The 576716-nt window shown below is 47.5% G+C and overlaps 2 protein-coding genes across 3 annotated transcripts; both read left to right on the top strand.

Moving 5' to 3' along the window:
* Positions 1-194756: 194756 nt before the first annotated feature.
* LOC146870653 (protein phosphatase 1 regulatory subunit 12B-like) lies at positions 194757-548114 on the top strand. 2 transcript variants are annotated; one of them, XM_085644766.1, is made up of 8 exons: positions 194757-195542; positions 362604-362620; positions 363821-363968; positions 423946-424050; positions 424165-424215; positions 429040-429090; positions 511866-511886; positions 512067-512207. In XM_085644766.1, the coding sequence occupies exons 1-8, from the start codon at positions 195441-195443 to the stop codon at positions 512190-512192; spliced, it is 621 nt and encodes a 206-aa protein (XP_085500892.1). In that variant the 5' UTR covers positions 194757-195440; the 3' UTR covers positions 512193-512207. The 2 variants fall into 2 exon arrangements, with proteins under 2 accessions (XP_085500892.1, XP_085500894.1); XM_085644768.1 differs by lacking the exons at positions 511866-511886; positions 512067-512207 and adding an exon at positions 538855-548114 and having other exon boundaries at positions 194771-195542.
* LOC146870654 (uncharacterized) lies at positions 383485-389825 on the top strand. Its single transcript, XM_085599699.1, has 2 exons — positions 383485-387383; positions 389284-389825. The coding sequence occupies exons 1-2, from the start codon at positions 385521-385523 to the stop codon at positions 389341-389343; spliced, it is 1923 nt and encodes a 640-aa protein (XP_085455825.1). The 5' UTR covers positions 383485-385520; the 3' UTR covers positions 389344-389825.
* Positions 548115-576716: the final 28602 nt, after the last annotated feature.

The raw sequence follows: 576716 nt of genomic DNA, 5'->3' as shown, positions 1-576716 counted from the left end.
CGCCTTGCCTGGAGGACTCACTTAGAGGTAACACCCCCCCCCACACCCCCCCCATCACCCGGGGGATGGCGGATTGACAGCGGGAGTCGCGGGGGCTGCCCAGGAGTTCCCGACATCTGAAGAGGCAGCCCCGCGCCCGTCCCTCCGGGGACTGTACTGGGCCGTCAGGCCCCTTTGAACTCCCCAGGTTAAGACGGCTGGGCTGGGCCGGCACCTGTACCCCGTGTGGGGGGGGGGGGGGAATCCAGCCAAGTGAGTGGACCCTGACTTGCCAACGGTATGCCCACAACGCTACCCCCTTCAGGGAATCTTGCTGCCTGGGGCTTGAAGTCCCAATAAAGGGGGAATTCACTGTTAGACTGAGCCCTGATTGTCTAGTGGTAGGAATAAAGTGATTGTTACCGGGAAATGCACTGTTTGCCTCACAGGAATGAATTAATGGTTGTATGGAAATGCACGGTTTGCCTTACAGGAAGGAATTAATTGTGGTATTGACATGCACTACTTTGTTCTCAGGTATGAATTCACTGTTGCGCTGAATTGCATTGCTCTATTTGCAGGAAGGAATTAATTGTGGCCCTGCGAACATTGGTTTAGTCCCTTAAATGGATTGACTGCTACTTTGAATTGCCTGCATCATCCCTGAATACATTAATTGTTTCTTCGAGAAGTATTGATCCATTGACTTGAATGAATTCATGGGTGCCTTGCATCTGCCCGCCTATCCCCTGAAATGAATTGATTTTCCCCACTTTGAAGTAGAGAAAGAATTTTGTTTTCATCAAACCACTTGGTGTCGTGTCCTTCATTGTGTGCGCAAGGCTGAATCTGTGAGAGTGAGTGCTGCACAACTGCTTTACACATTGCCTCCGGGTGCCTTCCTACCTCGCGCCAAGCTACCACGTTGGAATTGATGACCCCAGTTCTAACAATGAGGGTGGTGTCGGGGCACACTGTCGGTGCTCGCCACCCCCCTGTGCGTATTTGAGGGCACCAGAGTGGTTGTGCTGGCCTTCCCAGCTGCCCCACCTGACAGTGGGTAGCTTCAACGAATTGGGGGAATTACTCAGAGCTCAGAGTCCCAGAGAGGGGCTCCATCTGGGCTCCCAATTGCACAGTAGTGCCAGTGTTCCTTTGGGGCTACGCAGCGGCGCCGCCTTTGCGGGCCGCTGCAACGGTTGTGCATTTGTGGTGACAAGAGTCACAAAGGAGACTCCAACGTGCCCAGAACTGACTTAATTTTACACCACTGTCCCGACGGACAGTGGGCAGTCGCAACATGGGGCACATTTGTTTGCATAGCAAGGAGGGCACTACAAGGGGAATGGCCTGCTGAGGGCCCTCCTGATAATGTCTTTCTGCCCATAATGTTATCTAATGTTTTTCCCTCAGGGTCGCCATGCTGATGTCATGCCTAATATTTTCTGCCAAGCTGGTTTATGCCGGATGTTAGGCCTAATGTAATGTTTATGCCTGACTACTATTTTCATGCCTGCTGTTATGCTGATGAGGCCCTATGTTCATATGTTTTAGGCCCCAGTCTAAGGTAGGGGTGCGTATAATGTGTTTATATGCATAAAGGTACTGTTGATGCCCTAATGTGCTTTTATGCCTAATGCCATGGGAGGATGCTTTATGGTCCTACCTAATGCTAATGACAATGTTTCCCCCGCAGTCTTACCTCGTTGGAGTTCTGCCTAATGTTGCAGTTATGCTGATGATTATGCCAATGCTAATGGGCATGTTTAATGTGATGTTCACAGGTCTATGTCTACTGTAGCTGTGCCGGCCTAATGCTCTGTTACTGATAATGTGTTTCCCCTAAGGCTGACTGCTGATGGTTTTGCATTCAATGTCAATGTTTTTTCCTCAATGCCTGACAACGTCTTTATGCCTAAGGTGAGGCCTCATGGCCTGCAAGCATGTTTTCCTTTCAGGTCTGATGCCAATGTGTCCTGATGCTGATGGACTTTACATTTATTCTTTCTGTGTATTTGTGATGGTTCGGGCAGCGGCCCGATTGGCCCTGCCGTGTATATAATCCCCCTGTAAATGTCTACCTGGTGCCAGTTGGCACAGTGTTACAATGGTGATTGCTTTACGACGTGGTCTGCATAATACATATGCTGTTTTTCCACCTAACCTGGTGTGGTCTCTTTTTGTAGTGTGCCTAGTGTGTCGCCTGTGAGTGTGCTGCGCAGATGCTTTACACAATGCCCTGGAGTTTAGCCTACCCGCTCCGCACCACGCTACCCCGTTTCTAACAGGCAGTGTGCCAGACACTTGTCTACTATGCCATAAACAAGGTACCCCAAACAACAGCAGCCATCATAGGCCTCGCCTCTAACTTCAGGGATATAATCGATTCCAGGTTTATGTTTACAGCAGCCAAGACCAGGCTTCACTCTACATAGTGTTCACAAAGGCAGTCTGGTGTTCATTGCCACATAACTGTCTCATGAGTCTCTCTATTCTCTCCAAGATGAGGTTGCTGATACAATTTATTTCTCTTGCTTTGGGACACTTGGGACCCCTTCAACCTTCTGTGCAGATACTGTTGATTCTATAAGTTGCCTTGTGGGCCTAAAGTGACCCTGCAGCCTATCCCATTGGAAACTGGGAGTGTTTCTCTCGTGTATCTTAGAGCTCAGCAGTGTGTGAACAAAGCAAGGATACTATCTAAACATTTTTTAGGGACTAACCCTCCATTAGAGGTCCACCAAAATAGTGTTGCATGCCTGCTCACCTCTGGGGGGAAAGTATTGCTTGAAACCTGGCTTGCAAGGTTGTAGTTGGAACCACTGGCTTGTACTTGAAAGTGGGGTTCTGCCTGTGTGCTAAGTCACTCATTGTGCTTGTGGCCATAAAGTGGGCTCACACCTCTAGGCCTGCCTTCTGCTACATATATTCTGCTGGAGCAGGATGGACCTGGTGAAACTTCCTTCTAGTGTGTCACACCAACCCAGTGCTGTGTCGTTCAGTCTCTTGGTCAGCGAAGATCTGGTCTCCATCTCCTGGGCTGGGGCAAGGGTGAATTTACCTTCTGGTCATGGAGCAACACAAAAGGAATCTATTGACACCAGACTCTCTCCAACTTCTGTCTTAAGACCAACTGGTGAATTTCTTCAGATCACTATCATCAGATGATTTACTCTGTAACTTCTCTGTTACCCAGTGACAGGGTCTGCCTCACGCTAAAAAGAGTCACTTTTACTCCTTGTTAGGCAGGTTAAGCATAGTGGGAGTTCGTCTATCTCTCCCACTGACTTCTTAGGCATGTTTGTTTGTCTGTGGATGTCTTCATAGTTCAATATCACTTCTAACACAAGCTCCTCACACTTTACTGGCATATTAAGAAAATTACACCATGAAATGGCTCATCATTATTCACAATAAACAAGCATAGTTGCAGTGTGTCACTTTAGGTTATCACTTGGGGGGAAAACGTCCGCTTCCAGGCATAAAATAGCGTGTTTTCCCAGGAAATGCAGTTTCTTGGATCCTTTTCACTTCCATAGTTAGGTCATGCAGATGGTAAGGTAAAGAAAGACGTTACGTCTCATTAGACACCTTCTAAAGTGTCCATACGGTGAATATTCAGGGTTAACTTTTCTTTGCCAAAATTCTCCTGAGGCAGATGGAGAACTGCGAGGTGATCATTAACACTAACTGAAGCACCAGACAATCAAGCACAGACCTGCCTTTGTGGTGGTGCATTGCACAGTCTTACGCAGGTTCTGCTCTTTATAACTGTGGTGTCTGGTTAGATTTGGCCAGAACCCAGTCGGATTGCTGTGCATGTGGCTGAAGACTGCAGTCAAAGTGATGCTCAGCCGTTGTGTGTTGAGCAGTTGCACGCCCCTCTTTGTTTAGGCCCACTGGCAAGAAACTCGGGGTAAGCCGTGGCTTAGTGAAAGGTTGGTTGTCTTAGTGCTTGAAGTACGGCCTCGTGGTCAGTTCTTAAATGTGAAAACTGGGGACTGGGCTATAAATCACATTCGATCGCATTAATTATTGTTGTGCAGATCTTGACATTTTCCTTGTCTTTCGCTTTTTTATCTGGAAAAATGCAATCGAATTAGAGACACTGAAAGGCGCGTCTAAGGGTATGCGGGCGAAATTATAATTTGTATATTCCAAATAGTTCTGAATGGATATAGTTATACTTTAGCCTCGTTTTTGCATAAGTTTTTTCTGCCAAGCTCCTCCGCAGGCTGTTGCAGGGCCCTACTGAGTTCTGTTTACCTTAGAAACTAGAAAAGCTTGCTGTAGTTCCCGGAGAATGCTCTTTCTGTAAACTCATGTTAGATATTATATCGTTAGGAAGTGATGTAGTGTAGAACATGGAATGTAGAATGGTTTTTTTAGAAGGTGCCAGTATCTGTGGCTCTGTGCAACAAATCTGTGGATGAGGGGCTTGGAAAAATAAACTCCAGAGAGCTCTGACCTGATTGCGGAAGGCATGTCTAGTAACACAAACAAAAACACATTTACTGTTCGATGTTTATCTGTGGCCCTTGCTTTTGTGCAGCGCGAGTCACCACCCTGGTCTGGTTGCTACCTTAGGTATGTTATGTTATGTAAGGGAAGAGGTGTGGCGCCGCGGCCAGGGCGACTAACGCCGGAATCTGGGGATCACAGTTCGATCCCCGCCGGTGGCAGATTAGCCTAGCTCCATGTGACTCTGGGCAATAGCTTGCTAAATCTTCCCGACGGCCTCCAGCGCCTTGAGACCCTTACGGGTGAATGTTCGCGCTTTACAAATGTGGATTATTATGTTCTTTGTGCTTCGCTGGACAGTTTGTGCTCTGTGAAACTCGCTGTTCCAAGCCCCCGTTTATAATTGCCTGTTGTTTGATAATCGGATTCTTTGGGTGCGTACCGGATTCTGCCAGCTGGGTGCAGGTAGCGCAGGACCTGGATTTGTGCTCTCCGCGCGCCCTTCCGCCCACACGCAGCGTGTCCTGTGGTGGTGGTTTGCAACCTGCCCTTTTAAGTAAAGGTCTGAGCGCTGAGCCTGCTTGCCTAATATGGTAAGGTATGTCCCCAGCACGGCCTGTTATGAGATGGGGGAATCACATGCTGGTAGGAAAAGAGATTAGTGAAGTCGAAACTGTGGAGGTGAAGCTCGGGCAATAAACTGCGCTGAACACCCCTTAACCCTCCACCCACCCTTCGTTTGGCCGTCTGTATTTACTCCCTCCCCTTGCACTTCAAATCCACTTAATAAAATGGTGCTGCCTTCCACAAACTAGTTCTAACTCGTAGAAAGAAAGCACATTGAGAGCAGTCCTCCAGAGTTAGTGACGGCGTTGCGACCACATAAGTACCGTGTTTGGCGCACCAGCTCAGACACATAGCTCCTCCTGTTTAAGATGTCTGTGCTGTGTTTTGATATTTCGCTGACACAGGGCACGCATATTTTTTTTAGATATATTTATATTAAACATTGTGCCCCTTTTCTTTGAAAAATTACTATTGGGCTAAGTGAGGTGATTTTTCTGTCACTTGTAGAAAATAGAACTCTTGAGGGGCATGCGCTGGATGAGTAGCCATTCTTGCCTTCCAGAAAGAATGGTGTTTAGAGCAGGCGTGCTGACTATGGGCGAAGCCATCTGCCTTCCCTTGTCCAAGTTGTCCATCCATGCAGCGGTTGAGGATCGAGCCACCGCGAGATGCTTGTGTTCGGATAAGTCTGAAGAAAGTCTTATTGAGGGCTCGTAACAGATAGTGTCACCTCTTGGCGCTTTATCAAGTAGCTCAGTAAAGTGACACATTTAAAGAGGAGGAGCTTTCAAAGCCTTTTTGATATGTGAGGTCGGTAAGGTTTAACATCTGTCTTTTACGTTGCTTTTTGATGCTGTTGGCTTTGGCCTTTTTGAACATATAGGGATTTTCTTAGAGGGATTCACTCTAGCGACCTTGCACAACACCGTTGTATAGTCAGTGGATTTTGTGAAACACATCATATGTGTTTGACATAGAGTTGTGACTGTCGAGTCAAGTAGATAACATCTTGACATATTATGCCTTACTGAGAGGTGCTTTACAAATGGTTGCAGATCCATGTTTGCCAGTTCTGTTTTGAGACTTGATTGATGCTATGTTCCAGTGGAATTCAGTGTCTTGGCGGCTGTATTGCAAAAATAATTAATAATACTCTGATAGCCACCATAACACTCAACATGCATTTTTGCTAACACTTTGTTAAAATAGTTCTTCCAACTACATGCATATGGAATCCTCTATTGTTTTTATCTCCTTTTTAAACCACTACCTTAGCTAGGGGTATTTTAACACATTATTCAATCAGTCAGAGTTTTGTTTAGTGTGCTAATCGCCCCAAAGGGTATCCAGGTGCTAGCATGATGTGAGTCTATTCGAACAGCCAGGCCTTGAGTCCGCTCCTGAACTCTGCGAGGGATTTTGATGTTCGGAAGTGGATAGGGAGGTAGTTCCAAGCTTTGGCTGTAAGGTAGAAGTAGCGACCTCCGTTTCAGGTGCAATGGATGCGTAGGACGGTGACGAGTGCCAGGGCGGCAGACCGCAGGTGTCTGGTGGACCGGTGGGTGGACAGGCGGTTGTTCAGGTATTTTGGTCCGATATTGTGGAGAGCTCTGTAGGCATACTTGAGCAGCTTGAAGCTTCATCTCTACTTGACGGGGAGCAAGTGCAGGCTACAGAGGTGGGGGGTAATGTGGGCCCATTTGGGCAGGTCCAGGATGTTTCTTGCAACTGCGTTCTGGATGGTTTGGAGATGATTTAGGAGGTGGGGGGTGGTTCTGGCATAGAGGATGTTCCCGTAGTCGAGTCGACTGGTGATGAGGGTGTGGGGATGGTTCTCCTGGTGTCGGTAGGGATCCATCTGAAGACTTTCTGGAGCATTCTGAGGGTGGTGAAACAGGTGGAGGCAGTTGTGTTGGCCTGGCATCTCATGGAGAGTTCCAAGGGTGTGGGTGAGGGTCTGAGGGCGGAGGGCCACCAAGAGTCATCCAAAGGTGAGGGCGGCTCTTCCGAAGAGAACTACTTCAATTTTGTCGGTGTTGAGTTGGAGGCAGTTGGCTCTCATCCAGTCGGCAACTTCGGTCATGAGGTTCTGGAATCTCGATCATCTGGTGGAGTCAGTGTCTTCGATGAGGGTGGGTATGAGTTGGGTGTCATCTGCGTAGGAGACTATGCTGAGACCGTGGCTACGGGTGATTGGAGCCAGTGGGTCATGTAGATGTTGAGCAGTGTAGGGCTGAGTAAGAAGCTCTGGGGTACGCCACAGATGATGCTTTCGGGGTCGGAGGTGTATGGCTGGAGGCAAATTCTTTGGGTGCGCCCGGTGAGAAAAGAGGATAGCAGTTTGAGGGCGTTTCCTTGGATGCCAATGCGCTTGACTCTTTGGATTTGAATATGGTGGGAGATGGTGTCGAAGGCCGCTGACAGGTCGAGGGGGATCAGGGCTGCTGCTTCGCAATGGTTGAGAATGGCTCTGATGTAGTCTGTGGCAGCTATGATGGCAGCTTCTGTTCTGTGGTTTGGGCGGAAGACAGGTTGGGAGGGGTCGAGCAGGTGGTTGGACTCCAGGTAGTCTGTGATTTAGCGGTTGACAGCTTTCTCCAGTACCTTGGTCAGAAAGTTTGAGGAACAAGATGGTGTAGTAGTTCTTGAGGTCTGATGGGTCAGCTGTAGGCTTCTTTAGGAGGGATTTTACTTCGGCGTGCTTCCAGGATTCTGGGTATGTGGCGGTGCTGAGCGCTGCGTTGATTATGCCGGTGAGCGGGGGTCCGATTGCTTTGTGTCCGAGGTTGAAGACTCAGTGGGAGCAGGGGTCGGAAGGGGCTCTGGAGTGGATGGAGGACATGATGGAAGTTGTAGTTTCGGAACTGTGTCCAGTCAGGAAGTGAGGTGGGAGGGGGACTGGTCTCGGCAGTTGGGGTTCGTAGTTTTTGTAGATGGTGGTGATCTTGGAGAGGAAGAATTTGGTGAGCGAGTTGCAGAGGGACTGGGATGGTGTTTTTGACGGCGTCTGGGGAGCAGAATTCTCTGACAATAGTAGAAAGTTCCTTGGTGCGATTGGTTGCCTGGAGGCGGCTGGCAAGGGCTGCTTTCTTTGCTTCTCTGATGGCATGGTGGTAGGATTTGAGGGCCGTTTTGAAGGCTGTGTGGTTGTTTGAGACCACTGTTACGCCATAGTCTCTCAGGGGGTTCGCATTTGCGTTTCTCAGGCTTGAGTTCAGGGATGAACCAGCTGGCGTGCTTGTTGGCTCTTCTACTGTTAAAGACTTTGATGGGTGCAATGGCTTCGGCGCTAGTGGTGTTACAATCGGATAGATGGACGGCTGCTTGATTGACGTCTGATGTGTGGAGTGTGGTGGTGTTGAGGGCGGTTGTTCATTGGGATTCAGTGATGGTGTTCCAGCTGCGGCGGGAGAGGGTTGAAGTGATGGTGGCCTGTCGGGTGCCAGCTCTGGTGAAATGGACGATGTCGTGGTCCGTCCAGGGAAGCTTTATAGTATGGTTAAACTGGATCATGTCGCTGGACTTGATGATGGGGTTGAGGGTGTGTCCGTCGATGTGCGTGAAGTTGGGGAAGGCCTACGTTGTCCATGGATTCTATTAAGGTGGCTGAGTTGGTGTCCTCAGGGGTCTTCGAGGTGAAAGTTGAGGTCACCAAGGAAGAGGTAATGTCTGGATTCCAAGGCGAGGTGGGCGGTGAATTTGGAGACTGTGTTGCAGAAAGGGGGGCGGGGTCCTAGTGACTTGTAGGTGAGGATCCCTCTGATGCTGACCTTGGCGTCTGCTTGGAGGTGGAAGTTGAGGTGTTTGATGTCGGGTGAAGCGGTGGGTCGATGACAGTGGTGAGTCGGATGGTGTCCTTGTGGATGATGGCGATTCCTCTGCTGGGTCTGCCGGGGCAGTCTCTGTGTGTCATTTTGTAGCCAGTTGGAGTGGTAGTGGCAATGTCGGGGGCAGGTGGTTGTGATTGTATCCCAGTGTTCGATGGCGTGCTCGGCCAGCTAGTGGACGTTAGGGAGTATGCATTGAAGTCTGGGATGGCAGTGGGGTTTGGTAGGGGTGTGTGGTTCCAGGGGTTACAGGTGAAGTGGGAGTGGAGGTAGCTGAAAGCTACTTCGGTGAGCGGGTGCAGCAGAGGGCGCTGCAGTGTCCTGGGCCCATTCCTCTGAGAGCGATGTACGGTCGGAGGGCCAGTGGTCCTGGCGCTGGGCGCAGACGGGGTTGGCTTGGATGCAGCTGCGCTGCGAGCAGCATTAAGTAGCCTGGGGGGAGGGTTGGCGGGGTGGCTCTGGGCCAAGGCCTGCGACACAATTGCGCCATAAGCAGGAAAAACGGTGTCTGGCCGTTTGCCTAGCAACTGGTCGTGCTATGCGGAATCAGGAGCAGCGAGGTCAGATAGGTGAGGTCAGGTGGGCAACAAAGAGTCTCTGCAGTCTGTCACGCGGCAGAGCAGGGAACAGGCTCACTGATGCCGCGCTGCGGCTGGCATTAAGTAGCCTGGGGGGGTTGGCGGGGCAGAAGGCAGCTCAGGGGCGAGGCCTGAGACGCGTTAGTGTTGTAGCAGGAAAAATGGCGTCCAGCCGTTTGTCTAGCAACTGGTCTCGCTATGCGAGGTCAGGCAGGCGATGTCAGGTCTGCAACAAAGTCTCGGGAGAAGCTAGTGTTCAAATCTGTCACGCAGGAGAGCGGGGAAGAGGTCATTTATCAAGATAAGTTTTAGGTGGCCTCCACACAGGTTTCAGGGGTGACCTTATTTATTTTATTTTGAGAAGGTATTCCGAGACTTCTTACTGCAGATTCCTCACCTTTTGAATATTCCCCAGGCATCAGACTGGGTATTGGAACTTTTTCAGCAGTACTTCTGCTTGCCGAAAGGTGCTGTGTGCCTCCGCATTAACGCCGCTCTGCTCTGGAAATGACATGATGGGCTTATGGGCTCTGACGTTGGTTCCTTTCTGTACGCGTCATCAGATGCGAAAGCGGAGCTACCTCTCGTCTCTTGGAGATAGCTTTTAAACCAAAACATTTTTAATGTACAAGGGAAATGTCTCCTCCCATGATAAAACTCTGTAAGGATTGTAGTAAACAAATGTCTGCGACAGATCCTCATCAGATTTGCCTGTGGTGCTTGGGTTCGTGGCGCTTGGGGCCGAGCCATGACTATAAGGCGCAGTAAATATGCATCGATGAACACAAAAACCACGTGAGATCACAAAGAGAGACTCTATGCTGGCAAGCACCATAAGAGTCTGTGATAAGAGCAGTCCATGTCAAAGGGTCTGTCCCTTTCCCAGTACAGAAGTCATAGGAATCATTCCTGAGGTCTGTGATCATTGTGCTTCAAATCTTTGGTTAAGTTGAAGAAAAAAACACAAGAAATCCAAGCGGCTTAGATATTCCTCCGAAGGCTTGAGGGTTTCACCATGCCTCTTGATCTTGTTCTCAAAGACAGCCAACGCCGAAGCCTATCCTGCAACTTGTCCCATACAACCTACGTTTCCAGTGCCAACAGCAACACCGAAGGAGATGGAAGAGTTCCATGGGGCCATGATCTGATTTTTTTTTTTGGGATCCTTACGGGCTCTCTCTGGTGTGCCTTCATACCCTAAGGGCCTCCATTTGGTGTACTGCCGGTGTGTTCACCCTCTGCGTCAGTTGGACCCTCTGAAACCACCACTGGGCCTTCTCTGGCTCCTGTTCTTTCTCCAGCACCATGCTAGGTTCAGGAACTTCTATGCCGACTCCAACGCCGGAGAACGAGTTGCCCATTGCACTTTCTGAATCAACGCTGCTATGACCTCAACCAATGCTTTGATTGTCTTCTATTGAAACTCTATCCTGCTTGACTTACCACACCCACAAGGAGGGACACATACTTTGTATTCCTTATTTGGCATGGATTCGGGCAATGATTACAATGCGGATGATGATATAGGGCAACCATACCGCTTGGACAATTGGTATGAAGACCTTGAAGAAGGTAGCGGCACTGACACATTCCATAAGTAGGGACTCCTCTCACCCAGGGTTCTACCATTTATGAGGGCACTTCTTATGCAATAGTTAGGCGTAGGGAAACCGAAAATCTTGACCTCCACCATAGCATCTAAGAGGTCAAAACCAATGTCTTGACAGAAGTGGTCCAGCCGGGACAAACCTCTACTGAGGCCCTCTTACACTTTAATGAGATTCTTTTTTGAGGTCTTGTGCAAAACCTACCTCTGGTCCAACGTTCAAGAGCCAGATTGCGAGACTCCACCTCTCTGTCCAGAGTAACCATGCATTTTTGTCTCAGCATCCCTCCCCTGAAAGCTTGGTGGTGCAGGTGTCTACAAGACCGACAAACCTGATTACCTTTTCCGACTATTCCCCCTGATAGGGCGTCTAATTGAGTGGAGACCTTTGGGAAGAGAGTATTTTCTTCCAGGTCAGGTTTCTGGTCTGCGAATGTAGCTGCATCCTGGCCCTACTGCTACATTTGGGATTTGTTGGCTTAAGTCCACCCAAATTATCCAGAAGACCTCCGACTTATCATAAACCAAGCCATACAGGACAGTTGTGATGCGACCAATTTCACAATTCTTTTTGGGCTAGACTACACTGATTCCATTGTACGCACCATTGATACCAGCGTCACCCTTTGCCCCCATGCCTTATGGTGGTCCACAGTTTTTTCAGGCATTGTCCAACCGTCCCTTATGGACAGACCCTTTGACAGGAATCGCCAGTGTGTAGACAAGGCAGATTCTGCTCTGGAGCTGTGCAAGAAGAGTAAGGACAGAGCACACTCCCTCGGCTTACCTGCCCGACCTTGCTAGCTGCATCAGCCCAGAGGTACCTCATACCTTCAACCAGTTAAGCCCCAGCAAGGTGCCCATCATTTTCGGGGCTGTTTGCACTGTGTCCACCACCCCTGAGGTCAGGGTTAGAGTGCCTCCGACCATTGCCCCCCAGTGCTCCCGCAGCCCCCAAATGGAGAGACTCCATAGCCTGGACCCCTAAAGAGCACTGAGCTATAACCTCGATCATACCAGAGAACACCAGGTGGATGATCAGCTGGGCGGGGTTCACTGGAGTGAAAAAAGACAAGGCTATGCAGAAGCTGACCATCTCTCACTGGATTGTAGTCTGCAATTAAATCTGCTTGGCGTCGGCCAAGCAGCAGCCTTTGAAAGGACTGGAAAGCTCATTCCACCAGTGCTCAAGCTGCTACCACTGCATTGGCACACAGTTTCTGTCCTGGACATCTGCCAGTCGGCTGCATGTGCGTTGTTCCATACGTTCACGAACCACTACAGTCTGGACAGTCCAGTGCATCAAGAGGGGCATTTCGGCCCATCGTTCCTGCAGGAGTTTTGCTTTTAGTCTATTTGCAGACTTTCCTCCAAATAGGTACTGCTTTGGTATCTATCAAAAGGTGAGCAATCTGCTGTTAGAAGCCTCTATCAGAATAACAAGTTGGTTACCTTCGGTAGTGCTTTTTTTTTGTAGAGACTCCATTTAACTGCAGATTCCTCAGTCCTTCCCATCCTCTCCATTCTGTGCATTGGCATCTATTAATAAGATTTCCAAGTCTTGTAATCTACACACTGGTCATAACCAATTTGCTTTTGGGGCTGTGCATTTGAGTCCTGGACATCTTAGAAAGAACATGTGAGTGTGTGGGAGTGGCGCCTATATAAGCTCCGCACGTCATTTCCGGAACTGTCAGTGCAGATCTAGAACACAAAGGTACTGCTGTGAAAGTTTCCGGATCTATTCTGACACCTGGGGACTATTAACAAGGCGAGGCATCTGCAGTTAGATAGCCTGAAAGAGCGTTACCGAAGGTAACTAACTTGATCTTCATGCACATGAGCTATCAAGGCGTTCCTAGTGGAACTCTTTCTGTTTAATTTCTTGTTTGTGAAACTCCTAGGTTTTGTCTTTGTGATGTACATTTTTGTGAATGGTTTCCATACATTAAATCCACAGCTGAACTAAAAGCCTTTGTAGACCTTTTAGAATCTGCATCTGCAAGATGAGTCACAGTTAGACTCCTGCCAAAGTCAGTGGGAGTTTAAAAGGAGTGGGCAGTCAGCCATATACAAATTAAAAAAGGAGAGGTGCAAATGTTCATCCCTGTTTTAAACCATTCTCAGGAAAGCTACTCAGAGAATCTCGGGTGTTAGAAAGTTCATCGCGTTCCCAAGTGTTTAAATGCATTTTTGTAAATCAATGTGATTAAGTAGGTTCAATTCTACACCCATACAGCTTTGGCCTTTTATACCCAGTGGACTGTATCACATGCTGCAATTAAATCTACATAAAATAAATGGATACTTCGAATCTGTTATGTGGTGTCAGTTCTTCCTAGGATTAATAGGATTTCTACGTTGTCTTTGATGCAGCATTAGATTTGAAAACATTTCTGAGGATACTGCAGTAATTGTTTTTTTCCTGTAGCCTAGTCTAGAAGAGTTATTAATACAAACCTTAGCAAACAGTTAATCCTCTGATTCAGCCACTGCAATAATTCAGTAGCTGCTAACAATTAGGCTGGCCTCGCTTGTATATGGGGTGAAGAACTGAACCCAATCTGGGAAGGGTGAACAAAACGTTTGTTGCATTTTGTTAGTAACATAGACATTTAAGACCTTACTATCACATTATCTTTATATACATATTTTGGAATATGGTTTGTGCTAGGTATGAAATTGTAGCATTAAACTAGTAACTAGCCCAAATGTTTTAGTCTGGATATGATCCTAAAATGCAATGAATGATGGTTTATTAGGTCTCGGGACCATCCGGTCTGCCGAAGGCAGAACCGGAAGTCCGGAGATTTAATGTTTTGGAGAAGAGGGGCTTGAACCCGCCCCTCTTCTCTCCTCTCCTCCATTGGCTGGCCTCTTGAATGCTGGCCAGCCATTGGAGAAGAGGATCGTCTCTCCGAACAGGCCCCGTCCTTTTCGGATTCGGGGGCGTGTTTTTTGCTACTTTTCTCATTTTCTCCTCCAGCCAATGGCAAGAGGACAGAAAAGAAAAACACGCCCCTGAATCCGAAACCGCCGCTGCCTTTCTCCGAGGCATTTCTGCTTCGCCTCGGAGAAAGGCGGCGGCGGAATGCTATGACACTGCAACGGGGATGGTGTTCCGTTATTTGCGCTACGGGGATGGTGTTCCGTTATAGTACTTATTTTTGTTAAACCCTGCAGTGATTCAAAGCTGTCAGGGTCATACAAAAATCTGTGCAGCTGCTGCTGAACCGATCTAGCTACCACAATGGCTTCATTTGTCGGGACTTCCTAATGCCTTCCTTTTCTGGCGCCGGTGCCGGTGCGCTGACATACAAGTATTTCCCTTTCGACGTCTCCTCGTCAGGTTGAAAGCACCAGAAGGTGGGGCGCAAAGACTGATATGGCGTTTCCTGAAATGATGCATGCGCGCGCTCCTTCCAGGTCCCCTCTCCCGCAGTGATTGCTTCTTCCTAATACATCAACCCGTGTAATGGCGAAGCCAAGAAAAGGCACTCCCTCTCTGTTTCCCTGCCCACTTTTCACTCTTTCTTTACCCTGCCTCTGTCCCTTTTATTCCTTCGCCGCCCTTGCTCCCGCCTATGAAAAATCAGCAAATAAAAAATTACATTAACCCCACCCTGACCTCGACTACATGATACACCGAGGGCTGATCGGCCGCCTTTGGAGTAGTGTTCGGGAGCTGTCAGTCTCCGCCGCCCCAAGTACAGCCTGGGGAGCATTTACCGGATAATTAATATATTAAATGCATGAAAAATAGTTACACAGGTGCCCCCCCCCTCCTTCCTCCCGAGTGCCGTGATATTTTCAGAGGAGGCGGGGGCGGATGAATGCCAGAGACGGATACAGCCAGCCTGCCATCAATACCGCAGCATCCCTTGAATGGCCGTCATAAAAACTGTTCATAATTTTATGGCTTCATTCGCGGTGGAGCACCATAAATGCAGACCATATTTTTTACACTCAGGATGCCTCATAAAAAAAAAAAAAAGTTGGCAGGAGGATAAAACGCCAGCAGCACACCTGAGGGTGAAGGATGGAGAAGGGCCACACGTTTGTCCTCTGCGACCTGAAAAGCTTCCAATCCTGATGAGCCCCACAGAATAATTATTAATTGGCAGTCTTTATCGCAGCTTTTATTTTTTTATGCTGACTGCATAGCGGTTGCCTTTTACAAGGATGATGGAGGTCCGGCGGGGCGGCCCTGTCCTATAACAGTGTCCTTCACCTTTAAGAAGTGGGGAGGGGGCCTGCGTCCCCTTCCCAAGGCAAAATTCATAAGCTGAAGCACAGATTTGACAAATAAATTATAATGCGAGCAGGGTAGCAATAAAAAAACAAGCATTTATAATGCAATGGTCTCAGCATTGGTAAAGTTAGAGCTATTGGCATTGCTCATGACATTATTTTTGTTTGTTTTTGTTTTTAAAACATTTAAAGAAATGGCATTGTTATTTACAATGTCAATAGCTTAATCACTCTCAAATGCGAGACCTATTGCATTTGCACCCACACACAGAGCCACCTACACACACACTGATTAAGCTATTGACATTGTAAATAACAATGCCGTTTCTCTACATGTTTTAAAAACAAAAACAAACAAAAATAATGTCATGAGCAATGCAAATAGCTCTAACTTTAACAATGCCGAGCCCGTTGCATTGTAAATGCTGGTTTCATTTTCAGGCATGGCACATGCTGCAAACCTAGACATTTTTGGGCCTTTGGGCTCTCCTAGTTTATCATATAAGGAAACCGCATGAGGAACCCAAATAAACTGCCGTGGTTCATTCAAAATAGGGGTGAAGCCAGGATTCAGACTGAGACCTCCTGGTTATAACGTCTGCAGCTTAGCAGCTAGACATTATTAAACACAAATGTGCATACTGCCATGCTTTAAAAATTACCATTTAGCGTCCGACCAAATTTCAGAGGGGGTTTCTGTTGGATAAATTAGGGGGTTAAGGTTATCCCTACAATGTAAGTGATATTTAGTTGGTTTGAACAGACTAAATGTCACAGTGAAGATACTAGAATTTAAGTTTAGGAATGAACACACCATCTCCCTTCCTGTGTAACAGTTCTTCCAGGAACTCCAGTAGCGTACAGAAGCTACTATTTTGAATGGTGTACTCCTACACTGATATTTTCAGACAATATTGTTGGGTAGAACCGTCTTGGTAATGAAGTGGTAGCAGGGTCTGTTTTCTATGCTTTATCAACATTAACTAATCTGAGAAATTTTCACAAACTAAAAACAGCAACATTTGGAAGAAGAAAGCTATGTTTCACCCACCCTCTGCCACCCTGTCCTAGACAATATGCCCATTCTGAGCCAGACAACATTATAATTTAGGTGATCACAACTCGTATGTTGAGGGCCATATTTTTGATGCCCTCAAGGATGCCGGTGGTGTGGACTCCTTCTCAGACATTGGTCTCTCTAACCAGGCTTTAACCAATGTACTGGTGGGCACTGGGTGATTCTTCCCCTCCTGTCACTAGGTGGCAAGGTGGCATAGACCACCTCCTGTGGATCTGGACATCCGATTGCAGCATCCCACCCTGTAGAGTCTCCTCGTCTAAGCGTCAAGTCGCTTGAGCCCCAACTCATTCCCTACCACGCCATCTGATAGGGACTCAAAACTGATGGAGTAATTTGCTAAATTAATGTACTCCTCAGCCAGCCTCATCTTCAGGTCAATCAATACCACATGCTACCAGTGCAGATATTTGCACGCTTTATGGGAACAAAGTGGCTGATATCTTGCCAATGGTCTCCAATGACGCCCATCAAATCTTGCAAAAGCTGACCTTGGACAGACTGGATGCTACAACATATTCTATAAAGTCTTGTTTGAACACTACCGACTGAGTAGGGCAGTCGACATCAGCGGGGTGCTAAGGCCATGCTTCTGGATCCACTCCACGGTCTTCTCAACTGATGTCTCGCAGACTCTTATAGACATGCCCTTCGATGGCCATAGGCTGTTCGGAGTAAAGACTGACTCTGCCCGTGAGAGGTTTAAAGTGAGTAAACCAATGCTTTCTGTCTGGGCTTAGCTCTGCCAGCTCGGAAGTTCCCCCCAACAGCAGCCCCTTTCAAGGCGTCAGGGGCTTCCAGCAGAGGGAGAGACCATACCCACCTCAACAGCAACAGATCAGGCTGTTTAGCTCTTCCTGGCAGGATCACCTGCTTCACCTAGGGAAAGTTTTATGGGCCCTGCAAGCTGCAGGTCTAAGTATCAAGGCATCCAAATGCCAGATAGGGCAGGAGACTGTTGTTTACTTGGGCCACCTAGTAGGTGGATGCCAAGTTCAACCGCTACAGCCCAAAATCCAGACAATTCTGGACTGGGAAGCTCCAACCACCCAGACCTCAGTCAGGGCATTCCTTGGCTTGACTGGGTGCTACACGAGGTTTGTGAAGGGGTATGGATCCATTGCGACACCCCTCACAGAATTCACCTCCAACAAGATGCCCAAGAAAGTGAACTGGACAGTTAGCTCTCAAAAGGCTTTTGACACCCTAAAAGAGGCAATGTGCTCCGCACCTATTCTCGAGGCTCCAGATTACTACAAGCAGTTCATTGTGCAGACTGATGCCTCTGAGCTAGGGATAGGAGCGGTCCAATGATGATGACCAAGACCAACCTGTTGCTTGCAGGAGACTAGTCCCCAGGGAACAACGTTGGAGTGCCATTGAGGCAGAGGCCTTTGCTGTGGTCTGGTCCCTGAAGAAGCTGAGACCATACCTGTTTGGTCCTCACTTCTTAGTCCAAACTGACCACTGACTGCAGACCTCATGGCTAAGGCAAATAAAAGGTGAAAACCGAAAACATTTGAGGTGGTCCATCTCCCTACAGGGAATGAACTTTACAGCAGAACATAGACCTGGTACTGCTAATGCAGATGGCCTTTCCAGATGTTTCCACTTAGACAATGAAGACTCTTATGGGAAAGGTCAGTCTCATCCTCTTTCATTGGAGGAGGGGAGGTTGTGTAGGAAAGTGCCCCGTTTTGATTGGTTACCCCCCACTTTTTGCCTGACATTTGATGCACTTTAACTTGATGTGCCCTGGGTCCCTGCCAGTCACGTTTCCTGGGCCTGTGTTCGTTCTCAAAACTGTACCTCTGAACCCACAATTGGCACATCTCTGGCCACAGCTAAGCCCCTTGTAAAGGGTACCAAGGGCACTGTGACCAGAGAAGGCATCTAGGGGCTGCAGCACCAATTGTGCACCCTTGGAGACCCTGCACTTTAACACCCACTCACTGCCATTGCAAGCTGCGTGTTCTGGTGCAGACAAATGTGAAGAGTCGACATGGCACACATCCCTTTGTGTCATACCTGCAACCCACAGCCTATGGCTTAGGTAAGTCACACCTCTATCAGGGTGCACTAGACCACAGGCGAGGGTACAGTTGCATGAGCACTGTACCCCTCCAGTGTCAACGTCAATTTTTACACATTGAAAGTGCAGTAAGGCCATAAAGAGAATATGGTCTAGGAGTTGGTCATTACAAACTCCTCAGCTCCATAATGGCTGTACTGAAAACTGGGAAGTTTGGTAGCAACCTTCATAGCACATTAAACCCACACTGATACTAGTGTGGGATTGAATGTACTCAGGGAGCATCTTAGAGATGCCCCCTGAAAAACAACCAGCCCTAGTGTGGTTCCTGAATGGCTACCCGCCATTTGCCACCACCAGACAGGTTTTTGGACTCCTGGATAAAGGGCGTCCACTCTCAGGGTCCAGAAACAAAGCCCATCCTGGGCAGAGGTGTGGTGCCTCCTCCCCCAGGATAGGCTGGGTCCACGAAGGGGCAGCTTTAAAGGCTTGCTGCCTTTGTTAGCTGGCCCTACCTTGTGCTGCCCCCAGCAACTGGCTCCCACCGGTTCTGACCCCCACTTTGGACAGCAGAATCGTCGGGAAAACCAAGTCAGGACGAGAGGTGTGCCCACCTTTGCCAACCGAACCCCTCAGGTGGGGAGCTGAAGCACACATATCAGTCCCCTCCATCTTGAAGATGAGGGGACACAGCCAATCAGAGAGTAGCTCATGCCCCCTTCCCACTAGAGGGTGGCATAATAGGGGATGTAACAACTACTATGAAGGGGGACCCCTGACAAATGATGGAGGCAGGTATGGCAGGGGAGATGAGGACAACCAAAAACAAGAAATACCTGACAGAATAGTTCAGAAAAGGCCCTTGAAAGGGTCCTAATATTAGTAACCACACACCAGTGCAGACCGGGACAAAAGTCAAAATAATCCAACAATATTGTTATTTAATCACAATGGTTGATCATTTTTATTTTCTATATAGTCAAAACCATTTTATCGGTTATATACAAATACATATATTGCAAAGCAACATTCCAAAAATAACATTAATACAATAACTATGTCCCACACGCCTCATTCAGAAACCGCAATCATGCTATCACACATTCCACAATGACATAATCATATATACAACACCAAACAGTTTTTATTCACAAAAATAAAAAAAATCAAGATAATAAAACTGCCACGTGATGATTGGATGACAGGTTGACAATTATCATCCACAGAATGTGGGTAGTAATATTGCAACTACCCAGCAACCTTAAAAATGCCAACGCGCGTTTAGGTGTCTATCCCCAGCCGGGGAGGATGGACAGGTGGTGTGGGACAGACACACCTGATGGTCAAACTCTTTTGAAGAATCGAAAAAATGATTTTCCCCAAACAATTTAGTGGGCTCCAGGTACAGTTGGTAACCTTTGATATATATCTATCAATGTCCAATATGGTCTTGACCCATGGTTAAAGACCAAGAGGGTCCACAAAGCGGAAGAAATAGTTAGGACTGTCGCGCCAGGGAATATGGTCGACGATCAGGGCTTAATACCAGTTTCCAAAAACAAGCAAAATTGATACCTTGATTTCAAGAGAGCTTCCGTAAGGCATTAAGTTTTCTACGGCTCAATGCGGGACCGCCATCCTCAGGTCCCAACCTGCACACCCCTATAATGCCCCTGAATATAGTGTTTAGGGGCGACCCTGAACCGTGCCTCCTCAGATACGAGAAGAAGAAAGGACAGAAGAGCTGTGCTGACCCAGGAAGACGAGTACACCAACTGCTTTGGACCCAGCCCTACTGGCCTATCCGGACTATGAACTGCTGCCAGCGAAACCCCGGTGTTTCCAGCTGCCATCCAGAACCCGGAGGACCTGCCCTGCCTTCACCAAAATAACTCTCTCTCCCTAGAGCACCGGATTTGCTCAAATTGATGACTCCAACCCAGAACCTGGTTCCAGACAGCTCTGCATTCGACGCCCATGACTAGAGTTTGAGGAGGTCTCCCCAGCGATCCTGACCTGGGATTGGGTGATCCCTGACCTGCCTCGACCTTCTACCCGATGCCTGTCGCCTCAACCTGAGGGGTTTCGCGACCGGAGCAGGTAAGAAGATCAGACGTCTAAAGACACCCCTGAACCTGACGCCCCATGGCCTTGGGTGGTCCAACCTATGGTGTTCAGGCATCTCCCAAGAAACTTAACTCTCTAGATCAGGGGTACTCACAAACTTTCTCTTGGGGGCCAAATTTACAGTGTGGTTTGTGGCCGAGGGCCGCAACTTGGGGGCGGGGTCATTGGGGGAGGGGACGGGGCTAGAGCAACAAAAAAAAAACTGTGACCATGAGGTGGAACACAGGTCCCTGCAGCGGACGCCTTCGTCCACTGAGCCACCGGACCCGGCATACACATATCTCTCTCTCTCTCTCTATCTCCCTCCCTCCCTCCCCCGTCTCCCTCCCTCCTCCGTCTCCCTCCGTCCTCCCTCTCCCTCTCTCTCCCTCTGTCTCCCTCCTCCGTCTCCCTCCCTCTCTCCGTCTCTCTCCCTCTCCGTCTCTCTCCGTCTCCCCCTCTCTGTCTCCCTCTCTCTCTATCTCCCTCCCTCTCCTTCCCTCTCCGTCCTCCGTCTCCCTCCCTCTCCCTCCGTCCTCCGTCTCCCTCCCTCTCCCTCCCTCTCCCTCCGTCCCCCTCTCTCTCCCTCCGTCCCCCTCCCTCTCCCTCCCTCTCCCTCCGTCCTCTGTCTCCCTCCGTCTCCCTCCCTCCTCCGTCTCCCTCCCTCCTCCGTCTCTCTCCCTCCCTCGTCTCTCTCCCTCCCTCTCCGTCTCCCTCCCTCTCCGTCTCCCTCTCTCTCTCTCCCCCTCTGTCTCCCTCCCCCTCTCTGTCTCCCTCCCCCTCTCTGTCTCCCTCCCCCCTCTGTCTCCCTCCCCCTCTGTCTCCCTCCCCCCTCTGGCTCCCTCCCCCTCTCCCCTCTGTCTCCCCCCTCTCTGTCTCCCCCTCTCTGTCTCCCCCTCTCTGTCTCCCCCTCTCTGTCTCCCCCTCTGTCCCCCTCCCTCTCTCTCTCTCCGTCTCCCTCCCTCTCCGTCTCCCTCCCTCCCCCTCTCCCCTTCTTTCCCTCCCTCTCCGTCTCCCTCCCTCTCCGTCTCCCTCCCTCTCCGTCTCCCTCCCTCTCTCTCCCTCCCTCTCTCTCTCCCTCCCTCTACCCGTCTCCCTCTCTCCGTCTCCCTCTCTCCGTCTCCCTCTCTCTCTGTCGCCCTCCCTGTCCGTCTGTCTCTTTGCCTCTGTCTGTCTCTGCCTCTATCTGTCTCTGTGTGTCCATGTCTCTGTTAGTCTCTATCTCTATCTGTCTGTCTGTCTGTTTCTGTCTCTCCCTACTGCCCTCTGTCACCCTCTGTCCTCTTACCCGACTCTCACACCCTGCTGTTCTCTTGTCATTCTTTGTCACCTCTACCCCCCTCCCACCCTGCCCCCTCCCTTCGCTCTTGAGGCAGCTTCCCTTCCAGGGCACACACACAGCCCCCCCCCCAGTACTTCACAGGTCTTTAAGAGACCATTTGCATGATAACGAAGCTTTGTTGTATTTCACCTCTTAGCGCCCCAGCAGCTCCACTCGGACTATCGCTTGAATCCCCGGGCCCCCACAGAGCAGAGTCTGTGTTTGCTGACACTGTTAAAAAAACAGAAAAAAACACCGGTATGATGTCTGCAAGGTCCGCGGGCCGCCAAGAAAGGCTTGCCGGGCCGCTGGCGGGCCGCGGGCTGTACTATGCGTACCCCTGCTCTAGATGGTGGTTGCCCTCAGGAAACCTCCTTGCCCGACCCTGCAGCGTTTCTTCCAAACCAGAGTTCTCCTTTGAAAACAACAGGGCCCCGACATCTTCTTGGCACTCTGCATCCGGCTGCTTACGTGCTGCTGGTGGTGCTACCTCTGTGCTGATTGCTGGCCCCTGCAGTGCTGATCCTAACCCCAGGAGCTTTGCTCCCACAGCCCAATGGCCTGCTCCTGAGCAGCCCCTGACTGATTGCCCCATTGGTTAACATAGGGCTTCTGAACTCTGCTTGCTGGTAGTGCAATTTGAGTGCCTCCTGGAACCTTTGGGTACATTGGTTCTAACCCCAAACAGCTAGCCTTGCATGCCATTTACTTACCTGTAAATCAATAACATTATTTCCTCCCATAGCAACCCATGTTATGATTTTCCTCATAAAACTGTTCTGCGTTGAACTGACTTTCCTATGGAAACCAAAGTAACTTTACTTTGAACCCAAAACTGTCTGTCTGTCTTTAGTATTGTAGGACCCACGGTGTGATATCTAGGCATATCACCCATAGTAGTCGATGTAACTAAAATGTAACGCAAACGTTATCTAAAGTAATTTCAATGTATTTTGAACTGTTTTGAAAGCCAATACAAACCTGTAACTATTCTAATTCCATCCACAATTGCATCTCTGTGTACAGCCTTGCTTTTGAAGGTGTATTTTTCCTGCCTGTGCTAAGTTCTGCTTGTTTCTAGAAATAAAACCGAAGTATACATTTCTATACTTAAATAATTGTTCTGGATTCTGTCTGAGTGTGCGCCATCAGTTATTGAATGAGTGAATACAATAAACTCTCAACACACTTTCCTGATAAGCCTAACTTCTCGACCGCACTCCCACTAATAGAGCTGTTAGAGATTATCTAATTTAGCGTCAGTTTACCCCTGGGAATCCACTGGACTCTGTGCACACTACACCTTACTTTGGTATAGTATATACCAGAGCCAGCTTCCTGCACTGTTTACTAGTGACTAAATGAATTGCTTCATCAGGGGCACCGGATTTTACTTTAATGGTTCAGAAACTGTTGCAGCCAGTGGGGCCTGCTTAGCTCATTGAAAATATGTTTGAGAGGAGACATTCTTGGTTACCCTAGAGCAGGGGTACTCATAGTACGGCCCGCGGGCCGCCAGCGGCCCGGCAAGCCTTTCTTGGCGGCCCGCGGACCTTGCAGACATCGTACCGGTGTTTTTTGTTTTTTTTAACAGTGTCAGCAAACGCAGACTCTGCTCTGTGGGGGCCTGGGGATTCAAGCGATAGTCCGAGTGGAGCTGCTGGGGCGCTAAGAGGTGAAATACAACAAAACTTTGTTATCATGCAAATGGTCTCTTAAAGACCTGTGAAGTACTCGGGTGGGGCTGTGTGTGCCCTGGAAGGGAAGCTGCCTCAGCTGCCACACAAGCGGAGGGGTGGGGGGGGGGGGGGAGAGAGGTGACAAAGAATGATAACAGAACAGCAGGGTGTGAGAGTTGGGTAAGGGGACAGAGGGTGACAGAGGGCGGTAGGGAGAGACAGAAACAGATAGAGAGAGAGACTAACAGAGACAGGGACAGACAGAGACAGATAGGCAGAGACAGGGACAGACAGATAGAGGCAGAGACAGACAGAGAGGCAAAGAGGGAGACTGAGAGGGAGGGCGACAGAGAGAGAGGGAGACGGAGAGAGAGAGAGGGAGGGAGACGGAGGGAGACGGAGAGGGAGGGAGACGGGGAGGGAGACGGAGGGAGACGGAGAGGGAGGGAGACGGAGAGTGAGGGAGACGGAGAGGGAGGGAGACGGAGAGGGAGGGAGACGGAGAGGGAGGGAGACGGAGAGGGAGGGAGACGGAGAGGGAGGGAGATGGAGAGGGAGGGAGACGGAGAGGGAGGGAGCCGGAGGGAGGGAGACGGAGGGAGACGGACGGAGGGAGTGGGAGGGAGACGGAGGAGGGAGGGAGACGGAGGAGGGAGGGAGACAGAGGAGGGAGGGAGATAGAGAGAGGGAGAGAGAGAGAGATATGTGTATGCCGGGTCCGGTGGCTCAGTGGACGAAGGCATCCGCTGCAGGGACCTGTGTTCCACCTCATGGTCAGAGGTTTTTTTTGTTGCTCTAGCCCTGCCCCCTCCCCCAATGACCCCGCCCCCAAGGTGCGGCCCTCGGCCACAAACCACACTGTAAATTTGGCCCCCAAGAGAAAGTTTGTGAGTACCCCTGCCCTAGAGGCTTGGGTCACACAGTTTATTAATGATAGTGTGAGCACCATGATGCGAGTATTGAAATGTCCCTTTTGCCAATTCAGGTCTTGGTTGAGGAAGCAGTTACTGTGCTTGTGGTATTTTCTTTTTTGCATATCTTTGTTCTGTGACGAAATTGTTTCTAGATTAGCTGTGTTTGTATTGCTGGTTGGTGCCCAGTCATGGACTCTTTCGATACTGGCAACCTGATTAATTATCGTGATGCTTGTCTTGATAATTTGCATGGCTACCCACCACTAATGAGACTTAAAAGTATCTTTTATCAGCCACACAAATGGCGATACGTTTACGATTCCTTGTTGCCTTTACTTTCTCAGTTGGTGAGGCAACCTGAATAGCAGTGATTCTCCGGCCTTGCGCCTCCAGTAGCCTTCAGTTTATCAGATTTGGCAAACAGGCCAGTAAGGACTCTGGCATTGTAAGAGCCTCAAACAATATTTAGTTTCTACCCGTTCGAGCCGAACAGCACCATTGCTTTTGATAGTAAGTTCTTCATGATTGCTCTCAACCCCTGACGAATTTTTCATTATTTACTTAAGCTTTGTTTTTACTTGATCATAAAGTGGCAGACATTTGTGTGTGTCCACATTTCTAGTTGTCTTCCCGTATACATCTTCTCATATCTTCAGTGTGCGCTTTCTGCTTGTTTATCTGTAGTGTTTGCTTCAGTTTTGATTACCAGAGGCCGTGGTTCTAGCTACTTAAACAAAGGCTTCCATTAGTCATGCTGCATATGCTGGCACTTGGGGTGGAATTCATAGCTGTGCATTGTAACTTTAGGGATGGGAAAGCACCTGTTGCGGTTGCTCGAAGCTTACATCCCCGTCTTTTCCCCTGCAAGGACATTCCCTTATAAGAGCATCTGTCAAAGTTCCATTGAGTTCCATCCTTTATCAACATTTACTCTAAGTGCTTTTTATTATTTAAAGCAGAACAGCTTGTGATGCCTAGGAGCAAACAAATGAATCTTAAAATTTTCCGATCATAGAGATGTGCTTACAGCTTGATGAAGTGAAAGTGGCTATTTTTAGCTTATTTCAGGTGCAGCAGGGTTGTAACGCCACAGAACGAGTGTTTAACTTTAAATCTACTGTACTATCAATCAATCATGGTTTTGTTGAGCGCGACTACTCACCCGTAAGGGTCTCAAGGCGCTGTGGGAGGGAGGGATCAGCAGGTTCCAGTCCATCAAGGAGGGGGTCTGTCGAAGAGCCAGGTCTTGAGGTTTCTTATGAAGATGGGGAGGAATGTCTGTCTGAGATGGAGCGGAAGGTCGTTCCAGGCTCTGGCTGCGAGGAAGGAGAAGGAGTGACCTCCCGATCTGGTCTTTCTGGTGCGGGGTACTACTGCGTAGGCAAGCTCGGCTGATCGTAGGGTTCTTTGGGGTGCGTGGAATTTGAGTCGGCTGTTCAGGTATGCTGGTCTAGTTTTGTGGAGGGCCTTATGTGCGTGGGTGAGCATCTTGAAGGTGACTCTTGCCTCGATGGGGAGCCAGTGCAGTGTGCGCAGGTGCTGGGAGATGTGGCAGCATCTTGGCAGGTTGAGGACCAGTCTTGCGGCAGTGTTTTGGATGTTCTGTAGCTTGCGGGTGAGTTTCTTGTTTATACCCGCGTAGAGTGCATTGCCGTAGTAGAGTCTGCTGGTGACCAGGGCGTGAGTGACGGTTTTCCTGTGTTTGAGGTCTACTGTACTATCTGCATCACCATCTAAAACAACACTAACCGTACGTTTTGGGGACCCATACCGATACCTTAATATATCATAATTACAAAACCACATTCCTTTGTCTCAGAACTAAGACTTTTCCTGCCGCTCGTGAGCAGCATTGGGATCTGTATGCTAGAGTTAAAACAACGATCAGATGTGTTGCACCACTCTTTGCCATCCTTCTTGCCTGTTGTTCGAACCAGTTAGCTAATTTTGCTTTCACTGAGAATTAATGTGCAAGCTGCATCAGCTACAGCACCAAAAACCCTTTTTTTCATATGTTTGTGACATCCAGCCTGCCTTGGCAGGTGGTCTGTTATCACTTGGCAAGAGGCGAGGTCGAATTTCTCATTCGCATGCAGAGAATAAATATGTTGAAAGGGAGCATAAAAAGAATAGCGAGCTTTCGGGGAAATTGCATTTTAAGTTAAGAAAGAACCCTGCTGACCCTATATCGCCCACAATTTGTCAGTTGATTCACTTTGATGTCCAATACTGGTTGCAGCTGAATTGTCCAAAAATTTGAATATTTCCCTATCAGACTTTGTAAAATCGTACATTTCTCTAGTTCAGACCGTAAACACAAGGAGATGATGGACGGAGCACTGAATCTTTCCAGACGCTCACCCCCAGTCACAGATCTGGGTTGAATCCATCATCATTCTTTAGCTCCCTTCGCCACATCAGTTCAGACCCAGCTATATGCAAATCAGTCTTGACCCTGTGCCTCATGAGAACAGTCCAACCCGAACTGCCACGGCAGGTCTTTCCTGAACCGGAAACATGCATACTGGGACCGGTTTCTGGGTAACACCCTTCATCAGCCAGGCTAGCTTGAATCCAGTGGCAAAGTGAGCAAGGGACCCACGTCGGGGCATACCCTGCCAACTTACGGCGAACAAAGCAAACACAAGGAGATGATGGACGGAGCACTGAAACTTTTCAGACACTCATCCCCAGTCACAGATCTGGGTTGAATCTAGTGCAGACTGTAACAGGAGTCTGTCTTCATTACTAAATGTGTGTTTCGGTATAGGAAACCTAAAATAGTCTTTCTCCAACGGCTCATGCTTCATTATGAAGGTAAACAGTCTTAAAACATGCTTTGTGCTCCCCATCGTTAGTTGAAAAACACCTGGCAGCCATCAGTTATTCCATTCTCTCCGCAGTAATCCTTTAACCAGGAGTACAGGATTTTCCCACCAGATTAAAATGAGATTGGGTGGGTCAATCTTTTTTTAAATAAAACAATTTATATTGTTTTTTTTTTTTTTAACAGCCAAATTACTTAGCATGCTCACGGAGTCTTGTTGCCTTTTTTTTAAATATTGAAACAATTGATTCCATGCGAGGGCAATAATGAACCCAGTTCTAGGATACTGTTATAAAGTGTTATCAATAATATGGACCAGATCTCAGAACTGTGTGTGCAAAAGCCTGTTTGTGTGAGGTCTTGTCCCGGCATCTTAACATTCTTAGCAATCCTAGTTCCTCAGCTTCAGTTGGGGCAATATCAATACTGTTTCATTGTTTTATCTAGACTTCTTTTTGGTGGAAGCGGTCCTGACATTTATTATAGCTACATCATTGCCCTATCAATTTACAAAGTTTATATACCAGGGACTTACCTTTGCCTTTCAACTTTCTCCCTATTCAATTTCCAGAACTCTGTCAATTTCCTCCTCAATAAGAACTTTTGCAATTCAGACCAAATATTTCTCAGAAACCACCGATGTTTTTTGACGGTAAAGGATTTTTTTGTATGATTGGCTCTGCAGTCACAGATGTAGCTGGGCACCATTTATTTTCTACTTCCAGCAGTTAGCAAATACCTTTCTGCCTTTCTCACCATACCATCTTGGTATACCATCTCCAGGCCAAGGCCAGCACTCCCCAGCAGCTCCGCCTGGTTGTCGACAGCGCTTACATCCAAGCCCTCCACCGGTGCAGGGTTCGAGCCAGCAGCCCGTCCCTGCGCCACAGGCTTACTGTGGGTTCTTCTGGCACTCTTTTCCCCCCCTGATTCCGCTTGCTCACTGTATTTTCGTTGCGTTTTTATTCACTGTCTTATTGTGCCCTTATTCTGCTTTTGTGCCCTTAGTTAGTGTTCTGCTCCCCCCTGTTCCCGCCACTGATGCCCCTGCGACCCCTCCCCGACCCAGCCGCTCCCGCCTCCCTGCCTCTGCTCCTGCCCCCCTCCCCTACATATGGCGACCGCTGCGCGGTTGCGCTAAAGGTGCACCTAAGGCAAGCTAGTCTGCGTTCGTCCATGCCTGGACTGCGCCCAGCGCCACATCCTCTGCCCCCCACGACCGCCACACTGCCCGACTCCGCTACGACGCCAACACCCTCCACGAACTCAACACCAGCCGATCCTCAAACTGCTTCCAAGCCAGCCCGAGACTTACCCACGAACCCTTCACCTGCCGTAGCTGCAAATTCACCAGCCGCCGAACACCTGCACGTCCGACCCCACCCGTTGGAACAGAACGCATCCACCTCAGATGCTTACTGCTCAACACCCGCTCCGTCCACAAGCACGCCATCGAACTCTGGGACCTATTGACTCAGCCTCCCCGGACATCGCCTTCCTAACAGAGACGTGGATGAACTCCTCCTCGGCACCCGACATCGCCATAGCCATCCCAGATGGCTACAAGACCACCAGAAGGGAACGCACCAACAGACCAGGAGGAGGAATCGCCATCGTCTACAGGAACACCCCCCTCAGAGTCTCAACCTGCACAGCAGACACCTCCAGCACCGCTGAACACCTGCACTTCCAGATCCACACAGACCCCAAAACCACCCTCAGAGGAACTCTCGTTTACAGACCCCCCCCCGGACCCTGGCCACAGTTCATCAACGCCATCTCCGACATAGTAAGCACGCACGCTTTTGCATCCACAGACTACATCCTCCTCGGTGACCTGAATTTCCACCTCGAGAACGCCTACGACAGCAACTCCGACGCTCTGCTCGATAACCTCGCCAACCTTGGACTCAAACAGCTTGCCACGACCCATGCCGCCGGACACACGCTCGACCTCATCCTCTCTGCCAGCAACCACGTCTCCTTCAGCCACACCACCAAACTCCACTGGACCGACCATCGCTGCGTCCACTTCACCTTCAAGAAAACCACCTCACACCACCATCCGCAACGGATCCCCTACCGCAGCTGAAGCCAGATCACCGAAGACCACATCATCACCACCCTCGCCCGAGTCCCACCAACAGACACCACCAACACAGCCGCCCGCAGCCTCAGGCAATGGATTGACGACTGCGCCAACAAACTCGCCTGATCAAAAAACCCTCTAACAGACGCACCGACAAAGGCCAGTTTGTTCACCAAAGACCTCCAGGAATCCAAGCGGACATGCCGAAGACTCGAGAAAAAGTGGCGCCACGAACAGACTCCAGACAACCACGCAGCCCTAAAGAACGCCAGCCGCAAGCACCACCAACTCATCCGAGCCACAAAAAGGACCTACTTCAAGGAACGCATCAACAACAACGCACACAACAGCATAGAGCTATTCAACATCGTGAAGGAACCCTCCAACCGCAGCTCCAGCTCCGACGACATCCCGCCGTCGCAAGTCCTATGCGACTCCTTAGCCACCTTCTTCTACCGCAAGATCGCAGACATCCACGACAGCTTCAACGCCCAGACCCTCCCTACAGCTGCAGACACTGCAGACTCACCACCCCCTAGCCTCACCAACCACCTGCTCTCCTGGACCCACGTCAACTACGACGACACCATCAAGACCATGAACACCATTCACTCCGGCTCACCATCCGACCCTTTCCCTTACCACATCTTCAACAAAGCAAACCGCATCATCGAACCCCAACTCAGGAAGATCATCAACAGCTCCTTCGAGACTGCCACCTTCCCGGAAAGCTGGAAGCATGCCGAGATCAACGCCCTACTCAAAAAACCCACAGCGGACCCAAAGGACCTCAAGAACTTCCCGCCCATCTCCCTGCTTCCATTCCCGGCTAAAGTCATCGAAAGGATTGTCAACAAGCAACTGACCCACTTCCTCGAGGAGAACAACATCCTGGACCCGTCCCAATTTGGATTCCGCAGCAATAACAGCACCGAAACAGCCCTCATCGCTGCCACAGACGACATCAGGACCCTACTGGACAGCGGCGAAACCGGCCCTCATCCTCCTGGACCTCTTGCCCGCCTTCGACACCGTCTGCCACCACACCCTACGCACATGCCTACACGACGCAGGAATAAGCGACAAAGCCCTGGACTGGACCACCTTCTTCCTCACCGACAGATCCCAGACGGTGCGCCTCCCCCCTATTCCGTTCTGAAGCCACCAAGATCATCTGCGGCGTGCCCCAAGGATCCTCCCTCAGCCTCACTCTTTTCAACGTTTTGTTGGCACCGCTCGCCAACAACGTCCGCTTGCGCAACCTCAACATCGTCTCCTACGCCGACGACACTCAGCTGATCCTCTCACTCACCAAGAACCCCGCAACCGCCAAAACCAACCTCCAGGAAGGAATGAAGGCCGTCGTCTACTGGATGCAGAACAGCCGCCTGAAATTTAACTCGGACAGGACAGAGGTCCTCCACCTTTGGCTCTACCCTCTTCGCCTGGGACGACCTCCTGGTGGCCTAGCGCCCTGGGAGCTGCACCCACACCCACCAACCACGCACGCAACCTGGAGGTCATCCTGGACTCATCACTCTCAGTGACCCAGCAAGTCAACGCTGTCTCCTCCTCCTGCTTCAACACCCTTCGAATGCTCCGCAAGATCTACAGATGGATCCCCACTGGAACTAGAAGGACGGTCACCCAGGCCCTCGTCAGCAGCAGACTGGACTACAGCAACGCCCTCTACGCAGGAACCACGGCCAAACTCCAGAAAAGACTCCAACGCATACAGAACGCCTCCGCACGCCTCATCCTCGACATACCCCGCCACACCTCCATCACCGCCCACCTGAAAGGCCTCCACTGGCTCCCAGTCAACAAGAGGATCACCTTCAAGCTCCTCACCCACGCTCACAAAGCACTCCACAAAGCCGGACCAGCGTACCTCAACAAACGTCTCACCTTCTACACCCCGAACCGCCAGCTTCGCTCCGCTGCCCTCGCCACCGTCCCACGCATCCACAGGACCACCTCCGGCGGCATATCCTTCTCCTACCTCGCCGCCAAGACATGGAAAACGCTACCCACACAGCTGCGTCAGACCCAGGACCTGCTGACCTGCAGACTTCTCAAAACCTGGCTGTTCGAGCAGTAGCTGCATCCCCCCCGCCCCCCCCCAGCTCCTTGAGACCCTCACGGGTGATTAGTGCGCTATACAAATGATTGATTGGTACAACGTGCTTTGCATTATACCTATTTGAGATAGACCATTTAGTTGGTTATACAATCCAGTGCACTTTCAAAGGTTTTGCAAATACATTTGAGAATCCCTTTTATCCTTTACCATTTCTTCCAGAAAATTTAAATTCTGGACTATCTTTGCAAGAATAACTAGATATATTATTCAAACTGTTGTCCCAGCTTGTTCTACATTTCTCTGTTTGCTCAACCACAGTAGGTTCCAGTTTACCTTGAGCGCAAAGCAAGGTGATGTTGGTTCCTCAATTGCGTATCCCCAGAGTAAATAGTAGTATTAATCTGTTGTGGTCGCTATTGGGAATATGTCCAACCTAAAGTCTAAAATTGCTTCACCGGGCCAAAATTCAGCAAACCTATAATCGGCTTTGTTTTCACAACTCACTCTTTTAAAGGTGAATCTTGTTGGCGATATAAGATGGAAAGAGATTACAGTTTTTCCTTAGTTTACACATGCTCTACAAACATAAAATGCACCACCTGTAAAGAAGCAAAGCTTTCCTCTGGTCATTGCCTTTGCAAGGAAGGCTTGGTAAGATATATGGTTTCTGAACTGAGTTCTGTATGAGATTCTGCCAGGCAAAGAAGTCATGGAGATGTATCCAAGGTTTATGCCTGAATAATGTCCAATTTTTTTAATCAATTGTGGAGTTTGCTTTTGTTTTTTTGTTTTTATAACACCTTGAATTTTATGTGGAGAAAGTGTTACACTGGGCGAGAGTGCTCCGAATGTGCTTCTAGACCCATTCAGGTTAATGAGGGTAAGGGTACTTTATCATATTAAAAAAAAAAAAGGAGTGACCCTCATTATAGATTATCATAAATTCTTTAGTATTTGTGACAGGTGGACCTTTTTCACCATGTCATTGTCAATGAATTCAAGATTAATTTGGAAATTCCATGGAGCAAGTTAAATATCCTCATTGAAAAAGTGTTGAAAAGATTTTTTTTCTTTATAGTGAATTCATTGTGTTCAGCACATTAGATTAGTTTAACTTTGAAAAAAATTACAATGCAACAAAACGTACATTATACATAACTTTATTGTGTGAGCACAAGTGAGACTATTTTTTAACACATTCTTTAAAAAGTTTTTTTATTACATTCTCACTTGTGTGCACACAGTACTATTATGAAGAATGTATATTTTGTCAGAACCGCTTCTCCCTTTCATTGGGGCACTTACTGTGGTCCTGCTTGTGTCTTGTCCCAAGCCCAACACATGGGCTCCTGTGAACAGTCCATAACATCGGACAGGTGGGTTTTGCAGATTGTCTGAAGGGGCTATTCCCTCCCCTTCCAGACTGCTCCTCCCGCTAAGCCACCTATTTACTAAAGGCTGATGGAGGAAAACCTGTCTCTTCTCCGCCAGGAAGTGACAGCTCTTTTGGCCAAAGGAGCTGTAGAGAGAGTGCCAGTGACAGACGTAGGTCACGGTTGCTATTCCCTTTACTTTCTGGTGCCCAAGAAGGATGGAGGCCTTTGTCCTACCCTTGACCAGCTCTCTCTCAATTTCTTCATCAAGAAGGAGAAATTCAAGATGCTCACTCTTGCTCATGTCCTATCTGCCCTGGAGACTGGATGGTGGCGTTGGACTTGCAGGACACATACTTCCACACTCCCGTCCTGCCTGCCCACAGGCTTTACCTGCGGTTTACGGTGGGTCACATGCATTTTCAGTTTGCTGTGCTCCCTTTTGGCCTTGCCAGCGCTCCTCAGGTGTTAACCAAAGTGATGTCAGTGGTTGCGGCTCATCTACGGAGATCAGGGGTGTCCGTCTTCCCCCTATCGCAATGACTGGCTGTTGAAAGCGGACTCGCCCCAGACTGTTGTTTCTCACCTCCAGAATATGGTGGACCTCCAGCATTCACTTGAGTTCTCTATCAATGTGCCGAAGTCAAACCTAACTCCTCAGGCAATCCCTTCCATCGGAGCTGTTCTGGACATGGTGCAGTTTCCGGCTTATCCTCCCGAATGGTGAGTCCAGGATATTCAGGCTATGATAACAATACTTCAGCCTTTAGCCTGGATTTCAGTGAGACTGACTCTGGTGGGCCTCATGGCATCCTGCTTGTGACACATGCCTGTTAGCATATGCGGGCTCTGCAGTGGGCTGAAGTTCCAGTGGGCACAGCATCAGTGGACTCTCTTCGACATGGTCTAGATCTCAGAGGTAACTGCACTGGACCTGCAGTAGTGGCTTAAGGACCACGATTGGGTCAGTGACAGACCTCTCCCTTCCCCAACCAGATCTGACAGTGGTCACAGATGCATCACTCCTGAGTTGGAGCAGCCATCTGGGAGAGGTGGAGATCAGAGGACTCTGGTCTCCGGCAGAATCCTGACTCCACATCAGCGTGTTGGAGCTCCAAGTGATCCACTTGGCACTGAAAGTCTTTCTGCCCCGCATCCAGGGAAGGCTGGTGCATGTGTTCACAAACAACGCTACCGCCATGTGGTGGTACTGCAAACAGGCAGGGCGGGTTGGGGTCATGGATCCTCTGTCAAGAGGTTCTGCGTCTCTGGACATGGCTGGAACAACAGGACAGATCTCTAGTGGTTCAACATGTAGAGGGTACTCTGAATGCCAGAGTGGACAAGCTCAGACGCATATGACTAGCAGATCATGAATGGTGTCTCCATCCGGAAGTGCTGCAAGGTCTCTTTCAACAGTGGAGAGACTTGGTTAGTTCTCTCCGCCCCCGACGAGAACGCGCCATGTAAGGAGTTCTGCGCACTGGAGTTTCCAAAGTGGCTCTTGCTCTGAGACTCTTCGTCTCAAGTGAAGCTCAGGCCTCCTGTACACATATCTGCTTATACCACTTCTGCCCAGAGTTCTCAAGAAGATCAGGAAGGCTGGGCCTAAGTCATTCTTGTGGCTCTGAACTGGTCACGGAGAGTCTGGTATCCTGAGCTGTTGAGCATGGCTGTCTGTCCACCGATCAGGCTGCCCCTTGGGGAGGACCTTCGGTTTTAGCAGCAGGGGAGGGTTCCCCACCTGAACCTGTCAATACTCCACCTTCTTGCGTGGAGATTGAGCGGCGACAGTTGACATCTTTCGACCTTCCGCCCGAAGTCTGTAATGTTATCTTGGCAGCCAGACGTCCCTCTACCAAGACAGTTTATGCCTTCCATTGGGCAAAATTTGTGGTTTGGTGTACAGAAAGAAACCATGATCCTCTTTCTGTCCCCCTTTCTCAGGTTCTCCTGTTCGTTCTTTCCCTTGCCCAGCAGGGCTCTGCTCTGGGCATTGTTAAGGGATACCTTTCTGCAATCTCTGCTTTTCTTCGGTTTCCTGACCAACCTTCCCTTTGCCAGTCCCCTACTGTACATAGGTTCTTAAAATGTTTGCAACATATGTTTCCTCACCCTCCTTTCGTAATGCCCCAGTGGGACCTCCATCTCGTCCTCACTTTCCTTATGTGCGCTCCTTTTGGGTCTCTCCCCAATTGTTCACTCAGGCTCCTTATCAAAACCGCATTTCTTTTGGCAATAACATCTGCCCGGAGGGTCACTGAGCTTCAGGCCTTGTCATCCTATCCTCCTTATCTTAACATCTACCCAGACAAACTGGTGCTTCCTATGAGACCTTTGTTTCTTCCGAAAGTGATCACCTGATTTCATGTAGGCCAAACCATCACGCTGCCTACTTTTTACGCTCCTCCTCATCCCTCCAAGGAAGAGGAGTAACTCCACAGTCTGGACCCACAAGAGTATTGTCGTTGTAACTTGACCACACATGAGAATTCCGGGTGGACAACCAATTCCTCTTGGGATATGTCAGAGCGAAGATGGGCAAGGCTGTGCAGAAACAGACCATCTCCAGATGGATCATGCTCTACATTAAAATATGCTATGTGTTGGCTAAAAAGCAACCCCCTGAGGGTTTGCGTGCTTGTTCAACCAGAGCTAAAGCTGCAAGCACTGCGTTAGCTCGCATAGTTCCTTCTCGGACGTCTGCCAGGCAGCAAAGTGGGCTTCCCTCAACACGTTTACCAACCACTACTGTTTGGATAGTCCGGTCTGTAGGGATGAGCACATTTCCCATTCGGTCCTGCTGGATTTTCTTGTGTGAAACTGGTCCACAGACCCAACTCCGGAGAGGTATTGCTCGGGCATCTATTCTAAGGTAACAAATATGTGGCTAGAAGTCTCTATCAGTTGAACAAGTTACTTACCTTCGGTAACACCTTATATGGTAGAGGCTCTATCTAGCGGAAGATTCCTTACTGATGCTCTGTGAACGGATTTGTAGGGACAGGGCTTTCCCCTGTCAGGGCCCTAGTTTCCCACACCAGCGGGCAATGTACTTCGTGGCTCTGCGCTTTTGGCGTGGAAATTTGCTAAGACGTCAGCGGCTTGGGTGGCGCTTAAATAGGCACCGCAAACGGCACAGACAATGCCAACTGTTGAGCGGCACCACCTACCACCGAGCAGGGATACTGTTCACAAAAGAATTCAGGTTCCAGTCTGATGCCTGAGGATTATTCTAAGGTATGGAATCTGCAGCTAGTTGTCTCTACCAGATAAGGCGTTACCAAAGGTAAGTAACTTGTTCGTCAGAAATTCACTAGGTCCTTAGAGGCCTAATGCAAGCTGCATTGGCTACCGATCTCGAGGCTAATTCAATATAAGGTGCTCGGATTCTGCAGCAGAGTTTTCTGTTGAACTGGCCCCACATTTCCTCAGATCATGTTGCCTAGATACTCTCTAAAGCGATTGCTATGGTTTGGTTTCATATACCAGGATTCTTTAAATGTAGGTCTGGGAATGTGCCTTCTCTAATGATGCATATACACTTTGAATTGCTCTCCCTCTTTGCTTTAGTCAGATAGAGAACTATTTGTTACAAAAGGCACTTAAAATCCATCTGTTTTGCTGGGCCCTTCTTTGCAGTTAGTCATCAGTTCTAGTGCCATGAATTTGAGGGATAGCTGCACCTGAAAATCCAGTGTGTGAGAAACTTTGGTTAGGGCTGGAAGAACAAGTTATTTACCTTTGGTAATGCTCTGTCTGGTAGAGACTATATAACCGCAGAAAGATAGGTACTGTTCTGGTATCTGTTCAAAATGAATTCTGCAGGTAGAAGTCTCGATCAGAAGACAAGTTACTTTCTTCCAGTAACGCTCTTCTCTGTCTGGTCGAGACTCTATCTAACTGCAGATTCGACACCGACCCTCTGTTCCTCCCCGTTTTGTGAATTTAGCTCAAGCCCTTGATAAGATCCCAAGTCTAGGAATCTGCACATTGGTCAAAGCCAGTTTGCTGTTAGTGCTCTGCCTCTGGAGGCATAGACTGCTTCAAAAGCAGCTGACCTCGGTGCACAGGGGTGGCGCCTATATGGGGGTCTTCATCAGAACAACGGGAGATGGTACACCCTTAATCATTAAATGAAGTGCATGAGTACTTGTGGTACTTTCGTATGGATAGGCTCCAAAAAATGTTCACATATGGGTTGAAAAGTTGACATTTAATTTTCTATGAGCTTGATGTATATTAACTGCTTGAGGGTTAAATTAGTGTACTCTTTGTCCTATTGGCTGTACAGAATATTCCATGATCTTTCTTTGAGTTAATACATGTTGTTTGAGTTTTGTGACGTCACCTTCACTTTTCACGTGCATTTTCACATTGTGGTTCACCTTTATGTGACGCAATGTTGTAGGTGGTCAATGCATAACTCATAGGGTATTCCTTGTACTGCCCTTTTTTACCAAGTTCAGAAACCACCTTTTTTCAAACAAATAAGTTCCCAAACAGAATCACTTCGTAAATGTATATGTAGTAGACCCTTATTCTGAGGGTTACCAGGCTTACCCCGTGTAATTTAATTGTTTTTCTCTGGAAATGTAGTCGCTGATAGTTGTTACTTGGTCCTTAAGCTCAGCTTCGGAAATCCAGTTGCTTCTTGCGCAGTGTTTGCATATACTACTTGCTTGTAATAAGTTCATATTTGGAACAAAGGAGACCGTGTTTTGTGCCTTCTTGTCCCCAATCGAGGGTCACTGTCCATAACAGTTTAGCACGTTTATTAATTATTTCCAGCCATAAGCAAAACCCTTTGTTTGAATACCAAAAAAGGTTTTGCTTACGGCTGGAAATAATTAATAAACATGCTAAAATATTATGAGTGGTGCTTCTTAAAGTAAAGATATGAGGATGTGGTCCGTGTTTGTGGGTTGGACTTGTTAGCACGTGTGTATTTGTGGCTTGCATGGATGTTTTGGAAAGGAAGTTGGGTTTATCCGGCTGCACTTTCAGTTGAAGTAGGCAGTTTAATGTCCTACTTAATCTTTTCTATGTATACAGTAATTGTGTGGTGTTGTGTTCTCAAAATGGGTCGAGTGTGGTGATCCTAATTAAGTTCCACGGCTGCACCAGACTTAAATACCTGTGTGCTGTGCCAGAGTTATCAAAGAAGGGTAGGGTTTATACCTCATTGCAGATATTCTCCTAAATGAAGAGACCGTATCTCCTTGTTTCTCTTGCCACACCACCACTGACATGCACCCATAGACACAGATTGCTGTTAAGTTTGACTTTACACATCTGGTTTACCCTTTGTATACTATACATCCTAAAATAGTATTTGTCCTTATATTGTGAAAATTAGGCTCACTGGGAACATCATGCTTCTTTTAAAATTATGTGACACCAATTTATTTTTTGCCGTCACCCTGAAAAGCGTATTTTTGCTGTAACCCACAAATCTTTCTGGCAGAGGCCTTGGCCTGTAGTTTTCAACCTTTTTAGGTCTCGCCTGCGCAGCGCGCATGCGCTGTATAGGAAAGACCTTTAGCCATCGGCACAGCTTTGCTGGCAAAAACGTGCACTCGTTGCATTGCTTCCAATGGCAACGCATGCACGTCTGGAGATTCCCTTGCGGGAGCAAGCAGCGACGACATATGGTAGCAATTATCGCGCCTTGCTGATCGCTTCCGCAAGGGAATTGTGAGGCCCCCTCCTCTCTCCCCTACCCCTGCTCGGTATCCTTTTGGCAACTATCAGTGAGGTGAGCTTTGTTCAATCTTGCATATTGTCGTTTTTTTGCGCGTTTCACCACGGAGCGCAATTAGCGTAACATAGCAGGTCATGCTCACTATCAGAAGTTTGAATGCACGCCCCCAGCACGTATGACTCAAGTAATACAGCATGTTTACGTTCACTGCTAAAATCTTCGCCTGCCGCCAGCACGGTTTTATAGTCACTGCCCAGTATTTCTTCACTAGTTCAATGATTAGTGTTTGGAAATGCAGCACAGTCATATTTAGCATATAGCGGTATTAACCGCTTGGCGTAATAGTACGGTGATTCACAATCAGTGGACCTGCCCGTCATCATCATGGTGACTTAGCTTTTGATGGGCATGCCACATGTGTCTCTAACACATTCTGTATTAGTATCATCCTTCTAGAGACATCACTCGCCGTCTTCTCTACGGCATCACTTCATACTTCAACCTCCCTTTGCATGCATGGGAGGCGTTTTCCGTTCTTACTTCACTTTCTTGGTTGAGTTACTTGCTTATAATTTCATCGTGCATATGTTAGCATGAATGTCAATTCACGCTTGTTTTAAAGAGCTTTGTCAGTCACCTGTAAACCTTGTTAACTACATTAAAACATGTTTGTTCTAATTGTATCGGATTAAGCAAGTATGTTTAAAATGCACAATTTCTCACTTTACTTTTCTGTGTTGGCTTTAAGGATAGCTTTGCCCCATTGATTGAAGTATTAGCCCTGCCACCAATGGTTGACATATTACACTAACTCAACCCTTGAGGAGAGGATGTGGTCCGTCGGCTAGACTGCCGACTTTGGTGCTGGAAACCAGGGTTCGAGTCTCAGGGTCGCGTCCACATCTTGTGATTCTGGGCAAATCACTTAATCTTCCCGTGCCTGAATGTGTAATGTAAATACCGGTGCTCATGTAAAGCGCTCCAATACCTTCGGGTCGAGTTCGCGCTATATAAATATCCAACAAAAAAAAAACGCTGAAGTTCAGGCCTAGTTGCGCCCCCGGCCCGATTATAATTGGGCTACAAATCCCATGTTAGATGCATACTCCTTTTTGTGCACGAAACTGAAATATGGTCTGCGTGCATAACAGTAGTGTTTGCAGCTCTGGAAACTTGTATGCATGTATAGGAATGGGGGATTATTGTGTGTGTTCCCCATTCAGGAGTAAGTGAGGTGAGCACAAGTTACTCAACTGTTAATTTACAAAACCCACACTATCCCAAATGCGCCATTTGAACCCTGTATTAGCGGCTCTGTCGTGATATGGCCTCAGTATGCATAAAGCCTACAGAGCGAGAGAAGTGAGTGTACATTTAAGTTTAACGTGGAATAATTTTACTAGTTCATCATTATTTCACCGAGCAAGCACATATATTTATCAATAAATAGCAATCACACTAGAGATATTTATTTATATTGGGGCAAAAAAGTTAAAAATAAATCTCATTTAACAATGAGATTCAAGGAAGAGGGGTTTGGTAGAGAAACAAGTTACCCATGAACTTTCGGATACCGCTGCTACGACCACCCCATCCCCCGGTCCCATTTATATAGGCTTCCAATGCATCTAAGATATGGGGGTAAGAATCCCCACAGCGGGTAGCTAATAATAGCCTACATCACTGCCTCAAACCCGGGAATGCCGACGCAGAGAGCGCAGGGGGCCGCTTTGACGTCACCGAGAGCTGGATATAGAAACGCACGCTGCTGAGTGCACAAGGCCTGCTGACGCCTCAGGCTTTCCCAGCCCTGCTATCGGAAAGCCGCGATGCTCCCAGCGGACCACATCCAGCCTGGCAATGGGCAGCGATTGAACACAGTGCCGCGCCTTCACGGGTAATGGCTGAACCGGCCTTCGACTATTTTTTCTCAAACCTCTGCTCAAATGCGGACACATGCTTAACCCCCCACCAATGTATGTGAACGTGACAGGTTGGTTGTGATGGAAGGGTTGGTTGGGGGACAGCGATTTAGGCTGAGTTAAACTCTCACATAGTCCTTATGTAAGAAGATCACTCGGGCCTCGATTTTTCTTTGTATTCTGAGACTCGTTTTCCACATTTAATAATTGGGTAAAAGGGGACTACAAATTCCAGAATGTATCCAGACTCGATGACCAGGACAACTTGAGATCTGTATTTTTTTTCAAATCACTGTACAAATAAATTGAGTACCATTACATTGAACATTTGTAACACGTTATTTCTAGCTCTTGGAAATGTTAAAACTGAGACACTAGGCAAGAAACGCAATTAAAAAAACATGGTATTAGTGGTATTCGTATTGATAACAACGATGTCTCCACTGATCTCCACATTCTTGTGTTGCACGGTCCTTAAACACATTTCTGCAGTGTTGCACAATGTCCTCTTTTTAACAACGAACAACCACAAACGTTTTTTACAAAAACGGAACATGGTAAATTTAAAAGATATAGTTTATTAGGACATGGTGTACTTGTAAATACGGTGCTTTTTAAAGTCGCGGCAGCTATTTTCACGATCTCAAATGGGTAATTTTGTGGTACTCAAAAAGGCCAGTTTCAGATCGCATAGCTCTCTTGTGTTACCATACCAATCGGCATCACAGTTAAGCATCAAAACAGGGAGGGCAGGTGAAATCATTGCACACCTGAGCAGTGGCTGATAGGGATGGGAGTGAGATGGAGCGATTCAGACCCTCAGCCAAGGAGTCTTTAAAAAAAGAGGATTTTGATTCCCTTTTTAAAGGTGGTGACACTGGAGGGCATGCAACATGCTAGTGTAGTGAGAAAGTTACAGATCCTTGCAGCACTTCTTGTGATGGCCTGTTTCATTCAATGTTCTTTCTTGGAAGTGGAAGGCTCCAAGAGAAGGGACTGTGCCTTCCTCGATCCCCTTTAAGCATCAGAGACTTTCAATTTTGCAGCCAGGTAATAGGGAGAGGAAACATGAAGGGGATTTGTGACTGATGTACGCTGTCTTACGCTATACCATAGCTTTAGTAGGGAGCTATTGAAGTGTTAGTAGGACAGGGGTGACATGGTACATTTTTTTGTGGCCTGTAGCAAAGTGTACTGCCATGTGGAGCACTGCTCTGAGGGGTGCCAGATACATTTTGTTTGTAGTCTGAAGAGGAGCGAGTCTCGTAGTATAACCTAGAAAGAACAAGCATTGGCATATCCAATAGGTCTCGCTTTTGGGACCTTATAAGTATTTAGTTATGCAGCACAATATCCTTGGTGCAACAACATTAACTGTTGCATGGTTAAACACTTATAAGGTCCCAAAGGCGAGACCTATTGGCTATGCCAATGCTTGTTAGACTTTACAAGCGCCTCCCTCAGACAGTGCACTTACTTCTAGTGGTACAGGAACTAGTCATCAGAGCTCAGCTTCTGGTCACTCTCTCCCGTGAGGCAGTTACAGTGGTAAGTAGTGCAAGTTAGACACATTTTAAAAGTCCTGCTTTAAACTGCACTGCTGAGCCTGACTTAAGCAAGGATCCCACAAGTAGCAGCTTTGGCCTGCAGATGTGTCTCTCCCGTATAGCAAAACGTCTAGTTTTTGCCGATTTCACCGCAGCATAATTTTATCAAGGCATAAGGGATACAAAGTGATATCACTTTGTCTTTCTCCCCATGATGATAATATAATAAATGACACAAAACAGTTGTAGAACTTGATACAAAATTCCACAATTTCTATGTAAACTCTGCTCCAACGTTGTAATTCTAAATGGTCAAAATAAACAGCGATTGAAAGTAGCCACATCTATATTTTCTGCACTATTTATATATCGATTACGACCAGTGGCGTAGCAGGGTGCCAAGGGCCGTACTGCAATCAAGGAATAAAGCGTCCTGATGTCTGGTTGGAGTAAAATACAGCAAGAATCCGTCTTCAGTAGACCACTCCCGCTTCTAGGCCCCTCATTACGTTGGTTTATGTTACCGCATATTTTTTATTTCATCTCATTCTTCCACCGTGCCTCATTCTTCTGGTCTCTCTACTCCGAGTTCTCAGCTATGCAAGTTATTCAAATAATATTGCACCATTTAATTTATTTCTGTACATCACATTTGCGAATTCGCTTTAGAAATCATGTAAACAAAACTAAATATCAAACGCCCAACTAATTAACTCATAAGGGGTCACAAAAACAGTTTAGAATGGCTGCAGTGCTTTGCTTAGTCAGCAGTAGTTAGCCATAAGTGATGCCGTGCGAAGGTGGGACCCTAGAGTGACCCCTCTTGTGTAGTGCCTGCATTTGTTTGGTTGGTGCTGCCCTCTGTATCCGTGCACCTTTACTATAATCCTCCCCTTGCTGTGCCAGTAGCTTTTCTTGATAGAGTAGCCTAGATTTCCGCGGGAGTCTCGACAATAATCAGAAGGGAACTGTTGGGTAAGGATATGTAAAGAGGCTGTCCCAATGCCTTTGGTGAGGTTACTCGAACACTTAAGGGAGGGCGGAATAGATATCCGTATGTCGGCACGCCTAACATGAAGCATGGTGGCCTGTACAACAGGTAGCGTTCCCCTCTAGGACTATTTGCTGGACTGAAGCAGTGTTTTCAATGAGTCGTTGGGCAACGAACCTAGGGAAAAAAAGGCTTTTTATTTAGGTTTTAATCCTGTCATCTAGCATGCCTTGGCACTCTGGAGCGGTTTCCATTCTTTTGAATTGGCCTGATTAATTGTTTCATAATAAAGGTGGTGACTCAGCGCGGTTTGTTTGTAGCAGGAGCACTGTTCCCGGTAATTGGTGCCCGACTAGTCGTGGCAAGACTCGTGCGTCTCCACCCGGTAGTGAGCATGTGATCACCGCTCTACCTCCTTGTAGCTTCAGCCAGGTCGGTACAACTGTTGTAAATACGACTCAGGAAACAGATGGTGAAGGAGTTCCAGTTTATTAAAGTGGATCCTACGGCCTCTCACTCGAGAATGCCAACATTCTAAGAGGAGCGCCAGCTCCAACATTCTAAGGATGGGCAAGCCCATAAGGCGAGGGAGAGGAGGGGGGGGGAAAGGAGGAGGGAAACAGGACCAAATTACAACACATCTCCCTGCAAGGCAGAGAAAATAAACATGACTTAATATTTACAGATGAAAGTATCCCTTAGCCGAAGAGGCAGAAGGGGGAAATTATATCACAGTACATTTTTCCGCAGACTGGAGCACCTGGAATACCGTTAGATAAAGTTGGCATCAGAAGTACACAATGCAGTCCTACAACAGTTCCCCTCACCTGAAGGCTATATAACCCATGCGGAAAGGGAGATTGGGCCGTGGGAACTTTAATGACCCATTTTGTAGTCCGATTGCCAACTTGGAGGTTTCCGTACCCTTGCCACTTTGAGTTCACCCTTATTGGACGTTTCAGTACTATGCTCTTTCTCACCAGTGTGTTTGGAACCAGTAGTGCTTGGACAACTAGCTATGTTGTCCATACTCCACGTGCCTCCGTCTTCCAGCACAACTGAATTGTTGTTGACCCTTGTTATCCTCAGTGGTTTGGAAAATGAAGAGATCTTGGATTTAGACAGAGACGGCCTCTTAACGACCACCCACTGGCCTTCACTCCACTTCTTTTGTGAGACTCCCCAGTGACTGTCGTACCTGAGCTTGTACTCTCGTTGATGTTTGTGAGTTTTCTCCAACACAGTGTCTCTATCCACCCACACCGGAGTTCCTCCATTTAGCCAGTTAGGAGTGAGTTTGGAACCCGGGTTCCTGCCTTTGAGAGAAACAAACGGTGACACTCCGGAGACCGCATTGGGCGATGTGTGATATGACCACAACATTTTCCTAATGGCTTCCTCCACCGGAACCTGGGAGCTCAGTGCTAGTTGGATGGTGTCCTTTAACATCCTGTTCGCCCTTTCCACCAGTCTGTTGGCTTTGGGACAGTAGAGTGGGGACTGGATGTGTGAAATGGACAGCGTGGACATGAACTGCTTCATTTCCTCCGAAGTGAATTGAACTCCGTTGTCTGTTATTATGACACCAGGTATGCCTTCCTTGGAAAAGGTGTCCCTCAAAAAATTCAATAGAGACGCTGTGGTGATGGAAGATACCATTCTCGTTACAATCCAATGAGAGTGGTAGTCTATAAGAACAAACATGAACCTTTGAAATTGGTTCAGTAGGTTTAAGGGACCAATTATGTCCAATCCCAACTTTTCCCATGGTACGGAGGGCACCTCCACAGGGATTAACGGTGCTTTGCGGACAACTTTGGTTTTGTCACAATAACCTCAGGTTGCACAATTCTTTACTTGATCTTCTACTAGCGAATCCATCCCGGGGAACCAATAGTGTTGCCTGATTTTGCTTTTCGTCATGCTCCTCCCTGGGTGGCCCTCATGGGCAATCTGTATTATTCTTTCATACATGTTCTTCGGAGGAATGATCTTACTTCCTCTGCAAATATGGTTCTCAACAATAGATAATTCATCTTGCACCGGCCAAAAATGGCGCATAGACTCCTGCACCTCCTGCTTGTCGACAGGCCAACCCTTTCTAATCAAGTTCCTCAGTGTGGCAAAATCACTGTCATCTCTTATGGATTTCTCCCACTCCTCCCGATTGATGGCTGGAATTTCGACCAACAGAATTGTCTCCTCCGGTGGGTTTTGCATCGGGTTCCCGCTGGTCATTGGTAGTCTGAAGAGACAGTCCGCTACCCTATTTTCACTTCCAGGGACGTATATCATGGTGTAGTTGAACCCTTGTAGACTCAGCACCCACTTCGATATGCGTGGAGTGGTATTTTCCAAGCGTTTAGTGGAGAATAACGGTATTAAGGGTTTGTGGTCCGTCCTCAACACGAACGGGATGCCCCATAAGAAATACTTGAAATGGTTTATGCCAATGCTTCTTTTTCTATAGTTGAGTAGTTCAGCTCAGCATCTCTCAAAGTTCTAGAAGCAAAGGCAATCACTGTCTCTTGACCGTTAATCCTCTGCGTAAGTGAAGCTCCCAAACCTTTCGCGCTGGCGTCTGTGGTGAGAGTTGTTCTAGCATTGGGATTGAAAGCACTCAGAATAGGTGCATCAACAATGGCCTCCTTGATGAGTTGGAAAGCTGATTGGTGCTCTTGCTTCCAATCAAATTCGGACCCTTTCTTCAGCAACTCTCTGAGGGGACGCACCTGATCCGCGAAGTTTTTAACGAACTTTGACATGTATTCCGCCAACCCAAGGAATTATTTGAGTTCCTCCTTGTTGATGGGTGCAGGGGCTAGTTTAACGGAGTCCACCAGACTGGATTTGGGTTTGATTCCTTCACTTGAGATGGTGTGACCTAGATAAACTACAGATTCCACCCCAATTTTACATTTGTCCTTCTGCGTGGTGAAACCCGCCTTACTAAGTCTGGTCAACACTGCTTCCAGGGTTTTATTGTGTTCTTCTGCTGACGAACCATGAATCAGGATGTCGTCCTGGAAACAGAGCACTTTTCCCAGACCTTGCAGAATGTGCTGCATGACACGTTGAAACACTGCTGCCGCAGATGCCAGGCCGAAAGGCAGTCTGGAAAATTGATAAGCTCCATGCGGGGTTATGAAAGAGGTGAGGGGCTTAGAATCCGGGTGGAGAGCGACTTGGTGGTACGCCGATGATAGGTCTAGCACTGTAAAAACTTTGGCTCCATGGATGGCAGACAGCATTTCATTGATGTTGGGGAGGGGATGTCGGTCAACCCAAATGTTGGAGTTCAAGTCCCTAAGGTCCACACACAGACGAATCCCTTTGTTACCCCCTTTGGCTGCTACCACGATGGGCGCCAACCATTCAGAGCTCTCAATCCTCTCTATGATCTTGCACTCTTCCAACCTGTCCAGTTCCTTCTTAAGCGGTTCCCTCGTCAGCAGCGGGATAGACCTAGGTTTGTGGATGATAGGTCTGGCATTGGCTTTAAGCTTGATTTTGTGGAGGAAACCTTTTAGGAGTCCGAGTTTGTCTGTGAACACCTCTGGGAAACGATTGCAGATTTCCATTCCAACACAGGCCCTGTCGATCAGGTACACAGGTTCCGGCGCGTTGGGGTCTAATTTGATTCCTAAATCCTTTTGGTGTTTCCACCCTAGTAGGTTGGAACCATGCCTTGTGATGTAGACTTTTCCCACGGTTGATCTGTCCTTAAAGTTGATGTTCATGAGTCGCATTCCAACCAGTGGTATGGGATCTTGATTATAACCTCCTGGTTTGATGTCTGGAGGTGAGAGACTATACACACTTGTTCCAGAATTAGCCAGAAATGTGGCTTCATTTACAAGTGTATATGGGGAACAGGAGTCCGCGTAGACCTCATACTTACATTGTCCAAAAATATTTCGCACTTTGGGTAGGAAGTGCTGTTGCATTCTGAAAAATTGGAAACCTGGAAAACTATATCCTCGCTAGGTAGTTGTGGATCGTGCTCACTGCCTATCATGTGGGTGACACTGTTTTTTGCATTGTGGCATACTTTTGAGAAATGGCCTCTCTTCTTACATTTGCTGCATACAACCCCCTTTGCAGGACAATTTACACTGTTGGCTAGATGATTGGGATTTCCGCACCTGTAACATTACTGCTTGTTCCCTGATGCAGTATGTACTTCAGGACTGGAAGGGGAAGGTTTGTGTTTGTAGTCTTTATTGGTGATTTTGTGTACACTGCTCTCCGCCACTTGTTTTACCTCCACGGCTTCCTTCATTTCGTTCATACAATATGCTGTATGCTCTATGCTCTTGGCAATATCAATAGCACGTTTTAAGTCCGGGGCTTCTGCAAGAAGTCTTTCTTGGATCTTCTTGTTACAGGTACACCTTACAAGCTGATCTCTAATTAGTGACTCAGTTAACGTGCCAAACTCACATGTAGAGGCTAAACCCCTCAGAACAGCAATGTAATTTATCACCTTTTCATTTTTCCCCTGAATTCGCAAAAAAAATTTGTGGCGTTCCAACACAATATTAATCTTGTCTCCGAATTGAGCTTCCAGTTTCAACAGTGTTAACTGATATACATCATTATGGACATCCCCCTCGCCTCCCACACCCTCATTGGCATTTTCAACAATGGCATCAGGCAAGTCATCAAAAATATCCCTCCCATGCTTTCCCAGATTGTGCAGCAGGACGTGTTGTTTACGCACAGCGGAAAACCTATCCCCCCGATGGCAATAAGGTAGGATTCGAACAGGTTTACCCATTTTTTCCAAGGGATAACAGGATCCTCACACTCATCCAGGAATGGACGGGGTTGAGACATTGCAAATGCGGACATTATGAAGAGCGGGAAAGAAGAAAAATGTTATTGAAGAAAAAACGAAGGAAAAAGAATGAGAAAAGATGGGGTGAGAATGGAAGGAAAAGGATAGCAAAATAGGCAAGGGGACGATAGAAGAATAAGTAACACTAGTCACAAAATACCAGTGATCCCACCCTCTATGCAATGAAAAAGAGGAATCAAATACAAAAAATCCATAACTTGCGTGAGCTGAGCCTGTCAGCGATAACCTTGAGACAGGCTGGATGATGAGGGAAAAGGTTGGAGAGATCAGTTAAAGTTTCCTCCAGCAGAGGGAGCAGTAACAGAGAAAACAGAGAGCAGTGTCTTGACACGGAGCGGCCTCCCAAGCAAGCGTTCAGTCAGAGGAGGGGCGGAAACGCAGGCTAAGGAAGAATCTCCTGAGAGGAAACGAGGAACGACGTCGACGCTGCCAAGATAGGGACCCTGAAGGCAGAGACACCACCGCTGAGGAAGGGCAGCTCACAGGTTCCGCCGCACAGCTTCGGGGACACTCCGCGCTGATCCCAAAAGGACAACAACCAGCAGACAGCACGCTTCGGCCCCGAGAGCAACAGACGTGCCTCCGGGCTCCGCTTCAGCTGGCACAGCGTCGAACACCTCATGCACTCGGGGACTCACCACTCAGGAGCCGTTCGTCCAGAAGGAGTACAGGTCGCGTCAACAGCATTCAGCGACAGCGGACAGCAACCCTGGATCGCCGATCACCACAGCTGCCAGCGAGGAGTCGCCACGGAAACAACACCAGGCAATGTTTCAGCACAGCGACAGCAACCACCAAGTAGGGGAGCAGCGCCAAGAGGCTTGACAGGCAACTCTCCATTACAGGGTCATCAGCGTATGCAGGAACCAATCCCCCTATGAAGGAGGAAGGGGGAGAGACCACCGCCAGGACGGATTAATGAGAGGCAGAAGGCACTGGGGGAAGGATCCAGACCGTCCCCAGCACGGTAAGGTAACTCGTCGCCAAAATAAGATGTTGTAAATACGACTCAGGAAACAGATGGTGAAGGAGTTCCAGTTTATTAAAGTGGATCCTACGGCCTCTCACTCGAGAATGCCAACATTCTAAGAGGAGCGCCAGCTCCAACATTCTAAGGATGGGCAAGCCCATAAGGCGAGGGAGAGGAGGGGGGGGAGAAGGAGGAGGGAGACAGGACCAAATTACAACAACAACATTACCTGCTAGTGGTACAATGTAATCCTGTGCACACATACAGTTCAAATTGCATAGATGCAAGTTCGACACACTAGTAATGTATACAGAGTTCTTGAGTAATACTGTGGTTTCTTTTATTCTTAACAAACAATACAGCCAGCCGACTCGTGTTTCATCGGGGAAAAGTGATCCCACGACTCTTCAGGGCTGGGAATGATACAAACATAGGATATGAATACAAAACATGGGGTGGCTGATACCTAAAGTCATGCACCCTCTCCACTGACCACGAGAGGGTCACACCTAAACCGTGGAAACCCAAAAGGAACAGACCCTATTAAGAGTATGCAAATATGACAAACCATGTTTCATGTGAGGGAATCAACGTGTTCCATCAAAAAACTACAAGAGTGAGCAAGGCGAAAACCAATACAGGAAACCAGAATTATATCCGGATGTAACAGTAAGTGAGCTTGTAGTGGCATTGCACACCTGAGAAAATACAAGTACTTAAAAGAACAAATGACAGGTTCAATGTCATGATTATGAAGGGGTTACAAAAAAAATTTTGAAAAGGAGAAGAAAGAGGGGCAAAATAAGAATAAAAGGTACATGCAAAGAGTGAAAAAAGAGAATAAATAAAAAAAAATCTAATGGTACCTGAGAGCAGTAGAATGGAACAATGTAATCTACAGAAATCAAAATTAAAACGGTAAAGCAACCTCAGAATAAGATCTAACCATAGGCTTGAGAACAAAAAAACAACATACACCGTATGACCCAATAATAAAGAATGACTCAAAACAATCCTTCCCCCAAAACTGGTGATAATTCCAACCCGGCTGGGTATGCAATCACCACGAACAAGAATGAAGCAGATGAAGTGAGTCTATGATGAAATAGATGAAGAGAACTAAGAAGTGTATAAAATGCCACTAAAACTAACGTATCACCAAAGAAAATATAAAATAAGAGGGGGGAAAGGGAAAGTACCTGTATGTAAACTAATAAATGGGCTAGAGTGGCGTACCGGTGAAAATTCCAAACCGGCAGTCCGTGTAAATCAAGACTCGGTGGCTCGGGTAGGTCAAGAAGGACAGCGTGAGCAGGGCAGATACCTACTTTTAGAGGTTCCCCAGCTAATGCAGAGCTCACCAAGTACTGTTGTGGTCCGCAGTCCTACTGAATAGGGTAGAACCAGACTAAGACAGGTATTTTAGTTAACAGACTTTCTCACATTACTTGTTGTGATTGCGAGACTACTATTCCATATAGTCCCCATTCCCTTTTTTGTAGATAGTTTTGTTTATAGGTCCTGACGAATCGCGAGTGCACGAACTCTTAGCGAGAAACATGTTGACCATTTACACCAATTTTAAAACACTTTAATTAGAGACATTAAACTCTACCGAGTGTTTAACACACCTTTTTAATCAGGGAAGGAGACCTTTAGAATAAAATCGAATTCCTATACTGGTACTCTCGACCCTGTTTTAAATCACATTTTTTCATATCTACATCAATCAGGCCCCCATACCCGCACTTCACCAAACGGCTGTTGGATTAAAAGAACTCCGATAAAGTGCCCCTTTAAGGGAGCCCGTTAGGCATTGCACCGCCGGCCCGACGAGGAGCAGCCCAGATGATGAAGCATGACACCTGAAAGGGTGTGTGAGGGCATTAATATCCAACAAAAGGATTACCCAATCCGCACACAACGCACTTGTAGTCTAACCCAGCTCTCTTGTTGATTCACTCTTAAACCTTCTCTCTTCATCGAGGAACAACAGGTAACACTTCTTTTGATACCCTTCATAAGCATGACATTGAACCTGTCATTTGTTCTTTTAAGTACTCGTATTTTCTCAGGTGTGCAATGCCACTACTAGCTCACTTACTGTTACATCCGGATATAATTCTGGTTTCCTGTATTGGTTTTCACCTTGCTCACTCTTGTAGTTTTTTGATGTAACACGTTGATTCCCTCACATGAAACATGGTTTGTCATATTTGCATACTCTTCATAGGGTCTGTTCCCTTTGGGTTTCCACGGTTTAGGTGTGACCCTCTCGTGGTCAGTGGAGAGGGTGCATGACTTTAGGTATCAGCCACCCCATGTTTTGTATTTATATCCTAGGTTTGTATCATTCCCAGCCCTGAAGAGTCGTGGGATCACTTTTCCCTGATGAAACACGTGTCGGCAGGCTGTATTGTTTGTTAACAATAAAAGAAACCACAGTATTACTCAAGAACTCTGTATACATTACTAGTGTGTCGAACTTGCATCTATGCAATTTGAACTGTGTGTGCACAGGATTACATTGTATCATTTTGCTCTAGGGTTTTCTTTTTCCCTATACACATTGAGGGGTTACAGGGGTTTTCCCCTTTTCCTGTATGGTACCATACCGACTTGTCCATCCATATACACTTTACGTATATCTGCCGAGCGCCATCACTTCCTATACATTAAAACCCTTATTTCAGTTATTTACATATTGATTTAGGAAGGGCTGCCGCAGCGTTAGATCCATCAACTTATTTTTCCACAGTTTTCAATATGGACAGAGACAGAGAAGCCAATGAACTGTTTGGCAACTTGGCGAAAGGGACTAACACCAGTACTCCATCAACCAGTGGAAACCCTATACGTAATGAGGGTCTCAGAGACAAATTTCTCAGACTAGAAAGGCTAAAAAAACTAGAAAATGCTAGATGGAAGGATGCAGCCACCCTTAAACAATATTTAAGGCTCAATAGAGTCCCAGAGGCCTACATCCTAAGATCTTTCTTACGTACGACGATCTTGATGAAGATCTTCTTGGTAAATGGGAAGAGGCATTTAATATCAACTCGAACACACTCATACAGATCTTGATTGAAAGTGCAGAAAGGAAGATAGGTAAAGTACAAACGGAAATTGACACACTTGAACAGGAAATTAGGGACCTCAACCTCAGAGGCTACGGAGAAGAATTACTCCATTCTTAAGGACATATTATTGAGCCATCAAAATGAGATTAAGAACAGTAAAGCCAGGCAACTGAAGCGTGACGAGATTGATTACAAGGTAGGCAGGGTCTTTACTTATGCCCAGAAATATGACTCCCTGGTTCAACCGGGTACACTACAGGATAGATCTGCCAAAGTTGATACAGTATCCGTTTCTTCTAGCTCCACTTAACTCAATGCCCCAATTTTTTGTGATAGTGAGGTAGAAACAAACTCAGGCATTAGACGTATTGAATCATCTTTTTTACGGGTGGTCAGGACCGTTCGAAGAGGGAACAGAACACAAGACATAAAACCCGTAGAGGAAACAGGTAGACAGAGGATTACAAAAAGAAACTACGGTCGGGCAACGAGCGGAAGAAGTAGATGAGACAGGAATGAATGTACAAGTGGTCAACCTCTCCTCTAAAGATCTCACCCATGATATGATTTCTTTGTTGAGTAAAGGTTTGTTTCAATCCACGTGAGCCAGGTGATATGTGCAAACTAAAGATAGATCTATTCAAATTCATCAGGAGTTTAAAATTAAAGACATTTTTTGTGTGTAACCCTGTTGAAAATAAAAAAGCTACAAACATTCCCTGTGGTGATGTGTTTGGTATTCCGACCATTCAAGATATACAGGCCACCAAACTTTTACTTTCCATAACTGATATAGAGGAACCACCCTATACCATTTCACAACTTTTGGAAGAACTGGATATAGATACTGATATCACCATATCTAGTGGTCTTAGAAACAAATCCAAATGGATTCCGACCCTCCCAGGTGGCAATGTGATTGAAACTTTTATAAACGTATTTTGGAAGATCTTAACACCTTTGAATCTAAAAGAACCATGACCAAGAATAAATATCAGGACAATCTCAGACATGGTGAACGATTGGCACTCAAAACTCTGGCCAGTGAAGATGACATTCTTATTAGAGAGGCAGATAAGGGTGGCAACGTCGTGGTCATGAATCGTGCTGACTATAACAACGAGATTATGTCGCAACTCAATGACAATACTTGTTACGAACTTATGACATACAATCCTATTGGACCCCTGACCCCTCTGATTAACAAACATCTCTCTGAGTGGCGTACTCAGGGTCTACTTGATGATGATGAAGTCAACTACATGAAGGTATTTAGACCCACTTTTCCCTGTCTATACACGTTACCTAAAATCCACAAGCATTTCCCTTTTCCGCCTCGTGTCAGGGATTTGCCGGCCCTACAGAAAGGTTAGCAGAATATGTAGATCTCTTTTTGGGCCCTTTGGTTCGAAATCTAGCTTCATACATACAGGACACCAAACATATCCTCAGTATTCTTTCAGATGTCCAGTGGCAACCAGACATGATCCTGGCCACCTTAGATGTGGTCTCACTATACACCAGTATTCAGCCCGATTTGGGACTACAAGCAGTAACTAAACTTCTCAATAAAAGACCTGCAACACAATGATTACACAATGACATGTTAATTACCATGATGCACATTATTCTACACAATAATTTCTTTATGTTTGAAAACAAATGGAACAAACAGAATAGGGGTGTGGCGATGGGCTCTAAATTCTCGCCTTCGTTTGCCAATCTGTTTATGGGTTGTCTTGAGAATGATTGGATCTGGGGTAACACTGGGGCTCCATGGATCAACTCCATCATATCTTGGGGTCGTTATATTGACGACTGTCTTCTGTTGTGGTCAGGTTCCATTACAGAATTGGAACTGTTCAGTGCCTACCTTAATACAAATAACTTTGGTATGCAATTCACCATGGAACACAGTTCTACTAACATCACTTTCTTAGATATAGAACTGTATATCAAAGATGACAAACTTAACAGTCGACTTTTTCGTAAGAGCACTGCCTGCAATTCCTTATTACATGCAAGCAGTCACCATCCTGTACACCAAATCAATGCAATTCCCTATTGTGAGTTCATAAGGGCTAGACGTAACTGCAGTGAGGAATCTGAATTTAACAACTGCATTAAGGACATGAAACAGAGATTCACGAGAAGGGGCTACTCATCTCGGACTCTCGGACTAGCTGAAAATAGAATCTCCCACGTTAAACGCGAGGATACATTATTACCCAAAAATACAACAGTTATGGGTGATCAGAAGGTTCGCATGATTGCGGGTTTTAATAATGTAAGCCACATTCTCAGGAGAAGTCTTAACAAACATTGGAGTTTATTACAAGGAGACAGCTCCCTACTCGGCTTTATAACAAATCGCCCACAAATTACATTTAGACGGGGCCAGACACTGCGTGCCAGACTAAGTCCCACTGTACCTAAAAGGAATAATACACAGTCTTGGCTCACTCCACACACCATTGGTTTCCATAAATGTGGCAGCTGTGGTGTTTGCAAGTGGGCAAAACATAAAACCAAAACTTTTCAAGGCCATGACAAAAGAACCTATGAGATTAGATCCAACATGAATTGCTGCACTAAATTTTTCGTCTACATTATTGAGTGCACATGTGGCAGACAATACATAGGCAGCACCATTAGGGCTCTTAAGGACAGAATTGGTGAGCACGTTAGGGCACTACTACAACAGGATGCGAGGTATCCTGTAGCAATCTATGTAGCTATGTGCCCTACGCAAAGCACACGCAAGGGCTTTCAATTTTTTGGTATTGAGATCATCGACCCTAGCCCACGAGGTGGCAATAGGGAACTACGACTTAGAAGAACTGAGGCCACTTGAATCATGCGCCTTCAGACAGTAGAAAATGGTCTCAATTTTGACTCAGAGATGCAATACTTTTTCGGATAATGATCTTTCAGTCTTCTGTGTGATAACATTTTACGTGATGATTTGTCCTTTTGTTGTCTGGCTTTTGCTTTACTTAACTGCCTTCTACGTAATGTAATATATGATATCCAGAATTGATATTGCTTTGACTTTATACTCATGCCCACAATTCTTTTTGAATCGCATAAAAAATGTATTTTCTTTAATCTTGAATGTACTGTTTTTACGATATTTCCAATGGATAACAGTACTTGGGATTTTTTTAATTGTCGATACATGTTTGTTACAACATTTAACTCTTGTAAAAATTTGGTTTATTATTCTTAAGGCATGATAATTTGCTGAGTTTTCTCAAATAAGCCCTATTTTGAGCGCATATTTCGGATTTTGAATTTACTATGCTTTTATTCTTGTTGCATCTACAAACCGATAAGAAATATGTATGTAATTCACTTTAGATGTTTCATGTCCCTTTACTGCTTATGCACCGTGTGTTTCATTTTAGGTTCCCAATCAATATCCAGTAGGATTTTATGATGGTTGTCACATGTATATATTGACATTGTACTCTCTGAATGTGCCAACGTTATGTTTATATATTCATTTTCTTTTATATCAGTATTATATTTTTCTTTCTGCACTTCACTTTTCGATTTCTTAAGTCACTTTTTAGGTTTCTGTGTTTTGTTTGTCGCTCTTCATTCTACGGAACTTTTCTGTATGTCTTGTTCTCATACTTCTTGTATTATAGGTCTTCTAGATTTCTTTCTATATTTTAGTGCTTTGCCCATTATTCCCTTGTATTTTCTTTTCTTCATATTTTCCTTTCCTTATATACATTTGCTTTTTTGATTGTATGTTTCCATTTGCATTTATTCATTTTTATAGCTACTCTTTTTTCCATTTGTTTTTGTCATCGATCTGTTCACTTTGGTAGACTCCTCTTATGATCCTTTGTGTTACTTCCGGTTTTCGTATTGCTTTTCACTGATTTGCTCTAGTTGTTAACTGTCCAATAGCTTGATAAACACTACCGGGTTGTTGTTCCTTCACCGCATACGTGATAGATTAGTGCCGCCAGGAGACGCGATCTTATTTCACTCCAGTAAGTATGTGTAGTGCTTCAGAACTTTTTATCCTAATTTCAGAATTGATTCAGCAGCGGTTAAGGGGCCTTAGTTTTTGACTTCTACCCTCACAGGTCCCGTCTTGTTTTTAATCTCCCCATTTAGCTCGAACCACTGGGAACACACACCCGTGTTCTGCCCTTTTTGACTACACCATCAAGTAACTCAGTCTGCACCGCATTTCGGTTGAATTACGTCTAACTTATTTTTCAGTAAGTGTTTCAATTATTATGTTGGTGCATCATGAATTTATATTACATTGTTAGCTTTCCCCAATTCCTTGGTCCTAATTTAGCGTTTACTTTTTTTTTCAGAATTTACGACTTTTGGGAGTGTTTGTCATTTACTTGCGGCACGCTTATACTTTACTCATTTTGATACCATACCAAGGTGAGACTATGGTTTGGAGCATTTTTTTCTTTTGTATGCTACTTTTATTCACCTATTGTGTTTTGTACACCCCAGTGACAGTCACCCCCCGCCCCCTTTTTTGTCATCCTCAGTTCCTTGATTAGACCCTTTCCCCCTATTCTTGATTTACACGGACTGCCGGTTTGGAATTCTTACCGGTACGCCACTCTAGCCCGTTTATGAGTTTACATACAGGTATTTTCCCTTCCCCCCAACCCCCCCCCCCTTATTTTATATTTTCTTTGTTGATACGTTAGTTTTAGTGGCATATTATACACTTCTTAGTTCTCTTAATCTATTTTCATCATAGACTCACTTCATCTGCTTCATTCTTGTTCGTTGTGATTACATACCTAGCCGGGTTGGAATTATCACCGGTTTTGGGGTAAGGATTGTTTTGAGTCATTCTTTATTATTGGGTCATACGGTGTATGTTGTTTTTTTGTTCTCAAGCCTATGGTTAGATCTTATTCTGAGGTTGCTTTACCTTTTTAATTTTGATTTCTGTAGATTACATTGTTCCATTCTACTGCTCTCAGGTACCATTAGATTTTTTTTTATTTATTCTCTTTTTTCACTCTTTGCATGTACCTTTTATTCTTATTTTGCTCCTCTTTCTTCTCCTTTTCAACTCTTTTTTTTGTAACCCCTTCATAAGCATGACATTGAACCTGTCATTTGTTCTTTTAAGTACTCGTATTTTCTCAGGTGTGCAATGCCACTACTAGCTCACTTACTGTTACATCCAGATATAATTCTTGTTTCCTGTATTGGTTTTCACCTTGCTCACTCTTGTAGGTTTTTTGATGGAACACGTTGATTCCCTCACATGAAACATGGTTTGTCATATTTGCATACTCTTAATAGGGTCTGTTCCGTTTGGGTTTCCACGGTTAAGGTGTGACCCTCTCGTGGTTAGTGGAGAGGGTGCATGACTTTAGGTATCAGCCACCCCATGTTTTGTATTTATATCCTATGTTTGTATCATTCCCAGCCCTGAAGAGTCGTGGGATCACTTTTCCCCGATGAAACACGTGTCGGCTGGCTGTATTGTTTGTTAAGAATAAAAGAAACCACAGTATTACTCAAGAACTCTATATACATTACTAGTGTGTCGAACTTGCATCTATGCAATTTGAACTTTGTGTGCACAGGATTACATTGTATCGTTTTGCTCTAGGGTTGTCTTTTTCCCTATACACATTGAGGGGTTACAGCTTTTCCTGTATGGCACTATACTGACTTGTCCATCCATATACACTTTACGTATATCTGCTGAGCGCCATCACTTCCTATACATTAAAACCCTTATTTCAGTTTATTACCTGCTAGTGGCTCGTGGTTCAGCCCGTCCACCGAGCCTCTGAGTGGGCACAAAGACTGAGGACTCGTTTCATGGTTTTGCAGTCTAAGCTCTTTGGATTTGGGGAATTCGTGTATTGAGGGATCCGGCTGCGTGCGCAGGCTCCCTGATTTCTCGCACGCCTCTCTACCACAGGAGTCCTGACGGGAGAATCACCTGGGTGTGTATAGCCGCTCCCGCACGGCAGACCAACTGTGTTTATTTTGTGAAGTTCTCATAAATTTTTTTTACTTGTCGGTCTGCTGCTTTGCAAAACTTTACTGTGTAGTGATTACGCTAGTAACTGGCAGAGAAACAGTCTGCTTCCAAATAATTGTGTGATGTGATAAGTTATAAATACATAAACCTCAGCATCTTAATATTCGCGATGCGAAAGCCACTGGTATGGAGAAGGGACGGTGTGCCGCATTGCGGGAAAAACTGTCAGCAAGTTGAGGGAACATTTGAGGTGAAGTATTTACAAACACTTAGACCCATATGTGAAACACTTTAAAAGATGTTTTTGCATTTTGGAGCTTCTGTGACCTGGCGTGTGAATGGTTAAGCTTGGCAATGAGAGTTGCTCGCAAATTCCTTGCCGGGCATTGTGAAATCTGCCACCCTGCAGGGACTTGTATGATTGAATAGCTGTGTCTGTGCACAACATGCAATTAGAGTGTTAACCTGGGTAATGTAAAAAAGATAAGAGTAAATTGGAGTTTTAGTACTCTAAAACAAATAAGACATTTGTACCTGGCTAGCTGCATCAAATTTAAAACGATGTAATTGACATGGACAGAATAAAATACGTGTATTTCCCGAGCACATGTGCAGTGGCTTCTTAAGGAATGTTATTGTTTTTCTAGATTTTCTTTAGGCCACAGGTAGTAATCAAGTGCTAGGTTAAGTCTGAACAAACTGTGAAACTTGCTGATACCCAGTGTGAGGTTTCCCATGATTTCCTCTGTTTCTGTTATTTGCTCCAGGTGGTGACAGTAAAAAATGAAGGCTTTGACAAATTACCATCTGATGTTATTCCTATTTCTAGTTGGGTCATCAGCTATTGGATTGATGGCCTTAACATAAGCAGTCGTCTGAGGAAATTTAAGCACATGAGGGGGTGCTCTTCTTGTTGCAGGCTTCTGGTGCTGGTGATACGCTGTTGGTGGGGGACTCATACTTCCAGGTTTGCTCAGCCTCAAGGTGAATGGTCCGCAACTCACCTCTCCCGCTCCACCACGCTTTAAAGCATCTCACCATCTCCAGCGGCACGCAGCACATTGGGGCTACGCCTGAGAAAAACCCTTGCCAAGGGCAAGCCTATCCTGTGCCAAGAAGAGGGAGGACAGGGCCACCCCTCTTGACTCTGCGGCTGGTTGCTGTTGAGCTTCCCCCAGTAAGACTATTTGCAACATCTTTACATCCAGGTCTGGTTGGACTCTCACTAGGTTATGATTCTGCCACTTATACTGTTGTTGATTTGGAGCCAGGACTGAGAGTGTCTCTCTCTCTGCTGGGGAGACTCCCAACTTTCCGCATAAGAGAGGGGCCTCAAACCCCCATATGCCTCCGTGCTTAACCATAGTGTAGGGGTTTTATCGTCGCGCTTCTAAGCGTTTGCTTTCGCAGCCTCATTCCTCAAGTGGGGTCAAGGCACTGCCATCGTGCTGCATGCTGTACACTTGTAGGTCACCCTCGTCCAATTTGTTGTGTCTTGTTATTGCTGCTCAGCCTCAGTGGAGCATGGGTAATAAGAAAGGCAGCTCCTCTAAGCCATCCTCCCCACAGGTGGCCCCACGTATTGCTACCATTGATGCCTTCCTGGCTCGTGCAGTGGGGGTAGTCTCGAAGGAGATTGAGTTGTCTGAGAGATGGCTATCTTTGACTTGGGGTGGTCCCCCTTCTGTTCCCTCAAATCTCCCCTGCCCTTCTGGTGATTCCACTGTGCGCCCTGAGTTTTACAGTTCAAATGTGGGTTGTCAGTCAGAGGGTAACCAGGACGTTGCCTCAGTGTATGTAGCCTCGCCCTTGAATGTGAGCTTGTCAGCTGATTTCACCAGTGAGCCTACTCAGTTCAGCTCAAGCCCCAAGAACAATCGCGGGAAATGGGCGGCAGCCCCAAATGTGGTTGCAGCCACATCAATGCTGGTGTGCAGACAGAGCGAACGTCATGCTCCTCCAACCACGTTTGCTTGATGCTTACCTGATGGAGCTTATTGGTGTTTTCAATGCCATTATGGAACCAATCATCTAAAGGTTAACGCTTATTGAATCCAGACTGTTGCAGATCATGGACTGCTTGAACAATCTCATAAAATTGTCGCCCGGGCCAGTTCCTCAGTGTGCGGTGCGATTCAGAAGACCTCTCCCTTCAAGTCACAGGGCCTGAAATACCTCAGCCTCTTAGTGCACTAAATAATGTTCCCTTTCAGAGTGGGTGTGTGGGTCTCCGACAGTAGTCTAGATCCAGAAGTAGGAAACAGAGGTCGTAATCAGTCTAGTACCTGAAGCTACCCCATATGTAATGGTCCTGGGGGAATGTCCCTCCCTTGTCTATGCCCATGTTGGAATCCTATGAGGAGCTGAAAAACAGTGGTTCATGGGTTAGATTTGCACTTCATTCTGGGCATGCAAATGTATGGATCTATCAACATGGTGCAAAGGCTGAACTGGTTGAGGACTGATGTCAAGAGGTGGGCCAGGGATTGTGTTGTGATACATTTCAATAGGCCTACCGTTGCTGCACGTGTCCTGACAACCCTAGGCTCATTTAGATCTTTTAGACCGTCTAACCTTCAGGCGCTTCCCCTTGGGTTCTTTAACAAGCCTAAAACTGTTTAACCGACCTTGTGGAAACAGGTTCCACAGTGGCAGGTCCTGCAGGGCAGACCCTCGTTTGCTCCCCTCGTTTCACCTGCCTTTCGTATCCCGAACATGTTGGCTCCCCTTGTGTAACCTTGATACTTGTGATTGGCTTTTCCCTCCTTTTCCACTCATGTCTCCTCCTGGTTCCTGGTCTATAAGTCCCCCCTCATCCCCCCAACCCCTCCAATATCCAGACTAGTAATTCTCATGATTTCCTGTTGTCTTGGAATCATTCGGGCCTGGCAGTCAAGTTTAATGATTGCAAGTAACTGGGCGTGTTTATTAGGAAATATCAGGTGATTTGTCTACAAGAAACATTGGAAGAGCAAAACCTCCTGTTTTTTCTAGAAGTATACCAGAGGGGTTACCATTGCTTCTTTGAAACTGTGTGGCAAAACCAAGAATTTTGCTTGGGATTCACACTTGATTCAACTGCTGAAGCAAACTCTCCCAGGCTCCACTCCGCTAGCATTAATCAACTTTTACAACCTAAAGCCTGGTCTGATGAGCCATCTAACCTCTCTGCCTTAATTTCCGTGATTGCCACCTTGACCGGGAATAGATATGGAATGGAGCAGGTTATTCTAGCTGGTGATCTTAATTGGCACTTATGTGATTGCCCTCTACATTCTTCTAACAGCAAGCCCAAATGTTTGTTGACAGAGGGGCTTCATATGGTTCATACGAGGGAGGGCTCTGAGCTAAACACAATCCTAAGCAGCTACAATCTTGTCTTTTATTCAGAGAAACAAGTCGACTCCACTAACCCTTGTATCTTACCGACTTTTAGGGGATTGGGTTGTTCCTCCATAATAGATTTTAGTTTTGTTTCAGCTCCACTGTTTTTGTTCATTTCCAACTTTAGGACGGTACCCTGACCATTTAGTGGTCACAACCCTGTCCTTAGTTATTGGTGCGTTAAATGGTGGGGCTAGGGCCTCGATAGAGACAAGGGGTTTGCTCTCTCCCATAGATCAGGGCAGGCAGCTTAGATGGTTTCTGGTGGACCCCATGCAGTTTAAAGTGGGGCAATGTTATCAGCATAGGTTGGTTTCTCGCACAAGGTGTTAGCACAGCCTTTTTAATTAACATTTTAAAGGTTACACATGGATATCTGAGTACCTCGTAGCCCCCGTTTCACAACATAGTCTTGTATAATGCAGAAAGTAGTGCAAAGCATTCAGTGGTACGTGGCGCCCTTCAGTATACATTCTATTGCTGACAATCACTCCATATGCTGATCCTCTCACAAATCTGCCTCCTATGACCCATTGTCAGTGCATTATTCAACAGCATACATTAATTTGCCTCATGCAGGGGTCTGGTGTTCTATCTTTGGTGTTACCATGGCCCCATTCCGTAGCCCACCACGCTGCGGGATGCCACCATCTCTTAGTATCATGTGCCAGGCATCACCACTCTACCTGCCCTTCCTCCTCGTAATTTTCACCTTTGTCCTCTAAGTATGCCTTATAAAGGGCCCAGTAGTCCCTAGAGCGGTTTCACAGCGGCTGAAGCTCATTGTGTCCGACTGTTCATTACAGTATGCCATGTCCGAGTGCCATTCCTCTCATTTTGGGGTAGGGCCCCTAGCCCAGATCATCGCTACTCTGCGTTTAGGTAAGTAGTCCAATAGCTACTAGCTTCCTGACCGATTTTTCAAAGTCTTTATCATATCATAGTAAAGCTAACATTGGTTCCATCTCTATAGTGAGGCCCGTTATAGCATTCAGTTCCTGAAATACTCCCTCCCAGTATTGAAGTATCGCTGGATAGTACCAAGCAGCATGTATAAACCCCGCTGCCCGCTCGTTGCATCACGGGTAGTTTGTAGATTCCCGTAGGCTATACCTTAACAATCTTTCCGGGTATAATACACACAGTTTATGTACTTAAAGTGTATTAACCAGTGTCTCCCCTTTAAAGATACCTCCTTAGTTTTAGCGCAGCAGTAATGCCATACCTGATCTTCTAAGGGCCTACCCAAGCCTCTCTGCCAGTCCAATCTTGCTTTAATCACGCTGGACCTGCGCACTTCCTGTGCGTAAGCGTAGAGCAATGTTACTAACTTATCAGGGGCTTCTTTCTGTATCATGGCAGAAAGTGCCGTCTTGTCCGGGGGCTCTCGCAGGTCTTAAACTAATAGCTCCCTCAATTCATGCCGGATTCAATGGCAGTGATATCGAGTTAGGGCTGATGGCTGGGTTCCTTTCTCAGGGATATTCCCTCAGTTTCCAACCACTCCATTGTTGAAAAGATCCCCCATCTTTATTACCCCTTGCGTTTGCAGAGCAGTTCTCACATTCTTTTCCAGTCCTAGCGAAAGCCAGGTGTACCACTTCAGTCTGACATGAGGTAGATACAAGAGTGTGCTCGCTTGTTTATCTAACAAGCTCCACCATGCATGTGTCGTAGTATTTAGTAGGCCAAAAACTCAATTTTAGTGGGTTTGAGCCTTGAAAAGTTTGAGGGAGTGTGTGGAGATGTGCAGCGTCTCCCTCGAAGTACTGATTAGGCAGATTGTGTGGGCCATGAATCCAATAGTAGGCGAAGGAGCTTTATAGTACTGTTCTAGGTCTGGCACACTAAGATCCCCCCCATATCATAAGTTAGAGTGAGGATTTCCCACGAACCCTTAGCTGCTATCACACCCATGCCTATTTTGTCAGTAAACTGCTCAATGTCTTGGAAACTTTTTTTTAGGCAGGAGAATAGGTATGTTCAAAAACAGGAACAGAAACCTAGGGAGTACTATCATCTTCATAAGAGCTTTGCGCCCAATGTGGGAGAGCGGTAGTTTTATCCAGTGGTTCACATCTTCTTCCAACTTCTGTATCGCCTTACCGTACTTCTCAAGTATAGGTGTTAGCACTACTTAAGGCTCTCGCATTGAACGCCAGCCCAAAGGTTTCAAAATGGTTTGACCGCTACTGTTCCAGGGCCCTTCGACAACTGAAGGAAGCCCTGAAGCAGGTACCCTCAGACAAATATTGTGTTGCTGCCTGTTGTAGGGAATATAAAAAGCACTTGCTAGCCATAATCCATTTAAAAAAAGAGCTTGGGACGAGTTAGCCCAGGCTTTCCCTCCAAAGATAATTCCTTGTTTTGGCAGGTAATACATCTGCCTTGTTTCGGCAGTGTAAACGACCCAGCTCTATGCCGCCATATAACAGAACATCAGTGGATAGCGCATTTTGAGGGGATTTGTATTCACGGGTTGCAGAGAGGGAATGAGGCTCTGGTTGCATTAGCGGGGAGTAGAGTCAACCCTGGTAATTACGCTAAATGTAGCCAGCCAGGGCATTTTGGCATTATCTCATAATAAGGCTCCTGGGCTAGATGGGATACGCCATGATTTGCTTCTGGATGAAATTGACATTCGAGGTACAGCTGTGACGATGGTTCTAAATGCTGCTGTGTGGCAGGGCACTCCACCCTGCTGGTCCACTGTGGTACTCGTCCCCGTATTCAAGAAGAGGGATTAAGACAACCCCCAATGTTACCGGACGATATCTCTGATTGACACTGCCATAAAGGTCCCGTGGAGGTAACTGTGTGTTAAAAAGGCTGATGTTGTGGGCAGATGAAAATTACATAATGTCTGAGGTATAATATGGCTTTAGGCTAGATAGAGCAACCATGCACTCATCACCATCAGACTCTACTATGGCAACGCACTCTATGCTGGGGTCACCCAAGAAACTACAGAACATCCAAAACGCCGCAGCCCGACTGGTCCTCGACATCTCCCGCCACAACACTCAACACCTCCAACAACTCCACTGGCTCCCAGTCAAGAAGAGAATCACCTTCCAGCTCCTCACACATGCCTACAGAGCTCTCCACGTCAAAGAACCAGCATACCTGAACCACCACCTCGCATTCCACGTACTCGCCAGACAACTCCATTCTGCCCAACTCACCTTAGTGTCCGTCCCCAGGATCAACAAGACCAGAACCAGTGGAAGTTAATTCTCCTACCTCACCACCAAGACATGGAACACCCTTCCCCTCCACCTAGGGCAATCCACTTTGCTGACCCAATTAAAGAAGGAACTCAAGACCTGGCTCTTCGAATGATCCCACACCCAGAGGGACCAGCACCCTCCCATGCCTTGAGACCCTCACTGGTGAGTAGCCGTGCTTTAGAAGCCCCTGATTGATTGAAACACTGACCAATGTTTTAACTTATATTTAATCATAAGTAAGCATACTGGCCGTAGGTTTGCTTGTACCGTATTGCCCCTGTTCATTGTATAATTGTTAGTTTCTCTCCTCCTTCTGTTTTACTGTTTTTTGGTTCTTTTTCCCTCTGTACTCTGTGCCCTCTTTTGCCTTCTGTTCCCTTGCCGGCCTGCCCCCGTTTTTCCCGCCGCTGCGTTCCCGCCCCCCTGCTTTGTACTGTATTTTTCTTGTTTTTCACTGTTTTAATTGCCTCGGTTTTTCCTCCTTGTATTCTGTGCCCTGTGCCCTATTTTTGCCTTCTGTTCCCTCGCCCCCGTTTTTCCCGCCGCTGCGTCCTATGCGGGCCAGCCCCCGTGTGTCCACTTCCTCCTCCCAGCTGCTCCTCCCTCCCACCTCCCCTTCTTATGGCGTGAAGGAACTCTCCAACCCCAGCTCCAACACCAACAACATCTCACCTTCGGAAGACCTGTGCGACTCGCTTGCCACCTTCTTCCATCGCAAGATCGCAGACATCCATGACAGATTAAACGCCACGACCGCCCCGACAACCACTGAGACCTCCGCCCCCACGACCACCATCCGCACCGACCGCCTGCTCTCCTGGACCAACATAAGCGACGACGACACCACCAAAATCATGAACACCATCTACTCCGGATCTCCGCCAGACCCTTGCCCACACCACATCTTCAACAAAGCCAGCACCGCCATCGCACCCCATCTTCGGAAAGCCATCAACATTTCCTTCGAGACAGCAACCTTCCCGGAGAGCTGGAAGCACGCTGAGATCAACGCCCTACTCAAGAAACCCAAGGCAGACCCCAAGGACCTCAAGAAATTCCGGCCCATCTCACTGCTCCCGCCGAAGGTCATCGAGAAGACTGTCAACAAACAACTGACCTGCTACCTCGAGGAGAACAGCATCCTGGACCCGTCCCAGTCCGGGTTCCGCAGCAACCACAGCACCGAAACTGCCCTCATCTCCGCCACCGATGACATCAGGGCCCTGCTTGACAACGGAGAAACCGCGGCCCTCATCCTCCTGGACCGGTCAGATGCCTTCGACACGGTCTGCCACCGCACACTACGTACTCGCCTCCATGACGCCTGGATCTAAGAGAAGGCCCTGGACTGGACCACGTCCTTCCTCTCCGGCAGAACACAGAGCGTCCGCCTCCCTCCCCCCCCCACTTCCCCTCCGAAGCCATTGAGATCATCTGCGGCGTACCCCAGGGCTCATCCCTCAGCCCAACTCTGTTTAACATCTACATGGCACCGCTCGCCCACGTCGCCCGACTGCACGACCTCAACATCATCTTACGCCGATGACACCCAGCTGATCCTCTCCCTCACCAAGGATCCCCACACCGCCAAAACTAACCTCCACGAAGGAATGAAAACCGTTGCCGAGTGGATGAAGAACAGCCGACTGAAGCTGAAATCGGACAAGACGGAAGTCCTCATCCTCGGATCCACCCCCTTGGCCTGGGACGACTCCTGGTGGCCGACTGCACTGGGACCAGCCCCAACACCCACCGACCACGCACGCAACCTAGGGGTCATCCTCGACTCCACCCTCTCCGTGACAAAGCAGGTCAACGCCAGCTCTTCCTCCTGCTTCAACACCCTCTGCATGCTCCACAAGATCTACAAGTGGATCCCCACCGAAACGAGAATAACGGTCACCCAGGCCCTCGTCAGCAGCAGGTTGGACTACGGAAACGCCCTCTACGCAGGAGCCTCGGCCAAACTCCTGAAACGACTTCAATGCATTCAGAATGCCTCTGCACGCCTGATCCTCGACATCCCCTGCCACAGCAACATCACACCCCACCTGAGAGACCTGCACTGGCTCCCCATCAACAAGAGGATAACCTTCAAGCTCCTCACCCACGCACACAAGGCACTCCACACACCGGACCAGCGTACCTCCACAGATGACTCAGCTTCTACACCCCCATCCGCCAGCTTCATTCTGCCGACCTCGCCCTCGCCACAGTCCCCCGCATCCGTAGAGCGACCTCCGGTGGCAGATCGTTCTCTCACCTCGCCGTCAAGACCTGGAACACCCTCCCCACCCACCTACGGCAGACCCAAGACCTGCTGACCTTCAGAAGACTCCTCAAGACCTGGCTTTCTGAGCAGTAGCAGCATTCCCCCCCTTCTCCTCCCTCCCCCCAGCGCCTTGAGACCCTCATGGGTAAGTAGTGCGCTTTACAAATGGTATGATTGATATACCGTTGCTCGGTCCGAAACAATTCACCTGGCATTCATGGACCGAACGTCCGCCTTTGATAGGGTCAATCACGAGAAGTTGAAGTGCATACTTCTCGTGATAGGGATGTACCCGGATATTATGCTTCTTTTAAGTAATCTACATGCCCATCCACAACCTCTGTGTGTTTCTCCCAAGGCTCAGCTTTTACCCAACCTTTTAGAATCAGTAGGGAGGTTCATCAGGGGTGCATTCTTGCCCCCTTCTTGTTTACCCTTTAAATTAATGGATTGGAGCAAGCTTTTCGCTTGGTTAAGGCTGACTGTCCAAAGGTGGGGTCGAGGTCTCTTCCAGTGCTGCTGTACGCTGACGATGCGGTTCTTATGATGAGAACCACCGTTGGTTTACAGTTGTTACTGGAAAAATGTGTAGCCTTCATGGCCAATATGGACCTCCTAGTTAACTTCACTAAGTCGTATGTGATGGTATTGTGCCCCCAGTCCACTAGAACAAAAACCTTTAAGGTGGATAACCATAGCCTAGCCAAAGTTCCGGTGTTCTCATATTTCAGGGTCTTGTTTGTCCAATATAAACTGGAAGCCCCTGATGGATATTAAAAAAAAAAAAAGTGGAGCTCATCAAGGCTAACGATGCTTTGGCTAGTTTTGTTCAGAAGATGGGGTCCAGGCCCCTTACCACTCTAAAAGGTTTACAAGGCTAAATATGTCTCCATATATTTGTATGGAAGTGAGGTATGGGGTACACAAAACTTGATGACACCCAGACTGTTGAAAAAAAAATTTTTAAGGCATGTGCTGCAGGAGCCCCAAAGTCCCCGGCTTTTTGTGTGCATGAAGAGCGAGGAATAAAATACATAGGAGATATGATTGCTCTCAGACCACTGCTATGCTGGATCCAGGTTTGGACCAGGAGGAAACCCAGTTGAACAGGTTGATCCTCACGGATTGTCTGTCCCTTGATCATACTGACAAAGTCCTGTGGCTCACATATGGTAATGCCGCTTTCAATAGGCTGGGTAGGGAGAACTCATCTCCCAGTCCCTCCGTACTTCGGAATTCAAGTGGGTGAAGGATCATTTCTTGTAACATAAAGCTTACAAAGAGAGCAGGTAGAACTTATGAAACATGACATGTGCTTTTAAAAACAGCCAAACCATTGAACCATATTTATCCATTGTACCTAGTGACAAGTATAGATTTTTATTGGCCAGTTTCAAATGTATTATGCCTCATTATCTCCTAGCTTCTCCTAGTGGTTGGATCCCATCCTGCTCTCTGGGTCCCTGCGGCTGCGACAATGTGTCTCTGCAGTGCACCCTACATTTTATGATGTTTTGCAGCTACCCAAGAAAATGTTTACTATGCCGTTATTGAAATCCTTGACATTTGTGCAAGTTCGACCTGCTCTTATGCTCCCTCATCTCCTACCCAATTAACACACCATATTCACAGTCTCCTGTTCTTTAAGAGCTGATTTGAGATTGAGGTACACTAGGCTTGAATAATTCTGTTGCTGCTATTGAATGATTTTAATCATGTGATATTGGGATTGGTATTTTCACGGGGTTTTACTCACTGATAATATCATTTTATTTATATTATGTATGCATATTGTGTTCTTGTTGTTTTTATGCTTGGTTTGTATGTACTAAGATATTGTGTCCTTTTATGTTTATGAATATAATCGAATATTTACTTACTCAAGCACATTGAGTCTGTCCTAAGCCATTTCATTATAGATCATGGCTGCCTATAACATAATTGAGGCAACTTTAGATTTATAAGCAATCCGCAACAATTTAGCCGGAAAACCTTAACATTTACTAATTATTTTTAAAACGCTGCCAGTTATTTTGAGTTTTTAAATTAACAGATGCAATTAGGACGGACACATTTAGAAGTGGGGCAAAGACCCCTAAAGTAATTAAAATACTTGACTGCTTGCAACCCAGTATTATTAAATCTTATACAAAATATGTACTTCTTATCAAATACCAATATTTTAGTTTTTTGGACAAAAACAGGATCAGTAAATTCTGCTGTTACATAACTCCGTTTGCTTCAGTAACCCGTGGAACTAATTGGCACCATGACATTTAAGGCACTTATGAATTGGGTGGCAGAAATGGTGTTTGAAATGTAACAGGGATTGGCACGGTTTCAATTTGTTCTTTGCCATCTGCTGGTTGGTAGTTTTAAGGAGAAACTTGAGATAGGGTATCTGTTTTGCCAGCTCATCGATGCGGTGAGCTGTATCTGAAAGAAAGTCTAATTTATCAGGGCAGGGGAAATGCTTACCTTGAATAAAAAACAAACAGTCAGTCTGTAACTAGTGCTTATCTTGGGGCTGTCATTAATCTTGATACTGGCCTTCTGGACGTTACAAGGTAATAATCTAGGAGCCCCGAGAGCAAAAGCTGCATGCTGTACTCCATGTCTTATAAAAGGGCGTGGAGGCAGCAGCCAAGTTCTCTGATGAAGAGGAGGAGTTGGTCTCTGAGTGGATGCTCTCTTAGAACCCTAAAACATCAAAGGGTTTTTCACTAGTGAAGACACCAAATATAGCTAGGTTTTTGATCAAATTGGAAATAGAAATGAGATTTGAGGGCCTTACAGAAACCTTCAAATTTTGTGTCCAGATAAGGGATTAAGGCAGTTCATTCCCGAGCTGAGGGTAAGAAGCCCTACCATGGAGCTGAGAATGATTAAGGCATGGCACAGTAAACAAAACAGCAGAGCCAGGCTGAAGTTACTGAAAACTAACTTGCCATTGTACTCCCACTCAAACTTATTTAAGTAAGACCCCTAAACAGCATAATGAGCTAAGCAGAGTGCTTTACTTCGAATCCACTCTGCCACAGCTGGAAGGAATTGCCTGCGTATTCTTTCACATCTAGTGCAAGTTTTTCTCTCTACTCTCCTTGCTCTTCTGTTTGGAACCTTTTTTTAAATTATCCAATTGTGAAGTTGAAGATATGGCAGTCTGCCCCAGGCTCTCAGCCCTACATTTCTGTGCAGCTCTCTTTTACTCCACTGTACATTGCAAGAACAGCTGAACAGCCCAAGGCACTCCTTGTCCCAGCCAGCTCCAGTGGGCTCAGTGCAACTGCCAGTCATGGTTGCAGCTGCCCTAGCTTGACTTCAGGAATGAACTATTCTCTCCAGTTTGTCTTAAAGTCCCTTCCTCAAGTATTCATTTGGGATAACTACACACCAACCCAGAGACTAGTACTGGTGACCACAAGCAGCTGCTTTCAACATACTGCTACCCTGCTGTAATGACCAAGGCTTTGAAGCACTACCTGGTGAGACCACACCGCCACCACTTAAGAATAATGACATTAATGTATTTGTGGCAGCAACATCTCCCTCCCCAAAGCCAGCCATAGCTGTTGAGCTAAAATTTGTCAAGCAATCTCTAGCGCCTTGGCTAATGCATATATCTAACTCTGCAATCCTAAAGATCAACAAAGCCCAAGCCCCCAAAGACAGCCTGTTTAGTTTTTGTCTACGGGATTCACCAGCTCAAGCTTTGGTGATTAAATGTGCTTTTACTTTCTTTGGAGTTAAATGTTCATAATTGGCTTGGGATAAGAAGTTTCATGGCAGAAGCTGCTTATGTCCCAGGACCTAATCTAGACTACTGCCATTACCTCTTGTCTGTCCATTTGCCCGCCATCTTGGTGCAAGTCCTTAGATCTGAAGCCATACACCCAGTAGAAAGTAAAGTGCCTTCAGTGGATATGAAGAACTTGTTCTATCCATCAAAGGCTCAGTTAATTTTGCACTACAAGACGGTCATAGCCAAATTATTAAGTCCAGTACAAGTTGAACCACAGAGATCTATCCCTGCCATACCACATGCGAGCTAGGCTACGGAGTCTTTTAGCTTCAAGATCCGGTTTGAGCTGCTTCATCATAACTAAAATGACAGTCGAAGAGTAGGCACTTCCCTGGGAATGAGCACCCATCTAGGGCACCAGCTCAGGAGGCTGCTTTCATTGCAAAGGGCGTTTTGCCTCCATTGGACCCAAGTAACTTATAATGCATGGGTTCGCTCAGTGGGGAACAAATGAGCTTCCAAGGTCACCTCACCCAGGACACCTTGGCACCAGTGGACATTGCATGAACATCTTTTGTATGAAGAGAGGAAATCAAGCATATCCAGCCCTGTGAGAAGGCAACCGGGATATTACCACCATGGTAACTGTGTGACGAAAAGGGGCAAAGTCTCGAAACCATCCTACAGCTCTTTGATCTAAACCAGTCTTTCTTCCATTGCAAAAGTTTGGCAGCAGAGGCCAGAATGTGTCTACAATGACTAGTTGTGGTTTGTTGACTTTCAGAATGCCTATTTCTATGGTCCCTATCCAAGAGGGACAAGGTACGTACCTCTGTTCTCATGACGATAAATCAACACTCTGCCCTATCCCTCGATAGTTAACAAGATTCTGACTCCCATGACTGCCTTGCTATGACATTAGAATTTCCATGTCTTTCAATGCCAAGATGATTCTTTCCTCCCCAGTTGCTGCTTGGATGAGACAAAGTCCTCAACATTTCTGACACTAAACACATTACAGTCTTGGGTTCACAATTTAGCTGAATATTGGACAGCTGCTAGAGGACCACACCACATTTAGTCTAGCCACTTGACCACGCGATGGTTGGGACAGCCTTCCAACGTATGGGAATTTATAGGTGAGTATGCCCTCTCCTCTGCCACTTTTGTTGCTGTCAGTCTCACCTACTCATGAGTATGGAACGGTGCATTGTGGGTCAAGTCAGATTCGTACATGTGCATACATTTGTTGGGTCTGAAGGTAGTCTTTCTTGTGCTGAAATTCTTCTTACCTGTGGTGAGATTCAGAGTGGCTATGATTTATACAGACAGCCCCATAGCCCTCTTTATATGAGGAGACACATGGACGGACCTCTCAGAACCGGCACTGCAGGGTAGGTCCTCCGCTGAGTAGGCGCGAGTCGACGGCATAAGTTACTTTAACGTGTGCACTCCATGCCGCTATCCGATGGGGCCAGTCTTTACTAGAATTTAGATTGGCTACTGCACCTACGGACACCACACGCCTCTGGTGCAACTATACTGGTAAAAACTAGGTTACTACACCCCATTACCAGTGTATTAAGTGGTCCTGAAGAATTGCCGCCAGATCTTTCCGACTATACAGGTAAGAAACATGTTGACCAAATAATTCTAATGCAATTGCCTACAACATTACTGTAGACAGTCGCCATACCGATTTTAATCAGGGTGGGAGACAGGATTATTAAAATGAGTTTCCCTGATCCTCCCATACCCCTGTTTTTACCCACATGGTCTTTTAGAACCCACATCACTGCACTTCTACACACTAGGGCCCCTTACACACACCGCACCTAATGGCAAGGAATAAAAGATCTCCGCCAAAGAGCCCCCACTGAGGGTGCCCGTTTGGTATTGCAGCACCGCCCCGACGATGCCCGTCGGGTATTGCAGCGCCGACCAGACGAGGAGCATGCCCGATGATGAAGCATGACACCCAGCGGGCTGGGTGTGTGAGGGCCCTAATTCAGAAAGGAAAGATTCCCCATCCTCCCTCTTGGTAGCCATCATTGGATCTCGCCCCTAGTTTTTTGTCAGCCCCCCCTTAGGAACTGCATACTCCTTTTTGTTTGTTACCTGTATCAGGGCCCATATGCTGGACCTTAAACACCCTTATCTTGTCCCTCCCTTCTGTTAGCAGCGAGACACATGGATACCCACTCCCTGCAGCTCTGCTGTGTGACAGGAACTCTGTGGAAGTAGACTTAGCAACATGGTTTGTTTCTGTTTGTCTCCCAGGTTGCGGGGGATCAGCACAATAGTTTAAACACAAGGCACTGCCTCCAACCTCCATAGTGGTGTAAAATCTTGGGTAATTTGTCTGCTCTGTCATAGATGCCTCAGGTCATCCGCCATAAACCCTTTTACCACTGTCCTGAACAAGTAGTGTGACCAGTTGAATCTTAGATGGAGAGAATGCACAGATCCCTATTTGGTTTGATGGGAGTGTCCCCCTTCATTTCCTCTGATTCTGGGCCCCCATCTAGAAGACTAAGGAGAGTCCATATTGCTGTAATCTGGATCGTTCCAGGTTCAGTTTGACAGACCTGATGCTTGGGACTGCTCCACTTATGAAGCTCCATATCTGCCTCTCCCAGAGGAAAAGCATCCTGTACATGGAAGGAGTGAGATTGTAGGACCTGTCTGCTCTGTCATAGATGCCTCCGGTCATCCGCCATAAACCTTTTTACCACTGTCCTGAACAAGTAGTGTGACCAGTTGAATCTTAGATGGACAGAATGCACAGATCCCTATTTGGTTTGATGGGAGTGTCCCCCTTCATTTCCTCTGATTCTGGGCCCCCATCTAGAAGACTAAGGAGAGCCCATAATGCTGTAATCTGGATCGTTCCAGGTTCAGTTTGACAGACCTGATGCTTGGGACTGCTCCACTTTTGAAGCTCCATATCTGCCTCTCCCAGAGGAAAAGCATCCTGTACATGGAAGGAGTGAGATTGTAGGACCTGTAGCTCTGTTTGAATTTATGATTCTTGAGAAGTAAATATTTTCATTTGTTTGTATGTACTCTAAGACGTTGTAGGGACAAGTAGCATCCAGTTAATTCTTCATAAGATCCCAAAACAAAGGATCTTGATGAGACTCTATCACTGGATGCCAGCGGGGGAAAAAATCTGCTCACATGCTTAATAAATGATGCTGTGTCTTTCTTACACTTTATTTGGATAGGACTGTCCTATACATTGTAAACGGACATGTATCTCTGCCCTTAGTGACCGACTATATGTGAAGCAGATGTCCTAGCTTAGTGTATCCCTAGTGTCACCCTTAGACGTTTTTATTTTTTGTAAGAGGTTTTTTTTGTTTTGTTTTCCTAATAGTTTTGGTGCTGTTTGCGGAATTTGCACAAAAACCTAAGGAAAAAAAGTACCTTGACTTTGGGTTCAGCATGGCAAGATTTGTGCATGTGACAATAAAAAAGGGAGATGTCAAAAAGGTGGCATTTCCTATTTTATTGGAGAGTGTTGTAGTTGACATTACAGGTCACAGAGACAGGCTTCACATCATGAAAATAAATTAAAAGAGCCATCCGGGGGAGCATCCTGTAGCTGAGGTAAGGGCGGCCCAGACGGTCCCCCTTCCCTATTAAAAAATACAAAATTCTGTAGCTTTCAGGTCCCCAGAGGTCTACTTACCCACAGCATATTTCATGGACCTATGTTGAGTTTTTCGCTGGTTTTATGGAAACATGTCTGCAAACCCACAAAAGACACTATCCAGTGCCTGGCTAGACTGTCTCTACCAGATAATACATTACCGAAGGTAAGTAACTTGTTCGTTAATTCACAGTCCATGGCAACAGACCTTGCCTTATGTTTAAAACTCTGGAAGAAAAGCAATATAAACAGGATATGCAGCTTTATAATTTGCACGCTAAATGCAGTGCCTATGATGTCACATTATTTATTCCAATAAATAACAACTTAAAGCACTGTACAATTGAATAACAACACATACTTAAACTACTAAAACATGCTACATTCATAGCCATCACTTTTATAGTGTTAAAGACTTCTAGCTGCTGATTCCTTACCTTAAAAGTAGCCCAGAGCATCAGACTGGATCTAGAAATTTGTTATGAGAAGTACCCCTGCACACCAGTAGGTGGCGTAGTTTGTCTCTGCTTTGGCATCATCCTCGACGGAGGTGACGTTTGTGGTACCTATATAGGTGCTATCGAGGCTGGCTAACATCAGGTCTTTTCTTCCCTCACCAGCCAGAGCAGATACGGGAAGAGCTAGCCTTTAGTCATTTTTTGACCAGGTTTTTTGGCCTTTTGTCAAAGTCTTTTTAGGTCGAGGGACCGTCCGGTCTGCCGAAGGCAGAACCGGAAGTCCGGAGATTTAATGTTTCTTAGTGGCTATTTAGCCCGCCTCTCTTTTTGCTTCTCCTCCATTGGCTGGCTTCCTAAACGGTGGCCAGCCATTGGAGGAGAGAGCCGTCCCTCCAAATAGGCTCCGTCTTTTTCAGATTCGGGGGCGTGTTCCGTGCTCTTCTTTCCACTTTTTAGCCACGCCCTTTTTAGGCGTGTTTTTCTCTCCAGCCAATGGCAAGAGGAGAGAAAAAGAAACACGCCCCCGAATCCGAAACCGCCGCTGCCTTTCTCCGAGGCATTTCTGCTTCGCCTCGGAGAAAGGCAGTGGTGTGCTTGTTTGTGCGTGGCCTTGGGTGTAGCATCGAGGTCATAAAGCTTCAGCTTTCACTCGAATTATAGTGATGTGATGTGACGTGCGTACAATTTGAGACAAAGTAAAAAAAACCTGCGATTTGTCTAGGATCATAGTGGTGAGATTGGAACCCTGATATTTAAAGTCCGAGATCACGGCTATACCCTCCCCTCGAACCTACGGAAAAGTCCACAGTGATGTCACAAATCAGTAGCGTTGGTTCTCCCATAAACTGGGTATCCCTTCACCTGTGTACCTGGTCTGCATCTTACATCTCCAGGCTTTTCTGCCCAGTGCTCCTGGAGACACCATATCACCCTGCTGCGCGCAGCTGTGTTTTTAAGGAAGCCGGGTTCCGGCATCTGGAGACCTGGGAGCGGGAGCAGCCCAGGCTTGCGCCGCTCCCAAAGGCTGTTCGTACGTAAAGTGGGAGGGTGTGTGTGAGGGGGCCACCTTCCTGTTCCTCCGTACACTTAGGAGGGAGCCGCTGAAAGGCAGCTGGAGCGCACAGCGTGCAGACCTGCCTAGCTGAGACATACTCAGAACATGGCTGGTGAGTCGGACCTCTGCACGTGCCTGGTCCACTGCGCGCGAGCTTCCGCTGAGCGGTGCGCGTTCTACTTATAACACGTTTCGTCGCTCCCGTTTCAGGGTATCCAGTACTTGTGGTCGCCGTACTTCTGTGTCTGTCACTGAGTAGCAGCGGGGAGAAAAGCGCCCCTGCAGGTACACTTCTAACATGCGCTGCTTGTTGTGGTATCGGTTGTGTATTATAGCGCTAAAACTAGCTTCGAGGAACTACAATTGCCCCGAAAGGCAGAGCAACACAATTAAATAAACTATTGCAGCAATTCACTCTCCGCTGTACAGAAAATATCATGGGCGGTTTGTTTTGCAGACATTTTGCACTGATGCACAAAAAAAGGTGGGCAAATCCATTTGTATTATGTGTGCTGTTTGTGTAATGGCGTGGAGGAACAAAGGGGTGGTGGAAACAATTCACACCAAAGGGTATAAATTAAGTTTTCGGGCTGTTTTTGTTCTGCTTAGGATATATATTTTTTCTCGACGGCCATATGCGAATTAACTGAAGCTAGGGTACTGGGGTCGGGAGGCGCGCTGTCCAGGTCAAAGACCCCCATCCTCACAGTGCCAGGGGGCAGTGTGTCCAGGTGGATGTTTTCCAGAATAAGAGTATCATTTTAAAATCCTACTCTGTTTTTTGTAGCGCCACTATTCCTGCCTCATGGTGATAAATGTACAGTTTACTTTGATAAATGCGCACGTCATAATCTGGTGGAAAGTGCGGGTCTCATAAACTGCAGGTGTGCGTTTTGTGGGACCAAGTTGGCGCCGTACAACGATAAACTTACCAGAGTGGGGAGGTGTTCAACTTAGGGCGCAAAGTGCTTACATCGCGGTGTTTAAGAGTGGGCATACTGGTGCCAGAGCTCGCCACCCGGTGAGAAGTGTTCATTAGGGCTCTCTATCTCACTACCTCACTCTCTAACTGCTAATGCAATAGGTATCACATATGCAAAAAAAAAGCTAATGCCAATAGAAATGACAATGTCATTTATTTAGGGATACAAAAATGATTAAAAAAAATAATGAGCAATACCAATAGCTCTACCTATAATATTGCCAAGACCATTGCATTGAAAATGCTTGTTTGAGGTTTACCTCTTGGTGTGGCAGGTATGTCACCCAAGAAGGCCAGCTTCGAAAACCCACGGCGCCTGTCATCAACAGATGCCAGTGACGGGCCCACACCTTGAATGCCTCTGGTGCATTGAGCAGGATCACGACTCAAAGGCCTGCCCTGACTGCCTCTCCATGCATCCAAAGGCCTTGAGGGAGCAAAACCATTCAGAGCATTTGCATAGTTTAATATCCTGTTTATTCCAAACCAAAATAAATACACAAATCTTCACACAAAAAAAACAAAGGTTAAAGTGAATTTATGGTAAGCTTTGACATTGATAAACATAGGTTTAAAAAAAAATCTGAAATTCACTGATGAATCCACACATAAAGTGCAGTTGTAGATACAAACTAAAACTGAAAAAAGTCTGAAATTTGATACATTTTGGCTAAGACCGCACCTCTTAACTTGGAAAACAGCCATGCAAACTATGTTTGCGAGTGCACACCAAATACCATGCTCATGACCTCAGCCTTGGTTTGACAGATGTAATAAAATAACAAGTTACTTGCCTTCGGTAATGCCTTATCTGGTAGAGACTATCTAGCCACAGAAGCATTACCTTGGTTTTTATCCCAAAGTGCCAAACTGGAGCTGGAAATTTTTCGTGAGCAGTTCCCCACGCTCGCCGGCAGGTGGCGTCGTTCAGAACAGTGTACTGTCATCCAACCCGAAAGTGAAGTTTGCGGCACCTAAATAGATGCCACCCAGGTGCACTGACGTCAGTTAATTTTCATAACTTTCCCCACCAGAAGCGCGAAGACCACTGGTGTGGAAAATTAGGACCCTGAAAGGTGAGAAACCCAGTCCCTAGAACTTTGTTCGCAGAGCGAGGAGGATGGGTGGGTCAGTAAGGAATCTGCAGCTAGATAGTCTCTACTAAATAAAGTGCTACCGAAGGTAAGTAACATGTTCATCTGATAGAGAGTTATAGCTGCAGACTCCTTACCTTAGAATGGATTTTTATTTATTTAATGAGTTTTATGTGGCATGAACTTCTCTTCATAAACACCAAGCCATTACGGTTTCAGAATGTACATGATTTCCTACAGGGATAAGGAAACACTGTATTCCCACCTATCTTCTAACTCCAAACCCCCCCAATGTCCAAGCAGTGTGAACTATACAAAGTTTTTGAACCTGAACTTCTCTGAAACTTCAGAACGGAATTTCACAAAATCACTCTTCATTTACCTTGCTTTTTGCCAAGTTGGGTCTAATTCTTTTTAGCTGTTTGGGCTCTAGAGCAGTGTTTAATTTTCTTAGGGAAAAATGAATGGGGGAAACGTGTTTTGGAACCCCTCCCGCCCCTTTTCCTCAGCCCCTGCTTGACTTATCGTTCCAAAACTTTCCAGGAAGTAGCTGAGGTGGATGAAACTTTTTGTAGACCGTTTTGTGATGAATCATCCAACAGTGCCAAAGTTTTTAGCAAACCAAAGAATTAATTTCCTTTGGATATCGGGCTCTACCTATAACTACACAGTGGCGGCTGCCGCTTTATTTTATATATTACCTGTATCTAGATTTGTTCCTTTGATGCCCATGGACTCCATTGATGTTTTCACAGAGGTGGTAACCAAAGAATTGGTTAAACTACGAGGAAGGAACAATCAAAAAAAGAAAAGTGGAAATATCACGGAAAAACAAAGGAAGGCGATTAAAGATTTGCAGGAAGACAAGACCATTGTTTGCAAGCCATCAGGCAAAGGTGGAAATATCGTGCTGATGACAATGGAATATTATCAAAATGAAGCCTTAAAACAACTCAATGATGAGTTATGTCAAGATTACACGCAAGGAGTTTGAAAATAGCATCACATCCTATCGGATGCTCCTCAATAAATGGTATCACAAGGGCATTTTGTCTAAAGAAGAGTATTGTTTTCTGGAATGCAAACATCCACGATTACCAACATTTTATCACCTTCTCAAATTGCATAAGGATGCTATGCGTCCTCCTGGTCGCCCTATAGTTTCATCCCTAGGAAGTTTGATAGAGCATATGTCCAGGTTTGTGGATTTTTTCTTGTCTGAATTTGTAACTAAATTGGTTTCCTACATTAAAGACACTAAAGATTTTTTAATTCGGGTGGAAAATATGACCTGGGAAGATGACTTTGTAATGATGACACTTGACATATCAAGTCTATACACTAGTATTGATCACATGCAAGGACTAGAAGCAATCAAGTACATTTTGAACAATCGTCCGATTAACCTGGCAGAACATAATAACATGCTGATTGAGTTTGTAAGATTCTGCCTATGTAACAACATTTTTTTGTTCCAAGGCCTATTATTCAGGCAAATACGGGGTACTGCGATGGGAACCTGCTTCGCCCCCAGTTACGCGAATTTATTCGTGGGCTGGTGGGAGAAGCAGGTGGCCTGGGCAGAGACCAATAGAAATTGGACAGAAAAGGTTATAAGTTGGACCAGATATATAGATGATCTGTTTATTGTTTTCAAAGGTACAGAACAACAAGCATGTGAATACCTGAAAGTGTTAAATAAGAATGATCTCAACCTCAAGTTCACAGGAGAAATAAGTAAGAAATCTGTGAACTTCTATGGATCTTACGGTGTTCCCCGCGGAGGGTAGACTTTGCACATCTCTGCATAGGAAACCCACCGCGGGCAACTCCGTGTTGCATGCCAAAAGTTGCCATCCGGAAAAAACTATAATCAGCATCCCGTATGGCGAACTTCTTAGAATAAAGAGAAATTGCACACGCAACTGCGACTATCAAGTTGCAGCCAAAGAAAGCACAAGGAGATTCGAGATGTGGGGGTATCAGAAAGAAATCCTAGATGAATCAAATAGAAAAGTGGAGGGCAAACCTAAACTTGATTTGTTTAATGATAAAATTTGTGACATCAGAAAAGAGAAGGAAACCAATAATAACTTCAGGATGATTACCGAATACTCAGATGATGCCCAGGTCATTAGAGAAATATTCAGGAAGAATTGGCACATTTTAAAATCAGACCCTACATTAGGAAAATACCTACCTAAAGCACCACTCATGACATTTAGAAGAGCAAGGACACTCCGTGGCGATTTAGCTCAGAGTCATTGCAGTAAAGAAAGTAGATCACCAGCTTTTGGGAAATTCACAGGCTTCTATCCATGTCTTAAATGTAGGGCGTGTAAAAACAGTAAGAAGGTTACCAATTACATCGTGCCTGGCCTAGACCATCCTAGGAAAATCAACAAGTTAATGAACTGCAATACATGCTTCACTGTGTATTGTTTGGTTTGTCCATGTGGCTTACGCTACATAGGGAGCACTATACACCCCACCAAAGTGCGTATTTTAGAACATTTGAGAGCCATCAACAATAAGGATGTAACATATCCGGTGGCACGGCACTTTGAGGCATTCCATCAGAGCAACAGGGATCTGTTGAGTTTTTTCTGTATGGATCACGTACCATCCAATGTCAGAGGGGGTGACAGACAGCTACAACTAAGAAGACTAGAGTCGAGATATATTATCGACAATCAGACTAAGATGACACTCGGTTTGAATAGCGGGAGGAAATGGCTGTTCATTTGTATTCTGATGGATACATCTGCCAGTGGATTCCTCACCTTGTGAATATCCCCTGCGCCAGCAACATTCGGAAACTTTTGTAGCAGTCCACGCCGATGTGGTCGAAGACGACGTCACAGAGCCACGGCTCCGCTCGCGACTCCGCTGACGTCACCGGCTCCATAAGAAGACCTCATCGGCGTGATGACGTCAGTTCCCTTTTTTCCGCGCCGACGACGCCAACGGATTTCGGGAATCGTTACTAGTAGCTGTTCTGGTTACTTTGTGTGTTTTTCTGCATTTCTCTGTCTTTTTTGAAAAATGTCGACAAGGAAGTCTTTTAAGCCTTGCCGTGAATGTGGCAAACACATGTCTATCACCGACCCACACGACGATTGTGTTTGGTGTTTGTCCTCGGACCACGATGTAGAAGGTTGTTCGAGTTGCAGAAAGATGAGCTCGAAGGCTCTTAAAGAAAGAGAAGCAAAGCTCTTTATCGCCCGGATGAAGAAAAAGGAGAAAAGAGGAAGAAGAAGGTCGAGGTCGGCTTCCAAATCGACTTCGGGTCATGCTTCAAAGAGCAAGAATCATAAGAAAAAGAGGAGGCACTCTTCACATCACCATTCCGATAAAGGTACGACTTCAAAGTCGAGATCGCCTTCTCGACGTCGTAGGGAGTCAGTGTCTCCTTCTCCAGTCCCGACTTCGCCTCCGGCGCCTTCTTCTCCGGTGACTTCGCCGGCTCCGGCTGAATCTCCGGTGCCGGTGTCATCTCCGACGCCGGTTCCATCTCCGGCATGTCCTCGGGCTCCGTCTCCGACCCCGGGCCAGGATGAGGATCGTCAGGCTCCGGGTGAGTCTGTGACGCCGCAAGTTCCACCGTCGGCGCCGGCAGGCCCGAGTCTGGTGTTACCTGACCAGTATCCGGCTTTCCCTACTCCAGGTCAGGACCCCTCGCATTATCTCAATGCAATGTATGGGGTGTTTTCACGGGCCATGTATACCTCTGGTGCACCTATGGGTCCGATGGGTCCGATGGCTTTCAATTTGGGAGTGCCGCAGGTTTACCCTCAAGCACCGTTTATGCCATTCTTCCCAGCGACGCCGTCTTGGCAGCTGCCGGCGCCGAGAACATCGACGCCGCTTCCCTCTTCACCGGCGCCGACTCGACTTCGTTCGACGCCGGCTGCTCCAGCTGATCCGCGTTCGACGCCGCTGCCGGTGCCGTCGGATTCGAACACGGCGCCGCCGACGCCGCAGGTACGGATCCGTTCGAGAAGGGAAGCGCAGAGAGTGCTAGAGGAGAGACGCTTTCTGATGGAAGAGGCTGAAGAGGGGGAATTATTCGAATCCGATGAGGTGTTCGACGAGTTGAAGGAGGCAAGTGGACTAGATTTGTCTCCAGAGTGGGAGATCACTCCACCATCAGACGAACCCTCTAAAGACGCAGCACCCTATCATGCGGTAATTAGAAAGGCTGCTGAGTTGTTGGACCTTCAATTGCCATCCACCGAATTCAAGTCCAATATTTTAACTGAAGTGTTGCATTCCCCGACTGCGGTCTCAGAGCCTCTGTTGCCTTTCAACGAAGCAATTTTGGAACCTGTGCTGGATGTATGGCGCAAGCCTTTCTCAGCTCCTGCAGTCTTCAAGGTAGTCGCAAGAAGGTATAGGGTGGCTCCAGGGGATCCTGAGTTTTTATCATCACACCCTTCACCTGAAAGCCTAGTAGTTCAGGCGGCTTGTTCGGGACGGTCAAAAGGGGCATTTCCTCAAGTCCCAGGAGACAGGGAGGCAAAAAAGGTGGACCAATCGGCCAAAAATGTCTTTTCATCAGCCAGTATGGCGTTAAAGTCTTCAAATGCGACTTGTCTGCTGGGGCGCTATATTCATGCGCTTATGGACTAGGCTAAAAAGTTGGCGCCAAAACTGTCAGAGGAGGATAGAGGGGGCTTCAATGAAGTTCTATCGGATGCCCAGGCGGCTGCTCACCAGGTTATTCAGAGTGGCCTGGATACAGCAGACTCAGTTGCCAGGGTCATGGGGTCTTTAGTTGCCACCAGGAGGGGTGCATGGCTTAAGTCCTCCGAATTCTCTTCTGATGTACAGTCAACTTTATTGGACTTACCTTTTGATGGGTCTGGGTTGTTTGGCAAGAAGGCTGATGCGGCTCTCGAACGCTTCAAAGAGAGTAAGGCTACGGCTAGGTCGTTGGGCCTTCAATCCAAGCCGTGAGGTGCTTTCAAAAGATACAGAGGCTTTGGAAGGGCGAGTTTTCGTTCCTACAGACCAACCCAGCAGCAGCAGCAGCAGCAAGGCTCTCTGTCCAAGGGATATAGAGGAAGACTTAGAGGTCGCTCACGTGGCCGTCAACTCTCCTCCTCCTCTTCCTCTTCCTCAGCCCCTCCCACCACCGCAAAACAGCCCTAGATTCGACATTCCGGATCATGCTGGTCCTGTGGGGGGCCGGCTTACCCATTTTCTACAAGATTGGGAATCTGTAACTACAGATCTCTGGGTTCTGGATCTTGTAGAAAATGGGTACGCCTGTCGTACTTTAATCTCTGGGACCGCGTAGGGAACAGGGCCCTACCCCTGTCTATCTTGGTATTAGCAAACCGCAAATGGTAAATGCGGTATGTACAAGTGCTTTATATATCGTTCTAGCTATGAATGCACTGTGTACACGTTATTCTGCTTCACTACGCGGGTTCCATTTTGGAAGCAGTGGCCATCTTGTCATTGCCCTCACATAGGCTGTAATGGAGTAAATACGGGCCTCACAGTACATGGGCTTCTCCTCTGACTTCTCTGTGACCTGGGCAGCTGGCTCTGCTGCCCCAGGTCAAACCGGTCTCACGAGCTCCCCTTCCTCCGTCCACCTGTGATTAGCATCAGGGCTTGACCCATCATAAAACCCTTTCATTCTACACAATCCTCCGGCTAATCTCTTTCACACCTGCTTGTTCCTGCTTTATGACTTGTTTCCCAAAACAGGAGATGCTCATGTTTATTGGGGGGTCTATTGACATCCGATGTGGGATCTGAACCTTACTGTGTAAATCATTGTGGGCTGGCCGAACTGGAATGTGGGATGGTCATCATGACTCTGCTTTTTCGTTTGTAATGTATACTTGTAATGGCCATATCATAAACCTAGGAATGTATGCTTGAGGCAAGAAAAAGGGTATTTAAGATGAAGTCCATTCCTATGATTTTCAGCAGTCTCTTGAGAACATACACGCTGTTGTACTTCTAGGATACCTGTAATTGGTCTGCAGCCAATAAACAAATCTTTGACTTCACCCAGAAGACTCTGTGTTTCTGTAGGTCTGGAACAGGGTGAACCCAGAAGTCATAGGGTGTGTGCCCCTGCACCGCTGGGTCTAAAATACCCAGTACTTCAGTTTGGCGCCCAACTCGGGACGATTTCAGCGGTACCAGTCCAAGCCAGAGGTTCGTGAGGAGCTTCGTGTGGAAATTCCGGAGGAAGGCCGCCACTTCATCGACCCCTGCATGTCGACGTGGTCCGAAAGTCTTTTCTGCGAGGTTCTCCGCGTCCCGACGGCTACGAAGGACTGCTGCCCTGATTAATCGACCTGTTTTGGACCCTTGACGAGTTTGAGAGAGCGAAACAATCGAGAGAGTCTTCTGGTGACGCCATCGATCAGCAATATTCAGTTAAGTATAAGTGGAGCGTCTCCCATTTGTTTGGTATCCTTCGGGATCGTTTGATTTGGTAATTTGGTAATTTGGAGTTTGCAAACGCCAAAGCCAGAGGATTCGTGTATTCACGAGACTATCGTAATCGATAATCCTTTGACGTTTGGATCTAGACTAGTGAGCAAAGATGCCTGGTTCTAGAATATTTGGTAGATTATTCTGTTTGGGTTGTGGAAAAGATTTCCAGCTAGAGGAATCATGTCCGGTTCCTCCGGTTGGAACTCCAACTTATGAGCTCTATGTAAAACATGGCGTAGGCCCCATTGCATATAACGAAGTATGGATCCACTACACTAGGAAAGACGGTGTTTTAAAATGGCCCCAAAATGGTAGTTTTGATACCGATATTTTAGATAATTTGGAAATTAAATTGTTTAAGAAGAAAGCCCGGCCGGCGATGTTTGACTCTTTCCGCTTATGGCGAAAGGAAGCCAAACAGAAGGAAATTAAGCTAGCGAAAAAGAATAAAAGAGAGAGAGGTATGACAGTAATGCAAGCAGCTGTACAATTTAAAGACAATGAGGAGGAGCAGATGAGTGAGCAATTGCACAGGCAGCGCAAGTTAGGGATTGACAAATGTTACCCAGCTTTACCACATTCTAAGCAGAATGAGTTAGAAGAAAAGGAGAAAGATCCCCTGATGTCACATTTGTTGAGTTCGCCACCCCCGTATGCTCAAAATGCCACGGCACCTCCCCAGCTTGTGAATATGCCACCTCCAGTGAATATACTGCAAGCCTTGCCGCAACCGCCAGCTGCTTTGCAGCCGGCTCTTATCCATGTAGCGCAGCCCTCTCAAGGGCCGCCAGTTGTGCTTCCAACTGCCCCCGCACTTCCTGCGACTTTGCCTAATACAGCAGCTGCCTCTTCTGACACTCTTCCTTGCACCACTCCAGTACCTGTTTCTACATCCTCTTTTCTCCCCTCTGTTTATCCCCCTGTTTTCGCCTCAGCTTCTCCTTCAGCGCGACAGCGCTTAGCTAATGTGGTTACTACATTAATGTCTCCTCTCTTTGAGTCATCTGGTGCGACTCCTGGTTTACAGCGTAAGCAACTGCGCAGTCAATTGCCTAACCCCGATGAGAAAAAGGTAATAGATAACATGGCGCGTAGATGGATTGTTTTCCCTTCACTGTATGATGTGGAATCAGTTGTCAACGTTTTCCATCAATGGGATGCCCCAAAACAGAGATATGTGTTTGAGAAAATGTGCGAAATTCTCTGTGAAGAATTGGAGGATAGTGGTAAAAATCCGAGCCCGCAGGAATTGTGTAGAGTGAGGTTTGATTTTGGAACTGGTATAATTGTGGACCGCGAAGTAGATAAAGCAGTTGCGGTTGTATTGTCCTTCAGGAATGATGATTGTCAACAGTCATTGTTTGAACAAGATGTCCTTGTGGGGAAAAAGGTAAAAGCGCGACAATACCCCATGAGAGAAGTTCCCCCGGTATGGAAGGAAGCAGTTGCAGCTGATGCTAACGCCGGTATCGCCGCTGTGCCAGCGCATTTCCAGCGTGTTTGGGTGCATGTTCCATGGAAGCGCTCTGAGGTGTTAGCACTTAAGCAGTCCTTACCTGATCCCCGTAAAAACCCAGCAGGTTATTATAAAGAGTTGTCACAGACGGCAGGGTCATGCGTTATGAATCTGGCCGACATAGACATGTTGTTTGGTAATGTTGTTCCACAGCCTCTATGGGGGTCAATTCGTAATGTAGATCACGATGCAGAACTAGGGGATACATGGGCTAACATTATTGCTGCTGATGCTAGACAAACTGGTGGCGCGAAACCAGAACCTTTAGTAGCTGAACTGCCTGGTAGAATCATCACGTATATGAAGACAATAATGCCTGTGATGCGCGTAAATTGGGACAAGCTATCTGCATGTAAGCAGAAGAAAGATGAGACAGTGTCAGACTTCTTTACTAGGTTTGAAGAAACGTTTATTGATCACAGTGGGCAAGATATGAGTACTGAGGGTGGCCAACGGTTGTTTGTGGATAAGTTTGTGCAGAATCTACTTCCTGACCTGTGTAAAAAGTTAAAAGATTCAGAAAGTTCTTGGGCTGTTTCTTCTTCAGCGCAAATACTGGCTACTGCACAGTATTATGAAAACAGAGATAAAGACGAGAAAGATAGAACAGAAAAGAAAACGAAGGAATTAAAGACAAAGGTCCTTTTACAGCAGGCCTATCCGCCACGTGGAGGTCAGAATAATTATAGACAACCCCAAGGTGTCTATCACCAACCCCAACAGTTTCAGAACAATCAGCAAATGAACGGGTATTATCAACCACGTGTCCCTGTAGGTCCCAACCAATGTTCATACTGCAAAGAGGAAGGTCATTATAAATATAGTTGCCCTAAATTAATGCAGCGGAACGGTAATGCGTATGGCGCAAGAGGTAGGGGTGGTCAGCAAGCTCCTAGAGGCAGAGGGCGTGGAAATGCTCCCCAGAACGCGCGTCCTCTGCCGCCTCAAAATACCATCAATAGCTTTGATCAGCAAGCTAACGCGACTAGTAATACGGCCCAGTATTATAATAATGATTATTATGCAGAGGATGGTGATGCAGAAAGTAATGATTACTAGGACAGCCATAGACAGAGAGAGGGAGTTGTTTCAGTGCCAGTGGATCAGAGTGGACCGTATGTTGAGGTAACTACAGCAAATGTAACGGAGCCTTTTCTGCTAGACACTGGTGCTGCAAAGAGTTCAATCATGCATTCAAAACTCCCTGGCGCACCTTTGTCTGGCGATATAAATGTTTCAGTAGGTTTTTCTGGCGCCCCGGTTAGGAACCCGATTTCTAGTCCCATGTCACTTTCTGTTGGACCTTGCGAGCTGAAAGCACCCCTGATCCTAACAACAGGTTGTGGTGAGAATTTACTGGGATTAGATTTGTTGAAAAGATTGCACGCTACATTGTATTGTTCTCCTTCAGGAGTACAACTTACATTAGGCAAGAAAGTGATTTCCCCAATGTATTTGTCTAAAAATACAATGCCACCTGAATTATCATCCCTTCCGGATGCCCTTTGGGCTACTGGTCCCAATGATGTGGGCCTCTTGGAGATACCGCCATATGTGGTGACTTTAAAGGCTAATGTCAGACTGCCACGTATTCCCCAGTACAAGATCTCTAATGAAGGCCAGAAAGCATTGTTAGACATTGTCAGCGACTTAATTAATAAGGGTGTGATTGAAGAGACAAGAGGCAACGTTTGCAATAGTCCGATTTTACCTGTCTTAAAACGAACGGACCCTTCACAGCCACCTGTTTACAGATTTGTGATTGATCTTAGAGAGGTTAATAAGATTGTTGTGCCACAGTTTCCGGTTGTCCCTGATATAACTGCCTTGTTAACGATGATTCCAGCCTCTGCTGCATGGTTTTCAGTGATCGATTTAAAGAATGCTTTCTTTAGCATCCCAATTGCAGAAGAGAGCAGAGACATTTTTGGCTTTAGTCTGGGAGGCCGAAGCTTCCGCTTCAAACGCGCTCCCCAGGGCTACTGTGAAAGTCCATCAATATACAGTCAAGCTTTGAAAGCGCAGCTTGATGCACTTGTTTTACCTAGTGGCGCTATCCTGATTCAGTACGTGGACGATTTACTAATTGCCGCGGATACTGAAAAGATCTGTAAAGAAGCCACATTGTCACTGTTGCGACATTTATCCGCTTTCCATCACAAGGTGTCTCTCTCTAAGCTGCAATATTGTCGACAAGAAGTGACCTACTTAGGTCATCTCTTATCGAAGGAGGGAAGGAAACTGACCCCAGAAAGAATTCAAGCCATTGCACAGTTGAGTGTGCCAAGAACACAGAGAGAAGTGCGTGCTTTCTTGGGCATCACTTCATACTGTAGGCATTGGATCCCTAGTTTTTCTTTGTTGGCAAAACCTTTAGTAGCCTTAACATGCAAAGACACACCAAATCCTATCCCATGGTCTGAAGAGTGCCAGAAAAGTTTTGTGGAATTGCGTAATGCATTATGTTCAGCACCTGTGTTGGGCACTCCTGACTACAGCAAACCTTTTACATTGTATGTTCACGAGAAAGATGGATGTGCGTTGTCAGTGTTAACACAGCCTTTTGGCGACAGACCGCGCCCATGCGCATATTTTTCATCAACCTTGGACCCTGTAGCGAGGGCATTGCCAAGCTGTCTGAGAGCGACAGCTGCTGCAGCAATGTCTATCCGACAATCTGCTGGTTTGGTAATGGACAATACATTGATTGTTATGGTTCCACACGCAGTAGACACATTATTAAATAGGACCAAGACACAACACTTGACTAGTGCGCGATTATCAGGTTATGAGCTTACACTGTTAGCAAATCACATACACATAAAGAGATGCAATACGCTGAATCCAGCTACATTGTTGCCAATTCCAGCAGACTCAGATGAGATTGAGCAACATGACTGTCTGTTCAGAACAGAAGAAGAGACGAAAGGGAGAGTAGATCTAAAAGATACTCCCCTGACTGAGTGTGATGGCACTTTATGGGTGGATGGTTCATGTTTCAAACTCCCTAATGGTGACACGACTGCTGCATATGCTATCACGACTTTACACACGGTCGTGGAAACTGCACGAGTGCCACATAATTCGGCCCAAGCAGCGGAATTAATCGCCCTCACGAGAGCGTGCGTGTTATCTGAAGGAATGAGAGTAAATATATACACAGACAGCCAGTACGCCTTTGGCGTGGCTCATAATTTTGGGCGACTGTGGAAGGAGCGCGGGTTCCTGACGTCGCATGGAGCTAAAATTCAGAATGGCAAGTTGGTGAATGATCTCCTTGAGTCACTGACCCTACCGTTGCAAGTTGCGATCATGAAATGCAGTGCGCACAGGAAAGTCACAGATGATGTTGGACGTGGGAATGCGTTTGCTGATGAGACCGCGAAAGAAACAGCACAGAATGTGAAGACTAGAATGTATGTTGCAGGCCCCGCAAGATGGGTTAATGATGTGGGAATGTGTGAGAACACAATAGAGAGTGTGAAGTCGCTTCAAGCCGAAGCCACAGAGGAAGAGTTAAGCAAGTGGAGAGAAAGTATGGGTAAGTTGGATGAGAATGGTTGTTGGATTGATCTGACAGAACATAAGCGATGGTTGTTGCCTGATGCATATGTGCTTCCAGTGGTTACTATGGCACATGGAATGGCACATATCAGTACGAAAGGTATATGCAAGTTGTTGGCTCCAGTATGGCAGAATGCTGGGATTCCCAAGTGTGCAGAGAATGTGGTCAAGAATTGCATGGTATGCTTGAAGTACAACCCTGGTAGGGGAACCCCAACTCCAGCTGGTCACTTTGCACCCCCATCATGTCCATTCGAAGTTTTGCAGCTGGACTTTATTCACATGGAAAGATGCAACAACCTGAAATATGTACTGGTGGTTGTTTGTGCTTTCTCAAAATGGATAGAGGCTTATCCTCTGAAAGATAACACTGCCCTATCCACAGCCAAAGCCCTTGTAAAGGAATTTTTCCCTAGGTTTGGAATGCCAAGAATGGTGTGGTGTGATAATGGAAGTGAGTTTGTGGGTAAAGTGATGAAGAATGTATGTGAAGGGCTAGGGATAAAGCAGAAGTTCCATGCTGCAAATCACCCCCAATCAGCTGGATTAGCAGAACGCTACAATGGAGCCTTAAAGCTCAAGCTGGCCAAAATTCAGGCGAGCACCGGTCTTAAATGGCCTGACGCTCTGCCTTTAGCACTCCTGTCCACCAGAATGACCATACACTCACGAGTGGGACTTAGCCCTTACGAGGTCGTCTTTGGCCGCCCGGCCAACGTATGGGGTGTACCGAGGCCTACGAAGTTTAGTGAGATTGAGCATCCAGTACTACTCGATTACCTGTATGATTTGACTGTTAAACTGCGTGTTTTGCACCAACAGGTACATGATACTCTTCCCCAAGCTTCTGAACCTCCTGGACACCCTATCAACCCTGGCTCGTGGGTCCTGGTCCGAAATTTCCAGCGTAAGAGCAACGACGAGCCTCGCTGGATCGGCCCTCACCTTGTGCTCCTGTCGACAAGATCAGCGATGCGAGTAAAAGGGAAGAAGCACTGGATCCATGGTACCCACTGCAAAGTAGTCCCTTTGCCTCTGCCATATGACCAGTGGGTCAAGGAGGGTATCGCCGACTCTGAGACAGACACTGTACCTCGTTTTGTACCATTCAGTGACGCACGCCTAAAAGACACAGTTTCAGACCAAGAGAGTGACAATATTCTGCAAGAAGCTGTGCCACCATCAAATCGACTGGACACCACTGAGCCTGAACTTTTGTTTCAAGACCAAACAGCACCTGGCCGTCTCCGCTATAATTTGAGACCAAGGCCCATGGACAAATAAAGATTTCCTTACTATTTCCTTTTTGACATTTTTGCTCTCCCATCTGAAGGACTTTCTTGATTTTTGTTTTTCGAACCACCATCCGGGTTCTGCCGCAGGGTCGCGGTGCCAAGACTTTGGGGTACAGGCCGAAGACGTTAGGTCAACGGTTCTGGTTGGTCTAGGGCGTTTCCCTGGACTGACAGGCGTGCCCTTTAGCAGAAGACACTCATCCGCCGCGAGCGGCCCGAGTAGAGGATGGAGTTTTTTAAGATGGAGAGACCGATTGAGGAAATGAACTTTAACGCAAGGATGTGTGGAATTGTAAAAAGTAAATGTTTTGTATTTTTGTGCCTTTTTACACTGTGTAGTATCACAATGTTTATCGTAGGATTTGTGTTTTTCTCCGCTCAAAAGCCCATTGCACCCACTGAACAGCCTATACCTCTTTCTACTGCCTCCTCTCACTCTTTTCACCCTTTGCCTGAGCACGAACAGACCAGACGATCAGAGTTTGTAAATAACTCGTTTATCCAGCTCTTGCACCAGCACCAATTGGTAATGAATACGACTAATTGCTGGGTGTGCGGGTTAATGCCACATACCATTAACAAGGGTATTCCCTACCTGGTGCTGCCGTATAGTTACAATGGATCGTCATGGGCATTCCAGACCATGTTTCTCTATGCTCTAGATACGTACTCCCCTCGCCAACCGCGTTCCATCAGACCTATCACCAATAATAAGGCTTTGATGAAAGGAGTTGCCGATATGAGTAGGGATATCGATGCATACTCATCCATTCCCAAAGAAGAGTTGAGACCTTATGTAGGATGGAACGCGACGGGGTATAGTATTAGTCTGGGTGAAAGACAGCGAAAAATCTCATCTCCAATCTGGGTCGTACCCCACATGGGTCGGTTCTGCTTACAGGGTAATGATCAGAATCCTAGAGCTCAACTGGGAAGAAGTGACTGTACTGAAACGTACACTTTCCCGTTACAGTTTTCCCCTGCGTTTTTGGCTGCCAAGGGCACATATTTCATCTGTAATGACCGAGCATATACATGGCTGCCCCCTGATTTCTCGGGCACATGTTATATTGCGAACATGCTACCGCCGACATTTACTGCTGCCTCTGACTATCACAAGACCAGAGTTGTGAGAGGCGTGATTAGTAAGGAAGACACTGCGGGTCAGGAAGCGGGAGACTTCTTCTTGGGTTTCCTGCCGTTTTGGGGACCTATGGTCAATAGTAGGAACCTAAGACAGCTGACTCGTGTGGTTGAATCCACTGTCAATGTAACGGCTGGTGCCCTTGGTAATCTGACGGCTGAGCTCCAAGCGGATCGCCTTATGACTTTGCAGAACCGCATGGTTCTAGACGTTATTCTTGCAGACCGCGGTGGGGTATGCAAGGTCATCCAATCCAGTTGCTGAATTTTCATACCAGATAATGCTCCAACAGTGTATCAAGCCATCTCCAAACTCCATAAAATATCTGAATCCATACACGTGGATAAAGGAGATTGGTCACTGGTGGGGTGGTTCTGGGAATTGATATCCGCCTGGGGTTGGAAAGTTCTGATGGTCATTGGAATGATCTTAGCCATTCTTTTCCTGTTCTGTCTGTGCATACAGTGTGCTCCTGCGATATGTGGCCTCTGTGCTACCTTATGTGTAAGGAAACCTGTATCGAGGGACGAACTAAGTAATAGGATGATGCTACAGCAACATCTCCATGACTTTGTGAACATTGACCTGGACTCGGATTAAGATGAGTATAGTGATTGCCTATGTAAGGGCAAAAGGAGGGTCTGTCGTACTTTAATCTCTGGGACCGCGTAGGGAACAGGGCCCTACCCCTGTCTATCTTGGTATTAGCAAACCGCAAATGGTAAATGCGGTATGTACAAGTGCTTTATATATCGTTCTAGCTATGAATGCACTGTGTACACGTTATTCTGCTTCACTACGCGGGTTCCATTTTGGAAGCAGTGGCCATCTTGTCATTGCCCTCACATAGGCTATAATGGAGTAAATACGGGCCTCACAGTACATGGGCTTCTCCTCTGACTTCTCTGTGACCTGGGCAGCTGGCTCTGCTGCCCCAGGTCAAACCGGTCTCACGAGCTCCCCTTCCTCCGTCCACCTGTGATTAGCATCAGGGCTTGACCCATCATAAAACCCTTTCATTCTACACAATCCTCCGGCTAATCTCTTTCACACCTGCTTGTTCCTGCTTTATGACTTGTTTCCCAAAACAGGAGATGCTCATGTTTATTGGGGGGTCTATTGACATCCGATGTGGGATCTGAACCTTACTGTGTAAATCATTGTGGGCTGGCCGAACTGGAATGTGGGATGGTCATCATGACTCTGCTTTTTCGTTTGTAATGTATACTTGTAATGGCCATATCATAAACCTAGGAATGTATGCTTGAGGCAAGAAAAAGGGTATTTAAGATGAAGTCCATTCCTATGATTTTCAGCAGTCTCCTGAGAACATACACGCTGTTGTACTTCTAGGATACCTGTAATTGGTCTGCAGCCAATAAACGAATCTTTGACTTCACCCAGAAGACTCTGTGTTTCTGTAGGTCTGGAACAGGGTGAACCCAGAAGTCATAGGGTGTGTGCCCCTGCACCGCTGGGTCTAAAATACCCAGTACTTCACGCCCTTCCCTTTCGGGAATTCCCTCCCAATTATCCTCCTTGCCAAGGGGCTTGCTCGGAGGACCACCGTCTTCCCTGCAGGAGGAAGTCCTGAAGTTGTTTCAGAAAGGTGCGATAGAGGTGGTTCCGGAGCAGGAGAGGGGTCAGGGATGCTACTCCCGGTATTTTCTGATTCCGAAAAAGGACGGCAGATTGCGTCCGATATTGGACCTCAGAATCCTGAACTTTTACCTGAAACAGGAAAAGTTCAAGATGCTCACCCTTGCGCAGGTTCTTCAGGCGCTGAATCAGGAGGACTGGATGGTGTCGCTCGACTTGCAGGATGCGTATTTTCACATCCCCATTCTGAAGTCGCACAGGAAGTATCTCCGGTTTACGGTAGGGTCGCAACATTATCAGTTTGCGGTCCTCCCGTTTGGTCTTACTTCGGCACCTCGAGTCTTCACAAAGGTGATGGCGGTGGTGGCAGCCCATCTCAGAAGGTCGGGGATTTCGGTTTTCCCTTATTTAGACGACTGGCTGCTCAAGGCGGAGTCGTCGGAGAAGGTGCTGTTCCATCTGCAGGATACAACTCGGCTGTTGTACAAATTGGGTTTTTCGATCAATGTGCCCAAATCTCACCTGGTGCCCTCTCAGCGCAACCTGTTCATAGGTGCAGTACTGGACACTACTGTGTGTCGGGCATTCCCTCCTCCTCAAAGGATTCTCGACATTCAGGAGATGATTCCTTTATTTTTCAACGGAGCGGTCGTTCCAGTTCTGAAGGTCCTTCGCCTGCTCGGTCTGTTCGCCTCCTGCATTCTGTTGGTCAACCATGCACGCTGGCACATGAGGGCGCTCCAGTGGTGCCTCCGCAAGCAGTGGTATCAGCACAAGGGAGATCTCAGGGAGTCTGTGAGGATCTCCAGAGAAGCTGCAGCGGATCTGTCTTGGTGGAGCGTGGAGGGCAATCTGTCTCAAGGAAAGCCCTTTCATCTACCTCCATCGGTGACCACAGTGATTACGGATGCATCCACTCTAGGGTGGGGTGCTCATCTGGGGGATCTGGAGATCAAGGGCCTTTGGTCTCCGGAAGAAAGGTTGCTGCACATCAACCTTCTGGAATTACGGGCGATACGTTTGGCGCTCAAGGCCTTCCTTCCTTCCCTTCGCGGTCAGTCTGTTCAAGTCCTGACGGACAACACTACCTCGATGTGGTATATAAACAAACAGGGAGGAGTGGGGTCTCTTCGTCTCTGCAGAGAGGCCCTGCGTCTATGGTCCTGGGCTCAGGACCATCAGATTTGTCTGATGGCAAATCATCTGGCCGGAGTTCTGAACGTGCGTGCGGACAGTCTCAGTCGGCAGTTCTCCGCCGACCACGAGTGGAGGCTTCATCCAGAGGTAGTTCGTCACGTCTTTCGGATGTGGGGAACTCCTCGGGTGGACCTGTTCGCCACTCACGAGAATGCTCACTGCCCGTCATTCTGCAGTCTCCAGTATCCGTTGCAGGGAGCGTTAGGGGACGCGTTTCAGTTGAGTTGGGGCTCACGACTCCTTTACGCGTTTCCTCCCATACCCTTGATTCCTCGGGTTCTGAGGAAGGTTCGCCAAGACCGGGCCCAAGTTATATTGATCGCCCCGGATTGGCCAAGAAGGGTGTGGTACACAGATCTTCTCCACCTCTCCTCGTGCCCTCCGCTCCGTCTCCCTCTGAGGGCAGACCTCCTCTCGCAGTCGGAGGGGCAGGTTCTACACCCCCACCTCCAGAGCTTACACCTTCAAGCCTGGAGATTGAACGGGGCAACCTGAATACTTTCTCTCTCCCGCCGGATGTGGTGGATGTTATTTTATCGGCCAGGCGACACTCCACCAAATCCATATACTCCTATAGATGGTCTAAATTCGTTCTCTGGTGTGGAGAGAGGTCAATTGATCCCTTGAAGGCTCGTTTGTCTAACATTTTGCAGTTTGCCCTTTCTCTTGCTCAGCAAGGCTTTGCTGTGGCTACAGTTAAAGGATATTTATCGGCTTTGTCGGCTTTCCTATGCCTGCCGGATCAGCCGTCCTTGTTTAAATCACCTATTGTACTTAGGTTTCTCAAGGGCCTCACAAATAAATTTCCTCCTACTCCTTTTATTGTACCTCAATGGGACTTAAACCTTGTACTGACTTATCTTATGGGTTCTCCCTTCGAGCCCTTACATAAGTGTCCCTTGAGACTGTTGTCTTTTAAAACGGTTTTCCTCATTGCAATCACCTCGGCAAGGAGGGTAAGTGAGCTTCAAGCTCTTAGTTCAAAACCCCCATTCTTGACTGTGCATGCTGAACGAATGGTGCTCCGGACCAGGGCTGCGTTTTTGCCTAAAGTGGTAACTCCCTTCCATCTGGGGCAATCCATTACCCTTCCTTCCTTTTATCCTCCCCCTCACCCTTCCAAGGAGGAGGAGAGACTTCACCGTTTGGACCCTAAGAGGGCGGTGAGCTTTTACCTGGACAGGACAAAAGACTACAGGATTGATGACCAGCTCTTTGTGGGCTTTGCTGGTTGCAGAAAGGGTCGTGCGGTGCACAAGCGCACCCTTTCCAGATGGATTGTACTATGCATCAAGATCTGCTACTCCCTAGATGGTAAGGAGCCTCCGGAGGGTTTGAGGGCTCATTCTACCAGGGCAAAGTCTTCTACGTCTGCTTTATCTAGGGGTGTTCCTGTGAAGGACATTTGTAGGGCGGCAACTTGGGCCTCCCTCCACACCTTCGCAAAACATTATTGCTTGGACACCGAGGTGAGGAGGGATGGACATTTTGCTCGTTCCGTCCTTCAGGATTTTCTGGTATAGGGGGATGGACACCCTCCTCCGGGAGTGGGGACTGCTGTGGAATCTATTCACAAGGTGAGGAATCCACTGGCCGATGTATCCATCAGAAGAACAAGTTACTTACCTTCGGTAACGCTTTTTCTGGTGGATACAGTATCTGCCTGTGGATTCCTCACTGACCCACCCGCCTCCCCGTTGTCCATCCTTCTATACCAGTGATTCTATGACTGTAATTCTATTGATGGTTTCAAATGTGTTTATGACTGTCATGGGCATTATGTTATTTCTAGTGCTTTGATGTTTCTTCTCCACACTGTGTGTGTTGATATGCATATTGTGTACTGTGTATACTGTTTATGTACATATTGCTGTCAGTCCGTCCGTGTGCCTCGAAGGCACGGAAAAAAGGGGCGGAACTGACGTCATCACGCCGATGAGGTCTTCTTATGGAGCCGGTGACGTCAGCGGAGTCGCGAGCGGAGCCGTGTCTCTGTGACGTCGTCTTCGACCACATCGGCGTGGACTGCTACAAAAGTTTCCGAATGTTGCTGGCGCAGGGGATATTCACAAGGTGAGGAATCCACAGGCAGATACTGTATCCACCAGAAAAAGCGTTACCGAAGGTAAGTAACTTGTTCATCAGGGATTCTGCTCATTATACATTAGGTACAACAACCGTTAGTTACAACAGACATAGAAGATAATCTATTTGATGCAGCATTGACCCATTGAGGGTCAACATTGCAATAAAATTTTCTTACAAATAAAGTTTGAATGACAATTTATATAATGTTTAGCCCATGCAGGGCGAGATTGCAACATTTGCAGTTAAAATGTCAATAATATAAACAAGAATGTAAGAAAAGCTTTGCATGTTTAGTAATGGCTGCCATTATAGGACTGAAGTAAGTCGTATGTTTATGTTTATGTCTTATGTAACGTATTTATGTTTACCAAAAGTCGACGCCGACCACAATTGAGAAAGGCGGCAGCCGAAACGCTTTTTGTCGTGAGTTTGTCCTAACAATAAACTAAGGACAACTGTTCCCGTGAGTGCTGGTATTTGTTGTATACCGTGAGCCTGTATATGTACGCGGTGTCCGTCACCGCGTTTAAAGCACCCGATCGAGAGTAAAGGGAAAAAGGCGGAAGTCGAGCGCGATATATATATATATATATATATATATCACCTACTGGCGGTCGCCAGTAGGTAGTTATAGTTAGGACCTATTATCCATAGGAAATCCGCAACATTCTATTTCCAATAAGTCTGGCGCCGGTTGACGAATCTTCGCAAAATGTTCCAAACTTTTGGCCAGCTCCGGTCCGCTCCTATCCTGAAAGTTTCGTGGTGATTTGTCAAGCGGGGGCTGAGAAAAAAGGGGGGTCCCAAAACGCTTTTTCCCCATGCAATTTCCCATAGGACCTGTTGACGCAGCTACAGCCTGAACTCCTGAACGGAATTACACCAAATTTGGCAGAAAGGTAGACCTTGGTTCAGAGTCGTGCCTTTTGCTTAAATGGTGTAAATCCGTTCAGTAGTTCCTGAGAAAATCAAAAGTAAAATCACATATATATCTGGGCGGAGCCTAACCACACATCTCATCGTGAGATCTGATTGGCTGTCAGCACTTCATCCAAGAAGTGTCGGCAGCCATCTTGGGACCAATATACATGATAGCACCTCATTAAAAAGCATTGCAGTTAATAGAAGGTTTTAAGACTTTAGTTACATTATAAATCATTTGTTGATGGTACCATACTCATTTTGGGAATTGTGGTATGTTCTAAGGTGATTTTACCATGTGAAAAAGCCTTCTGCTGGGATATCATGAATCATGCTTGAGAGAAAATTATTTTCACATGCTTTTCCCACAGAGGTTTGGAAGGTGATCTATAAGCTAAACTGAGAGCATATTTTCTGTAACTTCACATTATCTTTCTTAGTCATGTGAGAATGAAGTCTGACATTCTCAGTAAAACATGTACATCCAACAAGGGCAGAGACTGTCAGTTGATTCCTTTGTGTTCTACTGCAGCTTCCCAGAGTGTTCCAAAGAACAACTAGAGCGCTAACACTCCTACTTATGATAAACGTATGGCACACCTGAAGCCATCTTGATTGGAATAAAGTGGTAACTCTTGAAACAGTTAATTTAAAAAGGAACAAAATGAGGGGGTTCATTTTGCCATAGAATATATGATTAGTGCTGCAGAAAGAAAAATTAGGGCACATTTTGAGAGACTTCTCAAATCCTCTTCTATTTCATTAGATAATTCTGACATGCAGACTGAAACATGCACTTTCAATACCAGCAGCAGACTTCCCTGGTGAGCAGTAGCTTTACTACAGTGATCTAATGAGCAACTAGAGAGCTAACATTCTGAATTTATGGCAAATGTGTGACACATCTAAATGCCTTCTTCATTGAATCAAAGTAAAAAACTGACAGTATGCCTACTGAGGAGACTGTAGTAAATGAGGAAATTAGGAAACTTCATAACAAGTCTCCCAAGATGGCCACCAGAGACAAAAGAGCCCAAATGTAGCACAAATATCACCGAGATGTAGCCCAAGTATAGCCCAATGACAGAAATCCCAGAGTGTTTTAAAGAACAACTAGAGCGCTAACAGTCTTACTTATGACAAAAGTATGGCACACCTGAAGCCATCTTGATTGGAATAAAGTGGTAACACTTAAAACATTTAATTTGCAAATGAACAAAATGAGGGGGTTCATTTTGCCATAGAAATTATGATTAGTGCCGCAGAAAGAAAAATTAGGGCACATTTTGACTTCTCAAATCCCCTTATATTTCATTAAAGAGTTCTGACATGCAGACTGAAACATGCACTTTGAATACCAGCAGCAGACTTCCCTGGTGAGCAGTAGCTTTACTACAGTGATCTAATGAGGAACTAGAGTGCTACCATTCAGAATTAATGGCAAATGTGTCACATCTGAATGCCTTCTTGATGGAACCAAAGTAAACCAGCATTGAAAATGCAATAGGTCTCGCCCTCGTTTAAGTTAAAGCAATTCTGTTTGTAATTAGGTGGCTTTTTAGCTTTGCTTTTATTAGTGTTTTTCAAAATGTCATGTACATAACATGCATATATGTATGCATGCATTTATATTTGTATTTATATAGATATGTAGATTATATATATATGTTTATATATGTATGTATATATATATATATCTACACATACATATATATAAATGCATATGCATATATGTGTGCGGGTAGAGAGAGGTATAGAGAGGTAGAGGTGTAGTGGTAGAGAGGTAGAGGTAGAGAGGTAGAGAGTAGTGTAGAGAGAGAGGTAGAGAGTAGAGGATGAGTAATAGAGAGTAGTAGAGAGAGTAGCAGAGAGTGAGTAGGAGAGAGTAGTAGAGTGAGTAGGAGAGTAGTAGAGTGAGTAGTAGAGAGTGAGAAGTAGAGAGTAGTAGAGAGTGAGAAGTAGAGAGTAGTAGAGAGTGAGAAGTAGAGAGTAGTAGAGAGTGAGTAGTAGAGAGTAGAGAGTGAGTAGTGGAGACTGAGTAGCAGAGAGAGAGTAGTAGAGAATGAGTAGTAGTGAGTAGCAGAGAGTAGTACAGAGAGAGTAGTAGAGAGTGAGTAGTAGAGAGTAGTAGAGTGTGAGTAGAGAGTGAGTAGTAGAGAGTAGTGAAGTAGTAGAGTGATTAGTAGAGAGTGGTGGAGTAGTAGAGTGAGTAGTAGAGTCAGTAGTAGAGGGAGTAGTAGAGGGAGTAGTAGAGGGAGTAGAAGAGGGAGTAGTAGAGGTAGTAGTAGGGAGGTAGTAGTAGAGAGTGAGTAGTAGAGAGTGGTAGAGAGTGAGTAGCAGAGAGTAGTAGAGAGTGAGTAGTAGAGTGAGTAGTAGAGTAGTAGAGAGCGAGTAGTGGAGAGCGAGTAGTAGAGAGCGAGTAGTAAAGAGTGAGTAGCAGAGAGTAGTAGAGAGTGAGTAGTAGAGAGTGAGCAGTAGAGAGTGAGCAGTAGATAGAGAGTAGTAGAGAGTGAGTACAAGAGTGGTAGAGAGTGAGTGGTAGAGAGTGAGTGGTAGAGAGTGAGTAGTAGAGAGTGAGTAGTAGAGAGTGAGTAGTAGAGAGTGAGTAGTAGAGTGAGTAGTAGAGTGAGTAGTAGAGTGAGTAGTAGAGGGAGTAGTAGAGGGAGTAGTAGAGGGAGTAGTAGAGAGGGAGTAGTAGAGAGTGAGTAGTAGAGAGTGGTAGAGAGTGAGTAGCAGAGAGTAGTAGAGAGTGAGTAGTAGAGTGAGTAGTAGAGTAGTAGAGAGCGAGTAGTGGAGAGCGAGTAGTAGAGAGCGAGTAGTAGAGAGCGAGTAGTAGAGAGCGAGTAGTAAAGAGTGAGTAGCAGAGAGTAGTAGAGAGTGAGCAGTAGAGAGTGAGCAGTAGAGAGTGAGTACAAGAGTGGTAGAGAGTGAGTGGTAGAGAGTGAGTAGTAGAGAGTGAGTAGTAGAGAGTGAGTAGTAGAGAGAGAGAGTAGTAGAGAGCAGTACTGTGAGTAGTAGAGAGAGAGTAGTAGAGAGAGAGTAGTAGAGAGTGAGTAGTAGAGAGTGAGTAGTTTAATTTAAAAGGAACACAATGAGGAGGTTCATTTTGCCATAGAAATTATGATTAGTGCTGCAGAAAGAAAGATTAGGGCACATTTTGACTTCTCAAATCCTCTTCCATTTCATTAAAAAATTCTGACATGCAGACTGAAACATGCACTTTCAATACCAGCAGCAGACTTCCCTGGTGAGCAGTAGCTTTACTACAGTGATCTAAGGAGCAACTAGAGTGCTAACATTCTGAATTTATGGCAAATGTGTGACACATCTGAATGCCTTCATGATGGAATCAAAGTAAAAAACTGAAAGTATTTCCTACTGAGGAGACTGTAGTAAATGAGGAAATTAGGAAACTTCATAATAAATACGTCTCCCAAAATGGCCACCAGAGAAAAAAGAGCCCAAATGTAGCCCAAATATCACCCAGATGTAGCCCACATGTAGCCCAATGACAGAAGTATGCAAAACACTTATTTTTTGTGTATTTTCAGTTTTATATAGTGCAGACTTGTCAGGTATTGTAGTGCTTTACATGAGCATTGGTTACATCACACAATATCAAATTCATTTTGGTTGTAGACATGGGGAGATTAAGTGATTTGACCAGAATCACAGAATGTTGAGCTGAAGCAGAAACTCCAACCTGGTTCCCCAGTTGCAAAGTCTGCAGCTCTGGAAGTAACACCACATCTTCTCACCTAGGTGCAACATTTAATCAAGTGTTCAACTGGATAAACGAACACAAAGATTACAAATAATTTAAAAGTTCTTTGTCGCTATTTGAAAACTCTGAAAATATGTCCTCATTTTAGTTTTTTAGAGCACTAACCATAAGTTTGATGCAAATAAGACCCCCTCATATATGTAATTTCTAATGGAAATGCTCTAGGTATTACAGTTTTGATTACATCAAGATGACATCAGGCGTTCCACACTTTTGTAATAAATATAGAATGTTTGCAATCTAGTTGTTCATTGGGATACTGTTGAGAGGCAGAGGCCAGGGGCACGGACTCTGAAAATTGAAGGCAGGTAGGACGGTGCAGAGGCAACAATTTGACCACACTGGGCAGACAGGAAGGGCAGTGGCAGCACAACAGACTATGGAGGGCAGTGGAAAGGGGGGCAGGGGCAACAAACCAACAATACAGGACTGGCAAGAGAGGCTGTGGCAATATAATAGACCATTGTGGGCAGAAGGAAGAGGCAGTGGTAGTACAACCATACATGCCAACAGACCCGTTTCAGCCAGGAAACGTCCAATGTTTTTAAGCTCAAATGGGCTTTATTTGATCTGTCTCCTGTCTAGAATCTCCTCTTTTTCAATGCAACTCAAAGGGGAAAATCAATACCCCAGTTTTTTTTTCAAAATCTCCCTCTTACCAAGTTCAAAATGTTCGCAAGTATGGTACATTGGATCATGGTAGGCAGGAGGAATTGGGGACATGGACTCGGATAACAGAGGACAGGAGGGACATGGAGAGGTGCACCAAACTGACCCTACAGGGCAGGCATCAGGGTTTGCAGCAGCACAATACACCACACAGGGCATGCAGGACGGGAGTGCAGCACAACAATCCATAGAAAGCAATAGGGAGGGGACAGGACCATGCACATGGACAACAGAGAACAGAGGGGAAAGAGGCAATGGTAGCTAGCTGACCATAATGGACAGACAGGAGAGAAAGCTGCAGCATAACAGACCATTAAGGGCAGGAGGGACGGATCAGGGGCATTACAATGGACCAGACAAGCCAAGAGGGAGGGAATAGGGGTCTGCACATGGAAACAGAGGGCTGGGGGCAAGGACCAGGGCAGGAGCAGCAAGATGACCATGGAGGTCAGGCAGGATGGGCACTAGAAACAAGACACACCATGGAGAGCAACAGTGAGACTATGATGGCATACACACAGACCATGGAGGGAAGGTGGGAGGGGGTCAGGGGCAGCTAGCTGACCACACAGGGAAGGTGGGAGGGGCCATGGCAGCACAGAAGACCATGCATGGCAAGCGGAAGGGTTAGTGGCAGCACAATGGCTATGATGGGCAAGAAGGAGGGTGCAGGAGCATGCACAAAGGACCATGGAGGATAGAAGGGAGGGTCAGGACCTGGGCACAGACAGAGTTCAGGGGAAGGGGCCTCACAACAGACCGCGCGGGGCAGGCAGGAGGAGCAGTTGCAGCACAACAGACCAGGGAGGGCAGAAGGGTGTGGCAGTAAAATGGACCATGGAGGACAGGAGGAAGGGGATAGGGGCATGGCATATGGACAGGCAGGGTGGAGGTGGCAGCGACAGGTTACAGTCATCTGACAATGCTAGGCAGGTGGGAGGGGAGTGGCAGCTCAACAGAACACTCAGAGTAGATAGGAGTGGCAGGTCCATGGAACTTGGTGGGCAAAAAGGATGGAGCAGGGGCATGCACAAAGACATCGGAGGGCAGGGGGAAGGAGATTAGGGGGCAGCAAGCTAAGCACAGAGGCTAAGCAGGAGGTCAATGATGGGCCATAGAATTGGGCAATGGAGGGCAGGAGGAGTGGACTGGTATATCATGCTAAATGGAGGGCAGTGGCAGCACATCAGACCATGCATGGCAGGAGGGAGGAGGCTAGTCCATGGATTCAGACAACAGAGGATAGGGAGGAGGTGGATGGGGCAGCAAGCTAACTGTTCAGAGAAGGTGGGTATTAGTAACTTTATTGTTTTTAAAATGTGTGTCTGTGCGAACTACTTAAAATATGAACAAGTATGCAGCATAATCTCACTTTTATTCAGGAAGAAGAGGACGTTTGTGACTGACCCCGGGCTCACTTGGCAGAAATACCCCCTGACCCTCCACCCCCCATCGCAAAATGTAATGCCCGTGAAAAGGGTAGGTGGACGCAGTGTTATATAGAACATGGTCCTGAGAGCACGATTGAAAATGAAAACTAGATATAGTATATGGTATAAACTATGCACCAAAAAGTGTGATATAAGATGAACCGGGGCGTTAAATATAATATGCAATACATTGTGCGCAATGACCGATTCATTGGAGAGCGTGAGATAGCACAGGCACTAGCACGTGCTATGCGCCTTGGTGTGTAATATGCACAGGACAGTGTTGTGTAACCTTACTAGTCTCTAAAGTTGTAATATAAAATATGTGCTGGGGAGTGTAACGTTGCATATGCACTGTGACAAAGATATGGATCCCAGATTGTAATATGTATGGCATAGCGCTGTGCGTTATAACATAGGCATCGAGGAAGGCACGTTAGATGGGGCAATATAACCCGTGCAAAGGCAAGTGTGGCATGACATATTCACGGGGTGGTGTTACAGTGCACATGGGCTAGAGAGTGTCATAGCATACGCACTAGCTGATGGAATACAACACAGAGGTGTGTGGCACTCGGCGGGCACTGGTGGGTGTAACACAGCATTGGGCTCAGCCATGAGCACGCTGTGACTCTCAAGTGAGGTTTGTCTCCTTTCCAGAGAGTAAAATAAAAAGTATTACACATTCGGCGGTGGATGTGTGTTTTATTAACCGTGAGGGGGGTTTCGTGCATAGTTTGGTTGAATTTTTGTTGAATCCCCTTTGAATGGCTTGGTGTGCGTGTATTAAATGTGCCCGTCAATAGCTACCCATGTTTGTATAAATAAACGACAAGGGTGTCTACTTGGAGAGTACACACCGGTGGGGGCGTTTGGATTAGGCACGGTAGGGCGTTAGACACGTTAGAGCTTCACTAGAGGTGTAAATACATTCCACGTGGATTCATTGTATGCATAGTCACCTTTTAATGAATATCACGCAAATCGTCATGGTGATAGGTACATACGGTTTGTCCAGCATGTCCTAGGTGTTTCTATAAATATATATTTTTTTAAATATTAAAAAGCAAATGCCGACCCCGGGGGATGGGGTCCCCGGGGCCATAAGTGGCGTGAGGAGGGGGGCAATGCAGCCCCCCTCCTAAAGAATTAAAAAAAAAAAAAAGGCCATGACCCGGGGGTTGGAGTCCCTGGGGCCGATAAAGGCCTTGGGAGGGGGGCCACGCGGCCCCCTTCCAAATGTATTTTTTTCAGCAACAAAAAATTAGGGTGCAGGCCCTGGGGGATGGCGTTCGTATATATATATATCTCCCCAAAGCATTCGAAGGATCACTCGACGTCGCTCGCACCAGCCGGCCTGTTATTGCTGCTCTCCTCGTGTTCCAGCCATTAATCGTAGATTTCCCCGATGCGTTTTGAGGCTGTCACTCCTCTTCATCATAGGGCTTGCTTAACAAACTGCATCACAGACTCGCATGGCTTCAATTATCGGCATCTTTTATTTCCACCCCCCTCCCCCCAAAAGCTTGACTTAGTGCAGTTTCTTAGGATGCATTATGGGATATGTAGTTGCTGATGTGAGTAAGTAAATTATTCCCTTTAGTAGGTGCGATGTCCATTCATAAAATTGAAGCTTTTAAATAACCTTGGTAGGATGTACAACACTGCAGGAGAGCACTTTATTGCAAATGGAACGACGTGGAAGGGACACCATCTCGAATTTACCTGAGAGGATGTGGGGTGAAACTACTTCACTCCGATTCAGCACGTCGTTCCATTTGCAATAAAGTGCTCTCCTGCAGGGTTCTTCATCCTACCAAGGATATTTAAAAGCTTCAATTTTGTGAATGGACATTGCACCTACTAAAGGGAATAATTTACTTATTCACATCAGCAACTACATATCCCGTAATGCATCCTAAGAAACTGCACTAAGTCAAGCTTTTGGAGGGGATGTGTAAAAATAAAAGATGCCGATAATTAAAGACATGTGAGTCTGTGATGCCGTTTGTTAAGCAAGCCCCATGATGAAGAGGCGTGACAGCCTTGAAATGCGTTGGGGAAATCTACGATTAATAGCTGGAACACGAGGAGAGCAGAAATAACAGGCCGGTTGGTGTGAGCGATGTTGTGTGACCCTTCGAATGCTTTGGGCACTTTGGTGATTAATATATATATATATATATATATATATATATATATATATATATATATATATATATATATATATATATATATATATATATATATATATATATATATATATCCACCCCTTAAAGATGCATATCTGATAAGACATCTAGCCGCAGATTCCTTAACTTGTGAATTCTCCCCAGGCGTCAGACTAGATCTGGAAATTTTCCAGCAGTACCTCTGCGCGCCTGGGGACGACGCCGCAATGACATCGTCTCCGGATGGGACATCAGTCATGCCTTATAAGTCACTTCCGGCGAGCGTAAGTCAGTTTCTTCTTTTCCGCACTGCAACACGGATCCAGAGAAACGTGGAAAAGGCATGCGTATTAAAGACATCCATTGTATTGTCATACATTCGTTTGTGAGGAGAGCACAGGAATCAGTTGGTAGCATTTAGGTGGCCATGTCCCAATTTTCTTACTTGAGCTTAGGAGATTCTGGTATTGCCATTCAGATGGAGAGGGTTTGGAGAGTTGCTTAAAGGTGCAAATGATTAGTTGCAGAAATTGTTTTACCTTCAGACAAAATAAAATGTTAAGTTCTCTGTAAAGTTTAGGAGATTTTTTTTTTTTTATGAGGATCAAGGGTAGCGCAGTATATATGAAGTGAGCTGCTGACCAGTCTGGTACTTCAGCCAAGGTGGCATGTTTAATGTTGAGAAAAGGCAAGAATGCCTTAATTACATAACATGCAAAAAGAACAATTGATGGACAGAATGCAGAACATTGTCATACATTCACCCCGGTACAGAGATTTGGGCCTAAATCCGTCGTTTTTTTGCTCCCCATCCCATTCCATTTTGAACCCAGCCATATGCAAATCAGTCTTGACCCTGCGCCCAAAGGGAACAGTCCAGCCGAACTGTTTCTTTTGCATATGTCGCTCTAAGTGGGAAGGGTATGCCAAGACGTGGTTCTCGTGCTCACTACACCACTGGATTCAAGCTAGCCTGGCTGATTAAGGGTGATGCCCTGAAACCGGTCCCAGGATGCTTGTTTCCGGTCCAGGGAGGACCTGGCTTCTCAGTTCGGGCTAGACTGTTCCCATGAGGAACAGGGTCAAGACTGATTTGCATATGGCTGGGTCCACACTGGGGTGGTGTGGTGAGCAGAAAAATTATGGATTAAACCCAGATCCTAGTGACTGGGTGTGAATGTTTGCATTGTCCAGCATTCGGTCCATCATTTGTCTGTTTTGATTACATAACATGGCAGGAAATATCCTCTGAACTCGAAAGTGCACTGAGCTGCCTTGCTCCTCCCTATTCCACCCCCTAACCTAGCTTTGTGGCTATAAATGGGAATTTCCGATGAAAGGAAAAAATAGTTGTTTGATTTGTCACTCAATAGACTCTGTACATTTGTTATTACTCAGATTAAATAACGTTCTTCTTCTAAAAGAAAGACTTTCTCATACTTGCTCACTGCAGGTCCGTAATAGACACATAATGGCTGTATAATTTACTGGTAATCCTATTTATATGGTGAACCTTCGTCTCCCAGACCTTGCTTGTGTGAAAGACATTCTAACTTGGTATTCCCTTCTATTTCAGGTATGACCCACAGACATCTTTTAGCTGTTTGTATTCAATGGCATATTGTATACAATACTAATTCTCACAGTGGGCCTGTTGCTCATCATTTGTTGGCTTATTTACATACTTTGCACTTTCAGTTTATCCATTACTTCCCCCACCTCTCCTTATTCTGCTCAGCTGCTTTTACCCTTTTTAGGTCTCGCGAGCCAAAGGCTCGAAAGAGACATTTTATATGTGGGAATTTCAAAGTGCTACCCACACTTTTGGCTGGCCTAAACCTTGAATGCACGAGATCACATGCACGTGCACAGCTGCTCCTCTGCTCATTGCATTTCCCCCCTCCCTTCTCACCCAGCCCTTTGATGCTCCGCTGGAGTACTTTCACTTTCGCCGCGTTGACCCTTGCATTCCCCCCTCCCTTCTCACCCAGCCCTTTGATGCTCTGCTCGCATCTCCCTCCTCCCTGGGCGTGAAGGGAGACAGAGCCATCCTGCTTGATTAATGGCATTCTTATGTGTTCCCGTAAGCGCTCGCTTTAGGTCTTTCTCTATAACCTGTAACCCCACCCACTCTTTTCGCCCTCTCCATGTGTCCTGTTCTCCTCATGGGGTCGCGCTCTTTGCTCCCCATGTACCTCCCTTGCACCCTCCTTTTGCCCCCTCTTTGCCCCTTTCTCCCTCTCCTTGCTTCCTTTTCACCTTCCGTACTTTTTCTCCGTTCTCCCACTTCACAAGCTCCTCCCGCTCTCACTCGCACGTACTGCTCCATCAGTGCCAGAAGCTTCCCAAAGGAGTGAGTCACGGCTGCCAGGTGGCCCCGGGCCATGCGTGGCACTTTCAATCCGAGCAGAACTCCCACCCCGCGTGCACACGCCTCGAGGCGCACTACAAACACTGTTCAGTTTTGCGTGTAGTCACAGTTCTACCGCAGAAATGTACACATTCTATTGCTTACAGACTTCAAGCCCATTGCACTCCAGCCTGTGGGCCCCGTGAACTGTGGAGAATACAAAGTCGGACTCGCATGTTCAGCACAAACTCCCCCATCCTCCCCCATCCTCCCCCACCCTCCCAAAAAATGGAAAGGCACAAGTTTAAAACTTTAAAAGGCTCCGTTTATTATCGGAATGGCACCAACATCGTATTTCTGGCTATGGCTCCTCACACTGTCTCATTAAGCAAGCCCCCCCCTCAGCCGCTGCCAAACCGATACATTCATGTGAGTGTTTGAGTACAACGCGTACATAGCGCACTTTCAGTTCAGTGCCGGTGCTCATTACAGCGCGCCATGGGTATACACAGGCACTGCCCAAGGTGGCTATTGACAAACGCTGTATAGGTTTCACGCTGCCAAACCGATCCATTCATGTGAGTGTTTTAGTACAACGCGCACACAGCGCACTTTCAGTTCTGTGCCGGTGCTCATTACAGCGCGCCATGGGTATACACAGGCACTGCCCAAGGTGGCTATTAACAAACGCTGTATAGGTTTCACGCTGCCACACACATCCATTCATGTGAGTGTTTTAGTACAACGCGCACACAGCGCGCTTTCAGCTCTGTGCCGGTGCTCATTACAGCGCGCCATGGGTATACACAAGCACTGCCCAAGGTGGCTATTGACAAACGCTGTATAGGTTTCACGCTGCCAAACGGATCCATTCATGTGAGTGTTTTAGTACAACGCGCACACAGCGCACTTTCAGTTCTGTGCCGGTGCTCATTACAGCGCGCCATGGGTATACACAGGCACTGCCCAAGGTGGCTATTAACAAACGCTGTATAGGTTTCACGCTGCCAATCACATCCATTCATGTGAGTGTTTTAGTACAACGTGCACACAGCGCGCTTTCAGATCTGTGCCGGTGCTCATTACAGCGCGCCATGGGTATACACAGGCACTGCCCAAGGTGGCTATTAACAAATGCTGTATAGGTTTCACGCTGCCAAACACATCCATTCATGTGAGTGTTTTAGAACAACGCGCACACAGCGCGCTTTCAGATCTGTGCCGGTGCTCATTACAGCGCGCCATGGGTATACACAAGCACTGCCCAAGGTGGCTATTGACAAACGCTGTAAAGGTTTCACGCTGCCAAACCAATCCATTCATGTGAGTGTTTTAGTACAACGCGCACACAGCGCACTTTCAGTTCTGTGCCGGTGCTCATTACAGCGCGCCATGGGTATACACAGGCACTGCCCAAGGTGGCTAATAACAAACGCTGTATAGGTTTCACGCTGCCAAACACATCCATTCATGGGAGTGTTTTAGTACAACCCGCACACAGCGCACTTTCAGTTCTGTGCCGGTGCGAATTACAGCGTGCCATGGGTATACACAGGCGTTGCCCAAGGTGGCTATTGACAAACACTGAATGGGTTTCAAGCCGCTACCCAAATAACAATACATTGATATACAGAGCACGTGCACAGTTTTGCGTGTAGCCACAGTTCTAACACAGAAATGTACACATTCTATTGCTTACAGACTTACAGCCCATTGCACTCTAGCCTGTGGGCCCCGTGAACTGTGGAGAATACAAAGTCAGACTCGCATGTTCAGCACAAACTCCCCCATCCTCCCCCACCCTCCCAAAAAATGGAAAGGCACAAGTTTAAAACTTTAAAGGGCTCCGTTTATTATCGGAATGGCACCAACATCGTATTTCTGGCTATGGCTCCTCACACTGTCTCATTAAGCAAGCCCCCCCCTCAGCCGCTGCCAAACCGATACATTCATGTGAGTGTTTGAGTACAACGCATACACAGCGCACTTTCAGTTCTGTGCCGGTGCTGATTACAGCGCGCCATGGGTATACACCGGCACTGCCCAAGGTGGCTATTGACAAACGCTGTATAGGTTTCACGCTGCCAAATCGATCTATTCATGTGAGTGTTTTAGTACTACGCGCACACAGCGCACTATCAGTTCTGTGCCGGTGCTGATTACAGCGCGCCATGGGTATACACAGGCACTGCCCAAGGTGGCTATTAACAAACGCTGTATAGGTTTCACGCTGCCAAACACATCCATTCATGTGAGTGTTTCAGTACAACGCGCACACACCGCGCTTTCAGATCTGTGCCGGTGCTCATTACAGCGCGCCATGGGTATACACAAGCACTGCCCAAGGTGGCTATTGACAAACGCTGTATAGGTTTCACGCTGCCAAACCGATCCATTCATGTGAGTGTTTTAGTAAAACGCGCACACAGCGCACTTTCAGTTCTGTGCCGGTGCTCATTACAGCGCGCCATGGGTATACACAGGCACTGCCCAAGGTGGCTATTAACAAACGCTGTATAGGTTTCACGCTGCCAAACACATCCATTCATGGGAGTGTTTTAGTACAACGCGCACACAACGCGCTTTCAAATCTGTGCCGGTGCTCATTACAGCGCGCTATGGGTATACACAAGCACTGCCCAAGGTGGCTATTGACAAACGCTGTATAGGTTTCACGCTGCAAAACCGATCCATTCATGTGAGTGTTTCAGTACAACGCGCACACAGCGCACTTTCAGTTCTGTGCCGGTGCTCATTACAGCGCGCCATGGGTATACACAGGCACTGCCCAAGGTGGCTATTGACAAACGCTGTATAGGTTTCACGCTGCCAAACCGATCCATTCATGTGAGTGTTTTAGTACAACGCGCACACAGCGCTCTTTCAGTTCTGTGCCGGTGCTCATTACAGCGCGCCATGGGTATACACAGGCACTGCCCAAGGTGGCTATTAACAAACGCTGTATAGGTTTCACGCTGCCAAACACATCCATTCATGTGAGTGTTTTAGTACAACGCGCACACACCGCGCTTTCAGATCTGTGCCGGTGCTCATTACAGCGTGCCATGGGTATACACAAGCACTGCCCAAGGTGGCTATTGCCAAACGCTGTATAGGTTTCACGCTGCCAAACCGATCCATTCATGTGAGTGTTTTAGTACAACGTGCACACAGCGCACTTTCAGTTCTGTGCCGGTGCTCATTACAGCGTGCCATGGGTATACACAGGCACTGCCCAAGGTGGCTATTAACAAACGCTGTATAGGTTTCACGCTGCAAAACCGATCCATTCATGTGAGTGTTTCAGTACAACGCGCACACAGCGCACTTTCAGTTCTGTGCCGGTGCTCATTACAGCGCGCCATGGGTGTACACAGGCACTGCCCAAGGTGGCTATTGACAAACGCTGTTTAGGTTTCACGCTGCCAAACCGATCCATTCATGTGAGTGTTTTAGTACAACGCGCACACAGCGCACTTTCAGTTCTGTGCCGGTGCTCATTACAGCGCGCCATGGGTATACACAGGCACTGCCCAAGGTGGCTATTAACAAACGCTGTATAGGTTTCACGCTGCCAAACACATCCATTCATGTGAGTGTTTTAGTACAACGCGCACACAGCGCGCTTTCAGATCTGTGCCGGTGCTCATTACAGCGCGCCATGGGTATACACAAGCACTGCCCAAGGTGGCTATTGACAAACGCTGTATAGGTTTCACGCTGCCAAACCGATCCATTCATGTGAGTGTTTTAGTACAACGCGCACACAGCGCACTTTCAGTTCTGTGCCGGTGCTCATTACAGCGCGTTATGGGTATACACAGACACTGCCCAAGGTGGCTATTAACAAACGCTGTATAGGTTTCACGCTGCCAAACACATCCATTCATGGGAGTGTTTTAGTACAACGCGCACACAGCGCGCTTTCAGATCTGTGCCGGTGCTCATTACAGCGCGCCATGGGTATACACAAGCACTGCCCAAGGTGGCTATTGACAAACGCTGTATAGGTTTCACCCTGCAAAATCGATCCATTCATGTGAGTGTTTCAGTACAACGCGCACACAGCGCACTTTCAGTTCTGTGCCGGTGCTCATTACAGCGCGCCATGGGTATACACAGGCACTGCCCAAGGTGGCTATTAACAAACGCTGTATAGGTTTCACGCTGCCAAACACATCCATTCATGTGAGTGTTTTAGTACAACGCGCACACAGCGCGCTTTCAGATCTGTGCCGGTGCTCATTACAGCGCGCCATGGGTATACACAAGCACTGCCCAAGGTGGCTATTGACAAACGCTGTATAGGTTTCACGCTGCCAAACCGATCCATTCATGTGAGTGTTTTAGTACAACGTGCACACAGCGCACTTTCAGTTCTGTGCCGGTGCTCATTACAGCACGTCATGGGTATACACAGGCACTGCCCAAGGTGGCTATTAACAAACGCTGTGTAGGTTTCACGCTGCCAAACACATCCATTCATGGGAGTGTTTTAGTACAACGCGCACACAGCGCGCTTTCAGATCTGTGCCGGTGCTCATTACAGCGCGCCATGGGTATACACAAGCACTGCCGAACGTGGCTATTGACAAACGCTGTATAGGCTTCACGCAGCAAAACCGATCCATTCAAGTGAGTGTTTTACTACAACGCGCACACAGCGCACTTTCAGTTCTGTGCCGGTGCGAATTACAGCGCGCCATGGGTATACACAGACGTTGCCCAAGGTGGCTATTGACAAACACTGAATGGGTTTCAAGCCGCTACCCAAAAAACAATACATTGATATACAGAGCACGCGCACAGTTTTGCGTGTAGCCACAGTTCTAACACAGAAATGTACACATTCTATTGCTTACAGACTTACAGCCCATTGCACTCTAGCCTGTGGGCCCCGTGAACTGTGGAGAATACAAAGTCGGACTCGCATGTTCAGAACAAACTCCCCCATCCTCCCCCATCCTCCCAAAAAATGGAAAGGCACAAGTTTAAAACTTTAAAGGGCTCCGTTTATTATCGGAATGGCACCAACATCGTATTTCTGGCTATGGCTCCTCACACTGTCTCATTAAGCAAGCCCCCCCCTCAGCCGCTGCCAAACCGATACATTCATGTGAGTGTTTGAGTACAACGCGTACACAGCGCACTTTCAGTTCTGTGCCGGTGCTGATTACAGCGCGCCATGGGTATACACAGGCACTGCCCAAGGTGGCTATTGACAAACGCTGTATAGGTTTCACGTTGCCAAACCGATCCATTCATGTGAGTGTTTTAGTACAACGCGCACACAGCGCACTTTCAGTTCTGTGCCGGTGCTCATTACAGCGCGCCATGGGTATACACAGGCACTGGCCAAGGTGGCTATTAACAAACGCTGTATAGGTTTCACGCTGCCAAACACATCCATTCATGTGAGTGTTTTAGTACAACGCGCACACAGCGCGCATTCAGATCTGTGCCGGTGCTCATTAGAGCGCGCCATGGGTATACACAAGCACTGCCCAAGGTGGCTATTGACAAACGCTGTATAGGTTTCACGCTGCCAAACCGATCCATTTATGTGAGTGTTTTAGTACAACGCGCACACAGCGCACTTTCAGTTCTGTTCCGGTGCTCATTACAGCGCGCCATGGGTATACACAGGCACTGCCCAAGGTGGCTATTGACAAACGCTGTATAGGTTTCACGCTGCCAAACCGATCCATTCATGTGAGTGTTTTAGTACAACGACAACCACACACACTCAACCACACACACACTCAACCACACACACTAACAGAACAAAAAACCACACACAAACAGACACACACACAACTAAACACACACACAACCAAACACACACACAACCAAACACACACTCAACCACACACACTCAACCACACACACTCAACCACACACACTCAACCACACATACAACCACACACACAACCACACACATACAACCACACACCTACAAACACACACCTACAAACACACACAACCACACACACACTCAACCACACACACACTCAACCACACGCACACACACTCAACCACACACACACACACACACTCAACCACACACACACACTCACTCAACCACACACTCAACCACACACACACACAACAACACACACACAACTACACACACACACAACCACAAACAATTTTTGGGCTGACAGCATAAATACGCTGTCAACAAACCCGATGAACACTGGAAAATTTAGAAAGTCACCCCCAACTTTCAAACCATCTTGCTGTTGCAAAGTGTGTGCTGTACACATGGCAACACCGTGCCACAGCGCACTGTTGCAAAGAATGCTTTGATCCTCGGAGGCTAACAGACCTCACTCTCTGCATTAGTTAACCCCGTCTTGGCACTGCATGAAAACAGGGCACACACTGTCCACCATGAAGTGAGACATTGTCCTCGGGGCTGGAGATCCTATTTAGCAATCTGCTTTAAACATTGTGATTCATTTAGGCCATTAAACATAAAGGAGCACTGGGAACGCTGATAACATGGATTCCATTTTGAGTATTGACTACAACTTTTAAAAAGCACGCAGTACTGAAACAAGCATTTACACTGCAATAGGTCTTGCATTTAAAAACAGGCATTGACACGAGTTTGAGATATTGGCATTGCACATAACAATTGCATTTTTTTTGGGATTACTTTTTGAATACTTAAATAGAAAGGATTTGTTATTTACAATACCAATAGCTCCAACTCCAATAAATGCGAGACCTATTGCATTGCAAATGCTTGTTTTTATTTTGCAAAACCGCCCATTTCTTCCATTGTTCCCCAGCTCCCCTTCCCTGCTTGCTGGTGTGTTGTTTTTGCAGTGTGCAGTTGCTTACTATTCTTACTCCTGTTATTCCCCTGCCCTTCCAATCCCGTTTTTCAAGTTTCTACTTATTTTAGTTTTTTTTTAGTAGGGCTGACAGCTGCAATTTGCTACACCTTCCCTACAATGAGCTTGTATAGCTCCAATATGCTTGTCTTCCATCTTGGAATACTAGATTTAAAAGAACTAAAATAGCTACTGCAGCATCATGACCTGCACACGGATACACGTCATCTGACTGCAGCAGCTATTTTAGCTTTTATTTCGACAAGCATATATATATTTTTTTACTTTTAAACGATGTTGTTCAATATTGGCAACAGCAAAAAGAACTTTTTATGGAAAGAATGTTGAACAATGTCGAACATTCACCACAGTATTGATATCTGGGCCTAAACCTATTGGTTTTTTGCTCCCCTTGCCATCCGAGGTTAGACCCAGCCATATGCAAATCAGTCTAAACCCTGCTCCCCATGGGAAAAGCCCAGCCCGAACTGCCAGACCAGGTCCTCCCTGAACCGGAAACAAGCATCCTGAGACCGTTTCACCCTGCTTCAGCCAGGCTATCTTGACTCCAGTGGCATGGAGGGCACGGGACCCACGTCTGGGCATACCCGTCCCACTCGGGGTGACAAATGCAAACGAACAATTGATGGACAGAATGCAGAACAATGTCAAACATTCACCCCAGTAAAGAGATCTGGGCCTAAATCCATTGTTTAAATATTGGCAACAAGCTTTGACAAAGCCAAAAAGTCAGCACTTTTAAAATATGAGACCTGTTAGTTGGGCCATTGCTTGTTTTTATTTTGATAAACCCCGTTGATATGACACTACCCACAAGACCTGTTTACCCTAATTAATAACCAAAGACCAAAGCTTGAGCCGTTCTTGGGGGACATTGCGCTGGGATGGTTGGAGGATCATCATCGGGATTTCCTGTGTGCCCCGTTCGAGATAGATGAAATTCGGGAAGCCATCATGCAGCAGAAATCTGGTAAAACACCGGGCCTTGACGGACTCCCTCCTGAGTTCTATAAAGAATACATAGATATCATGGCCCCGGTGCTGCGAGAGGTATACGGGGAATCCCTGGAGGCAGGGATGCTCCCCCCCTCGATGAGAGAAGCCTTGATCATATCCATCCTGAAGCCGGGCAAAGAACCTACGCTTTGCGAATCTTATCGACCCTTGTCACTCCTGAACTGCGACACTAAAATACTGGCGAAACTAATTGCAAATCGAGTACTTCTTTTGATAGACAAACTGGTGCTGCCAGACCAGGCGGGATTCATCCCTGGGAGGGCGACGTCCCATAACCTCCGTACACTGCTATCAATAGTGCAGAATGTGTCCCCTGAGCTGCCGATAGCCGCGGTCTTTTTGGACGCCACGAAGGCCTTCGACTCGGTAGAATGGGACTACCTATTTAGCATCTTGGGTCGTATGGGTTTCCCCTTGGGGTTCATCTCCTGGATAAGGCTGCTCTATCAAACACCTATGGCTAGAGTGCTCATTAATGGCGGGGTCTCATCTGCAGTCTCCATTACTAGAGGGACCAGACAGGGATGCCCCTTGTCCCCCCTTCTTTTCGCGTTAGCGATAGAGCCCCTGGCGTGTCGGCTGCGACAACGACACAATGATAAGGCTCTTCGCTGCCCCCTGCGACAAATCCTAATCTCGCTTTATGCGGATGACCTGACGCTGTATGTACGTGACTCTCAGGATAACCTAAACCCGCTGCTGCGCGAATTCATAATATTTGGGAAATTATCTGGAATCTCCATAAACTGGGAGAAGTCGCAGCTGTGGCCCATGACGCCGGCGGTGCACAGATTCCCCCTTGATTACCCACTCGCATGGTGTGACACGGATTTGCGATATTTGGGGATCCGGATTTCTGGTGATAGAGAGGAAATGATCCGCCTAAACTACGGAACAGCAGTGTGCAGGCTCACGTCTAATATTACACGGTGGATCGCCCTGCCGTTGTCAATGGCGGGCAGGGCTTCATTGATTAAGATGGTGGTCCTGCCGCAATTTTTATATTTGTTTCTAAACATCCCCTACTATCCAGGCCGGGCCTTTTTTCGGACGTTGCAATCTGAGCTCACACGCTTGTTCTGGGGCGGCAAGCAGCCGAGGATACAGTGGAAGACACTAGTGAGGCCTGTGGCGCAGGGAGGTTTTGATATCCCGGACTTTGAATTGTACCACGCATGTGCTCAGGCCCATTATATATACTACTGGGTGAACCAGCCGGCTTGCATGCCGCAGGTTGCGGCGGAACACTGGCTGGCCGACCCGATACCCCTGAATGGGGTAATCTATGAGCAGCCCCGCCCACGCAGTGTAGAGCTCTCTACAATAGCAAGTACGATAAGGGCGTGGCACTACATTAGAAAGAGCGTTGGAGTACCGTGCATATACTCAGCGGACTTGCCCCTGACATACCATCCTGACCTATCGCTGTTGCAGGAGCCGGGATTTCAGCAGCTCTGTGCACGTGTCCACAAACAGACCTGGGGGGCACTGTTCTATAGGGGGACCTTTTGCACACCCGACCAGTTCTTTGGGGTCATAAAGCCCACACCGCTAGAGATGTTCTTGTATACGAGACTGAGGCAGGGTCTACGGCATATTTTTCCGAGCTTCCCGCGGGAGCCGGATCCCCTCAAGCCACTGCAGCAACTGCTGCAAAGTACAAGCCCTGGACACTTGGTGTCCAACCTGTATCGGGCGATTCGAACAGGTGGGGAGCAGCCCTCTAGCGCCGCAAGAGTTAAATGGGAAATTGACATAGGTAGAGAAATACCGGATGAGCAATGGCATTATTGCTGTCTACAAACTGCGGAAATATCGGGCAGCGCCCGGCTCCGTATTATTCACTATAAATACCTACAGCGCATGTATTATACACCGGCTAGGTTGTGTCGCCTTGGGTTACGGGATTCAGACAGATGCGATAGATGCGGCGAGTTGGGGGCTGGATTTCTACACTTGGCCTGGGAGTGCCCGGCAGTGACGGAGTACTGGGCGAAGGTCTTTGAGGCGCTAGCTGAGATGGTGGAGCAGCCAGTGGGGAGGGACCCTCTAATTGCACTGTTAGGCTACACTAAGCAAATTCCCAGAGGGCGACGCAGATATGTCACGATATCCTTGCTGTTGGCTAAGCGCAGAGTGGCGTGTAGATGGGGGCGAGGGCGAGCTCCCAAGTTTAAGGAATGGCTGAAAGACATGACATATTGTCAGGACCAAATTACAAGATATGCAGAGACGTTGCCCAGGGCCTCGAGACCTCTAGATATCTGGGTCCCCCTCAGGTGCTACCTGCTGGCCCATGCTGAGGAGCCTCGCATTGACGATGGGGATGCTGGCCCCCCGCTCTTCTCCCCTGGGCTGCCGCCGCCTTGACCCGTGGATGGGAGGCGGGGAGGACTAGATGCCATTTGAGTCGTCCCCGGTAGTGAGTCGCAGAGCCGAAACTTACACGAGACGCACTGAAGACATGCCTTCGTGCACAGAGGGGGGGGGGCACAACATACCCCGGGACGCGGCGAATGCTGTCTGGCCTGTTCCCTACTCCTGACAAGGACACAGAGGTTGATGGCTGTAACTGTGCTGTGCATATACTCAAAGAATTTAAGTACGTGCTGGAATGTACCTCATTTGACTGAAATGCAATGTTTTGCTGTTATGTGAAAAAAGCATAAATAAAGTTTAAAAAAAAAAAAAAAACAAAGACCAAAGCTTCAGGGCAGGAGAGAATAAGGAAGGGAGAATTTGATTGAGATTACTTGTGAGTAATATGGGCGCCCGTCCTCCTCCTTCACCTCAAATGTGAAGGCCTGTCCATACACTTTAGGATTCAAAACAGAAAACACAAGCAATCAAAAGTAACCATGATTATAATTTTGGTTGAGGAGACACAATTCATTGGCGTCACCCGATGACAAGAGAATGCATTGTAGGGAGCATACCCTTTGTGACATACCAAAAGAGAAACCATATTTTTTCGACTGCAATGTCTATGTGGTAAGTGCAACCTCATTACAGTGAAGGGTGATAAGATATATGTGGGGAAAATATTTAAATCTGCTTTATGTGCGGCAGGTTGTATTGTTATGGGGCGTCCAGCAGATTTGAATGTATTTAATTTTAAATTGAGTTGGTCGGTGAACACCTATTAGCGAACTTAGAAATGAAAGTATCAAAAATAGATCCAATTGAAGTTTCCTTGCAAACGCCATCCTTGTGACGTGCCTACGTCGCCAGGCCTAGTAGCAGCACACTGCACACAGTACCTCTCCTCTACCATTTAAGGCCCTCCTCTACTACTATAGCAGCGCGGCCGGGACTGTGTTTATATCCCTTATGACTGCCATTCCAGGAATTTCACCTTTTCCCTCCGTTCAGCCCACGGTGCTGCGAACTCATTATAAAAATAGACTGCGTAGAAATCACAGATCTGCCGATGCTCATATTCCAGCCTGTCGGACGTTGCTCACTGCTTACATGTGTACAAACTCCTAGTGCATTGCTCAGGATCTTGAACCATGATTGAGATGGTAATCGTAGGAGGTGGGAAAAGCTGCAAAGGGTCATAGTCACTTCTAAAACAGCTTTTTTAAGTAAAAAGGGAAAAATCACTCTTCCTATGTTTTTAAACACGGTGAAAATATTTCTGTCCATTCCCCTAAAGTTTGATATAGGTAGTTAAGGAATATCTCAAGCTTGTATTTGTTTTTTGGTAAGATTCTGCCCCCTGTATTCAGGATTGCACAGACAAGCTAGCTATCGGAGCTGTAAAGGTACATTCCAAGCGCATAGGACTAAAATGTGTGCATCCGACGTTATTGCAACGTGAGGGACCCCATGACTGCCTTTCAACTGTAGAAAGTGGTTTCAGGTGACAGAGCCATGCCCTGTGGATGAGCTTTGAGAGCAGAATGATAGGGCCTAACTATCTTTATCTTCAGTCGAGTTTTGGGAAGGGAATGGCTTTGCCTACTTGTACAAAATTAGCCCTACCTAAACTTTAGAAATGTTATCCGATCGTTTCAGTAGGTTATACCTGCTAGATGTCTCACTGAGTTTAGTGCTCCTCACCGACGAATGCAGTGAAATTAGCAGGCCCCGTTTTAGCAGGGGTGGCAGGTGGGCCAGGCCCTCCCAAGGTAGCCCCATGGCCCTTCCAATGCCCATTTAAAAGTAGAACAATATTTGTGTTTCATAATGATTTACGTGGCTTGCAGCCTTGCTTCCTGAGCCTAATTGTTTAACTTCTATGCGGAACGGGACAGGTGCTGAAGTCTGTGGGGAGGTGGTGGCTGTTACACGCAAACGTGAAAAGTAAGGGGTACCTGATACAGTTTGTGTCAAAGAGGCCCGCAAGCTCCCATTACACAGTACTCAAGAAATGATGCACGGCCAGAGTCGCTGGGATTTTGTGAGTCTGCGAATGGCGTAGTTGTCGCAAAATTACGGATTGGCCGCAGTTGCCACATAGTCCATCATCTGCTTAATTTGCATATTTTAACAATAAAACTTTTCTAGCCCACAGGGATCAAAGATCAAAAGTTACTAAAACGATACCGCGCGTTGACACACTGTGGCAGTCTTTTTGTCATAAAGAGGAAGGTCACCTCTCTATTGCTGATTGCTGCACTTAGGTGTTAAACTGATATTAATGAGGGAGTTAGGTGAGGGTAGAAACAGATTAGGGTGCGGTGGAGAGAAAGAAGAGACCACTACAGGGAGACAGGAGGATGAGGTAGGAAAGGGAAGGGTGAGGCAAAAAAAGAGGAGGGTGGGGTGGAGACAGACGGGAGAAGTGGAGAGAAAGTAGGATGAGGCATAGAGAAAGGAGGGTGTGGCATAGAGAAAGGAGGGTGTGGCGAAGAGCAAAGAGGGTGAGATTGAGAGAAAGAAGAATGATACAGAGAGAGCAAAAGAGATAAAGAACTTAGATACAACCCAACCCTTAGAAATATAGTTAAAACTAGTAAGCATGACCCCCCACAGTAGGCAGAGTATGTAGCTGGTCCCCTTACAAGACCATCCAGCATGCCCAAACCCAGGTCTCAGACACCTGGGGGATGCTACACAAATCATTCATCTTCATGGCCCTCCCAGATGCTGAATCCTAGAGCCCTGTCTGAATATGAATGTCCTAATTTGGAAATGCCCGGCAAGGACTGTTTACTTTCCATCCTTCCGAGATCAGTAATTGACTACCATACATTGAGTAATAGTGACATATTTTATTTGCATTGCTTAAATACAGCCGAAGTGTGTGAAGCACTACATAAATACAAGTTGTTCAACTTTTCCAGTTTTCAACCCCTTGTCGCTTGAGGAATCTGAGGACAAGCACTTTGTGTAATTTGTCCCCGGGCCACTTAGCACCATGTTTTTGAAGTCAAGAGAAACTGCCCCAGCCTGTTAAGAGCCAGTCTACTGCGGGTAATACTTTTCTTATGTCCAGTGTGTCCCTTTAGCGACCGCTATAAGTGGAGGATTGAATCAAGTGCCCTGCACTTGTTCATATCCTCGCCTTTCGGTCACTGTTAGCCCTTGTGTTTAGACACCCTCGGCCATGAATAGCCTAAACTGCTCCGCTTGGCATTGAGTGAGTACAACTAGAAACTGGAGTTTTTCTTTGTCGGGTTCATATAGAGGCAGCACCTGATTATAAAACCTAATGAAAGTATGCACCTCTCAAGCCTTCTAATTTAGTGATGAAAAATTGAAATCACAAATCATTAAATTAGAGCATACATAATACATTGTGCCGCTTGGTGAGAAGTTCCGATTGGAAGCTCCCTGGCTAGTGATTGCCATTTTGGCTTCAATCCCCTGGAAGCTACCCCCCTTCTTGGTCCCCCTCTCACACCTGGGCTTAAATTTGACTGTTGTTCTCATCTCACCAACTCCCGCATTTGATTTTGACTTTTTCACATTAATCCGTGTTCATCATTCTGACATCGGAGACCGAGCAATATGTTTGATGCCCGTTGGAGCTGCCTAGACAGCTATAGAGGAGATCAGCCCTGGTTCATCCCCTTGGCCGTCACCTACCCAGCCAGACATTGGGCACTGTTATCCCCGTCTCCACGCAGTGTCCCCTTCCCCCCTCCCTCCGACGAATTTCCGTAACTTTGCTTCTTTTTCTTATTGTTTTACTATGCTCTTGTAGCGTATGTAATTTGTAACTTGTAACGCACAGATCCTCATGTAAAGCGCTCTGATACCTCCGGGTCTAGACAGTCCTATATAAAACTCGTCAAATAAATAAACATTGTCATTCAGGAAGTTTTTTCATGTCTTTATCCAGTACTTAATTTGAGCCCGTGGTTTCTCGTGCTTGGCACCTGCACTTAATGGACAACTCTGGGACTTATGATAGGTCCCACATTGTGGCGCTGTTTGTGTAATATAGAGAGGACCACCACAACAGTTGTTCATTATGCAAATAGACATTAAAACAACTAGTACCTGCCTCCCAAACCATTCTTACAGCTTTGTGGGGGCCTCAAACACTCTGAATTGTCACACTTGTAGTAGTGTAATGGCTAGTAGTTTGGAAGTACTGTCATTGGCTGCGAAGTCAGTGGCAATGCGTGGTGCAAGCTGGGGTTGCCGCCTGATGAGGGCCCTGCCACTTATTTTTTAACAAATTAAGCACGGTCTTTATCATACTAGCAATTAATGAATTCTAGGCAGACAAAGTTGCTTTGCAGATATGCATCATACAAGTGATCATTATTTCATTCAAATCAACAATTTAAAAGTTTTTATGGAGGGTGGGGTTGAGATTGCAGCATGGTAGCCGCATGCAGATGGCAAACGTAACAGCATTGTGAATGGTGACCTTACGGCCCTGAGTGAGGCGAGATTCTCTGTGAGTGTATTGAGACCGGAGCCTGGATGCCGTACATAGACTGTTGGCCCCAGGGGATTAGCAAGTGAATCTGAAAAGCAGCTTAACACATCACCTCAAGAAGACACACACAGTGGCAGGAGTCATGGGATCCAGCTCTGAGGGCTATTAATGGACTGGGGGCTCCAAGAGCCCCTGGGGGGGGGGCGCCCCTTGAGGCATAAACAGTGCGTGAGCAACATCCAGCCTGGTAGCCGCGTGTGGACTACGGGGTCTCGTGGGACTAAAGGACAAGGGGTGCGCTCCAGCCTAGAAGAGCGTCACATACCAGCAGTGTCTGTAAGTGCAAGGAAAAGTCCTGGTCCTGGGTGATGTAGCCAATATTTAACACCAATAGGTGGAGGAGATTAGCTTGAGGCACTGAAACCTTCCCGTCTCGTTTATAGAACTGTTCAAGAAATTTGAGCGATATCTCCTCATATATTTAGTTCTCCCCCCAAAAGTTTTTGTTCGATTCTAGAACTGTTCAAGGAATTTGAGCTAAATCTCCTCATATTTAATTCTCCACCCAAATTTTTTTTGTTCGATTCTCTTGTTGTTTGGAAGTAAGACAATTTTCTGATGATCATCTTTTATTATTATAAAAAACTTTATTGATCATATCCTTATTTTTTTGTTATGTTTTGAGTGTGCAAACAGCCAACACGTGTTTCACCCCACTTGGTCTATTGGACCAGGGCTTTCTCAAGGCTTAGCGAGTATTCATAATAGTAATATCCAGTTTCCTTCAGATTTGGACATAAAGTATATTACATCAGTTTTCAAGCCAATGAGTCTTAAGTCGTGATCTCTTCCTGACTCTCACCGGCCGGCTCTGTTCATCATACCAGCAGTGTGGGAGGTCGACCCCAGAGGCCATCCATGGATGGTGGGCTGCCAGGGCCTTGGGTGTTCCACTTAGGTGTGAACAATGCGCAGTGTGTTAGTCTGAATTGGGGCAATATGGACCAAGAAATGGAGGCTGCGACGGGGTGCTCCATGGAGAGGAGCAGGCAGCGTCAAGGACACCACAGTGTGGGGACTGGCAGAGCCTGTCTGCAAGTAAAGTGAAGCAGCTAGGTGTGCCCCATGGGTAGCCCTCGGGAGACCAGGAAGTTAGTGTGGAGCTGCATGGAGGCTGGGCCACAAAGAAACCCCCCAACCAAGAGCAAGAGGGACAAACAATAGATGGGTCCTGGCTGGTGCACAAAGTGTATAAAGAAGGGTGGGTACAGCCAGCCATGCTCAGTGGGTTGCACATACTCATCTCAAGTCCCTGAGCACAATGTCAACCAGTAAAAGTAAGATGAACTCTACTCTCTAGGAGATGCTGCCTACATCTAGGGCACAGAAACATGACCTGATGGCCAAGATATCTAGCGGCTCGCCACCCAGAGACAATCTATCTCAACAAGAGAGTACATCAACATCAGCACCCTCTAATACGCTCATTCATGGGGGACCTCTTTCGGGGGCGGTGGGAGGACTTCTTGGATCTATAGGACAAAGGTATAAAGGATATTCAAGATCTTAAGCAAGACGCTAGGGGATATAGCCTTGTCTCTGGATAATGAGGGATGCACTCTAGAAAGAATTGTAGACCCTGCAAAAGTAGGTCCTCTCCCTGAAAAAACAAACCGCGGACCTACAAGCACATCTGGAAGACATTGAGAACCACTCCCAGAGACAGAACATGAGAATCAAGGGGGTGCTGCAAAACGTGGAGAGAGGACATTACAGGGTATGTCAAACTTTGCAAGCCTGTTCTTCTGAGTCTCAATGATGGAGACATCTTGCTGGATCGCACACATCGGGTCGGGCAGCATTCATCAAGGGATGGGACACCAGGCCCCTGTCATCTCAAAAACGCTCCACTGTCACTGGCAAAGAGAATAAATTGTGGTAGTCACGGAATTCCTGAACTGCAAGGAGATTAGATATAGATCGGTACATTCATTCTTCCTTATCTTCACATGGAAAGGAGTTCTGAACCAGATGAGATCGCTATTGAAGACTTGCTAGGTCCAGGATTTGAAAAACCGCAGGTCAACTTAAGCTTGTGCTGAATTTTCATGAGCTTCTAGGCACAGAACTTAGGACCGGCAGGTGGAGGAAAGCTCAGTTCCCCCGGAAAAAAATTTAGGTCACCAGTGGAAATTGTAAATATACAAAAAAGTGATGGATGGAATGCTTGAAAAAATCTCAGCCATTGTTCATTTCTCAGGGCAGCACCCCAATCCATCGTTATTTTGCACACCGTGCCACCTCAGCTTGGACCCAGCTATATGCAAGTCAGTCTTGACCCTGCTCCATTCAGAACAGTCCAGCCTGAACTGGCAACTGAGATCCTCCCTGAACTGAACACAGGCCACCAGGGACCGGTTTCACCCTAGTCATGGGCTCATCAGCCGGGTGCAGCTTGGTTCCAGTGACTGCGCGCACAGGACCCACGTCTGGACATACTCGTCCCACTTAGTTGCTTGAGTACCAGTTTAGGGAGGATGTGGCCTGGCAGTTCGGGCTGGACTGTTCCCATGAGGAACAGAGCCCAGACCGATTTGCATATGGTTGTATCCAAACTGAGGTGGCATGGTGAGTGAAAAACGATGGGTTTGGATGCAACCCTGAGCCATTGCCAATGGGTGAGATTAATTCAGGCATTCCATCCATCACCTTGTTGTTTTGCAACAGTGGAAATGATGGCAGCCGAGAAGCAGGCACTCCTCTCAGTGCTCAAGTTATTAATAGACAAGACTGACCACTAAACCAGTCACTTTAAAGGGGTCAGAAAGATGCAACAGCAAGGGGCGCTCACAAGGTTGATTTGCTGGCTCATAAGAGAAGTTAAGGCAGGCAGTGCCAAGATAGGGAGAGGGTAGCTGGAAAAGAAATGGCAGTGGAGTCTGGGAATAGTGGATCTTGGTGTTCATGCCCCAGGGTGTTCATCAAGGGGATTTGAGACGGTTATCAAGTTTGTTGCTCATGGTTCAGGTTCAGGTTTAGGTGTTTGGGGTGGGGGCGTTTGGAAGGTGGGAATCCACCTTACAATACTGACTGTACATGCAGGTTTGTGTATGAGGCTGTCTGGGTGTATAGGGATGATTAACAGCAAGATCAGGAGATATAGCTATCATTGCCACCCTGCAAAAGCCTTGATGGTGGACATCCAGAGACTGACCCAGAATGCCAAGGGGCTCAACGCACTAGTAAATTGAGGGATGCTTTTATCATTTTGTTCAGACTTTAATTGTGAGAACGTCTCCTACAAGAGACACACTTGGAAGAGCTACATCACATATCGCTATATGCGGATGACCTCTTGATGTTTCTGGCCGATGCGGGGGGCTCTCTGCAGGGCGCCAGAACCCTATTTCGGGAGTTTAGTCGATTGTCGGGGTTACAGGTGAATTGGGCTAAGACCTGCCTGTTTCCTCTGTCCCCTGGCGCCCAGCTGACTTTGGAGCCCACGGACTTGAGGTGGGAGCCTGCCTGCTTGCCGTACCTGGGCGTCCGTATATTCCATGCCCCAGCTGACCTTTTCGAGGGGAATATGGGCGCTGCGCTGAGGGGGCTCAAGGGTAGCATGGCGTTCTGGCGCACTCTTCCTCTATCGGTAGCTGGGCGGGTCGCACTGCTGAAGATGATAGCGCTGCCGAGATTACTGTACTTTTTCCGTACCCTGCTGGTATGGATCCCGATCACCTTTTTTAAGAAGCTTCGGACTTTGCTGACAGGATTTATATGGGGAACTGGGAGGCGGCGGGTGGCCCTGTCCACCCTGATGAGGCAGAGGGAAGAGGGGGGACTGGCGGCCCCGGACTTTGAATGGTACTATCTGGCGGCGCAGCTGCAGTGGCTGACACAGGCCATGGCGCGCGAGTTTCGGGGCCCCTTAGGGCCCGGGGGGTAGGCGCATTCCGCGGCATGTGCTGTCCTTTATTGTGCTTCGGCAGAGGCCTCCGGCTGGATCAGCTTACCCTCGAGGAGCGTACACTCCGCTTGTGCTGGATTCGGAGTCAGAAGCGAGCAGGCTTCGCAGCCCCGTATGCCCCGGAGATTCCACTGGGCATGTGTACGGCCCTCCCTCATGGCGGGGATTGGTCGGCGTTGGCTGGTTGGGAAGAGCGGGGGGTGCACATGATTGGGGATTTATATAGGGATGGCGTATTTTTGCCGTTCCAGGACTTGCAAGGGGCGTATGATTTACAGAGGGGGGATTATCTTCTGCACACCGCCTTGGTGGCGGCGATCCAGAAACAGTGGAGGATGGGACTTTCGGAGCCCCCGATTTCTTTGGGGTGTCAGTATGTTACTATGGCGGCGGGTACGTTCAAGGCTATCACTTGTCTATACAGGCGGCTGTCCACGGAGAAAGTGCCGCCTCTGGATGCCCTGAGGGGTAAATGGGAAGGGGATCTGGGTAGGCCCATTCCTGAAATGACGTGGGCGCAGCTGGTGCGGCGGGCCTGGAAGGGCACGCGCAATGCCAGATTCCAACTGGTCCAATTCTATACCTTACACAGGGCTTACTTAACTCCGGTTAAACTCCTACAGTACTTCGGAGGCTCCCAATCGCCGTGTCCTCGGTGCAGAGTGGAGGGTGCTGATTTTGGTCACATGTTTTGGTCCTGTGTGGGACTGGGCTCTTATTGGGTAGATGTGGTGGCGTGCCTGAATCAAGTGACGGAGCGAGAGCTGGAGGCGGAGATGGGGACTTGCCTGTTGTTGTGTTTTCCGCACACCCCCAAAACCAAAATTACAAGCAAGTTTTACGATCTAGGATTGATAATGGCGAAGAGGGAGCTCACTATGCACTGGAAGGCTAGATCTGGGCCGAGCTTTCGGAGATGGAAGGCGAGCTTCTAGTCCTGGGCGGGAAGCGAAGGGACGCTGCGCCTGCAGATGGCCAGACGCACGTCTAATGACAAAGCGCTGGAGGCGGCACGGGCGTGGGGAGCTCTGGTGGAAGGGCTTAGATCCTTGGAGGAGTTGAATGAGGAGGATAGGGATCCTGTGGACGGGGATAGGAGTGTGGAACCCGGGGTGGGGCCCCCTGGGGCGACTGGGGAGATTGCCATGAATAGGGCCATTTAGGTACACCTGTGGAGGACTCAGTGTTTGCACAATGTATTGGTAACTGTCGAATAGTTGTGGTGGGCGGCTGGGATCTGGATGGGGGGCGGGGGGAGGTCTCCGGTCTCTTGAGAACAGTGGACAGGCTCGTTTGATTGCCCAGGGCTCGGATTTCCTGGACCCCGGGTCCCTCCCAGCAGCAGTGAAGGAGGGGTTGACGCGGGCACACTGGCAGGGGGGGTGGGGGTAGAGAGGGCGGAGGGTTGGGGCATTAGGGAGGAAACGCGGGAAGTACGGATTTCTCCTGATATATATATACTGAGGATTGAGTCCTTTATTTTTTTTCTGTTGTTGGTTTCACTGCACTGATGGAAATTGAATAAAAAATGTTTAAACAAAAAAAAATACAAGACACACACTTGATCAATAAGGACTGGCTTAAATTGCTTTCGAAACAATAGTTCTCTAACTGTAAGAAAAAGAGGCGGGCGTATCACCCAGAAAATGTAGGGGGGCGAGATATGCATACTCCTTAAACTGGGGGGAGAAGCAGACAACCCAGCAGCACATATGCCCCTCACAATTATAAATTCTGACTTGTAGGTGCTCAGTACATCACTGGCCAACCGATTGCCACCTCATATGTCGCAACTGGTCCATGAGGACCAATGTGGCTTAATTCCAGGGTGAAGTAAGGGCATGAACCTTAGACGCCTGACACATGTCCTACATGAGGCCGAACACCAAAATGAGGAGCTAGCGTTCGTGGCAATCGACTTGAAAAAGGTGTTTGACACCGTAGACTGGAGCTGCTTGATCCATGTACTGCAGGTCGTGGGTTTTGGTCCTTGGTTCTGCGGATGGGTCCGGCTCCTGTTTTAGAACCGAGAGCAAGAGTGCGGGTGGGGCATTACCAATCAAAGGCGTGGACACTGGGCCGAGTACACGGCAGGGATGCCTATTGTCCCCCGCTCTTGTTTGCACTTGCAATAGAGGTGGTACACTACACCTTTCTCCATAGGACTTATCTTACTCCTAAAGACATGCAGGGACCTGACCCGCACGGTTGAGTCAGCAACTCTGACTTTCTACACTTAGCATGGCACTGCAGCTTGTTTCAAATCTTCTGGAGACAGTTGGTCATGACATAAGAACCATACGCTTGAATATAGCCATTTTCCCTCAGGGTTGCCTTCTAGGCAATGTTAATCGACTTAAAGGAAGGAATATATGATATACATTTTTACAACTTGTGCTGGTATTAGCCAGACACATGGTTGCCATCATCTAAATGGGACAGCGGGCACCGGAGATTGCGCTCTGGCATAAAGATATATTGGAGCGGTCCATTGCGGAGGAATCCCATATGAAACTCAACAGGTGGAACAACAAGGTGACTGATGACCTGTTGGACTGGCGAGTTTGTGTGACACGCTTCTAGACCCCGAATCGGGTATAGATTTAACGGATAGCAACAGCGGGAGAGGTGAAGAGGGGCAACACACTGGCAGAGTGTGTTCCAGTTGAACCTAGGTGGAGGGTTGAAGCATTCCTGTGGTATGAAAGTGGCTGTTTTCTGTGGGGTATTTTGTGCCCAGTGTTCTCGGAAATGTATAATTTAAAGATATATATCTACTATGTTTGCCTCATCTGCCACCGTATGAACAACTGCTTGGTGATTTTTTTCCTTGTAATGTTTTACAAAAGTGTAAATCAAGACTTAAATTTAAAAAAAAAAAACTTTAAGAAAAAGGCTGGGATGGCTACCCTACTTGCAAACACCTTCCGAGGTGAACACATGGCACATCAAATACCCCAACATGAACAACTACACACACTTCTCAGCTGCACATAAAACACATGCTAAATTGAAATATTTCCTAAGCTCCCTCTACATGATTTGTCAAATATCCACTTCCAAAATAGGAGAGAATTCCCAGTGAGACGATGTAGTAATGCTGGTCACCATACTAATATGTATGGTGCCGAAGTTATTGAATTGCTGGCATCTCGTGCTACTTGCTACTTAGTGAGCATAACATCGAGGTAATTAAGAACGCCGTAACTCTTTACCTCCAAGAAAACAGCAAGGAGTCGATAGGACCTCACACCTTTTGGAGTGTGCTGGATGCATCAATCCGAAGCACACTCATCTCGCTATCTTCAAAGACCACCAAGGGTAGAAAACAAAATACAGCAATTAGATTTTAAGGAGGGAGAGATAGAGGGGGGCACACAACAGACCTGGGGCTCAGATTATTTGGTGCAAACTCGCAGCAACCAGAGCGCTGCTCTGGGCACTAGACAAGATCAGGCAGAATATGATTTACTCATGCAGAAACAAAAATATTATAAGTGAAGGAATAAAGCAGGGATGGTCCTAGCCTGCAAGCTTGGGGCCAAAATGTCAAGGGATCATATTTTAGTCATTATGACAAACACAGGAAAATTGGCCAGCAAAGATGATGGATTTAAGCATGCTTTTCATGAATGTTATTAAATCCTGTACAAGGAGGGAGACATCCATGATGACAACATCATGGGCTCCAGAAACAATGTTTCATTCTTTGGGTTGGCAGACCTGCAATCGGATAATTTAGAAAAGACCTTTACAGTAGATGAGGTGGGCAGCAGAGAGCCAGTTTGCAAGATAGCCACGCATCTGTAGGGCTCCTGCCATCTGAAGAAGGCATCCCTGATAATCCACATACACACATGGAATAATTTGAAGCCAGTGCATGAGGAAAGAGCTGCCACGTCTCGCGCTGTCTGCAGGTACTGCTATTATCTCCCAGCAGTCGGCAAACATAGTTAATTTCTGGAGTGCTGAGGGCTGCGAGGGAGCACAGCAAGATGGTGGCTGCGGGGATCGACCCTGTGGAGTCAGAGTGAGCAAGTGGAACTGCTCTCTGGTGGCTGACTGAGGGGTGCGGTGTTGGGCTGACATTGGTCCCATTTGTAACTCTAGGCTAAACTCTGTGACTAAGCCTTTTGGCTGACAAGAACAGGGCCCTTGTGGCGCAGCTCTGGGTGACCAATATAGGCTGCTAGTGGAGGCCAGGTAAGCTTGGCCACAGGGCTACATTTTGGTGAGTAAGATCGACCCCAGTGCATCAAGCGGAGTGCACTCATGATGTACCTGCTGTAAGTAAGCGAAAAGTAACCTTTTAAACAATATACTACATTTTCTCTGACTGCTGGATGGAGACTTAGATGGACTTAGGCACCCATTGAGAGTATGCAAAACTGGGAAGCCAACTCGTAATGAATTCAACAAGCCGTTTTATCTGGCTATGATTTTTTAATTTTCCCTATAGAATTGCAGTCTTGGTAAAGGCACGAAAATGTTGTTTGTTACACTAAATATAGTATATCTTGCCTATTTTCATCTCTAGTTATTTGTCTTTGGGGGTACATACTTTCATTAGGTTTCGCTTGATTTAGGCGTAATTTTTGGTATTTGATATTACATCCTCGCCCCCTCATTTGCTAAAGAGGGTCAGATCATAAACGTATAAAAACTTAACACCAAGTGCACAGCTCTTGCAGATTGCATTGCCGCCAGCACTAACTGCAGCAAGGAAATCTTCGCCATCAAATATTTCACCACACCGCCTGCCGGCTCCAGCAACATCACCACCTTTCCAACAAGCTCTCAGAATTGTTCTGTACTAAAATGACCTCCATATACAGCAACTTCAACCCTCAACCGGACCCCATTACTGCCGCAACTCAACTTCCCATCATGGCTGATGAACAAACCCTGAACTCATCGCCTGCCATCACTGCCAGTGAAATCACTGCTATCATGAAGACCACCCACACCATATGATCTTTGACCACACCATGCCTTCACCAAAGGACGTCTACCAATAAGTGAAGCACTAAAGCTCATACTCAATGCCCTCATCAGCTCAGCAACTTTCCTGGACACCTGGAAACAAGTCACTGTCATCCCCCTTCTCAAGTAACTATCCACTGACCCAGCCATGCTTTCCACCTATAGACCCATCTCCCTCCTACCACACGTGGCAAAGATTTTAGAGAAACTAATCAACCAACACTGCACCAACCACCTCAGCACCCACCAGCTCCTTGATGCCACAGAGTCTGGATTCAGGCCCTAACACAGTATAGAAACAACACTAATCCCCTCCACAGACTGCATCTGCATGATCCTTGTCAGAAGAGACATGTCATCCCTCATTCTCCTGGACCTCTCTGCAGCATTTGACACGGTCTCGCACCCCATTCTCATCAGGGGCCTGGATGATATTGGCATCCAAGGATCTGCTCTTCGCTGAATCTGCTCCTTCTTAAATAATAGAACAAAAGCTGGCAGCCTGGCACCTTACTTCTTGGAAGTCTGAAAACTTATCTGCGGAGTACCTCAAGGTTCATCACATAGCCCAATCCTCGCCAAAGCGTGCATGATCCCTTTGGCCAGTGTCATCTGCGCACACATCAACATCCTCTCCTACACAACGACATGCAACTTGTACTGTCCCTCTTGGACAAGACCCACAACAAAAGAAACAAGTTCACCGTCTACATGATCGAAGTCACCAACTGAATCAAAGCCAATTGTCTCAAGCTCAACTCATGCAAGACAAAAGTAGTGATCTTTTGCAAGAACACCTCACCATGGGACTCCTACTTGTGGCTGGCCAAACTCTGATCTACACTCATATTCAGAACCCACCCCAGGAACCTCGAAATAAGCATGGACAGCTAATTGGAGATATCACAAGTCAATACAGTTACTGCATCTTGCTTCCACACCCTGAAGATGCTGAGGAAATTAATCAAATGGTTTCCAAGCAACACTAGAAAAGCTGTCACTCATGCCCTTGTCACCAGCAAGTTGGACTATGGGAACACCCTCTATACGGGGTCACTAACCAACTCACTTGAAGACCACAAACCATCCAGAACTCTGCAGCTAGATTCATCGTCTACCTCCCACACAGAACTTTCATCACAGCACCCCTCTGGGAGCTATTCTGGCTCCTGATATAAAGTTGCTCAGTTCAAACTCCTCAAATACACATTTAAAGAACTACACTACTCACTCCCTACATACCTGAACAGTCGCATCACCTTACACTAACCATCCAGACACCTCTGCTCTGCATAACTCCAACTTCCACACACCTGAGGCATACACAGATCCGGGAGGACGAGCACTCTATTTGATCGATCCTAAAGTGTGGAACAAACTCCCTCTCCACATCAGTCTTTTCCTCTGTTCTTGAATTCCGTTTGAAGCTGAAGACCTAGCTTTTCAAGTAACCAGTTTCGGTTTAAAAATTCTACTACTCTTGGAAGACTAGTATTACATTTCTCGACTCACTTACCCAGAAGCATCCAAAAATGCCACTCCACCAGTCTTGAAAGGGAAAACCAAAATAAATATATGTAATCCAAATTTAATCTTATTTTGTTAAAAATTGCTCATACATATGTATACAAAGTCACAGTAAAACAATTAAAAACAGTACAAATGGTTATTTCACACAATATTAAAAACATCACAGAGACACAATATGAGACATATATTTGTCATTGGTAACGGTTAATTTGAAGGAATCAATCAAAATATTGACATTATTTCAATGTTTACATGCAACACCTCGTTCCTCAAATTTAACCCTAAAAGAGACGAGCATTGACGCGTTTCGGTGGAAAAAAGCAAGACGAAGCCACCTTCTTCAGGACAGTAAAATATCTATCCCTCTTATCGAATGGCCTAGGAGATTCACCTGTATATAGACATAGAGCAAACGTCATCTTAAACCCCCTTGGTTACAATCACTACATCATTTAGGTTACAGAATAAGACCCCTATAGATGCAATTCTTATCCATTTTGTAACACAATTACACTAATAGATTACAGTTTTTAAATTTCTCGAATGAATTTCAAGTAACCAACCTTTCATCTGCAGGATTAGGCACCCACACCAGTTCTGGGATAGGATACCGTTGCAATTGATAGTGCACATAACAAATACACATAACAGAAAAAAGTGGGCGCTTCCACTTACTGTCTTGGGCCTCGTCCTATTGTCTCCTTCAGGCTCTTCCTCTAGGAAACGATCACCACATTTTAGAATGTCTTTTTAAGTTTACGGTTTCAGAAAACATTATCTCGAGCCTTCCCGTTCTCTGTTTTCTCAGGTACTGCTTTTAAACATGTTTGGCAGTGATGCATGTGTTGCTGCTCTCGCAAGCCTGGCAGTGCATTCGCAACCACGTCACTGAAATACACATCCGTGTAATGATTGATCAATCTTATTTATTTGACAAGACTCTTCCACTAGTGATGGTGGTCTGAGCCAGAATGAAGACCACTGCTGTTCACATGGGCTGGTTCTGTTCCAGACACCGCCTCCACTGCTTAATTTCTAAAGGTTGCGGCTGAAGTAGCTGACTTGCTTCTGACATTTCAGTATGTTCATTCTTGCTTCTGAGATCCTGCTTTTCATGCCTGTGGGTCGTGAACAGATGTGACCTCCCATGACTGTCTCCAGCAGACAGGGCTTTAAGTGAGCCAGGTCCTAGAGTGTTCAGCACCGGCAGTTCTAAAATGCAGGTGCTGAAACAGGTGCCTATCGGGCTCTCCATTTTTGCCCTCACCATCACGCTGAGAAAAAATCTTGACTCTCCAGCAATGCCACCCTTCACTGTCTGTGATGTAACTTCAAAGAGACTCATTATAGTTCTTGCACAGTCTGATCATTTCAGAACTGAAGCATTTTCAATATCATATACACCGAAGCCATAGTTGTTGCTTATTTATCTTATGCAACTCACAACCATTGACAAAGCCGATAGTCCTGGCTAGTTGTAGGTGTAATGTTACGTGTTATATTATATACCTGGATGCAATGACAGAAGCAGCAAAATACTAGTTTGTCGGCACACTATGCTTAGCACAGATCTTTAGCTTAAATGTTTTTAAGCCATGCCCTTAATTACATTGACCACACCCCTTTGAGACACCCCCCACCTAGTTTTTTCATCCCACTTAAACCCCTGCCCGCAGGTTAACCGGCCTCTTGTTTGCACACACTTTGTCACACTGACTGAACATTATCAATGACGTCACCTTTTATATTGGTGCTTGAGGCTAAATGGATGCTGTTAGCCTCTAGTGTCTCAGTACATGAATTTTTTTTTTGGGGTGGGGGGTTGCCTACATTGAGCCACTGATGAAACTGGTTGGGCGACCTACAAAGGGCAATCATATGTGTGTATAGCACTTCACAGTAACGTGCCCCTCAGGTAGCAGATGGATGCAAGGGCGACAGGGATCATGGAGGCGGGAGATGCTAGAAGAGATTTTTAAATTGTAATTGCATTTATATAGCGCTTACTACCCCTGATGAGCCGTTGATGCACTTTTCAGCGAGTAGCATGCTACTCCGGAACCCAAAAGGACTAGTGGTGGATTAGTATAGGGAAATGTTGGACTAGGCTCTTTTGGCAGGTACATCCCTAAACGTTTTGCCTGTCTCTTAGCCTTTTCCCTATGTAGTGTTAGTGGTTTTAGGCCTCTAGGCACTTTAGCACTGTGTCCCAGTGTAAAGTGCGTGCGCTCTGTTACATTTAGTGAGACTGACCCGCCCTCCCATAGGAATGGATGGGGATATGTGTGTCCGTGGTAATTCCTGGTGTGAGAGGAGTGCAGGGTCGAGTTTACTATGTGCGAACTCGTGAGAAAAAATGCTGCGCAATGGTGTGCGCAGATTTATTGTGACTGGTGATGTGCCACTTCTAGAAGTTGGCATTTGTGTGCTATTTTTCCTGCCTGATGTGGAGTGCATGCCTGGCTTTTGATTGACAGGCGCTGGATGGGGTGGGGAATTCCAGGAGCCAGGATGAGTCAGCCCAGTGGTGAATAGAGAGATCTGCATCTAGATGGGAGGGAGGAGTTGCACCTGGGACCTGAATAGGACTGTGCCTTCCCTCCACAATGCTGGCTCCACCTCCTGTGGTGCATCTGAGCACCGAGCACCTAGCCTCCACCTGACAAAGGGGAGAGAAGCTGAGCTCAACAAAGTGCTCCAAAGCTCCCCCAAACCAGTTGCATCTGGTTTTCTCCCAGCCCTGTGCTGTGTGACAAAGGAAAGTTGTGTATAAAAGAAGGGGCTGTGACCCCATGAAACTGTTCTCAGTTGCTCCTGACTTGAGGGGGGTCTGCTGCTGCCGGGCTCCAGGAGGAACCGCCACAAGGGACTGCCTCCCTGCTGGAGGGCCCTGTGTGCTGGCCTACCTGGGCCCAGCCTTTGCCCCCCCCCTGGACTTAAACTCCAGTGCCTTGGGAGCGATTTATTTTCCCTTTCTGGGGGGCGTTTTATTTTCATTGAGAAGAGCGCTCCTTTTGTGCTTTGCAGCGCTGGACTGCTGCCTGGGAATCCACACAGCGGGTGCCCACCCCGCTGTATGCTCATTTTGCGAGCAGGTGCCCACACCCGCATTTCTGTGCACCGAGCGGGTGCCCACCCCGCAGTTTGGGAGAAAGAGAGAGCGGGTGCCCACCCCGCTCTTTGAATACTTAAAAGAGCAGGTGCCCACCCTGCATTGCGTGCATCACGGGTGCCCACCCCGCATATCTGCCTTATTGTGAGTGTAAAACTTCACGCGGGTGCCCACCCCGCAATGGCAGTCGTCTGAAAGCGGGAGCCTACCCTGCATTGCCGTATTGAGGAAAAGCGTCGCCACAACCCGGAAAACCCAGGAAGTCAGGCAGCCTTGGAGGAGGTGTGGGCGGGGCCACAAGCCAAGTAGGAAGCGGACAGGGGCCTACCCCACACTCCTGGGACAAGAGGAGGCTGGGAGCACACTGGAGCCTACCCCGCGCTCCGGTGAAGAGAAGAGGCTGGGAAGCGTGGCTGCGGGTGTGGAGGAGGACTGGAGCCCACCCTGCCTCCACGAGACACTGCCTGGAGCTTCACCGGCTCCCCAGTGAAGTCCCGGTCCCAGAAGAGGGACCGGGCAAAGAGGAGTCCCCGCCAGGAAGAGCCGGTAAGTGAAGCCGGCTGGGGGGAAGCGAAGTCAAGGCCCCACGCCGGTGCCTCTCTCTCTCTCAAGTACAAAAGGGGGTGGTGATGGACAGAGCATGAGAACCAATCAAACACTCACACCCAGTCAACAGATCTGGGTTTGATCCATCACCGTTCTTTAGCCCACTCTGCCACCCCAGTTCAGACATGGCCATATGCAAATCAGTCTGACCCTGTGGCTCATGGGAACAGTCCAGCCCGAACTGCCAAGCCATGCCTTCCCTGGACCGGAAACAAGCTACCTAGGACCGGTTTCTTGCATTTCAGCCGTCTTCAGCCAGGCTTGCTTGAGTCCAGTGGCAAAGTGAGCAAGGGACTCACGTCTGAGCATACCCTGCCAACTTATGGCGAACAAAGCGGTACAAAAGGGGGTGGTGATGGACGGAGCATGAGAACCAATCAAACACTCACACCCAGTCAACAGATCTGGGTTTGATCCATCACCGTTCTTTAGCCCACTCTGCCACCCCAGATCAGACATGGCCATATGCAAATCAGTCTGACCCTGTGCCTCATGGGAACATTCCAGGCCGAACTGCCAAGCCATGCCTTCCCTGGACCGGAAAAAGGTACCTAGGACCGGTTTCTGGCATTTCAGCCGTCTTCAGCCAGGCTTGCTTGAGTCCAGTGGCAAAGTGAGCAAGGGACTCACGTCTGAGCATACCCTGCCAACTTATGGCAAACAAAGCGGTACAAAAGGGGGTGGTGATGGACGGAGTATCAGAACCAATCAAACACTCACACCCAGTCAACAGATCTGGGTTTGATCCATCACCGTTCTTTAGCCCACTCTGCCACCCCAGTTCAGACATGGCCATATGCAAATCAGTCTGACCCTGTGCCTCATGGGAACAGTCCAGCCCGAACTGCCAAGCCATGCCTTCCCTGGACCGGAAACAAGCTACCTAGGACCGGTTCCTGGCATTTCAGCCGTCTTCAGCCAGGCTTGCTTGAGTCCAGTGGCAAAGTGAGCAAGGGACTCACGTCTGAGCATACCCTGCCAACTTATGGCGAACAAAGCGGTACAAAAGGGGGTGGTGATGGACGGAGCATGAGAACCAATCAAACACTCACACCCAGTCAACAGATCTGGGTTTGATCCATCACCGTTCTTTAGCCCACTCTGCCACCCCAGTTCAGACATGGCCATATGCAAATCAGTCTGACCCTGTGCCTCATGGGAACAGTCCAGCCCGAACTTCCAAGCCATGCCTTCCCTGGACCGGAAACAAGCTACCTAGGACCGGTTCCTGGCATTTCAGCCGTCTTCAGCCAGGCTTGCTTGAGTCCAGTGGCAAAGTGAGCAAGGGACTCACGTCTGAGCATACCCTGCCAACTTATGGCGAACAAAGCGGTACAAAAGGGGGTGGTGATGGACGGAGCATCAGAACCAATCAAACACTCACACCCAGTCAACAGATCTGGGTTTGATCCAACACCGTTCTTTAGCCCACTCTGCCACCCCAGTTCAGACATGGCCATATGCAAATCCCTGAATGTATGACATTGTTCTGCATTCTGTCCATCAACTGTTGTTTTTGCAATTGTCACCCCGAGTGGGAAGGGTATGCCCAGACGTGGGTCCCGTGCTCTCCATGCCACTGGAATCAAGCTATCCTGGCTGAAGAGGGGTGAAACCCCGTAACCGGTCCTAGGATGCTTGTTTCCAGTCCAGGGAGGAACTGGCTTGGCAGTTCGGGCTGGACTGTACCCATGAGGCACAGGGTCAAGACTGATTTGCATATGGCTGGGTTCAACCTGGAACGGCATGGTGAGCAAAAAAACGATGGATTTAGGCCCAGATCGCTGTACTGGGGTGAATGTATGACATTGTTCTGCATTCTGTCCATCAACTGTTGTTTTTGCATTTGTCAACCCGAGTGGGAAGGGTATGCCCAGACGTGGGTCCCGTGCTCTCCATGCCACTGGAATCAAGCTATCCTGGCTGAAGAGGGGTGAAACCCCGAAACCGGTCCTAGGATGCTTGTTTCCAGTCCAGGGAGGACCTGGCTTGGCAGTTCGGGCTGGACTGTACCCATGAGGCACAGGGTCAAGACTGATTTGCATATGGCTGGGTTCAACCTGGAACGGCATGGTGAGCAAAAAAACGATGGATTTAGGCCCAGATCTCTGTACTGGGGTGAATGTATGACATTGTTCTGCATTCTGTCCATCAACTGTTGTGTTTGCATTTGTCACCCCGAGTGGGAAGGGTATGCCCAGACGTGGGTCCCGTGCTCTCCATGCCACTGGAATCAAGCTATCCTGGCTGAAGAGGGGTGAAACCCCGAAACCGGTCCTAGGATGCTTGTTTCCAGTCCAGGGAGGACCTGGCTTGGCAGTTCAGGCTGGACTGTACCCATAAGGCACAGGGTCAAGACTGATTTGCATATGGCTGGGTTCAACCTGGAACGGCATGGTGAGCAAAAAAAACGATGGATTTAGGCCCAGATCTCTGTACTGGGGTGAATGTACGACATTGTTCTGCATTCTGTCCATCAACTGTTGTTTTTGCATCTCTCTCCAGAGCAGCCCCGCTTGACAGGGGGCTGCTCCAACGGGAACGAGAGGTGCCTGATCGGCCCCGCCGTAGAGGGCCACTCCTACACGGGGCCCAGTTGTTTATTTTTAGAGCCTGTGCGTGGCTTTATCGGGGGCATTGCTACTTAAATTTCCAGTGCGCTCCTAACCTGGGGCAAGGTATCAGAAAGGTCCCGGTGGGGCCAGAGGGCACGTAGTGCCAGGCTTTATTTTTGGGATACCCAGCTGCACCACCAGACAACAGAGGGCAGCTGCAGCATTTTGTGCCCAATTGTTTTCAGAGGCACAGTTGGGGCCAGTGCTCCATCCTTGAGCGGCCCCGCCTGCCAGAGGGCCGCTCCAACGTTGGCGTTTGTTCTTAGGGCACATTGAGAGCCCAAGCCTCAGTTGATATTTACAGCTGCTCAGCAAGTAGTGGGCAGCTGCACCGTTTAGGCGCACAGTTCCTTGGGGGCATGGTTGAAGTTAGGAGTGAGACGCACTCCTTCGCCCCCACTCATTCCCAGCTGCCCAGCAAGTAGTGGGCAGCTGCCACGTTTAGGCCTGTGCAGATTGCGCGCCCTTAACTTTTGCTGCCTAGGCAGCGCGCCCTGACTTATGGGACATAGGGCATTTGAGCCCCTTTGTGGATGGCCAGGGGGACAGTTAGATTCATAGGGCGCCAGGCCCTAATGTGATTGTGGTGCTAGGAAATGTAGTGTATGTAGTATGTTTTATGCACCCTGTTTTATACCTCTAAATGTGTTTTATGATTGAGGTTGTTTTGCATAATGTGTTGATGCTGGTGAGGTTGGCGCAGAATGTAATTCGCACCTGATATGATACTGTGCATAATGTAGTTTGTTACAGGCTGATGCTAAGTACAGTGATTACCAGTGGTTACTGGTTGTACGTTTATGATCTGTTTTACTTTTACCAAGTTCGCTTTGTGGTGGTTCTGACAGTGGTCCATGTGGCCCTGTCAGGTGTATATAATCCCCCTGTAGATACTGCCCAGTGCCAGTTGGCACAGTGTACATTGTGTGACTATGAGCTAATGTGTTTATGGTAATACAAAGGCTATTTTTATATATAACCTTGTGTGGAGTTCCTTTTGTAGTGTGCCTGGGATGTTGTTGCTGTGTGCGTGCGCAAATGCTTTACACATTGCCTCCAGGATAAGCCCGACTGCTCGGGGTGAGTAGTGGTTATCTTTGGCGTGTAACTTCCTTGCCCTGACTAGAGTGGTGGTCTCTGCCTGGTTATGGCGCAAGCCCTAGCCAACCAGTGATCCCATTTGTAACAGGAAACATTAGTTAACCTCTTCAGTGCCCATGACGAGATAGTCTCGTCATGGAGCACAGTCGCGCTGTGCCCATGACGAGACTATCTCGTCATGAACCCCACCCACTAATGTAACGCCCGGCACAGGAGGGGGAAAGGGCGTGGCACACAAGGGGTTAATTTGAGCGGTGGACATGCAAGTTTGTTAGTTGGATTAAATAGGATAATGGAAGGATAGAAGATGAAAGAATCTAGAAAGTGCTATTTGGTCGATCATAGTAGTAAGACGAGGTCTGGGATGAGTGAAAGAAATGGGGGAGGGAAGAGTCTCTAGAAAGGGATTAAGGAGATCATAGTTGTAAAATTAGGTTTGGGATGAGTAATAGGAGGATATTTTCTGAAAAGGGAGGGGATTCTTACTTAAATGAAAGCTGTAGGTGGTCCCACCAGTTATGCATTGTGTGTGTGTGTGTACATGTTGCTAGAAATGTTTAAATGTGCCATGTATGTTTATGTATATTAATATAGATATATACACATACAAAGTCAGATTCAAACATTTTTAGCAAACATAGGCTCATGTATTGCCTCAAACAATTGGTGCTTTGCAGTGAAAGACAGTTGGACAATTTATTGCGTGGGGCACGGTGCAGTGTCTGTTTTGGTGCTGTTGCCTCCCATTTGCACATTCTACTGCTGTGTTCGTGGGGCCAAAGGGGTACAAGGCAAATGAGCAGGAGCACGGGCCATCTTCTCTCCCATCCCCTTTTAGAGACGCTGGTGTTAGTTTCCCCTCTTATCTGTGCTGTGTTGACTATTTTTGAGACACTAATACCAGGGGTCGAAGTGCATAAAAAAGGATGGGAATTGTGATCTGGAGCACAATGGTGGTGGGGTCAGTAAATGTGGGGATGGGATCAGACACATAACTAAAAAGAAATGAATGTTCTGTAACTTTTTTGTTGGACTTGCACCTAGAGGTATCGGCATCTAAAATAACAAGTATTGGCATAGCCAATAGGTCTCGCCTTTGGGACCATTTACGTTTTTAGTCATGCTTTATATTATCGTGGGTGGAAGCTTTAACACATTTATTAGCCTTAGCCATCTATCTGCTTCACTGCAGAAGCAGAGACGTGAAACCTGACTCCCAGGAGCAGTGCCTGCCCTCTGATGCTAATCCTCATACCAAACTGTCAAGGGATTAGAGAGAATACATTGAGATTTCTAAGAGTGAATGCTACCAGGCACCATGCACTGAACCATCTAGAGCAGTGCAGCTATAGCGTGTGCTTGCTGCAAACACTGGCAACACAAAAAAAAGCATTTAAAACATCAAAATGCCAGGGACGTTGTGGTGCAAAGGGCTGGTACCCAGGGCCACTAATGATACGATTCTGTGGCAGCGCAGTTTCCTGCACAATTATGGGTTGTCTCCTTTGCCACATAAACGCTTCATCTGCTGCAAATGTAGGTTCTAGCTGAAACAGGTCAAAAGTTACAAAAATAAGGCAGCAGCAACTGTTTCTGAGCATTGGAAGGCCCTTTTCAAAAGTTGACTGGTCTCTTTGTTGCTTATGGCTGCATTAACGTGTTAAATTGATACTAATGATGTAAAACCTTTGTCCAGGCAGTATTAACATGTAAAAATGACAAGCTAATGAAGGAATACCATCACAAAATACACCGCTTATGCTGCCTAATGTACCTTCTTGTGCTCCATAATTTAGTCAACCCTGCAACATCATGTGTTCCTTTCATATTGCATAATTCAAGTGGTCTTGCATGTACCATATTACACCAACATCACTACGGGATTAATGGGGAGCATTAACCGTCCCAAATGTAATGTAACTACGTGACGTGCACTGCCATACTTAAGTAAATACATTCTCGAATAAAGAAACTAAGGGGCATACAACACAACAGATCCCCATCACAGATGAAGTCCAGGCCCAAGTTTTAACATTCACTATGCTACGTGCACTATGTACAACAGTGCCACGTGCACTACTCGCAAAGAAAAGCACTCTCCTTTTGCACAACATACCCTCCATTGCCTATGCAGCACTCCTCTTGCCTCCAACAATGGAAATCCCCCTACACATGAATCTGATCCCACTTCTTGCACCCAGCGAGACTTCTCCTGCCTTACATCCAAGAAGCCCATAAAACACACAGACCGTAGCCTGTTCCAGAATGCTATAGCCCCTTACACATATACCAAGTCCCTTCCTTGCATCCAACGAACACACGTTCTCCTTTTATTTGCCTGGGCGCATATAATGCAAACTGGGTACGGGGACATAGTGTACAAAATTGTATTGGCAATAACATATAGAGATTATAAGTTTCTGAGTCTAGGAAGGGTTCTGCCCAAAAGTCGGTGAAATTAAAATAGTCGGAGATGGCCATTAAAGATTGGGCAGGGTAGGGGGAATTCTTGACACCAGCATGGGGTAGAGTACCCTGAAGAGAACATGGCAGTGCTGGAGTACAATATTAACATGGGTGGCGTTCACGTTTTTCACAGATAAACTTAAGTCGACGGAGAACCACAAAAGAAAGGATTTTGGGAAAACATATGGTAAAACAACCTATCTCAAGAGCAACACCTTCCTTCCACCCAGCAAACCAATCCCAACATGTACAAGGCTCCCAATCTACAAAGCACCCGCAAGACCAAAACTTACAACACCCGCAGCATTCTTATACAGTTCCTGCTCCTTTCACCAGGTCACACCTTAAGCACTCGCCTCCTTAACACCCGCAATGTTCCTGAAATCACGAAAACCCCAAACAGTCATACGCCAAGCTCCGTACTCGAGGCTACCAGTAAATATACCCAGCTTACACTGAGCAGTCTGCTAAACGCGGTGATCCTTCTTATCCTTAAAACAAAGAAACCTTCCCTCATCAAACACTGTGCCTCCATTCCGCACCGCTGCCCATCACACACAAGTTAAGTCCCGGCCCAATACCAGCACCAAGTCTTGAGCTGCTGCTTCTTCCGCCCCATGTCGTCCACGCGCCGATGGCCGAGTACTGCAGAGAAGGGGAAAACACACAGCAAGCAAGACGCAGACGCCAGCATGTGAGGAATGTGACAGCCGAGCGCAGGAGCTAATGGAAGGTGACCCGTGCCCTCGAGGTTATGTGCGCTTTGTATTGTTTATGAAAGCGTGCACCGTGTTGTTTATACGGGCGCTCGTGTGAAACGGGCATCAGTGGGTTTTTTTTAAAGCGGGCAGGAAGGAGGGGGGAGGGAGTAGTGCATGCCGCGGCCGCTATCAAATAAAGAAAAAGTGTGTGTTTGTGTGTGTGAGCGAGGGGGGAAACAAAAGAGGGCACACGCGCGACAGCGAGCGGCCCATCTGTTTTCAATTTTTGCGCCCGTGTCTGGGCACGATAATTCAAAACAAATGCTGCCCGTGCGGGTAACCGCAAGCATTAGGCCGTGGGCATCAACATTGGGACAAAAAGACGCCTATGGCCAATTGCGTTCTGTCTTTTTACAAATGCAAAAACAACAGTTGATGGACAGAATGCAGAACAATGTCATACATTCACCCCAGTACAGAGATCTGGGCCTAAATCCATCAATTTTTTTGCTCACCATGCCATTCCAGTTTGAACCCAGCCATATGCAAATCAGTCTTGACCCTGTGCCTCATGGGAACAGTCCAGCCCGAACTGCAAAGCCAGGTCCTCCCTGGACTGGAACCAAGCATCCTAGGACCGGTTTCGGGGTTTTACCCCTCTTCAGCCAGGATAGCTAGCTTCCAGTGGAATGGAGAGCATGGGACTCACGTCTGAGCATACCCGTCCCACTCGGGGTGACAAATGCAAAAACAACAGTTGATGGACAGAATGCAGAACAATGTCATACATTCACCCCAGTACAGAGATCTGGGCCTAAATCCATCATTTTTTTGCTCAACATGCCATTACAGTTTGAACCCAGCCATTTGCAAATCAGTCTTGACCCTGGCCTCATGGGAACAGTCCAGCCCAAACTGTCAAGCCAGGTTCTCCCTTGCTCACTGTGCCACTGGATTCAAGCTAGCCTGGCTGAAGAAGGGTGACATACCCTGAAACCGGTCCCAGGATGCTTGTTTCCGGTCCACGGAGGACCTGGCCTGGCAGTTCGGTCTGGACTGATCCCATGGGGCACAGGGTCAAGACTGATTTGCTTATGGCTGGGTCCAAACTGGGGTGGCGTAGTGGGCAAAAGAACGACGGATTTAACCCAGATCTTTTGACTGGAGGAGAATGTTTGCATTGTCAGCATTCCGTCCATCATTTGTTTGCTGTAACACTTTTTGCCCTCAGTGGGATGGGTATGCCCAGACGTGGGTCCCTTGCTCACTGTGCCACTGGATTCAACCTAGCCTGGCTGGAGAAGGGTGACATACCCTAAAACCAGTCCCAGGATGCTTGTTTCCGGTCCACGGAGGACCTGGCCTGGCAGTTCGGTCTGGACTGTTCCCATGGGGCACAGGGTCAAGACTGATTTGCTTATGGCTGGGTCCAAACTGGGGTGGCGTAGTGGGCAAAAGAACAATGGATTTAACCCAGATCTTTTGACTGGGGGAGAATGTTTGCATTGTCAGCATTCCGTCCATCATTTGTTTCTCTCTAGCAGATCCTATATAATATACATTTTTAATAAACTTATTGTAAAACATAACTCACTAATTGATAAATGTTCTGCCTCACAGAAGTGCTGTGGAGACACACTTTCTTTGTGGCAAGGGGAGAGGATGTGGCTTAATGGCCAGAGTGGCCAACTTTGAAGGTCGAGAGCCAGGTTTGAGTATGGCAGGAGGCTCAAACATCCTGTGATTCTGGGCAAATCACATAATCTCTCTATGCCTAAAAAATGAATGTGTCCGTCAGTAATGCAACTGGTGTCTATGTAAAGCGTTCTGATTCGTTCGGGCAGAGTTTGAATTCTATAAAACCACAAACGAAAAAAAGAACAGCCTGCGTCCCCAGCTCTATGCACTAGGCATGCCCACTGCTGTGCTGCCTCCCTCATGAAACTCTCTTTGGCCAATATAGAGGTTGCTTCCATGCTGTTTACATTAGAAAACAGCATGAAAGCAGCACCAGATTTGGCTGGCGCAGGTAACACCAGCGCTCCTTAGGAGACCAGTGAGGCTGTGGCTGAAATCCCCAGCTCGCTAGAATTGCGGAGATTGAAGTGGCTTCAAGTGCGCATGTTGGGTTGGCCGTAGAAAGACACCTGTCCAACCTGACATGTGCACTAACACTGCAGCTAAGTGCAGACCCAAGCAACTTGTAAATTAAGCCTCACTCCTGCCTGCATATCACACACTCATGATTAGGCATCCACCTGTGTGAACCCAACCCGGTCTAAGGCAGTGCTGCACAACTGTATTAAAAAGTGAGAAAATACTTTTAACATTTTTAATACTGAGGGGGGGGGGTCATATAAGGGGGCGATGCTCCTATGCCCTCATAGGGAACCGCCCCAGCTTAATTGTAAAACCAATGCAAGCTAAACTAACCTTCACAGACCCCTCCTGCATCTTCGAGGCAACTAGAAGGTGTCATCAACCATGCCGGAGTCATTATTCTTTGACAAGAAGTATGGGTTATCTTTTGATAGAATTTTAAAAAAGCTTAATTGTGTTTCCAACAGGTGCCGCCCACTTCGACCCTGGACTAAACTAGCATATCTTACAAAATGTCTGTTTGGGGTGGGGGGTCTTTTTATTATTGCCCACATGTAATAGCTGGTCTGTCCACACACTGGTCCTGTGAGTTCAATTTCAACCACTACTTTTCTGCGTTTTTTTCTCCGAATGATTTTACTTTTCTGCTGCTTATTTTGCAGTGCTAGTGTTTACTTTATATTCCTTTTCTTTATAGTACTCAATTACATAATGTCTAATAACACTTGCGAGATTAGTTTTTTAGGTCTCGCCTGACCCAGCGCATGCGCTGGACTGGCGAGACTTATTGAGAGGGCTCCAAAAAGTGCTACCAGGCCAGCATAGAGCTACAGTGCATGTGCACGGGCGCGCGCGCCGCACTTTACCGCGATTACTTTAACTTTTGCCGCTTTGATGTTTGATCGCGATCACTTTCGCTGCCGCACGGCTGCTTTGCATAGCCAATAGGTCTCGCTTTTGGGACCTTAAACGTATTTAGTTATGCAACTGTTGCATGACTAAACACTTATAAGGTCCCAAAGGCGAGACCTATTGGCTATGCCAATGCTTGTTACTACCTGTTGTCGACTCGTGCATTGCTGCTGTGACTCAGGCTGACTGGTCGACCACAAACAATCACGCGCGGCTAGGCGCCCTACTTGATAAGGCTTCAGGCCCGTGGATAGTTTTGTGAGAAGCTTGCACAGTCTGCAGTATTGTGGCTGGCAGCACCCTCGATCTCTCATGGGGCCTCAAGCCATTGTTCTGGGGCGATTCACCTTAATCTGCACATTTCAAAAGGAACGCCATATGTATTCTTTTTTGTCCTTTTGTGCTGTTTTGCACCACGACTCCACTAATTTTCCTGGCGCATCAAATAATAGAAATAGAATAAAATGTTTCTGCTACTTGCTCCAGCATCTGCACCTCCTACACTGTTTGGCTTTGAGCAGAAAGACTGGTTTGTCTGCTTTAAACCTCTAATTTATTCATTTGGGAATCTCTGCAACCAAAAGGAATGAACTAAAGAAACAAACAAAGGGGCGTGTGAGGCGAACAATGCTTTGTGCAGAGCTGCACTCTTGGTGTTTAGAAACAAAATTGTAAGCTATTTTATTACGAAGTGCATCGCCTCCCTTCACCTGCGTTTTTATGGAAACTCTTTGCTTGACCGGTCATGTTTCTGATTATCTTTTCTCTTGGTTGGCTATACAGACCCCCCAGGATATTGCGGCATAGATTTGCAAATTTAGCGGCACAAAAATGGAAATTTAGCGGCACAAAAATGGAAATTGTGCGGCATTATTGCAGCACTTTATTTTATTTGTAATCATTTCTTTACAGCTTTAAATCAATGGGAAAATGTTTTAGCAGAGTATTCCACTCTGAAATAGGCATGTTTAAAGTGTCTGAGCGTGTTTATTTTCTATCTTCCCCTTTGAGGTAACATTTTGGATCATAGGTTAAGCCAAGCACAATAGCACAGGTTTGCCAGTCATCCTGTTTTCTGCAAAAGCACTCTCTACCGTACATTATAAGGTTATAGCCAGGCACCAAGGAGTCCCATGACCACATAGAAACCGAGGTTCTTCATAAGGGTATGGAATTGCGAAGACACGTGCAGCTTCAAGTTATCAGTCTCTCATTCAGAGGGAGGAGCAGGGTGGCACCTCTCTCAAAAGATCCAAACCAAATCTATTTAGCATTCTCTCCCCAGTAAAACTCAATTTCCCACCTAGGGACCACTTTTTAGGTCTCGCCTGGCGAACGCAGCGCGAAAGCGCTGTTGCCAGCGAGATCTATTGTTGCTGACTTGCCTCAGAAGTGGGACAGGAGATGGGCACGCGCTTGGCGATTGAAGCCTGTGTACGCGCACGTACAGCCATGCGGTGTGCACATCTCCTGTCCCCCTTCCGTCCTCGCAAGCCTCATGCAATTTCATTTTTTTTTAATGCGGGGTGAGACAGTGGCACACAGGGAATAGAAACAGTGTTTAAACACACGGTAATGACACTGCACTGCCTCGCCCCCTCTCTGTTTATCGGACGGCTGTGACGTCATACCCTGCGCATGAAAGTTAAGCTCGCATTGCGCTAGAAAGTTGGGTACTTCACACGGTTCTGTGTTCAGCAATTTCACGTCTTTCAAACTCGCGGCCTGGTGAGGCGCTTTGCTTCAGTGCACTAATTTGGAGCAGCGTGGCGCTCGCAGGCACGGCAGTGCCGTCACTCACCTGCCTTGGTCACTTCCCGTTAGCTCTTCTCGAGCAGGCAGGCTCCTCAGCCGTGCAGCATGGCGTGCAGAGGCTTGTTTTTTTGTTGCTTTGGGCGCTTTGGCGGCCCCCTCCCTGGTTCGCACGGCCCGCGCAGCACATATTCAAGTACGGCGAAGTCCGCAGGCACCGCCACTGGGCACGAGCCGCAGGCCATGCCGATGTGCACGCTCACAGCATGCCTACAACGCGCGCATGGTGCTCTTTCACTTGTTATTGCCTGCCAAAGGACCTGGGCACCCTGGAATTGCTACCACTGGCCGGAGTTTGAGACTGTCCTTCCTGACATCAACAGACGGACACTTCAGGGCAGCCCGACGCTTGTTCCATACTGGTGTTGAAGGAACTTTGGTATATTGCTCTATTTAAATATATCCTTTTCCTTAACGTCTGATGACTTCCGATGATGTTACAGAGGTCAAAGGTTGTGCCCTATAACTCAGATAGCCCGCCCCCACCACCACCCTGTGAAATTCGGAAGTTGGTTCTCCTGCCTCCAGGGGCTGGCGGTGGACGCTTCCCCTGTTCTTTGCAGCGCTGTACCTCGGACCTACTAGCAGGGCAGTGACTGCGGACAATGTGCCACTAGCACCGCCTGCTCCGAGAGAGCTCAGGCTGCTGTGCCCAGTTCCCACTCCTACCTGTGGGTCAGCGCAGCCGCCTGTTTCGAGGGGTCTGGGAATTAATTATCTGCAGAGCCCAAGGCCACCGGAGGGTACCGGAGCTGGTTGTGTGTGGCTCTGTATGACGCAGCGGGGAGTCTGAGGCCGGGTGGCCACCCTTCCCTACCATCACTATTTCCTCTGCAGCATGCACACACTGGCTTCAGGTCCCCCCATGTGTTAGTCTGCCCCTGACTGGTTTCAAGCTGTCGGCACCGATTCCTAAAATCTGAGGCTAACTTTCTAAACTGTGACACCCAATCCTCCCCCTCTTAGCTCCTAATCTGCAGAACCAGCGCGCTTTGAAGCACTCTTGTAGGAGGACAACGTCAACAACACTCACTTCAGTGCCCTGAAATGCAGGTGTAAATAGAAAGTTGTGCTGCTGTCGTGTGCCTTCTGGTGGAAGAGCGAAGCTTCACTACTTGATGGATGTGGCTTGGGTTAACTAAGGGGGGAGAGGTAAGAGGAGGCATTTCAAGACTGTGTACAAATGTAAGTTGATGCACACTTCCAAAGCCAGTGGCTGGGGATATACAATTCCTCCCTGAAATTATCACTAAATACATACCAGCTGCGTTACAATCTATTGTATGTACTGTAAGGACATGTAGGTGGCCTTCAGAAAGCAGCCTCAGACCATGAGATTAGATCAAAATGCCTTTTTCATTTCAGGGTGTCAGTTGTTTCCACTACAGTAGGGTTAGGTTATAGGTTAGTGACCTTATATAAGCACCTCCGGGGTGTTGCGACTCTTTCAGGGCCACGTCTGTATAGTTTCTCACTACAAATATGGGTACTTGCTAATAGTTTTCTCATTACACCGACTTCATCCTTTGGCTTTATTGGAGAGAGTGTAAATTAAAGTGTCACCCCAGTCCTCTCATGTTTTCCCGGTTCATGCGTGAGAAGCTTATGGAGTCGTGATTTTTTTTTTTACTTCTAGCACTTGTAGTCCTGGTATTATAATGGGTTAAACATGACTACAAATCCCAGCTTGCACCAAAAGAAACCTGGCCTGTATAAGCTACTCCATGATGTGCCGAAGTGTGAAACAGGTGATCTCTATACAAAGAAGGCACAGGAAAATCACACACCGTGCTTAATTTGTAAAAGAGAAAGTTCGGGGATCCAAATTTCTCTTAAATCCTGCTGATGACGCTGTCCTATGTTGGGTTGCCGAATACAAAGGATGTTTAAACTTAAATTCACCTCATACCTCTTTAATCCCTGTCCCTTTTTCATCCCTGCTTTACCCCTTTCTCGCTATTTTTCCATATTTCTCTATCTCATTCTTTCCCCCTTTGCTTTCTTTTCCTTCCCTCTTCTGGGTCAGACTATGATGAATAACAAGCATTTGCAATGCAATAGGACTCGCATTTGCGAGAGTTTGAGCTATTTTTATTGTAAATGACATTGCCTTTTATTTATGTTTTGGTTTTTGAAACATAAATAAAAGTCATTGTCATTTACAATGCCAATAGGTCAAACTCGCGTAAATGTGAGACGTATTGCATTGCAAATGCTTGTATTTATTTGTTTTGAAAACCTGCAAGCGGTGCGTTAACACGCATTTTGTACTTGTAGTCGTTGCTTGCGAGAAGCAAGGCTGGCAGTAACTGCTCCTCTTTTACTGCCAGCCTTGTAAGCAAAGACTATAAGTGCAAAGTGTGTGTTTACGCACCGCTTACAGGTTTTCAAAACACATAAATGAAAGGCACTGTCATTTACAATGCCAATAGCTCAAACTCTCACAAAGGCGAGACCTATTGCATTGCAAATGCTTGTTTAGTTATGCGGTTGCATTTCTGGAAGGCTAGATTCCTCATCTTACGGCAACTTCAGGGCTCCCACTTGCACGTGAACGTTCAAAGATCAGTTTTTCTAACGGGAAAATACTTTGCTCCATAGCCTCAGTTTTACAACACGGACAGTCAGAACTGAGGAAAACAGATATGCCAGGGCATAAAACAGGCCCCTGCAGGGCCTCCACATCCATAAGGGGGATCTCCTTTCAGCCTGAGGCCTATAAATATCTGAAAAATATGGAAAGCTCAGGGCCCCTCACCACATTCAACAGTGGGGCCCCATCATTTTGTGTTAACACCTATGATATATGAAGCCCTTGAGCAATTTTGTTCTGCCCAAGGCGACTGACTGAGGTTATTCTTATCACACCATGATTAAATTAATATTTTCCTCTAAAGTCGAAAGGGTACCGTCACAACACCAGCACTTTATGCCTTTAAAGGTCACATACCATTTGTCTTATTGTCAGTGGTCATGCTCTAGTAATATCTCCTATTGAGCATCTGTTGACTTCTCTACGCAAATTATCCTGACAGCTCAGCAAGTTTACCATCTAGCTTTTTATACAAATGGCATACTTTATTATGGTGGCACTTTATTTGCCCTGGCGCCATTTCATCTGGTTCGGAGTGTGATATTTGTCTCCGTATGTCTGGCAGTGAAAGGTTAGTGAAGGGTTGATCAATATTTAGTTTGGAAGAGGTCTTTGACTGTTAAGCTCAATGGTTGTTATCCAACACAAATTAACCTACACCTAAATAATGTTAATTATACGCATACACACACAGGTGCACACAATATCTTTGAGTTTGCTTTTGAAAGGACGCTTATAAAAAAGGCAGGCACCATTCATCTAATTTAGAACCATTTCACCAGCAGGAATCCCGAGCGCGAGGCGAGGTTACCGCAAGGCCTCCCCAAGCACTGGGCCTTGGTCCAACAGAAACCATGACCAGAGCCATTGTGACCGGGTAATCCCTAATCTGGGTCTAAAAATAACCAGCAGCTGCAGCAGCTATGACTCCAGGCAAGGAGCCTGGCACCCCGGGTCTAGCGAGCACACCAGCCTAGAGAGCACAAGTAGTCCTACAGCAGTAACCGGCCCCGTCAGCGCATTGGATCACAAGGGCACAGTAAAGAGCGCAGGAAGGGCGGGTGTTGAGGAATGGCACGGCAGCTTAGAGTGCACGTTCAGTCATGCTCACAGAGGGACCCTACCTGTGAGAGTTGGCTTCTTCTCACACTCATAATGCATCCCCCCCCCCCTGCAATATCCTCTCAAAGTTGAGGCACCTCACGTTTGAAGTTCAATTTAATCTAACTAGCGCATGTCCCTTATCGGACTCTAGGTCGGTGCAACATTTTTACCCTCACATGCCCGGTTTCTGGGCATGTGAATCTCAGAATCCAGGTGGGTGCAGCTTTCTTACCCTTGCATGCCGGTTTTCCTGGCAGTCTCACAGTTTAATCCGCCATCTCACAATGATGACGGAGAGCTCCTCTCAGGCGCATAGTGCAGCTTCCTAACCCCGTCCAGGCGGCGAGCACTCCCTCCCCGCTCCCCCCTGCTTGTTGCCATCGCTGCGCGCTTTTCCCTTAATTAGCACTTGACCACTTCTTGGTGCCTGAAAAGGTCGCAGTTTTATTTTTACAGCAAACATTTTGTAACATGAAATCTTCATATTTCAAATTTCAACATTCATGGTCTTGCTATAGTCCTTCAATGACCATGTTTCACTTTTATCTATTGTTCATTATTTTCTCAATTCGCATTCTGGACCCAGCCGCCCCAATTGCCTGGGAGAGTAGGGAGGTGCCCCAATCCCTGTGTTTCGATTCCCGGGTCTAGGCTTCAACTTGCTACCGATTTGGAGGGTGTCCCTTTCTGGGCATGCCCGGGCTGCAAGTGCCATCCCGCTCGTCCTGTATCCTTTCTGGGCCCTCCCTTCTCCCAGGGGTCTCTGCCGTTTGGCATCCCAAGGACCTTACTTGAGCATCTACTCTATTTTCTTGCGGCTGGGTCCTTGTCATCTTCTCCGTCTGGTACCCCTGCCGTAAGGCATCCCTGGGGCCCTGCGGGAGTGTCATCTCTGTTCTTTCTCTGGCGGCACGCCGCCCAATGGCTCCCCCAGTGCCCCTGGCGTGAGGCATCCAAGGACACTGTGTGAGCCTTTCATCTATCTCCTAGTACTTTCGTTCTCTACTAGGTTCCTCGTGTCAGCTCCGCTACCCTTCCCCCCTACGGCTGCGACGCCCGTATCCATAGGTGAGGGTGGGTGGGCTTTTCTTCATCTTCTTAAGCGAGGGGGAGCCTTGGAATTGAATATCTTGGGCCATTGGCCCCTTTTAACCTCCCCCTCGCCTACCTTTCTCGCCCCCTGATTGGGGGGGGGCTTCCTTTGTTTGTGGGCCTATCATGCCCTCGCCGGCCTAGCCGGGTTTCCTAAGTGCGGGGGCGTGGCGTGGAGGGGTCCCGCCGCCGGCCGGCGTTCTACTCCAGGCCTCTATCGGGTCCGGCTTTGCCTTCCCCGGCCTGGGTCCTTACTTTCAAGCTGCAGGTCTCCTCGCAGGCTCACAGTGGATGTTCCTTACTCTCACAGTGTATGCCTCCTCTCAAACTCGCATTGGAGATTGTAGTTGTAGACTCAATTAAGCAGGCCGCTATTATGGCTGTTCGGCGCCACGTTGTTACGTGTGCGCTTACAGCCAATAAGATGTCACCATTATTTTTTGCTGTCTGCAGAAGTTTTTTGCGGCCAAAAAGTTAAATATCGCGGTCATCCTGGTCCTCAGCTGATTTCGCGATTATTTTGCGAATCGCGATATGCTGGAGGGTCTGGCTATACTCATTACCGACGTTCTTGTTTCAATATTGTTCCTCTGCCTTGACTTGCTTCTCATCTGTTCCTCTTCAGTGTTACCCTGTATATTTTTAGCATTTAGTCCTTGCTCCTTTACCTCTTGACTACTCTCCTTGTTACATGACAGCCACTCGCTCTTTATTTCATTGTTCTGCTATCAGTTAGACCAGCTGTTCTACGCCATTATGGAACTAACCTTGTGTGCTGCCTCCCAAAGTTTTCATCCCTTTCTTTGCTGCTCCGGTCTAGATGCCAACCCCCTAACCTTCACTGTGTACCTCCCCTCCTTACCCCCGACCTTTCCTACCCCACTCTCTACCAATCCAGATAGCTGACCCGCATGAGGCATGTGCTTCTTTTGGCCCCTGTCAAAAAGCACAACCCCCACTGTAAAGAAAACACACACACGTGCGCTCTCTCCCCCTCCTCCCCCAATTACACTACCCGTCGGGGTGAACCCCAAGAGTCACTAAAGTAGCATACAGGTGTAACTTGGGGCACTGTAAAGTATTTACGAAAACAGTAATAACCTCAAAACACCCATTGATAAAATATACCAAATTAGAAAAATATAGTACATTTGAATGAACAAATTGACTCTTAAGACAACAAAAAGCGCCAATAAGGGGAACCAGAGACAACATCTTTTTAAGTTTTAAGTAAAAATAGCACCAAAAGCACTACCCACCAATGATAGTCTAGGAGAGCGGTAGGCCAGGACCTAGATGCAAATTCAGGCTGACCATCATAGAGCACGGGTCAATCACCTCAAGCGGTTTCATTCTGGTCAAAGATTTTACCTCCTAACATAGTTGTTTCTAATAGAGCTCAAAATTCTGTAGCGCAGCAAGCCTGAAGCAGTATCAGAGGAAGGTGCATCAAAATTAGACACCTTTGCCAGGTAGTTCCCTTGATGACTCTGGAGGTCTTGGAAGTCCAAAAATGTCCTATGTTTCATTTTTTCAGGGTTTCTGGAACATTTACTCTGAGTGACTTCTAAAACTCCCAGTTTCTCAGGAACAACAATTTGAGGACAGAACTCAATTCAGCAAAGGCCACCAGCAAGCTTCAGCTGGAACTGTTCACTTCCAGAGAAAAAAGGCCTCTTGCTGCTGGTTCTGTCCCTATATCCCCACAGGAGGTCAGCCAGCTAACCGTTGGAGTCCACTGCTTTGTGTCCTGGGTACAAGAGGGAGCAGTCAGACATGAAGTCCAGTCCTTCTCTGATCTTCCACAGCTCCACAAAGTGTTTTAAGGAGGGTTCCTTGAGGGTGCCACATTAATGGGTACCACTAGCTAGTGGCTGGGTCCTCCCTAACCAATGGGGTAAAAGTTCACAGGGGCAGTCCTACCCATTTTCATTTAGCAGTTCCTTTTAGCCCTACTGCAAACAGTCACACATTGCCCCTCACTCCTAAAATGCAAGATGGGAAAACCCTTTCTTTCTTGTGCAGAGCTCTTGAGACCGGGTAAATGAGCACTCCCCTCCCTTCTCTCTACTGCAAGGGGGTGCCTTTACTCCCTGCAGGACAGAACAACCTTCTGCAATTAAGGCCACATCCTCAGGAGGAAAGCTTTATTTACGGAACGAAGGAGAGTACTACTGAAGAACTAGTCAACATCATTTTCATTCCTGAATATGAATCACGGGGAAGAGCTGATCTATTAAACAGAGGGAATGTTCTACGACTTTTAAATTCCATCCCGAGCCTTGGAAACATAAACTCATCGGACTTACTCTCCGTAGAATTCCTTCCAAACTATAATTGTCCGGGATCTGTGGTGACAAGGACAAGATGGAGTTCCAGTGGAATTGCAAACAAAATCAAGGAAGAAGAAAGCAAGCTCAAGCTTGGTGTATAAGACTGGTACCTGAACTGAAATCTCCTTATCCAACTCCGTTTTTAAAAGCTCGGATGGACGCCCCAGACAAAATCACCACCTCAGTATTAAGAGGGGCAAGAAGTAGAACTCCTGGCGAATCAACTGTCTGCATAAAGGGTTCCAATCCAAGCACAAGCTTAGGGTTACGAATTCCAATCTTGACATCGGGAACACCGGCTTGGTCGCAAATAACACGTACAATAACAACAGAGCGTTCAAACTGACAAGAGAGCGACACCTCACAGATGTCCCCACCAGAGCAAGGAAAAATTAAACTGTGTATCTGGAATATTAACGGCCTGGCAGACAAAATGGTCGATTACGACGTAGTTAATTATTTGAAGACATTTGACATGATACTTATTTGAAGACATTTGACATGATGCTCCTCCAGGAAACCTGGGAAGATAAGGCTCTAGAGCTCCAAGGGTACACCTCCTATTTCGTTCCAGCAACAAAGGACTCCAATTTCGGTCGCCGTTCGGGAGGATTAATGATGTTGGCTTCAATAACTACAATAGGCAAAATTCAGTCCATCGAGGCGAAAATCACACCACCAAATGCGGCTCAAGCAATAATAACACTTAAGCTCAACAATATGCCCCAAGAAGTTATAATAATTAACACCTATGTGCATCCCAAACAAAAACAAAAAGCTGTAAAGGAGCTGCCAAATGAAATAAAAAGGATTATGGATGAGCTAGATACCAATCACATAATCGTTGCTGGCGATTTCAATTTACACCTTTTTGGGTCATGCCAAGACGACGGCCCTGTACATGAACTCACAGCATTATGGGGGTTACCGAATCAGGGCCGGGCCAAAATTAATAAACCGTCGAGATGGGCCGAACACCTGCTACAGGAATTAGAACATTTAAATGTAAGCGCACTAAACGGCCGCTTCTTGGATGATAATCCACCAGCTGCTACATTTCACTCTGCAAAAACTTCCTCTCACCTAGACTTTACGTTTGCAACACTAGCCATGTTCAACAAAATAGCAACTTTTAGAATAGGCGACAAAGCAGAGAGTAACCATCTACCACAGGAAGTGCTGTTGAATGCAAAGCCGACTGACATACTAGACGTTTGGAATCCGACTGCAACTGAAGAAATCTCCAACCTAAAGCATATACAGCGCAATCCTAACAATATTGAAGCACTATCAGCCTCTGCTAAAATCCTATTCAAGAGGGTAAAAGAAATCTCCGTCCCAACGGCAACAGCATGGGAAAACTTTACCACGACCTTCAGTGGGAAATTTGTGACCAGGGCTGAGACCAAACCAAGGCAACCGGAAGACGAACTAACAAAAGCGAAATTCAGCCCGGAGCCTAAGAGTCTAAAACGCACTATAAACCAAACTCTACGACCACTTCGAAAAACACCAGAGAACTTGGAGCTGCAGTCGACCCTTCGGCAAATGAAGGCATCATTGAAAAGGAGGAAGTGGAGGAAAATAAGATTAAAGAATGATGAAATGTGGGCCAAGTTACTGCACGATGCCAAGCAACAGAACAGCGCTACGTTTTGGCAAACAATCCACAAGATAGAGTGACCAAACCACCCCGGAATAAGTTCCATTATAACAGAGGCCGATTGGGTAGATTACCTCTCCGCCCATTTCAACAATAGGCAAAAGGGAGGGGAATCAAACAAGGGAACAGGTATTGCTCTACTGGATAGTGAATTCCCTAACAAGGTAAAAATGACACAAAATTGCACTATCAAAGATCACTTGGCTGATAGCTCCGATACCCATAAACAACAGGGGATCCTCTTGGCCACGGATTTAGAATCAATAACCTCCACTAAAGAGGAATGGTATGCACCCACGGAAAAGCAGATAAAAGGTCTGATAGCCAGGGTTAGAGCTATGGGAGCCCCTGGCCCCAATGGCATCCCTCCGATGTTGTACAAATATGATGCTGACTTTTGGTGCAAGGCTCTATTGCCAGTCTTCAAGGGCTTAAACTCTACAGTCACCATCCCGAAATCTTGGAAAGGATCCATTATCAGTCCAATTTATAAACAAGGCAATAGAAACGATCCAAATAACTATCGACTAATCACCCTCATCAACGTAGATGCAAAATACTACGCAGGAACAATGTAGGAGAGTAGGATCTGCCTCTTATGTTGCCCCCACTTTTTTTCTGATGTTTACACTGGTTTCTGGCTATAGTCTGGCTGGGACCCTGCTAATCAGGGCCCCAGCCTCTCAGGGCCCCAGCCTCTCTATTCTCTCTAAACGACATGGAGTGCATATTAGGTGCACTAGTGATTGGATACTGTGGTGCCTTGAGTCCCTAGTATATGGTAGCTTAGGCACCAAGGGCATAGGTGCTTCACAGGCCTACCATGGGCTGAAGCATGTATTATGCCACCCCTGGGAAGCAGACTAAATCTGACACCACAGGCCTGCTACTGCAGCCTGGGTGAGGTGGTGCTAGCACTCCTCTCTGAGATATAGGTTCACTAGATCTCTCCTGCACACACATTTAACCCTATCAGTCACCCCTAAGGCCGGCCCTGTCAATTCTGAGGGCAGGGTGCTTGGTTTCCATGTGAGAGGGGGCCTCTGCCTGAGCAGGGCCCCTCTGCAGCTCTGAGTCCATTCTCTGGGGGTGTTTGTGAATGCGGTCAAATCATATACTCTTAAGTGCATGATAACCTTGCGGTAAATGCTAACTTTGGAATGGCTGCATCGAAACACGTCGTATTTGGTGTCAAACGCTTTGGAATCATACCCCCACACCAGTAACTGGTGTGGGAGTATGATCCCACTCTTCTAGAGGGATAGACATGTACCTACTGTGGAAACGCGGTAGAATCCTGAAGAGCCCTGGCATCACAAAATGGATGCCACCAGTCACAGACACTGGGCTGCCAACAATAGGCATCCTGTCACAGAGGTGTGACCACCTCCCAGACAGGGTTTAGTGTATTGGGGCTGGGTGGGTGCACTCCTAGAGTGCTTTGAAGTCCTGCACTGGGGGAGCAGTAGGCTCCTCTGTGCATACACCAGTTCAAACCGGCTCAGGGGCTACCTGCCCCTGCTCTGGCGTGAAACTGGACAAAGGGAAGTGGGTGTAGCCACCCACTCCCCTGACCCTCCCATAGGTGGGGTCATAGAGCTAGTCCCTCCCTTTCTTCCAGCATAAGTTAGGGAACCCTTGCCATTGCAGATTAGATATCCCTGGACGACGCTCTGAAGAAGAATCCCGGACCTTCGACGTTCCACTACCTCTGGAAGACTGAAGAACCTCCCTTGGAGTCAAGGAGTGACTCCCCTGCTTGGCAGGCACCAAAAACTTGCAACAACGGTCGCAAACTCCACCGCTCCCGCCGGAGCCCGAAGTCCCTGCCACCCAGGAAGAAGTTTTCCTGACTTCCCTAAGGCCATCGTGAGTCCCCAGCGATGCTGAGGTAAGTGGACCCCACAAGTGACGAGGAACCGCAATCCCTGGGTACCATGCACTATTTTCGAGTGCAACCCCTTCACGACGTTCTACGAACCTGTGCTTTGGGCCACGTGTGATCCAAGCCTCTAGCAGGAATCCCTCCAAAGATCAGAGGCCTACCTCGTCCCGAGTGACCGTGGGCCCCTGTTGAGTGGATCCTCCCGAGGCGTCTTTGCGATCCCTTGCCAGCTGGCTTGTGGGTCCCTTGAAGACTTTCCTACAATTCCAAAGGGCTCCCCTGGTTGCTCCAGGCCTGCCCTGACTTACCCTCGCTGGGTGAGTCCCCCAGACCTTGCTGGTCTGCACCGCTGACTTTTTGTCCTTTCCACGAGACCTGCTGTTACCAAGGCTTGTTGGCTCCAATCTGGTCACCGACACCGCAGTAAGCTGCAGACTTCGTGGGACCCGCCGAATCCAGCTCCTGGTCATCCTCAACACCTCCTGGACCTCGTGGCTGAAGAGTCAAGACCCCTGTGAACTACCTGAAAACACCCGACTGTGGACATCCCTCTTCCTTGCCCTGGGTCACTGCCAAGTGACTTTGAACATTGTCCCCTCTGCTTTCAGGTCTTCCTTCTTCTGAATCCAGGCTTGGATTCCACCGGACACCTCTTCTTTCTTCACAAGCAGCAACTCTTCATTGGCTCCCATTGAAAACGATGCCGCGACCCGACACCAAAAGACACCTATGCACCCGGCTTCCCTGGGTGAGGTAACTCCAGCACTACCGTGCTCCTGTGGGTGTTGGCCCTAGAACTACTTACCCTGTAAGTGACTTGCTTGTAGACTCTCCCGAAGGGCCCTTAAACTCTATTTCTAACCGCGACTTGCCCCATTGAATTCTACGGCGATTCGTGCCTGTGTTCACACACTGTATGCGTCCCCCGTGGGTCCTTTACTTAACTGCCTTGGGTGGTTTCGTGAGGCCCCAACACTTCTAAAGGCCCTAGGCCTTGTCCCTTTGCAAGTCGTTGTTCTTAAGTCTCTTTTTTAGTATATGGTCTGGTACTCCCCTAGGGCCCCAGCCATATTTGTGCCTAATTTATTGTGAAACGTTGATTTGTGCATATGTTCCTGACTTCTAATCTCATAAAGAGATTAGTAGAGAGTTGTTAGTAATAAATACATATATATTTGATATATATACCTGTGTGGTGTCCTTTTGTCAAGAATTCCTGTCATGCGAGGGGAGGAAAACGGTAACCAGCGAAAACGGACTACATCTCCCAGGATGCTTAGCGGTTGAGAGGTTATGTAAACAGGAGAGCTGTTACATAACTCAAGGAAAACACGCCCTTATGTAAACAGGAGAGCTGTTACATAACTCAAGGAAAACACGCCCTTATGTAAACAGGAGAGCTGTTACATAACTCAAGGAAAACACGCCCTATAAAGGGAGGAACCGGGAGGTACAACGCTGTCGGATATTGTGTTTACACCGACGTACCTGCTTAGTGAAGAGCAGTGTTCCGGAGTGGTGCTCCAGTAAGGCAAGAACGGAGGTAGGTCGAGTCGTTACTCCCTGGGCCGTGTCTTGCCCCATCGTCACCTGTGAAGGGCCCGGAAGCTCTACCGGATAACCATTGAGCTTCGCTTTTTGACTCGGCTGAGTCAAAGCGCAGTGGCGCTTTTGCTGGTTGGAGTCGTAACTCCCAGCCTGACCAGAGATACAGGGACTGCCAGCTGTAACGCACACCAGGAGGTGTTTGCCGCGTTACAGACTCGGAAGTCCACAGGATCCATCGAGCGGCTGCTCTCGGTTCAGTCTCCTTTGCTTGTGATTGGGGTATCGGTGACGCATCACCAGGAGGTGACTCCGCGTCCCGGTGCAGTCAGAGGAAGAGGTTGAGCGGCTGCTCCCTTCAGGTAGAGACCCCGGCTGGGTGTTTCCCTGACTCCTCGATTCTCCCCAACACTCTTCGTGCCCCTCACAGCCTACCGATTGGCATTGTCGGCCATTTCATTTCTGCCCTCTGTTGGCATACGCCGGGATCGGCGTATATGCAGAGGACGGTTAGGACCATCCGTGCTGTGGGCTGGTAACGTACTTAGCCTGGAGGATTCCAGTGACTATAACCTTTGTTTATTCCTTGTATTATTTTTGCCTTCATTAAAATAACTAAACCTTCACAAGTGGTTGCGTTCTCATTATCGTGTCTGTTAAACGATCCTGAGACGTTCAGGGCGTTACAAAATATCCGACCATAATAACACTAACTGTCTCCCGGTCGATAACAGACATGGCAACACTTGATGATGTGCTGGCTGCTTTAGCGACCGTGCAAATTGAATTGGCTGCCTCCAGGCAAGAAACAGCCGATGTAAAAGCCAGACTGGATGCTATCCAATTGGACCCGCTCACGCCCAGCACCTCCCTCACGAACCAGACCCCTGCGGTAGTAGTGGAAATGCCGGTAGCCGTCCCCTTGGCAACACCAGAGAGGTACAGTGGGGATCCTAACACATTGCAGGTATTCCTCACACAAGTGGCGCTATATTTATCGTGCAAACCAAGGGCGTTCCCCACGAGTCAGGCTCGTGTGGCTTTCCTTATATCCTATTTGGCTGGAAACGCGGCACAATGGACCGTACCTCTGGTGAGCAGGGACGACCCCATCTTATGTGATTGGGGTGCTTTTCGCGAGGAATTCCTGAAGGTCTTCGACAGAAGGGCTGACTCGTACACGGCGGACCGTGAAATGCTTGGGTTGAGACAGGGATCCAACGACCTGGTGCAGTATCTCAACGCGTTCCGAAGGCTGGTTGCGGAAACCAAGTGGCCTGTTGCTAAACAGACGGCGCTCTTCCATCACGGGCTGTGCGATGAGCTCAAGGACGCCGTGGCTCATATTGACCCACAACCCAAGACATGTGAGGGCCTTATCAACCTGGTATTACGGCTGGAACATAGGCTAAGTGAAAGAAAGGGGGATCATGGGAGAAAAGGAAAATCCCTTCCATCCTATGTGACAGTGGGAAGTCCTGAAACTTCCACCGCATCCAAGGGAGAACCCATGGACATCGGCGCAATACGAGCGAGCCTCACAGCCACGGAGAGAGAGTCACGCCGTAAACAAGGATTGTGCCTATCTTGTGGCAAAAAAGGCCACTACGTACGTGAATGCCCTGCCAAACCGAAGACGTCACGTTATCGGGCCAACCGGTCGGTAACAGCCGTGGTGGACGTACCGGCGGAAAACTAGAGGACTCCCAGACCAAGGAAGGGGCATCTCGGAGTCACTCATCCATCCCTTCACTTTCCAACTCGGTCACTAAGGGACAACGACACCTGTTTCTCACGGTGCACGTGGGAGTGCATGACCAGTGGATACCCGTTGTGGCCATGGTGGATTCAGGGGCCACTGGCATGTTTATGGACCACAACGAGGCATGCAGGCTAGGGCTAGTGCTTCTTCCCAAAGCTGTACCCGAAGACGTCTATGCTGTAGACGGAAGGCGATTGGTGACGAGGCCCATCGGGCAGCACACGGGGGTCCTTCCGATGAGATGTGGGAGGAACCATTTGGAACAAATCGATTTTAACATCATCCGAGCGCCCCAATATGGCGTCATATTGGGATTGCCGTGGCTACAGAAACACAACCCCTCTGTGGATTGGCCAACACATCGCATCGAACTGACGTCACCGTATTGCATCCTGCATTGTGGAATAAGAACGGAATCCCTTGACGCAGATGAGAGCGGGAGTCAGACGGTGGCTACAGCGGCAGAAAAAGATGTGGCTCTCCCCCAGGCTTATCACAGTTTTGAGGATGTATTTGATGAGGTAAAGGCGGAAGTGCTACCACCACATAGACAGTTTGACTGCCAGATCGACCTGGTGCCAGGGGCCAGCGTTCCCAGCGGCAGGCTGTATGCCCTGACGGAGCCTGAAAACGTGCATCTCCGGGGGTACCTGGATAAACTCCTCAAGCTAGGATTCATCCGCCCGTCCAAGTCTCCGGCCGCCTCGCCACTCTTCTTCATCCCGAAGGCTAATGGGGAGCTGAGAGCCTGTGTGGACTTTAGGGCATTGAATGCGATAACCGTAAAGAATCGGTACCCCTTGCCTCTCATCAGTGTACTTCTGGAACAGGTCAAGAAAGCTCGTATCTACACCAAGTTGGATTTGAAAGGGGCATACCATCTGGTGCGCATGAGGGACGGAGACGAGTGGAAGACCGCCTTTAAGACCAGGTTCGGCCTTTTTGAGTACCTCGTCATGCCGTTCGGTCTGTGCAACCCCCCGGCAGCCTTTCAGTACTTTTTGAATGAGGTATTCAGAGAGGAGTTGGATATCTACGTGGTCGTATATATCGACGACATCCTCATCTATTCGTCCAGTGTGGAGGAGCACGTACACCACGTCAAAGCTGTGCTCCAAAAGCTGAGGGAAAACATGCTGTTTTGTAAACTCAGCAAGTGTGACTTCCACGTCACATCCGTGGAATTCCTCGGAGTGATGCTGAGTCCAGAGGGACAGGAGATGGCAGAACGAAAGATCAAGGCGGTGAAAGAATGGCCGGTGCCCCAAAGCGTGAAGGACGTCCAAAGTTTCATTGGCTTCGCCAACTTTTACAGGCGGTTTATAGATGGATTTTCAGGATTGGTGGCCCCAATCACACAGCTACTGAGGAAGTCCAAGGAGTTTGTCTGGTCCCCTGAAGCGAACAAAGCCTTTGAGGCCCTGAAAAGCGCCTTTGGTAAGGCGCCGGTGTTGGCTCACCCCGATCCGGATCTCCCCTACGTGGTGGAAGCGGACGCATCGGATGTGGCGCTGGGGGCTATCTTGTCCCAACGCAACCACGACACAGGGGTGCTTCATCCCGTTGCGTACATGTCCCGCAAACTCAACGACGCCGAACGCAACTACCATATTGCGGAGAAGGAGCTTCTCGCAATCAAGGACGCCTTCACCGAATGGAGGCATTGGTTGATGGGGGCAAGACATGTGGTATCGGTGTACACGGACCATCGGAACCTACAGTTCATGACGGCCACAAGACACCTTTCTCCCAGACAGCTGCGGTGGATGATCTTCTTTGCGGGGTTCAACTTCCGCATCACATATCGGCCGGGGACGGAAAACCGGAAGGCGGACGCCCTGTCCCGTCAATCTGCAGTTAAGGAACCATTGCCTGCGACCGAGCATTCCATCATTTCCCCGAGGATGGTATTGGGGGTTATCCAACCGGATACTTTCCTGAGGGGAATAAAGAGAGGGATCAGGTCATTCGCATGGCGGAGGTGGCTCCTCAGTCACAGAGAATGGCAGCTGAAGGACGGGATACCCCTGAAGGGCAGGTGCCTATTGATACCCACGCCTAGGCTAAGGAAACAAGCATTCATCTGGTGCCATGACTCTCCATGCGCAGGTCATTTGGGCTTTGAAAAAACGGTGGCTAGCATGGGACGGCATTTCTGGTGGCCAACCATGAGAGTGGATGTCAGGAGGTGGGGACAGGAGTGTCCTACGTGTGCTACCATGAAGGCCGACCATGGCCGAACCCAAGGGCTCTTACATCCACTTCCGACCCCGGATAGACCATGGGATAGCATATCACTGGACTTCGTGGTGGGCCTACCGGTAGACCAGGGGATGACGGCAATACTGGTGGTGGTGGATTACTTGACGAAAATGGGGCACTTCATCCCCTGCAAGAGAGTCCCTACGGCCGGGGAATTGGCGTCACTACTCCTAAAGAATGTGGTACGACTGCATGGATTACCTGGGGTGATCGTGTCGGACCGGGGGTCGCAGTTTACTGCGCAATTCTGGAAGACTTGGTGCACTGCGCTGCATGTTAAGACCGCCCTGTCCACCAGCTACCACCCTCAAACGGACGGCCAAACCGAGCGCCTGAACCAAACGCTCAAACAGTATCTGCGATGTTTTGTGGACCAGGGCAGGGAAGAATGGGTCGACTTGCTATGGGTTGCAGAGATAGCCTATAACAACGCCACTCACAGCTCCACACAGTCATCTCCGTTCTATAGCAACTATGGCCAACATCCCAGGTTCTTGCCATTTCTACATCCGTTCAGAGAGGACAGGATTCCCGCCACAGCGGACAGGGTGGCACACATAAAAGACACGTTGATGCGCTCAAGGGCTGTCCTAATAGAGGCCAAGAGAAGATACAAGGCTGCGGCAGACAGGAAGAGAAGGCCCGGGCCACTGTACCGCACTGGAGACTACGTCTGGATATCCACAAGAAACATGAGGTTTCGAAAGAACAGTGTGTTCCATCCCAAGTACATGGGCCCCTATCGAATTACCAAGTGTATGGGTCCCGTGAACGTGAAGGTGTGCTTGCCCCAGTCATTGCGGATACACCCTGTCTTTCATGTATCATTGCTCAAACCAGCACCCTCCAAGCCGTCTGGGACACCTAGGCCGGTATGCGTGGAGTCGGAGGTGGAGTATGAAGTGTCGGGCATACGGGCGTCCAAATGGCGCAGGGGGAAGCTGTGGTACCTGGTTGCGTGGAAAGGCTATGGCCCGGATGAGCAGTCATGGGAACCGGCTGAAGGGGTTCATGCTCCGCGCTTGGTCTCCTTGTTCCATCGGCGTTTTCCTGCCAGCGCTGGACCCGTGGGGAGCCGCTGAGAGGGAGGATGTACTGTCAAGAATTCCTGTCATGCGAGGGGAGGAAAACGGTAACCAGCGAAAACGGACTACATCTCCCAGGATGCTTAGCGGTTGAGAGGTTATGTAAACAGGAGAGCTGTTACATAACTCAAGGAAAACACGCCCTTATGTAAACAGGAGAGCTGTTACATAACTCAAGGAAAACACGCCCTTATGTAAACAGGAGAGCTGTTACATAACTCAAGGAAAACACGCCCTATAAAGGGAGGAACCGGGAGGTACAACGCTGTCGGATATTGTGTTTACACCGACGTACCTGCTTAGTGAAGAGCAGTGTTCCGGAGTGGTGCTCCAGTAAGGCAAGAACGGAGGTAGGTCGAGTCGTTACTCCCTGGGCCGTGTCTTGCCCCATCGTCACCTGTGAAGGACCCGGAAGCTCTACCGGATAACCATTGAGCTTCGCTTTTTGACTCGGCTGAGTCAAAGCGCAGTGGCGCTTTTGCTGGTTGGAGTCGTAACTCCCAGCCCGACCAGAGATACAGGGACTGCCAGCTGTAACGCACACCAGGAGGTGTTTGCCGCGTTACAGACTCGGAAGTCCACAGGATCCATCGAGCGGCTGCTCTCGGTTCAGTCTTCTTTGCTTGTGATTGGGGTATCGGTGACGCATCACCAGGAGGTGACTCCGCGTCCCGGTGCAGTCAGAGGAAGAGGTTGAGCGGCTGCTCCCTTCAGGTAGAGACCCCGGCTGGGTGTTTCCCTGACTCCTCGATTCTCCCCAACACTCTTCGTGCCCCTCACAGCCTACCGATTGGCATTGTCGGCCATTTCATTTCTGCCCTCTGTTGGCATACGCCGGGATCGGCGTATATGCAGAGGACGGTTAGGACCATCCGTGCTGTGGGCTGGTAACGTACTTAGCCTGGAGGATTCCAGTGACTATAACCTTTGTTTATTCCTTGTATTATTTTTGCCTTCATTAAAATAACTAAACCTTCACAAGTGGTTGCGTTCTCATTATCGTGTCTGTTAAACGATCCTGAGACGTTCAGGGCGTTACACCTTTCATTTGGTGATGCAAGAGATTATGTGGTAAAACAAGCTGCTTTACATTCCTCTAAGACTTAGCCTGAAGGCTGCTCTCCACAGCTACCACTAGGATAGCTTTCTTTAAAAGGTTGTCTTAAACCTACTACCATAAGAGTCGAATTGTACTGGTGCAAGGTTTAACTAGTGAACAGCATATACCAGGCGAACTTCTCACAAACAATCTTGGATGAGTTAATCTTTTGGGCCTCAGAAAACTCCATCATTCCCATCAACCAAACCGGGTTTTGCAGTGGCCAAGGACCAACAACCAACATCTTGGCCCTTTACATTGTTAATGGATGCAGCCAAGGAATCAAAAACCCCTCTCTTCCTTTGTTTTATTGACTATACAGCCGCTTTCGACCATGCCAAACTTTGGGAAAAACTGAAAAGCTGGGGTATACCAAACACACTCTTAGATCGGCTAAAACAGCTGCATACAGATACCTGGATCAGGATCAAATAAGGCACAGGGACACATCTCAAAACGAATCATGGCCTCGAAAGGCCTCAAGCAGGGATGTGTCCTTGCCCCGCTTCTTTTTAACCACTTTTTAGCTGATCTGCCAGGGGAGCTGGACAGCTGCATATCCCACGCTCCAAAATTGGGAAACAAGTTATTGTCTAACCTGCTTTATGCTGATGACCTGGTCTTGGTTAGTCGGACTCCAATTGGCCTTCAGGACCTTTTGAATATGACAAGCAGCTTCTCTCACCGGAATGCCCTCAAAATAAACCTAAAGAAAACCAAAATGATGGCAGTTAACTATCACTGTAGGAGAGTAGGGTCTGCTATCCTATGGTCACCCCAAATGTTTGCTTTTTGCTTCACTGGTTTTTGACATATTGAGGCTGTGGGCCTGCCAATCAGACCCCCAGCCTGCTGTTCTCTCTACTAAATTAAAACTATGCACCCTAGGTGCATAACCAATTGGAAGTGGATCACCCTGTCAGCCCCTGTACCAGTGTACACTAGGTACCCAGGGCATTGGTGTACCCAAGGCCTGCCAGGGGCTGCAGCATGTATTATGCCACCCCAGGCTTGGCCTAACAATCTGACACAACTGGCTGATCACTCAGCTGGGGTAAGTTGGTGTAATCACCTCTTACTTAGGTGTAGTATACCTATACCTAACCTTAAATGGGACACCTGGTAACCTCTAAGTCACTCCTATGGCAGGCCTTAACAATCCTGAAGGCAGAGTGCTTGGTTCCATGTGAGATGGTGCTCTGGCATGAGCTGAGCCTGTCTGCAGTGGTCGGAACAACTTCCTTCTGCTGTTTCCAGATATCGTCATACCATATACTCTTAAGTGCATTATGAACCTCGCGGTTAAATGCTATCTTTGGTTTGGCTTTATCAAAACATGTCGAGTAAGGTGTCATACGAATTGGAATACTAACCCCTCGCCAATTCTGGCGACGGGGTTAGCATTCCACCCTTCTAGAGGGACACGACATGTACAGTACCTGAAACCCGGGTAAAATCAGACATAGCCTCAGCTCCACAAAATGGATGCTGCCACCACAGACACAAGTCTGCCCTCCTGCTGCTGGGAGGCCTTCCAGCTTGGGAGGTGTGGACAAAGGGTTTCCTGCCAGGGGAGGTGCGTGCATCACCCCAGACAGGATTTTGTGTATTGGTCAGGTAGGGCTTGAAAGAAACCAGACATGCCTGTGGCTCACAAGGAGCCTCGGGGCATATGCCAGTTCAAACCGGTCCTGGGGCACACCAGTCCCGGGCCTGGGGCGAGCTGGACAAAGGATTGGGGGTGTAACCACCCCCCTTCCTGGTCCCACCCATAGGGAGGGACCTAGCAGGTAGTCCGGCCCCTAGAATCCGAATAAAGGTAGGAGCTGTGTCCTAAGACTTCAGACATCCTGGAATCAACTTGAAACTAAGAAGAAGACGGGAACTTCGACATTCTGCTGCACAGAAGACTGAAGAAAATCTCCCCTGTGGTCAGGGAGTGACCACCTTGCTAACGCAAGCACCATCCAGCGAATCACCGTCTGCTTTGCCGCCGCCTCCCGCCGGAGCCCGAGCCCAGAGACTGACAAGACCTGGACCTCCAGACCTCTCACCGCCCGATCCACAGTCCCTGAAAGGAGGAGACCCGTGGAGGCACCGAGACACGTGGAGCCAGCCATCTTGGAACGACTACGACAAGCTGACAAGTGCAACAACCGAGGCTCCCTCCAAGTTGTGCTTTGGGTCCTGAGAAGCCCAACCCTCGAGCAGCATCTGCACCAAAGGTGAGCCCTCCAGCATCTCCACGATCTGCGTGGGGCCCTTCTGCATTTTGCCACTCGACGCGCCTAACCGGTTGCTGGCCCGCTGGCTAGTGGCCATCTTGGCGACGAAATCTACGACAAACACCGCTGGTCTGGTTGCTCCAGACTGGCCCTTGCTCCCCTCCAAAGGAGCAATCCCTCTGACCTTGCTGGTCAGAACCAACAGCTGATTTCCGAATCCTTCTACAATTGCTTTTGCCAAGGCTTGTTTGCTTCGATCAAGTCGCCGACACCGCCGACAGCGAGAGCCTGCGTGGGACAGCTCGTGAGCCGACTCCTGGACGTCGTCGACCTTCAGGGACCACGTGGCTGCGGAGACAAGCTACCCCTCATCACCTGTTTGCGCCCGACATCGCCTGGTACCCACCTGGTGCCACGCTGGTCACTGGCTAGTGACTGTGAACACTGACCCCTCTGCTTACAGGTCTTCAACATCTCCGATCCACTCTTGGATCCACTGCATCTCTTCCCGACCGACCGCCTGCAGCACTTTTGTCTACAGGCCCCACGGAACAGATAGAAGAAACCCGACGCACTTCGAGGCCTATGCACCCGCTTCCTGTGGGTGAGGTAAAGCTGGCACACCTGTGCCCAAGTGTAGTATTACATCTCTAGTGCCTGTGTTCCAAATCTTAAGTTCCTAGGTCATCCGGAAGATTCCTTTTGCAGTAACTTTGTACTTTTTACGCACCCATTGAAACCTATGGGAGCACGCGTGTGACTATTTGCTCTGCACACGCCACCCGTGGACCTCCTGGTCACTAACTGACGTTAGCTCCTTGTAGGCCCAGCGATTCTAGAGGCCCTAGGCCTTTTCCCTTTTCTGTTCGTGGTACTTATACCACTATTTTAGTATATGGTTCGAGTGGCCACCAGGGCCTATCCATATAAAGTGCAACTTCTGTGTATTATGTGATAATCTTGTTTGACGATTTGTGCTCCTGTGCTCATAAAGAGACTAGGGGTTACTTTGAGAAATAAATACATATATATTTTGAATATATATCTGTGTGGTGTCCTTTCATTGGTATAAAAGGGGGTTACTATTGGTAAAACAGCTTGCTTAACACGCTTCACGAGTTTAGCCTCAAAGACTGCTTAGCCTACGCTACCACTAGGGCAGCTAGTCCAAAAAGGTTGACTTACAACCACACCATAAGGGTTGCTTGGCATGGTACAAGGTGGTCACTAGAACTAGTGAACAGCATATACCAGGCCAACTTCTCACATTGGTGAGCAGCGGTTGGATTTGAGCTTGCTGTGTTTTACCATTGTAATCTCTTGGTTACCAATTGAAAGATCACATAGGTACCTGTAGGTACATATAAAACAAGATTAGATATACATAAGTTCTACTGAACTTAGTTGTTGTAGAGCAAAGGGAGTAGCACACCCTGACTACAACTACTAGATAGGTTTAGTAGGTAAACCCAAGTGTAGGTAGATTGCAACACATCCACCCACACTTAAGAGCAATGGCCGGGGCAGAGGGGTCCACTGTACCCATCTCTGTTGAGAGTGACCCCCAGAGGGCACCATCCAGCTTTGCTACCCTTAATCAGAATGAGCTCAGGCATTTGGCAACTCTTAGAGGCCTTAAACAGCCCAAGAACCCAAACTCTGCTGAGCTCAGAGAGCTCTTACAGAATGATGAGAATCAGAGAGCACTCAAGAAAGCTTCCCAGTTAGCCCCCTTAGGGACAGGAACAGGAGGCCCCCCTTCTAAAGATGCCACTGAAGTACCCCTTCCCAATAGTCACCCCTTAGATGGGATGCCTACCACAGAGGATGAGAGTGAAAAGGATACTGACAGTAGTGAGGATGAAGGGAGAACTAGCCCAGTGCCAAGTGTTATACTTGGCCCAGCTAAACCAAGGCTATTGGGGACTGACAGTGGGTTCAACCCACTGGATCTCCCCAGTGGACTTAACACAGGGCTGGGAAGGCAAAGGAATCGCTCAGGTGACTCCAATGCTTCCCATGGCTCTAGAGGCTCTCAAGGTCACTCCAGGAGAAGGATGACCACCCCTCAGAGGAGGGAACATGAGGCCAAGATGCAAGAGGCCCAGCTGAGGATCAGGAAGCAGGAGCTAGAAGTAGCCCTGATGGAAGAGAAACTTAGCAAGGCTAGACAGCATAAAGAGAGTGGGTCTATACCCACTGGTGGCAGCATTGTCCCTAAGGACAAAGATAGGGTTTTCGACAATAGAAACCTGTCTAAGGTTGTGCCCCCCTACAAAAGTGGGGATGACATCCACAAGTGGATAACTGCTCTTGAGAGAGCCTGCAAAGTACAGCAGGTTCCTGAAGACCAGTGGGCAGCAATCCTCTGGCTCTCCTTTGAAGGAAGAGGCAGAGACAGACTCCTCACTGTTAGAGAAGAGGATGTCAGAAACTACAGAGTCCTGAAGAGTGTTCTAGTTGATGGGTTAGGCTTAACCACTGAGCAGTACAGGTTAATGTTCAGAGACACCCAAAAGACACAGACTCAGGACTGGTCTGAATACATTGAATGTGCCACTAAGGCTTTGGAGGGTTGGTTGCTGGGAAGTAAGGTATCTGATTTTACAGGATTGTATAATTTGATGATGAGAGAACAGATTTTAAATAACTGTCAAAACCAGCGACTGCATCAACACTTGGTTGACTCTGATCTGACCTCTCCCCAAGAATTGGGAAAGAAGGCAGACAAATGGGTCAGAACCAGGGTTAAGCAAAAGAACCAGAACCAGGGCCAAGGGGGTGATCAGAAGAAAACAGACCAAAAGGGTGGAGATCAGAAACCTAAAGACCAGAAGTCTTCAACAGGGCCCCAAACTACTACTAAGGAGGGTGGGTCCCAACAGTCCAAAAAGAAGAAAGAAGGTCAAAAGAAACCCTGGTGCAATCATTGTAAAAATACAACTCACTGGACTAGTGATTGCAAAAAGGGTGGAGCCCCCAACACTGTTGCCCCTAAGGCACCTGCTCCCAGTACTACTGTTAGCAGTGTTGGTCCCCAGACAAAGGGTGTAGTGGGAATCACTATGGGAACTGAAGGAGATTCTGACTTAGACAGAACCCTTACACAGGCAGTCTTGATCTGTGATGGCGACATTGATTTGTCCCTGACTGTGAGCCCCAGTAACCTGGGCAAGTACAGACAGACTCCTTTAATTAATGACAAAGTGGCTCAAGCCTACAGGGACACACGTGCCAGTGTCACTATGGTGACACCAGGCTTTGTGGACCCTGGACAGTACATACCAGGTGAGAACTACCTGGTGACCAATGCCAGCAATGCCACTACTTCACACAGTGTGGCAGTTGTTAACTTCTCATGGGGAGGGGTAACTGGCCTCAAAAGGGTTGTGGTTAGTGCAGACCTCCCAGTAGAATGTTTGTTGGGCAATGACCTAGAGAGTTCTCTATGGTCAGAAGTGGAGTACAGGACTCATGCAGAGATGTTAGGTATATCATCACATGTCCTTGCTGTGACCAGGTCACAGGCCAAAAAGTGCCTCACTGAACCACAGGTCTTGGATCCTGGAACAATGGACCAAGCACCTACCAAGAAGAAGAACAGGAGGGTCAAGGCTGTGCCTTCCCCCCTGCCTCAGAGTGATGATCAGCCTTCCCAGGAAGCTGATCTAGAGGACCCTGAAGGAACTGTCCCTGAAGAGCTTGAACCTGATCAGGTTGAGTTTCTGGGGACAGGGGGACCTTCAAGGGCTGACTTGAGGCAGGCTCAGTTATCCTGTCCCTCTCTTGAACCCCTCAGACAGCTGGCTGCTGCTGAGGCTGCTGGGAATGCTCAAGGTACCCATAAAGTGTATTGGGATGAAGGGCTCCTTTATTCAGAGGCTAGAGACCCCAAGCCTGGTGCAACCAGGAGGTTGGTTATACCTCTGCAATTTAGGGGCTTCCTCCTTACCTTGGCCCATGATATTCCTTTAGCAGGACACCTAGGCCAGAACAAGACCTGGGACAGACTTGTCCCTCACTTTCACTGGCCTCATATGAATGAAGATACAAAGGAGTTTTGTCGCTCCTGTGTTACCTGCCAAGCCAGTGGCAAATCAGGTGGCACAACAAAGGCCCCCCTAATACCACTACCTGTGGTGGGGGTCCCCTTTGAAAGAGTGGGAATAGACATAGTGGGTCCCATGGATCCTCCCACTGCATCTGGGCACAGATTTATACTGGTGGTAGTGGATCATGCCACCAGGTATCCAGAGGCAATTCCCCTTAGGACCACTACAGCACCTGTTGTGGCCAGGGCCCTGCTGGGAGTATTCTCCAGAGTGGGGTTTCCTAAGGAGGTAGTATCTGACAGAGGTACCAACTTTATGTCAGGATACTTGACAGCTATGTGGAAGGAATGTGGTGTCAACTACAAGTTCACCACCCCTTATCACCCACAATGCAATGGGCTTGTTGAGAGATTCAACAAGACCCTAAAGGGTATGATCAAAGGATTACCTGAAAAGCTCAGGCGAAGATGGGATATCCTTCTACCCTGCCTTCTGTTTGCTTACAGAGAGGTCCCACAAAAAGGAGTTGGCTACAGCCCCTTTGAATTGTTGTTTGGGCACCCTGTGAGAGGCCCACTGTGTTTGGTGAAGGAAGGATGGGAGTTACCTCTCAAAAAGCCTAAGCTAGACATAGTGGACTATGTACTTGGTCTCCGCTCCAGGATGGCTGAGTATATGGAGAAGGCATCTAAAAACCTTGAGGCAAGCCAGGCCTTACAGAAAGCTTGGCATGACCAAAAGGCTGTCTTGGTTGAGTATCAGCCAGGACAGAAGGTATGGGTGTTGGAGCCAGTGGCCCCAGCAGCACTCCAAGACAAATGGTCTGGACCCCATACAATCCTGGAGAAGAAGGGAGAGGTCACCTACTTGGTGGACCTAGGAACTCCCAGGAGTCCCCACAGGGTACTCCATGTTAACAGGCTTAAAGCATATGTTGACAGGGCAGACATGGGCTTGCTCATGGCTACAGATGAGGGACAGGAGGAAGAGAGTGACCCTCTCCCAGACCTGTTGTCTCAGAACCCTGAAGATGGCTCAGTTGAAGGAGTGACCCTTGGAGGCAACCTCACTGCCCATCAGCAGACTGAATGTAGACAGGTTCTACAATCATTTTCACATATGTTTTCCTTGATACCTAGTCAAACTGACTGGTGTACCCATGTTGTGGACACTGGTGACAGTCTGCCTGTAAAGAACAAACTTTACAGACAACCTGACCACGTCAGGGACTGTATAAAGGCTGAGGTACATAAAATGCTGGAATTAGGTGTCATTGAACCCTCAGAGAGCCCCTGGGCTAGCCCAGTGGTTCTGGTCCCCAAACCTCACACCAAAGATGGCAAGAGAGAGATGAGGTTCTGTGTGGATTACAGAGGACTCAATGCTGTCACCAGGACAGATGCACACCCTATTCCAAGGGCAGATGAGCTCATAGACAAACTAGCTTCTGCAAAGTTTTTGAGCACATTTGACTTAACAGCTGGCTATTGGCAAATCAGATTAGCTGAGGAGTCTAAGGCCAAAACAGCATTCTCAACCCCAGGTGGGCATTATCAGTTTGTGGTGATGCCCTTTGGTCTGAAGAATGCACCTGCCACCTTCCAAAGGCTGGTGAACCAAGTCCTTACTGGGTTGGATGACTTTTGTGCAGCATATCTGGATGACATTGCTGTCTTTAGCTCCACCTGGGAGGATCACCTGATCCACCTGAAGAAGGCTCTTGAGGCCCTGCAGAGGGCAGGCCTCACTATCAAGGCTACTAAGTGCCAGATAGGGCAGAGTAAGGTTGTATATTTGGGCCACCTTGTAGGTGGAGGCCAAGTTCAACCACTGGAGAGTAAGATACAATCCATCAAGGACTGGTCCCCTCCAACCACCCAGACTCAAGTTCGAGCTTTCTTGGGCTTGACTGGGTACTACAGGAAGTTTGTTAAGAACTATGGGTCCATTGTGACTCCTCTTAATGATCTGACATCCAAGAAGATGCCCAAAAAGGTTCAGTGGACAGTAAGCTGTCAAAAGGCATTTGATGACCTGAAGGAGGCCATGTGCTCTGCACCTATCCTGAAAAGTCCTGACTACTCCAAAGAGTTTATTGTCCAAACAGATGCTTCTGAGTTGGGTGTGGGAGCTGTGCTGTCACAACTTAATGTAGATGGTCAAGACCAACCCATTGCTTTTATTAGCAGAAGGTTGACCCCCAGAGAGAAGAATTGGTCAGCTATTGAGAGGGAGGCCTTTGCTGTGGTGTGGGCCCTGAAGAAGCTGAGGCCATACTTGTTTGGCACTCACTTCAAGATTCAGACCGACCATAAGCCCCTCTTGTGGCTAAATCAGATGAAGGGTGAAAACCCCAAACTGCTTAGGTGGTCCATTTCCCTACAGGGGATGGACTTTACAGTGGAGCACCGGCCAGGTACTGACCATGGGAATGCAGATGGTCTCTCCAGGTACTTCCAATTAGGACATGAAGACGAGACTGGTCAAGGCTAGTTTAATGTCCCAGCGTTTGGGGGGGGGTTGTGTAGGAGAGTAGGGTCTGCTATCCTATGGTCACCCCAAATTTTTGCTTTTTGCTTCACTGGTTTTTGACATATTGAGGCTGTGGGCCTGCCAATCAGACCCCCAGCCTGCTGTTCTCTCTACTAAATTAAAACTATGCACCCTAGGTGCATAACCAATTGGAAGTGGATCACCCTGTCAGCCCCTGTACCAGTGTACACTAGGTACCCAGGGCATTGGTGTACCCAAGGCCTGCCAGGGGCTGCAGCATGTATTATGCCACCCCAGGCTTGGCCTAACAATCTGACACAACTGGCTGATCACTCAGCTGGGGTAAGTTGGTGTAATCACCTCTTACTTAGGTGTAGTATACCTATACCTAACCTTAAATGGGACACCTGGTAACCTCTAAGTCACTCCTATGGCAGGCCTTAACAATCCTGAAGGCAGAGTGCTTGGTTCCATGTGAGATGGTGCTCTGGCATGAGCTGAGCCTGTCTGCAGTGGTCGGAACAACTTCCTTCTGCTGTTTCCAGATATCGTCATACCATATACTCTTAAGTGCATTATGAACCTCGCGGTTAAATGCTATCTTTGGTTTGGCTTTATCAAAACATGTCGAGTAAGGTGTCATACGAATTGGAATACTAACCCCTCGCCAATTCTGGCGACGGGGTTAGCATTCCACCCTTCTAGAGGGACACGACATGTACAGTACCTGAAACCCGGGTAAAATCAGACATAGCCTCAGCTCCACAAAATGGATGCTGCCACCACAGACACAAGTCTGCCCTCCTGCTGCTGGGAGGCCTTCCAGCTTGGGAGGTGTGGACAAAGGGTTTCCTGCCAGGGGAGGTGCGTGCATCACCCCAGACAGGATTTTGTGTATTGGTCAGGTAGGGCTTGAAAGAAACCAGACATGCCTGTGGCTCACAAGGAGCCTCGGGGCATATGCCAGTTCAAACCGGTCCTGGGGCACACCAGTCCCGGGCCTGGGGCGAGCTGGACAAAGGATTGGGGGTGTAACCACCCCCCTTCCTGGTCCCACCCATAGGGAGGGACCTAGCAGGTAGTCCGGCCCCTAGAATCCGAATAAAGGTAGGAGCTGTGTCCTAAGACTTCAGACATCCTGGAATCAACTTGAAACTAAGAAGAAGACGGGAACTTCGACATTCTGCTGCACAGAAGACTGAAGAAAATCTCCCCTGTGGTCAGGGAGTGACCACCTTGCTAACGCAAGCACCATCCAGCGAATCACCGTCTGCTTTGCCGCCGCCTCCCGCCGGAGCCCGAGCCCAGAGACTGACAAGACCTGGACCTCCAGACCTCTCACCGCCCGATCCACAGTCCCTGAAAGGAGGAGACCCGTGGAGGCACCGAGACACGTGGAGCCAGCCATCTTGGAACGACTACGACAAGCTGACAAGTGCAACAACCGAGGCTCCCTCCAAGTTGTGCTTTGGGTCCTGAGAAGCCCAACCCTCGAGCAGCATCTGCACCAAAGGTGAGCCCTCCAGCATCTCCACGATCTGCGTGGGGCCCTTCTGCATTTTGCCACTCGACGCGCCTAACCGGTTGCTGGCCCGCTGGCTAGTGGCCATCTTGGCGACGAAATCTACGACAAACACCGCTGGTCTGGTTGCTCCAGACTGGCCCTTGCTCCCCTCCAAAGGAGCAATCCCTCTGACCTTGCTGGTCAGAACCAACAGCTGATTTCCGAATCCTTCTACAATTGCTTTTGCCAAGGCTTGTTTGCTTCGATCAAGTCGCCGACACCGCCGACAGCGAGAGCCTGCGTGGGACAGCTCGTGAGCCGACTCCTGGACGTCGTCGACCTTCAGGGACCACGTGGCTGCGGAGACAAGCTACCCCTCATCACCTGTTTGCGCCCGACATCGCCTGGTACCCACCTGGTGCCACGCTGGTCACTGGCTAGTGACTGTGAACACTGACCCCTCTGCTTACAGGTCTTCAACATCTCCGATCCACTCTTGGATCCACTGCATCTCTTCCCGACCGACCGCCTGCAGCACTTTTGTCTACAGGCCCCACGGAACAGATAGAAGAAACCCGACGCACTTCGAGGCCTATGCACCCGCTTCCTGTGGGTGAGGTAAAGCTGGCACACCTGTGCCCAAGTGTAGTATTACATCTCTAGTGCCTGTGTTCCAAATCTTAAGTTCCTAGGTCATCCGGAAGATTCCTTTTGCAGTAACTTTGTACTTTTTACGCACCCATTGAAACCTATGGGAGCACGCGTGTGACTATTTGCTCTGCACACGCCACCCGTGGACCTCCTGGTCACTAACTGACGTTAGCTCCTTGTAGGCCCAGCGATTCTAGAGGCCCTAGGCCTTTTCCCTTTTCTGTTCGTGGTACTTATACCACTATTTTAGTATATGGTTCGAGTGGCCACCAGGGCCTATCCATATAAAGTGCAACTTCTGTGTATTATGTGATAATCTTGTTTGACGATTTGTGCTCCTGTGCTCATAAAGAGACTAGGGGTTACTTTGAGAAATAAATACATATATATTTTGAATATATATCTGTGTGGTGTCCTTTCATTGGTATAAAAGGGGGTTACTATTGGTAAAACAGCTTGCTTAACACGCTTCACGAGTTTAGCCTCAAAGACTGCTTAGCCTACGCTACCACTAGGGCAGCTAGTCCAAAAAGGTTGACTTACAACCACACCATAAGGGTTGCTTGGCATGGTACAAGGTGGTCACTAGAACTAGTGAACAGCATATACCAGGCCAACTTCTCACAATCACAAAAAGAAGAATAATAGTTGGTTCCTAGATGGCCAACGTGTGGAACAAGTACCGAGTTATAAATATCTGGGAATACTAATGGATCATAAGAGCTCCTTCAAACTTCAGCTAGAGTCCATGCGGAGAAAGGGAACAACTTATTTAGCACTGAAGTCACTGAAGAGACGGCTTCCCGACCTCGCGCTTGATCCATTCCTACAGGTCCTGAGGGCCAAACTGCTACCGACACTGACATACGGAAGTGAGGCTCTAAAAGGCAAAGACGCAGCAGTCCTAGACGTCGTAATAGCCAACTCATATAGAGCAATTTTCCATCTTGCAAAATACGTCTCCCCGGCTAGAATTTGGGGTCCAAAGACAAACGGTGGAAAGAAGGAGTGCTTACGTAAAAAGGTGTCATAAAATCCTGAGGCAGGATCTCTAAACTCCCACCTCTGGAGCGCCTTACTTCATCAAGAAAAATGCTCAGCCAGGGATTACTTGTTTGACTTCATTGAGCTACTGGGCCTGTCTGAACTTTGGACCGTATCGACGGATCATCTTTCCTTCAAAAAAGCAGTGAAAAAAACATCATCTATGTTATCTGTTTTAGAAGACAAAGCAATCCTTACTAAAAAGGCACACAGCTGGATAGTGCTCAGTGACTATGGAAGGCTCAAACCCCAAGCCTACTTGAGTGCAGGAGTCAAAATAAGAACGAAATAAAACTTTTTAAAGCTGCGTATGGGGGTAATTGTGATTAAACCCCATCAGAATTGTGTGGTAACCATGAGGAAGAAAAAAGAGATACTCTGTTTTATATAGATTTCATGATAGGTTAGCTATATGATTCAGGATTTTATAGTGAACATGTAGACTTGTAGTGCTTCTCTATGAAGGGAAAAAGTTGAATGTTAAGTGTAGTGTGGAAATGCGAAAAGAATACATTTGTTACGGAGTTTTAAAAAAGTAAGGGGCTTAAGGTATCTTGAGGGACTTTATAAAAAGGATTTAAGTCAAAAGCTGTTGAGTGTAGAATATTAAATAAGTGCACTTAAAGAGAAAGATTTCAACCAAATAGTATATAGAAGTTTACCATGATAAGGATTTAACAGTGGCGAGTGTCAAAAGCCGCAGATGGGTTGAGAAAAATCAGAAGATATGTATATTCTGTAGCGATGTGTTTAACTCTGAGTTTGTGGTATTGTGTGTGGTGGTTGAAACCCAGGTGTAAGAAATTGGGTTACTGGTTGACTGGAGTGTGAGCTTGGGTCAGGCAGAAACCACAATCTTTGTCAGGATAAGGCACAAGCAAACCCGAAATTAACCTGTGCTAACTCTTTGCACAGAGCACTCAGGCTTAACTTAAAGGCAATGTGTAAAGTATTTGTGCAACACTTCAAACACTGGAAACACCACAGAGAAAGATCCCTCACCAGGGTAGACAAAAAGAGCAAAACGACAAAAACCCAGTCGGAAGAACTGGAGTTATGAATTTTTAAAGAATAAACTGTAAAACGGCACCTTAAAGCAGGAAGCGCCAACAATGGCCATCTGGTCATGCTAGATCAGGCCAAAGTCAAAAGTTCAGGCCTACCATGATGAAGCGCAGGTCGGATCTATTCCCAGATTAGTTCCGCTGAAGGTTTACCTTCTCAAGTTTGGTGCCAAACAGGGTCCTGTTCGCATTGGAGGGGCTCTTCGCAGGTAGTGTTTGGTTTGGCGTGAAGAGCGAGCCGGGCATCACGGAAGGGCATGCTGGAGCTCCGCAGTGGCTCTCCCCTGTGGGCTGTCAATGCTGCTGTGCGAACAGTCGTGCTGGCAGCAGCTTGCATAGATTTTCGCTGCAAGCAGTGTGGTCCCGATGAGAATGGACCCGTTCGCAGTCACAGGGAGCCCAAAAGGTTGATTTAAAGAGCCCGTGAACCACACCATAGGTCCAGGTCTTGATAGGTACGACTTGGAGGTCAGGAAGTGAAGAAGGGTCCAGCAGCTGTTAGGAAACCATTTATGTCCCTGATACTCAGATCAGGAGGCCAGCAGACTAGCCCTTTCACTAGCCCTGTCACTCTGGGATCCTGCGTTCAAGAAGAAGTTGCAAGTCCAGTTCTTCCCCATTAAAGAGGGCAGCAGTTCCTTTGGAACAGCAGTCCAGCAGAGTGTCCATTGTTGTAGCAGCACAGCAGTCCTTCTTCCTGGCAGAGTATCCACAGTTCCAGAAGGTACAGAAGACTTGGTGTCTGAGGTCCTTCTTTTATACACAGTTGTCTTTGAAGTGGGGAGAAGTTTCTAGAGGCATGCCTTTAAAGTACACAGATGCCCTGCCTTCCTGACCCTGGCAGGTGATATTCAGTCCTCTGAGGGAAGGCAGAACACAGCTTATTCAAGTATAAGTGAGGCTGTGTCCAGCTCCTCTCTTTCATTCTTCCAGTGATGGCCCGTCCAGAAACACCTACCCATGTGACCAGAGACAGGCTGCAGGCACCAAATGGCTATGGCAAGAAAATGCAACTTTCTAAATGTGGCATTTTCAGAATTGCAATTTAAAATCTGACTTCACCATAAGGTAGGATTTTAAATTGTGATGCCAGAGACACCAAACCTGAACTGGTTATCTCTTACCGTTTGGAAATCATTCTTACAATACGTAATAAGGTAACTCAAGTGTTGTTCTGTGGGAGAGATAAGCCTTGAAGTTGTGAAAACAAATGTATCTGTTTTTCACTACCAGGACATGTAAAACTTAAAAGTGCATGTCCAAATTCTTTAATACACTGCACCCTGTCCTTGAGCTGTCCAGGGCCTACCCTAGGGTTTACTTATATGTACTAAAAAGGAAGGTTTGGGCCTGGAACAAGGTTTGTTTTAACAGGTAGATATGGCAGTTTAAAACTGCACACACAGGCTCTGCATTGCAGGCCTGAGGCATGTTTAGAGGGCTGCTTAAGTTGGTGGCACAATCAGTGCTGCAGGCCCACTAGTAGCATTTAATTTACAGAACTTTGGCACATGTAGTGCAACTTTACTAGGGATTTGCAAGTAAATTATGTATGCCAGTTGGGAATAAGGCAGTCTAACATGTTTTAAGGAGAGCACAAGCACTTTAGCACTTGTTAGCAGTGGTAAAGTGCACAGTGTCCTAAGGCCAACAAAAATAAATTCAGCAAAAAAATGGAGGAGTGAAGACAAAGTCTTGGGATGGTCCTACAGAAAGGGGCAAGTCTAACACCAGGTCTGAGTGTGTCTGAAATGAGCATTGGCAAAGCAATGTGAGGGCTATTGGCTTTGTAAATGTGTTTTACCAATGTTGTATAGCAGTGTCAGAGGCATGCCTTCACAAACCGGAACTAAGGAAATGAAGAAAACCAGTGATAAAGCAATGGGCGGACTGTAAGCCCACTGTGTATAAACAAAATGTCTCGAAGAAACGGCGCATAGGCTGCCAAACCAAGACCTAGAAATGTATGCATCCTTGTATAAGGTAACTGGTGCTCATGTATGGTGCTCAGATATCTTCAGGTCATGTTCCCGCTATATAAAACTGCAAAAATCAAACAAGCCAGTGGTGCCAAAGCCCAGGAGTCGCAGGGACATATTACACCTTAGTTTCAGCGGTTTTTACTGCTAAAGCAGGGAATAGGTGCACATTTTGTTGCTACTTGCATTGGGGCCATGCCACTGCCCTTGTTAATGTAGAGCAGATCTAACATGATAAAGAGGACTCTGTGACGTCACGGAACTCATATAGAAAAGAAAACTGCTGGGAAGGTGACAATGTGCAGCTTTAATAATTGCAAAGCAAAAGGAATAGCCTATTGCACATGGGGAGAAGTAGCGAAAATGCTTCTCTTTACTTCACAATAAAAGGATCTTTCCTCCCCCAGTCGAGAAGAGACCAATCTGCGAGAGTGGATTGGAGCGCCCGTGATAAAGAAAAGACACTAACAAAATGACAGAGTGATAATTTTCCAATGAGTGGCGTGCTCCAGGTTGTGCGTCCCACCCATTGATGATCTGCTGCAGCTGGGAGTCTGGCCCAACGAGCTTCTGGGAGGTGTAGATTCAGTTGGATAATGTGCAAGGTGTGCAGATGCTCAGCTTCCAGGCTCTGCACGACTACATTTCTCAGAGTACAACAGATTGGCATGTCCATGAACAATGACTTCGGAGTTTGACAAAGAAGTGGTGTTTGAGGTGGGTGACCGCTTCAAATTTAATGCACTAACAAGCTGCAGTGAAAATGGGCAAACCGAGCAGGCGCCCGATTGGAGCAAACAGTCTTCATTGGAAAATAGGGGTCCAATTGTTGTAGGGCTAGGATACTTGGTAAGTTGAGTATATAGAATCAAGTTACATATGAGACTTGAGGGCCAACTTATCGTCTGCAAGTTTTCCCGTGGTTTGAGTCTGACGCCACTTGTACTGGAGAGTGGACAGTTTTCTCTTAATTTTGAGAAAGGGAGTGGTAGTCCAGTGCTATGTGTGTATCTTGAAGTGAATATGTTAGGGTCAATTGAGTTGACTGGACTAAAGGGTTAATAATATTCATGAAGGATTTCTGAGAGTAATTCCACTTCTCTGCTCTATTGTATGCAGATGTGGTTCTATAGCAGTGCCTTTTTGGAGCACTAGAGTGAGTAGAAGGGCAGCAAGGGGGTATTGTGGGTCACAAAATAGGCATCATTATATATGATGTAGGGTAGAGTGAGCGCAGATGTTTTGTTCGGAGAGTGCTTGGCAGAAATGTATTTTAACCTCCTCTTAGGCTCACATCTCCGGGGCTTGTCGTCACCAAATAGTAGAGGGTCACAGTTGACTGGGGCCATAGTTTGCCAGTTAGTGCACAGTAATAGAGCTCGTCAAATTCATATTTCGGTTGAGCCACAATTGGGAAGGCTATAGAAAATTGATTGAGCTGAGAAAACTTAATAAATTCGGTTTGTGTTGGGTTGCTATATTATATTGGACACAAGAAGGCTGAGTATGCAAACATTGAGCTAGAGGGGCCCTAGTAAATATGGCAGCCGCACAGGCATTTCTTTTAGCCATGCAGTGCTTTTCTTGTCTCAACTGGATTAGAAAGGAGTGGCAGAAAATAGACCTGTGAGAACAGGTAACGCTCACTCTTTTTCTTTCCAGGATCTGATTAAATCTGTGTAGTTATTCATTTTCTTTGTAAAATATAGTGAATTTCGGAGGTAAGCTGTGGATTTGCTCACTCTTGTTGTCTGTCTGTGATTTTGTTATTCTGAACTTCTATTTTCCCTTTTTTCCCAGTTTTGTTTTCCCATTTCTTTTCACCTCCTTATCAGAGAGAGACTTGTAGCTGCAGATTAATTTCCTTAGAATTATCCCCATGCATCAGACTGGTAGGTTGCATCATTCAGCTCTGCGTGGCATCGTCCACACCGGAAATGACGATTGTGGTGCCTATACAGGTGCTGTGCTGGCGTCAGTGCTTTTCATTATGTGCCAGTCAGCGCAGATCCAGAAGAGCTACCTCTTAGTTGTTTTTAGCCTTTTTAGGTCTCGCCTGAGCCAGTGCTTGTGTTGCTCTGTGAGACATTTAGTAGGTGGGTTTTCAAAGTGCTACCCCCACGCTTTTGCTGGCTTAGCGTTTGCGGTTACGCTTGCGTGCACCTGCCAGCTTTCAGCGCCCGATCAGGCGCCATCTGTCTTCTCCTCTCGCTTGCTCTCTAAACGCTCCTCCGCCCCTCCTCCCCGCTGCGTCTCGCGTTAATTTGAACGGCTTTCACTTTTCGCCGCACACCAAACAGAGCCTTGATGACTGCATTGACTCGGTCAGGCTTTCGACCGGCTTCAACTTTTCAGGTACTTTCTCGGCATATACTTGTGTATATATATATATATATATATATATATATATATATATTTTTTTTAGCGCGCACACAACTCCCATGCTTCTTCTCGCGCACGCATGCACCACTTGCGTGCTTGTTTCCCTGATTCTCTGCTCCGCTATGCCCTTTTCAAGAGGTAAATAAAAAGCATGATTTATGTGGCCCGAGATTTGTTAATTGTTTACAGAGTGCAAGCTCTTTCTCTCCTTACCTTGCTGGACCCGCTCTGTAGCGCCTCCCCTCGCGCCAGGTGCTATAATGAAGGCTTGTATGGAAGCGCTTAAGCGCGGACAAGGAGCTCAGCTCTGCAGACAAGTCCTTTCTCTTTATCTTGCATAGCTCTCTTTCTCGCCTTATCTTGTCTCTCCCTAGCTTCGCAACCCCGCCCCTTATTTGTCTCCCTTTTTCTCCTTCCCTCCCTATCTTTCCTCACTATCAATCTACCTCTTACTCCATACCTTATTATCTTACCCTCCTCCCGCCTTTCTTCTTTCTCCTGCTCCGTTTTCTCCCTCCTCTCTCCGTTTCCCTAGTTGACATGGCTCCAAACAGTGTTGTGATAGCTTTACAGATTCTCAGCTATGAAAACAGTTTAGTATCATGAGTTTTATCTCCTGTCTGTTTTCTGTTCCCTTTCCTCCTTTGTGTGCCTCACTTGTTCCAGTCTTTTCTCTCCCGCTCTCTTCACGCTCCCACACTCTTTTCCACCATCAGCCATCCCCCCTCACCCACTATCTCTCCCCTCACCCACTTTCTCTCCTCTCACCCACTTTCTCTCCTCTCACCCCACTCCCCCGAGACGCCACCTTATCCCTGCGGGTCACTGTGCGGTTTCCATTCATCCACCATGTTGGCATTAATTGCCAGCGTGTGTCAAATATCTTTGTAATTGGGATCCTGCGTGCGACACTGGCCTCGCTGCCGGCCCACATGCCCCCACCCCCGCAGGCCTCCTCCTCGGCCCTGCGTTGAATGAGCCGGCTCGCTGGACTCGCTCCAAAGCGCCTCCCCTGGCACCAGGCGCTCTAATAAAGGCTTGTATGGAAGCGCTTAAGCATGGACAAGGAGCCCAGCTCTGCAGAAAAGTCTGCCGTGTGGGACAGACAGCTGCCCAGCCCGGTGACCCGCCATCTTGATAGTCCTGTTCAGGAAATTACTGGTGGAGCCTAGTCAAGGGAGTAGCCAAAATATTAAAATCCCCCCCACTTCGAACCAAAATTCTTACGGCACCATGCAAACTAAACAAGTCATTACAACAATCCTCAGAAGAGCTCTCTTGTCTATTCCATCCATGCATCTACCCATTCATCCTTCCCTCCACCTGCTGATATCCACAATGTCACCTTTATATTCTGTTGTGCATTCAATCTTTCATCCATCATTCAGTCTTTCACCATTGTGTCCGTCCACCTATCTATAGCCAAACCTATGCATCCATCTCCAAGCTCATCAATCCATCACTCCTTTCACTCATCCATCCTTCATACGTATACCCTTTCACTACATTCATCCTTGCACTCTAGCCATCTTCCCTTTCACTCATCCACCTACCCTTTCCCTCAGCAATCCAATCATCCATCCTTTCTCTCATCCTTCCACCCAACCACTTATCCATCCATTTACCCATTCATTCACCCATCCACTCACTCATCCGTGCTGTCACTCTTCCAACCACCCTCCCTTTCACTCATCCATCCATTCTTTTAATCATCCATCCACCCTTTAATTCTTCCATTCACCCTCCCTTTCACTCATCCATTTACCCTTTAATTCATCCATCCTTTCACTCATTCAGCCATACTTTCATTCATCCATCCACCCTTTCACTCATCCCATCCATCAAACCATCGACCCTCTTTTACTGGGCCATCCATCCTTTAACTCAGCCACCCTCCCTTTCACTCATCCATTCCCACCCACCCTCCCTTTCACTCATCCATTCCCACCCACCCTCCCTTTCACTCATCCATTCCCACCCACCCTCCCTTTCACTCATCCACCCTTTCCATTTGTTTACTTACCCATCCACCCTTCATCCACACATTCACCCTTTCATCCACCTACCTTCCCTTCAGCCATTCTTTCATTTATCCGTCCATCCACAATTGTATCCATCATCCTTCTAATCCCCCTTTCACTCACACACCTACACATCAGTCATTTCACTCACTCAACCAACCACCCACCCTTTCACATTAAGTAGAGCCCAAATCACGAACTCCACCAACGCCCCTAGGCCTAGTGCTGAAATTGAAACAATGAGTTCCGGGGCCCAAAGTTTTTCGAATGCTGGAGTGAAGGATACCAAAGCTGCTTGGTCTTGATTTCACCTCCTACATACATGCCAATCGACCCGCTTCAGGCGGGAGACTCCTGATTCTTAAAGCAAAATATGATTTCGTTTTAGCGGTCTCCTGCCTGAAATTGCCTCTGCTTCAATAGAAGTCAATGGGGAAAATGTGTTCCCCCGATTTGTTTTTCTAAATCTCCACTTTCCTTTACTTCAATGGTGGCAAATACGCTCATACCTCTTTATACCGCCACCGTACACTTCTGTCTCTGTGTCTCACGCTTACAAATAATTTTTCATCCCTCCTTTGTCCCTTGTCATTGTATTCCAGCCGTTAGGGAGGGGCCATCCTGCTGAGTGTCACTGTCAGGGAGGACTGTTTATAAGTATTTAACCATGCAACAGTTTGTGTTGTTGCACCAAGGATATTCTGCTGCATAACTAATTACTTATAAGGTCCCAAAAGCGAGACCTATTGGCTATGCCAATGCTTGTTTTTTTTATTACATTTTTTCAGTCTTTTGAGGTCTTACCTCCTGGTTTGGCAGGGTTGTCCTCCAAGAAGATCTGCTTTAAGCCCTGTGGAGCCTGTCACCAACAGATGTTGGTGACGGACTCGCAGCTTGTTTTCCTGTGGTACCCTGAGTGGAACCATGACCCATAGGCCTGTTATGACTGCCATGCCATGCACATGAAGGCCTTGAGGGATAATTTTTGAAGATCCTGGCGGCTCGACATCCAACGCACAAGGATCGAGGACCCGGTCAAGAAGAAGGTCCCAGTAGAGTTCTCGAAACCCAAGGTTGTTGTCTCATTCGAAGTCGCCAAGTCATTCTGGTAAGTCGAACAAAAAGAAGAAGAAGTTGTTGAAGCGGTCTTTGACTTTGTTTCTCCATTGGCCGATGAGACCAGGGGTGTCACCATTCTAGGCTTGGCTCGGCGGTTAATCCAGAGCCTGGGCCGACTCCACGTCTCCCTGAGTTTCCGGGAGCCAGAGCGACCCCACCCTACTCTAAGAGTTTTATAAGGCCATGCACCTTATATTTGGGTGGCCCATTCCCGCCAGTGTGCCTTCGGGCCCTGCTGGCTCGAGAGGGGCCCCTGCTGGATTACCCGCTGACAGCTCTGGTCCCGGTGCCAGCCGGGCTCCAGGGATCCACAGATGGATCTGGACTGGTGCCAGTCGCACCATACCGATGATCTGGGTGAAGCCATTGGATGCTGGCATGCTTTTTCCCCCTACCATGTCTACGGAGCAGAGCGTGTCCTTTGCTGTAGTGGTGCATAGGGCAGCTGAGGTCCTTGACCTTAGTCTACCCTCCGTATCAGTCAAGACAAACATCTTGACAGAGGTGCTGCAACCGGCATTGTCCTCCTCAGAACTACTCCTCCTGCTCAACAAAGCCCTCACGGACATCCTATTTGGGACTTGGTGGATGTGTGAAATAAGCATGGGATGGTTCGCTAAAGCGTGCTGAGCTACCTTACCTATATGCCCCATCTGTTCCCCTTGGGTGTAATTCCGAACTGCCACCCTTGATGGACGCGGGTGCCAGAGTGCATGCCCGAGAGCGGGCCTTGTGACCTTCTATACAGAGGATCAATTTCTGCCCCTTTCTCAGCAGCTCCCCCTTCACACCCCTTGGCCTTGGAGGTGCTTTTGTATCGCCACATCTGAGCCGCCTGTTGTACTCTACATAACCCATTCCTTGCACCCTAACACTTCCAGCCCTGGAGCATACATTGACCAATTCTTCATCACGCAAGCTCATCACTAGGCTATACTTTATCAAGCAAACATTCGCACCATTCGACCCGCCTGTGGCCCGCATGGTTTGGATGTCTGATACAGACCTGTCTCTCACTGATGCCCAGTGGACCCTTCTGCTCTTGCTAGTCAGCATTGCTATCTTCCAACTACAGGCTGCTACTTATACATTTTAAGTTCCTACACCACCTCTATCGCACCCCAACACACCTTTTCATTATTGGGCTCATGCACGGTGCTTGTGGTGCGCCTCTCCACAAATCGCTTTCCTGCAGTTGGCATGGGGTTGCCCCAATGTGCCTGAGTTCTGGGAAAGGGGGTATTCTTCGCTATACGAGACATTACCGGTCATGCTCAACTTTTCAAACACTCCCCCCCCCCCCCCCACCACCCCCACCGGGTGGCCCTCCTGGGTTACGTTAATGATGCCCTTGCGAGCTACAGCCACCAAATTGCAATGTTTCTCTTCTTGGCTAAGCAAAGAGTGGCCATTTACTGGGGCCGACGACATCCCCCCACTGGGGAAGAGTGCTGCGAGACGCAGCATTTTGCCTGGAACAACTGTCCAATTTCTGGGACACCATGCCCACTTGATCCCACCCCAATGATATTTGGGAACCATTTTTTGAATGCATGCGCTGCATGGGTACATCTGTATCCTCGCCACTGGTACCTGTACTCGAGGTCAGCCTATATCAGCCTATACCATGGCACACTTCCTCATTCACACGAAATAAGGCCACAGCCATTACACCCCTATTCATGAGACCTGCTACCCTGCCCCCCAACAGCTGTTTTTGTATCTCTGGCTTTGAGAGCTTAGAGCACTGATGAGTCTCGACCCCATACTTGGAGCCACATGTGAAGGAGGAATTTTCTTAATGCTGTTACTACTGTGCATCATACTGAATTGTGCTTATACCCCCATCCCTTTCTTTCCTTCCTTCCCCTTCCACTTCCCCATCCTGTAGTTGTGACAATTGTCATATGTTATCTCTATAAATGCCAATAAAAATATATATATTTTTAAATGAGCCGCAGCCTCCAAACCCCCCAGGTCTGCCGTCTTAACATCATGGGCACCCAGTGGGTATCAGGATTTGCCATCACCTGTGCCACTGGCAGTCCATAACATCAGAAAGTTGGGTTTTGCAGATGGTTCAAAGGGGCTACTCCCTCCCCTTCGAGACTGCCCCACCCTCCATGCCACCTACCTACGACAGGCTGAAGAAGGACCACCTATTTCTTCTCCGCCAGTAAGTGTCTGCTCTTTTGGCCACAGGAGCTGTAGAGAGTGGCAGTGGGTAGTTGTGATTCGCGCCACTTTCTGGTGCCCAAGAAGGACGGAGGCCTTCGTCCTATCTTAGACTTGCATTTTCTCATCTTCTTTAAGAAGTACAAAATGCTCACACTAGCTCAAGTCCTATCTGGCGTGTACCCATGCTTTACCTGTGGTTCATGGGGGGCCATGAGCAGAGCTCCCTTTTGGCCTTACCAGCGTACCTTGGGTGTTCACCAAGGTGATGGCGATGGTTGCAGCTCATGTGCGGAGATCAGGGATGCCAGTCTCCCCGTGTCTTGATGACAGGCTGTTGAAGCCGGGCACCCCCAGGCTGCTGTCCCCCATCTCCAGACTACAGCGGACCTCCTGCATTCACTGGGGTTCACTATCAATGTGGCAAAGTCGCACCTGACTCCCTCTCAGACGCTTCCTTTCCTCTGAGCTGCTCTGGACACGGTGCAGTTTTGGGCCTATTCTACCAAACGGCGAGTTCAGAATATACAGGCTATGATACGGATGTTTCAACCTCCAGCCTAGATTTTGGTTAGACTGGCTCAGACTTCTGGGCCTCATGGCCGCCTGCATCCTGCTGGTGACACATGCCCATTGGCATATGCGGGTTCTGCAGTGGGACCTGAAGTTCCAGTTGGCACAGCATCAGCGTAATCTGTCCGACATGGTCCAGATCTCAAAGGGAATTAAGAAAGATCTGTAGTGGTGGTTAACAAACCGCAATTGGGTCAATAGCATACCCCTCTCCCTTCAATTAGATCTCAGTGTTGACAGATTCATCAATCTTGGGATGGGGTGGCCATCTGGGAGTGGTGGTGATTAGAGGACTCTGATCTCAGGCAGAATCCGGACTCCACATCAACCTGTTGGAGCTTGGAGCGATCCATTTGGCATTAAAAGCCTTTGTTTCCTCCAACCAGGGAAGGCTAGTGCAGGTGTTCATGGACAACACCGCCACCAATATGTGGAACTGCAAATAGCAGGGCGGTGTGGGGTCGTGGACCCTTTGTCAAGATGCCCTGCATCTCTGGACATGGCAGGAACAGCAGGGCATGTCTCTGGTGGTTCAACATCTGACGTGTTCTCTGAATCAATAAGTATAAGGTGTTGCACACACCGTTTTATGTGGTAATTATTCTGTTGTGTGATTAACACTGTACCTATCTAATCAGTTTTGTACAAACTATAGCGTGCAGGTCAGGGATGAGGCTGCCTCCCCCAAAGCTAAATGCTTCATATATGTGATTAATACTGTGCCACGCATATTTGTCCAAAGAATGAATACATCCGTTCATTATTTTTTACAGTGGCCCCTGAAGAAGGGAATCATTTCCCAAAATGCATTGGGCCCACACAATATTTCACCAAAGAAAGCAATGGTCTCCTTGTTGAAACACAAAAGAAAATTTCTTTATTGTGAATTTAAGGAATTGATCATTACATTGTTATGAATTATTTTGCATGTGTATTTTTTTTGTCCTGATGTAAAAAGAATTTTGTGATAGTGAGAAACTATGGAAAATTGTTCCCAGCGGTGCGGCCAGGTTTCAAGTGACAGGGTTCTCTGAATGTCAGAGCAGACAAACTGCCGAAGATGCCTCGCGGATCCTGAATGGCATCTCCATTTAGAGATGGTGCAAGGTCTGTTTCAGTAGTGGGGAGAGCCTTGGTTAGATCTGTTGGCCACTGATGAGAACGCGCAATGTCAGCAGTTCTGCGAGCTGGAGTTTTCAAGGCGGCTCTCACTCGGACGCTTTGATTATTGAACAGAGCTCAGGTCTCCTTTGCCCCTTTCTGCCCAAGAAGATCAGGAGTGACCGGGCCAAGTCAAGCTTGTGGCTCCAGATTGAGCACGGAGAGTCTAGTATCCCAACCTGTTGAACATGGCCACTGATCCTCTGATCAGGCGCCCTCTTCGGGAGGATCTTCGGTCACAGCAGCTGGGGAGGGCTCACCAACCGAACCTGTAACAGATCCACCTTCTTGCGTGGAGATTGAGTGGCAACAGTTGACCGCTTTCTACCCAAAGTCTGCAATATTATTTTGCAAGCCAGATGTCCCTTCACCAAGAAGGTGTACGCCTGCCATTGGGGCAAATTTGTGGAATGGTGTGCAGAGAAACTAGTTGACCCTGTTTCTGCTCCTCTATCTCGGGTTCTTCTGTTTGTTCTTTCCCTAGCCCAGCAGGGCTCTGCACTGGGCACTGTTAAGGGATATCTTACTGCAATATCTGCTTTTCTGGGGTTGCCTGACCAACCTTCCCTTTTCCAATTGGATATAGGGTTTTTGAAAGGTTTGCAGCATGTTTCCTCCTCCTTCCCTCCATTGTTCCTCAGTGAGTCCTTAAAATGTTCCTGAGATTACTGATGTGTGCTCAGTTTGAGCCCCTACATAACTGTCCTCTCAGTCTCCTTACCATTAAGAAGACCTTCTTGGTGGCCATAACATCTGCCAGGAGGATCAGTGAGCTTCAGGCCTTGTCAGCTAAGCCACCTTACCTGAACATCTACCCAGACAGACTGGACATCTGCAAGGCATCAGTGTAGGCTTCCTTGCACACGTTTACCAAGCACTACTGCCTGGACAGTCAGGTCGGTAGGGATGGGCATTTTGCACGTTTAGCCCTGCAGGACCCTTGTGAAATTGGTCCGCAGACGCACTTCTGGGGAGGTATTGCCTGGGTATCTATTCCAAGGTAAGGAATATGTGTCTAGAAGTCTCTATCAGATGTCCAAGTTACTTACCTTTGATAACGCCTTATCAGTTAGAGACTCTTTCTAGCCATAGATTTCTGACCGACCCACCCATCCTCCCCGCTCTGCAAATGGATTTCTAGGGACAGGGCTTTCCCCTTGCAGGGCCCTAGGTTTCCACACCAGTGGTCAGTGTACTCCGTGGCTCAGTGCTTCTGGGGCCTCATGTAGGTGGCATACACTTTACCGATTCTAAAATACTGAATCATACCGATTCGGTATTTAAGAATCGGTAAAGTGTATGTAGGTAATAATTCGGTAAATGTTACCGAATCGGAGTGAGTCGGTAATTACCGAATCGGTATTTACCGATTCGGTAATGAGGCATACCTTCCCATTGAGGGGAAGGTATGCCTCATTACCGAATCGGTAAATACCGATTCGGTAATGGGGGAGCACATGCAAGGGTGGCAGGGTGTCACATCGACACCCTGTTGCACCCCTGATTCGGCCATGTGTGCACATGTGGCACACATACATGCCCTAAGGGCATGTATGTCTGCCACATGTGCACACTTCTAAGCGCTTTTAAATGCGTTTACTCATCCATACTTTATTTACCACCAACTATTAGTTGGTGGTAAATACCGACTCTAAACAACACCCACACAGTCCCCCTACATCTGATTTCTGTATTCGGAATTTACCGAATCGGTAAAATTACCGAATCGGTAAAATTACCGAATCGGTAATTTTACCGATTCGGTAAATTCCGAATACAGAAATTCACCCCCTACATACCAAAAGCCAAAATACCGGTCGGTAACGGTATAATTACCGAAAATCGGCCGTTACCGAACGGTATTTGGCTACCTACATGAGGCCCCTGGTGTGGAAAGTCACAAAAAGTCATTGACGCCAGCTCGTCTGGTTGGTGCCTACATAGGCACCACAAACTTCATTTCCAGCACAGACGATGCCACGTGGCTTCGAATTACGCCACCTACTGACGCTTGAGAATACTGCTCACGAGAATTTATTTTCCAGATCCAGTCTGACGCCTGGGGTTAATTCTAAGGTAAGGAATCTGCGGCTAGATAGTCTCTACCAGATAAGGCGTTACCGAAGATAAGTAACTTGTTTTTCTGGATACTTCCCTGCTCTTTCCTTTACTTCTTGTCGCCCCTCTGCTTTTTTCTATCCTTGGCTATTCGTCCCTCCTCCTTCCCCTTTACTCAACTTACCCTTCTCAATTACTATTTTTCCTTCCTCAATCCACTTAGTGGGTCCCGTCCCTCTCCTTCCCTTAGTTTTGCTCCCTTCTTTATTTTCCCTTCTCTTTTTCTAACCCATTCCTTCTCACCCTTCCCTCCCTCACTACGTATTCACGTTCCTTCATAGAGCTTATTTCTCCTTCTTGTCACTATGTTAATTTGGTCCCTCCTGAACGATTTTATATTGTCTCCTACTTGTCTTTAATCCTTTCCCTCCTGCTTCCAACTCGCCTCACTGCCATCCCTCTTCTGTGTTCATCTTTCATTCGTCCATCCTTCCCCTTCGTCCATCCTTCCCTTTCTTCCATACTTATGTCTTCACCTTCTTGCCTTCTTTTACTGGTTCTCTGCCTTAGCTGTGTTTCTGCTCTTTTATTTTCTGTCCTTTTTCTATACTCTTCCACTTCTATGACTCGTACTCAGTCTAAATTATCTTCTCCTTTCCGTTCTGAATTATTCCTCTATTCTTCCTTCTGATCTTTCCCGTCCGGCCCCCTCCCTTTCCTTTGCTCTTCCTATTTTTCCGACTTTCCCCCTATTTACTCTTACCCTTCTTTACCTCCTCTTGTATTTATTTTTTCCATTTGTCAGTTTTCACATTTTTCTGCGCCTCCATCCCGAACGTCTGTCAACTTTTCCCATGTATTCGCACCTTTCCGTCCTCTTAACGCCATCTCCTTCTAACACTTTAAATCTGCATCTTTTCTTCCAGTGCTCCTTTTCCCCTTGTTTTTACTCCTCATTCCCCTGGTTTCTACTCCTCATTCTTCTGGCTTCTCTCCTCATTCCCCGCGCTCCCCTAGCCTCAATGTATGTTCATTTCTCCTTTTCCTTCATGTTTCTCATGAAGCTGCAAGACCGTGACAACGGGGTAGGAATCTCACTCCAGAACCAGGGAGACAAGGGTGAGTGGACAGCTATGATTATGTCGTTAGGGTAGCTGTGTAACCTGTAGTGGTTTCGACCTTGATGTCCTAAACGTGACCCTTTTGGGCTGCACCCCTTTACAGATGGCATCCCAAAGTCCCACGCGGCAAGTGAAACTTGGCGCCCACCCAGCATTCCTGACTGAACGAGTATGGAATTGCTGCGCCGAAGAGCCGGCACATCCAAATATGTAACATATTAAGGATGACTGACTGTGCACTCTGTTTTGAAACTGGAAGGAACGGATGCTAAGTGGGCACTCTCCGCGCTGGCCGACCCCCTTTAGCCCACAAAGCGCCTTACATATTTGTGCATTTTTTTTTCGCTTCCTTGTAGTGATCGTGCCTGCCCCGCTGCGAGGGGAGTCGCGCTGATCTGTCAGCATCTGCCTTTGGAGTGAAGCAACAGGAGGTTCGCTCAACTCTGGCAGCGTCTTCCTGTCTTGGACCGTCGTGGGGACAGCATGATGCGTCTGCTGCAGGGGCGGCCGGATTCCTGGGGACTCTGCCACAGCCTTCCCCCCCATTCCCTGTCTCTTGCCTTACTTACCTAGTGATTAATACGGCCGTCTTCATTTTGCACCTTTTTTGGGTGAAACCTGGAATGACCGGACCCATTGCAGCAACAGCCCAAGTGGGTGTTCTGTAAGCCCACGCTGCGGAGCGGCGCTTGTAAGTCTGGTCGCCGTGCTCTGTTTAGCGCTGTTTGAGTTCACTGTCCAGGCTGCGGTTGCAAAAGAAGCACTTTCAGCTGGAGGCCACACGAAGGGGACATACTATTTAGGGACACCGCGCGCAGTGACCTGCTGGCTGTCGTCGCCCCTGCTCTTGAAGTGACCATGTCGTCTTTGTACTCTCGCAGCAAAGAGTACACTCGCAACCGGAAGTCACAGGCCGACTCACACCCATCATCTCCCTCTCCCACCGCCAAGACTCTCAGAGTAAGAATTTGTTTTTCTTGTTACCTTTTGCTTATGTAAAAAAAAACGTGTTCTGATGTTGTTTACGAATTGCTAGCTGCCACGGACCTAGACTATCGACCGGTTTTAGAACCGGTCGAACCGGAGGGAGGGTGAAAAATAAAAGTAGCTCTACAGTGCTCGAAGCGTTTGGGATGTGACACCGAGTCTGCCGTCTTCACAAGAAAGCAGGTGCTGTTTACTTGCTGCCCAGTGTTCCCCAGTGAAATGAACTGCCTGCCAGTTTATTACCTTTAATGCCCTAGCTTGATTTATTCCCCCTGCACAATCTAGTGCTTTGAGGCGACATGTGGGAACGTAATCGAACATTCATACATTGCTCTAGCTTACTACTACTGACCAAGCCCACATGGTGGTTTAAATTGGCAGATCCGAGAATCCCCTCAAACAATAGTACCTGCGTCTTGTCCTTGGATGACTTGATGTGAGTAACTGTCACTGCCAGAGGTACATTTTTGCTGACCGTACACTAGTATGTCTGATATTGAATAGTGGTATAGGGTGAACTTATGACGCAAAATTATGTACCCAGTTTGTTTGCAATTTATCCTATAGTTATATTTGCTATTTTTTAAATGCTATAGTCTAAAGTTGACTTCGGGCAGCAATGCAAGGCCTAAGCTTAGTGGCATTTCTGTAGCGAAGTACACATGACAAAACCAGTAGTGTTTTATAAAATTACTATTCATTGCTTTTTTCAAGATTTCTTAAGTGGCATAACGGCAGGGTACTTTCCTTGACCACTTAGGGGCTTGAATGAATGCATTGCTTTGCTGCATCCATGTGGCCAGCTTCATTGTCCTGTGTCATATTTAAAACTGCTCTGAGTTCTGTTTCATCATGTTAATTTTTTTAAACCGTTAGTCTTTTGACCAGTTCTGATTTGCAGCCGAGAGACCAATTCAATAAACTGAACTACCTCAAGACATTATAACACCTGACAAACAATATTTCAGTGGGTTAATATACGTGCGTGTGCGCTAAGTGTCAAGTTTGCGTCGCATTTTTATTTCTTTATTTTGAGACCCATTTTATGAGTATTTGTATTTTTTAAAGGTGCAGTATATCCCTTTTCCCCAAGATAATAAATTGCTGGATTGTTATTTCCAGCACATAGGTATTAAAAAAACGAAGCAATAATAGACAACTCTTAGGTTTTTATTCCCTCTTAAATGCTAATATTACAGCTCAGTTGATTGAACGCCCAATGTAGAGGTGCCTATAATTTTCAAGTTAAATGTTAGGATCCCAACAGTGCACCTCAAAGTTCGATAATAACACCAATTAACCAGACGCCGAGACAGCTGTTTGTCTTGTGCTCTATGTGGTCCGTTTTGATTATATTTCTGATTCATATAAATGTTGGATTAATAAATACTTGTGTAGGATTGTTTTTTGTTGTTTTTCAAAAGTTTTTAATACTGGCACTTAATATTTCCTAGAGTATGGACTTTTACGAGACACTGATGTCGGACTCCTGCAGTGATGAAAGCTACTTGATTAATGGGCAGCTAGAAGGAAAGTTGATGCTCCTGAAAATGGAGAGAAGCAGAGTGCTATGGTTTCTTTGAAAGTTATTTGTGGCGGCAGTTCAAAGCAATAGCTTGCTGCTAAAAGCCTTCAGCTCTTTCTTTGTTGGTATTTGGAAAACATTAATTAGTAAAAAAAAAAAAAAATCCCATGCACTCATAAATTAGAATATAAGGAAACCGGCATATCAATAAATTAGACTTTATCCAGGATGGAAGATTGATTTTCGCTTCCAACAAGCAAATTAGTCCTGAAGTGAAAGATTTAGTATTAGATATAACCTGTGGAGTCCAAGAGACCTTGATTCGATTCTTACATTGCCAATGCTTAATTTGTGTAGGTGGTGGGTACCGGCATGAGGTGCTAACATTATCGTGCATCAACTATAATTATTTATACTCTAGAAAAGAAGCTTGTAAAAATGTGATTTACACTCAACTGGTTTTAAAGTATTTAGTGTGCAATTCACAGTCATCAAAGATGTTTAATGGCAATCAAGTGGGTGTAAAACTAGATAAACATTGGGTGTACTGCTTGTTTTCATGGTGCGTTTCAGTAAGCCTTCGATACAGCATCTTTGTATGTGTTTGACAATCTTACAGGGTGTGTAGTGGCAAGAAATAAAGACTCAACACTGTTGCCGCAATCGCCCGTAACACCTAGACTCGTTGCTTTTGAATAGATGTCTACCTAAGGTAACCCCATCTCCCGTTTGGAAACTTGGTATCAGGGCCGTTTCTACCATTAGGCAAGACTAGGCGGCTGCCTAGGGCGGCAAAAGGGGGAGGGCAGCAAAAAACATGAGTTAGGGAATCGGAACGGCCTTCGACCTCGAAAGCGCATTGGGTAGCGCCTTGCTCCTTCTACAATTCGACCTGACGTGAAGTTAAGGGCGGACACCACGGGCGGGGGCCGTACACGCGTGGCCGGTGGAGGCAGAGAGTTCCCGCCTGAGGCCCAGCAGGTACCGGGGTAGGCCGTGGTGGGATACGGGTCGGCCAAAAGCCAGGTAGTTCATAAGTGTATTTTTTTTTTTTATTTCAAAATATCTTTATTGAAAAGTTTTATGAAACAAAACAGAGAAACAGTACAGGAGTTGGATTCAGGGCGCGGGCCCCCAATACCCATGACTGTGTTTCAGCGGATAGTTGTCAACATTAGACGAACACCATACCAGTGATGCCCCCCGAAACTCCAACTCCCGAAGAGGGGGAGTGTAGGAAGGTGGATATCTGACTATGGTTACCCCCAAATTTTTGCCTAGTGTCTAGCTGGTTTTTCGACTTAGTTGGCCTGAGATCCTGCCATTCAGGCTCTCAGGCTATCTGCTCTCTCTGTAAAATGGACTCCATGTACCCTAGGTACATACCCAATTGGTTGGATCACCCTGTCAGCCCCTGTACCAGTGTACACTAGGTACCCAGGGCATTGGTGTATCCAAGGCCTGCCAGGGGCTGAAGCATGTATTATGCCACCCCAGGCTTGGCCTAACAATCTGACACAACTGGCTGATCACTCAGCTGGGGTAAGTTGGTGTAATCACCTCTTACTTAGGTGTAGTATACCTATACCTAAACTTAAATGGGACACCTGGTAACCTATAAGTCACTCCTATGGCAGGCCTTAACAATCCTGAAGGCAGAGTGCTTGGTTCCATGTGAGATGGTGCTCTGGCATGAGCTGAGCCTGTCTGCAGTGGTCGGAACAACTTCCTTCTACTGTTTCCAGATATCGTCATACCATATACTCTTAAGTGCATTATGAACCTCGCGGTTAAATGCTATCTTTGGTTTGGCTTTATCAAAACATGTCGAGTAAGGTGTCATACGAATTGGAATACTAACCCCTCGCCAATTCTGGCGACGGGGTTAGCATTCCACCCTTCTAGAGGGACACGACATGTACAGTGCCTGAAACCCGGGTAAAATCAGACATAGCCTCAGCTCCACAAAATGGATGCTGCCACCACAGACACAAGTCTGCCCTCCTGCTGCTGGGAGTCCTTCCAGCTTGGGAGGTGTGGACAAAGGGTTTCCTGCCAGGGGAGGTGCATGCACCACCCCAGACAGGATTTTGTGTATTGGTCAGGTAGGGCTTGAAAGAAACCAGACATGCCTGTGGCTCACAAGGAGCCTCGGGGCATATGCCAGTTCAAACCGGTCCTGGGGCACACCAGTCCCGGGCCTGGGGCGAGCTGGACAAAGGATTGGGGGTGTAACCACCCCCCTTCCTGGTCCCACCCATAGGGAGGGACCTAGCAGGTAGTCCGGCCCCTAGAATCCGAATAAAGGTAGGAGCTGTGTCCTAAGACTTCAGACATCCTGGAATCAACTTGAAACTAAGAAGAAGACGGGAACTTCGACATTCTGCTGCACAGAAGACTGAAGAAAATCTCCCCTGTGGTCAGGGAGTGACCACCTTGCTAACGCAAGCACCATCCAGCGAATCAACGTCTGCTTTGCCGCCGCCTCCCGCCGGAGCCCGAGCCCAGAGACTGACAAGACCTGGACCTCCAGACCTCTCACCGCCCGATCCACAGTCCCTGCAAAGAAGAGACCCGTGGAGGCACCGAGACACGTGGAGCCAGCCATCTTGAAACGACCACGACAAGCTGACCAGTGCAACAACCGAGGCTCCCTCCAAGTTGTGCTTTGGGTCCTGAGAAGCCCAACCCTCGAGCAGCATCTGCACCAAAGGTGAGCCCTCCAGCATCTCCACGATCTGCGTGGGGCCCTTCTGCATTTTGCCACTCGACGCGCCTAACCGGTTGCTGGGCCGCTGGCTAGTGGCCATCTTGGCAACGAAATCTACGACAAACACCGCTGGTCTGGTTGCTCCAGACTGGCCCTTGCTCCCCTCCAAAGGAGCAATCCCTCTGACCTTGCTGGTCAGAACCAACAGCTGATTTCCGAATCCTCCTGCAATTGCTTTTGCCAAGGCTTGTTTGCTTCGATCAAGTCGCCGACACCGCCGACAGCGAGAGCCTGCGTGGGACAGCTCGTGAGCCGACTCCTGGACGTCGTCGACCTTCAGGGACCACGTGGCTGCGGAGACAAGCTACCCCTCATCACCTGTTTGCACCCGACATCGCCTGGTACCCACCTGGTGCCACGCTGGTCACTGGCTAGTGACTGTGAACACTGTCCCCTCTGCTTACAGGTCTTCAACATCTCCGATCCACTCTTGGATCCACTGCATCTCTTCCCGACCGACCGCCTGCAGCATCTTTGTCCCAGGCTCAACGGAACAGATAGAAGAAACCCGACGCACTTTGAGGCCTATGCACCCGCTTCCTGTGGGTGAGGTAAAGCTGGCACTCCGGTGCCCATGTGTAGTAATACATCTCTAGTGCCTGTGTTCCAAATCTTAAGTTCCTAGGTCATCCGGAAGATTCCTTTTGCAGTAACTTTGTACTTTTTACGCACCCATTGAAACCTATGGGAGCCCGCGTGTGACTATTTGCTCTGCACACGCCGCCCGTGGACCTCCTGGTCACTAACTGACTGCTGGTTTGACCTTGGGGGCGTTCTTTTCCTTTCTTTTTCAAGTTGCTTAGCTTTGAGTAGTTTCTTGTAGAATAAAGTTCTGTAAATATGTTAGTTTCCTCACTTGCTGTAGTCTTGCTGTAGTCTTGTGGCCAAAGCACGCAGGGTTTCTTCCAGATCGTCGCCATTGTTGTAATGTAAATAAGTTGGATCCAATGATGATCAGAGGTAGCCAGTAAGTATAACAGAAGTAGAAGATTTATTGGTTGGTTTAGAAGAAGTATGTTACAGGACCCACCAGGAACAGCATCTCTGCCGCTCAGCCCACTCTCTCCAACTGCCAGTCTCACCACACAAGCAGGCACACCAACATTCCAGTCTCTCTGTCATCAAGCATTCCAACATTCCACGCAGACATCACATTTAACTTGGCTGAGCAGCTAAGGAGAAGATGCACCTGAGGAATTGAGATACAACACTGACGTTAGCTCCTTGTAGGCCCAGCGATTCTAGAGGCCCTAGGCCTTTTCCCTTTTCTGTTCGTGGTACTTATACCACTATTTTAGTATATGGTTCGAGTGGCCACCAGGGCCTATCCATATAAAGTGCAACTTCTGTGTATTCTGTGATAATCTTGTTTGACGATTTGTGCTCCTGTGCTCATAAAGAGACTAGGGGTTACTTTGAGAAATAAATACATGTATATTTTGAATATATATCTGTGTGGTGTCCTTTCATTGGTATAAAAGGGGGTTACTATTGGTAAAACAGCTTGCTTAACACGCATCACGAGTTTAGCCTCAAAGACTGCTTAGCCTACGCTACCACTAGGGCAGCTAGTCCAAAAAGGTTGACTTACAACCACACCATAAGGGTTGCTTGGCATGGTACAAGGTGGTCACTAGAACTAGTGAACAGCATATACCAGGCCAACTTCTCACATTGGTGAGCAGCGGTTGGATTTGAGCTTGCTGTGTTTTACCATTGTAATCTCTTGGTTACCAATTGAAAGATCACATAGGTACCTGTAGGTACATATAAAACAAGATTAGATATACTTAAGTTCTACTGAACTTAGTTGTTGTAGAGCAAAGGGAGTAGCACACCCTGACTACAACTACTAGATAGGTTTAGTAGGTAAACCCAAGTGTAGGTAGATTGCAACACATCCACCCACACTTAAGAGCAATGGCCGGGGCAGAGGGGTCCACTGTACCCATCTCTGTTGAGAGTGACCCCCAGAGGGCACCATCCAGCTTTGCTACCCTTAATCAGAATGAGCTCAGGCATTTGGCAACTCTTAGAGGCCTTAAACAGCCCAAGAACCCAAACTCTGCTGAGCTCAGAGAGCTCTTACAGAATGATGAGAATCAGAGAGCACTCAAGAAAGCTTCCCAGTTAGCCCCCTTAGGGTCAGGAACAGGAGGCCCCCCTTCTGAAGATGCCACTGAAGTACCCCTTCCCAATAGTCACCCCTTAGATGGGATGCCTACCACAGAGGATGAGAGTGAAAAGGATACTGACAGTAGTGAGGATGAAGGGAGAACTAGCCCAGTGCCAAGTGTTATACTTGGCCCAGCTAAACCAAGGCTATTGGGGACTGACAGTGGGGTCAACCCACTGGATCTCCCCAGTGGACTTAACCCAGGGCTTGGAAGGCAAAGGAATCGCTCAGGTGACTCCAATGCTTCCCATGGCTCTAGAGGCTCTCAAGGTCACTCCAGGAGAAGGATGACCACCCCTCAGAGGAGGGAACATGAGGCCAAGATGCAAGAGGCTCAGCTGAGGATCAGGAAGCAGGAGCTAGAAGTAGCCCTGATGGAAGAAAAACTGAGCAAGGCTAGGCAGCATAGAGAGAGTGGGTCTATACCCACTGGTGGCAGCAATGTCCCTAGGGACAAAGATAGGGTCTTTGACAATAGGAACCTGTCCAAGATTGTGCCCCCCTACAAAAGTGGGGATGACATCCACAAATGGATGACTGCTCTTGAGAGAGCCTGCAAAGTGCAGCAGGTTCCTGAAGACCAGTGGGCAGCAATCTTATGGCTCTCCTTTGAGGGGAGAGGCAGAGATAGACTCCTCACTGTTAGAGAAGAGGATGTCAGAAATTACAGAGTCCTGAAGAGTGTCCTAGTTGATGGGTTAGGCTTAACCACTGAACAGTACAGGTTAATGTTCAGAGACACCCAGAAGACACAGACTCAGGACTGGTCTGAATATGTGGAATGTGCCACTAAGGCTTTGGAGGGTTGGTTGCTGGGAAGTAAGGTGTCTGATTATACAGGATTGTACAATTTGATGATGAGAGAGCAGATTTTAAGTAATTGTCAAAACCAGCTTCTCCATCAACACCTGGTAGACTCAGATTTGACCTCTCCCCAAGAATTGGGAAAGAGGGCAGATAAATGGGTCAGGACCAGGATCAGGCCTAAAAACCAGGGTGGTGACCAAAAGAAAGATACCACCAAGCCTCAAGAGAAGGGTGGGGATAAAGAAAAAGAGAAACCTTCCTCAGGGCCCCAAAACTCCACACAGGGTGGTGGGTCCCAAGCTCCCTCCTCTACCACAGCTAAAAAGCCCTACTGCCATGAGTGTAAAACTCCTGGGCATTGGAAAACTGACAGCGGTTGCCCAAGGGCTAAAAACAAAACTGTTCCTCCAATTACTCCTGTCACACCACCTATTACTGTCAGCAGTAATCCCCCAGGTGGTGGGAGTGCCCCCAGAAATCTGGGTGGGTTTACTTGGGGAACACAGGGGGACCCTGGCTTAGCCAATTCCCCTACAGCAACCACTCTTGTCTGTGATGGTGGCATGGGGTTTGCCAACTTCACTGCCTGTCCCAACACTTTGGGTAGGTACAGACAGGAGCCCTACATCAATGGTACAAAAGCTGAGGCCTACAGAGACACTGGGGCTAGCATCACAATGGTGGCCCATTGGCTAGTTCCCTCTGAGCAGCTTTTGCCCGGTTTCTCCTACCAGGTGACTAACATTGATGGCAAACAGAACAGTCATCCCATGGCAGAGGTATGTCTCAGCTGGGGAGGGGTCACTGGCCCTAAAAGGGTAGCAGTGTCCCCAACCTTGCCTGTAGACTGCTTACTGGGGAATGACTTAGAACTCTCAGCTTGGGCTGGAGTTGAACAAGACACCCATTCTAAAATGGTAGGCCTTTCACAAAAGGGTAGGGGGGTTGTGCCATTCACAACCCCTGTCCAAATAGATTTCCTCCCTGAAAAGGTTGGAAGGGCAGTGGTAGCCACAGCCCAGGCACAGACAGACTTCCCTGTAGGGACTGGCAGAGCTGTGACAGTCACAGCTCAAACACAAACTGAGTGCCCCCCTGAAAAGGTTGGCAAGGCTGTAATGGTCTCAGCCTATACTCAGACTGACATAGGTGTAGTGAAGCCTGAAACAATGGATCACTCCACACAAACTGAGAGTAGTGGGGAGGAAGAAAAGTCTCCCTCTCCCCAGACATTAGGAAAAGGTCAGCCTCCTCAGGGATCTGACCTCACCCCTTGTGAAGGAACTGCCCCAGAGGTAGCCAGGCCTGGCCTGGCAGAGCCTCTGATGTCAGTGGCCCCTTCCAAGGTGGGATCCAGTCTGGTGCAGGTAGCCTGCCTCTCTCTACCCTGCCTCAGTCAGCCCAGGGCTGCAGAGGTCAGGGAGGCCAGTGGACCCCCAGAGGGCCCCTGTCCACAAGAACCCCCCCATCAAAAGAATGAGGATTGCCTGGCTAGTAGCCCTAGTCAGGTGATGGGTAAAAACATTCCTGAGGGATCTCCTTTACAGGTAGTTAGGGACCTCCCCCAGGGGGATTCTGTTGGGCACAGGCAAACATGGGACCTTAGGGCCCCAAACCTGACCTGTCCCTCCAGTAAGCCCACAAAAGGGACCCAGCCTCCAGCTTTAGGTAGCCAGAGGCTGACCCTGAGAGCACAGTGCAACTCAGTTAAAGAAAGAAAGGCATCCATGGTGGAGGATGATTGGAGGAAGCTGAGGCCTCACTTTGAGGACACTCACTTCAGTACTCCATCTCAACACCAGCCTTTTACTTTGCCAAGACACACCACAGGTAGAGATTCCCTATGGTGGAGACCCTCTGATACCCTTAGGGTGAGGGATTGCTTAGTGGACCATGAGACAGGGGGTAACCATGCCAGTGCTGGTTCCTCCTTATATGGCCACTTGGGCAATATAGGCTTACCTGGTCAAGGTCAGCCTTATCTCCCTTCGTTTGGGGGGGGGTTGTGTAGGAAGGTGGATATCTGACTATGGTTACCCCCAAATTTTTGCCTAGTGTCTAGCTGGTTTTTCGACTTAGTTGGCCTGAGATCCTGCCATTCAGGCTCTCAGGCTATCTGCTCTCTCTGTAAAATGGACTCCATGTACCCTAGGTACATACCCAATTGGTTGGATCACCCTGTCAGCCCCTGTACCAGTGTACACTAGGTACCCAGGGCATTGGTGTATCCAAGGCCTGCCAGGGGCTGAAGCATGTATTATGCCACCCCAGGCTTGGCCTAACAATCTGACACAACTGGCTGATCACTCAGCTGGGGTAAGTTGGTGTAATCACCTCTTACTTAGGTGTAGTATACCTATACCTAAACTTAAATGGGACACCTGGTAACCTATAAGTCACTCCTATGGCAGGCCTTAACAATCCTGAAGGCAGAGTGCTTGGTTCCATGTGAGATGGTGCTCTGGCATGAGCTGAGCCTGTCTGCAGTGGTCGGAACAACTTCCTTCTACTGTTTCCAGATATCGTCATACCATATACTCTTAAGTGCATTATGAACCTCGCGGTTAAATGCTATCTTTGGTTTGGCTTTATCAAAACATGTCGAGTAAGGTGTCATACGAATTGGAATACTAACCCCTCGCCAATTCTGGCGACGGGGTTAGCATTCCACCCTTCTAGAGGGACACGACATGTACAGTGCCTGAAACCCGGGTAAAATCAGACATAGCCTCAGCTCCACAAAATGGATGCTGCCACCACAGACACAAGTCTGCCCTCCTGCTGCTGGGAGTCCTTCCAGCTTGGGAGGTGTGGACAAAGGGTTTCCTGCCAGGGGAGGTGCATGCACCACCCCAGACAGGATTTTGTGTATTGGTCAGGTAGGGCTTGAAAGAAACCAGACATGCCTGTGGCTCACAAGGAGCCTCGGGGCATATGCCAGTTCAAACCGGTCCTGGGGCACACCAGTCCCGGGCCTGGGGCGAGCTGGACAAAGGATTGGGGGTGTAACCACCCCCCTTCCTGGTCCCACCCATAGGGAGGGACCTAGCAGGTAGTCCGGCCCCTAGAATCCGAATAAAGGTAGGAGCTGTGTCCTAAGACTTCAGACATCCTGGAATCAACTTGAAACTAAGAAGAAGACGGGAACTTCGACATTCTGCTGCACAGAAGACTGAAGAAAATCTCCCCTGTGGTCAGGGAGTGACCACCTTGCTAACGCAAGCACCATCCAGCGAATCAACGTCTGCTTTGCCGCCGCCTCCCGCCGGAGCCCGAGCCCAGAGACTGACAAGACCTGGACCTCCAGACCTCTCACCGCCCGATCCACAGTCCCTGCAAAGAAGAGACCCGTGGAGGCACCGAGACACGTGGAGCCAGCCATCTTGAAACGACCACGACAAGCTGACCAGTGCAACAACCGAGGCTCCCTCCAAGTTGTGCTTTGGGTCCTGAGAAGCCCAACCCTCGAGCAGCATCTGCACCAAAGGTGAGCCCTCCAGCATCTCCACGATCTGCGTGGGGCCCTTCTGCATTTTGCCACTCGACGCGCCTAACCGGTTGCTGGGCCGCTGGCTAGTGGCCATCTTGGCGACGAAATCTACGACAAACACCGCTGGTCTGGTTGCTCCAGACTGGCCCTTGCTCCCCTCCAAAGGAGCAATCCCTCTGACCTTGCTGGTCAGAACCAACAGCTGATTTCCGAATCCTCCTGCAATTGCTTTTGCCAAGGCTTGTTTGCTTCGATCAAGTCGCCGACACCGCCGACAGCGAGAGCCTGCGTGGGACAGCTCGTGAGCCGACTCCTGGACGTCGTCGACCTTCAGGGACCACGTGGCTGCGGAGACAAGCTACCCCTCATCACCTGTTTGCACCCGACATCGCCTGGTACCCACCTGGTGCCACGCTGGTCACTGGCTAGTGACTGTGAACACTGTCCCCTCTGCTTACAGGTCTTCAACATCTCCGATCCACTCTTGGATCCACTGCATCTCTTCCCGACCGACCGCCTGCAGCATCTTTGTCCCAGGCTCAACGGAACAGATAGAAGAAACCCGACGCACTTTGAGGCCTATGCACCCGCTTCCTGTGGGTGAGGTAAAGCTGGCACTCCGGTGCCCATGTGTAGTAATACATCTCTAGTGCCTGTGTTCCAAATCTTAAGTTCCTAGGTCATCCGGAAGATTCCTTTTGCAGTAACTTTGTACTTTTTACGCACCCATTGAAACCTATGGGAGCCCGCGTGTGACTATTTGCTCTGCACACGCCGCCCGTGGACCTCCTGGTCACTAACTGACGTTAGCTCCTTGTAGGCCCAGCGATTCTAGAGGCCCTAGGCCTTTTCCCTTTTCTGTTCGTGGTACTTATACCACTATTTTAGTATATGGTTCGAGTGGCCACCAGGGCCTATCCATATAAAGTGCAACTTCTGTGTATTCTGTGATAATCTTGTTTGACGATTTGTGCTCCTGTGCTCATAAAGAGACTAGGGGTTACTTTGAGAAATAAATACATGTATATTTTGAATATATATCTGTGTGGTGTCCTTTCATTGGTATAAAAGGGGGTTACTATTGGTAAAACAGCTTGCTTAACACGCATCACGAGTTTAGCCTCAAAGACTGCTTAGCCTACGCTACCACTAGGGCAGCTAGTCCAAAAAGGTTGACTTACAACCACACCATAAGGGTTGCTTGGCATGGTACAAGGTGGTCACTAGAACTAGTGAACAGCATATACCAGGCCAACTTCTCACAGGGAGGAAAAGAAAAGAAGGAGAGAGAAAGGAAAGAGGGTGAATGGAGAGACAGAAAAGAGGGGAAGAGAAGAATGGGAGAGTTATCCGGCGCCTCTAGCTACGCAATAAAATACCGTGATGCAACAACAAGTAACCATCTAACAGTAACCATGGTGTGATGACAATTTGCGACTTTTCTTCTAGAAAATAAAGTCATGGCGGCTTATGGGAAGCAAAGTAGTTATCCAGGGTAGACCAAATGTTCCTCGTGGGTGATTTCCAGGGTGACTGTTGTAGGACAATATTATCTGCTCCCCTGAGATGAATGACCCAGTTCATCCAGCACTTGTAAGAGACCTTGCTAGTGTCCTTCCAATTGGTGAGTATCATTTTAACTGCAGAAATCAACAGCAGATCAAGGAGATCACGATCCCCCTCCGAATGCAAATCCTCCTGTAAAAAAGCAGTTACCACGGATGACAAGGACCTAGGAAGAAGACAGTTAAATAATTTATACAAAAACAGATAGACCTTATCCCAGAAGGGTTTCACAATAGGACAGTGCAGAATAAGGTGAGCCAAATCCCCTTTGTCTTGCTTACAATTCCAGCACACATCGTCATCCCGGATCCCCACGGAAAATAGCCTGGCTGGTGTCCAAAAGGCTTTGTGTAATAGCCAAAATTTCGTTTGGGAGAGGACTGGGAAAATCTTATTACGTGTGACTGATCTCCATAACTGGGGCCAAGCAGCGTCAGATAGCTGAGTATTAGACAGATCGTTCCAGTAGCTTACCACCTTAGAATTGAGCTTGGAGGATTTGGGGCGCAGAAGTCGGTAGATTTGGGAGACATGGTGACCAAGTCTATTAATCTTTGCTACAAAGTTGGGAAGCGAAGGGGAGCTGGGAGACATTCTGGATTTCGTAATGGCAGCCCTTACTTTCAGGAAATTATAGAATTCGATATCAGCCAAGTGGAAGCGGGTTTGGAGCTCCCTGAATGTCAGAGGATATGTGCCCTCCATCAATTGGTGTGGAAAAAAGATACCTCTTCTGCACCAAGAGTCAAGGAGTAAAGGTTCGCCATTATAAAGGAACTTGGAATTAAGCCAGAGTGACTCCATATCGGATCCCCTCATACCAACCTCCAAGGACCTGTCCACCTTTAAGAGAGCCAGTTTAGTGTTCCTAAAGATGGATCTGGAGTGGGTGGCAGTAAGGCGGTTGGCCGTGAGAACTGACAGAGGACGTATGTTCTGTAAGAGAGCCCCTTCCACCTCTAGCCACACCGGTGTATAGTGAGCAGGAGGAGAGACCCAGAGCAAACCCTGTCTCGCTAGGAAAGCATATTGGTATAAACGAAAGTCTGCAAGGTTAACACCGCCCATAGACTTGTCAAGCCTCAGTTTACGGATGATGATTCTGGCTTTTTTACCACGCCATAAAAAGGACGTTAGAAGAGTATCTAGTTTATGGTGAAAGGAGTCGGTAAGTAGCAATGGCAACATACTGATGAGATAATTGACTAAAGGAGTAACCATCATCTTAATAGTTTCAATTCTCCCCCACCATGTGATGAATTTAGGGGACCAGGTTTCCAGGAGTGTTTTGATTTTCTGCAAGAGTACCTTCTCATTTTGATACAGGGTTTCCAAGACGTTATTACCAAATTCAATCCCCAGGTATTTGATGAAACTCGGTTGCCAAGCTAACCCAGAGTCCCCCAGTATGTTGCTAGTACAAAAAATGTTCAGTGGTTTAACCTCCGATTTATCTCTGTTAAGTTTGTATCCAGAGTGCAGAGAATACTCCGCAATCGTCTCCATTAGAGCAGTAATGGAGGAGTCTGGACGCTCTGTAACAATCAAAATGTCATCCGCGTACGCAGCCAGTTTGACCCGGATGCCATTGATATCCACACCCGCAATATCCCTGTTAAGTTTGATAGCCTGAAGAAGGGGTTCTAACGCCAGAAGGAAAAGTGATGGAGACAGAGGGCATCCCTGCCTGGTACCCTGATATAGGGGAAAGGGTTCCGAGAGAGCCCCATTGACAGCTATACGCCCAGTCGGTTTTAGGTAGAGTGACATAGTCATTTTAATAAAGTCTTTACCCAGCCTAAAAGAGTGCAGACAGCGCTCCAGGAATGGCCAGGAGACTCTGTCGAAGGCCTTCTCGGCATCTAATGTGATGGCAATCGAGGGCACAGTTTTGGTTGCAGCGTTTTCTAGTACGTGGCATAACAGTCGTGTGTTGTCATTAGATGAACGGTGTTAGACGGCGACCTCAGAGGGGCCCGGAAAGGGGTCCTGATTTCCCTGAGTCCCACCCGTATTGTATTGTAGCCGGGCACTGGCGAGAGATTCCCCAGGGGGAGGAATCTCGCAGCTAGGATCGTACTTCTGGCACCACACGACACAGAGAGACCACACTGGGTATTCTCAGAAACAAGCTTTTATCACAAGGGGTATCACTGCAAATATGTACAAGATGAGCACGGGCTCAAGAGTCTCGGAAAGGTAGGGGGTAGCGGGACTGTCTCTGGTAACGGTTCAAAGCAGGGACGTATCCGGCGCACAGCTCACAATCCTCGAGCTGGGAGATACGTGGTCGGAGTCGGGGTCCGGCGGGACCGTGAGAGTCTGGGGGAGCCGCGAGTCACTCAGCAGGGCTCAGGTACAAGTTCGGAGGTCTTACGATCTTCAGGGAGCCGCGAGTCACTCAGCAGGGCTCAGGTACAAGTTCGGAGGTCTTACGATCTTCAGGGAGCCGCGAGTCACTCAGCAGGGCTCAGGTACAAGTTCGGAGGTCTTACGATCTTCAGGGAGCCGCGAGTCACTCAGCAGGGCTCAGGTAGGTTCCAGTTCCAGGAGCCGCGACCACGTCAGCGGCTCTCGTTGTTCCAGCGTCGAATCTGCCGGACAGTCTCAGAGCACCCCTTGTTATAGGTCGACCCCGCTTTGATGTCCGGAGTCTGCGCAGGCAGGGGTCTTGTCACCTGGGGGCCGCTTGTCGGGGTTTCCTGCTATTGTCTTTTGATCCTTTCAGGGCCGGGTCGGGAGGAGTCCCAGACACCCAGCAGGCACGGAGCCAGCTCGCAGGGAGGCCGGAGGGCCGATCGAAACCCATCGTCCCAGGGGAGTTCAGAGGTGCGATAGAAACTGCTCCTCCCTCTCTCATCCCCTGGAAGCGGGATGTCCTCCAGCCGGAGTGGCGCCTCGAGGCCCGGGTCGCTCTGGAGCCGGGCGGCCATCTTGTTGCAGGGAGTGGGCACGCGGGCCCGGGGTGGCCGAAAGGAGAGAGGCCATGGACGGGGATGTCCGGGGTTGGTGCAGGGGTCCTAGTGGGAAAGGTCGGCTGGGCCGCGGCTGGGGCTGCAGGCACTAGGTTTCGGTGGTGCGGGGGCACGGAGGGCCATTCTACGAGGCCGGGTCCAACACGCGTCCCCCCCAGCTGAAAGCCGGAGAGAACTGCCCATCACCTTGGGGGGTTCTCTTCGCTGAGGCGGAAGAACCGGGAGAGGCCGTCAGCGTTGGCGTGGTCCGTACCAGGGCGGTGTTCTACGGTGAAGTCCATTCCCTGGAGGGAGATTGACCACCGCAGTAGCTTGGGGTTTTCTCCTCGCATCTGCATGAGCCATCGCAAGGGCCGATGGTCAGTTTGGACCCTGAAATGAGTGCCGAACAGGTAGGGTCGTAGTTTTTTGAGTGCCCAGACCACGACAAAGGCTTCGCGCTCTATGGTGCTCCACTTCTGTTCTCGGGGTAGCAGCCGCCGACTGAGGAAGGCGACGGGCTGGTCGAGGCCTTGATCATTCACTTGGGACAGGACGGCCCCAATGCCATGCTCGGAGGCATCGGTCTGGACTATGAACTCCTTGGTGTAGTCGGGAGCCTGGAGGACGGGGGCCGTGCACATGGCCTTTTTTAGAGCATCGAAAGCTTCCTGGCAGGCAGCCGTCCATTGCACCTTCTTTGGCTGTTTTTTAGACGTGAGTTCCGTGAGAGGGCCGACCAGGCTGCCATACCCCTGAATGAATCGGCGGTAGTAGCCCGTGAGTCCCAGAAAGGCTCGGACTTCCGTTTGGGTGATGGGTGGGTCCCAGGCCAGGATGGCGTCGATTTTTGGCTGTAGAGGGGCGACCTGGCCACTCCCGACTTGGTGCCCCAGGTAGGCTACGGATCCTTGCCCGATCTGGCACTTGCTGGCTTTTATGGTGAGGCCTGCCTGGCGCAGGGCGGTTAGCACTCTCCGGAGGTGCTGGAGGTGCTCACTCCACTCTGAACTGAAGACAGCGATGTCGTCCAGATAGGCCGCGCTGAACTGTTCTAGCCCGGTCAGGACCCTATTTACCAGTCTCTGGAAAGTGGCCGGGGCATTTTTCATCCCGAAGGGCATCACGCGGAAGCGGTAGTGCCCATCGGGGGTGGAGAAAGCAGACCTCTCCTTGGCCCCTTCGGTGAGCGCAATCTGCCAGTAGCCGCAGGTGAGGTCGAAAGTGCTGAGGAACCGGGCGGCCCCTAGTCGGTCAATGAGCTCGTCGGCTCGTGGAATAGGGTGGGCATCGGCTCGGGTAACTTCATTGAGCCCCCGGTAATCCACGCAGAACTGGAGCTCGGGGGCGACACCGGGGGCTGCTGCCTTCGGAACCAGGACCACGGGGCTGGCCCAGGGACTGTCAGAGGGCTCGATCACCCCCAGGGTCAACATTTTCGAGACTTCGGCTTGAATACAGGACCGGACCCGGTCAGGAACCCGGTAGGCTCGGTGTCTCACCGGCGGGCTGTCCCCGGTGTCCACATCGTGAACACACCAGTTGGTGACCCGGGGGGTCAGGGAGAAGAGCTCAGAAAATTGTCTGAGGAGCTGGCGGCAGTCCGCTTGTTGCTGGGCAGTGAGGGCTGGGGAGAGGTTCACTCCCTCCACGGAGCCATCCTGCTCCTTGACACACAGGAGGTCCGGGAGGGGATCCGACTCATCTTCGGCCCCGTCATCGGTGGCCAGCAGGAGGCTCAGTTCTGTCCGCACGAAGTGAGGCTTGAGGCGGTTCACGTGCAGGACCCGGAGGGGATCCCGAGGCGACTGGACGTCCACCAAGTAGGTGACTTGGCTCTTCCTCTCAACCACTTTGTAGGGCCCAGTCCATCGGTCCTGGAGAGCGCCAGGCTTCACAGGGGCCATGACCCACACCTGCTGGCCCGGCTGGAACTCGACCAGAGTAGCATTCTGGTCGTACCAGCGCTTCATTTCTTCTTGACTCGCCTCCAAGTTGGCCTCGGCCAGTTCTCGGAACCTCCTGGTCTGGTTCCGGAGGGCCAGGACATATTGGAACACATCTCGGGGGGTGGTCTGGGGTGCTGCCTCCCACCCTTCCTTAACCAAACTGAGGGGACCTCGGACGGGGTGCCCATAGAGTAATTCAAACGGGCTGAACCCTAAGGACTTCTGGGGGACCTCCCGGTAAGCGAACAAGAGGCAGGGGAGCAGGACGTCCCACTTACGCCGGAGGGGCTCTTCTAGGCCAGCGATCATCCCTTTCAAAGTCCTATTAAACCTCTCTACTAGGCCGTTCCCTTGGGGATGGTACGGGGTGGTGAACTTATAGGACACCCCACATTGTTGCCACAGGGACGTCATATACCTTGATATAAAATTAGTGCCGCGATCGCTCACGACCTCGCGGGGGAAACCCACCCTGGAAAAGATCCCCATCAGGGCCCGGCCCACCACGGGGGCTGTAATGGTGCGCAGGGGAATAGCCTCTGGATAGCGGGTGGCGTGGTCTACTAGGACCAAGATGAAACGGTGACCTTGGGAGGTGGGGGGGTCCAGTGGCCCCACGATGTCGATTCCGACTCGTTCGAAGGGGGTACTGACGACCGGGAAGGGTTGGAGGGGAGCCTTGCGCTTCCCCCCACTCTTCCCACTGGCTTGGCACATGGGGCAGGACTTGCAGTGGGCCTCTACCGCTGCTTTCATCTTAGGCCAATAAAAATGGGTCACGAGACGGCTGTAGGTCTTGTCCTGACCCAGGTGGCCGGCGAGGGGGACATCGTGGGCTAAGCCCAGGAGGAAATCCCGGAAGCGGAGGGGTACCACCAGTACCCGTCCGGATCCCAGCTCCACTGATTTCTGCTCACTATACAGGATGTTATTTTCCCAATAGATTCGGTGCGTTCCGGTCTGGTCACCTGCGGCTTGGCCCTCGGCCTGGCGCCGCAGCCCGACCAGGGAAGGACAGGTGGCTTGCTCCTGGCAAAATTCATCCCGGGTGGGCCCGCCCTCGTGGCGCCAATGGGCCAACTCGGGTAGATCCCCCAACTCGGGGACCGGGGCGGGGTCGGATGGTGCGGGTTCGTCGCTGGCGACGGACCCTTCCGATGGGGGAACGGGAGGACCTTCGGCGGGGACGGTACGGGCTTCTTCGACCGGGGTGCTCTCGACTTCTCTCCGGGGAGCGAGTCGGGCTGTCATAGATCGGGTGGTGGCACACACCCACTCGGGGAGTCCCATCATTCCTAGGTGGGCCTTGCGCTCTACGTGCTTCCAGGGAGAACTCTCCAGGTCGTTCCCTAAGAGGCAGTCGACCGGCTGGGATGTTCTTACGGCCACCTTGAGTTTACCTATCACCCCTCCCCACTCAAATGGCACCAGGGCTACCTGACACAAACTTTCCCTATTGTCTGCAGAGATTACGGGGCAAAAGACATTGGGGAGGATCTGCTCCTCGGGAACTAGGTGCCTGAGGACACCGGTGATACTAGCCCCGGTGTCCCGCAGGGCCTCTACCTGGTGGCCATTGATCTTGACGAGCTGCCCATATTTCTGTGTGTTGGACGGTAGGAGGCTACCAGGGATCATTTCCCTATCTCCCAGGGATACTAGGGCCATAGCGGCGGGTTCCCACTCCTCGGCTTCCTCAACCTCCTCCCCTAGGGCTACGTTGGCTATCTGTCTCGCAGGGGTGACTTGGGTGGCCATGGGGCACTCTGGGTCATTGGCGTAGTGCCCGGGTTTCTGGCAACGAAAACAGGTGACGGTCACCCGGTGTCCTCGCCTCCCAGGGGGCCCTGTTACTGGTGGGGGGGGCGCCGGGAAAGGTGGAGGTGGTGTCTTCGGGGGGCTAGGCTGGGACTCTCTCGGCCCTCCCTGGTTCCCTCCCCCTCTCTGGCGGGGTGGTCCCTGACTGGTTCGGGGGTACTCTCCTACCATCCCCCGGGAGACCCGGGTGTTGGTCCAGCGGTCGGCCTCCACAGCCAGCTTCCGGGGATCTGTGAGCTTGCTATCCAGCAGATGTTGACGTAGTTCTACGAAGCAGTTCGCAGCCAGATGTTCCCATAACATGAGGTCAGTGAGTTCGGCAAGGGTGGTGACCTTGCTGCCCTTGACCCACCCATCGAAGGCCCGACTAAAAAAGTTTACATACTCCACCCAGGTGGTGCCCGGGATCTTCCTGCAGTCCCGGAACCGTTGGCGGTACATTTCTGGGGTGAGGCCGTATCTTGTGAGGAGAGCCTCTTTCATGTGGCTGTAGGAGGTCTGCAGGGAGAGGGGTAGGTCGAGCAGGGTGTCCCTTCCTTCGCTCAGAAACCGCCCCCACAACCCCGCCCCCCAATCCTTCTGTGGGATCCGATGGGAGGTCATGGCGACCTCGTAGGCCCGAAACCATTGCTGAATGTCATCGTTTTTATAATATTCTTTGACCACATCCTTGGGGATATGGACCTTCTGTTCCGCTGGGGGGGCCGTCTCTCGGTTCCCCGAGGGCCTCCCGTCCTCATTTCGGGCCTTGAGCTCGAGTTCTTTTAAGCTGCGTTCGTGCTCTAGTTGGAGCTTCCTTCCTTCGTGCTCCCGTTGGAGCTTCTTTTCTTCCAGTTCGCCTTGTACGCGCATTTGCTCTACCGCTAGCTTTTTCTCCGCTAACTTCAATTCGCCCTCGATTTTGAGTTTGGCTAACTCGAGTTCATGACTGCGGCTTCTCTCTCTGTCCGCGAGTTCTCCCGGGGATAGGCCCCCGTCTGGTACAATGCCTTGCACCTGATTGTCGCTGCTTTCACTTGGAGGGGGTTCGGCTTCGTCGGGGCGCTCCCCCGTGCCTTCCGGGCGGGATGCCCCGGTCTCCACCCAAGTTTTCAGTGCTTTCTGCAAGTCTTCCTTAGTGTTGAGGCCAGTGGTAGCTATTTTAAGTTCTTTGCAAAATTGTTTTAGCTCTTTGTGTGTGTATTCTTCCAGATGCTCCACCTGGAACACTCTGTTAGCGTTGGTTTCTGCGGAGCTCATGGTGCTTCCTTCTGCCATCTTTGTTGGTCGTGCGTCCGTTGTTCACTGTACGATCTCTAGGTGATGGGCCCGAATCCCGTCGCTTGCCACCAATGTTAGACGGCGACCTCAGAGGGGCCCGGAAAGGGGTCCTGATTTCCCTGAGTCCCACCCGTATTGTATTGTAGCCGGGCACTGGCGAGAGATTCCCCAGGGGGAGGAATCTCGCAGCTAGGATCGTACTTCTGGCACCACACGACACAGAGAGACCACACTGGGTATTCTCAGAAACAAGCTTTTATCACAAGGGGTATCACTGCAAATATGTACAAGATGAGCACGGGCTCAAGAGTCTCGGAAAGGTAGGGGGTAGCGGGACTGTCTCTGGTAACGGTTCAAAGCAGGGACGTATCCGGCGCACAGCTCACAATCCTCGAGCTGGGAGATACGTGGTCGGAGTCGGGGTCCGGCGGGACCGTGAGAGTCTGGGGGAGCCGCGAGTCACTCAGCAGGGCTCAGGTACAAGTTCGGAGGTCTTACGATCTTCAGGGAGCCGCGAGTCACTCAGCAGGGCTCAGGTACAAGTTCGGAGGTCTTACGATCTTCAGGGAGCCGCGAGTCACTCAGCAGGGCTCAGGTACAAGTTCGGAGGTCTTACGATCTTCAGGGAGCCGCGAGTCACTCAGCAGGGCTCAGGTAGGTTCCAGTTCCAGGAGCCGCGACCACGTCAGCGGCTCTCGTTGTTCCAGCGTCGAATCTGCCGGACAGTCTCAGAGCACCCCTTGTTATAGGTCGACCCCGCTTTGATGTCCGGAGTCTGCGCAGGCAGGGGTCTTGTCACCTGGGGGCCGCTTGTCGGGGTTTCCTGCTATTGTCTTTTGATCCTTTCAGGGCCGGGTCGGGAGGAGTCCCAGACACCCAGCAGGCACGGAGCCAGCTCGCAGGGAGGCCGGAGGGCCGATCGAAACCCATCGTCCCAGGGGAGTTCAGAGGTGCGATAGAAACTGCTCCTCCCTCTCTCATCCCCTGGAAGCGGGATGTCCTCCAGCCGGAGTGGCGCCTCGAGGCCCGGGTCGCTCTGGAGCCGGGCGGCCATCTTGTTGCAGGGAGTGGGCACGCGGGCCCGGGGTGGCCGAAAGGAGAGAGGCCATGGACGGGGATGTCCGGGGTTGGTGCAGGGGTCCTAGTGGGAAAGGTCGGCTGGGCCGCGGCTGGGGCTGCAGGCACTAGGTTTCGGTGGTGCGGGGGCACGGAGGGCCATTCTACGAGGCCGGGTCCAACAAACGGTTACGGAGGAACCCCACCTGGGAGTTGCTTATCAATTTGTGGAGGACCGAATTGAGTCTGACTGCGAGAATTTTGGCATAGATTTTGCAGTCAACATTTATAAGCGAGATTGGCCTATAGTTTTTTGGAATAACAGGGTCCTTCCCCTCCTTGAGGATAACTACAATGTTTGCTTCAGTCATGGAATCGGGTGTATGTCCAGAGACGGCCATATGATTAAAAACCTGCAACATCACAGGACCTAGCTGGGATAAGAAAGACTTATAAAAGGATGCCGTGAAGCCATCCGGCCCTGGGGCTTTATTTTCCTTCAAAGACCTGACCGTCTTATCCAGTTCCGAGTTACTGATTTTCATTGCTAGCATGGCAGAGTCATCGTCTGAAAGGCATGGCAGATTAAGATCACGGAGAAAGGCAGAGCACTTCTCAGTGTCGAAAATCTGGTTATTTGAGTATAGGTCCTGATAGAATTGTTTGAAAGTGTCAAGAATGGCCTTGTGAGATGTGTGGGTTCGGTTATTAGCGTCCTTGATGGAAGAGATTACGTGTTGATTTTGTCTATGCTTAAGGTATGAAGCCAAGAGTTTCCCCGCCTTGTTGGCCTCGCAGAGATTCAGTGCTTTAAATTTATTAATCCACACCCCCGCCCGTTCACTCAGTATCTTATTGTACTCATACTTCTTCTGTGTCAGAGTCAAGAGTAGATTGGAGTCATTCAAGGAGGCAATATGTGCGGACTCCAAGTCCCTAATTTCCCGTTCCAAATGAAGGAGTCCCTGGTTCAATCGTTTACTTATTTTAGTTTTTATCGCTATGATTGTACCCCGTATAGTGGCCTTAAGAGCGTCCCAGTGTGTGTTTATATTAGTGTCAGACACCTTATTGTGTTCAAGATATTCTGAGATGGCCTCCGTAATCTTTTTTTTACCTTCAGGATCCGATAGGACATCATTGTTAAACCGCCACCGTTTGGGAGTTTGTTCTCTGTGGCTACCGGTCAGGGTGAGCGAGATGCATGAGTGGTCGGAAATCAATCGTGGAGCAATATTAGAGGACTCAATGAGGCTGGTGTATGCACCGGAGACAAGGATATAGTCGATCCTGGAGTAAGAGTTGTGGGGGGGCGAATAGAAAGTATAATCCCTTGAGTCTGGGTGTTGGAGTCTCCAGGGATCTTTAAGGTTAAATTTTGAGCAAATAGAGGTGAGCTCAGCATGCGCGCTTGTGGGGTGATATTGGCAAGTGGACTGTCTGTCAATTATCGGGTCCAGGGGAAGATTGAAGTCGCCTGCCATTATAATCAAATCTTCCCGAGGGATACCATCCAACTTGTCGGAGACGCCTGACCAAAAGGTGGGATCATCTGTGTTGGGCCCATAAATATTGATCACATGGAATACGTCTTCGCCCCTTCTCAAGTGAGTAAGCAAGAAACGGCCCTCATCATCGTGTTGGGAGGATTCTAGCGTGATGTTAGCAGATCTTGAGATCAAGGTTAAGACCCCTCGCTTCTTCTTAACTGCCGATGAGCATGCCAATTGCGAAATCCAGCTGCCCTTTACCAGATTATTGTCTACTTCGGAGAGCTTAGTCTCCTGTAGGAGAACTATATCACTTTTGGTTTTGGCTAAATACTCCAAGACCTTACGTCTCTTCACAGGGTGGTTAAGGCCCTTGACATTCAGGGAAGCTATCTTCAGATCACTCAGAAGGATCCCCTGCTTGTTAGTGGTCATGAGTAATGTGTCTATATGGTGAATTCAACAAGTATGGGTCGTAACATAAGAACAAATGTGAAAGTTCTAATGACACCGGCGCAGGCCCAATGTGGACGCCAATATAAACATACAACCATAACTGTATTCCACATCTGGAGAACGGACATCCCCAACCCGAGCAAAGCATACTGTACATAGGCCACTTGTCATAACTAGAGAGTAGGAGGCGCCAGGCAGAGATAGGAGACAGGCAGAAGGAGGAAAGGGAAGAGAAAAGAAGACAACAGGAAAGTAGAAGGAGAGCAATTGAGGAAGCAACTGTGAAAACCATCAAAATGGTCGTATAAACATGGGCGCTCTCAACCCCATTTCCCCCCACACCCACCCACCCCACCCTCAAAACCTAGCATGTGGGAGGTGCGACGACAGAAGCGTCCACCCGCCCCCCAGGGGAAACAACATGTCGAAATATATACATAAACGTAAACGTACCTTCCCAGTATCCCGCTGTCAACGAGCCGTTGGTAAGAATGCAGCTCAAGTACAAATAACTATTGACATATCAGCATGGCAAATCCCACAAAGAAAGATCAATACCACCCATAGGACACAAATACCAACAGAGCCAATATATCCCTTCGGAACACCTGGATCAGGCAATAGCAAGAGGAACAGAGGAGTCAGTACATGCGTCACGTCGGGCCCGGTGAGGATTTTCTCTTGCTGGCCAGAAGCTGCGACGAGTCCATGTCCTGAGTAGGAGGGCCTTCCAAGTAGGAGGCAAGAGCACCAGGGTCAGTGAAAAAGAGGTGTCTCCCCCCCTCGGTGATCTTGAACCTAGCCGGCCCTACAAAGGAGAACAGAATGCCTCTGGATTTTAGTTTGTCTCTCAAGCTTAGGAACCCCCTACGAGTGTCCACCGTAGGTTTCGAAAAGTCTTGGGTGAAGATGATTTTGTTACCCTTCCAGCTGAGGTTGTGATTTTTCCTGGCATGGGCAAGTAATGCTTCTACGTGGCGAAAACGGAGAGGCTTACAAATGATTGGGCGGATACCCTGCCGAGAGGAAGATTTGAATGCAGGGATTCTGTGTGCTCTGTCCAGTTCAAAGGGCTGGCCGAACGATATGCCAGTGAACTTAGGAATCCAATCCTCCAGAAAGGCTAAACAGGAGCCCAGAGGATCCTCTGAACCTTCTGGAATCCCAAGAATTCGGATATTGCCCCTACGGTTGCGGTCCTCCAACTCGGCCGTCTGTCTCAGGAGCATGGAGGATGTGTTCGAAAAGGCTTTCATCTCCTTACTTGATTTGGAAACAATGTCTTCAACATCACTGATCCTCTGTTCAGCAGCGGAGAGTCTGTTATTTACTGCGTTCATGTCTGCTCTGATGGCTGTTATCTCCAGTTGTATGGTGTCAGTAGTTTGTTTGGTCGACTTGGCTAAGTCATGGACGTCGGCCAGCTTTTTCAGAATTAGTTCCAAGGTGCTATTGATATCTGGTTTCATTTTGACAGGAGAGTCTGACTGAGCAGGTTCGCCTTTGTTTCTCTTATGCACCAGTTTAGATTCGCGGTCAGCCATTCTGGAGGCCGTGGCAACAAGTGGAGGAGAAACTGTCTTGTGTAGCTGGCTTGTGAACCCGGTCTGCAATATTGCAATATTGACAGTGTTGACTATTTTGACAAAATTGACTGTCGACTTCCAACCGCGCCGAGCATTGGAGAAGAGAAAGGCTGATTTTTAAGGGAGTCGCATGCTATCCGTGAAACCTGCAAACCAAATGACCACAACTCTGCAGTCGGTCGACCAGACACAGGGGCGTTGGAGGGTAAGCCACCAAAAGGCCGTATGACGAAGCCTCTGAGGCAGCAGGAGCCTTAATGAGGTGGTCAAATACCCTTAGCTACAGGGCCAAAGTCGCACCCAGTCCGGTGACCCAATTCTACCCTCCGATGTATCGTGGTTGAATCTCCCCCAGCGCACACTGGACACGGGACCCAGCGCGGCAAAGGCCGACTCACAGATCCTTCTCTCCCCCAGTTTCTAAGCCAAGAGCGCTTCACAGCTCATGAAACCAGGAGTGGGAGCAATGGGAGACTAATTCCGCTGTTGTGCACTGCTGTTTGAAAGCGAAACTGGGCAGACAGACATCGAACGTGGTCTGGGACAAACTGGCACCGGGGTCGCGCTGGCAATTCTGTGGGCAACCCTCTCTATGGCAGGTTTTGTCAGGATAACGTTGGCTGAGGTGGTGAAATCCATGCTAGGACTGCTTGTGATGATTAGGATCGCTCCGTCTCGTCGTCACCTCCGCCGCCATTTTAAGGTCAGGCATGTCGACTAGAGACGATCCGCTCGTAGAGACAAAGGCGCCTATGAAATCGTGCCAGCAAGGCACCAACAGAGAGAGCACACAGCCATACAGTCAGAGAAACAAGCAGGGTACTTGCGGGCAGACCACGAGTCCATACTTGAGGAGATTTCGCTCGGGTTAGCGGGGAGGCGCCATCTTGTTTCCTTCCCCTCGGATTTCACCGCGAGGCAGGATGATCCACAGCTCGCCAATGCAGGGACAGCGGCTGGCGTCAGAGGGCTCCTCTTGTGCCCGGCATCATGCGCGGCGGGATAAGCTCAACCTGAGCCACAAACAATCCCCACAGGACACGGGAAGGGCAGCATCTTCCCCCGGACCAACGGAGCGTCGGAATCAGGCGGCCATCTCGACTGCCGTCCAAGCCACGCCCCCCCATAAGTGTATTTTTTAACTAACTACCCTTGTTAAGGGAAGACCCGGCACGATCATGGCGCAGCCAGACAAGATGTTTTTTGAGAATCTTTCGGGCTCCTGTAAAGCCATCGCAGTGCTGACCAGCAGAGGGGATGCACAAGGTAAACGGCTCGCGTGGAGGTGGCGGGGTGTGAGGCGAGGGACGTGATCGAGTGCTGGGTGGAGGTTAGACTGGGGACTCTGCATTTGGAGATTGCTGCCGGTCTTGTTCTCCCCCCGGGAAAATAAGCTCACCAACTTCTGTGGCACCCAGCTCATGAACGGCATCCATGGGGACGCGAGGGATGTTACGTGCATAGCATGCTCTGCTGGAAGGCGATGACTAACGAATTACATAGAGGAAGTGCAGCTCATGAAAAAAACTAATTGCTGTGCGAAATGTTGGTGCATAAGCACTCAGCGGATGAGAAGAGATGTTAAGTTATCTCTGTACGGCAAAGTCGTGGCGTAATGTAACATTTGAATAGCATATAGAGGAGAGGAAATGCAGAATGATGGTGCTGCCCATCATTTATAAACAGTTCATGGGTGTGAATGATACAAATTCAGACTTAGGGGTGTGTGGCTAGAGTTTCCTGCGGAGAGTAATAAATACGTGTACTTCGCCTTTGGTGTGGGATAATTCATTGGCTTTCTCTGGTTGGGGGTGTCTACTCTACTTAGCTTGTTTTGGCACCTGCAAGCAGGTTCTAAGTCTGTTCCCATAGACCCGCGCTCAGGCTTTAGCCTGTGTTTGAGAATACTTAGCCCATCTGTGCCTGTGGTGTGGGGGGGGGGGGCACTGGTCAAAACTTTGCTTAATATAAATGATACCTGATCAGACTAAACCTTGGCTGGAGAATATATGCTTAGATTTTGCCCCGTGGCATAATGCAAAATGATGCCTCCCCCTAAAGAATGTGGTGAGGGGCCACTGCACTGAGATTCCCATATCTCACAGATATTCATTGGTATTGTCTCTAAAGGGGACCCAAGGAGGTCGAGCCCCCTCCCTCAGCCATGCCCCCTCCCGCGCTTGGAGGGGCCTGCATTATGCCCCTGGTGCCCATTTGGTTTGGATTGCAACTCACTATATAACCTGCGTTAGAGTGGCTCCCTGAGTCTATTCTTCAGGACATTGACATGGTTTAATTCTCTCACAGGTGGCCCATGTGTGTTAATGTGTGTATATGTGGCTGTATCTGTAGTTGGGAATGTACGCGCGTCTGACTGGTACAGAGGTGTGCGTGCGTACGTGTGCATCAAGTTGTCCCTAATGTAGCCAGTGTGTAGCCAGGTGATGCAGCAACAGTACTCCATTGCTGTGGGCCCAGAGCGATGATCCAGGTTTAAACCTTCTCTAATCTCAGTTCCTTTGTTAATCGGATCCACCGACCAGAGTCATAGCCTCCATTAGTGCAGCAGGAGCATTGGCGCCGGGGTTCAGAGGCCCTCTATAGACACCCAAACACACACACACGATCTACCTATCCAAACAGAGACACACCTAAACAAACCACAAACACACAACCTTTCTGTAGACACCTAAGCACACATTCACGCAGACACACCCACAAACGCGCGCACACCCCCACACATACACAAACTCTTTTCCAGACACCAAAGCCCACACGCGCGCACACAATATGACACCCTGACAGACACACCGGTCCAAATTGCAAATAAAGTAAAAGGGAGGGGGCGGCATTTTTCAATTCTCGCCTAGGGCAGCAAAACACCTAGAAACGGCCCTGCTTGGTATTCACAACCTAGAAAGAGATGTGGTACCCAACTCAGTGAAAAGCAGTTTTTAGTAATAAAGCTTGCCAAGGCAAAGACCTTCTAATAATGTATTACACACGGTGGGGTCAATAATATCTCAAGCTTATTAAAATATTAAATAATCGAGAGACTGGCTTGGATGTTGTTGAACATTAGTACCTAGCTGACTAGCTCCTGCTCTTTTGTCTTTTCTGACTGAAATGACAATGTGACGTACTGTCTGGCCCCAAAAACCTGGGATGGATAAGTCTGGTGCTGCTACAGCTGGAGCAGCATTTGTCATGTATTGACACAGTCAAGATATTCACATCTCTTGTGCATGGCTGCTGATAGGTATTTCTGAGCCTTTTCAGTAATTTCAAACTCCTGGACTTTGATGCATTGATTAGCTAGTTCGCAAATCTGGACATACAGGAAGGAAATTACAGCTGTCATGTTGAAGATTTATACGTGTTCTTTGATCAAATGGCTTATTACCAAAGTTTGTCTGTACCCACAGTCATATTTATTGTGCTTCATTCAACTGTGAATTTCCACCAAGGTGGACCACGGAGTCACAACTTGACTTGATTCCAATAATAAACACTCACATCATTTGCGATTAAGGGGTGGGGGGCATACGTTTTCAGATCTTTATTGTAGAAGTGGTTCACCTTTTGTCAGCCCCCTAGGTAGTACCACAACCATAGTCGTTTGCGTGTCTTTGGCCTCCATAGCTCAAAGATACTTTTGGTAACATCCAGTTAGCAGAATGTGGTAGCAGATGTTCATTATATGTACTAAGAGAGTTGCTGTTCCTCAGAAAACAGACAAGAGATCAAAGGTTGGTGTGAAAGATTATCATGAGGTTGGGTCAGCGTGAGTATGAGGGGAATTGCTCCTTTAGAATATAGTGCCCTCACACACCCTTGCGAGTGTCATGCTTCATCATCGGGCGTTGCTCCTCGTGGGGGTGGCGCTGCAGTCCCTCACGGGCCCCGCAAGAGGGCTCTTTAGCGGAGATCTTTTGAGGAGACATCGCAGTTGTGCATGAGGGTGTGTGGGCCTATAAAAAGGGAAGGTGAGTGAGTGTGTTAAAATTAATATATGGAACCCAGAACCAAAGTTTTATTCACAGGTCCATATGGCAAATTAAAAAAAAGTGGATCCTGGAGCTCCTCTTTGGAAAGAATATGGAGGGCAGATGTGTAACTAACTGCTGCTCTCAGGATGGGTGCTGTGGTGAAAAGTCCTACTAAAATGGGGTCAACATGTTTCGCGCTCGCTGTTGGTCCCTAAGGGATCCCATGGCGCTTCTTCAGGACCGGTGTAAAAGGTGAAAACAAAGTGAGACAGGTTCCAGGAAAGAAAAGGCCTGTGAACCTGTAATACCTTAATAATAAAGGAGTTAAGCGTCCAAGGAGGAGGGGGGGGGGGTAGGTTTCCACACCCGCGGCAGGCGAGCACATTTACTCAACCTGCAACCTCAGAGGCGCCGACGGAGCTCATTCCCTGGACTATAAGGATTGGGCATAGGTTTCTACAGAAAGAGTTCCTATCAATGCTTGGATGCTTAACTCCTTTAATATTAAGGTATTACAGGTTCACAGGCCTTTTCTTTCCTGGAACCTGTCTCACTTTGTTTTCACCTTTTACACCGGTCCTGACGAAGCGCCATGGGATCCCTTAGGGACCAACAGCGAGCGCGAAACATGTTGACCCCATTTTAGTAGGACTTTTCACCACAGCACCCATCCTGAGAGCAGCGGTTAGTTACACATCTGCCCTCCATATTCTTTCCAAAGAGGAGCTCCAGGATCCACTTCTTTTTAATTTGCCATATGGACCCGTGAATAAAACTTTGGTTCTGGGTTCCATATAGTAATTTTAACACACTCGCTCACCTTCCCTTTTTATAGGCCCACACACCCTCATGCACAACTGCGGCATCTCCTCAAAAGATATCCGCTAAAGAGCCCCCTTGCGGGGCCCGTGAGGGACTGCAGAGCCACCCCTACGAGGAGCAACGCCCGATAAGGAAGCATGACACTCACAAGGGTGTGTGAGGGCACTATATTCTAAAGGAGCAATTCCCCTCGTACTCACGCTGACCCAACCTCACGATAATCTTTCACACCAACCTTTGGTCTCTTGTCTGTTTTCTGAGGAACAGCTACCCTCTTAGTACACATACTGTATCCTGTGGTAGCACGGGTACTGGACCTCCCCCCTTTTTTTAGGTCTCACCTGACCCAGCGCATGCGCTGGTCTGGCGAGACATTTAGTAGGTGGGTTTTGAAAGTGCTACCCACATTTTTGTGCTGGCTACAAGCTTGAGTGCACGATGGCGTGCACGCGCACAGCTGCTCTGTGCATTCCCCCCTCCCTTCTCGCCCAGCCATCTGCCTTTCCTGCGCCAGCCTTCAGCACCATATCCACCCCTCCCCCGCTGCTGCGCGCGCATCCCTAGCATGCCTTAGCGCGTCATCGCGATGACTTCCGCTTTCAGAGTGATTGCGATGACTTTCGCTTTTACGGCCGCGCGGCGATACTTTTACTGCCGCGCGGACAATGCTTGTTGAATTTTGAAGCATCTTATATTCTGACATGATTGTGGCATGATTTACATGCCCAATATTTTTTGAAGGCTCGGCTTGAGCTCTTTGGCCCAGGGCCCACCCTTGGCTCGGCTCTAACTCCGCTCTCCCGCGGCTCACCACATCTATGCTGAATTCTTTGCGTCTTTTACCTCCCTTTGTGTCCTCTTGGCTGCCCGGCCCTCGGTTCACAAACAGGTTCTTGCTGATTCACGACCGAAGCGGATACCGACGCCCGTGTTTAGCGACGGCACGTGATGATGTAAGCCCGTCAATCTACGCACTCTCTCCCTCCCATGATAAATCGTGACAGTATGTTTGTTACATTTTGTCAGTATTTTAGGCTTATTGTGTTTTTGAAAGTAGGGGTATTACCTTGGAAGCTTTTGTATCTCATGTTGGTTTATATTAGAGCAAGAAATAGCTCTGTGTAAAGGGGGAATTAAGTGGTGCACATTTTCTGAGTGTTTGGTGTTGAAGACGTCGTCAGGTCGGATTTCTTAGTGAGTTCTAGCTCCTCCATATGACCTTTAGTTCAGGGAGTACCTTAGCCCAATATCAAAATAAAGGGCTTTCTTAATATGCCGACACGTTACCACTGCTTCCTTTGAATGTTCATTACTACACATAAATTACTATAAGTTGATTCTGAACCTTTCACACTTGTCTAATTTATAAGTTAGTAACAGGCTTTCTTTACACGGTTCTCAGTACCTCAATAGACACTGGTTTATTATTGCTCCGCTCCAAGATGGCGCCAAATGACTGTTAGAAATCATTTTATTTTTTATTATTTGCAGTTTTGTAGCGCGAACTCGACCCTCAGTGACATGAGCGCCAGTTGCATTTATAACGTCACAATCATTCTTTATAGACACGGGGAGATTAATTTGTCCAGCCAGAATGACGTGATGCTGAGCCGTCACCATTGTACTCTCGGCGGCTCTGACGCTACCACTGTCACATCCCCCTCCTGGCCTACATCACATCCCCCCTCCCGGCCTACGTCACATCCCCCCTCCCGGCCTACGTCACAACCCCCCTCCCGGCCTACGTCACATCCCCCCTCCCGGCCTACGTCACATCCCCCCTCCTGGCCTACGTCACATCCACCTCCCCACCTACGTCACATCCACCTCCCCGTCACGTCACATCCTCGCCCCGAGAGAGGAGCTCACTGCTGCTCTCTCCAGCTCATAATAACTTCAGTTAATCATCGGATTCCTCCATTCACGCGCGTAATTCTGAACGTGCATGGACCGGTTCAGGATAAAGCAGCATTTCCACGTGTTGGGCGGTATCATTTATGCGGGGCTTTGTAGCCCGTTCCAAAATGGGGCAGACCGACAATTTCAGCACTTGGAACTCTGTAGCGGCTGCGGTTGGTTGTAACTATACTTTACAAACATAAGCCATTACGCTTCTAGCCATTGTCATTGTATTCTTTAACAGTAGCACGAGCTGCTGTGCAGCATGGCCCACACTAAAAAAAATGTAAACAAGCATTGGCATAGCCAATAGGTCTCGCTTTTGGGACCTTAGAAGTATTTAGTTATGCAGCACAATATCCTTGGTGCAACAACGATGTTGTTGCACCAAGGATATTGTGCTGCATAACTAAATACTTCTAAGGTCCTAAAAGCGAGACCTATTGGCTATGCCAATGCTTGTTCTTACTTTGCTCCCGGTCGCTAATTCTATGTGTTACGAGCAGATGTTCATTAGCACATGTTATCTGCCCAGCCTAGCAAAAGGCTTTAGGATGATTTTTTCCTTCGTGACACTACAAAAATATACATTTGGAGGCTGTACCAATGTCATGTAAAACAACCTTTTGGCATACATTAAGGTTATGAAAGACCACTGTAGATAAGATGAAATGCACTATTCTTGCTTTTCAAACGGAAATTAAACTTTTCATGCGAGTCTCTGCTCTACAAATAAAATATGACAACAATTAAGCTATTGTTGGCCTTCTACCAACTGTGTATCTGATCACAGCACTTTATCTGTGAATCACTACGAAAACAACTAAAGGCAACATAACTCATTTTTTGGGGTTTGAAAGATGGAAGTGGATTGAGATCTGTTCTCATTCCTGCTTAAGTTTATTCAGAACTATTAGTTATGCCTTCGCAAGCAAGTTGCAGTTAGCAAGATGCCTCATCTTGTCAACCTGGAGCAACAGTCTTAAAGGTGACACATTTTCAAAGTCTTAAGGTATTAGCATGTTACCGAGATTAGGGCTGTGGCACCTGCAAACCAGTCACCTAATGAATTTGGAGCAACAATCTTCATACTGCAGAACATATCAACGAAGATGATTAAGATAAGAAAATAATTTCAATTTTTGAACCCATACCAGAGAGATATGCTTTGTGTGTTAAGCGTAACCTGCAATACTTATTTCTTATCATGGTTCTTCCTCATTCTTTATGAAGCCCTTCTAACCTATCCACTTACTTGGATAGAATCACCAATAGCCATGTACTTATCCGTTTGACACCTAGGAATATATTGATGCATAACCTATTGCTCTTGTTGGCTTAGCATGTATTAAGTTAGCTTGCCCGCTTAGAGGTTTTTCTTTAACGTGGCCGAGTTCTGGTATCTAGTATTGTAGATGAAGAGGATGGGATGAGACTCCGAATAGTTGTTGTTGCTCCTTTATGCTCGTGGTGTTTACATGGTTTTACACATGCTGAGCGTTATGGTGTTTTTGTGTCTTCTCTTCCCATATTGTTCATTCTCAGCCCCATTCTGCTTTGGTACTATAACCTGCACCAGGAAAATTATCTGGCAGATTCTGAAAGGTGTTCACTGTCGCATTGTCTTAGTCAGAACAAATGGCAATTACCATTTTCAATGACAAATTATGGTTAGCCTTTTTGAAGATTTCCTCCTTCGGTGTTCAACGTCACAGACACTCGTGTGACATGTCTTGACAGCAGGGACATGTATATAGATGACAGAAATTTGCTTTCCATGTCTAAATCCTGTTGCTGTAAAGTTATTTATTCGCAGGCTGATGGTAAGACAAATGTTTTCTCACTTCTTTGATGAAATGCAGTTGACTCCACCCATATTTAGTTGTAAGTTGGGTGGTGAGTGTCGCTGGAAATGCTAATTATACTGAATATCCATGGTCCTGATGGTTTCAAGTTTTAGAGGGCACGGTCTGTGTTTATCGAACTGTTTATCTCTGCTTTACTAGTTGCTGGGGAGTGCCTGACCTTAATTTGACGAGCAATCAAATTCCCCCTACTGTTTTAAAAAAAAAAGCAGAGGCCTCCTGAGAAGCATGCTGAAACGTATTTATCCAATGGAGCCCTTCAGCCAGGTGAAGTGTCCATCCTGTTGCTAGTGTATAACCCCCTGCTATGCAAGCAGCGGAGGTTGACCGTACGGTTTGGCTTTCGACCATGCCCTGCATCCAACCATCTGTTCATTGTCAGCAGGGCTTGGCCTTGTATTTTTATTGAAAGTTGGTGCCGCTGTGGTGACACATGGCCACTTATAAAATGTAAATATTTTTTTCATTGATGTATATATTTTTTTTGTAGTGTTTTTTCTTCTTCTCATTTGAAATTCATGTTTTTCATACCATGCATTATAAGAGTAAAGATTTTAACATGGATTGTTTTCCTGCTGCCTTGCTCCAGAACTTCAACATGAATATTTTGCAGTCTTTCCGTTGTCTTTGCTTCAGGTGAATGGGTTTTCAGTGTCTGATCCTGCTGGAACATCAAGTGCACCTTCTCATGCTTTGTCTTCAGGTGTTGTCATGTCCGATGTTCTAATGGATTACAGAGTTTTCTGCCCTTGCCTAATTTTTAGTCCGAGATCTTGCAGGTGACTCATTGCATTCCGTTTTTTCCTCACAAAATGCCTATTGTTTCTGCGGAGCAGACTTTCTGATGTGGTGGAATTGGATATATGACGATTTTAGCCAATGTAAATCTGAGAAGGCTTCTAAACTTGCTAAAACGTTAGCAGACTTTAGAGGACGTCCTGCCCTCATTGTTAAGGGCGTGGGGTCTATGGACTTATTTGAGTATGCGGATCCAGCACATTTTTATACATTTTCAGTTCACCTTAAAATGAAATCTGATCCGAGCCCACTTCTAAACCACAAATTTAATGAAGTTATCGTGTACTATATAATATTTTAAACCCCGACCGAATAGGTCCAAGGTTCCTAAGTTTAATATCAAGGCAGTTGACTCATGACACACCCAAATAGTGAGTATAGTCTTTGAATTCTGTGCAGGGTCCTCATAATATGGTGAGAACAAAACAGAGGTCCAGTTAGTGAACTCATCAGAATCTGCAAACTACGCAGTGGGGCCCAACGTGGGTCCACAAGTTTAATAATTCTCAAACTTTCCACAGAGATTCAACAAACTACAAAAGGAGACCAAACATGCATCCAGGGGCCTCATAGCCCATGAGCATGGGTCTGAGTCTGTCACCATAGTGGCAGATCCGCAGGAGTCTGTCCTTTTCAGGGTTTGCAAACTCTATGCCGAGTTCTCAGACCCCACGCTACAAATAGGTGTATTATATGTATATTTATTTTTATTATTTAAACTTTTGAACCCCACTCCCCAGGCGCAGGGGGTTAGGGTGTGCTATAAAACAATCCTTTTGTGTTTTTGCTGCATCAAAACATGAGGATCGTAATCTGGGTCCTATAATGGCAGTCACAGGAAAAAAAAAAATTCTTTGAGCGTGCCAATGAGTTTATTGGGTCCGAAAAAAAAGTTCTGAGAAAACGGACCCGAAAATGATCAGAGAAAAACCTCCTTCATATAGCAGAGAGTAATCTTTTCTTTCTTTTGGATTTAAAATGGGAAAATGCTATTATTTTGACCCTCCACGAAGGATCTGACCGAAGCTTGCCCGGAAGAATCTAAACTGGATTTTTAAAACATTTTATTGGTAATCTTCATACAGTGGTAGAGTTCCAAACAATAAAAACAACTTTTCAGTGGAAGCTGTCAACTATTAACTACAGAGATGCTGTAGCCAACTGTAATATGTATTATGTTGTATAGGTAGGTCATGGTCACAAGCCACAAAAGGCAAGGAAAGTACTCATCAGTTGTTTGCTCCAGGTCTGAAAAAACATTAAAACATTGGCGACTTTAAGGGGCTCTGGCATGGTCAGGGTACTCCATAAGTCACAGAATTAATGTATTATTCAAGTCCCTTGTGTGACATCATCTCTCACCATGGCTTTCAATTTCACACCTAAACTGATATTCTGCTTTAAAAAAAAAACAATTTGGATGGTAATGGGTATCAGACTATCCTCCATTCTGTGTTCTTGTAAGGACAGTCAAAGCTGGATGAGTCACAATTCCAAAACTGAGTTTTGTTTGTGCCTCCCATCAATCTCTGTTTACAGGAGAGTTAAGAATAATTTTTGTCAAGAGCATAAAGAGAAAGTAGTTGAGGTGTATCTGGACGATGTCCTGCCTTTTAGTTCCCTGTATAATACAGTTTTTGTCTCATCAACCCAATCCTCAAGCTTTTTTGCACATTCAAGACCACCTTTTTTTTAAGTTTAGAAAGCTTTATTGAATATAATAGACCAGGTAGAACATTAGTACAAAATAGGATCAATAGGCAATACAATAAATGATAAAAACAATTGAATTCTTACAAAGTTAAAGAATGCCAGACGTAACTAGAGAATATACTAAGGGAAAAAGCTTTTTTTTTTTTTTTTTTTTTTTTTTTTTGAGGATGTTATGATTGATATGCAAGGGAAGGGAAAAGGAAAACAAAGGAAAGGAAGGTAGGGAAAAAAAGGGTGGGGGGAAATATACAACATACCAAATGATGTATCTTATAAATAACATAAGCAAAAAGATATTTATATGAGAGAAACTAAATAGCAAGTATAAGTAGAATAAAAAGGGGGATACAAAAACAAGATCAAATAGGGGTATTTCGGGAAAGAAAATTAGTTAGAGGCAACCATAACAAATCTTTTTTGATCAAAAGAGGTACAGTAGTAGCAAAAGCACGATCAAGCCTATGATGATGACACAGTAAATTCCACCAAGCGTTATATGAAATTTTTGAAGTGTCTTTCCAATTTGTAGTGATTATCTGTAAAGAAATAGCTATATATAAATCTATAAATTTACGAGCATTACATTGAACGTTCCATATAGGTGAGGCACCACCCAGAAAAATGTGGGCAATCTCAAATGAGTGGTTAGTAGCTAATATTTCATTTAATTTTAACCAGATGCGAGACCAGAAAGATTTAACCAACGGGCAGTGAAAAAACATATGAAAAAAGTCGCTGTTGGTGTGTGAGCAAGACCAGCATTTTTTGGAATCAGACACTTTGAAATTATGCAAGTCTGATGGAGTGTAAAAAAGTCTATTATAAAAGTAGTACAAAGTCTGTGTGGTGCTAGCGGAACGGGAAACGGTATGTATCCTAGACCATAGAGAATTCCAAACCTGAGGGGAGAACTCTTGAGCTAGATCCTTTTCCCAGGAAAGTTCAAGTTTGGATTTAGTCCTTACAGCAGAGGGGCAGGAAAGTAATTTATAGATAGTCGCAGCCTTGAGAGGAAGAGAAAAATCCGGTAGAGATGAAGAAGGATTCGCGTCAGTAGGAGAAAGAGTAACGACTTGAGAAATAATAACGGATAAGGATTGTTTGAGTAAGGGGTATTGAGAAGAGTATGTGTTAGAAAGGTGAAAGGAAGAACGAATATCAGAGAAGTCACGTACGGAGTCATTGGCTAGTAGATGAATAAAGGTGATAATACCTTTATCAATCCATTCTTTCCAAAAAAGTGCTCGATTATTTATCTTTATGGATTTATGATACCAAATTGGAGTTGAGAAGAGAAACTCTGACTGTGAAAGAGATGAGCGAAACACTGAAAGAGCAAGTGTTCTGGAGTGTTTGAAGATAGGGGTGAGAAAGCGCTGCGGAGGCTGAGATAAACGAATGGCTGTGTTGAAGGAGAAGGGTGAAATTTGCGCAAGTTCTATGGAGCTCCAGGCTGTTGGAAGGGGGTCAGATGAATCAGATAAAAATGGCCAAATTTTTAGGGGAGGAGCCTAGCGCTTGACCAAGATGGCCGCGTGAGCTTAGAGCTCCCGAGACCCTCGCGCCCTCCGTCGACTATCCTGTCTCTAATCCTGATTGTATGCATGGCATCGTGTCGCTGAGTTGCCAGGGAGGCGATTGATGCTGCCTGCGGTCGGATCGTCCATCGGGAACCGGACTTATGACTGGCGAAAGATTGCGGCCTAACTCCCGGAGATGCCAGGGGCTAGAGTTGGCAGGATGCCCGACTCCTAGTTGATCAACAACGGCCTGGTGAGGTGTGAACTGTCGGACGGAGGCCCTCGCTCTTTCACTTTCGGTTTCGTTCCCTTTGTCTGCCCGGACACTGTAGTGCTCTGGGTGGCTTTATAACCCCGGGGACGCTCGGCGGGCTACTTTGGAAGAACAAGGCGGACCTGCTCACTCTTTATACCTCTCTCTGAGAGGGGACGGTCTTCACTGCATTGGACTGCCTGGAGTCCATTATGTCGGGCAAGGCAGAAGGAGATCGGCTGAAGACTAAGTCCACCAGGCGGGGAACGTATTCCCAAGTCAACAGTATGGACCGATACGCCCTCCTGAAGACATCGCCGAGTGGATCGAGCCAGGCGCCGGATGCCCAGAAGGAGGACTCGCCTGGGACACCGGAGCTCTCCCTGCAGGATGTCATGGGCGCGCTTGATGGGATGCAGACCTCGATGGGGCGGCAATTCGAGGCCCTGGCACATAAGGTGGATGCCATCCTGGTGGATGTCAACTTGATCCGCTCGGACCTGGGCAAGACAAACGAACGCGTTAAGGACCTGGACCACAAGACCACGGGCCTCACTGATGAGGTTGCGGATCTGCAGAACGAGGTCCGGAAGCTGAGGGCCGAGAGTGACCTCGCCGCCCGCCGGCTGGAGGACTTCGAGAGCCGGTCCAGGCGCAACAACGTGCGCGTCATCGGGGTCCCGGAGTCCTCAGATGAGGCTTCGGTGGACCTGCTTGTGGAAGATTTGGTCCTCAATCATCTGAAGCCTAAGGGCCTTGGAAAGTTTTTTGCGGTGGAAAGGGCCCATAGAGTGCCGGGCGGACGGCCCAAGGCGGGTGCCCCGCCGCGGCCGATTGTCGCCCGGCTCTTTCATTTCCGAGATCGGGACGCTATCCTGCAAGCTTCGAGGGTGACGGGCCCAGTCCCCTTCCAGAATGTGTCGGTGAATTTTTATCCGGACTTCACCCAGCAGGTGCAGAGACAGAGACAGAGCTTCCTGGGGGTGAAGCGAAGACTTCGGGAACGGGACCTAAAATATGCCATGCTTTTCCCCGTCAGACTACGGGTGGTGCATGAAGATCGGACATTCTTTTTTGACTCTCCTGTTATGGCCGACGAATGGCTGGACGCTTTGCCCCGGCGACGGACCGGGGACGACACAGCTGAGCATGGAGACAGTGGCCGGGATGGACAGGGCTGATATCTCAAAGCCGGCCTGACTTGATTTGACCATATTTGAAGATTTGAACAGAGTGCAGTAACTGTGGAGGGTTGCGGGAGGACGAGGGGTGCTCTTTTCCTCCCTTGGGGTACTTTTTGTAGATTTTTGTTTTTGTAGGGCGACAGGCACACTGCAAGTTGGGGGGGCTTTTTAAGCTGCAGCAGGGGTGCAGGGTGGGGGGAGTTATGGGGAGTTTGAATTTGTTGTTGGGGGGTTTATTTCTGCAAGGCATGATGATTATCCTCAGGGTTGTTCCATGGTGGCGCCTCGGGTGTGGGGTGGGCCTCTTTCCGTTTGAGGATGGGGGGTAGAGGCCTAAGTGTTATAAGCTGGAATGTTAATGGTTTGGGGGATCGCATTAAGAGGGGGATTGTTTTGCAATTTCTGAAACGCTCAATGCAAGACGTTGTACTGCTGCAGGAGACGCATCTCATAGGCAATACGTGCTATGCCCTGAATAGGAAGGGGTATAAATTCATTGCACACTCGGGATTTTCTTCTGGGTCCAGGGGTGTGGGCATCCTTGTTAGAGCATCGCTGCCCTTTGAGGTGGACTCCACTATTGTTGACGATAGGGGGAGGTTTGTGGCGGTGGCGGGGCGGTGGGAAGGAAGGACTTTGGTTTTGGTTTCGGTTTATGTCCCGCCGGCCCTGCAGGCCGCCACATTTGCTGAATTGGGCAGGGCTTTGCTGACTCTCCCGGGGGGCATGCTGGTAGTGGGAGGGGATTTCAACGCTGTGGGCTCCGGACTGCTGGATAGATACCCGCCCAGGGACACAGGGGGGGCTCAGAAATGGCTTCCAGACCTCCTGGACACATTTGGCCTGATAGACTGCTGGAGGCTCCGGCACCCCACACAGAGTCAATACACGTTTCACTCCGGGGCGCATGGTAGCCTCTCCAGGATTGACTACCTGCTCACTCTGGCCGCACATGCCTCGTTGATATCCGAGGCGAGGCACATGGCACGTGGTATCTCTGATCACTCGCCAGTGTGGATCCGGCTGGATCTCGGTCGGGAGGGAGGAGGGAGGGTGGCCCCCATTAACCCATGGTATTTCCGAGACCCCAAGATGCGCAGCGCCCTGGTAAAGAAGGTAGATAATTACTTTAAGGACAATCTGGGAACCGTGGACTCGGCGATCTCGCTGTGGGAAGCTTTTAAGACCGTGCTTCGGGGGGAGGCCCTCTCCCTGGTGGTGACTGCCAAGAATCGGAGGGATTGCGAAGTGCGGCAAGTGGAGGAGGAGATTGCGGCCCTTGAGGGGGATATGGAGGAGGAGGTCACAGAGGCCTCATTGCATGAGCTTTGCTTGAAGCAGGCGGAGTATAGGGACCTGGTGACAGAAGCCGCCAAGACCCTTAGCAGGGAACAACAGGGCCGTCTGTATGATGTTGGAGATAAGGCAGGGAAACTCCTGGCGTGGCTGGACAGGAAGGAACGGGTCAATAGAGTGGTGCCAGAGTTGATTGGAGAGGGGGGAGAGGCGATTGTGGAACCTGAGGGGATTGTGGAGTGTTTTGCGGAGTATTTTCATAGGGTTTATTCCTCTGTGTCGGACAGGCCGCCCGAGGACTCGACTGATCTCCTCCGTGATATCGAGTTGCCCTGCCTCTCTGACATAGATAGGGACGATTTGGATGGCGACATCACGGTTGATGAGGTGGCGGGGGCGATTCGCGTGTTGAATTCGGGTAAGGCCTCTGGACCGAACGGACTGCCGATCGATCTGTACAAACTGTTCCCGGATAGGGTCGCCCCTCACCTGCGCGCCATGTTTTTGGAGGCGCGGGGGGATGGGATCCTTCCGTTGGATCAGCGGTTGGCGTCGATCGTGGTCATACATAAAGAGGGTAAACCCCGAGATAGATGCGCTTCCTACCGGCCCATTTCACTCCTCAACGCTGAGCCGAAAATTCTGGCCAAACTCCTGGCCACCCGTCTGATTAGGGTACTTGGCGATCTGGTCCACCCGGATCAATCTGGCTTTATCCCGCACCGAAACACAGCATTGAACCTTAGGCGTCTTCATGGCGTCATCGCCAGGGCGGGCACGCTGCGTGAACCGGCTGTTGTGGCATCTCTTGATGCCACGATGGCCTTTGACACGGTGGAGTGGGCATACTTATGGGCCGTGCTGGCCAAGTTTGGTTTCGGTCGCGGGTTTGTGAGTTGGGTCCGGTTGCTGTACGAGGGGCCACTAGCGAATGTTGTGGTGAATGGTCGGGCGTCTACTCCGTTTCAGCTTGGTAGGGGTACTCGGCAGGGCTGCCCCCTGTCGCCTCTGTTGTTCGCCCTCGCCCTTGAACCGTTGGCTGCGTGGATACGTTGGCACCCGGATATACGGGGCCTTCGGTGGTCGCCTGATCACGAGCACCGTATTTCGCTCTATGCCGATGATATCCTGTTGTATCTTGCCTCACCGAAGAAGTCACTTATAGTGGTCTGTGACGTACTCGCATCGTTCGGTAGGAACTCGGGGCTTGTGATTAATTGGGGCAAATCGTATTTGTACGTTCTTAGTGGCGATGTCCCACCGATCCCTAGAACATGTTCGATACAGGTTGCCCAGCAAGGTTTTGTGTATTTGGGGATTTTTATATCCATGGATCCTGTTGTGCGCTATGAGAGGAACCTGCTCCCCCCCTTGGCACGCTTGAGGCGAGATGTTGAAGGTTGGCGGAGGCTGCCGCTCTCCCTTGTTGGGCGTGCGGCCCTGTTCAAAATGATGTCCCTTCCCCGCTTCCTCTACGCCCTCCAGAACACCTTGGACTGGGTACCGGCCAAATACTTTCGGGAGGTCGAAGGCCTCCAAAGGACGTTGCTGTGGGATGGGCGGCCGCGAATAGCTATTTCAAAGTTGACGCTCCCATGGTACGATGGGGGCATTGCGCTCCCAGACATCCGACGGTACTATTGGGCCACGCAGCTGAGCGCGATCAACCATGGGTTTTACGGCCCTGCCCTTAGCCCTGGGTATGCCATGGATAGGTGGCTGCTGCGCGGAGGCAACTACTACAGGGCGTTGTATTCGCGGTCCCTAGACTCGTCCCTCACGGGGCCCACAGGTGTGGCGGTGCGCGTATGGAAGATGGCGACCGACTCGCTGGGCTGGAAGGATAGGCTCACCCTCGCTACCCCATTGTTTGAATCGGAACGGTTGGGAAGACTCTGGCACACGAAGGGCTTTGATAAGTGGGACCTGATAGGTATATCCAAGGTGGGAGATGTGCTGCATAAGGGGAGGGTAAAGTCCTTCGAGGAGTTGCGGACTGAGTTTGAGCTAGGGCCTTCAGAGTATTTTAGGTATATCCAGCTGCGTCACGCCCTCCGATCAGTCCTTGTGGAGGGTGAGAAGGTGCCGGAGTCCTCTCCCCTTGAGGACCGAGTTCTTGATGGTCATATGCCCGAGAGCACGATTTCGCTCATATATAAGAAGTTGATAAACGTCCGGGCAGACTTGCTATTGGGACTGAGAGAACAGTGGACCAGGGATGGCCTCGAGTTGGATAATGAGGACTGGCAGTCAGCGGTCTCTTCGCCTAAGGAGGTTGCGATCCCGTCGCGTCTGAGGCTGGTGCAGCTTAAAATACTGCACCGGGTGTATGTGACGGGGCCAAGGCTGGTCCACATGGGATTCTCGGAGGACGGCCTGTGCAGAAGGGGATGTGGTATGGTGGGTACTTTCCTGCACATCATCTGGGAATGTGGTGTCATTGTGGAGTTCTGGAGGAGAGTCCATGCAGTTATGGGGGAGGTGACGGGCATTGTGGTACAGCCGGAGGCGCGGTGCTGCCTCCTGAACGTCTGGGGCCCCACTGATCTCGATGAGGCGCAGACCCAATGGGTGACTCTGGGTAACATGGTAGCTAAAAGGGATATCGCGCGATTATGGGGCTCCTCAGGAACCCCTACACTGACCGCGTGGAAGGAGAATATGGATTGGAGCATGTTTAGGGAGAAGACGGTCTACTGCTCTAGAGGTCGCCCCCGGAAGTGGCATGCCATCTGGGGGCGGTGGAACCAATACAGGGGGGGAATATGTCTTGCCCCGGACCTGGAACCTCCCGAGGAACAGCTTTCCCCCTGACCTACCTTCCAGCACAGTTTGGTTTTGGTAACCGTTCTGGGCCTCTGCTGTTCCCCTTCTTCCTCCGCACACAGTCTTATACTTAGTAGATGAGTGGGGTCCTGCCTCCCCTGGGGGCTTTCGCCATGGGATTTCAATGTTTCTGCCTTGCTGGGGTTTGTTGTGTGTTTTTTCTGTGTTTATTTAAAATTGGACCTTTGCATTACTCATCGTACTGTATCTGGGAGACATTACTGTATCTAACTTGCAATGCTGCCGAACCCTCGGGCTGTCGGCTGAATAGCTGTGTCCTGAATTTCGAAATAAAGGTTTTCAAAAAAAAAAAAAAAAAAAAAAAATGGCCAAATTTGTTTCAAAGTAAAGGCAGAGTGAAAACGAGCAAGGTTGGGAAACTTAACACCGCCGGAGTCTTTGGGATGCTGAAGATGGGAAATGGAGATCCTAGCTTTGCGATTGTTCCACAAAAACGAGGTAAAGATGCGATTTATGGTTTTAAAAAAGTAGAGTGGAAGGGAGACAGGAAGCATGGAGAGATAAAAATTTACAATGGGAAGAAGCATCATTTTGATAGTGGCAAGCCTTCCCCACCAGGATAGGAAGAGGGGAGACCAATTGTCTATGAGGGAAGAGATCTTCTTAAGAATATCTTTCTGGTTGAGCTTGATGGTTTCTCTAATGGTGTTGGCATATAGTATACCGAGGCATTTGACATTACCGGAATTCCATTCAAAGCCAGAATCCTGAAAAGACCACCTTTTTATGCCAAAATTCTGATAATGATGACATAGGCTATGACAGATGTCTAAGGGGATTATTGCAATGCCTTCTAGGCAGGCTTGTTTCAGAATATAAAGTATCATTGTCATCTGATTCAGAGCCAGACTGCCTATATTGTCAATAGAATTACTATCGAGAATGCCTATGACCCGTGCATTAACTCTGATTTTTTTTTTTTATAGAAACCTTTTTTTATTTATTCATGAAACATTTATAGCATGGATGAAGCCACATGAAAAACAGAGGACTTTGCATGTAGGTGGAAAAATGGTCATGAGGAAGATTATCCATAGTGATAACAAAACACAGAGGGCATATTAGCATTAGTTATAGTCCAGTATATAAATGTGATCTTTTATATAGGATCCAACAAGGTGTTTTTTCATATTTGTCCTGAATAATAGTATTGTAATTGCATTTATATAGTGTTTACTACCCCTGCCGATGCATTGAAGCACTTTATGGTGAATAATACACTATTGCGGAACCCAAGGGTAGGGATTTTAATGGTTTTTGGTAAGTGACTTTTGTCTTGTGTTCTGACTAAACACTTACATCTCAGTTTGTGGTAGAATCAGTGAGAGTTAGATGTCTTAGCTAGGCGGAGGATGTGTTCATGTGAATGAGGGGTGGGGTGAATAGAAACTCCCTCTAGGGCTTTAGATGTCATTGCTTGCAAGGAGCTTCAGGTGTATGTTTGTTTTCTTGCAAATTCTAGTACCTAGTCTTTAATTTTGACTTTTTGGTAGTAGCCTCTTCCCGTTTAAACGGTCACAATATGGTGAGGGAGCTGTCGTGGACCATCCCATCCTTTTGTCAAAAGTATTTGATATTTAAGCCGCACCACTCCCAACACTGTTTTAGAGTCTTCTGTGCAACTCCTTAATAGAAATATTGTATTTTTGATGCATCGTAAGGATAGTTTATCCAGTTTCTGTAAAGCATACCCTTTGTAAGTCCTGATAATTTGCACCGTTCGAAAAATAAATAAACTTTCACTTGAATACTTTTTTTTTTTTGCTAAGTTACATATTATTCTCATTTGTCTCCATACCCTTGGTCTTCTCGTCCAGCATTAAATCTATTATGCTAATGTCTATATTACGTTACTGTGCAGTGCAAAAATGTGTCAAACGTTTTGTAACATACCTGTAGTAGAACAGGCAAATCTTTCAGGTTTCTGATTACAAAGCCTTTGTGAATGGTCAGTGTAAGGCAAACTACGAGATTTAATAGCTTAAACACAAATAGATAGCTATAATACCTTTAAAAAAGAATTGTGAAAGGCAACTTCCCTCAAATCTGTGGGTCAGGAATCCAGCGGAGCAGAGGGGTTTGCTGCACTGTTGAAAGCAGTTTGCTAAAAGAAATATGGGAGCTTTAAAGAAGCCCTACTAATTGAAACAAGTAGTAATGGTAACCATAGAAGTCTCCTTTGATTCTGAAGAAATACCGAGCTGGACATGTCTTTAGGTGTGGCGTGGGCAGCGCGCTGCCCGCCTCGCGAGATTTATTGTTGACAAGGACTTTCAGAAGAGGGTTTTAAGCCCCGCCCCTAATTTCCATTGGCTGGCGTCACCGTTTATGCTAAACGGTGGCCAGCCATTGGAAATTAGGGATTTCTGTAGACGCCCTTTCGCCTCCGAGCCGTAGACAGTGGTCTGCTTTGCATCTGTCGCAAAGCACTTTCTCATCTTTATGGGGCCACGTGTTTCTAATTAGAAACACGTGGCCCCATAAAGACAAGAGATCTCCATTCTCCAGATGCTGCGCGGTCATCTTTCACTTTCGGGACCGCGCTTAATACTTATCTTTGCTGCACGCTGTAAATTCTTTATTCTGTAGTCGCAGAACATGGGAATTTTGACAAACTAAAGACTGCATCTTCTCACGGATTCCACCAGATGGTGCTGCAGGCAGTAAATAGCCGTCTGTAAACAAGAAGCTTCCACATCTGAAATGTGCTCTGTTATCAGCATTTGTATGTAGCTCATGTCTACTATTTGTTCGGGCATGTGCACCAGGTATGTATATTAACGCATATATTTCATAAGGGACTCTGCATATAGGATAAATAGATAATATAAACTGTACTGTATTGTGATTACAGCTCACACAAACCTTGTGGTATATATTCAAGGAACAATCAAAGGGTCTGCTGCAGAAATATTGTATGTGCCACGTTCTCTTTCTTTAAAGTAGGAATGCCACGCGGGTTTGTGTATACATGCATCTACGAAAGTGTGCATGCCAATCGGCTTTGTTATACTCAGTCCAAATTGTCTTCATCCCTCTCTTACGGATGAGGAAGAGGGACAAATTGGTACTGGTTGATCAGCAGCCGTACCGTAAAATAGTCTTTGATAATATTCAAGATTTGTAGCGTTTTTTAAATAACGACTGGTGAGCCACCCCATCTGCAAGGTGGAATGCTGTGCACTCCATTTGTCACCTAGTACAATCGCCCCACACGCTCAACGGATGATCACAGAACAGCACTGGAACACTTTTTTCATCCAAAACTTATTTCATCAGGTAAATTACAATATGGCCACAGGTGACCCTTTAGGCGCTTCTGGCGTTTGGACTAAGACAACATCGCGTTCACCATCGGCACACTGAGGGGGCCGCCATATTGCGATCTCGGGGCCTCTTTAGAGCGGGAGCCTGGTATGGCGCCAGGAGCCCAGAATCAGCGCACCAGGCACATCGGGACAGTGCCGCCGCTCCGGGGGTTCTTTGCAGGCAGGTAGGAAGTGTGGATGACTGCCGAGGACACCGGGATGCGAGGCGGATGACGGAGGGGTCCGGAGCACTCTTAGAGTGCGACCGCAATCTCGACGCCTCAGGCCACGCCCCCTGTTTAAAGAGGTTTTAATGAGTTGTCTCTTACCATTTTTGAACATTTACTAAACGTGTCAAGGTACTTTTATTAAAGTTTAATTACTTTTTAATCGTATTTAATTTTAGTTATGTTTCATTTTATCCTGATCGCCCCAATTTTCTACCCACACCTTTTGGCGATATTCAGACAATACATTTGAATATTTTTCTCTCTTTTTGAATGGGCCTCAGTTATTTTGCATTGTGCTTAAGTATTTATTACACCCCACCCAGCGCCTTCTGCAAATTTAAGCCTTTGAGACTGGCTAAGCTACCTACTTTAGTGAACCTTTGGTCAAACAGTCTTTGGAATTCAAATTTTTGAGTTACAGAGCGTTTCAGAGTGACTTAAGCCTCAAACTTTTCAGCCACTTTTATTCTACTGGAGATTTCACACACAACGATGAGCATACATGGCAAAGGGACATTAAAGGAAAGACTGGGAAGTAAAGGTCAACATTCTTTTTTCAATACTGAAATACCACAGGATATTATTTTAATGAATATGCTAACAATACTTTGACATTTTATTTTTTATCAAATATAAAGCCATTAGAAGTTTAATGTGTAAGGAGAATAAAATAAATCACATTTGTTCATGTAATGTTCTTTATATTAATGTTTGGGTGGCAATGTAATCAGATTTCTGTTTAAGTCTGTTTTGATTGGTGCAGTGCCGGAATACCTTTCTCCTCAAAATAAACAAGCATTTGCAATGCCATAGGCCTCGCATTTCGTCGAGTTTGAGCTATTGACATTGCAAATGACAATGCCTTTTATTTTTGTTTTCGTTATTAAAACATAAATAAAAGGCATTGTCATTTACAATGCCAATAGCTTAAACTTGCGTAAATGCGAGACCTGTAGCATTGCAAATGCTTGTTAATACTGTGACCACTGGGTGGCATAGATGTGAAATGTTCTAGTATGACCTATTTCTCTTTTCAGCCAAGAGTACTTGAGGAGCACGGGTGTTGTGTCAATTGCGCTGTTAAAAGCAAAGCAATCCTCATCATCACGTTTGTATAATGCGCACTAGCCCAGCAGTCATTTAGCCCTACTCACTGACCTTTTGGCGCCGACCGCAATTTCAGTCCTGATAATGACGTGTGTAGTGACCCTCACACCCGGATGTACTGTACTCAACCCTACGGGGCATAAATAAAAGTGAGAAAGACCGCTCGAGGTCTTCTTCACCCGCACAGCAGTTTGTGGTGCTTGGTGTCTGTTATTGTTGTAGGGTCTGGTGGTATTCACGGGGCAGACTGCACAACATTTGGTGATGGAGGGCCACCTCACGGTCATCAACTTTCCCCTACAGCCCAGATCCAGGGCTTTAAGTGGGCCGGGTCTGTCCGGGTCTGAGCACCGGCAGTTTTTTTGGGGGGCCCTCGAAACGGGTCTCTATCGGGCTCTATTTTCGTGGCTACTAAAGGTTGTCCGTTCTTTATTATTATTTTTTTCGGACCCGTTTTGAGGGCCCAAAAAAAAACTGCCGGTGCTCAGACTCTGCCCACTGTTGCTGCACTGTTAGGGATCACATAACAAACGTCCTCCTGCACAATCACCAGAATTAAATGTATCTGTCATTTTTAAGGGATTGGTTTTACAGCCACAGGGGCTGCTTGTAAGCACCAACCCATGCCGAGGATTACACCAGCTGTCAGCTGGGGGATGGGACTCGAGCAGATGAACACCGGCCCCACAATGAAGAAAACAGGACTGAAAATGCTGCTTGCATGGTGCACGGCTGACAAACTTTTGGAACTACGTGGTCATCGCTTTGTATGCAAGCATTACACACCAGGCGAGCAACACCCATTGGGCTCACCGGGCTTCAGCCCCCCCCCCCCCGTCAAGTGTGTCAGCCCGGCTGAGACAGCCTTGCGGGCTGGCGTCCTTTTAATTGCAGCCGCATCCGAGTACTTCACAGGTCTTTAAAATACCATTTATTCGTTACTGAGGCTTTTGTGGTATTTTCACCCCTTCTTACAGGCACTCTGCCTATGGCTAGAAGACTTAGCCCCCCGAAATCGTTTTCAGACCCCCCCGAAATTTGGCTCTAGTTGCCCGCCTGTTACACACCACCACAAAGAAGCAATGAATACAAAGGCAGGAAGCCGCGGCTCTTTCAGCATAACTGGGCCGTACGTATTCTTTTTTTAAAGTAGAACCACCCTTTACAAAAGGTGTTACAAAAACACCTGTTCTGGAGCATTTGTGCTTTTTACTACATTTATGACACGACTGTAGAAGACAGAATTGAGCGTCATTTGCCTAGGATCACACCATGCAGGCAGGTAAAGATTAAGACGTGCGATTACTGAAGCCATAATGAACAGCCTAATCACTCAGGTCCCTTCTCTACAAAAGAAATATGCTGTGTCACCTTCTGACCTAAAGCTCATAACGATTTGAGGAACATATACATTAAGCCAATGGCTCCTGACCAGGACTGTACCGCGCCAGGCAGTTGTGTAACTATATTGTTCATATGCTTACACTTGCAATGTTTATTTGCCAACAACATTGAACCGTTTTTTCCTGCAGTGGAAAAGGGGCGGCCCGAAATAGTAGGAGATTCCATGTCCGAGGCCACTGGAAACATTAGGCAGCGAAAATCTAAGTAGATACTTGGCAATGGTGTTTTTCCTGGCGTGGCTGCAGCATTCATTTTCAAAAAGTGCTTTTCCATTACTGCTTTAGTAATCATACTGTTGGTGTGATATTATGCACTCAGTCACGCTAAATGATCTGCGCTTTTTAAAAGGACATCTTTGGTGTCATTACACTGGGTAGAGAAAACCCCCATTATTTACGGTGTGTAATGACAGAGGTGTGGGAGAGTAAAGCACATCATTAAGTGGTCCTCCATTTGAAACATTTGACCCAAAGCTGTATGTAAAGAGTTGGCTTGCAAAAGGTAGAAGGTCTGCTGAAGAAAATTGTTGTGAGAAACCCCAGCAAAACAAACACACTGAATATCTTCGAGGGTTTTGGGGAATCCTGCAATAGATTTCTAAGTAATATAAATATTCTTTACATGTTTTTTAAAGTGTTTGGTATTTTTATGGGTTATACTTAATAAATATACCTTTTTGCCTATTTTATTATCCTTTGCTGGATGCGACTTCATGATTTTCTTAAGCACACAGTGCTAGTTATTTTGATTTAGACCACGCCCCTACTCGGATAGGCCACGCCCCTTCAAGACATTAACCACGCCCCTTTTAGAGCACCCCCAGTTTTTTTTCCCACTTAAAGCACTGCCCGGATCGGCAAGTCACCGTAACAGTCCAAGCGAACCCCCACTAACGCAATTGTCGCTAGCCGCATCTGCGCTTCTGCCTCCACGCATCAGCCAGCTTCAGCCAGCTTCAGCCTGCATGGTGCCGACCGCACCTTGCACTGAAAGACTGTGTGTGAGCTAAGGTACAGTGACCCAGAGTAAAGTGGGAAGGGGGATGTAGTGAGCCACCCGGCCACTACGTCATGACCCTGACACCCGGATGTACTGCACTCAACCCGCAGCCAAGGGTGTAAGTAACAGGGAGTAAACTCGCACGTTGTCTTCGCCCACACAACAGTCTGTGGTATTTGATGTCTATGATTGTTGTGGGGTCTGGTGGTATTCACGGGGCAGCCCGATGTGCCTGGTGCGCTGATTCTGGGCTCCTGGCGCCATACCAGGCTCCCGCTCTAAAGAGGCCCCGGGATCGCAATATGGCGGCCCCCTCAGTGTGCCGATGGTGAACGCGACGCCTTTAACCTGGAGGCCTCCGGTGCCTTCAGCATACAAAATGGCAGCCCGCTGCGCCCGTGGCCGGCGAGCCTGCTGGGGCTGACATCCGTCTGGGGGCTCTACCCCTCTAAATCCGACCAGTGGGGTTCGGCTGGTGGGCACAGGACGAGGCACTGAGTGCCCACACTCTGGGACAGTGAGCAGCGTCCCGTGAGAGCGTGTTGCCATACCACTCCTAACTGCTGTGGACAACCTGAGACGAGCAGAGGCGGTGTCACCCAGTGAGGGGCCCTTTCTGACTTTTGAGCTGAGTGAGCGGGGGGCCGGGCGGTCTATACCTAGCACAGGGCGGCGGTGGTCTGGCCCGCTGCAGCCTATTGGGCCGGAGATGAGCCTTGTCTTTCGTCCCTGCTCGTCGGAGGCGAGGCGCTCCTTCTTCCTCCTTAGGCCGCCAGTGTGTCGCGGTAGGCCGGTGCCTCCTGGGTGTGTATCCATTCCCTGGAGCTGCTTCTCACGAGCGCAATCTCCAAGTTGCCTGACCTGGCCCTCCAAAGACGTCTTCGCTAAGGTGGATCTCCCTGCCGTCATTGAAGCTAGCGGGTGGGGCGCAGGCGGAAAGTTGTCAAGACTCCTAGCAGCAACACCGGCGGTGTGACATTGGTTGTGTGTGCTGAAGGTAGAGCCAGCTGCGTTGCGCAATCTGCCCGGTACCCCGCGGCCGGGCCCCTCCCTTCATCATGAGCCTGTGAGGTGTCGGCCCCCGCAATATGGCTCTCAACTTCTTCCTTAGAAAGGCTCCACCGCGCTTCTGCCCGGAATGAAACCTCACTGTGGTAGTCACCTCTACCCCCTCCCCACAGCCCTGGTTCTCGCTCTTCGCATTGTGGGGCATCCCCCCGGAGCCGACGGGTTGGACCTGCCTTCATCTGCCCATCACATAGGGACTGCACCCCTGCCTTGCGGCCCTCTCTGGGTGGGGCCACACAACCTCGACTGGGCTGTCTAACAGTCCCTGGTCTCCTCCATCTGACCCTTGGAGCTCCTGCAGAGGTGCACCCTGCCATCAAGTATGGGGAGAGACAAGGCTTCTAAGTCCACACCGGCGCCTACACAAACAAAGATGGACCTGTTCACCATCTCCGATCCTGATCCCCCTGTGCAGGCTGTGGGGGCGCCCCGCTCTTCAGGGTAAGGATTTAACTGCCATTCTACAGGCAATTAGCGCATCGCAGGCGTCAGTTGAAGGGAAGATCAGGGAGGTCAAGGTGGATGTATCCCTCCTTCGACAGGACCTCCGCAACGCTATGGCATGAATTACAGAGGCTGAATCCCACATTTCTACGGCGCAGGATGATATCCTACAACTGAAAGAGCAGGTGGTTCATCTCAGCTCACACACCAAGGAGCTGCATCGGTGCGTGGAAGATGCGGCGTGCACGATTTTCCGCAACAACCTCTGCCTGGTGGGGTTCCCGGAAGGGGTCGAGACGAACTAAGTATCCACTTTTGTCGTGTCCTGGTTTGCGTCATGGATTCCCAAGGACGCCCTCTCTGCATGGTTTGTGGTGGAGAGAGCGTGCACCGATCTCTCGCGCCCAGACCACCACCTGGAGCCCCTCCTCGCCCTATCATACTAAAAAACCTTAATTTTAAGGACCAGGACGCCATCCTGCGTGAGGCACGGGCCCAAGGACCTCCCAAATTCCAAAATCACACTATCATGGAATTCCCGGACTATACCAGGGAAGTGCAAGACCTCCGCCGCTCCTATATGGACGTTAAAAAGAAGCTGCGAGCCCTGGGCCTACAATATCATCTTCAGATCCCCGCACGCCTTCGCTTCATTTTCCAGAACAAAACTCAATTCTTTGACTCGCCCCAGGCGGCATGGACAATGCTTACGGAGGAACGTACCCTCTGCCTGTGGCGTGACCTGTCCCCAAGACCATCGGGCTCCCAGCTCATGAGACCCCGGTCGCCGAGTCACCAGCACCGGATGCACACGCAGTCTCAGAGGATGCGTCAGTCCCAAGCAGCAACGTCTAGATCTTCGAGCACGGCAGCCCACAGACTCCTCGAGCCCATTGGACTCTCCTCCCCACCTCAGGCACCACTCAGCTGATGAATTACCTGAGGCTTTCTCGTCATTGGCCCGGGGGCGCTCACTGAGAATAGACTCAGACCTTTCCCGCACTCCAACTCTGAGGAACTAGTGGGCGAAGCCAGATGCATACTCACTGTGGGAACGGGATTCTGCCTCATTGGGGTTTCTGAACCATGGCAGACTTTCTTGCTCTACTTCATTGTTTTCTGCCGACACACTGCACATCCGCACATATGGAGGGGCCCTCCATGCAACCTAACCTGAGTGTTTTCGTTTGGTTCTAGTTACAATGAGGGGTCAACAGATGCTTCAGTTTTTGAAGTATAGGGAGGGGGATGGGGGGGTTTGGGACTGTTTTTTCCTCAGTTGTTGTTTTATGTTTTGTTGTTTCAGCAACCACGGAACACCCTGCGGCCACTCCTAAGGAGACAGACACGGCTTCACTATTTGCGCCCTCCTGCACAGACTTGGGTCCCTGCGCGCACCCAACCTTCTTCAGGGCCTTGCACTTACACTCCACACACCAACCGTCATGACCGACACACCTCTTCCTAGGGCATCCCTTCATGTTCTGTCATGGAACATTAATGGCCTCCTAGACCGGCTTAAACGCATGGCCGTTCTGCGCTATGCACAACGCCTCGGAATAGAAGTACTTCTACTCCAAGAAACACACCTGCTGGGCAACCACTTCCCCTTCCTGGCACGTTCCCGTGGGGTGGCCATCCTTCTGAAACACACCTTGCCTTTTGTGCTTACACAAGTTATTCACGACCCCCCGGGACTGTTTGTGCCCGTCTGCGGCTCGAAGGGTGATACTCCCCTTAATCTTGTATCTGTCTACTACCCTCCTACGATGCTCGTGACCACCCTGAAACACACTACTGCCCTGCTGACTACCTGGCCCCTTGGCCCCACCCTTATCGGAGGTGACTTCAACGCGGTTTCCCCTCCAAACCTTGATACGACAGGCCCCCCCCCCTAGCACTAGATCTGCGCAGGCGAAACAATTAATGAACTGGTCCGAGTCTCTGGGCCTCTGTGATGTTTGGTGCACCTGGCACCCCCGCACCGCTCAATTCACCCACACCTCTGCAGCACACCACACACAGGCGCGCATAGATGCAATGTTTGTCCCCTCAACTGACCGCTCCATGATTCAGGATGTCCGTATCCTCCCCAGGGGTATCTCCAACCACTCTCCAGTGCTTCTTAGCACAGGGGCGCCCCCCGTCAGCACTCCAGACGTGGAGACTGAACGCATGGCTCCTCCAAGATAAAAAAAGTTAAAAAGTGGTAGGGACAGAGCTTAAACAGTACTTTCTAACTAATGATGGGTCGGTTTCTTCTCCGGGTATCCTTTGGGAAGCGGGGAAGGCCGCCATCCGGGGTGTCACCAAGGGCCAACTCAAAAGACAGCGACCGGCGCAGCTGCAGCAGATCACCTCATGGGAGGCGCAGGCATTGCGCCTCGAGCAATCCCCCCTTTGGCCGATGACACTGTTCGCACTCGGCAACTCACCCATTTTTGGGCAGAGATCCGGCAGCTATGCCTGGATGCTGCCAAGCTCCTCTGGAGATCTTCAATAGCGAGAGTGTATGGCTGGGGCGACAAGAATGGCCCGATTCTTCATAGATTAGCCACATACCCTAGGGCGAACCGCATCATCCCTGAAATAGCGGATCAGGATGGAGCGGTGCTCCGATGGCGATGGCTCGCACCTTTGCCTCATACTACCAACAACTCTGTGCGGTAAGGACCCCAGACCTGTCGCTCTCTACCTTACTCGAACAGGGAGGCGTTCGTCTCTCTCGGCTGAGCTCAGCCGCCCAGGAGGATCTGGACCGCCCCATCTCTCGTGAGGAAATTAACAAGGCAATAACCCTCACTTCGTCGGGTAAGACCCCAGGCCCTGACTGCCTCCCCCAAGAATACTATGCGCTATACCGCGAGACTATCGTGCCGCGTCTCGCCAACTTGTTCGATGAGGCGCTAGAAAAGGGTTCCTTCCCATCTGAGACAGACATAGCTACCATTGTGGTCCTACTGAAATCTCGGCCGCCTTCCTGTCAATGTGCAGACTTCTGTCCCATCTATATTATCAACACAGAGATCAAATTATACGCCACCATTCTCGCCCAGCGGCTAAAATCCTACGTGTCTCTGCTGGTTCACCCAGACCAATGCGGATTCAGGCCCACGCGGGGTACTCTGCACTGTCTACTGAGGCTGCATCTGGCCCTGGTCCTCCAGCACTTGCTCCCCCCCTATCTGGCGATCCTTCTTGTAGATTTTGAGAAGGCCTTCGACTCGGTGGATTGGACGTATCTGGCCGACGAGTTGGCAGAGATGGGATTCGTCCCCCATTTTCGGACTCTGGACCACGTCCTCTATGCCCGTCCGCGAGTCTTGGTCAATGCGGTTTTATCAGAGGCCTTCCCCATTCAGAGGGGAACGAGACAGGGCTGCCCCCTTTCGCCCCTACTCTTCGCCCTGGCGATGGAGCTCCTGGCATCCCTGGTGCGGGCTGAAGGTCGTATTCGGGGGTGGGAATGGCTTAACACAGAGGCGGACAAGATCGCTCTATATGCTGACGATGTTCTAATTTTCTTGGTTGAACCCGCCCAGTTGTGCCCTTGCTGTCTCCACATTTTACAGTCCTTTAGGCAGGCGTTCGGCAGAACCCAGAAAAGTCGCTCTTGGTTCCCCTACAACTATCTAGAGACTGTTATGATTGGCAATCCAACATACCGATTCGGCGCCAATTGTTTAAATACTTAGGGATATGGGTCGCCCTCCTTCCTGAGTTGGGCTGGTCCCTCAACGTCACCACACTGGTGAAGAAAACCAAGGCAGATCTTCAGAAGTGGCAGGCGTTACCCCTGAACCCCCTGGGGAGGGTCGCTCTGTTTAAAATGATTATTCTCCCCAGGTTCCTACATGTCCTCCAGAACACCCCCTTTTGTTTTCCTAGGACCTGGTATTGTGAACCCCCTGCGCCTCCATCGGGCAGGCCTGTACACAAGCGCATCCTGCACGAGGTGCGGTCACACCCCAGCTGATTTTTTCCACATGGTCTGGGCATGCCCCCACCTGGCGCGATTCTGGGGTGATATTGAGGAGGAGCTCACAGAAATCTTGGGGTGGGAAGTCCCACACGACACACTCTGCTGGGGATTACAGATGGGCTGGACGGGTCGAGGAATTAAAAATTATTTTTCAACACGGCCATGGTGGTTGCCAAACAAGACATAGCTGCTGATTGGAAAACTCTGGATCCACCCTGCACAGGGAGGTGGCGAAGGGGGGTAGACTGGTGAGCGACCCAAGAAAATACCTGGTATGAGGGTGCCCCAATAAGTACCGTAGGGTGTGGGGTAAATGACTAGGTACGGTGGAGTAGTCAAAGTAATGTATCTAATCGTTCTACCTACTTGTTCCTTAAGAAGTCGGGCTTATGAGATGTTATGCTCCTGTAATTAGCGGTGAATTGTCATCTTTCGTGTATCATTCTGATTTGATGATATTGTTTGGTTTTCAAAACAATAAAATTGATTATCAAAAAACAAAACCTCTTTAGATATCTGGGTCCCAACTGGTCAAGTTCTCAGGCTGCCTCAGGCCGGAGTTCTAAAATACCTGCAATGTGCTCAGGAGCTTTGTGATTGTTTCTTTGCCTTCAGGGATTTCTTCTGTAGATGTCCTCAAACAGCCAAATGGGTCTGGCTGAAAGATCAGTGATCTTAAACAGTATCAATTTTACACTTTGGATTCCACAGTCAGCAAAAAATTTATTACAAATTTCTTAATAATGCCTGTGCTTGTTCTTTTCCCAAAACAGGGCGAGGGTGGACTTCACAGAGGAAGGGCAAAATTTCTGTTGCTATTGAGGGCTCATGACCAAAAGTCCAAAATGCTTATTTAACTGACTGCTTGCACCGGTCAGAGCAGGTAACCCCTAAAGTTTTACACCCTAAAAGATACCTCAACAGCATACCCACGGGTGGATGGGTCAGAGCACAGTGATAAGCTTTAATTTCATGAGGCAGTGTGTCTCAAGACAAGGCACCAGATAGCATTTCACAAATACAGTTAATTAAGTATGGCAGACTAAACAAGTGAGTTCTAGGGCAGAATTAAAATATTTTTTTTAAAAAGTGCAGTACAAGAAAATACATAAAGCCAATTACATAGACTCTCAGAAATAGGTCAAATACAGAATAGAGAGTAAAATCAAAAAAATTCGGAGTCTCCGATGAGCAGCAGAATCAATAAAAAAAATAAAATCGGACAGCATCCCTAGTAGTAACAGAAAACTCTCAAATTCTGGTTCACCACCAAAATCGACGGTTTATACAGCAAACCTTCTCATAGAAAGTACTAAAGCAGCATGGTGTGCGCAAAAGTTGTAATTTCAGCAAATCAACGTACAGTTCTATAAAACTTAATATCGCCTTATGATCTCAGCACCATCCCACTACATATATATTGATTCAGTCTCTCTATGCTAATGTCAAGCAGAGATGACAAGACAAATGAGTTACAATACTGCAGTAAAATATTGTGAATGAGTACTGATGTACCACAAAAAATCGAACTAAAGGACTATACCTACCAATAGTCCCAATACCATTACTAAATAATCAGTCAGTTGGCAGTGAAGAAGGTTCAATCATTTATTAAACCAAATACTCTATAGAGGAGCCTCTCCGAACCTCACCCATCAGGTGCGCCGAGAAGACTGTTGGCTCGTATTCAAACATGAGGTTATATACTTTTCGGTTCAACACATATTATCACTGTAAAAAGGAAAAACACCAGTGTGCCCTCGAGCTCCAAGGAAGGACCATATATGGTACACATCAGACCAGTACAAAGGCTTGACTATCTATTACTGATGAGGTCAGGAGGGGTGACTCCCTTTCGTCTTGGTGCCTGGGAGTGTAGACACGGCGCCTCCAGGAATGCGCTTATCACCCCCAAAGCCAGATGCGACCTTGAGTCTTAGTACAGTCGAGTAAACAGCCTACTTTAGCTGCTACCAGTAACTCAAATGATCTGGGGCCTGACAACTGCACGTGATCAACACGTGATCACGGCCCGTGCTCGAGCATATGATTAGAAGATTGCGTCTGTATGGTTCTCGGCCTACTCTTATAGCAATAGATATACAGGGAGGAAATAAACAAGTTTCCTCCAAGCAAAAGCATATATATCAACCAGGGAGTGTACGTATAGATGCATCATGCTAACATAATATAGGTCCAATACTCCTTATATACGGGAAATCTACTTTTTATCCCTCAGAACGGCCCTTTTAGCATGATGTAGCTAACTAAAACAGTTCAGTCTTCAAATATTCCCTCATCAATCTGCATTAGGTCCTTGAGCTCCTGCTGAACTAACTGAGCTTTCGCTGCTGTTGGGATGGACTAGACACATAGGAAGTGAGTCTTGTCGCGCAATAAGAGCAACATGCAGGTCCACATTGTACACAAACATAACACGTGAATGTGATACCGGCTATACCTGCCAGCACCATCAAAAGTTTCCATCCCCAAGTAGACCGCGAACCCCAGAACCAACCAGAGAGAGACCACGTACCAGTTTCTACATGTATCTCGGAAGCTAAACGATGTAACTTCTGTAAAGCCAAATGAACGGAGGGGGCGGAGTCAGGAATATAAACACAGCAAGAGCTGCCGATCACACGGCATGCTCCTCCTCGATCTGCCAAGATAACGTCCAAAACCATACGGTTTTAAAGCGAAACGAGTCTGGTCGCCTGTAGCTCTACTGTTATATTGGTCAGTATTCCTGCAGTAGTGTTAATTACCCCTTCAACTACTCTAGACAAACGTCGTACTTCTTGGCTAGTAATCATAGGCCCCCAAAAGGGGAACACCCCCTTCATAATGTCGATGAAATGCTGCGATGGAGTATCAATCTGATCTATATCGGTGGTATCTATCACCCTTTTATTACTCCTAATAAGCACGCTACGTTTATCTAGTCGGTGATCCTTGTGATAGTTAGAAGGGGCAATATAAACTGGAGGGTACAGGAAGGACAGATAGCAACGTCCAGTCCAACCTCGTGGAAGCCAAGTATAGGCACTTTCTCCACAGACAAAATATACATTAGGAGGGGTTAACAACGGGGGGCTGCTAAGGGTACGCAACTGATAAGTGTAATTACATCGGCTTTCTCCTACTGATATGTACCCTACCCCTTGAACACAAAACATAGAGGTACTATTTAATACAGGCACTGGAATAGCCCTATCTTCAGTAACATTACGGTCCTGAAAGTGTCGATAATATTGGGTGAAATTTAATTCAACAAAGTCCGAAATTTCATTTTTCAGCCAAGTGGTATTTTCTTGCGTTATATACATATTCATACAGGCATTCGGATCTAAGGTTCCCTCTCCATTATTCCCATCTGGGTTGAATCCTTGATGAACCTCAATATATGCTAAAATCATTTCATAATCTCTCTCTGAAAACCTACGAGTGTCCACAACATTATGCATATGCATCATAGAAAGCAATTTGAACCAAGCCTCGCAACTCCCCAAATGAGACAAAGGTAGGGATATAAATAAGTCGTGCTTGTGCATAACAGATGGTAAAAGACCACAAACCCAACAATTTGTAGTATTGGTGGCACTGTGTGCTTGATGAAGCATTTCAAGGAATGTGTTTTTCACATAGGTCTGACGATGCCTTTCCTTATGAGGGGCTAAAGTATGAAACATGTTCCGGAGGTGGGGGAGTTGTTCCTAAAACAGTGTGCATAGGGTGGCGAAATTCCAAATATATGAATACTCCCAGTAATATAATTAGCAATAATGCTATAGTAGCTATAAATACAATTTTAACACGATTGGTCCAACTAGAAAAAACAGGCATATATGTAGGGAACTAGCGTGGTACAAAAGGGCGTTCCTCTTCAGGAACAAAACGAGCAAAGGGATACATGCTAACTAAAAGTCCAACAATAAACTAGGGCAATGCAGTCCAACCTGCCAGAGGGTACTTCTTTCCTGTGTCCGTTTAGAGCCTCACAGACAGGCTCCTGTCGTTCATCACAATAATTCCAAAACAAACTTCTCATGTTGGAGTTATGTTCTCACACAACCTTTGAAGAAAACACAACCTGGGCTCCTTTGAACATGAAATTCAGTCTTGCTTTCTGAACAGAGCAAACAAATGTTCAAGGCTCTCAGCGCGTTCAATCCAGTGTCTCGTTCAGTACACCAGAAGCGTATCTAACAGACATTCAGAGCACAGGTCTGTACCCTATCACTCAAGTCTCTCCCTATCTCCTAATACGTTCACCTGGTGTACCGTGCTGTTTTCTGGGCCGCAGATTTTATCGAGTATGGCCAGGCACTTCTTGATCAGAGAACAAAACAGAGGATGACGAATCCGGTAAAACAGGGGTACTGCGAGCCTCTGAGTTAGCTGTAGGAACAACAGAATCTGGGGCGATCAATTGTGCTGATGGCAGAGCCCCTTCTGAGCCCGATGCACCTTCTTGTTGCCCTTCTCCAATTACCTGGGCGTCAGAAAAAGGGATGAATCGAGGCACTCGCTCACTTTCCTGAGTCAGAAACCCGTCCTGGATTCGCTGATCATATGGAAGCGGGAGGGGTAATTTTTTCAGATGTGACACATGAATCCAGTGTCGCTTGCCGTTCACTTTTACCTCCATCCGCGTGGCCAACAAGACTTGAAAGGGTTCAGACCAACGAGGATCCAAGCTGGACTTTCGCTGATAGTTACGGACCAGAACCCACTGTCCTGGTAGGGGCTGCAGAACTGCTGAAACCTGTTGATGAATGGAACGAAGATCTTTAGTCAAAGCATACAAATAGTCTGTCAGCATAGGGTACCCTATATCACGGAACGTTCTGGATCTCGGGACGCCCCAAACATTAGCAGGGCGCCCGAAAAATGACCTCATACGGAGACAAACCAGAACGAGAATGTGGGGTAACTCGTATTGACATTAATGCCAGCGGAAGATCATCTGGCCACTTTAATCCAGTACTTTCTTGAATTTATGCTAATTTGAGCTTTAATATCCCATTATACTTATCGACCAACCCAGCGGACTGGGGGTGTCGAGCCGCATGGAATTTCTGTTTAATCTGTAGTCCATTACACATATGTGTGATAAGTTCTGCGTTAAAATGACTTCCGTTGTCACTCCAAATCACACGAGGCAATCCGTAGCGAGGGAAATACCCCTTTACCAACGCCTTTGCAAAAGCAGTGTTTTCTTTGGTCGGGTAGGCTCCCACCCATTTACTGAAAGCGCATACCACGACCAGGACATACTTCAAATTGTTAACGCGCTCCAGCTGGATATAATCCATTTGAAGCAATTCAAAAGGCAAAGAGGGTGGTGTAAAGTTTCCACTCAGAACAGGCTCCCTGCCCCCTGGATTATGTCGTAAGCGAACCATCCAATATTGTACCAAATGAGCAGCGGGCCTAGAAATATTGGGATTGTACCATACAGGATCTAATAATGCACAAATACCTTTCACTCCAATATGAGTTGAACCATGTGCCATTGTCACCACCGCATTCACTAATGCATTAGGCAACAGCCACCGCTGCTTCTCTGTCAGATCAATCCAACAACCATCTTCATCTAATCTCCCAATTCACTCTTTCCAGTGAGCCAGTTCAATAGGGGTAGCTTCTTTCTGTATTTCTCTGACACTCTCCATGGTATTATCAAACATCTGTTTCAGCCACCCACCTAGCAGAGCTAGTCATAAACATTGAGGTCAATTTGGATTTTGCAGTTTCCTTAGCTACTTGATCGGCAAAAGCATTACCCTCCCCTACTGCATCAACCACTGCCTTGTGTGCACTACATTTGACTACAGCCACTATTTCTGGTAACGTCAATGCTGTCAGTAATCGCAAAATCAAGGGGCCATGCTGTATTCGCTGACCATGAGAAGTAAGAAAACCTCTTTCTGCCCAAAGTCGGCCAAAACTATGAGCCACGCCAAAGGCGTACTGGATGTTGGTGTAAATATTTACTCTGTCCTTCACTTAACTCACAGGCCCGAAACAATGCCACTAATTCAGCCGCCTGTGCTGACTGATAGGGTACTCGAGAAGCCTCAACTATAGTGTGAAGAGTAGTTATCGCAAATGCAGCAGTTGTCGTGCCATTTGGTAACTTGAAACAAGAGCCATCGACATACAACTCCCCTTGAGGGTCAAATAGAGGAGTGTCAGTCAGGTCTACCCGACCCTTCGCTTCTTCCGCAGTCCGAAATATACAATCATGAACATCATTGTTCTTTTCATTCGAAGGGAGGGGTAGTAACGTAGCAGGGTTCAGAGTGGTACATCGTTTAATCGTAATGTGTGGAGCAAATAAGGTCAATTCGTATCCGGTAAGACGCGCACTCGTAAGGTGCTGGGTCTTCGTTTTGTTCAATAATGTATCCACAGCGTGCGGTACCATCACTGTGAGGTCAGTGTTCAGAACGAGCCCTTCCGACTGTCGAATAGCCACCACAACCGCAGCAGTAGCTCTTAAACAGCTAGGGAGTGCTCTGGCGATGTTATCCAACACCGCCGAGAAATAAGCACAAGGTCTCTGCTTACCACCAAATCCTTGTGTTAACACTGAAAGCGAACAACCGTCCACCTTGTGTACGTAAAGCACAAAAGGTTTGCGGTAGTCAGGAGTACCAAGAACAGGTGCAGAACAAAGCGCAGATTTCAAAGAGTCAAAAGCATGTTGACAAGCATCAGTCCAGGGTAAAGGTTCATGCACATCTTTAGTGGTTAAGTACAGAAGAGGTTTAGTAAGAAGGGAAATATTAGGGATCCATTGGCGACAGTAAGAAGTTATGCCAAGAAATGCAGGAACATCACGCTGAGTACGAGGTACAGACATATTAAAAATGGTAGTCACACGCTCAGGGGTTATTCTCCTCCCCTCCTTCGACAGTAGATGACCGAGATAGGTCACCTCCTGTCGACATTATTGAAATTTAGAAAGGGATACTTTATTGCCATTAGCAACCAAATGAGACAATAATTGTACAGTGGCCTTCTTACAACCTTCCTCGGTATCAGAGGCCACTAACAAATCATCTACGTATTGCAAAAGCACATTACCAGGGGACAAGACCAAATCATCCAACAATGTTTTCAAAGCTTGACTATAAATACTAGGACTCTCTGTGTACCCATGGGGAGCACGACAAAACCGGAAACTGCGACCAGATAATGAGAAGCCAAAATATGGCAGCTATCAGGATGATGATGAATGCTAAAGAAAGCATTTTTTAAATCAATCACAGAGAAATATTTAGCAGTAGGAGGAATCATAGTGAGAATAGTAGTGATGTCTGAAACCACAGGGTATTGGGGCACCACTATTTTATTAATTTCGCGCAAATCAATCACAAAACGATAGGTATCAGCATAGTCTGGATCGCTTCCAACAGGGGCCTTTTTGAAGATAGGCAAAATGGGGCTGTTGCACACTTAAGCAAAAATTGGGCTGTTGCACACATTAGCAGCTGTCTTTTCCACCACACCCCTTTTTACCAAATCTTGTATGATGGAGAGCAAAGCCTTCTCGCCAGCCGGAGAAATTTTGTACTGAGGTATACGAGGAAGCCAAGCATTTTGCTTCAAAGTAATAGAAACGGGCGGAATCTTTAATAATCTTACATCTGTGTCACCAGTGGCCCCAATGTTGCTGGAATAGCGGCAAACTCAGGAGGGAGGGGATCATTTTTAGTGAAGCACTGCAAAGTATGTTTCCCAAGGGAATTAATAGTCAAGTAAACACCATCAGGTGAACAATGAATCTTAGCATGTAATTTCTTCAACAAATCCAAGCCCAATACATTTTCGCCACAATGGGAAGTCAAGAGAAACGGGGAGTCTATCGTAACAGGACCAAATGTAAAAGGAATAGGTTTGGAGATAGGGCTCACCACCGGAATTCCCGAGAATCCTACCGAAACATTATTGTGCCCGGACAGAGCAGCCCCTGGGACCAGGGAACGAGAAATAGAACTATTCATTGCACCCGTATCAACTAAAAACTTTTCAGATGTCCCCATCAAATGCGCCTCTACATAAGGTCCTTGCTGATCAACGGGTACTGACACCTGGCCCTCACTCTGTCCATGGCTATCCTATGTATAGGCATACGCTTCGATCGCATCCATTGCACACTCCTCATTATAAAACTGCCTACCTCTTGGATTATCAAAATAATTATTTTCTTGTCCAAATTGCGTCGCCTCTTCTCGTCGCATGTCACTGCGATCCACACTTCCCCGACCTCTTCCTCCACCTCTCATAGCCCCGTTCTGGTTTGTCAACAACGGAGACTGAGATCGCCAATGCCCTTCCTCCTTACAATAAGCACACTGATTTATTCCCAAAACAGTCGGCCCTCTGCCTCTTCCAGTTCCCGCCCCCCTCAGAACGAAACCTCTACCGCCTCTCTCTCTGCCTCGTCCTTGAACAACTTGTTGCATCAACACCCGTGTTTTAGGATCCCTCGTTTTCTTTTCCGTCTTATCCTTACTCTCATTTTCTCTGTGTTCGTAATATTGGGCCATACTCAATATTACCGAGGGCGTGAAAGTGGTCCAGGTACTTTCAGCGGCTTGTAACCGTGCAGAGACTTCTGGTAACAAATTGGTCACAAAACGATTAACAAATAATCGTATACCGCCTTCCAACGATAAATCCTGTCCACTAAAATCAATGAATACACCCTCAAATCTCGTGAAAAAATCAGAAACACTCATCTTTCTTCTGTTTACATGCAGTCAATTTGTCCCAATCCACCTTACGAGGTGGAATTAAGGAATGCTTGTAAGTGATAATACGGCCAGGTAATGCCAATAATTCAATATTCGGCTTATTTCCGGGCTTACGATCCTTGTCCCATTCTTTTATCTGTTCCCATGTTCCGCCTAATTCTTGAACATGGTCCATACGTCAACAGGAACTAATAATGCGAAAAATAGCTCTATGTCAGCTAAAGTCATAACGGCCGAAGAGGCCGCTTCTGTGAGTTCTTTATAATAAGCCGTGGGATTCTTACGGGGGTCAGGTAATTGTGATTTTAGCGAGAGGACTTCACTCATCTTCCAGGGGGTGTAAACCCATTGCTCCTGCACTCAAGCCTCTACACGAGGTCTAGTCACCACACCATGGTCATCTTTTAGTTCCGGTATTTCAGGATGAAAGATAGGATGAACTTCTCGCATAGGATGCTGAGTGTCCCACGAGCGACACTTTTGATGCATCCGTTCTCGATAATTTAATTAAACCTCCACATTTCTATACACTTCATCTGGGCTAAGTTCGGACTTATGAGCCCTGTCCCGGATGTCATACATCACTTTGGGGGCCATCTCTCCTGGAAAACACTGTTCCCAGAGAGTAATAATACGTGCAGCCATGTGTTTCAAGGCATGTTGCTGCATAACAGGCTCATAATCTTGAAGCGTCTTCCATATATCAGTTATAGTGTAAATAAGCTGTCGCATCCACTGGGATGACTGATCCTCAATCATCTGTTTCTCATTCTGTCCTACAGCCGAACGGGTAAACCACTTCCGTGCATTGAAATCCCCTGGAGCACGAAATGGAGTAGAAACAGCTGGAGATGGGGTCGTGCTCGCAGAAAGGGAAGCCCACACATAGGTGGGGGAGACAAAACAGCTGTGGACATCACGAAAGACGGCAGGGTAACAGGCCATAAAGTAGCCGTCTCAGACACTGAGGCAGACAAAACAAAGGACGTTCCCGGAGAGGCAAGGGATGAGGAAACAACAGGAGCGGAAGCTGAAGGGGTCTGCACTAGAGTCGGGGGAACAACGGGATATATACACTGCGGAGCATAAGGTGGAGGTGGACGAGTGTCCAATAAATCCTCTATCTCATCTTCCGATTCAGTCCTAGCCACATAGGTCTTATCCACTTGCAATCTAAATTGTCTGTCAGTACAATCAATCCCCTGTTCAGTTCGTGCTTTATCATAAGCTATAGCTTTCTGCGTAATCGTCTGATTTCCTTTCATCCTACATACTTTCTCCTCCCGCATACGTCTACGCTTTGCTTCCTTCTGCCACAGGCTTAAGGAGTCAAACATTGCCTGTCGACTACGTTTAGAAAACAATCGATCTTGCAACCAATTTATCTTTTTCTCATCAAAAGACCCGGTTAATTTCACGTTATCTTTAGTATATGTATGCCACAGTGTATTAAAGAAGAGAGGTGTAATACCATGTTTTACATACATATGATAACTTGGGCTGCCCTCTGGCGTGGCAGGTTGACTTTCAGCCAAACGCGTATCATTAGGGCGACAACAACATCCAAAACAACTCAATTTGCTAAAACACGGCATAGTTATTGTCGTCACGCGTTCCTCATTCAATCATAAAAATAAACTTCCAAACATGGCTATGTTCAAACAGTCGCAAAACATACAACCTCACGCTCTTTCAAACATTCACAAAACAATAATACATATATACATACAAAAATATTCAAAAATGACGTTTCTTCAAACAAAGAACAGAGCCCGTCGACTCCTGTTCGTGGAGAATCAATCAAATTCAGATTCCAAGTCCGACAGACTACCAAGAGACCGTCAGACAGGTATAACCACAGACCGACCTACAGACCATCCCGCAGCCTTCCTGGTTCACTCTTGGGACTATTCTGAATAAGCCCACTTCATTAGCACCGCTTCAGATGTGTTCCCAAGGCTACCCAGGTACAGCCACAGGCTTTTCCGAGAGCAGTCCGGCCGGGCGCGCACCAACATGCCACACCAGGCGACCGATCGGCGTCTCTATTGTTCACAAAAAGGTCAGTGGAGCATCTACACGTGCAGTCACCATCATGCTGCCCCGTCAGACCCCCAAGATTCTCCGTGGTACACTGACCACCAAATACTTACACAGTTAACTGCTTCAAAAGCACTGCTCAACAGTGCATGCCAAGAACATTAAAACAATTCCACTCACCTGGTGCACACAGGCGCAATTGCGTGTTCTCCACTGCCAACTCCTGAGGACCAACATGGTCAGCTCCTGGGTTACGCCCATAGGACTCCGGTGAAGGGTCACTAGCAGCTGAGGACACTCTGATCGTGAGAGCGGAGTAAGTTCATGCCAAAAATGGCTAAATTTCAAAAGGATCCTTTTTCCGTCCACCTGCTCGACCAGAATTACCCCTTGTCCGTACCACCCGTTTACGGGGAGGACGACCCAGTCACGGAGTCCCACCAGAGTCGCCAACTGATGTACCACAAAAAATCGAACTAAAGGACCATACCTACCAATAGTCCCAATACCATTACCAAATAATCAGTCAGTTGGCAGTGAAGAAGGTTGAATCATTTATTAAACAAAATACTATATAGAGGAGCCTCTCCGAACCTCACCCATCAGGTGCGCCGAGAAGACTGTTGGCTCGTATTCAAACATGAGTTTATATACTTTTCGGTTCAACACATATAATCGTTGTAAAAAGGAAAAACACCAGTTGGCCCTCGAGCTCCAAGGAAGGACCATATATGGTACACATCAGACCAGTACAAAGGCTTGACTATCTATTACTGATGAGGTCAGGAGGGGTGACTCCCTTTCGTCTTGGTGCCTGGGAGTGTAGACACGGCGCCTCCAGGAATGCGCTCATCACCCCCAAAGCCAGATGCGACCTTGAGTCTTAGAACAGTCGAGTAAACAGCCTACCTTCAGCTGCTACCAGTAACTCAAATGAACTGGGGCCTGACAACTGCACGTGATCAACACGTGATCACGGCCCGTGCTCGAGCATATGATCAGAAGATGGCGTCTGTATGGTCCTCGGCCTACTCTTATAGCAATAGATATACAGGGAGGAAATAAACGAGTTTCCTCCAAGCAAAAGCATATATATCAACCAGGGAGTGTACGTATAGATGCATCATGCTAACATAATATAGGTCCGATACTCCTTATATACGGGAAATCTACTTTTTAGCCCTCAGTACAGTACAATGAGCTAGCTGAAGGGACGTTGGTGTGTTTGTAACATTACGGAGCTCAAATTGGAAATTTTTCTCTAAGAACGTCAATGGAAATAAACATGATTGTTTTTGATCGTATGCTGCAGTAATAAACAGTGAATATGCAGTGGGAGATATCCATTTTGAACAAGATGGCATTGAGACCTAGCCGAGGCCTTTTAACATAAGCCAGGAAAAAAACACTTCAACATGTCAGAATGAATTTGTTTTGACTGCAATAGCATGAAATAAGTATGCACATACAACTTAGTGTGAATCCATACATTGCACAATTTTATACATGCACAAAAACTTTTACACCCCCCATACTTGGAACGTTTGCAGTAAGCAGTCTTCTAAGTATCTTGCAGTCCAAACTTGAAGAAATATTCCAGTGCTTCAATTATGACAATAGTCCTGATCTCAGCCTTTATGATGAGTCTGTCAAGCACTGATTTCAGTAAGGTGCAAGACAAATAAATTTGTCCAAAGTTTTGCATTATCTTTTGAAATGCTGATTCATGATTATTGTAGATTTCTAATTTCACCCTCACTTAGATCTTTAGTAAAACTTGTAGAGGAAAGGTTTGCGGGACTTCTATTATTGCGGTCTAAAAGAACGTCTCATTTTTTGCCTGAAAGATGGCTATTGGGAACCTTATTGTGAAATTGCTCTCTCAACATTGGCTCCCCGTTTTGGTACAATAAATTGGCACCCAAGTACAAGAGGATGGGTTGCTGTTATCATTGAGTTTAAAATAAGCATTTGACTCTAACAGAGGCATTCACCCATCTTTCGCATTGGGGGTTAATTATCCTTACTCCTGCTCTGTAATCCTGAAAGATGGGGATTGCCAGCACGTTCTTTTTTTATGCTAGGTCCACTACAAAATCCTACTTGAAGCTGGTGAAAAAAGTAAAGCATTACAAGCATACTGAACTTTATTTAAGGAGTATACTTTTGGAAAACCTCCCAATGGTTTTAAATATGTGATTAATAGATCAGGTTGTCCACTTGAAGCCTTTCAAAATGTGCCTCAGGTTAACAGAATTAAGATACCATTACTACTTTATGCTGAAGACTCGATCGTCATGGCTGTTACCTTTCCAAATGGATGCAGTTGGCTACTGTGGGACTTAGTTCATTACAAACAACATCAAGATCAACTGTTCATCTGTGTCCTATTCAGAACTGACCAGCTCCAATTACTTATTTTCTTCAATTTTTATTAATCTCCAAATGAGAATCAACCTCATATGTCAAATGTCTGCATCATTTGTATTCCATAATATAGTCAACATGTGTTTTCCAGTGTCTGCTGCATAAGTAAATCAAATCAAATCATCTTTATTCGGTGTGAAAAAATCTCACCATAAAAGAATACACTCACAGAGTATTTCTACAAATACATATACATCATTAATTCATGTGAATACATAAAAAAAGTTTTTGAAGTACATAAAAAAGATAAAATAAGGAGGTCATAGTATCCCATATTGTCACTAGGTACAGTAGAACGGACAAATTTATCCAAGGAGCGTTATGTTCATCTTTGGGGGGAAGGTGCTAGTGCTTACATGTGCAAAATTATAGCAAGGAAGTGCAAAGCATCACATCTCTAAAAGTACAAATCAGAATTATTAAATTCATATATTTACATTATTAATTAAAAACAATTAAAAAAAAAAGCATTGTATCATTACATCTTACATCTGGATCGATTTCCTACACTTAAGAAAATTTTTAAAAAAGGTTATTATAGAAGCTATCACAAATACTGTCTCTAACTGTTGTAAGACTATAAAGGCTGGGCGACATTGCCTCAAACCAAGTGATTTTAGCAGAGGGATGATCCATAAATAACTCTGCGCTGAATAAAATTTACAGAAGAATACCACATGAATGGTCGATTGTCCTGACATGTCATCACATGGACAATTACACAGTTCTTTTGTCCAATCATTGGCGATGGGAAAGCTTATTAGTCTATGTAAAATGCCTAGGCGAAATCGCATTAAGAGAAATTTATCATAGTCGCATACTGTCAGGTCTAGGTATGGTTGCAATTTTAAGGATATTAAAATGAGGTTATGCGCCTGGCCCGTTTTTTTGTTCATTTCTATACATAGCCTCTGTTCTTCCAGAAAGCTTAAGGACTCTTTCTTGAGGTCCTTCCTTGTTATTCTGAGCATAGTAAGAGGTTCATCATAAAATTCTTGGTGGCCCAAATTATATAGAAATGTTTTGACATAAAGCAACCATTTAACTTGTCTCACTCCATCTAAACCCATACAGTCTGTGATAATCGGACGGTTAAGTTTCTCCTCTGTTGTCCAAACCCTGTGCCACATCAGAATCGGTTGAATCTTTATGATGTCTTCCAAATATGTCAACCCTAATTCTGTGTGGCAAATATAAGAGGAAGTGCTATTTGGGACCATCAGTAAAAACCTTAAAAAAATGTTCTCAGCTACCTGGATGGGGTTTACATCCATGTATCCCCATACACCCGCTCCATATGTGGCTACAGTGACACATTTAGCTTTATATACATTTAGTAGTTCCACCGTTGGGCGTCTGCCCATTTTCCTACTAAAATTAGATAGGGCAGTCAGGGTTCGTGTAAACAGTAACCTTCTTGTTTTAACCGCCTCCACCCAGGAACCCGTACGTTCAAATAAAATACCACGGTAGGAAAAAGTTTTAGTACTTTCAGTCCGTTTTTTATCAATAAAAATAGTCTGGGGCTTTACGCATCTTGTCCCACAATTCATTCTAAGTGTCTTAGATGAATTAATGGTTAAGCCCCTCTCAGACATAAAATTTGCAAAACTATCTACAACCCTTTGTAAACCCTGTTAGGTGCGTGCCATCAAGACCGCGTCGTCTGCATATAGTAAGGCAGGGATAGGTCGTTTAGCAACTACTGGTAAATCCCTGCATTCCTGTATTAAAACCTTTTCCAAACTATTTATATATAATGTAAAAAGGAATGGAGCAAGGACGCAGCCCTGTCTCACACCACGCCTCACTTTAAAGTGTCTAGTGCATTCCCCCCTTACCCCGAGGCGAACCTGCGCCTTGGCCCCTTGATATAACTGCCTTAGATAAGAGATCAAAACCGCTTCCACACCCATCTCATCAAGTATGAGCCATAGTTTGTTGTGGATTACACAGTCAAACGCTGACGATAAGTCAACGAATGCCATGTATAGTGGGCCTTTTTTGGCTTTGATATATTTATTCATTAAAATGTTAAGGTTAAGGTCCTGCTCTATTGTACCTAGCTTTTTGCGGAACCCGTATTGCAAGTTCCTCCGCCCAATCCTGTAATCTATTCAGGATCACTCGACCCATGATTTTCACGATAGAATCCAGCAAGGATATTGGCCGATAACAGGCTGGGTCAGACCTGTCGCCTTTTTTAAAAATAGGTACCAGGATGGATTCATACCATGTGGAAGGAAAACCTGCGGGCCACAGGCATTAAAAACTTGTGTCAACAATGGAGCCCAAACTTCCAAATTAAATTTAAAAATATCAACTGGGACACCATCTGGGCGGGCGGCTTTTCCCCCCAGGCTTTTATCAATTGCAAGGATTACCTCATTGAGCTCAAAGTGTTGTGGCCATACCTTTTGGATACAAAGAATCTCCCATAAAGATGTCTCTCTTAACTGGGGTTCTCAATTAAAATCAATTGCTATTGGTTTCCCAAATAGATATCCTTTGATAAGTATTCATCATTACTCGATGGGACCATGCTTCCATTATGCCATGCTTGCAGCTTCAGGTCAGTCTTCCAAAATCCAAGAGCATCAACTGAGCTCCCCAACACCCCCAAACAAAAAGGAAGCTAACTAAAACACTTGTAATTAGTATCTCAGGCATTATTTACAACAAGTGAGTCCACGTACTTGGGGGTCACTACGTCAGATACCTACGTTGGAATCACATGGACAAACTCCTGGCAAGAGCTGAAAGCATTTCCAAGAGCGTTGTGTTAAAATAATCTGAAAACATCGACCTCAAGTAAATAATTCAAGCAAATCATTCAAGCAAACACTGGGGCTAAACCTGGATATGGTGCTGAATTTTGGGGAGGTAGCATTAATAGCTCAGGAACAGGACGACTGGCACAGTGTCTGCGGAAACAAGTGAGATTCCTCCCCCCTCCCTCTCAATATTATCTCCATGGTTGATGCCCCGTGGATCCCTGTTGAGTGACTTGGTGTCTATTGAGTCTAAAACGTTTTGCCAAGAAGCACTTCAGCAGATGAAATAATCTAAGAAATCTAATGTCATAGTCTGTCTGTCGTATCTTAATGCCGTCAGTCTCTCTACTTCAGGGGAGTAGTTCTATGATAGTCTCCACATTAAAGTTGCTCTCAAAGTGGAAAGTTCTGTCCCAGCCCACCATGAAAAAAGTTAGGGATAGGAGCACTAGTGTCCTCAACTGTTTTTTTTCTTTCTCTGAGTAAAAGTGGGCCCTTTATATCAGCTGGGGTAAAAAAAAAAAGGCCATAGCACCTCTGGCCACCTACTGTTTTTTTTTGTTGTAGTTCTGTTGCAACATTTCTTCCGTTGTACTTGGCCGTTTCAAACACCCGACCTCCCCAAATAAATGCATTCTTGGCTTGCAAGTTGGGTCTGGAGTCCCTGTTTTGGGTTTCCTATGTCTTTATTGGCTTTTCCCGTCTTACTTGTTTGACTAAATGTTTTTAGTCTGTGTAGGAGAGTAGGGTCTGCTATCCTATGGTCACCCCAAATTTTTGCTTTTTGCTTCACTGGTTTTTGACATATTGAGGCTGTGGGCCTGCCAATCAGACCCCCAGCCTGCTGTTCTCTCTACTAAATTAAAACTATGCACCCTAGGTGCATAACCAATTGGAAGTGGATCACCCTGTCAGCCCCTGTACCAGTGTACACTAGGTACCCAGGGCATTGGTGTACCCAAGGCCTGCCAGGGGCTGCAGCATGTATTATGCCACCCCAGGCTTGGCCTAACGATTTGACACAACTGGCTGATCACTCAGCTGGGGTAAGTTGGTGTAATCACCTCTTACTTAGGTGTAGTATACCTATACCTAACCTTAAATGGGACACCTGGTAACCTATAAGTCACTCCTATAGCAGGCCTTAACAATCCTGAGGGCAGAGTGCTTGGTTCCATGTGAGATGGTGCTCTGGCATGAGCTGAGCCTGTCTGCAGTGGTCGGAACAACTTCCTTCTACTGTTTCCAGATATCGTCATACCATATACTCTTAAGTGCATTATGAACCTCGCGGTTAGATGCTATCTTTGGTTTGGCTTTATCAAAACATGTCGAGTAAGGTGTCATACGAATTGGAATACTAACCCCTCGCCAATTCTGGCGACGGGGTTAGCATTCCACCCTTCTAGAGGGACACGACATGTACAGTACCTGAAACCCGGGTAAAATCAGACATAGCCTCAGCTCCACAAAATGGATGCTGCCACCACAGACACAAGTCTGCCCTCCTGCTGCTGGGAGTCCTTCCAGCTTGGGAGGTGTGGACAAAGGGTTTCCTGCCAGGGGAGGTGCATGCACCACCCCAGACAGGATTTTGTGTATTGGTCAGGTAGGGCTTGAAAGAAACCAGACATGCCTGTGGCTCACAAGGAGCCTCGGTGCATATGCCAGTTCAAACCGGTCCTGGGGCACACCAGTCCCGGGCCTGGGGCGAGCTGGACAAAGGATTGGGGGTGTAACCACCCCCCTTCCTGGTCCCACCCATAGGGAGGGACCTAGCAGGTAGTCCGGCCCCTAGAATCCGAATAAAGGTAGGAGCTGTGTCCTAAGACTTCAGACATCCTGGAATCAACTTGAAACTAAGAAGAAGACGGGAACTTCGACATTCTGCTGCACAGAAGACTGAAGAAAATCTCCCCTGTGGTCAGGGAGTGACCACCTTGCTAACGCAAGCACCATCCAGCGAATCACCGTCTGCTTTGCCGCCGCCTCCCGCCGGAGCCCGAGCCCAGAGACTGACAAGACCTGGACCTCCAGACCTCTCACCGCCCGATCCACAGTCCCTGCAAAGAGGAGACCCGTGGAGGCACCGAGACACGTGGAGCCAGCCATCTTGGAACGACTACGACAAGCTGACAAGTGCAACAACCGAGGCTCCCTCCAAGTTGTGCTTTGGGTCCTGAGAAGCCCAACCCTCGAGCAGCATCTGCACCAAAGGTGAGCCCTCCAGCATCTCCACGATCTGCGTGGGGCCCTTCTGCATTTTGCCACTCGACGCGCCTAACCGGTTGCTGGCCCGCTGGCTAGTGGCCATCTTGGCGACGAAATCTACGACAAACACCGCTGGTCTGGTTGCTCCAGACTGGCCCTTGCTCCCCTCCAAAGGAGCAATCCCTCTGACCTTGCTGGTCAGAACCAACAGCTGATTTCCGAATCCTCCTGCAATTGCTTTTGCCAAGGCTTGTTTGCTTCGATCAAGTCGCCGACACCGCCGACAGCGAGAGCCTGCGTGGGACAGCTCGTGAGCCGACTCCTGGACGTCGTCGACCTTCAGGGACCACGTGGCTGCGGAGACAAGCTACCCCTCATCACCTGTTTGCACCCGACATCGCCTGGTACCCACCTGGTGCCACGCTGGTCACTGGCTAGTGACTGTGAACACTGTCCCCTCTGCTTACAGGTCTTCAACATCTCCGATCCACTCTTGGATCCACTGCATCTCTTCCCGACCGACCGCCTGCAGCATCTTTGTCCCAGGCTCAACGGAACAGATAGAAGAAACCCGACGCACTTTGAGGCCTATGCACCCGCTTCCTGTGGGTGAGGTAAAGCTGGTACTCCGGTGCCCATGTGTAGTAATACATCTCTAGTGCCTGTGTTCCAAATCTTAAGTTCCTAGGTCATCCGGAAGATTCCTTTTGCAGTAACTTTGTACTTTTTACGCACCCATTGAAACCTATGGGAGCCCGCGTGTGACTATTTGCTCTGCACACGCCACCCGTGGACCTCCTGGTCACTAACTGACGTTAGCTCCTTGTAGGCCCAGCGATTCTAGAGGCCCTAGGCCTTTTCCCTTTTCTGTTCGTGGTACTTATACCACTATTTTAGTATATGGTTTGAGTGGCCACCAGGGCCTACCCATATAAAGTGCAACTTCTGTGTATTCTGTGATAATCTTGTTTGACGATTTGTGCTCCTGTGCTCATAAAGAGACTAGGGGTAACTTTGATAAATAAATACATATATATTTTGAATATATATCTGTGTGGTGTCCTTTCATTGGTATAAAAGGGGGTTGCATTTGGTAAAACAGCTGGCTTAACACGCTTCACGAGTTTAGCCTCAAAGACTGCTTAGCCTACGCTACCACTAGGGCAGCTAGTCCGAAAAGGTTGACTTACAACCACACCATAAGGGTTGCTTGGCATGGTACAAGGTGATCACTTTAACTAGTGAGCATCATATACCAGGCCAACTTCTCACATTGGTGAGCAGCGGTGGGATTTGAGCTTGCTGTGTTTTACCATTGTAATCTCTTGGTTACCAATTGAAAGATCACATAGGTACCTGTAGGTACATATAAAACAAGATTAGATATACTTAAGTTCTACTGAACTTAGTTGTTGTAGAGCAAAGGGAGTAGCACACCCTGACTACAACTACTAGATAGGTTTAGTAGGTAAACCCAAGTGTAGGTAGATTGCAACACATCCACCCACACTTAAGAGCAATGGCCGGGGCAGAGGGGTCCACTGTACCCATCTCTGTTGAGAGTGACCCCCAGAGGGCACCATCCAGCTTTGCTACCCTTAATCAGAATGAGCTCAGGCATTTGGCAACTCTTAGAGGCCTTAAACAGCCCAAGAACCCAAACTCTGCTAAGCTCAGAGAGCTCTTACAGAATGATGAGAATCAGAGAGCACTCAAGAAAGCTTCCCAGTTAGCCCCCTTAGGGTCAGGAACCGGAGGCCCCCCTTCTAAAGATGCCACTGAAGTACCCCTTCCCAATAGTCACCCCTTAGATGGGATGCCTACCACAGAGGATGAGAGTGAAAAGGACACTGACAGTAGTGAGGATGAAGGGAGAACTAGCCCAGTGCCAAGTATTATACTTGGCCCAGCTAAACCAAGGCTATTGGGGACTGACAGTGGGTTCAACCCACTGGATCTCCCCAGTGGACTTAACACAGGGCTTGGAAGGCAAAGGAATCGCTCAGGTGACTCCAATGCTTCCCATGGCTCTAGAGGCTCTCAAGGTCACTCCAGGAGAAGGATGACCACCCCTCAGAGGAGGGAACATGAGGCCAAGATGCAAGAGGCCCAGCTGAGGATCAGGAAGCAGGAGCTAGAAGTAGCCCTGATGGAAGAGAAACTTAGCAAGGCTAGACAGCATAAAGAGAGTGGGTCTATACCCACTGGTGGCAGCATTGTCCCTAAGGACAAAGATAGGGTCTTTGACAATAGGAACCTGTCTAAGGTTGTGCCCCCCTACAAAAGTGGGGATGACATCCACAAATGGATAACTGCTCTTGAGAGAGCCTGCAAAGTACAGCAGGTTCCTGAAGACCAGTGGGCAGCAATCCTCTGGCTCTCCTTTGAAGGAAGAGGCAGAGACAGACTCCTCACTGTTAGAGAAGAGGATGTCAGAAACTACAGAGTCCTGAAGAGTGTTCTAGTTGATGGGTTAGGCTTAACCACTGAGCAGTACAGGTTAATGTTCAGAGACACCCAAAAGACACAGACTCAGGACTGGTCTGAATACATTGAATGTGCCACTAAGGCTTTGGAGGGTTGGTTGCTGGGAAGTAAGGTATCTGATTTTACAGGATTGTATAATTTGATGATGAGAGAACAGATTTTAAATAACTGTCAAAACCAGCAACTGCATCAACACTTGGTTGACTCTGATCTGACCTCTCCCCAAGAATTGGGAAAGAAGGCAGACAAATGGGTCAGAACCAGGGTTAAGCAAAAGAACCAGAACCAGGGCCAAGGGGGTGATCAGAAGAAAACAGACCAAAAGGGTGGAGATCAGAAACCTAAAGACCAGAAGTCTTCAACAGGGCCCCAAACTACTGCTAAGGAGGGTGGGTCCCAACAGTCCAAGAAGAAGAAAGAAGGTCAGAAGAAACCCTGGTGCAATCATTGTAAAAATACAACTCACTGGACTAGTGATTGCAAAAAGGGTGGAGCCCCCAACACTGTTGCCCCTAAGGCACCTGCTCCCAGTACTACTGTTAGCAGTGTTGGTCCCCAGACAAAGGGTGTAGTGGGAATCACTATGGGAACTGAAGGAGATTCTGACTTAGACAGAACCCTTACACAGGCAGTCTTGATCTGTGATGGGGACATTGATTTGTCCCTGACTGTGAGCCCCAGTAACCTGGGCAAGTACAGACAGACTCCTTTAATTAATGACAAAGTGGCTCAAGCCTACAGGGACACATGTGCCAGTGTCACTATGGTGACACCAGGCTTTGTGGATCCTGGACAGTACATACCAGGTGAGAACTACCTGGTGACCAATGCCAGCAATGCCACTACTTCACATAGTGTGGCAGTTGTTAACTTCTCATGGGGAGGGGTAACTGGCCTCAAAAGGGTTGTGGTTAGTGCAGACCTCCCAGTAGAATGTTTGTTGGGCAATGACCTAGAGAGTTCTCTATGGTCAGAAGTGGAGTACAGGACTCATGCAGAGATGTTAGGTATATCATCACATGTCCTTGCTGTGACCAGGTCACAGGCCAAAAAGTGCCTCACTGAACCACAGGTCTTGGATCCTGGAACAATGGACCAAGCACCTACCAAGAAGAAGAACGGGAGGGTCAAGGCTGTGCCTTCCCCCCTGCCTCAGAGTGATGATCAGCCTTCCCAGGAAGCTGATCTAGAGGACCCTGAAGGAACTGTCCCTGAAGAGCTTGAACCTGATCAGGTTGAGTTTCTGGGGACAGGGGGACCTTCAAGGGCTGACTTGAGGCAGGCTCAGTTATCCTGTCCCTCTCTTGAACCCCTCAGACAGCTGGCTGCTGCTGAGGCTGCTGGGAATGCTCAAGGTACCCATAAAGTGTATTGGGATGAAGGGCTCCTTTATTCAGAGGCTAGAGACCCCAAGCCTGGTGCAACCAGGAGGTTGGTCATACCTCTGCAATTTAGGGGCTTCCTTCTTACCTTGGCCCATGATATTCCTTTAGCAGGACACCTAGGCCAGAACAAGACCTGGGACAGACTTGTCCCTCACTTTCACTGGCCTCATATGAATGAAGATACAAAGGAGTTTTGTCGCTCCTGTGTTACCTGCCAAGCCAGTGGCAAATCAGGTGGCACAACAAAGGCCCCCCTGATACCACTACCTGTGGTGGGGGTTCCCTTTGAAAGAGTGGGAATAGACATAGTGGGTCCCATGGATCCTCCCACTGCATCTGGGCACAGATTTATACTGGTGGTAGTGGATCATGCCACCAGGTATCCAGAGGCAATTCCCCTTAGGACCACTACAGCTCCTGTTGTGGCCAGGGCCCTGCTGGGAGTATTCTCCAGAGTGGGGTTTCCTAAGGAGGTAGTATCTGACAGAGGTACCAACTTTATGTCAGGATACTTGACAGCTATGTGGAAGGAATGTGGTGTCAACTACAAGTTCACCACCCCTTATCACCCACAATGCAATGGGCTTGTTGAGAGATTCAACAAGACCCTAAAGGGTATGATCAAAGGATTACCTGAAAAGCTCAGGCGAAGATGGGATATCCTTCTACCCTGCCTTCTGTTTGCTTACAGAGAGGTCCCACAAAAAGGAGTTGGCTACAGCCCCTTTGAATTGTTGTTTGGGCACCCTGTGAGAGGCCCACTGTGTTTGGTGAAGGAAGGATGGGAGTTACCTCTCAAAAAGCCTAAGCTAGACATAGTGGACTATGTACTTGGTCTCCGCTCCAGGATGGCTGAGTATATGGAGAAGGCATCTAAAAACCTTGAGGCAAGCCAGGCCTTACAGAAAGCTTGGCATGACCAAAAGGCTGTCTTGGTTGAGTATCAGCCAGGACAGAAGGTATGGGTGTTGGAGCCGGTGGCCCCAGCAGCACTCCAAGACAAATGGTCTGGACCCCATACAATCCTGGAAAAGAAGGGAGAGGTCACCTACTTGGTCGACCTAGGAACTCCCAGGAGTCCCCACAGGGTACTCCATGTTAACAGGCTTAAAGCATATGTTGACAGGGCAGACATGGGCTTGCTCATGGCTACAGATGAGGGACAGGAGGAAGAGAGTGACCCTCTCCCAGACCTGTTGTCTCAGAACCCTGAAGATGGCTCAGTTGAAGGAGTGACCCTTGGAGGCAACCTCACTGCCCATCAGCAGACTGAATGTAGACAGGTTCTACAATCATTTTCACATATGTTTTCCTTGATACCTAGTCAAACTGACTGGTGTACCCATGTTGTGGACACTGGTGACAGTCTGCCTGTAAAGAACAAACTTTACAGACAACCTGACCACGTCAGGGACTGTATAAAGGCTGAGGTACATAAAATGCTGGAATTAGGTGTCATTGAACCCTCAGAGAGCCCCTGGGCTAGCCCAGTGGTTCTGGTCCCCAAACCTCACACCAAAGATGGCAAGAGAGAGATGAGGTTCTGTGTGGACTACAGAGGACTCAATGCTGTCACCAGGACAGATGCACACCCTATTCCAAGGGCAGATGAGCTCATAGACAAACTAGCTTCTGCAAAGTTTTTGAGCACATTTGACTTGACAGCTGGCTATTGGCAAATCAGGTTAGCTGAGGAGTCTAAGGCCAAAACAGCATTCTCAACCCCAGGTGGGCATTATCAGTTTGTGGTGATGCCCTTTGGTCTGAAGAATGCACCTGCCACCTTCCAAAGGCTGGTGAACCAAGTCCTTACTGGGTTGGATGACTTTTGCGCAGCATATCTTGATGACATTGCTGTCTTTAGTTCCACCTGGGAGGATCACCTGATCCACCTGAAGAAGGCTCTTGAGGCTCTGCAAAGGGCAGGCCTCACTATCAAGGCTACTAAGTGCCAGATAGGGCAGAGTAAGGTTGTGTATTTGGGCCACCTTGTAGGTGGGGGCCAAGTTCAACCACTGGAGAGTAAGATACAGTCCATCAAGGATTGGTCCCCTCCAACCACCCAGACTCAAGTTCGAGCTTTCTTGGGCTTGACTGGGTATTACAGGAAGTTTGTTAAGAACTATGGGTCCATTGTGACTCCTCTTAATGATCTGACATCCAAGAAGATGCCCAAAAAGGTTCAGTGGACAGTAAGCTGTCAAAAGGCATTTGATGACCTGAAGGAGGCCATGTGCTCTGCACCTATCCTGAAAAGTCCTGACTACTCCAAAGAGTTTATTGTCCAAACAGATGCTTCTGAGTTGGGTGTGGGAGCTGTGCTGTCACAACTTAATGTAGATGGTCAAGACCAACCCATTGCTTTTATTAGCAGAAGGTTGACCCCCAGAGAGAAGAATTGGTCAGCTATTGAGAGGGAGGCCTTTGCTGTGGTGTGGGCCCTGAAGAAGCTGAGGCCATACTTGTTTGGCACTCACTTCAAGATTCAGACCGACCATAAGCCCCTCTTGTGGCTAAATCAGATGAAGGGTGAAAACCCCAAACTGCTTAGGTGGTCCATTTCCCTACAGGGGATGGACTTTACAGTGGAGCACCGGCCAGGTACTGACCATGGGAATGCAGATGGTCTCTCCAGGTACTTCCACTTAGGACATGAAGACGAGACTGGTCAAGGCTAGTTTAATGTCCCAGCGTTTGGGGGGGGGTTGTGTAGGAGAGTAGGGTCTGCTATCCTATGGTCACCCCAAATTTTTGCTTTTTGCTTCACTGGTTTTTGACATATTGAGGCTGTGGGCCTGCCAATCAGACCCCCAGCCTGCTGTTCTCTCTACTAAATTAAAACTATGCACCCTAGGTGCATAACCAATTGGAAGTGGATCACCCTGTCAGCCCCTGTACCAGTGTACACTAGGTACCCAGGGCATTGGTGTACCCAAGGCCTGCCAGGGGCTGCAGCATGTATTATGCCACCCCAGGCTTGGCCTAACGATTTGACACAACTGGCTGATCACTCAGCTGGGGTAAGTTGGTGTAATCACCTCTTACTTAGGTGTAGTATACCTATACCTAACCTTAAATGGGACACCTGGTAACCTATAAGTCACTCCTATAGCAGGCCTTAACAATCCTGAGGGCAGAGTGCTTGGTTCCATGTGAGATGGTGCTCTGGCATGAGCTGAGCCTGTCTGCAGTGGTCGGAACAACTTCCTTCTACTGTTTCCAGATATCGTCATACCATATACTCTTAAGTGCATTATGAACCTCGCGGTTAGATGCTATCTTTGGTTTGGCTTTATCAAAACATGTCGAGTAAGGTGTCATACGAATTGGAATACTAACCCCTCGCCAATTCTGGCGACGGGGTTAGCATTCCACCCTTCTAGAGGGACACGACATGTACAGTACCTGAAACCCGGGTAAAATCAGACATAGCCTCAGCTCCACAAAATGGATGCTGCCACCACAGACACAAGTCTGCCCTCCTGCTGCTGGGAGTCCTTCCAGCTTGGGAGGTGTGGACAAAGGGTTTCCTGCCAGGGGAGGTGCATGCACCACCCCAGACAGGATTTTGTGTATTGGTCAGGTAGGGCTTGAAAGAAACCAGACATGCCTGTGGCTCACAAGGAGCCTCGGTGCATATGCCAGTTCAAACCGGTCCTGGGGCACACCAGTCCCGGGCCTGGGGCGAGCTGGACAAAGGATTGGGGGTGTAACCACCCCCCTTCCTGGTCCCACCCATAGGGAGGGACCTAGCAGGTAGTCCGGCCCCTAGAATCCGAATAAAGGTAGGAGCTGTGTCCTAAGACTTCAGACATCCTGGAATCAACTTGAAACTAAGAAGAAGACGGGAACTTCGACATTCTGCTGCACAGAAGACTGAAGAAAATCTCCCCTGTGGTCAGGGAGTGACCACCTTGCTAACGCAAGCACCATCCAGCGAATCACCGTCTGCTTTGCCGCCGCCTCCCGCCGGAGCCCGAGCCCAGAGACTGACAAGACCTGGACCTCCAGACCTCTCACCGCCCGATCCACAGTCCCTGCAAAGAGGAGACCCGTGGAGGCACCGAGACACGTGGAGCCAGCCATCTTGGAACGACTACGACAAGCTGACAAGTGCAACAACCGAGGCTCCCTCCAAGTTGTGCTTTGGGTCCTGAGAAGCCCAACCCTCGAGCAGCATCTGCACCAAAGGTGAGCCCTCCAGCATCTCCACGATCTGCGTGGGGCCCTTCTGCATTTTGCCACTCGACGCGCCTAACCGGTTGCTGGCCCGCTGGCTAGTGGCCATCTTGGCGACGAAATCTACGACAAACACCGCTGGTCTGGTTGCTCCAGACTGGCCCTTGCTCCCCTCCAAAGGAGCAATCCCTCTGACCTTGCTGGTCAGAACCAACAGCTGATTTCCGAATCCTCCTGCAATTGCTTTTGCCAAGGCTTGTTTGCTTCGATCAAGTCGCCGACACCGCCGACAGCGAGAGCCTGCGTGGGACAGCTCGTGAGCCGACTCCTGGACGTCGTCGACCTTCAGGGACCACGTGGCTGCGGAGACAAGCTACCCCTCATCACCTGTTTGCACCCGACATCGCCTGGTACCCACCTGGTGCCACGCTGGTCACTGGCTAGTGACTGTGAACACTGTCCCCTCTGCTTACAGGTCTTCAACATCTCCGATCCACTCTTGGATCCACTGCATCTCTTCCCGACCGACCGCCTGCAGCATCTTTGTCCCAGGCTCAACGGAACAGATAGAAGAAACCCGACGCACTTTGAGGCCTATGCACCCGCTTCCTGTGGGTGAGGTAAAGCTGGTACTCCGGTGCCCATGTGTAGTAATACATCTCTAGTGCCTGTGTTCCAAATCTTAAGTTCCTAGGTCATCCGGAAGATTCCTTTTGCAGTAACTTTGTACTTTTTACGCACCCATTGAAACCTATGGGAGCCCGCGTGTGACTATTTGCTCTGCACACGCCACCCGTGGACCTCCTGGTCACTAACTGACGTTAGCTCCTTGTAGGCCCAGCGATTCTAGAGGCCCTAGGCCTTTTCCCTTTTCTGTTCGTGGTACTTATACCACTATTTTAGTATATGGTTTGAGTGGCCACCAGGGCCTACCCATATAAAGTGCAACTTCTGTGTATTCTGTGATAATCTTGTTTGACGATTTGTGCTCCTGTGCTCATAAAGAGACTAGGGGTAACTTTGATAAATAAATACATATATATTTTGAATATATATCTGTGTGGTGTCCTTTCATTGGTATAAAAGGGGGTTGCATTTGGTAAAACAGCTGGCTTAACACGCTTCACGAGTTTAGCCTCAAAGACTGCTTAGCCTACGCTACCACTAGGGCAGCTAGTCCGAAAAGGTTGACTTACAACCACACCATAAGGGTTGCTTGGCATGGTACAAGGTGATCACTTTAACTAGTGAGCATCATATACCAGGCCAACTTCTCACAGTCTGTTATGTGTTTTGTGAAAGAAACATAGAAAGAGCCTAAAGCAAAAAAAGTATAGAACCTGTTCCTCATGGGAATAGTCTATCTCAAACTTTTGTCATCCCTCCACGTTTAGGCATACTTTTTTTTAGTTGGGAAATTTGTGATTCACACTCCCCGAATCTCACTGACTAAGCTGCGCCCCTGCTTGCATCCATTACGTAAGACCTTGGAGGCTAGTTAACAACGACCAGTTTTGTTTCTTCCTGAGTGTCCGGTCCAGTGGATGAAATGCTTTCTGGGACAATCAGCAACAGGCTTTTTTGAAATGCCAAAACATTATCGAAGATGAGTGGCGGCTAGTTTGAAGTTAACTTGGCAATTATGAAGAATGATGTTGCTGAATGTCTGCTTCCAAGTGTTTACGTTAGGCTGTTGTGAATGGTGAATCTCAGTTAAAAATCCTAACTTGCTCATTTGTAGATTGGTAACTTACTGTGAACGAGGTTATGATTACCCATAAAACCCACCAGAGTACATCTGAGCCATAGTACAACATCACTACATGTTTCATCTCTAAATATACTAGTTCTAGGCACAGCCCAGATTATTGTGCATAATTTAAAATACTCCATAAAATACTGACGTGATGCTAACTGGCTGTTGCAGATGGAGGATTTCAAACTTCCAATAGCTTTACATTGACTGCCGTTGAGTTGATAATTCCCTCTATTCACACACCTGGAGACGATTGAGTTTGATTTCCTCTATATAAATATTGATTATTGTTTACTTTATTATACATTTCTACATTTCAGTATTACCACGAATGGCTTATTCACACTACTCAGACTTGTTTGCTACTGCTTTTCTCAAGTTGGAATTATGAGTAGAATAAGCAGGTCTTTAAGTTTTCTCAGAAGTGGATTCTTTGCCTCCCATGAAAGGAGCTTCACAACAGTGGAGCATTAGCCAAAAAGCTTTTTCTCCGCTACTGACTGCTCCGCGCATCTTAATATTGTAAATGGACTCTCATAGAAAACAGGTAACATGAATTTCTAGATTGTGCTAGCACAATCTCTACCTTCTAAGATTGTGCAGTGTGTTTTGATACTTTCACCTCGCTGATCAAGCTTGGATATGAAGGAACAGTATGAGGAGCAGACACTGACCTGAGCTCCTAAGACTGTAGTAAACACGGTTTGAGGGCATGCACACTGCAAAATCCCACACAGATACAGGAAACTCAGCTCATTCACACTAGGTTTAAACTCAGCTGTATTTATTTGCATCTGTACCCTTTCGTTTTACAGATCACTAGATGGTAATAGCCAACTGTAAAAAGAATAAAAGAAAGTGCGCTGTTCCCTTCTAGATTAGGGAGTTCTATAAGCATGTTGTAGTCACCTTTTAAGTGGCCAGTATGTTAATGCTCTTGCAAACGTGACGTTGAAAATAGAGTAAATTTAAAGGACAATAAATGGAAAACAAGATGAGACGAAATGTTTCAGTTAAAATGTTTTCGTATAGGGAGAGTAACTTTTATTTCCAGTTAAAGTAAATGTATGTTTAGGCGTCAAATACTGGAATGGGATTACTTGTAATTGGCCTCTAAGTACTGCCTAACTCTCTATCCAGGCCCTGAGGCCTTGGCATGATATTTCCAAGAAAAACGCAGCTTGTGTCGGCATTTGTCAAATGCCATTCAGGAGATTTCCTTTTTAGTACGTTGCAATTAATATTTTTTATAGATGGGGGGAAAAAAAAAATCTTTTTAACTATAAAAGGACCGATATCATTATTCCTGCTTATGCTTACGCAGCTCTCCAGGGGATGGAGAAGGAGCACATGCAGCCTTCCAGTGCTCCCCGTGCAGCTTCTGCAATAACATTAAATAAGTAGATCCTAACAGCAACATTGATGAAATGTACTATCACTGTATGTAAGCAAGAGCTCAGAATTCAAAAGTCATACCGTGAATACAACAGCGCATTGTCCAGCCCAGTGCTTGTTTTAGTAAAACAAAATACGTTAAAAAGACTGCAAAGCATAACACTATAAATTGAATGGGCCTCGGGTATGGGGTTCTGATCACTAGGAAATCATTTGCACTCTGTGGCACCCTCTCCCTGTTTTAGGAACTCCTCTAGGGGACTACTTCTCAAGCGTAGGTGTAGAGATTAGGCACAGAAGCAGTTTGTTTATTAGGTCTCTACTCATGTGGAATAAGTCGTAGTTCAGTACAACAGCTCGCGCCCAAAATGGAATTGTGTAATTTAAAGTCCTTGTTCCTGGTGCAGAGAATGGTCTGTACACCTAGGTCAATCTTTTGTGTGTGAGACCCAGTTATCTGCTTATTATTGCAGTCTTTCTGCACTGGCGGACGATACCCTGGCTGGCACTTTCATTTGTTGCGACGTCACTGACAAATTCCTGAGAGGGTACCTGAAGCCACTGGCTAAGTTTTAGAACTGTGATGAATCATTTTCAAATGGCATTTTTGGGCGGTCCCTCAGACCGTCTTTGTACATAGTGATTGCTCTTGCAGCAGGTTGCAATTGGGCCAACTCCAAGCAGGGACATTCAAATCTAGGGCCCCGTGAACTGGGTGATCTGTGCACCTAGCTGCCATCAGACTTCTTAAAGCAGTAATCAGGACCAGATAGAAGGGCAGGCCCTGCCTCAAAACTTCCTCTCCTTGAACAGAAGCTGCAGTGCAACCCTCAACCCTACCCTACCAAATGGAAGTGCGAGGAAGAAGTAAGCATCCTTTTGCTAACAAGATCCTTATTGGATTTCTAAAGGTAGTCCGGTCCCCATTTTCCCTCTTTACAGTGTCTGATCTCCACTCTCCAGCCACATGAATGCAGACAGTACACTTTTACTGCCTGGAAAAGCTGCACCACCCTCCATCTAGTCCTACTAACATATTTGTGCTACGCTCTCAGCACTTGATTTGCACACTGAATGTCAGCACGAGGTTCTGAGATTCAAATAACAGTGGAACTTTACTTAGGCTCTCCTTTCAAACTGTTGATTAACAAAACTGGATAAGCTGCCACCACCATTTTTCATGATCACCCCAGGGCATGCACAGTAGACCTATGGCCATTGAGAGGATATGTTTTTGAATTCCTTCAGGTTGCAGAAAAAGTTCTCGACTGTGCACTCTCAGGAACAGGCCCATTCACACCCCCCAGGATTTTGCGGCTTTGAGTGGCAAATTTCGTGACCAAAAAAAGCAACATTTGTAGCCCAAAACCTCAAAATTTGCTGTACTTTTGCAATGGGCAAAATATATGCCCGCCTCAAAAATACTGCAGACTTGTGCTTTCAAATGTCCTGCAGGGGACACACAAAGGTGTGAGGCAGCCTGCAGGCTAATTACTCAGGAGGGGGCAAGGTTCATTTCAAAGGCAGGCGACAGAGGAATTTACCACCTGCTTGTTGCTTCCCCTCCCTTTAATGGCTCAGTGGCAGTACAGAGCCAGTAAAGAGAGGGTGAATGGCAATTTTTTTTTTACATATTTTGCGGGCACTTTTGTAAAAATTGCAGCATTTTTACAAAAGTGCTAATCTTGCGATTTCTTTACAAATTGCAAATTTCTGAGGGGTCTGCCCAAGCCTCTACGGACATGCTAAATTAATGTGATGTCAGGGCCCAAAAGAAAATTTAAAATGCCAGTTTCACATACAATCGGGAACTCAGGTAAGGGGTACACAACATTTTACGGCCTCTTTGTAACCCCTCTATCAATATACATTAGCAGTCCATTGTCCATAAGGGGTATGGCTTTCAATAGGAGTCCTTCATACAATAGAAGCACAGTTCTCTAAATAGTGGCACTTTTTTTCTCTATCATAGTAGCATGGCTCTTCCGTTTGAGCCCATTGTATCTCTATGAGAAGGCTCTCATTTACATACAACATCGATGTGTTCTGTCAGTTTTTGATAGTGGCTCTTCTAAAAATCTAGCTCCCATTATTTCTCTAAAAGCTCCGATCTCCACAGAGTGGCTCTTCTGTCTTAACAAGCCTCCCTCTACCCCTATAAAGCAGTCTATCATCATCTTGACTCACTGTACGTTATTTCTTGGTGCTCACCAAGATGGGAGTGAAATTCAATAAGAAGACACCCGTGTTTAGGCAGTCTCCTTTTTAGGTCTCACGCCTTTTTGTTGTAGTGCGCAACACTGCCTGCGCAGCGCAAGACCTCTTGTAAGGGGGTTTTGAAAGCTGACCACACGCTCATGCGTGTGATCAGGCTTTCGCTGGCAGGCAATGGCTTTCAAGTGTTTTTCTTTTTTTTTTTTAAATAGGCACGCGATTGGGCAAAGGCGGGCGCATGTCCCGCTTTTGCAACGCCCATTCCCGTCCGTGTCTTGCACGCGTAGCAGCGTGTGTTTGCCTCGCTGCCGCGCTCCCTCCCCCCGTTCCTCTGTGGTGTGTGCGCACCACTACTTTCGATTCCTGGCTTACATTCAGGGCCATGGCCGCTTTCACTTTCCAAACGCAGCTGGGACAATAGCTGCCGTTTTTTTTCAATTTTTTATGCGTGGGGCTGTTTGTTTTTTTAGTTTATATGCGTGCGACCGTTTGTCTATAATGCGCGCCCACTTTTATGTTGGTAGGAGGACACATGAGGGTAAATCGTAACGGTCTCTATACGCACACAATACGAAAAAATTCCCCAAACTTGCAAGTTGCAACGTTTTTCATGGACTTTTGCTTACGTTGCAAAACAAATGAAACGTGTTGCTGCTCCATAGTTATATTCGAATGTGTCACGGCTGCTGTATCACGGGCCCGTTGCTTTGTTTTGGGTGGAGGTATGTGTGCCCCCAGAGCCACTCTGCCCGGGCCCTCTCTTGCTGGCCCAGTTATGCGGGGGCTGCAGACTTGGGGCAGCCGGCGAGCTCCCCATGCCTGGTCCTCCCTGGTTGCGATAGCCATACCGCATACCAGCAGTAATAAGCGCGACTGTGCCTAATAAATCCTCCTCGCATTAGCAAATCTCACAACTATCCCTATCTCTGGCTAGTCCGAGGAGGTCTGGGGCTGAGAGAAACGCCGCAGGTGCCCTCCGCGCCCCCTGCTTATGCCTTATTTTCCTCTAGCCTAAGCATTGATGGGGCCGGCCCCCTGTGCGACGGGCCAGGCAGAGCGATGACTGAACCTTCTGGTAGTGGGCACAGAGCTTCTGCCCTCCCGAGTAAATAAGGCTGTGTGCGGGTCCCTCCTGTCAGTCAGGGGATGGCCGGGCCAGAGTGTGAGAGGACAAGGATGGATCAAGGAAGGCCGCATGTCTGCTGCTGCTCCCGCTCCTGCATGTGGTGCTCAGCAGGCCTCGCCAGATGAGTGAGGGTGTCTGTATAGCGCACAGTGTCAGCTGAGCGTGCTCTTGTTCTCAATGGACCTGGCTGGCTTCGCTTCGGAGACACAAATCGCTTTCGTTTCTGTAAACTCTGCAGGAATCTTGTGGCTCGTGTACTGTTTTCCATTGGTCTGCAATGAAAGACAAGGGGCTGTGCCACTCCCTTGCGGTTCGGTGTTATTTTCTGCTTCGTGACTGCTGGCGGATTTTAGTGTCCTGGTGATTGTAGTGTGAAAGTGAGTACTCATTTCTGTTCTTATTGAGATTGCCAAATTCTGAACATTCGCAGTGGGCGGAGTCTAAATGGCATCACATTTGTATTTCAGTGACACAAAAATATAGGACGCACGTCCAGGGCGCTTACACCAGCCGCAGGGGTCACATGACCATGTCACGGTACGTGTCTGAGTTTGTGGCTCACGAGCAGCATTTGAACAGCTTGTTTTGTTACCGATGGCGGCCGTGCGTGATGTTTCTAAAATGCGCGGCTCGCCCAACTAAGGTTGGTTTGTCCCAGTAACATGAAATGCAGTAACTCCATTTTATCAACAGCTCTGCGGTCTCCATGTTCAGAAGACAGCATGCCCCCAGGCAGGTCGACGCCATGCACGCTTCATCGGCACCCACATCGGCAATTTCCACTATAACAAGGCTTTGGCTTGTTATATCTGGCTGCAGCCTCTCACTGATGCCATTTGACTGGAAACAGGTGTGCAGGAAAACGTATTGAGCCCTTTTTGGGGAGTAACTCTACAAATGTTTAAAATTAATAACATGGTGTCGCAATCAGGTTCCCGCGGTGTTGCCAACGGGAGGCAAAAGACTGGATGAAACCGCTCTCACTCACTTTGTTATTGGTGCACAGTTTTTAATCACAGGCAATTCATCTGGCTGTGAACAATGTGTCAATGAAATCTCCGAGTGGCAGTTTGCCTCTCTGCGGTTATTTTCTGCCGCTGTGCTGTTATCGGCTGTGCCTCTATTCAGCGCCAGTTCTGTTCCAACAACTGGATACACTTAGCATCCACTGCACAGCCAACTTCTTCAAAGTGCAGTTCTGCAACAATAGCAGTGTACTTAAATCGTAACGACGTGTCAGTAAACAGTCACACCTTTCTGCCAGCTGATTACAATGTTTGCAAGTGTGATTATTCATTCTGTGCCATAGAATGTGATTCATTTCATTTTCGGTTGCTTCCCATGTAACAGTGTAAAGAACACTGCTTGTTAAACTTCGTACATCACCCTTGCACCGAACTCATTATTTAAAAGCCAGATTGGCATCGGAGTGTTTCCTTTGTCAGCAGCACAGCACACACTAAAAAACCAGCGTCTGAAAACAGAGTGGGGCGTATTACAGTTTTGCGAAGAAGCCCCGTGTAGTGTGATAAATAAATGTCGAAACCATAAAAGGCACGATCATACATGTGCCATACCGACGACACTGTACCTACCGCTGCGAGAGCGCCGTAAACTGCACCCGTCCAGCTCCCCCACCCCCTGCTCTCACTAAAAAACATCCAGCTCGTTTCGGACGGAGACACACCTGCCCCTAACCCCTAACTGAATAGCGATGCAAAATATATATATCACTTTATATGCAAATACCGACTGGGAAGTGCCCTAGACTGTGCGAACTGGAGGTAGGAGACTCTGGATGGCCACAGACACCCCCCCCCCACCCCTCATCCAACCAACACCACCACTGACACTTCAGCCACAGGAGTTATGCCAAGCTCTCATTTTTTAAACTTCATACATCAACCTCGCATTGAACTCATTATTTAAAAGCCTGATTGGCATCGGAGTGTTTCCTTTGTCAGCAGCACAGCACACACTAAAAAAAACAAGCATTTGCAATGCAGTAGGTCTGAAAGTTTGAGCTATTGTTGCATTATTATTTGTAGAGCCAATAGCTCAAACTTTCAGTAATGTGAGACCTATTGCATTGCAAATGCTTGTTCGTAATGCAGTAAAATCTTCCCTTCATTTTTCTGCATTCGGTTAGGATATTCAATTTTTGGGGTCTATTGTGAAGAACCATAATCTGTGTCTTAATTAGCATTAATTAATTTTCTCAGACTACTTAATTTTCTGATGCATGCTACCTGGCATTGCATGTACAATAGTGGGTTTCACTGCATGCTGTATACTTTAGATAATTACTTATTGTCCAGCTGAATATTGATACCCTTTTCACTAATCCATTACATGCCCAACAAATAGAAGATGGAATATACATAGATTGGTGCCTTCTTTGCTAACCGGTATTTGTACCCGCATAACTGGGTCCCATCATTTACTTTAATCTTGAAGCATTGACCATCGAGCGGAAATCCAGTGGTGTGTTTATCAGGTGGAATTACAATCATTTGATCAGTTTTCTGAATGCTCCATTGAGGCATAAAAGAGTCGGTTTGGGAGACGACTACCCACAACATATTGTTAGTGCTTGTTTTATTTGTTGTTTTTTCTTTGCAAAAGACAGTCGTATGCACATCTGTCTGCAATCCCCCCCCCCCCCCCCCATCCTCTTAGATAGGAGTCTCTAACTGGAGTTGTTTGGCAATATTTTCTCTACATGTAACTCAACCCACTCAGGAAGCATTTCTGCCTCACAGCTGGTGCGTTGTAGCTTGAGCGCCTGTGCACAGTACGAAGAAAGCACAAAGATCAATTATTCAAGGACATTTTAAACTGGAAGGCATTTAAAATCCTCTAATGTAATCCTTGTAATGTAACTGGCTCTATTGTACAGCGCTCTGACACCTTCGGGTAATGTCCGCGCTTTATAAAAATGCATAAATAAATAATGTCACGTTGTGTCGGCAGACTTCTGAGCCTGTGAGGTTACAAACATGGGAAAAGAGTTTTGTAAATCGTGTAAACTCCAAATATTGCACTCGCTGTGGCTGTTGCCATTTACATCGCACTTTTTCGTAACACGCACACTTGTGTATCAGTGGCAGTGCCATGGGTTTCATGGGCTCAGTGGTGAAGCAACAGGCTTGATTCCCAACAGCCTCTCAGTAGATGAAAGCGGACTTCTGTTTTTTATTTCACAAACCTTCAGCGTCGGAGGGGCGTGATGCCTGTGTTGCTTTGCCTTGACTTGATAAGCTCACCGACTTTGATTTGCCCATGGAGAATCAGGGACTGCGCAATCTGTTCCCCCTGCCACATAAGACTACTTAGTGGGAGCTGTGAGGAATCTTTGCCTTGTAGGATGCTAACAGTTGCTGCCAGTACTTTCCTTCGTGATAATTAATAGAATGGGCCAAAAGCATTGATCTTTTAAGATGCTCAAATCAGCCAATGCATGACCCAACAACATGTCACCATAGTAAAACTGCTGCAGACTACTGAGCTGATTTCTGGTTTGTTGACAAGGCGCTTCAAAGAGTCGAGTCCTAATAATACAAACGTTATGTGTGTTTTTATTGAGCTGTGATGATTAAAAGTCTGCAAATGAAACTGATATCGCTGGGTTTAATTTTGTAGATGTTGGAGCAGGGTGGGAAATGGTTTTGCGAAACCCACTTGTTTTTTTAGATAAAGATGCAATACTGCGTTGTCGCTGTAGCCATTTAAGCAGAAACTGCTGTCTGGCGTTTCTTAAAATATGCACTCGACATTATCAACAAAACTCCAGGCGCCTCCTTTAAAAGCCAAAACACATTCTTGTCTTTAAAAAGACAGACTAGATTTCCAGAAATGCTTACAGTTTATACTCTTGCATAAGCAGCCAAGCACAGATAACAGAAAAAACGGTATGTTCTCAAATAGACTGTTTTTCTTTTAGTGTGAGATGACGGGATTAGATGCGTCCTCTTCTTTAGAGGTCCCGTTCTCAGGACATGTAGGAGCAGCCTAAGCCAAAGTCATCCCTGATGTAGAAGCAGGGGGTTGTGCTAGAGATGGTAACTGCTGGCTCAGGTCTTAACATTTTGAGTCCAAGTGCCGCACAGCCATTACAAAGTATTGGGATTTTCCTTCAGATCTAAACAGTGAGGTTTTCTGCATTTGTTCCAGACACTTGTCTAGCAGACCCTTCACCCTGTTCAATAGTTTGATTAACCTATGCTTGCAAGACCTGCAAAGATATGTTGTGTTTTAGGGATCGGTGCCCTAGAGCTATATATCTTACTGAATATGAAGTTCACAGGGACTATGAAATGCTCAATAAGGAAGTTCAAATCAAGCTTTCGGTTCCTTCACAAGTAGAACCCTGGAGAGCCGTACTTCCAAGAGTACATCATAGGCCCTGTGCATCAAAGCTCCTTTGCTTTATAGGAAGCTCTACAGCCTTCCATGGGCTCAACTGTAGATGGGCACTGTTCTAAAGTCACATATTCTCTTTCTGCTGTTGAGTTTTCCTTTGCTCTGGTGGGCTACAACCATTGTTATCTCAACTAAATCTGCATCATACTATACTGTTTAACAAAACTAATCAGTCTGACCTGTGGTCATGTTGTGATATTATGATGGGTAGGACTCTACATGAAAGAGGGGATTGTGTTCGGCTGAGGCTGTAGAAAAAACATTTCTCAACATCCAAGCCAATAACTAAATGTCTGTTATTTTCTCTAATTCTTGATCTATGAATTAAAGATTATGAATCATATTGTTGTCCTCAGTTGCCCTCTTAACCAGTGCTAAATAAGGATATTCAATAAGGCAATAATTCTAGGTCTACCATGAAATAAATCCATTGATTAATGTATAGGAATATATGCATACTTAAATAGAATGGCTGCTTACGAAAATCGTCCAATCCACCGTAATTCGTACCCCATCGCTAAACATGGCTTGTGCCAACACATGAGTGCTTTTAATTAAAGTTATTAAAAGCTGACCAGTGTAACTTTAGAAACTATATCTCCATTAAAAAAAAATCCCACCACAGGTTGAATCCATAACCCTATTCAGTACACCCACCCAAACAAACTTTTTTTTATCGGAAAGAATGTACAATTCTAAGAAACGTTGAAATCAGAGAGTGGATTATCTTCCACACGCATTCAGCATTATTCTGAAGTCTTCTGACTGAGAATACTTTTTTTAAAGCTCAATCTTAACTGTTGCGCTTTAAGCCGGAACAATAGTTATTTGACTTTGACTAGGCCTTCTGATAACCATTGAGAACCATGAGTCTTTAGAAGGGCCTTCCCCAAGTCCTGTTGTGTATTTTTACCAGTGTGTATGCCATAATAGTGGCTAATTTATGGCAGTACAGATAGTAATCAACATATTTAGTAGCATGATGCTGTCGAATACATTGTGAGATTTTGGTTATGATGGTTTTATTCCCCTCTAAGCAGATAAAATGTAAATAAATGTCTGATTATGCCACAAACAGACCCTTCTTATGGTCTGGCTTGTCAGCGCAGCTGTCCTCAGACAATTATGTGAGTATCACCAGGAGAGGGATTTTGGTTCCGCCCGTATGCTTGGAGCCAGAATTACATGTTTTGATTGGGCAGAAGCAGTGTGCATCCACAAAAAAGTACTTGCTCTTTACGCAGCTGTGATAATTTTGTTTATTCATCCAGCTGCCTGAGCTTGAACTTTAATTGGCACACATGTCTTTTACAATGCTATTAAAGTGTCTTAGGTAAGTAAATAATTGATCTTGTTTTCCTCAGGCAGCAGCACAGATGAGAGGAGGGCAGTCAAAGTTCTCTCTCTCTCTCTCTCTCTCTCCCCCCTTCCCCCTCCATCCCCCTCTCCCCCCTTGTCAGGCTGCCAAAAAGCTTGCAAAAACGTACCTGGTGCTACCACAAACCACTAAGAAGCAGTAGGCTAACAGCACCCAGAGCCACAGTTATCTGGCTCAGCAGTCGCGGCTGGCATGACTTGGGCGTGGAGTGGAGGGAAGGCTTCACGGGCGAGCGGTTGGAGTGGGGAGGGGGGTTAATTCTATAATAATAAAAAAAAAAACGTAATCTCCTGAAGGCCGGGTCCTGCATCTTCTCTGCTCCTCTCCTGCCTCTGGCAGGAACAGGAAGCAGGCAGCTAGGCTCCGAGTCCCACCCCATAGAAAATCACAACGCCCAGCCAGGGGCTGATGGCCCGGCCTTGTTCTCCATGTAGACTGCATTGCAGGGGAGGAGTGGGCACACCACTCCTGCCCAGCCCTGCTTGCAGAGCAGCCCAGCTCACCCGCAACCAAAACCTTCTGCTTTCTTCCAGGGCGATAAGCAGAGGGGCGACGCTCCTTCGCCCTAGTGGAGGAGCCGCCCCTGTGGCTCAGTCTCTTCCTGAATAATAATGACAATTGAGAGGCACCCACGTGCTTTGACATAATGACAAAGTTATCCCAATCAGAAGCAAAAAGGTCTATTGAGAGCCAGTTCGTGCAATGGTACATAGTTAAAGCTACCAGATGATACCTTGTTATATGGCACGTTCTGGTCCTATAGAACAGTTTTTTCTTCTCGTATTTCTGGTCCACCAGCCGAAGGAATGTTTAAAAGTACAAGCGCTTGTAGAAAAAGACAGAAATATGATGTCCTTAATGATATTCTCAACTGCTAACCCTAGATGAGGTCGGGGTTAAAGTTGACTCCTAACTGCCACTGAGAGATTGATCTGGCAAACACAGACTGCTTCCTGAGCGGGCCTGTGTCATCAGTTCCTGCCCACGAAAACTGTATTCTGATAACTCTCCAAAAGCAAACGTTCTGTTCTTGGTGCTACATTTTTCAATATGAATGTTACAGTTATATGGATTGTTTAGGGGTCCTGAAGGGGAAACTAATCTCCTCTTGGCCTTTTGCCTCCATCCAATTAGCATACTTTGTGTTTGAAGCCTCCATTTCTTTCATGTCCTGACTGTCACGGCTGGCAAATCTTTTCTGTCACTGCTCATCGTTCTGACGTTGCATGCTGGCCTCTTTGCGTGACTGGCCACACTGAAACCAAGCAGCCATGAGCCATCTAGAGGCTGCCAATGAGAGGGGCGTCATTGTTTCCTCAAGCAAAGGTTAATTTCCCCAGACGGCTTCTGTCTGTGTGGGGCTGCCGTAGGATTGCAGACAGGACAGTACAGCTAGAGTATAGCAGGACAAGAGTATTGTTATTGAGACAAAGGTGCATAGACACGCAGTGGAGTACATCTTCCAGTTAGAGATATGTGTTGGTGTTTGTATATATGTATATATTTTCTCTGGAAAATACAAAGATATGCTATAGTTAGGTGTTGAAATAAAGTAAAAACTAACGTTTAAAAACACCTCTGCAATTCAAGTTAGTTTACTGTGCAAAGTACAACTTGCACTCCCGCCTTGCTCTACTTATACCCTCACACACCTCATCACTCATGAAATGTAACAGGAGTTGGGTGGCCGCAGCAGTTGATCGAAGGGCCTGGCCACATACCAGGCCCTTTAACCAACCCCACATGGCTGTGGCTGAAGGCCATGCGTGGTGGGGATTGACTATCCGTGGGTGTGAAGCGCAGGGTTAAAGAAACCTAACTACCACTCATGAGAATGCGAGTTAAAGTTACTTGAAATAACTAAAACTGTTAAATATATATATATGCGTGTGTGTGTGTAATATATTCATTCTTTCAACAAATCCCCAGTGCCACGCCATGCACCAATAATCCACGAATCTCCACTGCTATTCAACATTTTATTAAGATATTGTAACATGTATAAGCTCCTAATGGGTTTCAGAGACAGCCACCTCCTTGTTCACGGTCAGGAAGCAGACAATCCGCGATTTAACTCAATACTTTCACATACTGACAATGAACATGAAAAAAGGACTCTATACAAGTAGGTCAATACATTGTTTGTAAACATGAGCACAATTTTGACCTTAGATCTGTTGTGCCCTTAAAATATATTGAGTGCTTTCACCCTCACTCGGGTCTGGAAATCAATGTAATTCAATTGACATTTTAAATTAAGTATTTAAATGACATTATCAATTCACCTTCTAAACAGTCATTTGGTATATAGTGGCAACATGTCGGAATCACATGATACTTCACAAACATATTCTATAAATGCAGTCTGCGTGGGTGGCAAAGGAAATAATTAAATAATAATGCAAGTGCATTTTGCTGCAGATATTAAATGCATAGTACGGTTTACTCGTATGTAATAAACCATCTGGGAAAATCAAGTCAATATAATACATAGTCCACTGAAAACATAGTTTGTATAACTCTTTGAAGGATTAATAAGTCCCTGGTGGGGCCACATGCAAAATAATCATTCTGTGTCACTGCTGCATTTAGGCGCATCCAGGCCTCGAAAGAGACTGTCATCAAAGCTAAAATCTCTAATGCTTAAGCTCTAAGTAACACACCTAGAAAGGAAATTACTACAAATAGACTAGAAAAGGGGCATGTTGTTAACCGAAAATAGTCTTTCTTTCATAAAATACAATCATGTAAGTTAGACATACGACAGCTGTGTGTCTACACTCAGTTGAAAACCATGATCTGTGTGATCAGACACCGATTCATATAAGGTGTTTAATTTGATAGAAAATAACCCTGTCCTTGTAGCAGTCTCAAGTGAGTAAAGTACTCAAGAAATATTAAATCTCCTTTGCTCTTCATCTTGGTGCACAGGTCATCTAAAAACTACAAAACAGAACAAAATAAAAAAGTGATAAAAAAGCAGGTAGTGAGTGTCACTGGTCCTGACTTTAAAAATAGGCAATGGGGGAAGAATGGGGTGCAGTCCTAACAGAGGTGCAGGGATAAGCGTAATACATATAGAGGTATATGCGTACTAGAGTCATCCTAAGTGTACTGATAACTCCTCACGTAAAGTTTGAGTAAATGGGCATCGCTAGAATGTTCGATGGAAAAGTGTCAGGCCACTGGATATTGTTCCATATTAGTAATGGGCCTCAAGTGTTCCAGTATTCTAACTTTGGCGTTGTATATTGTGCGGTCTATATAGTATTTATTACATGGACATTTCAGTCTGTATACACAATAGTCCGAGTTACATGAAGGTGTTAACTGATTTCAAAATCTCTACTGTCAGGGTTCAGTTTGATACTCCTAGTATATTCAGTCTGTCTACAGGCTTTGCATTTATTACACCTGTAGGAACCTCTCACTGAGCCACTGTTTTTTTTAGATACGATATTTCAAAACAGCATGTCCTTTAGAGATTGACTCTTTCTAACTGCTAGTCTCGGATGGTTAACTAAATGTTTGGCCAGTATGTCATCTGTCTGCAATACATGCCTGTGTTTGTTAAAGATACATCTGACCGGGGGGCGTGGCCAAGCCGCCGACCAACATGGCCACGCTGTGTTGAAGCTCCGCCAGTTATACGTAGACCGTCAGCGATATCCCGCTACCAACCGAGCTACGGCCGCTTCACTCTGCTTCAGAGGGCGCCCCATTGTGTGGGATTCACATTGATATGCCTGGACTATGATTTCTTTGAAGCGCAGTGAGGCTCTGATCGCTGAAGAGATGGGGAAGAGCTCGCCTACGCCGAAGACTCTGCCGGCCCATCACGACCTGCCCGGAGCGGCGCACGCTGGAGCTGAATTCACGATCCACAAACCTACCACACCGGGAGGTGAGTCCGCTGGGCGCGAGAGGCGATTTGTGATCTCCCCCCCCCCCCCTCCCCCTCTCCTGGGCCTGGTTATCTGCCGTCATGTCCCAGCCTGATCGGCCGTGCAGGCCTGCACCCTCTGCACCTCGCTCCGATCGGCCCCGCGGGGACAGGGTCTGCGGCGGGCCTAGACCGCGAGGAGCGCATTCTTGAGGTGTGCAGGAGGAGTGGCATGGGGGTTGAGCCGCCGCTTTCGCTGCCTAGCGTCTCCCATGCTGAAGAGGGCGGCTGGCTGACCTGGAGTCCTACAATCAAAGACAGGGCCTGAGGCCATTACCATTCACCCGGTGCCGCCATTTAGATCCCCCGGTAGCATCTACGCTCATCTGCTGCCCGCCTCGCTGCTTGCTCGCTGTTGGGATGTTGAGGACCACGGGGAGAGATGCCACTCTTACAGCGCGCCCCCCATACTAGGCCTGTTACTGGCGGCCCCACTACACACTGACTCACCAGCGGTGGGCCCTGGAGTAAGTTGTTCTGCCCATCACTGCAGCACTCCACTCAGAGACATTAGTGTGGCCTGCTTTTTGGACCAGCCCCGTATTTCTTTTTGACCGGTACATGCCTGTGCCTGTGAAGGGTAAGAGCCTGCTTCCCCACTGCATCACTATACGGCACTTACCAGCGCTGCAACAGCTACGCCAGGCCCCTCCTGTTGGCAAGCGCCACCTCCACACCATCTGCGCATCAGAGGGCCCTGACTAGCTGACGGCGGGGGTCCTTACACTGGCCCAACAGCCTTGAGCATCGTCCAACACCAGCAGTACCTATCCCAGGCCTAGTCAGTGCACGTGGCACTGCTTAGCGTCATTATAGCTTTCACCACCCGACCCCCGCAGCGGCATGGGCTGTAAGGACCCCAAACAAAAGACCCTGCCGTTTGAAAAAATCGCAGAACAAGGCCACGACGACAAATCCACCATGGCAGAGAGTAGTTTGGGCGCGGATGGTACAGACGCTCTCACTGCGCAGACATCTACACTGCTCCTGGAAATGAAGCCAAGCTTTCGTGTGCTTGATGGGCGATTCGATGTGCTAGATAAACGCCTGGAATATATGGGGGCCAAAATCCAATCGCATGATCGGCGATTAGATATGGCAGAAGCAAGAATTTCCGACATCGAAGACGGAATGGCACAATCCCTCAAACGGCTGGAATGTATGGAGCGCATCCATAAGGATGTAGCCATGAATGTGAGAAGTTGGCCTGGTATATGATGCTCACTAGTTAAAGTGATCACCTTGTACCATGCCAAGCAACCCTAATGGTGTGGTTGTAAGTCAACCTTTTCGGACTAGCTGCCCTAGTGGTAGCGTAGGCTAAGCAGTCTTTGAGGCTAAACTCGTGAAGCGTGTTAAGCCAGCTGTTTTACCAAATGCAACCCCCTTTTATACCAATGAAAGGACACCACACAGATATATATTCAAAATATATATGTATTTATTTCTCAAAGTAATCCCTAGTCTCTTTATGAGCACAGGAGCACAAATCGTCAAACAAGATTACAGTAGAATACACAGAAGTTGCACTTTATATGGATAGGCCCTGGTGGCCGCTCGAACCATATACTAAAATACAAAAACAGAGTAGGTCGCACACTGCTCGTCATACCAGCAAATAGCCCCATAGAACTCTGGATACTGTAGTGGCAGCGGAGAGTACTCCTATGCCACGAGTGTAAAAAATAATGCCATCCCTGGACACGTGTTTCGAGGTAATTGCCTCTCGTCAGCAGGGAGCAGGTAGGTGTGAGGGGTGCCAATAGACTGCCAAAATATTAAAGGTAAAATACCTCTCACGGCGCGCAGGTGCGGTACCAAGGCTCGTCAGCCCAACGCGCTCAAAGGAGCTTAAATACAAAAACAGAGTAGGTCGCACACTGCTCGTCATACCAGCAAATAGCCCCATAGAACTCTGGATACTGTAGTGGCAGCGGAGAGTACGCCTATGCCACGAGTGTAAAAAATAATGCCATCCCTGGACACGTGTTTCGAGGTAATTGCCTCTCGTCAGCAGGGAGCAGGTAGGTGTGAGGGGTGCCAATAGACTGCCAAAATATTAAAGGTAAAATACCTCTCACGGCGCGCAGGTGCGGTACCAAGGCTCGTCAGCCCAACGCGCTCAAAGGAGCTTAAATACAAAAACAGAGTAGGTCGCACACTGCTCGTCATACCAGCAAATAGCCCCATAGAACTCTGGATACTGTAGTGGCAGCGGAGAGTACGCCTATGCCACGAGTGTAAAAAATAATGCCATCCCTGGACACGTGTTTCGAGGTAATTGCCTCTCGTCAGCAGGGAGCAGGTAGGTGTGAGGGGTGCCAATAGACTGCCAAAATATTAAAGGTAAAATACCTCTCACGGCGCGCAGGTGCGGTACCAAGGCTCGTCAGCCCAACGCGCTCAAAGGAGCTTAAATACAAAAACAGAGTAGGTCGCACACTGCTCGTCATACCAGCAAATAGCCCCATAGAACTCTGGATACTGTAGTGGCAGCGGAGAGTACGCCTATGCCACGAGTGTAAAAAATAATGCCATCCCTGGACACGTGTTTCGAGGTAATTGCCTCTCGTCAGCAGGGAGCAGGTAGGTGTGAGGGGTGCCAATAGACTGCCAAAATATTAAAGGTAAAATACCTCTCACGGCGCGCAGGTGCGGTACCAAGGCTCGTCAGCCCAACGCGCTCAAAGGAGCTTAAATACAAAAACAGAGTAGGTCGCACACTGCTCGTCATACCAGCAAATAGCCCCATAGAACTCTGGATACTGTAGTGGCAGCGGAGAGTACGCCTATGCCACGAGTGTAAAAAATAATGCCATCCCTGGACACGTGTTTCGAGGTAATTGCCTCTCGTCAGCAGGGAGCAGGTAGGTGTGAGGGGTGCCAATAGACTGCCAAAATATTAAAGGTAAAATACCTCTCACGGCGCGCAGGTGCGGTACCAAGGCTCGTCAGCCCAACGCGCTCAAAGGAGCTTAAATACAAAAACAGAGTAGGTCGCACACTGCTCGTCATACCAGCAAATAGCCCCATAGAACTCTGGATACTGTAGTGGCAGCGGAGAGTACGCCTATGCCACGAGTGTAAAAATGCCATCCCTGGACACGTGTTTCGAGGTAATTGCCTCTCGTCAGCAGGGAGCAGGTAGGTGTGAGGGGTGCCAATAGACTGCCAAAATATTAAAGGTAAAATACCTCTCACGGCGCGCAGGTGCGGTACCAAGGCTCGTCAGCCCAACGCGCTCAAAGGAGCTTAAATACAAAAACAGAGTAGGTCGCACACTGCTCGTCATACCAGCAAATAGCCCCATAGAACTCTGGATACTGTAGTGGCAGCGGAGAGTACGCCTATGCCACGAGTGTAAAAAATAATGCCATCCCTGGACACGTGTTTCGAGGTAATTGCCTCTCGTCAGCAGGGAGCAGGTAGGTGTGAGGGGTGCCAATAGACTGCCAAAATATTAAAGGTAAAATACCTCTCACGGCGCGCAGGTGCGGTACCAAGGCTCGTCAGCCCAACGCGCTCAAAGGAGCTTAAATACAAAAACAGAGTAGGTCGCACACTGCTCGTCATACCAGCAAATAGCCCCATAGAACTCTGGATACTGTAGTGGCAGCGGAGAGTACGCCTATGCCACGAGTGTAAAAAATAATGCCATCCCTGGACACGTGTTTCGAGGTAATTGCCTCTCGTCAGCAGGGAGCAGGTAGGTGTGAGGGGTGCCAATAGACTGCCAAAATATTAAAGGTAAAATACCTCTCACGGCGCGCAGGTGCGGTACCAAGGCTCGTCAGCCCAACGCGCTCAAAGGAGCTTAAATACAAAAACAGAGTAGGTCGCACACTGCTCGTCATACCAGCAAATAGCCCCATAGAACTCTGGATACTGTAGTGGCAGCGGAGAGTACGCCTATGCCACGAGTGTAAAAAATAATGCCATCCCTGGACACGTGTTTCGAGGTAATTGCCTCTCGTCAGCAGGGAGCAGGTAGGTGTGAGGGGTGCCAATAGACTGCCAAAATATTAAAGGTAAAATACCTCTCACGGCGCGCAGGTGCGGTACCAAGGCTCGTCAGCCCAACGCGCTCAAAGGAGCTTAAATACAAAAACAGAGTAGGTCGCACACTGCTCGTCATACCAGCAAATAGCCCCATAGAACTCTGGATACTGTAGTGGCAGCGGAGAGTACGCCTATGCCACGAGTGTAAAAAATAATGCCATCCCTGGACACGTGTTTCGAGGTAATTGCCTCTCGTCAGCAGGGAGCAGGTAGGTGTGAGGGGTGCCAATAGACTGCCAAAATATTAAAGGTAAAATACCTCTCACGGCGCGCAGGTGCGGTACCAAGGCTCGTCAGCCCAACGCGCTCAAAGGAGCTTAAATACAAAAACAGAGTAGGTCGCACACTGCTCGTCATACCAGCAAATAGCCCCATAGAACTCTGGATACTGTAGTGGCAGCGGAGAGTACGCCTATGCCACGAGTGTAAAAAATAATGCCATCCCTGGACACGTGTTTCGAGGTAATTGCCTCTCGTCAGCAGGGAGCAGGTAGGTGTGAGGGGTGCCAATAGACTGCCAAAATATTAAAGGTAAAATACCTCTCACGGCACGCAGGTGCGGTACCAAGGCTCGTCAGCCCAACGCGCTCAAAGGAGCTTAAATACAAAAACAGAGTAGGTCGCACACTGCTCGTCATACCAGCAAATAGCCCCATAGAACTCTGGATACTGTAGTGGCAGCGGAGAGTACGCCTATGCCACGAGTGTAAAAAATAATGCCATCCCTGGACACGTGTTTCGAGGTAATTGCCTCTCGTCAGCAGGGAGCAGGTAGGTGTGAGGGGTGCCAATAGACTGCCAAAATATTAAAGGTAAAATACCTCTCACGGCGCGCAGGTGCGGTACCAAGGCTCGTCAGCCCAACGCGCTCAAAGGAGCTTAAATACAAAAACAGAGTAGGTCGCACACTGCTCGTCATACCAGCAAATAGCCCCATAGAACTCTGGATACTGTAGTGGCAGCGGAGAGTACGCCTATGCCACGAGTGTAAAAAATAATGCCATCCCTGGACACGTGTTTCGAGGTAATTGCCTCTCGTCAGCAGGGAGCAGGTAGGTGTGAGGGGTGCCAATAGACTGCCAAAATATTAAAGGTAAAATACCTCTCACGGCGCGCAGGTGCGGTACCAAGGCTCGTCAGCCCAACGCGCTCAAAGGAGCTTAAATACAAAAACAGAGTAGGTCGCACACTGCTCGTCATACCAGCAAATAGCCCCATAGAACTCTGGATACTGTAGTGGCAGCGGAGAGTACGCCTATGCCACGAGTGTAAAAAATAATGCCATCCCTGGACACGTGTTTCGAGGTAATTGCCTCTCGTCAGCAGGGAGCAGGTAGGTGTGAGGGGTGCCAATAGACTGCCAAAATATTAAAGGTAAAATACCTCTCACGGCGCGCAGGTGCGGTACCAAGGCTCGTCAGCCCAACGCGCTCAAAGGAGCTTAAATACAAAAACAGAGTAGGTCGCACACTGCTCGTCATACCAGCAAATAGCCCCATAGAACTCTGGATACTGTAGTGGCAGCGGAGAGTACGCCTATGCCACGAGTGTAAAAAATAATGCCATCCCTGGACATGTGTTTCGAGGTAATTGCCTCTCGTCAGCAGGGAGCAGGTAGGTGTGAGGGGTGCCAATAGACTGCCAAAATATTAAAGGTAAAATACCTCTCACGGCGCGCAGGTGCGGTACCAAGGCTCGTCAGCCCAACGCGCTCAAAGGAGCTTAAATACAAAAACAGAGTAGGTCGCACACTGCTCGTCATACCAGCAAATAGCCCCATAGAACTCTGGATACTGTAGTGGCAGCGGAGAGTACGCCTATGCCACGAGTGTAAAAAATAATGCCATCCCTGGACACGTGTTTCGAGGTAATTGCCTCTCGTCAGCAGGGAGCAGGTAGGTGTGAGGGGTGCCAATAGACTGCCAAAATATTAAAGGTAAAATACCTCTCACGGCGCGCAGGTGCGGTACCAAGGCTCGTCAGCCCAACGCGCTCAAAGGAGCTTAAATACAAAAACAGAGTAGGTCGCACACTGCTCGTCATACCAGCAAATAGCCCCATAGAACTCTGGATACTGTAGTGGCAGCGGAGAGTACGCCTATGCCACGAGTGTAAAAAATAATGCCATCCCTGGACACGTGTTTCGAGGTAATTGCCTCTCGTCAGCAGGGAGCAGGTAGGTGTGAGGGGTGCCAATAGACTGCCAAAATATTAAAGGTAAAATACCTCTCACGGCGCGCAGGTGCGGTACCAAGGCTCGTCAGCCCAATAATGCCATCCCACGTGTCCAGGGATGGCATTATTTTTTACACTCGTGGCATAGGCGTACTCTCCGCTGCCACTACAGTATCCAGAGTTCTATGGGGCTATTTGCTAGTATGACGAGCAGTGTGCGACCTACTCTGTTTTTGCATATACTAAAATAGTGGTATAAGTACCACGAACAGAAAAGGGAAAAGGCCTAGGGCCTCTAGAATCGCTGGACCTACAAGAAGCTAACTTCAGTTAGTGACCAGGAGGTCCACGGGTGGCGTGTGCAGAGCAAATAGTCACACACGTGCTCCCATAGGTTTCAATGGGTGCGTAAAAAGTACAAAGTTACTGCAAAAAGGATCTTCCGGATGGACTAGGAACTCAAGATTTGGAACACAGGCACTAGAGATGTAATACTACACTTGGGCACAGGAGTGCCAGCTTTACCTCACCCACAGGAAGCGGGTGCATAGGCCTCGAAGTGCGTCGGGTTTCTTCTATCTGTTCCGTGGGGCCTGTGGACAAAGATGCTGCAGGCGGTCGGTCCGGGAGAGATGCGGTGGATCCAAGAGTGGATCGGAGATGTTGAAGACCTGTAAGCAGAGGGGACAGTGTTCACAGTCACTAGCCAGTGACCAGCGTGGCACCAGGTGGGTACCAGGCAATGTCGGGTGCAAACAGGAAGAAAGGCGTAGCTTGTCTCTGCAGCCACGTGGTCCCTGGAGGTCGACGACGTCCAGGAGTCGGTTCACAAGCTGTCCCACGCAGGCTCTCGCTGTCGGCGGTGTCGGCGACTTGATCGAAGCAAACAAGCCTTGACAAAAGCAATTGTTGTGGAGAACAAGATAAGCTGATTGTTCTGACCAGCAAGGTCAGAGGGACTGCTCCTTTGGAGGGGAGCAAGGGCCAGTCTGGAGCAACCAGACCAGCGGTGTATTTCTTGAAGTTCGTCGCCAAGATAGCCACTAGCCAGCGGGCCAGCAACCGGTTAGGCGCGTCGAGTGGCAAAATGCAGAAGGGCCCCACGCAGATCGTGGAGATGCTGGAGGGCTCACCTTTGGTGCAGATGCTGCTCGAGGGTTGGGCTTCTCAGATCCCAAAGCACAACTTGGAGGGAGCCTCGGTTGTTGCGCTTGCAGCTTGTCGTCATCGTTCCAAGATGGCTGGCTCCACGTGTCTCGTTGCCTCCACGGGTCTCCTCTTTTCAGGGACTGTGGATCGGGCGGTGAGAGGTCTGGAGGTCCAGGCCTTGTCAGTCTCTGGGCTCGGGCTCCGGCGGGAGGCGGCGGCAAAGCAGACGTTGATTTGCTTGATGGTGCTTGCGTTAGCAAGGTGGTCACTCCCTGACCACAGGGGAGATTTCCTTCAGTCTTCTGTGCAGCAGAATGTCGAAGTTCCCGTCTTCTTCTTAGTTTCAAGTTGATTCCAGGATGTCTGAAGTCTTAGGACACAGCTCCTACCTTTAAGCGGATTCTAGGGGCCGGACTACCTGCTAGGTCCCTCCCTATGGGTGGGACCAGGAAGGGGGGTGGTTACACCCCCAATCCTTTGTCCAGCTCGCCCCAGGCCCGGGACTGGTGTGCCCCAGGACCGGTTTGAACTGACATATGCACCGAGGCTCCTTGTGAGCCACAGGCATGTCTGGTTTCTTTCAAGCCCTACCTGACCAATACACAAAATCCTGTCTGGGGTGGTGCATGCACCTCCCTTGGCAGGAAACCCTTTGTCCACACCTCCCAAGCTGGAAGGACTCCCAGCAGCAGGAGGGCAGACTTGTGTCGGTGGTGGCAGCATCCATTTTGTGGAGCTGAGGCTATGTCTGATTTTACCCGGGTTTCAGGTACTGTACATGTCGTGTCCCTCTAGAAGGGTGGCATGCTAACCCCGTCGCCAGAATTGGCGAGGGGTTAGTATTCCAATTCGTATGACACCTTACTCGACATGTTTTGATAAAGCCAAACCAAAGATAGCATTTAACCGCGAGGTTCATAATGCACTTAAGAGTATATGGTATGACGATATCTGGAAACAGTAGAAGGAAGTTGTTCCGACCACTGCTGAAAGGCTCAGCTCATGCCAGAGCACCATCTCACATGGAACCAAGCACTCTGCCTTCAGGATTGTTAAGGCCTGCCATAGGAGTGACTTATAGGTTAACATGTGTCCCATTTAAGGTTAGGTATAGGTATACTACACCTAAGTAAGAGGTGATTACACCAACTTACCCCAGCTGAGTGATCAGCCAGTTGTGTCAAATTGTTAGGCCAAGCCTGGGGTGGCATAATACATGCTTCAGCCCCTGGCAGGCCTTGGGTACACCAATGCCCTGGGTACCTAGTGTACACTGGTACAGGGACTGACAGGGTGATCCACTTCCAATTGGTTATGCACCTAGGGTGCATAGTGTAAATTTAGTAGAGAGAACAGCAGGCTGGGGGTCTGATTGGCAGGCCCACAGCCTCAATATGTCAAAAACCAGTGAAGCAAAAAGCAAAAATTTGGGGTGACCATAGGATAGCAGACCCTACTCTCCTACACAACCCCCCCAAACGCTGGGACATTAAACTAGCCTTGATCAGTCTCGTCTTCATGTCCTAAGTGGAAGTACCTGGAGAGACCATCTGCATTCCCATGGTTAGTACCTGGCCGGTGCTCCACTGTAAAGTCCATCCCCTGGAGGGAAATGGACCACCTAAGCAGTTTGGGGTTTTCACCCTTCATCTGATTTAGCCATAAGAGGGTCTTATGGTCGGTCTGAATCTTGAAGTGAGTGCCAAACAAGTATGGCCTCAGCTTCTTCAGGGCCAACACCACAGCAAAGGCCTCCCTCTCAATAGCTGACCAATTCTTCTCTCTGGGGGTCAACCTTCTGCTAATAAAAGCACTGGGTTGGTCTTGACCATCTACATTAAGTTGTGACAGCTCAGCTCCCACACCCAACTCAGAAGCATCTGTTTGGACAATAAACTCTTTGGAGTAGTTAGGACTTTTCAGGATAGGTGCAGAGCACATGGCCTCCTTCAGGTCATCAAATGCCTTTTGACAGCTTACTGTCCACTGAACCTTTTTGGGCATCTTCTTGGATGTCAGATCATTAAGAGGACTCACAATGGACCCATAGTTCTTAACAAACTTCCTGTAGTACCCAGTCAAGCCCAAGAAAGCTCGAACTTGAGTCTGGGTGGTTGGAGGAGACCAGTCCTTGATGGATTGTATCTTACTCTCCAGTGGTTGAACTTGGCCTCCACCTACAAGGTGGCCCAAATATACAACCTTACTCTGCCCTATCTGGCACTTAGTAGCCTTGATAGTGAGGCCTGCCCTTTGCAGAGCCTCAAGAGCCTTCTTCAGGTTGATGAGGTGATCCTCCCAGGTGGAGCTAAAGACAGCAATGTCATCAAGATATGCTGCGCAAAAGTCATCCAACCCAGTAAGGACTTGGTTCACCAGCCTTTGGAAGGTGGCAGGTGCATTCTTCAGACCAAAGGGCATCACCACAAACTGGTAGTGCCCACCTGGGGTTGAGAATGCTGTTTTGGCCTTAGACTCCTCAGCTAATCTGATTTGCCAATAGCCAGCTGTCAAGTCAAATGTGCTCAAAAACTTTGCAGAAGCTAGTTTGTCTATGAGCTCATCTGCCCTTGGAATAGGGTGTGCATCTGTCCTGGTGACAGCATTGAGACCCCTGTAGTCCACACAGAACCTCATCTCTCTCTTGCCATCTTTGGTGTGAGGTTTGGGGACCAGAACCACTGGGTTAGCCCAGGGGCTCTCTGAGGGTTCAATGACACCTAATTCCAGCATTTTATGTACCTCAGCCTTTATACAGTCCCTGACGTGGTCAGGTTGTCTGTAAAGCTTGTTCTTTACAGGCAGACTGTCACCAGTGTCCACCACATGGGTACACCAGTCAGTTTGACTAGGTATCAAGGAAAACATATGTGAAAATGATTGTAGAACCTGTCTACATTCAGTCTGCTGATGGGCAGTGAGGTTGCCTCCAAGGGTCACTCCTTCAACTGAGCCATCTTCAGGGTTCTGAGACAACAGGTCTGGGAGAGGGTCACTCTCTTCCTCCTGTCCCTCATCTGTAGCCATGAGCAAGCCCATGTCTGCCCTGTCAACATATGCTTTAAGCCTGTTAACATGGAGTACCCTGTGGGGACTCCTGGGAGTTCCTAGGTCTACCAAGTAGGTGACCTCTCCCTTCTTTTCCAGGATTGTATGGGGTCCAGACCATTTGTCTTGGAGTGCTGCTGGGGCCACTGGCTCCAACACCCATACTTTCTGTCCTGGCTGAAACTCAACCAAGACAGTCTTTTGGTCATGCCAAGCTTTCTGTAAGGCCTGGCTTGCCTCAAGGTTTTTGGATGCCTTCTCCATATACTCAGCCATCCTGGAGCGGAGACCAAGTACATAGTCCACTATGTCTCGCTTAGGCTTTTTGAGAGGTAACTCCCATCCTTCCTTCACCAAACACAGTGGGCCTCTTACAGGGTGCCCAAACAACAATTCAAAGGGGCTGTAGCCAACCCCCTTTTGTGGGACCTCTCTGTAAGCAAACATAAGGCAGGGTAGAAGGATGTCCCATCTTCGCCTGAGCTTTTCAGGTAATCCTTTGATCATACCCTTTAGGGTCTTGTTGAATCTCTCAACAAGCCCATTGCATTGTGGGTGATAAGGGGTGGTGAACTTGTAGTTGACACCACATTCCTTCCACATAGCTGTCAAGTATCCTGACATGAAGTTGGTACCTCTGTCAGAAACTACCTCCTTAGGAAACCCCACTCTGGAGAATACTCCCAGCAGGGCCCTGGCCACAACAGGTGCTGTAGTGGTCCTAAGGGGAATTGCCTCTGGATACCTGGTGGCATGATCCACTACCACCAGTATAAATCTGTGCCCAGATGCAGTGGGAGGATCCATGGGACCCACTATATCTATTCCCACTCTTTCAAAGGGGACCCCCACCACAGGTAGTGGTATTAGGGGGGCCTTTGTTGTGCCACCTGATTTGCCACTGGCTTGGCAGGTCACACAGGAGCGACAAAACTACTTTGTATCTTCATTCATGTGAGGCCAGTGAAAGTGAGGGACAAGCCTGTCCCAAGTCTTATTCTGGCCTAAGTGTCCTGCTAAAGGAATATCATGGGCCAAGGTAAGAAGGAAGCCCCTAAATTGCAGAGGTATAACCAACCTCCTGGTAGCACCAGGCTTGGGGTCTCTAGCCTCTGAATAAAGGAGCCCTTCATCCCAATACACTTTATGGGTACCTTGAGCATTCCCAGCAGCCTCAGCAGCAGCCAGCTGTCTGAGGGGTTCAAGAGAGGGACAGGATAACTGAGCCTGCCTCAAGTCAGCCCTTGAAGGTCCCCCTGTCCCCAGAAACTCAACCTGATCAGGTTCAAGCTCTTCAGGGACAGTTCCTTCAGCGTCCTCTAGATCAGCTTCCTGGGAAGGCTGATCATCACTTTGAGGCAGGGGGGAAGGCACAGCCTTGACCCTCCTGTTCTTCTTCTTGGTAGGTGCTTGGTCCATTGTTCCAGGATCCAAGACCTGAGGTTCAGTGAGGCACTTTTTGGCCTGTGACCTGGTCACAGCAAGGACATGTGATGATATACCTAACATCTCTGTATGAGTCCTGTACTCCACTTCTGACCATAGAGAACTCTCTAGGTCATTGCCCAACAAACATTCTACTGGGAGGTCTGCACTAACCACAACCCTTTTGAGGCCAGTTACCCCTCCCCATGAGAAGTTAACAACTGCCACACTATGTGAAGTAGTGGCATTGCTGGCATTGGTCACCAGGTAATTCTCACCTGGTATGTACTGTCCAGGGTCCACAAAGCCTGGTGTCACCATAGTGACACTGGCACATGTGTCCCTGTAGGCTTGAGCCACTTTTTCGTTAATTAAAGGAGTCTGTCTGTACTTGCCCAGGTTACTGGGGCTCACAGTCAGGGACAAATCAATGTCCCCATCACAGATCAAGACTGCCTGTGTCAGGGTTCTGTCTAAGTCAGAATCTCCTTCAGTGCCCATAGTGATTCCCATACACCCTTTGTCTGGGGACCAACACTGCTAACAGTAGTACTGGGAGCAGGTGCCTTAGGGGCAACAGTGTTGGGGGCTCCACCCTTCTTACAATCACTAGTCCAGTGAGTTGTATTCTTGCAATGATTGCACCAGGGTTTCTTTTGACCTTCTTTCTTCTTTCCCTTAGTTTGTTGTTGGGACCCACCCTCCTTAGCAGTAGTTTGGGGCCCTGTTGAAGACTTCTGGTCTTTAGATTTCTGATCTCCACCCTTTTGGTCTGTTTTCTTCTGATCACCCCCTTGGCCCTAGTTCTGGTTCTTTTGCTTAACCCTGGTTCTGACCCATTTGTCTGCCTTCTTTCCCAATTCTTGGGGAGAGGTCAGATCTGAGTCAACCAAGTGTTGATGCAGTTGCTGTTTTTGACAGTTATTTAAAATCTGTTCTCTCATCATCAAATTATACAATCCTGTAAAATCAGATACCTTACTTCCCAGCAACCAACCCTCCAAAGCCTTAGTGGCACATTCAATGTATTCAGACCAGTCCTGAGTCTGTGTCTTTTGGGTGTCTCTGAACATTAACCTGTACTGTTCAGTGGTTAAGCCTAACCCATCAACCAGAACACTCTTCAGGACTCTGTAATTTCTGACATCCTCTTCTCTAACAGTGAGGAGTCTGTCTCTGCCTCTTCCTTCAAAGGACAGCCAGAGGATTGCTGCCCACTGGTCTTCAGGAACCTGCTGTACTTTGCAGGCTCTCTCAAGAGCAGTTATCCATTTGTGGATATCATCCCCACTTTTGTAGGGGGGCGCAACCTTAGACAGGTTCCTATTATCAAAGACCCTATCTTTGTCCTTAGGGACAATGCTGCCACCAGTGGGTATAGACCCACTCTCTCTAGGTTGCCTAGCCTTGTTCAGTTTCTCTTCCATCAGGGCTACTTCTAGCTCCTGTTTCCTGATCCTCAGCTGGGCTTCCTGCATTCTGGCCTCATGTTCCCTCCTCTGAGGGGTGGTCATCCTTTTCCTGGAGTGACCTTGAGAGCCTCTAGAGGCATGAGAAGCACTAGAGTCACCTGAGCGATTCCTTTGCCTCCCAAGCCCCTGGTTAAGTCCACTGGGGAGATCCAATGGGATGACCCCATTGTCAGTCCCCAATAGCCTTAGTTTAGCTGGGCCAAGTATAACACTTGGCACTGGGCTAGTTCTCCCTTCATCATCACTACTTTCTGTATCCTCCCCACTTTCCTCCTCTGTAGTATGGTTCTCATCTAAGGGATGGCTATTGGAAAGGGGTACTTCTGTAGCATCTTCAGAAGGGGGGCCTCCTGTTCCTGACCCTAAGGGGGCTAACTGGGAAGCTTTCTTGAGCTCTCTCTGATTTTCATCATTTTGCAAGAGTTCTCTGAGCTCAGCAGAGGTAGGGTTCTTGGTCTGTTTAAGGCCTCTAAGAGTTGCCAAATGCCTGAGCTCATTCTGGTTAAGGGTAGCAAAGATGGATGGTGCCCTCTGGGGGTCACTCTCAACAGAGATGGGTACATTGGACCCCTCTGCCCCAGCCATTGCTCTTAAGTGTGGGTGGATGTGTTGCAATCTACCTACACTTGGGTTTACCTACTAAACCTATCTAGTAGTTGTAGTCAGGGTGTGCTACTCCCTTTGCTCTACAACAACTAAGTTCAGTAGAACTTATGTATATCTAATCTTGTTTTATATGTACCTACAGGTACCTATGTGATCTTTCAATTGGTAACCAAGAGATTACAATGGTAAAACACAGCAAGCTCAAATCCAACCGCTGCTCACCAATGTGAGAAGTTGGCCTGGTATATGATGCTCACTAGTTAAAGTGATCACCTTGTACCATGCCAAGCAACCCTAATGGTGTGGTTGTAAGTCAACCTTTTCGGACTAGCTGCCCTAGTGGTAGCGTAGGCTAAGCAGTCTTTGAGGCTAAACTCGTGAAGCGTGTTAAGCCAGCTGTTTTACCAAATGCAACCCCCTTTTATACCAATGAAAGGACACCACACAGATATATATTCAAAATATATATGTATTTATTTTCTCAAAGTAACCCCTAGTCTCTTTATGAGCACAGGAGCACAAATCGTCAAACAAGATTACAGTAGAATACACAGAAGTTGCACTTTATATGGATAGGCCCTGGTGGCCGCTCGAACCATATACTAAAATAGTGGTATAAGTACCACGAACAGAAAAGGGAAAAGGCCTAGGGCCTCTAGAATCGCTGGGCCTACAAGGAGCTAACTTCAGTTAGTGACCAGGAGGTCCACGGGTGGCGTGTGCAGAGCAAATAGTCACACGCGTGCTCCCATAGGTTTCAATGGGTGCGTAAAAAGTACAAAGTTACTGCAAAAAGGATCTTCCGGATGGACTAGGAACTCAAGATTTGGAACACAGGCACTAGAGATGTAATACTACACTTGGGCACAGGAGTGCCAGCTTTACCTCACCCACAGGAAGCGGGTGCATAGGCCTTGAAGTGCGTCGGGTTTCTTCTATCTGTTCCGTGGGGCCTGTGGACAAAGATGCTGCAGGCGGTCGGTCCGGGAGAGATGCGGTGGATCCAAGAGTGGATCGGAGATGTTGAAGACCTGTAAGCAGAGGGGACAGTGTTCACAGTCACTAGCCAGTGACCAGCGTGGCACCAGGTGGGTACCAGGCAATGTCGGGTGCAAACAGGAAGAAAGGTGTAGCTTGTCTCTGCAGCCACGTGGTCCCTGGAGGTCGACGACGTCCAGGAGTCGGTTCACAAGCTGTCCCACGCAGGCTCTCGCTGTCGGCGGTGTCGGCGACTTGATCGAAGCAAACAAGCCTTGACAAAAGCAATTGTTGTGGAGAACAAGATAAGCTGATTGTTCTGACCAGCAAGGTCAGAGGGACTGCTCCTTTGGAGGGGAGCAAGGGCCAGTCTGGAGCAACCAGACCAGCGGTGTATTTCTTGAAGTTCGTCGCCAAGATGGCCACTAGCCAGCGGGCCAGCAACCGGTTAGGCGCGGCGAGTGGCAAAATGCAGAAGGGCCCCACACAGATCGTGGAGATGCTGGATGGCTCACCTTTGGTGCAGATGCTGCTCGAGGGTTGGGCTTCTCAGATCCCAAAGCACAACTTGGAGGGAGCCTCGGTTGTTGCGCTTGCAGCTTGTCGTCGTCGTTCCAAGATGGCTGGCTCCACGTGTCTCGTTGCCTCCACGGGTCTCCTCTTTTCAGGGACTGTGGATCGGGCGGTGAGAGGTCTGGAGGTCCAGGTCTTGTCAGTCTCTGGGCTCGGGCTCCGGCGGGAGGCGGCGGCAAAGCAGACGTTGATTTGCTGGATGGTGCTTGTGTTAGCAAGGTGGTCACTCCCTGACCACAGGGGAGATTTCCTTCAGTCTTCTGTGCAGCAGAATGTCGAAGTTCCCGTCTTCTTCTTAGTTTCAAGTTGATTCCAGGATGTCTGAAGTCTTAGGACACAGCTCCTACCTTTAAGCGGATTCTAGGGGCCGGACTACCTGCTAGGTCCCTCCCTATGGGTGGGACCAGGAAGGGGGGTGGTTACACCCCCAATCCTTTGTCCAACTCGCCCCAGGCCCGGGACTGGTGTGCCCCAGGACCGGTTTGAACTGGCATATGCACCGAGGCTCCTTGTGAGCCACAGGCATGTCTGGTTTCTTTCAAGCCCTACCTGACCAATACACAAAATCCTGTCTGGGGTGGTGCATGCACCTCCCTTGGCAGGAAACCCTTTGTCCACACCTCCCAAGCTGGAAGGACTCCCAGCAGCAGGAGGGCAGACTTGTGTCGGTGGTGGCAGCATCCATTTTGTGGAGCTGAGGCTATGTCTGATTTTACCCGGGTTTCAGGTACTGTACATGTCGTGTCCCTCTAGAAGGGTGGAATGCTAACCCCGTCGCCAGAATTGGCGAGGGGTTAGTATTCCAATTCGTATGACACCTTACTCGACATGTTTTGATAAAGCCAAACCAAAGATAGCATTTAACCGCGAGGTTCATAATGCACTTAAGAGTATATGGTATGACGATATCTGGAAACAGTAGAAGGAAGTTGTTCCGACCACTGCAGACAGGCTCAGCTCATGCCAGAGCACCATCTCACATGGAACCAAGCACTCTGCCTTCAGGATTGTTAAGGCCTGCCATAGGAGTGACTTATAGGTTAACATGTGTCCCATTTAAGGTTAGGTATAGGTATACTACACCTAAGTAAGAGGTGATTACACCAACTTACCCCAGCTGAGTGATCAGCCAGTTGTGTCAAATTGTTAGGCCAAGCCTGGGGTGGCATAATACATGCTTCAGCCCCTGGCAGGCCTTGGGTACACCAATGCCCTGGGTACCTAGTGTACACTGGTACAGGGGCTGACAGGGTTATCCACTTCCAATTGGTTATGCACCTAGGGTGCATAGTGTAAATTTAGTAGAGAGAACAGCAGGCTGGGGGTCTGATTGGCAGGCCCACAGCCTCAATATGTCAAAAACCAGTGAAGCAAAAAGCAAAAATTTGGGGTGACCATAGGATAGCAGACCCTACTCTCCTACAATGAAGAACAAAGACCTTGATGCGCAAAGTCGGCGCAATAACATTCGCATCTTAGGGGTTCCGGAGACTACGTCAACAGGCCGCCTGGATCTCTTCGTCGAGAATCTGCTGGTGACATGTTTGGAAGGGAGTCCTTCACCCTGGGTTTTGTGATAGAGCGCGCTCACTGGGCCCCCGGCCGAATCCAGGACTTCCCCCGCAGCCCATCATTGCCCGCATAATAAACTTCCGTGACACTGCTCTGCGCCTTGCAAGAGAAAAAGGAGACACTGACTGGCACGGCTCTAAAATTGCGCTGTACCCAGACTTCACGCTCATGGTGTAGGGAGCCCGCCACAAGTTCAACAGGGTCAAGGTCAAGGCCACTCTCAGAAACCTAGGCATGCGATACGGCATGCTTTACCCTGCGAGGCTGAAAGTTGACGTCAACGGCCGTGCGCACATCTTCGGCACCCCGACTGCGGCGCAGGAATTTTGCCACACCTTCAAGCAGAATAATACCCGCCCTGGGGTAGACGGGGACAGATCTTCACCCTTGGGTAGCAGCTCCAACACAAGCATGGAACTGTTTTCCAGTGCGGGCACAGGCTGATCGGCTTCCCAAACTGGAGACTATCTAGTGGCATTAATAAGTTGGGATATTTATGTTCAGTTCATCAGTATCGTTTTAATGTCTGCTTGACTGGCGTGGTGCTGCCACTCCCCACGGTGTACACCCTTGGTTTCTTTCTTGGTACTTGCATATACCTTGTTGGGGTTCCCGCAATTGCAGCGCAATGTGTATTTGGTATATTGGGATACGCTTCAAGTTTGGGGGTATGTCTCCTTCCCTTTTGGAAGAGGCTGGGTGGGGGGTGGTATTGCAGATTTGTTACACAGTAGTTTACAAGATTGTGGCTTAGATGTTCTTATTTGGATGCAGGCATGCTTGCTGTCACAATCTGATTGTTTTCATTGTTGCTTTTACATGACCGGTTCGAGATACTCTCCCAGTGGCGCAGCTGGGTAATGTAGTTGGTCCTTCGGGCTTGACCCTCATGTCCTGGAACGTTAGGGGCATAAACAACAATCGTAAAAGGAGGCATGTTCTTCATTACCTCAATAGACATAACGTGGATGTGGCTTATATACAGGAAACACATTTATCCCAGATGGACCTACTCCGATTTGCTGCAAGTTGGGGCACACACCGATATTTCGCCAACGTTAGTAACTATGCCAGGGGAACGGCCATACTTATTCACAAACGAGTCCCCTTTAGCTTAGGCTCTGTCATCAGGGACAAGGAAGGCGTTCTGGTCACAGGATTACTCATGGGACATAGGGTGGAATTGATGTGTGTTTATGCTCCGAACACCGATTCGCCTGACTTTTATCACTCACTACAAGCTCAGCTACTAAAACTCTACTACTAAAACTACTACTAAAACTCGACCCCTGCCTGTTCCTGATAGGGGGGATTTTAATCTACTCCTTAATCCTACACTAGATAGCACAGCCTCCACCCCTGACACTAAACCGCGCTCCCGACGCGCTCTCACGGCCCTCTGTGACCAGCTTTCCCTAATAGACATCTAGCGGCAGCACAATCCTACCTGCACTGATTACACGCATTACGCTGGACAACACAACACCTGGACGAGAATTGACTATTGGCTAGTTTCCCCGGCTATTTCCAATTGGTTTCGGGCTCTTGAGACGCTCCCTAGAAATTACTCAGACCACTCGCCGGTTCAGGTTCGTCTGAAGATTCCTCGTACGGAGGGTTTTGAACGCCAATGGCGCTTCCCGAGCCGAGCACTCCATGATGATCTTTTTAAAGAAGTGCGCGAAGCAATTGAAGATTACTTCACTATAAACACTGGGCCGGTAGACTCTCAGGCGGTCCTGTGGGAGGGCTTTAAGGCATACATAAGGGGAGTGGACATAGAAAAACACTCTGGTGTACTGAAGAGTCTCCGCACCATCATGTCCTGTATTGAACGCGAACTTGCTGCCTTGGATGACGCCACATTACACTCCTCAATCCCAGACACGACAGGTCGTCGGTTAGCTCTGCTGATCAAATTCCACTATGCTGCGGACTGTGAGACCCTATACTTAGCTAAATACCAAACAGCTAGACGGTACGGAGAGGGCGAACGTCCGGGCAGGGTATTGGCGCAGATGTTGAGGCCTCCATACAGCAAAGCTTGCATCGCTGAGATACACTTCTTCCGATCAGACACTCACCTCCACTTTTGAAATTCTTGAGGAGTTCATAGACTACTTCACTGCCTTGTACTACACTAGAACGGGGGGGGGGGGGGTGACCTTTCGGCGTAGGAGGCTTATTTGTCAGAAATAGACTTGGTGTATCTGGAAAAAGACATTCAAGATTTCCTCGCTGAACCGATAACCGAATCCAAGGTTCTTGGTGCCATTGCCACCCTCCGCTGTTCCCTGGCCCCCGGTCTTGACGGCTTCACGGGGGACCTATATAAGACTTATAAAGATCTGCTGGCCACGCAGCTGATTGAGGTATATGCGGAGGCCCTTGAGAAACAGATGCTGCCCCCTACACTTAGGGAAGCGGTCGTGATCCTTCTCCCCAAACTTGGAAAAGATCCAACGTCATGTGGTTCGTATAGGCCCTTATCCCTTTTGAACTTAGACTATAAAATATTAGCCAAAATAGTGGCTAATCGCCTTTCCCAGCTGATGGAATTCATCATTGCTCCGGCCCAATCTGGGTTTGTCCCCCACTGATCCACTTCTTTAAATCCTAGAACACTCTTCTCGGTCCTCCACAGAATCAATCCTGCGGTTCCGGCAGCTTTCATCCCATTGGATACTGAGAAGGCCTTTGATTCTTTAGAATGGGACTTCTTGCTTTCGATAATACACCGTATGGGCATGCCGAAAGGCTTCATGGCAACCCCCGCCCTACTGTACAGTGGCCCCACAGCTCGGCTTCGCAAAAACGGAACACTCTCTCGTCCTTTCTCCCTCTCCCGCGGCATGCGACAGGGCTGCCCCCTTTCACCCTTGTTATTCATTTTGGCCATCACTTGATCCGCCACTTTCAGGAATGACATCTACAAAGGGCTTACAGTTCAACACTGGCCCCCTACTATTTTCCCTAGATGCGGATGACACAATCCTCTACATTAGAAACCCCCGGGTTAACTTAAAGCCCCTCATCAGAGAAATACTCCGGTTTGGCCTCTTCTCCGGCCTAGGCATAAATTGGCGTAAGTCTTCCCATTAACCCCCAGCACAACCCCCTGGGAGTGCAAATTCCCTTTGGAATGGTGCACTGATTACGTCAAATACTTGGGCATTCATATACATCTTGATACTGCTCAGATCCTTCGACTCAACTACAGTCAAGCAGTTACCACACTGGAATTTCAGATTGAGAGATGGCTACACTTGCCCTTGTCCATAGCTGGCCGGGTCGCAATTCTTAAAATGATAGTATTACCCACATTTTTGTATTTTTTTCAACAATATTCCTATCCCCCTCACTAATGTTTTTTTTTTATTTTTTTTTTACAATTGCGCAAACTCCTTATGAGACTGGTGTGGGGTGGTAAACAAGCTCGCGTTCGCTGGCAAATTCTTACCCTGCCATACTATAGAGGTGACTATGGCTTACCAGATTTCCAACTGTATTATTTAGTGGCTCAATGCTGCTATGCCTGCACGTGGTTCCACCCAGACGCGCGGATCCCCTATCTTTTTTTGTACTTCCTGAACGGTTGTCGACTGTGCTGCCCAAGGGAGTACCCAGAGACCCTACTGACCCTCCACCACTAGCTGAGCCTGGGATAAGCTGCGACGGGTCACTGCTGCTCCTGTACTATACTATACTCCTCCGCCCTGCCAGTCCCAAATGCTCGTTGGGTTCCAATCAATGGCGAAAAGTTGATCCAGCGTACCTTAACCAAGTTTGACATTACTACATTTCGGACTTGTATCCTGAGGGGCATATTTTCCCCCCATCGGAAGATGCCCGTTTTCAGGCCGTCACTTTCATGGGCAGCTTCGTACTGAGTCGGATCCTTTCTGAGCTGCGCGCTGCTCTGCCTGGCTTCCCCTGGCTTCCCCCTTGAGCAGGAATCTTTCCCGCCCTTAACACTCATAATAGAAAGCCCTACGGAGGCACATCTCATCTCTAAACTATACAAATCCTGCGCGTTCCTGCGGCCTGTTCATGACGCTAAAGTCCGCGCAGACTGGGAGGCAGATCCGGGCCACCTTATCACGGACGATAAGTGGGCAAAGTGCTGTGCAGTGACACAGGACATCTCACTAAACAATAGACATAAGCTGCTACATTACAAGTTCCTGCGTCAAATTTATTTCACCCGAGTAAAAGCACACAGACTGGACCCGACTAGACCCCACACATGCCGCAAATGCGCAGCCCCACACGCTGATTTCGCTCACCTCACATGGACTTGCCCCAAGCTCCACACATACTGGGAAGAAATGCACAGCACACTAGATGCCATGCCGAAGCTGACCCTTACCCCCATCCCGAAAGTAGCGCTACTGGGATATACCGTGAACTTCACCAAAAATGTCAGACGTTTTGCATCCCTCAGTTTGTTAGCTAAATGCAAAATTGCTCTATAATGGGGTCGCAGAGCCGCTCCCTCCCGGCAGGCTGGTTATGCAGCCTGGCTTATTGCAATACAAATTGTGAGGTATATGCTGGTCTACTACCCGGGACTTCTCGGCCTAAAGACATCTGGGGCCCCTACAGACTGTACGCAAACAAACTACAGCAAGATTCTAGCACTCAGCTACACCACGGCATAGTCCCAGAAGGCGTGGGGTGAAATGCTTATTCTCACACATCCTTTATTTAATATGTTCTATTTTAACCCCACAAACGGTTTATCAGGAAGTTTTTATGACTTACGGTATCTGTGGATATTTAAATGAGTTTGAATCTTAACTATTCAATGCTATTCAACAGGGGGTGTGGTTTGGCCTGGAGGACTATCATTTCTTTGCAATATAATATTGTTCAGCAGGGTATTAACAGCTTATGACATGTCTGTTTAATGGTAATGATATGAATCGCATTCTAAGTGTTTTCTCTCTCAATATTTATTGTTTTAATGCCAAGATGTTGTCAATGACCATATAGGCCTGCACTAACCTATCTCTTGCCATAATGATAAAGTATAAAAAAAAAAAATAATAAAGATTCATCTGACCTTTTGGGATGCGTGTTGTATGGTATGTAACGTATAACAGGGGGCTCATCTTTGGGCTTGGGTTTACTAACCAATAGATCCTCCCTCTTATTGCTCTTAACTTTGTCCAAGGCTTTTTGTATATGTATATGTATATAGTATATATTTATGTTCATGGCATGTGTGGCTGTAGATGCACATGCTGTGCATACTTCTGCCATCTAGTGTTGAGCTTGGACGACTGCAACTTGTTTTCTTTGGAGAAGGCTTCATGTTAGGAGGTATAGTAACTCCTCCTATTAATGGTTAGGTGCATTGGCATAGGCTTCATTGTTATAAAAGTAACTTTATTGGCATTTATAAGCCTTTACAAGCCTTTGTTGAAACCAGGGGTAAAAAGTGACATTGAGATGATACCCTCCCCAACACCTTTTTCTTTTCCCCCAGGATAACAGATAACATCTAGCTTGATTACATCCATCAATTAAAGAAGTTGTAACTCATATTTCTATCCTCTGTCTTATGCCAATATGAACGCCAGAACCCCCCACCCCCTCCCTTTCCTCCTTTCGTGTCCGGGTGTCTCTGCCTATCATTTCCAACAGTGCCGGGGAGTGTCTAATGTCCCATGGTTTTCTCACTTCCTATCCAGGAGCCTCCATCTCTATTTAGTACTTGGGGATTGGTCTCGTCGCCTTTGTCACACTCTCAAACGTCTCAGGTTTCCAGGAGCCGTTGCAAGTCCGTTATCTTAGCCGCCCATGCCCGGAGATCATCTACTGGCTCCCTTGTTAAATTGGATCGGCCATATTTATACCGAGTTTTGGTTTAACGCCTTGTGTTGAAAATCTTCGGGCCCATTCAGATTCTCTAGAACCATTTGTAAAGCAGTTGTAGCACATACTGCCCTTACAGTGTTGTTGCACTACCCCATATGTCTCGACACCCGTGATCTTAGACACCATGTCTGGGGCCTTCTCCCTTTGGCGCCTACTCCATAGTCTTCTGCACTGAGAATGTCCAATTTGTTATGGAAAGGGCTCCATTTATGAACTGTCCACTAATTTGAGTCCAATATCCCTGGTCAGACCTCCATCAGATGTGTATCCTCCGTCTGTCTCCAGACCTTAACGAGTCCTCTTGGTCGGCCTACTTCGCCTTCCATTCAAAAAAGGCACTGCGTTATTCCTGAAACTAACACCTCGCTCAACAACCCCTGGCACAGCAGCATGGAGCGACACCCACAATTGATTTTGGGGACCGTCTCTATGAACAAGAAACACATCCAGGGCATTAGGCCAACTAGCCTCCGCATTTCATTCCGAGGCCAGTTCCTACTCAGATTCTGAAACCGAAGGCCTTCAGCCTGTCCAGGTTTAGACAAGGAAGGTATCTTCCATGAATATGACACCCCTTCCTGTCCCACCTTCCGGTCACAGAATGGATGCACAGCAGCTGCCCTCGTGGGAACTGGGCATCAAACCCTGAAGCCTCTGGTCAGTCTTCGGGTCTGCCACTGCCTCAAGGCTGTAGTCGGTACAGAAAAGAAGCTTTGTATATGGTGCCAAGTAAGTTTCCTGTGCCAAAGAACATACTGAACCTCTGGCACCAACAGTGCTCCAGACATGTACAACTCCTTCTGCACTGTTGTCTAAGGCACCCTCCAACACCATCTTTAGCTCTGCAGACTCCTTTGGTGCCCAAACCAACCTCTGCACTGGTGAAACTGCCTGTTCCTAGAGCTCTGTCCTCAAGTGCATCTGAGGACCAGGAACAACTTATTCTTCAGCTACTTCAGGAAAAGCTCAATGCTAGGCAAAAGTGAATCCTGATCCACCCACAAACTAGCAGGCTTCTCACTCAACCTCTATCAATACCTTCAGACTCAATTCTCTCTAAGAGAAAACTTGCTTGTGAGGAAGCTTTTGAGATACAGTCTGAGCCACCAACCAACATAAAAAGGCAACGTGACTGAGGCCAGTCCCCTGTATTTCCAGCCTCACCCACCACCTCCTTCTCCCCCTCCCCCATCCTCTCCACCCCCCTCCCCACTTCAACTCAACCACCCTCGCCTGAATCAGTTCGGGGCTCTCTATATTCTGACCTTGAGGGGCAGGGGTCTATCCAGAGGATCTGTATGATGCCTCATTTGACCTGCAGCCACATTATTAGGATAATTGCTATAGACCCACCTGGGGGATACTGATCTGGACCTTTATCCGGCGAATCCATCCCCACCGGATGACACCACCTCGTACCACAATGTCCTGCAGCGCGCAACCACTTATTACAAAGTGGAAATGTGCAAAATTCAGGGGGAGAAGGGTTTCCTTGTGGAGACACTATTCTCAACTCATTGCTTCATGCAATTCCTGAGGTATTGCATCTCCTGTGGTATTCAAGGAGCCGATCAAGGTCAGAGTCGACAAAACTTACAAAGCCTCACCGTCCGACCATGCATACATTAGGGGACAGCTCCCTCCATACTCCTTGGCAGTACATACAGCCTGGAATAGTGCCAACGCCCAAGGCAGCACCGATAATGCACCTTCACTGGCCAAAGAGAGCAGGGAGATAGATGCGCAGGTAAGCGGGTCACTGCTCCGTCAGCGACACGCTGGCGCATCACCAGCTCTGTCTGCCTGCTCTCCAGGTATGACTGGGCACTCTTGGACTAAATGGAGGATCTTCTCCAACATCTCCTAGAAAAGTACAGAAAATGAAGCCAAAAGCATGCTGCAGAGGGGAAAGTAATGTCCAACACCGCTGTTCGGTGTGCCCTGGTAGGTGAACACCACAGCATGTGGCATTAATTCAAGTGTCCGCATTTGGCGTGCGCATGGCTGCGAGTTTCAGGTTTCAAGCCAGAAGTACAGTGTTAGACCTGGCACCTTGGCGTGAGTCTCCCTTCCACTTTTTTGTCGCTGTGCCTCATGTGTTTTCCTGGTGTTAGCTGCTCAGAGCACTGTGCCACTGCCAACCAGTGCCACAGTGCAGGTGCTCCCTATTTAAAATGTATATGTTGGTTGGATTCCATGATTGGCTTATTTGGTTTACTGTCAGACCCCAGTAAAGTGCACCAGGAGTGCCCAAGGCTTGTAAATACAAATGCTGCTGGTGGGCTTGCAGCACTGGTTGTGCCACCCACAGAAGCGGCCTAGTAAAATGTGTCTAATGTCTGCCATTGCAGAACCTGCGTGCAGTCTGGTACTGTCATGCTGACTGGGCAAGTGCACCCACTTGCCAGTCCCTAAACCTTCCCTTAACTTCATATTAGTCACCCCTATGGTAGGCCTAAGGGCAGGGTGCATTGTAAGCATAAGGTAGGACAAGCCCTGATGTGTGTGGCATGTTCTAATAGTGAATTACAGCCATTTTCGTTTTTCACTATTGTAAGGCTACCTGTTCTCCATAGGCCAGAATGGGCTGTTAGAATTGTTACATTCTATGATCCTAAATACATCTTTTAGTAAAGTTTATTTTAATATTCTGTGTTTGCAAATGCCACTTTTAGAAAGTTAGCATTTGCTTGCCTAACCATTTCAGCCCGCCTCTGCTATGATGTGTATCTGCCTGTCTGGTTTCTGTGAGTGACAGGGCTGGGGAATTCCAGAGGGGCAGGGCTAGGTAGCCTGGTGGTGAATAGAGAGATTGACATCCAGATGGGTGGGAGGAGTGCACCTGGACTCTGAATAGGGCTGTGCTCTGCCACCACAATGCTGGCTCCACCTCCTGTGGAGCGGCTGATGTCTCTGCCCTGCACCCTGAATAGAAAGTCAGTCATGTCAACAAAGTGCTCAGGAACTGGTTTGGACTGGGCTTAGACCCCTCTACCCCAGAGGAACAAAGGAATTAGGGGTATAAGTATTGGGACCCTGCTCCCAAGAAATTAGATCCTGCTTGACAAGAAGAACCTCTGCCTGAGGAGAAGGAACTGGGAAAGCTGTAAGAAGGAGTACTGTCCCTGACCAGGGGTATTGGCCTGCAGTGGTTGCCTTACTGCTGAAGGAGAGGAGAAAGACTACAAAAGACTTTATTTCAACTTGTGCTTAAAAGATCTCCAAGGGCTTGGAATAGAGCTTGCCTCCTGCTGAAGTCTCAGGAACAACAGACTTCACCCCCCAGCTCCCCAGAGTTCTTTGGAAGTGCCTGCTGCTGTTGTTGGGCCTTCTGAGGGACTGCGTGTCGCAAGGAGCTGGAAGCGCGACTCAAGGAGGAGAAGCGTGCCGCCGTCAGAGCTGTTGTCGTCGCATCTCGTAAAGTGTGTTGCCGCTGCAGCATCGCATCGAGCGGAAGCGTCTCGCATCATCCAGGAAGTGTCTCGCAATGCCGAAGAAGCGTGTCGCCATCGCAGCCATCATAGCTGTCGCATTGCACCGCATCAAGAAAAGCGCCTCGCATCCACGGAGAACCGTGCTGCCGTCGGAGCTGCTGTCGTCGCATCGCGTAAAGGGGTGTCGCCGCTGCAAAATCGCATTGAGCGGAAGCGTCTCGCAAACGTCGGAGAAGAGTGCGGCTGCCAAGGCCGCTGTCATCGCATCGCGTAAAGGGTGACGCCGCTGCAGCTGACGCATCGAGTCGAGTCTTCTCGCAACATCGGAGAAGCGTAACGCATCTGGAAGATCTTCACGTCTTTATTTCTTTGCACCAAAAACTTAATCGCATCAACAACGTTGCAACCTTTTTGTTGCCCTGCGTGTCGCATCTAAAAGGTACATTGACTTAAAGTGTCGCATTTAAGAACTTAAGAGAACTAAGCAAACTTCTACCATTTAAAGTAACCGTATTGTGTATTTTTGTCGTTTAATGGACTTGTGGTAACTCTATATAAAGAATCCTTCTTTTTTAATATAAAACCTGCGTGGTGTCCATTTGTAGTGTTGTCACTTGGTTACTGTATGTGTTCACAAATGCTTTACACACTGCCTCTGAGATAAGCCTGTCTGCTCGTGCCAAGCTACCAAGGGGGTGAGAAGGGGTTATTTTGGGAGTGTACCCCCTTACCCTGACTAGAGGAAAGGTTCCCTGCTTGACACAAGTACCTACCTGTGCCAACCAGAGAACCCGGATTCTAACATTGGTGGTCAGCGGTGAGGATTCTGGACTTGCATTTGTGACTCATGTACAGTGATTGGTGAACACTACTTAGTGAGTGCAAACCTTAACGCAACCAATACTTGTTGGTAGATTTCTTTTTGGGACTGTCTATTTTTGAGTACTGCCAAGCTTAACCATGGTGGAGAAAGCAGCATCCATAGTCTGTTAATACTGAATTTGAATGGGAAGAAGAGAAACTGGACAGCTACCCAAAAAGACAGCTAAAGTTCTTCTGCAAGAAATTCAAGGTTTCTACTACTGGATGCAAAATTAAGGCAGAGTTCTACAAGGTGCTGAGGGCCTGGGTAGAAGCAAGGAATGCCACTGATGATGATAATGCAGAGGAGCAGCTGGAAGGGCCAGTGGGTCCAAGAGGAAGGAGAACCCCTTCCCCTGCCAGTAGCAGTGTTTCTGTTAAAAGTCTATCTCCAGAGCAGTTGGCAGATAGAAGAGAGGGTAGGATGCACAAAATGGAAATGGCAAAGCTCAAATTAAATGGGCAACTGGAGCTGGAAAGCAAAAAGCTGGCTCCGGAAGAGAAAACAATCCAAATGGAGCATGATATGGCTTTGAGGGAATTGGATCTAAAGGCCAAGAGTTTAGAGTCCACTCCCTCTGGTGGCAGCACACCGTCAGTGCAGGTAGAATCAAGGGTGTACATACCAAAAGATGTGGTAAAAGATTTTTTTTTAAAATGATGACATAGGGCAGTGGTTCAAAGCCTGTGAGGTAGCCATGTCTTCCCACCGGGTCCGTGAGAAGGATTTGGGAGCGGGGTTGTGGGGACGGTTCCTTAGTGAGGGGCGGGACACACTGCTAGACTTGCCTTTAGATGATTATAATTCTTATTCCCATATGAAGGCAGCTTTGATGACTAGGTATGGGTTGACCCCAGAGTTGTATAGGCAAAGGTTCAGGGGTTGCACAAAGATTCCAAACAGTACGTATGTTGAGTATGTAACTTTTTTTTGCAGAGCACTGGATGGTTGGGTGAAGGGTAGCAAGGTTGATGATTTCCAAGGGCTTCTTGATTTAATGGCATGGGAGCACTTGTCCAGTAATTGTTGTCCTGAGCTATACCAGCACCTGATTGATAGTAGGCTGACTAACCCTAGAAAGCTTGCTGAGGAGTCGGACTGCTGGGTCAGTACAAGGGTCCAGTGGGAGACTCCGCTAAAGGTGGGCAGGGTCCCCAGCAGAAGAGTGGGGGGGACAAGGGTAAACAGAGGGAGTTCCCAAGAAGGCCCCAAAGTAATCCCCAAGGGAACTAAGGGAAAGGTTCTCAGCCTCCCCCACCCCAGAAACCGACCGGGGCCCCGACAGGTCCCCCTGTTCAGAAGGGGCACCTCAAATGTTACAAGTGTGGTAACATGGGGCATTTTGCCTCTGATTTAAAGTGTCCTTTGTATGGTAAACCAGAACCCCCTGGTGCTCCGCCCCGGCAGATGGCTAGTGTAGCCTTGGGGGAGGAGATGGCAGTCCAAGGTGGGTGGGGTCCCGCAGAGATGTCCCTTGTCTCATTAGGAGACTGTGAGATGGTCCCCCAAACCCAGCTGCCTGATAACACTAAGAAATACAGGCAGTGGGTGACCATCAATGGCCGTAGGGTGGAAGCTCTCAGAGATACAGGAGCCAGTGTGACAGCTGTCAAGTGTCACCTGGTGTCTCAAGAGCAGGTGGTCCCAGGAGCATTCTCTCCAGTTGTTGCCACTGACAACACAGAAAGTCACTGCAAGGTGGCTCAGGTTCCCTTTGAGTGGGGGGGGTCTCTGGTACTCTTCAGGTAGCTGTGAGGCCCGCCATGCCTGTAGACTGTCTGTTAGGGAATGACTTGGAGAGCTCACCTTGGGCTAAGGTGGAGCGGAGTGCTCACCTGGAGATGTTGGGTATGCCGGATTGGGCATGTGTCACCACACGGTCCATGGCAGCAAGTAGAGGCGCTCAAGAGGTCCTGGAGCCTGAGAGGGAGGCCCAGGGACCGGCCTTAGAGAGAAGAGGCAGGGGGCGCGGGAAACTGGCCCCTGAAGTTCCCACGGCCCAGGAGGAAGCAGACCTTGAGGGGGATGCCCTGGAGCCTACTGGGGAACAGATAGCTGAACTGGGGGACCTGCCTGAGCTGACCCATTGGCAGCAGGAAGGAGGCCCCTCCAGGGAGGACTTTTGTAAGGCACAGAAAGAATGCCCTTCTCTCGTGGGTATGCGGCAGCAGGCTGCAGACCAGGCCGCAGGTGATCAGTCTGGGTCACATTTCATTTACTGGGAGAACGACCTCCTATATACAGAGCCTAAGGTTGCTGAGCCTGGGTCAGCCCGTGCGCTGGTGGTACCCCAGGACTTCCGAGCCTTCCTACTGGGGCTGGCTCACGATGTGCCATTGGCAGGACATTTGGGGCAGGACAAGACCTTTGAAAGGCTTGTCGCCCACTTTTATTGGCCCCAAATGTGCAGGAGTTCAGACACTCACTACAGGGCCTGTCAGACTTGCCAGGCAAGTGGAAAGAGTGGGAGGAACTAGAAGGCTCCACTCCAGCCATTCCCTGTGGTCGGTACCCCATTCCAGCGAGTGGAGATTGACATTGTGGTGCCACTGGAACCCAGATCAGCCATGGGCAACAGGTTTAATCTGGTCCTGGTGGACCATGCCACCCGGAAGCCATCCCTCTGAGGACAGTGACGTCCTCCGTGGTGGGACGTACACTGATGGGAATTTTCTCCAGAGTGGGATTCCCTCTAGAGGTGGTGTCTGACCGGGGTACCAATTTCATATCCAAATATATGAAATCCCTTTTGCAAGAGTGTGGTGTAACCTTCAAGTTCACCACACCTTACCACCCCTAAGGAACCGGGTTGGTTGAGAGATTCAACCATACCCTCAAGGGCATGATAATGGGTCTGGAAGAACCCATGAGGCGTAAGTGGGACGTCCTCTTGCCATGCCTTCCCTTTGCGTACCGTGAGGTGCCACAGAAGTCTCTAGGGTTCAGCCCCTTCGAGCTCCTGTATGGCCACCCAGTGAGAGGACCTCTAAGTCTGGTCAAGGAAGGCTGGGAGCAATCTCCCAGGAAACCTCCCCAGAATGTATATAGCTACATGCTGGCTTTCAGGAATCAGACTAGGCAATTCAGGCAACTTGCTGAGGCAAATCTGGAAGCCAGCCAGGAGGAGATGAAGCGGTGGTACGACCAGAATGCCAGTCTGGTAGAGCTTCAGCCTGGACAAAAAGTGGGGGTCTTGGCCCCCATGGAGCCTTTTGCGCTCCAGGATAAGTGGACCGGTCTGTTAGAAGGTGGTTCTGACACTATGGGCCGCCCGGATTTTTCGCTTTTTGAGCACCTAATTGTTGAGCTTTTACTGTGGGGGAGCCTCATAAGTTGGGACTCACCCACAGTGAACTCAGGATGTAAGAGACTGCATGGGGATTTTACTGGTGTTCCCCTGGCTTGACCAGGCCACTGCGCAGCAGCTGGAGTAAGGGACACCGGGCTGGTTACATGCAGACACATGTGTGTACACGTGTACGGGCTGCGCAGGGGAGATTCCTAGCGTGCGCAGTCCAGGAGCAGCTACAAAGTGAATGGTGTGGCAGGACTTATGCAGTATTGGGTGGTGACGTGGAATAGGCTTTATACGCTGGAAAGAAACATGCCAGGGAAAGTCAGTGTGTCTTACTGTTTTTTCACTTCATTATTCCCCTATAGGAATGTGGAGCCAGGGGCTAGATTAACTTCCATTAGGCCTACAAATTCCAGACACGCACTTAAGTCCAATGTAGCAAATGTGAAAAGAAGTATTCTGCAGAGTTCAAAGTCATATTTGTACTGCTTTTGGGTCATCCAGAACTGTCATATTTCTCTGAGCCAGCCATGACCAGACCCAGGCTGAGGGCTGACCTCAGCTGGATGGATTGATAACCTTTCTTCCACAAGCTTGGGCCTCCTCTCCACGAAGAGAAGATGGGAGGGGCTACAGGCCAATCCATCACCTGCTGTCACTGGGTGCCAGGCACCAGGCTGCACCAAGGAGGGAAGGCAGCGTGGGGGATGAGGCTTCAGACATGTGGCCAGAAACCCTGGACGACACCATTTTGAACAATCCCAGAGGCTGGACAAGGAGGGAGCAGGGACGTGATGTGTCGCAGTTTGATAGGGCCAACAGAGACTTCCTGCCAGCCCCCTACTCAACTTTTTTTTTAAAGTGCTTGCACAGGAAGAGAAGCTCTTTGGGGTGTGGTCGGCTGAGGCTGAAGGTGCTGGTGCCTGGCGCAATGGGCAGTTGGAAGGAGAGACCCCCTGACTGCCCCCAGGACCCCATCAGCACCAGAAGAAGAGCCCAGGACTGGTGCACAGAAGCAGGGGCCTCTGCGCAGGGAGAAGAGAGGCCCAGAAGGAGAGCCTGGTGAAAGGCTGGCGCAGGGAGCCAGTGAAGACAGCACCCTGCTGAATCGGAGATGCGGAGGAGAGTGTTCCCAGTGGCTGGTAAAGAGGAACATGAAGCGCCCCATAATGCCTCGCCAGGCATTTGGAAATCTGCCGTTTTGGTGCTTTGTGGCCCCCAGACGAGGGGGGTCACTCTCACTTGTGAAAAGGTGCTGGGGGAGCAGCTGGAGGAGCGCAATCTTCCGCCCCCCCAGCACGACAAAATCTGCCATTTTGGTGCCTGGTGGCCCCCAGAGGAGGGGGTCACCCTCATGTGTGAAAAGGGGTGCAGGGGGGCTGCAGGAGCACCACAGCCTCCCCCAGCATAAATAAGAACAGTCCACCCCTAAGTTTCATGGGGCATCTGAAAGAATAACCCCTCAAGGGCTCAGCCAGCCTTTAACACCTTCTAGGCTGGAACTTATGTTCTACAGCTGAGGGTGTACTATGAAGTGCATCATGGAGTGAAGGGCTGAGTTGGGGATGTCTGGAGAAGGGCATCCCCTGGATGTGAAGTGGTGCAATTGCACCGAAATGCATTTACTATTGGTTATTTCTTTTTAGGTGGACTGAAAGTGATGTTAAGCTAAATGGAGTTATGTTGCTGGACCTTCCTGTTAGAGGGTCTGGCTGTGTTTACGTAATCCCATGCTTTTACCTGTGATTCCTTTTAAAGTGATGAGGCGCACTGCAGGAGAACTGTAGTTGCCAGGAGTACTTCTTTTGAAGGGACTGTAAGTCACATGTGTAAGGTGATGTTAAGCTAAATGGAGGGGTCCCAAGTGGGCATGCTCTTGGCAACAGATGCTGGGATGGAAGAGGAGACCGAGCCTCTTCCTGACCTCCTGTCAGTCCAGGAGCAAGATGGGTCAGTGGATGGTGTCATCCTCTCTTCCGCCCTGACCCCTGAGCAACAGAATGATTGTCGCCCGCTGCTGGGACAATTTTGTGATCTGTTTTCCCTGGTTCCCGGTGTCACTGATTGGTGCGTCCATGATGTGGACACTGGGGATCGTACACCTGTGAGGCACAAGGCCTACAGGGTGACTGACAGGGTGAGGGCATGCATCAAGGAGGAGGTCTCCAAGGTGTTTGCACTCGGGATAATTGAGTCCTCCAGCGGTCCTTGGGCCAGCCCAGTGGTCTTGGTCCCAAAGGCTGCAGCGCCGGGAGCCACACCCGAACTCTGGTTCTGTGTGGACTACAGAGGACTCCATTCAGTCACCAGGACTGACGCACACCCCATCCCCAGAGCTGATGAGCTCATAGATCGGCTAGGGGCTGCCAACTACCTCAGCACGTTTGATTTAACGTCTGGGTACTGGCAGATCGCCTTGACCGAGGGGGCCAAAGAGAGGTCAGCATTTTCCACCCCAGATGGGCACTACCAGTTCCGGGTTATGCCCTTTGGGATGAAGAATGCCCCTGCCACATTCCAGAGGTTGGTCAACCAGGTGTTGGCTGGACTGGATTCGTTCAGTGCTGCCTACCTGGATGACATCGCAGTGTTCAGCTCCACTTGGGAAGAACACATGCGCCACCTCTGGGAAGTGTTGATGGCGCTGCGGAGGGCAGGCCTCACGATCAAGGCGAGTAAGTGCCATATCGGGCAGGGTTCTGTGGTGTACTTGGGGCACCAGGTTGGGAGCGGCCCGGTGGCGCCCCTTCAACCCAAGATAGAAACCATCCTGAATTGGGAGTCGCCCAAATCCCAAACAGAGGTGAGAGCCTTCCTAGGTCTCACCGGGTACTACAGGAGGTTTGTCAAGGGGTATGGCAACATTGTTGCCCCCTTGACAGCGCTGACTTCTAGGAAGCAGCCCAGGAAAGTGATTTGGACTGACACCTGTCAGAAAGCTTTTGAGGCCCTGAAAGCTGCTATGTGCACGGCGCCCGTGCTCTTAGCTCCCAACTTCTCCAAAGAGTTTATCGTTCAGACAGCCGCTTCAGAGCATGGTGTGGGGGCTGTTCTTTCACAGATCAACCTGTAGCCTTCCTTAGCAGGAGGTTACTTCCACGGGAACAGAGATGGAGTGCTATTGAGCGTGAGGCATTTGCTGTGGTCTGGGCGCTGAAGAAGCTAAGACCCTACCTGTTTGGGTCTCACTTCTGGGTTCAGACAGACCACGGGCCCTCAGATGGTTGATGCATATGAGGGGTGAGAATCCAAAGCTGTTGAGGTGGTCCATTTCCCTACAGGGTATGGATTTCACGGTGGAACATCGCCCTGGTACAGATCACGCCAATGCTGACGGTCTGTCCAGATTTTTCCGCCTTAGTGATGAGGAACTCCCTGGGGTAGGGTAGTTCTCCCCACATTTCAGCTGAAGGGGACACGTGTTAGACCTGGCACCTTGGCGTGAGTCTCCCTTCCACTTTTTTGTCGCTGTGCCTCATGTGTTTTGCTGGTGTTAGCTGCTCAGAGCACTGTGCCACTGCCAACCAGTGCCACAGTGCAAGTACTCCCTATTTAAAATGTATATGTTGGTTGGATTCCATGATTGGCTTATTTGGTTTAGTGTCAGACCTCAGTAAAGTGCACCAGGAGTGCCCAGGGCTTGTAAATACAAATGCTGCTGGTGGGCTTGCAGCACTGGTTGTGCCACTCACAGAAGCGGCCTAGTAAAATGTGTCTAAGGTCTGCCATTGCAGAACCTGCGTGCAGTCTGGTACTGTCATGCTGACTGGGCAAGTTCACCCACTTGCCAGTCCCTAAACCTTCCCTTAACTTCATATTAGTCACCCCTATGGTAGGCCTAAGGGCAGGGTGCATTGTAAGCATAAGGTAGGACAAGCCCTGATGTGTGTGGCATGTTCTAATAGTGAATTACAGCCATTTTCGTTTTTCACTATTGTAAGGCTACCTGTTCTCCATAGGCCAGAATGGGCTGTTAGAATTGTTACATTCTATAATCCTAACAGACCCAGGGAACATGGTAGAAATTCGAGTTTAGTATGCCTGAACTCAGAATAATAAAATACATCTTTTAGTAAAGTTTATTTTAATATTCTGTGTTTGCAAATGCCACTTTTAGAAAGTTGGTATTTGCTTGCCTAACCATTTCAGCCCGCCTCTGCTATGATGTGTATCTGGCTGTCTGGTTTCTGTGAGTGACAGGGCTGGGGAATTCCAGAGGGGCAGGGCTAGGTAGCCTGGTGGTGAATAGAGAGATTGACATCCAGATGGGTGGGAGGAGTGCACCTGGACTCTGAATAGGGCTGTGCTCTGCCACCACAATGCTGGCTCCACCTCCTGTGGAGCGGCTGATGTCTCTGCCCTGCACCCTGAATAGAAAGTCAGAGTCATGTCAACAAAGTGCTGAGGAACTGGTTTGGACTGGGCAAAGGCCCCTCTACCCCAGAGGAACAAAGGAATTAGGGGTATAAGTATTGGGACCCTGCTCCCAAGAAATTAGATCCTGCTTGACAAGAAGAACCTCTGCCTGAGGAGAAGGAACAGGGAAATCTGTACTGTCCCTGACCAGGGGGATTGGCCTGCAGTGGTTGCCTTGCTGCTGAAGGAGAGGAGAAAGACTACAAAAGACTTTATTTCAACTTGTGCTTAAAAAGATCTCCAAGGGCTTGGAATAGAGCTTGCCTACTGCTGAAGTCTCAGGAACAACAGACTTCACCCCCCAGCTCCCCAGAGTTCTTTGGAAGGGCCTGCTGCTGTTGTTGGGCCTTCTGAGGGACTGCGTGTCGCAAGGAGCTGGAAGCGCGACTCAAGGAGGAGAAGCGTGCCGCCGTCGGAGCTGTTGTTGTCGCATCTCGTAAAGTGTGTCGCCGCTGCAGCATCGCATCGAGCGGAAGCGTCTCGCATCATCCAGGAAGTGTCTCGCAACGCCGAAGAAGCATGTCGCCATCGCAGCCATCGTAGCTGTCGCATCGCACCGCATCAAGAGAAGAGTCTCGCATCGAAGAAGAAGCGTGTCGCCATCGCAGCCATCGTAGCTGTCGCATTGCACCGCATCAAGAAAAGCGCCTCGCATTCACGGAGAAGCGTGCCGCCGCCGTCGGAGCTGCTGTCGTCGCATCGCTTAAAGGGGTGTCGCCGCTGCAACATCACATCGAGCGGAAGTGTCTCGCAAACGTCGGAGAAGAGTGCCACTGTCAAGGCCGCTGTCGTCGCATCGCGTAAAGGGTGACGCCGCTGCATCTGACTCATCGAGTCGAGTCTTCTCGCAACATCGGAGAAGCGAAACGCATCTGGAAGATCTTCATGTCTTTATTTCTTTGCACCAAAAACTTCATCGCATCAACAACGTTGCAACACTTTCGTTGCCCTGCGTGTCGCATCTAAAAGGTACATTGACTTAAAGTGTCGCATTTAAGAACTTAAGAGAACTAAGCAAACTTCTACCATCTAAAGTAACCGTATTGTGTATTTTTGTCGTTTTAATGGTCTTGTGGTAACTCTATATAAAGAATCCTTATTTTTTAATATAAAACCTGTATGGTGTCCATTTGTAGTGTTGTCACTTGGTTACTGTATGTGTTCACAAATGCTTTACACACTGCCTCTGAGATAAGCCTGTCTGCTCGTGCCAAGCTACCAAGGGGGTGAGCAGGGGTTATTTTGGGAGTGTACCCCCTTACCCTGACTAGAGGAAAGGTTCCCTGCTTGACACAAGTACCTACCTGTGCCAACCAGAGAACCCGGATTCTCACATACAGCAGCACCTGCTCAACCTGTCCTTCGATAATGAGCACCTACCCTGACCGCAGGTTGACCAGATTCTTAAAAAAATGACTAAGGACGCAGATACCATGAAAGCTTTAGGGGTCCTACATATGCCTTTTCCCTTGGTTGGCTTTATCAGGTCTCAATTTAGAGGAGGTGCCAAAACCACCCTACCCCAGAGCCAGTACCTCCTATCAGAGGCCATAGCATCAAAAACACCTTGATGAGGGTACTCATGGGGAGGCTATAGGGGGAACAACTCCAGGGGTAGAGGGAAAGGCAGAGCGACTAAGGGAGCCGTCACTGCTAAGCATGTTTTGAGTGGCTGCAGGTTGGAGGCTTTCAATGGCCTATAGCAGAACAATAATTAGATAAATGGATCAGGCTTTTAATGTGAGGAGTATATTGTATCAGATGTTTATTTTCAGATTGCTTCATTTGCATTTGTGTTTTTTAGGGCAATTCTGGAGCAAAGCCAAAAACGAAATATAACTAGCTAATGGGAGAAAACATAAAGTGAGCCATTGTTTGGAAGACCTGCAAATACAATAACACTGGTTTAGCTTGTCTAAAATGTTTACCCACCAAAGCAGGTTTTAATAAAAACATTTATGCAGGTGTTTTTAAAAAGGGCAGTTCATAGCAAAGTGCAACGTATCTTGATTAGAGGTAGAATCAGACAGGAGCACAGTCTGCTTCGCTTAACCATCCCTTTGGTACGCACAACAGGGGATAAAACATATCCAATCTGAAGCGAGTCAGGAGGAAGCGATGAGTGTTACATATCAAACAAAAGATATGGTTTAGTTAACATGGTAGTTTTTAACAAAACACTTAACCTAACATACGGTTTCAACCAAGCACATGGTTTCCTCCCACCACGGTTCTGTAGCATAAAGGCATTGTTAACACTGGCTTTATCTGCTTTAATAATGCCCTCTGGTTTCTGGAACAGATCTGGGTGACCTAACTTTTGTAAGCATCCTTGAACACATCTAAGCCATGATGTCCAAAGGGCATCGTCAAAACCCAAACAATCTTTAATGATCATCCTGTTACATTCTAACTAGAGTTTTAACCAAATAGCTAGTGTAAATGGCCTCAGCTGTATAATATTAGGGGTCGGCGGAGGTCATAGAGTTTCACTGTGCGGAATTCTGTGGAGTTACAGAAAAGCTGCGAGATTCCACAGAGTTCTGTGAGTGGAAAGAGTTCTGCACGTCGCTCTGCTTATGCTGATTTTAGTCCTGGCAGCTTGTTCCACACGGTAAAATCAGTCCGAACAGCACCACGTGGCATTCCAGAGGGCACAGTTTCTTTCTGCTGCTTGAGTAGATTTTCTACTCAAGCTGAAGTTTTCTAAATGTGAACGGTTGCGACCTGCCACAACTGCACCGTGTTGAGAACATCTTGCTTGGAGGCATTCGAGTGCCCAAAAATGTTACTAGGATACGCAAATTTACTCTCCCCGACTTAATGTTGGCGAGCAGCACACGAGAAAAAACTCGGCTGTGCGGGGTTTGGTGGAGTTTTTATGAAACTCCACAATACTCGCGTAGCTCGGAGTATAGAAAACTCTGCCGATAGAGCGTAATTTTCCACTCACCCCTAGATAAAATCTAATACAAAGCCTTACCCCAATTCTTCCTGAATAATTAAAGTGGCCAAACTATTGATGATTGAGAGTAAACATTTAAAATATATATACTGTACAGTTTTTAGCAGCGATGTTAACATACTCCCAACACAACACTTATGTACACAGCCATTGCAACACACTTGGTCTTATAGATTTCCAACATAGCTGCCGCACCTTTGTACCCCAAACTTGAAACAAAGTCAAAAGCAGATGCAGTGCTCCTAGCGAAAACATGTCTCCTACTTGTAACCATTGGTGACCAATTAACTGATGAGTTGAATAGGATACCTAAGTAACTCAATTTATTCATCTTGCTAATAACACTGTCCTTTATTAAATGGGTTCGATTTTTGGTGGTTTTAGGTCCTATTGCCATAGTGTGAGATTTATTAATATTAGTTCTAAGATCCAATTCATCCATATAAATGTCAAAAATATCTAATAAAGGCTTCGAGCCTTGAGCTATGCTTAAAATCAAACGGCATCATTGGAATAAAGGAGAGCCGGTACAAAATGCCTACCTACCATGGTCAAATCACACCCCCTATTGATCAGAACCTGCTCGAATTTGTTAACGTATAACATAAATAAAAAGGGAGCCAAGATGCAACCACATCTAACCACCCTTTTGAGTAAAAAGTGCCCAGTGCATTCACCCCATCTCCATATTTGACCGATGCTGACCAGTTCAAGTACAAATCACACAAAAAAGACAATGTTTATATCAATCCATATGTCTAACAAATTGGCCCACATCTTATCCCTATTGTCCCTGTCAAAAGCTAAACTTAGGCCCTTAAATGTCAGGTGTATTGATCCTGGTTTAGCCAATGTACATTTGTTTTTCAATAAATACAAATTTTTAAATATTGGTCCACTGTCCCTCTGCCAGGTCGAAAACCATAATGAACATCAGAGATGACTCGATGGTCCCTGACCCATGGCCTCAACCTACCAAGGAATATTCTTCCTATTAACTTAATGACTGAGTCTGTCAAAGAAACGGCAGTATTACTGTGGATAATTTCTGGAGCCCTTTTTGTAGATCGGTACAATAACTGAATTAGCTCAATGTGTTAGACTATTTCTTATTTCTGCCCTTATAAAAGTTGTGAGAAGTGGGGCCCGTAATGGGACATTGGTTTTAAATAAGTCCAATGGACCCCCATCAGGAATAAGTGACTTTTTAGAGAGCACATTGATGGCATCTCTGACCTCTTCCAAAGGAAAAACTAAGGAAAAGCCACAGGAGGATTGTTGGACTTGGCCCCTTTTGGCTAAAGTTCCCTAAACCTTTTGCCTTCCCCCTAGACCTTTATTCTGACATGGTGTTGCCAACGTAGATGCTTTGGGCACTTTGCCACTGCTGATCAGTGTCAAAGTGCAAGTGCTCCCTGTATAAAGTGTTATGGTAATTGGTTGTCCATAATTGGTATGTTTACTAGTAAGGCAAAGTCCCTAGTAGAGTGCACTATGTGTGCCAGGGCTGGTAATGCAAAATGCTCCTAGTGGGCCTGCAGCACTAATTGTGCCACCCACACAAGTAGCCCTAAAGAGAGAACTCAGGCCTGCCACTGCAGTGCCTGCGTACAGTTTGCTAACTGCCATGTTGTCCTGACAAGTGCACCCACTTGTCAGGCCTTACCCTTCCCATACACATCAGACACCCCTATAGTAGGCCCAAGGTAGCCCCCTGGGCAGGGTGCAGTGTCTGTGAAAGGTAGGACATGTACTGAGGTGTGTACCATGTCCTAACCGTGAAATACTCTCAATTTCGTTTTTCACTGTTGCAGGGCCAGAATGGGGAAGGCTGTGTAATATGTTTCCAGCCTATCTTCCCATAGGCTTAAGACGGAGAGGTGAAGTTTAGTGTGGCTGAACTCGCAATTTAATAACACTTCTTTTTGTGAAGGTGGTTTTTGAATTGTGTGTTTAGAAACCACGCCTTTAGAAGTAGCTGTGTTTTTTTGTTCTAACAATTCTGTGTGTGTTTGCCTGGTTGTAGATTGACTGTCTGGATTTGAATCTGATAGGAGCTGGGAAATGTCTTGACCCAAGGGAGGAGTAGGTGAGACAGCAACAGGCTGACCTGCATCTGGAGTGTAGGGGGGAGGAGTAGCCCCCTGGACGTGAAGAGGCCTGGGCTGCTGCCATAAAAGAATGGCTCCACATCCTGCTGAGTGATTGAGGAACAAGACCCCCACTATCAAAGGAAGGTGTCACTGGCAGGGAGACACCCAGAACTGGTTTGGTCCGGGGTTAGTGCCCCCTGAACACAAAGACTTCAAAGACATTTAGGGGTATAACTATGAGAGCTGAAACCCCTGAACGTTGGACTGATCAAGACTGAAAAGGATTGAAACTACTTCGTAGTCAAGAGGAACCTCTGCCAAGGAAGAACAGCTGAAGAGACTGAAGAGAAGGACTAAACCTTGCTGTGTATTTTGGGGCTGGCCTGCAGCTTGCTGATTTAACTAAGGAGAGGCTGAGTGACTTTGCTGTGTGCTGTGTCCCCCTGCTTAAAAGGACTTTGCTGTGTCCCGAAGTAACTTGTCTCCAAGGGCCCGAGTAGAACTGGCTCCATGTTGTGGAAACTCAGGAACATCAAAGTTTCCAAGTGTGTCTCAGCGACGCTGTGTGCGTGTGCAGCCTGAGACGGCCGTGGGGTCCGTGGTGCTGGTTGGAAAGTGCCCCGAGACTGCAGTGCCCCTGCAGCATGAATCATCATCCACGCTGCTGTGTAGCTGTTTGTGGCCCCTAGCCGACATCGTAACGGTGGCTGCGGATCAAGATCGCCGGCCCGAGCCGCAACGTGCTGGAGAATTTCATAAAGCTAAGTAAGTCGTGAGGTAATCGTGATTGTTGTTTGCAAGAGGAATCTGCCCAAGATCATCAACAACGGAGAAGGCAGCGCCGTAACCTGTCTGACTACAGCTTCACCTTGCATCGGAGCTGCCTAGTCATCGAGAGCGCCCAGTAGGACGTCCGACGAGCAGAGAGAGAGAGAGAGAGGCAGCGCATCCCCAGGTAAGGCTTGGACTCCGGTCGGGAGCCGCAAGCATGTGTTGCCTGGGGAGGCATGCAGGAGGAGTACAGGAGTACTCCCGTCTCTCACCCGCTGCATCGCGTTAGATGCGTGGAGTCCTCGAGCGGCCCGCACCTGCCCAGCAGGACCGGGGCCTCCCTCGGAAGTTCAGGACTGTTGTCTGTAGTTGGGGCCTAGTGGTGCCCACGCTAATCTCATCGATTGGCCTGGTATTTTTCCTGCATTACGAACTGTCTTATCTGAAAGAAACACGTTAGTTAGATTCCTCACCTTAGAATATCCCCAGGCGTCAGGCTGGATCCGGAAGATTTTTCGTCAGCAATACCCTTGCGCGTCGCTAGGCGTCGTCTGCGGCTCCGCGCGCCGGAATGACGTCATCAGAGTACTTAGACGCCGCCCTCACGCGCTGACGTCCGTTCTTCTTTTTTCCGCGCCAGACAGCGCCGATCCGGGAAGAAGCATACTACCCTTTAGTCATTTTTTGACTAAACTTTTTTGACTCTTTTGGTCACTCTGTCGACTCGACTCTGGTGCCGGTAGGATGCCTGGTTTCAAACCCTGTGACTCCTGTCACCGACTGATATCGGTTACGGACCACCACCGCCGGTGCCTCTACTGCCTTGGGGCCGACCACGATTCCGAGTCGTGCCTCGACTGCCGGGCCCTGACTTCGAAGGCTAGACGGGAGCAGTCCCGCAAGCTACTGGAGTTCCAGCAGTCGGCTCCGCGCTATTCAAAAATCCGATTGGCCGCTGTAGGAGAGTAGGGTCTGCTATCCTATGGTCACCCCAAATCTTTGCTTTTTGCTTCACTGGTTTTTGACATATTGAGGCTGTGGGCCTGCCAATCAAACCCCCAGCCTGCTGTTCTCTCTACTAAATTTACACTATGCACCCTAGGTGCATAACCAATTGGAAGTGGATCACCCTGTGAGCCCCTGTACCAGTGTACACTAGGTACCCAGGGCATTGGTGTATCTAAGGCCTACCAGGGGCCGAAGCATGTATTGTGCCACCCCTGGCCTGGCCTAACAAATTTGACACAACTGGCTGATCACTCAGCTGGGGTAAGTTGGTGTAACCACCTCTTACTTAGGTGTAGTATACCTACACCTAACCTTAAATGGGACACATGTTAACCTATAAGTCACTCCTATGGCAGGCCTTAACAATCCTGAAGGCAGAGTGCTTGGTTCCATGTGAGATGGTGCTCTGGCATGAGCTGAGCCTGTCTGCAGTGGTCGGAACAACTTCCTTCTACTGTTTCCAGATATCGTCATACCATATACTCTTAAGTGCATTATGAACCTCGCGGTTAAATGCTATCTTTGGTTTGGCTTTATCAAAACATGTCGAGTAAGGTGTCATACGAATTGGAATACTAACCCCTCGCCAATTCTGGCGACGGGGTTAGCATTCCACCCTTCTAGAGGGACACGACATGTACAGTACCTGAAACCCGGGTAAAATCAGACATAGCCTCAGCTCCACAAAATGGATGCTGCCACCACAGACAATAGTCTGCCCTCCTGCTGCTGGGAGTCCTTCCAGCTTGGGAGGTGTGGACAAAGGGTTTCCTGCCAGGGGAGGTGCGTGCACCACCCCAGACAGGATTTTGTGTATTGGTCAGGTAGGGCTTGAAAGAAACCAGACATGCCTGAGGCTCACAAGGAGCCTCGGTGCATATGCCAGTTCAAACCGGTCCTGGGGCACACCAGCCCTGGACCTGGGGCGAGCTGGACAAAGGATTGGGGGTGTAACCACCCCCCTTCCTGGTCCCACCCTTAGGGAGGGACCTAGCAGGTAGTCTGGCCCCTAGAATCCGAATAAAGGTAGGAGCTGTGTCCTAAGACTTTAGACATCCTGGAATCAACTTAACTACAAGAAGAAGACGGGAACTTAGACGCTCTGCCGCACAGAGGACTGAAGCCAATCTCCCCTGTGGTCAGGGAGTGACCACCTTGCTAACGCAAGCACCATCCAGCGAATCAACGTCTGCTTTGCCGCCGCCTCCCGCCGGAGCCCGAGCCCAGAGACTGACAAGACCTGGACCTCCAGACCTCTCACCGCCCGATCCCCAATCCCTGAAAAGAAGGAACCCGTGGAGGCACGAGACACGTGGAGCCAGCCATCTTGAAAAGACCACGACAAGCTGCAAGCGCAACAACCGAGGCTCCCTCCAAGTTGTGCTTTGGGATCTGAGGAGCCCAACCCTCGAGCAGCATCTGCACCAAAGGTGAGCCCTCCAGCATCTCCACGATCTGCGTGGGGCCCTTCTGCATTTTGCCACTCGACGCGCCTAACCGGTTGCTGGCCTGTTGGCTAGTGGCCATCTTGGCGACGAACTTCAAGAACTACACCGCTGGTCTGGTTGCTCCAGACTGGTCCTTGCTCCCCTCCAAAGGAGCAGTCCCTCTGACCTTGCTGGTCAGAACCATCAGCTTATTTCGTTTTCCACAACAATTGCTTTTGCCAAGGCTTGTTTGCTTCGATCAAGTCGCCGACACCGCCGACAGCGAGAGCCTGCGTGGGACAGCTCGTGAACCAACTCCTGGACGTCGTCGACCTTCAGGTACCACGTGGCTGCAGAGACAAGCTGCACCTTTCCTCCTGTTTGCACCCGACATCGCCTGGTACCCACCTGGTGCCACGCTGGTCACTGGCTAGTGACTGTGAACACTGTCCCCTCTGCTTACAGGTCTTTTACAACTCCGATCCACCCTTGGATCCACCGCATCCCTTCCGGACCGACCGCCTGCAGCATCTTTGTCTTCAGGCTCCATTGAACATATAGAAGAAACCCGACGCACTTCGAGACCTATGCACCCGCTTCCTGTGGGTGAGGTAAAGCTGGCACTCCGGTGCCCAAGTGTAGAGTATCATCTCTAGTGTCTGTGTTTCCAATCTTGAGTTCATAGTCCATCCGGAAGATCCTTTTTGCAGTAACTTTGTAACTTTTACGCACCCATTGAAAACCTATGGGAGCTCGCGTGTGACTATTTGCTCTGCACACGCAACCCGTGGACCTCCTGGTCACTAACTAAAGTTAGCTCCTTGTAGGCCCAGCGATTCTAGAGGCCCTAGGCCTTTTCCCTTTTCTGTTCGTGGTACTTATACCACTATTTTAGTATATGGTTCGAGTGGCCACCAGGGCCTACCCATATAAAGTACAACTTCTGTGTATTCTAACGTATTCTTGTTTAACGATTTGTGCTCCTGTGCTCATAAAGAGTCTAGGGGATACTTTGAGAAATAAATACATATATATTTTCAATATATATCTGTGTGGTGTCCTTTCATTGGTATAAAGGGGGGTTACATTTGGTAAAACAGCCTGCTTAACACGTTTCACGAGTTTAGCCTCAAAGACTGCTTAGCCTACGCTACCACTAGGGCAGCTGGTCCGAAAAGGTTGACTTACAACCACACCATAAGGGTTGCTTGGCATGGTACAAGGTGGTCACTTTAACTAGTGAACATCATATACCAGGCCAACTTCTCACATTGGTGAGCAGCGGTTGGATTTGAGCTTGCTGTGTTTTACCTCTGTAATCTCTTTGTTACCAATTGAAAGATCATACAGGTACCTTTAGGTACATATAAAACAAGAATAGATATACTTAAGTTCTAATGAACTTAGTTGTTGTAGAGCAAAGGGAGTAGCACACCCTGACTACAACTACTAGATAGGTTTAGTAGGTAAACCCAAGTGTAGGTAAATTGCAACACATCCACCCACACTTAAGAGCAATGGCTGGGGCAGAGGGGTCCAATGTACACATCTCTGTTGAGAGTGACCCCCAGAGGGCACCATCCATCTTTGCTACCCTAAATCAAAATGAGCTCAGGCAGTTGGCAAATATCAGGGGCCTTAAACAGCCCAAGAATCCTACTTCTGCTGAACTCAGAGAGCTTTTACAGGCTGATGAAGATCAGAAAGCTCTCAGGAAAGCCTCCCAGTTAGGCCCCTTAGGGACTGGAACAGGAGGCCCCCCTTCTGAAAATGCTACTGAGGTACCCCTTTCCAATAGTCACCCCTTAGATGAGATTCATACTACAGAGGATGAAAGTGAGAAGGGTACTGATACAGAAGGTAGTGAGGATGAAGGGAGAACTAGCCCAGTGCCAAGTGTTATACGTGGCCCAGCTAACTTAAGGCTACTGGGGACTGACAATGGGATCACCCTATTGGATCTCCCTAGTGGACTTAACCAGGGGCTTGGGAGGCAAAGGAATCACTCAGGTGAATCTAATGCTTCTCATGCCTCTAGAGGCTCTCAAGGTCACTCCAGGAGAAGGATGACCACCCCTCAGAGGAGGGAACATGAGGCCAGAATGCAGGAAGCTCAGCTGAGAATCAGGAAACAGGAGCTAGAAGTAGCTCTGGTGGAAGAGAAACTGAGTAAGGCTAGGCGACCTAAAGAGAGTGGGTCTATACCCACTGGTGGCAGCATTGTCCCTAAGGACAAAGATAGGGTCTTTGATAATAGGAACATGTCTAAGGTAGTGCCCCCCTACAAAAGTGGGGATGACATCCACACATGGATGACTGCTCTTGAGAGAGCCTGCAAAGTGCAGCAGGTTCCTGAAGACCAGTGGGCAGCAATCCTCTGGCTCTCTTTTGAAGGAAGAGGCAGAGACAGACTCCTCACTGTTAGGGAGGAGGATGTCAGAAACTACAGAGTCCTGAAGAGTGTCCTAGTTGATGGGTTAGGCTTAACCACTGAACAGTACAGGTTAATGTTCAGAGACACCCAAAAGACACAGACTCAGGACTGGTCTGAATACATTGAATGCGCCACTAAGGCTTTGGAGGGTTGGTTGCTGGGAAGTAAGGTATCTGATTATACAGGATTGTACAATTTGATGATGAGAGAACAGATTTTAAATAACTGTCAAAACCAGCAACTGCATCAACACTTGGTTGACTCTGATCTGACCTCTCCCCAAGAATTGGGAAAGAAGGCAGACAAATGGGTCAGAACCAGGGTTAAGCAAAAGAACCAGAACCAGGGCCAAGGGGGTGATCAGAAGAAAACAGACCAAAAGGGTGGAGATCAGAAATCTAATGACCAGAAGTCTTCAACAGGGCCCCAAACTACTGCTAAAGAGGGTGGGTCCCAACAACAATCTAAGGGAAAGAAGAAAGAAGGTCAAAAGAAACCCTGGTGCAATCATTGCAAGAATACAACTCACTGGACTAGTGATTGTAAGAAGGGTGGAGCCCCCAACACTGTTGCCCCTAAGGCACCTGCTCCCAGTACTACTGTTATCAGTGTTGGTCCCCAGACAAAGGGTGTAGTGGGAATCACTATGGGAGCTGAAGGAGATTCTGACTTAGACAGAACCCTGACCCAGGCAGTCCTGATCTGTGATGGGGACATTGATTTGTCCCTGACTGTGAGCCCCAGTAACCTGGGCAAGTACAGACAGACTCCTTTAATTAATGACAAAGTGGCTCAAGCCTACAGGGACACATGTGCCAGTGTCACTATGGTGACACCAGGCTTTGTGGACCCTGGACAGTACATACCAGGTGAGAATTACCTGGTGACCAATGCCAGCAATGCCACTACTTCACATAGTGTGGCAGTTGTTAACTTCTCATGGGGAGGGGTAACTGGCCTCAAAAGGGTTGTGGTTAGTGCAGACCTCCCAGTAGAATGTTTGTTGGGCAATGACCTAGAGAGTTCTCTATGGTCTGAAGTGGAGTACAGGACACATGCAGAGATGTTAGGTATATCACCACATGTTCTTGCTGTGACCAGGTCACAGGCCAAAAAGTGCCTTACTGAACCTCAGGTCTTGGATCCTGGAACAATGGACCAAGCACCTACCAAGAAGAAGAACAGGAGGGTCAAGGCTGTGCCTTCCCCCCTGCCTCAGAGTGATGATCAACCTTCCCAGGAAGCTGATCTAGAGAACCCTGAAGGAACTGTCCCTGAAGAGCTTGAACCTGATCAGGTTGAGTTTCTGGGGACAGGGGGACCTTCAAGGGCTGACTTGAGGCAGGCTCAGTTATCCTGTCCCTCTCTTGAACCCCTCAGACAGCTGGCTGCTGCTGAGGCTGCTGGGAATGCTCAAGGTACCCATAAAGTGTATTGGGATGAAGGGCTCCTTTATTCAGAGGCTAGAGACCCCAAGCCTGGTGCAACCAGGAGGTTGGTTATACCTCTGCAATTTAGGGGCTTCCTTCTTACCTTGGCCCATGATATTCCTTTAGCAGGACACTTAGGCCAGAACAAGACTTGGGACAGGCTTGTCCCTCACTTTCACTGGCCTCACATGAATGAAGATACAAAGGAGTTTTGTCGCTCCTGTGTGACCTGCCAAGCCAGTGGCAAATCAGGTGGCACAACAAAGGCCCCCCTGATACCACTACCTGTGGTGGGGGTCCCCTTTGAAAGAGTGGGAATAGATATAGTGGGTCCCATGGATCCTCCCACTGCATCTGGGCACAGATTTATACTGGTGGTAGTGGATCATGCCACCAGGTATCCAGAGGCAATTCCCCTTAGGACCACTACAGCACCTGTTGTGGCCAGGGCCCTGCTGGGAGTATTCTCCAGAGTGGGGTTTCCTAAGGAGGTGGTTTCTGACAGAGATACCAACTTCATGTCAGGATACTTGACAGCTATGTGGAAGGAATGTGGTGTCAACTACAAGTTCACCACCCCTTATCACCCACAATGCAATGGGCTTGTTGAGAGATTCAACAAGACCCTAAAGGGTATGATCAAAGGATTACCTGAAAAGCTCAGGCGAAGATTGGACATCCTTCTACCCTGCCTTCTGTTTGCTTACAGAGAGGTCCCACAAAAGGGGGTTGGCTACAGCCCCTTTGAATTGTTGTTTGGGCACCCTGTAAGAGGCCCACTGTGTTTGGTGAAGGAAGGATGGGAGTTACCTCTCAAAAAGCCTAAGCAAGACATAGTGGACTATGTACTTGGTCTCCGCTCCAGGATGGCTGAGTATATGGAGAAGGCATCCAAAAACCTTGAGGCAAGCCAGGCCTTACAGAAAGCTTGGCATGACCAAAAGGCTGTCTTGGTTGAGTTTCAGCCAGGACAGAAGGTATGGGTGTTGGAGCCAGTGGCCCCAGCAGCACTCCAAGACAAATGGTCTGGACCCCATACAATCCTGGAAAAGAAGGGAGAGGTTACCTACTTGGTGGACCTAGGAACTCCCAGGAATCCCCACAGGGTACTCCATGTTAACAGGTTAAAAGCATATGTTGACAGGGCAGACATGGGCTTGCTCATGGCTACAGATGAGGGACAGGAGGAAGAGAGTGACCCTCTCCCAGACCTGTTGTCTCAGAACCCTGAAGATGGCTCAGTTGAAGGAGTGACCCTTGGAGGCAACCTCACTGATCATCAGCAGATGGAATGTAGACAAGTTCTACAATCATTTCAACACATGTTTTCCTTGATACCTAGCCAAACTGACTGGTGTACCCATGTGGTGGACACTGGTGACAGTCTGCCTGTAAAGAACAAGCTTTACAGACAACCTGACCACGTCAGGGACTGTATAAAGGCTGAGGTACACAAAATGCTGGAATTGGGTGTCATTGAACCCTCAGAGAGCCCCTGGGCTAGCCCAGTGGTTCTGGTCCCCAAACCTCACACCAAAGATGGCAAGAGAGAGATGGGGTTCTGTGTGGATTACAGAGGAGTCAATGCTGTCACTAGGACAGATGCACATCCTATTCCAAGGGCAGATGAGCTCATAGATAAACTGGCTTCTGCTAAGTTTTTGAGCACATTTGACTTGACAGCTGGCTATTGGCAAATCAGATTAGCTGAGGAGTCTAAGGCCAAAACAGCATTCTCAACCCCAGGTGGGCACTACCAATTTGTGGTGATGCCCTTTGGTCTGAAGAATGCACCTGCCACCTTCCAAAGGTTGGTGAATCAAGTCCTTACTGGGTTGGATGACTTTTGCGCAGCATATCTTGATGACATTTCTGTCTTTAGCTCCACCTGGGAGGATCACCTGATCCACCTGAAGAAGGCTCTTGAGGCTCTGCAGAGGGCAGGCCTCACTATCAAGGCCACTAAGTGCCAGATAGGGCAGAGTAAGGTTGTGTATTTGGGCCACCTTGTAGGTGGAGGCCAAGTTCAACCACTGGAGAGTAAGATACAATCCATCAAGGACTGGTCCCCTCCAACCACCCAGACTCAAGTTCGAGCTTTCTTGGGCTTGACTGGGTACTACAGGAAGTTTGTTAAGAACTATGGGTCCATGGTGACTCCTCTTAATGATCTGACATCCAAGAAGATGCCCAAAAAGGTTCAGTGGACAGTAAGCTGTCAAAAGGCATTTGATGACCTGAAGGAGGCCATGTGCTCTGCACCTATCCTGAAAAGTCCTGACTACTCCAAAGAGTTTATTGTCCAAAGAAATGCTTCTGAGTTGGGTGTGGGAGCTGTGCTGTCACAACTTTATGTAGATGGTCAAGACCAACCCATTGCTTTTATTAGCAGAAGGTTGACCCCCAGAGAGAAGAATTGGTCAGCTATTGAGAGGGAGGCCTTTGCTGTGGTGTGGGCCCTGAAGAAGCTGAGGCCATACTTGTTTGGCACTCACTTCAAGATTCAGACCGACCATAAGCCCCTCTTGTGGCTAAATCAGATGAAGGGTGAAAACCCCAAACTGCTTAGGTGGTCCATTTCCCTACAGGGTATGGACTTTACAGTGGAGCACCGGCCAGGTACTGACCATGGGAATGCAGATGGTCTCTCCAGGTACTTCCACTTAGGACATGAAGACGAGACTGGTCAAGGCTAGTTTAATGTCCCTGCGTTTGGGGGGGGGGGTTGTGTAGGAGAGTAGGGTCTGCTATCCTATGGTCACCCCAAATTTTTGCTTTTTGCTTCACTGGTTTTTGACATATTGAGGCTGTGGGCCTGCCAATCAGACCCCCAGCCTGCTGTTCTCTCTACTAAATTTACACTATGCACCCTAGGTGCATAACCAATTGGAAGTGGATCACCCTGTGAGCCCCTGTACCAGTGTACACTAGGTACCCAGGGCATTGGTGTATCTAAGGCCTACCAGGGGCTGAAGCATGTATTGTGCCACCCCTGGCCTGGCCTAACAAATTTGACACAACTGGCTGATCACTCAGCTGGGGTAAGTTGGTGTAACCACCTCTTACTTAGGTGTAGTATACCTATACCTAACCTTAAATGGGACACCTGGTAACCTATAAGTCACTCCTATGGCAGGCCTTAACAATCCTGAAGGCAGAGTGCTTGGTTCCATGTGAGATGGTGCTCTGGCATGAGCTGAGCCTGTCTGCAGTGGTCGGAACAACTTCCTTCTACTGTTTCCAGATATCGTCATACCATATACTCTTAAGTGCATTATGAACCTCGCGGTTAAATGCTATCTTTGGTTTGGCTTTATCAAAACATGTCGAGTAAGGTGTCATACGAATTGGAATACTAACCCCTCGCCAATTCTGGCGACGGGGTTAGCATTCCACCCTTCTAGAGGGACACGACATGTACAGTACCTGAAACCCGGGTAAAATCAGACATAGCCTCAGCTCCACAAAATGGATGCTGCCACCACAGACACAAGTCTGCCCTCCTGCTGCTGGGAGTCCTTCCAGCTTGGGAGGTGTGGACAAAGGGTTTCCTGCCAGGGGAGGTGCATGCACCACCCCAGACAGGATTTTGTGTATTGGTCAGGTAGGGCTTGAAAGAAACCAGACATGCCTGAGGCTCACAAGGAGCCTCGGTGCATATGCCAGTTCAAACCGGTCCTGGGGCACACCAGCCCTGGACCTGGGGCGAGCTGGACAAAGGATTGGGGGTGTAACCACCCCCCTTCCTGGTCCCACCCTTAGGTAGGGACCTAGCAGGTAGTCCGGCCCCTAGAATCCGAATAAAGGTAGGAGCTGCGTCCTAAGACTTTAGACATCCTGGAATCAACTTAACTACAAGAAGAAGATGGGAACTTCGACGCTCTGCCGCACAGAGGACTGAAGCCAATCTCCCCTGTGGTCAGGGAGTGACCACCTTGCTAACGCAAGCACCATCCAGCGAATCAACGTCTGCTTTGCCGCCGCCTCCCGCCGGAGCCTGAGCCCAGAGACTGACAAGACCTGGACCTCCAGACCTCTCACCGCCCGATCCACAGTCCCTGAAAAGAAGGAACCCGTGGAGGCACCGAGACACGTGGAGCCAGCCATCTTGAAAAGACCACGACAAGCTGCAAGCGCAACAACCGAGGCTCCCTCCAAGTTGTGCTTTGGGATCTGAGGAGCCCAACCCTCGAGCAGCATCTGCACCAAAGGTGAGCCCTCCAGCATCTCCACGATCTGCGTGGGGCCCTTCTGCATTTTGCCACTCGACGCGCCTAACCGGTTGCTGGCCCGTTGGCTAGTGGCCATCTTGGCGACGAACTTCAAGAACTACACCGCTGGTCTGGTTGCTCCAGACTGGTCCTTGCTCCCCTCCAAAGGAGCAGTCCCTCTGACCTTGCTGGTCAGAACCATCAGCTTATTTCGTTTTCCACAACAATTGCTTTTGCCAAGGCTTGTTTGCTTCGATCAAGTCGCCGACACCGCCGACAGCGAGAGCCTGCGTGGGACAGCTCGTGAACCGACTCCTGGACGTCGTCGACCTTCAGGGACCACGTGGCTGCAGAGAAGCTGCACCTTTCCTCCTGTTTGCACCCGACATCGCCTGGTACCCACCTGGTGCCACGCTGGTCACTGGCTAGTGACTGTGAACACTGTCCCCTCTGCTTACAGGTCTTCTACAACTCCGATCCACCCTTGGATCCACCGCATCCCTTCCGGACCGACCGCCTGCAGCATCTTTGTCTTCAGGCTCCATCGAACATATAGAAGAAACCCGACGCACTTCGAGACCTATGCACCCGCTTCCTGTGGGTGAGGTAAAGCTGGCACTCCGGTGCCCAAGTGTAGAGTATCATCTCTAGTGTCTGTGTTTCCAATCTTGAGTTCATAGTCCATCCGGAAGATCCTTTTTGCAGTAACTTTGTAACTTTTACGCACCCATTGAAAACCTATGGGAGCTCGCGTGTGACTATTTGCTCTGCACACGCAACCCGTGGACCTCCTGGTCACTAACTAAAGTTAGCTCCTTGTAGGCCCAGCGATTCTAGAGGCCCTAGGCCTTTTCCCTTTTCTGTTCGTGGTACTTATACCACTATTTTAGTATATGGTTCGAGTGGCCACCAGGGCCTACCCATATAAAGTGCAACTTCTGTGTATTCTAACGTATTCTTGTTTAACGATTTGTGCTCCTGTGCTCATAAAAAGTCTAGGGGATACTTTGAGAAATAAATACATATATATTTTGAATATATATCTGTGTGGTGTCCTTTCATTGGTATAAAGGGGGGTTACATTTGGTAAAACAGCCTGCTTAACACGTTTCACGAGTTTAGCCTCAAAGACTGCTTAGCCTACGCTACCACTAGGGCAGCTGGTCCGAAAAGGTTGACTTACAACCACACCATAAGGGTTGCTTGGCATGGTACAAGGTGGTCACTTTAACTAGTGAACATCATATACCAGGCCAACTTCTCACAGCCGCACTCTGCTAGTCCTACCAGCGTGTTACCCCAAAGAATTGTGGTCCATGAAGTAGCGTCGGCGGGTACGCCTATGCCAAAAGTTTAAAATGAAAATGAGTGTCGCGTTAGCCATCCCTGGACACGTGTTTCGAGGTAGTTGCCTCTCGTCAGCAGGGAGTAGGTATGTGTGTAGGGTTGCTGCGTAGGCTGCCAAAAAATATTCTCAGGTATGGTACCACTCAAGGCGCGCAGGTGCGTAGCCATGGGCTCGTCAGCCCCACCGGCTCAAGGGAGCCTGAATATAAACAAAAATCCGATTGGCCGCACTCTGCTAGTCCTACCAGCGTGTTACCCCAAAGAATTGTGGTCCATGAAGTAGCGTCGGCGGGTACGCCTATGCCAAAAGTTTAAAATGAAAATGAGTGTCGCGTTAGCCATCCCTGGACACGTGTTTCGAGGTAGTTGCCTCTCGTCAGCAGGGAGTAGGTATGTGTGTAGGGTTGCTGCGTAGGCTGCCAAAAAATATTCTCAGGTATAGTACCACTCAAGGCGCGCAGGTGCGTAGCCATGGGCTCGTCAGCCCCACCGGCTCAAGGGAGCCTGAATATAAACAAAAATCCGATTGGCCGCACTCTGCTAGTCCTACCAGGGTGTTACCCCAAAGAATTGTGGTCCATGAAGTAGCGTCGGTGGGTATGCCTATGCCAAAAGTTTAAAATGAAAATGAGTGTCGCGTTAGCCATCTCTGGACGCGTGTTTCGAGGTAGTTGCCTCTCGTCAGCAGGGAGTAGGTATGTGTGTAGGGTTGCTGCGTAGGCTGCCAAAAAATATTCTCAGGTATAGTACCACTCAAGGCGCGCAGGTGCGTAGCCATGGGCTCGTCAGCCCCACCGGCTCAAGGGAGCCTGAATATAAACAAAAATCCGATTGGCCGCACTCTGCTAGTCCTACCAGCGTGTTACCCCAAAGACTTGTGGTCCATGAAGTAGCGTTGGCGGGTACGCCTATGCCAAAAGTTTAAAATGAAAATGAGTGTCGCGTTAGCCATCCCTGGACACGTGTTTCGAGGTAGTTGCCTCTCGTCAGCAGGGAGTAGGTATGTGTGTAGGGTTGCTGCGTAAGCTGGCAAAAAATATTCTCAGGTATAGTACCACTCAAGGCGCGCAGGTGCGTAGCCATGGGCTCGTCAGCCCCACCGGCTCAAGGGAGCCTGAATATAAACAAAAATCCGATTGGCCGCACTCTGCTAGTCCTACAAGCGTGTTACCCCAAAGAATTGTGGTCCATGAAGTAGCGTCGGCGGGTACGCCTATGCCAAAAGTTTAAAATGAAAATGAGTGTCGCGTTAGCCATCCCTGGACACGTGTTTCGAGGTAGTTGCCTCTCGTCAGCAGGGAGTAGGTATGTGTGTAGGGTTGCTGCGTAGGCTGCCAAAAAATATTCTCTCCGTTCATGGTCCCGGTCGAGGAGGAGGTCGGCGGACCGGTCGCGGAGCCGCAGTCACCACCACCACTCATCTGGTTCGAAGTCTTCGGGTAAGTCGAAGCACAGTAAGAAGTCCAAGAGGCGACATCGCTCTTCGGACTCCCCTCGCCGGTTGCGCGTCTGGGCTGAGGGTTTGGGTGGTGCCACCCGCGTGGCTCCGTCGGAGCCGCAGGAGTTACGTCCGTCCCCATACCCGCCGGTCCCTGGGACCGACGCGACTCCGGCGGAGATCAGTGCTTTCCTCTCGGCCATGAGGGGCCTGGCTCCGCCGTCGACGCGGCCTGGATCCCTGTCGGTCGACCTCACGACCCCTCCGCCAGCGCCGACTCCGGTACCACCTCTGGCGCCGCCTTCGGACGAAGCCGTTCCCCTGTTTAGTCCCGGTCCAGGCCCGGCGTCGGATGGGTGGCAATTTCATCTTCCGCCCGGCTCCGATCATTCCACCTGTATACCAGGAATCGTGTGACGGTGAAGAATGGGAGGGGTCTGAGGACCCTCTGGTCCAGCAGGGCCAGTTATCACAGGACTGGGCAGATGAGTTGGGGGATGCCAGTGGTCTTGATACCTCCCCTGACACTGGCTTCATCTCTCCTCTGACCGTGGCTTCGGAGGAAGGTGCTGCTTTTTCTGTGGTGCTGCGCAAGGCAGCCGAAGCCCTTGGGCTAGAGCTACCTGCTGGGGCTGTGAGGACTAACCTCCTCACCGAGGTGCTCCAACCGACAGCAAGCTCCTCGGAGCCTCTGCTGCAGTTAAATGAAGCACTACTGGACGTTCTCAAGGGCACCTGGTCCAAGCCCTCCACAGTACCTCCTGTGGACCTCAACTTAGCCCGGCGCCACCGCCCTGCACAGGGCGACACCAGCTTTCTGTCCCTCCACCCCACGCATGAGAGTCTGGTTATCCAGGCCTCGACTTCCCAGACCTCCTTCCCGTCCGCTCCCCCGGATCGGGAATCCAAGAGACTTGAGCAGTTTGGTAAGAAGCTGTTCTCCTCCCTTAGTTTGGGACTGCGGTCTGTTAACACCGCTTGTCTCTTGGACCGTTACTCCCACTCCCTGTGGGGTACGGTGGAGGACGTGCTGCCCCTGTTCCGGAGGAGGCTCGGACACGGCTCGCCCAGGCTCTCGCCGAGGGGCGGGATGCAGTGCGACACTACGGACTCGCTAGGTAGGGCAATGTCGACCACAGTGGCGCTCCGCCGCCACGCCTGGCTGCAGTCCACGAGTTTAGCGGGGGATGTCCAGAGCACCCTCATGGACATGCCCTTCGATGGCAGTCGCCTTTTTGGCGACAAAGCGGATAGTGTTCTGGTGCGCTTTAAGGACTCCCGGGCTACGGCCAAGTCCTTGGGCCTCTCGGCCCGCGCCCGCAAACTTACGCTTTTCGCCCCTTTCGTGGCCAAGGAAGGGACGCCCCCTCACGTGGACGTGGATTCTGCCGAGGCGGTACAGGGGGACAACGTGCCGGTCAGTCCACATCTACCCCGGCAGCATCCCCTCAAAGCCCTCCTAGTCTGTGCTTTCAGGCCCATTCAATGCCAGTGGGGGGCAGAGTTCGCCATCACCTGCTCCACTGGCGTTCCATCACATCGGACAGGTGGGTGCTGCAAATCGTCTGAAGGGGCTACTCCCTCCCCTTCGAGGCGACCCCTCCAGCCATGCCACCGCAGTACCACCGCATGTCGGGGGATCACTTGAAACTTCTACAGGAGGAAGTTACAGCCCTCTTGGCCAAGGGGGCCATCGAGCGCGTTCCTGGTCCAGAAGTAGGTCGTGGTTGTTATTCCCACTACTTTCTGGTTCCCAAGAAGGGCAAACGGGGCCTACGCCCTATCTTGGACCTCAGGAGCATCAACGCCTTCCTCCGGAAGGAGAAGTTCAAGATGCTCACCTTAGCTCAGGTTCTGGCTCCCCTAGACCCTGGAGACTGGATGGTAGCGTTGGACTTGCAGGGCGTTTATTTCCAAATCCCCGTCCTGCCGGCCCACCGGCGTTACCTGCGGTTCACGGTGGGCCAGGAGCATTTTCAGTTTACCGTGCTCCCCTTCGGCCTCACCAGTGCCCCTCGGGTGTTCACGAAAGTGATGGCGGTGGTCGCTGTTCATCTGCGCAGATTGGGGGTTCCAGTCTTCCCCTATCTCGACGACTGGTTGTTGAAGGCGGGCTCGCCCCAAGCAGTCGTCTCCCACCTCCAGACTACGGCCGACCTCCTGCATTTGCTGGGGTTTTCCATCAATGTGCCGAAGTCGCATCTGAGTCCCTCCCAGAAGCTCCTCTTTATCGCAGCGGTTCTGGACTCGGTGCAGTTCCAGGCCTATCCTCCGGAACAGCGGTTCCGGGATATTCAGGCTCTGATTCCCATCTTTCGGCCTCTATCCCGGGTCTCGGTCAGGTTGGTGCTGCGGCTTCTGTGTCTGATGGCCTCCTGCATCCTGCTGGTGCATCACGCCAGATGGCGAATGCGGGCTCTGCAGTGGGACCTGAAGTTTCAGTGGGCCCAGCATCGGGGCAACCTGTCCGACCACGTCCTGATCTCGGAGGGCACTGCGAGACAGTTGCAGTGGTGGCTCTCGGACCGCGATTGGGTCAACGGCAGATCCCTCTCCCTACCCCAACCGGAGCACGTAGTGGTGACGGATGCGTCCCTCCTAGGATGGGGGGGCCACATGGGAGAGGCGGAGATCAGAGGCCTCTGGTCTCCGGCGGAGTCCCGGCTCCATATCAACCTTCTGGACCTGAGGGCGATCTGACTTGCACTGAAGGCATTCCTTCCCTCTGTCCGGGGAAGTGTGGTGCAGGTGTTCACAGACACCACCGCCATGTGGTACTGCAACAAACAGGGCATGTTGGGGTCGTGGACCCTTTGTCAGGGAGAAGGCTCTACGCCTCTGGACGTGCCTGGAACATCAGGGCATCACCCTGGTGGTTCAACATCTGGCGGGCTCTCTGAACGCCAGAGCAGACAAACTCAGCCGCCAGTGCATGATGGATCACGAATGGTGTCTACACTCGGACGTGGCGCAAGGCCTCTTTCAGCAGTGGGGAGAGCCTTGGTTAGATCTATTCGCCACCGAAGAGAACGCGCAATGTCAGCAGTTCTGCGCGTTGGAGTTTCCAAGGCGGCACTCGCTCGGGGACGCCTTTCGTCGCGAGTGGAGTTGCGGTCTGTTGTACGCCTTTCCGCCTATACCACTTCTGCCCTGAGTGCTGAAGATCTGGCGCGACCGGGCCCAAGTCGTCTTAGTGGCTCCAGATTGGTCACGAAGGTACTGGTATCCCGAGCTACTCAGTCTGTCAATCGATCCCCCGATACGACTGCCTCTTCAGGAGGACCTTCTGTCGCAGCAGCAGGGGACGGTCCTCCACCCGAACCTGTCCAGTCTCCACCTCCATGCGTAGAGATTAAGCGGCGACAGTTGAGGCCATTTGACTTGCCTCCTGAAGTCTGTGATGTGATTCTGGCAGCCAGGCGTCCCTCCACAAAAACGGTATACGCCTGCAGGTGGAACAAATTTGTGGCATGGTGCACAGCAAAGGCTGTGGATCCCCTTTCCGCCCCTCTTGCTGAGGTTCTTCTCTTTCTTCTTTCTTTTGCCCAGCAGGGCTCTGCTCTGGGCACCCTAAAAGGTTATCTCTCTGCTATTTCTGCTTTCTTACGGCTTCCTGATCAGCCTTCTCTCTTCAAATCCCCTGTTGTTTCTCGCTTCTTGAAGGGCATTACTCACATGTTTCCTCCTGTCCCTTTCGTAATGCCTCAGTGGGATTTGAATCTGGTCTTGACGTTTCTGATGTGCGCTCCCTTTGAGCCACTTCTTAATTGTCCCCTTTGTCTCTTGACGCCTAAAACTGCTTTCCTGGTTGCCATCACGTCTGCTAGAAGGGTGAGTGAGCTCCAGGCTCTCTCTTCTCAGCCTCCTTTTCTTTCTGTCCATCTCAGAACTCGCCTTCCTTTCTCCCTAAGGTGGTCACTGCCTTTCACATCGGGCAGTCTGTTACGTTGCCCACCTTCTTTCCGCTTCCGCACCCTTCGAAAGAGGAAGAGAGGCTCCACCGTCTGGACCCAAAATGGACGCTGTCCTTTTATTTGGACCGCACCAAGCAGTTCCAGGTGGACGACCAATTCTTTGTTGGCTACGTGGGCGCTAAGAAGGGACGGGCGGTACACAAGCGGACCATCTCTTGGTGGGTCGTTTTGTGTATCAAAGCCTGTTACTCCTTGGCTAAAAAGGAGCCTCCTGTAGGGCTGAGGGCCCATTCCACTCGGGCCACTGCGGCGACCACTGCCCTGTGCCATCGAGTTCCCTGTCAGGATAGCTGTCAGGCGGCAACGTGGGCCTCACTGCACACGTTTGCTAAACATTATTGCCTAGACAGCCAAGTCCGGAGAGACGGCTTCTTTGGCCGTTCTGTTCTCCAGGACTTTCTGGTGTGATCTTGGTTCGCAGACCCACCACCGGGGTTGGTATTGCTGGGGTATCTATTCTAAGGTGAGGAATCTAACTAACGTGTTTTTTTCAGATGAACGAGTTACTTACCTTCGGTAACGATATATCTGTAAGAAACATTAGTTAGTTAGATTCCTCACCGACCCACTCATCCTCTCCGTTTTTGGCACCAGTGTCGGTCTCTTGCATGGCTCTGCGTTCCTGGCGCGGAACGCTATGTACAAGAATTGACATCAGCGCGCGAGGGCGGCGTCTAAGTACTCAGACGTCATCCCGGCGCACGACGCCGACGGACGTGGAGCCGCAGACGACGCCTAGCGACACGCAAGGGTATTGCTGACAAAAAATCTTCCGGATCCAGCCTGACGCCTGGGGATATTCTAAGGTGAGGAATCTAACTAACTAATGTTTCTTACCGATATATCGTTACCGAAGGTAAGTAACTTTTTCATTACTTGCATTAGGGATGGTGATATACTTAAATTACGAACTGCCTGATTACGTGCATTGAGGATTGAATTATTTTCGCATTGCGAACTGCCTTATTACTTGAATTAAGGAGTGCGTTATACTTCCATTACGAACTGCCTGATTACGTGTATTGAGGATTGAATTATTCTCGCATTACGAACTGCCTTATTACTTGCATTAAGGAGTGCGTTATACTTGCATTACAAACTGCCTGATTACGTGCATCGAGGATTGCATTATTCTTGCATTACGAACTGCCTGATTACGTGCATTGAGGATTGCATTAATTTTGCATTACGAACTGACTGATTACTTGAATTGAGGATTGCATTATTCTTGCATTACGAACTGCATTAGTCTGACTATATGAACTGCATTACGAACTGCATAGCATTGCATTAGGACTGCATTTGAACATCGTGAACTGCTCATTAATACCGCAAGAACCTACAAGTGTTTGTTGGCCTAATAACCGGCAAAGTGAAATATTACAAATACGCATATGTTGGATCATTATCGTTTGTCTTACCGTATTTTTCTTCTTGATAATGATACCACTATTTTTATAGTGTCGTGTTCATTTGTGGTGTTATCACTGTGTCACTGGGAGTGTGGTTGCAAATACTTTACACATTGCCTTAAAGATCAGCCTGGCTGCTCATGCCAAGCTAACGGGGGTGAGCAGGGGTTATCAAAGAGGGTGTCCCTCCGTTCCCGGACTAGAATCAAGGGTCCCCTATTTGGACTAAGTTAACTGCCTCAGCCAACTAGAGACCCCCAGTTCTAACAAGGATGGTGAAATAGAATGTGACTCAAAATTGGAGGGTTTGCAGCTAGGTAACTATTAATAGCTTTGAAGTGCCCAACATATACATTGGGCTGGATATGCTGCACTAGCAAATATCCTACCTCATGCTTAAATAACGGCTCATTGTCAATCCCCTCGAATTTGATGCTGTCCCACTACCAGGTTGTTCCAGTCGGTTCTTCCCAAACTTCCTGCCTCAGAGAAAGTTTCCTTGTTTTACAGCAAGTTTGTCCAAAGGAATCTCTTTCAGAGCCATCATGAAATCACGATGGGTCTTAGAACAGGAATTATCTAACCAGCTATATGCTGCAGATAAGGGTAGCCTCATAGGGTTAAGAAGGGTTCTAAGTTTCTGACTAATCAAATAAAAAAAAACAAGTATGATATTGTTAGTGAACCTATCATTAATGCAGTTTGTAAAAGCATCTGAACATATATAGAACAAATTAGATTCGATGTCTGGACTAACATTCTTCCATTTAAGCCTCTGACCCTGATCACATGTGGAATCCTGCCCTGGGGGCGGAAACAAAATGGGGACCAAATTATGTGCCCATGAGAGTGAAGCAGTTCATAGATTGTGGTCCCTCCTCGAGTTCCAAAGGACTTTGTAATTAAGTAGTGAAGAAACTAAGACAGAAAATACAAAAAGTATGCAATCCCTGAGAGGTGCTCCCTACCTGTAAAGGTAGGCCCACCCACATTAAAGTCCACATCAGTACAAATTTTACCTAGTACGGAGAAGTTAAAGTAATACATGACTGAATTCATCAATTCACCCTGAGCAGAATGATTGAAATGAGATTTGTTAGAAAGTGGAAACAAATGATTGCCCATGTCCATATCAGGACAATCATGATAGAGGTGTAAATTAAAATCGCCAAGCAAAACTGCCAGAGTATACAACAACTCAGAGTTGATATATCTATACAGTAAACCTCTTAGAGAACAGACATGTTCTCCAGTATGATGTGGAAATTAACATTGTAAAAATTAACAACAGGGAGTCTACATGATTTGGAAAACCACTAGCAAACTGCAGGTAAATAGGCTAGCCAGTGTCTAGCTGTTCTATTTTGCAATTTGAAATTGGAAAACACAGGACTAACAAAGCCCCCCACCCCACTTAGACCTCCCCGATTGCCAACTGATTGCTGGGAATGAAAACCCCCAATTTCCATCTAAGATTAGGCTGTTACTATCCTCCCCAGTTTCCTGAAGGCATATGATTTGTTTTAAAAAAAATAACAACCAGCTGTAATAGTCCCTTCTGCCCACCAGACCCGCTATATTCCAACACAAAATATCAAGCGAGGAAAGTGGTCCAGCATAGTCATAGTACTTTTCTCTTGTTATATATTATGCACATTGGTAGGTTTTGGGAGGGTCAGTCAATCGTTCGAGTCCAGATTACTCAAGGCTTCAACATTTTTGCATATTGGAACATTAAAGGACGGTTTGTTGGATGGAATTCCTTGATGTGTGATGCCGGTGCTGAATGTGTTAGAGATTAGCTTGGTGATAGATGTGTATAAAAAAAGCCCAGAAGTGTAATACCTGAGAAATCGCATACCATGATTTTAGGGGCCTTCCCAAACTAAGAGACTCTTCTGGCCATATCTGAAAGAGACACGTTGGTGATAGATTCCTTACCTTAGAATATCCCCAGGCGTCCGACTGGATCCGGAAAGTTTTGCTAGCAGTACCCCAGCGTGTCAGTAGGTGGCGTCGTGCGGCTCCGCGTCCGTCGCTGGCGCCGTAAGTGCCGAAATGACATCACAGAGACTAATTAGGCGCCACCCATGCGCGCTGACATCAGTTCTTTCTTTTTCCGCGCCAGCCGGCGCAGATCCGGTTAGAGCACGTACCTTAGTCACTTTTTGACTACCCTTTTCGAGACATTTTGTCTCCTGTACTCCTTGGTGCACGTAGGAATGCTTGGCTTTAAGTCATGTGGGGCCTGCCGTCGCAATATGTCGGTGGCGGACCCCCACGATGTCTGCCTCTACTGCCTGGAGACCAACCACGACTCCTGGTCCTGCCGGGACTGTCGGGCCATGGCCCGAAGGCTTTTTGGGAGCGGCGCCGGAAGCTGCTGGAGGTCCGGCACTTGTCCTAGCGCCGTTCCAGGTCCAGGGACCATTCGCGGGAACGCTCACGTGGCCACAGTCGTCGCTCCTCGGGCTCCAAGCCTTCACCCTGTGATTCGGGTAAGAGACGACACAAAAAGAAGTCGAAGAAGCGAGTTTGCTCTCCGACGTCCCCCCGTCGGTCCCCGGATGCAGACGAGGGGGACAGGGGTTCTGCCCCTGCGGCTCCTTTGGAGCCTGGGAGTCCCGCGGCCTACCCATCTTACCCGGGTCCGTCGGCGACTCCCGACAGATTCAAGAATTTCTTGCTACCGTGGACCGCCTCTTTAGGCCTCGGGCTCCCGCCGGCCCACTTTCGAGCCCCGTGGTCCCGTGACCGGATCCTGTTGGGACGCCGGCGGTGGATCCAGCTTCGGCGCCACAGGATCCTGTGCCGTTGGCTCTGGCCCCGGAGCTACACGGTCCAGCGCTGCCGGCTCTGGCTCCAGCGCCACCCTCGGCTCCACCCCTGGCGTCGCAGTGGGTGACATTCGTACTGCCTTTACCCAGGTTCCAGGACCATTTTGTTCCAGCCTGGGATCCGCATTCAGGATGCGGTGCCATTCCCGGTGCCATTTGTTCCTTCTCCGGCCCCAGCTCTGCCGCAGTGGTCTGTTCCCCATGCGACAGAGGTGGAGGACGACTGGGAGGGGTCCGAGGACCCTCTTGCCTGTCAGTGTGACTCCGAGCAGGACGGGGTGGACAAATTGGGGGATGCCGGCGACCTCAGCATCTCCTCTGACCTAAGGTTTGCCTCTCCTTTGTCTACCATGGAGGAGGGCGCCTCCTACACGTTGGTGCTCCGTCGGGCAGCTGAGGTCCTCAACCTTGATCTCCCTACGGTGGCCCTCATAACTAATCTCCTCAATGAGGTGCTCCAGATGGCGTCCACTTAGTCGGAGCCCCTGCTCCCATTTAATGATGCCCTCACTGACGTCTTGTTGGGCACTTGGTCGCGGCCAGCCACAGGGGCCCCTGTGGATAAGAATGTCGCCAGGCGTCACTGCCTGGTGACCCCGCATTTCTGACCACTCATCCTACGCCTGAAAGCCTGGTTAGCAAAGCCTCGACGTCAGAGTGCCTTTCCCACGGCTCTGCAGGATAAGAACAGTTCGGTAAGCGGTTGTTCTCTTCTGACAGTTTGGGGCTGTGGTCAGTGAACACCGCCTGCTTATTGGCCGCTATTCCCACGCGGTGTGGGATACAGTTGCACAGGTGTTGTCTCAGTGTCCTGAGGAGACCCACGCTGTGCTGTCCCAAGCTGTTGCTGAGGGTAAGGATGCGGCTAAGTTCACCATTCGGTGTGGCTTGGACACCGCGGATTCACTGGGTAGGGCAATTTCTACGACTGTGGTGCTTCGTCGCCACGCCTGGTTGAGATCTACCGGGTTCTCGCCAGATGTCCTAAGCTCCCTCATGGACATGCCCTTTGATGGCACTCGCCTGTTTGGCGATAAGGCCAACAGTGCACTGGAGCGTTTTAAGGATTCGCGGGCCACGGCCAAGTCCTTGGGTCTTTCTGCAAAAAGCCCGGCCACTCCTGGTTTTCGTTCCTTTCGTGGCCACGGCAGAGGCGCCCAGGCACGTTCCTTCAGCAAGCCTGGCAAGAACCAGCCTCAGCGCGGCCGGGGCTTTCGCAGGGGCGGGTCTGGGAATCAGCGTGGGGGTCAGTCTACCTTCACCCCCGCTGCTTCTACCTCCAAACCTTCCTAATCCGAGCTTTGTGGAGCACCCCACCCCGGTGGGTGGCAGGATCCACCACCACCTCCCCCACTGGCACGATATCACATAAGACCAGTGGATGTTGCAGATCACCCGCAGAGGTTACTCCCTTCCCTTTCAGTCCTCTCCTCCAGCCATGCCGGCTCAGTACCACCGCATGTCGGGGGACCACTTGGCAACTCTCCAACAGGAAGTTACGGCCCTCTTGGCCAAGGGGGCACTCGAGTGCGTTCCTGGGCCGGAAGTAGGGAGTGGTTGTTATTCCCACTACTTTCTGGTCCCCGAGAAGGACAAAGGGGGTCTGCGTCCTATCTTGGACCTCCGGAAGGAGAAGTTCAAAATGCTGACTCTGGCTCAGGTCTTGGCTACCCTGGAGACTGGATGGTAGTGTTGGACTTGCAGGACGCCTATTTTCACATCCCCGTCCTGCCGGCCCACTGGCGTTACCTGCGGTTCACGGTAGGCCAGGAGCATTTTCATTTTTTCGTGCTCCCTTACTGCCTTACCATCTCCCCTCGGGTGTACACGAAGGTGATGGTGGTGGTCGCAGCTCACCTGCGCAGGTCAGGGGTCTCAGTCTACCCTTAGCTCGATGACTGGTTGTTGAAGGCGGGCTCGCCCCAGGCTGTCGTCAACCACCTCCAGACTATGTCCGACCTCCTGCATTTGCTGAGGTTCTCCATCAATGTGCCGAAGGTGCACCTGAATCCCTCTCAGAAGCTCCCCTTCATTGGAGCGGTTCTGGATTCAACGCGGTTTCAGGTTTATCCTCCCGAGCAGCGAGTCCGGGATATTCAGGCTCTGATTCCGATCTTTCAGCCTCTATCCCGGGTTTCAGTTAGGATGACCCTCCGGCTCCTGGGCCTGATGGCCTCCTGCATCCTACTGGTGTCACATGCCAGGTGGCATATGCGGGCTCTGCAGTGGGACCTGAAGTTCCAGTGGGCGCAGCATCAGGGCAACCTGTCCAGATCTCGGATGGCACTGCACGACAATTGCAGTGGTGGCTCAAGAATCGCGATTGGGTCAATGGCAGGTCCCTCTCCCTTCCCCAACTGGAGCACACAGTGGTGACGGTTGCGTCCCTTCTGGGATGGGGAAGCCATTTGGGAGACGCGGAGATCAGAGGACTCTGGTCTCCAGCGTAGTCCCGGCTCCACATCAATCTGTAGGAGCTTCGGGCGATCCGACTTAAACTGAAGGCATTCCTTCCCTCTGTCCGGGGAAGTGTGGTGCAGGTGTTCACGGACAACATCACCGCCATGTGGTATTGCAACAAACAGGGCAGGGTGGGGTCCTGGACCCTATGTCAGGAGGCTCTGCGCCTCTGGACATGGCTGGAACATCAAGGCATCACCTTGGTGGTTCAACATCTGGCAGGTTCTCTGAACACCAGAGCGGGCGAACTCAGCCACCGGTGCTTGATGAATCACGAATGGCGTCTGAACTCGGACGTGGTGCAAGGTCTCCTTCAACAGTGGGGAGAGCCTTGGTTAGATCTATTCGCCACTGAAAAGAAAGCACAATGTCATCAGTTCTGCGCGTTGGAATTTCCAAGGCGGGACTCGCTCGGCGACGCTTTTCGTCGCGAGTGGAGTTGTGGTCTATTGTACGCCTTTCCGCCTATACCACTTCTGCCCAGAGTGCTGAAGAAGATTCGGCGCGACCGGGCCCAAGTCATCCTTGTGGCTCCGGATTGAGCAGGAAGATACTGGTATCCCGAGCTACTCAGCATGGCGATCGATCCCCCGATCCGACTGCCTCTTCAGGAGGATCTTCTGCCGCAGCAGCAGGGGACAGTCCTCCACCCGAACCTGTCCAGCCTCCACCTCCATGCGTGGAGATTGAGCAGCGACAGTTGACAGCTTTCAATCTTCCTCCCGAAGTCTGTGATGTCATTCTGGCAGCCAGGCATCCCTCCACTAAGACGGTATACGCCTGCCGGTGGAACAAGTTTGTGGCATGGTGCGCAGCAAAGTCTGTGGATTCCCTTTCTGCCCCTCTTTCTGAGGTCCTTCTGTTTCTCCTGTCCTTGGCCCAGCAGGGCTCTGCTCTGGGTACTATCAAATGTTATCTTTCGTCCATCTCGACCTTTCTGAGGCTTCCAGATCAGCCTTCTCTCTTTAAGTCTCCGCTTGTTACCCGTTTCCTGAAAGGCATTACGCACACGTTTCCTCCTGTGCCGTTCATAATGCCTCAATGGGACTTGAATCTTGTCTTGACCTATCTGATGTGTGCTCCCTTCGAGCGTCTTCTCACTCTTAAGAAGCCTTTCCTGGTGGCTATCACCTCTGCCAGAATAGTGAGTGAGCCTCCAGGCTATTTCTTCTAAACCTCCTTTTCTTTCTGTTCATCCGAACAAGGTGGTTTTAAGGACCCGTCCTTCTTTTTTGCCAAAGGTTGTCACGCCCTTCCACATCGGGCAGACCATCACTTTGCCCACCTTCTTTCCGCCTCCGCAGCTTTCAAAAGAGGAAGAGAGGCTCCACCGTCTGGACCCAAAACGTGCGCTCTCATTCTACCAGAAGCGCACACAACAGTTCCGGGTGGATGACCAGCTCTTTGTTGGCTACGTGGGCGCCAAAAGAGGTCAAGCTGTGCACAAACGGACCATCTCTCGGTGGGTCGGTCTCTGCATCAAGGCCTGTTACTCGTTGGCTAAGAAAGAGCCTCCTGTGTGCCCATTCTACCAGGGCAACAGCATCCACTACTGCCTTGGGACGCGGCGTCCCCTTGCAGGACCTTTGTCAGGCAGCTACGTGGGCCTCGCTGCACACATTTACCAAGCATTACTGCCTTGACAGTCAGGTCCGGAGAGACGGCTTCTTTGGCCGTTCTGTTCTCCGTGACTTTCTGGTGTAATCTATTTGCAGACCCACCACCGGGGTTGGTATTGCTGGGGCATCTATTCTAAGGTAAGGATTCTATCACTAACGTGTCTCTTTCAGATACACAAGTTACTACTTGTGTAACGATATATCTGTAAGAGACATTAGTTAGTGATAGATTCCTTACCGCCCCACCCATCCTCCCCGTTCTGCGAACTGATTTCTAGGGTTAAGGTCATCTCTTTCAGGGCCCTAGTTTCTAGGCACCAGTGGTCAGTTTCTTGAATGGCTCTGCATTCCTGCCTCGGAAAGTCGTGTACAGAACTGACGTCAGCGCGCATGGATGGTGCCTAAGTAGTCTCCGTGACGTCATCTCGGCGCTTACGATGCCAGCGACGGACGCGGAGCCGCACGACACCACCTACTGATGCGCAGGGGTACTGCTAGCAAAACTTTCCGGATCCAGTCTGACGCCTGGGGATATTCTAAGGTAAGGAATCTATCATAAACTAATGTCTCTTACAGATGTATCGTTACACAAGTAGTAACTTGTGCATTAATACAGCTATACAAATGAGATATGTGACCCAGGCACTTTTCTACGCAATGAACAACTGCTCCATGGTCCCAGCCTTAAAAAATGGAGCATTAGCTAAAATAACTTTTACGGTCGCTGCAGCCTTTTGCAACCGTTAATCTGCCAGATGTCTGCACTAACTAACCCCTGCTGCATTGATCATCCATCGTTGCATTACCTCGTCCTTACTCTGCAACCCTAAACATTAGGTAATTAGGGCCGTCTCTCCAAGGTCAACCACTCTGTGGATCCTATCAAAATCTGGGGCCTGACTGTTGTGTTTGAGATCCAAAGATCAAGAAAGGTCTGAAATGCTGGGCAGTATAGATGGCGTTTGGTCTTCATGGGCCATATTAGTTGATGAGGGAGAATGAGAAGAAGCAGTTAAGTTATATAGTGCATTTTTTATTTTAGTAATTCTCTTTTTAGACATTGCAAAAGATCATAGTTTCTAATGATTAAAATGTCCAAAGGTTCCTTTGGTGTACCAGTACCACCTCACCCCCCTCCCACGCCAGGCAGGCACCATACAGGCACGCATCACTCTTGTTTTTCGTTTCGTCCAATTCAGAGGAAACAGTAGGTCCCTTATTGCGGGGCTCGTATATGGTAGCCCTGACAGAGTGAGTATTACTAATTGACAACAGTTCTGAATTAGGAATAGCAAGATTAGTCACATGTGTCGGCAAAGAGCTCCCTGGATGACCATTTATTGGATGTACTTGAAGCAGGCACACCTACCCCAGTTCTTCTTCAACATTAATTATCTCATCAGCATCCAAGAGGAGTGGCCTGGATTGGCCTTGACCGGGCGCAGGTGGACACGCCCTTGGATCTGTTTTCGCCCGAGCACGTCTCACAGCGCGGGATGCCGCAGGAGCACCAGAGCTCTTTTGAAGCCCAGTACGGCAGTTGAGCCCCTCCCCCTCCTACACGGGGCTCTGAAGTCTTGTGTTCAAGAGAGTACTGCCAGCTCATACTGCAGCAAGCGCCCACCTAGACTTGTTTCCAGGACATCATGTGTAACACACAATGGAGTGTAAGAGAAGAGCAAAATCCCAATCACTGTTTGGGACCTTCTCACTGACCAGTCTGGTCTAAACAATACATAAGAGTGTGTTGGGGAAATATTCTGAGATCCAGGACTGTTGTCCTTGACACCAATCTTTCCAGAGGGCATCAACTGAAGGAGTCTGGAAAAATCTGCTGTAGAAGGTATGGATCTGCTTGCACGTATATTCTACATTGCCTGAACTGGAGGTACCCCTCTGGAGTCTGCCTTGAGGTGAGGCCCATCCATGGCTGCCTGGAATTAGACTACAGCTACCCAGAAGAAAAGGACTGAGAGAATCACCCTGATGACAATGGGCAAAAAGTATAAATGTGGAAATGTCACAGGGTATGATATTTTAAAGGTGCTTAAAGCCCCAACATCCCTATCAAAACAGCTGTTTGAGCCATATGTTACATCTTCTTTGCTTTCTTAATATAACTTATTTCTGAATTGGTCCAAGAACAATCAATAAATTGTATTGGAAGATCAAATAAGATGACACAAGTTTTATTGCTCTTTCAGATACGAGAGTTACCTACAAATTCAAATCCCATACATTTTACTATCTTCTAAAAAAAAAAAGCGGTTTATAAATAGGGAAGACAATATGGATACCTAAAATGGCTCAGGAAGTGAAATATTTTGTATTTTAAGACCGGTTTCTATGTTCTAAAAAAAAAAACAACTTTGCAGAATACTTTGTTTGGAGGTGGCATTTAGGAGTGAATGTTGCATGGTGAGAATGAGGCTCATAAGTGCATTACTCCTTTTAACACACTGTACTGTTACTCTCTCTGATTTAATCTTGGTCTTAACATTTGTCTTTGTTTCCTTCCCTTTTAGCATGACCGACTTTCCAGGTAATATTAGTGTCAGTTTCTTGTTTTTTCTTTTCTTTCTTTTATACTTTTCTGGCTGTGTTGTGTCCTGGGGATTACCTTTCTTCTAGTAGGAGCATCTTCTATCATAAAAACAAGATTTACTTCCAGTTGAAAGTCATCCCCTATTGCATTGTAGTCATATGTATTTAGGTTTTTGTTGGCCATTTGCACTTGCAGTTAAGTTCTAATATTATATTCTAATACAGGACTTTGCACAATTATGAACTGCTGTTCTGATCTGCAATTGTAATTATATTGGGATATCTATGACAGGAGTTTAGCTCTGTTAAAAATGAATTAAGTAAAAAGGGAGTTCACACAGAAAACAACTTGTACATTCTTCCGTCTAATCACTTGGGGCATTCATAGCTCCTTAGAGTGCAACCTGTGGATACATTCAGTGCTGCTATCCTTGCTTTTCTACCTTTGGTGTGCTTTTGGCATTTTTGAAGCACCACCTTCACGTGGCCAGGTTATTCTGAGTTTTTTCTATTTTGTTTGGCTTTATTCAATTGATGGTTCACTCACTCTCTCTTTCTTGGGCTCATTATATTTTGAGATCCTTGAATTGTAAGGCCTTTTTGATCAGCTAATGCACCCTAACCTCTTTCTCTTACCCTTGGTATTCTGATTTTTTAAATTGTTTGGATGGTTTGCCTCGAAGTTGACTAATCCTTGATTGGTGTTTCTTGAATATCTGGAACCAGTCCTTTGTTGAATACCCCTCTCAGTGCCCCTCACATATTCAAATGTGCTAAATCTACTCACTAAATTGCAAGCGTCGTCTGTTATCCTTCACCCAGAGAAAGATGATATCTGACTGGAATTCAGGACTGCTGATATTCTATATGGCAGAGGGCATGGCTATGTTGTGTGCTTTTCTCTGTCCCCACTAACCTGACTGACCTAAAAATGTTGTGCTCTTCTAGATTGTCTAGAACTAGAAGACTGCTTTGTTGCCATTTATTTAGGGTATTCATATCTTGGGGTTACTACAGATGCAATGCAAAGACACAGTTTAAAGTTCTCAGAATACCCTAGATAAATCGTGGTATAAACTATCATTACAGAGGTCAAAAGGATTCCTTTTAGGAGATCCATCCGATGCCATGCTGTTAATTGCTATTTGCTTTCTTGGGGCATGTCTAGCTATCCACCATTCACACTTTATTCTCTTAGGTTGGAATCTGGAACTACGAACCCCACCACAAGCGATACTTTTGGTGACCGAACGTCAAGTCGGACCAGTGCCTGCACACGTAGAGAGAACCGCCTGGCTTCCCTCAGCAGCAGAACAGAAGATGACGGAGACAAGGATTACAAAAAAGTAGGAGCTGCATACCTTCCCTCTTGAAATTCTCACTACGGTTGTTAGCGTAGATTCACTGATTTCATTGAAACTTCAGTTTGTTGTATTCTCTGGATTGTAGTTAAGGGTAAGCAAACCTTCAGGCACCCAATAAGAAGTTACCTCTGGGTTCTGTTTTTAGGATTTGGTCCATTTCCAAAAGGTGTTTGATATCGCCTTATTAAATCACTTTTTTTTTCAGCATTCTCTCCTATTGCAGCGTAGCCAGTAGCCTGTGCCCAGATTGGTAGAGAGACCGCTTTGGTTCTTTTTGGCTAGAGCTCACAACAGTGACAATGGGTCATGTGGGTTACAGTTCCTTCTCGGGAAATGCAGTCTGATAGTAACCTGCATACATATTGCAGTATCGCCCAGAGATTCATAGCACTCACGTGGCAAGAGGCAGGGTTACTACCACAGCTGTATTATTAATACTCTTCTTGCCTAGACCTCCAAAGCAAATATGAGAATGGAATGCAGCCAATAATGGAGAACTTCAGATGTTGTTAAGTAATTTTTATCTTCTCCAGCACTGGACATGTCACAGATTTGTATGCCTGAATCAGAGAAGCAAAAAATGTATTCATAATATGCTTTTCTTTTATCGGATGGTGGAAAATGAAGATAAAATGTGCTCACCTTACTAAAGTAGATTTCATAGAACCGCTTGTTCCACCTCTGCATCTCTTTCCACAACTGTTTACAGTGCAAAGTGTCTGTATTTTTTCAGGTTGTAGCTCTTAAAATGTCCACTATGGGCATTCCTGCAAATAAGGCTGTGGATGTTATGTTATGTTATGTTATAACAATTTATTATGCGCACAGCGACTCCAGCGAAGGAGCATCCCGGCGCAGAGACACGGAGCAGTCATAACACAACATGGAGATAATGCTACAGAAAAGTACTAAAACAGGGAAGCTAAAATAGGAAGGTTTTTATGGCTCTACGAAACGACAGCAAGTCCTCTATCAGCCGGATTTCAACTGGGAGGGTGTTCCAGATTGACGCGGCTCTCACCCTGAAGGACCGGCCCCCCATCCTGCTGAGCCTAAATCTGGGGACAACAGCAAGGGCCTGACCTTGAGATCGAAGATTGCGGGTAGGGACATAGAAAGAAATGGAGTTGGCCAGGATCTCAGGGCCTATGCCTCTAAGGATTTTGAAGGTCAGACACAAGACCTTGAAGAGAATACGCTTCCTCACCGGGAGCCAGTGCAGGGAGCGGATGACATGAGACACCGGGCAGAACTTAGGAAGTCCAACAATGGCTCTCGCCGCGGCGTTCTGCACCCGCTGCAGACGGGTTAACTCAGCCTGGTTAGCCCCCGCCAGCAAAGAGCTGGCGTAGTCCAGACGGGAGATGATGGTTGCCTGGACCACAAGCTGTCTGGTAGGGGCGTCGAAGAACTTAAGCACCGGCCTTAACCCTCTTAGGAGACCGAAGCAACAGGCTGCGATTTTTTTGGTGTGCCCTATAAATGTAAGACCAGCGTCTAACCAGACCCCAAGGTTCTTCACCTCCGACACTAAGGTCGGAGTGGGGCCCAACTCCGAAGGCCACCACTGATCGCCCCAGAGCTCCACTCCCTTCCCGACAACCATCCGACAACCATAACCTCTGTTTTTGTGGCATTAAGCTGGAGACAGTTACCTGTCAACCAGCTGGCCACCGCCTTCAGTCCGGACTGAAACCTGGGGGCATCCTGTTCCGCATCCCCGCTGAGAGTAACCGCCAGCTGTGTGTCGTCGGCATATGAGACCATAGTTAGGCCCCACTGCCTTGCGACATCAGCCAGCGGTCTCACGTAGAGATTGAACAGCGTGGGACTCAGCGAGGATCCCTGCGGAACCCCCATGGCCAGAGGCTGGAACCTGGACTTGAAGGGAGGGATGGCAACACAGAAGGAGCGGTTGTCTAGGAAGGAGCGGAACCATTGCAGCGCACATTGGGGGCACATTTCTTGTTGAATGCGCTCTCACATTTTCTTGGCGAGCACAACCTGCTTTATTATAACAGAAGAATATAGCTGCAGATACCAAGAAAGCAATGTCTGTAGATACCCACTGAGCCCTGTTTTGAAGGAGATTGCCCTTAGCGTGGATGACCATGAGCCACTGAAAAGTCAATCAGTTTGCCAAAACGTTTTGTTCTCTCAATATAAAAGTTTAGACATCTTTTCACATCTGTGAAAAGTTGGCCTGGTATATGCTGGTCACTAGTTAAAGTGGCCACCTTGCACCAGTACAATTCGACTCTTATGGTAGATAGGTGTAAGACAACGTTTTAAAGAAAGCTATCCTAGTGGTAGCTGTGGAGAGCAGCCTTCAGGCTTAGTCTTTAGAGGAATGTAAAGCAGCTTGTTTTACCTTATAATCTCTTGAATCACTAAATGAAAGGACACCACACAGGTATATATATATATATATATATATATAAAATATATATGTATTTATTTCTAACACACTCTACTAATCTCTTTGACATTAGAAGTCAATGACATATGCACAAATCAACATTTCACAACAAGTTAAGCACAAATATGGCTGGGGTCCTAGGGGCGTACCAGACCATATACTAAAAAAGAGGTTTAGGAATATCGACTTGAGAAGAGACAAGGCCTAGGGCCTTCAGAAGCGCTGGGGCCTCACTAATCCACTCAAGGCAGGTAAGTAAAGGACCCACGGGAGACGCATGCAGTGTGAGAACACAGCCGCGAATCCCAATAGACTTCAATGGAGCAAGTCGCGGTTGGAATTTTAAAGTGTTAGGGTACTTCGGGAGAGTCTACAAGCAAGTCACTTACAGGGTAAGTATTTCTAGAGCCAACACCCACAGGAGCACAGTAGTGCTGGAGTTACCTCACCCAGGGAAGCCGGGTGCATAGGTGTCTTTTGGTGTCGGGTCGCGGCGTCGTTTTCAATGGGAGCCAAAGAAGACTTGCTGCTTGTGAAGGCAGGAGAAGTGTCCGGTGGAATCCAAGGCTGGATTCAGAAGAAAGAAGACCTGAAAGCAGAGGAGACAGTGTTCAAAGTCACTTGCCAGTGACCCAGTGCCAGGAAGCTGGATGCCCACAATAGTCGGGTGATTTCAGGTGATCACGGGTGTCTTGACTCTTCAGTCACGAGGTCCAGGAGGCGTCGACGACGACCGGGAGCTGGATTCCGTGAATCCCACGAAGTCTGCAGCTTACTTAGGTGTCGGCAACCGGATTGGAGCCAACAAGCATTGGCAACAGCAAGTCTCGTGGAAAGTGAAGAAAATCAGCGGTGCAGACTAGCAAGGTCTGAGGGACTCACCTAGCGAGGGTAAGTCAGGGCAGGCCTGAAGCAACCAGGGGAGCCCTTTGGTTCTGTAGAAAAGTCTTCAGGGGACCCACAAGCCAACCGGCAAGGCATTGCAAAGACACCTCGGGAGGATTCACTCACCAGGAGCCCACGGTCACTCGGAACGAGGTAGGCCTCTGATCTTCGGAGGAAATTTTGCTGGAGGCTTGGACAACACGTGGTCCAAAGCACAAGTTCGTAGAACGTCGTGAAGGGGTTGCACTCGACAATAGTGCACGGTACCCGGGTATTGCTGTTCCTCGTCACTTGTGGGGTCCACTTGCCTCAGCTTCGCTGGGGACTCACGATGGCCTTGGAGAAGTCAGGAAATCCACTTCCGGGGCTGCAGGGACTTCGGACTCCGGCGGGAGTGGGAAAGTTTGCGACCGTTGATGCAAAGTTTTGGTGCCTGCCAATCAGGGGAGTCACTACTTGACTGCAAGGGAGATTTTTCAGTCTTCCAGAGGTAGTGGAACGTCGAAGGTCCAGGATTCTTCTTCAGAGCGTCGTCCAGGGTTATCTAGTTTGCAATGGGAAGGGTTCTCTAACTTATACTACAAGGAAGGGAGGGACTAGCTCTGTGACCGCTCCTATGGGAGGGTCAGGGGAGTGGGTGGCTACACCCACTTCCCTTTGTCCAGTTTTGCGCCAGAGCATGGGCTGGTAGCCCCTGAACCTGTTTGAGCTGGCATATGCACCGAGGAGCCTACTGCTCCCCCAGTGCAGGACTTCAAAGCACTCTAGGAGTGCACCCACCCAGCCCCAATGCACTAAATCCTGTCTGGAAGGTTGTTACACCTCCCTGTGATGGGATGCCTATTGTTGGGCCTCCTCTACTGCGAGTTTCGGTCAGCAGCAGGAGGGCAGCCCAGTGTCTGTGCTGGTGGCATACATTTTGTGATGCCAGGGCTCTTCAGGATTCTACTATTTCCCCACAGTGGGTACATGTCTATCCCTCTAGAAGGTGGGATCATACTCCCACACCAGCTACTGGTGGGGTATGATTCCAAAGCGTTTGACACCAAACACGACTTGTTTTGATGCAGCCATTCCAAAGTTAGCATTTACCGCTATGTTATAATGCACTTAAGAGTATATGGTTTAACCGCATCCACAAACAGCTACAGAGAATAGACTCTGAGAGCTGCAGAGGGGCCCTGCTCAGGCAGAGGCACCCCGCATATGGAAACCAAGCACCCTGCCCTCAGAATTGTTAGGGCCTGCCTTAGGGGTGACTGATACGTTTATGTGTGTGTGCAAGGTGAGATATAACTCACCCAGGCTGCAGTAGCAGGCCTGTGGTGTCAGATTTAGTCTGCTTCCCAGGGGTGGCATAATACATGCTTCAGCCCCTGGTAGGTCTGTGAAGTACCTATGCCCTTGGTACCATATACTAGGGGCTCATAAGGAACCACAGTATCCAATCACAAGTGCATCTAATATGCACTCCAAGTCGTTTAGAGAGAACAGAGGCTGGGGCCCTGATTAGCAGGGACCCAGCCAGACTATAGCCAGAAACCAGTATAAACATCTGAAAAAAAGTGGGGGCAACATAAGTGCAGATCCTACTCTCCTACAATGCCCATTTCAAAATACCCTATTGAAAGAAAGGTTACAGATTCAGAGCAAAAAAAGACATTCTGTGAGCAATGGCCTGCTGTATCCCCCTAGTACATTGTTGCTCACTATAAATGACATTAGTATAATAATAGGTCGATCAGCAATTGAAACTGGTAACTGGATACTAGGATGATGAAATGCAATTTTGACCTCAAGCCAAATTTGCCTTTCAATTCTGGAAAGTTTACTGCAACCAGATAAGAATACCATTTCAGGAGTTCAAGTTGATACACTGCACAGACATCAAATCTCTAGCGGTCAAGTTCACAACTGCATCATCCAAGCTGTTGAGTAGTAGCACCTCCAGATAAACATTCTGGAGCATAAAGTTAGATTAACCAGCACTGTTGTATTTTCTCAGAAATCTGTATAGACAGATTGGTTAAGAATGTATCAATATTATCGTCATCAGGCTCTATATTAGAAAACCGGTAGAAGTTTTGCTGGAATGCAGTATGATTAAGCTCTCTGCAAATCTGCACATATGTGTTCTGGCCAAATGCTTGCCAGTACCCAACTGGCTGGTGGGTGATTTCAGTTAGGAAGCAGAAGTGGCCCCTAAATTGTACAAAAAATATTTTTAACATTATGCCAGAAAACCTTTAATAGCTTTGAACTTACAGCATTGGACTTCTAGATGCACCTCAGCAGAAGGACAGAATAGAAAGGGTATTTTGTAGCCTGAGGCTCCCCACTACTAATCATGGTTGAGACAGGGAAATAGTTAAGGAGTCAGCCTTCAAAGAGAGAGGTATACCAAAGGGGATGATGGACGGAGTGTTTGAGCAAATCAAACACTCACCCCCAGTCAACTGATCTGGGTTTAATCCATCATCATTCTTTAGCTCATGCCACCACCCCAGTTCAGACATGGCCTTATGCAAATCAGTCTGAACCTGTGTCTCATGGGAACAGTCCTACCCGAACTGCCAAGCCATGTCTTCCCTGGACCGGAAACAAGCATCCTGGGACCGGTTTCGGGTTCATAACCCTCATCAGCCAGGCTATCTTTAATCCAGTGGTACAAAAGGGGGTGGTGATGGACGGAGCATCAGAGTCAATCAAACACTCACACCCAGTCAACAGATCTGGGTTTGATCCATCACCGTTCTTTAGCCCACTTTGCCACCCCAGTTCAGACATGGCCATATGCAAATCAGTCTGACCCTGTGCCTCATGGGAACAGTCCAGCCCGAACTGCCAAGCCATGCCTTCCCTGGAGCGGTCCAGGGAAGGCATGGCTTGGCAGTTCGGGCTGGACTGTTCCCATGAGGCACAGGGTCAGACTGATTTGCATATGGCCATGTCTGAACTGGGGTGGCAAAGTGGGCTAAAGAACGGCATAAGTTGGCAGGGTATGCTCAGACGTGAGTCCCTTGCTCACTTTGCCACTGGATTCAAGCAAGCCTGGCTGAAGACGGCTGAAATGCCAGAAACCGGACCTAGGAAGCTTGTTTCCGGTCCAGGGAAGGCATGGCTTGGCAGTTCGGGTTGGACTGTTCCCATGAGGCACATGGTCAGACTGATTTGCATATGGCCATGTCTGAACTGGGGTGGCAGAGTGGGCTAAAGAACGGTGATGGATCAAACCCAGATCTGTTGACTGGGTGTGAGTGTTTGATTGGTTCTGATGCTCCGTCCATCACCACCCCCTTTTGTGCCGCTTTGTTCGCCATAAGTTGGCAGGGTATGCTCAGACGTGAGTCCCTTGCTCACTTTGCCACTGGATTCAAGCAAGCCTGGCTGAAGACGGCTGAAATGCCAGAAACCGGACCTAGGAAGCTTGTTTCCGGTCCAGGGAAGGCATGGCTTGGCAGTTCGGGTTGGACTGTTCCCATGAGGCACATGGTCAGACTGATTTGCATATGGCCATGTCTGAACTGGGGTGGCAGAGTGGGCTAAAGAACGGTGATGGATCAAACCCAGATCTGTTGACTGGGTGTGAGTGTTTGATTGGTTCTGATGCTCCGTCCATCACCACCCCCTTTTGTACATCTTTAATCCAGTGGCAAAGTGAGCAAGGGACCCACGTCTGGGCATACCCTGCCAACTTAGGGCAAACAAAGCAATGCCAAAAGGGATGATGTTCCCATTGGGCACAGGGTCAAGACTGATTTGCATATGGCTGGGTCCAAACTGGAATGGCATGGTGAGCATAAAAACGATGGATTTAGGCCCAGATCTCTGTACTGGGGTGAATGTATGACATTGTTCTGTCCATCAATAGTTCTTTTTGCAGTTGTCACCAGTGGGACGGGTATGCTCAGACGTGAGTCCCGTGCTCTCCATGCCACTGGAATCAAGCTATCCTGGCTGAAGAGGGGTGAACCCCCGAAACCGGTCCTAGGATGCTTGTTTCCAGTCCAGGGAGGATCTGGCCTGGCAGTTCGGGCTGGACTGTTCCCATTGGGCACAGGGTCAAGACTGATTTGCATATGGCTGGGTCCAAACTGGAATGGCATGGTGAGCACAAAAACGATGGATTTAGGCCCAGATCTCTGTACTGGGGTGAATGTATGACATTGTTCTGCATTCTGTCCATCAATAGTTCTTTTTTCAGAGAGAGAGGGACCCATAAGAAGATGATTAGTCAAAGTCTTGCAGTGATCTCCCTTCTGGGGTTGTCACCTATTCAAACATTCTTGGAACAAAGGGCATGGAAGAGATGAAGGAGCATGTTACTTCACCCATAAAATGCTTCAGAGTGTTGTTCGATCTTCATTACACGGTGCAGGTGTGTTTGTCCTTAATATTATTGTTAGTTCGATGTATACATGGAGCTTGTCTGGACTCCATAGCTAGAGCTTCTCAATTAAAACAATAGAAGAGGCCAAAGATAGAGGACCATCTTCACTTCTTTCCTTTCCCACAGTCTAATATCATCCACGTATGTCTGACAGATCAATTGGGAATCCACTCATAAAGGGGTATTTGTGGTGAGGTGGTCACCAGACGTGCGGTGCAGTTGTTGTCTAGCTCTGGATTCTGTGGTCTACTCAAGGCCAGCTCCCCTTCGAGACTTTCATGTACATTTCTAACACTATGTGCAAATCCCTGCTTCAGTACCTTGATAGGTATGCTATGATTAAAGGGGTAGAATGAACATTTAAACTCTCAACTCTGCCAAGTAGAAACCCTGCATCAACCGTATATCTATGACTCATATGAGAATAGCCTTTTGTGTGGGAAGGCGCACAGGAGTAGGAAAGCATGGCTAGCTGATCTGTCCCCCGTGGCGAAGCTAGACCTTTGGCGGCCCCTGTTTTTGCCACCCCACAACGGCCGCAGGTAAGATCAGGGGAAGTGCTTTCATCAAAACTTGTGCCGCTTCTCCCACACCCCACCCCTTGCTACAACACTGCCCCCCACATTTACATAGTACTGCTTCTCTCATAGTCGTGCACACCTGCATCATGCTGCTAAAAGCCTGCATGGCAACCACCCTTACTTAGGAGGGAAACACTTTTGCTTCTGTCCTTAAAATGTTCATTTCAATATAGCATTTAATATGATCTGATGCTTTTTCCTCTTTAATGTCTCCAAATGTTGCCAGGCATGTGGGTACTCCTTTTCACATTTTCTCCACTCTTCTCTCCTCTGTGAGCAATTATCTGGGTTTGTTCTAAAGTATTCACATCCTGATGTGATGCACTCAAACCTTGATGTGGACTGACAGAAGTAACTGATGCTCTGTGACTTTGAAATGACATTACAGCAGCCTGTGGGTTTTTGAAACAACCTCTTATGTCCATTGCAGTTGTGACAGTGACTTTGGGATAGAGTGAAAAAGAATATCATACAGGAGAAAGAAATCAAAATGAAATCATTCTTTACTCAACAAAGAACTCTTGAGTGACATATTTAGCCCTTGGTATTAACTGTAAATCTTTTCAAACTGCTGCGTAACATACTAGGGAATCCCAGACAGGTGGATATTAATTTCAAAGTTTTGCTTCTGTGAAAGATCATTCTGCACAATTAAAGGATTTAAAAAATATCTTCTACCTTAATGCTATCTGTCCTGCACAAACAGCAAGCAATGGAATAGAGAATCCCATGTTTGGTGAGAAATCTGAGATGGTAAAAAGAGATTGGAAAATGCTTTGAATCTGGTTAGAGTGTGGAAGATGTGGTGTGTGTATTAGGGCCAGAGACGCACTCCACTTGCTCTGTGATAGGTGCAGTTAAGAGAAGGCAGTGAAATGTAATTTCTACGTGTTGGTTAACCAGAAATTTTTTTTATTCTGTATCAGTCTATTGTGCTGCTCAGATTCTCAATTCCCTGCTTTTGTAACAGGAGGTAGCTTGAGTTTATGAAGAAACTGTGTTTCTAACAGATCTCAATAGAGTAGCCGTAATCGAGCATCTTGTTCTTTGGTGCAGGGTAGTTTTGATTCTCCAAAGCTGGTCACTTCAGGAGCTTCAGATGAATGGGATCAGTGTTGATGGCAGTTCTTTTCAATGTATGATATGGTCATAAAGGATCCTAATTCAGAAAAAAGGAAGGTTCCCTATTTTGTTTAGACTCCACATCAAGAACTATTGTATTTTGAGTTTTCTCTGTCGAAATGAATCCTTTAAGAGAGAGCAAGTGTGGACCAATAGGTAAGTAATGTTCTCAACTGGAAATCCTATTCCATGGGGTGAGTGGTAGATGATGGCCTTGAAAGAGATTTTCTCATGTATTAGTGTGTCCATGCAAGATGTGCAGAAATGGATTCATGTGTTGATGCTGGTAGAACAGGTGAAATCATACCACAATGTTCTTTATCAGGAGGAATCTAGAAAGAAAATGTTAAGGGGTGTTTGAATTGTGAAAACAGGAGAGATTAAGCCAGCTGTCTCCTCATCGGGCTGAGGGAAAACCCTGGTAAGCGAGCATCCTCCCAACTTTTCACAGACCACTCAATGAAATCCTGACCTTCAAGTCGATTTAAAGTTGAAGACCAAGCGGAGAACATAGGCTAACTTCAAGGCTTTTATTTTCAGCCTGCTTGGGTGTGGTGACCCTACTTATTTGGCCACCCTCCGGAGGCATCGTGAGTGCCAGTAATTAGCCTTTGAACATTTCTGCTTTATTGTTTTTTTAAGTTTTGATTTTCCTGGTTATTATATTCTGCCTAATTTTAGCTGATAGGGTCAAAGGAATCTAATTAGGCCAGTTGCCTCAGGTGGATTTGGCCATCAGACAGGTCCCTCTTGTTCCTCAGTGCTGTTAAAATGCATAAATGCTCTTATTTCAATTGGCATATTCCTTAAGAGTTTAAATGCAATAGGTTTGTCATCTAAATTGCTGGGGTCAAGCACAGGCATCTTAGAGTGATGTAATGTGATGGGAGAGATTTTCAGAGTACCAGGGAACACTTAACGATAGGAACTTAAGATTGGGCTGTTGTGGAGGATAGGGAAAGTGACAGGAGCTTCAAAACTGCTTGAGGGCAAGTGATGCTAGTTTACAGCAAAACGCCAGAAGCTTAGGATGCCATGAGTCTTTTCCTTTTTTTCTGAAACTTCAGGGGCCCTATATTGCATAATCGCATTAATATTACATATCTATGATTTATAGAGTGCAAACATTCACTCCAAAGAGCATACTGGTGTTGGAACACACACAACACAAACAGATTAAAACACTGTAGTCATCAGTACAGATTAGAAAACCTTCAAAAACGTTTTTTTTTTAACCAAAGGCAGAGAGATGCAGGATATAACAATTGAATTGGCAATCTATTTTACAACACAGATACCAGAAGGCTCACCTCCAAGCATGTGCTATATTTATTACAGGGACATGCAGCAACTATAAAGAGTCAAACAGTGTGTTCCAATGAGTGCTTAGCAAAGCTATTCATGAAGCAAATATATCTGTGCTATAAAATAATTTGTGCATACATCAAGATGTTTTGGAAAAAAAACATCATCTACTGGAAGCCATTGGAATGTGTGCCTTGCCCGTGTCACCAGGTCAAACACTTTTCAGATCAGCTGCTCTCCTAAAAGCAAAATACATTTTGTTATGCTGAAGTTTCAATACCGTAGCCTCAGGCATTCCTGGATAAATACTGTTACAAGTCAGTCTTAGAGAGCACTCATGCATGACTTTAGTAAGAAGAGGAGGATTACCTCAGAATGTACAGTATATGAAAGAATGAATAGGAAACCACATTCATTTGTACCTTGAAAGAAAGCTCTTCATCCAACCAATGACCCTGGCAATCGACTTTGAATGAGGCAATAGGCCTACGATCAGATGATAACGGCCAGATGAAATCTTGCTATCTGTACTTATTTTTTCCTGGAGGAATTAACTCAGTCTTTATTCTATTCAGTTGAAGTTAATGGCTCATTTAAATACATATGGCACCAAGGCAGTCTAGATTCTTAGTTTGGGAGCAGGCATTCTTCTGATCAAGATGCATGAGCAGCTGGGTATCATCTACATATGGCAGGGTAGATCAGCCTAAAGGTGTGATAACCTCTACTAGTGGTCTGGTGTGTACATGAAGCAGTAAAGGTGAGAGTGAAGATCCTAGCAGTTGTTAAAGAAGTAGTAAGGATTATTGGTGTCCCACTAATCAAAGTCCCTGCTTCTAAGGTCCTTGATGCCTTGAACATAGCAAGTAGTTCCAAAATGGCAACAGTTGCTCCGTTGCCATTGTCAAGTATATTTCTTATATCATCTATAGCTAATGCTGTCTCCATTATCTGCCAGATCAAAACCCCAGCTACAAGTGGTCAAACTGATTCAGTGTTTATAGGTAAGATGAAAGCTGCCTGGCAAAAATTTAGAGAAGGGACTCCTACCAAAGGCTGAGGTGTTTGTCCGAATGGCAGGGTGAAGACAGTGGAGAACTGCTGGTTGTGGTTGGAGGTAAGCACAGAGTGTGTGGTACAAGAGAACATGGCTAGTCCGCCTGGTCATAGAGAGAGAGGACTGGCTCGTATCTCCCTTGTGGGCCAGCTAGTCTAATTCAGGGAAAGCAAACTGGGCACGCCAGACTCTATACTTCGGTACAAAAGGGGGTGGTGTTGCTCCGTCCATCACCACCCCTTTTTGTACCACTTTGTTCGCCATAAGTTGGCAGGGTATGCTCAGACGTGAGTCCCTTGCTCACTTTGCCACTGGATTCAAGCAAGCCTGGCTGAAGACGGCTGAAATGCCAGAAACCGGTCCTAGGAAGCTTGTTTCCGGTCCAGGGAAGGCATGGCTTGGCAGTTCGGGCTGGACTGTTCCCATGAGGCACAGGGTCAGACTGATTTGCATATGGCCATGTCTGAACTGGGGTGGCAGAGTGGGCTAAAGAACGGTGATGGATCAAACCCAGATCTGTTGACTGGGTGTGAGTGTTTGATTGGTTCTGATGCTCCATCCATCACCACCCCCTTTTGTACCACTCCAGACTCTATACTTCAGCATGACACCCCAGCGTTCTCTGCTGTACCCTGCTTTGTGGGGGTGATTCTCACTATTACAGCTGGCACAGGAGTGCACCAGAAAAGTGGTGGTCCTGTGCATGCAGCACTCTGGAGCCCCAAGCAGAATACACATTCTGAATCTCACTGGACATTAAACCCGCTGTAGGCAGTACAGACGGAAACTCTAATAATACAGCAAAGAAACATGAGCCCTTCAGTGTGGGTGTCCATCAATTCAGTATTACCACGGACTTTGTGAATTAATCTAATCTGAAACATAAGGGATTTTTGGCACTAGTCCCATAATTAAAGAAGCTGGGGGTCACTCAAGGATTACTTGACCCAGCAACTATCCTTATCACATACAATGACAAAACGACAGAATGAGGAACCTGTACAGCTGGTGTAGTGGCTGTACACACTAGAAGACACACACATTGCTACTTCCCAGTGCTATGAGAACTCTGTGTGCCATCTTCTTCAGTTGGATGTGATCCTAGAGCCAGAACAAGTGGGGGAGAGGGAAAGACTAGAGGCTGGTGCACAAGACCTAAATTAACTCATTTAAACAAATGACTTCTTATTGGGCAAGTCAAGATCTCCTCTGAAATCTTCCTGATTGTGAGGAGGAATGGTATCCTGTGGCAGACAAGACTTTATAACGTCAGTCGTGTTTTCACTTGTGTTGATGTTTTGTTTGCTGCTTCTCCTGTGTATTTCTAGCATCTGATAATTTATTCCTTGGCTCCCATCACACCAGAGTAGTTTGCCATAGCTGTGTGAGTATTTATGGTGGCCCTAACCTCCCCCACTTTGAATATCCTGACAGGACAGTACCAAAGTAGTCACTATTTCAAAATGAAGGATGTATCTGATAGAACCTTCGAGCAGCAGTTTCCTTACCCTAGAATATCCCCAGGAGTGTGACTGGATCCATTAGATTTTTCAGCAGTACCTGGTTGCTCCGGTAGGTGGCGTTGTTCAGTTCGGCAGCTGCCGCACCAGGAGTGATGTGCGTGGTACTAAAAGAGGTGCCACCTCGCTCCGCTGACAGTTCTTTCCTTTCCATGTCAGATAATGCTGATATGGTCTGAGCTTGCCCTCAGTCACTTTTTGACTGGCTTTTTTCAGTGTTTTGTCTAACTTTTTGGAGAATGTTCTCCTGGTGTGAGGTCATGTCGCCTAAGAAGCTGTCTGGCTTCAAACCATGTGTCGTGACAGATCCCCACTCTGAGTGTTTGTGGTGCTTGGAGCAGGACCATGACTCCAAGACCTCCGAAGACTATTGCACCGTGCAGCCCAAGGTACTGAGGGAGCACTCCCTCAAGCTCCTCAGTGCCCAATGTAGGTTGACTTCACAGTGCTCGAGGTCTATTTCATGCAAAATGTCTTGCAACCATTCGTGGAGCCCTTCCTGATGGTCGTCGTCGCACTCCCAAGATGTCGAATTCTTCCAACAAGACGTGGGAGCTTCGGCAGTCCAAGCCCCGTGATTTCGTGGAACCTGAACCCAATGTCCGCTCCACACTTCTCTGATTTTCCCTTTGTTAGAGTGATCTCCTCACAGCTGGAGGAGTTTTATAAGGCCATACGCATCATATATCGGCGGCCGGCCACTCTTGAGTGCATTTGTCTCCATAGTCGTGGGAGAGGCCCCTACTAGACCCACATCGCCGGGTTCGCCCTTGGCTCCTATCGGGCACCATGGATCCTTTGTTAGATCTGGAGCAGAGCTGCTGGCGAGACCGAGACCTTCCTCAACACCTGCTCCAGTGCCGATGCCACCTAGGCGGCGCCCCCCCCATCTTTATTCCTGACTCTGTAACAGGTCCGAATTGGCATTGTCCAACGCTGGCGCAGTTTGGGTCCTTGCTTCCCAGAGCAGAGCCAATTCATGATTTATTTGACAGGCCTGGAGAGGGAGACAAATGGGACATGTCTGTGGACCATTATGGTTAGCAGCTCCCAGAAGTAGAAGTGGAACAGAACAACTGTTATGAGGAACTGGTGGAGGCCAGTGGGTTAGACACCTCACCCCACACTGGCCTGGTGTCCCCTCCCACAATGGCTGCAGAGGAGGAAGCCTCTTTGCAATGATACCCTGCATGGGCCTGTTCCAAGAACTGCCCAGGAGCTCCTAGAACGATTACTCGCGTTCACCCTATTCCCAGGGGGCCCCTGTTTCCTTACCCAGCACTCCACCCGAAGAGCTTGGTGGTCGAAGCCTCCACGTCCAGAATTAACCCAGACACATTCCCTACCACTCCACCGGATAGGGAATCCAAGAGGCTGGATACCTTGGTCAAGAGAATGTTCTTTTGCACCAGCCTAGCCCTCTGGTCGGTGAACACCATGTGTCTCTTGCCCCAATATTCCCATACGATATGGGACTCTGTTGCGCACAAGCTGCCTATGGTCTCAGAGAAGGTCCGAGTCATGCTCACACAGGCTATTGTTGATGGGAAAGATGCAGCAAAGTTCACCATACAGTGTGAGCATGAAACGACCAACTCACTGCGCAACGCCTAGCTGAGAATAACTTGGTTTTCATGGCTCTTGCCTCTTTGGAAGATTCAGCTCTGGAGTACTGTAAGGACAGAGCTACCACCAGTTCCTTGGGCTTGTCTATGTTCCTTTGCAAATCCCAGTACCCCTACTGCTCCTTTTTGTGGCCACAGAAGGAGTCTCCAGGCACGCCTAGACCCTCCCAACCACCACAGCCATCAGGGTTCCCAGCTTTTTCTTGGCCGAGGGCACAGGTCCCATAGACCTCTTGGGAAAGGCAGCCAGGGGTCAAGTCTATCCACCACCCCCTGGCAGCCGCTGCCTCTAAGCCACTTTAGTTTGCTCTCTGACAATCATGGGCACCCAGTGGGAGGCAGGATACGCCTTCACCTGCCCCACTGGGGGTCAGTGACATCAGACAGCTGTGTCCTCCAGATCGTTCAAAGGGCCTACTCTCTCCCCTTTGTGACTACCCCGCCACCCATGCCACCCACTTATGATCGGCTGACAGAGAACTATCTGTCCTTGCTTCGTCAAGAAATGCAGGCTCTCTTGGCCAAAGGAGCCATAGAGAAGGTCAGAAATAGGTTGTGGTTGTTTTTCCCGCCACTTTCTGGTGTCAAAGATCAGAGGACTATCCTAGACCTGCCCCTTCGCAAACACTTCTTGAAAAAGGAAATCTTCAAAATGCTTACATTCACTCAAGTTTTTTATGCCTTGGGTCCGAGAGACTGGATGGTTGCTGGATGCATATTTCCACTTTCCCGTCGTGCCTACCCACGGATGTTAGCTGCGGTTCACAGTGGGCCAAGAGCACTTTCAGTTTATTGTGCTCCTTTACGGCCTTCCCAGCATCCCTCGAGTGTTCACGAACGTGATGGCGGTAGGTGCATCTCATCTGCGGAGTTCAGGGGTTCTAGTCTTTCCTTACCTTGACAATTGGCTGTGGAAGACGGGCTCGCCCCAGACAGTCTCCTCCCACCTCCAAACTACGGCAAACCATCTGCACTTGCTGGGTTCACTGTCAACATGCTAAAGTCACACCTGACTCCCTCTCAGGTGCTCCCTTCCATCAGAGCTGTTCTGGACATAGTGCATTTTCAGGCTTATCCTCCCAAATGGTGAGTCCAGGATATTCAGGCGATTATACTGATGTTTCAGCCTCTACCCTGGAATTCGGTGAGAATGACTATGACATTATAGAGCTTCATGGCCTCCTGCATCCTAATTATAACACATGCCTCCTGGCATGTGCAGGCTCTGCAGTGGGACCTGAAGTCGGAGCATCAGAGGAATCTCTCCAACATGGTCTAGATCTCGAAGGGAACTTCAAGAGATCTGCAGTGGCTAACAAGCCGCTATTGGGTCAGTGACAGACCCCTTCGCCCAACCAGAGCTGACTGTAGTGGCAGATGAGTCCAAGCTCCACATCAACCTGTTGCGGCTCTGGGTAATTCCCTTGTAATTGAGAGTCTTTCTTCCTTTGATCAAGAGAAGACTATTACAGGTGCTCACGAACAACATCGCCATGTGGTAGTGCAACAAACAGGGTGAATGGGTCATTGACCCTATGTCAAGAGTCATGCATCTCTGGACATGGCTGGAATGTCAGGGCATTTCCCTGCTTGTTAAACCCCTGGCAGGCACTCTGTGAGCCAGAGCAGACGTACTCAGCTGAAGGTGTCAGCGGATCACGAGTGGCATCTCCATCTGGAAGTGATGCAACGTCACTTCCAGCAGTGGAGAGAGCCTAGGTTAGATTTGTTTGCCAGCAGCTGAGGAGTGCATTAGCAGCAGCAGTTTTGCTAGCTAGAGTTTCCAAGGTAACTCTCTCTCGGAGACGCGTTTAATCGTGAGTGGAACCCAGGTCTCCTGTTTGCCTTTCCGCCAATACCACTCCTGCACAGATTTCTCAAGAAGATGGGGAATGACTGGGCCCAAGTCAATTTTGTTGCTTCGGTTTGGTGACGTAGAGTCTGGTATCTCGAGCTGCTGAGCATGACCATCGGTCCTCCAGTCTGGCTGCCCGTTTGAGAGGATCTTCTGTCACAGCAACAGGGGAAGGTTCTGCACTCGAACCTGCACAGTCTCCATCATCATATGTGGAGATTGAGCGGCCACAGTTGACCACTTCAGGCCTTCCTCCTGAAGTCTGTACTGTTATTCTAGCAGCCAGGCGTCCTTCCACCAAGATGGTATACACCTTTTATTGGGACAAGTTTGTGTCATAGTGTTCTTCCCACAATATTGACCCCCCTTTCTGCACCCTTATCTAATGTTCTGTTGTTTGCATCGTCTTTGATCCAGCAGGGCTCTGCTCTGGGCACAGTTAAGGGTATGCTATCTCTTCAGTCTTGCGGTTGCTGGATCAACCTTCTTTCTTTAAGTCTCCTGTTGTGGCTAGGTTCCTTAAAGAATTGCAACATATGTTTTCCAATGCCATTCATCATGTATCAGTGGGACCTCAATCTGGTCCGAACCTTTCTTATGTGTGCACACTTCAAGCTTCTACACAGTTGCCCTCATAGGCCCCTGATCTTAAAGACTGCCTTTTTAGTGGCCATAACACCTGCCAAGATGGTCAGCGTACTTCAGGCTTTCTGCACACCCTCCTTTTATCAACTTCTATCCAGACAATCTGGTTTTCCGGACATGTGTCTCCTTCCTTCCAAAGGTATGTGACTCCCTTCCATGTGGGCCATACCATCACCCTGCCTACCTTCTTCGCTCCACCTCACTCTTCCAAAGAGAAATTCCACATTCTGGACACGAAAAGAGCTTTGCCGTTCTGGATTGACCTCACAAAAGAATTCTGGGTGGACTATCAATTATTCGTAGCCTATGTAGGAGCTAAGAAAAGGAAGGCAGTGCAGAAAAGGCTCATCTCATGATGGATTGTCCTCTGCATTAAGATCGGCTAAACATTGGTAAAGAAGCAAGCACCTGAGGGCTTGCAAGGTCACTCCGCCAAAGCTGCCACCACTTCGTTAGCGCGCGGTGTTCCAGTCCTGGCATCTGTCAGGCAGCAATGTGGGCCTCGCTGCACATGTTCACTAAACACTACTTCCTGGACAATCTGGTCCGGCATGATGTGCACTTCACCCATTTTGTCCTGGAGGACTTTGATTTAATTGGATTTGCAGTTCCTCCTTCGGAAAGTATTGTTTGGGTATCAGTTCTAAGGTAAGAAATCTATGGCTAGAAGGCTCTTACAGATGAACAAGTTACTTACCGTCAGTAACACTTTATCTAGTAGACACTCTATCTACCCACAGATTCCTTACTGACTCTCCATTCCTCTAAATGCGAACCAATTACGGTGTTTGGAACACCTTTCTCAGGGCCTTAGTTTGTCACACCAGTGGTCAGTGCTCATCATGGCTCCACACTCCTGGTGTGGAAAGTCGCAAAAGTAACTGGCGTCAGTGCGCCGAGGTGGCACCTATATAGGTATCGCGCATGTTACTTTCAGCACGACCAATGACGCAGAACTGAATGCCGCAAACTACCAGCGCGAATGGGTGCAGCTCGAAAATGATCTGGATCCAGACTGAAGCCTGGGGATATTCTAAGGTAATGAATCCGCAACTAGATAGTCTACAAATTAAAGTGTTACCGAAGATGAGTGGCTTGTTCTTTCCCACCCCTTAAGACTGTAGACTGGTCAATCGACCAAGATCCACGCTCCTTTTTGATTGCTTATCCTTAGACGCTAACTTGCTGGAGACATCCTTGTTCCTGTACATTTTGGCTATTTTTTGACTTATCCTTTTAAGCTGCGCTACCTGCTGGATGGCAAGAATGCTTTTGGGTGTTAGGTTGCCACCCGAGTTGCAGTTTGACCCCCCCTTCAGACTTAATGCTTAGCATACATCTGATTTGAACCTGTCTTCTAACAGCAGCATTAGCAGTTTGCATAGTTTCAACCCTTTGCATTACTACTACAACTGAGAACCCATCCTCTTAGCAATGGCTCACATTTCCATGAGTCCAGAAGTCATTTTTCTAGATGCCTGGTAGAGCTATATACACCTACTCTTTTACATCCCTACTGGATCCCAAGTAATCTCATGCCCTAAATGCACAAACATTCTTCTACAAATAGCTGAAGGATAGTATCTCTGAATGTGAATGGATTGATCCATCTCATTCAGCTGCGTAAGAGAGCCCCATTATTGCACAGCTCATGTTTAAAAATTGAGGGCGTTGAACCCTCGGTGACACAATTCAGATCCTGGGACCTAAAAACCAAAGATCACTTGATACTAGAGGGAGGCTGAAAACATTTGCTGAAACACAAAGGGAATTCAGCTTACTGCAAATGTCCTTATGGGGTTTCCACCAAATATACCACTGCCTTCACACACTGCTCAGATAGAGGTGACTCCACTGTAATCACGTATCCTCATAAATGGGGAATGCTCATTGGCACGGTATTCAGACTCTTATCAGACCTCTATAAACTGTATTTTCTCAACTCTACAAAACATCTGAAGGAATGGTGGTCCCATAGACTCCAAGAACAGTATATGGACGAGAAGTGGATGAAGGTCATGAGTCCTCATTGTAAACCTCTTTCAGAGGCTTGACTGAGCTTGAGCTACTTTAAGAATCTCCATAGATGGCACTGGTCTGCCAAGTGGTTGAAATACATGGGTATACTGCCAGGAGCAACGTGCTGGAAAAGTAATTCCCCCTGATGGCGATATCATCTTTCTTCTATGTTCACATACTAGAAAGGGGTATGGGACACAATGGAAAAAAATCTCTAGATATCTTAGGGCAACTCACAAGTCAATCAAACCTGAATGATCATGCTGCGTTTCCCGTAATAACACTCCAAAGAGCTTGGTGGTTTACTCTTGCCCCTGTGGTGTCCAATCTTGGCATCCTCAAATTCTTTAGAACCACCCACATTCCGAATGTTGAGTCTTGGATGCTGGAGATGTACACCACAGCATTGTATGAAAGGGTAATTTGCCACTTAAATGTTGAGGCAATCTAAGGAGGATTCTAAGCCACTCCAAGAGATGGACCATGACACACACTGATAGGGTAAGACTTCCATTCCCATTACTCCGGAGAGCCCAAATGGGAAACAGGACACAGTTATACGGTATATGAAATAATGCAGCCAAACTGTTCTCAGGCATATTCCCCCTCCTATCTATTTCATACAGTGGAATACAGTTGGGATAGGCAAACTCGCCTTTCTAGTTAATCCTGCAGTCTAATGTATGATTTCCTCTAATGAGCTGGATCACTGAGGCCCACTGGTTTTCAGGTGTCATAATCTCAAGTAACTCTTTCATTTGTTGTATTTTTTCGTATTTCCTATGAGGAAAGGTGTATTTTCTTAAGTTCTGATTGTCTCATACTAGTCTATTGGAACGTATGAACATTACAGCAGACATAAAATTTGCGGAGAGGTGAGACTTGGTGTTTTCCAACCATAAACTAAGATCATAGTCGGGAAAACTAGAAAAGGCACACTTATTTCCATATGTGGTTCAAAAAGTCTACTGTAAGCGTATCGATTTTCACTTATAAAGAATTGATAATAAATATGATTTTAAAGGGAACCATTAAGTGGTCCATTCAGCCTACTGGAAAAGTGTCACACAATTCCTTCAGGTATGCAACGTGTAACCTTTTTTCTTAAAATAGTCGAAGGCAGAGGAATAAGGGATGTATTCCACATATAGGTTTTATGTCACCTAGTAAGAATATTTTGCAGCCAACACTATACTCTGGTATGCCACATTTGCTCGCTTGCTTACTAAATGGCTGTCTGCATCTACAGTTCAATAGGCCAACAAAAACAGAAGGTTGTATTTTGGTGAGATAAGCATTGACAAGCCAACAGCTCAGGGCAGCAGTCATCCTAGTTAGATTACTTTAAACAATTCATACAGTCTTCAAATATCATTACAACTCCGCCACAACAGTGAGTTGATCGATGCTAGCAAATAACTTTGTATTCCTGTTATCGCTTTATTAATGTCTGGGTTAGAACGATCATGCAACTAGGTGCCAGACCAAGAAACACAACCCAACTGTTAGTCGTTAACAAGTGAAATATTTTCCCCTGTATGCAAGCAGCTATCTAACATTAAGCAATGCACTTCTCCGTGCCCCCTTCCCCTTTTTCTTTCCCAAAGATGTGACTGGGATGATTAGAAATTCCCTCTGATAATGGAGTATCAGCAGGATAGCTTTTGAAAATGCATTCCTCTACTAATACAGAGAGCAGGGGAGAAAAACGAATGCCTTCATACTGACATAAAGGTGGTTTTGCAGCGTGAATCTTTCTGGATTCACTATGCTGTGCATTATTCCGCGATCTGGTGGTTGGGTCCGGATTCGTAGTCTTTCTTTTCTTTTTTTTTTTTGTAGCCCAGGTGGGCGTTGACGTCCCACCATTTGGTGTACCTCTCTTGACGTCGGCGTGCAGATTCTTTTTTCTGCCGTTGGGTCCGGATCGTCATCGAGAAGCTCCAGAGTTTTAAACGAAGGAAGAAGGAAAATACGCGAGTTTCATCGAAGGAGAATTTACAGAAGACTACAGAGAGGAGGGAATTACAGCCGGGACGGCGAAGAAGGAGGAGATCCTCGAAATTCTTCGACGCCCATAGGAAAATGCGCATTCACGGACTCTGAGCGCAATGGACAAGACACCATTTAAATTCTGCCCTAACTGCCACCACAAGTACGCGCAGAAGGACCAACATCCGGTGTGCAACCTTTGCATGCCGATCGACCACGAGAGCAAGGACTGCAACGCCTGTTCCGCATTCACGCCGAAGACTCTCCGGGTGAGAGAGAGACAGAGGAGAGCCAATTTCAACATGGAAGGCAAGGGTAAGGCCCCGTCGCTGTACGATCTGGGCCTCTCCACCGACGATGAGGACAACATCGCCGAGGGACCTGATGTCTTCACGGTCGCAGAGACCGATAAGAAAACGCCTGACGAGGTAAGAGACACGTCGAGTGCGAAACCCCCGAAAGGGCCCCGAAAATCTGAAAGTGACTCTCGAAAAACAGAGTCAAAGTCCTCAAAAGGAACACCGGCGCCGAAAAGCTCGACGACCGCGAGTGGATCCAAGGACAGAAGGCCCAGCGGATCCTTCGAGAAGGACTCCCAGGTGCCGAAGGCCGCCGAAAGACAGAGTTCATCGAAGCAGGCCCACGAGGTGGGGCGCTCGGCGACGAGAGACAAGGCCGCGTCGACGCAAGCTCCGTCGAAGAGACCTGCGGTAGACGCCGAACAAGTCTCCGAAATGGAGAAGAAAAAGAGAAGGCTCGAGGCGGAGATGGAGAGCATCCTTCAGAGGAAGAAGGAGTTCGACGAAAAAATGAAGAAATTCAAGATCCCAACGATCCCACCGACGGAGGTCGTCGAGATCGAGGAACAGGAAGAATTCGACGCCGAAGAGCTGTCGAAGGATCCGGAAGAGGAGGAAGAAGGCCCCTACTATGAGGGAGAAGATGAAGAAGAGGATCAGCAGTCGTTCTACGGCTCGGTGCCGTCGACGACTCAGGAGCTGGAATGGCCGGACATCGACACCGAAAATCCCGAAGAGCCCGTGGAGACTTATCCTTCGAGGCCTTCGCCGCCAGACGACATCGGAGCATACAACATGGTCGTCAAGAGCGCTGCAGCGGCTTTTGGAGTGAAATTAGACGAGGAAAAGCCGAAAGCTGACTTCCTACTCGAGACTCTGCTCCCCATCCAGACGAGGAGCCAGTTCCTCCCCATGCTCCAAAGCGTGATGAACCAAGGGAAGAAGGCGTTTAAGGACCCAGCAACATGCCGGTCCATCACGCCCAGAACGGAAAAGAAGTACAAGCACTCCTCGCAGGATCCTCCTTACATCAAGGGATCAGTCACTGCCGACTCGATCATTGCTTCCACGGCCAGGAGAAGAGCCAATGTGCCGGCGACCTCGGGACCACCTCCTGATAAGGAGAGCAGAAGGATGGACCTCACTGGAAGGAAGGTTGAAAGAAACGCCGCAATGCACTGGCGCATGGCAAACTCTAATGCGTTACTGAACAGGCACCAGTACCAGCATTGGGATGAGATGGGGGAACTAGTCAAGCATCTCCCAGAAGAGTACCGACAAAGAGCTTCCCATCTAGTGGAGGAGGGGAAGAATATCGCCAACTCATGCATTAAGACTGCATTGGACGGGGCTGAGACTTCGAGCAGACTAATGGCCATTGAGATCACTGAAAGGAGGCAGGCCTGGCTGAGAATTTCTGGATTCAAACAAGAGGTCCAGAACAACATACTGAACACCCCGTTCAACGGTGAAACGCTGTTCGGGGCACCGGTGGACGAGAAGCTCTCCCAACTGAAGAAGGAAAATGAGACGGCAAGGTCCATGGGGGCCCTGCAGTTCAGAAGGATGAGAAGAGGCACCCCAGCTCGGAGACCCTACGGAAGGGGAGGTAACCAACAGGGAACGTCACACCAAGCGTTCCAGCAAGGACAGCAGGGTGACAGTCACAGCCAACAAGGATATGTATGAAAAACAAGGGAACCCCTCACGAATGTGACCTGTGGTAGAAGATAGTCCAAAAGGACAATGGTCTGGTGAGGTCAGAGATCCTCATGTAGCGGGGCTACAGTTAGTGATTTAAGGAAAAACTTCAGTAGTATTGGTGATATGTAGAACTCAATTAGATCCAAATATGCAACGTATACAAGGACACAGGAGAGTAGAGGAAGGCATCACATTTTATTTAACATCATAAAATGGAGTCGCTTCCACATACAAAAGTGAGGGTGCGTGAAGTGAAGTGCTTAGTGACAATAAAAACATTTCATCGCATTGAGAAACAGGTCAAAAGAACCCAATTGGTTTAGACAATGTTTAGGGAACTTTGAAATTGTGGTCGACGGCGTTTCGATCTTAGTGAGTCAAGATCATCATCAGGACAATGTAAGTGCGAGCACGTAAGATCTAAATTGGGGGAAAATCAGTCAATTACTGATGTGTCCTAGATATGAATTAATTAAGAATTCGGGAGAGCGTCCGTGTTCACCAAGGCACGAAGAGGAATGAATCGTCCCAAGGGCGCTGGATGCGAGAACAGGGAAGACTGAAGGGAAAAATTTAATAAAATGAGGCGGGAAGCGTGAATTATCCAGAGGGGCGGCGTGAGTGGAGAGACTTACTTGTATGGACAATTATCACGAGAGTCAAAATCAACGGAGTGAAGCCGTTACTAGTTCGTGTTCTGCGGCGTGTTATTAACCCAAGGTGTGTGATTGGCCCGGGAGTTGCTGCAAGCGAGAAGGGGAATAGTGCAGTTGATATTATATTAAGCGGGGGGGTAGAGGAGACGACTAAGGGGCAGCGCTCTCACGCTTGGTCAACACGGACGCTCTCCCGAATTCTGGGCTCCTCGGCCATCTCTGCAGGCCTTGAATTCTTTCACTACGATCCCGCGTAGTAAGTTTTAATTCTCCCTTGCGAGTTCCTATAGTCTGTGCACATCACTTCTCCTTCCCGACACCCGATCACGTTCCCTGCATTGAGCAGTTCACGACCACAATTATTCCTAACCGGGGGTCGTCACTCCACTGTCGCTGCTTACCATGCGCCTTGGACTCATTATTCACTCTTAGTCCCCTCCTCATGCGCTCCTTAACATCGTTTTGCATGGCTAAATTTTTCTCTCCTTCTTTTACTGCCAGCTGCACTTACTCTCGCGCCCATGATATTGGACACACCAATACTTCATGAATTAGTAATGGCTGCACCACCACCATCCCTGAAACAGCATGATCGCTCTACTTGGCGATCACTCGATAAACTCAACATCACATTAATTGCCCTGATGTTGCCTCCTCTTAACACGCCTTCATTGCGCTATTACCACAATGTAACACCTTGTTGTTAATTAATTCATATCTAGGACTCATCAGTAATTGACTGTTTTTCCCCCAATTTAGATCTTACGTGCTCGCACTTACATTGTCCTGATGATGATCTTGACTCACTAAGATCGAAACGCCGTCGTCCACAATTTCAAAGTTCGCTAAACATTGTCTAAACCAATTGGGTTCTTTTGACCTGTTTCTCAATGCGATGAAATGTTTTTATTGTCACTAAGCACTTCACTTCACGCACCCTCACTTTTGTATGTGTGAGCACTGTATATACAATATACACTTTCTTAAAAATGCAAAAATGGTAGGAATGGAAGCGACTCCATTTTATGATGTTATTTAAAATGTGATGCCTTCCTCTACTCTCCTGTGTCCTTGTATACGTTGCATATTTGGATCTAATTGAGTTCTACATATCACCAATACTACTGAATTTTTTCCTTAAATCACTAACTGTAGCCCCGCTACATGAGGATCTCTGACCTCACCAGACCATTGTCCTTTTGAACTACAGCCAACAAGGACAGCAGAAGCAGAACTGGCAGTACCAACCACGAGGCCAGTCCTTTCGTGGGAGGGGAAACTGACGTGGCCAAAGAAGAAGAGGGGGAGACCAACCCTCTTCTAAGTGACTTTGCACGCAAGGAGACGCTCACTCCCAGTATACCCCGAGGGGTGAAGCGCAAAATGAACACAGTGAGGGGGGTACACGAAACAAGCGCCTACGAGCATACGACAACGGTAGACGGAAGACTGGGACTTTACCTTCAACAATGGCAAAAAATAACCACAGACAAATGGATACTCAACGTCATACAGCACAGACACTGCATAGAGTTGGAGAAAAGGCCTCCAAACAGGAAACCAAAGAGAAGACAACGCTCTGGTCAAGAGCTTGCTCAACTCAGGGAAGAGGCACAACAACTACTCCAAAAGGAGGCCATAGAACCAGTGCCATGCAGAGAAAGGAACAAGGGAGTGTACTCAAACTACTTCCTGGTCCCAAAGGTGGACGAAACACTAAGACCCATCCTGGATCTACGATTCCTAAACAAATTCATAAAGACACAAAAATTCAAAATGACATCGCTACAAGAAGTGCTACCTCAAATACAAAGCGGAGACTACATGTCCACCGCGGATCTCAAAGATGCCTACCTGCACATCCCGATGAACAGGCGCCACAAGAACCTGTTAAGGTTCAACATCAACCAGGACCATTACCAAATCACAACCCTGGCATTCGGTCTAAAGTCCGCACCAAGGGTTTTCACGAAACGCCTTGCAGCAGTAGCAGCGTACCTAAGGAGAGAAGGGATTCATGTGTATCCTTACCTAGACGACTGGCTGATCAAAGCAAGTGCGAGGAACACGCAGAGCGGGTGACAAGAACACTAACAAGCCTGGGGTTCTCGATACACTGGGGAAAGTCATCAATGGAACCAGAACAGGTGAAGATCTTCCTGGGAGCGCAGATCAACACCTTAGACAAAACAATAATGCCCAGCGACAGGAGAACGATAGCCCTGCTGAAGGAGACGCGTCTCTACCAGAAGGGGCGAGCTCTGACAGTGAGAACAGCGAGCAATATCATGGGCATGATGGCGTCATGCATTCACCTAGTCCCCAATGTACGGGTTTACATGAGACCATTCCAGGAATGGCTGCAACAACAATGGTCACAAGCGAACGGAAGTTGGGAGGATCTAGTGGTTGTTACGCACGCAGTGCAAGAGGAGATAGCATGGTGGAACAGGGAGAACATAACTGTAGGAAAGCCCTTGACACCACCAAGCCCAACTGTGACCATTACCACAGACGCATCCGAGATAGGATGGGGGGCGCACATGAACAAGCTCAGAGTGAGGGGTCTGTGGACTCCAGCAGATGCGGTCAGACACATCAACTACCTGGAATTGAAGACCGTACTGCTAGCCCTGAAGGCCTTCCAGAGGCAGCTATACAACCAAAAGGTGTTGATACAGACGGACAATACTACCACAATGTTCTATATCAACAAGCAGGGAGGAACACAATCATTCCCCCTTTCAACTCTGGCACAAGAGATTTGGAGATGGGCCATCCCACTCAAAATAGACCTGCTGGCGATACACCTACCAGGGAAAGACAATGTGGAAGCCGATTGGCTCAACAGGCAGACCTCGGCATCCCACGAGTGGGAGCTCAATGGTCAGGAAACGCAAAGGCTATTCAAAAGGTGGGGTACACTGACAATAGACCTGTTTGCAACACGCCTGAATGCAAAATGCCGAAACTTCGCATCCAGACAACCAGAAAAACAATCCCAGGGGAATGCCCTATGGATAAGTTGGTCAAGGACATTTGCATACGCTTTTCCACCAATACCACTGATGCACAGGGTACTCAACAAGTGCAAGACCAGCAACATGACAATGATCCTGGTGGCACCACAGTGGGCGAGACAGACATGGTACTCACAAATAGTGGAAATGGCACAGGGACCTCCAGACAATTCGCAAAAAGAAAGGACTTGCTCTCCATGCAGAACGGAGAGGTTCTACACCCAGAGCCAGAGAGCCTCGGACTGGCAGCTTGGCTCCTGAAGACATAGAGTTTGCACACCTTAAACTACCTCCAAGCACTATGCGAGTGCTGCGGGAGGCAAGGAGACCAACAACACGGAAATGTTATGGGGAAAAGTGGAAAAGGTTCACAATGTGGTGCAGCAAAAATAAACTGCAAGGAAAAATGACAAAGGAATCAATGGTGCTTAGATACCTCACATACCTTCTAAAGGCGAAACTTTGCTCATCGTCACTGAGGGTATACCTAGCGGCGATCGTAGCTTATACACGAGGTGAGACAGGAGGAAGCTTCTTTACGTCACGGGTAGTAAAGAGATTCCTGGAAGGGGCGAAAAGAATAGCGCCACCAAAGAGGATACCGCCTCCGGCATGGAACCTTAACATAGTCCTGACGGAACTTATGAAAGCGCCCTTTGAGCCCATGCACAAGGCCTCCCTCCAAATGCTGACAATGAAGACAGCCTTTCTGGTGGCAATAACCTCACTGCGCAGAGTAAGCGAGTTGCAAGCGCTAACGCTGCAAGAGCCCTACATCCAGATACACAAGGACAGGGTCGTAATGAGAACGGACCCACACTTCATGCCAAAGGTGGTGTCAGCATTCCATTTAAATCAAACAATTCAAATACCAGGTTTCTTTCAGGACCCAGCGACAAGCGCAGAAAGGGCACTGCACACTCTAGACGCTAGAAGGGCGGTGATGCACTACATCGAGAGGACAAAAGAACACAGGAAAACCAAACAGTTTTTTGTGTCCTTCGCAACGAGCTTCCTGGGTAGACCAGTGACAAAAAGCACCATCGCACGATGGATTGCGCTAACAATACAATTCTGCCACAAACAGGTGGGGCAAGAACTATCCGAGGGGCCACGGGCCCACTCCACAAGGAAGAAGGGAGCAACAATTGCCTTTCTGGCAAATACACCCATTCAAGACATATGCCTGGCGGCAACATGGGCCTCGGTGCACACGTTCACCAAGCACTACTGCGTGGATATACAGATGAACAAGGAAGCACAAGTAGGACAGAAGGTGCTTCAACATATATTCAACGAACAACGCTCATCTTCCACCCAGCCGCCACAGAGATAACAAACCGCTACAAAATCTATGCACAGCATAGTGAATCCAGAAAGATTCACGCTACAAAATGAATAGTTTCTTACCTGTCGGTGTAGTTTTGCAGCTTGAAGATCTTTCTGGATTCACTAGCGAACCCACCCACCTCCGCCAGGAAGATGAGGCAGGAGAAAAAAGGGTGGAAGGACAAAGACTGAAATAACAGGATAAAACTGAGAGGAAGATACTTAACGCCTAGGGTTACAAAAAAAAAAAAAAAGAGAAAGGAAGGGAAAAAAGAACCCGAAGATGACGACCCAAAGGTGGGACTTCTGCAGGAAGCACGCCGACGTCACGAGAGGTACACCAAATGGTGGGACGTCGACGCCCACCTGGGCTACAAAAAAAAAAAAAGAAAAGAAAGACTACGAATCCGGACCCAACCACCAGATCGCGGAATAATGCACAGCATAGTGAATCCAGAAAGATCTTCAAGCTGCAAAACTACACCGACAGGTAAGAAACTATTCGTTATCTCACCACAGAAAAGCGCAGACAGGCTTGTCTTTAGTGCAGTACTGGTGTGGCTGCGTAGATGACTTCATTAAATGGAAGTCTGTTCATTAAAGCATGACGGTTTGTTGGAACAACTATAGCACTGAACAGCACGCGCTACTCTCCTAGTGTGGCAGATAAGCGTGCGTGAGAGTCAAGAATCTAAACAATCACAAAATCATTCAGAGAGAATTCTAGGGGATCTGAGTAAGAGCAGACATATTTAATGCATCATAAAATTAAAGTATGACCAAAATGACGAGAAGAAATAAAACCTCAGCAAAGCCGAGTTGTATAGGTAATGTAAAAGATAGTGATAGCAGCGTACCTGAAGCAGTAGGCTGATTTCACTAAATAGAAATCAGCCTCTGTTGCTAGTTGTGGCTTTCCTGAACTTCGAAGGTGAAAGTTCTTTAAAAACCAAAAGAATTGCAAACCATTTTTTGTTTTATTTCCCACCCAGTTGTATTCTCCAGGCATAAGGCGAAGATTGATTAAATTCACTAAATGCTCTTCTTTTCTCAGCAGTACAGCTCCAGCTCCCTTGTCTGAGGCATCTATCTGTACTATGAAGGGTTGACTGTATTGAGGCGCATTCCACTGAGGGAGTTAGTAGGATAATCAAAGGCCTTCTAACACAGGTGCACAAATTAATGTTCTTAGATGTTTGCTGGTCAGAGAACAACAATAGTACTTTAATGCTCCACAAAGTTCCGCTAATAAGCGGGGAGACCCAGACTAGCATGTGAACATATTACTGGAAGTCTACCCTGTGGTGTTTAAAAGAGCAGTCGTCTGTTGTACTATCAGTTGTTGTTCTCAGATTTGATTAAGGAGAATGTTATTTATTTGGATTGTTTAATTTTTTATTGAATCTATGCTGTCTCCACTTAATAACTCTTTTTGAACCAGGAAAAGTAGTGCAAAGATGATATAGCACATTTTGCTTTTCTGGTTGCAGAGGGTCATGTTTTTACATGAGAAAGGGTAACTAAATGTAAGGTGTTTTAGTTTCTTATTTATATTTAAGACCACTTCTCAAACAATTAAATGGAACTTCATTTTATTGTTGCTTGTGATTGTGAATCTGCCCTCTAGATTTTCCATCACTTTATTTGCCATTTATCTCATTCCAACAATTCAGATTGCATGACTTTAAAACAGAAAAAACTATTCTGCCAAATGATGTAGCGTTGTATGTATTTTATCATGCCTCTTTGATTACATTTGCTTACATCTGAAGATGATACCTTTGTTGCCCCGAATGTTAATATGCTAGAACATCTTGCTATTTCTTTGGTTTGTCCAATAAAGTCTGTCCCACCCACACTTAGAAGAGAGTTTCTTTGCTGCAATAAATGGAGAGAATCTGCCAAAGTATCTTCACCATCTGTGACTACAAGCTACTGTGAACACGGTGGGAAACTTGATCAAGTATTCATTTTTAATTGGTCTCCAGGATCCTCATAGGTTCAGGCAACCATTCTATAGTCTTCCGAACCTTTGTGGTGTTGATTGCATTTAATTTCCATTTCCTTCCAGGGATGTAGTCATATGTGTCTTTAGAGAAATGGGCCAGACAATAAAAATAGTGAAAACCTCTTCATACAGTTATCTACTGACTCCAGTACATTGTCATTGTTTAGCAGTGCACAGAGTGATCCAATTTTCTACATACAATTATTCAGTCTTTTTTGAAGTCTTCAACAAATACTTAAATGGAAGACGTTTAGAATGCTAATCTGATTCTGGTGCTCCAGAAGTCGGGGTCCATATTTAGCCTATCAAGTATTTGTTGAAAGGTATGGATGTTCATAGTTTCAAACTAAATGGCTCAATCACTGCTGCTTGTTTAGACTCCTGATTTTATCTTAACCACACTGTCTTATATAGTCAACCAGCACCACAAACCTTTATTGAGGCATTTATATCTATGTAGGGTAGGGTCTTCACATGGGCTCCTGGAGCCTCAGCTGTAGGAGGCAAGCTCTTTGTCATGTTAGACCCTTAGGTTACAGCCACAGCCTGATGGCTCCTTTTAGTGCACTATCCTCCCTCCAGTTGTAATCAACTCCCAGGCTTCCCCCCCATAAACAGACATCAACATTCCATGCATCATCACTATCTCACAGCATCCAGCTCAACGTTCTGCAGCACACCCAGTCAGCCCATACACATGCCATGTCACTGCAGTACCTTAAACATTTACCATCTAATTAGTGTCATCTCCCAGTGAAACACATCTTCACTTAATGTTAACTCAATAGAATCAGTTTTAGACATCCTGCTCATAAAATGAATGTGTTTGCTGGAATAAGCTCCTGCCTTCCTTTGAAACAGAGTGATGCCCAACATACCTTGCCAGAAACTATGCTCTGCCAGCCACCTCTTTAGGGCAGTATCTCCAGATTGTCTGGTAGAACTGACCAATGTTTTGCCATCTATGCCAGAAACTATGGAATTCAATCTGGCTCAGCATCAAGGCCCTGCCTAACCACTTTTTATGGTGTCCATACTGTTTTTTCTCTTGTAACTGTTGATTCTAATTATGAGTAGGTACTGGACTATTATGTGTCTTGTCATGTTTTCATATTTTCTTTAATTATTATATTGTAATAGCTCTTCCACACACCAGAAGAAGCTTGAACAGTTTCTTGATGAGCAATATGAATGCATGGGCAATCTTAAGCTAATCACAATAGAATTCTTCGATCCAACACGCCAAAATACCCCCTCAAACACATATCCCATGGCATCACATAACTGGGATAGGTGAGTTTATAAAGGAAGTTAATTATATTCATTGCAAGAGAGTTCCTCTGATGAATTTTAAATGGCAAATTGGTAGTTAAGACGATGACAAAGCCTTGAAGACCAGAGCATGGCCAAACAAGGCAAAGCAGGTATTCGGCGTCTTACCAGGCTGGATAAAGAGATCCAACTGGGAAGGGCAGGCATAAAGGGACAATGGCTATCAAAGTGCCAGAGCGAACAGTCTGCCTTTAAGGGTCTTCTAAATTTGCAGTACTTATTTTGTAGTTATAGAATTAGGAAGAGCCATTGGGAGGAGCGTGGAGAGGACAATCATCAAGTGTATTGTATTTAAATGGACAGTTGGTGGACTTGAGCCTTCTGGACTGCTTGTAATAAACAAACAACTTTGTGTAGAATGTTCGGCGAGTGACTGTAGAGCTATTTGTGTACAAGGCCACTTAAGTTAAAGGATGCTCTCTTTTGTTGCGACCCATTGGACGGGATGTCACTGTGATGTGATGATGATGTCTTAACCAAATAAAAGGTGAGCTGCGTGGACTTGAACTCTCTTATGTTTTGAGAGACAATTACTTAGAATTCCAGAGTGTAGACTAGTGCAATAATCCTGGTCTAACAGGCCTACAGCAACATTTAATTTTTTTTTTTTTAGATGATTTGAACAGCAGTAGAACCTCTGTTACCACATAGCATGTTTTAGGATACGGTTTTTGTAAACAATTTTTATGTGGATAGTTAATTATAGGTAATTATCAAATTTCACTCCCAGATTGTGTAGTTTGTTCCTGGGCAGAGGGGTGTTGGAGGGCCAATTTCTTTTGCCAAAATACTGGGATGGGGCTCTAAACTGATGATGCTAAGTTAGGGATGTCAAAATAGCAAAGCACTGAGGGCTATTATCAAATATTTGCAGACACTTCAGAGTTAAAAGCATCATAGGAAAGGTGCGAGGACACCCAGTCAGAGTAGCAGGTGGACTCCAGAAATATTTTCTTTCGTTTTCATACACCAGTTGCTCTTGCCAATCTAATCCAGCCCCCATCCAGAAGGCAACTTTTGTTTTTTTCATTGTTAAAGGCATTGATGGTAGGACATCCCCAGGAGAATATTTTCAGAGAGCAAAAGTAACATGTCAGATGCGACTATACAGGTAGATGAAGTACAATGATACAAATATAAGCATAGGTATGGCTCAACGTACAACTGCTCTGTTTTCTTCATTCCGGAGAATAGGGCATTCATTCTCAGTGCAAAAACGCAAACTAATAAAGTGCTGTAGTCCCTATCTTGTGTATACTTACTCGTTTACAACTTAACATACTTATTAACATCCAACATGTTATAAAAAATACAGCGATCTTTCCATGTGCAAACATGCATATAAATGGACTACAATAGGGAACGTCTTGTGCAAACAGTCAATCAAAAGTACCAGTGCTTATATCAATCCCGTCTCAACATCAACCTCCCATAATCTCATTCAACAGGAAAAAGGCAACATAGCTGGTCAGATCTCCTCAATTAATTATTCATTTTAGCATATGCATTTTCACGTTGTCTTACCCTAGCAATTTTAGCTTGCCATTGAGTGACCAGAGGGCAGCTTGCAGATTTCAACAATTGTAAAATCAGTGATCATACAATTGAAACAGATACAAATATAACTTTTTGTTCACTCTTCAAAAATGCCTAATTTCCAGATGGAGTGCAAAGAAATAACAGAGGATCTAGTGTCAACTTTTTCTCAAACTTCTGATTCAAAAAAACTAAATCTCAAACTCCAAAAGGTTATCAGAGCTGGCCCAGTAAAGAAAGTATGGGACCAATCTCCTTGCACAGGTGTACTATATCTAAAACATTGATGAGGGTCATTAGGAAAACATTTATATAGAAATTGGGGTATATAAAAAAAAATCCATAACACAAACTCCATTCTTATAAAAATTAGTTGCTCTAAAACATTTGTGACTGAAAGAGGAAATGTATGCCCATTGATTAGGGAAAATAATACACCCCATTGAAGAAGATACTTTGCAAAGAAATGTTGAAGTTATTTTCTCCGGCATACTTTGATGTAACATACTATAGCAATTACCCAGCCTGAACAGATTATTTTTGAAAAGTAGTTTCAGCAATTGGAGAGTGGAATCCCCTACATTTGGAGTATAATCCCTCTTAAATCTTGAAATGTGCTAAATACTAAGCAATAGCACATGCCTACTCTCTTTCCCTTGAACGCGCTAACTGGTCCCAAGTCTTCCATGTATTGTTTATTCTAAACTCCTCTTATGTACTAAAATCTTGCCTTTTCCATAGCTTAATTTGGTATTCAGATACACGCATCACCAAAAAGTTAGTCCTGCAATGGAAAGAATGGGAGGCAATCCAATATATCATACTTTACACCACTTGCATTTTTTTTTAATAAAAAATCATATCTTTTAATATTTTATATCAAGTTCTCTTGAGACATTTCCAAGTTTTGAAGAAAAATGAGAGCTGAAACTCTAACTCTTTTACCATTGTTCTTTGAAAATAATTGTCAAAGGAGAGTTGGTCAGTACACTAGAGAAGGAGAATCAGTACACAAGAGAGAGAGAATCTGTAAGGTCATTAATATAGATAAATGTCTGGTATGGCTAAACCCTTCCTGATCTTTACTTAATTGGATCTAGACCAGTTGAATATGAGGATGCTTTTGTTTCCATGAATAACTTCCTGATTAAGATATCAGTCTCAGTAAAATATCTCTTATTTACCTTAATCGGCACATTGGCAAATAGATATAAAAATACGGGTTGAATCAACATTTTAATGAATTCAACTTGACTTATAATGGACAGAGGTAGAAGATGCCAATTCTCCATTCAAACTGCCAATTCTTTAATTAAACGTATCAACTTGGACCGATATTTTAATTAGCAGATGTCTAATGTATTAGTTTTACATAGATACCTAGACATCTAATGGGACGAGTTGGAGAAAACTGATCCCTGTTTCCTTTGTGGCATTAAATAGGAGGATCTTGGATGAATTAATGGATAATTTTATAGCCCCTAATGTAAGTAAACTCATTAGACCTATCAAGCTCTTAGAATATTTGCTTGCAGTGCTGCCAAATATAAAATATCATCTTCAAAATGTTTCAACTTGGACGTGCCAAGAACAGGAGGTAAAATTGAGCAGTCATTTTGCAAAAGAATGGCCAATGGCGCCATCAAATTATTTAATAGTTTTGGTGAGAGGGGACGACCTTGGCCCATCTCCCATGTAACGTATATTTGAACTGCGTCACATGCATTGATGCTAATTCTAGCGAACACCCCAAAATGTAAGTTCCTTAAAACTTTTATAAATTGTTCAGGGAAACAGTATCTGAAATAGCTTCCCAGCTTACTTGATCAAATACTTTTTCTGCATTGACCATTATAATAGCATCTTTGATTTTATTCACTGCAAATTAGTCTATTGCCTGAATCCAATATTTTGTGTTAATTGCCATTGAAGAGTGGAGAAGGAACCACTTTTAATCTCAGATTCAAATTCTGGGTCACAGTAGCAATATGATTAGTTAAGATTTTCATGAATAATGTATAATGTGTTGAACAACCTCTAATGGGTCTATATGAAATAAGACTAATAGATGGTTTATCTTTTTAAAGAAAACTTAAAACAATATATTCTGTGAAGGAAGCCGGAATCGGTACACCAGGGATTATTGCACTGAAAAGCTTAATCATGAAATCTTGGAGTTCTGGGGTGAACTTCTTCTAGGTCCATTGATCCCGGTTGTCTTAGTGTTGCCTATGAAGGTCAAGGCCTGTTAGAATTCTGTAGAAGAAATTGGTTTTACAATATTCTCCTTTTGTTGCCTCAATAAATTGCAAAAGCGATGGAGGCAAGAAACCTTCATATGGCATCCTTGGAATTCACACCTGGATCCTAATAAAGTGCAGAATAGTGATTAGAAAAGATTTTCTGAATGGCATCATTATTGGAGGTAGTGAAAATCGTAGCTGGATTCATTACCTTGAGGACTGTATTTGCATTTGATATCGCTTTTATGGACCATGCTAAAACCTGCCCCACATGTTCACTCTCTTTGTAAACTCTCCGGAGGACAGTGTTTTCATTTACCAATACTTTTTCTAAAAAGAATTCACAGAGCTCTTGTCTGGCTTGAAGGAATGCCTTAATAGGAAAAGGAGACTGGGACTGTACACTGGGACTAGTTTCCTTATCCACCTTTTCTTATAATACCTTAAACTCTAAATTACATGGCTTGGCTTGCCTTGCCTTAAATGCAATGACCTTGTCCCTAAAACAAGCCTTAAAAACCTCTGAAATAGTTACAATAGGGGCGGAGTTAGTGTTGAGCCTAAATGAAACTCATCCATAAATGAGTTTAATTTTTCTATCTCATCAGATAAGAGGCATCTAGCAAGGTTCCACCTTTTGGTTCTTGCCCTATCCAAATGAACCCCAAACTGGATTGTGACCAATGTTAGGTCTGAAAACCCGTTTCTGAAGATTTCAGTGCCTAATGTCGCTAGAGAATGATAAAGTAAAAAAATCAGTCCTCAATGCTGACTTAAATTGCGTCGAAAAATAGTCTAGATTTGGGATTCTCAATGAGCCATGGCTCTAACAGATCTCAGTTTAACTTGAGCCTCAATATTAATGCCACTGATTTAGATTTTTAACTGCCTTTTGTCTTTGAGGTGCATTCAACCCCGGGTTCTGAAGAATATTAAAATCAGAGCCCATAATAAAGTCCCTTGAGAGAGAGCCAGATAGATAAGTGTATATATATATATATTCACTGAAAAAACCATAGGTTTCACACACGTTATAGTTAGGAATTAGCATTTAAAAAACCTTGCAAATTCACTGAAAAAACCATAGGTTTCACACATGTTATAGTTAGCGGAAATTTTACTGATAAAAAACCAATGAAATTCCCCCGTTATAGTTAGTGCAGGCAACTATAACTCACGCGACCGCAATCCTCTGCTGATGCTAATACTGTATTTAGACACTTATTTGCCCATGTCTTCTTCCATACATTTTTAGCTATACATATATTACAAATATTTTTTTTTCATAAAGACACATATGTCATCAGCAGAAGATTGCGGTCGCGTGAGTTATAGTTGCCTGCACTAACTATAATGGGGGAATTTCATTGGTTTTTTATCAGTAAAATTTCCGCTAACTATAACATGTGTGAAACCTATGGTTTTTTCAGTGAATTTGCAAGGTTTTTTAAATGCTAATTCCTAACTATAACGTGTGTGAAACCTATGGTTTTTTCAGTGAATTTGTACGGTTTTTTAAATGCTAAGTTACTTTACGCCATTCGTGGCGTGCGCGCCCACTTAACGCAGTTCGTTCCGTGCGCGCACGGTGCACTTCGCGCACCGTGCGCGCACAGTGAGCACGCGGTGCGCTTCGCGCACCGCGCGCCCACTTTACGCAGTTAGTGCCGTGCACGCACGGTGGGCACGCGGTGCGCGTAGCGCACCGCGTGCCCACGTTACGCTAGATGGGCCATGTACGCACGATGCGCTTCGCGCATCGTGCGCACATGGAGGACATATGATGCACTTAGTTTTGAAAGGTAATATTGTAATTTTTCGTATATTTTATAAGCCATGCACAAATGGTGCCCTTCGGGCACCATTTGCACACGGGGCGGAGAGAGTGTGGATAATTTTTTTTTTTATTATTATTTTTTAAATATTTTAGTTTATCTCAATTGTAAAATAAGCCATGCACAATTGGTGCCCTTCGGGCACCAATTGCACACGGGGTGGAGAGAGTGTGGATAATTTTTTTTTTTTTTTAATTTTTTACCGTACGCGTACGGTAAGCGTAATCGGCGAAATTACCGAAAAAATAAAAATTCCGTTTTTGGCCTTGGGGGATCTTTGGGGACTGCCTCAGCATGGCTATGTGTGTGGGAGCTGTCTAAACAGCCCCTTTACATGTTTTTGGGCTTTATATTTTAAAAATCACTCTCAGTGCGAGAGAGAAAATGGCGGCCGCCACTTCCTGGTTTCGGCCGATTCGAATGTTTACTTAGATCTAAGAGCCAATCAGAATCGCGCTCGCGCACAACACCGTACGCGTACGGTAAGCGTACCGTAAGCGCACCGTAAGCTGGCTCAGATATATATATTGATTTAAAGGCTATTTTCTCAGAATCTACTGAACAGATTTACACCAAACCTACAAAAGGCACTTCCTTGAACTGAGGACTACCTCTCTGCCAAATTTCTAGTAATTCTGTTCAGCCGTTCGGGCTGTAGCCCTGTCTAAAGGTCCTATGGAAAAATGCATGGGAAAAACGCGTTTTGGGACCCCCCTTTTATCTCAGCCCCCGCTTGACGAATCCCCCCGAGACTTTCAGGGTAGGAGCGGAGCGTAGCGCCCCACCTATTTTGAAAGTTATTCAAAACAGAATGTTGCGGATTTCCTATGGAAACGTGGTCCTAACTATAACTACCTACTGGCGACCGCCAGTAGGTAATATATATATATATATTCACTGAAAAAAACATGGGTTTCACACACGTTATAGTTAGGAATTAGCATTTAAAAAACCTTAGAAATTCAGTGAAAAAACCATAGGTTTCACACATGTTATAGTTAGCTGGACATTTTACTCGTAAAAAACCAATGAAATTGCCCCGTTATAGTTAGTTCAGCTAACTATAACTCGCGCGCCCGCAATGCACTGCTGATGACGTCACATATTACATCACTCATGACATGGTCAGTGACATCACTCATGACATCACTGATGACATCTCAAATGACATCACTGATGACATCACTGATGACATCATCCAGTGAATGTGTGTTTTTCTGAAAATTAAATATGTTTTATATATGTATATCTCAAGGTCGATGGAAGAATAAATGGGTATATAAGTGTCTAAATGGATGATTTGTTTTTGAAAAATTGATTGTTTAACTGACTGATTAAGTGTATCTTAGTGAATACATGGGTTAGTGAGTAATGTTTAAATATGTATATATCTGTATCAGTCTCTCACTTTGTGTATAAGTGGCTGCATGGGTTGGTGAGTAGCTACATGGGTGACTATATAGGTTATTAGTTGGTTTTTTGAGTATCAGTCTGAGTGTCTGCATGGTTCGGTGGGGGGTATTACGTAGTGCATAGGTGCATGAATGAGTGACTCACTGTTTGTGTGTGTTGAAGACAGCATGTGTGCAGGACTGCATGGGTGGATGAGTGTGTGTATGGGTGTGTTAGTGAGTGAATGACTGTCTCAATAGTGTCTTTATGAGTAACTACATATGTTTAAAACTAGTATATGTGACTATTGGTGTATATATGTGAGTATATGCAAGGGTGAGAGATTGGAAGAGTTCCTGTATGAATAAGTATGTGTTTCTATAAGTGATTGTTTAAAAGACTAAGTATGTGTAAGTTTCCGTAGAAGTAAGTATGGTGGTGTGTGTATAACTGTATATGCAAGTAAATGTATGTTTGATTCTTTATTAGCACGAGTGACTATGTGTGTGAGTAACTCTATGCATGAGTGGCATTGTGTAACAGGATGTATAGGTGTATGAGTACATATGATGAGTGAGTACATGTATGAGTGACTGTATTGGACTGTTGGTGAATGAGTGGATGTGTATGTGGATCTTAAAATTACTGAAGAGGTTGTTGTAACTGGTATTGGTATGTCCATTGTTTTGAAAATTTTAGTCTCTATTTTTGAATGTGTGTGTCAAAGGTTATATTAGGGTGAGAGGAGGTCTACCACTCTATCACAAGGATGATGTCATCAGTGATGTCATCAGTGATGTCATTTGAGATGTCATCAGTGATGTCATGAGTGATGTCACTGACCATGTCATGAGTGATGTAATATGTGACGTCATCAGCAGTGCATTGCGGGCGCGCGAGTTATAGTTAGCTGAACTAACTATAACGGGGCAATTTCATTGGTTTTTTACGAGTAAAATGTCCAGCTAACTATAACATGTGTGAAACCTATGGTTTCTTCACTGAATTTCTAAGGTTTTTTAAATGCTAATTCCTAACTATAACGTGTGTGAAACCCATGGTTTTTTCAGTGAATTTGCAAGGTTTTTTAAATGCTAATTTTTTTTTATTTATTTTTTTTATTTTTTTTAGTACGCGTACCGTAAGCTCACGGTAAGCGTACGGTTTACGCAACGTCCGTAATTTTCCTACGCTGCTTGCGTATAGTTACGCAATTTGCGTAGCCGCGCGTACTCCGCGTGGGACGCGTACGCGTGTACGCTACACGCGCACGTTACGCGGAAGTGCCGGGAGTGACTGTTATGCGCATGCGCGCAAGCGCGTGTCTTTTTTACGCGCATGCGCACTTTTGCCGTAAGCGTACCGTAAGCGTACCGTAAGCGTACGGTAGGTCATGTGATCATGAAACACAACTTTTGATTGGTTGAAACTACTTTCAGTTCTAGAACTCTCCTACACCACACCCATTCCCCTCATTTCTGCTTGTGATCCCTTGGGAGAAGGAGCTGGTTTGTCTTTGGGATACGATGGCAGAACAGCAGAGCTCTTCTGAGAGTGAGGCTAGCACTAGCAGCACTGTCTTGAGGCAGAGATCGAGGAAACAAAAGCCCTCTTATGTATGGGATTATTTTACTTTTCCTGAAGGCCAGCAAAAGGTAAATGCACCCTTAGTGACTTGTAAGCTGTGTAAGCGTGTACTTTCTAGAGGTAATCCTAACAGGAAGTATTCCTTTGGGAATCACACCATGAAGAGACACCTCCAGGATGTACACAGAAGGACACATGGTCATCTTTTTGGAGGTAACTCTTCAGAAAGACGAGCCAGTACATCCACAGTAGCTCAGCCTGAACCATCATCTGCAGGGCTGACTCCTTCTTCTGCAGGTCAGGTGAGCCCTTCATCTGTGGGGGGAGAATCTCCTTTTGCTGGCCCTCTGGAAATGAACCCACGATTTCGGAAGGTTGATATTCATTGCACATTTTGTAAAGATCTAATTTGCCATAGGGAGACCAGTGTTTCCCTAGTGAACAACAAAATAGATCAGCACATTTGTCGCTTTGAATAATTTTCCCATGCTTCCTTTCCTCTGTCCCTGCATGAACACAACGGTTCTTTTAAGAGCCAACCTTATCTTTCATCTTTTTTTTACATATGTTTTTAAAAACTTTTTTTTATTTTTTTTTTACCGTACGCGTACGGTGCGCGTACTTTAAAAAAAAAAAAAAAACTAAAAATCATTTATCACATTACATTGTCCTTGAGAGACTACAATTATTATTATTGACTTACCATACTCACTGAAAAAATATTTATTCATTTGTTTTTTTAAAAAATAGTTTTAAAAATGTTTGTAGTTTTCGAAAATTTTCTATATCTATCTGGAAAAAAAGAAAAAAGTATTAATATTTTTAAAACATTTTATAATACAGTACACATTTACATTTTTTTCCCAAAAATATTTTTGCCTTATTTTTGCTGTTTTCAGAATATATTGCATTTCACTATAAATTGTGAAAGCAATTGCATTAATCATTTTACAGCGGGCAAAAAAAAATAACAATCACAAAGATTGTAATAAAAAAGCCCAGAATCTCTTTTTACTTAAACTTAACATTATAGAAATGCATAATATTCTAAAAAAATATCATCTAATACCAATACTTATTTCTTTAAAATACCGTCTGATATGTTTGTTTCAGAAGTATAATCACAATATGATATCTCAAATAACTCCAAAATACATCTGATTCCATTTCCTTTAGACCAAATAGTAATTTTAAATTTTTTTTGGGAATAAATTACCAACGGTAATCCAATAAAATTCTAAAGTTTAATTTGTCCAGATCTCACCGATTCTCTGTAACATTTTGGTTCACGAACATTTTTTGAATAATTTATTAAGTCCACAATAGAAATGGTTACTTTTCCACATGGCCAAATAGTAATTTTTTAAAACATTTTTGAAAAAATTTCCAATGGCAGTCCAATAACATTCCAAAAGTTAAAATGTGCAGAAGTTACCGATAATCTCTAAATTATTGGTTTTTCAAAGTTTCATTAAAAATTAAAAAAGTCCACATTACAATTGGTTATCTTTCCATTAGGCCAAATGATAATTTAAAAAATCAAATTTTTACAAAATTGCAATGGTAATCCATTAAAATGGTAAAATTGTTTTGTCCAGATCTTGCCAAGTCTCTCTAAAATTTAGGTTTCAGGAAGATTAAATAGGAATTTGCTAAATCAAAAGGCAAACGTTGCTTAAAAACCAATTGGGAATCATTACACAGTGTCCAGCCTTTTTCACATTTAAGATAAACTGTGTAATGTCCAGAAGTAACAGTAGGTCCTTCATGGAAAATTATTGCAACAGTTACAAAAGTTTTTCCTGAAATTGATAATTGCTGTCCTGTAAACTTCTTTATTAAAGTATCCAATTTTGAACCATCAGCTCTACATCGTTGCATCATTAAAATTACATACTGTCCGTATTCCTTTAAAATTAATGTTGAAAACATGTCAGAATTACACTCACTACATTTCATGCTATGATTAGCATCTTTAACTAATTTTGCAAAAGTGACTGTTTTACTCTCTGGCAATGTCAAATAAATAAACCTTTCATTATCAACAATAGAGCCACATATATTATAACAATTATCACAACTATGTTCCCATTTATAAGAGAGACCAAAAAAAATGTCAATGGGAACTCCTTCTTCTTCCACTACATGAAGAAAATACATCAAAAATTCATGTGCATCTTGCTGTTCATTTTGAGAAAACTGTGTTCGTCCTGAACATACATCTAAAAGTTTTCTAATGTCAGTAGCACTTTCTATTTGAGTTTTATCTTTACTCAGCTTTTGAAAAAGGAGACTCAGCTCTGAACAGAATCTTTTTCCCTGATTTACTATTATCTGCTCTTGCAAACTTTCCAGATAAAATGCAACATTCAGCACTACATTTGCGTAGCAGTTGACACCAGAGCTATTTTCAAAATGACATCCTACAACCTGTTCTTCATTTTCCTTTTTCTTTTTGCTTGCAATTACATCACTCCTCTTTTTTTTCCTCTTCTCTACATCTTCACTACAGATATTCTCATTTTTTCTTTTACGAGAAACTACACGTTTCTCCAACACAGGATACTGACCTAAATGAGGAGCATAGCTTCTTCTTAATCTATTATACTCTTTTACACAGTTTGTATCAGCACTAACTTTTGACTCATCAAAGTCTATCATGAATAAACCTGATAATGTTTTGACTCGAGACAAAGCAACATATGCCATACCTTCTTTGAACACAGTTGAACCAATGTTCACAAATGCACAATCTACAGTCAATCCTTGAGACTTGTGAATAGTTACAGCATATGCTAGAGAAAACGGAAACTGCTTCCTACGTACATATAAGTCTTTCACAAGCATAAAACGAACTGTACAACGACAAATATCTTTAACTTCATCTATCTGATCAAATTTTATTTTTAAACATTCAACTCCTTCTTTTTTCTGGTAATTAATAAAACCCACAACTCTTCCCATCGCTCCATTAACTAAACCTTTCTCAACATCCAAATTTCTCCTTAAAAACACTCTACAGTTCATGCAAACATATAAATTTTTTTCTAATCCAGCTGTTTTGGAGATGTTCTTCTCTAGTGAGTCCAATTTATTTTTCAGTTTGCCTGTTACTGTGACAGTAATTCTTCCATCCTCAATTTTGTCCACTGCTTCCAATTTCCTGATCTCTTCCTTTTCCAATTTCAAAAGCTCCTCATTGAATATTGAGCATTCACGTAGAGTTGGCATTAAGCAGATGACACTTTTGTTTTCTGCAATGTTCTTGTATATCTTCTCTGCAACTATTTCTTCCTTTGGAAATAAATTATGTAGCAGCCGACTCTGTAATGCTTTTTTGCCAACTTCTGTCAGTAGTCCAATCCTGATATCTTTCAGAATACTTCCATATTCTTCATCGTTTGCTTGCCTCATATTAGTAGTAAGTTCCTTGTACTCAAAGAAGGACCAAATATTTGTATTTCCGATGCTTCCCAATGACTTCTTCGTGTCTTCATGTGTCACAGTATTAAACACTGGTTGTCCTTTAACTGGAGTAAGTTGCAAAAGATCTCCAAAAACTATGACGTGTTTTCCACCAAATAACATGTCATAGTCTGTCTTCAAAATTTGCTGCATTCTTAAATGCACAAAGGCAAGCATTAGGTTTGATACCATGCTCACCTCATCAATAATGAGAACTTGCATCTTCTTCAATACTCTTGAAACTTCCAAGGATGCTTCTCCAGTTAGCTTGTTGAATTGTATTTTGTTCTCATGCTCCACTGGTAACATTAGCAAACGATGTAAGGTGATTCCTTTTATGTTATATGCTGCTAACCCAGTTGGAGCAGTAACCACACAAGACAAAGTAGAATCCGTTTTTTGCTGTAGGTAGCTTCTGATGACTTTTATTAGGAAACTTTTTCCAGTTCCAGCTTGTCCGCTTACATACATCCTGATTGGATGAAATGATGTGCATGAGCACTCTTTTTTTACATGTAGAAATCCGTGATCAATTTTGTTTTTGATCTCTTCATAAATTTGTTGCTGCTCTTGATTCAGTTGTCTTTCCAAATTTTCTAAGTCTATAAATTCTTCTTGAGCTTGATTCATAGCCGTTTCCACTTCATTCATGGCTATTGATGCTTCATTTTCAATGATTGGTTGTCCTAGGGGATCTTGACTGTGTGTTCCTGAACTTTGGCTGTCCTGAGAACTGTCTCTAGCTATTTCTGCTGCAATTGTAGTTTCCTGTTCAATTTCTTCATTTAACATTTGCAGATAAGTTGTGAATGTATTGCATTGTATGCTGTCTTTGCAAGCATTAAATGAATCTTCATAGCTTTGAAATTCTCCCAGTAGTTCATCCTCTGTACGCCATGGTTTAAACAACTGTAAAAGAGCCAAGTAGTAAAATTCTTTCTTGTCAGTAGTGTCGCAACTCAGCTTCCGGTGATTTATCAAACTTCCTTTTGTTTGCTTCACCAAACATCCTTCTTCACCAACGACTTTATATTTTCCATTATTGATGTCTTCTGTGGCTTTCCTTGAATAAATGTAGTTCTGCAGCACTTCATAGAGACACATGTTCTCCAGATGTTGACTTCTCTTGGGATAATATGTGTCCAACATGTTTGTTTTCAATATATCTGTACTTTCTGGGTCATTCTCGACCAAATATTCAATTTCTCCTACAGATTTCAGTACCCGATTTCTCATTGCTGCAAGGCCTAAACTTGCCCAAATTATTCTTCTTGACTTCGAGTAGAGACTTGCAGAAGATAACCTATCTGAACATTCGTAGGATCCAATTTCTCGATGCGATAACATCTTCAAACTGAAACTGTACAGCTTCTTACTGACAGTCTTCTCGTGAGAAATCTCTTCCCACATTTCCTTCAATTCTGTTTTTTCTGATTTCGTAATGTAAGACATTACATATCGTGCAACAGCAATGGAATTGTCAGCTACATACTGTATATCCATGTTAGCGTTCCACATGGATAAAATGACTGGGTTGTAGTCATTTATATTTTTTGATTCTTCTTTTCTTTTAAGGTTGTAGGTATTCTTAGGTGATTTTCTTGTGATAGTATGTCTCACAGCTGACATAAAACTGTTTACTCTTCCATTTGAAAGAACAGGTCTAGGAAATCCAAATCGACATTTAGTGTAGTATTTTTCTTTGCTCTTGTATTTCCGTCGACAGTATTTTCCACACCGATGACTTTGGAAACGTAAAACTTGCTCCTTTAACTTGTTCTCTTCTGTGCTTTTTGGTATAGCACATGTTGCATATTCTTGAATGTAAGATAACACTGCTTCATCAGCATCTGTTCCAAACTTTGGGGCATCCTTGATCCACAACAGCATATGAATATGAGGAGCACCTCTTGCCTGGTACTCTTTTCTCCAAAAGAAATCCACTACTTCTCCAAGGGGTGGATTTTTTTTATTGCAGATGAAGGACATCATAGCCTCAAATCTATGATTGAAATATCTGCAAACATTAACCGGATCCAATGAGCACAGTTCTCCTGCTGTCTTGTATTCGATGTTTTTAATGTTTGAATTGGCCTCTCGTAGAAAATCCAGTAAATCATCCCAAGCGTACTCGGCACAGCTTAGGGTAAGGAACCATGTTGGTGTTCCTAAATTCCGTAACATGCATTTTAGTTCACCATGGCGTCGGTACCAATATTCATTTGTCCCACGCTGACAAGCCATCAGATTGATCAGTTGTGTTTCCAAATGATCATCTCGGTGCTGCACTTTCTCCATAAAATCCTTAGCAGACACATTTTGTAAATGTACTCCACTTTTTAAAATGTGATTTACTGCATAAGACAGTGCAGACAAGTCGCTTTCAAATAAAAGATGGAACAAATAAGGAATACTTTGTCGAAATCTGGGATCTTCAGCATATAGTCTTGTAGTCCGATACTCTGAAGCTGGAATCTGTTCTGGACGTTCATCGTATCGTCCTCCTTTTCCTTTAGGAAACAGCTGAGGAAAACATCGAGCTTCCAAGCTCTCCTCCCATACACTCACAGGAGTTCCTTTTGCTTTCTTCATCTGAAAGAGATCAATATTGTCTCCCATAACTTCTTTCGAATGAAGAGGATGTATGCTAAAATGTTCATAAATTTCTTCTTCCTTTGACTTGTCCACTTTTTCAATTTGTCCAGTTGGTGTTTCTGTGTCTTCTTGAAAATCTTCTTCTTCTTCTTCTTCTTCTATATAAATTGATTCATACCATTTGTTATTTTTTTTCAAATACAAATTTGCTCTTTGTACTTTCCGCACATCTACCAGCTCCTGCCAAATCTTCTTATTCTTTGTAGGTACACCATTAACCAGAATAATTAATGGTTCAGTTTCCAAAGTATCCGCATCAATAGTTTCCATATTTTTTTTCAAATCCAAGGGCAAATACACCACTCTACCTTTTAAACCTCTCAGTAAATCTGAAGGAGGTAATTTACCAGTTTTGGGCTCCATACGTACTATGGTCTGGAACGGATGAACACATTGAATGAGTATAGACTCATATGTATTTAATTCAGAAAGTTCAGCAGGAATAGCATCCAATTCTAAATTATTATGTACAGCTCTGGTCGGCATTCTATTTTCCTCTAACTTGTTGTAACAGTATTTACAAATACGCTGATCTTCACCCAATTCAAAACAATTTTCTAGAAATATATATGTGGCAAAATCCTTCCACTTATAATTATCTTCATTTTCACTCTTTCTGTAGAGATCAACATTCCTAGTTTGTTTTCTATAATGAGTTCTGCGGCAACAAATACAAGTAACATTTGGTCTTTCATTAGAGACTATTGCAAATTTTGTTATGTGATCATTAAATGTCTTACTTACAGAAGGTTCTACATTCTCTTCCACTTCTTCCTCATTTACTGTGTCCTTCTCTGCACTGTTTTGTTCAGGACCAAAGTAACAAAACTGAATTTCATCAACAACCTTCTCTACATCTGATACCGTTCCTCGGAACAGAGCCCTATTCAATTCATTTAACTTTATTGCTGGACTTTTGGCAAAATACAACCGTCTCACAAACTTTCTCATTCCAGTATGATGAACAGCCAGCATCCTAAAATGATGGAAAACACTATTGCACACTTTTCTAGATAGACAAGCCAGAGAATGACCCTGCAAACCAGTATTCTCTCTCACTCTGCATGGATCCAGACTTTGAAGCACCTTAATCTTCTGTTTTACACTTTTTTTTACTATATTCTCTTAGAAACTCTCGAAATTTGTCAATAGATTCCTGACGCACAGTGCAAATACTACTACAATTCCAAGTGTACACTGGGGCTTTAGGACGTCTCCCCATTGCCTCATCTGCCATCACTTGTACCTCATCTCTTGGAACCATTATCTCCTTCTCCATTATGCAACCATTTGTTACTTCGTATGAACGACCTCTGGTGTCAACTGCATGCAGCAAACTATTACTTTGAAAATAGCTCTCTTCATTAAAAAAAGGTTCACTACTTGAACTATGCATCCACTTTCCTAAAAACACTTTACAAAAGTTTGTTCTGTTCACTACTCTTTTCCTTTTGCTATGTGATTTCAGTACATTAACCATTTTGTCTAATGTACGCATCCTATTCAAAATTAATATGAATAGTTTCCTTTTTAATTCTAATGCCTTTGCTGCAATGGCTTCAATTTCTTTTTTTCTCTTGTAATATTTTGCCTTTTGCTTATATTTCTTCACATCCTTTATCAAATTGGACATAACTCTTCTCTGAAACATTTTTCTACGTATCTCTTTAAACGCTGTTTTTCTGTTTATGTAAATCTTTTCAGTTGCAGAAGGTATATTTGCATTAACTAAATTCTCAATTTTTTCCTGTTCTCTTCCTTTTGTAACATTCTTTCCAGTACAGACATTTTGTACATTTTTCTTTGTTTTGAATATATTTTTAAGAAATTGTTTTTTCTGCTTACCAGAAGATTTTTTCTTTTTCCCAACATGAGCATCTTCTACTAACTTTGGTCCTCCAGTTGTCTTCAAATATAGTTTTTTTTTTAGCGTTTTTTGAACTCTGGATTTTGTAGGCATCTTAAATTTTGTTCACTGCTCTTCAGCAATACCTGAAAAAAACTAAAAAAAAAATCCTTTATTGTATTTAAATATATTACTACATTTCTTTTCACAATAGTCACAAAACGAAATTTCTTTGCCAATTTGAATGCACACAAACTGCTCTTTTTTTTGGGCAAGTGAAAATCACTTTTACAAACTGTCACATTATGAAACCACTTTTCAGATTTTTAAAAAAGCCCATGTCCAGAGTGCTACACTCCAGCAAGGGCAACCAGCCTTAGTGATGCTGAATGTATTTGCATTACAGACTGAAACCTGAAAACCCCACTCGCTTGTAAATACTGTGCATGACTATACATGGCAAGCACATGGGTGTGTGCTAAGACTCTGCTTCTTCCCCCAAAAATTTGCTCCCCCTTTCCATCTAATGCAACTGTGAAATCACCAGAGCAAGATGCAATAAATCTCTGCCTATAATTCCTCTCTGCACACAGAGTCATGTTTTCACATTAGTCCCAAAACGAAATTTCTTTGCCAATTTGAAAGCACACTTACTGCTCTTTTTTTTTTCGGGGCAAGTGAAAATCACTTTTTACAAGTGAAAATCACTTTTACAAACTGACACATTATGAAACCACTTTTTTTGATTTATTTAAATGCACATGTCCAAACTGTTTTTTCAGACCACCACCATGTGTATTCTCGGTGACTGCCTACACTCCAGCAAGGGCAACCAGCCTTAGTGATGCTGAATGTATTTGCATTACAGACTGAAACCTGAAAACCCCACTCGCTTGTAAATACTGTGCATGACTATACATGGCAAGCACATGGGTGTGTGCTAAGACTCTGCTTCTTCCCCCAAAAATTCGCTCCCCCTTTCCATCTAATGCAACTGTGAAATCACCAGAGCAAGACGCAATAAATCTCTGCCTATAATTCCTCTCTGCACACAGAGTCATGTTTTCACATTAGTCCCAAAACGAAATTTCTTTGCCAATTTGAAAGTACACTTACTGCTCTTTTTTTTTTCGGGGCAAGTGAAACTCACTTTTTACAAGTGAAAATCACTTTTACAGACTGACACATTATGAAACCACTTTTTTTGATTTATTTAAATGCACATGTCCAAACTGTTTTTTCAGACCACCACCATGTGTATTCTCGGTGACTGCCTACACTCCAGCAAGGGCAACCAGCCTTAGTGATGCTGAATGTATTTGCATTACAGACTGAAACCTGAAAACCCCACTCGCTTGTAAATACTGTGCATGACTATACATGGCAAGCACATGGGTGTGTGCTAAGACTCTGCTTCTTCCCCCAAAAATTCGCTCCCCCTTTCCATCTAATGCAACTGTGAAATCACCAGAGCAATACGCAATAAATCTCTGCCTATAATTCCTCTCTGCACACAGAGTCATGTTTTCACATTAGTCCCAAAACGAAATTTCTTTGCCAATTTGAAAGCACACTTACTGCTCTTTTTTTTTTCGGCGCAAGTGAAAATCACTTTTTACAAGTGAAAATCACTTTTACAGACTGACACATTATGAAACCACTTTTTTTGATTTTTTTAAATGCACATGTCCAAACTGTTTTTTCAGACCACCACCATGTGTATTCTCGGTGACTGCCTACACTCCAGCAAGGGCAACCAGCCTTAGTGATGCTGAATGTATTTGCATTACAGACTGAAACCTGAAAACCCCACTCGCTTGTAAATACTGTGCATGACTATACATGGCAAGCACATGGGTGTGTGCTAAGACTCTACTTCTTCCCCCAAAAATTCGCTCCCCCTTTCCATCTAATGCAACTGTGAAATCACCAGAGCAATACGCTTTAAATCTCTGCCTATAATTCCTCTCTGCACACAGAGTCATGTTTTCACATTAGTCCCAAAACTAAATTTCTTTGCCAATTTGAAAGCACACTTACTGCTCTTTTTTTTTCGGGGCAAGTGAAAATCACTTTTTACAAGTGAAAATCACTTTTACAGACTGACACATTATGAAACCACTTTTTTTCATTTTGTTAAATGCACATGTCCAAACTGTTTTTTCAGACCACCACCATGTGTATTCTCGGTGACTGCCTACACTCCAGCAAGGGCAACCAGCCTTAGTGATGCTGAATGTATTTGCATTACAGACTGAAACCTGAAAACCCCACTCGCTTGTAAATACTGTGCATGACTATACATGGCAAGCACATGGGTGTGTGCTAAGACTCTGCTTCTTCCCCCAAAAATTCGCTCCCCCTTTCCATCTAATGTAACTGTGAAATCACCAGAGCAATACGCAATAAATCTCTGCCTATAATTCCTCTCTGCACACAGAGTCATGTTTTCACATTAGTCCCAAAACGAAATTTCTTTGCCAATTTGAAAGCACACTTACTGCTCTTTTTTATTTTCGGGGCAAGTGAAAATCACTTTTACAGACTGACACATTATGAAACCACCATGTGTAACTACAACAAAAACAATTTCCATTTCTATTATTCTTTTCTTAAGTTACCACATACATCCCCTCTCAAACTGTAAACTCACCTTTAAAATTAGTTAGTTGTGAAAGAAATGTGACACTCAAACAGCAGATTATCAGAGCCAGGATCTCTGTTGTGTTCACCTCTCTCCTCTCAGCAGAACCAGATAATGGCAAACTTTCCCTCTATTTTTCCACACATATACTTGTAAGTTTCAAATCTCAGTGCTTCCCCCTTTTTTTCAAATGAAATCACACATTTCTATTGGTTGAAAACCAACCCTTTTCCAAAAGTACCCTTCCCCCAACTTGACTTCTGCCTAGTACCCTTCCCCCAACTTGACTTCTGCCTGCTACCATAGCAACAGCTCATGGAACACTGCTGTGTTGAGTTAGGTCAGAAGTTCGCCAAACAATGTTTCAATTCCACAGAGCAAGAGTGCTTGACTTTTCAAACCTAACAGCAAATCCATAGTACTGTTCTTTGGTTACACATTTTTTTTTACCAATTCAAAACATGCTTCTATTAATTTACACATACAGCCTAGTTTTTATTCTAGAATGGTATGAAACAGCCAATCAGTTCTTTTTGTTTTGAAAAAAATATGTATGCCTCCATTTCCAAACTGTCTTTCTTTTCATATTGCCATTCTACTGAAAGACACCTCCTGAGTGCATCCAGTTCTCCTTTGAAGATGTTCACAGTGTGGATTGTAGGGCACAGCTATGTCTTCTGGAGTGAAAAGTTTGCAGAGAAAACAGGTATGGTGAGAGACCTTGCTTTGCCAAATGTAGACATTAAATGGATTGGTCAGAGAGGGTTAAAGTGGCACCAATTGATGCCATTGGTGAAATCCTTCATTCAAATCCAACACCCTGACCTCATAATAGTGCACTGTGGTGGCAATGACCTAGGCACTTTGACTGGGGTAGGTCTGGAAATGCTTATGAAGGACACCTTTGCACAACTGTTTACACTTTTCCCTAAAACTGCCTTTGTGTTTTCCAACATATGCCAAAGGCAAAAATGGAACTGGTCCAATCATTTCTGTCCACAGATTGACAAAGCAAGAAAGCACGTCAACAAATCTGTTTCTGCTTTCCTCCGTGACTATGGTATGGGTGCCATTTTCCACAACAACTTGCGTTATGACATGCATGACATTTATAGAGGAGATGGTGTGCACTTCAATGATGAAGGGAACAGAGTCTTCCTCTTGAACCTTAGACTCTGCATCGGTACTTACTTGTAGGTACCACTTAAAAAATGACTTCATAAACACAACAGCTCTTTTTAGAGCTCCCTAATATATAAACTCTTAAATCTGCTTTTCATTTATTTATTTATTTTTTTTTTTTACCGTACGCTTACCGTAAGCTTACCGTACGCGTACCCCGTGATTTTTTTTAAAATCAATAAATGTTTTTTTTGTACTTTTCTGTCCTTCTTTGACCCCCTTACAAATGTTTGGGGGTCTGTAACTCTCCTCATTGCCCCCTTTCCTTGTTTTCACTCTTTTTTTTCAGAGTGAAATACACAAAATGGCGGCCGCCGCTTCCTGGTTTCGACCGATTCGAATGTTTACTAAGATCTAAGAGCCAATCAGAATCGCGCTCGCGCACGCCACCGTACGCTTACCGTAAGCGTACGGTAAGCGTACCGTAAGCGGGCTCAGATATATATATTGATTTAAAGGCTATTTTCTCAGAATCTACTGAACAGATTTACACCAAACCTACAAAAGGCACTTCCTTGACCTAGGGACTACCTCTCTGCCAAATTTTGAGTAATTCTGTTCAGCCGTTCGGGCTGTAGCTCGTTCTAAAGGTCCTATGGAAAAATGCATGGGAAAAACGCGTTTTGGGACCCCCCTTTTATCTCAGCCCCCGCTTGACGGATCCCCCCGAGACTTTCAGGGTAGGAGCGGAGCGTAGCGCCCCACCTATTTTGAGAAATTCGCGAGGATTCGTCAACCGGCGCCAAAGTTATTCAAAATAGAATGTTGAGGTTTTCCTATGGAAACGTGGTCCTAACTATAACTACCTACTGGCGACCGCCAGTAGGTAATATATATATATATATATATATATATATATATTTTTTTTTTTTTTTAAATTATAGTTGGGACCTAGTTTCCATAGGAAGCATTTTGTGTTTTGCTAAGAACTTTGGTGCCGCTTGATGAATCTTCACGAATTTTAGTCAGTTCAGCTGCTGTGTTGAAAGTTTTGGGGTGATCCTTCAAGCACAGGCTGAGAAATAAGGGGGGGTCGAGGGGTCCTAAAATGTGTTTTCCCCATGCTTTTTCCCATAGGGAATTTGAACACGACTACAGCCCGAACCGCTGAACGGAATTACACCAAATTTGCCAGAATGCTAGGTGTTGTTCCAGAAAGCGTGCTTTTTGATTTGATGTAAATCCGTTCAGTAGTTTGAGATATTCAAGGTTAAATAAATGTAGATATCTAGGGACACAGATTCTTGCAGTGGACTTGCGGGTCCACAATACCCGTTCTGAGTTTGATTGGCTGCCAACACTTCAACCAGGAAGTGTTGGCAGCTATTTTGAGACTCTGCATTTTTTTTTCTCCAATTTTGTTGCAAATTTGTGGGTGGGTCTACAGATCTTCGGAAAAAATTATAAGCACGGGCCCTCGCGCTTCTTTAGGTCGAGCCTAGCGCAGAGAGCATGCGGTGCTCTTTTTGGAATTGGTCTGCACTTTTCTAACACTCGTGAGTGTGCCGGCATCCACCTTGCGGGAGCGAGGAGGGGCGCGCAGGGTGCCATCTGTTCCTTATGTTTCCAAAAGTCGCTTTCACTTTCATGGCTGCGTGGCCGCGCTTGTTGGTTGCCTGTTCCCTCCCCTTTTTTCATATGTTTCACCTCTCCTTTTCTTTATCTTTGCACTCTCCACTCTCTTCACATAACCCCACCTCCTTTGCATATTCAGATCTCGCCATCTATATACCTCTCGCCTCCCCATTATTTTTATGTCCTCCCTTTCTCTGCCTCCTACGCGCACATCGCACACCACTCGCTGGATGTGGGACGCGCAGGGCGGCAGCTGCAGTGCCTCCTTCTTTATTTACATTAGGAGCACTACCCCCACCCTCTGCGCACCCAGAACACCTAGGACTGCTTTCTGTAATCTTTACATCTTGAAAGATGTCTATCGCTTTCAGGTGCATTGCTCTTTTCCTTAGGGTGGGGGTGGTGGTGTTCGCGTGTACTTATGAGTCTTCTGTGGTTGGAAAATAAACTGCAAGAACGGGGGCGGGAGCTTGGCTATTTGTGTGTAGGAAAAAGCTAAATGGGTTATAAATCTGCTACTCACGGCTGATTTAATTTTCTGCTAGTTCTGTAGTGCCTGCATCCCGCTTCCTGTGCATTTTTTCCCTCTGTGCGCTAGCTTAGAATCTTCGCTTTTGTTTTCTCGTCCGGAAACAGTTGTAGTCTTGTGGAATCATAACACTTGGTCTAATTAACCTATCCCACCACCATCATCCTCGTCTCGATTGTTCCCTAATAGCGATGCATTCAGCCACTCATCCTGATTTACTTTACGCGCTGAAATGAAGAGCAAGCCCTTCCTTCTGGGCTGTGGAGGGTACCCCTTTATTTCTTGTCTAATAAACTTGTACGAAGGAGATAAACGCGGACTCAAGTCACTGTGGCCTCCTGCTTGCTGTGTGTAATATCGGGGCTGCTTTCCTTTCAGATGCAAGTTCAGTTTTGTCATCCACCTGGTGTCACAGCGCGGTAGTAACCAATGAGTGAGGCGCCGCCATATGATCTCAAGAGGCAGCAGGCACTCAGCTTAAGGGGCTGCTCATACCCCCTACCCTGCAAGGCGGGGTGAATTTCCCTCTCTCTGTTTTTCTCTGTGGTCTTTGTTGGACTCTTGTCAAGCTGTTTGCTCTAGTGCCAACCGGTCTATTGGAGCTTACGAGTATGTGAGGCGCTTTGATTTTCGTGCATACCTACCCCAAACAGTTAGTGCCCTTGTTGTGCAGTGGAAGGTGGTGCTGAAAGTAGTTTTTGTACCTCTCGTAGGCGATCCAGTACTTTCGTGGCCAGTATTATGGGTCATTGTCTTTAAGTGGTCATATCGACCTGCATTTTGTGGGTTCGTATATTGTGGCTGTGCTAAGTCCGGCAAAGGGAAGTTTCTTTTTTCGGGCTGTATAGTATCATACATGCCATTAAACCAGATTCAGGAGGGATCTCCCACTTACACCAAATAAAATGTTGTCAAGTATGTGGTATTGAAGTAGTTGAGTGGTTCCACCTCAAATGTAGTAATATGGTTCAATAGGCCCCTCCTGAGTTTTAGTGCCGCTGCACCAATAAAAGCTACGCCACTGCGCGCGCCGTGATTAAGAGCTTCAGTACAAGGAGTGAGGTTTGATTTGCTCTGGCAACCCATGGACGGAGCGCTGATGAAACCTTTCAGACACTCGCCCCCAGTCACAGATCTGGGTTAAATCATTTGTTCCTTTGCTCACCATGCCACCCCAGTTTGGACTGGCCATACGCAAATCAGTCTTAACCCTGCTCCTCATGGGAAAAGTCCAACTTCAACTGCCAGGCCCTTCCCTAGACTATAAACAAGCATTATAGAATGGCTTCGGGACATCACCCCATATTAGCCAGGCTAGCTGGAGCACAGTGGGCCTGGGACCCACGTCTGGACATACCCTCCCCACTTAGGGTTACATAAGAAAAAAGAACAGATGGTGGACGGAATGCTGAACAATGCAAACATTCACCCCAGTCACAGATCTGGGTAAAATCCATTATTCTTTGCTCTCCACACCACCTCATTTTGGACCCAGCCATATGCAAATCAGCCATGACCCTGCCCCTCATGGGAACAGTCTAGGCCGAAATGCCAGGTCAGATCCTCCCTGGACTCAAGACAAGCATCCTGGGACCAGAAAACCAAAGTCCCGGGCAAAAGTTAACTGGGTAAATGCACTGTTAGCCAAAGTCTCCTGCATTCAACAGTGTTTAGCAAATATGATCCACACAATTGTTCTTCAAGTTATTTAATCTTTACGAACACAACCAGCCAACACGTGTTTCGTCACAATGGGAAGTATCCCGTGACTTCTTTAGGGCTGGGAAGGATACAAAAGGGTAATATAAGCATATATTCTATACAAAACGCCAAGCTCCACTGGGGGACGGCCCCAAGGAAATTAGAGGTAAGAGAACACCATTAAATCGTGGAAACCCTATAAGAAAATGTCAAGACAAAGCCATGGTGACATCATACAAGATAATAAACACACAGACCCGGTGGTAAAACAGGTGACTAAGTTGCATGATATAAGTTCATGCTGTTAGAAACAGCCCTGAAGATGTCTCTTGCCAAAAACCTCACTTGACTTCTTAACCAGCTGGCAGTTGCCAGATACTTCCATTTATTAACGAAACCATTTATATTGCATGAAAGACCTTAACTGACCCCAACCTACCTCGTAATAAGTGCAGCTTTCTGTTGCCATACCTAGAATTTGCATTGTACTTTCATATAAAAACAGCACAGCAGCTCTGTGGTACCACCATTTTGCCAGTCATCTCACCTCTTGCACACTGACCACCCCAACCCTCTCGCTAGTTTGCTTCTATCCCCCAGTGCTCTCCCCCACCCATGGAAGAGAATCTCCTGTCCAATCCATTCTCCCCCCTTTACCTCCCACTCAGAATATCAGCAATTACATCTAACTAGACAAAAAAAGGCAAACAATAGGCCTGTTACGTCAATAAACTGTGTTCATCTGAACGTGTTTTAGCAAGTCGTGAGCTTCTGAAAGTGAAGAAAGGGACCAAAAACGCCCTTTATAAAGTTCTTCCAGTTTGTATTGTTGATGAATGGTAGCTTGAACTCTGGCTACTTTAAACAAACCAATGATGTACTTTAATTCTCTCCTATGACGAACTCTTGTGATGGACATATCTGAGTAAATCTGAAGTTTCTTACCATCCTCTAAAACAAACACTTTTTGCTGAATAGCCTTTGAGAGAATCTGTTCTTTTACCCTAAAGTCAGAAAAGTGTACCAAAATAGTTTGTGGCTGTTTTGCATTCAGGGTTGGATGAAAAGGAGACCTATGAGCTCGCTTTATCGATAAATCGGGTGGGGAGGTTGGTGAGCATATACTTTTTGAACCAAGTTCTCAATCAGACTGCTTGGCCCCCTCTTCCTGAGATTCCTTGACTTCAGGGATAGCAACAAATCTTAAATTTGAACACTGTAAATGATTTCCCAATTCTTTCAGTTTTGATTTTAACAAGCAGAGTTCCTTAACAGCATCCTCATCAAGCTTTTAATGCCTTCCGATATAGTCTTCTAAATCAGAAACCTGCTGCTCAAACTGATTAACTTGGTCAGAGATGGGTGAGAGCTTCTATTAGATCCTGAGACTGAGACTTTTTGATATCCCTTATCTCAGACAGAGGACTCCCAAACCATTGATTAACAGCTGACAAATTAGGAAGAGGGGTTTTGGACTGGCTATCCACCAGAGGTGCTGCCATGTGCAGGAGGGAGAACAGTGATGGGTCAAGTGCTGTATTCAGATTATTGATGACTTGTGACTCAATCCAGCTTTTCTGTTAAGAAAACTGCTGGATCATTCTCTTCGCCCCTTTACTTCAGTACAAGACTTGGATATATCCCCATTCTCGGGTTTTAAATTTTTTTTGTGTGCTCACTCTCTTTAGGCTTAGTAACCAAAGATCAGTCAAGTCAATGAGGGTTTTTAAATAGTAGTTTAGTACTGCCATTGCTGGCCACAATTATTAATGGCTGTATCTGGTGTGCTCCATTACCGGCAGCTGGAAAGTCACCCAAATTAGATTCCAAGACCATGTTTGCTGGGAGAGCTGCTCCCTCCTCATAATTGTTGAAGTGCTATGGGGTGCAAGGAATGCCTCAAAACTTGTAGAACTGGGAACTAAATTCATACAAGTGCCATCTAATGAAACATTTTCTACTAAGTCCTAATCTGTAGGAAACCAGAGTTGGTTCAAAGAAAGAATAGTTTTTTTAGCCAGGCCTTTCTCCTGAGTTACTTTCCCAGGTAAACCTGAGCGCTTATTTTGATTTTCAGAAAAGCCTTTAGCTTTCTGGGGAGACCCTCTAAGAACATGAGATTTCATGAGTCCACAGGGGAGCAAAAGGGACTAGCCAACTGAACTCAAATAGATGTCTGCACCCAGCAAGCTGCACCCGGGTTATGCAGGATACCAATAGAAGGCCAGAGAGAGCTACCACCTTAATCTCAATTCCTTGCAACACAGAAGGCACTTGCCCCCTGGAGCTCCTACCAGTCTGCCTCCGCCAGGCAGAATCCTCTTGATTCCACTTCCTGCAAAATGATAGAAGAAAAATGCTGCTCCCACTTCAGGGTGAATTCCACCTGAGGGGCCCGGGCAATCTTCCAAACCAATCCTTCAAGCCAAGCACCATGGTTCCCAGCAAGAGGGATGTGAGGTTCCAGCAGCAACCGCCTATGAGAGCTCTCATATCCGCCACTCCTTTCCCAAACAACCGTGGTGAAATCCGCAAGGTATGGAAGCGACACAGGAGCCAGAACGCCGAGGGAACAATTGGAGCCAACATCCAATACGGCACCTCAGCAGGGTGCACTCAACATATGCCGCCTCCATAGCCCTAATTGCGCCTCTACAAGTTGCCTCTGCATTACGCCACTGACACTTTACTGCCTAGCTAGGGCCTAGCTGGAGCTGCGGTGACTGCAGGCTGTACAACAGTGTCATATGTAGAGGCTTGATGCGCTGTGAATCGAGGGCGAGTAAGCTGCTCATCAAGCACAGAGCCTCAACAGTGCATGACAAGAGTGCACCTGCGGGTTAGGAAATTTCTCATAGTTCCAGTACATTATGTGGCATTATCCCCTTAGCCAACTTCGATCCAAGCTCTGAGCCTTTGCTCATAACCCCAAGTTGTGGGCAGAAGCTATTGCATAGTAGAGGTTTTGGAGCATGAGCCCATGATTTCAAGCTTAATTGTAATAAGACAGGCTTGAACTGACTGCCTAGCAACTGATTGCAATACTCATTCAAATATAGTTGCACAGATTGCATCTGAAGGCTGGTATATTGAACCAGGTGGATGTAGGGCTTTTAGTTTCCCAACTTTTGGGACCCCCAAGCCAAGGTTGACTTTTTTTGTAGGAAGCTGTCCTCAGGTCAAAACAATGTAAAATACTGTCTGCTGGTTTCACTGCAGATTTGCTATAATATTTAAAGGAAACAGCAAGATGGAACAGAACATTGTGGATCAGGCTCTGTCACTCCTAAATAATGGACTCCAACAGCCTCTTGTTGCTATTCTCTTATTCCATCTAGGGCTGACGTGTTCAAGAAGAAGTTGCCCTGCGGCAGACATGACTAAGCCTGCTTAGTTCGTTCATGGAGATGCTGTCTTAAAGATTTACTTTATAGCTTTTCTTGGCCCCTTATTTTGGGACTTAGCATTTACGATGAATGCTTCTCTACTTTCTTCTCAAGCAGCTACCACCCCAAAGATCTCTTGCTCCTTGACAAAGATTGGGGATGACTTGAAACATTCAAGGTAGCTGTGCTGGACAGTTCTTGTACAGGGGTCTGCTTATCTTATGGCCTTTACTTTTTTGTAAATTAAACAAATTGCTACTGAGGACTATATGTATCTAAAACCCGGTACATTTGATAGATCTTGATCTCCCAAGGTGCTGAATGACTTGTTGGTTTGCATATTCCTAGAGTCACAAGTTTAAACTGTCTTTCTCCTGTTTCTTTACTATACTCCATACTTGAAATGCTACATCTGTACCACTGATATAGTTGAATTAACCCTTCAGAATACTTTTTTCATGGAGTCTTCTTTTGACCTGGGCCAGATCAGCAAGAGAACTGAGTGGGATAACTGTCTACAGGCTACATGTGTTGCTTCAGCTGCCTCCTAATGTAGAGAGGTTTGGCTATGTTGCAGAGAGAGTCTTATAGACAGATTTTACTTTTTTTTGTCTGTTTAGCTCTATGAGAATGCCTTGTCAGAGAATGAAAACCTCAAGTCGAAGCTGCGAGAAGCCCAGCTTGAATTGGTCGACATCAAAACAAAGCTGGAGAAGGTAGCTCAGGTTAGTATAGTGTATCTGGCTCAAATGTCAGACTTTTTCTTCTGCCAAGTAAGATGTGGCATGTTAGCTGGAAGATTATATATTTTATTACATTAAGTTGTTCTTTCTTTGCAGAAGCAGGAGCGATCGTCGGACAGATCATCAATGCTGGAGATGGAGAAAAGGGTGTGTCTCTTATTCTTATTTTTTTGGTTTATTTAATGCCATTTTTATTATTTTCAATTTCAGAAAATAAAACATCGACACCAGTTAAGTATATCTCCATACAAATAATTCTCACCTTGGTTCGTTGTGTCATGCTAATATCATTGCTTCCAAGTGAATGTTTGTTGTTTGTTCCACGGTATATGCTCTTTCTGGTAGATTCCGCTCCCTGTAAATCTCCCCAGGTGGCAGGCTGGATCTGGAAATGCTTTGCAGTAGCTTTTGCATGGTGGAAGGTAGTGCCATCGGTGTATGTCCCACTTAAACCCTACACGCTGACGTAAGTTGCTCTTGTTCCACACTCTTAACTGTGGATCCAGAGCTCGGTTCCTACCCTTTTTTCGGTTCCTTTACAGAGGGTTTTTCCCAATACCCTTTTCATTGTGATGTAATGTTCCCCTCCCCCCCCCCCCCCCCCCCCCAAAAAAAAGTATCAAGCTGTAAACCGTGCATGCTTATCGCACGCAAATTTCAGTCATTGACCTGCACAACATTGGTGTCTCGTGCCTCAGCACCAAGCCCAATTTCAAGTTGGGCAATAAATGCTGCCTAATGCATCTAAAGGCCATGAGCGACATAGCCAAGCACACAAAGCCTGTTCAGTTCCAATCCAAGTTGCCAGATCGTTCCTGTACCCTATCCCCTGGTAAGTCCAAGACTAAGTTGAAAGACAAATCTAAAAGACACAAAAGAAGTTCAAGCAAGGCTTTTTCCGTCCCCAACATTCTTGCTCCAGAGAGAGGTCTTGGGAAGCATTCAAAATAACTGACTCCTACTTAGACACTAGACTCTGATCTGGTTCTCGAATCAATGCGATCTGACTATCCCGGGCCATTGTCAACTCTATTACAGATTGCAACTATCAAAAGGGCCATGCTGCAACTCTTTAAAATCGCATCGGGTCCTTCTGGTATGACTTCGAGCCCACGGATCTTTTGGGACCTTCCTTTGGACTTTCACTGGTTGGCCATACCCTGAAGTTGACAGGCCCTGCTAGACCACAGATCATCCCAACTCTGTCACGTGGACATACCTTGACATTAACTCCACTTTTGTTTTCCTGAACTGGTGCTTAAATTGCCTTGATTGCAGATCCTGAACCAGTTTTGGCAGGCCTGTGATGCACTATTCCATCAGAAGGTAAAACTACATATTGAGAGTGCCTCTCCTCCTCCTATTCCTCTGCCACTGAGGCAGTACTTCAGGATAATGTAGACTTTTTCTCTCTGATTATGATGCTCTTCAAGGCCTCAAGCATGTTCCCCTCAATGAAGATGATGCCTCTGGTCTCCACTTTCCTTAGATCAGCTTCCAAGCTCAGAGATGGCAAAAACCATCACCACTATAAGCGCTGGATAGGGTAAGAGAAACTGTCTCACATATCAGGTTGGCATCCACCATCAATAGCATGAGCCACTTTACACCATATGCAGATGTTGTCCAAAAGGCACCCCAATGCTGGCCCATTCAATGCAAAGGTTCCATTGAGGGCCAACCTATTCCAACGGGTGCATGAACCCAGTAGTCCAAACAGCATCAGAACCTCCCATAGATGAACAAGCGCTCTTGTTTGAAACATTGGGATCACAGCTAGGATGTCTCAAAACCGTTGCAGTGATGTAAAGGACATCAAAGTCACTGTGTACAAAAGTCTTCATAATGAGAAACCTCTGCACTGGTCAAAGATAATATTTTGTTGACGGAGAACCCCCACGGTGGACAACACCGCCACCTGTAGGTGGTTTGAGAATAGCTGAATCAAGCCTGCCTTCATTATACAGTTGAGGAACGGAATACCTGTATCCCTGACCTACTTGTTGTACTGTTGTAAACACGGAAGGGCTGAAAGGCAGTTCAGTAAACGAAAAACCTCATCATATAGTGGCGATATTTCCCCGGGGACTGTAGTATCGGCACATGGAAATATGTCTTAAAGGACACCAATCATTTCTCTGAGTCAAAGGTAAAAAATGACCTTGGGCCAGCGTTATTATAATTAACTTTTTCTTGAAGAAGCCTAAGGGCTAAATTGGTCTCAGTCCCTTGCCCTGCTTGGGAACCAGAAACTAACAGAAATAGCAGTCCATTCCCCTTCCCCACCAAAATTGCTCCCTTTGCTAGCCTCATCAGCTCATCTGAAGAGAGGATATTGATCTGCTGATGTTTGGGCTTGAACTGGAAGAACATGGGAGGAGTAACCAAGAAGCAGAACAATCTGAATGACCATTTTGTCCTAAGAAACTGAACACACTGGGAAGGCAGTGTCCTGTCTTACCTCCCGTTCGCCTGAAGTGGTACTTTTTTAAATTTATTTTTACGGAGATTTATATAGCGCGAACTTAACCCGAATCGGGTATCAGAGCGCTTAACATAGCACCAGTTGCGTTACATGAGGACACATTCATTTTTATTTTTTGTTAGGTACGGGGACATTAAGTGATTTGCCCAGAATCACAGGATGTTCAGCGTCGTTGCCGAGACTCGAACCCAGTTCCCCAGATTCGAGGAGGACCACCCTAGCTGTTAGGCCAACTCCTCTCCCCTTAAAGGAGAAACCAAATGTGTTATTTGGTGGTGATGCCAGTTGAAGTGGAGGATTACTGCTGCATCAGCTGGTGGTTTGTCCCAAACCAGTGGCCCTGGAGTCATGAAAGGGCTGGACTGGCTGCTTGAAAAGCTGTGAGGTCTGTTTCCTGCAATAGGCAATCACTCTTGAGTATTCCAATTCTGCTGGTGGGTTTGATGAGCAGAGGAAAGTAACCCAAGAGAACGAGCCATATCTCTGGTATTGTGAAAGCATCCTTTCTTTTAAAGCATTGCCTTTCTTGCTAAAACAGGCAGAACTCACCAAGATGCATGTCCATTAGTGATGCTTAAACGTCCCTGGAAAAAACAGGGGCACACACCCAAACATTGTTTTCTTACACCACTTTCACCCATAACCCAGGCCACACAAGCTATAGTGTCTAGGCCAGTGGCATGTCCCAACCATCCTCTACTTTCTGGGCAAATGAATTCCAGAAATCTTAAGGCAGAGTCTGAAAAATCTTACTTGTCATGTCCCCAAAGGGCATGAACGCAGTGGCCGAAAAGACGCACAACATTCAATGATCAAAGCTCAAGGCTAGCCAAAAGAAAGACTCTTAAGCCCATAGTGTTGATTTTCTTTAATTCACTGCCTGGAGATGTAGTGGGAAAATAATTCAGATTCATTTTGCTCATAGATGCATTAACAATAAGATGCTCTTAAGTAGGATGCTTTGTCATGAAGGTTGCATCTGGTGCAGGTCTTAGACTGCATGCAATAGAAAGAACTCATTGGCAGTCAGGCAAAGTTTAGACCAAGTAGCTTGGTCTGCGTAGTTGTACCTTGACTTTTGTTCATCTGTTTGCTTTGCAATTATGACTGGTTATGAGAGCTGAGTTTGAGTCCCCTGCTTGTCCTTGCCCATCACTTCTGCCCGCAGAAGCTCCATGTCTGGAGCTTCCTGATCTCTAAGGTCACTTTGTTCAGATTATGCATTGGTTATGTTACCTCTCGTATGATGAACCTACTCTCTGTTCATCAGGCTCTGTCCCTATGACACAATCACTGCTGGAGGCTTCAAGATCCAAAGACAAAGAGAGCCCACCCACAGGATTAGAGTATATTTCTCTGTGGTGCAGTGCTGCCCCTGAACTGCCCCCTACCACATCCTGATGTGCAGGAGTATGTAAAAGAACTTGAATGCCTCAGGATAATTTGAGATGTTAGAATTCAGCATCCTAGGTGTATCCCAGCTGCTCCCCATCTTATTTCTACTTTATATTTTGAACATTTTAATGTTCGTTTATATGGGTTATTTTGATTTGATGCAAGCCAAAGATGTTTTGACCACCATTTAGATTTTTACATAGGTCTGGAATGCAATGAATGAACAAAACAAAGAAATTAACAGGGGTCACACAAAGTCTCCTGTGTATGTAGTTCACAAGAATGAGCCAGTGTGGAAACTACCACAGACCTGCTAGAGACTCAGCATGGTAACTGTAGATATATGGGATCCCCATATTGCTCTTAGAACACACAGATGACCACAACAGTGTATTCATTTTTGCTATTTTTAAACACCATTTAGGACATATTAGATGAAGGGCACTTATAGTGAATATTTTAAAACTCTCAGAAAAGGCAAAAATTTAAAATGTGAAGAAATAGAGACTTAATACTTTATTAGACCCAACAGGAGTCTGATATAAATGTACATTCTCCTATCCCCTAATATCTTTCCTATGGTTTACACACACTTTGTCAAACCACTCTTCAGAGTTCACGGACAGTTTCTAATGGAACTCCAGAAATTCCTTGTCGAGTAACCAAAGCCCAGAGTCTTTACATCTGCTAACAGGGAGAAACATATAAAGTATATTGTTCAATTCTGAAAAAGATTGCAAGATGTTCAAGAAAGTGAAATAGAGTGTAAAACAGTGGCATTCAGTTTGTACATATGGAGGCTTTCAAATAATATTGCTGAATGCTCGCAATGGTACAAAATGTATAAGTTTAACTCTTATTATATTTACGAGTAGAATCAAAGTCATCATGTAACAAATAACTTTGAATTAATCAGTAAACCACTATTTCATGCTAACCGAGCATGGAGCAGGCATTACAGGCCACAAGTAAAAAATGGTTATCCTTGGTGATGTTCTGGAAACTCGAGAGCAAGAAAAAGTATCTATGAGCCCTTCAGCAGGGTATTACTGAACTGTTCTGTTCTTTTTTTTTATTTCTATTTTTAATAGGAGAAGAGAGCTCTGGAAAGGAAGATGTCCGAGATGGAGGAGGAAGTGAAGGTAGGTGTCTTGTTTTGTGTCTGACTCTTGGATTCACTGTAAACACAATATTACAATATTGTTCATTATATCTTTAACTAAACAGTTTATACTAATGCCAGTGTGGGAGGACTCTACATTGAATCACAACTGAATTTGGGTAGTGGTGAATGACTGGGAAGCAGCAATTGAAGAGTTTGGAATAGTGACTGATGAACCATAGCCCCACGTTTTGGACTTCCTTTCTCTATCTACAGGATGGCCGCGTTCATGTCACTGTCCTTTTCTTTTTTGCTTGTTATTATGGTGTCTGTTTTTGCTATTCATCCTCTTACGTAGTCTCAAGAAAAGAGGGAAAATGGTATTCCTAGGATGATGGCAAGATATTTGTCACACAACTGTGCCTTTCTATGAATGTTTTGGGTCATTGCAAATAGATGAACTATTTATGTATGCTAAGTCAGTAAACCATGCACCCTTAAGGTAAATATAAAAAGAAATTACCGAATTTCCCCGAAGTTTAAACGTTTATATACATATAAATCTCTCAAATTCAGCAGACAACGGATAAAAGTCAGACAATTGAATGAACACCAACAACTTATCTTCCCAGAGAGCGACTGTAAAATGGAGGTCCACTGTGTGCATAGCAGCCAGAGAGGTTTGTGCACTGATAATCCGGTGTCCAATCAGTATGCAACTAGCTCCTCACTTCTTCAATATCTGAACGCCTTGAAATCCTATCACCAGGAGAGCATGTTCTTCTCTTTCCAGATTCAATGGTAATAGAACAAAGTGTCCCAATTAACAGTTACCCCACTTGACCTACTACCTGGAAAAGAAAGCCCTTCTCTCTCCCCAGATTTGCCACAGGGCACAGTTCTTTGAGATAATAGAACACATTGTGTTCTCTGGTCTCTTTGTGTATGCATGGAGACTTGCGGTGCAAGTCATGGGTAAAACTGTGTATCTGAAAGAAACACGTTAGTTAGATTCCTCACCTTAGAATATCCCCAGGCGTCAGTCTGGATCCGGAAAGATTTTTCGTCAGCAATACCCCTTGCGCATCGCTAGGCGTCGTCTGCGGCTCCGTGTCCATCGTCCGCGTCGTGCGCCGGACTGTCTTCGTCAGAGTACTTAGACGCCGCCCTTGCGCGCTGACATCAGTTCTTCTTTTTTCCGCGCCAGACAGCGCCGATCCGGGAAGAGCTTACCCCTTTAGTCACTTTTTGACTAAAACTTTTTGGACTCTTTTGGCTACTCGATTTGAACTGATGCCGGTAGGATGCCTGGTTTTAAAGCCTGTGACTCCTGTGATCGACTGATGTCGGTGACGGACCACCACCGCCGGTGCCTTTACTGCCTGGGGGCCGACCAAGATGAGGAGTCGTGCCTTGACCTCGAAGGCTAGGCAGGAGCGGTCCCGTAAGCTTCTCGAGCTCCTACACTCTGCTCCGCGCCGTTCACGGTCCCGGTCCAGGAGGAGGTCGAAGGACCAGTCGCGGAGCCGCAGCCACCACCACCGCTCGTCGGGATCGAAGTCTTCGGGTAAGTCGAAGCATGCTAAGAAGTCCAAGAGGCGACACCGCTCTTCGGACTCCCCTCGCCGGTCGCGCGACTCGGTCGAGGGTCCGAGTGGTACCAACCCCGCGGCTCCTGCGGAGCCGCGTCCGTCCCCATACCCACTGGTCCCTGGGACTGACGCGACTCCGGCGGAGATCAGTGCCTTCCTCTCGGCCATGAGGGGCCTGGCTCTGCCGTCGACGCTTGCCGGCGCGTCTTCGGGCCCCGTGGGCTCGACTAGGCGAACTAGCAAGCCGGTGGCTCCGGCGCCATCGTCGACTTCGGTCCCGACGCCGCAGATCCCCGTGGGATCCAGGCCTGGATCTCAGTCGGTGCCGGTCGACCTCACGACGCCTCCTCCGCCGGCGCCGACACCGGTTCCACCCCCTGTGCCGTCTCCGGACTACGCCGTTCCCTGGTTCAGCCCCAGTCCGGGCCCGGCGCCGTCCGGCGCCGAATCCGACACAGATGGATAACAATTTCATCTACCATCCGGCTCCGATTATTCCCCCTGTTTATCAGGAATCGGATGAGGGGGGTGACTGGGAGGGGTCTAAGGACCCTCTGGCCATGCAGGCCAACTTATCTCAGGACTGGGCAGATGAGCTGGGGGATGCCAGTGGTCTGGACACCTCCCCAGACACTGGTTTCATCTCTCCTCCGACTGTGGCTTCGGAGGAAGGTGCTGCATTTTCAGTGGTGCTGCGCAAGGCGGCCAAAGCCCTTGGGCTGGAGCGGCCTGCTGTGGCCGTGAGGACTAACCTCCTCACTGAAGTGCTTGAACCGTCAGCAAGCTCCCCGGAGCCTCTGCTGCAGTTCAATGAGGCACTAGTGGACGTTTTGAAGGGCACCTGGTCCAAGCCCTCCACAGTACCTCCTGTGGATCGGAACGTGGCCCGGCGCCACCGCCCTGCTCCGGGCGACCCCAGTTTTCTGTCCCAACACCCCACGCCCGAGAGCCTGGTTATCCAGGCCTCTACTTCCCAATCCTCCTTCCCCGTCTGGTCCCCCGGATCGGGAATCCAAGAGGCTAGAGCAGTTCGGTAAGAAGCTGTTCTCTTCCCTTAGTTTGGGACTGCGGTCCTTGAACACCGCTTGCCTCTTGGACCGTTATTCCCACGCTCTGTGGGATACGGTGGAGGACGTGCTGCCCCAGTGTCCGGAGGAGGCCCGGACGCGGCTCGCCCAGGCTCTTGCCAACGGGCGGGAAGCAGCACGACATGCTATTCGATGTGGACTAGACACTACGGACTCGCTGGGTAGGGCGATGTCAACCACGGTGGCGCTCCGCCGCCACGCCTGGCTGCGGTCCACGTCTTTCTCAGGGGATGTCCAGAGCACCCTCATGGATATGCCCTTTGATGGCACTCGCCTTTTTGGCGAGAGGGCGGATAGTGCGCTGGTGCGCTTCAAGGACTCCCGGGCTACGGCCAAGTCCTTGGGCCTCTCGGGGCCGCGATCGCAAACTTCCGCCTTTCGTCCCTTTCATGGCCAAGGAAGGGGTGCCCCCTCATGTCCGCCTAGCCGGCCGGAGATCCAACCTGGACGTGGATTCCGCCGAGGCAGTACCGGGGGTCAACGTGCCGGTCAGTCCACATCAACCCCGGCAACATCCGCCTCAAAGCCCTCCTAGTCCGTGCTCTCAGGCCCATTCCACGCCAGTGGGAGGCAGAGTTCGCCATCACCTGCTCCACTGGCATTCCATCATGTCGGACAGGTGGGTGCTGCAAATCTTCCGAAGGGGCTACTCCCTCCCCTTCGAGACGTCCCCTCCAGCCATGCCACCGCATGTCGGGGGATCACTTGAATCTTCTACGGGAGGAAGTTGCAGCCCTCTTGGCCAAGGGGGCCGTCGAGCACGTTCCTGGTCCAGAAGTAGATCGTGGTTGCTATTCCCACTACTTTCTGGTTCCCAAGAAGGGCAAAGGGGGCCTACGCCCTATCTTGGACCTCAGGAGCGTCAACGCCTTCCTCTGGAAGGAGAGGTTCAAGATGCTTACCCTAGCTCAGGTTCTGGCTGCCCTGGATCCAGGAGACGGGATGGCAGCGTTGGACTTACAGGACGCTTATTTTCACATTCCCGTCCTGCCGGCCCACCGGCGTTACCTGCGGTTCACGGTGGGTCAGAAGCATTTTCAGTTCACGGTGCTCCCCTTCAGCCTCACCAGTGCCCCTCGGGTGTTCATGAAAGTGATAGCAGTGGTCGCAGCTCATCTGCGCAGATCAGGGGCTCCAATCTTCCCTATCTCGACGACTGGCTGTTGAAGGCAGGCTCGCCCCAGCAGGTCATCTTCCACCTCCAGACTACGGCCGACCTCCTGCATTTGCTGGGGTTCTCCATCAACGTGCCGAAGTCCTTTTCATCGGGGCGGTTCTGGACTCTACGCAGTTCCGGGCTTATCCTCCGGAGCAGCGGGTCTGGGATATTCAGGCTCTGATTCCCATCTTTCAGCCTCTATCCCTGGTTTCGGTCAGGTTGGTGCTGCGGCTTCTGGGTCTGATGGCCTCCTGCATCCTATTAGTGCATCACGCCAGGTGGCGAATGCGGGCTCTGCAGTGGGACCTGAAGTTTCAGTGGGCCCAGCATCGGGGCAACCTGTCCGACCATGTCTTAATCTCGGAGGGCACTGCAAAACAGTTGCAGTGGTGGCTCACAAACCGCGATTGGGTCAGCGGCAGCTCCCTCTCCCTACCCCACACGGAGCACGTAGTGGTGACGGATGCGTCCCTCCTGGGATCGGGGGGGCCACATGGGGGTGGCGGAGATCAGAGGACTCTGGTCACCGACGGAGTCTCGACTCCATATCAACCTTTTGGAGCTGAGAGCGATCCGACTTGCACTGAAAGCATTCCTTCCCGTTGTCCGGGGAAGTGTAGTGCAGGTGTTCACGGACAACACCACCGCCATGTGGTATTGCAACAAACAGGGCGGGGTGGGGTCGTGGACCCTTTGTCAGGAGGCTCTGTGCCTCTGGACATGGCTGGAACATCAGGGCATCACCCTGGTGGTTCAACATCTGGCGGGCTCTCTGACCTCCAGAGCAGACTAACTCAGCCGCCAGTGCATGATGGATCACGAGTGGCGTCTCAACTCGGACGTGGCGCAAGGCCTCTTTCAGCAGTGGGGAGAGCCTTGGTTAGATCTATTCGCCACCGAAGAGAACTCGCAATGTCAGCAGTTCTGCGCGTTGGAGTTTTCAAGGCGGCACTCGCTCGGGGACGCTTTCCGTCGCAAGTGGAGTTGCGGTCTGTTGTACGCCTTTCCGCCTATACCACTTCTGCCCAGAGTGCTGAAGAAGATCAGGCGTGACCGGGTCCAAGTCATCTTGGTGGCTCCGGATTGGGCACGAAGGTACTGGTATCCCGCGCTACTCGGTCTGTCAATCGATCCCCCGATACGACTGCCTCTTCAGGAGGACCTTCTGTCGCAGCAGCAGGGGACGGTCCTCCACCCGAACCTGTCCAGTCTCCACCTTCATGCGTGGAGATTGAGCGGCGACAGTTGATGCTATTTGACTTGCCTCCTGAAGTTTGCGATGTGATTCTGGCAGCCAGGCGTCCCTCCACTAAAACGGTATACGTCTGTAGGTGGAACAAATTTGTGGCATGGTGCACAGCAAAGGCTTTGGATCCCCTTTCCGCCCCTCTTTCTGAGGTTCTCCTCTTCCTTCTTTCTTTGGCCCAGCAGGGCTCTGCTCTGGGCACTCTTAAAGGTTATCTTTCTGCTATCTCTGCCTTCCTTCGGCTTCCTGATCAGCCTTCTCTCTTCAAATCCCCTGTTTTTTCTCAATTCCTTAAGGGCATTACATGTTTCCTCCTGTTCCTTTCGTAATGCCTCAGTGGGATTTGAATCTTGTTTTGACATATCTGATGTGCGCTCCCTTTGAGCCACTTCATAATTGTCCTCTTCGTCTCTTGACGCTTAAGATTGCTTTCCTGGTAGCCATCACCCCTGCTAGAAGGGTGAGTGAGCTCCAGGCTCTCTCTTCTAAGACTCCTTTCCTTTCTATTCATCCGGACAAGGTTGTGCTCCGCACTCGCCCTTCCTTCCTTCCTAAGGTTGTGACTGCCTTTCACATCGAGCAGTCTGTTACGCTGCCTACCTTCTTTCCGCCTCCGCATCCCTCGAAAGAGGAAGAGCGGCTCCACGGTCTGGACCCAAAACGTGCGCTCTCCTTCTATCTGGACCACACAAAACAGTTCCGAGTGGATGACCAACTCTTCGTTGGCTACGTGGGTGCTAAGAAGGGGTGGGCGGTGCACAAGCGGGCCATCTCTCGGTGGGTCGTTTTGTGCATCAAAGCTTGTTACTCCTTAGCTAAAAAGGAACCTCCTGTTGGGCTGAGGGCCCATTCCACTCGGGCCACGGCGGCGACGACTGCCCTGGGTCGGGGGGTCTCCTTGCAGAACATTTGTTAGGCAGCAACGTGGGCCTCGCTGCACACGTTTGCCAAGCATTATTGCCTGGACAGCCAAGTCCGGAGAGACGGCTTCTTTGGCCGTTCGGTTCTCCAGGACTTTCTGGTGCGATCTTGGTTCGCAGACCCACCACCGGGGTTGGTATTGCTGGGGTATCTATTCTAAGGGGAGGAATCTAACTAACGTGTTTCTTTCAGATGAACAAGTTACTTACCTTCGGTAACGATGTATCTGTAAGAAACATTAGTTAGTTAGATTCCTCACCGACCCACCCATTCTCCCCGTTCTGCGAACCGACATCTAGGGTTAAGGTTATCCTTTTCAGGGCCCTAGACTTTTTTGGTACCAGTGTCAGTCTCTTGCATGGCTCTGCATTCCTGGCGCGGAAAGCTATGTACAAGAACTGACGTCAGCGCGCGAGGGTGGCGTCTAAGTACTCCGACGTCATTCTGGCGCACGACGCCGACGACTGACGCGGAGCCGCAGACGACGCCTAACGACGCACAAGGGGTATTGCTGACGAAAAATCTTTCCGGATCCAGCCTGACGCCTGGGGATATTCTAAGGTGAGGAATCTAACTAACTAATGTTTCTTACAGATACAAGTTACCGAAGGTAAGTAACTTGTTCGTCAATGCCAGTGTCCATGTCCCACAAATGTGCCTTAATGTTGCTTGACTTGACAGACCAGCAGGGAAAGCCAAGAGTTGTTAAAAACATACAAACCGGATCAGGCTTTGGGCTTCAGCTTCCTAGAACTGTAGAAACACCTACTTACCTGCGGAAGAGCAGAATCATTGTATTTCTCCAGTATTGGAGTATCTTTCATAGATTCACATGCTTGAATCAGGGTGGGAGTCCTACGGTACATTCTAAAACAGTAGCAGAAATTAACATAGCTTGCAATGCCATGAAGGCATTGAATTTAATAGCTTATCCACTTCATTTAAAAAGGACCAAACTCCAGCCAATCAGACGACAGCACCCTTAGACCGCTCCCAAAAGAGGCATTTTACCTCAGATTTTCTCCGCTTGTCGTGTGAGAGCTCCTCTCAGTTCTTCTGATTTGGTTATTCCAGATTACTTCAACTGTGTTCCAGTATTTCAGAACTTATAAAGAAAGGACATTTTAGACCTTGTGGGAGCTGCGGTAAGAGAAAGTTGCACTTGGAAGACCCCCATAGAGAGAGTATCTCCTGCCTTAATCCCACCCACAAGGTCAAAGAATGTAAAATCTGCAGGACCTTTTCACCTAAAACCCTCAGAGATCATGAGGGAAGACTTTTGATTTGGCTTTAGACTCTAAACGCCAAAACTGACATAGTTTCTGAAGAGAGGATAGTGTGAGTTCTGTTAAATCACTAAAATCCAGGACGAGAGAGTGGTCACACCATGGGACTCCTCAGTAGCACAGAAGAGTCTTAAAAAAGACCTGCCCTGGATCTGCAAAAGGCTCCTCTCATGAGGGAAAAAGAGAAAGGGCTTATACAAACTCCAAATCTGAATCTTCTTCCCCATCTGTAGCGCTGCCGTTAAAGCCAAGTTCCTCCTTTGAACCAGTCTCTTGAAAGCACAAACTGACTGGAAAAGCGTAGTCGACGACGTCAACATCATTGAAATAGTCAATGGCAGCTAAAACGAAGATACCGATGACAGCTGGCTTAGCATCTGTTATCACCCCGTCGACGATCACCGGCCCGTCGACGATGGCTGGCGCGCCAACGAAGACCATCGTGATGACGACGACCACCACCTCGTCGATAACAACAGTGACATAGACTGGGACTGTTCCGATAACATCGACAAAAACGTTGACTACAGCACCACCATCGAAGAAGACCTCGTTGATAAGACAGTCGACAGTGCAACTCATTCATTAAAAAGTTTTCCTCATTGGCGTCCAAAACATCAGAAACCGCCTGTGCTGATTTTGACTACACCATCACTGCTACCGTCGATGACAGCATTGACAAGACTTTTACAAATACCAGATAGTATTCATCTAGAATTTACATCACCTAGTAAGGTGTCACCACTTTCACCTAGCCACTTGCTATATGTTGAAGAATCAGAGGAAGATGTTCATGGACCTTTTGGTGCAGCTCAAAGTCCTTCTGAGATAAATTTAAAATGTGAAGATGACAATTATTATGAGCCCATTTATCAAGTGGCACGATATGTAGATCAGTACCACCACTTCACTCCTCCCTCACCACCACAAGGAATGGTTCAAGTTCCTGCTACTTTAGTCCAGGATTTGCAAAGCATGCTCCAGGGCTCTTAGAAGCATTTCCTCACACCAGTCGGAGTGCAACAGTCACCTACAGGTGCATCATCTCCGACACCTAGGTCTTTATACCGCCTCCACCTACTCCAAAGATGACCCCAAAGGTCATATTGGAATGCCTCCTAGAAATGACCCATCATCTACAGATGATGATGATGGAGCTGGGGAAGAAGGTAAGATTCCAGACAACAAACCTATGACCAACGAATGGGACAATTACCATATCCCACCATCTTCACCCTCAGCACCACAGCCGATGGATTCTCCACAGGAGGGTATTGGTAGATTCCATACGCTCATGGAAAGTGCGTCCGCGCGTTTTGAGCTCCCGATCACTGTCAAGCATTCGGACTGTTTTCTGTACAACTTTAAAGAACAGTCCATAAAAACAGTAAGGGCAATCCCCATTGTGGACTATATTTGGGAGGAAGGCGTGAAAATAATGAAAATGCCAGCAATTGTTACTGCGATTCCTCTCAGAATTGACAAAATATATAAAGCTCCAGAAGACTCGCCTGCTTGTCTTGTAGGACATCCGAAACCGGATTCTGTAACTACCAAGGCTGCACAACGTCGGTCAAAAAATCCTTCCATTCTAATCTCCACTCCACCTGACAAAGAGGGCAGGCATCTTGATAATGTTGGAAAGAGATTTTTGGTAATGTCAGGTTCGAGGCATATGAGCTGCAGATCACACACTGAGGATAAGATCGCCATCTGGTGTTGGGCTCGGATGATTGCAGGTTGTTGTTGTCTTCGGAGAAGTCTTTGGTCACGAGGTTGGTGACTCCTCCCCTGGACAACAGTGCGCATGGGCATCCACTCCATCGGCAGATTGTTTTTTTCCGCCATTGGGTTCGGATGAACTTTTTTCCGCTCCAGCAGAAAACTTCCAGCAATCAATTTAACTCTTTAATCTTCATTTCATCGACGTCGACATCAACTCGGACCGGTTCCGGAAGCGGCTGATGGACAGGACACCCTTCAAAAAATGCCCCCAGTGTGGAGCGAAGTTCCCCCACAGTGACCACCACGAGGTTTGCAACCTCTGCCTGTCGCCGGAACACAACGAGTCCACCTGTCCAGCTTGTTCCGCTTTCCGTTCGAAGAAGACCCTCCGGGACCGAAGAGCTCGACGCCATATTATGGCCAAACCAGCTCCAGAACCGGAGGACATCTTTGCTCAAGATGTTCCCGAAGACGACACCGAAGATCTCGAGATCGTGTCCGAAGCCGACGATTCCGATGACCTCATCACTCCAGGGCAGCGTGTGAGTACCACCCCCCCTGCCCCTGCCCCATCCAAAAAAGCATTGGTCAAGACTCCGCCAGTTGGGCCCAGTCGCGACCGGAAATCCTCTTCAGAAGCCCCGCCCTCGGGCCCGGCTCCGAAGACAACTAAGCCTGTGGGTGGCTCGGGCTCGAGCAAACCTCACCTAATTGTGCCTTTAACACCCTCGGCACCCAAACACCCATTGTTGGCACCGAAACAGGCTCCAAGACCGAAATCTCCTTCGGCACAGAAACGTTCCTCGGCACCGAAGTCTCCACCGGCACCGAAACGTTCTTCAACATCGATGCCTGAAAGTCCATCGGCACCGAAACCTCAGTCGGCACCGAAACCTCAGTCGGCACCGAAACCTCAGTCGGCACCGAAACCTCAGCCGGCACCGAAACCTCAGCCGGCACCGAAACCTCAGCCGGCACCGAAACCTCAGTCGGCACCGAAACATCAGTCGGCACCGAAAAATCAGTCGACACCGAAAAATCAGTCGACACCGAAAAATCAGTCGACACCGAAAAAATCATCGGAGCCGAAAACTGCGTCCCCGCCGAAACAAGCTCATAAAGACCCGAAGCGGACGTCACAGACACCACCTTCGGAGCCAGATGATCTTTTTCGACCAGATCCTACTCAGAAGCGGATCTATATCAATCCTAAAACGGGACATGTGACTGCCATCCCATATAAAAAGCGGAAGCTGGACACTACACCTCCCCCAGCTCCCATACGGAAAAAGGACTGTGCTACTTCACCACTTCGTCCTTCCTCTCCTGTTTTACCTCCTAACCCGTCCCCCCCTCCTCCTCCTGATTCTCCTTTACCTTTACCTTTACCTTTACCATCTCCCTATCATTCACCTCCTCCACAGGATGATAATGATGACTTAGGGGGAGGGGCGGACCCTGATTTATTTGATGATCCTGTTGACCCAAACGACCCTTTTACGTTCCCAGACCCAGCACCCATGGATGACTGGTCTTATCCTATACCTGACATGCCTGACCCCACTACCTACCCTTCCAAGCCCTCCCCTCCTGATGACCACCTAGGGTACGGCCAACTTATAAATAGGGCAGCAACATTCCACGGCGTTACTATGCACACAGACGCCATTGAAGAGGACTTCCTCCTTGATACCTTTGAGCAGTCACAAAAGACTGTTCACATACTGCCCATGATCAAAGGGGTCATAAAGCATGCTACTGAAGTCTTTAAAGACCCTGTTCGAGCTAGGGTTCTCAACCCACGCATCGAAAAAAAGTACCGACCAGCCCCGCAAGACCCTGCATACATTAAGGCCCAGCTCCCTTTAGACTCCCTAGTCGTATCAAATGCCAGGAAGCGCGCTAACTCACAGACAACTGGAGAAACGCCTCCCCCAGACAAGGAGTCTAAGCTTTTAGAAGCCTCGGGCAAACGGGTCGCCGCGCAGGCGGCTAACCATTGGCGTATTGCGAATACCCAGGCCCTGTTAGCCAGGTATGATAGAGCGCATTATGACCAACTTGAGGACCTTATGCAACATCTGCCTGAACCCTTTAAGTCCCAGGCCTCTGACCTCATCCAAGAAGGCAAATTAATATCTAATGCCTCCATTAAATGCGCCTTAGATGCAGCAGACACTGCTTCTAGAGCGGTCAATACTGGCGTCTTACTCAGACGACATGCCTGGCTCCGTATTTCCGGTTTTAAACCGGAGGTTCAAACCGCAATTCTAGCTCAACCTTTCAACCAAGAGCAGCTATTTGGCCCTGCAGTGGATACTGCATTAGAAAAAATGAAAAAGGATAATGAAACTGCCAAGTCTATGGGAGCACTGCAGTCTCATCAAAACCGGGGTTCCTTTCGTCGCTCCTTTTATAGAGGAGGCTCCAAAAACACATCAACTGAGACCACGTCCACCTTTAAAAATTCTGGACAAACATCCCCTAACAGAGGTTACTTCCGGGGAGGTTATAGGGGAAACAATAACAAAGGTCGAGGACGGGGCAACAACAACAACACCCGCACCTCACCAGCCACCAAACAGTGACTTGCCACCACTCCCCCCAGACCATTCCACTCCGGTCGGGGGGCGACTCCAACAATTCCTGCCTGTCTGGACTTCCATCACCACAGACAGGTGGGTAAGACAAATTATCCAGTCTGGCTACTGCCTCGAACTCATACAATCCCCCCCAAACATACCGCCCAAACAACGTCCAATGTCCTCGCATCATCTCTCTCTCCTCAAACAAGAAGTTCAATCCCTGTTACAAAAACATGCGATAGAACCAGTCCCCCTTCAACATCAGGGAAAAGGGGTATATTCTCTATACTTCCTCATTCCCAAAAAGGACAAAACACTAACGCCCATACTGGATCTCAGACTACTAAACCAGTATATACATTCGGATCATTTTCACATGACCACTCTCCAACAAGTCCTCCCACTTTTACAGCAGGGAGACTTCCTCGCCACATTGGACCTCAAGGACGCATACTTTCACATCCCTATGCATCCCGCTCACAGAAAATATCTACGATTTGTGGTAGATGGGCAACACTATCAATTTACAGTTCTCCCATTCGGAGTAACAACAGCACCCAGAGTGTTCACCAAGTGCCTAGCAGTCGTGGCAGCGCATCTCAGAAGACAACAGATCCATGTCTTCCCCTATCTGGACGATTGGCTCATAAAAGCCAATACATACCAAAAATGCGTTCTCCACACTCATCGCACGATTCAAACTCTCCACGATTTGGGATTCACTATCAACTACCCCAAATCCCACCTACAACCTTCCCACTTACATCAGTATCTAGGAGCAACCATAGATACATCCAAAGCCATTGCCTATCCCAGCACAGCCAGGATAGCCAGTATACAAAATCTCATCTCTCAATTTCAAACTCATCCATCTCTTCCAGCAAGAGTGTTCATGCAGCTCCTAGGCATGATGGCGTCCTGCATCTCCATAGTCCCACACGCACGACTTCAAATGCGTCCCTTACAAGAATGCTTAGCACAACAGTGGAACCAAGCTCACGGACAACTTACCGATCTGGTGTTGGTGGACAGTCGCTCACTTCGATCACTGAAATGGTGGAACACCATCAACCTGTCCAAAGGGAGACTGTTCTTAGAGCCTCTTCCACAAGTTGTGCTAACTACAGACGCATCTCTCACGGGGTGGGGAGCCCACCTCCTTCACCATACCACTCAGGGCAGATGGACCAGTCAACAGAAACTGCTCCACATCAACCACCTGGAACTCTTAGCAGTGTTCCTAGCACTAAAATCCTTTCAAATTCACCTAAAGAACAAAACTGTCCTCATACGCACAGACAACATGACGACAATGTATTATATACAGAAACAGGGAGGGACACACTCTCTCCAACTGTCCCAACTGGCACAGCAAATCTGGAGATGGGCAATTCCCCAAAACATCTACCTGTTAGCAGAACATCTCCCAGGGATCCACAACCAAGTGGCCGACCTCCTAAGTCGCCACACACAACAGATCCACGAATGGGAACTACACCCCAAGGTTCTACTCCCCTTCTTCCAGAAGTGGGGACAACCAGGCATAGACCTGTTCGCCACTCCCGAAAACACAAAATGCCCAACCTTCGCTGCCAGGTTTCCACACCCACAGTCGAAGGGCAATGCCCTATGGATGAACTGGTCAGGCAGATTTGCGTACGCCTTTCCGCCTCTCCCACTAGTTCCATTTGTGGTACGCAAACTGAAACAACAGTCACTAACACTAATACTAGTGGCTCCCACTTGGGCACGTCAACCGTGGTTCACCACACTTCTGGAACTATCTTTAGTTCCACATCAAAAGCTACGCCTCTCCCCGGATCTGTTAACCCAGAACCATGGAGAAATCAGACACCCAGATCCTCAAACACTGAACCTAGCGATCTGGCTCCTGAGGTCTTAGAGTTCGGTTACCTCAATCTCCCTCCAGACTGTATGAATATCATAAAAGAAGCCAGACGCCCTACTACTAGAGCGTGTTATGCCGCTAAATGGAAACGATTTGCCATCTACTGCGCTAATAATAACATACATCCATTGGATGCTTCCATCCAAAACATCATTTGCTATCTACTACACTTGCAAAGATGCAATCTAGCGTATTCCTCTATACGATTACACCTAGCAGCCTTGGCAGCCTACTTGCAAAATAGGCAACACCTGTCCCTTTTTAAGGTACCAGCCATCAAAGCGTTTATGGAAGGTCTCAAAAGGATTCTTCCCCCAAGATTGCCACCTGCCCCAGTGTGGAATCTCAATGTGGTCCTAACAAGACTCATGGGCCCCCCATTTGAACCTATGCACAAATGTGAATTGCAATTCCTAACATGGAAGGTAGCCTTCCTTATCGCAATCACTTCCCTGCGCAGAGTAAGTGAAATACAAGCCCTTACACTTGAAGAACCTTTCTTACAACTACACCGTAACAAAGTGGTTCTTAGGACAAACCCTAAATTTCTTCCAAAAGTGATTTCCCCTTTCCACCTTAACCAATCAGTAGAATTACCGGTCTTTTTCCCAAATCCAGACTCGGTAGCTGAAAGGGCCCTACATACCTTAGATGTTAAAAGAGCATTGCTTTATTACATCGACAGAACAAAACCTTTTCGAAAGACAAAACAACTCTTTGTTGCTTTCGCGCCACCACACAAAGGCAACCCAATCTCCAAATCAGGGATAGCCAGGTGGATAGTTAAATGCATCCAAATATGCTACCTCAAGGCTAAACGTACACTCACAGTTCCCCCTAGGGCGCACTCCACGCGTAAAATAGGGGCTTCTATGGCCTTCTTAGGCAATATTCCCTTAGAAGACATTTGCAAGGCAGCCACATGGTCTACCACGCATACCTTCACTAAACACTATTGTGTTGACGTGCAGGCCAAACAACAGGCCTCCGTGGGCCAGGCTGTCCTAAAAACTTTATTTCAAACTGCTGCAACGGATACAGGCGACCACCGCTAAGGGGAGCACTGCTGTATAATCTATCCTCAGTGTGTGATCTGCAGCTCATATGCCTCGAACGGAATATGCTACTTACCAGTATGCATCTGTTCTTGGCATGTAGAGCTGCAGAGTCACACACGCCCGCCCGCCTCCCCGGGACCTGTATCTGTTCCAGCATCCGTCTTACTTAGACATTACACATGGACATCCTTTCTTTCTTTTCTATATACTCCATCTTTTCCCATCATGGCGAAAAACAATCTGCCGATGGAGTGGATGCCCATGCGCACTGTTGTCCAGGGGAGGAGTCACCAACCTCGTGACCAAAGACTTCTCCGAAGACAACAACAACCTGCAATCATCCGAGCCCAACACCAGATGGCGATCTTATCCTCAGTGTGTGACTCTGCAGCTCTACATGCCAAGAACAGATGCATACTGGTAAGTAGCATATTCCTTATAATGGTTCATGCAGCAAATACTTTGGCTATTCAGGCACAATACGATCACCAGATGTGGTCAGACATCGCCACATATCTGGATTTCTTGCCAATGTACAAGAAAGCAGAGACCGAAAAGATCTTACAAGAAGGGGAAAGATCTGCATCAGAAATAATAGACTGTACAATGCATCCATAGGATTCGGGCAATTGGCAGCATCGGCCGGAACTCAGACTCCAGGGCTGGATCAAAGCTACATCGTTCCGGCCTGAGGTTCCAACAAAGATTTTGGATATGTCCTACAACGGCATTACTCTATTTGAGAAGCACATCAATGACGCCCTGCAGGTAATTTAATCAGATACTGAAACATCTAGGTCCCTAGGAATCATCCAGGTTCGTAAAATCCCCTTTCGCTGGGTTCGTGGGTGAGGAAGGATCATACTCCTATTGGGGAGGATACCAGAGGTATCAATAACCATCCTTCCATCAGCCCTTTCTCCCACCTGCCATCAACACCAGCCATATCGGGCACTACCACCGATAGCCTACTCCAAGCAATAACCAAGAATTCAGACTGCTTCATCCGGAGACACCGGCAGAAGACAGTGACAGGGTCATAGTGCAGATTACACCATCTGCAGAACATCATCCGGTGGGTGTGAGAATTTCACAATGCATACAACAATGGAGGAAGATCACTACAGGCAAGTGGGTCCTAGATCTTATCACATATGGCCATGTCCTGGAGTTCATTCAAAATCCACCTCATACTCCACAAAAACAATCTGTGCCGTTGCATCTTTTTTTTCTTCGCAAGGAAGTATTGGCTATGATAGCCAAATGGGCCATGGAAGAGGTTCCTTATTCTTAGAAAGGAATGAGTTTTTACTCCTGTTTTTTCCCTAGTAATCAAGAAATCAGGGGCGTGGCGCCCCATTCTGGATTTCAAGAAGCTCAACAAGTACCTGAAAAAAAAATCTTTCCATATGATTACTCTCCAGGAGAAGCTTCACCTCCTCAGAGATTTTTTTTTAACCATCCTCGGTCTCCAGGATGCCTACTTTCATATTCCTATCTGTGAGAAGCTGGCCTGGTATGTAATGGAATGTAATGTATCTATGTATTTATAAAGCGCGTGGCTACTCCACAGAGTGTCGCGGAGCTAAAAAGACCGCGAGACAGGCAGTGTACACTAAAGCAGGTAGGCCCAGCTCTAATTTTGGAATAGCCAGGTTTTGAGTTTTCTCCTAAAGACAAGGAGATCATGCACCTGTCTAAGAGAAAGTGGCAAGCTGTTCCATAGCTGGGATGCCACCACTTGAAAGGAGCGACCACCCATACGGGAGAGAGAAAACCTTGGGTTGGTCAACAAGCGCTGTGCAGAGGACCTCAGGGTCCGTCCGTTGTGGGTCATAGCACTGCATCCTTTTCCTGATGTAGGGGGCCCCTGAGTCGTGGAGGGCCTTAAAGGCCAAGACTAGAGATTTAAAATGGATACTCTTCTGGACCAGAAGCCAGTGCAATGATCTCAAGTAGGGGGGCCATATGCTCCCTGGGGCTCACCATTAGAATAGCCCTGGCTGCTGCATTCTGGACCACCTGCAGGCGACCTAGTAGACAATCAGGTAGACCCAAGTACAGGACATTGACGTAGTCCAGCCTTGATTCAATCAGGGCCTGGACTACCTTCTTCCTGTGTGGGACCGGAAGCAGGGGAAGAAAGTTCTTTAGCATTTCCAATAGCCCAAATAGGTGCCGGCCACAGTTTTAATCTGAGCCTTCATGGACATGTCAGCCCAAGGATTTTCACTGTGGTTACTGAGGTTGCCGGGGGAGACATATCCAGTGGCCACCATTGGCGTCAGGCCTTGCACGGATTGGGGCCGAAGAAAATGATCTCTGACTTCTTCGGATTGCATTTCAGTTGGTTATGCCTAAGCCAAGAGAACACCTCCGTCCGGCAGACGTTTATCTCACTGCCTTTAAAGATGGTTCCCTCATCGCAGGTGAACAGCAGTTGCGTGTCATCGGTGTAGGATACTATTTTAGCGCTGTGTTCCTCTGCTTGGATCGGAGTGGGGGCCATATATACATAAAAAAGAGTCAGGCTCAAGATCGAGCCCTGTGGGACTCCTACTTTCATGGGGGGTATGGGGGCTGAAAAGGGAGGAGACTATATTGTTTGACGGCCACTTAAAAAGAAGGTGAACCATCTGAGTACCGTGCCACCAATAAAGCAGTCTTGAATTCTTTGCAGGAGTCGGTCATGGGCCACAGTATCAAAGGCAGTCCAATAATACCAGTACCGCATTACCACCTCTGTCGAGTGTTGTTTTAATAGATTCAGAGACTTCAAGTAAGGCCGTTTCGGTACTGAAGTTTTCTCTGAAATCTGACTGAATCGGATGCAGTAAATGGTTGGCCTCCACATATTCCGTGGTGACTATTTACATATTTCTCCAAGACCATAGAAAAGAAAGGCAGCAGTGATATTGACCGGTAATTACTGGCTACCAGTGGATCTGCCTTATGTTTCTTCAAGAGCTTGAGAAATTTTGCGTGTTTCATGCTCTCGGGCATTAGCCCCTCCGACAGGGAGGTGTTTAGAACCAAGTTAACGACTGGGTTAATCACCTCAGCTATAGATGCCAGTGCTCTGCTGGACAAGGGTCGGAGGGTGAACCGGATTTAAAAACTTTCATTATCTCGTGTATGATATACAATTATATTAGTGGACACCTTGCACCAGTCCAGACAACCCTTATGGTGATTTAAAAGGTCTTAGACAACCTAAGTGGCAGCTGTGGGAAGCAGCCTTCAGTCTTAGTCCAGAAAGAGTGTAAAGCAGCTTGTTTTACCAGAACGCGATCTTATAGTATAGATTAAATGAAAAAGAACCACACAAAGTACTTAGAAAAATATGTATTTATTATATGATACTCCCTAACACATAGAAATATCTCCTACCCGGAGATATGCACAAAATACTTTAGCAAAGAAACACAGCAAATAGCACGAAATACACAGTGGTCCCCAGGGGGGGACTAAACCATATACTAAGAAAGTGGTATAAGATCTATGACTCTGGTCAAGACAATGTCAAGAGGACGTAGACGTGCTGGGGACCCAAGAACCCACCCAAAGTGAGTAGATAGGGACCCCGCACAGAGCGTTTGCAGTGTGGGAACACAATCGCATGCTCTGTACAACCCTACGTGTAAGTCGCGGTGGAAATTTTAAAGATTAAGGACCCTTCCCAGTGGACCTTGAAGAAACCCAGTGCAAACAGAAGGTTTGAGAGCCACCCACCCTAGGATACCCTAGTACCCATGTTGCCTACACCAGAGAAACCGACTGCATAAGTGTGAAGTAGTGTCGGAAACCGCTGTCGAACCCAATGGAGGACTTCAGGAAAGTGCCGCTGCTGAAGAAGAAGAAAGTGTCTGGGGGGAATCCAAAGGTGGATTCTAGATGAGAGGTACCTGCAAGTAGAGCGGACAGAGTCTCTGTCATTCATTAGGGACCAGGAAAATTGAAAGACGAATGCCCTCCGATGTCGGGTGTTGCAGGATGGATGACTGTTACCTTGACTCTGCAGTTGTGAGGACCAGGTGACGTTGAGGAGGACAAGGAGCCATGCACGAGCTGTCCCACGAAGGATGTCGAGTGCTGAGGGGTTGGTGTCTGACAGGAACACCAACAAGCCTTGGCATATGCAGACAACGCAGGGATTGAAGAAAGAGCAATGTCGGGACCAGCAAGGTCCTGGAGACTCAGCAAAGGTAGGGGAGTCAGGGCAGTCCCCAAGCAATCAGGGGAGCCCAAAAGAAACAAACATGACCATCAAGTGGACCCACAGGCCGGAGGCACTGGAGTCGCAAGAGGACCTCAAGCAGCTCATCAAAATATGCAGGGCACGATGCGGTGTAGCTGAAGATTCTGCTCACTAGAGGTGCTCGAGGTTGGTACTACTTGGAGCCCGAAGATCTTCTTGGAAAGAAGTCAACAAGCCTTTGCAACTGCAAGTTGATGCGGTGCACAGGGGTTCATTATTGCAACCCCCACAAGGGATATAGGCCTCAAACTTGATGAGAGGACAGGGCAGGCCTCGGGAGCTGTGGAAAACCATCACCTGTGTTGCAGAACCTTTTGGATTCCGGAGGTTCTCAGGATCAGCAGACCGGTTGACTAAGTTGCGGTGCCTGCGCATGCAGGGGAGTGACTCCTTCATGCCAAGGGATATTGCTTCAAGTGTCTTTGATGCTTCACAGGCCTTGAAAGGTTCCTGTATGATGCACAGGCACAGCCGATGCAGCAGACTGGAAGGGAGACGAAGTCACCCCCAAACGAAGTCCAGAGTACCCGGACGGTAGAAGAAGTGGTGTTTGATCTGAATCTTATCCCACGACTCTTCTAGGGACCTACACCCAGGTAAGCCCTTAAGTACCCTAGGGAAAGGGTTGGGAAGATTCAGGAGGCCCTCCCAGGGGAGGGTCCGAGCAGAGGGGATGTTACTCCCATGTCCTTTGTCCAGTTTCGCTCCAGAGTGGGATCCAACGGCTCCCAGGATTGGTTTTAACTGGACTATGCACAGGGACACCAAATGTGCCCCTCATGCAGACTGAGTGGCGCTGGCAAGCGTGCCCACCCCATCCCAATACACTAAATCCTGTCTGTGAGGTGGTCACACATTCTTGTGACAGGATGCCTATTGAACTGCCTTCCCCTGCTCGAGCTTGGCTCAGAGGCAGGAGGGCAGAATCATGTCTGGTCAGCAGCAACCATTTGTGCTGTCCGGGTCAAGAAGGCTGGTACCGGGAACACTGAGAGCATAACGGAGGGCTTTTCCAGTGCTTGGAATCATACCTTCCACACCGTTTACGGTGTGGGGGTATGATTCCAACATGTTTTATACCAAATATGATAGGATTCGTTGCAGCAGTTTTCGAGATGGTCATCACGTAATTACGCGGTGCCCTTCTATATAGTAAATGGCTGCTTCACTGACAACCCGGGAGAATGGACTCCATAGGCTGCAGGGGTGTCCTGCTCATGTAGGGGCAACAGCTCACTTAGAACCAAGCACCCTGCCTTCAGGATTGTGAAGGCCTGCTATAGGACTGACTTACTGATTTTAAGTGCAGTGACCCTAAATATAGGAAACCTATATCTTTAGTAAGTGGTGTTAGCACCAGCTTACACAGGCTGCAATGGCAGGCCTATAGTTCCATTTTGAATGGTCTCTCGTGGGTGGCATAATGCATGCTTCAGCCCATGGGAGACCTCTGGGGTACCTATGCCCTGGGTACCTTAGTACCATATACTAGGGACTTATAAGGGTACCCCAGTATTCAATCTGGGATGTACCTAAGTACTGAATACAACAATTTAAGGGAGAAAGCAGAGAGACTGGGGTCCTGATTAGCAGGATCCTAGTCAGACTAGTCCAAAAACAGCTTAGCACCAGGCAAAAAGTGGGGTAACCATGCAGAAGGATCCTATTTCCTACACCCTACACTATCCATCCCAGGCATCGCAAATTCCTCAGGTTTATAGTAGCCGGCTCTCATTACCAATTCAAAGTGCTCCCGTTTGGTCTCAGATCCACTCCCTGGATATTTACAAAATGTCTTACCCAGTGACAGCCTACTTGCGACAGAAAGGCCTTCAAGATTTCCCGTAACTCGATGACTGGCTGATAAATGCGCTGTTCTTTCATCAAGCGTCGATGGATACGACATGTTTGCAAATCTTCCAAACTTTGGAACTATCAAAAATCTACTTTCTCCTTCAACAGGGATATATTTTCTGGAAGCAACTTTAGACACGTTACTTGGCAAGGCATTCTTGTTCGCAGACTGGCAAAAAGAAAGTAAGCTTCAGTTCGCCTCCTCATGCCTCTCCTCGGCATGATGTCATCTGTCATCCTCCTAGTGCCTCATGCTCATCTCAAAATGTGCTGTTTCCAGGAGGATCTAGACACACAATGGCTTCAAGTTGAAGGACAATTCAACATCATTCAGATCACACCAGTAATGAAAACAGCTTTCCTTGGTGGATAAGCTCTGACAATCTCATCAAGATTGACTTTCCTCCCTGCGCATTTGGAATAAGTTATTACAACAGACGCTTCTCTAGAAGGGTGGGCATCTCATTTGCAAGATCTTCGGACAACACAAGTATTCATTACCTCAACAAACAGGGAGGTACAAGATCCAAGGTTCAGTCACAGCAAGCGCAGGGCATATGGCAATGGGCATTAGATCATCAGGTGACCAAAAGAGCAGAACATCTTAAGGGAATCAACATCTGTCTGGCAGACATTTTGAGCAGAACAACCCAGAGTTGTCAGGAATGGAAACTGAACCAACTCATTCTGGAAGCCATATTCCAACGATGGGGAAAGCCAAAACTGGATCTCTCTGCATCGCAAGAGAACAAGAAATGCCAGTTTTACACCAGCTGGTACCCTCAAGAAGGGTCCTGGGGTAATGCCTTTTCGATAAGATGGTCAGGGATTTATGGTTACGCTTTTCCCCAGATGCCTCTTATTCTCCATCTTCTCAGGAAAATGAAAAGAGAACCATGCCGGTTAATACTCATTGCTCCATGATGGCCCGGACAGCACTGGTTCACGGAACGTTTATTGTTGTCCGAGGACAGCCACATCCAGCTAAAGCCCCAGATCGACTTGCTGTCAATGAACAACAAGCTGGTCTTTCATCCAGACCCGATTTAAGCGTTTTTGTCTGTTGTGCGAGAAGCCTAATGTTCCTCCTATCACATCACCTCCAGAACAGTTATTGCTATATCTATCTCTAGCCAGATCCAGTCTAATACACTTGTCTATTATAGTGCACTTAGCTGCTATTTCAATGCATAGGCAAGCTTTGGGATCCCTTTTCCTGTGGTCTAACAGGCTAATCATACAATTTCTTTAAGATTATTCAGGGGCTTGTCCCCGATAAAGTCACCGCCACAAACATGGGAGCTCAACACGGTTATATCCCTATTGATGAAAAGCACTTTTGAACCTTTCCACAGGGCAGAACTCAAGTTCCTCACATGGAAGGTAGTCTTGCTCTTACTTCCGCAAGAAGAGTGAGTGAACTCCAGGCATTCACTATAAAGGAAGATTTCTAGCAATTCAAAAGTAGCATGGTAATTCTCCAAACTAATCCCAAATTCATACCTAAGGTTCCCACAGATTTCCAACTCAATCCAGCAATAATGCTAAAGGCTTTCTTTCTGAATCCTCAAACACCAGCAGAAACAATTCAACATACTCTTCATGTATAAAGATGCTTAAAGTTCTACTTACATCACACAAAGCATCTACGTACTACGGACCAACATTTGGAGGCTTACGTAAACAATAACAAAGGAGCACCAGTTTCCAAACCCACTATAGCAAGGCGAATTGCAACAGCCATAAAATTCTACTAGTCTAAGGCAGGTAGACCTTTAAGGAAAAACCGAAAGCGCAATCCACAAGGGCAGTCTCTACAACGGCGGCCTAGTTTGTTGGGGTGCTTATTAAAAGTATATGCCGTGCTGCAACCTGGAAGAGCAGGCTCACTTTCACCTCGCATTACTGCCTGGATTTGGCATAGAGCAGTGATACAGCCATGGGTGGAGTGGTACACTGCACCAGAGTTAAAATCAATGTAGTGGAATTGGGCTATTGATCCTCGCACCCATTCCAAACTAGATAAACTTGAGATTCTGTCCCACATGGACCCCCACTCTGAAACTCCTTTCAGACCTCTTAGCCAGGGATCCCTTGATAAAGACTGGTGCCGGCAAGTTCCAACCAACCCCGCACACCAAGTGCTGGAGGGACTTTCTATCTGCTATTTAAATACACGCTCAGTGGTGAAACACCAGCTTGAGATTTTCCACCTAGATGCTGAAAAACCTGACATCCTCCTTCTCTCAGAAACGTGGTTGACAACGGAATCTGCTCCTGACATTCTTGCAGCAATTCCAGACAATTACTATATCCTCCAGGCTAATAGACCTGCGGGTAAAATTGGAGGAGGGGTCGCAGCAATAATTCAACAGAAGCACAAATTTACATCATTAGTACCTGTAGGTAACCCCTCAGTCGACAGCCTTCTGTTAAAATTTGAATCTCACCATTCTTTTCATATGTGTACTATGTTATAGACCCCCACATCACTTTCCCACATTCCCCAGTTGTTAGGTTATATGATCGCCGAATTGGTGGTTAACCATTCCCGAATTTTGATTATTGTCGATTTTAACTTCTGGCCCTACGACGCATGAGAAAGTCCGTGCTCTATCGTATTCACTGAACTCTTAGTGGGCCTGAATTGCACTCAGCATGTAAAGGTAGCCACACATATTTAGGGGCACATTTTAGACCAGGTCTCGACCGCCAACTTAGAAATTTCTCACCTGAAGGTCTCCCCTTGTATATGGTCGGACCTATGTCAGCCCTACTAACATTCCTTCGCCAGGTAATTTTATGGCCAGAAATTGGGGTCGGGTGACATCGAAGAATTTTGTTCCTTGTTTACTGCCTCAGCCCTCACTGCCCTAGATGAGTCTCCTCATACTCAAGCGGATAACATGAATACTTGACTGGACTTGACTTGAGATAGCATAGTCCCCTTGAGAAAAATTAAAACTAGGAGGCCCCATGATGCACAACGTATGTTTTCCGCAGATCTAAAATTAAAAAAAACTTGCACTGAAAGACGCTGAACGCAAGTGGCGCCGCAACTACTGCCCTGCCAAAAAGGCCGCTTTTGTGTCTCTACTGAGAGACTGTAAAACCGCTATCCTTAAGACCAAAGCAGAATACTTCTCTTTTAAAATATTAAATTCAGGCAATAAAGCTAAGGACATTTTCTCTATTGTGGATGAACTTGCTTCACTGGACCGAGTCATGGCAAAACCTGTTCCATCACAAACTCTATGTAATTCTCTCAATTCTTTCTTCATCGAGACAATTGCCACCATTAAGGCCAGTATTCCTAAATCCTCCTTACCCCTGGTCCTTTAATACCCTTAGACAAACCCCTCTCATCTAGATCAGATCCCTCTTATTACTCAAGACATTTTTTTTGCCCTACTAAAAAAGGTCTGCCCCGGCTCCCCCCATGGATAGTTGCCCCCTTCACATCCTCCGGGAAGCATTCCTACGCTGCCCGGACCATCCCTTACTGCTGCTCAACAAGTCCCTTGCTCAAGGGATTGTTCCAGACTTATTTAAAAAAAGCAGAAGTTGTCCCCATCCTTAAGAAACCTAGTTTAGATCCTTTGGTTCCTGGTAATTACCGCCCCATTTCTTTGTTGCCTTACTTAAGCAAGATTTTGGAAGCTTACGTTGCCAATTGTCTCAGTTCTTTTGTAGAGCAATCTCATTATCTGGACCCTCATTAAGCAGGGTTTAGACCTGAACTTTCAACTGAGTCTGTCTTCTTGGCAGTCCTGGATGAACTGAGAGGGGGGGGGGGGGGCTGATCAGGGCACTACTCAGGCTCTGGTGCTCCTGGATTTGTCGGCCGCTTGTGAAACGGTCGACCACCATCGTTTGATCGACCTTGTCAGCTGTGCTGGGATCCAGGGTCTGTCGTTGAAGTGGATCACTTCCTTTCTCGATAACCGCTCCCAATCAGTTTGCTTCGCTAATTTTTGTGCAGAACAAAGAAAACTGACTTGCGGGGTCCCACAGGGCTCTTCCCTCTCACCCCTTCTTTTTAACCTGTACATTTTACCTCTGATCCTGGCTTTGCGTAAGAGAGAGGTTATAGTTTTTAATTATGCCGGCGATCTTCAGTTGGTGTTTAACCCGTTCGACGCTTGTGACGGAGCGGTTCCGTCACGTGCGTCGGTTGCGCTGTGCGCATGACGGAACCGCTCCGTCATGGCCCCGCCCGCGCACGGAATCTTCAGCGCGGCGCGGAAATCCGCGCCGCGCTGAAGGGGTTAAAATTGATTCATCTGCATCATCTGTTGTGAGTTTCCATTCCAGAATGAATTTCATTAGTGATTGGATGAATATATATTCAGCTCAAATCAAACCCTGACAAAACCGACCTGATCCTCACTGGCGGGTCGGCCAACCCTTGGAACTCCAACTTCTGGCCTCCGTTACTGGGGAGCCCCCCACTCCCAGCTAGTTTGGTTAAAAGTCTGGGAATTGTGATCAGCAATGATCTAACTATGAAGTCCCAGATCTGCTCAGTGGTCTTCGGATGTTTTTTTCATCTGCGACAAATTCGAAAAATCAGTAGATTCTTGTCCACAGAGGTCCTGACTCAAGTCATCCTTGCACTGGTAATCTCGCATATTGACTACACAAATTCTCTGTACGCTGGTATACCAGCATACCAATTGCATCGCCTGCAACTTGTCCAGAATCAAGCGGCTAGGCTGATCTTTGGTCAGCCGAAATACCAACATGTGAGACCACTGCTGAAAAGCCTCCATTGGCTTCCTGTGTCCCAACGCTGTCTATTTAAGCTAGTACATCGGAACAGTGGTCCCAGAAAACTTTAAAATTCAAAACATAAATACAAAATCACAACATAAATACAAACTCGAGACACAAGGTGTTTTGTTGCTCCTAGTGTTTAATTCACACTGAGCATTGGTCTGTTATTAACATGGTTCACATATTATTATATACAGTGATGACCCTAGGTAGCGAAAGGGGAGGGGGAGCAGGTGGGGTGAATGTGATTCAGGTGAGGTTGGTGACTACAAAAGTGTAGTGTGCATCAAAACAATATATTACTTACAAGACATGTGGCTCATTGGTTGAGCCTATTAATCACAATTTACACCAGAAAGCTTGTGTAGCCATGGTTTTAGTTAACACAGTACTAAATCTCTGTTGTACAAGCTGGCTTGATGGAGAAATGTCGACGTTTCGACCCTAAAAGATCAGTAGGCTATTACAATCCTTACGCCGGGGTCTTCATCAGGACTGAGGTGTGGGGGTGGGTGAGGAGAGCTAGAGAAGAGCATAAGAATACATTAGTTTAAGTCAGTCATACGGATCATGTAAAACATCTTTAGGATGGAAGGAGCAGTAAATTACCATAAGTCGCCTCTGAGGAGAGGCTGAAGTTATGTAGGGGCACGTGTGGTTCCTTGAAAACGAGGACAGGAAAAACAAATAATCAGAGTCTTTTTAAACATTGATTCTGCACCTTATCTTCACAGGTGCTGTTCCAGACAGGAAAATATGTACTTGGATACTGTGCACAGTAATTGCCAGTAGCTGAGATTAATTCAAGCATCCGCCGCATCACTGTTTGTACTTTTTTCTCACATTATTTTTGTGGGGACATAAGTTCCTTCAAACCTATTATGTCTGGCAGGCAATGACTATTATTTGACACCAATACATGACAGCCTCTGCATGGCTCGTTTTGTTTCGGGCACTGACATACCTTGCATCATGTTAGTCTGAAAGACACTACAATGTTGAAATAGTTTTGATGTTCTCCTTCATAACTGGCTGTAATATGCCCTGTGTGACTGCAGCACGTCCATGACTGGTTTTGGTTCTACGCCCAGCGCTGCTGATCCACAGAGGAGCCTGCCAGCACCGCAGCAGGTTAATTTCAGGCAACAGAGGTCACTGTAGGGCAGGGGTCTTCAAACTGTGGGGCGCGACCCCCAGGGGGGCCGTGGAGTGATGCAAAGGGGGTCGCGCCTTCCCAGTCACACTTTTGCCCAGGCCCAAGGGCTTCAGCCCCCCCCCCCCCCCCCCCCCCCCCCCCCCACTTCCCCCGTCCTGTGTCTCAGCCCGGGCTGCTGCAGTGAAACTTGAGCTGCTGGGGGCTCAGCTGGGCAGTGTCTGGATTCCTATCTCCGGCACCCCCCGTGTTTTTCACAGGTCTTTAAAGACCATTTGCATTTTAACATGCCTTTGTAAACTGGTTACAGAGGTGTTGTAATTTCTCCCACTTGGTACAGGCCATGCACCCCTACCCCTATGACGCCATTGGTACAGCCGTGGAATGTTGGTAGGAAGGCCACCTTAGAATGTTGACGAGGTTGCCTTCATTTACCTTGACTAGCCTGCATGACCTACAAGCTGAGGATGCTGTTGTGTTATTACTTAATAAAGAGATTGACAACTTCACCTGCGTGGCTCTTCACTACAGATTTGGCGACGAGTGACAAGGGAAACCGTGACAGGGACGGTGCAGCATCCTCCCCTGTGGATTTTGAGCTTGTATCAGTGATTCAACAAGTTTACTTTGGCAGTGTATGAATTTCAGCGGTGGCGAGACGAGTTGTGGAAGCCCATTCGCCGTTTTGGTAATCTTTGTCCTGCCTGTCAACTGGAGGGCGCCCTGCGGAGGTTCCTGTTCGTTCGAGGTTGTACAGAAACCTGAGCCCTGAGGGTGTTACTTATGGAACTGTCTACGCTACTCCCCTTCTCGAGATAATTTGGTGTTGGTCAACTTAAGCGCTACTCAGCGGACGGTAGCGGACCTTCGGATACACGTTGTGCACACCAGGAAGACGGAAAGAGGCTTTAACGTACGGGTGGCTCAGCGTGGAATAGACGACGGAAGGTACGGAGGATCAGCTGACGTGAGTTGGGAGTTGGTACTCACGGGGAGGCAGTGGACTGTTTGGCTTTGCTGTTGGTTGGCGCATTGACGTTTAAGGATACGCGACGTTTGTGAAGGAAGTGTGGAGGATCGAGAGAAGTACCACCGGCCACGGCGAGGAATGGACTGTGTGCACGACGGAGAGGTTGATCTAAAGGCTGGGTGCACTTACGTTTCGTCGAGCAGCGCTGGGGTCTCTGGAGGCAGCGGGAGTTCAGCGCGACGTGAGGAAAATCCTGTCAGCTTGCTGTGAGACGCCTTCCTCGCAAGAGGCTCCTGTTCCTGGTGTAGGCGGGCCTGAATAACTTTCACTGGCATAGAAATGGGACTGGAAGCAAAGAATTAACCGGCTAATGTGTAGTGAAGTCCAGGTTCTATGCGCAGTATTTACTCTTTAAAGGGAGTGTGGGTCTCACTGTTTAAGGTTTTATTTAGTAGCACTTTGCTTTCTCCTGCGGTGCTGTGCACTGGAAGTAGCTGTGGGAAACCCACTTATAGCGCTTAGTTTCCGGTTTCTTGCTGGTTAGAGCTTTTCCTCATTACTTCCAGGGGCTTTGCTCAGGGCTTCTTGGTAGTTATTTAAGTGGGAAGGTATTATTTAATTAGTTCAAACCCTTGGTACAACACTGCAGAAGCGGTTCACGCACATTGGACCATGGCAGGAGCAGGAATGAGTCAACCACCCCATTTCTGAATGAGTTAGGGGAGCCTGATATACCCTGGAGGAGATGGGTAGGGATTTTCAAGTCCTATTTAATCGCCATTGGCAGAGGGAACTTTTCCAATATAAGAAAGCAGCATATTTTATTACACAACTTAGGAGTGCAAGGAAGGAAAGTGTACGAGGATGTCACAGGGAGACTGGTTGAGGATGAACCCTTGGAGGAGGATGAAGGTGTGGATGTGGATGAGTACACTTTAAGGAAGTTGGGGGAGCACTTCAAGGTAAAAATTAATGTGGTCTTAGAGAGACACAAATTTTTCAAACGTAGTTAGAAGAAAGATGAAAAAGTCTCATCGTACATAGCTGTGTTAAGAGGCATGTCAGCCACTTGTGAGTTTGGGGCTCTTACTGATTCGCTTATGAGGGACCAATTGGTGAGGTGTACAAATGATGGGAAAGTGCAAGAGGAGCTGCTCACTAGAAACCCCGATCTGGAGGAGGCCATTAGTATAGTCAAGGGGTTAGAACACACGGCACAGTGCATGAAAGAGATGAAAATTGGAGAGGCAGGGAAGGAAAGAGCAGAACACAAGGAGGCGTCGGTCACCGAAGCTGTGTGTGTGGTGGAGCAAAAACATAAAGAGGTGGTAAATAAGAAGACAAATAGCTTACAATGCTTTAGATGTGGTAGCCATAATCATTTGGCGAACAACTGGAAGTGTCCTGCAAGAAATATTGTATGTAGGAAATGCAACAAGAGAGGGCATTTCTCAAAAGTTTGCAATGTGTTTACACCCAAAGTGCATATGGTCGAAAGCAATGAGATGGGTGATGTCACAGATAAGAGTTATATTTTTCAAATTGAGGGGGAGAGCATGGAAAATAATACTGTATATCCCACATGTGAGATTAAACTGGATGATGTGGGGGTTAAGGTTTATGCAGATTCTTGCTCGCCATTTACACTAGTAGAAAAAAGAGTGTTTGATAAAAAAATTTGGAGATCATGGCATGAAGTTAGAAAGACCAGACATTTCCCCTTCAGGTTACAACAAGATCCCTATACCCCTAGAGGGCATGGTGAGGATGAGGATCTCATTCAAAGACAGGCACACAGTGGGGAAGGTATACATTGCAAAGGAGGGGTCCAGCCTGCTGGGATGGACACACCAGAAAGAGCTTGGTATTAAGCTAGATCCCAACAATAGGGAACAGGTATTACTCATGGAAACACCTGGGGATAGTGCAGGACTCATCAAGAACTACCCTGAAGTTTTCAGTGAGGAGCTGGGGTTGCTCAAGAACTATATGCACAAAATAGTACTGAAAGGAGGGGCAAAGCCTGTAGTTCACAGAACGAGATCAGTCCCTTTGTTAATGAGAGAACCGTTGAGGATGGAGTTGGAGAAATTGGTGAGACAAGGTGTCATCAAGGAGATTGAGAGCTCAGCATGGTTGGCGCCCATTGTCATCACGACAAAGGACAGTGGTAAGAGCATTAGGCTCTGCGTGGACTTGAGAGCTCTTAATAGTAGCATAGTGGTGGACAGACACCCCTTGCCCAGAATCCATGAAATGTTAAGCACTTTGCAGGGAGCGAAAGTGTTTAGTGTCTTGGATCTATCATCCGCTTACCATCAAATAAGATTGCACCCAGAATCACAGCCGTTGACGGCTTTCACAACTCCTTTTGGTAACTTCAAGTTCCTAAGAATGCCGTTTGGTCTGGCATCGGCAGCTTCGGTGTTCCAAAGAGCCATGCAGCATGTACTAAAGGATTGCCAGAAGTGCATGTGCTTCCAGGACGATATACTGATTTATGGCACAAGTGAGGAGGAGCATAAAATGAATGCCGAAAGGGTCCTAGGAAGATTGAAGGAGGTAGGATTCACCACAAAGGAGAGCAAATGCAAGGTGGGGGTCACATCAGTAGAGTATTTGGGTCACATAATATCGGAGGAAGGAATCAAACCCAAGTATAGCTTGGTGGAAGCAGTGAGGAGCGCGCCAACACCGAAGAACAAAGAGGAAGTGCTTTCATTCCTCGGTCTGGCGGAATATATGGCAAAGTTCATCAAGAATTTTGCCATGATGGCCCAACCTTTGAGAGAAATGCTTAAAAGAAATTGTTAGTTCATCTGGGAGAAGGAACAGGATGAGGCAGTAAGAAACATAAAGGAAGCCATTGCCACGGCCCCGTACATTGGAAATTTTGATGTAAAGAAAGACACTATGATTACCACGGATGCCAGCAGCAAAGGAATAGGGGCAATGCTGTCACAAAGAACAGAGGAGGGTGTGAAGGTGGTGGCGTTTGCTTCAAGATCCTTGACAGCTGCAGAGTCTAATTATTCAACCATTGAGAAGGAAGCATTGGCGGTTTATTGGTCTATCAAGCACTTCAATTTTTATGTGTGGGGTATGCCATTTGAAGTATACACGGACCACAAACCACTTGTGGGGTTGTTTGCAAAGAAAGATTTGGAGAACGTAACGCCAAGGATTGCAAAATGGATCCTGGGATTGCAAGGATTTAACTACAAAGTAGGATTTGTCCCAGGACAACAAAATAAAGTGGCAGACTTTCTCTCAAGGTCACCTATGGAAAAACCATTGGAAAAGGAGATGGTGATGGAGGTGAAGATCCCCGCGGTGGCAAGAGAGGAATGGGATCAGCATATGGACCAGGACAGGATCCTAGGTGAGGTGAAGGGGCTGGTGACGAAAGGATGGCCTAACAGGTGCAGGGACCTGCCAGAAAACATTCAACCGTTTTGGAACGTAAAGAATGATTTGTCCATTGAGGGAAGACTACTGCTCAAGTCAGGAAAAATTGTACCTCCTGAGGGTTTAAGGTCTAAAATAATCGATCTCACCCATGAGGGTCATATGGGCAGGAGCATGTGCAAGGCACGTCTGAGAGCGGATTACTGGTTCCCAGGAATGGATCAGTTAATGGAGGACAAGGTGAAAGACTGTTTCGCGTGTAGCATGAGTGACAAGTCAAGAAGCATAAGACACGCTCCACTCATTCCTGTGGAAATCCCAATGGTACCATGGGACAAACTGGGACTTGACATTACGGGCCCATTCGGGCCAAAGGACCACAGGAGTGGTACCTCTTGGTAATCATTGACTACTATTCGAACTGGATAACCTGTAAATTCGTGAATACCATCAACACCAGGACACTGATAGAGTTCATGAGCGAAATATTCTCTAAAGAAGGGATTCCCTCCTCCCTCGTCACAGATAATTGTGTACAGTTTGTGTCGGAGGAGATGAGAGAGTTCCTTGAAGACATGTCCATAACACATGTGCGCACTCCCCTTTATTGCCCTAAAGCCAATGGGAAGGTGGAGAGAGCGAACAGGATGTTAAAAGAATGCATACAACTGGCGAACAATTCAGGGTTGGCCATTGAACCTGCCATTAGAGACATGCTCTGGGCTTACCACACTACACCCAGTCTCTCAACGGGTCATACCCCCTTTGAACTGTTGAGGGGAAGGAAGGCAGGATCGAAATTGTCCCCTAATTGGTTGTGCCCAAACGAGACGGGGGAAGTCGACAAGGAGGAATTCAGGGACAGAACGGTGGCCAGACAGGGAAAATACCAGGAGTGGTATGACAGAAAGTGGGGGGTCAAGGAGAGATCCCTTCTTCCAGGGCAAATGGTGCACATCAGGAAACCAGAGATCATGAGGGGAAAGGGGGGAAAGTATTACCCCCAGGGAAGAATTAAGGAGGTCAAGAGAAATGTGGTTGTCATGGAGGATGGGAAGAAATGGAGCATGGACAGGGTGGCTGTGGACGTGAGGGAAAGGCCCAGCGGAGAGTGCACCAGGGGACAAGGTAACGAAGAGAGGGTAAAAGTGGCACAACCGAGGAGAGGGGGCCGGCAAAAGAACGCTCCAAGCTGGCACCAGCACTATAGCATGGGGTTGTAGACCTAACTCCTTTTCCCCGCGGAGCTTTCCAGGGGGGTCAGGTACATCCAGTTAGTTTGTGTTGTTTTCTTCCTTCCCCAGGTTCAAGCAGACCTCGCTGCTATCGTTTGTATGGGGGGAAGATGTGTTGTAATTTCTCCCACTTGGTACAGGCCATGCACCCCTACCCCTATGACGCCATTGGTACAGCCGTGGAATGTTGGTAGGAAGGCCACCTTAGAATGTTGACGAGGTTGCCTTCATTTACCTTGACTAGCCTGCATGACCTACAAGCTGAGGATGCTGTTGTGTTATTACTTAATAAAGAGATTGACAACTTCACCTGCGTGGCTCTTCACTACAGATAACATGCCTTTGTAAACTGGTTACAGAGGCTTAGGTTTTTTTGCTGGTTCCAGTACCCCCTGGGCCCCCTAGCATTTGTATTTTACATTCACTGCCGTAGTGTGAGAATGCATTTCATGGAAAGGAATACAAAGTTGGCTTCCTGGGGGCGCCTTGTGTGAAAGTTTATTGTGCTTTTGAAGCACCTGCTGCAGCGTTTCTTTCCCCGGCAATTACCAGGCCTCACATAAATGTCAAGATAACTCGTGTGATTAATTATCTTCCTGGAGAGAGATCAGAATTTTGTATAGTTGAGGTTTTGACTTAGGTGAAGTTAGTGCAGAGGGTTAATATGCCTGCTGCAAAGAACATGTACCAAGTAGATTACAGAGTGCGTATGATGTGAAGAGATCAGCAGGTTACTGCTTTCAAGAGACATCCTTTTGTTACTTGCAATTTATAACTTAAAGTCCTAATATAGAATAGTGAGCTATTAACTTTCATCCTAGAACAGCATGCACAATACAAAGAATACCTTATTAGACCATTGATTAATGTTGCAAAAAGGGTTAATTTGGCTAGAAATCAATTCTTATTATTAAAGGAAACTCCCAACTATGCTGTTTCTTTTTCGACTCTGAGTTTGTGCTTCTCCACACCAAGCACACTTGAACTATACTGCCTACCAGTATGGATGACATGTGACTCCTATACTTTTAGTCCTTTGGCTTATGTAACATTTCCTATACACTGATTTACACACTTATGATTGATTGTCTCTGTGTAATGTGTGTGTGATGCAAAGTGCTCGGACACCCTACACTGGTATGAGTGGCAATATATAACTAATTCAATGCATCTGAGAGTGTGGGGTTATGGAGACTTGGTCACTTTTAAAGGGTGCTAGTGAGAGAATCTGTGGTGGGGGTGGTCATTGGGGGGGCACCAACAAACATTGTCGCACAGGGCACCACCAGCACTAAAGCCGGCCCTGGGAAGTATGCACAGATAAGCGCTGAAAATACCGCTTTAGGTGACTGCTTTTTTTTGTACCGACTGGGCCATCAAAATAATCTGCTGGTAACCCTAACCATAGGACTGGAAGTTTGTTGCAGGATCAGCACATTATTTATTTCCTTCACCCTCGATCCCCGATTAATGCCGCAATAGTTTAACTTAGATCTTAAAGTCTACGCCCCGTCAATAACATGCTGAGTTACTTCATGGGTCTGGGAATGCACCCTGCATTCAGACAACTCATTCCTCATTCTCGCCCTTTATTGTCACGCTCACCTTGCACTCACAGTGATCACTCTGCACTCAAAATGCACTTGTCCTGCTCACACTATACCTCAACCTGCAGTCACACGAGTACACTACTCATCCTGCACTCATGTGACACTTCACTCACCTGTCCCCCTCACTACTCAATATGCAACTCACTCAAACAAGCCCATCAGTAATCATACATTCATTCATCCCATTCTGAACTTGCATCCGCACCCAAAATGAGAGAGGACAGCAAGGGAGTGAGAGAATTTGATTGAAGAGGTCAGGGATGAGGAGAAATGTGAATTGCCGAAGAGAAGCGTGGACACGCAAGAAGTGAGTGTGATCCAAAGGTGAGGGCTTCTGTTAGAACAAAGGGGAGATGTGAAAGAGGAATGGGGGGACTGGAGAGGTGTAAGATACAAATAGACAAAAATTTGAATGAAGAGACGAGGTGAATGAGAAGTGCTGAGGGGCACGGGAGGTGACAGGGCCAGAGAGGCCATGAGATAAATGTGAGAGACTGTTAGAGATGAGGGCAGTGAAAGGACAGAATGGCAAGAGGTGATTAAAGGTGAAGTGAGAGGTTGAATGGGGAGAGTTCAGAAGTTGTAAAAAGGGGTGAAAGAAAATGACCTGCAAAGTGAGAGAGGGATCCGGGGTTAGGAGAGGAGAGAGGGATGGAAGGGAGGGGGTGAGAGGAAAGCTGCATGGGTAAACGGCTTAACTCTACACAAAACCGCCAGGGTTTTAAGGGACCCCTGCTTCTTCCGGTCAGGGCAGGTGAGCTTCTAATGTGGAAGCACGTATTGCTGCAGAGTGGAAGGCCCTTCACAAAGGTTGACTTGAAATCTTTCTGATGATAATTGCTGTATTTTTGTTATAAATGGGTACTGATTGGGTGAAATCTTTCCTCAGCGTTACTGTGTGTAACAAATATCAAAATGATGAAGCAATGCTATCCCAAAATACGCGGCATCACATAACCTCATTTACATTTTCATCCCACGCAATTTAGTCAACAGGTTTAGACATTTTTGTCAGGAGGGGGTCCTTACGCCTCAAAATGTTGACAGGGGGGTCTCGGTATCCAAAAGTTTGAAGACCTCTGCTGTAGGGTGACATGAACAACGTGTGCTTTTAAAACAAACACCTGCGGTTCCTTGCTCTCAGACTCTGGAAGTGGGCGTGGCTTCCGAAGACATTCTCACTGGGGGAGCTGAGCTCACGTCACGCAAATGTATTTAGACTGCACAAAACTGTAACATATTTCAGTTCACTTATACTAATGCAAACAACAATAAGTAAATGTAAGCCACCCAAAGCTTACCGGCGTCCTAACAACGCGCTGATGAGAAACAATATATTTCCAGCATATGACCATGTTAAATCCCTTATGACGTTTTGTTTCTCCACGAGAAAGTCGGCCAGGCAATTTTAAAACTAATCGCAATAAACTATCCAAAATAACTACCAATTACCAGCTCTCATCCCTCCTAATGTGCTTCTATTGTCCTGCACATGGTGATCTGATACCTTGCGACACAACCATCTACGATAATATTGCACTTATGTTTCATTCATTTGCGTACACAGTCTACTTCCAGTTACTAAAGTCACATCCCCACATACTAATCCCGTGTTGCACTTCTAGGAGCTAGATAGAGTTGTTTTTTTTCTCAATAGTCACCGATGTGTGCAAATATGTGGAATCATATCATAAAAGTATCAGTCGGACAGATACTGGTGCATGAAAGGGAAAGGTCAGACGGGGACACGCATAGACCATGATGATTTATTTTGAGAGGCGAGAAGGGAGGTCTCGCGATGCTAAAACTGACTAGGGGGCGCTATATACCGCAAAGACTTTGAAGTTACATGGGGCCGAAGCTATGCTGTGTATTTGACAGTTAAACATCAATTCTGTTGACTGTATTTCACACTGAACTGTGATGTAAGGGAAGTGCTAGCACTGTCCCCCACATGGCGAAAGCGCTTTTCGTATCTGTAAGGTTCTTTTATGTTCAGTTACGTTGTGTGGTCCGGTAGGCCTAGGGACACTGCCTGCATGTGAGTGGGCACTGATCGCACTGCAATGCATACACTTGATAGGTACACTGTAATAACGTGGAACGTTCGGGGTTTAGGCTCTGTGCAGAAACGCCACAGTATACATGCACAGCTCCAGCGCCGTAGGGCGCAGATAGTGTGTTTGCAAGAATCCCATATAGCGGCTGGTGAGGTGATGAAGCTACGTAAGAAGTGGAGAGGTCAGATCTTCTCCACCACATATTCTAGCTTTGCGAGGGGGGTCACCATTTGGGTTAAACATGGAGTGCCGTTTCTGGCCCTAGAGCAGCGGATAGACAAACAAGGGAGATACATCTTTGTAAGGGGGGCGTTGGATGGGAAGCACGTGGTTTTGGGCAACATATACGCACCTAACACTGAACAAGATAAATACTGGGGTATATTGAATAATGCATTGTCGGGCTGGGAGCAACACCCATGGATTATAGGAGGGGACTGTAATACAGTGATGGATGTTGCACTGGACAGGTCCCTCCCGCCTGTACGTGGGGGAGGAGTGCTCAAGCAGGCGGAAGCGTTGGGTAGATGGGCGGTGGGATGGGAGTTGTGTGATGTTTGGAGGATGCGCCATCCCACGCCTATGGAGTACTCATTCTATTCCCCTGTACACATATTGCACACGCGAATAGACAGAATATATTGTTCTAACCGGATTGCAATGCAGGTGTCCCAGGCGACATATCTGGCAAAGACCTTTTCGGACCATAATCCACTGGAAATTGTTCTTAGCTGGGGGAAAATACCTACCCCAGTACCCACCTGGCGCTTGTGGCCGCAGATGTTAGAGGACACGGTGTTCAAGGTAACCCTGTCAGACACAATTGAACACTACTTTGTTGAAAATAGTAACACCGCAGCGAATAGATTAATTGAATGGGATGCCTTTAAGGCAGTGATAAGGCAGGCGGTTAGTGCAACAGTTGGTGCCCGACAGGAGCTCCATAAATCGCTTAAAGATGTAGAGCATAAAATGAGTAGGTTGGAGCGGGAGGCCATAACCGACACTGCCAAGGGCGCAGCGCGACAGGAGGCTAGAATCAGACATGCGGAACTGCTGGAAGACCTCCGAGTGATAGACTACCATAGGTACTCGTAGCTGAGTCACACTGATGCGGATAAATCTGGGACATTGCTTGATAGACTTATTAGGGACACTCCCCCCTCGTTCGTTCTAAATGAGGTTGTCACTGTGGGTGGGGACAGAGTCACTACACAGGCGGACATTAACGATGCATTCCGTCAATATTATGCCTCATTGTATAGCAAACCTGATAGGAGGGAGGCAGTTCAAATGGAGGTTTTTTTTCTCCTCCCTCACGTGCCCGCAGTTACCGGCGGAAGCCCAGAGAGCCATGGTGGGACCTATTACACAGTCTGAGATGAGGGCCACTATGAGAGGACTCCCACGAAACAAAACACCGGGTCTGGATGGCCTGCCAGTGGAATTTTATGCTACATATGCTGATGCACTGGTGCCTCAATTGGAAATATTATACAACACGGCACTAGAGAAAGGCTCTTTACCCCTCACGGCGGCACAAGCGTTGGTGGTTTCACTCCCGAGGGCAGGCAGGGTCCCTGCAGATATGGCCAGTTATGGTCCGTTATCCTTATTGACGCAGTATAAGATTTTAAGTAAGGTTTTGGCCAAGAGGTTGCTTCCCTCCCTGACTACGCTGATCCATGCGGACCAGACTGGTTTCCTCCCTGCCCGCATCACGTCCCTGAATATTAGGAGGCTCCACTACCTCCTGTTGGAAGTCCCGAGCCAATATGAACATGCAGGCTGTATTTCCTTGGACCTGCGTCAGGCGTTTGATTCTATTCACTGGGACTATATGTTCCGTGCACTGGAGCAATTTGGGATCCCAGTGGATTATATAGCCTGGCTGCGTCTTTTATATTCTACTCTTACTGCGCATGCTCGTACTGGTGGCAATATCGAACATGAGGACATCGGTACTGTCGAGTTCGGGGAAGTCAGTCTGCAGGTTGCACAACACACCTTCAAATATTTGGGTATCCAGATATATCGGACTCATGCCGATATGCTGGATGGTAACTTGAATAAGGCAATAAGGGCCCTGCGCTCCAGTGTGGCTTTCTGGACTACTCTACCATTGTCGGCTGTGGGGAGAGCGGCCCTGGCGAAATTGGTGGTACTCCTCCGTTTGCTCTATTATTTTACTAATCTACCCCTTTTGGTACCACATACTACGTTCATGGCGTTGAATACCCTGCTCACAGATCTCGTGTGGGGATCGGGGAGGCTTCGCATCAGTCTTAAGAAGCTACAACTGCGCATGGACGGGGGGGCCTGGGCGTCCCCGACTTGAGAGCATATTATTACGCGTGCCAACTGCAGTGGCTGTCTTATTGGACTTTCGGGCGTAACCTGCAAGAGATAGGGTGTTCGAGGCATAGGAGCTGCAGATCACACACTTAGGATAGTAGATCGCCATCTGGTGTTGGGCTCGGATGCTTGCAGGTTGTTGTTGTCTTCGGAAGAAGTCTTTGGTCACGAGATACGTGACTCCTCCCTTGGACTACAGTGCGCTTGGACATCAACTCCATCCTTAGATTGTTTTTTTTCCCCATTGGGTTCGGATGCAACTTTTCCGCTCCGGTTGGAAATCTCAATTCCAAGCTTTTCGAAGCGAAAAACTTCCACAAAACCATCGAAGCACCTTCACTCGACATCGATTTCATCGGCTCGGTTCCGGACGTCGACGCGGGCCGCTGGGCCTATCCACGCCGTGAGGCCTACGGCTCATGGAAAGGACGCCTTTCAAAAAATGCCCCCAGTGTGGAGCAAAATTTCCGCACTGTGACCACCACAAAGTCTGCAACCTGTGCTTATCACCGGAACACGATAAGTCCAGCTGTCCAGCCTGCGCAGCATTTCGATCCAAAAAGACCATTCGAGATCGAAGGGCTCGACACCACATCATGGCACAGAGACCAGCTCCTGAACCAGAAAACATCTTTGATGAGGGTCCCGATGTACCGGAAGAAAATTTCGAGGATCTACAAATCATCTCCGAAGCAGATGACTCAGACGACCCCATTACTCCTGGGCAACGCGTGAGTACTACTGCCCCTGCCCCAACCCCTCCAAAACCAAAGGCATTGGTCAAGACTTCGCCTGCTGGCCTCAGTCGAGACCGAAAACATCCTTCAGAAGTCCAGTCTCTGGGCTCGGCTCCAAAGAAACATAAGCCTTCCGGTAGCTCGGGCCCGAGCAAGCCGCATGTCATTGTTCCACCGGCACCGAAGACAAAAGACCTCTCGGCACCGAAATCGGCTCCGATGCCTTCGGCACCGAAAACATCGAGGCCCATAGATAAACCCGCACCGAAAGTTCCCAAGCTGAAAGATACAACTTCGGCTCCGAAACCATCATTGACACCGAAACCACCGGCTAAGGACTCTCACACACCTCCTAAAGCCAAAAACTCCACCGATCAACCAAAACCTCGATCGGAACCGAAAGAATCGGCGCCAAAAACTGTTCCCGAGGAACAAGAACTTTTCCATCCAGATCCCATTGATCCAAGACAGAAAAAGATCTATATTAATCCAAAGACTGGACATGTCACCGCGGTGCCATGTAAAAAACGGAAACTGGACACACCACCTGCCCCAGTTCCTATAAACAATGACTCTGCAACATCGCCTATTCCTCCTTCCTCTCTCATACTACCGTCTACCCCACCCCCTCTGCCTACACCACCCCTACCTCTACCCTCTCCATCACATACACCACCTCCACAGGATGATGATGATGACCTAGGGGGCGGGGGTGATCCAAATGATCCATTCACGGATCCAGATACCGCACCACTGGATGATTGGGCATTCCCTCTACCAGACATGCCTGACCCTCCACCATATCCCTCCAAACCATCACCTCCAGATGACCACCTGGGGTTTGGCCAATTATTAATATAGAGCAGCACTTTACCATGGCGTCACCATGCACTCCAACGCACCCGAGGAAGACTTCCTATTAGATACTTTTGAGCAGTCTCAAAAGTCTGTACAAATTTTACCTATGATTAAAGGGGTCATAAAACACGCCCCAGAGGTATTTAAAGACCCCGTCCGTGCCAGGGTTCTTTACTCAAGAATAGAAAACAAATATAGGCATGCCCCTGAAGATCCTTGTTACATCAAAGGACAGCTCCCTTTGGATTCTTTGGTTGTTTCCAACGCTAGGAAACGCGCCAACTCCCAAACCACAGGAGATACACCACCCCCGACAAAGAATCCAAACTGTTAGAAGCCTCTGGCAAACGAGTAGCAGCACAAGCAGCTAACCATTGGCGTATTGCCAACACCCAAGCCCTACTAGCACGCTATGACAGGGCTCACTATGACCAGTTGGAGAATCTGTTACAACATCTGCCAGACCAATATAAAACCCAGGCAAATGACCTTATCCAGGAGGGAAAAATTATTTCAAATGCGTCAATTAAATGTGCGCTTGACGCCGCAGACACCGCCTCTAGAGCAATAAACACAAGTGTGCTCCTTAGACGACATGCCTGGCTACGCATTTCAGACTTTAAGCCAGAGGTACAAACTACCATACTTAGTCAGCCATTCAACCAAGAACAGCTATTTGGGCCAGCAATAGACACTGCCCTTGAAAAGATGAAAAAAGACACCGAGACTGCTAAGTCCATGGGAGCATTACAGTCTCCACAACCACGTGGCTCCTTTCGACGCTCCTTCTACAGAGGAGCCTCCAAGAATATGGGAGCGGACACCTCGTCTACGTTCAAACCCGCTACACAAACATCCCCCAGTACAGGATATTTTAGAGGAGGATATAGAGGAAACAACAACAAGGGACGAGGTCGAGGCAATACCAACACTCGCACCTCCCCTGCCACAAAACAGTGACTTTCCTCCACTCCCCCCAGACCATTCCACTCCAGTCGGGGGAAGACTCAAACAGTTCCTACCTGTCTGGAACTCCCATCACAACAGACAAGTGGGTAAGATAAATTATCCAGTATGGTTACTGCCTGGAACTCACAACTACCCCCCCACATATACCACCCAAACAGCGTTCCATGTCACCAGACCATCTTACGCTCTTCAAATTAGAGGTTCTCTCATTGCTTCAAAAAAACGCAATAGATCCAGTTCCCTTACAACATCAGGGTACAGGGGTATACTCCCTATACTTCCTAATCCCCAAAAAGGACAGGACTCTAAGACCAATACTCTACCTCAGACCCCTAAATCTGTATATAAACTCAGATCATTTCCATATGATCACTCTTCAACAAGTGCTCTCACTACTACAACAAGGCGATTTCCTTGCCACACTAGATCTCAAGGATGCCTACTTCCACATTCCCATACATCCTGCTCACAGGAAGTACCTAAGGTTTGTGGTGGACGGACAACACTACCAGTTTACAGTCCTTCCATTCGGAGTAACAACCGCGCCCAGAGTATTCACCAAATGTCTAGCAGTAGTAGCAGCACATCTCAGAAGACAACAAATTCATGTCTTCAAGTATCTAGACGACTGGCTAATAAAAGCCATAGTCATTCAACAAATGTGTTCTACACACTCCCCAAACTATCCAAATCTTACACAACTTGGGATTCACAATAAACTATCCCAAATCTCATCTCCAACCCTCTCACATACATCAGTATCTAGGAGCCACCATAAACAGCTCAAAAGCCCTACCATATCCCAGCCCAGCCAGGATAGCCACTATACAAGCTCTTATCGCAAAATTTCAAACCCAACACTCTCTTCCAGCAAGAGTGTTCATGCAACTCATAGGCATGATGGCGTCATGCATCTTCATTGTGCCTTATGCAAGACTTCAAATGCTTCCCTTGCAAGAATGTCTAGCACGTCAGTGGAACCAGGCTCACGGACAACTTACAGATCTGGTGTTGGTGGACAGCCGCACACATCGCTCTCTCATATGGTGGAACATAAAAAACCACAGATAGTGCTGACAACGGACGCATCACTCACAGGATGGGGAGCCCATCTCCTCAGACACACCACTCAGGCCAAATGGAACACTCAACAGAAAGTGCTCCGTATCAATTACCTGGAACTGCTAGCAGTGTTCCTAGCACTAAAATCATTCCAACTACATCTCCAGAACCAAACTGTCCTCATCCGGACAGACAACATGACAGCCATGTATTACATACAAAAACAAGGAGGCACACATTCTCTCCAGCTGTCCCAGCTCGCACAGAACATTTGGAGATGGGCCATTCCCCAGAACATATACCTACTTGCAGAACACCTTCCAGGGGTTCACAATCAAATTGCCGATCTGTTAAGTCGACAAACTCAACAGATCCACAAATGGGAATTACATCCACAAGTCTTACTGCCCTTTTTCCAAAAATGGGGCCAACCAGACATAGATCTGTTCGCCACACACAAAAACGCAAAATGCCCAACCTTCGCCGCTAGGTTTCCCCACCCGGAGTCAAAGGGCAATGCGATATGGATGAACTGGTCAGACAGATTTGCGTACGCTTTTCCGCCTCTCCCACTCATTCCATTAGTGGTACGCAAGCTCAGGCAACAGTCTCTCAAACTGATCCTAGTAGCTCCCACATGGGCACGCCAGTCGTGGTTCCAAACTCTACTGGAACTCTCGCTAGTTCCACACCAAAAACTGCACCTCTCCCCGTCCTTATTAACCCGGAACCATGGAGAAATCAGACACCCAGATCCAGGTCAACTGACTCTAGCGATCTGTCTCCTGAAGTCCTAGAGTTCGGTTACCTAAACCTGCCACCAGACTGCATGAATATTATAAAGGAGGCCAGAAGACCTACCTCTAGAGCCTGCTATGCTGCAAAATGGAAGAGATTTGCCATTTACTGCACTAACAACCATATAAACCTGTTGGATGCATCCATCCAAGACATCATTTGCTACTTATTGCACTTGCAAAGATGTAATTTGGCATACTCATCCATACGTCTCCACCTAGCAGCATTAGCAGCCTACTTACAAAATCGACAACATTTGTCACTATTTAGAGTACCTGCGATCAAAGCCTTCATGGAAGGACTTAAAAGGATTATTCCTCCCAGATTACCACCCACTCCAGTGTGGAATCTAAACATTGTTCTTACAAGGCTCATGGGACCCCCATTTGAACCTCTGCATAAATGTGAACTACAGTTCCTCACATGGAAAGTGGCTTTCCTTATCGCTATCACATCCCTCAGAAGGGTAAGTGAAATCCAGGCTTTAACCATACAAAAACCATTCTTACAATTACACCGCAACAAAGTGGTTCTTAGAACAAATCCGAAATTCCTTCCAAAAGTCATATCTCCGTTCCATCTTAACCAATCAGTAGAGTTACCAGTGTTCTTCCCAAATCCAGACTCGGTAGCTGAAAGAGCTTATCATACCTTAGACGTTAAAAGAGCCCTTCTTTACTACATTGACAGAACCAAATCATTCCGCAAAACAAAACAATTGTTTGTTGCTTTCTCTCCACCACATAAAGGCAACCCCATTTCCAAATCTGGGATAGCTAGGTGGATAGTTAAATGTACCCAAATATGCTACCACAAGGCTAAACGCACACTAACAGTTCCCCCTAGAGCGCATTCCACACGCAAAATAGGGGCTTCCATCGCATTCTTAGGAAACATTCCCTTAGAAGACATATGTAAGGCAGCCACATGGTCTACAACACACACCTTCACTAAACACTATTGTGTTGACGTGCAAGCAAAGCAAGAAGCTTCTGTGGGTCAGGCTGTCCTTAAAACTTTTTTTCAAACTGCTGCAACCGATACAGATGACCACCGCTAGGGGGGAGACTGCTATATAGTCTATCTTAAGTGTGTGATCTGCAGCTCATATGCCTCGAACGGAATATGCTACTTACCAGTATGCATCTGTTCTTGGCATGTAGAGCTGCAGAGCCACACACGCCCACCCACCTCCCCGGGACCTGTATCTGTTCCAGCATTGTCTTACTTAGACATCACACATGGACATCTCTCTCTTTTCTACAAACTCCATCATTTCCCATCATGGCGAAAAACAATCTAAGGATGGAGTTGATGCCCATGTGCACTGTAGTCCAAGGGAGGAGTCACCTATCTCGTGACCAAAGACTTCTTCCGAAGACAACAACAACCTGCAAGAATCCGAGCCCAACACCAGATGGCGATCTACTATCCTAAGTGTGTGGCTCTGCAGCTCTACATGCCAAGAACAGATGAATACTGGTAAGTAGCATATTCCTTACGAACCGTGACACAGACCGCGGCACACTGCATGTCCTGTTGCTTCCAAATAGTATGCCCCCAAGGCATCTCCCTACTCTACTGCACATCACGCTTCGTAGCTGGAAAGCAGCGCTACACTACATTGGCACCCACATTGCTTATGCTGGTAACATCCCATTGCTGGGAATTCCGCTGCTGGACGGCCAAGTGACTAAACGTAGGATAACACCAAGGCTGGATGTGGGGATCAGCACGGTGGCTGACGTGTTTGGAGATGGGAGGCTCTTAGACCACGATACCTTTGTACATGAAACGGGAGCACCAGCGCACTTATATTTGCTACATGCTGCACTGTTTCAATATGTGAAACTACAGTGGGCCCCGCAAAGGCAGGAACCCCCTACACATGAACTGGTTAATTTGCTTTATTATATGGCAAGAGGTAGACACCTTGTTAAATGGCTGTATGCAGGGATTCGCCCCCACATGGAGGTCAGCCTAGACTCATTGCGTGCGGCATGGGCAGGGGATGCCGGGCGAGACCTGACAGACAAGGAATGGGAGGTCATGGTTGAACACCCCAAAAAGATATCGCGAAATGCAAAATTTAAATTTATTTACACCATGGTCCTTCACAGGGCATATCTTACCCCCCATAAATTGGATAAAATGTTTCCACAGTCACAACACCATTGCCCGAGATGTTCCTTGGAAGGTGCAGGACTGCTACATATGCTGTGGGCTTGCACTAAAATAACCGGGTTTTGGGATACGGTTCGGCACATAATCCATGAGACTGCACAGCGGGAACTGCAACCTACAGTAGCAGAATGTATATCAGGTTTACATCCAAAAGTGTCGAAACACAAAGTACAATATCGGTTCATGGATCTAGCGCTTATATTAGCAATACGTGCCATCACAATGCGCTGGAAGTCGCACAGGCCGCCCACGGGACACGCATGGCATACTGAACTGCTTAGATGAGGTGGTGCAGAGAGCGCCGCTTTGCGCGGGGAGGAACTGAGGGGGATTACGTAGATTCCCTATAGCGCTGGAGTGGGATGTTATGTTAGAGGCTCTTAGGGCACTAGAGGTGGAGAAATATGATACCCCAGCAGGCACGTAGTAAATCGTGTACTTTGCGGCGCACATACCGAACGACACTGTTTCACAAACGTTTCTGTATCCTACGTACCAGTGTATAGGCCACACAAGACCAGGACTGACCAGCCACGGTATCTTTCTATGGTATATCCAATTTTTGATTGGACCGGGGGGTGGGTGAGGGGGTAATGTTGGGAAGTTTGGTTTTCTGTCTGTTCTGGAATATAGCCGATAAAATTTATTGGGAATGTGTAGTCGCTGCATTACAAACGGTACTTGAAATGGTTGCTGCATTACGGAACACGGCTAAAGTTGAATACATGTATTGTAACGAAATGTCAAGATGACCTATGTTGCGAAAAACTATTAAATAGTTTTAAAAAAAAACTGTGATGTAAGGCAACACACAATAAATAATTTAGGAGAAGCCTTACATTCCACAGCCCCTCCTCGTGGTCCCGCCTCGCCCTCAGCCTGTGGCTGCAAGTCCCCGGAGAGATGGCACTCCCAGGAATATCACGCCTTTCCCTCAATGAGAGCACCAGTCCAGCGGAGGAGCATGGCCGCCTGAGACACGTGCCACTCTCGGCTCCCATCTGACTCGGAGGAAGTTGGATGGCGCTGCATAGCATACTTAGGAGGAGGAGGAAGAAGGGTGGCGTGTGGGTGGAGGAGGAGGGCAGGGTGGGCGGTGTGTGGGTGGGAGGAGAAGGAAAGGGGTGGGTGGTGCGTGTCAGTGGCAGACTGTGGAAGGAAGAGCATTAGTCAGTGCTCTGCAGGGGAAAGGGGCAGCGTGCAGGTGAAACTGTACATGAGCTGGGAGGTAAGACAAGCTGACGCCAGTGAGAAAAATAGAGTGCGTCTGTCTCACGCCGCGAGTAAAGCATCCAGTCCCCGCGTGCACATCTTCTGTCCGTCCGCGTGCACATCTGGAATCCATATTGATTCCAAAAGGCCCTTGCATGGCGAGGGCAGCGAATGCGCGCTGCTAACGCCAGGCGAGACCTAAAAAGGGGTATTAACACTGTGGACAAGGAAAGCTAGAACAGAAATATCCTCCTCCGACACACAAGTTAGATGGGTGATATCAAAAATGTAAAGACAAAACTCTACACTATACATAGCAAACATGTACGCCCCCACGAGTGATGATCCAGACTTCTGGGAGGACCTAGCAACGCAAATCAAATCTATCTCAGACTCCGAACCACTAAACATTGCAGGAGATTTTAATCTACCCTTTGACCCCACCCATGATAGAAAATACATATGTCAATTCAGACCAAACAAAGCCGATAGGTCCCTAAAAAAACATATGCTGTAAATACAACATGATAGATGCATGGAGACTACAAAACCCAACAGAGAGAGACTATATGTTCTACTCCTTTCCGTAGAACTCATACTCGCGTATTGATTACTTTTTGATTTCGGGCAACGCTACCGGTAGAATAGATCAAACCAGTATAGAACCTAGGATTTTTTCTGACCACTCATGTATCCCTCTAACGAATACAGATTCAACCCCTCCGGTCAAACAACCCTATGAAGATTTAATAATTACGCCCTTAACTCGCCACACACTAAAGCAACAATTGAGGAGGCACTTAAAAACTTCCTAATAGAAAACAATGAAAATGATACCATACACTTAACCAGATGGGAAGCACTAAAACCCACAATCAGAGTGGTAGTAATTAAACTCAACTCAAACATGAACAAAGAAGGTAATACTAAGCTAATGAATTTAGAGAAGGAAATAACTAATCTGCAAAAACTACATATTCTAAATAATGACCCTCTGACTTTAAACAAAATGCTAATCAAATATAAATATAACAAAATTATCAGTACTAAAGCAGGAGTTTGGATAAACAAACAAAAAAGCCTACGGTTATGCGAATCCAACAAAGCGGGCAAATCACTAGCCTCATACCTGAAATTCAAAATACAAGAATATGCGATTAACGCCATTAAAGACTGCAACGGCAATATACAAACAACCCACATACGATTGCAGACACTTTTAAAGACTTCCATCCAAACCTTTACGATTCTAAACCAATATACATCAGATGAATAACAAAAAGTTACTGGATGAAATCTCACTAAATACCCTGTCAGAGCAAGAGATGAACTCGATCAATGGTCCGATTACCTTACAAGAAGTAGATTACGAAATTAAGAGTATCAAATCAGGGAAGGCCCCAGGCCCCGACGGCTTTAATGTCACCTTTTTCAAGACTTTTGCAGACCTACTAAGATACCTGCTGCTAAATCTCTATGCTCAGTTTGTTTCCACTGGACAGGTATCAGGCACCCCAGCGGAAGCCATCATATCTGTAATACCTAAAGAAGGTAAGGACCCCCTTCTCTCCAGGGGCGTAACAAACACCCCCGCAGCCCCCGCGGTGCGGGGGGGCCCCACTCTTCAGTAAATGAAGGGGGCCCCCTCAGCTCTTCGGTAGAGAGCTGTGAGAGAGAGGCTTGCTCTAAATCAAGCCTGCATGGAGCAGCCTGCATGGAGCTCCTGCGCTGACCCAAGACTGAAGAGAAACAATGTAACAAGTTACATTGTTTCTCTTCAGTCAGAGCCACCAGCCAGTCCCGGAACAAGGATGGGGGTGGGGGCCCCAAAGAGAGCAGGAGGCAGCACAGCATTCCCCACAGGGCACTGCCTCTGAGAAGGGGAGGACAAGGATGGGGGTGGGGGCCCAGAGACAGCAGGCAGGAGGCAGCACAGAGGAGAGCTGACAGGGGAATGGATGGGGGTGGGGGCCCCAGGGACAGCATTCACCACAGGGCACTGCTCCTCTGAGGCAGAACAGAGCTGACTTCAGCCAGCAAGTTTGCAGCTCCAGAAACCGGATCTGCTGGGACACATCAGAAGGTGAGAGTTAGAGCTATTGTTGTTGTAATGGACAATGTATTTTACCTATGCGTTTTCTGTTTGGAGTGGAGGGAATGTGTGTGGTGTCAATTGGACATATATGGTTTGGATTGGAATTGTTGGTTGTGGAATTGTGTTGCGTGGATTGGATCTGTGTAGTGAAATAATGTGGCATGGTGTGCAGTGCAATTATGTGGTATTGAGTGGAGTGGGATTGTGTGTCTTGGAGTGGGATTATCTGGAATGGTATTTTGTGTTGTGGAGTTGTATGTAGTGGAGTTTCCTTATGTGGTGTGCTGTTAAATATTATAGCATGATGTGGAATTTGTGGTGTAGATTGGATGTATGTGGTGTGTTGTGCATTTGTGGTGTTAGTCTGAATTATGTAGTTTGTTGTGAATTATGTGGTGTGGAATGGAAATGTGTAGAGTTTAATTGTGTGACGTGGAAGTTGCGATGTTGAGTGAAATTATGTTGAGTGGTATTATGAGGCATGGTGTGAAGTGTATCTATGTGGAGTGTTGCTACGTGGCATAGACTGGATTTATGTGGAGTGTATGTATGCAGTATGGAGTAGAGCATAATTATGTGGAGGTTAATTATGTGGAGCTGAGTGGTATTATGTGGAGTGTTATTATGCTGTGTGATAAATTGTGTGGGGATGAATTGTGGAATTGTGTGACGTGTGAAATTATGTGGCATGGTGTGGTGTATAATTATGCGCAGTGGAATTATGCAACATGTTGCAGAGTTGTATTTTGTGGAGGGTAATTATGTGTTTTAGAGTTGAGTGTAAATATGTTGTGTGGAGTGTAATTATGTGGTTGGGAGTGGTATTAAGTTGTGTGGAATGTGATTCTGTGATGTGGAATTATCTGGTATGGAGTGAAGTGGAAACATGTGTATTTTTTGGATTGTAATTATGTGGTATGGAATGTTGTAGGGTTAAATTATTTATAGTTGAATTGTGCAGTGTGGATTTATAAGCAGGGGCGTAAAACACAGGCCCTAGGGGCGTAACACAGGCCCCCACAGCTTCCGTGTTGCGGGGGGGCCCCCGCGCTCCAGAGGCCCCCTCAGCGGTGCCGGCAAGCACCACAAATCCGTGACTGTCTGGGATAGGTAATTAATTAATATAGGTAGGTTATGTAACTTACGCTTGCTCTAGACTTTTCTTATAAATTAAATGGAAACATTAAAAAAATGGTAATGGTGCACACTGCGCAGCGTGCAGATGTCTCCGTCGCCGCGTCTGCGCGGTCTTACTCTTCACCCTTAGGGTGGGGCTGGTGACCAATTGTCATGCGCATTGCTGACTGGTGAAGCAAGGAGGCATCCCAGAGGCCAGAGTAGAGACAATTGAGAGGTAACGTGCGGCGGCGACTACCTCCCATAATTTAATTATTTCTCTGGCTAGCCTTGTTTGCCCTGTCTGCAGCGGCTCGCGCAGGTGAGTCTGTCTGTTCGCCCAATCTATGCCACCCCCCCCGCAGACAAGTGCACCCCAGCCAAAATTAATTGCGACGACCACTTGTGTGCGTAAGGTCTCCAGTTTAGTGTGAAGGCATTTAGTAAATGAAAGGCGCCTTTGGTACATGAAGTTGTTTGGAGAATATGGGGGGGGGGGGGTTTATGTTACACATTAAAGATTAAAAGTGCGTGTCATCAGTTTCACCTGCGATTTATATTGATTCGCGGATTTTACAGAAAACACAAAAATCGTCATTGAAGTTTGTGGGCGCAAGAAAATATACCCTTCACCTATGAATTTACACCTTAGTCTGTGACTTTGGGAGAAGTTTCCCGGTTTCGCCCGACTTTGTCAAGGCAAAGTGATACCCACTTCCCCCCAAAACTGACCCGATTTCTTGTCGCTGATTTCTAGTTGTCAAGTGATGTCGGTTCTGAAGGGGTAGGTCCAGCTGAACTGGACATCAAGGTGTGAGTGGGGCAGAGAGGGGGAGGATTGGGGCTGTGGTGGCAGTGGTGCTACATAAATTGCAGCTTGCAGATAAAATGGTTTCTAGCTGACACAGTTAAAAGTTACTAAAATACAGCAACATGCATTGCTGCACAGTCGAATGCGCTTCGCTAAAATTGACAGGCCATCTTTCAGTTACTCCTTGTTTGGTTGTTAAACTGAAACTGAGGTGAAACATTTGCCAGAACAGTCTTAAAAGGTGCAAAAATTACAAAAAATTAAGTATACGTATCACAAAATGTCCGGCATTAGACCGCATAATTTGCCTTTTCCTGCTGCATAATTGAGTACCTGCAGCATAATTCTCATGGCACTGCATACCATTAACTTCCCCTCTGTTTACTGCTGTCGCAAACAGCCACCAATCCTACCCCATTGATATGAAAGGAAAAAAATAACATTTACAGCCTTTCTATGTTACGAAGCATGTTCTACCGGAGGTTGCACGTGACTTTCGTGGAAACAGGCACCAGCGTGTGTAACTCTCTTCTCTTTCTGGACTTTTTTTTTTAACACCAGCACAACCTACCTCACTTGCGACCTTTGAACTGTGGGGCACTCCATGCACTTTCCCGCCCTGAAGCCGTCGTACTCCACTCAGTAGCAGTAAAAGGATCAATGTTTCTGGTCCATAAATGGCTCCAAATCCCTGACTCTGTGGGTGTGACAAGATCACCCAGCATCCTGCCCCAAACACCTGCCAGCTCCACAGACCTCTCCAGGCAGAGAAACCTGCCAGCCCCACAGACCTCTCCGGCCACAGAAACCTGCCAGCCCCACAGACCTCTCCGGGCACAGAAACCTGCCAGCCCCACAGACCTCTCCGGGCACAGAAACCTGCCAGACTCACAGACCTCCCCAAGCAGAGCAACCAGCCAGCCCCACAGACCTCCCCAGGCACAGAGACCTGCCAGTCCCACAGACCTCTCCGGGCACAGAAACCTGCCAGCCCCACTGACCTCTCCAGGCACAGAATCTGTCATCCCCACAGACCACTCCAGGCAGAGAAACCTGCCAGCCCCACAGACCTCCACAAACACAGAAACCTGCCAGCTTCACAGACCTCCCCAAGCACAGAAACCTGCCAGTCCCACAGAACTCAAGCAGAAATACATGCCAGTCCCACAGACCTCCCCAGGCAGAGAATCCTGGCAGTCCCACATACCTCACCAAGCATAGAAACCTGCCAGCCCCACAGACCTCCCCAGGCACAGAAACCTGCAGCCCCACAGACCTCACCTAGCACAGAAACCTGCCAGCCCCACAGACCTCCCCAAGCACAGAATACTGCCAGACCCACAAACCTCCCAGGGCAGAGAAACCTGCCAGCCCCACTGACCTCTCCAGGCACAGAATCTGCCATCCCCACAGACCACTCCAGGCAGAGAAACCTGCCAGCACCACTGACATCCCCGGAGACAGAATCCAGCCAGTCCCACAGATCTCCCCAGGCACAGAAACCTGCTAGCCCCACAGACCTCCCCGGGCATAGAAACCTGCCAGCCCCACAGACCTCCCCAAGCACAGAAACCAGCCAGTCCCACAGACCTAAACAGGCACAGAAACCTGCCATCCCCACAGACCTCCCCAGATAGAGAAACCTGCCAGCCCCACAGACCTCTCCAGGCAGAGAATCCTGCCAGTCCAACAGACCTCTCTGGGCACAGAAACCTGCCAGTCCAACAGACCTCCCCGGGCACAGAAACCAGCCTGTCCCACTGACCTCCCCAAGCACAGAAACCTGCCAGTCCCACTGACCTCTCCAGGCAGAGAAACCTGTTAGCCCCACAGACCTCCCAGGGCACAGAAACCTGCCAGTCCCACTGACCTCCCCAGGCACAGAAACCTGTTAGCCCCACAGACCTCCCAGGGCACAGAAACCTGCCAGTCCCACAGACCTCCCCGGGCACAGAAACCTACCAGCCCCACAGACCTCACCAAGCAGAAAAACCTGCCAGCCCCACAGACATCCCCAAGCACTGACACCTGCCAGTCCCACAGACCTGCACAGGCACAGAATCTGCCAGCCCCACAGACCTCCCCCAGCACAGAAATCTGGCAGTCCCACAGACCTCCACAGGCACAGAATCTGCCAGCCCCACAGACCTCAACAAGCATAGAAACCTGCCAGCCCCACAGACCTCCCCAGGCACAGAAACCTGCAGCCCCACAGACCTCACCTAGCACAGAAACCTGCCAGCCCCACAGACCTCCCCAAGCACAGAATCCTGCCAGCCCCACAGACCTCCCCAAGCACAGAATCCTGCCAGCCCCACAGACCTCCCCAGGCAGAGAAACCTGCCAGTGCCATAGACCTCCCCATGCACAAAACCCAGCCAGTCCCACAGACCTCCCCAGGCACAGAAACCTGCCAGCCCCAGAGACCTCCCCGAGCACAGAAACCTGCCAGTCCCACAGACCTCCACGGGCACAGAATCTGCCATCTCCGCAGACCTCCCCAGGCACAGAATCCTGCCAGTCCCACAGACCTCCCCAAGCACAGAAACCTGCCAGTTCCATTGACCTCCCCGGACACAGAAACCTGCCAGCCCCACAGACCTCCCCGGGCACAGAAACCTGCCAGCCCCACAGACCTCCCCAAGCACAGCAATCTGCCAGCCCCACAGACCTCCCCAGGCAGAGAAACCTGCCAGCCCCACAGACCTCCCCAGGCAGAGAAACCTGCTAGACCCACAGACCTCCCCAGGCAGAGAAACCTGCCAGTCCCACAGACATCTCTGGGCACAGATACCTGCCAGTCCCACAAACCTCCCCGGGCACAGAAACATGCCAGTCTCACAGACCTCTGTGGGCACAGAAACCTGCCAGTCCCAAAGACCTCCCCAGGCAGAGAAACCTGCCAGTCCCCACAGACCTCCCCGGGCACAGAAACCAGCCAGTCCCACTGACCTCCCCAAGCACAGAATCCTGCTAGCCCCACAGACCTCCCAGGGCACAGAAACCTGCCAGTCCCACTGACCTCCCCAGGCACAGAAACCTGTTAGCCCCACAGACCTCCCAGGGCAAAGAAACCTGCCAGTCCCACAGACCTCCCCGGGCACAGACACCTACCAGCCCACCAGACCACACCAAGCAGAAAAACCTGCTAGCCCCACAGACATCCCCAAGCACAGACACCTGCCAGTCCCACAGACCTCCACAGGCAAAGAATCTGCCAGCCCCACAGACCTCCCCCAGCACAGAAACCTGGCAGTCCCACAGACCTCCACAGGCACAGAATCTGCCAGCCCCACAGACCTCACCAAGCATAGAAACCTGCCAGCCCCACAGACCTCCCCAGGCACAAAAACCTGCAGCCCCACAGACCTCACCTAGCACAGAAACCTGCCAGCCCCACAGACCTCTCCAGGCAGAGAAACCTGCCAGCCCCACAGACCTCCCCAAGCACAGAATCCTGCCAGCCCACAGACCTCCCCAGGCAGAGAAACCTGCCAGTCCCACAGACCTCCCCAGGCAGAGAAACCTGCCAGTGCCATAGACCTCCCCAGGCACAAAAACCAGCCAGTCCCACAGACCTCCCCAGGCACAGAAACCTGTTAGCCCCACAGACCTCCCAGGGTACAGAAACCTGCCAGTCCCACAGACCTCCCCGGGAACAGAAACCTGCCAGCCCCAGAGACCTCCCCGAGCACAGAAACCTGCCAGTCCCACAGACCTCCACAGGCACAGAATCTGCCATCTCCACAGACCACTCCAGGCAGAGAAACCTGCCAGCCCCACAGACCTCCCCAAGCACAGGATCCTGCCAGCCCACAGACCTCCCCAAGCACAGAATCCTGCCAGCCCACAGACCTCCCCAGGCAGAGAAACCTGCCAGTGCCATAGACCTCCCCAGGCACAAAAGCCAGCCAGTCCCACAGACCTCCCCAGGCACAGAAACCTGTTAGCCCCACAGACCTCCCAGGGTACAGAAACCTGCCAGTCCCACAGACCTCCCCGGGAACAGAAACCTGCCAGCCCCAGAGACCTCCCCGAGCACAGAAACCTGCCAGTCCCACAGACCTCCACAGGCACAGAATCTGCCATCTCCACAGACCACTCCAGGCAGAGAAACCTGCCAGCCCCACAGACCTCCCCAAGCACAGAATCTTGCCAGCCCCACAGACCTCCCCAGGCAGAGAAACCTGCCAGTCCCACAGACCTCCACAGGCAGAGAAACCTGCCAGCCACACAGACCTCCCCAGGCACAGAATCCTGCCAGTCCCACAGACCTCTCCAAGCACAGAAACCTGCCAGCCCCACAGACCTCCCCTGCCACAGAAACCTGCCAGCCCCACAGACCTCCCCAAGCACAGAAACCTGCCAGTCCCACAGACCTCCCCAGGCAGAGAAACCTGCCAGCCCCACAGACCTCCCCAGGCAGAGACACCTGCTAGACCCACAGACCTCCCCAGGCAGAGAAACCTGCCAGTCCCACAGACCTCTCCGGGCACAGAAACCTGCCAGTCTCACAGATCTCTCTGGGCACAGATACCTGCCAGTCCCACAAACCTCCCCGGGCACAGAAACATGCCAGTCTCACAGACCTCTCTGGGTACAGAAACCTGCCAGTCCCAAAGACCTCCCCAGGCAGAGAAACCTGCCAGTCCCCACAGACCTCCCCGGGCACAGAAACCTGCTAGTCCCACAGACCTCACTGCCGGGGCATATGGGAACGTTTTTCTATTTTTGGGCTGTGGCCAAAATAGAATAATCTTACTATGGGCTAATTATTGTTGCTATGTCAGTGCAAAATGAATTTGTTCTGTTTTTTACCTGGTGTTAAAGTGGATGTCTTATGGCCCGAAGTTGTAGGTCTGTTGTTTTTCTAATGAGATAGGTCCATAACTGAAATAAGAGGCATGTCTGGCATCTTCACAGTGGCGTAAGATAAGCCCCTGCAGCCCCCTCGGTGCAGGGTGGGCCCTCAAGCTCCAGGGGACCTCCTCTGCAAAAGTGGTAGGTGGTGGCCCGGGGAGGGGGCCCCCTCCGTGTACTTTGCAGGGGGGCCCCCTCAACTTTCGTTACGACACTGCTTCTCTCAAAAAACTACTGGACAATCTCCCTAATAAACATTGACTGTAAGGTTTACGCTATGATACTAGCCTAAGCGGTTAGAAAAACACATTTCTAAACTTATCCATCCATCCTATGTAGGGTTCCTCAAACACAGACTATCCAGCGATAATACAACGTTCTTCTGCCATGCAATCGAAAAAGTTAACCTAGCCTGCACCCCAACGGTAGCCATCGAACATATCCTTGATCACAGACCACGCCCCTACAATGTGCCAACTGTCTTTATCCTACAGCTATTGGAACTTTGCTTGACAAGGAACTTTTTTACTTTTGATAATGAATTTTATCAGCAGGTAAAGGGCACATCCATGGGCGCAGTTTTTGCACCAAATCTAGCCATTTTATACATGGACCAGCTTGAAACTTCCAAAATCCTCTGTAGTCAGAACCCTTTCCAGTCAGGCATCACTTTATGGAAACAGTACATAGATTACATTTTCTTGCTTTGGCATTCCACAATAGAGAGCCTCAACCAGTTCCTAAACTGGCTCAATAACAACTGTCAGGGCCTGACATTCACTCTCACACATAGTCGTACGTGTATCCCATTTTTGGATCTCATGATTCATCAACTCAACGGTGAACTATTTGCCAGCTTATACAGGAAGCCAACAGAAAGAAACACTTTGCTAAAATATAGCAGCAACCATCCACGGGCTCTTAGAGACTCCCTTCCTTACTCCCAATTCCTTCGTATCCGGAGGAATTGCTATCCTAAGGAAGATTATTTTCATGAAGCTTCCGTTCTCTCATCCAAACTTCAAACTCGTGGCTACCCTAGACGTCTAGTACGTAATGCACTCAAAAGAGCATGGTATTGCCCCAGAGATGTCCTTCCCTCGCCCAAAATCAAAGCCAACCAAGACTGCATGGTATGTGTGACCACTTTTTCACCAGTCTCTAATGCCATACGCAAGTCTATCCTCAAACATTGGACATTTCTAAATGCAGGCACATTGAACATGAATCGGCCTCTATTTGCCTTCCGCAAAAGTCGCAACATAAAGGACCATTTGGTCAGGGCCGCACTTCCCACCTCTAAACCGGCAGCCACATTAACTGAACTTTGGGGCTTCAATCCCGCCCTAGGACATACTAAATGCGGTAGTTGTAGTGTTTGCATTTTCACTATTGAAGGTACTGAATTCACATTTAACAATGTAAAGATTACCTCAAAAAGCTTTACCAATTGTAATTCATGTAATGTGATTTATGTAATTCAGTGTCCATGCCGAAAAATCTACATAGGACAAACAGTATAGAAAGCCCGCCTCAGGATATGCCAGCACCGCAGCCGCATTCGATGCAAAACGCCAAACGCACCCCTTGTTGAACATTTCTCCACTGAAGGGCATAAAGAAGATAACATCAAATGGATGGTAATCAGCCAAATAAAGCTCCCACCCAGAGGAGCAGAGATTGCTAGCTTACTCAACAAAGAGGAACTTAAATGGATTTTGCGCACTCAGAGCATAAAAAATGGACTGAACAGAAATGAGGACTGGACAACTCTACTCTGATCCTCCTCAATATGAGAATGCTCTGAAGACTTGCTTTACTGTTTAGTATTATGTGTTTTCACTCTACTGAATTTAATCAGTTTTTCTAATAAGTCTTGCCTAATATCCTGTTCATATACTCAATCCATGCAATATCACTCAATTGTTCCGTTTTTATACAGCTTTCTGGCTTGTTCTATATCAAATTTCAACTCGGCATTTAATTCCATGCCCCCTCTCTTCCTATACCGGTTCTTGTTATCTTTCCTGCGCACATTTTTCCGGCACCTGTGGCACTCTGCCTGCTCTCTCCTCATAGGCCCACAGCCCCTGTTTCATACTTCCAACATGGCCGTTGGCCACGCGCATTCCAGCGTCCCCGTAATTTCCCGACCTCTCGCGATATTTAAACGGGACCGGCTCACTCTCCACTTAGGACCTTGACCGAGCCACCTTGCTGTTCTACTTACGGTATTCCACCGCCTTGCAACCCTCACCGAGCCATTGAGCCTTTTCTTGACTGCATCCCACCGCCTCCAGACTCCCAGCCACTCGGAACCGCATCAACTTGATACCCAACGGTAAAGTTCCACTCACGACCCTCCCTTGGCCCCCGCTCATATTCCCATTTCCAATTGGCTTCTTCCACGTCCAGGGTTACCAATTGACTTCCTCTACCCCCAGGTTTATCCGACTGCTGCCAACCGATCAATTCTGACCCCGGAGCCATTGTGCCTTCCACACGGGTCCCCTTGACGAGAGCATTACTCCGCACACGAAATCCAAGGTAAGGCCCGGCGGCCTGCTGTCTTACTCAACCACTCATTTTCTCATGCCATTACTTAGCCCATCATCCCCCCTTTTTAGGTAGAGCTCCATTGGACCGTCCCTGGCTCCCGCTTTCCTTCATCCCACCCCGCCGCCACTGTCGGCCGGTAAGCAATTCTATGTTCTCCGAGCCCGCCATCACCTCGCATCCAATTCGGTGTGTGCCTTCACTCCCCTCACGCGAGTTCGTCTAAACTCCTCTTACATCACGTTCCCTTCTTGCCATCCCATAGTGCACTTTCACTTCCTTTTGCGCGATCCGCAACCACATTCCAATATATTTAGTCCACAATTTTACAGCGCGGATTGAATTGCTCCTTGATATCTTGCTATGTACCTTTGCTGCATGTTCTTTAATTCTCATCCTCTGTATAGCGTCACCAACTGTCTTAGACACCTTTTCTTACGCACCGGTTCAGCTTCCTCCATCATGCGCTACACTCACTGTCCACTATTTTTACCTCCACCAATATTCGTTAGTCGTACTTTGCGTAGGTCTGCTAGTATCAACACCACTATGTTCAATAGGGAAGATTTTCTCATACTAATTCCCATACTTTCTCTTCCTTCTTTTTTTTTTTTGTTTTTCTCCATCTTCTTCACTGTGTATATAGTTGTCAAATTGTCATGATGCTTAGGCAAACAGCAGTTTTTGTCCTGATGATGATCCCGATATTGTTGTGAATGGGATCGAAACGTCGTCGACTGCTTAAACAACGTGCACACAAATTATTTTTAATCCATCTGTAACGGTTGTGTCAATTATCACGCTTTTATTACTGTTCTGATTACGCAACAAGCATTTTCATTGTTCTGCCTGAAAATTGTCTTTCGTTTTACTGTATTTTTACACTTTGTCACTACTTGCTTTATGTCACTGGATACAGGATTGTATCCCACTGTATATTTTCTTGCGTTCTTGAAACTTACCATTAACTTTGATTAAATTGTACTATCCGGCTGGATAGGGACTATATAGAGTTGACTCTGCTCTATATTCATTTTCCTTTTTGAACTTTTTTCCAAGGACCACTGTCCTCCTTAGAAATTGTTACCCAAGGTCCTTGCTCATTTGGGTCCCCTTGTTCTTCTTTAAAAAACCCCAACGGTAGCCATCACACTCAACGTTGAAAAAGTGTTCATTAAGGTAGACTGGGTTTTCCTATGTATGACGCTCGAAAAGTTCAACTTGGGAAATACCCTGATGGATATGATGATGGAGCTTTACAAGGAACCTTCAGCGAAGGTCAGGGCAGGGGAAGCGATATCCTTTAGCTTTTCACTTACGCAAGGAACAAGACACCTCTCTCACCATCACTCTTCTTACTAGTAATTGAACCCTTCTTACAACACCTAAGAGAAAATAAAGATATTGCAGGTCTAACCTTGGGAGAAACGGTTGTCAAAGTATCCACCTACGCAGATGATGTCCTGGTCGTCTCAGGGAATGCGGAGGTAGCTTTTCCAGTTCTTATGCGGTCGATACAAGAGTTCTCAGAGGTTTCAGGGGACACACTGAACAAAGATAAAACAGAAGTCAAACTACTTAATTATCAAGGCAATAAAGACATAATAGGGGATTCAGGAGTGACGTGGCTTGATTGAAATATTTGGGGATGGAATTCACTAACAACCTCATTACAACACTAGAAGAAAATGAGAATATACTGCTAATAAAATGCAACGAACTACTGAACGGATGGTCACCAAAATTTCTATCCTGGTGGGGTAGAATAGAAACAAGTAAGAGGATGATTAGCCTCCTTGTTAACTATTTAAACAGTATGCTTCAGATGAGACTGTCTGAGGCCTTCCTTTTCAAAATAGACAAGGCCCTCAACAACTTTCTTTGGCAAGGGAAGAAACCAATATTCTCTCTAATCAAACTAAAGCAACCTAAAAATAAAGGAGGAGTGGGTCTCCCAAATTTTAGAGCATACCAAACAGCTTTCCTATGTAAACAAGGAGCAGCCTGGTTCATCGACAACCTGGCTTATGACAAATACATCATACAAAACACAAGGCAGGCACTATTTGAGTTAGAGAAACACTCCAACGTCAAATTTAGAACCTCTAACATAACATCACTATGGTACAATCCTAATATAAAAATAGAAGGCCAGACACTATACTAGCAAGATTGGTCACAAAAAGGAATTAACTTTATAAAGGATCTGTTTGACGATACCTTTCAAAAGTCCTCCTCCAACCTGGAGGCGGAAAAAAAAAACTGAATGCAATAGACCTATATAAATTCTTGAAACTTAAGGTTCATATCGCCCGCCTAAATACCCAAAACGCTGGCAGCCCCCTCACAACAAGCTGGGACATATGATTTCTAAACTATACCAAATACTCTTACTAGAACCCCATAAATCCCACAAAAATGAACGGAAATTGAAAGCAGAGACTAACTCTAACATGATCAAACTGGACTGGGAACGTATATATAGGGCACCCTTCAGAAACAAAATCTCACCTACACAAACAAAGTTTATGATTATCAACAGAACCTACTGGATGCCTAGCAGGTTACACAAGATTAACCTTATTGAATCCCCCATTTGCTAGAACTTCAATAAGCAGGAGGGGGGAACTCGCACATATGTTATTTCACTGCCACCTACTCCAACCATTTTGGGACAAAATCTTCTACTGCATCAGAGAAACCTTACACATCGACCCAAACAGGGAGTTCTCTTACATCTTCCTAGGTCCCCTAGACCCCCAATTACAAAATGACAATGATCTTGACCTGCTGGACCGAATGCTGAATCTGGCATGCAAAATCATTTTATGTAACTGGAAGAACTCCAAAGTCATATCATTCAAGATATGGCAAGAGTGTCTAACTTGTTTAAGAGGTGCAAACTACTTAACTCAACAACTCACTCCATGGCACTCCTCAACACTAAACTGTGGAAATCCTTAGACTTTTCCACCTTCGTTTTCAAACCACCATGCGTTTATCACCTTTTGCAACATGCTTGTCTATGTGTTGGGATGTAGATTAAGGCAACAAACATTTCAATTTTCGTGTAAATGCATAGGTAGGGGTTTATTTTGAGAAAAGGTAGCTCCCTTCATGTCAGTTGATTCTCAGAGGGGATTCACCCCAGACCTTTCTACTTGCAATACTATTGTGGAAAGTCCTAGGCTGTCCTCTTATGGCAAGCAGACTGTGGTCAGAGCATTGTTTTATGCTGCATATTTAGATGTTTAAACTGGTGAGCATTATTATAGTCTCATAACAATCCTCCCATTTGCCCCCAGTGGCGGCAAAACGATGTTGTTCTACAAGATCTTCAATGCAGCAACAATAGGGTCATGGGTAGAATGCTTGAACTAATCTCAGCCACTGGTAGACGCTTGGGCTGCATTCCAGTCCATCATTTCTGCCCAACAAGCCACTATAAATAAAGGCCCTCCAGATTAATATCGGTACTGACACCGCTTCTCCTTGGACCAGTCTGTCTTGAGCTGTCAGATGAGTCCCACTCCAAAAGGGACCTACAAACAACCCCAGACTGTTTTCCCCACCTTGGGGCTTGTCAGTAGGGTGCAGGTTGTGACAGCAGGGTGATGGGTTGCCCTCCCCCCCCAGCCCTTGGCATAATCTGGCCATCCATCCTTGGTTAATGCAAAGGCCTTGGTCTTTCCATTAGATCTGTATCTTCTGATGTGGACTAGAGGAATTCATTGCATACCTTTCAGTTCAGAACTTAAACCTCTAATTACCCAAGATCTAGAATGGAGATGTGGCAATTGTCACTGTTCTCTTTTTCCACCTACAACTCCTCTAATCACCCTGCAGCAGCTTCTCCCGTTTTCACTTTACTGTCAATCTGCTTATTAGTTAAGCCATTGAAGTTCCCTTTTAATTATCAAATCATTTTTCTTACTGCTCCCATCAGACAGAGCCTCCTTGATTACACATTTTGGTTAGTAAGTTTCGTAATGACTTCTTGAAAAACAGCCATCTTAATTTGGTCTGGTCTAGAGACAGCCTTAGGGTCCAGCCACCCAAAAGACACTCCTATATTTTCTGAAAGAAGTACCAAGCACAGTCACTCACCTCTTCTCCCCACTCCTCCTCTCCTCCTTTTCCTCTCTACTCCCCTTTTTCCCCTCTCCACTCTCCTCTCATCTCCCGAATAGTGGGGTCGCAGTCCCTCTTATTCTCTTGTGTGACTTATGAACCAAGAGCTGTGTTAATCCCTTATTGGATTTTGGTGCTCCTGCTGGACTTCTTTCTCTGTTAAGCACTCTAAATCAAAATTTCAGTTTAGACACGAAGAACATATTTGGTCCTACAAGAATGACAGACAGGAAAGGTTTAAACCTTACAGGTGTTTTTTCAAATTGTAAGTCGTCCAAAAATCAAGTAATATAGTCAAAATCAATAACTCAAAGTGCAAAGCTCAGTTACAAGACAGAATTTACCAAATAATTTGTTAAAATTCAGGTCAGCAAAATGCAGAATTTATAATGGGAAAACAATCAGGCATGATTCCATTTCCTGCTAAAACAGCTAGGTGGTCATGATCATTGTTAGACGGACCGGGAGGGTCGGCCGAGGACAAGGGGAGAGGTCTCCGGGGAGAGCCGTCTCCAGCGATCGTACAGACGAATAACTTCCCCCCCACAGAGGTACACCACACAATGATAAGGTTTAACGTTCTTTATAAGCAATCTTTAGGTACGATAGAATGGTACAAGGAGGTCAGGACTCAGGGGTCCCCTCGATTCTAGTCTCTTGGTTGGGAAAGGGGGTAGCGGGACAGTCTTGTTACCAATCAGGTAGATGCGATGGTATGATGGATAGCTCACAATCCTCGAGCTTGGCGTTCGAGATGGACGGACCGCGGCAGCGCCAGCAGGTCCCGGTGAAGGTGGTAGTTACAACGGTCCGCGGCAGCGCCAGCAGGTCCCGGCGAGGATGGTAGTTACAACGGTCCGCGGCAGCGCCAGCAGGTCCCGACGAGGATGGTAGTTACAACGGTCCGCGGCAGCGCCAGCAGGTCCCGACGAGGATGGTAGTTACAACGGTCCGCGGCAGCGCCAGCAGGTCCCAACGAGGATGAAGGATGCAGAAGGTTGCGGCAGCGCCAGCAGGCAGGATGATAGTTCACAAGGCAGGACTACGGCAGCGCCAGTAGTCCGTCAAGGATGAGTTCTTCACGGTGTCTCTCGACTCCAGGATACAACTGCCTTCCTGCTCTGGAGCTGCCCCAGTTATAGGTCTGGCGCCCTTTGATGTCCGGACCCTCGCACTTGGAGGTCGGGAGGTCCGGGATGAGGGAGTCCAGACACCCAGCAGGGGGGTGGAGCCAGCGCCCGGGGGAGCTGGGGGCGATCGGCACCTGGCGGGGGAGAGCCATCGACACTTCTTTCTCCCATTGACCTGCCAAGTGGTCCGTTCACCTCCTGGGTGGATGGTGGTGCCGGGATGTCGGGCCTGGCCAGGCCCAGGGTTAGGGTCGAGCTGAGGCCATGCGGCCTCGTGGTGCAGTGTCCAAGATGGCGGCCGGGCGAGGGAGCCGGTAGTGGTTCGGCCCCATGATACAGAGATGTCCGGGGGCAGGAATCCCGTCTTGGGACGGGGTGCGGGTTGCTTCTGTGGGTAACACCTGGGGGGCCGGGGCTCGGGCCCTGTCATGCGGGGAGAGAGCAAGCCCTTCATGTGGCCTGTCCAACATGCGTCCCCCCCCCAGCTGAAGGCGGGGAGAGTCACCCATCCTCTTGGGGACTCTCCTCGTCGAGGCGGAAAAAGCGTGACAGGCCATCCGCGTTGGCGTGGTCTTGGCCCGGTCGGTGTTCCACAGTGAAGTCCATCCCCTGCAGGGAGATGGACCAACGCAATAGTTTGGGGTTTTCCCCCCGCATCTGCATTAGCCACTGCAGGGGCCGATGATCTGTTTGCACCCGGAAGTGGGTACCGAAGAGATAGGGCCGGAGCTTTTTGAGGGCCCACACCACTGCGAAGGCCTCCCTCTCGATGGTGCTCCAGCGCTGTTCTCGGGCCAGGAGGCGTCTGCTGATGAAGGCCACTGGTTGGTCAAGTCCCTCGGAGTTCAACTGGGAGAGGACCGCCCCGATGCCATGGTCGGAGGCATCTGTTTGTACGATGAATTCCCGACTGTAGTCGGGGGCCTGGAGCACAGGGGCAGTGCACATGGCGGCTTTCAGCTTCTCGAAGGCCGCTTGACAGTCTGGGGTCCAGTTGACCTTCTTCGGGTGGTTTTTGGATGTGAGTCCCGTGAGGGGCCCCACAATGCTGCCATAGTCCCTCACGAACCGCCGGTAGTAGCCGGTGAGCCCCAAGAAGGCTCGGACCTCGGTCTGCGTGACTGGAGGCTGCCAGGACTGGATGGCAGCGATCTTGAGTTGTAGAGGGGCCACCAGACCGCTTCCCACCTGGTGTCCGGGATAGGTCACGGACCCCTGACCAATTTGGCTATTGCCGGCCTTGATTGTAAGGCCGGCTCGTTGGAGGGCCTGCAGGACCTCTCGGAGGTGGTGGAGGTGGTCGGACCAGTGGCGGCTGTACACAGCGATATCGTCCAGGTAGGCGGCGCTGAACTCCTCGAGTCCCGCCAACACCTGGTTCAATAGTCGCTGAAAAGTAGCTGGGGCATTCTTCATGCCGAATGGCATGACTTTGAAGTGGTAGTGGCCATCGGGGGTAGAAAAGGCGGATCGTTCTTGGGCCCGGGGTGTGAGACCGATCTGCCAGTAGCCCGCTGTCAGGTCGAAGATGCTGAGGTAGCGGGCAGCCCCCATGCGGTCGATCAGTTCATCCGCTCGGGGGATGGGATGAGCGTCGGTTCTGGTGACAGCATTCAAGCCCCGATAGTCGACGCAGAATCGGAGCTCAGGAGTGGTGCCGGGGCAGCAGCTTTGGGGACCAGCACGACCGGGCTGGCCCAGGGGCTGTCCGAGGGCTCGATGACCCCGAGTGTGAGCATCTTTGATACCTCCTCTTGGATGCAGGCCCGTACCCGATCTGGTACGCGGTACGCCCGGTGTCTGATAGGGGGACTGTCCCCAGTGTCCACGTCGTGCAAGCACCAGGGGGTGACCCCTGGGGTGAGGGAAAACAAGGTCGCAAACTGCAGCAGGAGGTGCCGGCAGCCTTGGCGCTGTTCCGGGGTGAGGGCATCTGAGAGTCGGACCCCGTCCACGGAACCATCTTTCTCACGAGTCTTCAGGAGATCAGGGAGAGGCTCGGAGTCTTCTTCCGCTCCACTGTCTGTAGCCATCAGGAGGCTGAGCTCCGAGCGCACAAAGTGGGGTTTGAGTCTGTTGGTGTGGAGGACCCGGAGGGGGTTCCGTGGAGATTCCACATCGATGAGATAGGTGACAGGGCTCTTGCGCTCGACCACTTTGAAGGGCCCCGTCCACTTGTCCTGCAAGGCACATGGCTCGGTGGGGGACATCACCCACACTTGTTGGCCAGGTTCGAATTCGATGGAGGAGGCATTTTGATCGTACCATTTTTTCATGTCCTCCTGACTGGCCTCAAGGTTCGCTTTCGCCTTTTCTCTGAATCGCCTGGTCTGATTGCGTAGGGTCAGGAGGTACTTGAAGACGTCTGGAGGGGTCTTTAGGGGGGCCATCTCCCAACCTTCTTTGACTAGGCTGAGGGGCCCTCGCACAGGGTGCCCGTACAAGAGTTCGAAAGGGCTAAAGCCGAGGGACTTCTGGGGGACTTCTCGATATGCGAAGAGGAGGCACGGAAGTAGCACATCCCACTGGCGACGGAGGGGCTCTTCCAACCCCCCAATCATTCCCTTGAGCGTGCGGTTGAACCGCTCGACTAGTCCGTTTCCTTGAGGGTGATAGGGGGTCGTGAATCGGTAGGTGACCCCGCACTGTTGCCAGAGGGACTTCATATATTTCGAAATAAAGTTTGTGCCTCTGTCGCTGACGACTTCTCGGGGGAAGCCCACCCGGGAGAAGATCCCCATTAAGGCCCGGCCGACCACCGGGGCTGTTACAGTTCGCAGGGGCACAGCCTCGGGGTAGCGGGTGGCGTGGTCCACCAGTACCAGGATGAACCGATGTCCTTGTGCGGTACGGGGGTCCAGGGGCCCCACAATGTCTATTCCCACCCTCTCGAACGGGGTGGTGACAACTGGGAAGGGTTGCAGAGGTGCTTTGAGTTTGCGGCCGCTCTTCCCGCTGGCCTGGCACGTGGGGCAGGACCGGCAGTGGTTGAGGACGTCGTTTCTCATCTTTGGCCAGAAAAAGTGGGTCACCAGGCGACTGTAGGTTTTGTCCTGGCCCAGGTGTCCAGCCAGAGGGACATCGTGGGCCAAATTTAACAGGAAGTCTCTAAAACGGAGGGGCACCACCAGCACTCGACTGGCCCCTAACTCTGCGATTCTCTGTTCACTGTACAATAGGTCGTTGTCCCAATAGATCCAATGGGCTCCGGTGGTGTCCCCTGCGCTCTGGGCGAGGGCTTGCTGGCGGAGTCCCTCGAGGGAGGGACAGGTCTTCTGTTCTTGACGGAACTGTTCCTGGGTGGGCCCCCCTTCTTGACGCCACTGAGCCAGGTCGGGAAGGTCCTGGGGCTGAGCGAGCCCTTCGGGGTTTTGCTCTGGGGGGTCGGTATGGTCGGCGTCCTCTACTGGAGCGATCGGGGGAGGAGGTGCTGGCCATTCTGGTTCTTCTGATCGGGGGATGGCCCGGGCGGCCATGGACCGGGTGGTTACGCACGCCCAGTCCGGGAGGCCCAACATCCCCAGGTGCTCTCTTCTTTCTACGGCGGCCCACGGGGAACTCTCAAGATCATTCCCCAGGAGACAGTCCACGGGGGCATCATCTCGGACCGTTACCTTCAACATGCCGGAGACTCCTCCCCATTCGAAGGGGACGCAGGCCATCCGACATAGACTCTCCGAGTTGTCGGCTGAACGGACGGGGCAGAGAATGTTCGGCAGGATCTGCTCTGGTTTTACCAGGTGACAGCGGACGGCCGTCACACTGGCCCCCGTGTCACGTAGTGCTTCGGCCCGGCGTCCATTAATGTTCACCCACTGACTATATTTTCTGGTGTTGGCGGGTAGGGGAGCCCGCGGGACCATGTCTCTTCCCCCAGGCACGCTAGAACCATGGCGGCCGGTTCCCACTCTTGTCGTTCCTGTTCGCATTCTTCCTGTTCTTCGGAGATTTGTTCTCCCCCCCAGGGCGGCGGCAGCTACCTGGCGGGGTCTCGGAGTTTGGTTCTGTGGACAGTTCGGGTCATTGGCGTAGTGGCCGACTCGCTGGCATCGGTGACACGTGACATTGGCTCGGAACCCCGGGCGCATCGGGGGGTTGCCCCGGCTGGCCGGGGGCGGGGTGCTGGCAGCGGGAGCGGCCGGGACGGTGTCTCTTCCTCGTCCCTGACCTCCTCCTCCTCCTCCTCCTCGGGGATGGTGCTGACCTTGATTGTTCCGGTTCTGTTCGTGCGGCCCTCTCCGGCCTACTCGGGTGCTTTCCCACCGGTCAGCTTCGGCGGCGAGTTGCCGTGGGTCAGTCAATTTACTGTCAAGGAGGTGCTGCCTGAGCTCGACGAAGCAGTTGTTAGAGAGGTGCTCCCACACCATGAGATTAAAAAGTTGCTCGTAGGTCGTTACGTGGCTTCCCTTGATCCAACCCTCGAAGGCTCGGCTGAAATAGTTGACATATTCCACCCAAGTTGTACCCGGGATCCGGGTGCAGTCTCGGAACCTCTGGCGGTACATTTCGGGTGTGAGCCCATATCGGGTGAGGAGGGCAGCCTTCATGTGATCATAGGATGACATCAGATGGTCTGGAAGCTGTAACAGGGCATCGCGGCCTTCATTGACGAACCTCCCCCATAGACCGGCTCCCCAGTCACTTCGATCGATCCGGTGGGAGGTCATGGCGATCTCGTAGGCCTTGAACCACTGTTGTATGTCGTCCTCTCGGACATACTCTCGAACGACATCCTTGGGGATGTGGACTTTCTTTTCTGTCGCTCCTGGGGTGCACGGTTGCTCGGGCACCTCCAGCTCTTTGTTCTGCTTCCGTAGGTCTATTTCTGCCAGTTTGCGCTCGTGCTCGTACGCTAATCTCTTTTCTTCGAGCTCTCTCTGCCTCTGTTTTTCTTCCCGTTCTTCTCGGAGCCGCAGATGTTCTAGGTTCAGTTTTTGTTCGGCTAATTTTAGTTCACCGTCCATTTTGAGCCGTGCCATTTCTAACTCATGTAGTCTGTTTTTCTCTCTCTCTTGGATCTCTTCCTGCGAGAGGCCCGTTCTTCGCTCCTCGGGAGCCGTGGTGTTCCTCTCTGATGCTGCAATGTTTTGGTCCGGGGGTCTGGCGGCCCCGGTTTCTGCCCACGACTCAATGGCGTGCTTGAAATCGTCTTTAGTACTCAGACCGGTGGTAGCAATGCCTAGTTCAATGCAGAATTGTTTCAACTCACGATGGCTGTACTCTTCCAATTTCTCCATTTGGAATTTCTCGGTGGATCCGCTCTCTTTGGTTGTCATTGTGGTTTCGTCGTGGGGTGAGTTACTCTCTGTACGATTACGCGTTGATTCGGATCGCGCCGCTGGCCACCTATGTTAGACGGACCGGGAGGGTCGGCCGAGGACAAGGGGAGAGGTCTCCGGGGAGAGCCGTCTCCAGCGATCGTACAGACGAATAACTTCCCCCCCACAGAGGTACACCACACAATGATAAGGTTTAACGTTCTTTATAAGCAATCTTTAGGTACGATAGAATGGTACAAGGAGGTCAGGACTCAGGGGTCCCCTCGATTCTAGTCTCTTGGTTGGGAAAGGGGGTAGCGGGACAGTCTTGTTACCAATCAGGTAGATGCGATGGTATGATGGATAGCTCACAATCCTCGAGCTCGGCGTTCGAGATGGACGGACCGCGGCAGCGCCAGCAGGTCCCGGTGAAGGTGGTAGTTACAACGGTCCGCGGCAGCGCCAGCAGGTCCCGGCGAGGATGGTAGTTACAACGGTCCGCGGCAGCGCCAGCAGGTCCCGACGAGGATGGTAGTTACAACGGTCCGCGGCAGTGCCAGCAGGTCCCGACGAGGATGGTAGTTACAACGGTCCGCGGCAGCGCCAGCAGGTCCCGACGAGGATGAAGGATGCAGAAGGTTGCGGCAGCGCCAGCAGGCAGGATGATAGTTCACAAGGCAGGACTACGGCAGCGCCAGTAGTCCGTCAAGGATGAGTTCTTCACGGTGTCTCTCGACTCCAGGATACAACTGCCTTCCTGCTCTGGAGCTGCCCCAGTTATAGGTCTGGCGCCCTTTGATGTCCGGACCCTCGCACTTGGAGGTCGGGAGGTCCGGGATGAGGGAGTCCAGACACCCAGCAGGGGGGTGGAGCCAGCGCCCGGGGGAGCTGGGGGCGTTCGGCACCTGGCGGGGGAGAGCCATCGACACTTCTTTCTCCCATTGACCTGCCAAGTGGTCCGTTCACCTCCTGGGTGGATGGTGGTGCCGGGATGTCGGGGCCTAGCCAGGCCCAGGGTTAGGGTCGAGCTGAGGCCATGCGGCCTCGTGGTGCAGTGTCCAAGATGGCGGCCGGGCCGGGCGAGGGAGCCGGTAGTGGTTCGGCCCCATGATACAGAGATGTCCGGGGGCAGGAATCCCGTCTTGGGACGGGGTGCGGGTTGCTTCTGTGGGTAACACCTGGGGGGCCGGGGCTCGGGCCCTGTCATGCGGGGAGGGAGCAAGCCCTTCATGTGGCCTGTCCAACATTCATGTACAGTTCTGCTGAAATGACATTTTAATATTTCTGGGAAGGTTATTGTCTGTGAAAATTATTTCTAACATTATTTTACAGAGACCTAAAAATACAAGTTTGTCCACGTGATACAGAACATTGGCAGTAACCGTCGCAAACAAAATGAAGCATAAGACCTACAGTTGCTATGTTAGCTTGAATTTGATTTTGGATTAGTGCAATGCATTTATTTTCGAAAAACAGTGTTAATAAAGCACCAGTGTTGGTTGTATATTTAATATGCTGGAAACTATTTTAAAGGCTGCTAGATAAAATGAAAAAAACATTTTTGTGCTTAATTCATTGCTGCACCCAGTAAGACTATTTACACTGTCCTATTGCCTAGTAACGTTTCCACACACTTTGTGAATATGCAGAAAACCAGACACAGTTAGAGCGTTGTAGGAGAGTAGGGTCTGCTATCCTATGGTCACCCCAAATTTTTGCTTTTTGCTTCACTGGTTTTTGACATATTGAGGCTGTGGGCCTGCCAATCAGACCCCCAGCCTGCTGTTCTCTCTACTAAATTAAAACTATGCACCCTAGGTGCATAACCAATTGGAAGTGGATCACCCTGTCAGACCCTGTACCAGTGTACACTAGGTACCCAGGGCATTGGTGTACCCAAGGCCTGCCAGGGGCTGAAGCATGTATTATGCCACCCCAGGCTTGGCCTAACAATTTGACACAACTGGCTGATCACTCAGCTGGGGTAAGTTGGTGTAATCACCTCTTACTTAGGTGTAGTATACCTATAACTAACCTTAAATGGGACACCTGGTAACCTATAAGTCACTCCTATGGCAGGCCTTAACAATCCTGAAGGCAGAGTGCTTGGTTCCATGTGAGATGGTGCTCTGGCATGAGCTGAGCCTGTCTGCAGTGGTCGGAACAACTTCCTTCTACTGTTTCCAGATATCGTCATACCATATACTCTTAAGTGCATTATGAACCTCGCGGTTAAATGCTATCTTTGGTTTGGCTTTATCAAAACATGTCGAGTAAGGTGTCATACGAATTGGAATACTAACCCCTCGCCAATTCTGGCGACGGGGTTAGCATTCCACCCTTCTAGAGGGACACGACATGTACAGTACCTGAAACCCGGGTAAAATCAGACATAGCCTCAGCTCCACAAAATGGATGCTGCCACCACAGACACAAGTCTGCCCTCCTGCTGCTGGGAGTCCTTCCAGCTTGGGAGGTGTGGACAAAGGGTTTCCTGCCAGGGGAGGTGCGTGCACCACCCCAGACAGGATTTTGTGTATTGGTCAGGTAGGGCTTGAAAGAAACCAGACATGCCTGTGGCTCACAAGGAGCCTCGGTGCATATGCCAGTTCAAACCGGTCCTGGGGCACACCAGTCCCGGGCCTGGGGCGAGCTGGACAAAGGATTGGGGATGTAACCACCCCCCTTCCTGGTCCCACCCATAGGGAGGGACCTAGCAGGTAGTCCGGCCCCTAGAATCCGCTTAAAGGTAGGAGCTGTGTCCTAAGACTTCAGACATCCTGGAATCAACTTGAAACTAAGAAGAAGACGGGAACTTCGACATTCTGCTGCACAGAAGACTGAAGGAAATCTCCCCTGTGGTCAGGGAGTGACCACCTTGCTAACGCAAGCACCATCCAGCGAATCAACGTCTGCTTTGCCGCCGCCTCCCGCCGGAGCCCGAGCCCAGAGACTGACAAGACCTGGACCTCCAGACCTCTCACCGCCCGATCCACAGTCCCTGAAAAGAGGAGACCCGTGGAGGCACCGAGACACGTGGAGCCAGCCATCTTGAAACGACCACGACAAGCTGACAAGTGCAACAACCGAGGCTCCCTCCAAGTTGTGCTTTGGGATCTGAGAAGCCCAACACCCGAGCAGCATCTGCACCAAAGGTGAGCCCTCCAACATCTCCACGATCTGCGTGGGGCCCTTCTGCATTTTGCCACTCGACGCGCCTAACCGGTTGCTGGCCCGCTGGCTAGTAGCCATCTTGGCGACGAACTTTACGAAATACACCGCTGGTCTGGTTGCTCCAGGCTGGCCCTTGCTCCCCTCCAAAGGAGCAGTCCCTCTGACCTTGCTGGTCAGAACCATCAGCTTATTTCATCTCCTACAACAATTGCTTTTGCCAAGGCTTGTTTGCTTCGATCAAGTCGCCGACACCGCCGACAGCGAGAGCCTGCGTGGGACAGCTCGTGAACGGACTCCTGGACGTCGTCGACCTCCAGGGACCACGTGGCTGCAGAGACAAGCTACACCTTTCTTCCTGTTTGCACCCGACATTGCCTGGTACTCACCTGGTGCCAAGCTGGTCACTGGCTAGTGACTGTGAACACTGTCCCCTCTGCTTACAGGTCTTCAACATCTCCGATCCACTCTTGGATCCACCGCATCTCTCCCGGACCGACCGCCTGCAGCATCTTTGTCTTCAGGCTCCACGGAACAGATAGAAGAAACCCGACGCACTTCGAGGCCTATGCACCCGCTTCCTGTGGGTGAGGTAAAGCTGGCACTCCTGTGCCCAAGTGTAGTATTACATCTCTAGTGCCTGTGTTCCAAATCTTGAGTTCCTAGTCCATCCGGATGATCCTTTTTGCAGTAACTTTGTACTTTTTACGCACCCATTGAAACCTATGGGAGCACGCGTGTGACTATTTGCTCTGCACACGCCACCCGTGGACCTCCTGGTCACTAACTGAAGTTAGCTCCTTGTAGGCCCAGCGATTCTAGAGGCCCTAGGCCTTTTCCCTTTTCTGTTCGTGGTACTTATACCACTATTTTAGTATATGGTTCGAGCGGCCACCAGGGCCTATCCATATAAAGTGCAACTTCTGTGTATTCTACTGTAATCTTGTTTGACGATTTGTGCTCCTGTGCTCATAAAGAGACTAGGGGTTACTTTGAGAAATAAATACATATATATTTTGAATATATATCTGTGTGGTGTCCTTTCATTGGTATAAAAGGGGGTTGCATTTGGTAAAACAGCTGGCTTAACACGCTTCACGAGTTTAGCCTCAAAGACTGCTTAGCCTACGCTACCACTAGGGCAGCTAGTCCGAAAAGGTTGACTTACAACCACACCATAAGGGTTGCTTGGCATGGTACAAGGTGGTCACTTTAACTAGTGAACATCATATACCAGGCCAACTTCTCACAAGCGTACTCTCTAGTGCTTCTGTTTATTTCTATTTATTTAGTTTAGCAATTTTATATAGTGCTAACATGGCCTGGAGGTGTCCGAGCGCTTCACAATAAAGCTTTAACATGTCAGTAACAACCAGAAATATGCATGTCCACTAGAGGTTGAGTGATCAGCATGTTCGCCTCTTCCAGGACACAGAACGCATCACACATATTCATAGCAAAAAATAGCAATGGAAAGCAGGTGGTATATTACCATGTGAGGATCATCAATCGATAATACAGGTTGAGTTTTGTATGCGATTGCAGGGAGCATGAGGAGGGTAGGAGAGGTTTAGGCCAGGTGTTATTTAAAGAGAAGGTCTTTGAAGTCTTTTTTGAAGCTCATATGATATGGGGTCAGGCGGAGGCTTGACAGGCGGAAGTTCCAGGTTCTTGTGGTGCTTCTGGAGAAGGATTTGGTCATGGATCCCTCGTGCTTGAAGGGGGAAGGGTGTTTGAGGAGGAGCAATGGAGCGTTTCTTAAATTTGTCAGTGCCTGAGATTTTTAGTTTCTCGGAGAGGTACCAAGGTAAATAGGAATGAGGAGCTTTGACTGTTGCAGGAAGTTTAAAATTGAGCTCTCATCTGTATGGGAATCCACTGAAAGAAAGGGTGGAATAGGGGAGATATGATCCAATTTTGTGTGACTTGTCACAAAGTGGGCTGCTGCATGTATGACTGCTCTGAGTGGACCTTAGTGGACTTTTGGAATGCTGGAATCAAGTAGAATTTCTGGAGAGCATGAGTGACTGCACAACAGATTTAAGGTCTTGGCTGTGATGAGGTTCCGGATTTCCTAAAGCAGCCTTTGCTGGAATCTGGCATTCCAAGCAATGGAGGAGCTGTGGCTCTGGAGGTTAACAAATCTGTTGACGATGAAACCAAGTGCATACTGCAGTGTTCTATGTTCTCTCAACCTCTCCATTAATCTTTTTCTTTCACTCTTAGATCCAGTACATTCGCATATCACAGTGTTCATTACTTGGAATAGCTGTGAATAAGGCTCCACTGGTTCCTCACACTGATAAATAATGTTCTCCTTGGGTTACACATTACACACAGGCGACGGCACTGTTTTTCTGTTGCAAAGGCCTAGATTTGACCTGTGTGGGCTTCTGCGCAGATTTGACCTGTGTGGGCTTCTGCGCATGTGTCGGTGAAGTCTGCCGGGGTTACACATTTCTGGAAGTGAGCGGCCCATTTCTCAAATCCTGCGCATGCACAGCAAGTGCAACACTAACGAGAGCTGTGCTTCTTTATCCAGGCTTACAGACTGCAGCTGCTCTCTTTCAGCCCAATGCCCCCAAGCTCCTTACGTTGTAAACAGACTAGGAGCATGATCATTGATAACATATACTTTAAAATACAAAATATATATAAGCTCAAGCAACTAGTGAGAACCCTTGGTATCAAAATCAGTAAGGATCTCTCCATGCGCCCTCAGATCAGCTCCGTTGTCTCTTCATGTTTCCTCTCTTTACGAATTATCCGTAAGATTTCCCGTTTTTTTTCTGTCGATGCTCTCAAAATAATTGTTTTAGCCATGGTCCTCTCCCGCTTAGACTATGGCAACTGCCTTTATGCGGGTGTCCCCGCCTACGAGCTGCGACGCCTTCAAACCATCCAGAATCAGGCGGCTCGCCTCATTTACCAGCTCCCCAAATTTCACCACGCCTTCCCCCTTCTTAAATCCCTTCACTGGCTCCCCATCATGCACCGCACCCTTTTCAAAATGGGTTGCATAGTCTTCATGGCCCGGACCCACACTGCCCCTCTCTTCATCAACTCGCTGATCACCCCTTACATACCCAGCCGTACTCTCCGCTCCTCCAGCCAGGCTCTCCTCATCATACCCCGTTTTCGCAAGTCGAGAGCAGGTGGCACTAGGTTCTCTGTCCTTGCCCCCCGCTTCTGGAATGACCTCCCATTTTCCATCAGATCCATTACCTCCTACCCACTCTTTAGGAAGGCACTCAAGACTCACTTGTTCACCCTAGCGTTCCTCTCTCATTGATCCCCCTCACCCCTCCATCCGACTCCTGTAATCTTCCAGCGCCAGGAAACCGCTTGGTCACAGCGCGCTTTATAAGCACTTTCAACTTCAACTTCTAGTATACAAAAAGGTTCATTCCTTTCGCACCTGCATACAGTATTCAGCACATTCCATTGCAGCAAAGGAGTGTGAGAAAGATGTGCAGACACAAAGAGATGTGTTTTGCGAGATGAAAATGTATAATATACTTCTGCTACACAAACGCACCTGTAGCCACAAATTATTTTTTGGGCGGGGGGGTATTTGCTTAGTGACCTGAACATGGTTCTCTGGTCCTTTTGTGAGACAATGCAACTGGGTAGGTACGTAGGTGGCGTCGCCCAGCACTGCGTGGCATCTGTGCCTGGCGTTTCATGCGCTGTGCCTATATAGACGCCACCCCAGCTTACTGACATTGGTTCTTTTCTTTCCGCAGATCCATGGAGAGCTACCCCCAAACATTTTTGGACTGACCTTTTTTGACATTTTGTCAGTCTTTTTGAGAATCTTCTCCTGGTGTGGCAGGATGTCATCTAGGAAGGCTGACTTCAAGCCCTGAGGTGCCTGTCACCGGCAGATGTCGGTGACTGACCCACACATTGTTTGCCTCTAGTACCAAAAGAATGATCACAACGAAAAGACTTGTTGACTGCCGTGCCATGCACCCCAATGCCTTGCTCCCTCAAGCTCCTTACCACTTGACATGCAACGGCGCAACTGTATCCATTCTGGTCGAAAGGAAGGTCCTGGGATTGGTCATGGAGCCCAAGTTCCTTGTTGCACTCTAAGTCTCTGGTAAGCCCACAGAAAGAAGAAAAGGGAGAAGTCGAAGAAGTCTTTGACTTTGCCCCGTCCACCCAAGTCATCTAACGAGACGAGGGAGGGTCGTCATTCGAGGCCTGGCTCAGCGGTTGGACCTGCGTATTGGCCAGCTTCGCACCTCCCAGAGATTCTGGGAGCTGGAGGGACCCCCACCTAACTCTGTGAGTTCTATGAGGCCATGCACGTCATATTTGGGCACCTGTTCCTGCTGGTGTACCTTCGGGCCACGCGGGTGCGAGCGGGGACCCCACTAGTTCTCTACAAGTGATAATGTCCCCGGCTCCAGTTGGGCCCCTTGGTTCCACAGATGGATTCGGACTGGTGCTGGTCCTACCTCTACGACCTATCCTGGCACCAGTCCAGATGGTAACGCTACCGGTGCCGTAGGCGACCTCTGCTGTGCCATCCCCATTCACATCCTCGGGTGCTGTCAATGCCAGCTCCGGTGCTGACTGAGGCCCTGTCTTCAGGCCGTAGCCTGAGCCGTGTTCCTATGGACTGGGACTCCGGGAGGAGTGGGAGGGGTCGCTGGACCCTGAAGAATACCAGCCCCTAGACCCTAACATGGACTGGTGGGAGAATATGATGGACGCCAGCAGACTGGAATCCCTCCAGATACTACCATGGTTGTTCCTCCTACTGTGGCTACGAAGGAGGGAGCCTCTTTTGCTGTGCTAGTGAGAAGGGGTAGCTATGGTTCTGAACCTTGGCCTACCCTCAGTGGCAGTCAAGACTGTCTTGACAGCGGTGATTCAACCTGGAGTGAACCCCTCAGAAACACTTCTCCCATTTAATGAATCCTTCACAAATGTCCTGCTTGGGACTTGGTCCACACACTGCACAGGGGCTCTTGTGAACAGGACGATCACCGACTGCCTGGCCCCAAGGGACCCCAATTTCCTCACAAAGCAACCTACCCCAAGAGCTTAGTGTTTCAAGCTTCTACATACCATGGAAATCCTGCCACATTCCCTACCACTCCACTAGATAGGGAATCCAAGAGGCAAGGGGACTCCTTGGGAAAGAAAATGTTTTCTTCCACCAGCTTGGCACTGCAGTCTGTGAACACAGTGTGCCTTTTGGGCCATTACTCCCATGCTGCCCATGGTCCCAAAAAAAAAGAGGCCTTTCCCTACTCTCTCGAATTATTGCAGATGGGAGAGATGCAGTCAAATTCATGATCCCATGTGTTCTGGACATGAACGATTCACTGGGCAGAGTGGTTTCTTTGTCGGTGGCCATACAGTGACTTGCTGAGAACGACTGCCTTTTCTGGGTATGCCGAAGAAAGGGAGCCCTTTGATGGCTCCCGTCACTCTTCAGAGACAAGGCGGCCTCAGTGCTGGAGCACTTCAAGGATAGCAGGGATATGGCCAGGTCCTTGGGCCTTCCTATGGCCCCTTGCCAACCTCTTTCCGCCTTTTGCTCCATCCGTTGCCACGGAAGAGACTTCAAGCCGCGTCTTTACCAGACCAGCCACCAAGGTATGCAAGCTTCCTAGACTCTGCATGGCTGTTGACACGGTACCCACTTGCACCGTGAGTTGGGCAGCCAAAGATCAGACCAGCCCACACCTGTCTGTGTCCCACCCTCTTCCCCCCACCTCCCATTCTCACCCACGCTAGCAGCAGCCTCCATACCCCTTTAGGTTGCCCTCTGAACATCATGGGCACCTAGTGTGAGGCAGGATACACCAACACCTGCCCCACTGGAGGTCAATAACATCAGACCGCTGGGTTCTTCAGATTGTCTGAAAGGACTACTCCCTTCCTTCCGTGAACTCCCCTCCACCCATGCAACCCACTTGCGACAGGCTGATGGAGGAACATCTCTCCTTGCTCCACCAGGAAGTGGAGGCTCTCTTGTCCAAGGGAGCCATAGAGAGGATGCCGTTGCCAGAAGTAGGTCATGGTTGTTTTTCGAGCTACTTTCTGGTGCCCAAGGAGAGAGGCCTTCATCCAATCCTCGACCTGTGCCCTATTTCTTCCTCAAAAAGAAGTTCAAAATGCTCATACAGGTCCTATCTGCTCTGGTCCCAGGAGACTGGATGGTATAGTTGGGCTTACAGACACATTCTTCCACATTCCTGTCCTGCCTGCCCACAAGTGTTACCTACGGTTCACAGTAGCCCTCGAGCACTTTGTTTGCCGTGCTCCCTTTTGGCCTTAACAGCGCCCCTCTGGTGTTCACCAAGGTGATGGCGGTGGTTGCAGCTCATCTGCGGAGATCCGAGGTGCCAGTCTGCCCCTATCTCGATGATAGTTGAAAGCATGCTCCTCCCCAGGCGGTCATCTCCCACCTCCACCACCTGCACTCCCTGAGGTTCACTATCAGCGCGCCAAAGTCACAACTGACTCCATCTCAGACGCTCATTTTTGTCAGTGCTGTTCTAGACACTGTACAGTTTCGGGCCTATCCTCCTGAATGGTGAGTCAAGCATATTCAGGCTATGATACCAATGTTTCATCCTCTATCCTGGTTTTCGGTGAGGCTAACTCTGACACTGCTGGGACTCATGGCCTCTTGCATCCTGCTTGTGACACATGCCCGCTGGCATATGCTGGCTTTGCAGTGGGGCCTGTAGTTCCAGCGGGCAGAGCATCAGGTAATCTCTCTGACCTGGTCCAGATCGCGAAGGGAACTGTAAAATATCTGCAGTGGTGGTTAACGAACCACGATTGAGTCAGTGGCAGACCCCTCTCCTTTCCCCAACCAGATCTAACAGTGGTGACAGATGCGTCACTACTGGGATTGGGTGGCCATCTGGGAGAGGTGAAGATCAGAGGCCTGTGGTCTCCGGCGGAATCTGGACTCTACATCAACCTTCTGGAGGTCCGAGCGATCTAACCGGCATTAAAAGACTTTCTGCACTTCATCAAGAGAAAGCTAGTACAGGTATTCATGTACAACACCACCGCCTTGTGTTATTGCAATAAATAGGGCGGATGGGGTCTTGGGCGCATTGTCAAGTGGCCCTGTGGTTCTGGACATGGTTGGAACGTCAAGGCATATCCCTGGTGGTTCACCACCTGGTGGGCTTTCTGAACACCAGGGCAGACGAACTGAGCCGAAGATCCCTATCAGATTATAAATGGCGTTTGTCTGGAGGTGCTGCAAGTTCACTTTCAGCATTGAGGAGAGCCTTGGTTAGATCTGTTCTCTACCGCAAGAATGCGCAATGTCAGCAGTACTGATTGCTGGAGTTTCCAAGGCAGCTCTCGCTCAGAAGTGCTTTTCATCTCGAGTGGAACTCAGGCCTCCTGTACACCTTTCCACCCTTACCACTCCTGCCCAGCGCACTCAAGAAGATCAGGAACGACCAGGCCCAAGTTATCCTTGTGTCACCGGACTGGACTCTGAGGGTTTGTATCATGAGCTGTTGAGTATGGCCATCGGTCCTCTGATCAGGCTGCCCCTTAAGTAGGATCTTCTGTTGCAGCAGCAGGGTAGAGTTCTCCACCAGAACCCATCAACGCTTCGCCTTCACGCGTGGAGATTGAGCAGCGACAGTTGACAGCTTCTGACCTTCTGTCCACCGTCTGCCATGCTATCTTGGCAGTCAGACATCCCTCCACCGAAACTGAATACACCTGCCATTGGGGCACACAAAAGAGTTCCAGGTGGACGGCCAACTCTTTGTGAGGCATGTCAGAGTGAAGAAGGGTAAGGCCGTGCAGAAACGGACCATCTTCCGATGGATCGTGCTCTACATTAAGGACTGCTATGCATTAGTCAAAAAGCAACCTTCTAAGGGTTTGCGTGCTACGTCCACCAAAACTAAGGCTGCGAACACTGCATTAGCACGCAGAGTTCCAGTCTGGTTATCTACCAGGCAGCAACGTAGGCTTCTCTACACATGTTCAAAAAGCATTACTGCTGGGACAGTCTGGTCCATTGGGACGGGCACTATGCGTGTGCGGTCCTTTCTCTTGTGAAACAGGTTTGTAGACCCAACTCCACTGAGTTATTGCTTGGGTATCTGTTCTAAGGTAAGGAATCCGCGGCTAGAAGTCTCTTAACAGATCGTCAAGTTATTTTATTTTTGTAACGCCATATCTGATAGAGACACTATCTAGCTGCAGATTCCTTACTGTTCCACCCATCCTCCCCGCTCTGCGAGCAGATTTCTAGGGACAGGGCTGTTTCACTTTTAGGGCTTTAGTTTTCCACGCCAGTGGTCAGTGTTCTTTGTGGCTCTGCGCTCCTGGTGTGAAAAGTTGCAAAAAGAAACTGTTGTTAACACATTAGTTTGGCACCTGTATAGGCGAAGTGCATGTCATTTCTGGCACCGACTACGCATAACGTCACCACCTACCGGCGCGCAGTGGTAGTGCTCACAAACAAAAATTGGGATGAAGTCGAGGTAATTCTAATGGAAGGAATTTGCGGCTAGATAGTCTCTACCAGTTATACGTTACCAAAGGTAAGTAACTTGTTCTTCAAGGCCTTACCATGTATCTGAACAAAATAACATGAAGTCATGCAGCAGTAGTGAAAAAGTACACCCCTTAGCACATTAAATACTTTTTTTGTTTTTAATTTGATTGTTAATTCATTTTGCACATGTGTAAATAATACTGGCTTACATCTAGTTGTGCAGGCACATTTATGGGTCTTTTCATGCATAATCAGATTTTAAGTAGACTGCAAGATTCGTCCACACAGAAAGCACAGGAAAATCATAGGTAAGAGCACTGCAAGGTCCCAGTCAAATACTCAGCAGAGGAATCCCATCTAAGTCACATTTAAGAGCTGTCCAAATGTCCCTAACCGATAATATATGCACAACGATAGATTTAACATTGCAGTGCAAACCTATTTTACACGCATCCTGGAAAACAGCAATGCAAGCTTTGCTCTTACACATGAATTCCATCACTATGTGCGTGTTACAGTATTTATGAAGAGCAGAGTTGTCTCACACTGACGTGAGGATTTCAACCACTCTTGCTACCAAATACATTTAAGAGTTCGTTGGTGTTACCTGTCTCGGTTTCTAAAACTTGTATTTTTGATTGCTGAAATAGTGAATATTTTTTTGCTTTTACTGTCTTGCTTAAGAAAACCAGTTGGTCAGCAAAAAGGCTCTTTCAGGCATGCAGATGTGCAGGTCACTATTGCTGAGGTAGTTGGGATGAAATTTGGTAGATTCATAAATTGTTACTGTGTGGGTAACTATTTAGAGCTTGTGATGGATTCTCACATGCCCTGGCACAGTAGCATCTTTTGTGTTTAGTTTTAATGCAATAGTCGCCAAACTTTTTAATGCTGCGCCCACTTATGTTAAAAAAAAATATATATTATTTGGACCCCCAGAATGTCAAGTATTTTATCACATTTATTCTATGAATATTAAATAATACAAGGAAGCTAAAAAAATAATGGGCCTCTAACAAATGCAAAAAAGCTAATTCGCATTAGTACTTTTTAATTTTTCACAATAAATCCATGTGGAGTTAAACATAGTAAGCATGCCAAACATGTCAATTAAGATCACCGGGAAAAGGGAAGTATTAAGAATAAATGTTGTGCTATCTTGTATTTTCCTTTTTCTTACAATACATACTACATGCAAATGTGAAAACATTGTAACAAGGGAACCAAAATATGAGTATCGAAGAAATTTTGACAAAAAATTATAGATCTTATTCCTTTTTTATTTTCCCACATTATCAGACCAAGAGAGCTCTGTCATGTTAAAGCTCCAGCCAGTAATGAATGGCATTGAAGCACAAAGCGCATTGCATGCTGGAATTTGTGAGCCCATCATTACATTGTTAAATGTGAAACTACAATGCACTGTAGCTAAAATGCCAGAGCTGCCTGAAGTTGTTTTACTAGTAATGAGGCCGACTTGAAAGCTTACAGTATTCAAACATTTCAGTTAAGTTTAGCTATTCATTTAAAAAACACTCACAAATATGCTATTGCCAACACTTTAATGTCAATTTGGTATCCTTACTAGTGCCTATATGTTTTCCTTTTATCAGAAATTGGGGAGAATTATTTGATGAGTATTTGCAGCCTTACTCCTTTGACACCTTCTCCTGGCCAGGAAATGATTGACAAAGTTACTGATGGTCCATTACAGTGTGGCTATATCCTACTCTTTCTTCTTTCATTGAAATCCATTGTTTTTCTATATTTTGATTGTCTTTGTTCCCTAACGACATACAACATTTTACTTTTGGTCTGAGCACCCCTGACATGAATGTATGCCCCGTTCAGGGGCCTGTCCCACAGTTTGAAGAGTTCTATTTTAGAGGATGCCTACCTGTGGATATCTCAAGCTTTACTGCTCTCTGATGCTACAGCTTGTACGATTGTTGTAACCTGTCTGTGTCCATCCATGCAAGCTCATTAATCGATTCATTTACTACCAATTCATCTAGCTATCCATTCAGGCACAAATATTGATGCAAGTGCTCATCTAGCCATGCCCTCTGCCATTCACCTGTTCATCCATTCACGTGAGCCGAAGTTTCTCCAACCCTTTACTTATTCTCACATTTACCCGCTCAACCAGCCACACATTGCCGCAAAAACTCCCCAGTCAATGAAGAAACACCATAAATAAAAATGACCAGACCTATGGGCTGCCAAAGCTTTTTCATAGAGCTTCCCACAGAGGACCTTTCCATCTCTAAAGAGAGTCAATATGATTGCCACCCTATAACATTTCTGTAAAATACCCTTTAGCTCTCTTCCAGATTGTCTCACAGCGTAAACTGCATTTTAAACTATCACTCAGTCACCGTTCCATACTTTGCCTATTCTTTTTGAAGGGGTTTCATGGCATTATTAAGCAACCTTACAGAGCACCCCTGAATTCAAAATCAACCCTCTGCTGACATTTGTAATCAAAATAGACTGTTGATGGAATTTGGAAATGCTGACTACTTTGTATTCCAAATGTTTTTTTTGGTCAAATAACAGGCTCTTCAGAGGTAGCCTACCTCCTGTTTTTTGTCACTCTTGTTTTACACTGATAGACTTGTTTCCCCACATATAACATGTAAAGGTGAATGTGAACTGCTTGATTCACTGATCAGTTCTGATGCACTAACTCACTACTTTTATCATCATAAAATACAGATTAGCAAAAAAAGCAATGTCCTGAGCCTTAAAACTGCAAATTACAGAGCAGTTGCGGGAAGTGTTCTCGGTAGCATGCTTACTTTAAATTATTTGTAAACAGTTGTTTTACATATGGCTCAAACAATCGTATTCAAACCGTTTCTCCTCCGAAGCCACTGCTGCATATTATTTGAAGATGGTCAACACTAAGTCACAACACTGAGCTAGAACCCTAGCTCCCAGAATCCCATGCTCCTCTTTGAATCAGAATCTTTTGGTTAGTCGCTATGTAATGCAAATAAAATGTGTTTTCTTTACAAGGTGTGGAATTTTGTGTTCCTCAATGTTATCTGTGTGGCCTCCCCATGAATTAAGTTGGGTCTAAAAACAAATGGCTTTTTTATTTGTAGGCAGGTGCTCCTCCGACCATGGTCCTCTACTTTTTCTTCCTGCACTTTCTACTAAATGATGTTCTTGTTATGGCTGTGCCTAAATACTAATTCACTTTTGCGTTTCCCACTTTCCTTTCTTTGGTCTTTCTCTGTCTTCTACCTGTTTTCTCTCATCCCTCTGTCTGTCCATCCTTCCTCTCCATGCCTCACCCTCCGCAGAACCTTCATCAGTTGAAACAGATTCAGGTACTGCGGCAGATGAACGAGCAGCTGCTGATGGAGAACAGGGCCCTGACCCGAGTGGTAGCCAAGCTCTCTGAGGCGGCAGAGACCGAGGAGTTCTAGCTCACGTGCCTTCCTCTTCATTTTGCATCTTCACTCTACTCTTCCAGGCAGGTTTACACTAGTTCGCACTAGTTGCTGTCTCTCCTGTTCTCCTTCTCAAAACTGGAGCCACTTTCACTGCATGAACATTCCTGTCTTGTGACTGAATGCACCACTTACTTCTACTCCTGTGTTTTCTTTTTAGGTCTCGCTGAGACAGCGAAAGCTGTCTCTTTGAGACATTTTGTAAGTGAGTTTTTGAAAGTGCTTCCCATGGCATAGAGCTACAGTGCACGAGGCGTGCACGCGCACAAAGCAGCCATATAGCTTTATGTCGCTCTCCCTCGTAGCCCCTCTCCGCCCCCTTCCCTGCTGCTATTTCACACCAGTTTTCCTCAGAAGTCCCGCTTCCCTCCCCCCCCACACCATCGCGTCTCGCGTGTCAAAATAGCTAGTGTTTATTTCTCTCGTATGTTTGTCACTTAGGAAACCCTACCCCTTGCCATTCGCTTAAGACTTTACGTTTCCAGCTCATGGCACTGCTTTTTCACAGGGTCTTAATTGTTGCACACTTGCAGATGCCGGTCTCCGTGACACCTTCTCTGCTCCTCATTCTGTCCACCGAGGCCTCTAGTGTCAGTGGTATAGTTTCTGTGCGTTTAGTGATGACGGACGAGGAGTCACAGAGACCCGCCTGAAGGGCAGCGTCACCCTTCCTCGCGCGGTGAAACGTCCTCACGCGGTGAAACCTGTTATTACTCGAGAAACGAGGGTAGACTTGTTAATATATGCAGTGCATTCCTCTCGAAAGAGCCCCCCTGTCAGTGGAGGATTCCACGAGTGAGAACATTCAAAGTTCAAACATGTTCTTTTTCTTGAAGTAAATCCAGTCGTAAGAAGTTGTGTTCTTAAGAAATAGAGCCATCGGCTTTTCAAATAGAGCGATAATAGGATATAGAGATAAAGCAAAGCAGACTTTTATTATTGTTTACTAGACGCTTGTATTTTGTAAAATAATCTTGCTGTGGTCTTGTCTGTTTTAATTTTAACATGTGTTCCAATTGTCCGCACACCAACAGTCCATAAATCACTCAAGCCAATTAATTGAGAAGGTTTTTGAGTCTGAGAATGTTTTGGTCGAGCAGTGTGGTGGTATTTTTTTTTTCCGGGATCAAAAACATATTTTTCTTTCAGTACGCATGGAGGGTAAAAGCAACAGATTGGCTGTTTTCCCTTGCACTTTTTCTTTGTTCGGGAAGCCAAGTTAAATAAACATGTTTTTCTAAGCCTTTCTGTGGTGAAAGCTGTGACCGATGACGCAGCTGAAACGAAGGCCATTTGCCCGGGCGCCACACCTTTTGTCTGGGCCGGGCTGCATGGCCCTGCTCACTGAGGGCTGTGGCGGCGCTAGCTTTCGTACAGATGCCCTACGAGACAAGAGTCTTTTCAAAGCGAGTGACAGCAAAAACTTTCGGAAGTTTAATGAGGATTCCCGGAGGCCTGTGTCCTTCGCAGATTGCCCGGGTCCTTTCATCAGTGATATTTGATGGACAAATAGACCAAATGCAAGGACAAAAATTCTATCAATCAATCAATGACACTTGTAGAGCGCGCTACATACCCGTAGGGTCTCAAGGCGCTGGGGGGGGGGGGGGGGTGCCGCTACTGCTCGAACAGCCAGGTCTTCAGCTTCTTCCTGAAGGAGAGGTGGTCTTGGGTCAGGCGCAGGTCGGTCGGGAGGGAGTTCCAGGTCTTGGCGGCCAGGTAGGAGAAGGACCTTCCTCCTGTGGTCGCTCTTCGGATGCGGGGGACGGCGGCGAGGGCGTGGTTGGCTGATCGGAGGTGGCGTTTGGGAGCGTAGAAGTTGATCCGGCTGTTGAGGTAGCTCGGGCCTTGGTCGTGTAGGGCTTTGTGTGCGTGGGTGAGGAGGCGGAAGGTGATTCTTTTGTTGACGGGGAGCCAGTGAAGGTCTCTCAGATGTCCGGAGATGTGGCTGGTTCGTGGGATGTCGAGGATGAGTCTGGCTGAGGCGTTCTGGATCCGCTGGAGTCTCTTCTGGAGCTTGGCGGTGGTACCGGCGTAGAGGGCGTTGCCGTAGTCCAGTCGGCTGGTGACGAGGGCCTGGGTGACGGTCTTCCTGGTCTCGGTGGGGATCCACCAGAAGATCTTCCGTAGCATGCGTAGGAAGTTGAAGCACGCCGAGGAGACGTTGTTGACTTGCCTGGTCATGGAGAGGGAGGAGTCCAGGATGAAGCCCAGGTTGCGTGCATGGTCTGTCGGTTTGGGTGCGGTGCCCAAGGCGGGAGGCCACCAGGAGTCGTCCCAGGCGGAGGGTGAAGAGCCGAGGATGAGGACCTCCGTCTTGTCAGAGTTCAGTTTCAGGCGGCTGGTCGTCATCCACTCGGCTACCTTTCATCCCTTCGTGCAGGTTGGCTCTGGCGGAGGCGGAGGCGGGGTCGTTGGTCAGGGAGAGGATCAGCTGGGTGTCGTCGGCGTAGGAGATTATGCTGAGGTTGTGTTTGCGTGCGATGGCCGCGAGGGGGCTCATGTAGATGTTAAAGATGGTGGGGCTCAGAGATGATCCTTGAGGGACGCCGCAGATGACTTCGGAGGCCTCTGACTTGTACGGTGGTAGGCGGACTCTCTGTGTTCTTCCGTCGAGGAAGGAGATGATCCATTCCAGCGCCTTGTCCTGGATTCCGATGTTGCTGAGGCGCTGTACTAGGGTGCGGTGGCAGACAGTGTCGAATGCCGCGGAGAGGTCTAGGAGGATGAGGGCCGCTGTTTCTCCATTGTCCATCAGGGCTCGGATGTCATCGGTGGCGGCGATGAGGGCGGTCTCGGTGCTGTGATTGGCTCGGAAGCCGGACTGTGAGGGGTCGAGGGATCCATTTGTCTCGAGGAAGGCGGCCATCTGCTTGTTGACGGTCTTCTCGATGACTTTGGCTGGAAACGGGAGGAGCGAGATGGGGCGGTAGTTCTTGAGTTCGGTGGGGTCCGCTGTTGGTTTCTTGAGTAGAGCGCTGAGTTCGGCGTGCTTCCAGCTCTCAGGGAAGGTGGCGGTGTCGAAGGATGTGTTGATGATGTCTCGCAGGTGGGGTGCGATGACCGCGTCGGCCTTGTTGAAGACGTGGTGAGGGCAGGGGTCGGTCGGTGATCCGGAGTGGATGGAGTTCATCGTGCGGATGGTGTCTTCGGTGCTGATCGGGGTCCAGGCGTGGAGGGTGGTGGTGGGGGGTGGTTGTTCGGTCATGGTGTGCGTTGGTTGGTTGTTGAAGCTGTTGTGTATGTCCGCGATCTTGTTGTGGAAGTATGAAGCGAGGGAGTTGCAGAGGTCTTGCGATGGGGTGATGTCGTTGTTTCCTGCGCTGGGGTTGGAGAGCTCTTTCACGATGTTGAAGAGTTCCTTGCAGTTGTGTGCGTTGTTGTCCAACCTGTCCTTGAATGCTGTTTTCTTGGCGGCGCGGATCAGCTGGTGGTGCTTCCGGGTGGCAAGCTTGAAGGAGGTCCTGTTGTCCGGTGTAGGTTCCCTTCTCCAGACTTTCTCGAGGGCTCGGCAGTTCTTCTTGGAGCTCTTAAGTTCGTCGGTGAACCACGGGGCTTTCTTGCTGCCGGGTCTGCTGGGCGGGGTCCTCAGCGGGGCGAGCTCGTCCGCGCAGATGCTGATCCACTTCGTGAGGTTGTCGGCGGCCTGGCTGGGGTTCGCTGAGCTGGCAGGAGGGTGCTGGCTCAGGGAGGTGGCGAGCTGGTCTGCTGTGATCTTGTTCCAGCTTCTGCGGGCGGCTTGTTGCTGGTGGTGGTGGGTCGTCGTTCTCTTGAAGGTGAAGTGGACGCAGCTGTGGTCCGTCCATTGAAGCTCTGTGGCGTGGCTGAAGTCGATGTCTGTGCTGGAAGAGAAGACTGCGTCGAGTGTGTGTCCGGCGAGGTGGGTGGGGGTGGATACCAGTTGCTTGAGTCCAAGATTGGCGAGGTTGTCGAGCAGGGTGCTGGTGTTGCGGTCGTTGTTGTTCTCTGCACAAGGAAATCGGCACAAAGGAAATCGGCCTCCTCGACAATAGGGTTAATGGCACTCTCGCCCCTGTGAAAGCCATAATGTAATAGTAAACTAAATGAAGAGGGCGTTCTTTACACTTGCCAAATGCTCCTCTGCTTATTCAGCTTTTTCAGCAGACCTAAGGGTGAGAAAAGACAATAAGTAATCATATTATCGAGGCCTTTCATTTTCTTACACTCTGTTGGTCCTGCTCTCCTTCGCCCCCAATGCATAATGTTATAATAGCCAACAATTGGACATGGCATCATTCAATTAAAAAAGGCAGGTGCAGGAAAACGGCAAGCATGCTAGTGGTGAGTGAAGTTTGTTTTCCAGGTCATTGTTCATGCTGTCGATATAGTTAGCTAAATCTGAGTGGTTTTTTTTCTAAAACTGGCCATCTATTACCAACTTTTTTTGGACATGCACTTCCGGCCTTTCACTGGAAGATTGTTGTAGCACTTATTGTGAGTAGGCCTATCTCCGAATGTTCCATTTAGATTTTTCCAATTTTCTACCGCCATATGTGATTTTAGAATAAATATATATTGCTGGGTACTATCTTGCTTCTTGAACTATGCATCAGGGTCGCAGACAGCCCTAGAAAAAGTCTGCACAGATAGACAAATATAAAAAACTCACAACACAGATAGAAAAGATCCTTACAGATAGCGAACAGGAAAATAAATGGACACTAATATGCGAAATGATTTGTAAGTCATCCCCTCATCACTCAAGTTATTCAATTTACTTTTGAAAAAGGAGCCAGTGTTTCTGAGCTCATCTACACCGAGTACCAGTCTCCGTTCTTCTGGGGCGTTGACGCTTCTGTTAATTGCACATGACTGCACCTCTCATGCACTTTATTACCCACCAAAACAGACGAGAGGCAGTATCCAAAATTAATATTTTTTATTATATAGTAATGTGACAGCAGTAAAGAGCCAACACGTGTTTCACAATATTTATTGTATCATAAGGGCCATATAGACAGTTATAAATCACTACAATAAAAGCAGAACAAGCATTTGCAATGCAACAGGTCTCGCATTTACGTGAGTTTTAGCTGATGGCATTGTAAATGAAATGCCTTTTATTTATGTTTTTTTTTCTTTAAACATAAATTTAATGCATTGTCATTTACAATGCCAACAGCTTAAACTCTGGTAAATGCGAGACCTATTGCATTGCAAATGCTTGTTCTAAATGGTTCTAGTTTATTTATTGAAGAAGGACATCTGTATGGGAAAAATTGGCAAAGGCATTTTTATTTATTGGGCATACATTCTTACAGCCTACTTCTGTTAGAGTGATCTGGCAAAAATATTGGGTACTTAAGGCCCAAATAGGAGTGGCCCTCCTACCACATTGGATGAAAATCACTTTGGGGAAATAGCACGGAAAGGCTGGTGGCACTCACATATGCAAAAACATTTCTGATGGATACTTCTAACTGTGGATTCCTCACCTTATGACTACTGGTAGGTACCAAACTGGATCCAGATATTTTTGTCAGCAATTCCATCTTGTGCCATTAGGTGGCATCATGCAGCTCTCCCTCGACTCTGTTCCACCCAGAAAATGACTGGAGCCACATATAGCCGCTACCCCAGCGCGCTAATGTTAATTCCTTTCTTAGCTCGCCTTTTGACGTGAGTGCAGTGCTCCCTCCCTTGTTTTCTGTCTTTTGACAAAACGTATTTTTGCAAAACCTTATACAATTTGCAAGGTACATGTCTCCCTCTAATATCTAATACTACAGGCTTCAAACTTTCCAAGGACCAACGTAAGCTGATGGTGGTGGCAGACCCCCACCAGATAGGTCTCTGGTGTTTAGGTTCCCCACCTGACTGGAGTTTTCTGACGACTGCACTAGAATGAACCTGAAGTCACCCAAACCAATGACGCCACGCTGTGTGTCTCTGAACACAGTGAGAAAGCTTGTAGGTGCCGATATCACTCCTGGTAGCAGACCCAAGCACGTTTTGCTCCCGAGGCTGTCATTGAGAGAGGTCCTTTTCCCACTAAGCGTCATCAGTTGAAGTCCAAGCAAAAACATGAGTCTAAACGTGATTGCCTTCTTCCCGCCACTCTTGCCAAGAAAAGTCACATGGATGTACCGATTCCTCCGGTTCTAGACACCGGTCCCCTCCATGAAGCCAATTGCTCAGCTCATCGCATTGCAACCAGAGTTCCTGGGTACGTTGACGACACCGGAACAGGTACAAGCCTCCATTGAGGTCATATTGCACATTAGGCACCTCACCGGCCTTTTCTGGTTCACATATGTGCCCCAACGATCCAAAGAGGCCTCCAGTCAGACTACCTCTGTTGGATTCATCCACGACTGCACCACTTGACCCCAGTGACTCCGCGGCCACCTATCCCCACTACTCACCCACCACAAAGATCCTTGTCGGTTTGAGTGCATCTGCACCAGCAGAAGAACCAAGTGCCTTTTCATACTCTTTAGCAAATCCACCATGGCCTCAAATGAGGTTGTGCCCACCTTGATCTCAGACGCAGCCTATACAGCCCCATTCAGACTGGGATGGCCATTGCCACTAGCATCACATTTTTCAGATCCAGAACCCCATGATAGTTGTAACTGGAATGACTTCCCAACTTTATGAAAAGGAGAAATTGGTTTGTGGCATGTGTAGCTGTAGATACACAAGCTGTTTATACTCTTACATCTGTTGGGCTCGAACTTGTGCAACCTTTTTTTTTATTTTCGAAGTTTTTGAGTCGCAAGGTATAGTGACTCCACTTACTACTGGTAATACACATGGACATTGGCTTCATTGTTAGATTGTTTTTCCTCCACCGTCTGGTTCGGCTGTGTCTACCAAGCTGCAGATTGATGGCTCATGGTGAGTGTTTTTAGGCCCATTCGGATTCTCTAGACCCATTGGTAAAGCAATTGTGCAAATTACCTTTTCAGAATCTTCATGCTACCCCGTCTCAAAAACAAGGATCTCTTCGACACCCTGTCTAGGGCGTTGCCCCCATGAGGCCTACTGTCGTCTTCTGAGCCGAGAATGTTCAGTCCATAATAGAAAAGACTCCATTTTGGAACTGTCCAATGTTGATCCCTGGACAGACCTCCACCAAGTGTTTAACCTCTGTCTGTCTCTGGACCATAACAAGGACTCCTGCTACACCTGCCTCACTGTTCAAAAAAAGACACTGTGTTTTCACCTAGACCAACGCCTCGCTCATTGACCCATGGTGCAGCCAGAAGGGGACGACAACCCCGATCTCTTCAGGAACCAGGACACTGCACAAGAACCAGGGCCTTTGGCCAACCATCCTCTGCATTGCAGTTCTGAAGCCAGTTCACACTCGGTCCCTGAAACCAGAGACCCCTAGAATGTCAAGGTTCGAATGAGGAAGACATCTCCCTTGAGTATGACATCACGCCATGTTGGCCCCACCAACCACTGGAGCTCCTGGACGTTCAATTAGTACTCAAGGCTTTCTTCTTCTGCATTCAGCACAAGGTAGTCCTTAGCCATGCAGACAATATCACTGTCCTGTACTACCTTCAGAAACATGAGGGAACACGACACTCCTAAGTTATCCGCAAAATCACAGCGTATTTGGCGGTGGGCACTCCATCAGTGAGTCCATCTTCTGGCGGAGTACGTACTTGGAGTGGACAATGACTTTGCAGACATGCTCAGGAGGATGCAGCAACATGTCCAGTAGGGGAACTCCACCCGCAAGCCCTTCACCCATACTTCTGCTGTTGGGAGTTTCCAGATGTAGACTTCTTCACCACAGTTGAGAATGCCAAATACCCATGCTTGACCTCCTGGTACTCACAACCCCGGGGCAATGCACTATGGACAAACTGGTCTGTGGTGTTTTTCCTATCCTTTTCTGCCTCTCCCACTTTTTCTGTTCGCGGTTTGGAAGCTTAGGCAAACATCCCTCACTCTCATCCTAGTGGCTTCCACTTTGGCAGGACAGCCGTGGTTCACCACCCTTCTCGAGTTATCTTTAGTGCCCTACAAGAAGCTGCCCATCCAGCTCGACCTTCTCATGTAGAACCAGGGCACAATCAGACACTCTTACCTCAGACTGCCTAATCTTGTGATTGGGCTTCTGAGGTCCTAGAGTTTTGATACCACAACCTTCTTGCATGACCATCCTAAATATGGCACGCAGACCTACAACGCAGGCCTGCTGTGCAGCCAAATGGAAGAGGTTTGTCCACTACTGCCTTGCAAAGCACATCAGCCCTCTCGTGGCACCTCCCCAAGACGTTATCTGCTTCACTTGCAGAAGTGAAGTCTCGCATATACATCCATCAGACCTCCTCTAGCTGCAGTTGCTGCTTATCTTCAGAATAGGGGACACACTTTATTTTTACAGGGTTCCAGTTATTCAGTCCTCCATGGAAGGACTCAAGAGTCATTCCAACCAGCGTACCACCTGCCCCATGAGGAACATCACCATTGTACTCACAAGGCTCATGGGCTCTCTTTTCAAAACACTTCAGACATGCCCTTTACAGTTTCTTTTGTGGTATGTAGCCTTCCTAGTAGCCGTCACTTCCCTCAGGCTTGTAAGTGAGCTTCAGACTATAACCTTGGAGGAACCTTTCTCTCAGGTTCATAAGGATATAGTAGTCTTTAGAATAAGCCCCAAATTCCTCCCTAAATAGTCTCTACCTTAAACTATAGAACTACCTGTGTTCTTCCCACACTCAGATTCAGTGGCAGAGAGGGCTCTTCACATATTTGATGTCAAGAGAGTCCTCATGTATTACATTGATTGGACAAAACCTTTTCGTAAAGCACAACAGCTGATTGTTTCTCTCCAAACCACACAAGGGCCACACACTCTCCTTAGCAAGCAAAGCCCGGTGGCTCGTCAAATGCAGCCAATCCTGTTGCAATAGCCAAGAGGCCTTTGCCAATGCATACCACACCCACAAAAAGGGATCCTCTGTGGCTTTCTTGGGTAGCATCCTTGTTGCTGACATCTGTAATGCAGCTACCTGGTCCCCTCCACGCACTTCAACCAATCACTACTGTGTGCATATTTTGGCACGCCAACAAGCTAATGTTGGCCGTGCTGTACTCTGTGCACGTTTGCAGTCTTCTAAAAAATCCTTCGGCTAGCCACTACGTATAATAGAACTGCTACACAGTCTATGCACAGCATTCCATGAATATAAAATGTTAATTACCATGTTAGCATCTGTTTGTGGGAGATAGTGCTGTAGATTCACATGCACCCACCTTTGTCCCTGAAAACCGCAGGTTGTTGCAGATGCCGCCTTCTCTTTTTTCTTTCTCTGCATGAAGTTAGATTACTTACTTTTTTGGGTGCAGCGGTCTAGAATCAGCTCCCCTTTTGCACTCTATAAGTGATCCACAGCTTTTAAAAACAAAAACTGAAAACCTGTATTCTATTCGGTAGACCTAGCTTGTTTCTTCTCTAACTTTCAGCTTGTACTGCTCTGGGACACTCCCTGGAGTAGCTGTGCGCTATATATATGGTATATCACATCATTCTTCTGTGTCTCCATTTTCAGTCTCACCTGCCATACGGTAAAAATAATCTAACAGTGGGGTCGCTACTCATGTACATTACCAGTAATAGGCTGAGTCAGTATAACTCGTGAATTGAAGACTTCTTCGAAGAAAAACAAGTTGCATATGTTCAAGCCCAACACTAGATGGCAGGAGGATGTGCAACATGTGACTCTGCTGCACTATATGCCACGAAAGGATGCTTACAGGGTAAGTAACATTTTCCTTTCTGGACCTTCAAGATGCCAGTGGGCAATATACGTCCCTGACACTAGTGTAAACTCTCCACTTGGCCCTTCCACATAGGAGTCAGCATATTTTGCCATGGGCATCAGTAGGGCTGCAGAAGTCCTCGACCTCCAACTGCAGAGGTAAACATGAATGTTCTCTCAGAAGTCCTGCCATCTGTGCAGACTTCTTCTGAGCCTCTCCTTCCGTTCAATGAGGCTCTTACCGACACTTTCATCGGTACTTCTGGATCTTGACTGGCTGTAAATAAACAAATTGCCAGGAGCACCTACATACTCTCGTGGATCCACCTTTCCTCATCCAGAGAGTCTTGTGAAGCAAGCTTTTACAAGCAGGTTGAACCTGAAGTCTTTCCCTACCGTGCCCTCAGATTGGAAGTCCAAACACATGGAGAACTTTGGGAAGAGGATGTTCTCATCCCCTATCCTTTCACTCAGATCAGTCAGCTCTACTTGCCTCTTCGGATGTTAGTTTCACGCCTTATGGGAGATGGTACCAAAAATGTTACCCCAGGTCCCATATAAGGTTCGAACCATTTTGACTCCGATCATATATGATGAGCAAAATGCTGTGAAGTATGTTATCAGATCAGGGTTGAACACCACCAATTCCTTGGGAAGGCAGTCTATACTAGCCTGGTGTTTTGCTACCACACTGATACGAGATCCGTGGACTTCCTCCAGTGATGTCTTGGTATCACTGATGGACATCCCATTTGATGGTAGGCCTCTTCAGAGAGAAAGCAATTCGGCCTTAGAGTGCTTCAGAGAAAGCAGGGCCATAGCCTACTTGCTTGGCCTTTCAGCGCTCATGCGGCAATATCCCCATCAGTATCACCCTTTCCGAGGTGACGGAAGGGCCTCCAGTAGAGGCAACGCCAAGGCTTGCCTCTGCACCAACAGACCTCCCAATCCTTTTGAGGCAGAGGTCGGGATCTGGGCGACAATGGCCAGACCCCCGGGCCTCCCGCACCCTGCTGCCACTTCCTAGCCCCTTTAGCTAGTCCTCTGCAGCACATTGCAACCCTTGTGGAGACAGAATAGGTTATTACCTCCTACGTATGGCAAAAAATCATATCAAACAGATGGATGTTTCAAATTGTCTAGGATGGATGCTCTTTACCTTTCCCTTACACCCCTCCTCATATGCCACCTACACCACAGCGACTTTCAGAGGACCACTTGTCCACCCCCAAAGGAAAATCTAGGCTTTTTTCGACAAGGGTGCCATCGAGAGGGTGCAGGCATTCAAAATACAGACTGGATGTTACTCCTGTTATTTTTTGGTTCCAAAGGACTTCATGATATTTTAGACCATAAACCTCTGAAATTCTTCCTCATAAAGGAGAAGTTCATGAGACTTACTGTTCTATCTGGCCTCAAAACAGAAGACTGGATGATGGTGTTGAATTTGCTGGATGCCTATTTGCATATCCCCTAAGTCCCACAGGCTGTTAAAGGCAGCCTCAGTCAGTCATAGATCCCCTTCAGATGAGAGCAAACCTCCTGAAACCCTTTGAGGTTTTCGAACACAGTGCTGAAGTCACACATGACTCCTTCACAGAGGATGCCCTTCATTGTATCTACTCTTGAAACAGAGCAGTTTTGAGCCTTCCCTCCACCTCGATGAGTCTGGTACATTCCGATGTTCCAGCCTTTAGCTTAGGTCTCAGCGAGAGTGGCTGCAAGACTTTCTGACCTCTTGGCTTCCTGCATCCTTCCAATGGACCAGGCCGGGTGACACATGTGGGCTCTGCAATATAATCTGAAGCCTCAGTGAGGTCAACACCAAGGCAACCTGTTGAATTCCATCCAGATATCAGCGAAGATTGCAAAACATCTTGCATGGGTAGTTGCGAGACTGCATTGGGAGACCCTTCATCCTAACCCACCTAGATCTGGCGTCATTACTGATGCATTGTAGCTTGGTTGGGCAGACCATCCGAGAGAGGTGAAGATCCAAGGACTCTCATCTCTGACAGAGACCTGGCTCACATCAGTTTGCTGGAGGTATGGGCAATTTGCTTGTCACTAAAAGGCTTCCTTCCGTCCTTAAAGTGGGGAACAGGTGCAGTCCTTTATGAACAACACAACAACCATGTGGTACTGCATGAGTCATTCCACAGACCACCAGAGTACAAGGTACTAGCTTTGGTTTCTGTTCAAAAGGTAAAATATATGCGGTTAGAAGTATCCATCAGAACAAGTTACTTATCTTTGGTAACACTCTTTCGGATGTGTATTCTAACCACAGATTCCTCACTGCCCGACCCACCTCCCTGCTTTGCTAAATCACTCCTTTTCCACCTAAAAAGATTACAGATCTGCACACTGTTTACTCTGATCAGTATTGGCTTTGCATCCAACAGCGTGGACAGAGTCAAGAAACAATTATGTCTGCACACAGGAATTGGCATAAGTATATGACTCCGGCTCATTTCTGGGGTGGGATGGAGTTGATGCAGAGCTGCACAGCGCCACCTACTGGCGTGCAAGAAAATTGCAGGGGAAAATCTCTGGATCCTCTTTGGCAATTAGGGCTTTTCACATGGTGAGGAATCTACAGTTAGAGTATGTAGTAGAAAGAGATTTACCAGAGGTAAGTAATGTGTTCTCCTGGAGATAATGTTGTCTTTGATTATAGTATTCATTTACTCATCCATTGCAATTCGGAACCAGTGCAATTCCTGTTCCAGATAAATATTTAGCTTGTTTCGCTCTAGCAAGTAGTGCCAATGAGCTTTCTTAAGGCATAGAATGCTTTCTTCAATTAGTAACTGCAGTTATTTTTGTCAATAAGATGACTTTATTGACTTATGGAAGCACATTATCACTACTCAACAAAGCAAAAATTTGGCTGCAAACGCATAAAATAATTTATCAGCAGCAGCCGACCTTTCTCCTTTGCAAGATTGCAGTGGATGATTAAATCAGTCGTGAAGTCCTGAAAACTTTATTACGTAAGTGCCAGAGGGCTACCAGCCCTTCAGCACTAAAAACGTTGTATGTCCCTACCACCTCAAGGAATATTTTGTTTTGTTTCTATTTGGTAAAAAAAATTATGTTTTGGGATGAACCTCATAGTACACATGCATGGGTGATATGCATGAGAGTCTCCTTTAGCAGCCTGGGGCCATGCTTTGTTCCCCAGAATTCTTGCCACATCACATCCACAGCACCTGTATACTCTGGCCCTATTTTGTAGATGTTAATCTAAGGATGCAATGGTGGTTTTGCGATGCTCATTTCTGCTTACGTATTCTACTTTTTATTCACTTGTGGAAAAACTGAAGACTTAAGAGTTTATTTTTAGTAAAGGGTCCTAGTGTAGTTATCTGGTTTGAATAGTGTTTGTTGCATCACAATGAGGTAGAGGGAAAAGCAGCACAAATTGTCAGGAACAAGGTAAAGATGCATCCGTTCTACCAATTTGGTCTTTTGATGGTGGACACAAATTTATAAATTGTTCTGAAGCAGTCTGGCATTGGTTCTCGTTAGCTTTTTATGAGAAGCCAAATACAAAATCAGCAGGGTGCAAATTTAATTAAAAATATATAATTTATTATTACGTTTGTGAGGATAGACTAATCTCTAATCAGCCAACCTGAACTGTGAAACATATAGGCTGTAAAACTTTAAAGCATTGTCCTGAAAAGCAGGAAGATAAAGTAGGTACCATAGATAGGTTATTTGGGGCTAAAAATATTAACCATCTGATAGACTTCTCTGTGGTTGTGCAGTGATTGCAGCCTTGGCTCTACTGGAATGAGCACGCAAACCCTCGGGGGGGTTTGCTTTTTGCCCGACACGTAGCAGATTTAAATGCAAAGCATGATTCATCTGGAGATGGTCCATTTCTGCACATCCTTAACCTTTTTTGCTCCGAAATACCCCACAAAGAGTTGGTTGTCCATCCCAGAACTCTTTTGTGCAGGCAAGGTAGGATGACATCCCTCCTTTTGGGTCAAGACAGTGGAGGCGCTGCTCTTAGAGGGATGCAGCAGAGCATAAAAACTAGGCAGGGTGATGGACTGGCCTTCATGAAAGGGAGTGACGACTTTCGGCAGAAAGGAAGCTCTAGTTCATAGAACCAGTTTGTCTGGGTATATGTTCAGGTATGGAGGCTTGAATAACGAGGCCTGAAGCTCACTGACCCTCTGGCAGATGTTATTGCCTCCAGGAAGGCCGTCCTAATGGTAAGGAGCCTGAGAGGACAGTTTTTCAAGGGCTCAAAGGAAGCACACGTCCGGAACATCAGGACGAGATTAAGGTCCCACTGAGGCATGATAAAGAGTGAGGAAACATGTTGCAGACTTTTCAAGAATCTATGTACAATAGGGATTTGAAGAGAGATGGCTGGTCAGGCAACCACAGAAATCCTGAGATAGCAGAAAGATAACCCTTTAAGGTACCCAAAGCAGAGCCCTGCTGGGCATAGAAAAGAATAAAGAGAAGAACTTGAGAATGGGGAGCAGAAAGGGGGATCAACCTGCTTTTCTGCACCCCATGCCACAAACTTGCCCCTATACCGTTTTGGTGGAGGGACTCCTGGCTGCCAGAATAACATCGCAGACTTTGGGCAGAAGGTCAAAGGCTGTTAACTGTTGCTGCTCAATCTCCACACAAGGAGGAGGCATGTTGGCAGGAGCACCCTTCCCTGCAGATGTGACAGAAGTTCCTTCTGAAGGGGCAGTCCGGAGCCACAGGAGCTTGGTCATTCCTGATCTTCCTGAGAACTCTTGGCAGTAGTGGTATGGGTGGGAAGGAGAACAGGAGGCCTGAGCTCCACTTGAGATGAAAAGTGTCTCAGAGCAAGAGCCGCCTTAGAAACTCTAGCACGCACAACTGCTGACATTGCACGTTTTCGGAGGTAGCAAACAGATCTAATCAAGGGTCTCCCCACTGCTGAAAGAGACCTTGCACCACCTCCGGATGTAGATGCCATTCGTGATCCGCTAGGCATCGTCGGCAGAGTTAGTCATCCCTGGCTTTCAGAGAGCCCGCCATATGTTGAGCCACCGAAGAAATGACAGGGCGTTGTAGTCATGTCCAGAGGCACGGGCCTCTTGACAAAGCGTCCACGATCTCACCCCACCTTGTTGCAATACCACATGACGATGGTATTGTCTTAACACCTGAATGAGCCTTCCCTTGATGATGGGTAGGCTTTTAATGCCAGCTGGGAACTCTCAAACTTCCAGGAGGTTAATGTAGATTCTGGATATAGTCGAGACTAGAGGCCTCTGATCTCCACCTGTCCCAGATGGCTGCCCCATCACAGGAGTGACGCATCTGTCACTGCTGTCAGATCTGGTTGAGGAAGGGAAAGGGGTCCTCCGTTGACCCACTACTACAGATCTTGTGCAGTTGCCTCCAAGATCTGTTCCATGCCGGAGAGATTTTCCTAATGATGCTCCCACTGGAACTTCAGGGCCCGCATATGACAGCAGGCATGTGTCCCAAGCAGAATGTAGGATACCATGAGGCCCAGCAGCCTCAGTCTGAAACTCAGAGGCTGAAACACCGTTCTAATAGCTCAGCTATCTCGGACTATCCGTTCGGGAGGATAGGCCCGAAACTGCACCACGTCCAGAACAGCTCTGATGAAGTGGAGCGTTTGAGAGAGACTCGGGTGTGACTTCGGCACGTTGATGGTGAACCTCAGCAAATGCAGTCCTCCGTCAACCAGTCGCAAGAAGGTGGCATGGGTGGAGGGGTACTCTTGAAGGGAAGGGAGTAGCCCCTCTGGACAATTTGTAGAACCCATTGGTCCGATGTAATAGACCGCCAGTGGTGCAGGTGATGGCGGATCCTGCGCCCTCTGGTTGCTCATGATAAGGGGGCAGACTATAAGGGATTGGAGGCTGCGGCTTCCTGGAGGGTGGTGGACTAGCCCACCACTGGCTGCCCGACCCACGTGGTCTGTGGGTACCGTGTCCTCGGCCAGACAGAGGCTGTGAAGCTTGCACGCCACTGTGGCTGGGCAGGTACAGACGTGGCTGGAAGCCCCTTCCTTGGCAATGAAAGGAGCTGAAGGCGGGTTGGAGGTGGTGATGGGCATGGAAAGGCTGAAGGACCTGGCCGTACCTGAATCCACCGGGTCTCCGAATAGACCAGAACCATCAAAGGGCATGTTCATAAGCAATGCTTGGACATCCCCAGAATTGTACCATTGATCCTTTTTTGCAAAAATATACAGATATTTAATGAGCTCCCTATATACACAGCTTCAAAACCAAACCAAAGTAAAATAGCCACATCCTCACAATTCGAGTCAATCATAACCACTCGTACCGAGATAATCATACACACGAAACATTAGAAACATTATTCAAAAATCACATGCATGTTCCAGTGTAATCTCAATTAGCCAATATCCTATTGGCTTCAATGGTCATAAATAAACATGTATAACAATTTTTGCCCCTTTTTGTTTGACAATGCATGTCTATTGACCATGAAAATATTAACAATCATAAAATGTAGACTGAGCAAAAAAGCAACAAGAAAAATTACAGAGAAAAATTGCGCCTCTGTAACATGCGTATGATTTTTGAATAATTTTTTTATTATTTACTGCATTTGATTTTCTCAGTACGAATGGGTATGATTGTCTCGAATTGTGAGGATGTGGCTGTTTTCCTTTGGGTATTTTTGTATTTTGATGCTGAGTATTTAGGGAGGCCATTAAATATCGGTATATTTTTTGCGAAAATTGATCAATGGTAAAATTTATATGAATATATGTTGAGAAAATAAAATATAAACTGAACTGGTCTGATTTATGGCTTTGAATATTTAAAGAATAATTCTTGTTTCAACTTTTTTGGAAAGGCTGTTTGCTTCACTGTGATTGTTCTTTACCATGGGTTGTATCTCCCTGTTCATTTTTCAGGGGTCCTCTTTTGTCCTAACTTTATTCCCAGAGACAATCGGAGCAGGCCTTTAGATCAAGGTAGCGCTCGAGACACCAAGTTGCGGGTCTGTCAACGTCTAGCAGTGACAGCTTACGCAGGGCTTGAAGCTGGCCTTCTGAGAGTACACCTAGCCATACCAGAAGGGAAACCTTAAAAAAAACGACAAAAAGTTGAAAAAGATAGTCAAAAATTGGCTAAAGGGTAGCTCTCTCCGGATTTGCATTGACTGGCGTGGAAGAAAAAGAACTGACGTCAGCGCTGGGGTGGCGCCTATATAGGCACCGTGCATGTCACATCCAGCACCTATTATGCCACTTGGAGCAATCAACGCCACCTATCAGCGCACAGGGGTGCTGCTCTCAAAAATATTCTAGATTAAGTCTGATACCTGGTGATAATTCTATGGTAAGGAATCTGCGGCTAGAGTCTCTCCCAGATAAGTGTTACTGATGGTAAGGAACTTGTCCACCATGTACATTGAGAAGCAAATGTTCACCTCTGCCATTAATAGCCCCTCCTTCTCTTCTTTTCTAAGGCTCCCAAATTTGTATCATGGTGTGGTATAAGCAGATTTTTTAATATTAAAGGTGGAGACATAAAACGGTCAATAAATGTGCCAACAGACACATGTATTGTTCGCTCAAACCATATTCTACTATTAATTACCCTTTGGAACTCTGTCCAGTTGTGAAGCATACTACAACTAAAACAAGATTTTATTATGTCACACTTCTGTATGACTTGTCATGCAAAAAATGTTTTTGTGCATAACCCTGTTAAACTCCCAGAAGCTGGTTGTCTTAATAATGAAATTTGGTTTGAGTAATTTATGCAAATACTGGTTTTTGATGGTTGCCCCTGAGGCATCTCTTACAAACCATGAAAAGAATTTAAGTATTGGTGTTTCAGCAGTGCCTCAACATAGTACTCCTTAAATACCTCTGTAGGAGAGTAGGATCTGCACTTATGTTGCCCCCACTTTTTTTCTGATGTTTACACTGGTTTCAGGCTATAGTCTGGCTGGGTCCCTGCTAATCAGGGCCCCAGCCTCTCTGTTCTCTCTAAACAACTTGGAGTGTATATTAGATGCACTAGTGATTGGATACTGTGGTACCTTATGAGCCCCTAGTATATGGTACCTTAGGTACCAAGGGCCTACCAGGGGCTGAGCATGTATTATGCCACCTCTGGGAAGCAGACTAAATCTGACACCACAGGCCTGCTACTGCAGCCTGGGTGAGGTAGTGTTAGCACTCCTCACTGAGGTATAGGTTCCCTATATCTCACCTTACACACACACATATAAACCTATCAGTCACCCCTAAGGCAGGCCCTATCAATCCTGAGGGCAGGGTGCTTGGTTTCCATGTGAGGGGGTGCCTCTGCCTGAACAGGGCTCCTCTCAGTCTATTCTCTGTAGCTGTTTGTGGATGCGGTTAAACCATATACTCTTAAGTGCATTATAACCTAGCGGTAAATGCTAACTTTGGGATGGCTGCATCAAAACATGTCGTGTTTGGTGTCAAACGCTTTGGAATCATACCCTCACACCAGTAGCTGGTGTGGGAGTATGATCCCACCCTTCTAGAGGGATAGACATGTACCCACTGTGGAAACACGGTAGAATCCTGAAAAGCCCTGGCATCACAAAATGGATCAAAACCACATGAGCTCCACACTGTGTGGAGCAGGGAACAAGAGGCACGGGGTTTAAGGAGCTAGCAGCCTCCAACTATGAATGTTTAACCACAAAAGTGATAACCACTATAACGTTTGAGTTATATTGTGAGTGGGGACATCTCACAAAAAGTAACAGACTGGTCTCACACACCACCTGGTGTCATGCTTCATCATTGACCAGTCCTCGCCCTGTAAAACCTTGGTTTGATAGAGGGTGGGCATACACCTGACGACAGGGATGCACGTCTAAACTAAGTGGGGGCCCGTGTATGAGTGCGTGAGATTAAAAATCATTATAGTTATCCTCATTGTGTTTTTTAATGTGAAAGGTAACTATATGATGTTTAAAAGCAGGTGACGGTATGTGGGGGAATTAGTGTCCCCTAACCGTTGTGTTTAGAGGTCGACATGTTTCTGCCGTCTTGACCCAGGAGGGTCCAGGGCATTCATCAGGACCTAAATATGTAAATGGGGGCTCCGTTCTTACCAAAAGTGGCAAAAGTGTACCACTGTGTGGGCGTGATCACTGTCACACTCCACATTTGGATGGCTCCTAGATTCAAGCCTGTAAAAGAAAATGTAGGGAGAGAAAAAATATATAACAGACCGTAGTAGTGGCGAATAACTGAACTCAATACATGCACTGATCCAGTTTCTGTGCGAGTGACTACTCATGTGACATGTGCCACTCAATTTGTGTACATGATGGGGATGCAAAGGTGAGAGCACGTGTCTCACTGTTCTTACCCTAAAAACCAAAGCTACTGGCCCCATGGGAGGAGGGGTGGGGAAACCCCTGTTTGTCAGAACCTGTGGAAAAAACATATAGATCACAGCTGGCGTGAGAATTATGGGTTTTCAAGTACAAACACACAGAACATTCATCCTCAATTGTGCTAATTGCCCCAAAGTACTTTCATTCAATCCGATTTCATTCACACCCTTACTGCCTCAAGGAAAGTTTCCTGCGTGGATCCTAGGCGACTGCTCCCGTTCCTCCCCGGTGTAGGACTGGGTGGAGAGCCGTTGTGCTTTTATAGTCTGCTCACTTAAGCAAATTGGTTTTAAGTGGTGCTAAGTGAAATCAGGTGCGTGGTTTCCTGTGTCCCTGGAGGGGAAGCCTGATTTATCCATGGCCGCACTGTGCACATGCTCAGTGTGAATAAACCCGGAGCACTACTTCCTGTGTCCTGAAGCGCGAGTGCCTGGTTTCAAAATGGTGGAGTTACGCACATGCTCAGATTAGAGCAGTGAAGCGCGTGACGGAAATCACTGAGGAAAAGTGCTCTGTGGTCCGTGCCCTACGCGACAGTGCCTAGTTTTAAATTGGCAAAAGTACACGCATGCTCTTGTGTGCTATTGGTGCGTGACTGCCAAGGCACCCGATGTGGAAACGGGTGGGCGGCCAATTACTGTGATGCAAGGTGAAATTCTACCTAGATTTTTTAGCTGCCCAGAGGGGCGAGATTTTGCAGAAGGGGCAGAAGTACACGTCTGCTCTGTGTGTGACTGGTGCGTGACTGCGAAGCACCCGGTGTGTGAACGGGTGAGCGGCTGATTGCCCAGAACAAAGGGGAGAATATTCTACCGAGAGTCTAGAGCTGCCCAGATGGGCGATGTTGTGCGTGTACTAGCGGGCAGTGTTCGGTTGGACTTGCTCTGATGCACTTGTGCAAACAGGTATTCCAAAGGAAGATCATAATAAGGGTAAGGATGTCAAATGTTGGGTATTAGCGCAGACACTCAGCGCTATCATTTCTATTCATGCATGAAGCCTGGGTGAGAGACGGTTCCAGCTGGGGAAGGATGACTTTGGAGGGCATGTGGCCTATTAGCCTCACAACTTCGGCTTAGTTTAAAAGCCAGCTAAGTGTGATAATTCCAGGTAGACTCAGCCCATTTTAAGTAAACTCATTTAAGACAGGGCACTGCATGTACCGATGGTTTCACAGTGTCGTGTGATGGTATACCAGGTACACTTCATCTATGTGTTAGTGTGAATTAATCTACTGGTGGTTGTTAGAGGTTTCAACGCCCCATTTGGAGCCACGGTATTTCATCGTTGAGCCCTTTGTCCCAGGTTCGTAAACGGAACACCCAGTGTTGTTCTCTTACATGTAGGGCTTTAGTAAGGTCAAACTTTCGTTTTTTCATTACTTCCAGAATGGTCCATTTCAGGTCTGTGTCTTTATGGTTTTTTTCAGTGAAATGACGAGTCAGTTTGGTATTGGTCTTTTTACACCGATTCGTGCTCCGTTGTTCATTGATACGCACTTTGATTTTCCTGGTGGTCATGCCAACGTATTTGAGGTTGCATGGGCAGTTCAAGAGGTATACGACGTTCTCCGTGTTGTAATTACTGAATTCTCGCAGTTGCCAAGGGATCCCCGTTCCTATGTCTACCTCCTTGGTATTAGAAGTGAGTACGCAGGATGTACAGTTCCCACAGGAGAAGTGGCCGACGGGCCGTGGTTGGCTCCACAGGGTTTGTTGTTCCTCTTCTCCGGTCGATGGTCTCTTTGCGTGTACTAGTTCGTCGCGCAGACTCCTGTTCCTTCTAAAGGCAAATAAAGGTGGCTGCCACTGGTTTCCAGTGCTATTGAGGATGTGCCAGTTTTTTCTCACGATTTTTTGTACTTTGTTTGAGATCGGAGCGTATGTTGTAACGCATACTGGTCTTTTGGTGTCTCCTTTTGTTATATCCTCTAGTAGTGACTCTCTTGGATTGTTCCTGGCATGTTTCCTTGCTCGTCTCACCATTTTTCTCAGGTAGTGGCATTCTAGAAGTTTATTTTCCAGTTGTTCAGCCTGCTCCTCAAAGGTTGTTGTATTCGAGCAGTTCCGTCGGATTCGTAGGAACTGACCTACCGGGAGGTTTTGTCTCAGGGCCCTAGGATGGTAGCTCTCATAGAGAAGTAAACTGTTTTTATCTGTGGTTTTGTTATGAACCTTTGTTGTGAATCCTTCTTGGGTTATGGTAATGTCTAGATCCAGAAAAAATGCGTGGTTCACATCAATCGTGTGTGTGAATCTGAGATGGGTGTCCTTGGAATTGACCCATTGGACAAATTCTGTTGCCTCTTCCTTGGTTCCGTGCCATACAATCAGCATATCATCAATAAAGCGTTTCCACACCTTAAGGTGTTTCAGGAATGGATTATTAGGATTGTAAATGTGGTCTTCCTCAAATTGTTGGACATAGAGACATGCCATGATTGGGGCAAAAGTGCTGCCCATCGAAGTACCGGTAATCTGGTGGTAGATGGTGTTTTAGAATTTGAAAAAATTCTCAGTTAGTGCTAATTCAGCACATTCCATCACAAAATGTTGGAGAGTGATGAAATTCCACTCCATGTTTAGGATAATTTGTTCCACCACTTCCAAGGTTCGTCTCTGTGGTATGCTGGTGTATAAGGCCTCTATGTCCATTGTTATGAGAAGGTTCTCTGTAGGATCTATTTCCAGATCTTGGAGAAGGCAATGGACATCCTTGGTGTCCCTAAGGTAGGAATGTGATTTTTTACAATCGGTCTGAGGAACCAGTCGCAAAACTGCGAAAGAGGTTCCAGAACTGATCCAATCCCGGATACGATGGGTCTTCCGGGTGGGGGGGTCCGGTTCTTGTGGATCTTAGGGAACGTGTAGAATCTAGGCATCCTAGGTTCCTCATTAATAAGGAAACCCGCCTCCTGTCTAGTAATCCAATCATTGGTGAGGGCCTCCTCTACCATATTTTTTATTCTCGTCATGAGGGATGTGGTTGGATGCCACCAATACAGACACTGGGCTGCCCTCCTGCTGCTGACCGAAACTGGCAGTGGAGGAGGCCCAACAATAGGCATCCAGTCACAGGGAGGTGTAACCACCTTCCAGACAGGCTTTAGTGTATTGGGGCTGGCTGGGTGGGTGCACTCCTAGAGTGCTTTGAAGTCCTGCACTGGGGGAGCAGTAGGCTCCTCTGTGCATATGCCAGCTCAAACCGGTTCAGGGGCTACCAGTCCCTGCTCTGGCGCGAAAACTGGACAAAGGGAAGTGGGTGTAGCCACCCACTCACCTGACCCTCCCATAGGAGTGGTCATAGAGCTAGTCCCTCCCTTCCTTGTAGTATAAGTTAGGGAACCCTTGCCATTGCAAACTAGATATCCCTGGATGACGCTCTGAAGAAGAATCCTGGACCTTCGACGTTCCACTACCTTTGGAAGACTGAAGAATCTCCCTTGGAGTCCAGGAGGGACTCCCCTGCTTGGCAGGCACCAAAACTTTGCATCAACGGTCGCAAACTTTCCCGCTCCCGCCAGAGTCCGAAGTCCCTGCAGCCCCGGAAGTGGATTTCCTGACTTCTCGACGGTCATTGTGAGTCCCCAGCGAAACTGAGGCGAGTGGACCCCACGAGTGACGAGGAACAGCAATACCCGGGTACCGTGCACTATTGTCGAGTGCAACCCCTTCACGACGTTCTACGAACTTGTGCTTTGGACCAGGTGTGGCCCAAACGTCCTGCAGGATTTCCCTCGAAAATCAGAGGCCTACCTCGTCTCGGTTGGATTGTGGTTCCCCTGAAGACTTTTCCACAGAACCAAAGGGCTCCCCTGGTTGCTCCAGGCCTGCCCTGACTTACCCTTGCTGGGTGAGTCCCTCAGACCTTGCTGGTCTGCACCGCTGACTTTCTTCACTTTCCACAAGACTTGCTGTTGTCAAGGCTTGTTGGCTCCAATCCGGTTGCCGACACCTCAGTAAGCTGCAGACTTCGTGGGACAATCCAAATCCAGCTCCTGGTCATCGTCGACGCCTCCTGGACCTCGTGGCTGAAGAGTCCAGACACCCTTGATCACCTGAAATCATCCAACTACTGTGGACATCCAGCTTCCTGGCCCCGGGTCACTGGCAAGTGACTTTGAACACTGTCTCCTCCGCTTTCACGTCTTCTTTCTTCAGAATCCAGCCTTGGATTCCACCGGACACTTCTCATGTCTTCACAAGCAGCAAGTCTTCTTTGGCTCCCATTGAAAACGACGCCGCAACCCGACACCAAAAGACACCTATGCACCCGGCTTCCCTGGGTGAGGTAACTCGAGTACCCCGGTGCTCCTGTGTGTGTTGGCCCTAGAACTACTACTTGCTTGTAGACTCTCCCGAAGTATCCTAAAACTTTAAAATTCCAACCGCGACTTGCTCCATTGAAGTCTGTTGGGATCTGCGGCTGTGTTCTCACACTGCATGCGTCTCCCGTGGGTCCTTTACTTACCTGCCTTGGGTGGATTAGTGAGGCCCCAGCTTTACTTACCTGCCTTGGGTGGATTAGTGAGGCCCCAGCACTTCTGAAGACCTTAGGCCTTCTCAAGTCGTTCTTCTTATACCTCTTTTTTAGTATATGGTCTGGTACGCCCATAGGGCCCCAGCCATATAAGTACTTAATTTGTTGTGAAATGTTGATTTGTGCATATGTCTTTGATTTCTAATCTCATAAAGAGATTAGTAGAGTGTGTCTAGTAATAAATACATATATATTTTATAAATATACATGTGTGGTGTCCTTTCATTTAGTGATTCAAGAGATTATAAGGTAAAACAAGCTGCTTTACATTCCTCTGAGACTTAGCCTGAAGGCTGCTCTCCACAGCTACCACTAGGATAGTTTTCTTAAAAAGGTTGTCTTAAACCTATCTACCATAAGAGTTGAATTGTACTGGTGCAAGGTGGCCACTTTAACTAGTGACCAGCATATACCAGACCAACTTCTCAGAAGTGCCCAGTGTCTGAGTTGTAAATATTGCAGCCTATCAGTCTCTGAAACGCCATGGTGTGTTCTGACCTGCGGGAAGGAGAGTATGCCCTCTAGATCAAACAGATGCCCCAGGGACCGGCATGAGGTAAGGCGCCAACTTGTAAATGCCCTAGAATCCAACCCAGGGGTGAAATCTGGATTGTCAAACAACGGGGTCATGGGGGAGGGAAATGTGGTTAACCCATGCATGGTAGCAGTGCAGTCCCAAGCCTCCAATATAGTGCTTGTGATATAAGAGGTGTAAAGGTTGGCCGGCCTATGCTGCTTCCGAAGAAAAGTAATACCCTGCAGGGGCATCGCCGCAACCGCCTGGTCCTGAAATAACCAGTGTTTTTCGGATTCTAAACGGCTCCACTCAACAAGATAGCGGAGCTGTGCCGCGTAGAAGTAGAGCTGCAAGGACGGTATACCTACCCCTCCCTGTTCCGGGGGAAGGACCGCAATCTCGTGCTTAAACCGAGGCCTGCGCCCCTGCCATATAAAGTGTGCCAGATCTGACTGGGTTTGTTGAATCCAACCAGCGGGAGGGTGCAGGGGAAGAGTTTGGAAGATATAAAGGATCTGGGGGAGCAACTCTTTTAAATATGTTCCCAGGCATCACAGGTGTTGCTTTAAATTAATTAATTGCTAATGTTATTTACCAAAGTGAAATTTAGCTAGATGTTGTATTTCACTGATGTCCGACCTGTTATTACCAAGGCTACGCACTAATTAAAACATTGCATGTGGTATGTTCATTTATTCTCCATGATGCTTAAATAATATCTCTTTTAGCAATCCTATTAAACATGAATGTTTCCTAGGGAAAGAGTAGCACAAAGTCAACATCACAAATGCAAGGAGTGTCGTTGTGCTTTCATTGTAGTCCCAGTAGTTTGTTTTATAAATGTGTTGGCACCTTAGCTGACCATTTTATGAATCGCCATTACCTGGATGTAGTAGGGTTGCTGATCTTAAACTACTTCCCCCACCCCTAGAGAGCTTTTCTGGGCTACACATGTTTGGCCTCCAGTTCAAAATGACTCCCATAAATGAGTGTGCAAATAAGTGTCCTTTTATGGAACAGAGGTCACCCCAAACACACTACCTCATATTCTGAAGCTCACTTAGTTTGGGCCTGAGAGTGGGTCTTCTCAAGTGCTGCTGCCCCCATAATCCTTGCATACATCCTTCCTGAAAATATTGAAATATTTAGGGCATAAAGTTTTTTTTTTTTTACTTTATACCTGTGTGTCGTGGAAGTCATAGCTCCAGGTTTGGTATGTACATAAGAGGACTAATTGAAACTATCACTTGTACCTGAACTTTCTTAATTAATCTGTTGAAGTGTACCCGCCAATGTGCGGACAATGCTCTTGCAAGCAATTGTCTAAAGTTTTTAGAGCTTGAAAAAATGTGTTTAGAGGGCACCTTCTGAAGTATTACTGTACGTAAGGGTCTGTACTTGAATAAAGAAGCATCAGCGCACACCATGTATATTCCATCAAAGTATTTGTGTCAAACAATAAAATACTACAAAAATTGTTATAGACCACGGTCCTGCCAGTATACTTTTTGGAACGTTGAGAACCAGTATTTGTGAGTTCCTCCAATATGTGTGTTGATTAGATAGGCTGCTGCTAATGTGATAATCACTGTGCCAGTCTGTCATGGGTGCTTCTCGGATATGCCAAAGTTCTTTTCACTATACTAGCCTGTCATTTTCCACATTACCATTCTCTTTAGTCCTGTTTCGGCATGCTTTACAGTGCCCCTGAAAAAAATTGCCATGTAATTTTTTTTCGTTATGCTATGTCAGCTTTTAGTTAGCCATGCCAGTTTTCACCTTTTCACTTATCTATACCATTTATCACTTTGTGATTAGAAAGTTGCCAAGCCAGTTTCAACCCAAAAAACCAAAAACAACTTTGACGTGGTGATTCTTACGATACTACCTGAAAATTGTCATACCAGTATTATATTGCCCATTTAAGATCACCTGCCTCCTTATGTGCTATAAAAACATGCCATTTTTGCCCACATGTAACCCTGTAAGACTTCCCATCATGTGTCATACATTGCCATTTTATGGTCATTTACTTTATACTTACTCTCTGTTGCTTTGGTGGACAGGTAGGTTCGCACGCAACTTATAAGATAAGGTTCTATGTGCCCATAAAGCTATTTCAATCATACATCAATATAGTTAACATGGGCCGGCTTCATGAATTGTTATTGTGACCGGTAAGTGGTAATCTTGTATGCAAAGAGCAAATCTTTTTTCAGGATCCCAGGCCAAGTGATCCTGGATTGTGCCTCTTGAACAGGACCCAATTGTTGGCATGATTCTAGACAAATGGTAGAATTTACATATCCGGTTATGTCTTCATGAAAAATGGTGCCTGTGAAGTAGGAAACTTATTGAAGCTAACACAAATAATGCAAACATGCACCACAGACTGACCTTTCTTTTCACTACTTTTCTGTCGTTGCAGGTTCTGACAGATCTGAAGTCTGACAACCAAAGGCTGAAAGATGAGAATGGAGCCCTGATAAGGGTCATCAGCAAGCTCTCCAAGTAACCACTTCCAGTTGAAACAACAGAGGCCAGATATGAACAGGGGCACTTATTGCACAAGCTTCATCCGCTTTTCTCTTCATACCCAAAAGGAAATCATGGACACTCTTAAATAACGTGATAAGACAGGATACTGTTTTCCTTCTCATCGCTCTCCGAATAATCAGGATAAGTTTCCCAGGTTTTAGTCATTACCCACATTGAAGAGATCATATTTTTTAGTCTGCTTGGAAATTTGACTTCGATGTCATGGTAATTAGAGTCTCCGTTTAGCAACCCAGTTATGTGCCAGACAGAGCAGGGAGAACAGTGAGGTCTACAGGTGACATAGGAGGACTGATCTGGAGAGGAAGCCCATGCCTTGAAGAGGATATGGCGGAAAGCTAAAAGAAGTACAGCGCCTCTAGAAGTCAGAAGACTTTATTCTTGTTCATTGGGCGAGGAAATACGAACAATTTTTGAACATCTGTAAGCCTCTGAACCAGAGCTCTCAAATTACCTCTCACTGTTGATGGCCACATTTAAAGTTACAGAAACCTATCCACCTCTGTCTGACACTCTATATCTCAAACCATTTAACCATGTGACATCTAGGGGAACTGCACTTCCACACTTTCTGCTTGTTGCTATTTCTGTATTTATTTTCCATGTTGGCCAGTTCTCCGGGCATGTATACTATATTCACAAGCCTTTTTTAAGATACTGGTATGATTTTTTTCTAAATCAAAGCAAATGGTTCTCACTACAAGCCCAGCAGAGTGACTGCAAGCATCTTGCTCCGGCGTTATTGAAAGGACAAGGGAGCCTTACGTTGTATCTAAAACTGTCTTGTTCGTAGATGTATTGGCAAACTTCTTTCTTGCAAAAATTGTGGAAAATATAACCAACCGACCCCTCCCCCAATTTGCTGCATAAAATCATTCAATATAAATTGCTCCTTAAATCTGATTAGTTCTGAGGCTTTTTGCTTTGATTTGAAGAAAGCACAACAGTTAATACTAAATTACTTTGATTATACTTATAAATAATTTGCTAATAACTAATCTTATCTGTATTCCTTTTCCTCTTCTGCCATTGAGAGGTAAAACAGGCAGAGCAGCGTTTTCAGTGAAGCCAAACCTACACCTGTCCTTAAATGCTACCTTTCATTGTTTTGGATACGGTTCTGGCCTAGGTTGTAGAATCATATTCCTGACTCCCAGAGAAGTCCTTTTCCATTGGTTAATGAAGGATGGTCTAAAGGTGTTGTGACCATCTTGTCTTTTTGTAAACTAATATGCACTAATAGTGATCAACTGCATTAACGGATGTTGAAATTTATGAGTCTTGTGATGTCCCCTTTGTGTGAGTTATTCATGTGAAAGAGACTTCCTTTCTCAAGTTAATAGCCTTTGTCCCACCTCTTAGAAAACAAGTCATCTTTTTTGGGATACTATGTGAAGTGTCCTTAGTGTTCTGAGATCTTAGATCTGACCTGATACCATTTAACTGTAGATCAGAGTGATGAGAGATGTTTGTTGTGGTAGGGCACCAGTGCTGTGTTTTTCTTTACCTAAAACTGATTGGACTTATGAGAGATGTTTATTTGGCATATGTGTTCTCATTAATATTTTGTATGCTGGGTTGCCTCAGACTGCTGCAACCCATTTTTACCGATTCTGATTCTGGACGTCAGTGGTCCTAGAAGCTTTTGTTTGTGATATTTGAATTTTCATGTTTGCTGTAGTGTCGGAGGTAACCAGGCTCACCCATCACCATGCCTGGAATGTTCTTCTTTCTAAGTTCATGAATGTCCTATCCAGGACAAGTCTGGCTCTTGTCAGTCTTGGACTTCATGCTGGACGTGTCTAGGACTTGCTTCCTTCACCTTTGTGGCATAGATATGACAAGGCATTGGTTGACTTTAACTTATAAAAAGCTGAATCAGTGTGATAGAAATAGTTATATGGCATATCTTGAACAGAAGCCACCATTCCACCTTCTCTACCCACTCTTAGGAATCCACAACCAGGAAAGTCATGCATATCATGCCCACCTCTAGTCTTCTAAACTAGGGTCTGAGACCTGTGATATGGATCTAAGCTGTGTTAAAGAATGTACCAGAGTTTAGCATTTGTATCTGATTATGTTCCCCATATTCAAAACGGTTCTGTGTCCACCTATTTACTTTTGAGTTGCTTCAGTGTATGACATTCCATGATGTAGTGGGCAGCACGAAAGACATCCAAAGTCAAACAAAAAAATGCTTAGAAAAGAACAGGCCTTAGGCTGTGAGAAGTATCGTGACCTCTGCAGTTTACTTGTTGTTCCACGACACAGTGCAGTATATGACAGATGGTTGGTGTAGATTCCAACACTTGATAGATCTTGCTTCAGATAGCTTGGTACTCTGTCACTAGACCAAGAGGGTGAAATCATCACTATCCACTTACTTCTAATTCATTCAGTATCTCTGTTGTGATTGAATGGACAGCTGGTGGAGCCAAAACATGGTGCTGCACTGTCACATTTTGCCATGTTTTACAATCCTGGTAATAGGCTGTTTTCCACCTCACTGAAAAGCTGTCCGGTCTTTAATCCAATCTATTTTACTTTGGTGAAGCTTGAGTTGCAGCAGCCTAGATTCCAAAATGCTACCTTAAATTGCTTTCACGAACATCTGCTGAGTTTGCCAGAATTGATTTCTTTCTCGCCTACAGAATGCGAACAGCATCTATGTCCAAGAATATTAAGCCTGACACACCTTGCTTATCAGCGATAAGTGCCAACCAGAGAACCATAGGAATCGGTTGCATCTGGAGGTTGCATTACAATTTAAATGTAAATGTTCATTAAGTTCCTCTGCTGAACATGTTTTATGCTAAGGATGCTGTGTTTCGACCTATGGCTTTGTATCTTAACAGGATAGAGATCTTACATCATTTTTACTTACTGGATGCTGTCAAAGCAAATTAAGTCCTCCTTTATTCATTGCAGGATTTCATATGATCTCTTCTGTTTTAATTTATTATTATGTAGAATTCGTGAATTCAGTAATTCTTATTGCGAAATGAAGCACATTAATTGCAATGATGAACTCCTTGTGTGTTCCTTTGCACTGTGGCCATATGAGCTACATCTGACATGTCTTAGTGGGGCTATTTTATCATTTTGAAGATTAAATCAATATCGCTTCCTTAGCTATGTATGAGAATTGGAGTTAGATGGTGTAAGGATTATAGATGAGAGTTCAGTCACTGGTGATGTAGATCTGAAGAATAGTTTTTTTTATTTCACTCTGAATGAAGACCAGATGTTTGCTTCGGAGACCCTTGTGAGAGTTCATTCCAGAGGTAGAGCCCATGTTTGAGACTGCCCCTCCCTCATCTCTGTGTTCTGAGGGCAGCTGCAGTCGAAGCCCATTTGCATCCGGAGGGAGAATTTGGCTGTTAGTTAATAAGACCTGTGCCCCAGAGTTGTTTTTCATTGCTCTGCCCGCACCATAAGTGGAGAGATGCATCTTAGACTTTCACATGAAAAGAGGCAAACATTTTTTTTAAGTTTATCATTTTTTTACTACTTTAAAATCTGAATTTCTCACTTATTGGGAAATATCTGGAACAGCAGGAAAAGAACGAAGTGCACCATTATGGTAAATTTTATATACCCATTATTTTAATACACTGCATGCTCTACAGAAGTAGTTGTATGGTTCTGTATTGACATATTTGTTTTAATTATTCAAAGTGTCAGTGAGTTTTGTTATGTATTTATAACTTTAAATTAAAAACAAGTCTCAGGTACAGGAATGTTTTGAGACACTTGATATCATCCACGTGTTTTTCATATACGAAGGCGTCATTCCAATGTGGTGCCCTGCAATGTGCATTTTCCTGTGTTCATTTAGGTTGTACAATTTTTATATAGTGCATTGCTCAACAAATAAGCTAGTACTGTAACTGACAAAAAAAGGTAGCATGAATCAATGGATGAAAATCAAAGCTGTACATTAGGTTAAGAATGCTTCCCAAAATATCCTCATTTACATGGGACGGCACTTCATGCCTTTGGAAGAAGAACTCAAAGCACATTGACCAGTCCTTGAATTTATATTTGGTACTGTGATTTGACAATAAATTGGCTGACTTAAGATTTCATGCTCAACTGATGAAATCTATTTTTGGTAAGAGCAAGTAGGGGGAATTTCTTATGTACAGCTTCATGTGACATGCGCGCAAGTACTTAATAGAAACTAGAACAGGCAGACAAGGTAAAGACCGCAGACCTGGGATTTTATGGTACTAGCAACATTAACATAAAGAGCATTCAAACATCAGCATTTTGAAGCTGCTGAAGTCTCTCAGTAACTTTGAAAGGGAAATTTAAACAAGCATTGTGGTTATAGTTCAATTTAGGAATCCATAATAATGCCCACACTTCGAACCTGAGCCAGAGGAACAGGAAATAAAACTTGAAATGAAGGCCAGATATGAGCAGGCCCTGAGGACAGAATGCCACAACTGCTCAGATGTCCATCTTTTTAAGATTTAGCTTAAAGAGATTCATACCCATCCTCACAAATGGCATGAATCAACTGTTTGTCATACGTCGATGGAGGCAGTAATCTGATTTAGTAATAGCTGAACATAGATGCAGACATTGGTTTAATGCAAACCGATCAATTTAATCAAAGATGAAGATGACCGAATGCTCCACAAGTGAATATTGTTGAAAGGCTATTATTTTATGCCTACTTGTTAAAAAGGAAGTCACTCACTTGAAGGCAAGAAACCCATGTCCTGTCCTATATTGTGATAAGCGAAGTCATAACTCACCAACAAATAAAGAAAATTCTAGCCTCAAAAGCACTGACCTCCTGTTCCCTGCATTGACCATCCTAGCGTGCTGCTGTTGTGGCTTGCCACTTGCTGGTCTGAAGCCAGCCTCACTTGCTGACATTGTTATTTTTAGAATAGTAAAATAGATGTTCAGTAACCACTCTCACTATTAGAAACATGCCACTTGAGTGCTACACACAAATGTGTTGTTACATGTTCGTGTGTGCAGGTTTTGGCTATGGCTGTTCTCGTACTTTAGGCTCCTGAGGTCTGAGTGCTAATCCAGGGAAAATGTATTTTCTGGGACCTGACATTCATTAGCAACTCCCGAATTGCAGGAGTTATTGCTCTATACGAATTGGATATCCACATCTTTATATGGTCATGTGCTCCATATTATTTATTCAGTGTCTTTTTTTTTTTTGCTGGACAGAGTGAGAGCACACTGTTTCAAAGCAGACAGGAATTGGAAAAAGGCAATTGAATATCTGTTCACACGCAAATGGAATTACAGTTGACCATTTAGAATTGAATTTTTCCTAAACCCTAACACAGAGTGTCTTGACAGTATTGGCTAGTTAGCTGGTATTTACAGCTCAATAGTCCTTTTGATCCGTGGGATTGTTTTGAAATGGAATTGCAGCCATTTCTTCATGTTTATTTCACCATGACCATATCCATATTTTCCATCAAATCATGTCAAACATCTCTGTTGGTCCTTATTATTTGCTTCATATTGGAATTTGGCAGTTATCCATAATCGAGTGACTAGTTGTGTAGCCTAGCTTGACTATTAGTATCGGGCGGTATTTATTTCTGCTTAGTTACTGTATTGTCTCCACCTTTTTCTCAGTTGTGCTTCACTCTGTTTTCGTGGCTGTTGTGGAGGTGGAGGAAGTGATCTCCCATTTGCGGTTTGTCAGTGCATTCTCTGGCTGGGACTTTCCACTGCTTTTGCTCAAATGTTTTGTATGCACACCTGAAGATTAGAAAAAATATAGGTCATCCCTACGAGGATCTCTGAAAACTCAGACTAATTTGCCGGGAGCAGTTCATCAGGTGTAAAACTACAGAGATGTGTGTTTTTTTGTAAACACAGGTTAATGGCACTGGGGGAAGCTATAGAAAGCCTAATCCATTCTTTATCTCACAACCTAACATCACATGATAAGAGTTCTTATAACATATAATGCACACTAGAGAATCTTCTATAAATAAAAATGACGATGGCCAAACTGAGCAAATTGATAAGCTGTGTCCATCCTAGTATTTCTGTACTAGTGATGGAGCTCTGAAAAATGAGGTGTTTAAAGAGGTGCCACAGACTTATACCACAAGCTTCTTCATAAATCAACTTTCTTTTTTTTTTTACAATTTAGCTCTTCGTTTTGTAGTGTGTTTGTAGCACTTAAGAGCTGGTTTATCCAAGGTGCACTTCATCTTAGCTTGTTTCCATCTACATGTTTTGAATCGGACAGAGCATGCGTAATCAGGGAGCACAGCATTGCAAGTTATGCCAAATACCTATTTGATCACTCTTTTTTTTATCACAATTTGTGCAATGTCTGTATTAGTACTACAGAAAGGCAGCTAACAATTATGAATTTGGGTTGCAAAGACACAAGAATTACTCTGTTTTTCTTTAACTCCTTACAAAGCACATATTGGGTAATTCACATGGCCAGTAGTTCTGTGCAACATGTCCTCACACATGAAGCCAGACTATTTACAAGTACACATTTATGCTTAGTGGCGAATTTCCTTCCTGAAGTAAGGAATACTTATTTTCAGTTAATTTATGGAGGCAGAGTCTTTCCTGGCCCCTGGGTGTATATTTATGTCCTAGCTTTTGTTTTTAAACACAGTCCATGATATAGGACTTTGGGAACTCCATTCGATGAGCATTTTTGTATAGTGTGTTTGAGTCCCACATTGCTCAAAACTAGTAAGACGTGACGAGTCAGAATAATTTGGTTTGAGTTGAATGTAGGCTGCATTAAAAGGCTTGAAAACCAATTCGAAAATAGAAGGGAGATCAGATAAAAAAAGTTTTAAAATAAGCGGTAGGGTGTCAGGTTCGGGTTTATAGTAAGAGTTGTGGATTATAGTTAGGGATAAGTTTAGGAGCACAGTTTGGACTAGAGATGGAAAATAAGACCGGTTAAGGGCAAGCATTTGGGTTAAAAGATGAGGGTTCTGATTAGGAATTAGGTTAGGGTCACTGTATGGGTTATGAATAGAGATACATTTATGGTGAGGGAGAGGGTATGGGTAAAATTAGGAGTAATGTTGAATGCGAGGTGAGTGAAAGAAAAGAAAATCTGATTCAACATCAGTTCAAATCAAATGATTCAAACTTACGTAATTTTAATCGAAATTGGTGTGCTGAACTATTTGCAAGAAATCTCCTTTTATTCAGACTTGATACCTTTTCAATTAATTCAATTTGAATCCTCGTCCGCATATTCTATATACATCTCCCTGGCTATTATTTAGTTCATCAACAGTTGTTTTTTCCTTAAACAACTTTTATCTACATATCTTGGCCTTGCACATGAAAACACATTTGCAGTTAAGTTGCAGGATGGCGAAGATAGCCTACATCGGTAATGCAAAGAAGATGCAGAAATCAAAGAATACGAGTTAGGTCCTAGTCTAAATTGCCCTTCATTAGAAAACCCCGAGTATGAATTGGATAAAGAGATACTGCTGCCATTAAATATTAACTACTTAACACAAGTTAAAAAAAATATGTATTTTTTTTTATATTCAAGAATGTTGAAAGTTACTTTAGTGGCACAGATTCCATGTACATTTCCCAATGGCTTTCATTTTAGGCAATTGTAGCTCTTAGTTGGTTCTTTAAAGGCTGATGATGCTTTTGCATTTAGTAGGTGTAGCTGTGTTCCGTTTTAATGTATTTATTCCTTTATTATTTTTTTACTTTTAATTGCCTTGTGTTGAAAACACAATGCCAGGAGCACAGTTTTTCATCACGATTGTCTATTTCAAATATTTGCTTAAAAATCTGAAAACTCAGAGGCCTAGCAAAACACCATCATGTAATTGCATAGTCTGTACAAGGCAAGATCAGCTCTAATTTTGAGACTATAGGGATTACTTGGAATTTGGGGGAGATTGAATTTGTTGGTGAAGCATTGTCATCCAACCATGGATATTGTGACATGTAATCTTATTATGTACTATAATTCAGTGAATGAAGTACTCTATTAACAATAATGTTGAGTCATCGTAACACATCGGTTTGTCAAAAGGTATTGAGCAGAGTTTGTTTCATGACCAAGCTTCATTACAAAGTGTGTCCAGAAGAAGGTTGTTGGTTTTACCTTCATACTGGTAGAAGACTTAACGGCCCAACCTCTTCTCAAAAAGTGCTCCTTCCAACAATCACTGTTGACACACACACACACACACACCCATGCTTCTGCTGAATATCCTCTGGTCAAAAGAAGAAAAAGTATGTGTACACTTCTTGAGCACATGTGGCTGATTGTGGATCCAGCGGATTTCAGTGGTTTCCACGGGAAGGACACTGTAAGGAAAGTTTCTACAATTCCTGAGTGATGTCATCTTTCGAGTTTGTCAGTTGAATATGTAGATTATTGTCATAAAATGTGTTCCAGTGTAGTATTTTATATTGGGAAAGCATTTTCTTCACTCTAGTTATAATATCTAATTTGGTCTGTAACTGCAGTAATGCCCTCTTTGCTGGGCATTATCATTCCAAAATGTCCTCAGTTTATGGTGTGTGTTTGTGAGGTTCCAACCCCTGTCTGGCCATATGACCATGGTATTGCTTTACTTAACTGCTTGTTTTCTGACCTTTGACTATCCGTTATTAAGTTGCTTTGCGTGCACATACTTGGTCGTTGCTTATGCTGTCGTTGTTGCCTATTGCTTGTTTGGACAGCTTGATGCCCACTTTAGTGCACCTTTCTAGTAGAGTCCTAAACCCACTTGTATGACACATTATTGCTAATGTGAATGGCACGAGCATCTGGATATCCCATGCGTTCTAGAGATTTGGGGTATTTCCCTTTTCCTCCCTCTCCCTATCCAGCTGCTGTTCCTGGACCCGAAACAAACTGACATACGTCCCAGAGAGAGCAGAGACCTGACATAAGGGGTTGGAAATTAGAATGTAACTTTATGCAATCTGAGTGGCCTTTCTAATTTGGAGATGAAGGAAGTTCCGTTTTATTGGTTGTTTATTAATATTGTTTATGATGATGTAGTATTATATAAGTATTACATGGTTGAACGTTTGGGAGTAACCTTCACGTGTATGATGAATGAATCACACATCGGTATTTATAAATAAACAAGTAAAGTGTTTTAATCTGGCCTCTGAGTTTTATGTTTGTGGCAGAGAGTGGGCAGATAAAATCCAAGTATTCACTGTAATTCTGCAAAAAGTAATTCCTCCATATTGAATGACTGGCGTCTTGACGCTTTATGTAAACTATTTGAGGCAAGATTGGTGTCACCTGTCAATACTGTGAGTGGGTCCTCAATCTGGTGTTTTTTTTTAAATTTACGTGTGCGTTAACAGCAAAATGTGATGTTATTGGCATGATTTACACAAAGCTTTTCATTTTACAGTGTGCTCAACAACAGCTGAAAACAGAAGCTTGCAGAAGTACTTGGCATATTTACCTGGCCAGAACATGTTGACCACCGAGTAAGAACTCGTATAGTAATTTAGCAGATTGACTTCAGCAGCCGTTCCCTCAGGCTCAACCTTACGGTGCTGATCCGCCTCAAAGGGAATTCTGGTCAGAGGTGCTACACAGCAGAACATTGAGGTTCACATTTTTAGTGCAGGCTTTGTTCCCATTGTCATTGGAGTGCTGAAGAAGAAATGCAAAGTTAGCATGCTGTTGAAAAGATCAAGTACTGTTCGAAATTCATATCTTTTCAATTATTGTACAGATTCAATGATACTTTCCACACAGTATAGCAGCAAGGTCAGTCAAATGCAAGAGGGTTTGAAAGAGTGTCATGAACGGGAAGTATGCAGGGCATTAAAAGTAACATTTCTGATGGATACTTCTAACTGCAGATTCCTCACCTTTTGAATACTCCCCAGGCGCTAGCCTGGATCTGTACTTTTTACCAGCGGTGCTCCCAGGTCTCTCTAGGTGGTGTCAGGCAGCTCTGCATTGGCCTCATTTAGCTTAAGAAGTGATGGAGCAGAGCAGCATGTAAGCACCATCCCTGCAAACTGACATGAGTTATTTTCTTTCAACGTCTTCGAATGCAGATCTGGGGGATGCCATCCCTGCATATTGACATGAGTTTCTTCCTTTTGAGGTCTCGCTAGAGCCAGCGCATCCGCTACTCTGCGAGGCATTTAGTAAGCGGGGTTTTTAAAGTGCTACCTCATGCTTTTGGTGGCCTAAAGCTTGTGTTCATGTGGGCGTGCATGCGTGCACCCGCCAGCTTTCACCGTCCGAGGCGCCATCTGGACCGCGATCAGTTTCACTTTCGCGTTCCACTTTTGCGTGCGCACACACATCTCACGTTCGCAGCCGCACGTCTTGTTTAAACAAACATTACCGGCTTATTTTTAACAAATAAATTGAGCGCGCAGAAGCAGCGAGGGCAGACTGCAATCTCGTCTCAGGTTACTTGTTTATCGGGCCCTCTACATCTTCGTGTAGATTAAACACATTTGAACGTTGACTACTGAAATCCGTTGCTCCTGTTATTAAACCCCATGCAGAATGTTGTGTTGGCACAATTGAATTTCTCACAGTACAATGCTGTGTATTTGAAGATTTCTGCATATTTAAGTCCCTTTTAGAATTCTTTGACTCCATCTTGTAGTTTCGCGAGCAACTTCCTGTGACTTGGCTTGAATAAGCACATCTTCCTGTCTGTCCGTGACTTGGAGCCGCCGCTTTAAGCCCAGGGTCATGTTGCACAGCCCTTCCCCCGGCTCCCACCCCTCTCAGGCGCACACGTTGTCACCTTCCTTGTACGCTCAGAGCTATACACAAGCAGCCGCCTCTCATTGCAGACCTGTGCATGAATTGCACTGGCACCAGTACACACAGGATTGCAGTGCTCTGGGCCCGGTCGAAGGTGGTTCGGTTCTGTGTGTGTGTACAGCTGAGCCTGCCGTGGTGGGCGGTCTGCAGGGGTACCGGCACAATTAAACGAACTAGCAACAACATGTCTGCCTTCAAAGACAGGTTAATAGACGTTTGTTAAAGACGCACAGTACTCTACGTTCAAGGGCAAACAGATCCAAGTCGGGAAACCCGTTAATTTTCGGGAAATGGGGTAAATAGCTTTGTTTATGGTACTGCGTGATATCAAAGAGCACCCGGGTTATTATATACGAAATGACAACAGACTGCCTAATACACCAGGGACTAACTCAAACCGCAGGATCCTCCAGAAACAGAAATCATGTTTTAACATGGGCACATCTTCGAAATGAAAGACGCAGCCGAGCCAGAGTGGATTTATCTTCACTCTGACAAAATTCCTGCTCTTTGAATCCAAAGAACTGGATTCTAATCCCGAAATCATTGTTTGACCAGTAAACGGTTAAATTCTGGGCCGTTCAGTTCATCTTTCTTTATTCTAAAGAAGTGCAAAACAATAACAAATACATAAAAATAAGAGGTGCATTTTGTACTGTCTCAATTATATATAAATAAACCCCGTCCTCACCACTTCGTGGTTCATAGTCCCAACCAGGTTCCAATCGCAGTAACGTCTTTGTGGAAAGCCACATGTCCGAGATGCTCCTGCTAAACAAGTATTCACGTAGTCAGTGGGTATGGCAAACGTCCAGTTTTTTGGTTGAAAGAATAATGTGTTACATAAATTAAATGATTGAAGGTATAAAGAATAAAGGTATTTAAAAAAAAATCTCAATCATCTAAAAATTACTAGCGCATCCTAACAACAAGCATTGGCATAGCCAATAGGTCTCGCCTTTGGGACCTTATAAATATTTAATTATGCAGCACAATATCCTTGGCACAACTTCAACTGTTGCATGGCTAAACACTTATAATGTCCCAAAGGCGAGACCTATTGGCTATGTCAATGCTTGTTTTCTATGTCTTCGAATACAGATCTGGAGTTCCGTTCCATTTTTGGTATGTTTGAAGAGTCTTTCAAAGTGAACTTTTGTGTGCAAGGAAACCACCTTATACAACAGGGTTCCACAGGGTTGTGTGACTTTGGTATTTGGGCTCAGGGCACTCATCAAAGTCGTGTGAGGAATGTGGGCTCATGCACCCAAAGCTGATCCGGGACAGCGAAGCTGTATGTTGACATATCTATTAAAAAAATCTGCAAATCCTGCTCTCGAGGCTAATCATGCAACATGTCCTCTTCTGCTAAGTCCAAGTCCACATTAAAGTGGAAGCACAAGAAAGCACAGTAAGACTCAACCCCATCCTGCCACTCTCTAGCTAAAGATAAGTCACAAGGGCACCAAGTTTTCACTGTATCTTGCACCTGATCTCTGATTCAGGAGCCGATCCCACGGCTGATCCAAATGCACCCTGAGTATTCCAGGCCATAGACGCAGCCTTAGCAGGTTGAGGCCTTTGGGGAGGCCATGCTACATATTTTTGCCACTCTTCTGGTTTCCTCTGGTACCCTTGAGACCCGCCTCGGGATGCATTCCAACTCATGTGCCAACTTTCATTCCACTCCAAGACCGGCTCTGGTTTCTCGTTAGTTAATGTTGGTGCCAAAAGGGGATCTTCTCCTGACTCTGGGATCCAACCCAGAGCTGAATCTGCCTCAAGCCTGACCGAAATCACACTCCGATACCACTCCAGCCCACCTCGTTCCTACGTAGTGGGATTCAGACAAAACACTCCCTCTACCAGGGAGCAGTCTTCAGTCGCTCCACCAGCTTTTTGGTTCCGACTCTGATCAGAATAAACCACCACTAGGAGATGACAGTGGCGATGATGAGAGCGATTCACACCCACATTATTATGCTGACTGACATTCTATACATGGATTTGAAGGAGGCCAGTTGCTTGCTATTTCCCTTGATGCAGGGCTGCTTTTTACCCCTAAGGATTCCAACGGAAGAGAGTGCATCCTTTGCTGTAGTGTTCAGACTTGCTTCAGAAATCCTGACTCTAAATTTGTTGTCTGGTGAAGTTAGAACAAATACACTCTGAAGTTTTTCAGCCTGGTCCAGCTTCTCCTCAACCCTTACTAGTTCAATTAAGCCCTAACTAATTCTCTTATGGGCATTTGGTCTATACCTTGTTGATGGAAGTGTAGTCTTGCTCTGTGAGACTGGCGGGAATTAACATGTTTTAGAAAAAGTTGCCGGCATTTAACAAATCTCATGTTTAAAGCAATCTCCTAACCATCCCATCTAGTGATAGAAATGTTAGGATGTATAGTTTTTCTTAATGTAATGTGTATAGTTGTGGTATATTTCCATAGAGCCCGGGGACCATACTTTGGCCAAAACACAATGCTCTTAGTTTATCGCTTGTTGGCACCCCGAATTTGTAGCAAACCTATAAATATCTGGTGCCATCATGCTCAAGAGAAGCAGTAAAAAAAACTGTGCAACCGGATATGTTCCTGCACGAGGGAAACTGGAGAAAAAACAAGAAATCCTAAAAACATGAAACCTTCATGCTGACTGCATTCTACTGGTCAGCCAGTCAGGGAAAGGTGGGTCTGATTTATACCAATAGTTTCCTGAGGTCATATAGAATACATAAACGTTTTATACATTGTGTCCTCAGGTTGATATCTGTCATCAAATGAGTAATAGACATAAATAATGATTTTGCTACAATTTAGTGACATGGGCTTGCATAATTTCCCTAGGAAAATGTGCACAAATTTGGCATTGCCAGATTACAGATATTGAGAGCTTCTTTCATTGGTTTGTGTTGCAGGATTTATGTTTGTCCAGTCGACACATGCAGAAATATTGAGCAAATTCATTGAGAAAATGTATCTACATTTTTCATTATATCTTCAAGCTGCAATGAGAAATTGATGCAGGATTTTAACCAATACATAACCACGAATATGCTGAAAAAAGCATACAGTGTATATGGGTGCACAAACAGGCATAAGAGGTAAACGTTTTTGTACATTTAAGAAAATCTTCTGCACAGATATGCACAAACTCCCTAGGTCAAGATTGCACCTATACTTACGACACTTGCATCGAGTCTTAAGTATTCGTTTCTGTTTGACATTAAAAAGCACCGTAATCCTTGCATTAATTACTTCGTCTTTGATCCCCTCTCAACACTTTTGTTTTCTCTTCCCCACTCAAAATATTTTCATCTTCGCAATAGCACGCCGAAGATTTCAGTCTTATTAGCAACGTTTTCACAAGCTTGGCCTAAAACTCCTTGAAACCCATTGTCTAGAGTTACTAAAAGAGAGGTCTGCCCTGTTGAAACCTCTTATTAAAACAGTGGGGCTCCGCTCATGCATACAAGCTGTGATTGCATGTCTACACGGCGCACATATAACCTTGGCAGTGCGGTTTGTAAAGTTTAAGGCTCTTGTAGAAAAAAAGATTAAAGCGACCTCTACTGCAAAAATAGCAGCGTTCTCTAAAAGACCCGCTTGCAGCAGAGAGAGAGCAGCTGCACTTAGTTATTTTTTTCATTTTTTTAGATATGATCTTAGTTTGAACTATAATTGCCTATTGTATCTTTTTAAGGACAGAGCAAGCAATTAATTTCTCATCATGCACTTCACAACATTGATTTTAACCCCTCACAGATGGCACTACACATTTTTTTAAACTGTATTTTATTGATTTCAAGCCAAAAACATAGTGTGCGTAGACAGTGCCATACATAATCTTATGACAAATGCACACCAGAGGCTGCTGCAAACAGACAGTATACAGTAGACATGAGTGGGATTATCTACCTGTCCGATAAAAATCAAACGGTTCATACAGAAAACCAAGGCAACGAGCCAAGCACTATACCAGGAAGCACCAGCACACACATGATCCTCAGAAAGTTAAAACGTCGTAATATTATTCCTGATCAGTCCCCTACCTCAGAGTTACCCTCAGAAGATGCATCACAGTCCTCCTGAAACATACCCAGTAGTTGAGCCCGCAGCATTATGGTATCAGCTGCCCCTTCATCGGTACGGGACATTCTCATGTGATAATAGATCTCGTAACCAATCTGTCAACAGTGGGACCCTTGTGCCCATCCACCAAATGGCCACTGACCTCTTCACTAGCAAGAGAGCAATTTGGGCAAGTTTGTACAGCATTTTACATCCCTTCATTCACACCACCACTCCCAAGAGACCGGTTACCAGTGTCAGTGGAATGCTAATCCTGGTGGCCGTCTTTATGCTTGGCACCACTTGTCCCCAGTACTCCTGGACCTAACCACAGTCCCACTCTAGATGCATGATAGTGGCCCCAATCTCCCCACATCGTGTACACACAGCTCCCATAGTAGGGTCCGTTTATTGGGACTTTATGGGGTGATGTAACTATGATGCAGGAAATGGAAATTGTAGGAGCTTAAATCTGTTGTTACAGGACACAGTGTGGACAAGGCCAGACGCGCTCACCCAATCTCAATTTGAGATGGGCATACACAGATCTCTCTCCCAGGCCCCTTGTGCAGGAAACTAATGAGGTTGCATGTCGTTCCGAAGGCCTCTATAAAAGAGGGTAATTAAGTGAAATCCCTCTCCTCACCCGCTAAAACCCTCTATCACCCCAGAGGGACATGGCCATTTCCTTCTCCAGCTTGGCATAATGTAAGAAATGGACTGGTCCTACCCTAACAGTGTCCTGTGCATCCTGAAAGGAAATGAAATTTCCCCCTCGATTAAAAAAATTCCCGCCTCCAAACACCCCAATCCTTCCACCGCTCCATGGACATGGTTGTGTCAATATTCCTAAAAGGAGCCAGATCCCACAGCTTTAACTCTGCATAAGGAGGTTCTGCGGAAAAACTGTGGATTACCATCTCCCAGATTTCTGCCGTATTTCAGCAAGTACGAAATCGGAAACTCCGACCTGCCCCCACTCATCAGCAACTATGGCAAAGTGTTGCCTCCAGACTCAGTCCCCAGAAGCTGTTTCTCCCAGTTATCAGACTCTGTGAGCCATCTAGCTGCTTGCTGCAAGTGTGCTGCATAGTAGTAGAACCGTATATCCAGGATCTCTAATCTCCCATCCTCTAATTCCTTCTTTAGCGTTGCTAGAGCCACCCTTCTGCTCCATAGTAGAGTCACCTTCTCATCACCGAAAGTGGAAGCCTATTCCAAAATTTAATGGAGATCTCCAAGCCTGTCAGCACCCTATCAACATTCTAGCATTGATACTGGAGCTCCGTGTTTGTGACCCAGATTCCCAAGTAACAAAAGCCCTCAAATTCCCACCGAAGACCCACTTCCGGCAGCTGGTCCAGCTGCTTCCCAATCAAACCACCCAAAGGTAACATGAGCGACTTGCGGACATTAATCCTGAGCCCCATGACCTCACCAAAGGTGCTCAACAACTGCATCAGGATTGGAACATACATCCCGGGCGATTGCACATAGACCAACACGTTATCAGCATATAGTGAGACAACATTGGTAGAGTTTCCCAACCTGATCCCCCAGGGCTCCAGCTCCGTACTTAGTAATAACGTAAGGGGCTCAATCGCTAAAGGGAATAATTGGGGCTAGAGAGGGCCCCCCTAGCAGGTACCCCTCCTGACTGGCCTGGCCTCGGAGAGTTCACCACCCACCCTGATACATTCAGTAGGTTCAGTGTATAAACATTGTATCTAGCCACCGAAGTTAGGGCCAAACCCCAAGCCCACAGTATTGCCATTAAAAAAGCCTACTCCACTGTATCAAGTACCTTTTCAAGAACAAGGGAAACTACGGCCATATCCTGTTCTCTGACCAAGGTGTCATGCAGAATAGAACACCTTGGACAGGTTCAGGGACAGATTGTGAGCAGTACTACGCGCTGGCAAGAAAACCCATTGGTCCTCATCATCCAGCTTTCTGACCTCACCTCTCACACTGGTCACCAGTATTTTACACAATATTCTTACATATGTACAAGCATGGAGAATGGCCTATATCTATGCAGATGGGTCCGCAGAGTTCCCCCCCCCCAACCAGGTTTCAGCATCAGGCATACTATTCCCTCTCGCATAGTCGGTGGGAGAAAACGATTCTCCCTTGATTCCAGATAGCCCACCAATAATGTTTCCTTTTGGACAGAAGAGTAGGCGTGATAGAATTCTGCCATTAATCCTTCAGCGCCTGAAGCCTTGGACTTAAGCGCAATCATAGCCGCACCCACCTTCTCCGAGGAGATATTCTCCTCCAAGTCCCGCATGATCTACCCCCGCAATTAAGGAAGCCCTACCCTACCCTACCCAGAAACCTCATGCCCAGGTAATGGGTGAACCCACACGTCTTCCAAGAAGTTTTTTGCGCAACATCTGAGGCTCTTCAACCCCCAAATGTGCCTCTTGTGGACAAGCTATATGAATCTTATGATGTTTAAGAAATTAGTGGACTCTATAACGCTTGGAGTATCCTTGTAACACACCAACATTCAATGTAACAATGCTAATTTGTTCAGCCGTAGGCACAGCAGATTCTGACCCAAGACCCTACCCTCTCCCACACCTCCCAGATTGTCCATCTCAAGAGCAGCCAGACAAGTAATCAATCACACTGCCGTTATACATACCTGATTAACTTCTACTAAACTACCCCAAACAGTGGGATCCATGAACCCCGGATATGCAGCATAACAAAAATATTATTTCACACTGCAAATCCGATTGTACTTTTGCTGACGGGACCCACAGCCTAACCCTACTCCCCAACCATTGCCTACCACTAACATGGAGAGGCTACCCACTAAGACATGACTCGCACACAGAATGTTATGCTTTCATGAATAGATCCTTAACACAGCGAACTCCCGCATTGATTATTATGCAATCCAGCAAACCATGTAGGCATATCCCACCCCTTAACATTCAACCTGTAAGTACGGAATTTAGAACAGGCCAGGAAAAACCAAGGGAACCATTACACAGTATTACAGAGACCAGTATCCGCATTTAGTTCCACCTCCAATTTCAGGCTCAGTCTGCATCGAGACCTCCGTATGCACTGGTGAGGTCTCTCCCGACCGCGGATCCTGGCAAGCCAGAGCCATTGCTCCATCTGCCTGGATCTCCACCCTACCAGGATCAGCCTTCTCAGGAGACTGTTGGAGGGTGGTGGGGGTAGGGGGTGGTGTCAACTGCTTGCCCCTCTCCTGCTCTCCAGTTTGAGCTCTCCATAGCAGACAAATCCCGACCTCCAAGGCACCAGGGGCCCGAGCGTTCCCTGGGCACCTTGTTCCAGACCACCAGCCGGCACCATACGTCCTCCAGGGTTTCAAAAAAGTGTGACTTGCCTCTAGAGAGCACTCATAACGTAGCTGGATACAGCAACATGTAGCGGAGTCCCATCAAGCAAAGCTTAGCCTTACCCTCCAGGAATGTTTTATGGACAACCTGAACCTTATTGATGTAATCCGGATATAAATGGAAATTCTCTTATTCTCATATTTGGTAGTATCAGTGTCCCTGGCCGCCCTAAGGATAAAATACCTGTCCTTGTAATTTAAAATGCGGGCAATGATGGTCCGGGGTGGGGCCCTAGACCGCGGCAGACCCACTAGTGCACAGTACGCCCTCTCAATGGTAAACATAGGTGACAGCCCGCTGGGATTTAGGGTGCCTTAGGGTCTTCCCCCTCCGCCCGCTCTGGAAACCCCAGTAGGTGTACATTATTGCTGTGGGATTGCCCCTCTGCATCTTCCACCTTAGATTCCAGAGCCCCAGGCTGATTTGTGACCACCGCAACCCGCTTCCTCAAAGTGGCCACTTCGGACTGTAGTTCTTCAATGGAGCCCACTGCCAAACGGACCCTCTCCGAGACCTTGCAGAGACTGGAGATTAACTTACAGTGCCACCATCTCTATTTTGTTCTCCAGGGCCACTCTAGAGCCCTGAATAGCCTGCAGCATCTCTGCCTTCGTGGACTCTGCCTCCAACTGCTCAACCGCCTGTTCACCCCGGCCTGAGGTATGGCACGTAGTTCACTGTGAGGTGGAGGCCAGATCGTGTAATGCTCCATGGTGTTCCCCTGGACGGCCTGGCCTGCTTATTCCTTCCCCTGAGTGATCAGTGACCAAAGTCTCCAGGCGGACTATGCGGATTCACACTAGCAGCAATCCCGGACTTTCTCCCACCACTCCTGGGATGTAAAGAAACACTGCCAAAGACAGGCAGCTGCAACCCAATTGTAGAAGTCCCCTCCCTCACAACTCCAAGGACAATCAATCTCCAGGCACCAGCCCTGGCCCCGGTAGCACACGTCCCACAGGGCTATTCCAGGGGTTTTCAAAGTCGCCCCGGTCACTTACTTTGCGACACAAGTGAGCCTCATATGCACCACACACTAATCAAAGCCACGCCTGTTATGTGCAGGTAGAACTCTTAAGGCAACCACATGCAAGTGTGTCACTGCTTTGCCTTTTCTCTGGAGAGTTCACTTGGCGCATAGAACCCACCCCACTATAAGTATTTGCTCCAAGGAAGAAAAACTATGCTTCATCCAATTTTAGACACATATAACGCAGAATGATCCATTATTTAGCTAAGCCCCCACGCACCCCTGGTCAGTGAACCTAGCCCAAACAGTGTGCGGTCACACGCCCATCCCTCCTGGGGCCACTCACAGCAGGAGAGTCTCCCCACAGCCAGGCCCCAGTCACATCGACGCTGCTGCTCCAGCAGCTGATGGCGATCCCAGGAGCTTCTCCAGCGATGCAGCCCCAGCAGTTTCTGCAACACTGGGGGCATGACTCCCCGCCACAACCTGTGCCACAGGGGCCCGTGGGCCGAACGCAGGCATCCCACACCTTTCCCCAAACAGCGGGCAACCCACGTCGACAGACAGTACGGAGGTGCAGGCAGTCAAAAGTGGCACTCTTCTCAGTCTGCCCGGTCACTGGCATTTGGCGTTCTTCCGGTACAGGCCAATGCTGCGCACCCACCCGTCAATCACCTATATTGGCAGGTAGCCACCTCTGCCGGCAGCCAGCACCCCATCCCCCCAAAGCCACCAGGGTGAGTCCCTGCCGTGAAAAGGGACCAGACCACTCCGGTAGATGCAACACCTTCAACCTGCCATGAGCTACCTTCTACCACCGCTGCTAGGAAAGTCCCCACAATCCATTCAACAAGATTTCAGGATGTAGCAATGCGGCAAAGGTGGGTGCTTGTAACCAATGGGCAGGAGATGGACTGTGTAGAAACAGGATTATGAAGGATTCTTCTGGGTCAGCCAGGAGCCTCTTAGGAGTGTGTCCTGTTAGCCATCTTGCGTAGCCACGCCCCGACACTACAATTTAAAAGCATGTTTTGAACCTGTAATCGTAAAAAATCACCTAATACCACATGCTTGCTTTCTTGCTGTGGCTACACTAAATTCACGCAGCACTTTATTAATTGTTAGTTGAAATTTGCATTTTTCTTATGACCGTGTGGTTTTACTTCTGCTTCTGAAAGATAGTTTTGTGTTTTTAACATCTTACTCATGTATGGTTTTAATTACCTGTAATGATATCATGATATAAAAAAAATGTGAAAAAAACAAACTCAATTGGTCCTTTTTATGTGGGGAAAATTCAAACTTTGTCTTTCAACAGGTCTCCTGTTGGTCTTGCACCCTCTGATGAAACCATCTATCCAAGTTATTCCAATTTGCATTTCCCCTTCCTTAATGCTAACTATATTGTGCTCTCATACAGTTTCCCCCAAAACTAAAATGTTATCCTGAAAGAAAGTTACATTATGCAACCCCACAAGCACTTAAGACAACATTGTTGGTGCACATTGGCTGCTGATGACAGGTCAAATGGCAATGGTGTGAATTCAAAAACACCCTTCATTGTGATGAAGGCATGACATTTTATCTGATGATATATAATGTAATGATATGATGTAATCATCAAGTACAGCTTCAAAACGTTTCTTCCCCCATTGAACATTATTGAGAATAAGAAACTTGTCAATTACGATATTCTGGTTGGGACTATGAAGATCTATGCACACACTCAATCTTCCACCTGCCTTCTGCCTTCTCTGTGATAACAGGAGACACCCAACTAGATGTCTTCACTGGCGCTGTGATCTCTTCTCTGACTAATTCCTTTCCATATCTTGTTCTATTACTCTTACATGCACTATTGTCAGACTATTATGAACCAGTTCTGCATTTTCTTTCAGAACTATTTTGTAAGCATATCTTCTCAACAGTCTCAACTCCTCTCTAAATACATAATTGTAATTCCTAACGGTTTTCTCCATAGTGATGTCCACCACCGCCATGACTTTATTCATGGCTCTGAGATTGATCATAATCTGTATGTTGTATTAATTTACCCACCCTATGAACAGAGGTCCATTCCCATGACACATTTAATTCCGCCTTCCACTAAATGTGATGCTGGACCAAGTTTAACCTAGTGAATCTGTTTCATCTCCTTGGTAACCACCTGGTCAAATGTCTTTGGTAGTAAATTTGATCCTGGCCACTCTTTCTGAAAGCAAGTGTTTTGGCATACTGATTTACATCAAGCAAGAGTCCACTGTCACATCAAATTTCTTCCCAGTAATCTCAAATTCAGCCTTTGGTCTGGGTCTAAACTGGGGTGGCGAAGGGAGCTAAAGAACAATGATGGATTCAACCAAGATCTGTATGCCCAGATGTGGGTTCCTTGCTCACTTTGCCACTGGATTCAAGCTAGCCTGGCTGATGAGGGGTGTTACCCCGAAACTGGTCCCAGGATGCTCGTTTCTGGTCCATGGAACACCTGGCTTGGCAGTTTGGGCTGAACTGTTCCCATGGGACACAGGAACAAGACTGATTTGCATATAGCTGGGTCTGAACTGGGGTGGTGAAGTGAGCTAAAGAACAATGATGGATTCAACCCAGATCTGTGACTGGGGGTGAGTGTCTGAAATGTTTCAGAGTTCAATCTATCATCTCCTTGAGTTTACGATGACAGGTCAAATGGCAATGGTGTGAATTCAAAAACACCCTCCACTGTGATGCCATGAAATTTAATCTGATGAAATATAATGTAATGATGATATGCAATCTTCAAGTACAACTTCAAAAAGTGTCTTTCCCCCCATTGAAAAATATTTAGAATAAGAAACATGTCAATTACAGTATTCTGGTTGGGACTATGAAGATCTATGCATCCACTCAATCTTCCACCTGCCTTCTCTGTGATGATGACTGGAGACACCCTAATAGATGTCTTCAGTGGCTCTCTGATCCCTTCTGTGACCAATTCCTTTAACACAGATCTATCTTGTTCTATTACTATTACATGCACTATTGTCAGCCTATTTTGAACCAGTTCTGCATTTTCTTTCAGAACTAGTTTGTAAGCATATCTTCTCAACAGTCTCAACTCCTCTCTAAATACATAATTATAATTGCTAACCGTTTTCTCCATAGTGATGTCCACCACCACCATGACTTTATTCATTGCTCTGAGATTGATCATAATCTGTATGTTATATTAATTTACCCACCCTATGAATAGAGGTCCATCTCCATGACACCGGACCACGTTTAACCTAGTAAATCTGTTTCATCTCCTTGGTAACCACCTGGTCAAATGTCTTTGGTACTAACTTTAATCCTGGCCACTCTTTCTGAAAATAAATGTTTGGGCATAATGATTTACATCAAGCAAGAGTCCACTGTCACATCAATTTTCTTCCCAGTAATCTCAAAATCAGCCTTTGGTCTACTTTTTACACCTTTGGGTACCCGTATATCATTTATACACGAGACCCATTGAACACTACTCTCACCTTCCGAAACGCAAGCTACTTCACCCCTCTCTCTACACATAAGTATGAAGTGTCCCTTTGTAATTTAATCTTTACTGATCACAAAATAATTCTTTGAATCTGGATCATAGTAGTTCCTACCACACTGATAACATCACTTGAATATTTGTATTCCTGATCCACTATTACCAGTTTTACATGATCTTTAATCATTGTTGTCTCTTTCCCCCACTATTACTCTGCTGCAAGGTGGATGATTGGGGCCCTCTCCTCAACGAATCGACATCCCTCTCAGTTCTTTCTATTGCAGATGTTTCCCAAGATTTCTTGGTGTAAGCCCCTGTGTTGAGGGGGAGGGTACAGGTCAAACCGTGCCTACAGGGCCACAGCTGTTGTGGTTGTTGTCGTTTGGCTATGATGTCATACGGTCCATCCTAGGATGGATCTGCAAACTAGACCAAGGCACCCTTCCTGTACGTGACAATTAGGATAGCGAAGGCGAGCAGTCAAAGGCTTCTCAGAGAGGCATGGATTCAGACTCGGTCAACCATTGGATTGAATTTTTCACTGTCCAACTCATGCTTGTCTTAATGAAAAGAAAGTACTTTAATATCACAGCAGATTGAGATACTACACACATTATTTGGGTCAGCTACATGGTTCTACAATCCCACCTTCAGGATTGTGTCCAGCTCCATGCCATCATCAGTGGCCTATCCCCATTCTTAAGGTCCCCCCAATATCTTCTGTGACTTATCAGTGATTAATATTTCTATGCAACAAGTAGGCACTAGTAAGTTAGTTCATTCAGCTCTTGAGCAAGAGTTCTATAAAATGTCGGCTTCCTAACAAGAGGCTTCTCTTTGTGTAACCAAGACAAAATCACTCAGTCTTTGAGCTGCTTGGTGTGGCACCAGATGATGTGCTTGTCTACGTTACACCTGCAGGCCAGGATCATAGATGGAGGCTTGGTTGAGTCTGCTTATTTTCAGGTGTTGTGGCTTCACTGTCGGAGGGCAATTCTTCCAATGCAGGGCCAATGTTGATCCTGGCAGTGGGGCTCTACACATCTATGCAGCGGCAGTACGAGTCACTACGGTCTCACTGCCAGGATTCTGGGCACCGTGCTGATGCTTGTGATTGTAAATTCTTCATGCAGTTCACCACATGAACTGCACAGGGTGGCTTGGTGAGCCTTCACATCTTGGGTCTGCACAGTTTGCATCATTAATGTTAGTCAGTTCTTCTGGATGCTCCACATGCTGGGAACATGAATGGCTTCACCTATTGAACAGTATTCCCTCCTGCTGGGCCAGGCACCCTCCTGACCTCTGAGCATGCTGGCAGGCTTCTAGGGTCTCAACAGCCCTTGCCTCACACTGCAGAGACTGGGTCTCTACCATGTTCAGTTAGGTCGCTCCCCACGCCGCGCAGCACCACCTGACTGTGCCGTGTCTCCCGCGCGCTGCTGCCGCTAGTTCGCGCCGCCAGGACTCTCTGGACATCTCCACTGTCATTATCTCTTATCTTTTTGCCTTTGCCATTTTCTGAATTCTTCTCTGTTCTGCTTATTCTGGCATTATCTTTTGTCCTTTTACCTTTTTCTGATTTCTGCTCTGTTCTGCTTATGCTGTGATTTACACCCTGCCATTTTTCACTGTACCTGCCCTTAGCTCACCCCCGCCCTCTTGCCTTTCCTGCCGCTGCATCCCCTGTGGCCCGCCCCCCTCGCTAGCCCATTTGCCCACGCATCCTGCCTCCCAGCTGCCCCTCCCTCCCACCTCCCCTTCTTAATGGCGGCCGCTGCGCGGCCACGCAGCGGCCGCGTGCAGCGGGTGCGCCGCTGGCACACCGACGCCTGGACTGCGCCCAGCGCCAGACCCCCTGGCCCCCGCAAGTGCCACGACACCCGACGCCGCTACAACACCAACCTCCTCCACGCACTCAACGCCGGCCGTTCATCTACCTACTTCCAGGCCACCCTGAAGCGCACCCACGGACCTTTCACCTGCCGTAACTGCTGCTTCACCAGCACAACCTGACTCTCCCACCAGGGCAGGCCACAACCACCTCAGATGCATACTACTCAACACCCGCTCAGTCCACAAACACGCCGTCGAACTCTGGGACCTTCTCGACTCATCCTCCCCGGACGCCGCCTTCCTGCGGAAACCTGGCTGAACCCCTCTTCGGCAGCCGACGTTGCCATAGCCATCCCGGACAGCTACAAGATCACCCGCAGGGACCGCACCAACAGACCGGGAGGAGGAATCGCCATCGCCCACAAGAATACCCTCAGAATCTCGACCAGCACCGAAGACACCCAGAAGCACCGCCTAACACCTGCACTTCCAGATCCACATCAATCCCAACACCACCCTCGGAGGAAGCCTCGTCTACAGGCCCCCCAGACCCCAGCCACAGTTCAGCGACTCCATCACCGACATCATCAGCCCGCACGCCTTGGCCTCCACAGACTACATCCTCCTTGGAGACCTGAACTTCCACCTCGAACGCCCACGACAGCAATTCCACCACCCTGCGTGGCAACCTCGCCAACCTCAGACTCAAACAGCTCGTCACGACACCCACCCACTCCGCCGTACACACGCTCGACCCCATCTTTTCTGCCAGCAACCACATCATCTTCAGCCACACCACCGAACTCCACTGGACCGACCACCGCTGCATCCACTCCTCCTTCGAGAAAAACACCGCACACAACCACCCACAACGAATCCCCCCATCGGAGCTGGAACAAGGTCACCGAAGACCAGCTACTCCCCATCCTCAGCCGAAACTATCCAACCGACCACACCGACACAGACGCCCGTAACCTCAGAAAATGGATCGACGACTACGCCAACACTCTCGCCCCGATCAAGAAACCCTCAGACGCACCGACAGAAGGGCCATCTGGTTCACCACCGACCTCCAGGCATCCAAACAGATCTGCCGAAGACTCGAGAAGAAGTGGCGCCACGAACAGACACCGGACAACCACACGGCCCTCAAGAATGCCAGCCGCGGGCACCACCAACTCATTCGAACCGCCAAAAGGACCTCCTTCAAGAAACGTATCGACAACAACGCACACAACAGCAAAGAGCTCTTCAACATCGTGAAGGAACTCTCTAACCCCAGCTCTAGCACTAACAACATCCCGCCATCACTAGACCTATGCGACTCTCTTGACACGTTCTTCCACCGCAAGTTCAGAGACATCCACGACAGCTTCAACACTCAGACCCCCCCCCGACAGCCGCCGACACCCTAGACCCACTGCACACCAGCCACACCGGCCTCCTACTCTCCTGGAACCACTTCAACGATGAAGACACCATCAAAACCATGAACACTATCCACTCCGGCTCACCGTCAGACCACTGCCCTCACCACATCTTCAACAAACCAAGCTCCATCATCGCACCCCAACTTCGGAAGGTCTGCAACAGCTCCTTTGAGACCGCCACCTTCCCGGAGAGCTGGAAACACGTCGAGATCAACGCCCTACTCAAGAAACCCAAGGCCGACCCACAGGACCTCAAGAACTTCCGGCCCATCTCCCTGCTTCCGTTCCCGGCTAAAGTCATCGAGAAGATTGTCAACAAACAACTGACCCGCTTCCTCGAAGAGAACAACTCCCTGGACTCTTCCCAATCTGGATTCCGCAGCAACCACAGTACCAAAACCGCCCTCATCGTCGCCACAGATGACATCAGGACCCTGCTGGAGAACGGCGAAACCGCGGCCCTCATCCTCCTAGACCTCTCGGCCACCTTAGACACTGTCTACCACCACACCCTATGCACATGCCTCCACAACGCGGGGATCCACGACAAAGCCCTGGACTGGATCACCTCCTTCCTCACTAACAGAACCCTGAGAGTCCGCCTCCCTCCATTCCGATCCGAAGCCACCAAGATCACCTGCGGCGTAACCCAGGAATCATCCCTCAGCCAGATCCTTTTCAACGTCTACATGGCACCGCTCACCAACATCGCCCGATCGCACGACCTCAACATAGTCTCATATGCTGACGACACCCAGCCAGGCCCGGACTGGCCGTAGCGGGCACCGGGCAATCCCCCGGTGCGCCGCACGGGTGGGGGCCGGTTTTGGGCTCCTGGGGACCGTTTTTGTTACAGGGCCGTTTTTGCAGCATAGCTGCAAAATCGGGCCTGTAACAAAATCGGCCGAAAACCGGCCCTGGCAAAGAGCTCGGCGGCACCCCCAAGCCCCGGGGGGCTGGCCGAGCACTTTGCCAGGGCCGGTTTTGGTTCCCAGTCCGGTCCTGCACCCAGCTGGTGTTCTCCCTCACCAAGGACCCTGCCACAATCAATCCTTCAATCAATCACTGCATTTGTAAAGCGCGCTACATACCCGAGAGGGTCTCAAGGCGCTGGGGAGGGGGGGGGGGGGGGGTGCTACTGGTCGAAGAGCCAGGTCTTGAGGCGTCTTCTGAAGGCCAGCAGGTCCTGGGTCTGTCGTAGGATGGTGGGGAGAGTGTTCCAGGTCTTGGCGGCGAGGTAGGAGAAGGATCTGCCGCCGGTGGTGGTTTTTCGGATGCGGGGGACTGTGGCGAGGGCGAGGTTGGCTGAGCGGAGGCTTCGGTGGGGCGGGTGGCAGTTGAGTCGGTTGTTGAGGTAGGTGGGTCCGGTGTTGTGCAGTGCTTTGTGTGCGTGGATCAGGAGCTTGAAGGTGATCCTTTTGTTGACGGGGAGCCAGGGCAGGCCTCTCAGGTGGAGTGTGATGTGGCTGTGGTGGGAGACGTCGAGGATGAGTCGGGCCGAGGCGTTCTGGATGCGTTGGAGTCGTCTCTGGAGCTTGTTTGTAGTTCCTGAGTAGAGGGCGTTCCCGTAGTCGAGTCTGTTGGTGATGAGGGCCTGGGTAACGGTTTTTCTCGTGTCGAGGGGGATCCATTTGAAGATCCTGCGGAGCATATGGAGGGTGTTGAAGCAGGACGCGGAGACGGCGTTGACTTGCCTGGTCATGGAGAGAGTGGAGTTGAGGATGACCCCCAGGTTGTGTGCGTGGTCCGTGGGTTCCGGGGCTGTGCCTAGTGACGTGGGCCACCAAGAGTTGTCCCAGGCTGATGGGGTGGGTCCGAGAATGAGGACCTCAATCTTGTCTGAGTTCAGCTTCAGTCTGCTGTCCTGCATCCAGTCGGCTACGGCCTTCAATCCTCTGTGGAGGTTAGCTTTGGCGGTGTGGGGATCTTCGGTGAGGGATATGATCAGCTGGGTGTCGTCGGCGTAGGAGATGATTTTGAGGTTGTGTTGTCGTGTGCCGTGGGCGAGAGGGGCCATGTAGATATTGAACAGCGTCGGGCTGAGGGAGGATGCCTGTGGGACGCCGCAGATGATCTCGGTGGTTTTGCAGCGGAAGGGTGGGAGGCGGACGCTCTGGGTTCTGCCGGAGAGGAAGGATGTGGTCCAGGCCAGGGCCTTCTCTTGGATACCGGCGTCATGGAGGCGTGCTGATAGGGTGCGGTGGCAGACCGTGTCAAAGGCTGCTGATAGGTCCAGGAGGATGAGGGCGGCTGTTTCTCCTTTGTCCATCAGGGTCCGGATGTCGTCAGTGGCGGCGATGAGGGCGGTCTCGGTGCTGTGGTTGCTGCGAAAACCGGATTGGGAAGGGTCCAGGATATTGTTAACTTCGAGGTAGCGTGTCAGCTGTTTGTTGACAATCTTCTCGGTCACTTTTGCCGGGAAAGGTAGCAGGGAGATGGGCCGGAAGTTCTTGAGGTCCTTGGGGTCCGCCTTGGGCTTCTTCAGAAGGGCGTTGATCTCGGCGTGCTTCCAGCTTTCTGGGAAGGTTGCTGTCTCAAAGGAACAGCCAAAACCAGCTTCCACAAAGGAATGAAGGCCGTCGCCGAATGGATGAAGAACAGTCGCCTGAAACTGAACTCGGACAAGACATAGGTCCTCATCCTCGGCCCCACCCCCTCTGCCTGGGACGACTCCTGGTGGCCGGCCTCGCTGGGAGCTGCACCGACACCCACCGACCAAGCACGCAACCTGGGGCTCATCCTGGACTCATCACTGTCAATGACTGTAGTGGGTTCGGGGTGACAGATACGCGGCACAAGAAGGATAGGGTGTTTCGAGTAGGTTTATTGCCAAGTGATAACAGCCTTTCTCATCCAGCGAACAGGGGCTGCTCTGACGTGATCAGGGTAGGTCGAGTCACTGCAGGTATCCCCGTCGTCCCTTTCTTCCCGTTCGTCGGTCTGGACAGGTTTCTCTTCCCAGGTATAGCCCAAAAGGAAAAGGGAAAGCACGTATTAGGCGGTGTTAACCAGCGATAATAAATGAAGGGTCCAGGAGTGAGGGACACCGTGCAGCGAGAGTCTAGTTGGTGTCTAAGTGCTCAGGGGGGGGAATTGGGGAATAGGGGGTGATGGCGGGTTTTGGAGGTTATCTGTGACTTCGTTAAGAGGACTTTCCCTTCCCCACCCAGCCTGCGACTTTCCCCCGTACCTGCTCCAGCCACGCTCCTCCCCTGGGAACGTGGCAGGGTGCCTCGCAGAATCGGTGGCCTCCTGGCTTGTCGTTCTCGGCTCCCGTAGGCTCTTCGGTCTCTGCTCTCGGCTCCGCCGTCCGCTCCTCTCGCCTCCTCTTCCGCCACTCCAACTCGCTCTCCTCCGATGTTCCGTACTCCTCTCCGCTCACCGTCGCTCTTCTCCTCCACTCCAGCTCACTCTCCAACTCCGGGGAAACGCCGTCCGCTAACTTCCTGTTCCTGTTCTCCTTTGAAGCCCCGCTACAGGACGCGTCATCCAGGGGAGGAGTCTCGTCGCATGGGATCTCCGTCTTAAAGGCACCCGGTACCTTTTTCTGAGTCCAGTCTGGCTGATGGCTGTGAATCCAGTCCTGTGGTTGCTCACGTTCCTCGCCAGCCTGTGTAAGAACATAAAGGGGTATAGAGGGGTCTTGTGACCAATATGGCCAAACAGGTGAGTCCACCCCAGTCATGTCCCCGGCCCCGTCACAATGACCCAGCAATTCAACGCCGTCTCCTCCTCCTGCTTCAACACCCTCCGCATGCTTCACAAGAGCTACAGATGGATCCCCAGCGGAACCAGAAGGACGGTTACCCAGGCACTCGTCACCAGCAGGCTGGACTACGGCAACGCTCTCTACACAGGAACCACAGCCAAACTCCCAAAAAATACTTCAACGCATACAGAACGCCTTCGCGCGCCTCGTCCTCGACATCCACAGTCACATCACTGCCCACCTGAGAGACCTGCACTGGCTCCCCGTCAACAAGAGGATCACCTTCAAGCTCCTCGCCCACGCTCACAAAGCACTCGACGATGCCAGACCTACATACCTCAAGAAACGACTCACCTTCTACACTCCTAATCGCCAGCTTATCTCCGCTGACCTCGCCTTCACATCGTTCCACGCATACACCGAACGACCACCGGCGGCAGATCCTTCTCCCACCTCGCCGCCAAGACATGGAACACCCTCCCCATCCACTTGCGACAGACCCAAGACCTGCTGACCTTCAGGAGACTCCTCAAACCTGGCTGTTCGAGCAGTAGCAGTTCCACCCCCCCCCCCCCCCCCCAAGCGCCTTGAGACCCTCGCGGGTGAGTAGTGCGCTCTACAAATACTTGATTGATTGATTGGTCCTTCAGCTTCAGAAATGTAGACAGTATACTTCCAACGTGTGGGGTGCTGTATCTCATCCTTCATCTTGTGCCATGTTAAACCAAAGGCAAACCAAAATGAATCCCACTCACCCCAGCAATCAGCGACTCACCATCAGCTGACGTCTTGCTACCATCTATACCAAACACACATGGGGAATATCAGCACAAGGGTCTGGGTGTTGCATCTAAGTGGAACATTTACATTAATGGGCAAGTAAGTGACACACCCTCCTGGAGCAGAAAAAAAGGTCTGCTCAGGACTATGAATCCACAAAATCGGTATGCTGCCATCGCCACTTTGTCAGCAACTAAGGACATGGATGGTATTCCATGTTAGCCAGAAGGGCAGGCTTGGTGCGAACTTCCAGCTCACAGAACATGTTCTGAACCTCGGAATCACCATGGATTCTTAGTCAGCATTATTTCTGTCATGCTATCTATGAAAGGTTTTTGGACTTTGACTGGTTTGTGGCTTACACCTATCAGCTGTATTATGACATTGAGAGATTCCCATTGAGCATGTTGGTGTGAACGGGCTGTTCAATATGACTAATGTCTTCTTGTCACTCACTGGATCTATCCTCAATGTAGTTAATCAGTGATGTATGCTTTAGTATGTGGCACAAAAGGTTTGTCAATATGTTAGCATGGTGGTTCCAATATCGACAGACAGCCTTACGGAATTGGGTAGCCTTAGCTTTTAATGGCATCACTTTGTGGTTTAGGAGAGGCCTAACCTGCCAGAAACCGTAGGAGGGATTTTTTGGGCAATGTTTGTTCATTTTTTACTTAGTATTACTTTTCAAAGGCTTCAATAGTAAATAGTTTTATCTGGATTTTTATTTGTGCTCAAGTGTCTATGCTCAAGGCCAGATTTACTAAACTGTGGTGCACCACAGCACATAAAGTTCCTACGCTGCATTGCATTGTATCACGTAGAGAGAGAAGGGCTACCTTCCTGCACAAAAACTATCCTTTGAGGCTAATTCTCCTTTCAATGTATGCTGCAGAATCTAGCTGACATGCAAAGAGGAAATAACGAAGGGAAATTAAGATTTTTGTCCTCATTATTCTATGCTCAGGTAGGTGCCGGATTTGGTGCACATCCATGACTCTGTAGATATGGGTTTTTGTCAAAATCCATGTGTGGATGGACAGGAACATTCATGAACCAACCATGAAAAGGGGCAATGCTCTGCGTTTAGTATTAGTTTTTTAAGAAAGCAAGTATTTTGTGCTGTCTGTACTGATAAAATAATGCAAGCACACCGCAAAACCTTTGTAAATCTGAGCCTTAGTTTGGTATAATGAGCAGCCATCGATAATTGCCTCATATCCTTGTTGTTGTATACTTCCCTCACCTTGGTTTGCAGGTTTTATCATTCTGTTCCTGTTGAGTTTTGACTGAATGTGAAGCCTTTTCTGCTGCTTTGCTTATATTAAAATGAGTAGTTTGCTTGTTTGGTGTAGTTTGCAAATTTGTTTAGTGAGCTGGTTTTTTAATGTAAATGTTTTTTTTTTTTTAATCTTATGAGCTGGTGGGTTGGAGGCGGAAGGAGGAAGTAGACATCTTGCACCTGTGGAGAAATTATTTTCAAAAATACGTTTTTTGGTCATAACAAAGACACGTCTTCACTTACTAATGAACTCTCGTCAGGTGTATCATCTTTTGAGGATAGGTTTGAACATTGGTCCCATGCTTGAAATTTATGGGGGGCTGATAGCTACTATACTGTCTTAGAGTCTGGTTCTTCACGAGGGTCCTCTTGGGTCTTGAAACACCCTCTCCCACAATTCCTGTTCTTACCCGCTATGAAAACAAGCATTAGTAAAGCCAATAGGTCTTGGCAATGCCTGAGCTATTGGCCTTGTCAGTGAGAAGGTTTTTTTTAGCCATACTTCCTAGCAGGACATCTGCTGTTCAGCATGGCAGAAAGTTACTGAAAGCCCAGAATCACAGGATGCTTAGCTGATGCCGAATCTCTATACCCCCAGTTGAGTTTTTTGTCCTGCCCCTCCTAACACAAAAAAGCACTTGCCACATCTAGCACTTTTGTCAGCAGCTTTCAGGTTTTCAAAGACATTACAATTGACAATAACAATAGTTCGGGCATTGCTGTGATCTATTGGCTTCGCCAATGCTTGTTTGGTGTTGGTGGGGTCTTGCTAATCAAATGTGGAACTGATATTGAGAAACAGTTGAAGAACTTTGAATTGAAGCGAGGATGTGGCATAACGACCAGAGCTGCCGATAGGGGAACTGGGGAACCATGTTCGAATCTCTGGGTCGACTGAGCAATGTGTGATTCTGTGCAAATCACTTGCGCTTCCCCCAGCCTACGACAATGAATGTGTCATTGTGTAATGTAACTGGTGAGCCCTGAAAGTGCTTCAACACCATCAGCTGGTGTTAGCACTATGTCAAGATGGAGGACGGAACAAGCGCTCCAATACCATCGGATCATGCGCAGAAAAGAAAAACCAGCAGCGACGAGGGAGGTAGTGGTGGGGCAGGTCAAGCAAGGAAGCGGGAGGGGATTGGGACATGGGCAAGAAATGAAGGGGAAAAAAAACTTAAAACCTTAAATTAAGCAGAATTGGCAGCCAAAATGAATGTACCATTGTGTAATGAAACCGGTGAGCACTTAAAGTGATCCAATAGCATAGGCTTGCGTTCACACTATGGCACGACAGATGACTGAGCAAAAAAATAAAATAAATAAACCAGTGCATGTTTGTGGTTTAACAGCTTTTTAAGAAATGCATTCGTTAATGAACATGTACATGCATTTTAGTGGTATGTGTGTGTACAAGGGGGATGGCCTGAAAACACAAGTACTCCTATGGAGTGCTTGAAAACAAAGAAAAAAATAGCCCCGCTAACTGAGAGCAGTGTAGGGAGACATGTACTTGGTCCATGCGCTATGGGAGGGCCAAACACAAGAAGAGGGCATGACGCACACAGGCCATTACGAATGGCATCAAAGAAAATGAGTGTAACACTGACATTTATCAATGGTAGGAGATGAGCGGCCTGTAAGCCCACAGATAGATAACAGCACATCTCTTCGAGACAGTGCATGTGCTGTCTAGCCAAGACCTAAAACAAGCATTAAAAATGCAATAGGTCTCACCTTTAAATAAGTTAAAGCCATTTGCTTTGCTATACAATACCATTAGCAAAGCAAATGGCTTTAACTTAATCAAAGGCGAGACCTATTGCATTTTTAATGCATCCTTTTACATGAATGCGTTAGAGGCATCACTTTGAGGCAGATGACTCAATCACCAAGCTCTGTAACGAAATGCCACTCTGCACTTTAATCTTCCTGCACTCTCAGATCACAACCACTGTGCATGTATTTCACAATCATCTCACCACATACTCTTTCGCAGAGCTCCCCAGCACTCCAGTGAGAGCAGGTATATGTCTATGTGTTGAAATGTAGGCAGCATTATACCTTTTTTGGGGGGGGTACTTTGCGGTGTTTTAAACCAGCACTACACGAAATGCAAGCGCCACGGTTTAACTGTTAAACTGTGTACAAACTTAATTTTTTTCACAATTCGAAATGACAGATTTTGTTCAAATTAAGCTTCCAGTAACAGTTTTTGCACGTGCAGGTCCCCCCTTATAATAACTGGAAGAATATGAACCGACTAGACAGTGTGAAAATAGAATTATTGCGCCTGATGTATGAAAGGGTTGCACCCATTCTGTGTCTATAGGAAAATGTGTTAGCACATCTGAGTCACTGTTTGCTAATACCAGTCACAGAGGCCATTTCTCTATGTTATTCCCCATTCCCATTGGGAAAACATAGAAATGGGGACAAGAATTGCTGGGAGAAATAGGGTTATCATGCAATAAGGGTATTTCTTCCCTGTGGGGTTTGTGACAGATTCTAGCAGCACACTTGTAATATGAAGCTTCTCAAGTCCTCTATAGCAGGCCATCCGTGTTATCACAGACACTGTTTCCAGCCCTGGGCTCTCAACCTAGACATCAGTGCTCGCAGGTGTTAGTCCAAATGTTTATACCATTCCTGGGTGGGTAGGGTTACCCCACCACTTCCTGGTCTTCTCTCCTGTCCTAAGACGAAGTTCACCTCAAAAGTAATGACTGTATGAGAACTTGGAACGTTGGATTAATGTGGTGGCCTTTAATACCTCCTTGTTGCCAAACAGTGGAATGGAATGCCACAAAGAACAAGATAGTTGAATGAAGATTTATTCATAAAGAAGTGCCCACGACCTGCGATCAGAGAAGCTTCAAAGCAAATGAGTAACGGTCACTCTAAGCTCCTGCATCACAAGCCACGGTTCCAGGACATGGAACAAAGGATAAACCAATGAAAGAAGTAAGCCGCTATACAGAGAAACGTTACCAACAGCCTGCCCAAATCGAACGTAAACAACACGGTTACCATAAAGTACTTACCGTATTCACAATATCCCTCTATAACAAGGTTACAATAAGGTAATTATTACAGTCACAATACCACACAGACTTTCCAGTTTACCCACTTCCTGCTCGCCAATTCTTCTAAGGTTTCAAAACTGTAGTTGCTGCTGAGAAGCCAACCGTAGACACTACACGTTCTCTTTCAATTACCGTGATGTCTCAAACGCCCACTGCGTCGAAATATAAAACCCGAGACGTCTCCTGATCAACTGGCTTTATCCCATCTGTCCAAGTACAAACCAGTCAAACTCCCTGCAGTTTGCCTTCCAGTCACTACGCGCCAGGGAAAACTGTCCCGTTCATTTGCCAAGTGTATCAACTCCTTCTACCCTTGACTTGGGTATCTTAATTTGACACAGCAACAGTCCCTTTACCCCGATCTCAATGAATGGGCACCATGCTGCCCCGCGCTTACGTCAATAAACACTCCCCAGACCCCGTAATCCAGTCTAGTGTTTTGCTCTGGCTGGAGATAACTCTATTTCCGTCCAGATTGCCCACAAAACTCTATGGTCTGACGCGCCCAAATGGTGTCATCACCAAGAGCCGGCTACAGCAGTGGGTATGTGAAAGAGGGGTGGTGCAATATGTTGCGATTGTGTAGTTGAATTAATATTTGTCTACAGAGGTGTAACAATAAAGTATCCTGGGAGAGAGAGCATTCATGGTGATATCTTGGGTGTGGGGGGTTGGGCGTTAAACCTGTTCATGTACATGGCACTCTTTACTTAGTGCACCTTACACGGTCGCCAGCTGGTATGTCTGTTAATGTTCCGGTTCTCATTCTTGCTGTAGTCTGAAGAAAAAAGTGCGTGGGGACAAATGAAGCAGAGAGTGTCACGCCGCTGCCGGTAAAAGATCAAATCCTGGTGGGCGCGGCCAAAAGGAGACAAGGCGGCAACAAGGAGGGAGTAAGAAGCCTCCTTTACAATGAGAAGCCTACATTTTGCATGCACCATGACGAGAACCAATTAGAAAGATGGGCGGTGCTTCAACTCCGCCTCCGAGAGCTTCGGAATCTGAATTGATTCCAAGAAGCTCTCGAATGCCCAGAGCAGCGCATGCGCTGCTTTCGACAACAGAGACCGAAACAAGCATTTGCAATGCAATAGGTCTCGCATTAACGCAAGTTTGAGCTATTGACATTGCAAATGACAATGCCTTTTATTTATGTTTTAGGTTTTAAAACATAAATAAAAGACATTGACATTTAGAATTTTAATAGCTTAAACTCTTGCAAATGCTAGACTTATTGCATTGCAAATGCTTCCCCCAATGTGCTTGCAGCTAATTTGTCATCAACACCAGTATTACTTGTTTCCTATCTTCTCAGCTAACCAGACAGCCAAAGTGCACTACTTCCACGTAAATCACAACGTCCAAGCTCAATACTGCTGACACATTGCAGCACACGGCCACACACAGAGCTCCCACTGCCTCACACATCACCGCTGCCACCCATAAATACGCCGTCCACCACCACAGCTGCCGTATGGCATTTCTCATCGAGCCTCAAGATGCAGAAATGTCTGCACAGGTCACGTTATCGGACACTCACGGGCGTGCACACGCACGCTTCAGTGCACAAGTGCGCATCACACGCGGGCACCATAATATGTATTACACAGCAAAGGGGCACACCTAAAGAATGTCACAAAACACCAGGATTGTGTACGCGCGCACACGCATACACACAGGTGTGCACCACACATCCATAAGAAGGCCTCCAACACGTCGCGCATCACACAGCAGTGTCTACACACTAAAGTGCAACACTGCGCAAGATTGTAATGGTACACACATGGGGTGTGCGACACACCGACACCACTACTGCGCATGCGCATCAAGAGGATTTTATCCATGTCATGTGGGGGAAATATACTGGAGAAGTAGGGAAACGGTTTTCTTAGTTGGAAAATGTTGCCATCGTGGTAAACCACTAGAGGGCAGACTTGTATTTGCAAAGAAAAAGCAGGTTAACTAAGAGACAAATCATTTTTATTAAGCATTCGAAGGACTTCAATTAATTAATTGGAAGAGTCGTTTTATCGATTCCTGAAAACATACCTAGTGCTTGGCTTCACGGTTACTCTTACGAAGTAGACTAGAACTGCATTAACCAGAACATCAGTCCTGCGCTTTTAGAAAGGTTCGATGTGCCCTGGGGATAATCTATGAGGTTCCACCAATGCTTCAGACTTCAGAACACAAGACTATTTAACAACGGGTACATTTCTAAGCCAGGACTCAAAGGCATTGCCAGAATCCACAACGCTTGAGAGAGATCTCCCTAACCCAATAATAAATGTATTACTAAAGTGTATTCCTAATGTATCGTCATACAACCCTATATCGCATTGACTTGCAGACCCTTGCTTTCGCAATGTAAAATCTCTCAAACCCTTGTCCATCCACCTGCTTCTCCTTCAAACCAGTTGACTTTAGGGAATCAAACTGCACTTTTTGTCCCTGACCCCGTAGCCGGTCTTCACCAGAGCTGTGTGTATTTGACATTATGGGAGCTGCACAGAAACCCGCAGCCATCACGTTGTCACTCCTCAGAGAAGCACCGCAAATGAGCAGACACGTCACAAGATGTAATGGCGGCTTTAAAGGGAAGAGGGTTAAACGAGCCTCCAATCTTCCTCCAGTACGCTGCAGGCCAGACTGATACCCGGGTTACAAAAAATTATATTTCGTCATATGAAATGTGGGCTTGAGCACTTTAACACTGAAAGACATTATTACGAGGTAATTAGACTTTTATAATGGCCAGTTAAATTTGGAACTTGCAAGTTTGAACAAATTCATAGAGGGCTGCCAAACAGTGAAATCTGATGCCTATCAGTCAATGACCTCTGACTCGGGTAGCAGCCCTTGCAGTCCCCCATGTTCGTTATTGCATTGTTCCTT

This window comes from Triturus cristatus, chromosome 1_1 (genome assembly GCF_964204655.1).
Source record: "Triturus cristatus chromosome 1_1, aTriCri1.1, whole genome shotgun sequence".
NCBI classification, from domain to species: domain Eukaryota; kingdom Metazoa; phylum Chordata; class Amphibia; order Caudata; family Salamandridae; genus Triturus; species Triturus cristatus.
The sequence above is the reverse complement of the archived record's forward strand: the minus strand, read 5'-3'. Positions and strand labels throughout refer to the sequence as shown.

Coding starts and splice junctions, on each gene's coding strand:
- LOC146870653 (XM_085644766.1), top strand. CDS start 195,441: ATGTCGTCTTTGTACTCTCGCAGCAAAGAGTACACTCGCAACCGGAAG. Junction 424,051..424,164: donor AGCTGGAGAAGGTAGCTCAG/GTTAGTATAGTG, acceptor CTTTCTTTGCAG/AAGCAGGAGCGATCGTCGGA. Junction 511,887..512,066: donor CAGGTGCTCCTCCGACCATG/GTCCTCTACTTT, acceptor CACCCTCCGCAG/AACCTTCATCAGTTGAAACA.
- LOC146870654 (XM_085599699.1), top strand. CDS start 385,521: ATGGACAAGACACCATTTAAATTCTGCCCTAACTGCCACCACAAGTAC. Junction 387,384..389,283: donor GTCACAGCCAACAAGGATAT/GTATGAAAAACA, acceptor CAACAAGGACAG/CAGAAGCAGAACTGGCAGTA.